Consider the following 576,716-nt stretch of genomic DNA (forward strand, 5'->3'; position numbering starts at 1 on the left):
TGATTTGCTGTGTAAGTAATGAAGTCGCTAACCTCATTCTGAACAACACCTCATGATACCTCATCTGCAGCTACAACACGCTCTTCATTTTCTTATTTACATGTTTTATCGGCTGTTTGCTTTGTATGGACAGCAAAGGAAGACTTTACCTGGCTTCCTCTTTTTGCCGTCCCAATCAGAAGCCTTTCTTGAGGCTGAAGATTTTGATGTTCAACTGATCAATATCCACACAACAGTTTTCTTGTCAAGTGGAAAAGATGTTTCGCTGATTTCTGGAGAGTGGAATCATTGGTCACCTGATTCATTTCATTATTAGAGTTATGTCATTATGATTGAAGGACACTGATTGGCTAAATTTAGTTGCACCTCAACATTGGCTACAATTTTGTACTGAATTGTTATGTATGCTGGATATTTAAGATAAATATAAATAAGTAGCCATTACCTAGTTATTAGACAACTTATAGCTAACAACTTGCAATTAGCTATATAATAAATTAGCTAATAGCCTCAGAGTAAAGCGTTGCATTATTATTAATCTCTGAATCTCCTCCACAGCCTGTCTCCCTCCCCTCACCCATAAGGCTGCCCCTGCCTGAGCCTGGTTCTGCCAGAGGTTTCTTCCTGTTAAAAAGGAGTTTTCTTTCCCACTTTTGCCAAGCTGTCACCTGATTCTTGGGGTTTTCTCTCCATTGTTGTAGGACCTTTACCTTGCAACAATATGTTTCTTAAGGAAATTGTTGTTGTGATTTGTTGATATATAAAAAAGACTGAAAAACTCAACTAAATTACATGCAAAGTCCGCGGCCACGTAGATCTTTTAAATACAGTCTATGGTTTCACTGAGGCTTGGTTAGATTTATGTTAACAATCTCTCTTTGATAGTAATTACAGGGGAATGCATTGGAACATTTCATCCTTATTTCAGGAAAGTAGTTTCTGGCAGGGAACTAGCTGCTTCATTCATGCTTCACCCTCACTATTCATCAGCTGTCTGCCTACCAGCTGGCTGGTCGTACAGCGGGGATTTTACTGTATAAGCATTAACTGTTATGACACAGTCATGCCAACTCCATTTGCTGCCACAGCTCAAAGCTGCTGCTCTCGCTGATTTCTAGTAATGTTCCCGTGTGTGTTTATACAAGACTGAATGTCTTCTGCCATTTACCATAATTCTGTGATGTAACAATCTGTCTCAGACTGAACTGTGGCTGTTATTCTGGGAATTTCCAATCAATTCGATAACTCAAATGTCAGTTAGACGACGTCCCAGGCAGTATGGTGAGCACATACTTTTTTCCTTTTGGCTCTGCCCCAATAAAGAGGTTTTTTTTCACAGTATTACCTAATGTCTCGGAGAAACTGAGGATGTCCACGCACAGATATACAAACAAGCTTCATTATACTAAGCCGACTTTGTCAGTCTCCATCAGAGAGTGTGGGAGACAGTCTGAAGAGTTTTGTTCCCCGTGGACCGCAGAAAAGAGGGAGATGGAGAGGGTTGGGGGGTGGAGCGGTGATGAAAACCAGCGACAAATAGGAAATGGCAAGGATGGAGGGGCAAGTGCAATGGAGAGGGTACATTACATAATTTGTGTTCCCTCTTCTGTCTTTCTCCCTATTCGCTGTCTGATTAGTGTGACCTTGGTGCAGCCGCAGCTCACCTGCTCCTGTTGAACTCTGGGTAATGAAGCCAGCGTTTACAAATTGAGAAATAAACACCTGGCTCCCTGGGAATGGTAATAAGCTCTCTCTCTTGCTCTCTATCTTTATCTCTGCTCCATGCCCATTCACATTTCTGTCCTCCCCCCTTTATCCTCCTCCTTTATCTCGCTCTCTCACTTACATTTCGCTCCCCTTTTCTCTTCCATTTCCTCTCCGCCTTCCTCCTCCTCCTCCTCCCTCTCTCTATCTGATTCAGCAAGGAGTCTAAACTACCCAGATTTCCAGTTTACCTTCTGATTAAGGAGTGAGTTGAGCGTTTCTATTCCCTCTGTCTCCCTCCTCCGTTCCATCCCTCATTCATGTGCTGCCACGGTAACTAGCCTATTATCTGACAGTTCCACTCCACTGACCTGCCCAATAACAGCTTTCACATCCCTATAAATGCCCTGGAGAGAGCAGGAGAGAGAGAGGAAGACACAAGAAGGGGGAAAAGGTTGTGTGTGTGTGTGTGTGTGTGTGTGTGTGTGTGTGTGTGTGTGCGTGTGCGTGTGCGTGCGTGCATGTGTGTGTGTGTTTGTGTGTGCATCAACGTATAAACCCTGGAGATTGCTCCGTGTTATAAACATTTACACCGGGCTAACAGATCATCTCCGAGATCCGGGATTGGTCCAACTCCCCCCGCCCGCCCCCCCGGCGAATTGAAAGCCCAAGATTAGCGAGATGATAGCTTTTCAGATTGGTGAGGAAACAGAGAAATGAGTTTCACCGACTGAGTTTACGGAGGATAGATTGGGACAGATAAATTGATGGTTCCCTCATTGTCTCTCCGACAGTATAGTGGCTAAATCTATTAACCATCAGCAACCCATCTTGGCGGCGATAGAAAGGAGATACAACAGACGAGGAGAGCAGGGGACCATGAAGGAAAGGTTTGAACAGGAGAAGTAAAAATACTTGAGGAGGGATAAGGAAGGTTAGAATAATAGAAGGCATGCTGTTAAAAGATATTTGACACTATTATTTACTGTATTTTTTTAATGCACATATAAATACAAATATATTCATGACACATATACACATTAAAATGTGTATGGCTCTGTGAGGCTGTACTACAGTTATTTTGGTTCTAAATATTACAGGTTATATAATTTAATACCTAAACAAATGTTCAAATACCTCAGATTTGTGGGAGATTTGTTGCATTACATACATAAAAACTACACAACTACTGCATCACAAATACAATGGGTGAAAGAGAGATTTTTCCCACCTCTGCATATCCCTAGTCTTTTGATGACTATGAAGCAGAAACTTCTGAGTTAAACCATACGGTGGCCCTGAAAGGTCAAACTTAAGAAAACGCTAGCAAATAGCACAAAACACAAGTGAAGTTGAATAAAACAGAAGAGAAATAGAAACAACAATACACCAAAAGGGCAGAAAAACACAACAGAAGTCATTATGCTACCAAAATTATGAACTACAATTCCCAGCACCACAGTGAACTGGATCACCAGTTTATGTGCGTGTACTCACCCACTACTTCATGTTACCTTCAGAACGGGCTCCATTCTTCACGGCACAGATTCAACAAGGTGCTGGAAACATTATTCCGAGATTTTGGTCCATACTGAGGTCATAGCATCACACAGTTGCTGTGTTACAGTTAGCATGAACTCATTCTCATGTTCAAGAAACCTGTTTGAAATTATTTGAGCTTTGTGGCATGTTATAAAGCTGGAAGCAGCCATCAGAAGATCAGTACACAGTGGACATGGTCAGCAACAACACTCAGGTAGGTTGTGGTCTCTAAACGATGCTCAGTTGGTAATAAAGGGCTAAAATTGTCCAGAGAAACTATCCCCCACACCATTACACCACACTGATATAAAGCACGACGGATCCCTGCTTTTGTTTGTTTTTTCCTCCAATTTTGATCCTACCATCCAAATGTCAGAGGAGAAATCTCATGAGACTAGAGAACATTTCCAGTTTTCTTTTGTCCAGTTTTGGTGAGCTCTAAGCTGATTGTAATGAAGCGTGTAGGAACTCTGATAAGGTCTTTTTCTCAGTAGCTAGAGTATGCTGTGATGTAATGGATTTCTGTTTGATAACAGTTATCTTTTAATTTAGGTTTATATTAAAAGTATTGTTATCCTACACTTATATATCACACAGTTTATTTTTTACTAGCAGAGAGTAGAAAACAAGAGTTTGTCTTACACACTACTGCACATACAGTACTGTACTATTCAAACCCAACACGCACAACTAATCCTTCTTGGAAAATTAACTACATCAAGTCCTTGTCACATTAGAAAGCTGATAAATTACATTTGATAAAAGTCTTTTCTTTAGACTGGGTCAATACGCTGTCTGTGTATTTGAGTGTGTGTGTTTCTGTGCAACACATCAAAGTCAGGGAGTTTGAAAGGAAACACTAGAGGATGAATTTAATGAGTCCATTAAACAGAGTGATTAAACAGAGTGACAGTCAAATGATGAGGATGGTTTTAATAAAAGTTATCTTCCTAATCCCACAATCTGTAACTATCTGCTCCAACTTGCTTAAGTCCACATAAGGTCTGGATTTATAGTTTTGCTATGAATCTGCAGTAACGTGAAAGAAGCCCGATCATGGCTACCCCCACTGCCCAACCTATAAAGACACCGTGGAAAAACCAGAACTAGAACTACTGCCTTGCAGTCTCGTGACAACCAGTCAAACACAACTATCTGGATTTTAAAGGGGATTTAATAGGTGGTCACAAAAGATTAGTGTCACCGATTCAAAATCCAACCAAATATGGTCACAATTTCCCATTTTCTTACTGAGATATGGCATTTTTTTCACACCTATATGTTTTTTTTTTTACTTTTTATGTTTCCTATAATTTCAAAATTTATGATTAAAATGCCAAACACACATTTCATTTGATCTCTCTGTGCCCTCTGTTATTAGATAACATAATGCATAAACATAATGGGACTGATTCGTTTTATCATTTTTAATGTAACTATTATTTAACCAAAGAGTACCCTGAGATTAGGATGTATTTTTCAAGGGAGACCTGCAACACCATTACAATGTTGCAAGATAAAAATCAATGATGTACATGTACATTGTAAATGGATGGAAAATCCTACCCACTCCATTGCAGTATCACTTTCTCCTGAGGGTTTCTGAAGACAGTGGTGTGTGTGTGTGTGTGTGTGTGTGTGTGTGTGTGTGTGTGTGTGTGTGTGTGTGTGTGTGTGTGTGTGTGTGTGTGTGTGTTAGTGTGGACCCGAGGAAGAGAAGGAGAGCAGAGATCACGATGTCTGGGATGTTTTTGAGACGCTCTGAGATGAAAAAGGTGAGAAGGGCCACAGGAATGGTTTCCCATGATCCCGCCTGACCTGACCTGGGCTCGACTGGTGGTGATGGTGCGTGCGTGAGTGTGTGAGCATGTTGGGTGGTGCTAGCTTTTCGTCTGGCTCACTACTGTAAACAGCGTTACTTCTGGGCAGAGGGTAGAATCCACTTTAAAAATAAAGTGTCTTTTCCCACATCTGCACACATTATGTGGACACCGCTGAGGCGACGTCTGTTTTCAGCTTCAGAGCATTAGAGCATCATCAGTCAAACACCAAAACATTCACAGTTCAGGAGCGCCCAATCTAATCTGTGACCGTGTGCATGTGTGCGCATTTGAGTGTGTTAAAGAGGCAATGATAGCTCAGCGAGGATAATAAACCCTGAACCAATCACATATCAGTTTCATCAGGGGAGTTTCCAACATCCCTCGCTCTAATTGGTTATCATGTAATCCAGTGTCCCTAAAGACCTGCCTGTCTTTCTAGCCATCCTTTGCTCCCTCTTTCTCACTCTCACCATCTCTCCTTCTGCTGAGCTGTCGGTGCAGCTCACTTCATCCCACTTTTCTAAACCGTCCTCCACATTTCCCCAATTTCAGTTAAACTTTTACAGCGATTTCATTTCTCTTCCCCCATTCCTACCTTCTCGAGAGCGTGAGAGGAAAAAACGGCACCCTTCACTGTTCTTTCCCATTTTTCTCCTCCTTGATGTCTCACACTTTCCATGCATTGATCTGCTCCCATCAATGTTTCTCCCCCATCTTTTCCATATATCACGCTTCCTCACTCCCCCCCCCCCCCCCCTTCTCTTTAGGGGGAGTCATTGAGTGTGTAATCGCTTGGTTACGGTGTGTCAGTCTGCGTCTGAACCCACCATCTGTCCTCTGGGCTTGCGTCTGGGGATGCAGACACACACTCTCTCTCTCTCACACACACACGCACACATACACACAAACAGTGCAAATATACAGACTCACACCGTCGAGCCAAGCTCATTCACACCACAATATGATGACAGCTGTATCACCCACCTATTGACATGAGCTGTCAGAGGGGCAGTGAGTAACATAACACATTATGACATATCCCACACACCCAGGTGGCGACTCCAGTGTACACACATTGTGATGGGTTAGAATTGTTCTTCAGTTATGGCCTAACCTCATTTTGGTACATGGCTATAATTTGATTAAAGGATTAGGACATGTGAGGCATGAGGCCAGAAATATTTACATGTTCCCTGTTCTGAATAGGTGGTGTCCACCGTTTGCTGACTTGCAGGTTAGGATATGAACACCATTAGCTATAGTTAAGCTAGAAGCTTACATTTTTAATCAGTGAGACAGATTTTTTTTAGTTACAGTTGTATTATTTGGGCTGATCATTCAATGAGAGGGGGTTTCACTCCCATCCAGACTGTAAAAGTGCTCGAGCTTTGAAGTAATAGTGGCAATAAAGATATGAATAATAATAACAACAGTTATAACAATAATGTGTTTTTAAGTTGTCTCTTCTTATGAACATTCAAAAAACTTCAGAATAAAAGCAAAGAGAGACTTATCATCACAAGTTAGAAGCTGTTAGTTATTGTTCATCAATGTTTTATGTGTGGTGTGTGTGTCTTCATGTCTACATGGAAAAGAAGTACCAGGGGAATAAAGAAATGAAAGATGAAAAATTGATGAGCAAACTAAAATCAGTGGAAATCCACCTGCAGCTGCAATCAAGCTGTATAAAAGAAGCAGTAGTACCAGTAAGCAGAGCTACAGAGGCGTCCTCCTTAAACGATGCCATAGACAGCCTAGCGCTAAAAAAACAGATGGCCAAGCAGTTTGGATTTGGCCCAGTGTTTATCAATGGAAATCAGAGTATCTGTGAGAGCTCAGACGGTGTGAAGGACGTCGCGTAAGTGAAAAACCAAGGATTGCTCCACAGCACAACACTTATCACAACGGCAACATGAAGCTGGCTAAAGAACTTTAAAAGAAGACCATTTGTTTTTTAGAAGTAATGCAAATTCTGTAATGGGATATTACACAGAGTTGTAATCAACAACTGGTCCCATGAAACTACTTCATAGTTCAGTTTTTTAAGTAATAATTTACTTTGTTTGCAGATGGAGTTTAAAACTTTAATAGATATCTCCTTGCTACTGCTAAATGGAAATGCTTAGGATCACTGGTTTACCCCCCGTACTCGTATTAGTAGCAACACTGACTGGCAGTTTACTTTATGCATCTCCATACAAATCCTTGCATGGACCAGTAACCACTAACATACTGAGTCAGAGTCAGCCACAACACCACTCAAAGCTAATTCATAATTAGCTTATATTGTCTTATCTTGCTTCTCTGAACAGGAAGCCTGTTTTGTGGAGCAATTTATACTTCACCCAAACATTATTGTGAAACCTCCACCAGTTGTTGAGGCTACTATAATTAGTTACCTGGATGGTATATAAGGAGTTAGATAATTATTGATTTTTTTTTTGTTTGTTTTATTTTGAAAAGAAACACAAACATTTCCCCCCACATAGCAAGACGTATAACCTTTGGTTAGGACATCATCAGCTTAGCTCAAAACTATGACATTTTGCAACAAATGATTTTATTTTGCAACAGGTCAGTAACATGATTCGGGTATAAAAAAGAGCATCTTAGAGAGTTTCAGACTGGCAGGGATTCACCATTAACAGGCAGAAGGAATACTTTTAGGAGTTTAGGGATGACTCGCTCATCACTGGGGCAAAGGTTACAGAGGTACTGAGAAAACTCTTCAGTGGTCCGTCCCCTGGGGTGGATAAGATTTGCCCCAGGCTGTGGATGTCGTAGGGCTGTTTTTGTTGACCCGCCTGTGCAACATTGTGTGGAAGTCATGGACAGCATCAAAAATGTATTTTGGTCTCAAACTATTCATTGATTTGTAAACCAACAGAGGAATTCAGGTAGGGAAAGCCAGGTCACTCAACACACCGGAAACTCATGTAAAGGTAAAGTGATCCAACTTCTGGTCTTCGTTACTCTACAGATGAAAAAAAAATCAGGCTGATTTAAGTATGCACAATGTGTCTGTGTGATAATCACTCATTATTTGCAGTCATTTCAATTGCTTTTTGAATAAGTGAGGCATTACCAGGCTGTGGATTCCATCCTTTTGTGCATTTTCTGCCACTTATTCCTGCAGCCGATCCCAGGGCGAGAGGTGGTGTAGAGCCTGGACTGATCGACAGTCAGATGTTGGACAAGCATTCATACTCACATCCAATTCAAGATCATAAACATTCTTGTCCTTGGATTGCAGGAGGCATGTAGAGTACTTAGGAAGAACCCACACAGGGCCAGCCAGAGCATGCACAGAAGGGCACCAGCCAGCAGATTTGAACCCAGGACGTTCTTGCTGTGAGGCAACAGTGCCAACCACTGTGCTCTCTGCCTGCTAGAACCATCAGCAGAAACCCCAGAGACATCATCTCACCGAACGTGTGCGTGTGCTGACTTTGTGTTTCAGATTAGAAAAGGCTTGTCAGTATGTACTAGTGTGGTTGTAGATATAGTGTTAAAGAAGTGGGCCAACACGGCTGTTTCAACAACAAAAACAGTGAAAGAACAAAAGAGAAGAAAAGATGAGAGAAAACACTATAAATTTCCATCCACTGCACAGTGAGGCAAGCTGAGAATATGTGCATAACAAACCAATTATACCTCATCACAGCTGCATGGAAGTAAAAAGGCATCAGTGCATGAAATAGTCTGTTATGATAAGAATTAAAATAGTTTATCACCATCAGATCTGGAATAGTGTGGTGTGATAAGAACTAAACAGCCAGAATATGAATGCGGTACACAACTGCATCCTTTGATACATGCCGCAGGTTTCACATCAGTGGAAACACCAGCCAGCGAGGCCCATTTAGAACACTTAAAACAGTGCTTTGATCACATTAGTTCAGAAGAAAAAGGCACAACTTTTACTGTTTAGTTTCCAAACTAATATCTCAGGCTGAAATTTGTCAGTGTTTAATTCAGCATTCAGCCCGAGTCCCTTTTTTAGTTGCACCAGAAAAGCAACAGAAACAGGAAACCGCGCAGGGACAATGTGAACAATAAATCCTCATTCTCTGCAGGGTTTTCTAAATTTGACCCTCGTGGCAGTTCAAACGAGGTTTTTACTATCACATACTCACTTTGGCTCGCATTTAGAGTCCACTGAAGCCACTGTTAGTCCGGTCTGATCAGAGCGGCCATTTGCTTTGGAGGTGAAAGCTACAACAACAACACAATTTTCCAGAGCCAAAATTCAAGCAGTTAAAGTCATATTTTAGAGACAGATAATAAACCCTCAGCGTTATATTAAATAAATATATTTAATGTGAGGTACGTAGCTTGTTTTTTACAACAGATAGTTTGATTTTAGTTGCTTGTTACTTATATTCAGAGTAATTGATACAAAATCTGACAAAAGAAGAATACTTGGAGTGATTTTAATCAACCTGTGAAGAAATTACACAGAACAAAGGTCAAACGATCCACAGCGAAACTTGAAGTATATTCACAACCCCACTACTTTTCTTATTTTTTATACTGGGACTTTCTGTTTTAGTTTCTTGTTCTTGTTCACCTAATTTTTCTGACTTTCTTCTGATTGGCTGCCCCTCCTAGCAAAAAGCAGGTGGGCGGGGCTTCTGCACTCACAGAACAGCAATATACTCACATCAATCTACAATCTACAGTTAGACACTTCTGACACTTTAGGAACTTCATCTTTCTTTGGCATAAGCTGCTTGAACAGAAGACAAATAGTGACATCTTCCCTGAGAGGGCCGCCTCGTACAGGAGGTGCAAGGAGCACAGCGGTACAGAGGAGAGGGTGCTGGGTAATTTATGCTGACATCGAATCGCCGTCATACTGAAAATCAGTGTGAGAGACACATTAGATGTGTGTGTTTGTGTGCGACTGTGCGTGATAGATGGCTCCTCTCGTCCTGACAGATGCTGTAGAATCACTCAGCCACACCAGCCCGGCTGGTTACCGGGGGCAACCCTGTAAATCTGACATTATGGGCTGTTGACAGGAGAAACGGTTGTTATCATAACCCGTAGTGAGTTACAGAAAGCACACATCCCTCAAGTTTTCAGTATGGTCGGGATATAGCGTTACGCACGCTCAAAGAGTCTGAAAATGAGAGAACGATGGAGAAATCGTTTGAGTTTACAGCTCAATAGCATATAAAGGTGCGCGAGGTTCAACAAGGTGTGCAAATGTGTGCGTGGAGGGGTTTGAAAGAAATTATGTCTGTATGTTTTATATCTAAGCAAGACAGCTTTGATAGAGTGAAGTGATGAGTGTGGGAAACCTTGAGACGAGCAGGTCACAGGAAACAAGATATCTTACCTGCCCCTCGCTAATCCTCACCATGAAATTACCTATACACACACTCATACATGCACACACACTCGTACATGCACACACACACACACACACACACACAACAATCTCATCTGTTATGGATCTGGATTAATTTCACGATTACGCTTCTTTTAACTCAAATACTGTCTGCACGTTCGTCATTGTCTTTCTTTCCTTGAGTCCTGCCTCCCTTTCCTCCTCAGTCTGGGTGTTCCAGTAGTAATGGGGTGTGCTGTGGGAGCAGCAGGAATGGCCATTACCATCCACGGATCACTGGCAGAGGCCTGCACACAGCGGACTCAGAAGAGAAAAGGGAGAGGGAGGTCAAAAAGGTGCCACGAATGGGGGAGGGAGGGCAGAAGAAGGGAAGGAAGGGAAAAGATGGCTTCAGGAGCAGGATATAATTTCATGCAGTTATTTTAATGAAGTCATTTCCAGTCGTCGCAGTGATGGAGGACTTCTAAGTAGTAGATAGATTAAACCACTTGATGGATTCGATGCAAATATAATCACACGGGCTAGCGTACTTTGTGCTGCATTTTTCTTGTTGTGACAGGATTTTGGAAGGAAATCGCGTTGAAACGCGCCTCGAACCCAAAGAATTACGAGAGCGAAAACAAGGAAAGATTTATTCCTCTCGGTAATTTTACATGTAATGTATCATATTTTATCTGTTCATCTCGTGACTGATGAAATCAGCAGATGGATGGAGGAAACATTTATAACAGGAGATAATAAAGAGTTATAAGAATTTCGCTCCAGACCGAGGGATGTTAGTGAATGATTAATAAAAGGCTCTTCCTCCACAATATTACAGTATTATCAAGCCTGCACAAGCAGATCTTTTTTTTTGTTTTCTTTTTTTACTACAGTGTAACATGGATACATTTATATTCTGTGTGCTATGAATATAGTTCCTATATTTATTCTGCAATGATGGCTGCAGACAAAATAAAGCACGGTGAAGATTTTGTGGGAATTGTTTTGGTGCTTCAATGCAGTTTAAAAAAAACCCCTCTGTGGATGTGGGGAAAATGACAAAAATGTCACAATCACTAACAAAAACCACAGTTCACTTGTACTCAGAGATGAATTGGTTATATTTTGGAGGTCAAAGGTCATGGACCCAAGACATGTTTTTGGTCACAACCTAAAAAATACAGGAGTAGAAATCATAATCACAAAGAAGATGGACAAGAGAGCGGCTCCAGAAGTAAATCCCAACGGACTCCAGTGTCAAAACACCCAACTGTACAGCAAAAAGTCAACATTGCAGTACAACAAAAAATGGCTGTAAAGCTGTGTGGCCTTTGGTGGAGCCAGTAGCTGTATGCCAGTTATCACCTCAGCTTAGTTGAGTTACAGACATTATTTCACTGTTAATAGCCCACCTTCCACATTCTTTCCACTCAATTTGCAAATATAACTTGCTGTGCAGTGAACTACTAATTCAATTCAATTCAATAAAACTTTATTGATCCTGAAGGTTGTCCCCGAAGGAAATTGGGTACCAACCCAACCAAGAGGTCTGCACTCGAGTTTGGTGAAGGAAATTCTAAATATGTTCACACTAATTAGGCCCCAGTCTCACAAGCCTAGAAACCACTTGTTGACTGCTTGGCAAACCCTGGTCACAAGGGACACATGAGTAATTCCCCAATCAGGTTGCAAGTTGTTGCTGGAGGTTGCTTCCTGTCACTAGGTGAGATTAGTCACAAAGAGAAAATCTGCTACGACTTGGTTTGGTCGCTGTAACCAAACCCAAAGTTTGCAATGCAAAGCAGGGGTGGAGAATTTTCACCTTCAACGAAAAAATTTGGCTTTTTGGTAATGTCTTGTTGTCAGCGGTAAGATGCCGATTTCTCTTTGAAGACAAAAGCTCTTGATTTCTGGTTTGCGTTGCATTTCAGGAATCTGAAACTTCAGGTTTTGCTGCCACTGAGGGGTTAGTTAGCATGTGTTTGCAGTTTTTCATTTCCATGTGAACTATGGGCAACTGTGGCAATCTCCTAGCAACTAGAGGAAGGTTTTTGGTGTAGCATTGGTTTTTATGACTCATCATTGGTCATCAACAGTCAGCAACCACTCACCAATCGATCAGGGAACACACATTTTTCCAAGGGGTCACCAACCTGCCCGACTAGTATCTTAGCAAACATGCTCACCTCTGGCTCAAAACACAGACATAACCGCCTCCAAAATGCTAAAACTCAGGGCTTCGAAGAGGATTTCATATTCCACAGCCGATATAACTAACCAAGCTAAAATTTAACACAGATGTCTAGGAGGAAAAAATGGTGAAGCACTGACTGTTTGAATATAAAGGTCAAAGGTCAAATCTGGACATGCATGGATGTGTCCTGCAACCTGATTAGCTGACAGGGATATACAAACAAAAGGCAGTAACTCAATGGATGTCTTGTGAGAGCAGCAAAATAAACACATCACCAAATAATCCACTAAGAATGAGCATTACATGTGAGGGACTGGCCAAAGCAGCAGACAGATCGCAAGGTTTCATTTGGTTCACTTTTGAAACTGCCTTATGTAATACAAGGTAAATAAAGCCATTCAGCTAAGCCTCATAATCAGATGACCAGTGGCTGCAAGGATTTCTGTGAGATGCAAACAATATATTTATGATGTTTACCTCAGGAATATCTCAATAAAGGGTGAAAATAAAAATAAAAAACAGACTTTGCAGATTACAGTCTATCTCATGGTAACAGTTTTATTGAATGGATCAAAAGAATCCATCTGGTGTCAAAACATTGCGCTTTGTAAACTCCACCATCCATGTACTTAGCAAACTAAACTACTTTCTACATCTTTGGAAGATAGAGATCCCATTATTGGGGTCTTTCAAACAGTGCCCTTTTTTGGTTAGTAATACTTATCTATAATGCAGTAATAAACTATTCATTAACACAGATGATGCAATTAGTTATGGATTTAAAAAGCAAACAATTTAGAAAGACAGACACAAGAAGTATCCGAACATTCCTTCTTCCAAAAGGAAGGTTATACCGGTGCTGACCTTTCTGTTGTAACACCCCCAGTATAAAAGGAAGTGCCATACAAAGAGCTCTATTAACAGAGAAACCAGATATAATGGGGAAACAAGATGGGCCTTTAATGGGGACAGGCAGGGCTGTCAGCATGCATAATGTAACAGTCGTGTTAAAACAACACTGGGCTCTGTGTGCTCCCCCTTTAAACACACACACACACACACACACACACACACACACACACACACACACACACACACACACACACACACACACACACACACACACACACACAAAGACATGGTAGCAACCCTATATGAGAAACCCAAGTTATTAATTCACACACTGGTCTTCATCTATGAAATATTCTCCATGCACAGCGCACATTTCTCTTGCAAGGATGGGAATCATTGTTGTGTGTAATTATGAAGACAATGTTCGGAGGGATTATCAAAGAAGTAAGGGGGAAGATAAGAAAGCGGCAGATGAAGAGGGTGCGGGGATGAGAAGAAAGGGAAGTAAAGACGGATAGAGAGAACGGAGGAGGTGGTGAGAACGGAGAGACGAGGATGGAGAGAGGAGGGGAAAGATTACCCCTTCTTTCTGTTTGTCGAGCTATCGTTCCCTCTCCCGTCTCTCTCTTCGCCTCTCCCTCCTCCCTTGTTCCTTCTTTCTCTGTATTAGCATGATAAAGACGTGGTGAAATAGGGCAGCCGGCAGGTCTTTGGACATGGAGACAATGCTATCGCCAGAACAGGCGTCTATACAGCGGGGGGAACAGCCACCGAGGGACCATACACCAACACACACTCGCTAACTTATGGCTGCAGACACAAACACGCGCACACACACTCGTGATACAAGCCCATACAGATAGACAAACATGTAAACACACACAGAACAGTGGATTATAGCGCCCAGGAGGATTTAAACAATAAAGGTAACATACAACCAAAGACAGCAGTCTCCAAACTGGGATGTATAAACACAGGAAATGCATGCAGCAGGATTGTCCCTCATGTTTTACTCATTAAGTTGGTTTGCTAAGTTAAAAATTGTGCTAATTAAAGCTGCTGTCAGTGTTTTGGAGAGGCCCAAATACTTCATGTGAGTGGGAATCCCCAATAAATGTCCTTTTAAACCAGATCTGTGCTTGTTGCTTCCTTTTACAAACTTTCTTTCAAAAAGTTACAGGCAAATCAAATAAATGCATATATATATATATATATATATATATATATATATATATATATATATATATATATATATATATATATATATATATATAATTGACTAAGATGTATTTCGAGTTAAATTTATATTCATAAAAATGTCCCTGTAGTTTTGTAAGTTTTGCATACTAAAACACTGACTACCAAATAAATAAAATCATGAATTGAATCTCTCTTTTTATGGAATTTTTTGGTGTAACATGAGAGAAAAATGACAGAATCAATAAAAAAACAACTGATTTCAAAACAGCTCATGTACACAAAGGTTAAAAAAAAGTACACAAACAGCCATGGTGATTGTGACAAAAAAAAAACAAGAAAAAAAAAACAAGTGATGCTTATTGGGAGTTATAAAATCCACATTCAGAGGAGGTTGGGGTAGATGGATGGGTAAAAATGAATTGACAATAGTAGGCTAACAAAGCATGAGTACATAAATAACTGTATGAAAGTGATTTTTGAACATTTGTAGATTTTCTTTTCAATAAACATGCTCTGACTGGCTTTTACGTTCATGAATAAATTAGCAATACGAGAAACCGCAAACCTTTTTTCACTGGATGTATTTGGATGTGTCATAGCTGGAAACACACAGTTGGAACTAATGAAACTAACGAGCTTGGCACCAATAAAATATCCCAATAAGTATGCATGACACTGCATTTATGTGCTCCCCTGATGTTACCATTTGTTGTTTTTCTGCCATTATTGTGTTCATTGCACCATTAACTAAATATTTAAATTCATCCACCATGTTTTCCTCTATTGTATCAACAAATTACATTGTTTTTCTTAGTCTAGAAATAAAATTTTCCAATTATTCTGATGTTTTATTATTTGGGCGTTTTGCAGGATTTTTGTTAGGGTTTCAAAGTTTGTGCAATATTACTGTTAACAACTTGGTTGAGGCTTATAATGACAAAATTGAGTGGCTAGTTAAAAAAAACAATTAAAACTAAGAAACTGTACATAACAAAATATACTTACATTTGTTGCCCTCTGTAGTAAATTATTACTCAGGAATGTCCACTTATTGGAACACTGCTTAATGGGCAGATTGTCAGGCTAATCACTGAGATGCACACAAACTTACTCACACACACACACACCTACACACAAACTTGTCTTCAGTGGAGGGTGCATCATCACAGATCTAGAACGTTCTCCAGGTCAGACCCAGAGCCACAGCCCCCCTGGGATGCCCGGCCACCTTGGTAGCGGAGATCCAGGCCAAGGCACAGCTTTCCTTTCGCCTCCCCTTTTTTTTTTCTTGAGAAAAAAAAAAAACACATCATGGGTCATAACAAATCTACACACACATTTACACTAAAATACACACAGTCACACTTGCATGCAGACACATAATGTACTATGTGTAAACATAGTGTACGCACCAGCATGGATCACAAGCAGTTCATGAACCTGTGACTGTCATCCAACCCTAACACACACACGCAGGCCACACGTGACACACACACACACACACACACACACACACACACACGCTCGTACTGTCAAAACATACAGAACTGCACAAATGCTGCAATGATCACCACAAGTGATTCTCAGTCTGTAGCTACTCAGCGTTGAATCAGTAATAAACAAAACTAAAATAAGTATAAGAGGTAAGAGGGCTAATCCAAATATACTGTAATGAAAATGCATTTTTAGAGGGAATTCTCAGTATACAGACCAAAATGCTGCATTTACTGTGTTGTTTAAAACATTAAAACAAACAACAGTAAATTACATTAGAAATTAAACATGAAAAGCATATGGTGCAGGCCATCAGGTAGGAGCCAGAATCTCAAATTAAAAGTGCCGCTTGATTTTACCACATGTATTGTCAGCTGACTCTAAATCAGACAGCTGGCACTTTGTCTAAGCTGTTCCACAGTCTTTCATCCTATCGTCCTATCTTATCGTTTTAACAACAGTTCCTCTTTAAGAGGTCAAATAATTTGCATAAAATAATGCAGCAACTAAAACAAGGCTGGAGCAAAAATGTCAAAGAGAGGCAACAGACCAGAGAACAGCAAATACTGCAATGCGCTCTCGTTTTCAAAGTTTAAAGGGTGACGCTGGAAAAGTTAAGATGAAAAACAAAACTGCACTTAAATGACAAACACAGAGAATAATTATTAAGTAGCCTATGTGCTGATAATGAGCACTTAAAACTTTGATAACAAAAGTTCAGTTTCAGCAGCCAAAACAGCAAGTTTGTCTCCAGTGTGTGGAAACATGGAAAATCAACTAAAATACCAAATAATACATTTTTTAATACATCTAAAATTGCACTAACCGGGATGATTTTTAATTGTAATTTACTTTTAAATGTAGGTTTCGTGACCAGAATTAATCTAAAAGATAGTTTTACAATTATTACCAGTTTGGCCGATTAAAAGACATCAACTCATATTTTAAATTCTTGTAGCTTTGTAATAATATGGTAGTTATGTTTAGGTTATACTAAATTAAATTCAGATGAAATGAAAGCAGTAGTTGTAGATGAACACAAACTCCATGACAGTATATAATAATTTTGCAGTCCAAATTAAGTTAAATAGTCTGTTTACCTTAACCACCAAATTGTTACCAGTTTGGCTGATTAAGGGTTGCAGTATGTGGCTTTAAATATGAGTGAAAAGCAGGTGTGTGTGTGTGTGTGTGTGTGTGTGTGTGTGTGTGTGTGTGTGTGTGTGTGTGTGTGTGTGTGTGTGTGAAGGTGCACACACACTGTCAGTCAGTCAGTCACAGCTACAGATAAACACAGCCATAGAGGGCAGTGATGATGACTGACAGGCAGAGGATAATGTCAGTCATCCCGCGCTGTCATTGTGCTGCCTGGCACCTTGCTGATGCGGCAGATACAGAGCGATCAAAGGAAGAGGAGTGAGGAAGTGAAAGGAAGCTTTGTGACAGAGAAGGAGACCGAGTGTTGATGGTGTCTGCATGTGATTACAAGCATGAAGACACGTAGTTAAGAACAGTTAACATTAAACTACAAAGGAAATAAAATTACAGATTTTTAGGATAATGGCAAAAACATTGATGCACAAAGACACATTTTTCCTTTTTTTTAAAAATTATTCTAATCATTTTATCATCATTTATTTTAGTTTTCACATCTAACCTAAGTTAGCATCACTTCTTAGGAAGGTAAGCTAATCTTACCTGTGTAATGTTGTGTAATCTTTCCAATATTTCATTCAGTATCACAAAAAAACAAAAGCAAGCAGGACTGATATCCTGGACTTGTTGTTGGTAGAAGTTATGTTCTTTACTAGATATTTGCATTAAAAATGTTTCAAAACCCACAGGCCCAGTTCTGCACTATAGCTGGCTGAGGTTCAGTATACTGACAGAGTGTTAACTACTCAAAGTAGTCATAATGGGTAGAGTAGTAATAAAGGCCAAAACCTTTTTTGGTTTTGCTTGCTTGTTTGTTGGAATTGTTTTTGTTTGTTTTTTTTTTTTGGGGGGGGGGGGGGGGGGGGGGGGTTATTTTTTTGTGGGGGGGACGGCTCACTATGGCTAAGTTTTAATACCTGCCTTATTTTCCCACTTCCATTGTATCATCTTGTCCAAAACATCAATACCTGCAATCTTCAAAGAATATCCAACACTTTCCACTTTACTGTAAAATAAATCTTTGTAGGACTTTTTATATTCACAAAATGAAAACTGTAATAATATGATCGTCTACCTGCAAGTTCTTTAAATGAAATACTTTGAGGTAAGAAATTTGTTTGAGAAACAAAAACAAGAGGAGAAGCTGGTATAACATTTGCTGAAATACTTCAGTTCATTGAGCTTTGTGAACATTTGTTTATGTGCACCTCTCTACAGCATGTCAATCAGACTGAGGTTTGGACTTTGGGCCTCTGCAACACCTTGATTCTTCACTTTTTAGCCATTCTGTTGCATGACCCAGTTTTAGCCAAACTTTAGCTGTGACAGCAGGCCTCACATTAGACTCTAGAATACTTGGATATACAGAGGAGTTCATGGTTCACCAAATGGCTGAAAGGTGCCCAGATCCACCACCCACGAGCACTCCTTCACCACCATGCTTGACAGGTGGTATGAGGTGTTGGTGCTGCTATGCCGTGTTTGGTTGGTTCAGTCGTTGTCTAATTCTACTTTCACGCATTTAAACATTTCATAACTGAGGGCTGTAAAGTCTGAGATGTAGCTCACGGCCTGACCTTGGGGGGAGTTTGTTGTGATGTCCTTGTCCAAGCTTGTGGCATTTTGCTAACTCACAACCAGCAAGTAGATGTGCTAACACTTTCTGAAGATCAATTAATCAAGCGCATTTAATCAGCAGCACTTGGTTTCTGCTTACCCTCTCAATTGTAGTAGGCTGCACTTGGTTTTTCACAGGACAGAGTTTCTGTACATGTGACTATAGCTGAATAAATGTGCACGAGGCTCAGTCAGAGAGGATCTACTGTTTGTCTTTTTACATTTATACTTGTAGGGTTAGGATTGTACAATATATTTAATGCTTCAAACCTCAGAACCTGCTGAGAGGATCAGGGTCAACCATTCAGCCTATTTCAAGCTACATGGTACACTGTTCAGATTTTGGATGTTAGTATGCTACTTGTGCAAGCCTCTGCAACCTGGGGTTACCCATAATGCTCTTCTCTACACATAATCCAAAGTCACTCTTGAGCATTTTTGCAGAAGCGAGGAAGGAAGGAAAACAAGAATACCACAACACAAACCAAAGTGCTGCTATAACCCTAATACAAGTAGTTGTTTCCATTATTTGTTCCAAATAGTCACGGGTTTTGGTGCCATCGTTTCTTCAGAAACATAAGTGCCGTTAAGCACACAGGTTAACAAAAATACAAAAAATGACTGGTCTTGGTCTCTCACTACATTTTCGCTTTTTCCTGAATTGTAATTCCAGTCCACACAGAGGTGTGTGTTTCTGTGTGAACAGGAAAAAAAGGTATTAAAGTGTGATCATTGGAGATCTCATCCCCAACGCCTGTCATGCAACATTCATCTCACTGTGTTTTTCTGCGCACACACACACGTACACACAAACAGGTTTAAGATTATCCCTCTCCGATACATTCCTGTGTTCACACAAAGAGCTTATAAAGCGTGTCTTGTCCTATGCGCATGTTTCAGATACACAAACACACACATTCACTCACAAACGCATCCAAACAGGCAACCCAAGTCCCAGAGCTGAGTATATATCAGACAGGCATTACAGCTGTCATTATCACATGTAAAGAGGTTTCTACACAAACACATACACACACACAGAGGCAGAGATAAGTATGTTGGGTAAGAAGGCTTTTTTTCTCCTTCTGAGGCTGGGGAATGGCAGGCAGCAGGAAAAGAACACACACTAACAAAGTCGTACATCTCTCAGCTTAGTGCATGCACTAAACACACGCATATTAAGCGCACATATGCAGCACATGCAAACCTCTACTGCCAATCTGAAACGCAGCCTTAATCCATCTTTTATCCTTCCACCCATCTCCCCCCTTCTCCTTCAGTCCTCCTCTCAGGATCACCTCCAACCCCATCTCCCTCTCTCCCTGTTCATTTTTGTGTTGGCATATCTGTTTCACATGGCTTTTGGAAATGGGATTGCTCCCTCTAGTCTGTGTGTGAAGCGAGGCCATCTATTTCGTGTGCGGCAGAACCTTATTAATGCAAAAAATCTTCAGCGGTGCTGGACATTCAAGAGCATGAATCATACTAAGGTGACTATGAATGGTAATGACATGAATGTGTTTTCCAGTGCTTTAAAGTCTGTAATGATAACATACTTGAATATATCATAAAAATGTTAACAACAACACACAGAAATCATCCATATTATAAGGCATTGGTTTCTGTGTGATGTAGGGGGCTCTTGCTCTGTAATAAAACTTTTTAACTGAACTGTTGGAGTCTCAGTCAGTCTGCTTGTGAAGAGGGAAAGATTTGTACTCTTTCGCTAACATGCTAATGCACTAACCTGTCTTCTAGTTTCAAGTTCCTCATCGGATAATAATCCTTCTCTCTCTGGGGATGAGGTACCCCTGACAACTATTTATCTGGCCTCTGAACTTTACGCTCTTGATCATGAAACCATCTATGCTGCTGCTGCGTCAGATGCACTGACACAACTGACAATGAAATTTTAAAAAGCTGAGGAAAAGCATGAAAGATGACAAAAGTGAAGACTTATGAAGCAGGATATACATCTGGAAGAGAAAGGGTAGAAAGAAGGGACAGACAGGAAGGAAAAAAAGGGAACAAGAGAGGCAGCGAGGGTGAAAGACAGATTGGTTGGTGGCGGAAGTGAATGGAGAAAGAGAAAGAAACAGCTGTTCACTGGAGTCCCTGTGAGGATATAATCAATTGTTTTCACCTGGGGAGCGATAAGTCATTGTCTCTCAGTAAATGTCTGCTCAACAAATGAGTGAAACTAGGTTTGCCCCCCAAAAAAGAAAAAGAAAATCCAGTAGGATTTGACATAATATACTGTGGCAGACAGGATATGATCTATTACAGCAGTAATAAATACGATAAGACAACAATCCAGAGAAACCACAACATGATTTCATACTGTACCACATAATACTGAACTAAAGCAAGAAGGGAGAACACAATTAGAGAGTTTATATGTTACGCTGTCCCTGAAGAAACTTTAGCAAGTCTGTGAGCAGATGAGAGATATCACAGCCCGTTAAAGGCAAGCAAGAATGGACATATTATGTTTATAACGTATTTTTATTGTATGTATATACATACATTATTATTACTCTATTTACTAAACTGACTACTGAATTTATTATCGCACTAATATCAGTAATTACATTAAATTTACAATTATTATTAGTTAGTTCCATTAGAAAGAAATAAAAGCAAACAAATATGTTTTGTTTTTTTATTTCCACAAACCTAAAATAAAATGGTGCACTGGTCTACAGCTTTTGAGGAGTGGAGGTCTGGACATTAGTTTTATTTTTAGTGAAAAAAAGGATGAAGACACGATCCAAGTATTGCAAGTATTTGCTCAGAGAACATGCTAACACAAAGCTAGTGATTTTTTTAAGTGTAGTGAATACAGACTCCAGCCCAGCAGCCACACCCTGAACTTCAACAGGAAACAATGGATGAGCAGTCAGGCTGCAGTCTTTGTTTCCACCTGTTTATGTTTCTGCAGTAGAATCATTGCTGAGATCACTTTGAAGTGTCGTTGTGCTGGTTTTCATATTTGCTTTGTGTTTTCAGCTTTGTGTTCATAACTAAATACTGAGAGAAAGATGTGTCCTCATTAGGATGGGGATTTGTGTTGGTGTGTGGGGCTGTAGCCTAAGATTTATACTGTTAACTGGTAATAATACAAATCGTACTTACCGACTAAAAGTCTTTACAGAGTTCTGGTCGGAGGGCTGTTTTTCCATACGCTTCCACAGGTCCAAGAGTATTTTTGCAACCACAACTATTGACCCCTGGTGGCCATCTTAATAAGAGTGCAAGTTTAAGCTACATCCTTCTTTTGTATTGTCTCACTTCTAAAACTCCCATTAAGAAATAAAGGGTCTGTGTATTAGCAGCAAGATTTGCAGTTTGTTTGCTCATGTTGTAACTATGTATCTTCATGTTAAAATTCAAATTGAAATTCAAATTTTATTTGTCACATACACAGTCATACACAGTACGATATGCAGTGAAATGCTTAGACAACTGCTCGTGACCTAAAGAAAAAAAGAAAGGGCTACGAATAAGATAGGAAATAAATCTGAAAATTAAAAAGGGTAAATTTAACTAGGAAGGAATAAAATAAAATATAAAAATTAAAGTTAAAAATGAAATAACTGTACAACACAAATTAGAATAAAGGGTGAATTTAACTGGGAAAGAATAAGATAAAATATATAAATTAAAGTTGAAAATAAAATACTGTACAACAAAATACACAGTATAGAACTATATAAGAATGTATGAAGAATATAAATATATACAGTATATACACAATAACAGCAGCTAACAGCTGTTAGGTCAACAAAGTGACACTATGAGTGCAGTGGCTGTCAATTTTTAACACAGTCCCTGTGTTAGTATGAAAAATTGCGAAGTGACGCTTTGTGCGTTAATTTTTTGTAACTCTTGTATTCATAATTTTGACCACTTACTGTAATCAAATAGAGTGACTTCAAAATAATGTCCTTTGCCTTCAGTTGGTCAGGTAAATAAAAGCCTTACATTAAGCGCATAAATGCAGAATATGATGGGACATATTGCACCACACACTACATTACGTTTATTTTGAAAAGGCATGCAGTGGAACAGCAGAAAACAAGCTAACACTCTTTACAATAACACAAAACCAGCACTAACTGTGCAAATCCCTGTGCTCAATGGCACTTGAACCACTTAGAAACATAAAAATCTATTGTACTAACTGAGCCCAAAGTGATTTCCTGTGACCTGCACTAAGCTGCCATATAAGGGCAGCAGCCCCCCCCCCCAACACACAGACACACACACAAAAAAATCACTTCCCCTTGTCTCTCATCCTCCCTGCCTAAGGTGAAAGGTCAGCAAGTCTTCGGAAGCATCCTGTGTGGTGATGTTAGGGGGTAATGTTATGCTCCCCAGCAGGACAACACGATCACACACACATCCGCACACAGTCATACACAACAGTCACTCCCTAACCTGTCTGACTGGCTGGTCAGTCGGCTTGGGGGAACTAATTGTTTTTAGATGAGGCAACCTGAGGAGAAGCTCCGGAAGGGAGGACAGGAGCAAAGAACGGCAGGAGAAGAGGAGGGAAGCGCGGGGCTGTAAATTACCGATGCGACGGATATTCGGTTTCCACATGGGTTTTGATGAGCAAGCTGCAGACACGTTTTTCAGTCTCTAGGTGCCCCTCAACTTGGCCACACACATACACACACGCACACACATACACACTTCAGTCCCAAATGTATTGTGTTGCATTTTCTAAAGTGTCCAGTTGTCCATCCAGTGAAATTTCAATGATACCCACCTCTAAGAGCCACTCTGCAAAACAAACCACTCAATAAGCTGGAGGTAATGGAGACTGCAGGTCAGGCTTTACAGCAATATCATTACCATACACACACGCACACACGCACTCTCACAGCCCCATTGTCTGGGCAGTACTTATTAGTGCCCATGCTAACAGAGTTTGTCCATAAGTGACCTTAATTAAGTGGCTAGCACCATTAGCAGCCGAGCTAAGAGGCTAAGAGCAATCCATCTGCATGTGATTGTGTGTGTTTTTATGATAATGGCTTTGTTGAGGTGTGTACCAGAATACTAACGACCGGCTGCGCGCAACCGAAATGGATAAATAGGCAGTTGAAGTTGAGTGCTGAAGAGGGGATGGTTTAGATAAGTTACTCATTGTGAAAGAGACAAAAACAGGGAGCAGTGCCGGGGAGCTGCTTTAAATGCAGGTTAGCCCCATTTACAAGCACCAACGCAAGCACACAGCACTCAGCATTTTAAGCCCCCGTTTCACGTTGCCCTATCATTTTTCATTACTTATGAAAACAAGGATCTGAGTCTACTCTCATCAGGTTTTCAGGCATAAAATAGTCATGTTATTGAAATATTAATTTTTTAAAATAGAGAATTATTAAATATATTTAATCAGTGTCACTGTTAGAATAATTTCTGGCGCTCATAATCACACATCACATGTTAATGGCGTTCCATCACCTGTCCTCGCCGCCGTCTGTCAGCATGCTGGACTTTGTTAAACTCCTTGATTAAAAGTACAAGTCGAATGTTTTCCCATTGGTCGCCGTTGTTGTTTTTGTTGATGTTCCCATGGCTAATGGATTCTCGCCCTGCCCGCTTGTAAAGCTGCTAAACTGGGGTCGCGCGGTCAGAAGTCATTGCTCTTTCCTTTGATGTGACCCTGACATCCTGAGAGGAAGAGGAAATGGAGGAGGAAGAGGATTCTTCATGGATTAGTGGTAAAGCACTGCACACACACACACACACACACAGTTAGTAGGGTTCTCAACGTGGCCAAACAATCAATCAGAACAACTTTCTCTTAAAACAAACACACAAGAATTATGACTAGCATGCGTCAAACACACAAACAATCTGTCTCCAAGTAAACGTCTCTTTAAACAACTAAATCATTATTTAGGTGGACTGGCTGGTTTAGGCACAGTGGTAATGTCTATCTTGACTGATGAGGCCACATATATGAAGTGTAGACAGGAAGTAGTCAAGGTGGATGGCGGAAGTTGGCCAATTCTCCCACCAGAGAGCAGTTTTCCTTCCTCCTTCCTGTCTGCAGTTTGGTTTATTCAACGTAGCGCTTTGCTTTCTGGAAAAATTGCTCTTTTGATCAAATATAATTAAACCTTTTCTTTAATGAAATCACTTCTTCTGTATTAAGACATAAAATAACTCAACTCAAATCAAACAATTTGACATATCAATAATCAGCTCCCTGACTTAAGACAACAAGTTAATTAATAGAAAGGTATATAGCATCCACAGTACACAGTAGTACAGTGTGTCAGAACATTGGAATAAACTAATAAAGCTTTCAGAAATCACATTTCACACTAGCATTTTATTTTTTGATTCATAAATTAGCCTACTGATAGAAGCACATCATGAAAAATCAGCACTACTTACAGACTGCCATTTTTCTTTTTTCTAAGCTTTTCAGATAAAATCAAAAAAACTACATACAAAATACATCTTTAGTTTTGCTCACATTAAATGTCAAAAATTACAGACATCTTAGTCGCCCTGTGTAGCTTTGCTGTGTTGTATATGTGTGCTACATGTTATTTGAGGTCACGGTTGTAGCAGTAGTCGTGGCAAGAAGGACAAAAGGGAAAGCACAACCAGGTGAGCCGGAAGAGTTTAGGTGCTGTAATAAAAATAAAAATCAATCTCCAATCAAATTAAAGCGACAATAACAGATGTGCACGATTCAGCTAGTTGCTGCTACACGAAAGCCGAATGGCATGGACAAGTCTGACACATGCAGCTAAATGCTAACATTGTAACATTAACAAGTTAAATACCTACGGGTATTATAATGCTATTTAAAGGTATTCAACCTTGTATATCAACTGTTTCTCCCCTGAACCCTGTGGATTCACACATAGGAAGAATCTGTCTAACAAACCATAGTAAAGGTAATCAGAATATCTTTATCTGTTCCACATGTGATCTCTTATTGGAATTCCTTTGTCAGTGACATTAACTGGAAAAGAGTATGGACAATTCCTAACAAGTATCTGGTAACAAATAAAGTAAAAGAAGTTTTATTTAAAATACTGCGTAAATATTATCCTGCTAATCATTATATGAGAAAGTTCAAAATGAACATAAATGTGAATCATTCCTGAGACTGTGCTGCACCTCTGTGTTCACACGCTAGAACGTTTTGGAAAGACTTCAGTAGATTCATTACTGGACAGCTCTACACAGACTTTACTTTGGAATGGGAGAACGCTGGATTTTGTTTCTTTCGAAGGCAAAAAAAAAGATGTTTACTTTATAATAAACTTGTTAGTTATCTTAGCTAAATTTTATTTTCACAAATGCAAATACAGTAGCCAAAAGCCTAATTTTAAACATTACTATAATGATACTTTATGTTACATAAAATTGATTCGTGGATCACATGAAAACTATTATTATTTGTACTAATTACAAATTATTTGAATGCATGTAACTTTTTATATTACACCCCCTGGCACATGTTAATTTTGTTCAAGTTGTATACATTTTCTGTATACTGTTCCTTAACAAAGTTAAAAAAAACAAAAACAAAAAAACAAGTTAAGATGCTCGCTAATGCTAATGTTTATCCTCTACGAGGTTAGCATGCCAGTGTTTGCTAATGTCAAAGCATCTTGGGTTAACTTCTGTTGTTTTAAAGTGTACTACATGAATACACTGACTGGAATTAAGACTTACAGCATGACTTAAATTTGAATCTTTGATTATTATTTTCTGTTTTATTTTAAAGTGTAACTCTAACTGTGCTACAACAAAAGCTAAGTGGAAGACTGGGGAAGCTACAAAGTTAGCTTTGCTACCAATGTTAAATGAAAACAGCAGTTTGTGAAAAAATGATGATATTTAATCTATGTTCCCAGAGATAAATTGTTTTTTAAACATCAGAACAGACTGATGACAAATGATTTCTCTCTCAGGAGTTTAAGTCCATCGCAGAACTAGATCATTTTTATACCTTCTTTAAGTTACGCGTTCACTTCATTTCTAACTCTTGTGTTTTTAGGTTTAGCAGCCACAAACTTCTCAGTTCAAATTTAAAGCATGAAGCTACATATTTAGGGTCAGGCAATAAAAATCTATAGCTCTATGCATTTAATTGGCTTAGTTTCAAATGTAAGAGTTCCCACTTTTTAAAGAAGAAGAAAGTGTGTACATTATTGTACTTTATTGAGCCCCGTGGGGAAATTGCTCTCTGCATTTAACCCATTCACTCAGTGAAGCAGTGGGCAGCCATTGGGCGCCCGGGGAGCAGTGTGTAGGGGCGGTACCTTGCTCAGGGGTACCTCAGGGTAGCTGTTAAGGGGAATCGAACCCCCGACCTTCCGATCATGGGGCAACCACTCTACCTACTGAGCTATCCCTGCCCTAAAGTTTCCTTGGTTGCCACGGTGACACTTCCCCTGAAGACCTTGAAAAATAGTGGTGCTTATAGCAAAAATACGAGACAGTTCATCTGTCCATGAACAAACAAAGACTAATAAAATGCATTTTTATGACTATTTCACTTTTTGCAGTCAGATCAGGGATATGAAAGCCAATTTTTTTGCTCTGGCGTTTGTGGTAAAAAAAAAAAAAAAAGGTTTACAAATTAGAATTTTACAGAAAAACATAGTACTAAAAACCCAAGCACCCACAACTGAAAACAAAGTTGATTTATACCATTTTTAATATAACACTGCAGTGTTTCATGGTTTCTTATTTTTAAAATGTTGCCACAGCACAGAAACAAACCCTGGAGGCTCACGCAGTAGGCAAGTAGTTCTTAACAAAGTGATTAGATGCCAGAAGAATATCAAATTTTTCCTACTTCCTCTATGGTCATACGTCCTTCCTCTCCTTTATCCACTTTTAGTATCTCTGCTGATGCTGTCAAATAAAGGCGAAAAAAATAATAGTTAAAAAGTTACATTTTTACATGGAAAAGCAGCTAAAAAGTAAGGGAGCGTGTGCTTTCTTTTGGAGGAGGATGAGGGGGCGAGGGTGAAAAGGTGTCCAATGTGTTTTTGTCATTGCACAGTTCATCTCAGCAGGAACTTCCAAACACCGAAACACTGTTGCTTCAACTGCCTCTCTTGCAGCACTTCACACACATTCTCATCTCACCTCTCACCTTCTTCTTCAAAGTAATTCAACATATTTAAATTCATTAGTGGAGCAACAAAAGAAAAAAAGTCAAAGTGCTATACATTACACAGAAACAGTTGCGCACGAGATCACACGATCAAACCTTCAAAACGCACTCGCGCACACACACACTAAGTGGGGCAGATTACATTCTTCCCAGGACTTGACTTACATTAAAGTTTAAATGTGTTCAATTTGGACGGTCCCAATATTAGAGTGGAGTATCATTATCCACCTTATTGGATGAGTCTGAGCAGAATAGATTTCTGCTGATGAGATGAAGAGGCCTCAGGCACACACACACACACGCATACAGAACAACACACACATACACACTCTCTCACAGCATAGACACGTGGATCCGTGGACAGACGAACAAAGAAAATGTGATGTAAAATGAAATTGTTTCTAATTAACTGAAAAAATATACGTTAATAAGTGTAAATATTTTTTAAAAATACTGTAAAATTTAAATAAATATTGAAATTTGTAAATAGCACAAAGCTAATTTAGATAATTACAGGGCATGTTGTCGTTTGTAGCATTGTGACATCATACTACAATGTCCTACTCATCAAAAAACACCAATTAACTATTTAATCATCAGACGTGTTATGCAAGCATCCAATCATTCAGTCTTCAGTGAGGGGGGGCTTTGTTTATTGTCTCTGTTGCTGCTTTTGTCAGTCAGTGCAGACACTCACACAGCGGTGTAATTTTGAGCTCTGCACAGTACAGAACAATAATCCCTGCGTTTTTTATGATCCTGTCTTTTCACTTTCACAGAATGCGCATTTGTAGGCTTAATGAGGTGAAGTGTTGCACTACACTGTCAGTGGGTTTTTTGTATGTGTGTTCTGTTCCTGTAGTTGGTCGGTTGGTGTTGCAGCACTAATTAAAAGTGGAGCAAGAATTTAAATTCCCCCAAACTTCTGGCCTAAATAATTTACCAAAGATTTTTAGTCCGTGTACTTTTACATGTTTGCCTTCCATTAAATGAAGTGAAGGGCTGGAACATACACAGTTATTAGACAGAAACAGAGTTCCCACAAACAAACCTAAACAGACACACATGCACAAATGGGCTACAGAAATAAATGTTACTGTACTCGATTTGAAAACATTTGTAAAAAACAAACAAACAAACTGTGAAATAAAACCAGTGCAGAGGTGTATCTGTTGTCAAAACAATATGGACATTGAAACACGTTTATTAAAACTTTAGAGCCAGGAAGCTTTTCTATACAAAGTTGTTAGAGGCAGAAATTTTACACAGACATGTTATTAAGGGAGTTTACTGTGAGATAATATAGTGTGTGAAATAGCTCAGGCATTACATTGACTAAAACATTTAGCACAAAGCAAAGACAGTGGCTGGTGCAATAATGCATAATGTAGGGGTGCCAAACATAAGGCCCGGGGGTCAGAATCAACACGGCAAAGAGTTCAATCCGGCCAACTGGACAGCTTTGGAAAAGAAGGCATAATTTTACAGCTTTTCCTGCTGATAACGTCATGACGACAGTCATTCATACTAAATCAAAGTAGGGTTAGTAATAGATAAACAATGACAGAGAAGCTACTGTTTTTCACTGTCTACTATAGAAGGTTTGGTAAAAAACAAAACAAAAACATAAAATTTCATAAACAAATCCTAAATAAATAAATAATAATAAATTTGAGGGCTAATTTAGGGTAGAGGGCTAATTTTACATGTTTATCATGTAGAATGCTTTAACATATATTAAGCTATCTAAGGGACTAATTGTGTAGTTAAACATCTTTACACTGACAGAAAGTGCAGTTTTACTCATCTGGCCTAATCAAATGCACTCCACAAATATCTTAATAGCTTTATTAAGATTCCAAATTATATCTTATCTATTATAAGAGAAGACAATATATCACCCTTTAAGGATTTTAAAGACTGGGAGGTTTAGTGAACACTGTTTCAATATGATGTTTCCAGATCAAAATCCAGCCTGTTTTTCACAGTTTTTCTCTCTATCCTTCCCATAACAGATTTAGTATTCAAAATTTTGTATTTTGAGTGTAGAGTGCGGCCTTACTCTTACAATATAAGGCTCAGTGAGTCAACTGTTGAATTGAACTGAATCGAATGAATGACTCTGTAAATGGGTAAAAACACAGTAAATCTGGCATGTGCACATCTGTGTTTTACACCATTATGCAATCTTACTATGTTAACCATTCTCTTAGAAACATTAGTTTAAAAAAAACATAAAAAAACAAGAAAACTAATAAGTTCAAGGCAACGTGTCTGCAAGCTGTAATGAAACTAGAAGGAAAAACTGTAAACAGAGACAGTTTGCCTTCAAATTAAAAGTTGCACCTTTTGAAATGTGTTAGTTGGAGTGTTAAGGTTCAGCTTTTATTTTGAAAGTGAATGTCATCATCACACTTTTCAGAGTCACTAGAACTTGGAGAGTGGTTTGCAAGTGTTTGCAGGCAAGTCTGAGTCTTCTGTGCAAACTACTGGCAACCTTCTCGTGACTAAAGCAATTGCAAGGAGGCTTTTATTGTAGCACTGCATACTTTTTTTGGCAACCAATTTCACCAAGCGGCCAGAAACCACCAGCAACCAGTTATCACACACACGTTGTTAGTGTAGCCATACAAGTGGCTGCCTGTATGGCTGCCCTGGGTTACTAAATCCTATTAAAAACATTTGAAATCTATTAAAGTATGAAATGCAAATTAATATTTGATACTTTTGTTTCCAAATAAAAAATAGCATCTTTAGCTAAATATATAAAACAAACAACGGACAGTTAAACGAATCCTTAAAATATCAGTTTCAAATCTGGTTTCCCAACTTTCAGTTTTACTAACAAACACGAAAAAGTTAACGTTTCCGCTTATTCCACACCTGAACGGGGGACTTACTGACTGAATGAAAGGATGGTGCTGATCTCTCTGGTCGTGGCTCCAGAGAGGTGCATCTTACAGTGCAGAGTGAGAGAGGTAATGGATAGACAGTCTGGGGAAAAAATTCTGACAGTTTCAGAAATTTAGGTCACAATGTGACTGCTACAGCGACCAATGTACACCGCATAGTTGAAAGTAATAGCTACATAAAATATGTCTGGGATTCCAACACAGAAGAAAATGTAGTTCAGATGTTGGAGCTGAAGATTATTTGTGTGGTGGGTCCTCCAACTGAAGACAGCCTGGGAAAAACAGGCATGCATCTTGGCCCGATTCAGCAGATTAGATTATCAGTCGTACAGTCTGCATGCATCAAACTTGATGTCTTGCACAAGATTATTAGATATATGTTGCACAGTGTGGCTTAGAAGGAATTTATAAGATTTCCGAAATCGCACAGTGTGTAGGCCTTTTAGCCTAGCAGCTAAGGAACCATCCAGCTGTGAAGCATGAATGAAGCAGCTGATGCTGTTCAGCCAAGTTTGACTTCAGTCCTTCGCCTAAATACAGTCTGTCTGATCCGGCTTCTTCTTCTTCTTTAAGTAAAATAAGGAAGTAAATATATCTTTTGTTCGCAAAGAATTAGTAATATTAAACTGAGGAGGCGCTTGCATATTTCTGATCAAAATGCAATTGTAAGATATTTGCATACTGTAGATCCTAATTTATACATGAAAAACAGTTAAGCAGTCAACACAGAGACTGTTTACCTGACAAACACACAGATAAACCCGACATTGTTTCCTTTTAATTAAAATTTTGAATTTTGATCTCATGGTATTAATATGAAGAAAATTGGCAGAGTGTATTTTTAAGTTTTATTTACAGATACCTGCAAACTTGGTGCATGTATTCAAATAATCCTCTGAAATCAAAAAGAAATTAAACTAACATTTAGTATTTAATTCTTCTTCTTTACGTGTGACCTAATAAACTGGGATATCTTCTTGTTGCTGTGATGACTGATTTCTGTGTTTATAAAAACAAACAAAAATGACCGTAAAAACAGTCATTTTAAAAATGCACTGTATATAAGTCTTACAGCACTGAATGATGCATAGGTTATGTGTGACAAATGCATTTGAGGTAGCAATAGGGCTTTGCAAATAGGAGTTGGTGTCACATGAAGAGATCACACACTTGCAGAGGCACACGGTGACAGATCAGTGGGGACTGGATAATACAGGGTGGAAGTCGCAAAAATGAACTGTTCTCAGCCGTCTACTTCACTTTTTATCCACTTAGGACGGCAATGAAGCAGCGGTTTTGTCCTTCCCTCACCTCCACCGCCTCCTCCACCGTGTCACAGTCCACCTTTTAAAATAATATCTGCTTCATTTTCTGTTTCCAGCCTTCCTCCCTCTATACCCACTGCTTTCGCGCTCTCCCCCCCTAACCATTATCTTTTGGTCTCCTGTCCCCTCCTCCCCCATCTCCTCCCACCTCCTCAACCTCTGTCTTTCTTCCTTCTTTCATTTGCTCTCCACTCTTTCGTTGCCTCTCCTCACTTTGAGCGAAATAGATTTTCAATTACGTGCTGAGTGCCTGGAAGCTTCTATATTTCCCAACCTGACCCCAATACAGCTGAAGTGACACCCCACGCACCAGAAACACACACACACACACTCACATGCGTAAATCGACACAACACACGCGCATCTGATACACACTTCCGCCTCCACTTACAGACTAATGGAGAGGAGGAGAGGCTGGAGAATGTCTTCAGTGTCCTGGACAAACCTGGTAAACTACCTGACACACACCAACTCTCCATGAGACAAAAAGAAAGAAAAAGCAAAAACAAGTAAGATAAGATAATTCTTTTTTCCATACTTTAAATGTGTGTTTTATACTCTGTGTTAGACCCAGGAGCGACACAAAGCTGAGGAGATTAAAGTCAAAGTGGAAGCTGAAATTACGCATGTATTACATATTATGTAATCAAAAAATAAACAGACAGTTTACATAGTGGCAGAAAGTCAATAATAAGAGTAAGCAGAGGAAAAAAAGCATCCTAGTCTATAACGGTAAAGAAGTTCTTGAAACAAACCTTTCATTTGTTGTCCGACTGTCTAAACACAAAAACGTTCATACCTGGGTTTAGACAAGTTGGCAATTTGACAAACGTGTCAGCACAGAGCAGGCTGAAGTGAAAAACCTTGAAAAACCTGGTTGTGTAAAAAATGCACAATTCTCAAAACTCTTCTTTGCTGAAATGTAGCTGTGCAGAGAGGTTTCGATCAGTTTTTGACAGGCCAGCGACTATTTCATCTCTTCTCATTGCTTTCTGATGTAAAGTTGTACTTTTGAATCTCATAAAAATTTGACATACACTCATATTCTAAACGCCTTATCCAAAACGGGTTCGCACGAGAGCAATGGTGGGGGAGCTGGAGTCTATCCCAGCTGTCACAAGCTGAGAGGTAGGGTCTTTCTAAGGGTTAACACAGAGAGACAGACAAGAATTTCCACTCACATTTACTCCAACGTCCAATTTAAAATCACCAGTTAACCTAAAATGCCTCTCTTTAGACTCTGGAAGGAACCATGCAGGCGCAGGGCGAACATGCAAACTCCAGAGAGAAAGGCCCCAGCCAGCTGGTGGATTCAAACCCTGGTCCTTTGTGCTGTGAGGTGACAGGAACAAAAGGAAAGTAACATGTAGAGGCATTCACGCTATGCTACTAAGGTGAGACACCAAAGAGATGTAAAATGACCATAACCAGACCACACAGTGAAAGAAAGATGTAACAGGACAAAACACCAAAAAATTCATACATTTAGGCTAATAATTATAATTAGTTGACTTAGAAATATTAGTAATAAAATGAGAGATAGAGAGTGAAACAAGCGATTAAAAAAATACAACAAAAAAAGTCATCTGGAACTTTTTTTTTAACTTTAACATTATATTAGTTTTGTAATAAATAAAAAATAAACACCAAAATCAGAGAACCTTTGCACCAAGATGGTGACCTTCCTGTCTCACACACAACAAAGTGCTTTCACACAGTTTACAAATGAACAAGGGAGCCATGGACAGAAAGACAGAGCAGAGCTCAGTTCAGTAACAAGGAGTCGCTTTGGCCATTAGTGTCACTGTCATAGAGTGTGAATGTATATTTAAAGCTAACTGTCATTGATAACAGTTAGCTCCCCGTCTTGAAACAGCCTTCTCTCAACTAAAACATATGTTCACACCGCTGGAAACATGTATCAGTCCATCCCCTATAAAACACAATTTACTGTATAGCATGGGTGCCAAACATAAGGCCCCGGGGCCAGAATCAGCCCAGAAAAGTCTCCAATCTGGCCCACTGCATGGCTTTGGAAAATGTGAAGAAGGTTGTAAATTTTAGACTCAATTTTGTTTTCTTGCATTTTTAGCTGTTCCTGCTTCAAAATTATTAAGTAATAGAAAAACTGTTTAACAGCTAACAAAAAACTTTTGTTTTGTATTTACAGAAAGTTTGTGCAGTGAGCTACCAAAACTTTCTCTGAAATTTTACACATATTTTTCTTACAGTTTAAACCCAAACAGTCGTGCTGACAGGTTTCGTTAATTTACAGCAGCATTTCTTTATGATGCAGAAAAACTGAGACGTGTGGTTGAAAGTGCAATTCTTTTTCTGATATTTAGATATCTCGGTGATAAAATGAGTAGTTAAACTTCTTTACTGACAGAAAGGGGAGTTTCATTCGTCATGCATTGCAGTTGTTGTGATTTGGTGCTATATAAATAAAACTGAAATTAATTGAACTAAAATGGTTCGGCCCATGTGAGATGGGCTGTATGTGGCCCACAATGTAAAATGAGTTTGACATCCTATTTTTATTTTTTGTTCAAAATCTATTACTAATTTCTCTATAGTGGGCTTTGGTGCCACCCATCGTCTCCTCCACTGCCTGAAACAAACGTCTTCCATTAAAGGGACGGTAGCTTTAGTCCACACTTCTACTCATTGGCTCCTTGCAAACAGGTTTGTACAGCAGGTGGGTGGGGCCAGGAGCAGGAAAAATCAGAGCTTTTGTCTCACAGGGATTTCTTGCACATGTGCTGATCTTATTTTTAGAAACTCTGGACATGCTGCTTAACTCCCCCCCCCACAAATATAACGTTTGACTACGTCCCCTGTACCCTTAATGACAAGTTTTGACATCTCAGTATAAATCAATAAAAATGTGTTTTGACGGCCACTAGAAAAGTTTCTGGGCTTTTCTCGAGGGTAGCTGCATAGGCCACACACACTTTAATAAATTTTGTTCTATAACTGAAGTATGACAGAAACCGCTCAGTTTAAGGGATATTTATAATTCACAGCTGCGATGTTCACAATGATCACAACAGTATGTACGATGGAAAGAAGCATAATAGGTAAACATCACAGTTTACAGGCCAAAAACTTAAAAAAAAAACATTTAAAAGATTGTCTATATTTAAAACATGCCATTTAAATCAATTTAAATCAGAAAGTAAACAACAAATGTTCCACGTTTAAAAGGGTTCTCACACTAGAACTGATCTGAAGCAACAACAAATGCTGCCATGGGCCAAGTGGCAACACACAAAGTGACAGCTGACTTAAAAAAATAGATTTAATCATTCTCACACACCTCACTTATTAAAGCTGATTCAAAATGCAAGACATCGCTTTAAATACAGCTGCTTCATAATGCTGGCTCAATTACCACACACACAAACACACACACACACAGGCGTGCTGATTTCATTAAGCAGTTTGCACCTCTTAACATGGCCTCTCCTGGGTGTTAGTGAACGGTTTTCCGCATTAAACAGAGGCTGAGGCCAGAGGTCAACAGCCTAATGCCTTATCTCTGATGCACCACGGCCAACCTTATTACTGCAGGCTTAAAGTATAAACACACACACAGTGAAGCCGGCATAAATGCACGGATTGTTTGTGTGGTCAAATCAAGCAAGCGCTCCATATAAAGAGTGCCGGAGGTGAGATGTTGGCCTCGGGGCATGTTCAGCACGTGGAGCAGCGCACGCCGGCCACCTACATCACACACATACGCACAAAGCGACTTCCTCCCGTGCTCAACACACAGCCAGGTTCTCACTATAAAAGGGGGAAGGATACTGCACGGGTTACCACATAAAAAGCCTCTGTTCCAGGCGGTCAGAGTCTATTAAAACAGCTTGTTCCTGTAACAGAGAGCGCTGACACGACCTTTACAGCCAATTGGAAATTACTATGAAATTATTGTCATGAATTAGCAAATGAACAGAAGCCACGTACCCTCGATTTCAGTTTGAAAACGAGGACGAAAGTGGCACTGCACTCATGTTCAAAAAGCCGCCCAGGCACAAGGATCAAGTCGTGAAGCATTTTCCAAATGTTCTTTTCCGGTCCTGTTCTCTCTGAGTCATTAAACGTGTCCAGTAAATCCAAGCAGCAGCCACACGGGCCATGTGAAATTTGTATGGCAAAGGACCACAAATAGACATTTTTTAAAGCAGAACCCCCCCCCCCCCCCCCCCGCCCCCCACCTCCTCAAACATGCACAGAACAAAAATCTGAATTTCCTATTAAACATTTTCAAGTACAAATTAATGTCCAAAGTCGACTGGGCAGTGCGGTTGTAAAATGTGTGTGTATGTGTGGGTGCGTGTGTGTGTGGGTAGGCGTGGTGCTGCTTTGTTAAGGCCTGAATGAGTTGTTGATGGGTACAGCAGCTTGGGTCTCTCAGGGGATGAAGGGGGAGAAGAGGAGGAGGAGGGTATGGGTAAGTTGATAATTGCAGGGGAACTTGGACTCAGTCTGTCAATGTGCAGCCTCCCCATCCTCCCTGCCCAAACACACACATTGACACACACACACACACACCAGCTCTCCCTTTGAAGGGGAGGTCCCTTGATTAGGCCACTTAAACACAGTGTCCCCCTTCCCCCCCTTTGTCTGTCTGGCTCTCTGTGCGTCTGTCACCCACAACTCTCTCTCTCTCGCCACGTCCAGTCTCCGACTTACTCTCCACCTACTTTCACTTTTTTTTGCTGCTTCTCTTTGCTTCTTCTTCATTTCCACCCATCTCTTCTAACTCCTGTATATCCCTACTTTTATGTCTATGCACCATGTGTGTGTGTCTGTGTGTTTTGGGGTTAGGGGGTGGGGCTGGACTCCTGTCAGGTCTCAGCTGTCGTTGTGTGTGAGGGTGAATTACACGCTGTAGCACAGTGTTGACAGGAGCAGCTGGACATCAGTGGGCCATAGTGCACAGAGTTGCACGTGTATGTGTTTGCGTGAGTGCGTGCGTGTGTGTGTAGCTGTGGACCGCTACCCAACACAGAGCTGACACCTTCTGGTCAGCGAGGGCAAAAACAGCCGTCAAACACATGAAGACAAGTTTCTGGTTTTGCCTTTTTTTCCCTTTTTTGGATCATGTTTCACTTGAAAGAAATACAAAGTTAAGATAAAACAACAGCATTAACACTGATTACTTTCTACTAAAGACTCTTTTTGATGATTGACTCTGTATAGAAATGCAAAGGTGATGCAACAATATAAACAGATTTTCTTTAAACACCGTGTGCAGTAAAAAAAAAATTATATTTGGTGTGACCACCGTTTGCCTTTAAAACAGCATCAGTTCTCCTCTGTGTGTGTGTGTGTGTGTGTGTGTGTGTGTGTGTGTGTGTGTGTGTGTGTGTGTGTGTGTGTGTGTGTGTGTGTGTGTGTGTGTGTGTTGGTTTCTAAGCCAGGTATGCTTGCAGAGAAGCTGCCACAGCTGCCTCACTGTCTTTTCATGTAATCCCAGACTGACTCCATGTTGTTCAGATGAGGGCTCTGTGGGGGCCATGCCATCTGTTGCAGGACTTCTTGTTCTTCTCGTCACTGAAGATAGTTCTTTATGTTTGGCTGTAGGATTTGGGCCCAATCAGATGCCTCCTTAATGGCATTTAAATGTTTTGGGGTTTTTTTTACACATTACTGTAATCTAGGAAACCTAGGAAAGACTACAGAAAGAAAATATTCCAAATGCAATCTAGTTGCATCGTAATAACATATATGTGTCACAGACATATTCAAGTTTGCTGTGATGAAATGAAGGCCTCTCATCTCACCACAACCAAAGATATTGAGCCATTAGTCTTAGTTTGACATCTGTGCATTTAAACACTGCAAAGACGACTCAAGTCTTAGTGATTCAGTATTTTAAACTTTGGAAATATCAAACTTTTGATTCATTTTCTAAATGACAGAAAATAAAATATTTTTACACATAATTTTATTTTATATATTGATGCTAATATAGCTGTGAGACAGTATGAATAAATAAAAATACATATGACAACTACGTTTTTTTTGTTTTTTTTAAAAGTGTAGACAAAAATAATACTAACGACTGTGACCACTGCAAAGGAAAGGGCAGTAAAAAGGGGAACCGTGTTGAACATAATGAAACCGGAAAGGAGGAGAGGAAAATATATAGAAAGGAGGAGAGGAGAGGAGTAATGAGTGTGGAGAAGCATGCTGGTCTCTGGCTGGTCGTGAGGCCAGAGACAGAGTTTTGTCACTGCAATCTCACACTCTGCTTCTGTAATGACTCGCCTTGAGGCACAAATGATTTCCTCCACTGGTGTTACTATTGCTGGAGTCACCACAAATTTAAGAGAGAAAGGTTTTGGTGAGTGGGGCATGGGCAGGAGGGGGGAGGGTTGAGCAATAGAAATGGGTGCAAAAACATACACCTAAAACAAAACGTTGACCTGTTTCATCATTTAGGTATCCGGTCATCTATTCTCAGAATGATCAAGCTAATATATGTTTACCTTTGTTCCAAATTATAACATAGTCTTCAGGTCGTTTGTCCAGCTGGGCCTGCCATAGCCATCGGCCAACTGTGGCCAAGTGCCACAATTTTCCATTTGCAAAACCTTAAAAATACCACCTCACTCCACCTCGCTTTTTCCACAGCCTCTACTTGGCTCCCTCCCTGTTCTCCCCCTTCCTGCACAGGGATGTGTCATAAAGACATCATCATCACTGTTAGAGGGAAGAGGAAGGAAAGCACGGGTGACATGATGATCTATCCACTGGTCAATTCTCTGTGGATCCGTGTGCCGCTGAATCGACAGAGAAGACAAACTATGAGGCAACTGTACAACAAAAAACAAACAGTGATCTCACTTCTCCAAGATTACTAGTTTAGTTTGCTCCATGCCAAGTGAACTGACAAAGAATCAGCTCTGTGTTTTCCCAAAGAAAGGCTAGGTCTTTATTTTTTAAAAATTCAATTAAAATATTTTTTTGTAGCTAGATCAGCAGTTTAGCCACAAAAGTTTATCTCGGTTGAATTACAGTTTTTTACAGACGCTAGGACACATTTCTCAATACTTAGGTCACTTTTGCAAAACTCCTCACACAGTGAGCACAACAGAAGTCTATGTGGGCTAAACTGAGGATCAGTTATCATTGTTTTGGCACAAAATGCATTCAATGACTACATCTCTCAAATTTCATGAATTATTTTCTCACTCAGACACAACAACTTCCAAAAATCTTTGTACGTACAGGACATTTTGCATGTGCTTACATACTGTTTTCAAAACTGTTAAACTTATGGCCAAAACAATAACACAATGCAAAACTTAAAAAGACAGCAAAATTCAACAGCAATATTTTAGTGAAACATATTTTAAATCTAAAAATGCAGTTTAACCAGCCACAGCTGATTCTCATTGTAGATGAACATCTACACAGGTGTTACTCCTTCTATTTTTCAACTCCTTCAATTCTGGCAGCCAGAAGATTCTTTCCTAGGTGTATTGCCCTAGATGACATAAGATGTGATGTGGATGAGAACCTGTGGCCAAATGGAGAAGACCGAGTAGATTAGCATTACTATTGTATGTGTATCAGTGGATGGTGTGTATACAAATTCTTGTATTTTGGGATTACTTAGTGCAAAAAAATAAAAATACATAAACATAAATACATGATGTCTGATTCATTCCAGTAACATATATTGAAATTATAAACAGAGATGTGTCCTTGTTTTACACAAGAAAACACTGTAATGCTACATGTTGTTAGTGTTTTTTAGGTCATTGTTTTGTGGGTGACAAAGTGTGTTTGTCGGCTGTCAACCTTTGCTAGTGTTCTGGAAGAATGAGTTTATTTGAGACCTGAATAAAGTGTTTTGGTAGTTGTAGTGCATTTTGAATGTGAAATGAACTGCTTTGCCAAGCTGAAGGTCAGTTAGGAGAATTGTGTGAAGAGTTTTGCAAAAGTGACCTAACTATTGTGAAATGTGTCCTAGCGGCTGTAAAAAACTGTAAAAGGCTTGAGTGCTGTTTATCATGATTAACTGTCAAAGATAATAAAAATATTAATGAAAAATGAATGTGGTGTATTAGCAAAATAGCTGATTAAACTTTTGATTAACAAAGTGATTTCTCATGGATGCTAAAATGTGCTGGTTGAGACTGCAGCTGTTCAACTTGCCTGTTTTATTAAATTGGACATGGCAACAGCTGACATCCTCTATCTTAGATTAAGGCTTTTTTATTAATATGCTAAAGAAGTTAATAAAAACTTCTTCACACTACTCTCAATCATATATATTAGCCAAGGTCACCAGTAAGAGGAAACATATCTGTTACAATAATAAATCAGAGAGGGCTCGTTTACTTGCTAATGCTAGCTTTGATTTCACACAAAGTTCAAATGGTAACTGATCTCAGAGCAGTGAAAGCAGAGCATTGACAGCTTGTCTGAGACAAAGCTCCCATGAAAGATCAAAAACAATTAAAAGAAAGCTTTTAAACAAGCCTCTCAGCTTAACAAACTCAATCCTTTGTTAATACGAGAGATGCTGCAGATTTCAGTGGAATCTGAGACAAGCAGAGCTGATTTTGCTTCCAAAGAAAAGAACCAGCTGTAGCCACAAACTGGCAATAAATGAAAGGATGGATGATAAGAGGAGAGAGGCTTCATGACACAAAAATGTTTAAGATGAAAGGAGATTGTTTAAATTTGGCATGCTGATGTCTATTTTTAGATTTCACTGGGCAAGCACTGCTTGCTTTGCTTGCCCTGATGGAACGCCACTACTTAAAATCAACCACATCCCTGTGTGTCTGTGCATGTTAGTACAACATGAAATACTAAAACAGTCTGGACACTGCTGCCTATATAAGAAATGCAATTTATTCTATACATGACCTTTTACAATAAATATACCAGACTGCTTATTACTCTTCAAATATAAGAGTAGAAATATTAATTATGGTTTCACTAGTTATGTGATGTCAATAATATGGCACTAACAAAACAGAATATTACAATTTCCTTATCAAATAAACAAGCTTTTCCTGTTTTTGTGAAGATTTTTAATTACACTAACTTTGTTATACATGCAAAAAGAAATACTTAAATGGTTGCACTGGTTATTTAACTGTAAATAAAACAAATAAATGTAATTTATCCAACACACATGAACGTGTGCTTAAACTTCAACAAACTGTACAGCGCTTTCTTTAAAGAACATATAAAATGCTTTTACTCAGTTGCCAATTATAGCTGTGATTGTGAAGTTTATTGTGAGCAGGGACCTGGGTCTGAGTCTTTCCTTTCCTGGATGTCATTCCTTCCACTCTTTCCCTGCTTTTTTGTCTACGCCAAACTGTCCTTTCAAATAAATGCTTTAAAAATGCCTTTAAGCATTGTCATGCTTAATCTAAAACACCCTATGTTTTGACATACAAGCTTCCACCAGGGAGTTAAAAACATTTCATAGAAACAATGGCTCTCCTCTGGTAATGCTCCACCAATGAGAATTTTTCACCTTGATGGGAGTCAAATGTCTCTCTACCTGAATTCTACCTTCAGGAATCTTGGAAGAGGCTTAGGAATCTAAAGGGGTGTGAACATATAAATATCAAAAATAAAGCAAAATAACATAAGCAGTTCATTTAATCCAACATATTTAGCAGCTGTTAAATAATCCAAAACGCCTTCTGTCTGTATATATGAATGTTTTGATTTCTGTAATACTTTAAAAGTCACACTTGAATATTTATCAACATTTCTGTATGAAGCTATAAAGATTTATTCGAATTATTAACACAAAGCTGACTTATTTTTAAAAAATACATTGCAAAGGAAACGATGTGCTGCAGCAGTAGAAATAGCCTACATTTCAATATTTCACAGCTACAAACATATACAGTATAATAAAAAATGTCAGGACACAGTAATGTTGTTTGCCTAGCACTTTAAGAACATGACCGTAACCTGTGAAAAAAAATGATTTATTTTTGATTTGACTAGATTGACAGAATTCTATCACAAATTTTTTTAAAGATCAAGGACTTTGAGCTGCAAAGGTGATCCTGGTTGGGTTGTTTACTGTCGTTTCTTCTGTGGTTATTATTAACAAGTAGGAAGCTATAGAATAATCTTAATGCAAATATCCATTTAAAACAACATGTATGACAATGCACATCTCCCTCTAACTTAGAAAGCCCTCCATACTCAGGAGTACCACTCTGCTGAAAGATCAGTGAAACATCCAGAGAACATAAAGTTGCAGGTGCTTCCCATTGAATATGTATATTTACCATCCATAGCACCAGCATATGATTTGGCAGGTGGACAGGGAGGGAAAGGAGGGTGGGGGCTGTGGGGGGAGTTAGAGAGAGGAGGGTGGGGGAGAGCATATACATCACTTCACCCTTAATTAGCTGTCATCAGCTTCTCTTCTCAGAGGAACCAAAGAGTAATAATTAATGATCAAACTAAAGTATACTCACTCACATCCTCTTTCGCTCCCTCTCCCCCTTTTGTCATGAGCATTAACAAAGGAGACTGCAGTTGATTTGGTCAGGGAGCAGTGAAATCTGACTGGACAAAAAGAAGCGTTGCTTTTTTAAACAAATGACTCGTTGAAAAGCGGCAGAATGAGGTAACGTGCGCTCCCTGCCCTTCCCATTATTACTGCTTGTTTGGTGTAAAATGAGCCATGAGCGCCGTCTTTATTAGTGCGGTCTGCGATGCACGAGGCCAAAATTAATGCCCGCGCTGCATCGTCTGATGATGTGAGGAGGATCCATCTTTACAAGACAAGAACATGCCAGGAAAGGCATAGCAATGTTTTAACAAAGCCTGAGCGTCTGTGTAGACAAGAGCAGCTAATTAGAGAAGAACACAGTGTAAGTGGGCATATGTGCACTGGGGGACCAGTCAGCCAACACACAACAGGATAGCGCTGCGGGGGGACGCAGGCGGGCAGGCGACTGACCAGCTCCACAGCCAATATGGAGCCGCCATGGAGGCATGTTATGGTCTCGGCACCCCAAGCCCCTGGCACGCTGTCCTGAAGCGCTGTTTGTAGAAGCAGGAAGGGGTGGAAACTGCAGGCTTTACAGACCCCAGCACAACCTGTCCTCTCTCCAAGACTGGGGCCACTCTGAGCTGTGTTTTTGAGTGTGTGTATGTGTGTGTGCATTTCTTCTTAAGCTGCTCTTAAGTGTTTTAATTGGATTATCCTTAATGAGTAAACAAACAACTACAGCAGCAAAATAATAAGCAAATAAATGAATGTGTCAGGAAGCACTTTGCCGTCTTCCCTCCCTGTTTCTTCTATCAGCTTTCACGACCTGCCCCCTTTTCACTCGACTCTCCGCTCATTTAGTTCCTCTCATGTGTAATTATCCCGATTAAGAATGATTCAAAAACACTGCCGGAAAGGCGTGTGTGCGTGAGTGTCACACTCGACTGAGACAGGCTGTCTTAAGTGGATGCTTTGAAGTCTGTGGTGAGCCCGTGATTAGTCGTGTGATTTATTGACAGGAGAAAGAAAAGGAGGAGAAAACTGCGGAGAGCGGGTGAGCTCCGAGGGTGAAAATAAACAAACGGAGAATTGTGAAATGACATCTGTGAATATTATTAGAACATTAATCTGCACTGATGACACAGATGCTTAAGCCATCTCCTTCTGTTATTGTGGAGGAGGAGAGGAGAAAAACGAAAGCAGGGGGAAGAAGCAGAGGAGAGGAGATGAGGACAGATTGAAGATATAGAGGGATTAAGGAAAAGAAGAAGGAGAAAGTGAAGGGAGGAAATGGGATAGGTGAAAAGGTAGTGCGGAAAATGGACACTTGGAGAAGAAGAGACAAAACGTAAGGGAAGTGATGAGGACGAGGAAAGCAAATGAGGACATTTGCGAAGAAGAGGTGATGCTGGGAAAGTGGAACAAGGAACAAGTAAAAAAGAAAATGTGGCGAATAAAGGAGATGTGGGAGTGAGAAAGAATGAGAAGAGGGGAAAAGAAAAAGAGGGCACAGTAAAAAAAAGGAGAGGAAGGAAAGCAAAAAGTAGAGGAAGAGGAAATAGAAGAAGAGAAGGGGATAGGAGAGAATAAGGAAACCAGAAATGTAAAGGAGGAGAAGCGGTAAGAGGTGAAAAGAGGAGTGAAAAATGAGTTAGGAGGAAGAACGAGAAGCTAAGAAAAGTGGAGGAGAGAGCAGAGAGCAAAGAAGGCGGTGAGAAAAGATTTGACCAGCGAGGAAACGAGAAGCCAAAGCACTTTACTCTTTTAATTCCAATTTATGGTGCTATAAAAAGGGCCATTTCCTAAAAAAAATCTATACAGAAAAAGTCTAAGCCAAATCATTTCATCACTTTCTCTGCCCTAATTGCCGCCATATGCAATTTTAAAGGCTATTCTACCTTCTAATGGTTCCCCAGAGGAAGAAGGGGTTAATTGCTGCAGCTGGTGATGTAGCTCTCTGGTACTAAAGAGGTGAGGTTTCTCTCTCTGTCGATCACTTTCTCTCACCTCAGGGAATAGCTGTCTGATACTGTGTGAAAGAGACAGACTGAGACTTTCTCAAAGGATCATTTCAGTGCACTCCAACTTTATTTTCGTTTTTCTATTGAAACGGATGGACACTAATGATCCCGTATTGTCAAACTTGACCCTGTATCCACAGAGTTTATATGTGATCAGTGTCATGGCTCGCCGTGTCGCCACATAATCGCACCGAATTCTCATTGTGCTTTCGCAGTTTGCGCCGCCCGCGCTAATGAGCGGCTACGTCAACGCTGTAGCCAGTTAAAATGTTTGGCTCTCGAGTGGGGAGAGAGCCGCACCTCTAGAGCAGATTACATGTAAGAAGGGTACATCTGTTTTTAGTTGTTCACAGCATGATCCTCTGTTCTGTACTCTCCCACAGTGCCAGCAGAAGGGAAACCTCTGTTGTTTTTCACGCTGCTCCATTTTAAAATTAAGTCTGTTATTTAAAAAAGGACTTAGTATTCTTATTATTATTTGCACATACTTAGAAACATTGGCCAATACATTTTTACAGCTTAGCTTCAAGACTGGTAACAATTTCATTTTTAAGCTTAGTGAAATGATTTGTCTGTTTGTTAACTTGGTGCAGAAAAATCGGTTCTTTGATGACCAGGAACATATGTACTGTTACTGCAATTGTACTGAAGTTCGAGTTATTTCTGTAGCTTTATTGATTGTGCAAAATCTGCTAACTTTTCATCTTTTTGCTTTTTTATGCTTCATATAGTTTTTAAATTTCCACAGGTCTGCTTTTGTGTCATTTTGGACGGTTGTGCACCTTTCAAATTCTAACCTTGCGTAGGTGGAGCTCACCATTGTGACAGCCAGTGCAGTGAGCATGGCCTTTCTATTGTCACAGGCCAGAGACAGAAAAGTCACCAGCATCACCAAGCGGCAGATTTTGCTGGCTGGCTTCCCAGGCGTTTGTGGCTGTGCTGAGTGGGGACTCCCCCCCTCACAGCTGACAGGATTTGGAGCAAAATAGTCTGTTGTTCACAGGATTTTCATTTTATGCATCAGAAACTGTTCAATAAATTATATTTTGTAGACCTGGTTTTTGCAGACAGTAAAGTTTAGTTAACAAAGATTGGAAATATATGTCTGATTGTTCCTGATCTGCATCTATAGCTGTCTTTTCCTGTGCTTTGTCACAAAAACTATCCAGCAGGAAATAAACATCCCAATTTAGAGATCCTGTTAATAGGATGGAGAGGTTGTGGTGGCATAAGTTGCGTTGTGTTTTTTACTTGAGTATGTTTATTCACTAAAAACTACTTGGTTAAAGGATATACAGACTGAACTGGCCAGTTGCTTTTAGTTAAACTATAGTATGCAGCTGGTAATCTGACTAAATCGCTGGCTTGTTACAACTTGTCAATCATGTGACCAGTTTTTTGACTTGTCAGACTTGATGCATTGATCCTGGCTTGATCTGCTTCATGCTTTGATCCTGTATTGTCCAAAACTGCTACTAATAAACTAAACTTCAATAAAAATAATAAAAACTCAGTGATTGGCAATAATAGATAAAGTACTTTAAATATTAGAACATTGGAACTTGAGTGTAAAATCAGTGTTTATGTTGAAGATTTGATTGAGCGGTCCAGGTTTTTCTGGATTGTTCCAAACAGGTGCATTGTGCTGAGGGGGGTGGTGAAAGGATAGGAAGCAGGGACTCAACAATCGGGAGGAGGGAGATGACTAGCGGGGTTTGTCAAGGTCAGTGAAAGTCACGCTGCAGAGAAGATGGGCGAAGGATGGAGAAGCGTTTCAAGGTGGAGGTCCTGAGCGTTACTAGGCCTCCATTCCCACAGCTGATTACAAGATAAACAGAGACAGATGAAGCAGAGGGACGGCGGCGGCCAGTAGAGACGGAGGGGGAAATGGAGAGAGATTACACGGACAGACAGGGAGCAAACAAAGAGCAGGAAGAAGCAGGAAGTACAATGTCAGAGAGAAGGAGAGGGAGACCAAGGGTTGAACCTGACTCAGCTGTGAGGGGCACCTGTTCACGGTTGGACCACCTCCTCCTGCCAGCCTTAATCAAATTTACCACAGAGACAGACTGTGACGACGCCCCCCTCTAACAAGAAACCCACTGTGTGTTACATCCAAATAATCCCTACGTCTAGCCAGGTTCACACTGCGTGCCACTTCCAAAGGTGTCCCACCTCTAACTACTCACTCATGCCAGGTACCACCGAAGTAATCCTCCTCCTAAACTCTAATTAACTGGCCAGTATTCTGGCGTGGGGCGATTTGTACCGTGTCATACTTGAATCATGTGTCACCACGTTTTGGTTTTCATATGGGAGCTCTCACTGTAATAATCTATACATTAGTTAAAGAAGACCCACAATGCTTATTTTCAACGTCACATTTTCATTTTGAGATTCCATTAGAGTAGCTTTGCATGATTCGGAGTTTGAAATCAGCTTTGAGTTAACAAAATAAAACACACTTTTCAACTTTACGTGTATTTTGTAACTGGGTTTTGTTTGTTTGTTTTTTGTTGTTTCTGAGATTGTAATGTAATGCAAAAACCACTGTAATGTAATCTGTCTCTCTTTAAAGTGCTTTGGCCGAACTTCTGTTGCGCTGTAGGCTATTAATAAGTAAATAAATAAATAAAGATCAACAGAATCGGCCAACAGTGACATTATTCATTGTGAATATTAGAAGTTATGTCCAAAACATTTTTTTATTTAACACAGTTCAGTGGCCTGCGTGCTGAGAATCAATCCGATACTAATATCCGCGTTTTTATCGATACAATAGATATTTGGATCTATCTGCCAACCTCTGCTAACATTAAGCCAATTTGTACCTTTTAGTGTCATAAAAGGGAATTATCTAGGCTAGGCTGAATGGCTGATGACTGTGAAGTGTTTAGCCAATGAGCTTGCATGTTCACCGCCAGATCCACTCCTTCCTCGCTTTCAAAAGACTCATTTCGAGGCTTCAAAATGGGATTTCACAAACCAGTGGGTGGCATCATGGCAGCTACATACGGCCATCTTTTTCACTGCCTATTGAGCGGTTATGGTAAACCTCCCAAATAACACAATTTTTCTTTGTGGTTTGAGAGCGACAGCTTCTTAAATCTGTTTATGTTTGAGCCCAAATTAGATCAGAACATTGAGAGTTCACAGCCTGAACATCAGCACAACAACAGTCCCAGAAGGACGGCTGTTTGGTGGGTGTTATGCTTGTTTTTGTGACATGAGGGACAGATTCGTTTTTCAATCATGAGCCATGTATGAAAGCTTTTTTATATATGTCACTGTCAGAAGTGCAGGAAATGCTGACTGAGGTAGAAAACCTCTGTGAGAAAAGTCGTCATGAAAGTAGAAATAACCCTGGAAGAAGAGCAAAGTGAAGCCTGAGCATTTGGATCACAGCAACAGAATACTATGGAAGCCCGTTTCCGCCCCTAAAAAAACAGAAAGTATCCATAAGAAAAGTAGCTCGAAATGTTGAGTTAGCGCTGCCAATCAGTAATCTACATGAATGACGTCATTTCCTTCTTCCTGAAGCCCTCAGCTACAAATGCTACAGCTAAACTACCAGTATTCCAGCCAGTCATGAATGCAAGCATTGCTGATTATTTTCAGTGTCGCTTCACAAATGATGAAATCCTTGTGTTATTAGCTGAATCACATGGCGTTACTATCAGCAAACGAACTCTCGAAAGCGCCAATTTGTTGTGATCTGGATTTGAGTGCGCATTCCATGTAGATTACTGATTGGCAGAGCTAACTCGAAATTTCGAGTTACTTTTCTCAAGATTTCGAGTTAATAAGTTGAAATTTCGAGTTATGGATACTTTTTTTTGTGGCAGAAACATGCTTCCGTAGAATCCTGTATGCAGGTACATTCCTGGACATAAGGGATTTTTGGCTCCCACATGCAAGTTTTGTTAAAGGGGCTAAATAGTAACAATTTTTGGATAAGATGGTTTGTTCGGTTTATTCAGGTTACTCGTGAAAAACGCAACTGGCTACATGAAATTGCAAACTTCACTTTGTGATGTTGGGGTGGATAGATGGTCTGTCGCTTTTAAGTGGAAGGAAACAGTTTGTTTCACCTACTGCAAGTAGGTTTTGAGTCTAAACTGAACAACTCTTATTCAAAGAGGTGCCAGACAATTTGCTAATAAGAACACTGAATCAATCAGATGGCTTACTTTGTGTTTGAAGAGTTAAAACATCCCCCAAAATGTCACATTGTTTTTAATCTTTTCATTTATGTACCATCAATCCTGATGCGTCTCAGAATAAGTACCAAATCTCGAATGAATGCAGTTTCTATCGTGTTCCTCTTTCCTTTAACAAGCATTATCTGCACCTCTGTGTCACCCATCATTCCTCATCCTTATTCCCTACATAACAGATTGACACTACTCACGGCGGCCAGCAAAATTTATTAATAGCATTTTTCTTGTAGATATGATTCAATCCATCAGCGCTCCCCCCTCCCCCCAATCTCCTCTCCTATCTCCGTTTCTCGTTCAATCTGTCACTCCCTCTCCTCCCACTCTCTCTTATAAGAGAGAGAGGTGTCAGTTTCAGTGAAACAACTTAATTCTGATGTCAATGAATTAATTAGATGTGTTAATGAGCTAGCGACAGCTAAACCAAATTAAATTAATACCATAATGGCCTCAGACAGCGAGAATTAGCTCCCATTTCAGTAAACGCTTTCTGGAGTGTACACAGCCGCCAAGGATAGGCGCACACTCATACACACTGACACACACACACACCGCTCAAACAACATCCATCCCCCTGAGCAGATCACCATCCAGATGTAATTAACTGACTAATTACAGGAGCTCGCACTCGCTCCCCCTCCCCTCCCTGTATCTCTCATCTCTTTCTAATGCTTTGACTGGCTGTCTCTCTCTATCTGCTTTCTCATGCTCTGTGATTTGACCCCTCTCAGATCCAAGTTTATGTCATTTCCTTACAGCTCAGTTACTTCCTCTCGTGTCTGTTTTGCTTTGCTTATTCATCCCGCGCGTAGAGCTCTGAAGAAGCGCGTGAGTGGTCGTTTTAACGTCTTGTTGTCAGTGTGGCCGTGCTCTTCCTTCCTCTTGCTCCTCTTGTCATCACACTTAAAGTCTCATTACACACAACAGGCTTGACTTAAAAGCTGTTTAGTCTGCCATTAGCTCTAATAGTGACTCCTCCACAGTAACCACGCTCCAGTGGACCTGCTGATGGAAAGCACCGCCACCAGACTACTAATCTGATCTCAGAGGCACAAAATGGCTGCTGTCTACGTGGGGTTGGACGGCCAGGGAGGAAAATGGTGTCACCGGTTGGTGGATTTTGGCTTTTGGCACAAGTGCGTTTCACTCTGTCGTTTGTTTGCATAGTTTCTATTTCCGGGGCCCAGTTTGGGATTATAAATTTGGAGGGTCAGGCGTGTTTTGCAGTTTGAATCGCTTGACCTGATGAATTATTACAAAATGAATCAATGAAAGCGTTAATAGAGGGAATACCGTTCAGCTTTACCAAGTACAAATGAGTTTGAAGTTACGTTATTCTTATTTAAAAACTACTTTTTGCTTTTTGTGTTTGTCCCACACAGGTTCCCACAATTTTCATCAGGCAAAAGTGTAGTTAAAATAGCAAACCCAATGGATTATTTGAGCTTGGTTGTTATCTTTTATCTTTAGGCACTTTGCCTAACTTTACTAGCAGCCTTTCATGAAAACACACATTTCCTTCCTATTTGCATCCACAGATTTTATGCCAGTACGTTGATTTCCAAACACCTGTTACCTGAATTCTTAGCATAGATTGATGCTGTGTTCTTAAAAATCTAAAGAAACTGAACAAGTGCAGGGCAAAAGAAGAAGTGGCAGGGTTTGAAACAACAACACATACATTAACTGTGTCCCAAAACGTAGGCTGCATCCTTCGGAGGCCGCATTTGAAGGTCAATTACATCACAGCCAGGCAACGAAGGCTGTCCTAATTCGTTAACTCCTTCAAATGCGCCCTTCATTTCCCCGAATTTGAAGGATGGGTCGGGTATCCTTCGTGGCCCACCATATCCCAGAATTCATAGTGTGGCCCAGCCAATTCCAGTTTCCAACAATGGCGGCAGCTACTAAGTTTTAATATTACTCTTATTAAGCTTTCTGGGTCACAAAATACACTTTTAACATATTTTCAGGCGTGAATGTAGCTGTGTAAACTTCGATGTTTCCGATGTTTTCGGAGACGTCTGTTACCCACCCGCTCCATAGCTAGCCGGGGGGGTTCAATGGTCACTCAAGCCGGTGAGAGCAGCGGACTCCCGGCTTCATCGGTTTCAGACCCCCGCTGTCTTTCGCTACTCAGGTTAAACATGATATATAAGTCACTCGGATAACTTAAAATTTAATTGTTTGGCTTTTTTCTGTGTTTTATTTGTTCCGGAGTAAATCGGTTTGGCTGAGATCAAAGTTATTAGATTATTAGATTAAATAAAACTTTATTAATCCATCAGGTGGATTCCTCCGGGATTTTCACACAGCTGGCCGGGTCCTCCGAAGGATGCGGCCTAAGTTTTGGGACACAGCTACAACCTCCTCAGAGCCTGGACCTCAGTGTGGGATCATCTTAATGGAGAACAGAATCCAGGCAGCCAACATCCAAAGAAGAGCTTTGAAAGTCCTTCAAGAAGCCTGGAGAACTATTCCTGTAGACTCCTTTAATTACAAAGAAGTGACAGAGCAGTCGCTTTTGCATAGAATAAAGTTGCTCATACTCATTATTGAGTTTCACTAATCATGCAAGCTGGGTTTTTTTGTATACTGTATTACTATGTATGTTTGTACATTTTTATAAAACGCTGCACCCATTTCTCATTTTCTCAAGAAAAAGTGAAGAAATGAGGGTCAACTCAAGACTTTTGCACAGTGCTTTATGCAAAAGGCAGCTTTCTTTTATAAACACAATGGTGTTAATAAATCTCCTTGGTTATATTTTTCTCTCTTCACTGTCTTGGTATCTCTTTCCCTCTGTGGTCTGTCTCACCTGGTTGTGTTGTGAACTGGTTGTGAACAACACAAATTGAACAGGTTATAATCCACTCAGACCCTGTGACGGTGTGCTACTCCTCTATGTATGTACAAGTACAGTACGTGAGTGTGACTGTATGTGTGTGTTCGTACCGTGGGCCTGTCTGCGTTAGCATGAGCGTTTTCCTGGGGTGAGACTCTGCAGGGAGCGAGCTTCTCTCACAAACACCATCTGTCAACAACAGGCTCACCTGCTAGCAAACATTTAGCTCAGGATCCATCTCCCTGCTCTCTTTCTCTCACACACAGACGCACACACACATCACAATACAATTCAACGATGTCAAAGCAGAAAATAATGCAATTTCCCACTTAGTCCACTTGACAATCTCACCTGCTTTGCAGCCTCTCCGATCTCTAAGGAATACGCACGGTTATGTGTGTTTCCTGGAGTGCAAGTGAGAGAGAGAAGCATATTAAAGGGATACAAAAGCACACAACAGAACATTTGACACCTTGTCTGAACATGAAAATTGGTTGGGCGGAAAGCAAAAACCATGATGCAGAGTGGGGAACAACTTAGGGAGAGAGAAGGTGAGAAAGAGGAAGCCGAAGACAGGAGGGGGGAGACTATTACCTGAGGTGTCTGACTAAATTAACTTCTCATCATCACTAATTAGCCCCTTGTTCCTCTGTTCCCTCCAGGTGAGTGCTACCTACATTATTGTGTTTCTGCTTGTGTAGTGTGAATATCTGTGTGTGTTTCCCATGTTCATTGTTTGATTTAGGGAAGGTAGTCCCTTTCTTTAGTCTGTTCTTTTGTGTGCATATTGAAAACATTTTTAACATAAATCAATATTTAATAAATATTTTATCGTGCTAGTTATCGTTTTGTGTTTGTTTACTACTTTGTACAGGGTTGCAGGGAGAAAATAGCTCATATTCCAAGTTTAAACAACCCTGGATATCAGTGGCGTGCCGTGACTTTTGCAGAAAGGCAAGCAGAGCACCACCACCAAAAAAATTTAATTAAATTTAATTAATCAATTTTCCTTCACTATTTGCTGATTTAACAAGATAAAGTCGATCACATGGACATCATTTTCAGCACTCCTCCCTGGCTGAATTGTAAAATAGTATTACTTCTTTAGCTGAATAAATATCTACTTAATTAAAAGTATTTGTTATTATTAAGATTGAGCTCATTCTAAGTACTTTATATTCTGTTTAATTTACAGCTTCATATTCTATAAAGCATATGTTTGTTGTGGCTGTCCTGTGAAGACCACATAATTGTGAAAAAATGTTTGTCATGAGCTTAGAAATGCAGGCCTGCACCTAATCAACTTGCCTGACCGGACATGGTCAGAACTGCCACTTCTCCATTATAGTTACAGCTTTCCTTGTTAAGTTAGTAAAGGAGTTATTAACTTTTTCAGGCTCTACGTGAAAAAGTCTTTTTGTCAGTGTACAACTGAACAGTGGTCACGCTCTTCTCTACATTACATATGTTAGCCAAGGTGATTAGCAAGCAGAAACTCATCTATTACGATGCTAAATCACTGAAGCTCGTCTACTTGCTAAAGCTAGCTGTGTTTCCACACGAAGCACACATCGTAACTGACCTCAGAGCAGTAAAAAGCGACCAGAGGCATCCTGCCTTGTACTCTGGTCTTCCTTGTTCTTACCGTCAAACACGGTGTTTTATCAATGCACATGCGCAACAATTAGACAAAAAGCTGCTAGCCTCTCAGCTTTCCCAGATCCACTCAGTTTAATGAGAGACGGACACGCCTGTATTACAGACAGAGTTACTCCACTGAGATTGAAACTATCATAGCTTTCAGCTACATTAGCCAACTGCAGCCATTAGATGCACATACTAATTGATAGTCGAGGAGCTTTATGACAACGGTGTCTGAGATTTACGTTATAATTTTGCATCTGTTTTTAGATTTGATGCTCGTCCTGACAGAACAACATAAACTTAATATTATCTTAGCTTTTAGCTGTATTCCCTTTGCTAAAAATGTTCTTGCAAATTAATTCACCGCAATCCCAATATAAATAAGCAAGAAATGCCCATTTTTAAAGAATCAGCTGCAAAGAAATCACAATCGGTCACAGGCCAGTCTGTGACCCTGTATGTGACTGGTTTATTCATTTGATCCTGCATTATCACAATGATCATTCAAAATGGCAAGCAAGTAAATGTCACATGGTTATCGGTCACATGTCTGTCAAACCACAATAAGCTCAGATGTTTGCAGTCTCAAAATAAAGAGCAAGTTGAAAAAAAGGCTGACCTGTTTATTTTTCTATGCTAACAGCACAGCTAATGCTAACAGCCTAACCTGTAACAAATTGTGAAAAATCTTAAATCACTCTCATTTTTAAGTAAATGCCACTCATTTTTTTCCTCCTCAGACAAACCAGATTTTTTTCTTCACTTTTCTCTTCATTAAAAATTATTTGTGTATTCACTGTGTTAGTTAACTATATGTATGAGGAAAAATCATAAGGCTAGCAGTACAGAGGCCCAGATGTGAACACAATTCTTCAGCTTTCGTTTATTAATCCTCTAAAAACCAAAGCATGCTGCAAAGCAGCTCTGTTACACTATTAAACCAATGTAAGCATGCTAACATACTCACAATAGCAATAGCAAAGGTTTAATGTTAACGTTTTAGCTATGTTGAGTCATGGTGTTAGCTTGGTAATGCTGGCTAGAGGAACACTCAAAGCTTCTTAAAGTTCAAAAGTCAGGGTATCAAGAAGTTGTTTGGGATCTTATCTATTCACTGAGGATCATGACTATCTATAAATGTAAGTAAGTAAAAATATAAGTAATTACTTAAGTAAGTTTATTTTCTTCTTTTCTTTATTATTATAAAGTTTATGGAACTCTGTGTGTAATTGTAACTTGAGTTTTTTAAGTATCAAACAGACTATTTACGATCTTAGTAAGCTTAAAACCTTTTTTAATACAATATATTTCAATAAATAAGACTGCATAGGGGAATGCAAGGGCTGAGATGCATTACGGCCAAGTCTTCACATTAAATTTAAATGTAGGGACACCAGCCAGTAACAAACACTTTAATTAGCTTTACCTCTGTGTTCAAATGAGGTTTTAAGTTAAGTATTCCACATATTACCTTTGGTATATTAGTGAATGGTGACAAAAGATATTTAAGCTATATATTTCTGCTTTCTCGCCAACATTTTTTTTATGAATAATCAGATTATTCAAATAGATGTTAATTAGACTTCTACCATCAAAAGACAGCATTATTGGGAGGAATAAAAGCGAGTCATCTCTGAAGAGTACTCTAATGCCACAAAAGAACCTGCGTGGACATAAAAACAACCGCTCTGTCTCTTTTTTGTTTTTGTTACATTTTTATTTCCACCAATTTTCTTTTGTCTTCACTCAGTGTTCTTCTGCTGGGATATAATTTGAAGAGGAAACAATGGTGCTGGATGAATAACCTGATATAATACATATTCATGGTGTTTCAGAAGCAGTTAAGTTGATCCACTTGTTTGAGACACAACAAAGGTAGCTTCCGCTCCTCCGTTATCCTCTCTGCTCCCAATCCTTCCTCCATTCCTCCTTCAATAGTTTCCCTGTTCGTTTCTCCTTAATTATCTCTTGAAATCCCCCCTCTATTTAAACCATTGTCCTTTTCCCACATGAAACCTATAAACAGACAGAAGCAGCTTTCTAGGGGGGATAGAGGAAGGAGGAGAGATGGAGGAAATTTCTCAGGGTAATCTTTTTCTTGCTAAAGTGAGTAATCAGTACAGATGTTTGCGTTTTTGTAACATTGTTAGCATTGCAAAATTAACCAAATTAAGTCAGCTAGATATATAAAACATAATAACGTGATTAGTAAACCGTCACACAAACACTTGCCACTATATTAGCCATGCAATGTAAAATAACAACAGACTAGAATAGCTATAAAGCTGGTCTCATTGCTTAAACAATTGTAATTACAATAACATTGTCTCGTAATCCTTCTAAATAGGAGACGAAAACTAAATCGGTTTGATGACGATGCAGCTCAGCTTAGTTGCCTTTCACCGGTTTGTATGATAATCCTCATTAACAAAACAGTAATCCTCTCCTTCATGCTGCCATGTTTTCTCCTATCCCCATCTTTCAGCCACATGAAACTTCTCCAAACTTCTCGCCCTAATTTATTGGAGACAAACTAGTGGAACTTGAACGTCTTCTCAGGCCGACACAAGAAGGATTGGGCAAAGTTTTGATGCCCAACAAGCTCAGAGATCAGCTTCTTACGCAAACTCTTCCCCAAATCTTTGTGCTTTCACGGTAAATCGTGAATTATGGCTGTTTTCATGTTCCACATGTAGCCTGTGAAACATGAAAACCTGTGTTGAACAAAGGATTGGGAAGGCTCTCCTCTTGTTACTTGATGTTAAGCAGTTGACGTCTTCGAAAAACAGGTTTAATTGTGTGGATGCTTTAAGCATCCACACTATTGAGTTCCTGTTTCTCTTTATTCTTTATTATTGTGTGGATGCTTTAAGCATCCACACTATTGAGTTCCTGTTTCTCTTTATTCTTTATTATTATTATTATTCTAGTTGCTTCCGTACACTTTTTGGCACTTAACTACTTCCACAATTTTCAGCCGATTTTCACCATTCAAATTTTAAACTATTCTGCTATTTCTGCTAATTTACGCTACGATTTTTGCTATTTTTAACTATTATACTTTTTAAAATATTAAGCTTTTTTCCTTTAATTTGTCCCATTGAAATGAATGGGAAACTTCTGCAATTCTGCTAAAATTTGCTTGTTTTTGAAACTTAACTACTTCCTCATATTTTCACCTAGAACAACCATTCAAACTTTAAAATGTTCACAAATTATTGGGCTATTCAGGTATGATTCAGCTTTTTCAAATGTTTTACTGTTTTACTTTTATGCCTCTTAAAGTTTTGAGTTGCAAAATTGTGATTTTTCACAAAATACATGCGTTGTTATGGTTGCTATGCTCTTGGCTTCCAGTGTGCCACTGAAGGTTTTGCAATTTTCACTTCATGTCCGAACAACTTCTTGCTACTTGCTCAATTTTCACTCAACTTCCACAAATTATACATCAAAACGTAGGTATTTTTGCTGGCTTTCAGAAAATGTCACTATCATTGTTGTGGGATTTATAGAATTTTTGCAAATCTCCTCAGACCAACACAAGGTCTCAAAACTCTCCATATAAAGTCAATGGAGAGCTTGTTCAAAATCATCGCTGGATTTCTGTAATGAGAGGCATATTCGAATCGTCATATCTCCTTAACGAAGCGACTTTAAGACATGAGGCTTGTCCCCGAATATCTTCAGACACCCCTGACGCTCACAATTCAAGAATTTCTTTCTCACCTATTACCGTTCTGAAATGAGTTGGACTTGTTTGAGGGTAGGAAATTCGTCCTTCGCTCAGATTTCTTCAGATTTCAAACTGTGGAAATGAACCACTTTTTTCTCTCGTCATAATTTTTTTTTGGATTTCCACAGAGACCTGAAAATTTCCATGACTGTTCACCAAAGCCTGCTGTCTCTTACGGTGAAAGAATGATATCGATACTCCAAATAGATTTCGAGTTACAAAGCGTTGTTTGAGGGCAAGTCAAGGCAGTTTTTGCTTCGCTCTACTCAGTTATGGTGCATTAGAAGTCAAATATCTTTAATAATTCATATTTTAATGATAAATTGTAAACACTGGAAGATTCCCCCATCTCTTCTGAACAAAACGGTGTAAGAATGACCGCTCTAGCCCCTACGGTTTGGGAATTATGGTCATTTGTTTGAGGGGAGTCCTCACTATGAGAAATAGGCTGCAATAATCCTGTGCCTCTCTGTGCTGCGTGTGTAAAAAGAGGCACATGTTTTGGCGGGAAAAAGTACACAGGCTCTCTGATTGGTGGATTCAAATTCAGCAGCTCCCAGGCTGATCTAGAAACTTACTTCTCTCTCCCTGTGCATTTTTTTGCTGATTTTTTCATTTAACAAGTATATTTGAGGGACCCTCAGCATGTTCAGCATTTTTTCAGCTGTCCATTTTGCTTTTCCAATTTTTCTGTTTAACTGATTACTATTGTGCTAAATCATACTATTTCTGCTATTTTATAAGATTTGTGCCTAATATAGTATTTCTGCTAAATTACAGTATTTCTGCTTTTTATACTATTTGTGCTAAAACATAGTATTTCTACTAAATGTAGTGTTTATGCTTAATCATCCTATTTCTGCTTTTTATAGGATTTGTGCTTAATATAGTATTTCTGCTAAATTATAGTATTTCTGCTTTTTATAGTATTTGTGCTAAAACATAGTATTTCTACTAAATGTAGTATTTATGCTTAATCATAGTATTTCTATATATTTCTATATATTTCTGCCAGGTCCCCAGGCAGCCAATCCTCTGTGAGGACTTAGACATTCAAATTTTCAAATCAGGGCCTGCACGGTTTCCCAGCCAATCATATATGTGTCCTGAGGCATTCAAATTTGCATATTGGGGCCTTCATGGCTTCTAAGCCAGCCAATCATATCTGAGGGCTGAGGAATTCAAATCCACAAATCAGGGCCTGCACAGCTTCCCAGCCAGCCAATCATGTATGTGGGCTCCAGGTATTCAAATTTGCATATTGGGGAATTCGTGGCTTCTAAGTCAACAAGTCATCCATGTCATATATCTCTAAAAATTCATATTTTAATGATAAATTGTCAACACTTGAAGATTCCCCCATCTCTTCTGAACAAAACGGTGTAAGAATGACCGCTCTAGCCCCTATGGTTAGGAAATTATGGTCATTTGTTTGAGGGGAATCCTCACTATGTGAAATAAACTGAAAGAAGCAGGTCTATGTCTCTGTGCTGCGTGTGTAAAAAGATGCACCTGTTTTGGCGGGAAAACGTAAACAGCCTCTCTGATTGGTGGATTCAAATTCAGCAGCTCCCAGGCTGACCTAGAAACTTAGTCCTCTCTCCCTGTGTGTGTGTGTGTGTGTGTGTGTGTGTGTGTGTGTGTGTGTGTGTGTGTGTTTAGTGGGAGAGAGAGGACCCTGCCCTTATTTGGCAGCATGTCATTGTAGGATTTAAATTGAACATAGTTAGACTGGTTGACTGGATTAGAGCCTGTGTTTGTGTGTCCCTCTGTGCATTTGTGTTTCAATAAGTTATTACTATTCTGCTAAATCATAGTATTTCTGGTACTTTTCGGTACTTGTGCTAAATACAGTATTTCTGCTAAATCATACTATTTCTGCTTTTCATAGGATTTATGCCTAATATAGTATTTCTGCTAAATTATAGTATTTCTGCTTTTTATAGGATTTGTGCCTAACATAGTATTTCTGCTAAATTATAGTATTTCTGCTTTTTATACTATTTGTTCTAAATTATAGTATTTCTGCTTTTTATAGGATTTGTGCTTAATATAGTATTTCTGCTAAATTATAGTTTTTCTTCTTTTTATAGTATTTGTGCTAAAACATAGTATTTCTACTAAATGTAGTATTTATGCTTAATAATAGTATTTCTATATATTTCTGCCAGGTCCCCAGGCAGCCAATCCTCTGTGAGGACTGAGACATTCAAATTTTCAAATCAGGGCCTGCACAGTTTCCCAGCCAATCAAATAAGTGTCCTGAGGCATTCAAATTTGCATATTGGGGCCTTCGTGGCTTCTAAGCCAGCCAATCATATCTGAGGGCTGAGGAATTCAAATCCACAAATCAGGGCCTGCACGGCTTCCCAGCCAGCCAATCACATATGTGGTCTCAGGCATTCAAATTTGCATATTGGGGAATTCGTGGCTTCTAAGTCAACAAGTCATCCATGTCATATATCTCTAAAAATTCATATTTTAATATTAAATTGTCAACACTTGAAGATTCCCCCATCTCTTCTGAACAAAACGGTGTAAGAATGACCGTTCTAGCCCCTACGGTTAGGAAATTACGGTCATTTGTTTGAGGGGAGTCGTCACTATGAGAAATAGACTGCAAAAATCCTGTGTCTCTCTGTGCTGCTGCGTGTGTAAACAGATGCACCTGTTTTGGTGGGGAAAAGTGCACAGCCTCTCTGATTGGTGGATTCAAATTCACCAGCTCCCAGGCTGACCTAGAAACTTACTTCTCTCTCCCTGTGTGTGTGTGTGTGTGTGTGTGTGTGTGTGTGTGTGTGTGTGTGTGTGTGTGTTTGTGTGTGTGTGTGTGTGTTTGTGTGTGACAGAGAGAGAGAGAGAGAGAAAGCCTTTTAATGGGATGATCCCATTGTAAGATTCAAATTCAATATATTTAGACTGGTTGACTGAATTGGATCTTGTGTGTGTGTCTCTCTGTGCATGTGTGTTTCCTCATGTGTACATATTTGTAATTGTGTGGCAGTCATAAATTTTTTTGCTGATTTTTGTCATTTAACAAGTATATTTGAGGGAACCTCAGCATGTTCAGCATTTTTTCAGCTGTCCATTTTGCTTTTCCAATTTTTCTGTTTAACTTATTACTATTGTGCTAAATCACACTATTTCTGCTATTTTATAAGATTTGTGCTTAATATACTATTTCTGCTTTTATAGGATTTGTGCTTAATATAGTATTTCTGCTTTTCATAGGATTTGTGCTTAATATAGTATTTCTGCTAAATTTAGTATTTCTGATTAATTATAGTCTTTCTACTAAATCATAGTACAGTATTTCTGCTTTTTATGGGATTTGTGCTAAAACAAAGTATTTCTACTAAATGTAGTATTTATGCTTAATCATACCATTTCTGCTTTTTATAGGATTTGTGCTTAATATAGTATTTCTGCTAAATTATAGTATTTCTGCCAAATTATAATATTTGTGCTAAAACATAGTCTTAATTTAAAATTACAATATTCATAGTTCATCACAGTGTCTCTGGTAAATCACAATATTTCTGCTCTGTTGTACTATTTTTCTAAATCATAGTGTTTCTGTAATGTTTAAGTATTTTTGGCTAAATATATTCTTTCTGTTATCTTATACTATTTCTCCTAAATTCTTGTATTTTTGAGAAGTTATCATGTTTCTGGTAAGTTACAATATTTCTGCTAAATTCTGCTATGCTATTGTATTTCTGCCAAGTATTATGTTTCCTCTAAGATATTGCAGTTCTGCTAAGTTATTCCATTTTAGCAAACTTCTTTTGCTTCTGCAAAGTTTTTACAATTTCTGCAACTTTTCAGCTTTTTCAGCTACTTTTTGCATACAGCTTCAGCTTTAAGCATCCACACTGCATTTTCGCAGGAAATGCAAATTTTTCTAGTTATTATTCTAGTTGCTTCCGTACACTTTTTGGCACTTAACTACTTCCACAATTTTCAGCCGATTTTCACCGTTCAAATTTTAAACTATTCTGCTATTTCTGCTAATTTACGCTACGATTTTTGCTATTTTTCACTATTATACTTTTTAAAATATTAAGCTTTTTTCCTTTAATTTGTCCCATTGAAATGAATGGGAAACTTCCAAAATTCTGCTAAATTTTGCTTGTTTTTGAAACTTAACTACTTGCTCATACTTTCACCTAGAACAACCATTCAAACTTTAAAATGTTCACAAATTATTGGGCTATTCATGTATGATTCAGCTTTTTCAAATCTTTTACCGTTTTACTTTTATGCCTCTTAAAGTTTTGAGTTGCAAAATTGTGATTTTTCACAAAATACATGCGTTGTTATGGTTGCTATGCTCTTGGCTTCCAGTGTGTCACTGAAGGTTTTGCAGTCTTCTCTTCATGTCGGAACAACTGTTTGCTACTTGCTCAATTTTCACTCAACTTCCACAAATTATACATCAAAATGTAGGTATTTTTGCTGGCTTTCAGGAAATGGCACTATCATTGTTGTGGGATTTATAGAATTTTCGCAAATCTCCTCAGACCAACACAATGTCAGAAAACTCTCCATATAAAGTGAATGGAGAGCTTGTTCAAAATCACCGCTGGATTTCTGTAATGAGAGGCATATTCGAATCGTCATATCTCCTTAACAAAGCAAAGTTAAGACATGAGGCTTGTCCCCGAATATCTTCAGACACCCCTGACGCTCACAATTCAAGAATTTCTTTCTCACCTATTACCGTTCTGAAATGAGTTGGACTTGTTTGAGGGTAGGAAATTCGTCCTTCGCTCAGATTTCTTCAGATTTCAATCTCTGGAAATGAACCACTTTTTTCTCTCGTCATAACTTTTTGTTGGATTTCCACAGAGACCTGAAAATTTCCATGATTGTTCACCAAAGCCTGCTGTCTCTTACGGTGAAAGAATGATATCGATACTCCAAATAGATTTCAAGTCACAAAGCGTTGTTTGAGGGCAAGTCAAGGCAGTTTTTGCTTCGCTCTACTCAGTTATGGTGCATTAGAAGTCAAATATCTTTAATAATTCATATTTTAATGATAAATTGTAAACACTGGAAGATTCCCCCATCTCTTCTGAACAAAACGGTGTAAGAATGACCGCTCTAGCCCCTACGGTTTGGAAATTATGGTCATTTGTTTGAGGGGAGTCCTCACTATGAGAAATAGGCTGCAATAATCCTGTGCCTCTCTGTGCTGCGTGTGTAAAAAGAGGCACATGTTTTGGCGGGAAAAAGTACACAGGCTCTCTGATTGGTGGATTCAAATTCAGCAGCTCCCAGGCTGACCTAGAAACTTACTTCTCTCTCCCTGTGCATTTTTTTGCTGATTTTTTCATTTAACAAGTATATTTGAGGGACCCTCAGCATGTTCAGCATTTTTTCAGCTGTCCATTTTGCTTTTCCAATTTTTCTGTTTAACTTATTACTATTGTGCTAAATCATACTATTTCTGCTATTTTATAAGATTTGTGCCTAATATAGTATTTCTGCTAAATTACAGTATTTCTGCTTTTTATACTATTTGTGCTAAAACATAGTATTTCTACTAAATGTAGTATTTATGCTTAATCATACTATTTCTGCTTTTTATGGGATTTGTGCCTAATATAGTATTTCTGCTTTTTATAGGATTTTTGCTCAAACATAGCATTTCTACTAAATCTAGTGTTTATGCTTAATCATCCTATTTCTGCTTTTTATAGGATTTGTGCTTAATATAGTATTTCTGCTAAATTATAGTATTTCTGCTTTTTATAGTATTTGTGCTAAATCATAGTATTTCTATATATTTCTGCCAGGTCCCCAGGCAGCCAATCCTCTGTGAGGACTTAGACATTCAAATTTTCAAATCAGGGCCTGCACGGCTTCCCAGCCAATCATATATGTGTCCTGAGGCATTCAAATTTGCATATTGGGGCCTTCATGGCTTCTAAGCCAGCCAATCATATCTGAGGGCTGAGGAATTCAAATCCACAAATCAGGGCCTGCACGGCTTCCCAGGCAGTCAATCATATATGTGGCCTCAGGCATTCAAATTTGCATATTGGGGAATTCGTGGCTTCTAAGTCAACAAGTCATCCATGTCGTATATCTCTAAAAATTCACATTTTAATGATAAATTGTTAACACTGGAAGATTCCCCCATCTCTTCTGAACAAAACGGTTTAAGAATGACCGTTCTAGCCCCTACGGTTAGGAAATTATGGTCATTTGTTTGTGGGGAGTCCTCACTATGAGAAATAGGCTGCAATAATCCTGTGCCTCTCTGTGCTGCGTGTGTAAAAAGATGCACCTGTTTTGGCGGGAAAACATAAACAGCCACTCTGATTGGTGGATTTAAATTCGGCAGCTCTCTCCCTCTGTGTCTGTCTGTGTGTGTGTGTGTGTGTGTGTGTGTGTGTGTGTGTTTAGTGGGAGAGAGAGGACCCTGCCCTTATTTGGCAGCATGTCATTGTAGGATTTAAATTGAATATAGTTAGACTGGTTGACTGGATTAGAGCCTGTGTTTGTGTGTCCCTCTGTGCATTTGTTTCAATATGCCTCCATATTTGTCATTTTGTAAGTTATTACTATTCTGCTAAATCATAGTATTTCTGGTACTTTTCGGTACTTGTGCTAAATACAGTATTTCTGCTAAATCATACTATTTCTGCTTTTCATAAGATTTGTGCATAATATAGTATTTCTGCTAAATTATAGTATTTATTCTTTTTATACTATTTGTGCCTAATATAGTATTTCTGCTTTTTATAGGATTTGTGCCTAATATAGTATTTCTGCTTTTTATAGGATTTGTACCTAATATAGTATTTCTGCTTTTTATACTATTTGTGCCTAATATAGTATTTCTGCTAAATTATAGTATTTCTGCTTTTTATAGTATTTGTGCGAAAACATAGTATTTCTACTAAATGTAGTATTTATGCTTAATCATATTATTTCTATATATATATCTGCCAGGTCCCCAGGCAGCCAATCCTCTCTGAGGACTGAGACATTCAAATTTTCAAATCAGGGCCTGCACGGCTTCCCAGCCAATCATATATGTGTCCTGAGGCATTCAAATTTGCATATTGGGGCCTTCATGGCTTCTAAGCCAGCCAATCATATCAGGGCTGAGGAATTCAAATCCACAAATCAGGGCCTGCATGGCTTCCCAGCCAGCCAATCATATATGTGGCCTCAGCCATTCAAATTTGCATATTGGGGAATTCGTGGCTTCTAAGTCAATAAGTCATCCATGTCATATATCTCTAAAAATTCATATTTGAATGATAAATTGTCAACACTTGAAGATTCCCCAATCACTTCTGAACAAAACGGTGTAAGAATGACCGCTCTAGCCCCTACAGTTAGGAAATTATGGTCATTTGTTTGAGGGGAGTCGTCACTATGAGAAATAGACTGCAATAATCCTGTGCCTCTCTGTGCTGCGTGTGTAAAAAGATGCACCTGTTTTGGCGGGAAAACATAAACAGCCACTCTGATTGGTGGATTTAAATTCGGCAGCTCTCTCCCTCTGTGTGTGTGTGTGTGTGTGTGTGTGTGTGTGTGTGTGTGTGTGTGTGTTTAGTGGGAGAGAGAGGACCCTGCCCTTATTTGGCAGCATGCCATTGTAGGATTTAAATTGAATATAGTTAGACTGGTTGACTGGATTAGAGCCTGTGTTTGTGTGTCCCTCTGTGCATTTGTGTTTCAATATGCCTCCATATTTGTAATTTTGTAAGTTATTACTATTCTGCTAAATCATAGTATTTCTGGTACTTTTCGGTACTTGTGCTAAATACAGTATTTCTGCTAAATCATACTATTTCTGCTTTTCATAAGATTTGTGCATAATATAGTATTTCTGCTAAATTATAGTATTTATTCTTTTTATACTATTTGTGCCTAATATAGTATTTCTGCTTTTTATAGGATTTGTGCCTAATATAGTATTTCTGCTTTTTATAGGATTTGTACCTAATATAGTATTTCTGCTTTTTATACTATTTGTGCCTAATATAGTATTTCTGCTAAATTATAGTATTTCTGCTTTTTATAGTATTTGTGCTAAAACATAGTATTTCTACTAAATGTAGTATTTATGCTTAATCATAATATTTCTATATATTTCTGCCAGGTCCCCAGGCAGCCAATCCTCTGTGAGGACTGAGAAATTCAAATTTTCAAATCAGGGCCTGCACAGCTTCCCAGCCAGCCAATCATATATGTGGCCTCAGGCATTCAAATTTGCATATTGGGGAATTCGTGGCTTCTAAGTCAATAAGTCATCCATGTCATATATCTCTAAAAATTCATATTTTAATGATAAATTGTCAACACTTGAAGATTCCCCAATCACTTCTGAACAAAACGGTGTAAGAATGACCGCTCTAGCCCCTACAGTTAGGAAATTATGGTCATTTGTTTGAGGGGAGTCCTCACTATGAGAAATAGACTGCAATAATCCTGTGCCTCTCTGTGCTGCGTGTGTGTCATTTAACAAGTATATTTGAGGGACCCTCAGCATGTTCAGCATTTTTTCAGCTGTCCATTTTGCTTTTCCAATTTTTCTGTTTAACTTATTACTATTGTGCTAAATCACACTATTTCTGCTATTTTATAAGATTTGTGCTTAATATACTATTTCTGCTTTTATAGGATTTGTGCTTAATATAGTATTTCTGCTTTTTATAAGATTTGTGCTTAATATAGTATTTCTGCTAAATTTAGTATTTCTGATTAATTATAGTCTTTCTACTAAATCATAGTACAGTATTTCTGCTTTTTATGGGATTTGTGCTAAAACAAAGTATTTCTACTAAATGTAGTATTTATGCTTAATCATACCATTTCTGCTTTTTATAGGATTTGTGCTTAATATAGTATTTCTGCTAAATTATAGTATTTCTGCCAAATTATAATATTTGTGCTAAAACATAGTCTTAATTTAAAATTACAATATTCATAGTTCATCACAGTGTCTCTGGTAAATCACAATATTTCTGCTCTGTTGTACTATTTTTCTAAATCATAGTGTTTCTGTAATGTTTAAGTATTTTTGGCTAAATATATTCTTTCTGTTATCTTATACTATTTCTCCTAAATTCTTGTATTTTTGAGAAGTTATCATGTTTCTGGTAAGTTACAATATTTCTGCTAAATTCTGCTATGCTATTGTATTTCTGCCAAGTATTATGTTTCCTCTAAGATATTGCAGTTCTGCTAAGTTATTCCATTTTAGCAAACTTCTTTTGCTTCTGCAAAGTTTTTACAATTTCTGCAACTTTTCAGCTTTTTCAGCTACTTTTTGCATACAGCTTCAGCTTTAAGCATCCACACTGCATTTTCGCAGGAAATGCAAATTTTTCTAGTTTGAACCTGTTTTTCACAATTGCAACTTATGCATTACATTTGGATTAGAAGGGTAGGAAACGGATGGATGGATAAGAAAACACAAGAGTAGCCTGCTGTTTGTGGACCAGCTCGTGGCTAAGCAGCTAGCTGTGTTTTAGTGTTTCTGACCAATGAAAAGAAAATGCAATTGATATTCAATATTTTGAATACGTGAATGCCTGTTTTATAGTCTTTATGGTTTTTGCTTTTCTTTCAAACATGTGGTCAGGTTTGCTGACCTTTTCAACAAGCACAGTGCCCAATCTGGAACTGAAAAATGTCTGCAGCCATAGCCAAACATCCAAAAGTTACATGATACCACTGCAAATAAGGTCAGTTTTTACACTTTCTTTTACACTTTCTATTTTGGCCATTTTTTAATCCACTGAAAGCTAATATTTGTGAAAGCTCCCTCATGCCTAGAGTTTTATTTTTGCAAATCTCACAGTGCTGCAGTGTGGTCATAAGCTCTGGACCCATAACCATCAGGGGCATTATTTCCATTAAAGTGACAGTTTGTCCAGTTGCCTTTAGTACATTCATGACCACCGTGAGACACAGGTGGCCTGTTTCACAGCAGGCAATTTATCGGAGTAGGAAAGCATTTCCAATTCCAGTGCACTAAGGATGTTTTAATCATCACGTGAAAACAGACTTGAATGTGCAGTAAGGGCATAAATACTTCCAAGCTTATTCTGAGTCCTTCAATCGCAACAAAAACACCTCCATCACGCTGTCGCTTTTAGGCAATAATGACATCCTCTCATAAATATCCATGGTGCACATCAGCTGCCTCTGACTAACCTACAGCTGGAGACTCTGTGCCTACAATCCTTTGCTCACTAATTATTCAAAGAGCAGACAGGACTGAGAGCTGTGATTCGCCAGCCCTCTTCAATTAGCGTTGTGTTAATTAAAGAGCATCATCAGGTTCTCGTTAGTTATTAAACACTCGAGTGTGATTACTTAACTCAGCAGGACTCCTGAGGAATCATCTGCCCCCTGATCCCACCGATGAGTGCGTATATATGTGTGTGTGCGTGTGTGTGTGTGTGTGTGTGTGTGTGTGCGTGCGCGTATTCTTTGTGCATGTGCATTTGAAATTTAGCAATGCTAAGGCGCCAGCAATGGGAACAGATTCTCCCTCTCGCGCTGCATGTCAATGCTGCAATGAACGCTGCATATGCAAAGCTGCGAAGAAGTGCGTATGCATGTTTGTGTGTCCGATTAAAAGGGGATTTTTGTTCACATGCTGATGAGGTGTCTGCAGTAAGTTAATTGCCTATCAAGAGAGCAAGCCAGCTCTGCCTCTTGTGATGTGTGTGTATGTGTGTGTGGAGTTGTGTTTGTGTATTTGCCAAGGCCTTTGTGTGCATGTCTGTGTTGCTTCACGAGCTAATTGCCTATCATAGGTCCACTCAGGTCTCTGTCCTTCACTAGGATCAAGTGTACACTGATCTACCACAACATTAAAATCACCTGCCTAGTATTGTGTAGGTCCTCTCGTGCCAACAGAAAGGCTCTGGCCTGTCAGAGGAGGGGCACAGGACCACTGGCTGCGGTGCTGTAGTGGTTGCCACAGAGACAGATGCTTGATTGGATTGGGATGTGGGAAGGTTTGGAGGCTGTGTCAATGCACCTAATGCTTTTTTGAATGAATTTTTTCAGAAGCATGGAAAATTATCCTGCTTCAGGCCCATTGATGGAATAAAGAAAAGCAAAGGGCAGTTTTACAGTTTTACTAATATGCAGGTGCACTGCAGTCAGTCTTAGATTGTAATGTTGGGGTTGGTGGGACTGCTCTGATATTCTCGATAAACTCATGAATTCTGACTTCCAGCTTCAATCGGAACGTACTATCAGCCTGTGGATTTTAGTGGCTAGCGGATTCAGTATTTCATGACTAGCAGGAACTGCTACAACTCAGAACTCATTCAAAGTCCAACCTGCACGATGACCTGCTGGACAAGCTACGCAATCTCTGAATGGACCAGTTCATTGGTGTCGGATGAGAAGTTGCAAGACATTGCATGAGGAAGCATAAGTCCTGCAATAAGTAGGCTACTCCTGCTCTCCAGCAGCCATATCCCAATGCATTTACTGTTTCACTCAGTGCTTATACCTAAGTCTGACTGACTAAAGGCTACAACCATATAGAAATACAGTCTTTGAGCAGGCACACGTCTTCTTTCAAGCTTTGACTCACTGTTTAATTTTGAGATACAAAGTAATGCTACACTATGGTGTATGTATGTATGTATGTATGTATTAGGGGTGCAACGATACTCGTATCGATATTGAACCGTTCGATACAGTGCTTTCGGTTCGGTACGCATATGTATCGAACAATACAAAATTTGTAATTTATTTTATCAACTTTCCTTCTGACGATGCTGTCTGTGTTGAGCGCTCAGTGAATCTGCGTTCGACTACTCCGCCTAGGCTGCACTGTCGAGCGCAGATCTACTGAGCGCTCAACACAGACAGCATCGTCAGAAGGAAGAGCGCAGGGCAAGCTAGCGAGACAGAAGTTAAGCTCTGCTTGCAACATGGAAAATTGAACCTCCCCCACCCTCATTCAGATCTGGCGTTTGGAATTATTTTGGTTTTCATGTGACATATGACCCTGAAGGTAAGCGCGTCATGGACTAAAGTAAAACAGTATGTTGGATGTGCCATGCACTAGTGTGTTAGTGCAGTTAGCTCATTAACGTGTTGGCCGTCTAGCCCTACGCACGGAGATTTGCCGTGTTGTGGCGTTAACGTCATTTCAACGAGATTAACGCTGACAGCACTAGTGGGAACACAACTAATATGACTGCACATTTACGCCAACATCATCCTAGTGCAAAGAAAAGTGGAAGAAGACAAAAACAACAAGCATACATGCTACAAACTTTACCCGAGTCATTTAGACAGCCATTAGCACATGATTCTCCTTATGGGGACCTGATATGTTTAATATTGTGGCGAGCTCAGACAAGGTGGAGACGGAGGTGTCGTTTGGTCTTGCTTCCCGTAAGCTAGCCTGGGAGCACAGCCGTTTATTGACATCTGCAGAAGAACGCTGCCGCTAGCTAACTGCTCAGCGCGGCAACCGCACAGCAACAACAACAACACACAGGGCGCCCTCTGCATGTTTTGTTTATGGCAACATAAACAAAACATAACTGTACAAACAGAACCCAGAACAGCCCTGACCCGCTACAATATGCTGCTGAGAATATAGCCCAGAAGAAGCGTATAGTATAGCTTTTATTTTGGAAAGAGCCATTTCTCTGTAATAAACTCTCTTTTCCAAAGATGAGTGATTCCTCAATCAAATACAGGGCTTGCAAAATCGCTAGCCCGATGTCCCGGGGCTAGCGATTTTTCCAGTCAGGCTACCAAAATCTATCTCTGCCCTGCCCGTCGGGCTATCGTAGGAAGGAAAAATATATGTCAATGCTTTTGCATTCTTTCGGAAATGTAGCTGGGTAATTATGTCATTGGCATCGGTGAGCCACTGTCAATATGTGACATATTGAAATCGCGTTTGAATTTGCGCTTGTTTTTTGCTTTCACTTTGCAATCGCGCGACCTGTGTATAGAGAGCGACAGCACTGATTGGTGAGTGATGATAATTTGCGCACCAATTCCTCTGACATCGTCTTATCAATCGTTAGCTTACTATGCAAACATTGCAAGTGAAATCTCCCGCAGCAAGCTTAAACATGTGAGAGGTTGATCGCGCAGGGAATCGCTGAGCTTATGTGAGTGCGTGTGTAAAAGCAGCAGGATATATATTTTAGTTCTGCTGAGCCAAATAAGACAGGTCAGGGTGAAGAAGTGACAGCCAAAGAAAAGCTTACCACAAAACGGAGAAGTTATGACAAATCAGACTATAAGGCAAAAAGAAAGTGCAGCTTTATGGTTTCATGGACAAACGAATTTCTGTGGCTGCAATATGACGAGCTATATAACCGGGGCTGCACAGAAGTGGTCCGCAGGTGCGCATTCGCTGTCAAAATAAAAAAATTTTTTTAAAAAACCGCGTATCAACACTACAATGAGCGGGTGGAGGGAGGTTTGGAGTCTTCTCTCACCCCCGTTCTCTGCGGCCTGCTGGAGCGGGGGGGCTAGGAGGAGTTGGCCGTCCGACTGCGGTCTGGAGTGTGGGGCCTCCCTGCTGCTGCGGAGTCGGGGCGGTCTGCCTCTCCCCACTGCAGGGAAAAGGGTAACACCACCTGGGTCTGGGTGCAGTTCCCCCCTCCAGGGGCAAGGGTACCTAGACCCGGTTCGTAGAGTACGCTTGGGGAGTGTGATCGTGTGTACAGCGTCTCTTTATGTCTGTCTCCACGTTGGTTGAGTGTGGAGTAAGTGCATATGAGAGCATGAGGGTGGGAATGGATGTTTGTGTCTGTGTGTGCCTGTATGTCTGTGTCTATATGTCAGGTTGGGTATCAGACGCCACCTCTCTGGGGACATCTCAGGCCCTCCAAGGTTTGGAGGCCTATCTCCACCCACCACCACTTCCCCTGCCAGTGGCGGACTCCCTCAGGTGTCGGTGCGTTGGTGGTTCTTTGTGTCTGGGGGTGGGCGTCCGGGTACACACCGGCTCACTCCTTGGCGGCCGCTTATCGGGGCCTGGAGCCTGGGGCTCGCTCGGGCCACTTCGGAGGTGGGGTGCCCCCGGCCTCTCGGCCTGGGGCTCGGTCACTCAGGCACAGCTGGCTGCCGGCGGAGCTCACGGGCGCGTCACTGCAACTCCCCCTGGCTTCTGCTCCGCGGCTGCTGAGTGAGCCCTCATCTGGGACTCTCCTCAGCTCTTACTGGGACAGTGGCGCGGCTGCCCCTCTGTTGGTCTTCCTTGGTCTCTTGTGTTCTGGGGGCCTCTGGATGTCTGGAGTTTTGATCTCCTCCATACCTGCTTCATACCCTGGAGGACGGGGCTGTGGCCCCCCACACTCCCTAGCAGATCGTTACATGGAGAAACCTTTGGAATACAAGCGCGCTGATCCACACAGGTATGCACACAGGTGTACACACGGGTATTCACAGACGCGGACTACAGCTTTCTTGGCTGCTGCCTCAAAGCACATTGTGCGCTGTCTATCTTGCGTGCTGCACAATATCGTTTATTATTTAGTATCTACTGATATCTACTGCTAGCTAGTTTATTGTGATGGTGCCGTTTTTTTTTTATTATGTTGCTCTTTGTTGTTTGCTCTCTCTTCTGTTTTTTTCTCCATACAGGTGACCCAGGTGTTTTGTTTTGTTTTGTTTTTTTGTTTTTTTTCTTTCTTCCCCCCCCTTCTCACCGTCTCTTCTCCCCTCTGGTTTTGTTTCTCTCCCTCTCTTTCTTTCATTCTTTCTCCCTGTCCTATCCCCCAGTCATGTCTGTCCCGTTTGTAGCAACTGAATATAAAATAAATTCATAATTATAATAAAGGTCAATCAAATGGACCAATATGGCAAGGCCATGATGATTCACTTGGTAAAATAAATCCGCTTGGCATCTTTCTTGGCCTTAAGACAACAATTCTGATGGCTAAAGATCCAAACGGGACACAAAAAAAAAGAAAAGAAAAAAAAAAGAATTTGCGCTTGTTTTTTGCTTTCACTTTGCAATCGCGCGAACTGTGTATAGAGAGCGACAGCACTGATTGGTGAGTGACGATAATTTGCGCACCAATTCCTCTGACATCGTCTTATCAATCGTTAGCTTACTATGCAAACATTGCAAGTGAAATCTCCCGCAGCTTAAACATGTGAGAGGTTGATCGCGCAGGGAATCGCTGACCGTTATGTGTGTGTGTGTAAAAGCAGCAGGATATATATTTTAGTTCTGCTGAGCCAAATAAGACAGGTCAGGGTGAAGAAGTGACAGCCAAAGAAAAGCTTACCACAAAATGCAAAAGTTATGACAAATCAGACTATAAGGCAAAAAGAAAGTGCAGCTTTATGGTTTCATGGACAAACGAATTTCTGTGGCTGCAATATGACGAGCTATATAACCGGGGCTCCACAGAAGTGGTCCGCAGGTGCGCATTCGCTGTCAAAATAAAAAAAATTTTTTTAAAAACGCACACAAGATATGAAGTTCCAACGCGTGTTTGCGTACATAAGATTTTCTGGAGGAGGACAGACATTTGTTTAGAACTCTTAAAGATGTCGAAGAAGCTCCTTTAAGCAATTTGGTGTGCCTCCACCTCCAAACAAATGTCAGAAGGAGTCCGAACCACAAAAGAAGCACGTATTTTCGGAAAAGTGGTTGCGGGAGGTGAGCTGGCTTCAAACAAATGATGAACGCACAGAGATGTGGTGCGGAATGTGCCATGAAAATCCCACTCTAGCGGACAAAAACAGTGCTTTTTATATGGACGCAAAGGCGCGTTGCAACTTCTTATCTGGTGCGCGTCTTTTATTTTGACAGCGAATGCGCACATGCGGACCACTTATGTGCACCCGTGTAAATAACATAATGTTCTGCCAGGTGTGTTGTTGGTTTTCTCTCGATTTCTGAGTCGACAAGTGCCTTTGTTACTGGGACCAGTAATTTTAAGAAAGGCCACCATTAGAACCCATGAGAAATGCAAGAAATGCATTATTGCTCATCTGCAATATCTTTCCCAGAACAAACACCAATTGCAAATAACATACTAAAAATAAACCTGAAAAATCTCTTTAGAACAGCTACTATGTTGCAAAGAGTGAACTACCACTGGCAAAATTTAGCAGTCTTTGCAAACTTCAAAAAGCAAATGGCCTAGATCTTGGTTCCACTTGTCTCTTACCAGTGACTTCAGTGGAAATTTCAAATTCAGGATCTGACACAGACTGATTCATGTCCTACACAGTTCTTACAAGTTCATAGAAATTTCTGTTCAATTAGAACCAAGTATTTGAGTTGATGATTGTAATTTTACAATGAACATTTTTTTTGTATCGAAAAAATATCGAACCGTGACACCAAAGTATCGAACCGTGAATTTTGTGTATCGTTGCACCCCTTGTGATGCCTCAAAGGCATTTATTTCATTTATCTTTAATGTTTGCTTAAAGTAATTCTTTCGTATGTATTTAAGTTAAAAAGAACAGTAAAAAGACTTCAAAATGTTAAGAAGCTTTAAATTTGAAGGTTAGCTTGCTGGTGACCTCACTTCCTGGTGGGTGACCTGTATTACTTCATTTCCTGTTTAATTCCTCTTCCTGGTTGCTCTAAGAGGGAGAGGGACATGCGGTCTTGCTCTGAGGCTTATCCACAGCCATCCACTTGGGAACATTGTTCAGGCAACGTCGTAAGTGTATATATTTCATGGTGAAGGTGTTAAAAAGGCATAAATAGCGGTATTTGTTAAAAATTATATTTTATTTGTGATTCATGGAGGTTGATTTGTACATGTTAAAAAAGGGCAGTTTTGATGATCATTACTGTTGCTAAAGCTAACACGAAGGTGTAAGGTCACATTTTGAGTTATTTCATGATGCAATATTTATGTAAACGATCATTTTTTCTATTCTGTATTTCTTTTCAACTACAGTTTTCACCGCTTGTCAAATGAAGATTCTGAGTAAAAAGTCAACTCTACTCGGACTCGTGTATTCATTGACAGAGGTTTAGCTTGGTGTTTGATCGGAGTTGCTACACTCTGCAACAGAACACTACAGTGAAAAGACGGCACTCGATGGTCCTACGTGTTCATGATGGCAGCAAGCAACAAGTCATCGGTATCAAATACCAGGAGCAACGTGACATCAGCATCATCTGTAAGTGCGGCTCGCGCCAGAGCTAAAGCAGAAGCTGCTAAGGTACGAGCATCATATGCTAGCCAGGAGGCTAAATTAAAATTGGAAAAGGCTGCTAGAGAAGCAGAAAGGAAAACTAGAGAAGCTCAAAATCAGTTGGAAGCTGCTAGAATTGATACAGAGCTGGAAGTGCTAACATTAAATCGTGAAGCAGACGCAGCCATCGCTGAAGCACAGGTGTTAGAAGATGTAGCAGAAATGCATGGAAATGTAGAAAATATGAAATCTGAGTCAGAAGACAGGCTTAGATTGCAACGTACTAGTGAATATGTTTGCTCTCAAAATGATCAGAATCAGTCTACCTTCGCACCAGTATCTGTCCCACCTGTTAAATCTGTAGACCGTACAGAATCACAAGACAGTTTTAGAACATGGCATCCACCTGTAAGCTTAGCGGAATTCCAACATAGCAATAGCAAGCCCAAGCCTGAAGTGGATAATGGGACGCATCCACCCACAACAAACCTGTCTAAACTGACCAGAGCTGAATCGAAGACCGACGTCGAAAGAACAAACCCTCGCATGTATATAAGTGCTCAATCACAAACACCCCAGCATATGCTTCCAGTGAGCGTGCCACAACCTCCAGACCCTCTGGCACAATATTTGGCGCGACGTGATCTCGTTACGTCAGGACTGTACCAATTTGATGATAAGCCAGAGAATTTCCGTGCATGGCGGTCCTCATTCACTAACGCTGTGGCTGAGGTTCAACTTACAGAAACACAAGAATTAGACCTCATGACCAAATGGTTAGGAAAAGAGTCTGGACAGCAAATAAGATGCATACGCTCAGTGCATGTGAATAATGCTGGTTTGGCTCTGCGCAAGGCATGGGAGAGGCTGAATGACTGCTATGGTGCCCCTGAGATGATCGAGCAGTCACTGTTTCAGAGACTTGACAGTTTTCCAAAAATTGCAGCCAAAGATCACATCAGATTACGTGAACTTGGGGATTTGCTTATGGAGATACAAGGCGCAAAGGAGGATGGATACCTCACTGGGCTGTCATATCTAGACACCTCCAGAGGTATCGGACCCATTGTAGACAAGCTCCCATATGGGCTCCAGGATAAGTGGGTGTCATCTGGGTCGTGGTACAAAGAAGAGAATAACGGCTGCTTCCCTCCCTTTAGTTACTTTTGTAACTTTGTTTGTCATGAGGCAAAGAAGCGAAATGACCCCAGCTTTATTCGTCAAAGCAACGGCGCAAGCCCCACAAAACCAGAAAGATTACCTATGAAGAGCTTTAACACCAACAAGTCTATCGCGGTTCACAAAACAGATGTCTCTACAATCAACAACGACGCTAACAAGAACTGCCCATTGCACAATAAACCTCACCCACTTAAAAAATGCAGGACATTCAGAAACAAGTCCATCGATGACAGGAAGGCCTTTCTAAAACAGAAAGGAATATGCTTCAAGTGTTGTTCTTCAACTTCACATGTTGCCAAAGACTGCAAATCTTCCGTGAAATGCTTAGAGTGTGAAAGCATCTATCATGATGCAGCCATGCACCCTGGCCCACAACCTCAACTCGCCAAGGCTCCACCACCACCACAAGAGAATGGCGGGGAGGGAGAAGATGACTCTAACGTAACTGATGTTAGAACCAGCTGCACAGAGGTTTGTGGCCCCGGCCAGTGGGGTCGTTCTTGCTCTAAGATCTGCCTTGCAAAGGTCTACCCCAAACATTCAAAACACAAAGCCATTAAAGCTTATGTAATTCTGGACGACCAGAGCAATCGCTCTTTAGCCAGGCCAGAGTTCTTTGAGCTGTTTGGTGTGGAGAACGAACCACTCTTATACCATCTCAGAACATGCTCCGGTGTCATCGAAACGTATGGCAGAAAGGCAGAGGGATTCCAGATAGAGTCGTTGAACGGCAACGTGCTCATACCTCTTCCACCACTCCTTGAGTGCCCCGAAATCCCTAACAATCGAGCGGAAATCCCAACACCAGGTGCTGTTTTGCATCATCCTCATCTCCACCATATAGCCAAACACATCCCCGATCTAGACCCAGAAGCAGAGATACTCCTGCTGCTCGGGAGAGACGTGCTTAGAGCACACAAGGTCAGGCAACAAGTTAACGGGCCACACAACGCTCCCTTTGCACAACGTCTCGATCTAGGCTGGGTGGGGATAGGGGAGGTGTGCCTAGGTAATGTGCATAAGCCAACAGTGGACACATTCAAGACCCATGTGGTAGACAGCGGTCGCCATTCCATATTTCAGCCCTGTGCAAGTTTCATGCATGTCAAAGAAACACAGCCAAGCTTCAGCAGGTCTAACAAAACGCCTGAGAGGATGCTAGGACACACAGTGTTTAAACAATCTGAAGATGATAACAAACCTGCCCCATCAATAGAAGACATCCTTTTCCTAGAGATCATGGATACAAATGTCCACAGAGATGACACTGGTAGTTGGGTTGCTCCATTGCCATTCAAGGAGCCACGGCAACGTTTGCCAAATAATAAAGAGCATGCGGTTAAGAGGTTCGAATCCTTGCAACGCCAATTCAGGAAGAAACCCGAGATGCAGAAGCAATATGTGGCATTCATGGAGAAGGTCATTGCCAACGGTCACGCAGAGGTGGCACCGCCCTTGAAGGAAGATGAAGAGTGCTGGTTTCTTCCATCATTCGGGGTATACCACCCACAAAAGCCCAACCAAATCAGGGTGGTTTTTGATTCCAGCGCTCAGTACTGTGGGGTCTCCCTCAATGACGTGCTTCTGACTGGTCCCGACCTCAACAATTCTCTCTTGGGTGTCCTTCTACGCTTTCGAAGGGAGAGAGTAGCTATCCTCGCCGACATCCAACAAATGTTTCACTCCTTTTTGGTCCACGAAAGGCACCGTAACTTCCTCCGGTTTTTGTGGTATGAGGACAACGACCTCACCAAGGCGGTTATCGACTACCGCATGAGGGTTCATGTCTTTGGCAACTCACCATCTCCGGCTGTGGCCATCTATGGTATGCGAAGAGCCATTGCTGAAGGTGCCCAGAAGTACGGTGCCGACACAATTAAATTTGTGGAAAGGCACTTTTACGTGGATGATGGCTTGGTGTCTCTCCCATCTGAAGCAGAAGCAATCAACCTTCTCCAACAAACTCAGGCTTCACTTGCTGAATCAAACCTCCGCTTGCACAAGTTTGTGTCGAACAGTCCAGCAGTCACTGGAGCTTTCCCGCCAGAAGATTGTGTCCCGCTCATTAAGGATCTGGATTTGAGTGGGGAGACAGCACCCATGCAGCGCAGCCTGGGTTTGCTTTGGGAGATCAGAAAAGACACATTTACATTCTCTGCATCAACTATTATCAAACCTTTCACCCGACGTGGAGTCCTCTCCACCGTCAATAGTGTTTTTGATCCGATGGGTATGCTGGCACCTGTCACAATCCAGGGACGAGCTCTTCTTAGGGAACTTAGTTCAGAACTGACTGACTGGGATGCACCTCTCCCAGAAGACAAGCTGAAGAAATGGGAAACCTGGAGAGATTCTCTTCAAGTCCTAAAGGAGCTTCATGTGCCACGTGCATACACATCAACCTCGCTCACCAAAGCTGTGCGCACAGAGTTGTTTGTATTCTCAGATGCCTCAACTATGGCCATTGGGGCTATCGCTTACTTGAGAGCCATCCAGGAGGACGGAAAAGTGGAAGTAGGATTTGTTATGGGCAAAGCCAAATTAGCACCCCAGTCTGAACCAACAATCCCGAGGCTCGAACTCTGCGCTGCCGTCCTTGCAGTAGAAATGGCGGATCTCATCCGAGAGGAGCTGGATCTGAAATTGGATGCTGTGAGGTTCTACACGGACAGTAAGGTGGTGCTCGGGTACATTTGTAATACTACAAAACGCTTCTACACATATGTCCATAACAGAGTCCAACGTATCCGACAATCTACCAGACCAGAACAATGGCATTATGTGTGCACGGAAGCAAACCCTGCGGACCATGCATCCAGATCTCTGCCTGCATCCCATCTGACACAGAGTTCTTGGTTCACCGGACCTTCATTCCTGCATCAGTTATCTGCAGAAACAACACGAACCAGTGAGACGTTTGAGCTCATCGACCCGGGAAATGACTCAGAGATTCGACCACAGGTACGCACCTACACTACTCATCTGAAGGAACCTGTACTTACCCCTGATCGCTTTCGCCGTTTCTCCACCTTTACCTCTCTACTGCGAGCTGTGGCTTTCCTTATCCATGTGGCAAGATCTCACAAACATTCAAACCAAAACAGCAGGTGTACAGGATGGCACAGATGCCGCTTACCTCGTACTGTGGATGAAATAGCTCAAGCGAAACATGTCATTCTGCAAGCAGCACAAAGGCCAGCCTTTGCCAAGGAACTGTCGGCCCTCCAAGAAAACAAAGTGGTGCCCACAAACAGCCCGTTGCATAAACTCAGTCCAACTTTGGAGAGTAGTCTCATCTGTGTTGGAGGCAGACTGAAACATTCTCAACTAACGTGTGAAGAAAAGAACCCAGTAATCCTACCCAAGGACAGCTACGTTTCCTTACTGCTCGTACGACATCACCATGAGCAGGTGAGACATCAGGGTCGACATCTCACAGAAGGTGCAGTAAGGGCAGCTGGACTGTGGATTTTGGGTGGGAAGCGACTAATCAATTCAGTCCTACACAAATGCGTAATCTGCCGGAAGCTGCGTGGGAGACCGGAAGAACAACGTATGGCCGACTTACCGCCGGAACGTCTCAAGGTTTGCCCTCCCTTCACATACGTGGGGCTTGACGTCTTTGGTCCTTGGTCTGTTGTAACCAGACGCACCAGAGGAGGACAGGCAGAGAGCAAACGGTGGGCCATGATGTTTAGTTGTTTGAGTTCAAGGGCCGTCCACATTGAGCTGATTGAGTCTATGGACACATCTAGCTGTATAAATGCTCTCAGGCGGTTCTTCGCTCTCAGAGGCCCTGCAAAGGAACTTCAGTCTGATTGTGGGACCAACTTCATTGGAGCTAGGAAGGAGTTGGAGATGGGTAATACTGTACAGGGGTACCTCAGCAAGCAAGGATGTAGCTGGAACTTCAGACCTCCGCATGCTTCCCACATGGGAGGCTCATGGGAACGGATGATTGGTGTTGCCAGGAGAATCCTTGATTCAATGCTCTTGCAGCAAAAGAGTCGCCTGACCCATGAAGTGCTGTCAACACTAATGGCAGAAATTATAGCTATCATCAATGCACGTCCACTCCTACCTGTGTCTACAGACCCAAACCAACCTTTCATTCTTTCACCAGCCATGCTCCTCACACAGAAATCAGGAGTTCCACCTCCTCCAGGAGATTTCACAGACAAGGACCTCTTCACAAAACAATGGAGGCAAGTTCAAGCGCTCGCAAACCAGTTTTGGGCCCGTTGGAGCAAAGAATACTTACCATCCTTACAACAAAGACAAAAATGGACAGTGACACGCAGAAACCTTCAAGTTGGGGATCTGGTCCTCCTCAGGGACAAGCAGACCATCCGCAACTACTGGCCCATGGCCATAGTCACAGCAACCTTTCCTGGGAAGGATGGACATGTGAGAAAGGTTGAAGTAAAAACGACCGACCAAGGTGACACAAGAACCTTCCTTAGGCCAGTTGCAGAAGTAGTTCTTCTTCTGCCTAAGGACTGATTTAAGGACTGTTGTTTGGACTCATTCCAGTTCATAGTGGCCTCACACAGGCCAGGCGGGGAGTGTGATGCCTCAAAGGCATTTATTTCATTTATCTTTAATGTTTGCTTAAAGTAATTCTTTCGTATGTATTTAAGTTAAAAAGAACAGTAAAAAGACTTCAAAATGTTAAGAAGCTTTAAATTTGAAGGTTAGCTTGCTGGTGACCTCACTTCCTGGTGGGTGACCTGTATTACTTCATTTCCTGTTTAATTCCTCTTCCTGGTTGCTCTAAGAGGGAGAGGGACATGCGGTCTTGCTCTGAGGCTTATCCACAGCCATCCACTTGGGAACATTGTTCAGGCAACGTCGTAAGTGTATATATTTCATGGTGAAGGTGTTAAAAAGGCATAAATAGCGGTATTTGTTAAAAATTATATTTTATTTGTGATTCATGGAGGTTGATTTGTACATGTTAAAAAAGGGCAGTTTTGATGATCATTACTGTTGCTAAAGCTAACACGAAGGTGTAAGGTCACATTTTGAGTTATTTCATGATGCAATATTTATGTAAACGATCATTTTTTCTATTCTGTATTTCTTTTCAACTACAGTTTTCACCGCTTGTCAAATGAAGATTCTGAGTAAAAAGTCAACTCTACTCGGACTCGTGTATTCATTGACAGAGGTTTAGCTTGGTGTTTGATCGGAGTTGCTACACTCTGCAACAGAACACTACACCCCTAGTATGTATGTATGTATGTATGTATGTATGTATGTATGTATGTATGTATGTATGTATTATTATTATTATTATTAATATTATTATTATTATTATTATTATTATTATGGTACAGACCAGGCTAGTTGGTTAGCATGCTAACTTCTGTAGCCATCCCTGCAACACAATACATAAAATCTTTGATATAATATCAAAGCTATTCATTCTTCCTATTCTGTTAACAAGTTTTCAATAATCTAAACATTTTAAAGTGAACTAAAAATTCAATGTATGTGTCCATTTAGGTTTTTGAAATAGTATCATCATTCTCTAATGATCATAGCAGATCCATGTCTGCATGTGTGCTCCCAAACTCCTTAGACAAATAGTTTAATCTTCATGCCATTTAGCCTATAAACTGTTCTAAGATTCATAACATCTATATGGTGATAGGAGTCTAAACGGAGTCTAGATTTTAATGGTCACGAGAGGGTTTAAGTTTTAAGAGCTGGTAAGTTTTTATTTCCTATCTGGTGCGCTTTTTTTCATCATATACCAGCCCCGCATCAGCCTGTGGGCCTGACCAGGATGTACTCCGCCTCTCGCCCTTTGGTAGCTTGGATAGGCTCCAGCACCCCCGCGACCCTGACAAGGATAAGCAAAAGAGAATGGATGGATGTATATAAAATAGTTTATTCTATACTTTGTAATAGAAATATAAGCTAATTTTCTGCCCAGCAGTTTACTAAGTAGGTCCAGGGATTTCCACTGTAACTGCATTCATGTTTCTGTAATAAGAACGCAGTAATGTACAGTGAAGTATCACCATGTGAAAGCCCAGTCTCCAGGCCATAATTGCATTAATTAAGTAAATTATTTTAATAATACCCATAGACTCATCCTAAGCACAATTTTAATTTCACACTTTTATTTCTCACTAACAAATATGAATGTTTTCCATGTATGTGTTTGTGTGTTGCTGTGGTTCCCACCAGAGCGGTTTTACCTCCAGAGGCCCGAGATGCTAATTAAGATGAATCCACCTCCGGTCTTTGTTGTCCACACCGCTCTCTCATATGCAGCAGTGTTATGTTAATGAGCATGTGTAAAATCTTGGGCCACTGTCCCATCTCACTCATCGTAATATATAGCATTTAATAACACTGTGCACATGCACACATACACATAAAATCAATATCCGTGATTTAATAAAGCAATGTACCGATCCAACTGGTTTCACAGGCCTTATTCCTGGTCACTGGAGCATTACCACGACAACAGGCAACAGAATAATAGATCTGCTTCAAGTGTATTAATTGAAAGCGTGTGTGTGTGTGTGTGTGTGTGTGTGTGTGTGTGTGCACGTGAATGCAATGAAAAAATGAGCTGGACATTTTTCATCTCTGGGATGATGAAGTAGGATTTAATAAACTAGCAAAACACACATTCGCATACACATGCATGCAGATTCCCTCAGCAGGTGAATGTAGCTGAGTTGACACTCTGTCAGCACATTGTAATTTGACATAATGAATGCAAGCATCGTTACTGCTGTTAATTGGCCAGACTAATTATACTCCGAGGACGTCATTAGAGAGAACCTGCCGCTCCGTTCTGTGTGTGTGTTTGTGTCGATGAGTGTGTTTATGAGTCAGATTGGCGCAGACGGTGGGAAAAGTGCAGGAGACTGGAAGAGGTGGGGTGTTCTCATGAAGGGAGTGGATGAAGATGAACAGTGCAGGTGGCCAGGACTGATGAAGAGGGAGTGGCAGGGTGAGGAAGGGTATAGTTTAGGTGCCATAACGGAAGCTGAGTTTAGATTTCAAGCCAGGAGAGGCGATGATGGGTTCAAGCCTGTCAGGTCAAAACAATCAAAGTCCTGAAAAGTTTGTTAGTCTTTGCCAAAGTCAGGGCTGCAATGCACCACGTGGTTTAAAATTAATCCATTTTAACAAGCATAGTCATTCAAGCTACTTTCACTAGTTATTTTTTTATAATCTCACATAAAAAACTTCAGTTACTCGATTTATTTTAACACCTTTCTGTATCAGATTTTCACCATTTTGGTGACTCGTTATACTGTAACAGTAACCCTTCCTACAAACACACAAACCTGTTAACTGAGTGGGTCAAATACTAGTGCACCAGCGCTTTTGAAAGCAGTATTTGGTGCTCTGGAAATGAAAAGATGCTGGATGTACAGCTCTTAGTCACATTGTTGGTACTTATTTACCATTAAGCACAGTTTCTACATGTTTTAAACATGGAGGGCAGGTTTATTACTGCCCATAACCGTTTATAACTAGTTTGTTACTGTCACATTTAAATAAACTGTCTGTTTTTGAGGCATTCTTGGCTTCACAGAATAAGCCGTCTTTTACTGCATGCTGTGCTCTGTGCTTACAGTGTGAAATTAAATCTCAACTTCTATACTTGGCAAGCTGTTTTTCATTTTTACGTATGTGTCTGTGCCCGTGAGGCGTTGCATTCCTCTCTTTAGTACTAAAGTTTTGATAATATCCTTTAACCATAATTTTTATTGTAGTAGTGTGTATACTTTTATAGATTTGAGAGGGGAATTAATTATTGTAGTTTCTCCCTATGTGCATGAATGGCCATTCATCTGCTAACTTGACTACCAAGAAGAGGGGCTGCACTGATAATACTGAGTAAGGTGGAGGCAGACATTACAAATGTGAACAAAGGGCCGATCTCCCATTCAAGGTTACCTTCTTGTGCACCTCCAAACTATTTTCAACATCTTTTTTTCAAACACTCTTTAACTACTAGCTGATTGGTAGTAGGAGAGATCATTAGAAAGAACATGAACATGATTTACATGTTACATAATTCAATGAAACTATTTGGCGATTAGATTACGATCGCCCATCCCAGCAGAATGGAATCCCTGTGGTGATAGGAATTACGGCAGAACCCCGGAAATCTAAACGCTGGTGGTGGAGGTGAGGATTAAGGCTTGGATGGAGCCTGAGTAACATGGGAGAGGCAGGGATGGGGAGAAGGTGGGTTGCAAAAAGGCGTCTGCAAGGGAGAATGACCAATGAGCTGTGAGATTTATGGTACAGCCAGTAAGATGATTGGATTAGACCAGCGATGTTGCAATGAGCTTGACAGCGTGGGATTGAGGTAGTGATGTAAATCTTAGATTAACCACCATATTCTCCAACTGTTTAGGGAATCCCTAGTGACCTGTGATCACCTGTTGGATAACTGATCAGTCTGTAGGCCTGTGCGACTTTAGCATCTTTACCAACTGATATTGCAGCAGCTCCCATCAACCTCCAGAAATCACTCACCAACCAGTCGGAGAATATACATATTTTCCTTGTGATGTGGTTGCAAGATGGTGACCATGTTCAAGGAGAGCGTGTCTGGGAATTATATTGATGGTGACTGACAGCTAATAAAATGCTTTTTAATGCAAAAAAAAAGCAACAAGTCAATCTAAGCTGTTTATCTGAGGATTTTTTTCTGCTCTGGTCCCAGTTCAGCACTCACATTAGGGTTTAGTTTTCACCAAAGCACCACTGCACAACTATTTGCCAGTGGTTTTAGTTTAGCCTGTGACAGTAACGGTCTAACCATTAGCCCTCACATGGCACTCAGTGGAAAAATTTAGTTGAAACAATCTATGTTTAATAACAAACAGTCAAACATGTAATTCAATTCTCTTTGGCATATCCTTATCAGGGTGGCAGGGGGCTGGGGCCTATCCCAGCTACCATAGGGCAAGAGTCAGGGTACACCCTGGACAGGTCGCCAATCTCAGGGCTAACACAAGGACAGACTACAAGTGGCACTCACATTTACTCTTATGGTTAATTTAGAATCACCAATTAACCTAACCCCACTAACTGCATGTCTTTGGACTGTGGGAGGAAGCCAGAGTACCCCAGAGAGAATTCAAACACCACACCGAAGGCCCTGGCTAGATGGTGGATTCAATTGCAGGACCTTCATCTCCTATGATTGGTTGGGCGTCACAGAAGATGGCTGGATCATTCTTCTTGCTATGTGGCAAATCTTTGTAAAGTACTAAGAAGAATTATATTTTTCTATCTTACATTTCACCTGCTCCCGACACAATATATCTCAGAGCTTCCATCCAAATCCAACCCTTGATGGTGAAAGATTTGTTACTAAATTAAATTAATGAATGACATTTAGGAAAAAAAAGGTAAAACCTACAGTGAACAAACAGTGTCCTCACAGTGAACATGCTGATGTCTCTGGCCTGAAGCAGCATCAGTGGAGTATTTACTTATCCAGTCATTACAGCTGAGAAATTTGAGCAAATTCTGAGAAACAATATCAGCTCGCAGTCCGCCAGCAGGGAGGGAGGGGTGGCTGTGAGTCTGTGACAGAGAAACGTGTAATTTCCTAATTCTGATCTTGCAAGACAATCCGTCCTTATCAGTGTCTGATTCCCACATTGGAGGAAAAGTAGACGGAGAAGCTGGAGGCCATTTCTCTCTCACACACACTCACACACGCGCTAAATAGAAGACAGAGGCATGAAATTACATGAAGGAAAGGGATATAGATAGAAAGGCTGAGAGACTAGTGAGAGAACAAACAGGCCTATCAAACGACCACAGACCCAGATAACAAGATAAGGCCTAATCAATCAATCCTTGCACACACAGAGAGATTGCGCTAAGTGGCTCATGAGTCCTGCTGTAAATTAAATCTGCACACTCCTTCAAGTAAGACAGAATGGAGCGAGTAAGAGTTGGAGAGAAGAAGAGAAAGAGAGAGGGGGGATAATAGGGGCTAATTTCATCACCGTGGCCCATGATGAAGCTTTTACACGGTGGTTTGAGAGGCCAAACTAAAAGGCTGGAGGTTTGGTGATATTGAATATGAGTGGTGTGTCATGATTAGATTTGTAAGACGATAGCCAAGAATTAGATTATAGGGTCTAATGCGGATATCTGAAAGGGTGTCGGATCTTAAGGGTTTGGTGTGTGTGTGTGTGTGTGTGTGTGTGTGTGTGTGTGTGTGTGTGTGTGTGTGTGCACATATTTGAGTGTGTGTCTTGTAATTCTCTTCCTGGAGAGGAGAAGCCAACAGACAATGGTCTAACACTCTGATTCACTTTAATTCACTCAGTCCAGCATCATACATCCTCATCACTGCTGTGCATGTGTGTGTGTGTGTGTGTGTGTGTGTGTGTGTGTGTGTGTGTGTGTGTGTGTGTGTGTGTGTGTGTGTGTGTGTGTGTGTGTGTGTGTGTGTGGACTGAACGTCACCAGGTTGCTAAAACAAAAAATACTTATAAAAAAGGAAAAGCAGTGAGCGGCAGACCGGAGGAAAAAAAGAAAGAAAAGAAAAATGTCTCCGTTTGGTTAAACAGAAGCGCCAGTGTTCCTCAGCATGATAAATCATTTTGCTTGGTTTTCTCTCTTAAAGCTACAGTGCCAAAGCGTGTTTCACTTGGCGCGGCTTCATTGTTCAGTCACTGGAAAAATGCTTTCACGAGGCAATAATTAAGACTATTCAAATGTTTACTCTCCATTTATTCTGCTTGCCTGTGTGTGCATGTGTGTGTGTTCATAACCCATCTCCAACTTTGAATATTTATCTAGGGAAAATGGCAAGACAGCATAAAGTATTAGTAGAAACTCATCGTCCCGATGATGGACACATTAGCCCATTTGTATCTCTGTAGACGCTCGGCGTCTCCAAGATCGCAAGTATTAAGTCATGGAGCAGCTCTTAAGCACACATGCACTACAGCTCTGGACTATTATACACATTACCTGACAGAGTTATACTTCAAGTGTTCTTCATTAAACACTGTACACCTCTAACCTGCCAATCACATGGCAGCAATTCAGTGCCCTTAGACATGGTCAAGATTACCTTGCTGCACCCAAGGTATACAGAAAAGCATCTCTGAATGCACACAACATTACACCTTGAAGGAAATGGGCTACAGCAGCAGATGGCCACACCAGGTCCCGCTCCTGTCAGCTAAGAATAGGAAACACAATTCACTTCTCCAGCTGCTGAACATTTGATATAATTTGAGTTAATTTTGGTTTGCTTGGCTCATATATTCAATCAAGGTTGGCGAGACCAAAACATTGTAACCTAAATATTTTTGGCAGCGTTATCATGGACCAATGATAACCTCTAATTTTGTTTTCATTCTTTATTGGTAATATAAACTAATTTAAAATAGTATTTTCAGTGGTCTACAAAGTAGTTGCCTGAGCTAAGCAACTGAGGCACTATTTGTGAAGGAATTTTGATTCCTTGAGGTTCAGGCTGAACTCTGACCCCTCTTCGGAGGTTTCTTCCTCTTAAAAGGGAGTTTTTCCTTCCTACTGTCACCAACTGTTTGCCGACAGGGTCTCTTCTGATTGTTGGGGTTTTCTCTGTATATCTTCTGTATTGAGGCAAATGTTGTTGTGATTTGGTTCTGCATTTGTAAAATTGAATTGAATGTAGACAGCAACAAATTTGCAACAGATTTGGGATCTTTGTCAGTTTACTGCACTGTTTTATCACAAACAGATTGCATGCATTTGCCAACTTGACCCTATTCAACCCCAAACTGTCTCCATCTTCTTGCCGTTTGATTTCACTCTTGATGCAACAAAGCTGCTTTTGAAACAGCAACTGACTGCAAGTGCTCACAGGCCCGGTCCCTGTCAGCTCAATGACCATTGCACACAGTCATAATTGCTTTGGTTGTACCGCGGTCTCCAACCACTATTTTCTATAGTGTTACTATTGCAATAGACAGCAAGTGAAAATTAAATTTAAAACAATATAAAAGAGAGTAAAAAAAAACAATCATAACATCGCAAACTGCTGTCTCCAGTCTGACGAGTGTGTGACTTACTCAGCTCATCCAGCCTGCGAATGCTGACTTTATCTTTTTTTCTTTTTTTAAAGCACTGTTATCTCTCAGTGTCCAAAATTGCTGCATATAGGTACAGACACATTAGCCACAGCAGTGTTAGCCATACTCCCTCTGTCACAGAGGCTAACGTGACCTCATACAGCCACACAGCAAAGCAAAAACAAACACAGCGCAAACGCATCCAGCAAAACTGGAAATGCAACCAACAAATCTGAATTACAAAAAAAAGGGGAACTGTGGCTCATGGCAAAGACCCCACAACTAAAAATTAACGACCACGTGCGCGTGCGCTTGCTCGTGCGCAGACGAAGTTGTTCAAGTGTTGTTTGGCAGCGAGGGCAGGCGGGAGATTCATGATTTTTAATATGCAGAGCAACTGAAAAGTGGAAAAGCAGACACTCGCTCACACATACACACACATATGAACTATGAAGATGTTTTTCCATTCGTGTGGTGACAGACAGCAGCTAACACACAACAGATCGCTCCCAGCAGAGAACACAGAGCCCTCACATCATTAACACCTCCTGCTGCGTATCGCCAGCCTTCAACTGTCTGGGGACACAAAGCCAAGGGAGGAAAGGAACAACAGATGAACACTTAGGACACGAACGAAGAGGTGCTATAAATGCATGTGTTTGTGTATGCGTGCATACACATTTGCGTGCGTGTTTGTGTGCTCTCTATCTCCCAAATGCCTCAACTCATCTACTAATTAGTCAGGAGCAATTAGGTGCACTTAAACTAACCGCACACAGTGGCAGGCAGAACACACATCCAGGTAAACAAATAATCGCAAACAGAACGAGTGACTCACTTTAAACTGCACGGGTTAATAAAAGCAAAAGGCGTCCTTTGAATAGGAACAGAAGAAAAGACTAAAATGAATCTCAGTGAATGTAGTCGTGGGGGACAAAAAAGGCAGACAGAGGGGAAGAAAAGAGTAATAAAGAGAGATGAAAAAAACGAGGAGAAAGAGATAATCATAAGTCCCAATGGACCGATTGAAGGAGGGCGGTTTCTATCACGTGCTATCTCTCATTTATATGCTAATTTACACTATTAACAGAGAGTGGGTGAGAGAAAATGAGTGGAAAGAGGGACTAATAAATACCTACTGATTGCTGTTTGTTCATTACTAGCTGTGTGATTTTAAGGAAATTTGTTGCGAGCGGCCGGGCAGATGTTGTCATTCTAACTAAAGACAAACTGTGTCTCATATTGTCTCGAGGAACTCTTAAGTGCAACAAAAAGGTGTAAAGTGGGTGTTTGAAATGAAATGGGGGAAATAATACACAAAATAAAGGCAGAAGAAAGAGATGTTATCAGCGTAATTCAATTTGGATTAACGCCGCAAATCATCTCCTTTCATCCTTCCTCCCTCCCTCTCCTCCTTCACTTTTGTTCCTTTATGATACCGATAGCCACTCGAGTGCTTCTCTCATTTTCAGCATTAAGCCTTCGCTGCTGCTGATCTCAGTTCAGCTCAATTAACAATAACTCTGCACTCACACATACACCACACTTGGCATACATTGCCAGTTTACTTAACCGAACTGCCTATATTTAGAAGGTAAAGAATCATATTAAGTGGTCTTTTGGGCCACGCTGGGTCCTTTGGTTTGTTTTTTGGACCTCTGTAATTATTTTAATCATGCCATGTTTTTCAAACAGCGCATTTGATATATCTATCATACATGAGCACTACAGTAAAAGGGGGGAAATTCATAAATACACATGGATTTTTGGACATGTCATAAGCGACATGTTGACACAATATACTCAAATGCGATTTTCGGATATTTCACAAGTGAAATCTAATTTCAGTCTCCCAAAAATCTCCTAACACTCCCTTGGAAATCACTTCTTTATTGCATAAAACCTCCTGCTCACATGTCTAAATTTCCCTTGGTGTCATTTTTTATTTTATTTGTGTATTTTATGGTGGTTCTTTAGTCTGAATCTAATGTGTGCTCTCTTTAAAAAAAAATTGAAGCTCTTGTGTTTTTTCCTGACCCATATTCCCTGTGGAAAAAAGAAAGAAGAAAACTCCAAGTTGGTGGAAATGTGGTGAGGTTGGTGAGGCAGCACCCTCACGCAAGGGTTCCCAAACAAATCCTGTTCCAGAACTGCAGCTTTTCTAGTAGAAAACGCACCCTGAGAGAGCTGAAGTCATGCTGTTTCATCTGGACTATCCTCTGTTCTGCTAGCTGCAGACCACCAGCATGGTATCTTTCTTTCACTTGGTCCAGATCAATTAAACTCACTCAACTGCTGTTACACATACGTGCCTCAGCTAGTCATGATCCTTCACACAATCATGACACTGTTCTTTTAATGTCACATTCATTATGTGACAGCTAAGAAAATCATGATCTCTCATCCTCAGTGGCAGCTACAATCTTCTTGTCTTGTTGCTTCTCCCTTTTGGGATGATACACGTTTCTTTAAGGAATATGTCCTAGTATGCAATCACTTTTCATTGCACTAAGGGTATTTTTATACCTGCACCATTTAGTTCATTTAAATTGAACTCTGGTTAGTTTTCCCTCGTTGTGGTTTGTTTGTGCAGGTGTGAACACAGTAATCACAGCCTGGAATGGACCAAAGCAACCACAATCTGGACTGCTTTGACGGAGGCGGTCTAGGTGTGGTTCTAAATAAATTTTATGGTGTACGTGATCCGACCTTGATCTGCACCAACTGCCAGATGTATCTTGCAACTGTGAGCTAAAACAAACTTCCTGTAGCCAGGTATACTTTGTATTCTAGGATGTTGAAGGTACCACAGATGTGCAAAGTTTATTAGCCTAGCCATGAAATGAATGAAAAATCTCCATGTTTTCCACTCGTGCAGAACGCAGCACCTCTTTCCTGTATTTACTTTTGTTGCTCTCGCCCCAGACACATCTGGCCAAATAGGAGACTGAACATTCTCATGTGGTTTGTAGTGACACATTTTGGTTCGCTTAGAATTCAGTTTTTTGCTGTGAGACAAACAAACCAAACCATAGGAAAAAGCTGCAAGTTTAAAGACTCCTCAACTGATTTGGACCAGGGTAAATTAACTATAGGTGTGAAAATTACCCCAAAAAGTCTAATTTCAATACTGTAACAGTCTTATGTGATGGTTGGTGAGTTTTTCAAGTACTGCTCTTCTTCAGTAAACCTCACAATATACATGACATGAATGTGGTATAATTTATAGGACTTAAACCCCTGTAGCACACGCCTAGGGATAGGTCATAGCCAGCAGTGGTTTCACCATGGTAACTACTGGTTGCTAGGGAAAAATATGTGTTCTGCAACCACTTGGCAAGTAGTTGTGGGAGGTTGCTGTTGCTAGGTGAAACAGGTTGTGAATAGGTATATGGTTCTGCACTTAAAACCTCTTTCCATTTGTTTTGTTCACTAGCATTTTGGCGCTGTTGCTCATAGTTGCCAACTTGTCTGCAATCAGTCAGCAACTACTCACCAATTAGTTGCAAAACTGTAAAAGGTACAATGTTAATAGGAAACTGAGACCATTTGCCTTCAAAGTCAAAGTTGGGCCTTTTAAAACTTTTAAAATCTTTGCTAACTGAAATCAATTCAAGTAACAATCGCTAAGAAAATCAAAGGACTTCCAGCCAGTGTTGTTGCAGGACAAACGGTTGTCATCAACAGCATAATCATCTAAAGATCTTTACTGGTATCTCACCACAAGTTTATTTTTTGTTTGTTTTTTACCAAGGTTTGATAGAGGTTGACAGGACATGCTGCCGCAGTTATTTGACCACTGAAAGATGTGTGAATCCCACATTGCCATGTGCCATTCTCAGGCCTAACCTTTAACCAGATGCTGATGAGAGGTGCAGCATGTTAAAACATGTCTTCATGATTCTCTATGATCTCATGTGTCCCATGTTAAAAAGCTATGTGGGTCCGAAGCTTTTGGAATTGCGTAATTAAGCGATAACTAAACGAATGTAATGTGGTGTATCTATATAGAGTCGGATTGTGTTCATGCAAGACTGTGTGCTCCATTAATAAAATGGTTTGACAATTTGTGGCTGCCACATTAAGTCAAAAGCCAAAAATTAATTAAGGAAAAGAAAACGTCTCCTTTCAAATTTAAGAGACACAAGTTATCAGACCAATATTTGAGCTTTCAAAGAGCTTGAAAATGTGAGTGGAAATATTTACCCTGATAGATGGTGTTTGTGATTCATTGAGCACATATCCTCTCTGTCTTTCGCATTACTCATTCACAGAAACATAAGTATCCATCCGTGGAAGAGCTGATGTGTACACACAACACTCACACACTGATCATTACCCTGCTGGTTTTTCACAGACACTTGGAGAAACACAAAGAGGGAGACCTAAACCCAAACCCCGAAATGATTTTCCCTCCTGTCACCATCACCACCAAGTTTGTGTGCAAGTTTTTACTGTACATGTGCGCCTGTTTGTGTTGGAGACCACATGCAAAGGGTTTCCACGGGCGACATCCAGAGGTTCTTGGGGGGGGGGTCCCTAGGTTATGATCACTTTTCCAGCAGTGTTGTCACAAAGACACAATTATACTAAGAATAAGCTCTTTGTCGAAACATGAAGACGGCGAATCAGACAAAAACAAAGGAAATGACAAAAACAAATCAGAAGCAACGGTTCACTCACAACCGCTTGGCTCTGCTTTATATTTATACGCCTCACACCAGTTCTAAAAAATCATTTTGCTACAGATTCCATTCACATCAGCTTCTTCCTACATGCTAGAATCTGTCTCGCTCTTAAATCTGTCGTCACTTTTACACCTTATTCTCACCGTTTTGCCAGAGCGGAACATATTGCGCTGCTGTGTGTGAAAACAAAGAAACGTATCCAAGCATCTAAATATCTACAGCATTTTTTTTTCACTGCAAGCAGGGTGAGGTCGAGCACCCCTAAGTTCCTCGTGTGGTCTGCTTTATGACCTCCCGCTTTTTAAAAAAAAAAATCTTGTGAAGTTCACCAAAATAAATACACAGAGGAAATTACACATCTTAAGATCTCACAAAAGCAATTGTAGGGCAGATCGATTCACACCCGCTGAAAGAAAGGCAGATTCGTTAGCAGAGTAAGATCTGAACAATACAGCTGTGGGGGCCTACGCCATATTGGTTTTTGGAGAGCAAAAGAAATCATATATTTTTATATATATTGTATATACATAGATCATGTGTTAGAGTTTATCAAAGAAAAAAAAATAATGGCGTATTGTGTTTTAACTCACAATTGGTTAGGTTATCATGAAGATACATCTTAGCTGTGCTATGATAGACAGTAATCAATAAAAGAGACATAGTAACCAGGACGTTATCCACTGGTTTTAAACTCCATACATCAAAGCTTCAGTGGTAATGTTTTGGCCCCCACCATGTTGCATTTTAGGAGCCAGAAGTTAATTTATGCAGAAGAATGTTAAGTGTCAATTTGTTAGCTAATGCTAACTAGCTTGTTAGCAAGCTAGCTGTCTTTACGTAAAATCAGTTGCAATGAGTCTTCTTGAACCAAAAAAATTCCTCATGATTGCAGTATCAGATTGATGTGGTCACGTGTAGTTTGCATGGAAGACATTGATACTTAATTAGCAAGTATCTGCAAACATTTGTTAATTAACCACAAAGTGGTATTAAAACTTAAAAAAAACACTGCAACATACTAGAAATGGAGAACATTCAACTTTAAAGTAAAAGTTGTGCCTCACTGCCACAGCAAAAGGTGCAACATTTACTTTGAAGGCAAAAAAATCTTTTTCCAGTTTTCGTTCCACTTTTCACACAATGCCATTCAAGGAGTAGATGGCATGCTCAGGGCTAATTGCTGTGACCACAGCAACCTGCTTGCAACCAAAGTAATCGTAACAAAATTTTCACTTAATGGTCAAGGAATACACATTTTCCTCTAGCATCCGGTTGTTGGTCGATGGTCGCAGACAAGTCTCCAGGTTTTTGTAATTGGGCCTTCACATATTCAAAATGGTGGAAAATTTCACGTTGCATGTTTAGCGATTAGGTGTCAGCAATATGTTAACACAGGCCAAGACGATTTTGTACCAAGTTGTAGATATGCTTTTTAACGCTATAAAGGTGAGCAATTTCACACTGGAGTCAATGGAGACTGGCTCCCTTTTGTAGCTTTAGCTCCTTCTAAATTTGTTTGGATTTTCAGTGCTGAAAGTTGTCCTTTAGGGCTGCGTCAAATAATACTTAAGAGAGTTCAACTCCCAAAACTGAGGCTTCTTGGGTTTTAAATAAGACAATGCACACATGGTAGAAGAAAATGTTGACAAGTTGAGTTGAGCTGAAAGCAGAATCACATCTTCACCACGAGCAATAGCGAGTTAAGTCACAGAGCACTTAAGAGAAATAGTAGCATGTCCACAGTGTGTCAAATTATAAACACAGCTTCTCTTTAATCTTAACAAAAAAGTGAGGAAAAATGTACAAAAGAGTGTGACACAACAGTACCAACAGGCTGAATGTACGCTAACGTCGACTTTATGTGACTTTAACATGGATTAAAGAGATAGGGGCCGTGAATGGTTCAGTCACATTATGTCAGAGCAGAGTCGAGCCTCGCCGAAATTCACTAAACTGTGTAAAAAGTCTGCGTGAATAAGTACGCGAGGGCCCACTGTGTTATGTAAATGAGCCACCTCAAAGTCTCCCGTGTTACAGCTGTAACCTCGCCGAGTCGACTTAAAGGCAAATTTTCCCCCCTCCCCTCCACACATCACGAAAGATAAACATGTTCCAAAGTTAAGCAGAGACATGATTGATTCAGACACACAGCGGCGTAGGGATGGAACATTTTATCACGGTTTGAGGGAGGAATCAACAAACATTTTCACACATAACAACAGGAACAGATGCTGCTTTTAGAGAGAGGAAGATTACACAGTTTTGTATTTTCACACTAACAGACTTTTAAAAAAGCCAAAAAAAAAAAAACAAGAAAGCTCGAAGTCAATTTCCCTGCTCTTTTCTGCTGTTATTGTATTTTTTTTCCTTCTCCTCTTCACTCCTTTAAATGGATATTTTAACTGTGGCAGAGAAATTGTTCTTGTGTTTCAGAGCTTTGTTTTGTATACAAAACGAGTTTGAGACCAGAAGATTTGTGTGTGTGTGTCTTAAAATCTGAAAAATGGAAAATAAATCAAATGCTGTGCATTGTGTTCACCAGTGTACTTTGGATCTACAATGGCCTCTTTGGAAAGCTGTAAGTTTGTGAGGATTCTGCACATTCTGAATACTGTAGCTGATGTGGAGGCAGTTATGGCTATTTCTTTTATTATTTAACCTCCTAGGACCTGGCGTCCACATATGTGGACATCACATTTTGGGTTATTTAGACCAAAATATTCAATTTTGCTCTACAAGAGCCTGATATCCACTTACGAGGACATTATACTGCTACTGTTCTATCAAAAATTTAAACGAATATCCTCATATGTGGCTCTTATTTTTCTTAAAAACAAAAATAAGGTAAAAGAAAACAATAATCTGGTAATTCTTTGTTTTTACATTCATCGGGCCCCAATATGCCCAAATATCAAAGAGAAATTAAAAATGCATGCTGTGGAAGAGTTCGGGTCCTAGGAGGTTAAACTGAGGCCCCAAAACCCTTAGATAGCTACAGCTACACAAAGAGTTGCAGTCACGCTAGTTTCCGCTTGGTAATGAAAAGGACATTTTGTTTGTCCTCTGCAAGAAATATGTGTCTTATTTGTTGCGATATAAAAGAGTAAAATAAACCCCGCAGCAGCTTAGAATGCATGGTCAGGAAATCTGCATTTCTTTCTTTTTAAGTGTATGATTTGAACAACAGAAATTAAGCAGCTTCTGTTGTGTTCAAGCAGTAAAAGTTAATTTAGAAAGAGGCGAGAAATATCTGACCCGTTGACATGAAACTGGTTCCATTAATTAACTTGTTTGGCTTTGCAATTTTCTAAGAATTCTTAAAAATAAATAGAAAAATGAAGATAACTAAAGAAAACTGACAGCCTTTTGTTATTATTATTACAAATGATAAACCTGCAACCTCGTGTTTGTGATGTGCTTTTAAACCTGTTTAATCGGTGCCTGTACTGATATGAAACGGATGTCATACTGAGAGCGAGGGTGACATGACAAGGCCCATGCTGCCTCCTGGTGGTTTTACAGAGACACTGCACTTCACTTTGCTTTGTTTAGTTTTGGTAATGAAAATGATTCAGTACATTATAAAAAATAAAAATAAAGTCAAATTATTTGGTTAAATAAATTACCCCCCCCCCCCCAATTCAATAGGATCCTGCAGAGAGGAGACATGAAAGTGAGGCAGAACAACACGCAGGAAATGGTCTGAGGTGGACTCAAACCCAGGCCCCTACAGCGAGGGGTCCAGCCTTCAGTATAGGATGGGTTTCCAGCTAAACCAGGTGAGCCATAGTGGTGACCCAGGCATGCTTATTACTAATACTTGAGTTTCACTGTGCACCGCATTCACCAACTACACCAACACGGCCCGTTAATTTTTACCATCTTTTTATTAAAGTAAGAATATTTAAAACAGCAATTAATTTAAAACCCAGGCAAGTTTCTCCTTTTAATAGTCAGACAGCCACCAAGGGGATGAGAGCATAAACATACAACATCTGGTCATAACACACAAAACAATTAAAAAGTTGCTTCAGAATTACATCAATTTATGGCACTCAGACAGTACACAGTCAGTTTGGCTCAGAACTATTAAAACATGTACAAATCAAGGTCCAATGTGGACCACTTCATGCATTTCATGCGCTCAATAAAAACAAAAACAAATAAAAACGGGCAAACGACTGAGTATTTATGAGACGTTCAGGTCACATGACGCAAACCACACGCATCCTTTCCCTCTACTGAGCCATAAAAGCAGCCCTCGTTACAGCTTTCATATTTATCTGTAGTGACTGTGTCTTTTCTGACTCAGACATCCTACTCCCATGACCTCCCTTTGGGAACCACTCATCTAGAAAACGCCATTAGATATCATTAAGACATAGCTAAAGAAGCACAGTGGTCACTGTCCAAATGCAGTAAACAGACTCAGACAGCGACCCCGACGTTGCTGATGTGGCTTGTTTCACGATGGGTTTGAAGGACTTTGACTCCCACTTGTATCAGTGTTATTGTATACAAGCAACATGTCAATGAGATGCACAAACAGCGAGATGTAAGCAGACAGCAAGTGTGTGTGTCTCAGCATTAAGGAGACAGATTAAGACTAGAAGGGGATTAAAACTAACAACTGGAACATTGAACCCAATCACATCACGACTAGTGAGTCATTAACCCCTCGATGCTGTAAGTGTGTGTGTGTGTGTGTGTGTGTGTGTGTGTGTGTGTGTGTGTGTGTGTGTGTGTACGTACAGTGGAGTAAGGCAGGAGAAGCGTCAGATCTTGAGTGACACAGCTGACAGAGGGAAGGGCATCTTTCAACAAGTGCCGAGAACGACAGATTGCACATGCTCGCACATGCTGTACACTCAAACGCACGCAGCATCCGTGTTATCCCGCAAATCACAGGCTGAGCACACTGACGTTAAGCAGCGCAAACATCAAAGGAAGACTGAAAGAAAACAGCAACAACAGCAGGGCTTTGCAGAGTATCACGCTTCCTTCTTGTTTCCCCAGCTGAACAGTTTGGACATCGGAGACTTTGACTTTTCCTTCTTTGGTTTTTCCTTTTCCTTCTTAATGTCTGTGTGATCAAAGCGAGAGCGAGAGAGAGACATCATTCAAATTCTTACTTTATAAAGAAAAAAAAACAAAACAAAACAGTTATTACATTGCATTAAGAACACACTGTCATGATGGTGAATTTTCATGTTTTCAAACAATCCTGTGAGACAAACTGTGTTCATGTTTCAGTGTCACTGGCTTTATTTGCTCTCAATGTAGGTGCAGGAGCCCCACCCACTTTCTGTCCAGACCTTCTGTTTGCAAGGGACAGTCAATCAGCAGAAAGTTGCCTCAATAGGAAGAAGAGTTAAAACAACTTGTTCAAAATGGGGGGTAAACTAAGAGGGTTGTTGCCAATAATTAATATAAGTAAAATATCCCGATAGGCTAAAGGCACAGAGCTGCACTATGACCTGATTCTTGAAGAGATTTAGAGTCTGAGCATCATCAGCATCGACAGACATCCTGTTCACACAGTAGTAGTCATGATTCAGGCGACTGAGCCACCCACAAGATGGCGAATTGTAAATGTGTTTTTGAAAAAAGGAAATCGTTTAATATCCCCGAAAAGCAACTTTAATCCTTCTGAGCATTTATTTAGAAAGTCCAATGTAGTTTGGCTAAAATGATTTTAAAGGATGAAACAGCATGTAGGAGCTGTTTGTGAGTGACTAAGTATTGGGGGACAGATAAAAATGTTAAAATGTCACTGTATTATTAAGTGGGCTTTATTTTGTATACATAATTAAACAGCTCCTTTCATGAGCCCATTTAAGGGTCTTTAATATTGCACCGTGATTCAGAAAGCCCCACATTTGCAGCCATCTTGCAGACACAAAAGTCTGACTTAGTCACCACTACGGATGTCCTGACGCCTGCCATCCAGTGGAAAGCAGGTGATTTTCCACATCTCCACCGCATGGGACACGGCACGTGTGTGTGTAAACGGACACACAACTGCACTCTGAGTGAGAACGAATTGTGAAACTTTGGCATTAACTTTATGAATACATTAAAACTGAAATGGCTAGTCTTTAGCCCACGGTCGGCGTTCGCTCGCTGCAATGTAATGACCTTTCACTGAAGTTCAATAAATCTCCTCAATTTTCAGCCTTGCTTTGCCGGTCATGAATTGCAAATGAAGCCGGATCCAACGCTGCTCTATCAGAGGGTCAAATTAAGCAGCTGCATTATCCATTTGTCTAATAGGGACGCTGCTGACAAAAAGAGAGGGGGGAGCATTTTGTTTGATGCTTTTTCCATTAGCAGTCAGTAGATCAAACGAGATAAAAACATTGCCCAGGCGCACCCTTAAAAAAAAAAAAAAAAAAAAAAAAATGAAAAATGCACCACGAGTCCCCACACACACAGAATTCTATCTACTTCAATTAGAGGTGTCCATGATGGAAATCCTCAATTGGATAATTTATAAGCCAACCAAGTTGCAGTGACACTGAGGTTATGATAACTAATGAACAGGGTGTGTGGGGGGGGGGGGCTGTGGAGGTGGTGCGGGCACTCACTGAAATCCAGCATCATCTTGTTTAGCTGCTCGTCCTCCTCTTCCTCCCTGAGAAGATGAAGCAGAAACACACAGAAGACAGACAGGTTAGTCAGCAACTGAACGCTACACTTAGAGCAATTTAAATAATCAGTTTCATTACGTCGTACTTAGTCCACAAAATGTCAAAATAAGCCAAAAAGTGTCCCAGAGGGCCGACGTTCAAGTTGTTTTTTTTCTCTAGTTAAGCTGTTTCAAAAGTACTGATGAACAAGCTTAAGCCGATTTGCTACATTTAAGACAAAGTAAATAATAAATACAAGACATTTTCCTCAATAAACAACTAAAACTGTTATATTTGTAATGCATTTGCTACATGGTTGATTTGCTGATAGATTACAGTCACAGAAGTGACACAGGATAAGAAGTATAGTCAGTCATCTCGTGCGATGCTTTTAATATCTTTGAGTTTTAAGCAGTTAACTCTGTTTGGAGTTAAACATTATCAAATCCAAACTTTTTACACACACACACACACACACACACACACACACTCTGCACACACCTGAGTCTGTCCTCATCCAGACCATCCACGATAGCGTTTCTATCGTTGACAATCGCCACCAGTTTCTTCATCAGCTCCTGTTCTTTCTTCCTGTCCCAGGATGTTTTCAGATGTTCTGCACACACACACACACACACACACACACACACACACACATTTCATGCTCAGATCAGCGGTCGGTTTTCCTTTTCCCCCTGTTGTGCACTCTGCTCAGTTTCATCCCTAAACCTCACCTGGTTTTTCCATCAGCCTCCTGAGCTCTTGCTCAACAGTGGGCTGCTCTTCCTCCAGCTCCTGGGTTCTTCCACTGCACATGTTTGAAAATAGAGATGACACCTAATTCACGGCTTTATTAAAGAGTATATCCTTTAGAGAGCAGGTTAAGATGGTCCACCTTAAACACATTCACAGAGACCTCGCGTGTTATTGTCGACACATCTGAAACTTTCAACGTTTTTAGAAAAACACTGCGTCATCCTCTCCATATTTGGTAGTTCTTGGGATAATTCTGTATCTTAGTCAGAATTTTTCAAACATCATTTGGCAACAGATGCATGTTTACGCATCCAGCAGGTGTGTAAGTCTTCTCGCGCCACCTGACAAATGTAAATCTGACATTCAGACTCCCAACAGCTCTGTTTTGGCCTCCACCTCCCCCTGAGATTCTCAGTTCTTGTTTCCTTAGCTGTTGACATATTGACACAAAAGCTTTAAGAATAAGTTTCCACTCTGTTAAAAATATAGGTGTACCCAATGAAGTGGCTGACAAGGGTATACTGTACTATGTACATATTCATTAGGTACACCTGTTCATCTGGTCGCTAATGCAAATAGTCAATCACGTGATAGCAACTGAATGGAGTTAGGTATGGAAAAAACTACCTGCTGAAGTTCAAGTTCACGAGAATGAGAGAGAAGGAGAACATATCCAGTGAGCGGCAGTTCTCTGGGAGAAGAGGTCAGAGGAGAAGGGCCAGACTGCTTCGTGCCATTAGGAAGGCAACAAATAACCACTTGTTACATACCGAGGTATGATGATCGTTGAATGCACAACACAGAGAACCTTGACACTGATGGGCTACAGAAGACCATACTGGGTGCCGATCATGTGACCTAAGATCAGAAAACTGAGGCTACGGTTCACTCAGGCTCACCAAAACTGGACAATAGAAGATGTCGCCTGGCTTGAGTCTCACTTTCTGCTGAGACAGACAGTAGCAGGGCTCGCAAAATCGCTAGCCCGACGACCCGGAGCTAGCAATATCTCCGGTCGGGCGACCAAAATCTATCTCAGCCCCGCCCGTCGGGCTATATAATAACCCAACGGGCAGGGCTGAGATAGATTTTGGTCACCCGACCGGAGATATTGCTAGCTCCGGGTCGTCGGGCTAGCGATTTTGCGAGCCCTGAGTAGGGTCAGAATTTGGGGTACACGACATGAAAGCATGGATCCATCTATGAGGTGCCGTAAGGGACATTATTACTGAAACGCTCTCACACACACACACACAACTGAAACGCTCACACACACTACTGAAACGCTCACACACACACACACACAACTGAAACGCTCTCACACACACACACACACAACTGAAACGCTCTCACACACACACACACAACTGAAACGCTCTCACACACACACAACTGAAACGCTCTCACACACACTACTGAAAAACCAAGGCATTTCAGTTAAACAGGAAGGCGTTTCAGTTGAACAGGAAGGCGTTTCAGTTGAACAGGAAGGCATTTCAGTTGAACAGGAAGGCATTTCAGTTGAACAGGAAGGCATTTCAGTTGAACAGGAAGGCATTTCAGTTGAACAGGAAGGCATTTCAGTTGAACAGGAAGGCATTTCAGTTGAACAGGAAGGCATTTCAGTTAAACAGGAAGTTAATTCTTGACAAGGAAACTGAAGGAAAAAGTGTTAGATTTCAAACAAACCACTACACAGATGTCTACTCAGCAACCTGTTAGTTAGGGGTGGGTTTTTATAATCGATTTATTGATTAAAATCGATTCTGGCTTGGATAACGTGAAATCGATTCATTAAAATCCTGAATCGATTTTTTAATATAAATTTATTTTACCCGAAATGCCAGAATCTCTGGTGAAACCTCACAAAATTTCAACAACCACCAAACAGCTAAGACAGTAAATGAGAGCAGGTACACGGCTTCTGCACAAAGACGTAAACACACAGCGCGGACCCGCGGATCAGAATCAGTGAGATGTCGCCTTTCTCTCACCCGACAGCACGGACACGGTCGGGGCTGAAAGCCAACAGCTCGCTGACTCTGATCTGTCGGCAGGTCCGCGCTTTGTTTTCACGCCGTTTTTGCGCGGATTCTAAAGCTGTTAGTTTTATCTCTCTCCAAACAATATTGACTGAACCAGCAGCAAAAGAAGATCCAAACTGCGCTTCACATAAACATCGTCATGAATTCCCTCACTGTTTTGCTTCCACCACGATAAAATCGCACGTCATGCACAGCCCTCTCTCTCTCTTTCTCTCTCTCTGTACTTCAAGAACAGTTTCCCGTCTAAAAATCTGTTTTCTGTATTATTCGCTTGCTTGTTATGCACAAGTCTACTGTTGTTTACAGCGCAGTCGGCCGCTGTTTTTTTTTTTTTTCATTTTACATACTTCCGAAAAGAAAACCTAATTTCTGCCGTTCAATACTGAATAAATTTAAACTTTTTAAAATTATGCAAAATGCAAAACGTTAGCCGTGTCTCTAATAAAACCGCTGTAACGTCAGAGGTAACGTTCATATGTTAATGGTTTTCTTTCGTTTTTGATGTACTGCAGAATATTTTTTATAAAATCCCAGGCCAGGAAAACCACCTTCATGTTTTTATGTGCTTTATCTTCAGCTACTTTGACACAAAGGCATCTGCTGTGATGCTCACACCTTTGATAAAGTCTTGCGTGTGTCAGCTTCCTTTTTTTAAATACAAAAATATGTAAATGTACTGATCTGAATTATAATATTTCTGACTGTCAAAATTCCCCATAATCAAATCGAATTGAATTGAATCGAATCGTGGAACAAATCGATTCTGGACCTTAGTGAGACAGCTGCATTACTTAACAATATATTAGCCTCAGCATAAGTCAAAATTTAGAATAGCGGGAGACGTGCATTATCCTGGTTATTTTTTTGGCATATGTGCTTTTTGTCTTTTTTTTAGCAAAGAAAAATATCTTAAAATCATCAATAAAACCAGGGAGAGAAGGCTTAGCGTTCCTCCATTTAGCACAATGGATATGATATTTACTCAAAAGTATTGTTAAGATATTCATTGTGTGTACTCATGTTGTACAGTGTTTAACTGCATTATGGTTACTGTGGTTTAACAGAGACAGTATTTTAGTTGCCACCACAAGGAGGCACTGTTTCATTGTAAGAGCACGGATGCTGCGTCATCACGCCCCTAAGAAAAAAAATAAAAAATAAGTATACCACAACGAAAATGGCACCCATGAGAAAAGTTTTGCCGCATGTTGATCAGGAATAAAGTTCCCAAAAATATTAAGGACATTTTTGCCTCCGTCGTCATTTTCCTTCGAGTTGATCGCTGTCGATGCTGCAATACTCAACAAGTATGATGATGTTAATAATGTCTGAGACATCCAATGCTAGATGATCCATATAAAAAAAATTATGATGTAATTCAAACAGTGGCACATCATTAATATTTAGGGAAATCCAATTTTTTAAGTTGCACCAAATACATTGTGTGATAGGGCATAGGGAAAAAAAAGATGTTCTAGGGTTTCATTTTCATCAGTACAAAAAGAACACTGATCCACCTCAAAGCCAAATCTCTTTTTTTAGAAATTCTGCCACAGTATTAGTTTTGTTTAAAGTGTGTTTCTTTAACTTTAGGTAGAATAGGCTATTTCATAAATTTTTAGTATGCTTTATCCAGTGTATATGAAATAACTAAATTAGAACCATGCCATGTAACCATTCTGTTGTAACTATGAAATATTTTGTCTTTGAAGAAACTACTAACAAATTTCTTATTGCATTTTTATCAAACAGCTGACATTGCCCTAGCAATAAATTTGGGAGCACTGATGAGAAATTATTGTATATCATAAAAATTTTAATCAAATGAAGCAGAGGCAGTGGGACCAGTTCACAAAATTTGTTATATTCTCTTTGAGAACAGTTTAGACAATATTTTTCTGAAAAGTCTGTGTAACTTAGAATGACACAGTTATCATCCAACAAATCTGTTATGAATATAATATTTTTGTTCAAACCAGTCACTCTTGAAAATTGATTTTTGATTAAGTGTTATTACCCTATTATTCCATAAGGTTGAATTATGGGGAGAAGTTGTGGGTAAATCTCATTTTCCCAAAAATGTAACGTCTGTTTTGGAAAGTTTGATATCTTTATGGGGATTTTATTTGCCGCAAAAATCACATTTCAAAATAAAGTCTAATCCTGTATACTATTTTATTAAACAAGAATCATGGGATGTGGAGCTAAGTAGAGTCTGGCTGTGACAGACAAGATTTTAACCATTTAATTCTAAGGGTGCCAACCATAAATTCCAATTCTGGAGTTTTGATACCACCTTTATTGTATCCCTTCACAAGCTGAGATCTTTCTATGTAATGGGTTTTATTCCTCCACAAAAATTCGAACACATTTCTATTTATGGTTTTCATGATATTTATCGTTTTTTTATTTTTTATATTGTTTACGTGGCGCAAAAAAGGTTGGGGACTGCTGTACTAGCAGGTTGCTGAGTAGAAATCCTTGTAGTGTTTTGAAATATACCACTTTTTCCATCAGTTTCCTTGTCAGGAAACAACTTCCTGTTCAGCAGAAATGCCTCTGGTTTCAGTGGTGTGTGTGAGAGCGTTTCAGTAGTGTGCGTGAGAGCTAAAATTTCAGTGGTGTGTGTGAGAGCGTTTCAGTGGTGTGTGTGAGAGCGTTTCAGTAGTGTGTGTGAGAGCTAAAATTTCAGTTGTGTGTGTGAGAGCTAAAATTTCAGTTGTGTGTGTGAGAGCTAAAATTTCAGTTGTGTGTGTGAGAGCTAAAATTTCAGTTGTGTGTGTGAGAGCTAAAATTTCAGTTGTGTGTGTGAGAGCTAAAATTTCAGTTGTGTGTGTGAGAGCGTTTCAGTAGTGTGTGTGAGAGCGTTTCAGTAGTGTGTGTGAGAGCGTTTCAGTAGTGTGTGTGAGAGCGTTTCAGTAGTGTGTGTGAGAGCGTTTCAGTAGTGTGTGTGAGAGCGTTTCAGTTGTGTGTGTGAGAGCGTTTCAGTTGTGTGTGTGAGAGCGTTTCAGTAATAATGTCCCTTACGGCACCTCATATCCATCCTTCCTTGTCTCAACAGTTCAGGCTGATGGTGGAAGTAGTACCAATTGAGCACTGTGTAGACACCACAGCCCATCTTACTGATTGTTACTGACCATGTCAATCCCTTTATAACCAGTGTCAGCAGGATAACACACCATGTCACAGAATTCAAACCACCTAAAACTTGTTTCTTGAACATGACGAGTTCACTATACTCAAACGGCCTCCGCAGTCACAGGATCTTAATCCAGTACAGTGGATTAAGTGGTCCAACCCATTACGGACAAGGTGTACCTAATAAAATGTCTGGAAATGCTTTATAGCTACAAGTCAGTGTTATATCCGTCTTTACCATTTATTTATCAAATTAGTATTTTCAGTGGAATTGTCGCTGTTGTGTTCAGCAGCGTCGTGCTTCACACTTGTGTGGACACTGCAGACAGTCGGGGGTTGGTGGGGGTGGAAGGGGTGAGGCAGGTTAGCTGCTTAGTTCCAGGACACCCTGCAGTGACTCGGAGGAGGGAGGACACTGGGAATTCACACTGTCAACCTTCTGGCCACAAGTCTGTTTCACTAATCGCTAAATAGTGGCATGCCCCCTTCCTGAGTGAGAGTGTGTGTGTGTGTGTGTGTGTGTCTACTCACATGTAGACCAGTTCAGACTCCCGACGCATGGCCAACTGTTTGTTCCTGATCAGACCAAACCACTCAACCATGAGCTCGTCCGTGAGAGTGTCATCGTCACCCTCTGACGAGGAACACAGAGCACACAGTTAATCCCAGACACATACATTAAGATTTCTCTTACATTCACAGCACGTCCTGACTGAAAAGCCTTCACAAAACACACAGCTGGCGCGTGCATCCCACCTTCTTCGCATTTGCGCAGCTTCACCTCCAGATCGACTCCCCTCTTTTCCAGCTCGTTTAAATTCTGTTCAATCTCCTCAAGCTCCTTCGTGATGTCCTCTTTGGGAATGTAGTCTGGCTTCATCTACAGACGCAAACAGATGCAGAGAAAAGTGCATGAATGACATGCTCATTTAAAAAAAAAAAAAAAAAAAAAAAAGCTACGGCAAACTTATTTTCAGAGACCCACTACCTTCTTTGTCTCTGACTTGGTGCCATTCTTTGTTTGCCCTTTCAGACCCTCCTGTAATCCTAAAAAAAAAGGTGGAGATAAAAAGCAGAGAATAAATCAACCAACAAAGCTAAGAACGGATAAAAATTAGAAAGGCACGACTCACAGTAAACTGTTAGGAAGGCTTCTTCCTGTAAATGTTTGGTTATGACCACGCTCTTACCCTTTGATCTCGGTGGAGTGACAGAAATACTCAGGCTGGGAAACTGAGAGGAAGGCCTCGCAGAAATCTCTGAGGTCTTCGGAGCCTCATTAGACCCTGGTTTAGTGGAAGGGCCAGCAGGCCTGTGGGCGGGAAGAGGGACAAATGGAGAGGATTCGATTAACCTACGACTAGACTCTTTCCCCGTCTTGCTACAGTTTTGATTCATGAGAGCGAGAGGAAAGGTCATTCGTGGAAAAGGAACTCCAAGCACTGAGCATATGTTGCACCACGGAGGACTCGACTCAGTCCCGACACCATTTGGGGCTCGCATGCATGTGGCGGAAGAGGAGAGACTGAAAGCTCTGACTACAAATGATGGCCGAGACATTTGGAGGAGCAGCAGGTACAGGCTTCCTGTGGGAGGAATGTTTGGTGAGACGGATGAAAGACTGGATCACACGATGGATGGATGGACAGGACATCAGGAGGGGGGGGGGGGGGCTCATACAGTTAATGCCTCACGATGTCGATATGCTGAGAGGCCACCCACGTACATACACTCCCTGCTGTTATCAGGAGCACGAGTCAATAAGGAAAAGGACTCAACGAGAAGCATAAGAAGTAAGAATCAATTAAATCAATCAAACAAGTCTTACTTGGTTTCTTTGGAGACGGGCTTGAGCTTCGACCTCCAGTCTGCAGGAGTCTCAGTCTCCTTCACTGCTGCGGGGAAAAAAAACAACAACAAAAAAACAACAACAAAAAAAAAACAATTGAAACCAGTTCAGTTCCCTCATTAGACATCCACTAGTCAATGTCAGTTCCTAGTTCTGTTGTTTGGTTGTAAATGCCATTTGTTAAATGGCATTTTTACAACAATGACAGCAAATGCACAAAAGCCAAGGATGATATTACACCCAAAGTAGCTCCCAAATAAGCATATAAGCAGCAGATTAGAGACACAGTATTAATAAAATTATTAATAAGAAGCACTGTGGGAGTACAAACCAAGGCAGCTCACTCTCTGGGCAGCATTTATATATAAGGAAATCATATTTTATACACAAACATAATGTAGGAGTAGGTGATGGATAATATGTATTGATTTGTAAATAACTTGAGATTATTGTATATAAAATTATACTATAGTAGATTTCTAACTAGGCAGCTTGTTCTCTTTCTCTCAACAATACTTTCTTTAAAGACAGAACACATTTCAGGGTCAACTTGGAAGAAAGGCAGATGTGAAATGTAAAGGTCAGAGGTCTTTAAGTGTCAAAAGTGTGTGTGAGACCTTGTGTATCAACTCTCTGCTTGTAAAGTGTGTAAGTTTAACCTGATGTGTTGGGTAATGTACTGCCCGTCTTCGAGGGTGCCCTGTCTGCAGTCTTGGCCTTGAGCCCGCTCTGACTGCCCGGGCTCTCAGAAGAGTTCGTGGTGTCTTCAAACTGCAGGTCAAACAGGATCGATGGGTTCACTTTCAGCTTCACCTTCCCTCCAACTCCCTCTTTCTCCTTCTTTGGTGTCTCAACTTTAGGTTGAGATCTAAATAGAGGTGAAGAATGCAACTTAAATGCCTCTCTTCACCAGTAGAGGTCAGGGTAGAGCAGGATACAAAGTGTAATCACATGTTTCTGGGAGTCTCAAGTTAGATTACTTACTTCTCAGTTTTATTTAGTACTGTAGTCGCCCACGATTGCTTTTTGTTGTTATTGTTGTTTTCCTCAGACAGTTTTTTGGAGATGAAGGCTGCTGCTGATGCTTTTGACTTATTACTCTCGTCTTCCTGTTTCACCTTCCAGCCAGTGCCAGTTGTTTTAGCTGTATTCCCACCTTTGTCCAAACTTTCATTTACCTCTTTTTTTCCAGTACCACCCACATTTATGACCACAGTAACAGCTTTCCCTGCCGTGGCCTGTTGTGCCTTACCACCAATACTCTGGCCTTTGTTTATGTCCACATTGAAGGTTGAAGTCTTTTTCTCCTCCACCTTTGCCGTGTTATCTTCCTGGAAGAACTTGAGCTTGGACTGGAGTGTCTTGGCAGCGGTTGCCGAGGGTCGAGGAGTTTCAGCCGGCCTGGTGTTGATAGATGGGGTCACAGTGGTAGTAGTGTCACGTGAAGCTGTGGGTCTGGCCGAAGAGTTAGATGATGTAGCCCAGGGGGCTGGGGACGCAGAAGTGGACTTGGGAGTGGTGGGTTTCTCCGACACCCGTGAAGGACTCAGACTGGAGGATGTGTAAGTAGGAGCAGGTGTACTGTGTTTACTCGAGTCTTTAAGAGGAGTGAATTTGGAAACATAGGAGTTTGGGGTCAAATCTTGAAGAGGCGTGCTTGTGTTTGCAGATGACAGCAACCTGTGAGAGAGAAAGTACAACACACACACAGGTTACAACAGGGAACATAGTCACAAACTAGGAACATAAACCTGCGGTTGGTGCCATTTTAGCCTCAATACACCTCGTTTATAATGATGCTAACCTGCAAACCCAAGCTACAGGAAGACTGTATTGGTTCAAAACGTAAATTAAGCTCAATTTGACTCTATTCAACATTTTATGTTAATAAATGAACATTCTGAATTCATAGAAATGTGTAACATTTGCAATTTACAAAAAAAAAAAAAAAAAAAAAATCTACATTTAGCAATAACAGTGTTCTGGCTAGTTTGCTAAAGCTACTCATTTTTCTTTTCCTCATGATAGAAAAAGCAGGACAAATTAAGGTCCTATGTAAAAAAAAAACAAAAAACAATATATCAAAAAATGAACAAACAATAAAACAATTTAAGCTTTTTATTTAATGAGAAAAGTAAAATAGTCTTTGCTAAGAAGAAACTAGCTAAGTTTAACTAGGTAGCGGCAGAGCTAGCAGTCAATAGCTAACAAAATCCATGGATTTATCTGATTAAGAGACTTCTGAAATATTTAAATGTGTTTTTCAATTATTAAACTAGTTAAACTGTATGAGAAAGGAAAACTAGAATATTTTTTAGTTGTTTTAACCGTTTTTCTTAATACAAGCGATTAAAAAATAAAAACTGAGTTATATAGAGGCATTACAAATACAATAATTACCGTAATTGTCGGGCTATAAGCCGCTACTTTTTGCACAAGCTTTGAACCCTGCGGCTTTTAGTCAGGTGCGGCTTTTCTATGGGTTGTCCAGGATTTTTGTCATATCGTAAGAGGATTTGTTTTGTTTGTTCCGCTGTTGTACGGCACTACGTTGCCTGGCGGAAGGATCGGGGTTCAAGAGTGGTATGTTGGTCACATGTCCGTCCGCCAGGCAACGTGGTGCCGTACGAAGTAGCGCAAAAAACAAACTTCAAAGTAGCGCTACGCGTTCAGAGGGAGGCGTGGATGATGAGCGGCGATAAACTTGCGAAAAGCAAGTTATGCCCAACTCCACCGGTGGATTCTGACAGCGTGGAAAAGTGTGAAAACATCCACGATCACCAACGGATTTCGAAGGGCTGGACTGCTGCATGATGGAGAGGAGGACACCGCCACGGCCCTTCTGAGGGTGTTCGACTCTGACACTGACAACGAGGATTTCTTTGGTTTTGAAAGTGACAACGAAGGAGAGAAGCGGAGAGTGGATGATGAAGCCACCCTGAGCCTGTTCGTATCCGACACTGGAGAAGAGGACTTTGGTGGTTTTAGTGCGCAGGAAGATGGTGGTGAATGACTGACTTTTCTTCTTGTCACTGCACCTGAGCCTAAAAGGTAGTCCGAATCTAGTGTGCTGTAGGTTATTGTTATGTACTACATTTGTTACTCATTTATGAAGCACAATACATGTTTCGTACTTGTAATTACTGCTACTTGTACATATACCTAAAAAGTTGTGCAAATATGTACCCATAACTTGTTTTTCAAAATATTAATAAAAGTGATGTCTCCAAACAGCCATCTCTTTCCTGACAATTCCCTTTGTGCATATTCTCTTACATATGATAAGTCAACATTGAAACACCTGCGGCTTTTAGTCAGGTGCGGCTAATGTATGTACAAAACAGGATTTTCCCCTGATTTTAGCTTGTGCGGCTAATATTCAGGTGCGCTTTGTAGTCCGGGAAATACGGTAATAAGAAAAACTAAAATAAGTATAATAATTCTCTAGCATTCTTACACAAATCAGTCTTTCCCTGTTCTAATGGCAGACTTGGAATAAACATAATGGACCTAAATGGCGCCAACATTAGCATTCCTATCATCTTACTTTGCACAGTTCCTGTGATAAAGCTTCCCATCCACTAGATGTCGCTGCACCAGGTGAACGTGCTTATGACAGGATGCACATGTGCTACTCAGGGTGCCTGCCTGAGATTTTCCAACCACAACCTCCTAGAAGAAAGAAAGAGAGAAAAGAGTGTGGACAAGAGGGGACTTCAGCCGTTACAACTAACTGATGTCACGCAATGTGGGCCTTTTTTTTTTTTTTTTTAAGTAACTACATTGACGTCATGGTAATCATCTGCTGACACAGACCAAGTGACCTGTCTGTAGTTATTTGGTCATCGTTGACGTGGATGAACGTACACAACCTTGGTCAGTATTTCGTAAATGAATTACTTTTAGACTTCCGCCCCAATTTAGAAATGTAATAGTAACTATTCAATTTTACCTGTGTTGAAGTTTTGTTTTGATTTGGGGAAGGAAGTGGCTTTGTGATGTTGGAGGATGGGGGAGGGCTGTTCTCTCTGGCAGGCTTAGAAGAGGGAAACACCTTAGACGTCACAGCCTGGTTCTTCTTCCCTGACGGCTCATCGCTGGGGCCGTCGGCTGGACGCTTTATACCCGCCATTCCACCGACTGTATGCAAAGACAGATGAACAGATGAGATGTGTGCAGATGGACAGAGAGGGATACAGTAAGACTTTATTTAATACTCACTCGGGGAGCGTCCGTGGAAGTAGTTGTAGTATTGGGAGACATAAGTCAGGATGCTGAGGCGGTCAGGAATCTTAAGTGCCACCATGTCTTCTGCATCCAGCAGCGCTGGAATTCCCAGTTGTTCTTCTGCAACACTGAACGCCTGCAGATAAAACCAGTTTTATCCAGTGAGAAAAGAAACAAGACTTTGGGTTTTAAATCTAGACGAATGCAATGCACTTATAAATCATAAAAGCTTACGTTGTGTGATGTCTATGAAAGACTTTCTAGATCTTTAAGGACACCAAACATGATTGTGTTCTTTAGATGTCCCAAAGAAAAGCAAAAGATGATAAAGGTGGGCATTTGTTTCAAAAATGCATGCATTCTCTGAGGTTTGCAGACAACACAAGTTTAATTTGAAAGAGGAAGAGATGTTTGCATAGTGTGAACAAACCATTTTCATTGTTCTACTGTTCCTATCTACGTCAAATACAAATCACCAACCCGGATTTTGTTGAATTCTATTCCCTCTACCCTTTATGTGAGTCACTAGTGAGAAATAAATCAAGAATTTGCACACTACACTAACATCCAGCAATTCCACGGAAGAAACAAGCAGTGGCAGGCCAACGAGCACCAGCGTCGTTGTTTAATCGGTAATCAGATAATGAAGAGAGCCACTCAGATGCTGTTTACTTTGCTGTGCCCTGTTAATCTCTTACAGTGTTTTCTTATTCGATTGCCCAACATGTTGTTTCAGCTTTGAGCTGAAACCCAGAGCAGCGTCAAACAGTTCCCGCACTTTAGCTTTATTCTCTGCTGGCCCAAAGAGCAGGCGTTTTGACATGTCGAGCTCTTGGCACTCCCCGAGTTCAGTCTAACAATGAAGAATCTGTGAAGAAAAAGTAAGTGAAGAATGCAAAGTGCCCGCATTGAAGCAGTCTGCTTTTTGCCACCACTTCTCTGCTCGCCCATGCTGAACGTTATTTCCACAATTACCCAAGATCCCACGGTGCTGATGTAAACCGAAGTTGTGTCTTAAACTCAAGCTGACTAACTTAAAGTCTGTTTTCTTGGAGTATTGAGCTTCATCTGTGTAGAGGAGCTGCACACTCAGCTGTAAATCTCAAACACTATCAGGGGCACAGGTGTGGCTCCTGTGGTCATGGTTCATTTACCCCACGAAGATTACCTGCTTCCTCGCTGGTTATATAAATATGATGATGTTCTTCAATGTCAGATAAGCAACACTGAACTTTTCATGTATCATTAACTATCCCCCCCGCACCCTTAATGTCGAGCTTTGACACCGTCAATAAAGCTGTGGTTTGAAGACCATTGCATAGGTACCAGGGTTTTACAAGGGTAGTCCTAGTAAGCCGATCATCCTCACTAACTTCTGATCCAAACCTTTGTTCTGGACATGGCCTGAAATATGACAGAAAAGAGAGACAAGGGTTTTCCCTAGCAGACGTCACAGGGCAAAAGAGTTAAAGTCCAGGGCTATGAAGTGGAGTTAACTCATGACTCCTTTTATAGAGGAGAGTCATCACAGTTCAACAACTGGTGAAAGAACTGAAAATGAAACTGTATTTTTACTTCAGAGTCCAGCCTGATCTGTCTTTTGAGCCCAGACAGACACTGGCTGCTTCAACTTTTACACCAGTGCTGGATGTTATTTATATGCACGCATCACGTATGCTGTATACTGCATGTATGCTGGGTCATAAAACACTGAGACCGATTACAAACCTTAAAGCTTTCCCCCACGATTCGAGGTTGTATACTCAGGTCAGATGGTCTAGCTTATCAGTGTCATTATAAAAGCTATTCTCGCTTTGCTTCACTCATTCTTACTGACCTACATTCATCAAAAAAGAAAGGAGCGTGGGATGTTATTGTCTACATTTCCAAGTGTTATTCATTCAGTCTTTCCTGAATGTTCACACTGAATTTGGACAAAGAACGCTCATATTTGCAGCTTCCTCCTCCTGGAGGGAGGAAGGATGAAAATCAACTAAGTCTGATGGCGCTGGGCCCTGTGTTTTGGCCCGAGACAATTTCCACTGATGTTTGAGGTTATAAATTGTGTCTGTTTTTATATTTTACTCTTCATCCCACAGAGACTGGTTTTGTTTTGGTTTTCTGCTGTCTGTCTTGGCCAGGACATTCTCACAAAAGAGAGAGTCATGCTATCCTTTCTAAATAACAAATATACCTGTGCTTTCTAATGACACAGATGGCAGAGTTACTTTTATTTTGCCAAAAACCCCATCCACTGATAAGGATCAGCAGATGTCGCTGAAAGTATTTGGAAAACTAACACGCAGGTAAAAAAGAAATCAATAGTTACGTTGACTGAATTCACTCATAAATGGGATGTACAAGTTAACATCAGGTGAGCAAACAGCACCACACACCACGAAAACAGCTTCAACAAAAACTAGCTTAAACTCATTAGCCAAAGTGGCTGTGTCCATCTTTTATTTACAGTTTGTGGATACAGCTAAGGATTTATTTTTTTAAATGATGACATGGCTGCCTTGGATGATGTCATCTTTTATATACAGTCTATGATTGAGACTTAGATTCAGATTTATTGTCACATGGCATCACCATATTTTAGATATGTGCAAAGGCAAAAATAAGAGCATCTGTCTGGCAATGGAATAAAAACAAAAGTAAATAAAGGAACAAGTCATGATTTATTTAGTGACTTGACAGTGGTTGGAAAATAGCCCTTCTGCGTCCTGCTCCTGTAACTGAGGACGTATTTATAGTTTTCTGGGCTGGGACTGGAACAGGTTACATTCAGAGCAAACTGGTTTTCAAAAAACAGACTGATTTATTAACTCGCATCATAAATGATAACTAGGGTGGTGATTTTTGTCCATCAGCTTTACTTTAATTATTTAAATAAATCAATAAACTCTATAATTTTTGCTAACAATACTAAGAGTCTACAGGATGGCAATGCAGAACCATAGACTCTGTATAAACAGTGCATGCAGTCACCAGTTGGTGGGGATATTCTGACCTTCACCATCTTGGATTTTTATAAAACTAGATGTGACGAATGAGGGCTGGGTCTGATTGAGAAACTGAGGACAATGCAAGCTTGTGTGGTCAGTTACAAAGTAGCCATGGCTGAGGGATTCATTATTTCCAAAACAGGAATGTTCATATTAAAAGTTCATTTCAATCCATCAAATAGCTGCTGACATGCTTCAGTCTTAAGCTGGCATTGTCATATTCAAGAACAAAATAAAAAAAAGGGGGAGGGTTAAGGGAGCCTTTGTTGGATTCAGGAAATCAGTTTGTAAAAAAAAAAAAAAAAAAAAAGTTAAGTGTGAGCATCCAGAATGGAAACGTGTCTTACCAGCTTGTTGTTCTCATAGACATCGTCCTTCTTCAGCGAATCAAATTTGCTGCAACAGAGCAGGAAAAACCCAGAAGTTACAAAACACATAAATCAACTTCCCTCCTGCAGTCTTCAGTTTTGAAGCAGCGCAGACTAACATGTGTTATGCAGTCATGCATTGCTGACTCACTTCTGCATACATCACAACAGCAGCGTGACACCTGCCTCACTGATCCCACGCTGAAGATCTGAAACTAACATGAGGTTCATCCTGCATTAATCACACGGTCACGACTGAGCACGCTGAAACTGAGCCTTCAGCCACTGTTTACTGCTGCGGCTCATGTAAACATGGCAAGCGCCTTCGCTCTGCTTTGGCTCGCCATAAATACTGGAATGAGGCGATTACAGCAGCTGTGTCTTTTCTGTCAAATGGCCTTGCTGAAACAAAAGCAGGCATCTCTGCGAGAGTGACTGGCCAGGAGTCAGTTAAAGATGATGAGAAAATACTGCTTAGAGGCTTGGGCATCAATCTTGCAAATCTTATGCAGTGAAGAGTGCAAGTCCTCAGATTTTTATAGTAGGTACTGGAAAAGTACAACTAACTCTAAACGTAGACATAATAATGTAGCTCATTGTCCAATTGTGATGATGACATTACAAAACTTAGTTTCTGTTGCGACTCGAATTGAACTTATCAAGGGCACATAGTTTAAAATGGGACCGTTTCTGAGGACAGATCATCACAAAGTTGGACACGACACATGTGGCCAGCAGCAGTCACAGGGATTTGTAAAATGCCCAATTCCATTACGCAGACATGCTGAGCATTGAAATCGAGTGCAGATATGTAATAGTGCTATCTTGAAATCACCCCCCAGAAAACCATAAGTGACCGTCTCTGCAACGCTCTTTGGGTCACAGCTCAGCTTCGTCTCCTGCTTCCTACAGATCAGCAAATGTTCAGATTTGTGTCTGACAAAATAACACAAAGAGAAGGAGAAAAAGCGAAACTCTGCCATTAAACTCGGAAGCAAAATCACTGACTTCAATCTTCCATGAAAATAGTTTTGTGTTGTCAACAGACAAGTCAGGAGTGCAGCCAATAAGTTTCACTTATTTCCTGCTTTCGTTCTCCGGTCCTGTTCCAGGTGTACTCACATGAGATCGGGTCTGTGTTTGTGGATGAGGGCGCAGAAAGCCAGTCCGTCCCTGAAGGACGTGGTCATGTTGGTGATGGAGACATCCCGGTAGCCCTCACACTGGATCCGGCACCACTGCTGCAGAGCCTTCACGGCCGCCATCCCGGAGCTCGGAGCCGGACTGATCCGTGTGAAGAGCGCAGCAGTGCCTCTGGAAGCGCTCACAGAGCTCCCTCCTTTCTTCGCTCCTCAGCGTCCAACAAGTAAAACTTTAGAAACTTTCCACAGAAGCCCAGACTGACGCCTTATCCGGGAAGCTGGGAAGGCAAGTCTTTTTGCGTTTGTGTGAATCACCTCACTGACTCTGAGTTAAGTGGAAAGAACCTGGACGTGACACCTGCGAGAGGTCGACGATGACGCGATGGTGTGGGTGGAGTTTGTCCTTTAACTCTTTGTGTTCATCTGCCAAGTGACACCGCAGATTCTGGGATCCGATACCAAGCAAATACAGGGCCAGTGTACCGATACCAATACCGATAATTGTAACCTACAAACATGAGATGAATCATCAATTTGCAAATTTTGAACAGATTTTAATGACCACTGGCATTTTTATTTTCCACAATAATTAGTTAACACAACAAAACACACCTTTCAGCTTTTCATATATTTTGAAATTTGTTTTTTTGGAGAGCTGGAATGTAAATTTTAAAGCACTTGGTCGGGTTCTGTATTTTAAATGTGTTGTAGGCTATGAATAAAACAGATGTGACAGTCAACAATAAAAGGTTATTATATTCAGACATTTTTCATAGTGCATATTTGAGGTATATTTTGTGAGTTTAAAAACAATATTTTATTACAATTCAGTAGGCTACATACTGACCGTAAAGTATCGATCCGATATCAACATTTAGTTTAATTCACCCACATCTATTGCATCTGTCTGTGTTTGCCTGTCTGCTATAAAGCCAAGTCATAAATCCAAATTTATACAAAGAGAAAAGTAGCCCTCTACTTACTTCCCTAAGTGCTGTTCCAGAGAAGACGTAGAAACCACAAAGAGAAAACCATCATGTGTAATTTTGCGTGTGTTAAGTATGTAATATAAATGTGACCTCAGGTCATTAGACTCCCACAGATACCCAGAAACATTACTGGGGACTTGCAGCTATTTGAAGGATTTCCACCCTGAGCTTAACAAACAAAAATCTATAAGTACCCACATCCCACCTAACAACAGGAACACATGCCCCAGTATGTACCTAATGTCTGTAATGAGCTATTTTAGTTATAAGGGGATAAAGAGTGAAAGCTAGGTGTGGCTTATTCTTGTGTAAGTCAGCTTGCCCGGTCTTGTTCTGTCTGCTGGGTGTGTTGAAGGAGAGGGGTGTAGTCTCTTCACTGAGTTACCTGACACCTGCAAAATCCAGCAGGGTAAGACAAAAGAACAGAGGGCCGGGTTTACTCATTCAAACGTGCAAGGATCCATTTTCACCCACCTTTCTGCCAGGCTTCTTAAAAGAATTCAGTTAAATTAGATGCAGAGAAAAAATGATAGAGGCAGCAATACCTGATCATAAGATACAAGTTTCTGTTAAAAACAAAAACAGTATAACCTGTATCTGCTGGTATTAAAGGTACTTTCCACTGCTGTCTAAAGGGTCACCACTGTGGATGGATGGATCCACATGTTTGGATTTGGCATAGATTTTACACTGAATGCCCTTCCTGCTACAATCCTCTCGTGTATCTTGGCTTGGGCCCAGCACTCAGAGTAAGTCTGTGACTTCCTGAGGTCAGGAGCTCCTTTGTGTCTTCTCTGGCTTATGCATCCAAGGCAAATATGATTATCTTTTTTCTGCTGACATGATTTCCTATATTGTGTGTGAGAGAGAGAGTTTTAAAAGAACAGTTTCCCACTGTCTCTGTTCTGTTTTACCCAAATTTGATCTGCATTTCAATTCTTTTTTTCATTGCATCAGTTCACAATAGTTGAGAGTGGGAAGGAAAAACTCCCTTTTAACAGGAGGAAACCTCCAGCAGAACCAGGCTCCGGGAGGGGGCAGAGAAGAGAACAAAGAAACAAAAGCAGAGTCTAAAATAAAGTGTATGGCATGCAGTAATGGCATGTAGCCACGTGATGTGTGGAAAATGTGGGTGTGGCCAAGAAATGCTGAGTCCATCAAGGGAAGCGCACCAGCAGCATAACTAAGGGATGGCTCAGGATCAGCTGATCCAGCTCTACATGCCAAAATAGAACTTTCAAGACTAATTTTAATAATAGACAGGGTGTCTGTCTCATGAATCCAAGGAGTTTTTGGAACATCCGGATAATAAATCGTTACAACAGTCCGGCCTAGAAGTAACAAATGCATGAACTAGATTTTCAGCATCACTCTGACACAGGATGTTTCTAATTTTAGCAATGTTGAAGATGAAAGAAGGCACACCTACACACTTCTTTAATGAGCATGTTTACTCCAAATCACTGCCAGGTTCCCTGCAATGTTACAGGGGCACAAAGTAATGACATCCAGAGTAAGCATGGTTAGACACCACATATTAAACTGTCACTGAGATTTTCAAGCAGAGTAAAATAACCTTGGTTTTGTCTGTATTTGGAGCATTTTAACAAACCCTTAAAATCTGAGTTTGTTCAATCTACAGATGCAGAGCTCCTAACTTGTGTGCACAAGATTAAAAAAAATCTCACCTCTGTCTCATTTTCCAGTCGCTGGTGTTCAGATTCTCATAGGCGTTGCTGTATACATTCACATTTGAACCTTAACTCTCAAACATAGTTATTGCTGAACGCGGTAGTTCCTCCGAGCTCTCTCTGATTTGGTTCATTGTGTTTCGTTCATGATTCAGGTCACGGTTTTTATATGAGCATTATTTTCAGTGGCAGAGGAGCTTTTACGAGCTGGTTTTTGTCTTGAACAACTGGTGGAAACCAAAAATAGAGGTAAAAAAAAAAGGTAATGATTAACGCCTTACTTTGATGACTCTAAGCTGTGAATGTGGGGTTTTTTTCCACCCTCTAGCAGTGATGTAGAAGCACATCTCTTGGAGATGACATGTCTGCAGACTGGGGGAGCCGGGGATCAAACCACCAACCTTCCGATCAGCACATGACCTGCTCTACCTCCTGAGCTACAGCCACCCCTAGTTTGGCTTACTATTTCCCATGAAGAGGATTTTCTGGGAAGTCAGCTGTATGTACTCCATGTGTGTTGAATCATCTTTTTCCTCTCTCTGTTTGAGGTCAAATAGGTTTTTTTTTCTCCTGAATTTCACAGTTAGATGCTGCTTGCCTGCAGCATACGAGTTTTTCACGGGAACAGTTAAATGGATGCCATTCAGATCACGAATAATGAATCCAAGCTTCAGACCATCAAGGAAATCTTTCAGCTTGATAGGTGGAATTTACTGGACTTTCAGGCTAAAGTTGGCTTGTGCAGAAAGCAGATGATGTGATACAATGTGAGCATGAATCACATAGCAGAGGGCAAACAGAAAGCAAAAGTAAGGAGACAAAATCTGATAATGAAGTAAACACTTGGCTTGATGTTGGGCTAACTGTCACCGAGCAGTTTTCAACACACCTTTGAGCAAGACCAGATTTCAAAGTCTTACCAAAATAAACTGACAGCCCCTGAGTAACAACAACAACCTGCAGAATACTTGGAGCAGCCCTAACTTTCACATACGTTTCTGATGCCAGGTGATATTTTGGAGAATAAACTTTTATCTGCTGCCAGCACAAGATTCACATTCCTGGTTTTGATTGAAATATCTTGCAGTGCATCAGAGGGATTCTCACGCGATACCATGAATGCATCCACAAGCAAACTAGTGACTGAGCCCATGGAAAGTGTTTACCATGGACAAAGAGCAAGAAAGCCAATTCCCTTTTTCCTTAAACTTCTCCTGAAGACTACAAGAGTTGTTAGCCATGTTGGACATGATACCAAACCACTGGTTCCTTGGGAAAAGCGTATTTTCCAAGACTGGAAAGGTTGGCAAGTTGCTGGCTCTGGCTGTGTGAAACCAGTTGTGAAGGAGGTACTGCACCAAAAACCTCACTGCGATAGCTTTGGCTGCAAGCTGACTGACACGGCTGAATGCAGTTTCCATGTTTGTCTACAAAGGCTTGTTAACTACTAGCTGAGCAGAAGTAAATCTTGAAAAGTTTCGGAGCAAGACAGAAATGTAGAATGGTAGCCTTCAAAGTAAACGCTGCACCTCAGGGCTACAGCAGGGATCTTTCAAAAAGTTCAAATTTTACTGTAAAGCCAAAAGGTGCCCATTTCTGTTGTGCGTAGTATTTTACACTACAACTCATGGAGTAGTTGTAGTGTTCGTCACTTCCATACACACTTCAACCGACAGCAAAAATAGGGAAATTTATGCTGACTATTTAGCAAACACATTTTTCTTATCAACAGGTAGTTGTCAGGGGGTGATCCATTACTGGTCTGTAGACCTGTGTAACTGGAAGTTTATCAGTCATTTCTCTAGTGACTGCCATCAACCTCCAGCAAACAGTCAGGGAATACTCATTTTCCCTCACAAGCAGTGGTTGCAGACCAGTCTCTAGGCCGGTGTGTCTGAGGCTGTACTGGCTTGATCCATACCACCACAAAATGCCATGTTTTTGCAAAACCTCAGTACAACCCAAAGAATTTTTGCAACCATATGCTGGCAAACCAAAAGAATGCAAGTTTAAGGCTTCACTTTTCAGACCTACCATACTACACATCCAACTTTAATGTGTCTGTGTGTGAAACACGGTGCCTTCATAGCACCACCAGGTCAGATTTAGCTCAATACACGTCTACCATCAGTCAAAATCTACTAATTTAATCTACTTTCCTTTTCAGGAAAGTCAGGTGAGTGAAGCATTAACATGCAACATTTTTGACATACTAAACAGCACAGAGGCTCGTCCATGTGTGACTTTCTTTCCTCTTTTTTCTGATTTTTCATTGCTGAAAACAAACTGCACAGAAACCTGTACAATCTTTAGAGTCAGGTCAAAAAACAAGACTTCACATAATAGCCAGCATTGTAGAGTGAACAGAAATATGGTAAAAATGGTAAATGGCCTGTATTTGTATAGCGCTTTACTAGTCCCTAAGGACCCCAAAGCGCTTTACACATTCAGTCATCCACCCATTCACACACACATTCACACACTGGTGATGGCAAGCTACATTGCAGCCACAGCCACCCTCTGACCACCACCAGTAGGCAACGGGTCAAGTGTCTTGGAAACAAATGCAAGTGCAGTAAAAAAAAAGAGCTTGGTGTTGTCTCTGTCCCATGTCAGCAACTCTTACTGTTAAAAATATCTCCCGCAAGCTGCAAAGGAACGTTCGAAGTGAACAATGAAGCTGCATTTAACTTCTTTTTATGACTTTCCAGATTTTTCTTCCTTTTTTTTTTATACGCAACAAGGCCTTCTCAGTAACACTGCTAGTTTATTTTAAATTCAGTTTCTGCTTTATGTAGCATACAGCAAAACTTTAATGTGACAAAGCAGAAATTCAGAAAAGCCCGACTGGAACACAATCTAGCAGCTCCAAGTTTCTTCCTCAGACAACTGACACTAAATCACTGTTTGCCCTACAAGCAAAGTTGCACACATCAAACACGGACAAGAATCCCACAAAAAGTCTTGTGTGTTGGTCCCACTCTCCACATGCAAAGCATACAAACACCCCCCTACGCATGGATGCCTAATCCTCCCAAATCCAGACAGGAAATGCCCTCGTCAGTAGAGCTGAATGCTTTTGACAGACCCCTGCTGCTCTTTCTCTGAGCTCTCTCTCCTCCCCCTTTTGCTGAATGATATATGTGCTCTCCTCAAAGTCCCATCTGGAAACAGTTAGCCTGTGAACATTTCCACACAGCCAATAAAAACACATCTATTGCAAGCCTAGTTTATCAGCAATGGAGGACAATTTCAGCATGCAATTGTTACTTTCACTTTCTGGAGCTTTTGTTGGTACAACGAAGCAATAGTTTACTGTCATGACTCAGAGATCCGGTCAAAGGTCTGGCGTAGCGTCAGGGCTCCTTTTCCATGATGTTTTCCAGTTAGTTTGTTATGGTGAGAAACACGTACTAGAACATGCAACTCTTAAGAGTCAAAATGATTTATAAGAGTCCTCAGATGACCCCGGTATCTTAATGACGGACATCCTGAGACTGTTATCTAAATAACTTCTGACTTTCATAGAGTGGAGAGTCTAGTCTAGTCTGTAGATGCAATGAGGGTTTTAAAGGGAAACAGCATTACAGAGAAAGAGATGGAAAAAGCAGAGCAGCAGGATGAGAAAATAAGAGGAGGAACAGGAGAGTGGCCTTATAATTTGAACAAACACACATACACAGATCTCAACCTTGTTTATAGCTACACTCAAACTATGAATAAGTATAAGGTAAACATTAACCGTACAGCTCACAGTTTCAGTTAAGAACAATTGTCATTTCCTGATAAGAAATATTTCAATGTGCAATGACTCTTACTGAACATTTGCTAGTGATAAAGTGCTACTCCCGGTGAGGTTTTGAGGGGTGAGAATGTATTATTTTCTTCTCATGTTACAAAGTGTGTCAGAAACATCCTCTGTTGCCAGAGTGGCAATTACACAGTTACAGTCATGTGGAAGAAAAGGACTCCACAGGACTCTGTAGTCCCTTATAAGCACACCTTTACTGCTTCCATAATAATTAAGGTGGTAAGTAGCAGCCAGGTGGTGCTGATCAAATGCACTTGATAAGGTGATCATCAGCAAGTGTGAGTACCTTTATAAAAGCAGATTCTCTGGCAGATGCACAATTGTGCAACCTTCAGTGAAGCTGCAAAACACCCAAGAGCTACTCTGTTATATCAGAATCTACAGGCCTCAGTTAGCATGCTAAATGTTAAACTTCATGATAGTTAAATCAGGAAAAGGTTTGAACAAGTGTGACTTATTTAGAAGTCAGAAGATGGCAGCACAGCTTAGGTTTGCCAAATTGTGTCTGAACAAACAGAAAAACCTCTGGAGCAAATTTCTTTGGACATGCAAGACCAAAGTAGAGATTTTTGGCTTTAGTGTACAGCAACAGAGTTGCTGAAAAACAAAACTTTAGAACAAGTGTGATGCATGGTGGTGGAGGGGTGATGATTTGGGCTTCTTCTGCAGACACAGGACCTGGGCAGCTAACAGTCATTGAGTTGACCTTGAACTCCTCTGTATACCAAAGGACTTTAGAGTCAAATGTGAGGTCGTCTATCTGACAATCGAAGCTTGGCCAAAATTAGGTCATGCAACAGGATAATGATCCTGATGACAGCAGCAAATCTGCAACAGGACAGGTGAGAAACAGAAGGATGAAGGTGTTTCAATGATTCAGCCAAATACCTCAGCTGACTCCAATGCTGTGAGAGTTGTGCATAAACCAATGTCCACATATCTCAAAGAAATGAAGTAACACTGCAACGAGTGGGACAGCATTCCTCCAACATGACGCGAGACTGATAAAGTTACAGAGAAACTGATTACTTCAAGTTCTTGCTGTTGAATGTGATTCTACAACCTACTGAACATAGGATGTACTTTGCTTAGTCCTGTCCTGGTCATTGGGAGACCGTGCCCTCTGCTGGCGAGTTTACTTCAGCACTTCAAGAAGCAATACAAAAAACATCTATTCACTACTTTATAAGAGAAGGCCTCAAAACTGTACATCAAGTTAAAACACAAACAAATAAAACAGGAAGTCTCTTTATTTTGAAATGTTTTATTGTCTGATGTTACACTCAAATAAAAGTCAAACTGAAATTCAATTTGAGCACATAAAATTTATAATACCTTCAAAATAAAATACTGCAAACTCGGTGACACTTGAAGTATGAGTACATCACACGAACACGCATTCATGTCGTTGTCAGCATATTCTTTTCCAGTGTTGTCTACAAGAATCCGTGAGAAATACTAATTCACGGCAAATGTACTAAATCAATTTCAAATTTAGGCAGAAATGAACAGTGCTGATCTAAAAACAAGGAAAACAAGTTTTAGCTTTCATTTGTATTCTGCTCTGTCAGAGTGACGAGTCACAGTAAAATGATTGTACAACACTTGTAATCAGCAAAGTCCTTCTTGTGTTTAACAGTAATATGGTCTTCAGCGTTGAAAAGGGGCTGACGTTATAAAGCAGAGATGCTTAAAAACAAAGAAAAAGAAGAAAAGGAATCATAAGGCACACCCACCTGTCCTATATTGCAGTACTAATTAGTGCAAAACAGACTGTAAACAACTTTCAAGCACATGGAACAAACTACATGATGAACTATGCTGTCACATTTTAAGGAAGCTAATTTTATCTCACTCATTTATTGCACGTCATTTTTCTGCTCACGAGGACTTAAAAAAGGGAACAAAAGTAAAATTAAAAATGCAGTGTTGATTACATTAACTTAGTATAGACTACCCAGACCAAACTATAATATAAATCAGATACACACAAAGAGAGTGGTCTTCCAAAGACATTAAAGCTGCGTCTAAACTGCTATTGGTCAGTGATGACAAGCTTTTCAAAGCATGCCGAGCACAGGAAGGCGATTTTGACTAATTGTGCAAAGCCTGCATTAGGATGATATTAACACTACAATATGACCCCCTCGCTCCTGAGTACCTTAAATTTCACTCCTAACTGACGGACACTTTGCTTTGGCTCTTTATTCCTAATCATCGGGTATAAACTCTTAACATTCACGCAACCTTTGTATTCAAGCGCGTTTGCATTGACGTCAGCAGCTGTGATCTTTTTTAAGTGAATCCCTCCCTTACGAAGCCTACGAGCAAGACACCCAATGCAGATGTGGAAACACTGACAAGGACATCTGAATGGTGAAAATGTTGAGCCCCAGTGATTTCATTTCTACGCTTGCTGCAGAGCTATACAGGCATATCCCAAGGAAAGGTTTGAAGAGTTAAGTGAAATACTGCTCTTTAAAGGGCGACGACCATCAATGAAGTAAATTACCCGACATCCCTATTTCGCATCGAGTGTCTTTGAGTCAAGAGCCAAAATAATTTGAAAGAAATGGCTGTTCTTATTCTTGGAGATGGTGCGCTGTGCAAGCTTGTGGCTTCACAGCTGCTTACATCCAGCTGATGGTGAAGTTCTGACTCAGGCTGAGACCCAGATCAGCGACTGTTAACACCTGCAGAGAGGAAGGAAAGCATCATTACTGTTTGGAGAATATCTTCATGTGAAACCAAAGCCAACACTATCTGCTGTCTGCATTAAAGCTACAGAACACCATGGCAATAACACATGGCTTCATGAGCACAAGTAATACAGGGTTTTAAATCTAAAATCTACTAATTTGATATTTTATTCAAGACTTATTCAATAATATTATTGATCTTTTTTTTTTTTTTAAATCACTGCTTTTTGTCCATCTATAACAATGCCATCAGAAAATTCTATAATATAAAACTAAGATAACCACATTTACATTTCATACCTTAAATACATGTTGCTGCCAGTTTTTCTGTGCTGGACTAATATCATAAAGTTTTGCATTTCTCGAAATAACTGATCAAATTAATTATTTAATGCCCAAATGCAAAAAAAAATGACAGCTTTCACAGTACACACTGTGTGACAAACGTGTAAAGTAACAATCAAATTAATTTAAAAATATTTTTAATTGAAAATAAAGGAAGAGGAAAAAGATGGAAATACTGGGTACAGTTTCATCCTGTGTTAGAAACTGAAACAAGGCTGATTTATGAAACCTAGCAGCTTTAACAAGGAAGCATCTTTCGGTAAAAACCAAAGGTACCAGGTTTTTGTTTTGTTTTTTTTTTTGGGGGGTGTCTCTTTTGCAAAGGTGGGAAAACCCAGTAGATACTTGAGTTCTCTGTTGTGCTGCTGATGTGGTTGTCTCCAGCTGTGGAGTCTGTTAAACTGAGAAAGGTCGCTGTCATGAGAAACTGATTTCAGACTCGCTTCTTCTCTCTGTTGACATAATTGTGATGCTTTGCAGGCTTGATTCACCATGTGCACTTCTCTGTTTGCCCTGTCAGTCTTTTTAAGTTTTTTTTATGATGTGTCACTGTTTTCTTTTTCCAAACCTAAAAACAAAAAAGACCCCACATAACTCAGAACCTCACCTGGTTGTTTCTGTAGGTAAACGGTGCATCTTGGGAGTTCACCAACACTCTGCTCGGCTTCTCCTTCACACCATAGAAGGAGGCCGACTCCACAGTGATGTATGACGCCTCGATGTGGTTAGAGAGCACCTGGGATGTCATTGTGTTCTACAAAATAAGGTAATAAAAAAAGCTCAAACCATTTTTCAACAACACGGGTGAGATTCTCTGAAAACAGCTAAATTAGACAGGTCCAGACACAGTTCATCTACACGAGCAGCGGCATGATGTGTGAAGTCAGATAAAGTAGGCTGGAGCAAACAGGAGCAAACACGCAGGGTAGATTACTGTACTCTACAAAATAGATGAAGGTGAGCACCTGAGCAATGCTGAAGATGATGTAGGCGTACTGGTTGGTCTCGTAGGTGTCGATGGTCTCTCCATCATCCCAGAACAGATCTCCACTGGCTGAACCATCTTGAGAGAGAGCTGAGACGAGGTGGAGAGGCTGACCGGTGCTTACCCACAGGGTCAGGTTGGGCGCCTGTTCAAACATGCACAGAGAGAAAAGATGAATGTGAATCAAGTGGAAGACACACACACACATCTGACCAGTAGAATCACAAATTCAGACACACACACACACACACACACACGGTTTTCAGCATTCTTCAGTTTTCAGCACAGACTTAGAGTTTGTTTGTTATTTTAAAAGGCAAAAGTCCAACACAAGGAGGTAGCATATGGAGCCACAGATATCATCGTTTATAGCACAAAAAAAATTTAACAAAATTTTTTGGCGTAATTTGTGTGAATTACATCTGAATGTGTTTGGATTAAATGTTATATTTTTATGTTTGAGATGCAGAGGTTTCAAAAGGTTCAAATAATAAAATCCAATAAACCATGTATCAGGGCTGTCCAACTCCAGGCCTCGAGAGCCGGTTTTCTGCAGGTTTTAGATCTCACCCTGAGTCAACACACCTGAATCAAATGATTAGTTCGTTACCAGGCCTCTGGAGAACTTCAGGACATGTTGAGGAGCTAATTTAGCCATTTAAATCAGCTGTGTTGGATCAAGGACACATCTAAAACCTGCAGGACACCGGCCCTCGAGGCCTGGAGTTGGACACCCCTGCCAGATATGCACTGATAGATATCGGCGACAAGTGTAGATATGCATGTGCTTTCCCTTCATATCTAGCACACAACGGGAGATTGTCTGTTTCAGACACGCTGACACTTCTGGAAACGCTCTGTGGGGTTTCGACGAGAAAGCTGACGAGATAAAGCTGCCTCCCCCTTACACAGTGCAGTATGGTCTGTGCTGCTTGCTACACAAGGTTTACTGACCGGCTGGCAGGTTAAAGACTGTTTGATGTTCAGTCTGAGTCAGACATTTGCATTCTCACCTCGGCCAAGGTAATGTGAAGCAAAGTTGAGTGCTTCAGCGTGAAAAGTCCCATTTTAGCCTAAATTTCCTTCAAACTTTGGTAAACTTGTTCTAAATTTCATTGCAAAAATAATAATATTGGAGTTAAAGGCAAAGCTTTCACCTTGTTCACTTACACTTTGCCACTTTTACTGCTGAGTGCTACTGCAGAGTGGATTGTTTATGGTGTGAACAGGATCCAACTTCTATCCGAACAAACTAGCAGGTGCACGCTGCAAGTTTAGGCTACAGCAGCTCCTGTACCCACTCTGTCATGCTTTGCATTCTGGGATCTGGGAGAGTACCATACATATGTGAAGGTCAGTACGGCCAATCAAGTAGCTGTAAAATGAGCATAAATTCTCCATGTTCTCTACTCATCCAGAACACAGAACACTTCCTTTGTTTACTGTTGTTGCTCCCGCCTCAGACGCACTTGGCCAATCAGCAGACTGAACATTCTCACGTTTTTTTTTTTTTTATGACAGATTTTGGTTCGAGTAAACAAACTGCAGTGTAAGATGCCCTTAGGTTTACAGGGATTACAGCCACATATTCTGACTGTACTATTTAAAAGTCTGCCCATGGTTAATTTGAGCATCCAGCATTGTAACAGGACCGTTTTAGCTGAAAAACCTTTTACCTGTGTTGGTATAATGGAGCCCTCACGCAAATGCAGGTTGATCTTATCTAGAGGCGCATTGAGTTGAAGCTCTTCGCCCTTACTGGTCACACAGTCGCCCTGGGAAGTAAAGGAACACACATGATATAAGCACTCTGATCAAGTCACCATACGCTCTGTCCTCGCACTATCGCTCACAGAGTCTCACCGTGTAATAGTCGTACCACAGTCCCTCAGGGAAGTAACCATCCACGTAGTCCACTCCAGGATCCAACACTGGTGTCACCAACAAACTCTTCCCCCACATGAACTGCTTGTCGATGCCGTAGGCTTTCACGTCTTTGGGAAACCTTTTGAGTACGTAAAGTTATGCACCCCGGAAACACACGGAATACATGAAAATCTGTGCTTTTAGGATTCCTACTCACTCGAACATTATTGGTCGAGCCACTGTGTGTCCGTGCACATGCGCGTGATGGAAGAGAGTGTAGAGAACAGGGAAGAGAGAGTAGCGCAGCAGCAGAGCCTCCTTCGTGGCTGTGCGAGCAAGCGGGCTGAAAGCTGTCGGGTCTTGAGGCTGTAAAACCACAAAAATAAGCCCCACACACAGTAGGAGATGCAAAATAGAAAAATGAATCTATTAGTAGACATGCAGTTACATGTTTAGATTCTCCAAATGACGTCTCAAGCTACAAAACAAACACTGATGTAAAAGTTTCAGGTGTCATCACGAAACTATAAATAAACAAATAAGTACAATTTTCAGAAGCACAGCTAAACCTGTAAGTGATAAACTGAAGAGGACACTCTTACCTTCATGCTGATGGCGTTGTGGTTTCGTGTGAACGGATAGAAAGCTCCCAGCTGAGTCCAGCGGACGCACAATTCCTCCTGCGTCTCCTCGCTGAAGCCGCAGACATCTGCTCCTACCAGCGGGATGCCCAAAAGGTTAAAGGTCAGCATACCTGCACAGAAGGAAATGGGAGTTAAATATCCAACGATGAGACGGACAATTTCTCACGAAACATCCTCAAATCCAAAATGATAAATAATAGAAGAGATTATCCAAGAATTCAAATAAGCAGTTTTACGACAACAGATCAGCCACAGTGTCGTCGTTTATGCATCAGTGTGTATGATCTGTATCTGCTGAACTTCTGACCTGCTATAGAAGTGTAAAGGTCTTTCCACTGACTCCTGTTGTCTCCAAGCCAGTGACCAGAGTACATGCCCTGACTGGGGAAGGTGGAGCGAGAGATCACGAAAGGTCTCTTTGCCACAATTCGCTTCAGAGCGCTGAACACGGGGACAGAGAGGAAGTGAAAACAACAAGACAAAGTGTGTAATGAAGAAGTATTGTAGTGTTTTATTTCCGTTGCGTGTGTACATCCGAGTATTGAGAGCATCAAACCTTGCAGAGGCTTTAGCTTCCATCAGTCCATACAGACTGTGCATGTTGTAATGTATGGACTGCTTCTGCTGCGCGGTGGCACACAAGGTTTTGGCTCTCAGCAAACCTCCCAGTACACCTGAAAGCAGAAGACCCCATGAAACCCAAATGTATTGTATGTTTGTAGTGTGATCTCCGTTGTAGATCCAATCTCCTACCTGGAGTGTAAGGAGGGTTTTCAAGATTGTTTGTTGGGCAGCCACTGGTCGATCCATCCAGGAAGTTTGATGGCTCATTCATGTCCTAAAACCAAGTGAAGTGTTGTCAGATCTTTAAATAATCATAAGGAGACATCTAGGCAGGAGTCAGTGATTACTTATTTAACAGCCTGCACTGTTCTCATACTTACAATCCATAATCCATCAAACGCCACCTTATCGTGGAACATCTGTAGGTTGTCATACCACCATTCATGTGTCACTTCATCAGAGAAATCTGGATATGCCGTGAGACCAGGCCACACCTGGAAACGGGAAGAAAGAATTTTAGTTTAAATTCATGCTTAACATTCAAAACCATGTTCATTTATTATTGGGCTCGCCAGGCTGCACTTAAGAACCGGTCCAGCTGAATTACGTAGAGCTAATGAAGCTGGAGAACTTTCAAAAGCTTTCAGCTATACTGTAGCTACTGTAGTACCGCCCAGATTAATGAGTGAGTGAGCTGTGATGAGCCTAAAGTCAGAGTTTTCTGGTACATGAACGGGGCTCTCTTTTTGTCTTGCTAAAATCGCCATGGTAACTTGTGTTTAACATAACCTGGTCAGGAGTAGGTCGCTTTCCATGCTCAAGACAGAACGTATATGGATTCTCACATTCTGTGTCAGGACACTGAACACTTCTATTAAAACCTCTGAATCAGTGACGTCTACATGGGTTTAAGTGATCGAAGAACTGGTGGAGTAAGAAGCTGGTTCAGTGTAACTCTGCTTTCTTTGATTGGGGATTTGATTTGAGACAGCAGGTATCACAATGATAGTTAGCAGCTTTCAAAGAAAGCCCGGGGTCTCTGCGCATGCTAAAATAAAAGCAGGCTTCTGATGCATTATTTGCATCTTCTGCACAAAATGAACCAATTAAGTTCTGCCCAATCAGTCAAGAGAAACAGCAGGAGAGATAAAGGATGTAAAGACTTATTACAGCAAAACACAACACAGGTACATCAAAGTAGAGAAGAGGGGAATGTTGCAGAAAACTGTTAATCCTGTAAATTCATCAGTGAAAGTATTTATTTTACCCCTGGGTGCACTCTCAATATTAACATTAGATAAGTGTATTCAGGTCTGACATGGCCTCCATAATGAAGGAATGAATATTCTCTGTGATAAATACCAATAAAAACATCTTAATAGCAGCAATACTGACTTAGCAGCAGATTAGGCCCAGGCATATTTATGCTTAAAATTCCTGTGAAACAAGACGCACAACAACGAACATCTCTGCTAAGTATCTACTGTGCACTTTGATTATTTCATCAGCAAAAGAATCAATGAAAAAGTGGGGCTCACAAATACTTAAATCTACTCTGGAACAAGAAAGCCCAGCACCATCATATACAGGCTCTAGGCTCAACATGTTTCCCTAACTCATTAATCCTGCGTCACAGAACATGGCTCAGTTAATGTGGTTGTGTGGCTTCATGTCTCACCTTCCCAATAAGCGTTTTCCCTTCAGCATCTTTAATAAAAACTCCTCTCTTTACACCTTCATCGAAGGGCCAGTATGAGCCCTCGGGTTGTGTGCTGCTGATACCCGGGTCCTGAAGGATTAATAAACGACTCACTTAAACACTCACATGCCAAAGCAGACACAAAACACATGAGACCAAGTACACGTGTGTTTGCATACCAGGATCATGACGTAGCGTTGGTTATGAGCATGTAGGTCCCTGACCAGTTCAGGTAGTGTGTCAAACTTTTTTGATTCATATGTAAAGTCCATAAATTTGTCCATGTAGTCAATGTCATTCCATTGGACATCCTGCGATTAAACAGACTCATTATTATTAATAATAAAATGAATTCACTCATCCTAAAGCTACTTAAGAGAAATGCATATGTTTAGGGTTAATTACAAAAGAACAAAAACTAAAAACACTGACACGTACTACAAAAGAAATTACCTGAGGTATCCCATAATTCCTCATGCTCTTGACAACCTCCCACGTAGAATTACTCGTGTCGTAGCCCCATCGGCAGAGATGGTACCCTAAGGCCCAGTAGACTGGCATCGCTGGGTATCCTGTGTCAACAAAGATGGATGAAAAGAAAGTGGCGATTCTCAAAACAAAAACAGGACAAACTCAAGGTGACAGAGGCAAAAGGCTGGAGTTATTTATATAATGGAGTTCCACAGGGTTCTATGCTGGGACCAGTTTGTTTACATTTCACATGCTTCTCTCAGGCCTAGAATACATTTTCATTGCTATACAGATCATAACCAGCTTCATCTATCCATGAAGTTAGATAACACACGGCAATTGATTAAACTACAGTAATGTCATGAGGACATAAAAACCTGGATGACCTCCGATTTCCTGCTTATAATGTGAGATATTTCCAGAGTAATCATCTGTCTTACCAGATTCTTAGTCTAGATGGCATTACTTTGGCCTCCAGTAACACTGTGAGGAACCTTGGAGTCATTTTTGACCAAGACATGTCCTTCAATGCACATATTAAACAAATATGTTGGACTGCTTTCTTCCATTTGTGCAACATCTCTAAAATTATCCTGTCTCAGGGTGATGCTGAAATTAGTTCATGCATTTATTACTTCTAGGCTGGACTACTGTCATTCATATGACTGTTCTAAAAGCTCCCTGAAAAGCCTTCAGTTGTTCCAAAAATGCTGCAGCAAGAGTCCTGACAGGGACCAGAAAGAGAGAATATTTCTCCTGTACTGGCTCCTCTTCATTGGCTCCCTGTTAAATCCTAACTCAAATTTAAAATCCTACTTATCACACGAGGTGATAAGTCTATACAAGGTCTTGAATAATCAGGCTCCATCTTATCTTGACATAGTACTATAGTACTGCATCACCCCAGTAGAGCACTTAAAAGGGAGTTTTTCCTTCCCACTTTTGCCAAGTGTTTGCTCAAAGGGTGGTTGTCTGATTTTTGAGGTTTTCTCCCATGAAAACATGGATCAGGGTGCAGTACACATGCCTACATATATGTGCATCTCATCACAGTGCTACTACTGACCTACAACATCCACATATTGCTGAACCACTGAACCAGGATCAGGACCAAGGAAAATGTAAAAGTCAAGGATCCCACCAATAGTACGCCAGGTAAGGGCCGGGGTAGGCTGGAGGGCCACGTCTGACAAAACAGATAAGAAACTGATGAGACATTTTTCATCAAAAGAAACGTGCACTTTAGAAGAAAATAGAGTAAGATATTAGGCTGATCATTCTCATTTCCAAACTACATCTTCAGTTTGTGAAAGAACAACACAGAAAACAAACGCAGAAAAGAACAGAGGTCTGTATAATAATCTAAAGGTGATTTTCAACATAACTTAGTTCAATGGCAAAATGAAACAAATCTTATTAAAACTTCAGTACATTGCAAATCGTTTTACAGTTTGTGTTGGCAAAGCTCTGAATAATCAATATGACATCTGAGTATGATATGAAGTTTATTGTCACACACTGGAAAGTCCATTTGTAACTTCTGCTTTTATGAAATTGCTTAACTTAGTCAGCTGCTGTCATGTGAACTTGACTTGTAAGCTTAAGCATTTTATTCTGCTGTTCCTGAGTGTTTGTGTATGTGACCTATTGCACATTGTGAAACCAGAAGGTATTAGGGTGACTAACAGACTTACCCATTGCATTGCTGTTCAGCAGGAAGAAGCCGTGTGCGTTCCCTCCATCTTCCATTGCCAGGTAAAATGGATGAGCCCCATACAGGTTTGTCTGCTCCTACAGTACGGAAGAAGAATGCAAAGATATTACAATACATTTCATGTAATCTGCAGTTTTATCCAGCCAGTTAACAAAATTAATTCAGCCTCCTGTCATCCTCCAAAGACAGCCTGCAACAGCTTTGTGAACTGACTGCAAACGTGAGAGCATGGCAGCAAAGTATCAAAGATGATCAGACAGAATAACTAACTGATCATTTTACTGACAAAAACTATATTAACGTGAACATCTGAGGGATCACACAGCAGCTGTATCTGTGACTGATGGTTACCGTTGGAGGCACATCTCTAGCCCACATGGTGAGCGTGTTCCAGTGGACATCGTGCAGGAAGGTGGAGCGATGCTCGCCCAGGCCATAAATGAACTGCGTAGGTAGGGAAGTGGAGAACTGGAGGAACTGATCCGCGTAGAAGAGAGGCGCCACAGTGGTGTTCAGACTAACAGGAAACATTTGGACAAGCATTAATGAGACTGTTATTTCATAACTGAATACATATATACAGTTAAGAGTATCCAATATGTATATGAATGAGGAAATCTAACTACAGCCCTTTTCTTCAACGTAAGCCAAATGAGACCTACAACACAGAGCCGCAAGTGGAAAAAAATCCCTCTGAATCAGATATTTTATTCCTCACATTTCAGAATGTCCCATTCAGCTCAGACTTACAGTACTGCTCCTGTTGAGCGCCTCTTCACCACAAGACCAAATGGTTGCTTTGAGAGCTCGATGATATAATCTGGGCTTTCTGTCTTGTTGGTGACAGTGGGGACGGAGATGGGAACTTCAAAGCGTGAGCTTGAAGGGTCGGTGATCTTGATGGAGAAAAATTTGTGGTTAACTGACAGTAATTGTTACAAACATTTTATCAGAATTAAAAAAAAAACAACTTAATTAATCAAGCAAATTTACAGGATTAGATTTGAACCTGATGAAATGAAAAATGCAATGCAAAGGAGAGCAAATTTTTCTTACATCTGTAATAGACAGGTGTAGTTTCTCTTATCTTTATTGTCATGAATATTAATCAATAAAATTATCACAGTGCAAAGGTCAACATGTTTGTTTTATATGCAAAGCAAGAATCAACAGATGTGTGCACTGGAAGTCCATCTGCCCATCTTTTTTCCACATTTAGGTTTCTTACAGTGTGACTCAGTCATTTCATATAAAGTTTCTTAACTATCGCTGTCCAACAATCATGTTTATTTAAGACTATAAGGCAGTTTAGCCCGTGCCAATTTCCAAATTACAGCCTTTATATAATACCCTTTTATTTAAACCAAATACTAATTCTTTTATTGGTCTGTCGCTTCCTCCAATTAAGAAAATGAACACAGAAACAGAAGATCAGTGCAAAAACGCAGCATGAATTATAAGTTTTAAAGGCTCTTTAATACATGAACATGAGCAAAATGTATTCATCAACTTGTAAGTTTCCAAAATTTTGCCCTTCTATGTTTTCCATGACTAAATGTGAAACCTCTACTCACCCTGACACGCAGCCGCTTGTCCGTCTCATAACGCATCTCCACTTCTATGGTGAGGATGTCTCCAGGGTAATACGTCTTCACCTCCTTCACGAGCGTAGCTTTCTGTCCCAGCAGCGTGTCATTTAGTGACACGAGCGAGTACGAAGGGAACTCTGAAGGATAGAAACACCAAGGGATTCCATTTTTCCCTGACGGGCGACTGGCAGAGGAGAAAGCGGTGGACGCAGGGATAAAGCAGCAGTTCCTTGCCTCGCACAGCTCTCGGGTCACAACCACCCCTCTTTCAGGGTAGCAATCAAACCTCCACGCCTCTGGTATCAGACTGCATGTCTCACTGCGGAAAGAGGCAGCAGTATCGTTCGCTGATGTTTGCACTTTGGGGCCCGGTGTTTGTCCTGGGCCCGGCAATGGCGGTTTATGCTCCTGTTGGTTGGGAGTGTGCAGCCATAACACAGCACCCAGTAGCCATGCTCCACAGAGCACCAGCAGGAGGCAGCCGATCACCAGGAGGCCCGTGGTGACGGAGCATGAAGGTCCACGTTGAAGCAATGAGGCGTCCTCTGGCTCCAGCGCCTTGAAACACAGGAATGAAGTAAAAATCCAGTTTCAGCACTGGATACAGTAAAATACAGACTTTCCTCATAAAGATCCTAATTCTTGTGAGTCATCCTAATGAAAGAGATAATATACTAAAACGTAAAATTGTAAGCCTCTACGGATTATAAAATGACAAACAGATTCATAAACACAAGCTAACTCACTGAAGCCTCGCCTTGAACAGGCTCTTCTGACAAAACTGCGCTGGAAAACTGGACATCTTCAGGATTCAACTTCTTGTAGGAAACCATTGTGGCAATAAGAGTCTATGACAGTGAGAGACAGAGGAGAGCAAAGTCAGTCGAGACATGCAGCCACGATTCATTTCCTTTGTGTGAAGCTGCTGGAAGAAGTGCATGACAAACAGTGAAGTGAAACTTAGTTTCTCCCATTTCAATGCAATGAGTACAATGGAAAAAAATATACAAACAAACTACAGTGTCTGCGATGTCTAATGTTTATTAAGCATTAGGGTTAAGATTTAGGCATTTACTCAACTGTAATAAATGTCACAATTAATGTGCCTAATACCACCATACACCAGCTGTTCCGTGACTAATATACTGGGCATGCTGCATTTTGAACTGCAGCAAGTTTAGCCTTCAAGTAAAGGTCACACATGCGGAAAATACGCGTTAACTGCAGTTATATTAACTTATATAAACAAAGAAATGAATTTAATGAAATTTATATTTTAATATCGTAATCCAAGCTGCGGTGTTATTCCCAGTCACACGAATGAGAGGTCCTGAACAACTTGTGGCTAACTTTAGCTAGCTACTGCGTAGATATACACGTGAATGTCAAAGTTCACCTAGGAGACGTACGGCCTCTAAGTTCATTCGAGATTTATTTACAGGTGTTAAGCAATAGATAAAACAGCTGTTCACCCTAGCCTGCTACAGTGGTACGCTATTGTTTTTCATTAAGGTTACGTACGTTAGCGTTAGCTTACTTTAGCAGCAGTCTTAAGTTTAGCAAACGTTTACAGACAGGAGTGTTACCTTTAGCGACGTCCAACCGGATATGCTTTATTCTCTGCAGGCGCAGAGGTGCAATATACAGCCCAAAGTTAGCTTTAAATTACGCGTTACGAAGCTAAATTTTTCGTAGTGTTAATAACCTCTGCCACCACAGCCTGCTCGGCGCGGTGTGCGTTTATTTATCTCTACGGCGCTTTCAAAATACCTCGTAATTCCAACAACTTCCGTTTGACGCAGTCCCCTCCAACAAACTTTGAGCATACAGCCTTTATGCTCCACAAACAAATATCTCGCGTTGAGATATATATATATATATATATATGGTCGGTAAAATAAAAATTACCGACCATATGTTAGTAATTTTTTGTTTCCCAACACTGGTCAGAAGAACGCTTGCTCTCAGCGGTGCTGCCTTTAGGAGCAGCTGGGACTTCTGTGAAAGTGGTGGCAATATGTGAAGGCGATTAGATGACCAACATCTATCATGACTGAAAAAAACATAAGTAAAAATTTCAAGTTATTACTGCAAAATTTCAGCTTGGTATCCCAAAATTTCAAATTATGTTCCCAATTTCAAGGAATCGGACAGACAAACAAACAAAAAAATTTAAAGAAAAAAAAGGAAAATCAGTTAAGAAGAAGAAAGAAAAAAAATGGAGAAAAATGGCTGTCCCAGTTTGAAAAATTTTTAGTCTCAGGTGGAGAAATATGATTTACAGATTTTCATTTGTGAAACTTGTGATGCACAATAGTGTAAACAGAATTTTGTGTTGGATAATTGCTTTGCAAAATATAAAAATAATAAATAAAGTAAAAAATACAGTCCTGCTTAAGTAGCTTAATGGGGCTCAAATTAAATGATCAAAATATATTCCAGAATAAACATACTCACTCACTGTAGAACGTTGCTTTTCCGAATCATATGCATTATATTATTTGTTCACTGTAGCTGGTAATTATGTTACTTTATTCCACATGTTGTCACTGCAAGGTTCTTTTAAGTTTGCCATAAACTGCATCGTTCTGGTCTTTGCAAAAACTACAATATTAAACCTGCCCTAGCATATTCAGGCCCTGAAATCCCAAACAAAGTAGTGTTTAGAACTTTTATTGTTCAACATGACATGTCCCATACATTTAGACAGAGGCAGCACATGGCATAATTAACCACCTACATGGCTTCAAATTATTGCCTTTAGCATCACAGAATTAGAGGATGGTACCTTTAATCATGTCGGTTACTCGGCCTTTAAAAGACGACAAAATCAGGTGAACCCGAATTGTTATCTGGCTAATAAGTAACAATCGAAAACAAGACTTAATAAGCATTCGCCACTTACAGAAGACTGGCTTCATTGTTGATTATTTCATGACATTTAGTTTCATTTCTGGCTAAATGTCTGAAAGAAGGTTCAGATTCACCTGATTCTTAAACTGCTTAATGGGCCACTATAACGCTTAGTACAAAAAATTTCAACCAAATTTCCACATACACTATTAGCCTGATAACAAATACTGCATGAAAAACAAGTGTAATCACAGACTTTTAAATCAGTCACTCATAATAATAAGTGTGAGTGGACTATTCCAGTGGCTCCAGGACAGGTAATCAGTGACAGAGTTAGGTAAAAGTGACCTCCAATATATAGAATTTTAAACACTTTCCAAGATGTTACATAAATTAGTAGAAATATGTTTGGTTGGTGTTACTGAACATTACTTGGTGTGTATCTATTTAGAAGCCTGTCTACACTCTTCAGGGAGTTAAATTTTTTAAAGTTAGTATTATTTTCATGTAAATTCGGGAAAAAAACTAATGAAAAGAAAATCGGACCAGTCAACCAATCTGAGAAAAAAACTTGTGACAGTAAAATTTCAGTCTAGTAGACGCACATATACTGCTTGTGTACTTGAGACCCATTTAAAACAGCTAATCACATTCTTTAAATGTTCATCCATATTATAATGCAGCTGAAATGTGTGCTGAGCTGTGTCTAGCACTGCCCACACAATGTTAGTGTACAAGGTTAGTTTACCAAGTGTGGCTAATGTTTCTGTCTGTGCAGGTAAACGTCCACACGTCTGTGCAGACTGTGTTCATGCACCGCTCCAGTAGCAGTTTCTGCCATGGCCTACACGCAGCTGTTCACTTTTTTAAAAGATCAAAATATTTCCATACCGCACTGGTTAGTGCGTCTGTCGTCTGCTTGTTTTTCACATTGCTTGCTTTCAGGTTCTTGTCACAGAAAGAAAGAGAGGCGTGCTGCTGGGGCTACACTCCTACATAACACCTACACCTTAGAACAGTTTACTGGCATTATACATTAAGAAATATGAATATTTTGCTTATAGCGCTAACATTTCTTGCGATGACTAGTGAGGAAAGCAACATGTAGTCGCCTGCCCGACTAGTGCTGCACATCCCTAGTGTGAAAAACCACACAAAAGTATGAATAAAGTTCTAATCACAGAGGTAGTCCCTTATTTCCACATCACCTTGTTCCTGTTTTACTGTCTGAAGTCTTAATAATACTAGAGGTACATGTCTTTTAAATACATCATCCATCTTTCTTGTCTGTTATGCACATATTAATTGGAGAGTTATCATCGCTGTGTGATAAGTCATCATTCCTCATATTGAACGCAGACTCCTCCTCGGTCTGAATCTGCTCGTGTTTTCGTCTGTGGAGCCTCAGGCTTTGTGAGCGGCTGAAGCCTCTCCCACAGATGTCACAGCCGTACGGCCTCTCTCCTGTGTGGAGCCTGAAGTGATTCTTTAGGCTTGAAGCTCGTGTGAAACTCTTCTCACACTCAGGACAGTCAAACTTCTCACCTAAGTGGATTTTCTCGTGTTCCCTCAAGCGGCCGGACTGGTTGAAGCTCCTGTCGCACACGGAGCAGTGGTAGGGCCTCTCTCCTGTGTGCGTGAGCCGATGTCTGTTCATGGCCCCCGAGTGGGCGAAGCTCTTCCCACAGTCCGGACAGGAAAACGGTTTCTCTCCTGTGTGAACTTTATAGTGACCTTTGAGTTGCCCTTTCTGGGTGAACTGTTTCCCACACAGGGTGCAGCGGTACGGTTTCTCTCCAGAGTGAATTCGCATGTGGATCTGAAGCGCAGACATCTTGTGGCAGTCTCTTCCACAGAGGCCACAGCAGTAAGAGCTCTTTGGTATGTTGTTATTTGACTCTCCCCGCACTGGCGGTGATGGAGGGCATTCTTTTTCACTGTTTGCAACACGCTCGGGATCTTTTCCAGACACTGTGGAAATGTAAATATGAAGAGCTAAAACAAGCCATTTGAAACCACCAAAAAGAACAAACAAAAAGTTAAAGCTACTAGATATTGTATGTTGGAATATAAGTTTGATGCAGTGTCTGCCATTCGTTATTTCTAAAATGGAAAAGCATCATATTTAGCTAAATTACACCTAACAAGTTTCCTGTTACATTGTAAAGTAAAATTACTGGTTTAAGATGTTGCTGTTGCTTTAAAAGTGAAGGCTGTCACCCAACAGCTTTCACCATTGAAAGTCAAAGCCCAGAAGAATTATGTGCAACAATAACCTATAATTACCCCCACCTCTTTAAACGACTGCTATATAGTGTTACTTAATGCTGCTCTAAAGCTGGGATAAAGAACACATTCTTGCCCAGCCACTTTATAAAACACATAGACCTTTTCCACTTGTGCCTACGTGGCTCAACTTCGACTTGATTCGGTTTTGGTTGTTTTCCACTACAATCGAGAACCACCTAGTATACTCGGAGTCATTATAGCAACACCAGCGAAGGACCAGCGAAGGTCCAGCAAAGGTCCGCCAAAGGCCACACCAAAGGAGTATGACAAAATGATGCTGCTCAGTGTGTGGCTTTTTCTCAGATTCAGGTACCACTGTATTGTTTTTTGTGTGGCCATTTCCCTTGTTGCCAGGTTTCAAAAATGACGGATTTGATTACCAGGTACTACCTCCTAATGGGAAACCTTAAAAACCGAGTCGAGCCCAGTCAAGTAGATACTAGTGGAAGAGGGATATTAGATAACCTAGTTACCCACATCCCAGTTAGTGACTACTCATCAGCAGTAGGATTTGCTGTTGTGTATTCTTACTATTGAGAGGTTGCTGTTCTTCCTCCTTTACTGTAATACTAATTTCTGTGGTGCTTTCCTGACGCTGCTTTTCTGTTTCTTCTGGTATGGTACAGTCCTCACCAACAGACACCTGCTCTGGAGTTTCTTCCACTGGGAAAAAACAACAACAACACAAAAACAGCACTGCTGATCAAACATGTTTACACTCCTCTTAATGCGTAAAAAGACACTCTGGAATGTCATGTTTACTTACCGCACAATGGTTCCTCTTCTTCCTCCTCTTTCACGATTACATTCATATGTGGGGTGGGAGCAGTGTCGTCCGGCTGGCCGATGGGTCCTTCTGGGGTATTTTCACACTGAGCTGCTTTTTTAAAACCCTCTGAGGAAGTGGGCTCAGTTGCACAAGGCACAGTCTGACTGACAGACACCTAAAAACACAATTTCAGAAGAAGAAATGGAAGTAAATAAAACACAGAGATACTACTTTTGAATATCTGTGTACTGCCACTACCTCAGAGCTGATGCTGCTGGCCTGATCTCGCTGGGAAGATTCTTCAGCTGCAGCCCGAACTAAGTCTGACACAACCTCTGTATCTGACTCCTTCTTGCTCTGTGTGCATGACCGTTTATGGTTTCTGAGAGTTCCTGCCAATGAGAAGTGCCTCCCACAGTCTGCGCAGGTGTATGGCTTTTCCCCAGTGTGAATCCTGGTGTGCCTCCGAAGCTCTCCAGGAGCAACAAAAGACTTATCGCACTGCGTGCAGCTGTAAGGTTTCTCTCCCGTGTGAGTCCGCATGTGTGTGGTCAGGGTCCACTGCTGTGCAAATGTCTTTCCGCAGTCAGAGCAGTGGTAAGGCGTGATGCCAGTATGGAGGCGCTCGTGTCTTACAAGCGTACCTGACAAGGCGAAGCGTTTGTCACAGAAAGAGCACTGGAAGGGTCTTTCTCCAGTGTGAGTCCTCTGATGATCCCTCAATTCAGCAGCTGAGTTACAGCTTTTCGCACAGTCTGAACAGGGAAATTTCTTCCTCGTAAAGCCTGCAACAACCTCAGAGTGCATTGCCTCCAAGTGCGTTTTCAAGTGCCAGTGACGAGAAAAGCTCTTTAGACAGATGGAGCAGTGGTAAGGCCTCTCACCAGTGTGTGTCCGCCGGTGTAGCCGGAGCTCCCCCTGACTGGCAAATCTTTTCTCACAGAAAGTGCAAGGGAATGGCTTTTCCCCAGTGTGAACCCTTTCATGGATCATGAGAAGCCCCTTTTCTGGAAATCTCTTCTCACACATGGAGCACGGGAAAGGCCTCTCTCCCGAATGAGTACGTAGGTGACGCTGAAGCTTAGAGGCATAAGGAAAGTCTTTCCCACATACTGAGCAGGTGTGAAGAGAAGGCGGTTTTTCATTCTCACTTGGACCAAATGTCTTTGAGGGAGCATCTGCAGGTATGGCACCGGGGATGGCACTCACTCCTGTGGAAACACAAAGTACAGATCAGCAACCAAGAATCTGTGTGAACAACTAACACCATGCTTAGAAGCACTTCAGAAATCAGGTTACCAGATGTTGTCTATAAAGCTGACTGGGCGAGGGAACTGCCAATATTTAATTTTGAAACAGTTACCAAATAACTAAAAAATTAAACAATAGAGTCAGTAGCCTCTCCAATGAGCTTTCATCCTGCACACAGATTCCAGCTCCACGTCCTTCGAATGTAGCTGCTGAAGATGGTCCTCATTTGGACCGTACAATAAGTTCTGTCAGTGAAGCTGGCATCTGTCTTACCGTGGAGGAAGAGACTCTCTGGAGAGACAGCTTTAGGATATCAACAGCAACGTAACCAGCCTGCAGACATGGACACACGAGACAGGAAGCGCCGGGGCCGGCTGATTAGCAGCCACTGAGCAATCAAAATGAGAGCAAGAGGATTGCTCACTAGTCAAACTAATCATGGATCGCATAGTTCTCTCTGATCGTCACCAAATACACAGTCACATGATTCATGACCAACATTAAAATTCTGAACCAACTGAGCTGATTGCCAAAAAAAAATTAATTATCTAATAAACTCAGACACACTTTGTGAAGATGGTCAAAAGTGATGGATTCTTCCCCATCTTAGATCAAACATTATCACTACTGTTTTTGCCAAAATCCAAAAGTGGCTATATTCATTTATTTTAGTTTTTCTCTTACCAATTTATTTAACAATTTCAGAAGCAGGCTATGCTTCTTCAAAAAAACAAAAAGACAAACTAGTGGCAGATCGGAGCAGCTGCAGGACCTTTGGAAATAATTCTTCTTGAGAAGTATATTAGAGCATTTTTCCATCTATAGTTTGTTTACTCTGGTGTAAATCAGTTTATGAGTTTGTAAACTTGTAGCTTTTTCCTGTGATTTGGTTTCTTTTCACACAGAGGAACCAAATGTATCACTACAAACCACGTGACAATATCCAGTCCACTTATTTCCTGAAAGTAAATACAGGAAGAAGGTGCTGTGTTCTGGATGAGTGGAGAACATGGAGAATTTATGCTCATATCACAGCTACTTAATAGGCCGTACTGATGTACTATGGTACCCGCCCGCATCCCAGAATGCAATGCATACATGGCTAAAGGGAAGTGTTTAGCTCTAACTTGCAACATATATCTGGTAGCTGGGTCAGATTGCATTCATGCTATAAATGAAACGCTTTACAGTTTGTTTGGAATTGAACTGAGACCAAGGGTCTCGGTCCAGCTGTTTTCATCCACACCAGCGTGCGATCACCATGTTCACATCTGCACAAACAAACTGCAACAAACCACAGTCTGATTTTAAACAGAATAAACACTGCAGGTGTAAAACTGTACTTTCTTTGAAACTAACTAAATCTGAGAGAAAGAAAGCCAAAAATGCCTTTTCTGATAGGCCATTAATGAGGAGAGGACATGCACAGATGACACTCTCTGTCCAGTTAATTAGATTAACAAATGCGCCTAACGTGAGAACTTCCAATTTTCAGCACACAGTTATACTGCTACTGTGTTGAATTACATTGAATAATAAAGGAAGGTACATGCCTCACACAGGAAATCACCACAAACCACAAGAATCAAAACTCCTACGACTCACACAGTATTTAAAACATCGCTAGTTTCTATTTTTCTTGTCGGTGGTTAATTTTTGCTGTTTTTTTTACTCACTCAGATCTGAGAAATCCACTTCTTCACCATCAGAGTTGATCAGCCCTCCAATCTCTTGCTGATCATCTTCAGTAAGGATCACAACTGAACCAAAGTCTTCTGGGTTTTCAGAGCCCATCTCTCAAATATACAGCCTGATAAAGGTGAATAACTGTCAGTAAACAAACACCAAAGTAATAGTTCACACCAAACTACTGTCTGCAGTTGGCTAAAAGCATCAGACTTGTTTTAGACTCTTTCCTTTTGGCCCCTATATTATAGGTCTAAAACATGTATTTGAAATAATGAGAGCAAAAACATAACAAGTATTTTAGCATTACACTACAAAGGGACATATAAACATAATTCCCTGATTTGGCTTCCTGAGTAGTTTTATTTATCATAAATATAATTTTCTCTCATTTCCTGATTTGGATCAGCACATTGTGAAGAAAAGGAAAAAAATTATTGTGTGTATATAAGTTGTTTACTTGGGTGATAACGATTACAAATGTTACAAGCACAGACCACACAGAAAACATATTTCTTTGAAGAAACCATATTCAAGGTACTTCTTATTAGGATTAAATGTTTATCAGAATTAAGCATGACATACTGGCAGCAATAAAATAGATGTGTATTACAAATGCATTAATATATCAGGCAGACATCGGCCTTGGCCAGTGTTCTTGCTGACTGCGATTGGCAGATGATGAGATTTACTGTTGGCAGTAGCCGATGTTTATCTGTTGTGTCATCAATTTTGTGGTGGCTAAATGTTCAAAGACAGTGTGATGAAGAGCAGAAAGATGTTTGTTTGTTTTTTTTAAATGAATATTTATTTATTTCTCTGGCACAAAAGACGGAATAACAGCTAAAGAAAAAAAACACTGGTATTAAAAACTAGTATGGGTACATAAATTCACAAGTGGGGCATCTCAAATGATTACAGTGTTGTTTCTGATGTTATTACATTTCATAATGAGCCACAGATTTTTATTTAACCCAGCTGTGATTACCTCATTAGGTTGATTCATTTAATGCCACAAATAACCCACTGGGGCTCACATAGTGACTGATGTTCTCTTCATTTGGTTGCAGGCTGCTTAAGCTTAGATCTGAGTAATAAAGGCATTCTTGTCACAGTGAGCAAACTGCCTCCATCGTCCTGCTCAAGGACACTTGGGCAGCTTAGATGCTGCTCTGTAGAGGAGGTGAACCAGGCTGGGCCTTTAAATCTGAGCTGCCTCTTCAGTGACCTATATTACTGTGAATTCTGTGTAAAAATAAATAAATAAAATAATTCAGCAAGCTCTGAAGTGGTCTGCAGTAGGGGAAGCTGTACTCATAGATCTGTGTCAACTGAGTGTCTCGGCTAGCTCAGTAGCATTAGCTCGGAGGGGCTAATCTGTCTCATCCATGAAGTGTCACATTAATGTTGACTTAAGTTAAGCAGCAGCCTGACTGACTGACCTGTTGGTGTATATAAGTCGTGGCAATGAATAGCCATCTCAGCCGGAGCAGACGCACACAGTAGTACAGACAGTTTGACCTCAGGCTGAATGATGCCTGTGAGTCGTGACGCGGCGGTGACCAGCGCTTTGGTCAGCCACCATCTCTGCCTCCATCTACTGTTATTAAACAGCTAGCCACTAACGTTTACCAGCTATGCTCATCTTAGCAGGTAGCTATCAGCCCCCTTAAGCTACAACCGATATTCAGCAACTAATAACAGGTCCCACCGTCTCATGCTCCGACGTTATAAGTGATAAATTTGCGCAGACTCCCCCTAAGCTCTGCAAACGACGCTAACTCAGCTAGCTAACACTTAACAACAGACAATAGACATTTTGACCAACCTCTGTATAGATTTTTCCCCCAGGTAAAAAAGTAGTCGCTCGACAGAAGTTTATGGAGACGACCTGGAAATATTTCTACGTCTCCCTTGGGTTCATGTTCATGTGTTCACACAGTGTCAAATTAATGTCAACTAATGAGTTACGGCAAATAAGCGTCTGGATTTGATGACAACCTTTCTAGCTTTAGCTTCTAGCTTCAAGTATCGTCGGAACTTCCGGTTGGCCTTTTAAATCACAATAAAAGCCTCGGTAATAACATTTCGTGGAGCTTTTTTGTCAATTCGCAAACATGCAAAACCGTTTTGAAATGTGTTAAAACCGCACTGCAGTCAGTCATTCCTTAAATATTCAAATAGAAGAGGATCGTCAAGCACAGGTGTAACTATTGGAATTCTCTGCTGCACTGCACTAATACATGCAACATACAAAGATTAATACATTCACGAGCTTCTGCTATGACGCATTCAATTATGTCTCTATTTACATACAACTTTTTTTTTTACTTTTCAAGTGCTGCAAATGTCAAATGCATGTGAATAATGTTACAGATCGAGCACTGGCCATTTCATTAGGTAAACCTTGTCAACAACTTATAAATATAAATTCACCCAGTCGCATGGAAACAACTCAGTGCATTCAGGCATGTAGACATGTTGAAGAAGAGCATCAAATCACTTCAAACTCAATGAGGAAGAAAGCCAATTTAAGTGTTTTTGAATTGGACACTGTTAGAAAAAAGAGAAAATATCCTGTGAGCGGCAGTTCTCTGGGTGAAAATGCTTTGTTGATGTCAGAAGAGAATAACCAGGCTGCTGCAAACTGCTAGAAAGGCAATAGTAACTCAGCCACTCATTACAACCAAGGTATGCAGAAGAGCATCTCTGAATGCACACTTATCATTTTGAAGCGGTTGTGTTACAGCTTTCAAGAACACACCAGGTGTCACTCCTGACATCAAGGCTCACCAAAATTAGATATTAGAAGATTGAAGAAATGTTGCCTGATCTGACAAGTCTTCATTTGGACAGTAGTGTCAGAACTTGTTGTAAACCGCATGAAAGCATCCATCCTGGCATGATGTAATGACATGGGAATATATTTTTGGCACACTTCAGGTCTCTCCGTACCAACTGAGCATTGTTCAAAGCCTACCTATGCACTATGACCATGCCTATCGCTTTAATAACATTAATGTACCTGGGTTAGAAAGTCTATGCATAAGATAACCTAAAATCTTTCTGGAAGCCAAACACACCTTTTCAGTACCACGTTGGACGGCCTTTTTACCTTCAGAACTGCCTTCATTCTTTGTGGCACAGATTCAAGAATCAGAATCAGAAAGGGTTTTTATTGCCAAATGTTGAGCAGATTTACAACATTAGGAAGGTCAACAAGGTGTTTGTAACATTCCTCAGAGATTTTGGTCCATGTTGACATGATAGCATCACACAGTTGCTGCAGATATGTTGGCTGCACATCCGTGATGCAACTCTCCCAATCCACCACATTTCAAATGTGCTCATTGTCATGTTTCATTAACTCTAATCCAACGATCAAGTTTGGATGAACCAAAAATACAAAGAACTTGTTTTTTTTTTAAGAACCATTGACCAAACTACGGACAATGGAAGTGACCATACAAAATATACTACAGGAATACTTTTTCTACTTGAGTCATCCGAGAGATTTTATTTCAAATTAACTCTTTTCAGACACTGGATATGTAACATTGCTGGCTTGATGAATCTGTTAAAGTGACAACAGACTGCTACGTTCATTACAACACTGATGGGACAAGACACTGTACTTGCACAGTATTGCATACTACTTGCGAGATATAAAGATAAATCAATTGGCATACATAATGCACGAGGTTAGAGGCTTGTCATCAGCTCTTTAAAACAGAGGCCACACTGTATGTGCGATTACGGGACTTTAATCAATGGATCAGACAATCTTGACCAATCCTGTCTCCATTTTAGGGTAATTATTAAACATCAGATTAATGCCATTGTGCCACATTCATAAGTATGCATATATCTCTTGAAGCTCAGAAGTCAGATTAACAGAAAGGAGTATATGTCTTTGTTTAGGTTTAATAATCAAAGGCTTCTCAGACTGCTGTAAATGTTCTTGATCACATTACTGTTTGTTTACCACTATCAGCTGCTGTTTCGGTCTCCCCAAAGTTCTCATGGATGTTTTTGGCTTCTTGTCATGAATCTTCACATGCGCTTGATAGCCCTGATTGTAATAGAAACACTTCCCACATATCTTACACGCATACGGGTTCTCTCCGGTGTGAACTCTCAGGTGAACTTTTAGGGTATCTGCTCTGGAGTAACGTTTCCCACAGATCGAGCACAGAAAAGATCGCTCTCCGGTGTGAGTCTTCAGGTGCAAATTGAGGTTGTAAGATTGCAAAAATGCCCTCCCACACTGATCACAGTGGTAGTTCTTTTCGCCGGTATGAGTTAACTTGTGTTTTTTAAGCATTTCCATCGTGACACAAGTCTTCCCACACTCTGAACAGAGATAAGTTAAATCTCCTGAGTGGAGGCGCATATGCATTTTAACACTCTTATTATGTTTGAATCTCTTCCCACAGTCAGGACATGCAAAAGGCTTCCAGTGAATCTCGCGGTGTTCCTCTAGCTTATGTTTCTCAGGGAAGTCCATTCCACACTCCCCACACATGTGAACTGTAGCAGGAGATGCTTTAGGCTCGCTCTTCTCTTCAATTAATGTCCACTTTGGTAACTCTCCTGTGAAAAATACAAGCATGTACACAATTAAAAATAAAGTAAACAAACAAAAAAAACAAAACCTCAAGTTCACAGCCAGGTGAACTGAATAAAATTGCTCATGATGTTACACAGTGAGAGCCTCTGCTTGAAAAACTTGGGTCGAGGCATTGATTGTTTTGTTGAGTTCACACTAAGTTCTCATTACATTTGCTGAAGAAACTGATGACTCATCCTGCTATGTGGAAACTACCAACCAGCAGTTGGCTGAACGAAGATGATGTAATTGTTTTTAATTGGATGATTTTTTTTGTTTTTTTCCCAGTTGAATAAAGTAAGGGTACAGTGTGTAAAATCTCACTAGTAGATTGCTGACTGCAGTCAACTGAATTAAAAAATACTTTTTAAAAGTAGTCCGATATGAGTCAATGACTCATTGAAACTCACCTCTATACGATGATAGCAATACTTAGGCGAGTTGTTGGATATCCTGAACTTTTCTGTTGGTAAGCTGCTGCTGTTGTTAGCGGCTGTTATCCTCTGTTAGCTGCTGTTAGCCAGGATTAGTGAAACTTTCTTTGACTTTGTTGGACTCTGATGCTCAGTGATTGTGATCAAACTGTTTATCAGTGTTGTTCACTGTCTGGAGACGGGAGGATCACATATTTAATCTGCTGACAATAATTAATTGTGACAATATTGAGAATAAATAAGCATGTTCACGGATATTTTCATGTGTTAAAAGGCCTGACTTCTGCTGACGGCTTAGAGGTCAGAGTTGAGGAGGAAGAAGATGACATTTTGTCCAGATGCTGATCATGTTTTCTCTTTCCTTTATGTTTTTGTTTCTTTGGCACCCTTTCTCAGATGATAAAACACAGTTATTGGATTGGATTGGATAATGCATTTGTTTCTCAGTTGCAGTTGCCTGCAACTGAGATAACAAACCTTGCCGACCGTACTTACAATACACAACTTCACGCTAGGGAGACAGGTCAGGCTAGGTAGCAAAAGGAAAAACAATGAAATGTATAAAACAAAAGGTCAGATCAGGAGAAAAAAAAGAATTTCTGCTCATACTGATCCTTAAAAGGAGTCAGCATGAGGAAAAGACAAAAACTCCAGCACATAAAAAGCACAAATATCACATCGTAACACCATAAAAACACAAGACAAGCAACATGGGGGGGTATGCCAATGTGCACAGCTGTTGGCATACCAGTTCAGCCTGAGAAAGTGTCCTTTCGCCCATTAGGCGAAGATCAACAGTCCGCAGCCTACGCAGGTGGCCTCGAGGGATTGGGCAAGAGAGACAGTTCGTTCTCATCATCATATCTCTTGGAAAATTGTTGTTGTTCTCGTCGGCAAGTTATGATGCTTTTTATCTTGAATCTAACGGTTGCAGACACCAATTAAAAGGACACCTATGAGTTTTTTTCTCCCCGACTGTTGGCCTAATACAAATGTGGTTGGTCTCTAACAACATACAGCCACAATGAGATTAGGTGGAGCAGCGATGTCTATCTCGCCCACTATAGTCAAGTTGGTGGGGCAACATGGCGGCATCTACAAATCGGCGTCCGCTCTCATGCATTTTTAATGGATTTTTTTAAGTTTAGGAGAGTGCATCAATTTTTTGGAAGATGTTATTCTATTTATGAGTGAACACTATTTTTTTAAAATTAAACTGACTGTAATCTTTACACAGCTCATGCTTGTTCGACCAGTAGAGACTGCCCTCTGCTGGCACAAGCCGTGCAAAATGCATCACCTTAACATCAGTATTTGAAAGAGGAGCAGCTGTATTTTTGAAGGTACTGAAAACCATCAAAACATCAAAATGCCTAAACACCCAGGTATTCAACAAAACCGTGATACCAGTCGAGTCTACTCAGCAGTCCATACATTTTTTAACTGTTCTTTGTGCAGCTCGGTAAAAGATGAGTAAAGAGGATTTTCAACTGCCACAAACATCTAACTGAAACAGGTTAAAGTGTCCTGAGCACAGCGGGAGGTTCCTCTCACCTCTGTGAACTTTCATGTGTGTCTTGAGGTTTCCACCCTGGGTGAATCCTCTCCCACATATGAAGCATTTGAAAGGTCTTTTTCCCGAGTGAATCACGAGGTGTCGTTTCAGGGCGTTGTGCCGGGGGAACACTCTTTCGCAGGTCGGGCAGTAGTACATCTTCTTTGGTTTACAAAGCTCCTGGGAGCTTTGTACACTGGTAGGTTCTAGAGTGAGAGTTTCTCCTCAAAATACAGAAATATCAGTGTGAAGTTGTTGCACTGCATGCACTGTGTGTGTATGGTTTCCATTTATAATCAAATTATGATATTAAAGTGTGTGTAGATCTTTTTCTTATTTCAATAGTTTTCAGACATATAAAGCATAAAAAAAGGAGAAGACAGAAAATCGACTGTCTGTTACTTTTGATATCTTTCTAACAGAAGGCAAGAAGTTAAACCACAAATTAAATGAAGCTCAAAATAATATTCATATGTGTACCACAAAAAGAAGGACCATCTTTCATAATGAATGTTGGTGAAGCCCAAGACATGAACATGATTTTTAGCTTCATCTTATGCAACACATGTACTGTCTGTCAGTCTTTTTAATAACACTCCATCACCTGTGGGTGCCGTGCTGTGATCCTGTGTTTCAGGTCTGTGGTCTTCACTGGGATTTTCATCAGTGTTCGTCTCATTCCGGTTTATTTTCTTTGGCACGTTGTGATGTGAGACAGATGGAGTGAGCTCCAGCTCATACGACGGAGGTCTGGAGGAAGCCCCTGGTGTCCGGGAAGACTGATCTGCTGAACAGGTGTTTTCAGGTTTTTGCTCCTGATCCTGTGAACACACAAAGAGCTTTAAATTCTCTTGCTTGAAAGCAGTGTTTGCTGTGAAATGGTGGGATTTTAAACATCTACAGGATGCATTTTCTCCAAACCTTGTGTTGATTTCCAAGCAGATGGTAAGGCTTGTTTCCTATATAAACAAACCCATTATTATATTACAACCACTAACAAGGTTACACAGAAAACCTGACCGTTTTCCAGAAAATCATGACTAAATAATGAATCCAGTATGACCAGTGTTGCCGTCCTCACTCTGAACGTGGATTGTTTCTGCTCCTGGTGGTTGTTCTGTTTGTTCTGCATCTACAGCATCATGCACGGGGACCTGTTTGGTGACCGACTTGGGAGCACTCAGGCAGCCAGCACTGTAGGAATAAGAAAAGGTCATGAAAAAAAAAGTCATTTTTATTGATACAAACTTCTGGTTCAGAGCTTACCGAACATGTACAGGGGGAACGTAATCCTGATCATCGCTGTCATCATAGCAACCATCCCCTTTTGCCGTTTCCTCTTCTGATGTCGAACCATGTCCTTTGTACTCACATGGAAAACAAGTAATTTCCTCTGTCCTGTTCATATTTTGTAAAATGCAAAATATATTATTAGACAGTTACGACCCAATAAAACACTGATGAACACAATATACGCTGCTTTATACCCTGTTTCACATGTCAGTGCAGGCTTGCACACGCTGCTTTTCAACAAGCTGCACCCAGCATAAGTTAAATTAAAGGTGCCACGTTGTGTGCCATTTCCATGTGGTCACAGCTTCTGAAACCTTTCCATTCAGAAATACTGTCAATAAATTAAATCATCATTTTAAAACTGTGTTTTTATTAACTGAGGTTATCTTTGTCTAATATTAAAATGTATTGATGATGCAACTCTTCAACATTTGACAAATATGTAAAATTCTCAGAAATCAGGGAGGCGGCAAATACTTTTACATAGTACTGTAAATCTTGTAGAAGTGCAACATACATTTGAGGGTTAACTATTAACACAGCTGAAACCATCGCTCTAAGTTATGGAGGCATTTATTATGTTCTTTTCTCACAGCCCACATCAGAGCGAGACCAGATCAAAAACTACTACACTGACCAAATCTGGACTAGTTTATTTGTTTAAACAGTTTCTGATTTGTAAAGAAAGGCTGCTTAAAGACACACTAACAAACTGAACAAATGTTTCAAACATCATTCGGAGCTTTAATTAAAAAGTCCAACAGTGTTTTAAAGAAAAAAAAAAACAAAGCAATACAAAAAAAAATAAAAACCCTCACTGCTGTACTTTATTTGTTTTACTTTCTTTTCCGGTAACTGTTAAATCAGAAACTACCTTTGTGTGCCTATGTGCTTTGCAAGCCAGGGACCAATCACTTCCCTCTTCGCTATACCGTCTAGCTGTTGCGTCGCAAATCCTGCAGGACACACCCCCTGAGCCTAATCAGGAAACGCCCATCTCACAGCACTCGGTCAGTGGCTGCAGCTGGACTACTACCAGATACTCATAGTTAAAACAAAACCAAACCCCTATGCTACTCAGCGACTTTAGCTTTATGATGACGCTAACGTTAGCTTGACTACAACACGACAGTGATAGAGCACGGCGTGTTACATTTGACATCTTAGCTACCTTAAACACGATTCAAGCACAGGTAACTACCTGTCCAGCAGAAATGTGGCGAACTCTGCATCTGTTTTGAATCCTCTCTGTTCCCGTACGTGCTTCCACCTGTGAAAAACAGCTCCAATGTTTAGTCTGTTTTTGTCTCGGGCTAACGCTTTCGTTTCAGCTCGCTGGTTGTCGGGAACCTTCTCTTTAACTGGCTCTGTTGTGTTCGCTGGCATTAGGAGAAGGGGGACGGGCGTTTCGTCGCATGCTGGAGGTTGCTCCTCAGCCATTGTTTGTAAACTTTTCCCGAAGATTTGGAGCTAGAGCGCATGCGCAAGGTAGAGGCGGTGCGCGGCGCGTTCACGAACCGGCGTTCTTCTCGCACTGCTGGTGTTCAGAGAAACTATGGGCTCAAAATGTGGTCATAAATATTTTGTACTTGTAAAAAAGATTTGTACTTGTAAAAAAGATTTGTATGTGTAAAAAAAATTTGTGCGTGCGTAAAAAAGATTTGTATGTGTAAAAAAGATTTGTGCGTGCGTAAAAAAGATTTGTATGTGTAAAAAAGATTTGTGCGTGCGTAAAAAAGATTTGTATGTGTAAAAAAGATTTGTGCGTGCGTAAAAAAGATTTGTATGTGTAAAAAAGATTTGTGCGTGCGTAAAAAAGATTTGTATGTGTGAAAAAGATTTGTGCGTGTGTGAAAAAGATTTGTGTGTGGACTTAGAAAAAAAACCCCTGCAAGTTACAAGTACGAATTTTGACCCTATTTTTCTTCCTTTAAGCTGATTGGTCAATGTCATGTCAATCACAAATTAAACAATCCAATCAGAGAACAGATGGGTTTGGCTGTCGGGGGGATGCTTTACGGACCTTCAGGTCCTGGAAGGGTTGCAGATTGAAGATGGAGGACAGCGGTGCCGCTTCTGCGGCGCAGGTAAGCTTTAGTTTATGGTTTACTGCAGGGGTGCTCAATACGTCGATCGCGATCGACCAGTCGATCGCAAAGGTAGTATTGGTAGATCGCATGGCATTAAAAAAATAGATGCCAGCCTATCATCCATCCCGTCACTTGATTGATACAGGGAAGCCAGTCAGATGACAGCAGATTTTTTCTGACGCTTAGGTCGCTGCGCATGCGCAAACAGCGGCGCGAAGTGTAGTAAAACTGACAAGCTAGTCAGCGAGTTAACTCCAATTTTTAGCTCTCGGTTTTTTCTCTTAAACCTGGCCGTCAGCAGCTACTGTCCGGACTATGCATCCCTGGCTGATTCAATTCAGTGCAAGTCATCAGAGTAAACTCAGGTAATGACAAAAAATTTACATAGTTAATTGTGTTGTGAAATATTGGATATTGCGGTTATGCATGTATATACATTGTAGATATAAAGAATCCTCAATATATTTATAAATAAGTATATGTTTTGGATTTTTGTAGTGGGTAGATCATTTTGACTTGGTCATTTTATAAGTAGCTCACATGCGGAAAAAGTGTGAGCACCCCTGGTTTACTGGAACAAGCTAATTGTCCAGACATATATTTTTGAATATCATGTTCGTTTACTACACTGTAATTTTTCACGGTGCCAAAAGATAGCTTAAAAAGGGCTCTCAACATTAGCCCTAGTGTTGCATGTGTTTAAATAGTCTCCTGTGTGGCATGGTCTGTCTGCTTAAACATCAGCATCGTGGAGAATTATGTGTTTGGATTTAAGTGTAATCCCGATGAGATGTCGTTTTGGTAATAATTGGAACTGAAATGCTCTGACTTGACCTTAGCACTGGTCCCAGGTCACCCCCGAGTTTGTGTTAGAGTAATACTACAGTAATTACAGTATACAACAACTTTCAGCAGCTACTGAAAGTTAGGGGACCTAGCTTAACTTTCAGTAGCTGCTAACGCATTAACGAGCAAACTGCGCTAACGTGTTATGCTGCGCTAACGGAAAATCGGTTAATGTCATTTTAAGGAGATTACTGCTGACAGCACAAATATATGTGTGTGTATAAAGTATCTGATTTCAGTTTTCTTCTACTACTGTAATTATGGCTTAACAAGCTTCCTGAGTGAGCGTTTTGGGATTTATGACAGCTTATAGGCAGTGACATTGAGAAGTACTCTGTTATACAGTACCAGATTGACCAAGAATGCTTCTGTAGTTAACTGTAGTGCAGTGTCTGTCTGGTGTCAGTAAGCTAATGTCTGTTGATATTTGCTTTGCTGGATGTGTCCTGTTCAAAAATTTAAGAAGGAATTCAGGAGAAAATGATTTAAAAAGATTGGATTTGCTTCAGCAGTTGAAATTACAAGTTTATAGTGCCAGCCTTTTGTGTGAACCAGCTTCCCAAAAAGGATAATGCTGAAACGGGCTTTACAGCTTATATACTGTGACAATAAAAACATATGCTGATTCTAAGGCCCAGTTCACGGCATCTTGTTCAGCCTCCCTAATCCAGAGACTAATCTAACCATTATCGTGTGTTTGTAAGCATACTGCAAAAAACCCCTCTGCACTCTATGTGTACCTGCAATATTTCGAATACAGCGCTGAATGACATTCTCAACCTTCAAACATGGAGTGCCAACATGCTTATGAGCACATTTGCGTTGTGTACATCTTTAAAAAAAAAATGAAACAGCCTTACTTAATAATTTTGTAAAGTAAATTTTCAACCCTAACAGATGTCACATGTGTTTAGGGACTTTTAAAGTCTTTCTGCATCGGGTTATGTGTTTTGAAGTGTGCTATACTAAATTTGTGGGTCATCTGTGTCATCATGGGAACATCCACAGGGTACTTCAGAGAGAGAAATAGTAGAGTGTATGATACATCCATAGAGAAACGTGTAAATCTTTGAAAATTGCCTGATTGTTTTACTTAACAGGTGACTGTAAATCAAGTGGACCTTGGTCGATCTCCCTCCAGAACAGAGAACCTGGGATGTTCCTGTGACTCTTTGGTGGGTTCATTTTTTTCATTATTAAAGTAAAGTTGTTTGAATTTTTTGAATACAGCAAGGTGGCACAGGATAAAACATATTTAAAAATAATTTTTAATGCAATTCAGTTTCTTTACTGTATTACAAAGTTAATCAAAATAAAAAGATTTCATGAGAATATTATTTGGTTTTATTGAGTTTTACGCAGTTTGACATTTCATTGTTCCTTCAATGCACTTCATATGATATTAGTAATTGAATAATTTTTTTCTTCTTTCAGGTGGCTTTAGGAAGACATGTTTTCCAAAACCTTCAAAATAGGCTGGTGCAGTCCTACCAACAGCAGCCCTTGGACCTTGATCATATTGAGTTCCTCTGCGTGAACGCATCAACTCTAGTCTGTTCTCTTTCTGCTCATATTAATGTTCCATCAGTGGTAGGTTTATTTGATTTAGTTTTGGTTATCTTTAAAAATCGTTTCAATATATGCCATTCTTATGTATCTTATAATGTTAATTTTACAGTGTAGTAATTATGCTATACAAATGCACCTGTCATCCATTGCCTTGTTAAATCCAAGATGAAATTTTGTTCTGTGTTTCAATATAAAGATTGGGTATAAGAATAATGATAGTAAGATGGTAAAACTGAATTCCAGGATTTCATCCAACTAAATATTTTAATGCAACCATTTTTTAGGTGGTTGAAGCTCTTCACCACCTCATCTGCCTCATCCATTCCGATATGGATACAAGAAGGTCTGCCATTGTTGTTGACAGCTCAGCTGGTGAACGGGGGAGGCCAAAGCTCTATGTTTCCAAAGACCACCTCAAAGATCTAATAAAGATGGACCTCTCCGTTCCTTGTATCTCCAAGCTTTTGGGCATATCGCAGAAAACAGTCCGACGAAGAATGGAAGAGTGGGGCCTCTCAATAACGGCAACCTACAGCTCACTATCAGATGATGAAATTGACAACTTAATTGCAGCCATAAAACAGGAATCAAAAAATCTGGGTTAGTTATTCATGTGAAAAATAATGCTTGTAATAAGGCTATTTTATTTTTCTTGCTAGCAACCGTTCATATTTACATGAATAACACTAGCTGAATGTCATGATTAGTTAGTAGTTTGATTTACTGTACTATAAGTGCCTTCCAATGTGCAGTTGTGATTCTTTCACTATGGAATGTCTTTTTAGGCTACAGAATGGTTAAAGGATGCCTCAGGGCACTGGGCCACAGGGTGCAGTGGAACAGAGTATGGGATTCCATGCGTCGTGTTGACAGCGCTGGAATCCTTGAAAGGATGGCAAATCTTGGATGTGTTGTCAGAAGGACATACAGTGTTCCTGGTCCTCTGTCACTGCTCCACATTGACACCAACCATAAGTTAATTAGGTAAGTTTAACATAACTCAATAGTCATAGGGCACATTTGGGCCCATTACTATTTAACTCATTCATGCATATGCAAACACTGTATTTTACATTACGCCATCACTTTACCGCCAAGTTAGCAGTTTTATTTATATATATATATATATATATATATTTAGTGTTTATATATCATATTTGATTATTGGTGAAAAATGCAATTAATTAATTATACTCAGTGGCTGAAGTCTTAGGGGCTGTGTCTTTGTCTCTTTACAGATATGGACTTGTGATGTTTGGTGGTGTTGATGGCTTCTCAAGGAAGGTTTGCATTCTTCACTAAAATAGCAGAAAATGTGATGCTAGTACTAGTACTTCCATAATGTCTCTTTATTTTCAGATCTTGTACTTGAAAGCAGCTAACAACAACAAGGCTTCTACAGCACTGACGTTCTTCCTTGAGGCTGTACAGAAGCATGGATTTCCATTGAGGTATAATGCAAAAACTTGCTGTTCACATTAGAGCATAGAGGCTTAAATCAGTCTCACTTATATTTTGAATACACATTCGTGCCTGACACACATGCTTGCTGTCTGGAAATGATTGAATTTTCCTATCATTTGTATTATATTTTCAGAGAAATACTACAATAATAATAATAATAATAATAACACGTTTTATAACACCTTAAGGTTATCTTACAATAGCAACAATACAATATATTGAAACATTGCAAATAAAATGTAGACATAAGTTAAAGAAGAGAAAAGCAAGCATGACAGTATAAAAGCTAATCAAGTTAAAATGGACTAATACAGAATCAGGTGTATGCAATTCTGAATAGATGGGTTTTGAGACGTGACTTAAAAGTGGTGAAAGTGTTTGTTGTCCGGAGATCTGGTGGAGGTACATCCAAAGTCTTGGGGCAGAACAACTAAAGGCTCTGAGTCCCATTGTAGTTAGGCAAGCATGTGGAACAGACAGAAGGGAAGCTGAAAAAGAGCGAAGTGTATGAGGGGGCGAGTACCAATGTAGTACAAATGTAGAAGATCAGATAAATATGGACGAATATGTCAAATCAGTGTCAGCTGTTTCCCATGTGTTTTCATTTTCTCTAATCACACTTGTGTGTATTTAGTCTGTGTGTTTCTGTTCATTCTTTGTCATGTTGTCTGTTGTCGTTTGTGCCATGTTTCCATGCGTCTCTGCTTCTACGCTCCAGGTTTCAGGTATCTTTGTATCCACGGCGAGTTTCATGTTTTTGTTTTTATGTTTATCTTTAGTCTGCCCAGTTTAGCTTCATCTCTGCCTTTTGTTTTGTATAGTTTTTACCAGCCTTAAGAAACGGCTTGCTTTCTGTTAACATTCAAGTTTTGTACCACATTCCATTTTTGTCTGCACTTGGGTCAAATATTAATACTTCACATAGTCAGCTGCTCAGCCAGACTGTGATAGAACAACCATTTCACTGACTTTGCAAGTTAACATTGCTAGTTGTGTATTGTACTTTTGGGGAAAATATTTACAAATATAGCTCTGCATAAGAGCTCAAAGAGCCCTAAAAATATTATACAGTTGAATGTAAAACATTCACATTTTTCTTTAAATGATTAACTTTAAAATATTGCTAAACTGTGATACTCTGCAATTTCTGTGTCCTTTGTTTTTCATATTTCTAGAGTGAGGGGAGACCAAGGAGTTGAGAATGTTGACATTGCTCGATACATGTTTGAAGTTCGGGGCTGTGGTAGAGGAAGCTTTATGTCTGGCAAAAGCGTGCATAACCAAAGGTATTCCTAATTTACAACAAAAACATATTTTTGATTGCCAGGTGTAGTATTCTGGCGTTAATTATTGAATGTGTTATTAACAAAATTACGTTTAAAATTTTTGTTTTGTTTTAAAGGATAGAGCGCCTGTGGCGAGACGTTTGGAATGTTGTCACCAACATCTACTACGATCTTCTTCACAGACTTGAGGAAGACAGACTGTTGGATCCAACAAACTGTACTGACCTTTTTTGTGCACAGTATGTGTTTTTGCCACGAATCCAATCAGATTTGGAGACGTTTATTGAAGGCTGGAACAATCACTCTCTTAGGACAGAGCGGAACTACACCCCAAACCAACTATGGGAGATTGGAAAGACTCAGAATCCAGTCAATCCTCCTGAAAGTATTGTGGTATGATTACACATCTCTAAATTATTCAAATTGCTTTTTTGAAAAAAAAAATATATGTATATCATTGACAAAATTAATAAAGCATGTATTTTAAAGACTTCCTGAATTGATGGCGTCTAATTTCAGGCAGAGTATCCAGATGTGGACATTGCAGACTTGGACCAAACTGGTATTCACCTTCCAGAACTTGTGTCTCCACTTGACAGTGAGGATTTGGAAAGAGTGAGACACCTTTTCAATCCCATGGAACCCTCTATGTCCTATGGGGCTGACATTTACAGTTCCCTTCTCCAGTATGTGGAAGGCATTCTTGAGAACAGGCAGGATTTATAGCTTTATCTAGTGATAGTTGAAAATAATATGCCCTAACAGATGTTTACATTATGTTGAATTATCAGTTTTTGTATCTGAGGACAGTTACTAAAAGTCTGCATCAATATTTATTTTCAGTTTTTAATGTTAATGCATTTTGTGTTTGATGAGTTTACTAAACCATATTTTCCTGATAATCTGTCAGTTAATGCAAAGGTAACATGATAAATGCTTTCTGTTCTCATGTAAGTCCTTTGTTTAATAATAGCTTCAATAAAATTTTGTTTAGGTGCCATCATGCCTATTCTTGCTGATTTATATTTTTATTTAATTTTAAAGGCAAGATTCAATTAATATACTTTATTTACAGTCTGACAAGATTTCTTTTTCTTAACTGTGATGGAGTCTAGAATGTAACTTGTATTTAAGTCCAATAACTGCTGCTCCAAATCCATGTCCTTAACAACTTCTGGATTTCAATTTGGGGTGTTCAAGCATATTTCCTTTGATTTACAAAATGATTTCAAACAACCTCAAAAATAATCCGGAAAATTATCATCCAATTTTCATAGCCCAAAACTTGACTTTATTGGTAACAGCTTGAAAGTGACAAAAACTCTCATGACTGTAGAACTGTAATGTTTTGATGTGTGTTAGCTGTCCTGCATGCGGTAATTAAATAGCTTGACCACAGCTGACAGTGTGGCAGATTTTTATTAACATTATATTCAACATCATTGGACTGTGTGTAACATTTAATACAGCTTTGGTATTAATCGTGTAATCCAGGAAACTTCTTCAAACAAAGAGATGATGTAAATCGGATGCATGACAATGACTGAAACCTAAATAACACAATCATTAGTTCCTTAACTTCAAATATAAATGTTAATGGTGGGAACTGTAACTTTAATTTTTATATTTAAACTCGCATAACAATATTCACAAAAAATCAATAAGCCTAAGTAACAGTGAAACTTTTGGCTATGTAAAACATTTTTCAAGCATGGTTTAGCAAGTTTATTCGACATCCAGTGTCTACAAATTGCTTTTAAATAAGGCCGAAACCTGTGGCACAAGTTGCAATGCAATCATCAACATGTTTGGAAAAGACATTGTACTCGTGGAAGTGCCCAGGCACACGCAACGTTCCAAAACATGTAGAGGATATGAGGTAGTCTGCTTCGACTACTTCAACCTTCATGGTACCAGTCGGAATTTCCCACCCGACCCAAAACCTCATCAGCTGGCTGAGCTGGAATGGAGTGGCTGTAAAAATAATCAATGCATTAGAAATTAAATTAGATTCAAATTTTGAATCACAATGCAATTACACTCGCCTGTTTCAATGTAGGTCTTCAGAAATCCCACTGTTTGCATTTGGATGCTTTGTGGGTAAGGTGGATCATCATCGTCTTCATCATCGCCCTCATCTCCTGGCCAAACAATGTGGCTAAGAACAGCCTAAAATGAGATTTCAGAGACACACTTAAGAATGCAACTGCCTTAAATACAGTTTTTTTACATGTTAAATTTGCGAAGGGACTTTTTTCCGACACTTGGCATTTATATATGGTGTATTCTAGGGGGTGCTCATGATGGCACTGGATTATCTGGCAGCCTTTAAAAGAATTTTCCTCATGATGAATAAAGTATTATCAATCAATCATTTTGTCTCACTTAAAGTATAATGGTAAAAGGACTGATTCTTAATTTTCTACTCTCCCAGACCCTTCAAAGTTTTTTCTACAACAATTATCATTGTCACAATCACATTGTTATTTTCTGTACTTCCTACCAAAAATTCATACAGAGCGGGGAGCCAGGGTCAAACTGCTGATCAGTAGATGACCTGCTCTACCTCCTGAGCTACAGCCTCCCCTAAAAGCAGCATTAACTGTCATGCCATCTAGCCTTGTCACTGTAGTCGGCATATTAGAAATGCATTGAAATACCTGTGCAGTAAGAATGCTGTCTTCATGCTGGGGAAAGACCACTGAGGCTGTGTCAGGTCTTTGTTGAAGCATAGTCAACAATCCGGTGTCCTTCAGACCTTTTCTGATGTGTTTTGTCTGCCTTTTAGTTCGGCCTATCACCTAAAACAATAATTAAAAATAACCACATGACATTTGCTTAGGTGATGACAATCTAAAAAATTTTTTTAAAGGGCAATCTTACTGCATGATGGAGAAGCTGTTGGAACAGCCATCTGCGGTTTTCTGCACTAACGGGTGGCAAGTCCCAGGAAATGGCCAAATTGTTAATGTCATCCTTCTGCTGCTCAGTGAGGTGTTTATTACCATCAAGCTTATAGAGGAAAAAAAATTCCATTTTAGTATGTTGCAAATATATTGCATAAAAAATCTGCATTTTCTTGGGGGGGGGGGGGGGGGGGGTATTTACACGTATATAAAAATAATGAGTTAATTTAAATTATGATTTCACAAAGGCTTGAAGTAAATTAGTATTCACCATGCAAATTGTAGAACGAATATCTAGGTCTGGCACATCATCGAGCTGTACAGTGACAGTGTCTCTATCAGCATGGACCAACATGTGAATAATAGCCTTGCTGAGGCCATGCAATCGTGGCCCATCGTTCAAAAATGAATGCCCAATCATTCTGCCTGCTACCACAAATAAGTCACTGTCTGCCAAAATCTGAGAAGTAGAAGGCACTAGATGGTTCTCTTGTCCCTCAAAGAGAAGGGTCATGTTGGCTGCACCTGGAGAAGAACAGTACAAGAAAAATAAAAAAGGTATAGCGTTATCTATTGACGTAAGTAGTTGATTAATGAAGTGGTCAAACATGATGCAAATACTTCAATCTTTTTTCTTTTTTCTTTTTTAAATTTCTGGAGTAAATTTCTCGATGGATTATTTTAAAAACTCATCTCACATTAATTAAGAAAAGGATATAGAAACATACCGCTATGGATGTTAAAGCCATGTTGCAACTTTAGCATTGCCATGCTGAAAAAATGTCTCTGGACCCCAGTGCCAACAGCTGTGTCACCTATTTTAAAATTGGGAAAAAGAAAAAGACAACAACAACAACACAAGTAAAGTTACAAACTGCTTTACAGCACCCTTTAATGGAAAATTCTCATTTACCAAGTTGGAATGTTAAACAGCCTTTAAAGAAAGTAACTGAATCTATGCTTCACCATAAGCATTACCTTGTAAAGAACAACGAAAAGGTCCTGCCCAATCAATCTGTGGTCTTTTGTAGAAAGCAATGATCTCTCGGCTCTGGGATGTTTGATCTTGTCGAATGTCAATGATAGCTGTGATTTTGGGGTTCTCCTCCTTTTCCTTTAAGAGATGCCTCTTAAACAAAACTGCAGCATCTTGGGGATCACTGGCCTTTTTCCACTGTTCTACTAAAAGATAAAGTACATTGTATGCAAAAATAACATTTTGTACTGTAAACCCAGTAAGCCAAAAAATTAAGGCCCAGCACACTTTCTGGTAAGCACGTCAATTTGGAATTTTAAATATACTCTGACATTTGGTATGAAAAGTACCTTCCTTATTGTTGGCTGGGATGTCAGTGTTCATCTCAGCAGCAAAATTGAGAAGTGTGTCTCTGACTTCATGTGCTGCGTGATGCAGGTCATCCACTTCACTTTACCCAAAGTGTTGCAAAAGAAAAAAAAAACATCAGTGTTTAAACCGATCGATCGATAGATGGATGCAGGAATACTGTCAATAAAAGATAAGGTCACCTAAACAATGCACTCTAAAGAAGCAAAAGTATATTGTTAAAATGCCAGGATGAACACTGATAAAAGCTCATCCATGTGGTCAACATGATCATAGAAGATGAACAGGTTAGATAAGGATGAGCCCCTGCTATGACATGATGCAAAGACAGAAGCAAGAGCAACTATAAATGTGCTACACATAGCATTTGTTTAGTGTTGTCCAACTAAAATGAACTTACCGATCACCACATGTACTGGCATGCAAGACCAAGTCATCTGGAGGATAATGATTTCCACAAACAGGACAAGAAGGCTGAAGAGGATATTGCAATTAAAAAGTGTATTTATTTTAGTCCTAGCAAAGATGAACAGTCCAAATCTAGCACAGAATGCCACAGGTAATTAGCAAATAATGAAACAGTTGAACAAAGATCTGCTTGGAATTTTGTATTGTCCATATTACAATGTTAAATATATCTGGGAACTCACCTCCAATTGGACTTCATTCTGATGTGCCTGGTCAGTTATGCTTTCACACGCGGCTTCCTGGTAAAGGAATCTAATGTTACATTACACATTTATGGTAGCTACATGCTGCTCACGATTTGTCATTTAGAGCAAACTAGGGGATCAACGCCCCTCATGGGGACACTCCAATAGGGCATAAAGTTTTGGACTCTCCACCAATTGCTCTAAAGCAGGGGTGTCAAACTCAAATACACAGTGGGCCAAAATTCAAAACTGGAACAAAGTCGCGGGCTAACATTAATATTTATTGAAATATATTTGTTCCTCCAGATATAAGAATGAATCTTTTCTTATGGACTCAAACACGTTTTGCTAAAAAACGGAATATGAAACAAGCAAAGCTTAATACTAAACAATATATATATTAGCTGTATAATACCAGTAGGCCAACTCTAATAGTAATTTGGTATGGCTTCGCAGGGCAAATGTAATTAGGCTGCGGGACAGGTTTTGACACCTATGCTCTAAAGAAACGAAGAAGCTTCTCAGATGAGAGGTGGCACATCTTCAAGAAAACTTATAGAAGTCCAGATGTTTTCTTTGCAAACTCTTTAGACTACAATGACTGGTGTTGAAAACACGCAGTTCTTTGAATCTTTGGGCTGAAGGAAGGACAATACTCGGTGTATCAATGCTCAATCAACAATCATTTATTTCCATACAATTCAACAGTTAGAGCATTACAACGTCCGGACGGGAGAGATGCTACCAGAGGGTCAGGCACATGTCTCAAAATGGTGACGGGTTGCTCAGCTTTTTATAGTCTCTAGTGGCCCCCAGCTAGTCGTAAAAGCCAAAACATCACATTTTTTCTCTGTTACAGCGCCTAAGTTATGACCTCGGCAGTTGTTTCTCTGCTTTCTGTAAGGTGGGGGTGTGGAATGTGGTCTGTCTATCTCCCCTGTCTTTAGACACAGAGTCTCCTGCTTACAACCTTCTCTTCATGATTCAACAATTAAGCATGTCAAGAAAACAGTGTAACACATTCCCAGCAGATCAAGGATACAGAGTGATGCACATTTATCTAATGAACTAATATGTGAATATGTTCTGTTAACTCAAAAGTATAATGAGAACTAAACTACATACAGATCACACACTCTATTTTAAAGGGTATAATATGATCTACAGCAGTATTCTAATTCAACTACTTTGATTACATATATAAGGTAACATATAATAACAGAATAATATCACAATACCCTCTTTTGATCTCTCATTAAAGAGATCACTAATAACAAGCACTTCAGCGTTGCAAGGTCCAGGTTTTCTTGATCCTGAGGCCCTCTGTCCCCCTTTAACGGGTGGACCATATGTGGGATGACCTCTGTGTTCACGCAGTTCAGATGCAAGCAAAGTTAGATTTACAACCATAACAGCAGTTACAGATGACACTCCCATCACTCCCCATTTTCCCACAGCTTTATTTTGGTGCTCCAGTTTTCCACCCCCATTTTAATGCCCCCTTATACCTTTCAAATGTACTTAGACTAGAACCTCTGTCTAAGGAGCTTTTAACCTTTATTTTTATTGCTGCAGCTACCAATGTCTTCCGGTTGGGTGATTCTCAGCTTCTTTCTTCGACCTCCGGGGTTAGACCACCCTTTAGTCATTGCACAGTTCTGGGAATTATTCTGCCCCGATTTCAAACAAAGATCTGTGTGTTTTGGGTTCACCGGCGTGTCCCCCTTTTTGCCAAGAGCCTCTCGAACCTCGTTGGTCTGGTGTTCCTGGTTTTCGCCAACCCCTTCATGGTTATTGCTGTGTTTGTGGGATCCATCTTCTCCAGGAGCCCAAACGTCATGACACTTGACCCCAGTTGCTGTCTCGGCAGTCCCTACATCTGTCCCTGCTGTGAAGGGTCCTCCCATCTCCGGGTCCCCGTCTGGTGTCTGTTCCTTTCTCTGCAAGAGACAGAAAACCAAAACACCTCTCTCCCTAGCCTTGATAATCTAATATTGTTATCCATTGTTCTTCTAATGATTCAAATTTGGTTTACTTATTCTAATCATAATCTATGTGTGTGTAAAAGAAATAAAAAATTAGTGAACCCTTTCTAAGTCTAACACATTATAAGCTTAAGTTTTACCATCGCTAATTTATTAAACACACAAATAAAGTCATAAAATGTTCATAACACCATTGTTTGATGTTCGGACTCAACTCCCCCTTTTTGACACACTCCCATGTGTCAATTCATTGGAGCTAGACACTTAAAAGAGAAGGTTAGTGACATCATATCTGGTAACTGGTCCATCCAGAGCTGTAACATTTTGAAATGTACATACAACAAGCCAAACCACACCTTGGTCACACCAACCCTTTTCTGCCCCGAAGATGTCCAATGCCACCCTAGTATGGACTGTCAAAAGTGGCTTTAACGCTGACTATCCTGACAATCCATTTTATAACGTTTCCTGGTCAGATTTGCCAATCTCTGCACCAGGGTTTTAAACTTTTCGCCATTTCCATTAGTTGTTATTTTTATTTAGTTTCGACTCCAGATTTTCAATTTTTACCAGTTGTAATTAGTTTTTACCAATTCTTTGCTAGTTTAGTGTAGTTTTTATTTTCTGAAAATCCTTAGTTTCAATTTAGTTTTATTTGTGTTTTGCAAAAATTAAGTGTAACAAAATCCCAGTTCCATCATATCAGTCATGCTCTTCTGGTTATCCTTGGGTGTTGAGACTAATAACTATTAACTCTTGCCGCACCGTGTGGTCCTAATTTTGGTTCAAGTGAATTGATAACCTTTTGAAGGCGATTGTTTCACACCTTTATTTAGATGTCCCAGTCCTGTTGTCTCGGGATCCATCACGCTGCCTTATCTGGGGTTAGCTGTTTTCTGGGGATGCGGGTTGAGTGGGTGAGCTCTTCAAGGAGGGGGAGTGTGCTCCCCCTGATGAGGTCTTCTAGGTAAGCTAGGTTAACCTTCTTGTGTGGGCTTTTCAAGTGCACTTTAAGGTTAGTGGGATTTTTAGTTTTATAAATGTCCCTCATGACCCCCTGATGACCCAGTATTTCATTTTTGCACACTGTAGTACACATTTTAGTTTTTGCTTGTAGCTCGCATACTCTACTTGCCACTCCTCTAATTCCTGATGTTTCTTAGAGAGGGCAACAGTACCTTTAAAATTATATCACATGTGTGGGGGTGTGGCCTTGCCAATTGTTTTGCCCACCTTTTCAAAATGGCTGGCGTGCCCACAAGCACATTTCATGGAAAAAGAAAGGTAATCTTGATATTTACATTTAAAATGTTTTGTTAAACTCAGATTTTTATTTTATTCTTTTTGCAAGTACCCCTCCTCGGTGGCGAGAAACTGTTGGTGTGGTCAAGTGGGTGCTCTGGAAACAAACGCTCAGGACAGAACAGTTATCAGTCATGTACTTCCTACAAATTTTGCATATGTTTTATTCCATATTGATCCTCTGAGTGTAATGGTACATTTTAATTTGAATTTATCCAAACTAAACACAATATTTTCTTTATTTACTTTGCTCTTGTTCTTTTGCAGTACCACATCCTATCAAATGTCCCTGTCGATTATATTCTACATTTAATAACTTACTATTTCAAGTGAGAACCTAAATCATGTGGACCAATGTTTATTATTGCATATCTCTATTCTGAATGTGGCCAGTCATTCATAGGTATTGTTCAATTTTGGCGATTTTCCTCTATAAAATTTAATTGACTTTTTACAGTGGCCTGCTATGATTAATAATAACATATTCCAGTCATGAGTGATATCAATAGTTATCTCCACTGTAGCATTTGGCATTCCCAATAATATAACATGATACCTTAATCAAAACACAGCTAATATAGCACAGTTTTCTTAATGCAAACATCAGTAACTCAAAATCAGCAACCACAGTGTTAAGTCTGCAGTTCATACTTATGTGAAGCTAGAGTCTCCTCCTCCAGTCTCTCTTATCCTCCTGCTCCTGAAAAAACAAAACAAAACAAAGCGAAGCATCCACCCTTCTCTTGTCGGCTGGGTGAATTGTTTATGAATTGTTTATTGGCATTTACTAATCCTAAAGTGGGTGCAGTCATTGTCTCAGTATCAAGTCAGTCAAAGCTTTTAGTCGTCAGTCCATCCCAGTCCATTCACATGCATACCTCCATACACATTCATACCAGATGTTGCTGATAATGGAGTCTCACGCGCAACCTATTCGAGCATCCATCACCAGCAAGATGACGTCATCATTTTAAAGGAAAACAATTCCTTGTTGTTTTTTTTTGGGCCGGATTGACTCGGTGCAATCCTTTTAGACTCAGAACTTCTCAGTGTTCCCTATAAGTGAATTTCTCCCAAGCCAATTACAATCATGGAGAAGCACACTTTGCAACTGTTTACAGTAATAATATTTTATAGCGCTTTAAATTTCAATCTTTCAGGCCTTGTTTAAAGAGCTGATTGTTAAATCATGAACTCACAAAATATCAACATATCACCACCGGTGGATCACACCTCTCAGATGTTTTTTCTCCAGTGCACTGTAACAAAAACGAAAACAGACATAACCAACAAAATACTACTAAAATAACACAAACTAGGGCCCGTTGCAGACATGTCCAAGCATAAAACTATCCCTCTCTCGCTTACGAGAAAGAACACAAGCCAAAGCTCACTGATAAAATCAAGCTAGCGCTAAACAAAACCAAACAATCAACCAGAAATTCACAGGAACATTTTGCTTCCTGCCGGGACAATATTGTGTGGGAATGAGAACCTCAGGTGCCGTAACACCTTTTGTTCCTCCTTGAATTAAAACTCAATCACAGAAAATGCCGTACTCTGACCTAAAACTTACACTATTAATTCATCATTTTCACTCTGTGCCACTGTTCCTCATCAGGGCTGTGTGAAGCACAGCAAAGAACTCAGTCAAGGCCTTGAGCCATAAACATACATCACGCACAGACATTGTTTTCATAACCAAACCGTTTTAGAACTTATTCCTAAAATCTACATAAATGCCTTCTAGGTGACATATAACACATTCTAAGTAATCAATGGCTCCTCATAATAATTATGCATTGGGATGTTTGTGTGCAGCATTTTGCATATCAGCATAAGCAAAGCATTCTTCATTGCATCAGCGTGTATGTGTGTGTGCGTGTGGATCACTCTTTATTGCACAAGCGTGTGCATGTGTATGTGTGTGCATCACTTCTCAGTGAATCAACATTCCCGTGTGTGTGTGTGTGTGTGTGTGTTTCTCTTCATTCTGAGTCAGTGCATGTAGATGTGTGTGTTTGTGTGGGTGTTTGTGTTCATCACTTTCCTGTTCTGGTGTTCTGGGTAAACCACGGCCTGAAGCATGGCCTGGGGTCCTGCCCCCCTCCTTTTTCAGTTTGTTTGCGACCATTGCTGCTGCTGCTGCTGCTCAAAATTCAGTCCGTCCTGGTTCTGACCCCAATTGGGGCAGTCCTTTCTCCAGTGTCGATGTTCACCGCAGGTGAAACCTGCATCTTCTTCTGTGTTTTTGTCCATTCTGAGGTGCCTTCTGTCCTCAGTTACTCCTCCTGTCTCGGTCACGCCCTTTTTCGCCACCCGATCATCCGTGTTGGTCCATCACTGTCCTGCACAGTGTGAATGCAAAGTTATCAAGGTCAGCATTCTTTCGCTCGGCATTACTTTTCATTCGGGCTTGGCGGGCGTCTCGTCACAGCTCTGTCAGCTGACGCAGTCTGGGAATTTTCCCCCGTGTAGTGAAACGGGCCTTAGGTTTAGTGCTCTCCGTCTCGGCTGCATGAGATCACATTCCTGCAGGTCTGTTGACATTCTCAGGTCGTTGTTGTGGGTCCAGCTGTTGCAGCATTTGGTCAGTGTCACGTATGGGGGAGAGCAGGAGTCCAGTCAGCCTCGGCTTTCAGGGCCGGCAAAGCAGCCTGTAATTAAATATGTATAGAAAAAACAAAAACAAAACAAAACAAACAAAAAACAAAAACAAACGAACAGGAAAATGATGTTGTGTTGGCTGTGTTATTCAGAGGGGAGACAACGGGGCCAGGCCCTGTGTCAGCCTTCTCTCCCCCTTTTTTTGTTTTTTGTCTCCCGATATAATCAACTCCTAACCCACCAAGTTGACAGGACAACACCGGTATATGTTAAAATTCTTAAGATCATGTTTAAAAGCCCAAAAAAGGAACTTTCTTTCATTCAGTAATCACTTTTATTAATCAATCAACAGAAAACATGTCACAATTTGAATCTTTTAACCACTAAATTTGTTGCGTCTTGCCTGGTTGGTTAGACCAGTGTTCTTTTTTTTTTTTTTTAGTTAAATTGTTGTCCTGCAACCCAGAGGGTTTCTTTGTCAGTAATGTATAGACTTCATCATTTAAGTATGTTAATTTTTCTTTAACCTTGCTGGAAAATCTTCACGTGTTCATGAGTGTAAGCTGTTTCTTCATTGCGTGTATGTGCATTTGTATAAAAGCAGGTTACTTTTATCTTTTCTCAAACTAGGCGTTACCTTAAAAGGAGCCTTTCTCTCAGATTTCTCTGCTTGTGTGTGTTTTTGTTTCACCTTTTGTTGTGATGCTCCGGACGCCTTCCCAACCTCCACAAGTCCGTTGGCCCCAATTTTATGTGTTAAAACTTCTCTTAATTTCTCCTCTAATTCTCTCCTCGCTGCTGTCTTTTTCACAGCTGCTGATTCGTGCTGGGTGTGGTTCCCATTACCTATAATTTTGCTTCGGCCGCTGTGCTTGTGGGGGCAGTTGGTCCAGGTCCGCAGCTTCCTGTATTAACACACTAAGAGATTTATTTTAATTTCATTTTCATCACTTTTAAACCGATAAGCAGGCAACACGCCTACCTTGACAGCGTAAACTGTACGCCAGTCTCCCAACACATTCCTCTCTCTACTCCTCTATAATTCTCTACTGCACACCTCTTACTATCTCTCCTTTTTATTTTTATTACACCACAGAGTAATACACCCAATTATGCCCGTCTATCTCTATGTGGCTCCAAATTCCCTCTTTATTTTAATTTCACACTCGTCAGGGGACAGGCACACAACAATTTCAACCACTGAAACGAGGAATTCAACCTTTTTATATTTCTTTACTAATCTAGACTCAACGTTTGTTCGCAAAATGTGTCTTGTTCTAGTCCGGAAATAAATGTGAACCCGTGATTACACGGCCGTTCCAGTGTTATTTCCGTAGCTATGCGGGGGCCCTCACCTCCCCAAGTCACCACCTCGGCACCCGGACAACGCCGGTCCTGGCCACGCGTCCACGGACAGGAGGGTCGCCACTCCTAGGGCAAAGTTCCACAGGTACACTAGGCATCAACCTTTGATCCTAAAATGTGTATTTGCTCTAATGTCCTCCTAATCAAACACATCAACCGTCACTGTCACTGTGTTCACGCTTCACGCTCCACACAAAAAACACTCAGAGCGCGCCTCACTCACACTCTCACTCAGTGCGCGCTTTACCCACAAGACAGCACCCAGAGCGCGCCTCGCAGCTTCACACACACTCTCTCACCCAGAGCGCGCTTTGACACTCACACACAACACTTTTCCTCAGCGGGAATTTTACACAGAAACCTCTGAGCTCAACTATTAGATCTTCTTAAAGCACACTGCACCATAGACCAAAATACCCCTTTCTCTGCGCTTATGACCGCCACAACGGAGCAAAGTCGCATCATAAAAGTGATGCTTGCATCCCCGAAGTTATACCAGACATCATAAACCAGGTTTTGCTCTATGTACTTCTTGGCAAGTAAAATTTTACTTTGTTTTATGACCGCAGCCCTTAAAAAAAAAACTCGACTGACGCCACAAACCACCGTCAAACCTCTGTTCAATGTACTAAAATTAGCACCAACCACTACTGCACTTCACAGCCGCATATCACCGGAACACGGCCGTATCATACACCAAACCTACGAACGTGTTTCGCTCTCGCGTTGCCAGTGTTTAACCGCACCGTGAAGCCAGCATCTGCTTTTCCTTAACTCAACTTCTATTTCATAGCCGGCAAGAGCCAGGACGTAACCGACACCATAAACAAACTTCAAACCTCGACTTCAATGTACTGGACTAATGGCCGCGTCTTCAGAATAAATTCTAATGTATTATTGCTACAGAAGCCAGTATTAGACAAAATTAAATGTGGAAGGTAAAGTGGCTGCAATCTAGTCCAACGTAGTATGTTATTAGTATCTCGGTAGAAGCAGATTACTGCAATCTAGTCCAACGTAGTATGTTATTAGTATCTCGGTAGAAGCAGTTTATTTAACACACTGGAATTCAGCCTCAACTTATGTTGTTAGTATCTTGCGCCAAAAACCAGACACCGACAAATTTACTGTGAAAATACATGTGACTCAGCGAACAGATTAATTTGGAAAGCCCAATATGCACATTTGGTATTTATAATACAACAGGCTGTGCTTACCTTTTTATTTTTGGACCGGTCCTCTGTTCACCTCGCCTCACGATCTCACCAAAGGTCAAATCTACACCTCCTCAGCACACCAAAGATCCGGGTCACACGGCACCAAGTTGTTGAAAACACGCAGTTCTTTGAATCTTTGGGCTGAAGGAAGGACAATACTCGGTGTATCAATGCTCAATCAACAATCATTTATTTCCATACAATTCAACAGTTAGAGCATTACAACGTCCGGACGGGAGAGATGCTACCAGAGGGTCAGGCACATGTCTCAAAATGGTGACGGGTTGCTCAGCTTTTTATAGTCTCTAGTGGCCCCCAGCTAGTCGTAAAAGCCAAAACATCACATTTTTTCTCTGTTACAGCGCCTAAGTTATGACCTCGGCAGTTGTTTCTCTGCTTTCTGTAAGGTGGGGGTGTGGAATGTGGTCTGTCTATCTCCCCTGTCTTTAGACACAGAGTCTCCTGCTTACAACCTTCTCTTCATGATTCAACAATTAAGCATGTCAAGAAAACAGTGTAACACATTCCCAGCAGATCAAGGATACAGAGTGATGCACATTTATCTAATGAACTAATATGTGAATATGTTCTGTTAACTCAAAAGTATAATGAGAACTAAACTACATACAGATCACACACTCTATTTTAAAGGGTATAATATGATCTACAGCAGTATTCTAATTCAACTACTTTGATTACATATATAAGGTAACATATAATAACAGAATAATATCACACTGGGATAACTGAGAAACTTCACAGACATTTAGAGCAAAACTTACGACTGATTTCAGCACATACATTGACTCTGGAAATTCACCCAAAGTAGTCTTGGGTAAAGCATAATATTCTGTCCTTCCATTTTGAAAGTAGTACAAAGAATACAACTTAAAAAGTTTTAGTTTTTAGCAAAGGTGGTAGCAATGTTTGTTTTACTGTTGAATTTGGCTTACTTGTACACAGTTTTCTACGTGACAAACAAGTAGCTGAAGAGGCATAGTCACACCACAGGTCTTGCACTGAGACTTCGGCATTTTGCTGAATTCTGCAGCATCATGTGGAAGAGGTGTAGTATCAATTTTTTCTTGGAGAGGGACAATATAAAGAGTATTTTTTCCATTGTTGGTGGCCATCTTGAGCGTCTTGGCTGTGTAGCCTTGTGTTCCCTGAGATACTAGAGAGAGATTTCTCTGTCCGCTACCACCTAGAATATGGAACAAAAACCAAATAATGCATTCGCAATACAGCAATGTTCTAAAAGTTGAGATCATAAAGTACAAATAAATCCATAACATTATGGAACACTACTCTTGTATAGCAATGTCTTTAAAAACTACCTTGTAGCAAACTATGCTTTTCATTTTTAAACAATGCTTAAAATGTTGAATGAATCACTAGACCAAAACAATATTTCATCCATAAACATATTCCGAATATTCAAGTTTTTAATTAAGTGGTGCTGTACTGTTGATCTTATACCTGTAAACAATGGAATTGTATTGATGTGCATCTTATGCCTTTATAGCTTTTCAATCACAATGCACAAAAAAAGTGAGTTAATCGAAAAAAAAGACCATGCCTACAAATTTGAAAAATAAATAATAAAAGCCATATCAGTGTTCCATAAGTTATTCTCGGAAGAAGTGTTAGAAATGTTTTAATTAGACAAAAAAGCTTCTTGTAAAACTTATCCGGATGCTTTTGGCTCTAAGTAAATGTCTTCTATTAACTCAGACACAAAGTCGGGGAGTTAAAATGACTTACCTCCTGCTTTATACAAGAGCCATCCACCAGTTAGGGCCTTCATCTTCGGATACTCTTCATGCAGAGCTACAGTAATCTAAATTAGGGTTAAAAGAAATCAAACATTTCCTCATCATTAGTTTGTCAAATCAAATTGTAACATTTTTCAATTTTAATTTTAAAGTTTAAAATTAGATTTTTTTTTGACAAGATAAAGGCATCTAAAATTGAGAAAAGTACTTCTTCATGATCAGCATTATCAGCTATGCTGAGAGTTCGCCTTCCAAGTCCAGCTTGAAGAAGCCGTATTTCATTCTTTGGGGTTTTTGTCGTGGAGTCAGGCAAAAGACAGAATTGCAACTGAAGGTTGCGAACTGCATGTATGACATTACTAGGAGCTGGGAAAGGCCTCTTTCCTTTGGATTGCCTTCTTTGAAACATTGCTGGAAATGACCTGTAAATAAGATTATACATTTGAGGCATTAAACACTGCGCCAAATTCTTCCAAATTAAAGCAAGACTACTCATCTGATTGGAAAAGTACTGCATTACTGTTAAGGTGAAATGTCATAATGATGTTTAAGGAGGATCCAAGAGCATAGGTAATTTGCAGAGCAGGTTGTTTAAATAAAAAGATGACTTACATAAAAGAGAGTAAGAGTAAAAGCTGAACACACAATAGAGACAAATCCTGGATGCAGCATTTTACTTTTGTGCATGCCAGGTTAAAGCCTATGAATTATATTTTTAAACCAAAACCAAAGAGTAACTCAAAACCAAAAGGGTTCCTTGAATCCAGTATTCATTATATCCTTGTCAGTACAGATTTTATGTCTTCTCCAGAATACAGGGAAAAGAATATTAAAAATATGAACAACTGAAATACAAACCTAATTATCTGGGCTTCTACTTTACTGAATATCTTTGATTACTGTTCCATAACACTCCTCCCCCCCGAAAAAAAAGAAAGGAGTAGCATTACTGGCAATTTTCTTTTTCTTTTTACCTTTGCATTTCTATTTGGGTGCTCACTCTTGGGGTTTGCTGAGGCACTGTCGCAGTAACAGATGTGGTTGCAGTTCTACTCCTAATATCAGACTGGGAAGTTGACAGAATTCCCACAAGATTCAGTATAGCCTTCTCTATTGCAGTCTTTGGCTCCTGTTGAAAATATATTTATATGTTATTGAACATCTGCATCTTCATTTAAACAATACCATATGGTTTCCCGATATATCCCTTTTTCCCTTATTAACCTAATATTAAAATAGTTAACAGTATAACTAATAGTCATGAGTGAGAGTTTAAAAGAACACTGAGGAAGCTTGTTAAGCCATAATTACAGTAGTAGAAGAAAACTGAAATCAGATACTTTATACACACACATATATTTGTGCTGTCAGCAGTAATCTCCTTAAAATGACATTAACCGATTTTCCGTTAGCGCAGCATAACACGTTAGCGCGGTTTGCTCGTTAATGCGTTAGCAGCTACTGAAAGTTAAGCTAGGTCCCCTAACTTTCAGTAGCTGCTGAAAGTTGTTGTATACTGTAATTACTGTAGTATTACTCTAACACAAACTCGGGGGTGACCTGGGACCAGTGCTAAGGTCAAGTCAGAGCATTTCAGTTCCAATTATTACCAAAACGACATCTCATCGGGATTACACTTAAATCCAAACACATAATTCTCCACGATGCTGATGTTTAAGCAGACAGACCATGCCACACAGGAGACTATTTAAACACATGCAACACTAGGGCTAATGTTGAGAGCCCTTTTTAAGCTATCTTTTGGCACCGTGAAAAATTACAGTGTAGTAAACGAACATGATATTCAAAAATATATGTCTGGACAATTAGCTTGTTCCAGTAAACCATAAACTAAAGCTTACCTGCGCCGCAGAAGCGGCACCGCTGTCCTCCATCTTCAATCTGCAACCCTTCCAGGACCTGAAGGTCCGTAAAGCATCCCCCCGACAGCCAAACCCATCTGTTCTCTGATTGGATTGTTTAATTTGTGATTGACATGACATTGACCAATCAGCTTAAAGGAAGAAAAATAGGGTCAAAATTCGTACTTGTAACTTGCAGGGTTTTTTTTTCTAAGTCCACACACAAATCTTTTTTACGCACGCACAAATCTTTTTTACACATACAAATCTTTTTTACGCACGCACAAATCTTTTTTACACATACAAATCTTTTTTACGCACGCACAAATTTTTTTTACACATACAAATCTTTTTTACAAGTACAAATCTTTTTTACAAGTACAAAATATTTATGACCACATTTTGAGCCCATAAGAAACCCCTGGTTAGAGAAATCGACGGCAGAACAAATGGGAGCTTTCAAGGAAATAAATATACTTTCTGGGTACCGGATAACGACAGGGTATTTTAAATAAAAAAAAAAAAGAGTACAAATTATAACTATATTGAGAGCATACTGGCCAGCAACATGGAAGTAATCATGGCTATGGATGAAAGTGCTTCCCTATGCTCTAACATAGACTCTATATTAAAAGTGGATGCAGTCACTGTGACCCCTTTCAAGACATCAAGATGTACTGCATATTTTGAAACCTCAAGACTAGGTTTCAAAAGATCTATTTGGATAGGGTGACCATATTTTGATTTCCAAAAAAGAGGACATAAAGAACTTTAATAATACTTTTTGCTTAAAGAAAACTAACTATGTAAACAATGCCTTCTCTGTGCAGTTAATAAATGGTGAAATACAAAATGTCCCATAAGCTTTTACAAGTCAACAAGACCTGGTCAGAACCCCCTCAGGTAGGTAGATTGTGGTGTTTAAATGATGCTCACACCAGCATCCATCCTTCCATGCAAGGCAGGATGGATCCATGGTTTCTTGTTCTTTCCATCAAATTCAATCTACAATCTGAATTTCAAAGTAAAACTATTAGTCTTTTTAGTCATTTCCAGACAGTTCTCTGTAAACCCTAGGGTTAGATGTGTGGGAAAAGCCCAGTAGACCAGTTTCTGAACAAATTCGGACCAGTCTGTCTGGCACCAACAAGGACACAACATTCAAAGTCACTTAAATCACATTTCTTTCCTGATCTGATCTTCTGCAGGCCATCTTGACAAGTGTAAATGCACTAAGTTGCTGTAATGTGATTGATAAGCTAACCTCACGTTCAGGTGTGATTGGCTGATTGTTTCCAAGGACAAAAAACAAATAACAGTGATATTTCTAGCTTCACTGGATTAAGCTTTTGGCTTAATGGCAAATCCTTGTATCAGATCCACTAAGTCTCCAATATCTGGAATAATCAACATTAAGTTTAAGAGTTTGTTAAGACTACAATTACAAAACACACAGGAACAATTATTAGGATTTATTGTCTTCACAGTTCTAGTCACATAACAGCAACTGTGCTTAAAAAACACATTACATTTACACTGCTTCTCCAACCACTTCAGAAATTTCTCTGTAGAGAGTTAAAGGTATATTATATAACAAAAATAATTTAATATTTTCTTATTTTTCTAAAATCCCATTATTGATTATTTACCACTATCAGCTGTTGTTTTGGTCTCCCCAGAGGTCTTGTAGCTTTTTTGGGCTTCTTGTTATGAGTCTTCACATGTGCTTGATAACCCTGATAATAATAGAAACACTTCCCGCACATCTTACACGTGTACGGGTTCTCTCCAGTGTGAACTCTCAGGTGGGCTTTAAGAGTATCTGCTCTGGAGTAACGTTTACCACAGATCGAGCACAGGTGAGGTCGCTCTCCAGTGTGAGTTCTGAGGTGCAACTTTAGATAGGAAGAGCGTGAAAACGCCCTCCCACACTGATCGCAATGGTAATTCTTTTCTCCGGTGTGAGTGAGCATATGTATTTTAAGCATTTTAGCCGTAGTGCAGTGTTTCCCACAGGCGGAACAGAAGAAAAGGGAATCTCCTGAGTGGAGCCGCATGTGGATTTTAACGCCATTTTCCTGTTTGAATCTCTTGCCGCAGTCGGGACATGCGTAGGGTTTCTTGTGAGTCTCACGGTGTTCCTCTAGCTGATGTTTCTCAGGGAAGTCCATTCCACACTCCCCACACACGTGAACTGTAGCAGGCGATTCTTTAGGCTCGCTCTTCTTTTGAACTAAGGTCCACTTTGGAAGCTCACCTGTGAGGAGGAACAAATACAGTGACTGATAGATACAGATGGGCAATTAAATAAAGAAGAAACATCGTGATACACAAGAGGAGAAACTCAACGGATGCTTTCATGAGCACAACTGAATTAATCACATGACTGCTTGTGGTTAAAGTGTCCTGAGCACAGCAGGAGGTTCCTCTCACCTCTGTGAACTTTCATGTGTGTTTTGAGGTTTCCACTCTGGGTGAATCCTCTCCCACATATAAAGCATTTGAAAGGTCTTTTTCCCGAGTGAATCACAAGGTGGCGCTGCAGTGCATTGTACCGAGGGAACACTCTACTACAGGTCTGACACTTGTAGATCTTCTTCGGTCTGCGAAGCGCCTGCGGCGGTTTTATCTCTTCGGTCTTGTAAGCGAGGCCGGTGTGCTCACTGGTGGATTCTGAACTCGCACCTAAAAATTCTCCTGAACAAAAATAAATACCTGAAAATAATAATATTCAGAACATTAGTGTGAGTATGGAAGGCATCGAGCACTAGCAGCAAAACTCTGTTTAGATTACTGCTGCATTAAAGAGATAAAAACATTCTTCTGATTCAATCACGCTTATATGCAAAAATCAAAACATCAAGAGATTTTTCTGCGACCTTAAAAATCTTTTATGGCCAGCAGAGGATATTTTTATGTGTCTTGTGGATCGGATCTTATAAAGAAAAAATATGACATCAAAATAAAATAGTCTAACTTACCTGTAGGTGCTGCTTCATGATCTTGCTCCCGTGTTTCAGCTCCGTGGCCTTCATTTGTTTTCCACTGTGAACACATGAAGTTTTAAACTGTCAGCATTTGCCTGAGCAAAGGCTCCACAGTGGAGTGGTTATCACATTTGCCCAAAAAACAAACAATGTCAGGAGGACTCACAGATCCTTTTGAGGTTGTGCATCTGGTACAAAAACTTCAACATGTAGAACTACTCGCTGTGGTGCGCTGCATGTTGAAGTTGCGGTACTTCAACATGTGGGTGTTTCCGAAAGGCACAATTCATTCTGGGTGATACATCTGGGTTTTGAACCGACATGCTCTCATATTTGCACAATACTCCAGGGTCTCCTCCTGTTAGGAGATACCCAAACCACTTTAACTGGCTCCTTTCTATGTGGAGGAGTAGCAGTATTGAATGACCGAGCTCCTTGCCCTACCTCTAAGGAAGAGCCCAGCCAGTCTTCAAAGGAAACTCATTGTGAAATGAGTTTAAATCGACACCTATGCTTTTACTTTCAGCTCTCCCCAATCTATCTGTGAACTGGTTCCAGAGCCTGAGCTATGGACTGAGGTGAGCTTGGCTACATCTAGTTGGTATCTCACAAAAGCGCCGGCTCCTTCCCCACCAGAGAGGTGACGTGCCACGTATCAGATTTGTAAGCCAAGGATCAGAGAGCCAGGGCCTCCGCCTCTGACTGCCACAGATCACCGAACACCTATGGCCTGCTCTGTGAGTTGTGGGCCCATAAGAGGATGGACCCACATCATCCTTTTTCAGGTTGAGCAACCAAATGCTTGTCCCCAAGCCTATACCCTGAGTCTGGATCCAGGTAAGACTTCAGTAAGCCTGTCCCGGGTACCCGGTTTAAAGTATAAAATAACAGGGATTATTTTGAACCATGAATCATTCCAAACTGTTCTATGAGAGTCCAATAATAAAACTTTGGAGCTTGTAATCACTGATAATAGTGTAGGTCCCTTTAAAAAGGTCCATCCTCTGAACAGACACATTAAAAATGCTGTGCAAAGGTTTTTAATGGATGTAGTTTTTCTGTGTAGCCCTGAATCACACCCCGCCTCCTTAAATAGGTGCACAGCTATCAACAGTTTAAGAAGTCTTAATCTATAAGGTGTAAATTTGCTCACTTGAAGGTGTTTGTTGGCAGCATTCCTTTCCTGGTTTCCAAGCTGATGATGAGGCCTGTTTCCTGTAGGAACAAATGACACAAAAATCAGCATAACATTATAGGCACCAAGTTACAGAGAAAATAATGACGACTTTGGTGTTTAACTTTTCTCCAGTGACTTGTGGGGATGTGTTGCCATCGTAACAAAGAAAACCTCAGGAGGATAGCACATGTCAACTTTTTTTTTTTTGGAGAAATCCACTATCAGCGCTGTTAACAACTACAACTTCTTTAAACTACAGCATATTTAAATAAACCGATTTGCTATAGTAATATTGTTTTACTCAATACTTCAAGCAAACATATTTTAAAAAGAAAAATTAAAGATATGTAAAAAACTTTGTCAGGTTACATTAACTCAAGGCCTACTTGCCTTTCCTGTGTAAAAGTGTTCAATAACATTTTTAAAATACTGGCTTGAACTCTGTCGTGAATAAAGAGGCTGAACCAACATGGCCCCAGTGTTTTTAATTCAGAAGCAGCATTACATGACAGAAAGCTGAAAATAATCCCCATTTATTGCATACTAGGACCCAGTGCACCCACTCAGCCCAGTGACTCTCTGAAACTGTAACTTCCTTCCTTTAAAGATCTGTTAAATATTCTTTTGATCTTGAGAAAACTTCACGGGGCGATCTCGATATGGCGACTTAAAAAGCTAAATTCTGACCCACTGCACGTGCTTGAAAGGCTTGTAACTCAGACTTTTTTTCATATTGTCAAAGTAACACTTATGCTAAAGTTAAAAGACAGAGTTGTCAGAGATTTACATAATCAGTGTGATCTTCCGTTGACTTTGTTCACTGTCTTATTTCAGAGTTGCTGCCAACTTTGAAATGACAAATTTACATTGTGGTTGCTAGGCAACAGCCAAAATGACCTGGGCACTCACATGCTAACAGCAGGTATAAGTAAGACTAGGTTTGTTTGGTGGATGCTGTACACAATATCTATCCTACAAATTGGTCCAAACAAAAACTAAGTTATCAGTGAAGACCAGGCTTCATAACGATCTGTTGATGCACCTGACCCAGAGACATTTATATAAAATCCTTCTAATCTCACACAACTGCTGCTGGTGTTTAAATCAGTCAGCAGTAAATAATGGATGCGGGATAACCAGTTTTGTCCTCACTCTGGACTTTCGTTTTTTCCATGCCCCCTGGCAGCTGCTCCATTGGCTCTGCAGTTTCATGTGAAGCGTCCCCTTTGCTGATAGACTCTGGAGCATCCGAGTGCATGTTAGTTTTACTGGCACTGCCACTGCTGGAGGAACAGGGAAGACAGTGAGAAAAATGAAACAACTTTTCATGAACCTGAACTTTTAAATGAAGGGCTTACTGAATGTATACTGGAGGGATGTAGTCCTCATCCTTATTGTCACTGACGCCATCCTCATCCTCTGATGTTGAAACATCTTTGTCCTCGCCCGGAGAACACACCCAGTTCTCTGCACGGTCAACACTACAGCAAAGGAAAACGAACATTATTTCAATGACTTATAAGTTGATGTAAATATTGTGTGTATGGGAATTACGATGAAATTGAAGTCATCATCAAGTTTGAGGGATGACAAATAGCTTTGCAGTTTTATGCATACTTGTTTTGGACAAGTTGACTTTTCACTCATTAAAAATAAGCATTCCATTTACGGTAGTGTGAAGTTGTCCAATTACATATGAGACCTTGAAAAATACAAGACTGTATAGAAAAACTTCTGCAATTCTGCTAATGTACTACTTTTTAAAAAACCGTAAAAGTCTGCAATTCATTCAGATTATGACTGTTTTATTGAACTTTGTCTGTCAATACAGGATCTAACTGTACAAGGTATGCATATATGTCTGACCTAGAAATTATAATCTGTGACAACAGTATAATTAATTAAAAAAAACAACTAATAAATACTATTAATAAAAAAAACATATACCTTGACATTGAAACCTGAGCAGAAGGTTTTTCTGCTTCACTGAAACTCAGCTCTTCCTTTTCAAAGTCAGCATCTCTGCAGAAAATCAATTCATGGAGGTCAAACTAAAATCCAGAAAAATTACATCTGGTTACTAATTATTTAAATAATTGCACAAAAGCATAGTATGCAAGAGCTAACTCATAACATGGAAAACAAAAACATTATAACCTCACGTTTAGGCCTGGTAAACTCTCTCTTCTCTGTTCTAAATTTTCAATCACTCAGCATTTTACTTCTTCATAGGGTGATCACTGTCACACTACACGCTGAGGAAGGACAACTGTGTAGGAGGGATACCCACAATCCTTCACTTTGCATAGATAAATGCCCACAAATGGGGTCAGTTGATGTACTTTGAATTCTGCTTTACATAATGATGGCCAAAGCGTTAACGTTGAGGCTTCAAAATGCAATGTTCCAGAGCACTGGGTGATGTGCTTACATCCATCTTTGATATACAGTCTATGGTTACAAACAATTACCATATTACAGATTAAGTGTGGGAAAAATATTTATTTGAATAACAAACATTTGCACAATTAATCAAATGTATTGCGGTTAATGAAATATTTATGTGCCATTAATTTGAGTATGATGTCAACAACTCAAAAACTTTCTTAGACTTCATGATGTTTTTCCAACTTGATTCATGTTCATGTTCTTTTTCCTTTTTCCATTTATTGAAACACAACGTGAGTGCATAAGCCAGTGTACACCGGTCCCAAGCCCAGATAAAGGAGGGTTACATCAGAAACATACAGATAATAAAGAATGAGATTTCCATACAGAGGATGCTTAGGTGAAATGGAGGGAGATGATCCACGGTGGCGACCCCTAAAGGGTGCAGCCGAAAGAAGGTCGTCTTTTTTAATGCAAAGGAGACTATTAGGGCTGGGTATCGTCACTAATTTCTAGAATCGATTCAATTCCGATTCACAAGGTCCCAAATCGATTCGATCCTCAATTCGATTCAATTCAATTTGCATCTGGGAAATTTTGCCTCAGATAGTCAGAAACATAATTCAGATCAGTACATTTACATATTTCTGTATCTATAAAAAGGAAGCTGACACTTGCAAGACTTTATCAAAGATGTAATCATCACAGCAGATGCCTTTGTGTCAAATTAGCTGAAGATAAAACACAGAAAAACATGAAGGTGATTTTCCTGGCTTGGGATTTTATAAAAATATTCTGCAGTACATCAAAAACGAAAGAAAACCATTAATCAACATATGATTAATGGTTAGGTTCACTCAGCTTTAGCTCAGTGAACCTATTTCTAAAGCTCATGCTGCTCTTTATTCACATCTTGTAGCTCCACATGTATGATTTGGCAGTTTTGTTTTGTTTTGTTTTTCACACCGGATGTCCTTCCTGACACAACCCCTCACACTCACGCGCTCATCACAAACCTCAGTACTGGGAACAAGCTAGCATTAGCCCACCGCAACATCACTCACAAGATATGCGTCATTTCAGTCAGTATGTTGTGTTTTATCTGAAGCAAAACGAAATGAAGCTGAGCTATTATTATTACCATTATATTTAGGGGTATTATTACCTGTCCAGCAGAAATGTCGCGAACTCTGCATCAGTTTTGAACCCTTTCAGTTCCCGTATCTCCCTCCACCTCTGAAAAGCGGCTCCGATGTTTATCCTGGCTTCATCTGACACTCCCTCCTCAACGCGCTCTTTGTCTGCGAGTTTTTTTCTCTTATTCTGCTGTGCCGTGTTTGATGTTATGAGGAACAGAGGAACGGGCTCTTCGTTTGATGTCTGAGCTTGCTCCTCAGCCATTGTGTTTGCAAACTTTTCCTGACGGTGCGATTAAAGAGAGCATGCGCGGAGAACAGGGGCAGCGGAGCGCGTTCACGATCAGCGTCTTCTTCGAGTGCGATATGAATGGGTTTTTTTTCTTTTTTAAAGTTCTAATATCTTTGTAATTACATGGATTTGATGTTAAATTTATGCAGTTATGTAGTTTTGTTTTTGCATTTAGTGAACAAATTAATAACGTTAGAGAGCTAAAATTGGGCAGTTTTTCTATTAATAAGAAGTGTATCATTATCCTGGAATGTTTTAAGCCAAATCAGAGATGGTGAGGCTGGGAATTTTTTTTAAAATTTGGTCAGCTGATATGGAATGAGTCTGTGTTTTATTTATGTAGATAAGTGTGTGTGCGTTCTCAGAATATTTATTGCATTCCTGTTACTGACAATAAGACCCCAAAAGTATAACTGTGTGGTGATTGCACTGTAAAAGTAATAATCATAAAACGCAATTAGCCAATCATGTCGCCACAGCTTGCATTTAAGCATGTACACATCATGAGGAAGAAAGGCGATTTAAGTGACTTCGAACCTGGTAAGATTGTTGGGGCCAGACATACTGGTCTCAGTAAAAACTACTCATCTACTGTGATTTCCCAAACAGCCATCTCTAGGGTTTACAAAGAATGGTCAACTAAAGAGAAAATATTCAGTGACCAGCAGTTCTCTGACTGAAACTATTGTGTTGATGTCAAAGCTCAGAGGAGAATGGTCATACTGATTCAAGCTGGTGGGAAGGCAACAGTAATTAAAATAACCACAAATTACAACCAAGGTATGCAGAAGAGCATCCCCGAACCTTGACGCACAAGGGCTACAGAAGCAGAAGACCACAATGAGTGCCAGTCCTGCCAGCTGAGAGCAGGAACTGAGACTACAGTCCAAAGAGGCTTCCCAAAGTTGGACAATAGAAGACTGGGAAAATATTGCCAAGTTTAATGAGTCATAGCTTCTGTTAACTAGGGATGGGTATCGTTTAGGTTTTATCCGATACCGGTGCCAAATCGGTACTTTTGAAACGGTGCCGGTGCTCAAACCGGTGCTTAAAGAATGGAGAACACAAAATTGGTCCAAAAACCTCTCATGTTCAGCTGGTTTTTTGTAAAAAGATAACAATGTTAGCCTTTTCTGCAGCTATGGGGCATATATGGTATCACTCTTGGCTGGAAGCAGTGCTTAAACAATGGAAAAAACACAAACTTTGTCCAAAAACCTCTCATGTTTAGCCGTTTCCCACTTTTTCTTTGGTCATTTTAGCCTTTTTGGCCAGGGTGAAGGGAGTATCTGCCATCAAACAAGAAGACAGCCGCATGTAGCTATGATGAGATTTGCTAGTTCACTACCTGCATTAATGTAATAACGTGGTTAGCCTACTCAACGTAAATTACACACAAACAACATTAAGCTACTCACGCAGAGAAGCACGGCTGCTGCTGCATCATCATCCTCATCACATCTGCTACACTGGCAGGGCTAGGGGCCAGGACTCTCCTCTTCGTGTTTTTGGGGGATGCTGCTAAATCTGGGTCCGATAACAGGCACCACACCCGCAGTAGATGCGCTCGGTGTGAGGTCTCGCAGCAAGCTATCAAATACGGCGCATTTCTCGGCTTTTAAAAAAACGCTATGCGTCGCCATGTGTTTCATCGGATTCGAGGTGTTACCTCCTTTGACAGTATCAGCTTAAAGCACTTGTTGCTGCTGAGTTTGCATATTTTGCTGTGAAGTACAGCCAGACCTTTGACCGCTTCGCCGTGGGCATTTTTAATCTGTAGCTCTGCTCTAAAAGAACGAAAGTACCTGGACCCGCCTACTATCCTTGGAAACGTAAAATGATTGGCTAGAAGTGTATCACAGCTCAGGGAAAAAAAGCACCGAAAAAGCGCACCGAAATGCGCGCTGCTTTTCGGTCTGGTTACTACCGTTTATGTCAGAACCGGTGCCATCATGGCACCGGACACCGGTACCCATCCCTACTGTTAACTCATCCCTGGCTCACCCACTGAGCCAAACCGGCACCCTGGCTGGTGGAGCTTTTGAGAGAAACCATCTGTCTAATTCGGCCTGTAGCCTGATATGAAGATGCCATATCAAATACAGAAAACAAACAATCTCTGTTTCTTAAAAATGTCTGTATTCCATCAACATGGATTTTAAAATATCAAGGATATAGTGCATGATCTTTTTTTAAACATTAATTAGTATTTGGCATGCAGGTTACAAAGGCACTCAAATTTATACAGATGAGCTACAAGTGGTGGTAAATAAAAACATAATTAGAAAACATGGATAGAAGAAAAACCACACAACAAACTGTCAAACTCTTGGCAACCCACAGGAAGTCTGTGGTGTACATTTTTTAGACACAGTAATCATCTTTTCTGCAGCTGTGAGGAATGGAAGGAAGAAAAACACAATTTACTGCAATACTTTCAAACACGGTTAACAACAAAAATTCATCGATAGATTAAGTGTTAGATGTCAAGCCTGGCCTGCTGTTTTGGTCTACCAAGCTGTCTGGTTGGCCCGATGCGTCTTCCAGCATGTGTGCGTTGATGCTGCCGAAGGCCCTGACGATAAATGAAACTCTTCCCACAATCCCCGCACTCGTAGGGTCTCTCTCCGGTATGAAGTCTGTGGTGCACCTTCAATTCCTCTGCTCTGGAGTAGCCTTTTCCACAAATGCTACAAATGAATGGCCTGTCTTTAATGTGGGTCTGGTAATGCGCTGTTAGGTAAGAGTTAATCCGAAATGTCTTCCCACAAATGGAACATGCAAACGGTCTCTCCCCGGAGTGCTGCATTTCATGCAGCTTGAGGGAGGAGGCAGTATGGAATCCTTTGCCGCACTGAGAGCAGAGGAACGGTTTCTCCCCAGTATGGATGCGCTGATGGATTTGAATGTAACTCTCGTTAATGAACCTCTTGCCACAGTCGGGACAGGAGTAGGGCTTCTCCTTGATGTGGGTCTTCATGTGTTCTTCCAGCTTTTCTTTTTCACTAAACTGAATGCCACAGCGGCGGCAGAAGAGAAGAGGTGGTGCGCCGGGCTTGATGGGGCCTGATTCAGAGGCTGTCTGAGTGTGTGAAGTGATGTGGTGTGCTTGCAAAGCTGAATGACTGTCACAGTCTTTTCCACATTCCAGGCAACGGAGGGATGATCGAATCCTGGACTCGCCAGGCAGGGATTTTAAATATTCAGAGAGTTCTGACGCTATGGGATTCACCTCATCATCAAAATCCACAGCACCCTTACGACCTACAGAGAAGTGGAAGATTCAAACCATGTTTTACTCTTTTGCTTTGAGGTATAACAACCTCTGCAGTTCATAGAAGTTTAGGCTTACCTCACTTTTACATTGGGGTAAAAGTGCAAATAACTCAGGTCATAGGATTAACAGGTAGGAGATCAAAACTTAAATTGGTTAATTATTATATACTAATCATTACAATTTTCCTAGTTAATGACCAAGACAAATCTATCAGCAGTATAAATGGCAAATGCTGCTCTGAAAAACTATAAATCATGCATCTTCAGTTCCAAGATAAAAATGCATTTGGAGCAAATAAAACACAGTGCCAATGTTAAAAGTAGTGAAAGATGCCACCATTGTATTGCAACAGTGCAATGCAATGCTTCTGGCTTGTCAAGTATTATATTTGCGTTGTTAGCAGCTCTCACCTAAGTGGACTTTGTAGTGCGTTTTGAGATTTCCCTTCTGGTTAAAACCACGGCCACAGATGGAGCAGCAGTACGGTTTCTCTCCTGTGTGGATCAGCTCATGTCGCTCTAGTTTGTAGGCATGTGGGAATTCTTTGCCACACACTGAGCAGTGGTACTCCATTTTTTCTTTGGGTTTCTTCAGGAGCTCAGGAGGTATTTCAATTGGTACACAGATCATCTTTCTGCCAGGGCGCTTCTTGTCTATGGAGATGGAAAACAAGAGGAAATTACAAGGTGAGGCTTCTATTTTAAAGCTCAAACATGACGTGTAGCTCACAAACTGAAGTCTTCTTCAAAACGATCTGTTCAAAGTCAAACCAATCCTACATATCTGACACCTACAGGAATGAAAAACAGAAGCAGCAACATTTTGGCCCGAAGATATTTATATACAGATCTCATTACCCCTACACTCATTATGCATATAAAGAAAGAGTAGAGACTCTAAAGGCCTGTTTCTGTTGCATGTTGAAGACATGTTCAGATAATATTCTGTCTTTAAATGCTTCCAAACTGTTTACACTGAAATTATCATTAGAAAGCTTATACTCTATACACTTGCCAGAATCTTTGTTTGATACATCTGTTCAACTGCTCCTTAATGCAAATATTTAATCAGCCAATCACATGGCAACAACTCAATGCATTTAAGCATGTAGACATCATCAAGAAGCCTTGCTGAAGCTTAAACCAAGCATCAGAATGGGGAAGAAAGGTCATTTAAGTGATTTTGAATGTGGCATGGTTGCTGGTGCCAGACTGAGTATTTCACAAGCTCCTGATCGACTGGGATTTATTACACGACGTGTATTTATTACACGGCGTGCTGCGGGGGAAAGCCTGTTCTAACGTTTGAATCTAAGGTTTATTTTTTAACACCTGGCGGCTCTTTTTTACTTCTCATCCGTAAAAAATCTGCTTTTTCACGTGATTCAGTTTATTTTGAAAAGTCTCAACAGGATCTTGAGCTTTATTGTGAAAGGTTTATGTGGAAAATAAACAAGCGGACATACGATGGTTTTACCATTGTTGTTGCTAACCACAACGCATAAAAACAGGCGCTTGTCCGTCCGTAGTGTGGTTATATTAAGTATAAGAGAAAGAGAGAACTTAATTAATATAGCCACTACAGTGACCATCAAAAAGATGAAAAAATATTGCTGTAAACGGTTTATTTTGACACCACGAAACAAACAATAGCGTAAAATGAAACGTTAGATGTTTTTATATTGTCAGCCGATATATATCGTTATATCGAACAGCCCTAGAAAACATATCAAATGTCTCGAACTAAGGAAACGTATCATGTCAAGAAACATATTTCTTGAAATGATACAGTGGGAAACAGGGCTGTTTTTCCCACTGTGTATCATTCTCTCTTCTTTTAACAGAGTCTGGGAGCATGTGTGACCTGAGGTGAAATATGCAAGGCCTTCCCTCAAAACGATTTCTGGATGGGAGCGTAATTTGCTCTAAAGCCTGTTTATACCTTTCAGCACTGATGGTGCCCTTCCAGATGCACAAACTGACAATTCAACAGGTACTAATGCAGCCACATAGCATCACAGCAGGCTTTAAAACTGAGAGCTGATAACAAGCTGCCTGGTCCCTTTCCCTTAGTCCAAAGGACGTGGCATCTATATTTTCCAAAAGAACTTCATATTTCAATTTGCCTGACCACAAAAATTTTTCCACTTTTCCTCGGTCTTTTTTTAAATGAGCATTGAACCAGAAAAGCTTTTCTGGGTTTTCAGAAAACACCATTTTAGTACCTCAGCTGAACACTGAGCTGGTTATTCACTGATTAGGTAATTTTATTATTTCTTACCTGGTGAAACAGCCATGTTCTCTCCTTCTGCTTCACCAGATGTTTTGGTATCTTTCCTTTGTCTATACGGTCGCTTTGCTGTTGAAAAAATTAAGTCATAGATTTTAAGAATCACAGCATATAATTCAAATTCAAATTCAAACTTTATTTGTCACACACACACAACCATACACAGTATGACATGGGGGTGAAATGCTTGTAGCTGTACAATGCCCGACCATTAAATGACAGAAGAAAAGTTTTACAATATTTACAATTTACAGTTTACTACAAAAATTTACAAATTAACTTAGGAATTTACAGTAAAGAATGTGCAAATAGCAGAAGAGATTATAAAGATAAGGATGATAAATTATAGGAATCACAGCATATAAGCAAATATCTGAAGTTTGGACGTAATATTCAAGAGTCAGGCTTATTTTTTTCTTTTCTTACCAGCAGCACGGCGGGTATTTTTTGAGTTTAATTCTTCCGGTTCTGCTGCTGCATGCAAATTTCTCTTTCTTCGGGTACGTTGTGATACTTTAAGATAAAGAAAAAGACTAATTATGACTTATGAAGTCATAATAACGTAACTTCAGAGTAGTTAACATACGTTAAGCTGCAGTAGAAAACACAAGAATCACTCACTGACCTCCTGCATCTGCCTCTGAGTCTTCAGCTGGCAACAGTGGACTTCGAGAAATCTTTCTTCTGCCTCTTCGTTTTGCTTTCGGATGAAGAAAAAAGCGGAAAAGAAATCTATTACACTGATGGTCTCCTTCCATCTCTTCTGAATGTGCCACGAGTGCTACCTTTTTACTTCATGTCACTCACCAGCATTTGCAGGAACATCTAGCTCTGTGTCTGAGTTCTCCACATACACTACTGGAACCTTTTTAGTTCTTCTTGGTCTTTTTTCTGCTAACAAGTGCAAAACAAAATAACCTCAGGACCAAATGTGATGATTATTTAACAGTTTTTTGGTTTTCCTTCACTTGTGTTTACCACAGTATGAGGGGGAGGCAGCATTCATCTTTGCCCCTATTGTTTTTTCCTCTGCGTCCTCCCTTTCTTCATCTTCCCCCACAGAAACAACCTCCATGATGAGCGTCGGGCTGCTGCTGTCTCTCTGGCTTTGGCCTCGCAGCTGAGACTCCTGCATGATCACAATCATTAAAAAACATCAGAAGCCCACCTGTAAAGTCAGTTTTTAAACTACTGTATGTACAACATCCCAACTATTCAGTGGCAGTAGGTGTGTGTAGGGCAGGAGGCAAAGAGTGGTGCTGCAGATGCAAATGAGCAATTTTGATTTGATTTATGACACCAACAGTCGACACTACAAGACTAAGCACTCCCGTGGTGACTGAGATGCAGTAATTACCCAATCTTAGACATTAAACTGATAAACTGTGTTAAAATGAATTACCTTGCTAGGCGGAGGACCTGCTGAGCAATCAGAGCCTCGGTCAGAGCTGCCTGCTGTAAAAATCAAAACAGTTACCTTAGGTTAAAGAAAAAACTGACAGTCTGCAATCCAGACAAAGAAGGAATGTCAATGTAGTGATAAACTAAATGCAAACTATGAGTGCTGTGAGTATCTGGGAAAGATTATTAATGCATTTCTTCTGTTATTTAAGATATTCTTTAGCCAATAAGCTTACAAATTCACATGAGAAACAGAATCAAGGAAGGACCCTTGTGTAAATAAATGAGTATTGTTTGCAGAAGTCGTGGGTTTTTATTAAACCCGCGGTGCTGATAACTCACCAGAATCCCATTCAACCACTTCTCCATCAGAGTTGATTAATCCTCCAATCTCTTCATCTTGTTCCTCTTCTTCTTCCTCGCCCACCTCCTCCTCCTCCTCCCCTGCATGCAGTCTTACAGTCAAATGTAGCGTTTGATCGTTTAAGTTTTCAGATGCCATCTTGAGCCCGCGTGACTTTGGGTGCTCACGTTTAGGAGAATTCTAAAAACAGAAAACAGAGCTAAAAGGAATTCACGACGTCAGAGCACATCTGTCACAAGGAAGCGAAGAAGCTACTGAATGACAAAGTTATCTGCAGGTTCTGGACAATGAAACAGTTTTTGTCATGTTTACTCGTTACACCACTACTGGTGGATTTCAACTGAAACAATCAAGACTGAAGTACAGACCTGCAGCTTTAATTCAGGGGGTTTAAACCAAAGCATTGCATTAACCATGTAGAAATTATAGCCATCCAATTTTATACATTGTTTCCCATTGTCAGAATCTAAGAGCAAAAGGTCCATTATGTTGTTATTCCATGACAAATTAGGCAGATAAAGTTTCTGGAGTTGTTTATCATTGTTGAATTTGTATTTGCTATCCTTTTATTTGAGTCCAAAAGGGGAAAAAAATGCTGGCAATGGCCAGCGCTACGCCTCAGCCTCCTGGTAGATACACTTATGAAACGAATCCTTTCCTTGGTTAAGGCAAACAGCTTCTGCCTACATGAATGCAGTGCAGAGGGTTTACAGAAAGGTGCAAACCACTGCTTACACTCACGAACAGGAAGACGAAATCAGCCAGAAAACATCAAAATGAGTCTCCACAGTTCCGAAAAAAAAGCTTTGAGTGAAACTTAGCTCAACTGGTACCAGAATGATAGGAAGAGAAAAGTATGGAAGAGAGAAGCAGCTCATGATCTGAAGCATACCACATCATCTATCAAACAATGATGATGGTGGAGACAATATTATGAGACAATATTATGGCATTAACCAATGTAAGCAGGTGATTACTGATAATGTGACCGCTGATAGAAGGGGCAGGATGAATTGTGATGTGTGCAGGGCTACACTGTCTGCTCAGATTCACCCACATGCTGCAAAACTGACTGAACAGTGCTTTACGGTGTAAATCATTAATACTCAAAGCAAAGTGCAAAAGCAACCCAAATGTTTCTCAATGCAAATAAATGAAACATTCCTCAATGACCAGATTGAAACAAAGAGACCTACAAACAACCAACACCCGTAGGTGTCTGCAGTAAAGGCCAAGCAGAGCCTCTCAAGGAGGAAACACAGCATTTGGTGATGTCCGTGGCTGCCAGACTTCAGGCAGTCATGACTGCAAAGATTTGTTATCCAAGTATTAAAAACAACCATTAAATTTAGGATTATGTTAGTTTGTCAAATGATTTTAATCCTGCATTTCTTAAAGTTAAAGACATAATTTTGTTAAACTTCTTGAATTAAAGCTAAAACTCTGCACTTCAATCACATATTGAATGCTTGATTTCAAATCCAAAGGCAAAACTGCAAAGAATGTGTCACTGTCCAAAAACACCGGACCTCACTGGACCGACTGAAACAAAGGGCCTCACACAAAAACAACTTCCTATTCTCATCCTCTGCCCTAACGCATGTGACATTTCAAATTGGAGCCATCAAACATTCAACTGCAAAAACGCCAAGATTAATGAAGCCTCTTAGAGAGTAGCTGCATATTCGTGGAAAGTCATCATTAGTATTTTGAACCCAAAGGGCCAGATTTATGAGCGTGTTACGTCAGCGTGAGCTGGGTTTTGGAATAAAAGGAAAGTGTTCTCTGTATTTACACACAGTGCAGTGACAATACTGCATGTAAGAGGTGGGAGTTAATATCCCAACGTACAAAACATAGCAAGAAGAATATAAGTGCACAGATTTTCCAGCATTACCACTAATTTAAATATAACAAAATGCATGTCTTATTTATACAACTAACCACACTTATCACTGCTGTTTTCTCCCATCTAACCCAAAAGATCCAATTTTAGTTTCAAAAGTTAAAAACTATAAAAAGCAGTCTCACACTGGGGAACTTCCAAGTCATGCAGTCAAAACTTAGGACAAATAAGCATTTTATTTCTAAATTTTAAGGGGAAAAAAGGTAAAAAAAACAAGGTCTGAAAAATAGTGGGAAATTCAAAATTCACTTTGTTTTTATACAGCTTCCAACAGAGCAGCACTACACCGTGACATTAAGAAGCAATCACTTACAGCATAGGTGTCAAACTCTGGCCCGCGGGCCAAATTTGGCCCGTAGCCTAATTACATTTGGCCCGCGAAGCCACACCAAATTACTATTAGAGCTGGCCTACTGGTATTATATAGCTAATATATATATTGTTTAGAATTAAGCTTTGCTTGTTCCATATTCAGTTTTTTAGCAAAATGTGTTTGAGTCCATAAGAAAAGATTCATTCTTATATCTGGAGGAATAAATATATTTCAATAAATATTAACGTTAGCCCGCGACTTTGTTCCAGTTTTGAATTTTGGCCCACTGTGTATTTGAGTTTGACGCCCCTGACTTACAGAGTTTAAAAAAAGGGCACGAGAGAATTAAAACTGAAGAAAACACTGAGGATTTCTTCTAGCAACATTTTCTTGTACTTAACACAGCAGAGCTGGACCACTCTTGGTAGGGGAAAATTAAAAGCTACATTCTTTGAGTCAGTCTTAAAACAACATGTCATTCCTTTAGTATGCGCCACACAAAAACATCCCTTCCTAAAGTGTTTATAATGTAAGCAATGTTACGAAGTCCTCATCTTATCATCGTCCCTCCACTGCAGTCAAAAACGTAAAATATCAAAATATAGATTTCTTCCAGTTAAAAGGGAGTTTTTACTCCTGACTGTCACCATGTGATCGTGTCTAGCAGATTGTCAGATCTAAACCTGTGAGATCTAAACTGATTTGAGACGCACAGCACAAGGACTGATTCTGTACTCATATTCAAAAACAACAGAATGTGATCTTTTAATGGGCAGCATGAACACGAGGGATGAGTTTTAATGGTCACATGAGTTTTAAGACCCGATCTTTAAGAACAAACATGTACACCTTCCTGCACGAGGCCGACTGGAACATTATAAATGCATTCACGAATAACACATAAATAAAATTTAGTAAGCTAGATGACTAAAAAAAAGAAACAATGAAAACTTCATGTGTTGATCTTTTCATAATATCTACAAAATCTAAAACAACATACAGTTTGGCAAGGTGCTGACGTTTCGGTCTGCTGTAGCTCTTCTTCTGTGTGTAAAGATGCTCTCTGGTCTCGGTCCCAGCGCTCCTGATGGGATTTCACGTTCCTTTTGTGACCGGGGGTCATGTCCCGTCCTGGACAGGAGAGGGGATTCTCTCCTGTGTTATTGCACTGATGTACAGTCACGTTTCCTGATGCCTTCCCACATTTGCAGGAAATCTGCGGTTTCTCATCGGAGCTCGCGAGCTTGTGTCTCTGCAGGCTCTCTGTGGCAGGGCAAGGCTTCTCAAACCGTTTCTCCGCTGCACATCCTCTCTGGGGTTTCTTTACGCCATATGAAGCAGAGCTCTCCACGCCACTCGCTTTCTGGTGGGGAAGGCAGCCGTCTACAGAAGCATCCTCTTTTTCTCTCTCTGAGCTGAGGCTCTCATCTGCGTTTAATATATAAAAAAGGTGAAAAATCACAAAGAGCAACAATGTGTGTATCATGTAGTGAAGAGAAGCTATAATTCAAGATTCTCCACTCACTATTCTCACTCACAGTCCAGCCATCCTCTTCCTCTTTGATGATTACTCGGATCTCTGGAATCTCACAGGTGTAGTCGGGGCTTGCTGGTGCTTTTTTGGGGGAAGACTGGTCACTGCAGTTTTCATTCAGACTCAGTGATAAAGGATCTTGAAGTTCAGGATCCTATTAAGATATCAAACAGAAGGAAAAACACGTCATCTACTCTACAACAGCTCAAGTTTCACACAAGAAAAAAGAGCTGCTATATAAAGCCATCAGAAGTTACTGTTTATTTTTATATTACGCCTCTGTCAGTGCACCCCAGGGTGGCTGTGGCTACAATGTAGCTTGCCACAAACCAGTGTGTGAATGTGTGTGTGAATGGGTGGATGACTGGTTGTGTAAAGCGCTTTGGGGTCCTTAGGGACTAGTAAAGCGCTATACAAATACAGGCCATTTACAATAACTTAATCATTTTGAATACTTTTACTTGACATAATACAGCAGTTAAACATCCATTTTGGTCAATTATAAAACAGATAACAACTTTATACTTTCATCAATAAAGTGCAACTTATACATTTTGTAATATCCATCCATTCCTTTTCAGGGTCGCGGGGGGTGCTGGAGCCTATCCCAGCTGTCATAGGGCGAGAAGCGGGGTACACCCTGTACAGGTTGCCAGTCTGTTGCAGGGCTAACACACAGAGACAGACAACCATTCGCACTCACATTCACATTCTATGGGCAATTTGTATTAATCAATTAACCTATCCCCACAAGCTGCATGTCTTTGGACGGTGGGAGGAAGCCGGAGTACCCGGAGGGAACCCACGCAAACACGGGGAGAACATGCAAACTCCACACAGAAGGACCCCGGCCTGATGGTGGAATTGAACTCAGGACCTTCTTGCTGTGCGGCAACAGTGCTAACCACCGTGCTGCCCCATTTTGTAACAGGCTCTTCAATGCAAACATTAGAAGAGAGAGCGATGACACTCAAACAAACCTAGATTAAAAAGTCAGCGAACATTTTGAGCAGCTTTTATCAAATTTCATAACTGACCTTATATCTGCTTTTATGGCTAACTGACCACTGAAATGAGGTTAAGTTAATTTAATTTAGGTAATGCTTCAAAATATCTGCCCAAATGGATACCCAGAAGCATTTGAAGATGACTGTAATGTAAGTGATATTGCATTTTGTCAAGTGATTACATAATATGGCGTTACATCCTAGACTCGAGAGTTCAGGTTAAACAAGTAAAACTACTTAGATTAATGACGGCAAGAATAAAAAAAACTCTTACCACTCTTACAACATCTAATTGATACGCCAGTTTTAGCAAATTTACACTGGCTCCCTGTAAAATATCGTATTGATTTTAAGATTCTTTTACTTACTTTTAAAGTTTTAAATAATATGGCGCCTAGTTATTTAAACGAACTCCTCAACATGTATGACCCCAAAAGAGCAGTGAGATCATCTATCCAGTTGCTCTTAGCACAACCAAGGTCTCGATTGAAGCATAGAGAAGATCGGGCCTTCGCAGTAGCAGCACCCAGACTCTGGAATAATCTGCCAGAGGAGATTCGTACTTCAGAGTCTATTCAGTCATTTAAAATGCATCTTAAAACTCACTTTTTTAGTTTGGCTTTTAATTCGAGTTCAGTACGAGTACCATCAGGCCTGTTTTATGTTTTTATTGTTAATTCACTGTTTTCTTATTTATCTGTATTTGTTTCTAATTTATCTGTATTTGTTTCTCTATTGTTTTCTTTTGTTTTTAACCGATGAAACACTTTGGTCAACTCTGTTGTTTTTAAATGTGCTATACAAATACATTTTGTATTGAATTGAATAAACATCTGATATAATATGTTCTAGAGCCCGGCTGATATAAGATTTTTAAGAACAATACAGAAACCGATATTTGGTGCTTTTAAAAATCTGATATAAAAGCTGCTTTTTCTGTCAGACAGATGAAACACAGAGATTATATGTTGTGATTTGTTATTTATGAGTCCTTACTAACATAACCATCTTGTTTTATTGTTCTAACAAGTCGTGGATAACTCGATCTGCTTTGATGGCTGCCGTTCCAAACACGTTACCAACATAGACGTTTCAGAGTGCCCCCTGTAGGACAAATTATGCAACATCAACAGTAACAACATAACTGAAATATGTCTCTTCTTGTATACTTCTCGTTAAGTGCAATACTGATATACTGGTACTAATACTGTGTAATGTAAACATTATATAATTGTGCATTAATTATATAATATAAAGAAACAATACACCTGAGCCACAGGCTGTAACCGCACACACCACGAAAAGGAAATCACCTCAAACATAAACTCTAAAAGTTCACTTTTTGTTTTTTGAACACAGATGATGAGCACACAGCCTCGATATGACAATGTTAGAGTACATTTAGCAGATATATTATGAAACATGTTAAAACTGGCCTAAAATCAACCAACCATCATCAACGAAACAACCACCAGTGAATCCCATTTAACTAGTTACCTTACTAATTTAACGTTTATATGTCTTTAACAACCATACCAACCAACAAAATGTCAAGAAACGTATTAAATATGCATTAAAATTACCAAATAAACTCGAGCATGAACTTGAATTGATTTGTATCCCAGCCTAAAAAGTTTAACTGACCCGTTTAACTGGACGTATGAACGACTTCAAGAATCTGCTGTTAGTTTCAACGTAACCCCCCCCCCCCCTAAATACTGTACGCTCCAAATATTGCCTCCCCCCCCCCTTCGCAATTAATTTAGGCTGATGAGGCTACCAAGTGGACTGCACACACATAATTCCCGACGACCCGGACCAACTCACATAAATGTAATGTGGTCTGTATTATTCCACCCTGGTAAAATTATAACCTTTCCTACCATAAAGCATTCATGCAGGATAATGTTAAACTTCTGTTTTAAGTGCTGCAGAATATTTTCTAACACAGTCTGAAAAATTAACCTGGATTTATTCTGATAGTTATATATTAGTGTCCGGGAAAAGAAAAACGCTTTCTCAAGTTTCTAAATTCACAAAAGTAAAAATATTTCTCTTATACAATTGTAAAATGAAAACAATCCATTTCAAGAGATTTAGATTTTGTTTAATAGTTTAGCAGCAAGTTCTGTTTAGACCTTTCTTGGGTTCCAAGAGTCAGCAACCTGAACAGCCTTTCAAAATAAACTTGTTTTGTCTCGTTTGCTTGCGTTATCCCCTGCAGGAAAATATTCTTGACTATTTCACTTGGCCGCTGAATATATGCCTCCACGTCTCCATCAGTCAGTCGCAGTGTATAAGTCATTGTACTATCGTAATGAATGCAGCTCTGCCTTGTTTAATAACAATTACCGTTTGCTAACCAGCTAGCTTTAAAGCTATAATGACATAATTGGTTCTGTGCATGAACGTAAGAAGGTTAGCATCAAGTCCACACCGGTGCACTCTCAAGTAATACGGTGTCCCTGACCTACGAGGATAACCTGTTTACGACGTGCATTTACCTAACTGGTTAACTACAGCAGCTACAGCAAACTGCAGCCAGCTGCACAGTAACAGCCTGAAAGCAGCTACGCTGTCACGTTACCTCAAACATAGTGCGAGGTCGGAGCCGACTGTGAAGGATGTCATAGGAGAAACAGGGCTACACACGGGGTTAAGTACAAGCGTTATTCCGGATGGGAGCAGCTGTCATGAACTAACCGTGCACTCTGTGCTAGCTAAACTGTGTTGCGCCACCACTTTTTTCCTTTTTTTCTTTTAAACAGCGGTTCTTCTTCTACTCCGCCTCCTCCTCTTCTTCTTCGACGCTGAAATTGCTGCCGCTGAATTACTGCCTCCCCGTGATTACAAGGTGTGCATCTCTACAGACAGATGACAAAATTAAATATCCATTTTCTGCCCTCCACTTTTTCAGACATCTTTCCTATTCTCATTCTTCTTCCGGCTGCTTCCTTTAGGGGTCGCCACAGCGGATCATCTGCCTCCATCTCACCCTATCCCCAGCATCCTCCTCTGTCACATCCGACATACCCCAACCCTTCACCACATCCTTCTTTTTATTCCTCCTGACTGCAGCTCCATCTTCAGCATCCACTATCCCCTCCTGTGCGCATGCCATCCTTGCGTCTCTAACTTTTTCCCCAAACCGCTCAGCCTGAGCTGTCCCTCTGATGTCTAATCCTGCCTATCCTCATCACTCCCAGTAACAATTCGGGCACCTTCAACTCTGCCACCACCAGCTTCACCTACTGCTTTTTTGTCAATGTCTCCAAACCGTATATTATAGCAGGTCTCATTACCATCTTAAAAACCTTCCTTTTAACTCTTTCACTTCTGCTCCCTACTCATTATAGATCACAATGTTGTCTGCAAACATCACAGTCTATGGAAACTCCTGCCTGATCTCATCAACCTGTCCATCACCATAAGCAGTCACACTGAAAGTGAAATAGATATGCAAATATGCATATTTACTTCTTTCCTGATAATTTATTACTATTATTTCCTGCTGCACACTTGCAGACTGAAATGTAGCCTGTTGAAATATGTGAGGTAAAACCCTTTCCCTGGTTCACTGACGAACCATATTTCTGATTGTTTCCAAAAGCTTTCCTACTTGACAATAATATTTTATGACCCCCAATTCCTAAAAAGCTGGGATGCTGGGTCAAATGTAAATAAAAACAGAACACAAAGATTTGAGAAATCCTATACACCCATATCTTCTTCATCAGAGAACATTGAAAACATTAGCATTTCATTTGTAATCTGATAGCAGACTTTGGGCGTGTTGGTGCAAAAACACGTTTATGCCTCTCAAACTACCATCTTTTGTGTTTTTTGTAGATTTCACTAAAGAAAATGCAACAAATGATGTGTTTTTCGTTTTGTTTTGTTTCTTGTGGTTGCAATACTTCAGCATCTACTGTAGCTAGGACTACAGAAGACGAGGAGCATAAAGGGAGTGACTTTTTTTTAAGTGTCAGGTGATTTTAAATGCAGTGTTTCTATCAGGTCAATAAACATCAGCAAACATACTAACTGTTTGTGTGCAGTGTGTTGCTAGCTAAAGGTCCAGCTGTATTTCACAGGGTATTTCACTCAGAGGTGGAGAAAGATAAGAGAGACAGGACAGGAGAGGAAGATAAGAAGTTACATTTAAAGGTAGGGAAATTAAAAACTTAAAGTCTTCATGTGTCTAAACCATTTACTGTGTCTGTACATGGGGCAATATGCTGCCAAACAAACTGAGGTAGACTAACTGTGATATTTAAGGCTACATGAAAATCCTCTGCAGGTTAGTGCAGGATAAACAGGTTAGTTTTTTGTACTGTGATGGGTTTAATGTAAAGAACAGTGTCTGTGACTGTTAATGAGAGTGTGGGGAGTGAGTTGGAGGGTGGGGTGGGCTGCTTTTAACTATGTAAAGCACTTTGTGCTACATTTTTTGTATGAAAAGTGCTTTATAAATAAAGATTGATTGATTGATTGATTGATTGATTGATTGATTGATTGATTGATTGATTGATTGATGCACAGTGATCGTGGTTTCATGGTCAGAGTTAAGTTACATCAAGTGTAGCAGAGTATCATTGATATGAATTAACTAACCCTAACCCTGATGCTGAGATCCACTAACATCTGCTGACATCTGGTTGAACATCTACAAAGAGGAGCAGATCAGCTGGTCACAGCTTGTACAATAAGAAAATCTACTTGAGCTCTCAATAGAAATGATTGTGATTTGTGATCCCCCCCCCCCCCCCCCCCCCCCACACACACACACACACTGAGTCATGAGTCATTACATCCAATTTTAGTGTCCCTCCACCCGCTGAATCCCACTTTAACTCCTGACTGTACACATTTTCCTGTTTAGAGGCGAAACCACCCTCTACAATGTAGACTGAAAATAGAGCTGTATTTTTTATTTTCCTCCCTTTTCCTCAGATTCAAGCTGAGTATAATTAGAATTAAAATAAAAGTTAGACTAGAGTTTGTATTCCCATCAACTGGTATTATTTTTTTTTATCATTATGATAATACTGTATTTAAACTTTTTTCTGGGAGTAACTGGAGTAAACTTAAGCATCCATTATTGAAAATGTCTCAGATCTCAAACAAAGTCAAATAGTATTCAAATCAGTTCAGAAGCTAAAATGAAATAAGACAAATTTTGATGAGAAAAAACTATGGGACAGGAAAAAAGATTATTCACGAGAGATTACATTGCCTAAAAAATAAACATGCATTTGCTTCCACACATGATCACAATGTAGAAATAAAACTCTCACAATTGATGTCTGAAGTAAAAGCACAAAAAGAAAGTAGTTACTGACTACTACTCAAAGTAGCAAGTAAAGGCTGTGACTAATTTGAAGTACTTTAGACGCGGATTGTGTTCGAGTTATAAAACTTATTCGCCGTCTGATTATATTCACTATTATTCATATTAATCTGCAAAATACCAGTGTTTCCAGGGAATAGAAGCACATTTATTTCCGGTTACTGTAGTAAAGCAGAAGAGTGAAAGCAGCATAAAATGAACCGATTACACTGTGCCAGGTACTTTCTGCCACTCTGCCATCATGATGGTGATTTAGGATAATATGAAGAAGCATAACACACTGTAAACCCGACAGGGTCTCTGTAAAAAGCTTGTGTGTATTTTAATGTTATAATGTGGTGCTGAGGAATAATAAAAATGAGCCTCAGGATCTGATCTGCGCTGAACTGACGCAGGTGTTAAAAAAAGTCACGTCTGCTGGATTGAGCTCTCACTCTACCCAGGAGGAGGACACCGGACCTCTTCCTCACCGGTGACCGGTGACGACATTGTGAGGTAGGCGGGTGGCAGGTACGCATTCAGGCGCATGCGTGGTTGTGGTTGCTTGCATGTGGGGGTTTCCACTGCAGGAGGAGGCTGTGAAAGAGCAGAACTGCTTGAGAACTGCTACTGTGTGTGGATACGTTGAGTTGTACTCGCGAAATGAGCCTGAAATCTAGTTATTAGCCGGATAGTCATGCCACTCTGCAGTCGGTCACCTGTCAGAGACCAGTCCTGAGGCGAGTAACAACTGTAGGTTAGCCAACTGAACCACACCAGTTAGCAGTTAGTAACTTAGCAATCAGCGCGTACTGTTGAGCTAAGTTTGGCTTACTAGCATGTAAGCCTTGAAGCTAACGATAGCGCAGTTTGGTACTAATAATTGTAGTTAACCCATGTTTGCAGATCAGCAGTAACCGATGTGCAACTAGCGCATAGCTAGCAACTAGCTAGCTAATTAGAGAGTGAAGCTAACGTCTAGGGCTGTTAAACTGTACCTGCGTGCTGTCACAGTAAGTGAGCAAACTGTTTTGTTTATGTATTCAGACTTGGTAATGGTTCACCCTTTGTTATTTGAAAATCAAATAAGTTGCACTGTTTGACAGAGTGCTGTCACGAGCCCCTGTTTGTATACGGAAATCAAGTGACTTTTAAGTACTTGTCATATTTAGCTGCCTTTAAGTCAGAAGTCGCGCTTTAATTGCTTGCTGACATCCTATCCCAAGTACCATAGTTTTGAATTAATTTCAATCATAGTTCCTCAGCCACAACTAATTATGGTTATGTTTGCTTTTAAATGCTTGCAGTATTACTTTAGATTTCAGATGTGTGGGGATATATTTATTTTTAGCCATTTACTGAGTTTTCAAGTTCACTTTTTTTGCAAGAATTTAAAAACGTGATATGGAAATGAAACGAAAGCTGTCAAATCCAGTGAAAATGCCAACTACTTTCTGTTTTCAGTTTGTACAGTGTTTTGAGTTTCGAGATGTCATGTCAGAAAAACAGATTCTCGTTTATAAAATATTTGTTTACTGAGCAAAAACATGACCGGTCGCTTTACCCCTTAAATCAAGCACGAGCAAAGCACAGGGCCATCCAGTTATGCAGTTTTGAAATGTTAAAAGAACTGTTGTTGGCAAATATATTTGGATTGTAGTGCCGAGGATAGGCTTGGTGGAAGCACTGCTATCTCTTTTTCTTCTTCTTCTTTTTTTTTTTAAAGTAAACATTTTTCTACGTGACGCATTTAGAGCATGGGTCTGAAACTTAAATGAGCCGTGGATCACTGCTGGCACTGTCATCTCATTGGAGGGCCACTTTAGTGCTCAAGTAGTACGAACAAGAAAACACCGACACCTATTTCCAAAAAAGTAGTGTTTAATGCAGACATAAGTGTACACATTAGTGTTTGACTGCTAGTGAAAATTGTTTTCTTTACAAATAATTCTCTCACTGAACTAACACAGCCAATCCAACATGTTTGTACATGTTTATACAACTCAGTCCTCCCTAACAAAAAAACTTAACTTCAAGGGCACAATATATTTCTTGAGTTCGAGACCGCTGATTTACAGCTTGCACCCATATCCTACTTAAAACCTAAAATGTTTCTGATTTAAGGCTTATTAACCTTGTGTCTCCTTCAGACTTGGATATGTTGCAGCAGATGAAGTTGAATTCAGCAAATGACAGTGTGGAGGAATTAATGGATGAGTCTTCTCTCTTATCCGAGTCTTCCGACCCTCCTCAGTTAAAGTCTTCAGCGAGCGGCATCTCAGAAAATGAATTTTCTTGTCACTGTTGCTATGACATCTTGGTCAACCCTACTACCCTGACCTGCGGTCATAACTTCTGTCGGCACTGTCTCGCTCTATGGTGGGAGTCCTCGCAGAAGAATGAGTGCCCAGAGTGCCGGGAGAAGTGGGAAGGCTTTCCTAAAATCAACATACTGCTGAGGTATGCTTCTCATAGCTGTGCCATATCAGTGGGTTAATGTTTGATATTCTGGCTGCTTTATTCACATCTCACAGAGACTTACTGGCGACTTCTACTAAGCTTGCTTAGTTAGCTTTATTAAGAAATGGAAAGTTTGGATGACCAGTAATGATGTGTGCAGTTACACCAGAAGCAGACATTCATTATTGTTTCACCATAACCTCTTATTGAAGAGCAAAGCACAATATAAGATTGGGAAGAAGCTAGCTGATATGTCATTTAGTAAATCCTAAAAATAAATTGAGTACATTAAGCCTAAAGTTTGATGCTTTTTCTTAGTGGTAGAAGATCCCCATTTCAGTTCTAGGACAAGACTCTAATCTCTTTAGGATTATGTTTCATGGAGAAAAAAAAGCTTGGTGATGTTTTCACCACAGCGAAATCCACATTAGAGGTGAACACTTTTACAATAATATCTGTGATTTGTTTCACTTTCACTCTCTCTCATACACGCAGCTCGCAGTCACATGACCGTTTTTTTGTTCTACTGAAAGACACGAGAGCAAATGTTAGACACAAATATTTTGACATGAGAGTAACCAGGAACTAATGATCTGTGGTAAGGACGTGCGGTTTATAAGAAATGGATGACAACTGATTGACATACTGATGTTTCAACCTAAGATGTGGAAATGTTCTCGCTCAGATGCAGCTGAAAACAGCTGCCAAGATCGAAGATGTCGTTCAGACACTCGTCTCTCCATTGAATTTAAAAAAGAAAAGAAAAGAAAAGAAGTATTTATCAGCTTGCCCACAAATTTTCCTTGACATTGCTGTGTCAAGATGGTTTATCTTCATGTGCTCCGTGGAGATAAGTTAGTCCTGCTTAGTTTGATATAGATATCAAACTGATATAATCATATGTAATCCTCTTCTTTTTAGGGATGCAACTGACAAACTTTTTGGTGAGGTCGTACAGCGGAGGAAAGCGGAAATCCAAGCAAACCCCAAAATCTCCCGGAGCTTGTTGGCTTTCCAGAGGTACTTTGATTCTCAAATATGTTTTGGTATATATATGTATATATTGGTGTAAAGTCCATGAAGACTGTCAATTTAAAAACAAGTCTAGCCATTTAGCAACTAACGTTTCACACCATGGGCAGTCTAACATTGCATGCATGTTGAAAAGCTGGGATTTCCAAAGACTGGGTTCAGTCTCACCTTCCTGTAATCAGAGGAAAGCTGCAAACAAACGTGAAGCATTTGATTCACTAATCCTTTTTGCTGACATCACAGCCTGCTTCAAAGACAGCACATACAAGCTGGTGCTCTCCTGAGGCTCAAAGCTAAAGCAGCCCTGAGAGTAAATGTAAATGCAACTCCAAGAAGTACCAATTCTGAATAAATTGTTAATTTACAAAGCTGACATGGCCTGGTGGTGCCAAAAAATCCAAATAAACACTGCCAAGAAAATCCTACAGGGAAGATGATACATCTGGAGGTGTGGACAGTGACCTGGTCTTAATCATGCTCACTGGGAAATCTGACCGGTTTAAATTCAGCTTTCCAGAAGCCCAAAGAGCTAACCCTGAGATATACACTAGCCACAACTGGCTGTGGAGCAGACTCACTAACTCAGCCATGAGTTGTCTGCTGGGTCTTTACCAGATACAGTGATTTAATTCCTCCATCCTTCAGTATGATGCTGACTGACTCAAAGGAAGCTCGTACAACAGGAGGTTTAGCCATGGATGATCCATCAGTCTGCTCCTCACACCTTCGTTTCTTAACTAAGTTCCAGATGCTGCAGTTTCATGCGTTACGCTTTGCAAAGAGATCTATTAACCCTGGAATGAATGAGACTCATGACTGGAATGTTTTGGGATTGAATTTTCAGTGTTGTAGATTTTCCACAGAGAGCAAATTTGCCCTAGTGGTTATCGCACTGCACACAGTGACGCCATACTTATCCACATAATCAGGCTGTGGGTCAGATTGCGTAATGTCACAGGAGTGAGTGCTGCTTCAGCACACAAACCAATCGTAGAAAATGGCTGTGAACTGGGAAAAATGCTTATGTGGAAAAAGAGCTTCCAATAGTCTGTCCTTCTTGTGGTTACCCTGTACTCCGATGCTCTGGAATAACCTTCCCCTCCAAATTAGACAAGCGTCATCAGTGCAGGTCTTTAAGTCCAGATTGAAAACCTATTTTTATTCCCTGGCGTTTAACTCTGTAGGAAACTGACACCTTCTTATTTATTTTATTGTATGTAATGATTTTATGGTATTTTTAATTTGGTAGTTGTTTTGATCTGTGTTGTTCAGCACTTTGGTCTGCCTGGTGTGTTCTTAAAGTGCTATAAAAATAAACGATGATGATGATGATGATGATGATGACTTGAAACACAGCATTGCACACACACCATTGTTTGGCACTGACTTTAAGTAGCTTTAAACTCAACGCTGACCCTTTGCCATACTGATCTCATCTTTGCCAACTTGCCTGACGTCTCCTTCATTTTTCACTTGTATTTATTTGCACGTACTTCATTTATTTTGGGTTTTTAATAAAACTGGGCCAGCTTTACAAAGCCCATCCTTCATGTTTGTCTTCCTCATCTTAGATATGGTGACAACCTGGGTAGATCCAAGACAACCCAGCACAAAGGAGCAGGCTTTTTCTTCTCTGGAGTCCTAACTGCACTCACATGTGTGGCTGTAAGTACACACAAGCAGGTTAGAAATGCCTCCTTGCTCTTAAACATTACCTTCTGGATTTTCTTGCAACGGCAATGATGAGTTGCCCATTTTATTAGGATTTGTGCTGATTTCATAAACGGTATGTGTAAGGTAGACACGGCTCTTCGTTTTGAAAGTGCCTTGTGTCTTACTTATGCTTTCGTTGAACATGTGTCTCCTAGTACCCTAAGTGACTAGCAGAGGGCATGTCCTCCTCAGTCTCAGTTGCTAGTGCCAAGTTACTTTGAATATAACCTGATTTTCCATCTCTAAATTGTGGACCTCTTTAGAATCAAAACATTACTACATTCCTAACCCTACATGTTGCAAAGCCTGTAATTGTTTAGTTTGTTGTCTTTTAACCAAAGCATCAAAATTATGTAATATTGAGGCACTTGGGAACAACGTCCCCCTGTGTTTTGCCACGTGGCTGAAAATGTATGTCTGAGTGTGTACGGTGCAGGGAATAAGTAAACAGATTACAACATAGTTCTGTTTTTGACCTCAGTTCATGGTGATGATTATTGGGTCGTCTTAGGTGAACTAAGTGTTGTCATTTCTGCAAAGCCTCAGTTTATTTTGGATGCTTTGGGCAATCTGTTGTGGAAATATAGACTGGGCCAACTCAGCTGCAGGTTCAAGTTAAACAAATGTAGCGACATCTAGTGAAGTTGGATTATTATTGCAAGGTGAGGTAATGGTTATACCAGGGGTGGGCAATCTCAGTCCACGAGGGCCGGTGTCCCTGCAGGTTTTAGATCTCACCTTAGGTCAACACACCTGAATCACATGATTAGTTCGTTACCAGGCCTCTGGAGAACTGCAGGACATGTTGAGGAGCTAATTTAGCCATTTAAATCAGCTGTGTTGGTTCAAGGACACATCTAAAACCTGCAGGGACACCGGCCCTCGTGGACTGAGATTGCCCACCCCTGGGTTAAACTATTCAGACCAGTGTTCCTGTGTATGTTTGTAGGTGATGGTGTTGGTGTATCACTGGAGCAGTGGTCCAGTGGATCAGCATGACCTGCTGATCACTAAGCCCGTGTCTCACTGGACACCTGAAGAGGTTGTATCCTGGCTCGAAAACCTGGGTCCCTGGGCCCAGCTGTACAAAGAACCCTTCCAGCAGGAGAACGTCAATGGAAGGTGAATTATTATTTATTTATTTTTTAAAGAAATGTATTCATTAATGTTTTTAAAATCAATATGATAATTTCTCTGGTTCAGGCTCCTGTTGATGCTGGGGGAAGAAGAGTTGTTGAAATCGCCTTACAGCATTGAAAATCCGGCTCACAGACGGGTTATTCTGGCTGAACTGGAAAGAGTTAAAGCTCTTGGGGTCAAACCTCCCCAGAACCTCTGGGAATACAAGGTGACCACACTTCTGCGTCAGAATGGCTGATGCTCAGTATTATTAACATCTTTACAAGTTGCACATTGTGTTTTGCTGGTAAAGCAGCACATCTGCATTTCCACAGTTAAAGAACCGTCTCTTTACTGTTTCTGTCAGGCGGCTAATGCGGGGAAGTCTCTGTTCTTGCTGTACGCACTGAAGCGCTCCCCTCGTCTCACAATCTTTTACTTGTATTTGTTCGACTACTCTGAGACCTTCCTGCCCTTCCTGCACACTTGTTGTCCAGCCGTCACAGACAGCGATCAACCAGTGGAGAGCAGTTTTGTCAGCTCACAGGTACAAACCAGACAAACTTCCCACTGAAATGACACATGAATAATAAATTGTAATATACTGTAACGAGCTGAAAATGAAAACACTGGGGACCTTTTGTAAATTACATGCTGTGATTGCTTCTGGTAATTAGATGAAGACGGCGCTGTGAGCATGAAGATGTTTAGACTTCTTTAAACTTTGCTCCATGTGCAATGCATATGACTATTCAGGTTACATGTTTTGTTCCTGCCCCCCCCCTTTTTTTTTTTTCTCTTTTAAAACTTATTAATTTAGGTGGATCCCAGCTGGCAACAATGGGCAGAGTTTCTTGTGAAATACTGTCTGCTTCCATACCAGCTGATCGCAGAGTTTGCTTGGGACTGGTTGGCCGTTCACTACTGGACATCCCGTTTCATCATTGTTAATGCCATGCTGCTGTCTGTCCTTGAAGGTTGCGCCCTATGGAGACTGTGGATGAGAGCCAGGATCAGGTAAATGCAGTGTGAGGGTTGGGTGATTTTCTTTTTGCTCTTGTTTTTATTATGCAAACACTGAAATAGATTTTAAACTGTCTCAATCCAGATTAGTTCTGCACAGTTTGATAAATACTCTCTAATAAAAATCTAGTTATTAATACAGTTACGGTCATTGGGTATGTGTGTTATGGCAAAAAGTAAGATCAGATTGTACTTTTGTTATACTAACTTTGAGAAGGAAGTGATAGTCGAAATAAAAGATGTGTATACTGTGGTCACATGGCATACTTTGGTCATCACAAGGTATATTAGTGTTACTGGGAACATTTTCTGGTGCCAAATTAATGGGTATGTGAACCTAGATAAAAATGTTTTTACTTAATTTCAGTGACTGATAAGACCCAGACACAGTAAGTGAATATTCCTGCCAGTCAGGAATATAAACACTGAAACTCAACAGCTCCAAAAGTCAATTTTTTATCCTAAAATGCTGGTTAAGTGTAAATATTATCTTATCTGAAAGACATGCAGTACGTCCCGCTGAAGGAAAACAGGACCTGCTTAAACATTCCTTGCAGTTCTGTGCAAACCATTGTATTAATGTCATGTTTTCTGCATTGTATGCATAGACTGTATAAAAGGTGGATGTAGTGATGGTGACATCACCTATTGGCTAATGAAAACAAATGGAGCACAGACTTCTCTGCAACTGCAAGTCTTTTTGTATCCAGAGTCGCCCCCTGCTGGCTGTTAGAAAGATTTCTGGCACTTCTGCCTTGGCTTTACATTTCAGACCTAGAGACTACGACCATGTTTTATACTGTCTGTTGTGTATTACCTGGAACTGGATTTGGTATCTCCTGTACAAGATTACAAGATTTGGGTTGATAGCTGTTGAGTAGTGGTTGTAGTGGTTTTATGACACTTGTTTTCTCCCTCTCTTTGTAGGACTCTTCCACAAATGATGTGGAGCCACTTGTGGAAAATGCTAACTCAGGGATTTGCATTTGCCCTTCTTTGGCCTTTTGTCCCGCAGTTTGTGTGCAACTGCCTCTTCTACTGGGCACTCTACTTCAGTCCCATCATTAATATCGACCTGGTGGTGCAGCAGTTAATGCACCCTGAAACAGTAGCATTGTGACAGACTGCACTGGATGAGGAGGTGCCCAATTGATGTGGGACAATTTGCAGCAAATGAGTTGACGAGAAGTGTTTATTTTTAGCAGTAAACACATTGAAGACTGGCTTTATCTACTGTTGGGGAATTTATCTTGGTTCTTGATTTGTTTCTCTGTCTGCCGGATGGTTGCTGTGTTGAACAATAGAGGCACCGGACTACTGAAGGAGAAACAAAACCAATGAGGTGAGAAACGAGTAACAGTGTCTGACTTGGGTTGATCACTGCAGTGATCTTTTTGCATCAACAGTGCATTCACAAACCACGATGCCTAAACGGTCCGGGGTGGTAAGCGGAATGATAAGATGTGTTTAAACACTCGCTGGAGTAAAGATTGGAATCACGACGCGGTGCTGAAAGCTTTGTAGCCCTGGCATAGCTGTAGTCCAATAGAACATGCGTTTTTATGCTTATACAGAGTCAGTGAAGTTGGAACAAGACATGTAAGGATACATGTTTTTGCATCTGTTATCAAATATCATTCTGGCATGTGATCTACTTTTAGAAAAAATAACCTCAGGCTGCTTCAGGATTATCCATCCAGAATCTGAAGCAGTATTTATAACTCTGCATAAATTCTGATGCATTTCTTACATTTTCACTGTGAGTGTGATCTCGGTGATCTACAGAGCTGTGTGAGAAGTCATTCTGTGATGTTTGGTAACATGACTGAGTGTCAAATGAGGTTTGTAGTTCAGCAGTCTGTTTGGCCTCTCAGGCTTTAGCACCCTTCCAAGTGCAAACAGAGACAGTCTGGCGGAGCAAATGTTCTATGAAGTTTGTTCCAGCGGTTCCAGCATTTGCCTTCACAAGATTTGTGATGCTTAGATTTGAAATTTTTAATATTGTGGGGGTTTTTTTTTTTTTTATTTGTTTAGGTAATGCATAAAACTTCTTTTTTTTTTAAATACTTTTAAATACTTTTATTTATATATATATATATATATATATATATATATATATATATATATATATATATATATATATATATATATATATATATATATATATATATATATATATATATATATATATATATATATATATATATATAAAAATTTAAAAAATTGTTTTTATTTTCTCACACTGCTGAGAAATATTGTTGCACTTTTTAAAAATTGTTCAAGTAAATTACAGTATACGTTTCCATTTCATGGGTGGACCAAGCTAATCAGAAATTAGGTTTTGGTCTTTTTGTTTTTTTTAAACATGTTCATTTGCACTGAAAAATCTTACACTGTGATGATCATTATTATTATTATTTGTGCTCTTTTGTTTTTGAATGAGACTTTACAAAATAAAGATTTATATTAAATCTGAAGGAGTATTCATAGCCACATATAAATTACTTTCTAAATTCTGATTCATTCTGAAAGGAGCCTCAACCAACTGCTGAGTGCAAAAACAACATTTTTAAAGGGTCTGGATTTAAAATCCTTTGCTACCTTAGGAAATATTTTAATAATGTGAGATACAGGTTTATGATTTTCATGAGACATAAGTTAATCAAATATCTAAAAATCTTTAAAATATTTCTCATCACATGAACAGAATATATCAAAGTGAAGAAATTCACTTTTCAAAAATAAATATATATATATTTGATGTTTTTGAGTTCAGTGCTTTTTGTTTTTTTTTTCATTTTCTTTTGTTTTAGTCATCAAAGTTCTGATACAGACACAGACTGTATCAACAATCAACTATCAAAAGTCAGTGAGTAAAAGCTAAAAAATAATTCCATAAATTGCCATTAACATTAGGGGTATAACTGAATTTACAGTACTGTGCAAAAGTTTTGATTCACTCATGTCTTTATTTTGCTTTCAAGGCACCTTCTTGTAATTTTTAAAGGAACCTTAAGCAGTCATTCACCAGGCTTTCTGAAGATCTTTCAAAAACCTATTTGCAGTCCAGTCAATGTACCTGATCATTTTCAGAGGAGAATAGATTTTTTTGTTAAACCACTTATGGAACCATTCAAGGATTTAAAATGCATGATGAATCGGTGTTTCATCTACGAATAAGAGACAACTTAAATTGTGTATGTATGTTTTGGCACTTTGTTACTTCCTGCCTAAAAAAAAGTGTACTTTATTTTCCTTTCTTTGCTTGAATCTGTGAAAATGCTTAAAAAAAACCCCCACCACTTTGAGAGATATGGAGGAGAGTTGTACATGTGCACCAACTAACTGAATCAAAGAGCTACTAGTTAAATACCTGGCATGTCTTAGCGTGGTGTGCTATTGGATAAAACTGGACAAGTGGAAGACAAAAACAGGAAGTGGCAGGCCTAATAAAATAAAGCAAGTGTGCACAGCCATCAGTAACACATGGTGGGGACTCTGTCGTGGTTTGGAGCTGCATTTCAGTCCTTGGTACTCGGGTTCTTGTCAAAATTGAGTGAATTATGAACACAGAAAACTACCGTTTTGATCCACCATGAATTCCATCTGGAACAGATCTTAGCAATGCCTTAATTTTTCATGGTGACAATGATCCCACACACAGCTCCAGTGCAGTAAAAGCATACATGGATGGAAAAACACACAATGGAACACCATCAGTCCTCTATTCGTCTTCCCAGAGCCCAGACCTCAACATTATTGAAGGAGTGTGGGATCATCTTTAGCCAGAACAGAACAAGAGACATTGCATTAAAAAAATCAAGTATTTTTTTTTTCCAAATACATTAGAAATGTACAAACTCTGTTTTTGTTTTATATACTGGATGTTTCAATAAATCACTGTCCCCATTTCCCATTTTCATAGCAAAATATAATGAAAAGAGTAGTAGCTTGAGATATTTGCACAGTACTCTAGATCCGGATATTCTACAGACATGATATCCCAGATATGAAATGTCAAGCTCACAGCCTGAGAACTGTGATGCTCATGTCCTACATGTATTGTTTTAGTTGTATTATGAGCATTTGACATTTAAGACAGCCAATGTCTTAAAATTATATCACAATAATTAAGAGTAAGTAGTGATAAGGTAATAAAATGGTCTAACAATTTACAACATTACTATATTTGGATGAATAACAGAAGATTAATAAGAAAGTAGCTCTAACACTAAGACAACCCATTTTATCAGGTGATGTTTTACCTATAGAGACCCTTTTTAATAATAATAAAAAAATCTTACACACCCAGTGTTCAGTTATTTTAGGATAAACTGAATCAGTTTGATGCAGTGATTTTTATACGAAGCAAAGTAACACGAGAAAAGAGTTTTCTCCAGTCTCACAATCAGTCACAAGTCCCGGGCACTTTAAATAATTCTACTCTAGATGTAAATAAGCGGCTTTTAAATAAAGTTTTATCGATTCATTTTTAAAACAACCTCCCCCTAGTGTTTTACGACTGTCGTAGCAGCAGCGGCTGTCGCCATAACAACGTAGGGACGGTCTGAAAAGAGCGCGTTTTGCGCCATACGGAAAAAAGGAATAAAATCGCTTACCGAGGACCAGTTTAAATATTGTAATTATTACGACTAGTGTCGTTCCTCTTTAACATCCGGTAAGCTAACTGTCAGTGACATTTTTTAAACTCAGACAGCCATTAAAGCGTTAAACGCACTACGCGTTTTATTCGCGTAGAGGACTTTACTTCCTGCCCCTGGTGTCGTTGTTGCGGAAGTGAAAAGTCTACGTGTGGAAGAAAGGTTGGCTTGACCGTATTTGAACACCTTACACACCAGCACTGCTCATGTCCAATCCAGGTTAGCTGTTTCCGTCGAACCAGTCTTCCTCACCCATCCCTCCTCCCCCCCTGTTAGGCAAATGGATGCTTTGAGCGGTAGTCGGGGCGTATAAATGGGACGGAGAGGTGACGACAAGCTGTAATGTTGCGCCGGGTGCGGCAGTCTCTCCGGCAGGTGCTGTTTCTGATGGCCCGGAGACCGGATCTGCTCTGCGGGGCTATCGTGCTCGGCGTCCTGCTCGTTTTGGCCGTCAAGTTCACGTGCAGGTAAACATGGGCACGAGCTTCTGTTTATCCTCTGACAGCGTGAGCTTGCTTGTGTGTGACCAGGCTAACACGAGACCCCTTAAAACACAAAAGCTAAGTGTAATGGTTATTTAGGTGAGCGAAGAGCGGCGTTGTAACAGTGTTAGGTCGTGAATGAACTACCGGTACTCGTTGTCTACAGTAGTTACAAACAAGGGCTTCATTATTAGTGCTGCTAATCTAAAACTGACGTGTACTGTAGACAATGATATTAACTAAGGACATCGCCTTAATCTTTCAAGGAAAGGTTGGGCGTTTTTTACAGTTTTTTCAGATAAAACCCAGAAAAGATTGCAGGGAGATCATAATGAGATTATTAATGTTTAAATAGTAATATCTGGTTACAGCCCTGACACACTGTGCTGTCATCATCTTGCAGCTTTGGCCTCTGCAACTTTACGGTTCTTCAAAGCTTATACCACTTGTCATTCAGTTATGGTGAATGAAAGTGCTGAAATCCTAAAGTGTAGCAACTGTTGCTGAACGATTGACTTGTTGGCTAAGCAGTTACTCAGTCGTCCTCTCGAAAACCCAGCTGAGACGATAATTGCCACAAAGACTGAAACTTGAAACCGACTCCACGCAAATTATACCAGGCAAATTCTGCTTCTCGTCATGTTGAGGTAATTTTGTTCCCCCTGTAACGATGTAGAGACATTTTTGCATAGCCTCTGGGGGAGGCAGAATGTTTAACACAGCACAGTTTTTCACATTGCTTTCTGTGGACGCAAACATATAGCCTTTCCTCCCCTCGTATGCAGCTTAGCATACCCTCCATTTCCAAATACCATTGCTTCTACTCTCATTTTCCAAATTTAACACATGCATATTCCAATATGTGCAACTCAGAGTAGTATGCAAGGCTGGAGGTTACCTGTAGCATTAACATCAACCGATGATGGACACACTGCCATGATCAGCGAATCTCGCGGAAGTGACACAGAGTTATAGCTTATGGATTTAATAACCTGGCAAGATCTTATTATGTGACCGTGATCTCTTTGCACCCCTCAGCGTTACTCTTCTCATTTATTTCTGTAGTCGTGCTAAGAATGTGGTGGCAGCAGCTCGGCCTCCGGTGCGTTTCTTTTCTCCTGACGCCCCGGTGGTGGATCTCTACTTGGGTCAGCTTGACCAGGTGAAATTCAAGGATTCAGACTTGATGGCATTCACTGTATTTTCCTTTGTTTGATACTTCATTTGCTCAAATTGTAAAAGAGAACAAATGGAAAGAGCTAAGAGGGTTTCTAAAGCTCCAGTTAAATGTTTTGGCATTGTTGTCATCAAACTTGTGGTGCTCTGTGAGATTGAAAGGGTTTTTTTCTTCACAGGTGGAGCGTCTCAGGAGTGTGGCCGAGGTGTCCTTTATTTTCTTCTATGCACCATGGTGTGCTCACTCTATGGCTGCGCGACAGGAAGTGCAGCAGGTCGCTAAGAAGCTGGCCAAACAGGTACAAGTGAACGGAACCTCCACCACTCAGGATTGTTTAAGCATCAAATATTTAGATGTGCTTTACTGGGCAAAGACTAAGGAAGCTGGAGATTGTTCTTACGTGGACACGTGTTATGTTATCGCTTGTGACGCAAAGTGTTGGGAAGAGTTTATAGGAGCAGCTTGACAGACTGCAGTAAAGAGTGACTCTGACATAGTTGAGTTAATAAAATCTGTTCCCTTCAGCTTAAATACACACTCACACATTTTTAGCTTGTGTCTCTCTCTCAAATGCAAATTCATAGTCGACTTGTTATGGGCGTGTTTGTTAAGTACATGAGTCATTACAGTGTGTGATTTTACACCATTTTGTGTGTAGTCTACACATAATTTTGCTTATCTTTGTTTCTTAATGTGTCTCTTCAAACACACAAACACAGGTGCAGTTTGTGGCTGTTAACTGCTGGTGGAGTCAGGGGAAATGCAGGAGGCAAAACCGCTTCTATCACTACCCCGTCATCCATCTGTTTTATAGAAGGTGAGACGGTGGGCTTCTCTTCACTTATGGTGGGAATTTGCTTTCAATAGCTTTAGCAGACAAAGACGAATTGGGAAGCCCCATAAACGTTAGCTCAGAGAAGACGATGTTTGCACGTGGCTTCTTCTTTGCATGATAGATGGCACAGCCGAACTGTGTTCACAGACGGTGATTTCTGGAAGTGCTCCTGAGCCCATGAAGTGATTTCTTTGACAGAGTCATGCCTGTTTTTAATGCAGCGCCTCCCAAGGGCCTGAAGATCATGAGCATCCAATATTGATTTTTGGCTGTTTCGCTTGCACACAGAGATTTCTCCAGATTCTTTGAATTTTTTGAGGGTATCATGTCCCGCAGAGGGTGGGCTAGTGAAAGTCTTCACAGTATTATGTAGAGAAAAATTATTTCAGAAGTTTTAATAGCATAGGAATAGTAACTCTGCCTCTTGAAGATGCTCTTTCTTTTATACCTAATCATGTTGCTGACCTATTGTAAATTAAGCAGATTACAAAATGTTTTTGTTGTTGTTGGTTTTTTTTTAGTACCACTTACTTTTCCAGCTTCTTGTTGACCCCACCCTACTGATATGAGACCTGTTGCTGCCATCAAATTCAAAATGAGCTCATATCCAGAAATGATGAAATGTATGAGTTTAAGCAATCAGTATGTTTTGTTTGTTCTTTTATGAATGAAATAATTTTTTATTTACTTTTGTATTTGGCTGTTCATACACAACTTCAGTCATAGACGCGCATATTTAGAGAGGCTAAAGATGTATTTTAATGCAAAACTGTGGGAAACACTTTGAATGTTTTGTTTCTTAATTGTAATTTAATTATGATTTGTTGATATTTATTAGCATCTGTGTTTTCCACAGGTTTGGGCCAATAGAGTATAGAGGCCCATTTTTGGCTCCATACATAGAAAGTTTTGTACTCAGAGTCATCACACCACTGACTTACCTCCCATCAAGAGGTCATGTTGAAGAGTTCCTCTCCTATCACGAGGTATATTTGAGCTTTACACTTCTGTCACTGAATCACCCACAGAGTGCAGCCAACTGTAATGATCTGCGTCTTGTGCGTTTCTAGCCTCGAGTGGTGGGTTTCTTCCAGTTTAACTCTTCCCCCCAGCCGCCAGGATACATCACATTTCTGTCCTCTGCCCTGCAGGTCCTAAAAAGGGGTAAGAAGTAATCACGCAGCTTCAAGGCTGATTGTTAACATGATAAACATTTTGGCTTGTCAAGCATGGGATTAGAATTCGAGGAGAGGCTGCTGTTGACGAAAAGATAGCAGTGGTTGAAGCAGAGAGAACCTAAATGTGCATTTTACGATAAAGGGAACATAAATGGTTGAAGTCACAAGTTTCTCTTTTTTATGGTGCAGATTTCCGTGGTGTTGTACGTTTTGGGGTCGTGACCAACAAGCAGGTGGCAGGAGCCATCTCACTAACAGAGGATGAAACGGTTTTTCTCCACAGAAGATTTAACTCCTCTTTGGTAAGCAGCGTCAACGCATGTTGTAGATGTGGTTCTTCTAGAAAAAGCAATTAAACACTAATGACTTTAAAACTGTGGATGTATATGATGCTGTATGTTTATTCATCTGTTGTTTAAGATTTTTCCCAGGAACGACCTTAACTTTACGTCTGAGGCCATTTGTAGATGGGTGTTTGAAAACCGTGAGACGGTCCTCCAGTGGCTGCAGCCCCCGGGAACGAAGTCTCGCCTGTTAGAAGAGGAGCTGACTAAAGGCCCTGCACTGCTGCTGTTTGTGCCGCACGATCCTCTGGGATCACAGCCCAGCCCTGCGCTACAGCAGGTGAGCAGAAAAAATCAGACGAATATCATTTTCGAAATGACAGAAACGCTTTATTCTCTTACAGATTTGATTTGCAGCTATACTATTATTATACACTGAGCTAATGTCATCTGGCTTACCCATCTTCATTTAGCTGCCCTGTATTAAAAAAAATAAAAATAAAAAAGGTCAGTTTCTCTGATCGTGTAACTGAGACTTAAATAAATATTAAGTATGCTGGTAAAGGGAACTTTTACAGTGTAAGAAGCAGGAAAACGGGCAAGAATAAGGATTTGAGGGAGTTTGAAAGGGTGACATGGTGATGGCTATATTACTGGGTCTAAGCGTCATCTTCCTCCTCCTCAGGTGCTTTTTATATTAGAACTTATTTTGTATGTGTATATTCTGTAATTGTGTTGTTAAACACTGTATTATTCTCCTTAAGTTCTGCAGATTAAATCATTTTTAACCCATTTTGTTTTTCTAGGTTGCAGACATTGCTGTGCGTTACCACTCCTGTGACAACAGCCACCACTCCAGCTGGGACAAAAGTTTCTCCTTCCACTCACTGTGCTGCCAGTCAGTTGTCCTCCCACAGTCGAGCACAAGCGTGTGTGAGGTGTGCCTCAGCCTTTCGTGGCCAAGCTTCGCCACCTCACCTCTGCACTGCTTGTTCCCTCCCTCGATCCAGGGAGGAGACATATTTCAGACTTATCTCAGACGCTGCTGCCTCCACCAGCTCCCTTCCCCCGTGTCCATTAATAGTGCAACCGCAATGGGCTGTAGCAATTTTCTGGACAGCTACAGCCCATTTAGTCAATACAGTGCCTGCTGCAGAAAAGTAGAACCTCAGCTCAATGAATCACAAGCCAAAGAGGAGTCAGAGATGCAAAGCGTTCCTCCTTCCTTGATCCCTCCATTCTCTGTCCCTCAGCCGGAGGGAGACGGCATCACCGGGCTCCGTTGTCAAACCAACAGGACACTCAGGTTTTATGTGCTGGATGTTGCCCTGAACTGGCCTCTGGCAGTCAGACTCGGAGCATCAGGCAACAGAAGTGCTTCTCTTGAGCAAGAAGATGATAGGAGCGGTGACGGGTCGTTTGCTGCTATTGTGAACCTGAAGGATGAAGTTCATTATGTTCTTCAGCACACTCCAGCAGCCACACTAACAGAGTCTCTGGGTAAGACATGGACAACTTTCATTCATGTAACACGGGCTGGTTTTGTTTTGTCCCAAAAGCTGGGAGCTCAAACGATTTGCAATTTTTAAGACATCTGGTGATTTCAAAATCCCATATTGTGTCTCTTCGGTCTCAGACTAGTGGGTTACTTGTGGTTCCCAGCATATTTAAAAGTAGAATGGGAGGCAAAGCCTTCAGTTTTTGGACCCTTCTTTGTGGAACCAGCTCACACTTTGGATCCAGCCAACAGACACCTTCTCTAATTTTAAGATTAAAAAGGTTTAAAACTTTGATTGTTGATAAAGCACGTAGTTAGAGCTTGATCAGGTGACCCTGAATCCTCCCTTAGTTTTTCTCAAACAGGTCTAGGCTGCTGGGGGTTTCCCATGATGCACTGAGTGGTTTTTCTTTACTCACCCTTTTCCACCCACTATGTGTTTATACAACACTCTGCATTCAATCTTTAGTTATTATTAGTCTCCCACTATCGCCAATTGCTTGCTGAAAGTGAGTTGTCTGATTGTTGGGGTTTTCTCTGTGTTATTGTAGGGTCTTTACCTTGCAATAAAAAGCGCCTTGAGGTGACTGTTGCTATTTAGCACCATATAAATAAAATTGAATTGTTTTCAGGTCACCTGGTTGTTGTGTGTGTTGCCAACAGGGAAGCTGCTGGAGGAGTGCCCTCTGTTAGACAAACTATACAGTGGCAACACTCATAACATGGTTGAAGGTTGTTGTTCAAGTCTCCTTGGCGTTTTTAATTTTCATTCATTGGCCGTCATAAATGGTGATACTGACACTGGCAAATTTTAGCCGAAAATATCCACCTCCAATATATCAGTCAGTCACTGGTTTCTACAAATGTCTTTAGGGCCTTTGTAAAGATGAGTCATCTGTCCTTGATGACATTGTGATGGTGCATGCACACATCTGGCCAGATACAGTGTGAAGTTGGCATAAAAGTTATAAAAATCATTGAATTCAGGCCGTCTGGTTTGCAGGAAGTTGGCCTGTAACAACGTTTTAATCGTCCAAAAAAAACACTTTCTTTAAAAGATCCTCTTCCTTACTCTACTCAAAATAGACTCAAGCGGCTCTCTCACTACAATGTCCGATATTTAGAAATACTGAAAGAAATCACAAGTCATATTATCTCACATGACGAGTCAGGTTAATGACCAAAAGTCAAACATTTAGTGGCTGATAAATCAAAAGTATAATGAGGGCGCTGGGTCGAGTTCCAGCTTCTTCTAGTGAAGATTCTCGCCTCTGTCAGTGCTCCCCAGGGTGGCTGTGGCTACAATGTAGCTTGCCATCACCAGTGTGTGTGAATGGGTGGATGACTGAATGTGTAGAGCGCTTTGGGGTCCTTAGGGACTAGTAAAGCGCTATACAAATACAGGCCATTTACCATTTGAATCGTATTCTTGGGCTAATTCTGTGTTCATGTTGTGCGTTTCATTGCAGAGGCCTTCATCAGGAACTTCAGTGCTCCCTACAGCCTCTTGCAGAGACACTTGGTTGGAGAGGAGGACAGGAAGGGAGCTGAAGAGGAGGCGTCGCGTTCAGACGAACACACGCAGTCACCTCCACGCTTCCTCATCACAGAGTTGACCACTTCCTCCTTCCTGCCCTCCGTCATGGACCTTCAAAAGGTGACTAAGCGTTCTGAAACACCCTCAGCAAATCAAGGCAGTTTGTGAAATTCTGAATTTCTTTTAAGAATTTCTGTAAAGCAACTTCCATGCACCTAAAAATAAAAACATTAAGATATAAAAACAGCTGCTTTTTACAGCTGCAAGCGTGATTTTAATGGAGGCTTAGTATGCTGCGTGCTCTACTTATGGAAGCAGGTAGTTTGCTAAACTCCTGATGATGCCAATTTGTGTGTTGTAGGACGTGCTGCTGTTCTACTACACTCAGTGGTGTGGATTTTGCTCTGTTCTCAACCACATCATCATCCAGCTGGCCCGATTATTACAGGGAAATGGCACCATCACAGTGGCCAGGTACAGTTACTGTCTGTTTACAGTTTTTCTGCAGTCCCGGTTGTAAGTGTACCTTTGATGATAGCCTGAGTAAGAATTAAGGCAAGGTGTACCTAATAAAGTGTCAGGTTAGTGTATAATGTGTGATTGAGGTGTCTGTGTTTTGAAATGTAACAAAAAGCATATTTAAAAACATTTCGGAAACCGGGTGACCTAAACACAGTTTCCCATATATTTATTTTATTAAGCGTGTAAAGCATACGAGAGAATATTAGCAGTGTGACCCTCATTTTTGAAGAAAAAAAGTGATGCCAGCTTTGTTTTTCCTTTGCATAGGGTGAATGTTGCACGTAATGACCTCCCCTGGGAGTTCATGGTGGATCATGTTCCCTCTATTCTTTTCTTTCCCAGATACAGGTAAGAATAAATGCAGAGAGGTGTGCACAAACAAGGGTGTGGCCAAAGGTAGGGGGGGGGGGGGGGTTGGATCTCATATTTCTGCAAAAAATAGCTTTGATCTTCACACTGCCTCAGTGGAACTATAACTGCAAATGATATAACTATAATGATATAACTTAAATGATACACACTGAAATGCCAAAGTGTTCATTCTAAATGTAAAACAATACATTTTATTGAAGTCCTACTCATAGTCCACATATGAGTGATTAGGTTTATGGCCTACTACAAGCTAGCTGCTTTACTTTGTATATCTCTCTGTTAATGTAGCTAGTAATTATTACATTGCAATAAGTTGCCTTTATTTTTTAAACAGTTTTCAAGTGGCTTCATTCATGTGTTTAAGACCTATTCGAATACCCGTCTGATTCTTAGTCCTTCTTGACACCTCAGTTAAAAAAAACAACAAAAAAACTTTCATCAGTGAATTTCAGCAGAATATTTTTCACTCTTGTGTTCTTTTTCTCTTCCCTTTAAGAAAACACCTTAGTGTGAAGTTTCCTGACAACCTTCCCATCACATTACCCAACCTCCTCCGCTTCATCCTGCAGCACTCTGGCTCTTTGCATCACGTGCACAAACCGTCTGTTGAGACAGAAGGTCCCGGACACAGTCCTTTCCTTGGGTCAGAGTTTCTGACACTCCAGCGTGAAGTTCAAGCCCTGCATCACGCCCGGGAGCGTCTCTCCCAACAGCTCGCGCAACTATGGCGCGACAACCGACGACTGAAATTTGAGGCCCGCGCCTTAGAGACCGAGAACGCCGAGCTGCAGCGAGAGAGGCGGAGCTTAGAGGAGCAGCACCGGGAGAAAAGCCGGCAGCTCAGTGAGGCAGTGAGGCGGCTGCAGGAGCTGGCAGACGCCTCTGAAAATCTGCTGAATGAGAACACACTGCTCAGGGTCCTGCTGAGGGCGCTGACGGACAGGACAGAGGCTAGAGAGCAGGCGGAGGTGGAGAGGAAGGAGACGGAGCAGAAAAGAAGCCATTTGGCCTCCTGAGCACAAGCCTTATTTTCTGTGAGAAAATAAGGCTGACATGAGGAGATCCTCTTCAACTGCAAAAGGCAACGCCCAGTAAATTTTCTCACAAGCAAAAATAAAGAAAAGATGACAGTTACCATCTTCCAAGAAACACTGCTACTCAGTCAGGCAGGAATATAAGGAGAGATGAGTAGGACAGGTGGGAAGGCAGTGAAAGAAAAAACACGCAGCTCTTGTGCTGTGATCATATGAGCTCGTCCAACTCTTTAAAGTTCCGTGCCAACTTTCCAATTCAGACTTCCCAGCTGTGATGCTGCGCTTGCAACGATTTATCGACTGTTAATTGTGAAGGAATAACAAGAGAATCTGGACACACCCTGCAGCCAAATGAAGCTTCCTTTAATTACTGTAAACCAAGTGCAAGATAGTTTCTTTATTAGAAAATAAAAACACCATGGATGGGCTGGACTCACCTGTATCCAAAAGTCAAGGTTAGTACATTTGAAGAGCAGTGATATACTCTGCAGTGTGAGTTTAAGTGATTCACCCATGACGCAGTGTTTCGCATGGAAAACCTCGCTTGGAAAGGGAGGCTACGATACTCTTAATGTGAAAATCCCAGACTTCGTGACATTTGTCTATTTAACCTTTGGAGGCATAAATGGAAATTGTAATCAAACACTGAGGAAGTCTGGACTTGAAAACAAATAAAGCTCTGAAAGAAGGCCCCGGGCACTTTCCAAGAACTCGCAGGATGACCTCACCTGCTGTTCTGTGAGCTGAGAGTCACATGACTAACCTCCTGGAAACGTTCCCCATTAATTCCTAAAATTCAAGCAGCATTGGCTCACGTTGATTCATTATAGTTCATGTGACACGTTCATGTGCTTGATTTATTTTCATACTTGTAGTTCTTGTCTTTTTAAGTTGTGTGTGTGTGTACATGATGAACAGATTGGCTTCCTTAGTGTTTTATGAAACATCCAAATGATAAAAACATACTGGTAGGAATTCCTTTAAAGTACATACTTTTACACTGAATAACAACTCTAGCTCTGAATCTTAATTCCTATCTGGCATTTATAGTTCAGTGCTAGCTGACTTTTAGGAATTTATGAGTAGCTTTCATCACATTCTCCGGAAATCTGTAAAACACAGCTATGTTTTTCCTCCATTGTTTACTTTAAAATGCATTTGCAGTACTGGTGGTGCAGAATTTGGCTGCAGGGAGAGGGCTACTAATAAAACTGAGAAGTAATTTCATGCCGAATACATGCTCCCCTCGTTTTGTTTGGAGCTATTAAGTGGACTCGAAACAATCGGTAAGATTTTTTTTTTTTTTTTTTTTTTGGTGTGTTTTTGAGGGGACACAGTTGTTTTGTGAAACTGATCTATTTTTACAAGAATCCTTGAATCACTAAATATTTCTATGTAACTATTCAGGTATTATTAACATGCTGCAATTGTTTACATGTGAAATATTGCACTGGTTTTTACTGATTAAAACTCTTCTTGTATTGATGTGCGTCTTTGTGTTTGAGCACAGTGTTGTGTTGAGATACAGTTGATATACCAGCTTTTACATGTAAGGACATGATAATAAATAAAATAATGTGGTCCTTTGTAGGACTTAAAATGTTAGATGAACAACAACACGTGACATGTGATGCTGTGTCATTAGTTATTTAACACAAATTAGGCCAAGATTGAGAAGCAGTGTGTGGGAAACTAACTTCATCCTTACTGCTTCTATAGGAAATAAGAAGGTGCTCGATTGACTGATCATGAACAGGTGTGAGCACCTCTGTGAAAGCTGAACGTCTGGCAGTTTGTCGGTCTGCAGCATTCTGGGAGGGTTGTGAGGCACTTTCCAAACAAACTGTAGTTCATCATTATGCATTGAAAACAATCAACTGGTCTTCCCAAGAGTGAACATCCTAGCAACCTTCGCCCATGGTCAGAGTGCAATATTAAAAGGAGCTGCTTTAAAAAAAAAAAAACACCCCAGGAGCTTCATCTAAGACTATAGCTGTCGCTTAGATTCAGAGATGGGCAGTAACGCGTTACTGTAATCTGATTACTTTTTTCAAGTAACGAGTAAAGTAAGGGATTACTATTGCAAAAACGGTAATTAGATTACCGTTACTTTCCCGTAGGAACGCTGCGTTACTGCGTTACTAAAACCGTGATTTTTTTGCGAGAATGTCTCACGACAGTGACGTAAGCGAGTGCGCCGTTAGTGACAACAGCTGTGTGCAGATCAACAATGGATCACATATAGATTGTGGGAGAGAGTATGAGCGTGCAGCGTTTAAAGCGTGGAAGTACTGACCTTACTTTGAGTTTGATTCCATAAAAAGTGACAAAAACGTTAGCGTCCGTTGTGCGTGGGAAGAAAACTTCTTTTTACAGCGAAAAAAACCCCTAAACGTCCAAGCAAGCACCGAGTGCGTAACGACGTAATGGGAAACTCGCAGAGAAAGTCGCGGATTCTTCAACTGACCGCGGCACACCTGCACCAGGGTGAACCTCCGCCTACCCCACTCCTGCTTTACAGGTGATAATAGAGCAACAGGACCGCTGAGTCTTTGACTTTATTTATTTTCTGCTGTGTTTTACTTGCATCTATTTGAAAGAGTGAGTGTAAACACAAAAAATATTTTATGTGCTGGAATGTGCAGAAAATAGGTTTAAATATTAAACAAATTTCTTCCAGTCAGAGAATGTTGCATATAATTAAATTTTTGCTTGATGCATAAAGTTAAAAGATTAAAACTGATAAAACAAGTTAAAAAAAGAGACTTTTCCATTGGATTACATTTTGTATGATGGATTATGTAGAAAAAGTAGAATTGGGCTGAAAGATCTATCGCTTTATCACCTATTCAGGTTGTAAATCGTGTTTTTAAAAAGTAACTAAGTAATTAATTACTTTTGAAAATAAGTAATCAGTAAAGTAACTGGATTACTTTTTTGGGGAAGTAATCAGTAATTAGTTACTGATTACCTTTTTCAAGTAACTTGACCAACACTGCTTAGATTGTTAAATTAGTTTTTAAAAAGTCTGTCACAGCTTAATTAGGAAACCTTGAACAAGTACGGCTTGTTTGGAAGAAATTTAGGTTTGTGAATTTGTATCTGAACAAGGCACAAGACTTCTGGAACAACCAAAAAGCTGATGTTTGACCATTATGCACTGAAACAGAAAACCAATGAGCACAAATACCTCATACCAACTGTCAAACACGACGGTGGAGGGTGATAATTTGGGCTCATTATAGAGTCACAGGACCTGGGCACCTTCCAGTCACAGTAGACCATGAACTCCTCTGTATACCAAAGTATTCTAGAGGCAATTATGAGGCCATGTGTGCAAACAACTAAAGCTTTGCCTATATTAGACCATGCAACCATCCCAAGCACAGCAGCAAATCTACAGAGGAACAGCTGAAAAATGAAAAAGTGTTGCAATGACCCTGTAACACGGTGGACTAATGTTGACTACATTGATTCATCTCCATGTTTGTTGTGGAAGTGGCACTGGTTTGGGACTGGTTTTGTGTGTCACATTTGCTCCATCAATGGCTGTGATGGGGTTGGATTAATTGAAGGTGTGTGTATTTGATTGCACTGATACTCTGGTCTACTTATAGCTCACACTACAAACACTGCTGTGATATTTTGTCTCTGTGCAGGTATGTCATATAGCCAGATATAAGATGACTTGATTGAAATATATTTAAATATATTTATGTGAGTTGTAAAATGAAGATGCGGTGATATTTAGTCTCTCTGTGGAGGCCAGGGCTTACTGTATGCCGCAGCCTAAAGGCAGAGTTGGGTTTCTGAGCCTGGAGTGATTACCAGCCTTCTACTTACAGGGTGGTGGGTCATGGAGGACAACTGCTGATCCCTGTTAACTGGTCAACATGTAAAGTGTAACTGACTTGTGGCATATCTGGCTCTGGCCTCGGACCGTGTGTTTTATCCCTTCATTTTCTGATCATTGTAGTAATAAGTGATTACTTCAGGTTATGGCTCCTTCATCCACTGTTTAACATTTAGAGTCAAGTTTGTGTTGGTTCTTGTTATTAGTGTATTATTTATTTCTGGATTGTTTTGTTTGACCAGCAATGACTAAAAATTTACACAAACATCATCTTTTATTATCCAAAGCTTTAGTACATGTTTAGGGATTTCATATCCTAGGATTTTTTTCCCCTGAAATTTCCCAAAAGTTGATGACTTTTTTCCCCCCTATTTGGATCGACCTTTCTCTTTGTGAAGACCCTGGTATGATTTAGAGGTACGTTGATCTGCTTGTGTGCTTCAATCAAGATATTTATTACTGCATTTTCCTCTTGAGATATTTCTAGTTGTTATCTAATTTGATAAAATCTGAAGTCTTTAAAAGTCTTTACTTTTTAATTTAAACTCCCTCTTGAGTTCATCAAAGCCGTTGTCAGTGTGTCCTGGGGTTAATCTGTAACCTGGACACGACTGATTCTAAATTTGGGATCCAGTGTTTGTTTGTAAATCCATATTTGTCCCAGATCTGGGATCATTTATGTGTTTTGATCACATTACTTGAATAACTGTTCAACAACTGATCATTTTTTATTTTTCGCTCCATCTACCTACTTGTTACACATTCAATCTGCATTTAAATTCTCTCAGTTTCCAATGACAACCACACGTGTGTAAGGGAACATTTGGCATGAAATGATGCTGTTGCACAAGTTTTAGAATGTGGCTTTATAAATGCAGAACAGATATGACACTGTATGAGCATGAATTCAACATTGCTGTGCTCACCAGTGGTTAAACGTCTCATTTAATTTGGAGCAGCGGGAACATGTGCTGCTAATTTCACTCTGAATGCAGGATTATGTGGCTTCAGTTACTGGTTTTGTGCAGCAGTCTCCTCAGAAATGTCTCTTTCATATCTTTTTGCATCGTTTAGCTCTCGTTGCATACTTTTGCACTTCGCAGCAGATATGATACACTACAGATACACTACAACACTACACCAAGTTATTGGTGTAGCAGCAGAACTGCATGTACACAGGAATAAGACTACACTGATGGTAGTCAGAAAAAGGGTGGGTCAGTGAGGCTCACACTGAGAGTCCAAGGATCTCATGACTTATTAAGTAAAGGAGGCTGACGGTGAAGGTAGCCCTTTCAGCTCTGCACTGAAACCTCTTCTCGCTGTGGTCACATATCCGGCCCCCCCCCCAAACTGTAAGTACTCTGCTTTAACTCACAGATCAAGTCTAACACTGAATATCTTTGTGTTATTCAGACTTTTTTTTTTTTACATTTAGGACAGCTTTGATCATTTTCTTAAGTTTTTATCTTGAAATGCACATTTTTTAATGTGTGTACACAGGAAAAATGGCAAATGCACAAGTTCCTGTTGGTGAGTTTGTGCCATACAGTCTGTATTTATGTAGTCCGTGTTACTCTTAAAGCTGAGCTCTAATTTCTGGTGATTTTATTTAAAAACCTGATTTGTTTTTGCATTTGCTCTTTTGGTGCTCTCTATCCTTGTTTTTCTGCAGCTACGGTCGGTCCACTGGGAGACAGCCCGGTTCAGATCGCCTGTCCTAACTGCCATCAGATAGTCCTCTCCAAGGTGGACTACTCTGCTGGTTTGCTCACTTACATTTTCTGTGGAGGGCTCTTCTTCTGTGGGTAAGAATAGTTCAAGCATTGTTTGCTTCACTATGCCAATAAAATAATTTTACAGATTTCATACAGCTCCTCACACTGTGGCTGGAAAACCTCATGGAAACTGTTTGGAAGTGAAAACATGCAAAAGCTGGACTAAAGATTAATGTCACTGCAGTGAGTGAGTGAGTTTTTAGCAATGGATGGTATTAATCTGTCAAGCCGTTGAGCTCTCACAGATACAGTGTTTTTTAGATCAGTGTTGGTGCTGGAATCTGATGCTAGTCTGATCCTATTCATTTCATCTTAAAGGAATCTTTCCTGTAATTCCTCTAGTTGTTTAGTACATGAATGCATAGGGAGAGCAAACATTAGCATTAGCTGTTTAAGCTAAGCTAACAGCCTCCAGCTGCAGATATGCAAGTTGGATCAATCCTTCAATGTTGTTTTACTTAAATTACTGAGTGATGTAGAATTACTCTCCCACTATGTGCATATTAAAATTTATGCCAACGTGCACAATACTGAAATAACACTAGACTTAAAAACATTGCTATAGCACCACAGTGCCACAGCTGGTGGTGCAGTGATAGAAAGAAGAAGGAGATGTTTGGTTTTAGTTATTAAACTTCTGTTGGTGTGCCAATATTTTTTTTTAAAGTGAGCACCACACGTTGAAAACCCTGGCGAAGTAAAGGTGATTCCTCTTCTGTGGATGGTTGCATGTTTACTGGTGTCCCTATGTTTTTTATTTGTCACAGTTGTGGCATCATACCAGTGGGCCAGCATGTTTAAACTAGCTGCTAAAAATAAACCAAGCGTAATTACGAGAAACTGACTGAAAAATACACAAAGGCTGGATGCACATGTGCAGATACTTGCTTTTAAACTGAGGTCCAAGCTCTTGTTTGGGATACATTTTTAATTGATCCTAGCTGTTTTGAATCTGTCGGACCTGATAAATGTAAAAATGACAATTTCATTTTTTGAAAAGTATGTCCAAAAACTGAAATATGATATCTGCTGCCACATGTCCTGATATGGTGACAAAATATGACCTTACATGAATGAATGAATGAATGAATGAATGGATCTTTGAAGGTTAAAAAAAAAAAGAAAATAAAAAGGATATGAGTAAATAAATCTGACCATCACTGCTGTCATTTCCAGCTTTGTTTTAGGCTGCTGCCTCATCCCATTCTGTGTGGACCGCCTGAAGGATGCCAAGCACACCTGTCCTATCTGCAAGACTGTACTTGGGGTGTATAAACGCTTATAACTCAAAGACCTGCATCAATTTATACATGGCTTTTTGCAAACAAAACACACTTACAAAAGGTGACACTAATGAACATTTCCTTATAATTGAATAACTGATAATCTCGTGACTAATTTGCTGTTGGTGTACAAATGAAATTAGGCGACCTTTTTAACAATTTCTCTCTCAAAACCTTTGAATATTAAAACACTGACACCAAATAACGAGCTCCAATGACTGTTTTAAGGCTGTTTAAAATGTGTTTATTATTGATCTCTCAAATACATTTTCATAGTAAGACTGAATAAAGAAAGAGCTATCATGAAAACTGTTACCCGTCACCCGAACCTGTCATTTTTCTGTTGAGTCCTCATCCTTTTAAATATCTTAATTTAAATGGAGCAATAAAAAAAATAGAAAACAAATAAAGCAAAAATATGACCTTAGAAATAGTTCATGAAAAGGTTTCAGGAAGATTTAGTAATCAAAAATACATCATTTACAATTTGTCTTATTGCACCTGCACTATTTTGTTCATAGCGAGCGTTACAAGGAACGAAGCAAATGCCCTTCTGTTTAACATTATTTCCTTCTATTAATGATAAATTAAAACAAAAAAATTATTTCAAGCCTTTATCCAGTTATCTACCATTTTATAATTCATATTCCAATAATCTTCCATGAGAAAAGTTGTCTTTACATTACAACATACTGAGAAGTGATGAGGAGTACAAGAAGAGCGAAGAAAGAGAAGCCAGCGTCTCGGACTGGAGGAGCATTGCCTGGAAAGAAACGTACAGTCACATTAGAGACCAATAAAACGTTTTGCCCTTGATTTAATTTCTTTATCTGAATTATTTGTGGAACACTAGCATATCAACCACACAAAAGCCTCAACAAGTGGGCTTTTTAGAAAACTCTGACACTGCTCGATTAATCACTGCCAGTTCTTTTTAAGCATCTTTTATAATTTATTTATTTATATGGTCCAATTCTGTCTAAAGGTAGAACAATATTTTGCATAGTATGCAAAACAACTGGCCATCATTAAAAATATATAAAGAAAATTTTACTATGATACACCAAATCTCTGTCTGTCTGCAAATTCCTACATGATCAGGAGTTGAGTAGCTAAAATGGGCACACAGGCACAACTCAGACCCTTTAAGGTTCTTATCTACATCATGTCTTTTGTTGTCATCATGTTGCCTAGCAGCCACATACCGATGGTTCTTAGTGTTTGTGCACCTATAACACCATTTAAAAATGTATCATTTTCATTTCACAACAGTGGTATGTAGTCAACCAAATATTTAATATCTTCATTTTTCATATCAAGTTGTGATCTTTACACTATCAATATGTCAAGTTTGCTGTATTCAGAGCTGTAGTGCGCGCTTGTACTAGTTTTTCTGACTTGGGATTTTTTTTATAATATGAAAATATTAAGTATTTACTGTATTTCATGCTGCCATCATTAATCACACTGCAGATCTCGCAAGTAAAAACCAAGTTCCCTTTCACCACCAATGTGTTTTTTGTTTTGTTTTTTTTCTTGTCAGTGCTTCTGATGTAAGATGATCTTTACATACTCATAACAAAACAGCAGGATATGAGACAAAAATGCTTAAAATGAGCAATTGAAAGATTTCATCTGCAGCAGAAGGTCCACCGCTAGCTTAACATTTCATGTTTTCATGCTTTATTTTGGTTTCCTTTACTTCTTGTAACACAAATCCCTTCCTGCCCACACTCTTCCTGCACAAGAATGCTCTATGTGCAGACAGTGTGCTATATTAAATGTTGAAATGTGGTACTGCTGCTTTATCTGAGGTGTTGTTCTTTGAATGTTTTAACCCAATGCTACCTTTTGTAATACTTACCCGTGGTGCTGTTGGATCCAGTTGTTGATTTTGTTGTTGAAGTTGTCCCCGATGTTGTTGTTGAAGTTGTCCCCGATGTTGTTGTTGAAGTTGTCCCCGATGTTGTTGTTGAAGTTGTCCCTGATGTTGTTGTTGAAGTTGTCCCTGATGTTGTTGTTGATGATGTACCCGGTGTAGTGGTGGTGGTGCTAACCTTGCCTCCTGTAAGCCCCACTCCCAGGCCATTAAGTTCAGACTGAAACTGTGAACTGATCCAGGTTTGCACCACTGTCACATTTTCATATGACTTCAAAAGTGGGAGGTTGGTGCCAAGAAGACCTTTAACATCACTAACAGTCAGGTTCTATGGAGAACAGAGCAGACACATTTTATCCTATGAGCAAATAAACACACTTACTTTAATCTTTGACAGAAAAAAAAGGACAATTTAGTTTTACAACTTATCAGCCCCGTCTAATGGTTTGAGCGAAGTAAATAAATTGAGGAACTATAATGCAAGACCCCTCCACCCCCACCCCACAAATACATAAATAAATAAACTTTTTTTTTTTTTTCAAAATTAGTCTAAAATTCAGAATTCAAAGTGCAGACATGCAGCACTGACCTGTATAACACTCTCAAGCAGCCCAGTGAAGGTCGGGACGTCCATACTGATATTGGCAGACACTAAGTCTTGGATAAACCTAAAATCTGCACCCGCTGCAAGAATGGAAAAAAATTAATAAAAATTTAATTAATTAAATGAAAGTTACGTTAACTTTCAGCTGTTTAAATGATGTTTTTTGTGAATGTGGGTCTGTTTGCTTACGTAGGTAAGATTGTATGAGCTGGTAACTGGTAGTGGAGATAGTGCTTGAGCGGGTGATTGGGATAAATGCTTCATATGCGAGGGAAAACAGTTCTTGCTTTTTCTCAGTGGTGCAGCTGGATATGTCCAGAGCATCGGCGTTCCTGCAGGAGATAAAACACACAGGAATGGTGTGTTGAGTTTATGGAATTCATTTAACATTATTTATCATTAAATCAGACTTTTTTTTCTAGTTATCTAAATAATAATTTAGAGATTTATGTGGGTTCACCTGCCTTTGTAAGTACAGGATCCCTGACAGACCTTTAGCCAACATGTTCTTGTTCAGATATTACCTGCTGCTAATGTGATGTAAAAATAACCTCCAAACACACACACACTCATGCACAGTCACAGCTCTGACGCCTTACTTGATGCTTCCAACCGAAATGTTCCTGATAACAACAACATCCAGGGCGCACAGGTTTGGTCCTCTAAAGACGTTGAGCTCCACACTGCCGAGACTGTTCCCCTTTACACTCAGATACTTGGAGATGATGGCTTTGGCCTTGATGAGGAGAACCAAGCATCGGTGTGAAGACACAAGCATGTAAAGTAAGCTCACGTTCAGATTTTTTCTTCTGTTTGCTCACCAGAACCGGGTCCCACGGCCCGTTTGAAGCATCCATCAAAGAAGCGAGTGTGTCGATCTGAATAATACTCCACATGTTGATGTCTTCCATTGTTGCACTACGGGACATTGCTCCTAAGATCTGAACCTGATCTTCTGGGATGATGCCGCTGGCACTGTAAGCCTATAAATTTAGGAAGGTCAGAAGATATTTAGACTCAAATTTAGATAGCAAACTATTCAAAGAGAAAAACTGCTGAGAACAAACAAAACAATGCAAAAACACCTCAAAAACAAAACAAGGATTTAGGGTTTGAAAAAAGTATAGACTCATGCTTAACCATCTAAAAGATCGTCAGCAAAAACTGTAAACTCTAATCATTTAACTTCCTCACGTGTTTCTGTGGAATTTTAAAAATAAATAGCCACAAAAAGTAAGAGACCAAGAGAGAAGAAACCCCAGTCAGATGCTGATGATATCACTTAACCTTGTAAAGCCCGAATCATGAGGTAATTGCCAGGAAATTATGTATATTGTTTTAAAGTGGAGTGTTTATTGAACCTTCCATTTGGATCATCTTTGCTACATCTGACATTCCTCTACAATTTATTTAGGTTTATCAGCAGAAACAAAATTGACCTGGTGATGTTGAGGTCTTAAAGACTCACAAAAGCCATGTATGACACATGGTATCACAGAGTTAAAATTTAAGGCTTAAATAATAGAAGTTGTCAGCGTTGCAGACTTTGCATGCCCTCCCTGTGTCTGTGCTGGTTCTCATGCTTCGTTCCAAAGTCCAAAAACATGCACGGGGTTTGGTCGAATACTGATTTTAAACTGACCGTAGGTCAGAATGTGTGTTATGTTTTTCTGAATGCTTCTGTGTGTTACACCTGCTCTCCAGGAGGGGCCTAACCTGCCTCTAAATCTATGCCAGCTGGGATAGGCTCCAGGAGTTTTTTTGCCACTTACCTCTCGCAACTTGCTGAGAACAATCTTTGTGTAGTTCTGCTCCTGCACCTGGTTAACGAGGGCATCCAAGTTGTCTTTGACAATGGTGGAATTGAGGCAGCTGGTGAACTGACTTATATCATAGTTTAAGGGGAATGTTAGATTAACGATAGTAACACGGGTTATGAATCCCAAAGTGCAGGCTGAAACACAGAAAGAGAAACAATTTTTGGTTAAACAGTAAATTCTCTCTGGATTCTAATACAGGGGTCGGCAACCCTGAGCATGCGTGCCAGAAGGGTTAACTGATGGCACCATCGCTGGACTGGTGATTTTTCATTTTTATGGGCCGATGATTTTTTTTTTGTCAACGCTATAAACAGTGAAAGTGGTGGATTGGCCAGATGCTGGTCGATGTGTAAAAATAACTCAGTTGTTTGGTGGCTATGACGGAGCTTCCACAGAGGCCAGCAGGTGGATGAGGGAAAGGGGAGTCAGGAGGAGGAGAGACCCGAGGCGGCCGCCGGTCCGAGTGTCAGGTGAACTGAACTTCAGGTAAGAAGTTATGACCTGCAGTCTATCTGGGTCAGATATAAACCAAGTTTAGGTGCAGTTTATTTTCGTTGTGCTGACTTTTTACCGTCAGTTGCAATAACTCGTACTGCGTACTAGCTAGCATGACGGAGTTTTTATACAGCTGAGTGGGTGCTATGATGTTACTGATAGTGAACTTTATTTTATTCATAAGTAGAGATGGGTATTGATAAGATTTTCATGATTCCGATTCCATTTTCAATTCTGTTCCACCTTTGTGGGCGACCATGGCTCAGGGGGTTGGGAAGCGTATCTGTAACCGGAAGGTCGCCGGTTCGATTCCCGGGCTCTCTGTCCTGGTCGTTGTGTCCTTGGGCAAGACACTTTACCCTACCGCCTAGGGCTGCTCAATTAATCGAATTTTAATCACGATTACGATCTGGGCTTTCAACGATCATTAAAAATGACTGAGCCGATTATTAGCCCCTCCCTCATTTATCCGCGACACCTTAAAGGCCGGTCCGTGAAAATATTGTCGGGCATAAACCGTCCGTGGCGCAAAAAAGGGTGGAGACCGCTGATTAAGAGGACCCGAGGGAAGCTCGGAAAGCTAAGCAGAAGTTATTTGGAGAGTGACTGCCGTTGGTTGAAAAGAGAGTTTAAAAAAAAACTTCAGTGGTGTTGCACACTATTTTATATTATTTTTTTAAAGTCATTGTTAACCCTTTAAAGCCGGTCAGAGCAGCACGCTCCGTTTTGCGTAACTATTTTTAAATCCCTGTAGAACCTGAACCGTGTAAGCTAGCGCAATAATTTGTTTTGCATATGAAACCGGAGGAGTTGTACTTACATCTGATGCCATCAGCTTGTCCTCGGTCACGGTTTCGTTCCACATATAGCTTTGCAAAAATTGCATAAAAAGCGCTTGCAGGAACAAAAACATAATATTCCAGAAACACGTTTTGCCGTTCCTATCAGCTGTTCGTAACACTTCCCACAGTGAAATGATGCACCTGCTGTTTTCTTTGCAAATTTGCATCATAGGATTGTTTTTTGTTTTTCCTGCAATATATAAAAATTGCTGTATCTCCAAAATAAAACTATGAAGACACTCAAAATAAATTTCCTGTTGTTGTAAACTATTTTTTGCAACTTTATTGTATTTAAAGTTTTGAGGGATAAACCTCTTAAATTTCTCCAAGTAGAAATATATGTAAACAAAACAAAAGCGATTTTCAATTTTTTTTGTAGTTTATTGCACTTTTTTGCAATTTATGTAATTACTATGGACTTAATGCATACATATTATTAAAATATGGGCTATAACAGTTGTATTGATGTATAGCAACTTGAAATGCTCCCACAAATGGCACTACAGCATGTAAAAAAATAATATAAGCTCTGGTGGACTTGGTTCTATAGTAGGTCTTAAAGGGTTAAATAAATATCGTCAAATAATCGTGATCTCAATTTCAGTGAAAATAATCGTGATTATCATTTTTGCCATAATCGAGCAGCCCTACTACCGCCTACTGGTGTTGGCCGATGGCGCAATATGGCAGCCTCGCTTCTGTCAGTCTGCCCCAGGGCAGCTGTGGCTACAACCGTAGCTTACCTCCACCAGTGTGTGAATGCGAGAGTGAATGAATAGTGGCATTGTAAAGTGCTATATAAATCCAATCCATTATTATTATTACAAACCCAACAGTGAGATCCTAAGAGATCCACAGCCTATGGCTCTTCAATGGGGTCTCACAGGTCACTCGGAGACCTGTGTCTCTGAGTGGGAGACCAGAGATCACATTAACATGTGTATCCCTGTATTAACAAACATGCCATATTGGCCCAGTTTATTTTTCTTATCATTGTTGTGAGGAGACTATAAATAGCATTTGCATTTTCTGTTGCACAGTTCATTTACTGTTATTGATAAAAAGTCTTTTTTTTGTTTCAAAATACCTGATAACTATTCGCTGATAGCTGCCAACATCTGCGACAAAATATAATTGTATAAAGTTGTTCTATATAGTGTGTAACTGTTAATATAGAGTGTTATTAAATTTATTGCTAATGCAATCATATGGCACACTGACTTCTGAGGGAATTTTAGATGGTACTCATCATCAGAAAGGTTGCCTACCCCTGTTCTAACACATGGGCCGAGCAGTTGACAGAAAGAAAGCAACCTGGAGATCGCTTTGACTCATCCGGAAGGGACGTCTTTATTGCGCTCTTCAGCTTCCCGATCTTCTGACTGTCCACGTTGTTTTCCTTGAGAACACCCAGGAAGTACCTCAAGTAGTTGTTCTTTGTTTTCTGCTCACAAGAACAAAGGGAAAGAAGGAAATGCGCATAAAGAACAAGGTTAACAGCAAAAAACAAAAACCAAAATCAAAAAATGTAAATGTTTGCGGTCATGTATTACTCACAGTGTTGAAGTGATCATAGAAGGTTGAAGACATATACAGCGGCAGCATCCCGAGGTCTTTCAGAGTTTGCTCAGTCCACACTGAAGGAGCTCTGGTTATCACGAAAACAGAACGGTGATTATTATTATGAAGGACAGAAAGGGCCAAATGTAAAAATGTAAATCTGCTGACAAGGAAACAAATAAACAGGAATGAAAATCTGCCACAGCGGTGAAGCGTTTTGCGTACCCATATCTTGTGTTGCCATTAGTTATTCGAGCCTGAACAGCAGCTGCTTGAGCAGAAGTGAGGCTGGGGCAGCTTTTGAGATTTTCCAAGATGGATGAATCTGAGTTTAGGATGTAGGACGCATCCAGGATGCAGCACATGTTTCCCAATACTGATATTTCATCTTTAGTTAAGCTTGTGTTTGTTATGCCCTTTGAAAATAAAAGAAACAGAAATTCATTTCAACTCAAAATATTAAACAAAACCTTAGTGTGATGACAGTTATTTCCATTTCATGCAATTATTAATACATCTAATCTTTAGAGCTCAAGAAGTGATGTGTGGTTCGAGGACTCACCAAGCAGCTCTTTGCGTTTTCAAACAGGGCAGTGCGCTTGTAGCTGAGCGCTGCAGAGAAGACAGAGAAGTCTGCATTTCCCAACTCTGTGAAATAGGCCCTGCAGCTGGCCTGCGGCACCAGTGAGTAACTGCAAGAGGAAACACAAGTGTGACAAGCTGTAGCATCCACCATTCAGCTTTAATTCAGAACAAACAGACAGGATTCTTACTCATAATACAGCAGCACATCTGGAGGGTAGAGGTTGAAGTTGGCAGCATCGTCTTTAATGTAAGTGTACATGCAGGTCAGCTGTTGATTAAAAAAAAAGGCAAAATAATTAGCACCTTGTATCGTCCCCGTTTATGACGGAGAACATGTGTAAGAAAGCTCCATGACTTGTTGGATGGTAACGCATTTTTGTAATTTGCCTTCTCCACCAAAGCTGGAAGTCTGCACTTTAATCCACTGTGGTGGTGTGCAGCTGCAACATGCAAAAATTGCATCTTTGTTCAAACATTTATTACCCTAACTCTATGTGCCAGAGTTATATACGGTGTAATCTATATAACCCGATTCACAGGGTATGTATATATTGTTTTAAGTGTGTTTTAAACAATTGTTAGTTTCTCCTTTGATGTCCAATATGTTCACTTTTTAATATTTGAGCAGATATGAAGGAGATTTTAAATATCCCATAAATGCCTTGAACACTGTACCTGAGACTCCACTAGTTTAACCTTCCTGCTGCCTGACCTCCGACAGGCTTTGATCAGGTTCTTGACTTGCTCATTGCCAATGTTCCTCGCTCCAGTGCATGTGAACCCTTGAAGCACAGAGGATGACAAACTACACACACACACACACACACACACACACACACACACACACACACACACACACACACACACACACACACACACACATATACACTGTTAGCTCTACTCAAACCCATTTGCAGGTTGTTTTGATTGATTTGATTGATCTCCCAGACTGATTTGAACTCACTTGTTTGGACCTCCCAGCTGTGCAGAGGCGCTCTCTGTAGCTACCGACTCAAAGAACAATTCAGCCTAACAAAACAAACAAACAAAAAGAGTCTGTAATAACAGGCATGTAGCACAACACGACAATAAAAACTAAGCTGAGGGTTTCATCTTCTACCTGCTGCGGTTTCCATTCCTTTCTGTTGAGTATGGTTATAACGTCGTTGCTACTGGAGAAGCCCACCAGCAGGGATCGAGGGATCTCAGTGGCCAGGTCATTGGGAACGTTCTGGATCACTTGCACGCTGCTGGTGTTCACTGATATGATCTGAGAGGAGATGGGAAGCATTGTGAGTTAACTCTCTGTGGAAAGCTTTCTATCTTTATCCAAAGCAGCTGATGGAAGTGTGCAGTTCAAATCATGCTCAAGTTATAACAGAAAACCTGTCATACCTGACTGACAAAGACCTGCTGGATGATCTGAGGACCAGAAAGGAGGTTTGCCACCAGTGAAGGAGTTTGGGAGGCACTTATCAGCTGATTACCAGAGATGCTCAAGAACACTCTGGAAGGTACACCAATGATGAGAGTGCCCAGACTTATCAGCGATGATGAGCTGTTGATCTGGTGGAAAGGATGGAAGCAGCACACGCATAAGTGAACATGACCACAAAGATGACTTTGATTTTTCTAAAGTCAGGATTCAGTCTAAAATCTGCAACCTGTATGATGCCCGAAGACAGCAGAGACTGGATGATGGTCATGGCCTGGCCTTCGCTCCAGCCCGTCACAGTGGAGAGAGTGCCGATGGAGTTTATTAAGTCCTGGGGTTTGATTGAGCTGATCTGATTCAGCGACATGCCAGTGCTTTGGCTGCCGAGGGCAGAAATGACTGTGGAGTCAATGTTCTGACCAAAGTTACCTGCCAAAGCAGCTGTGACCTTCACACGTGAGAGGAAAACTTTGTCAGTAGAGTCAAATTTATGTCTACAGTGTAAATATTCTGGGGAACAAAACTTTATCAAGTTAATAAAAGGAGAGCTTAGTGCTCTTTTATTCATCTTTCCATTTCACCCTTCTTAAAATCACGTACCGCCAGAACAAAGAGCTCTACACCACTCTAAATAATAAACATCAGATTCAAAACAGGAGCCTGCAAGTGAAACTAAACCCAATTTTATGTGGGTGACAAATTTAAGGAAATAATAAACTACTTTTTACCAAAATACCAGGCAAGATGCTGAATCTCTGAAAGATTGAAATCTTATAACATTCATGTCTAGTTGACCTTACCTATCCTGTATTGAATGTAGGTATGTGCATTTCTTAAGTTAGGTTCCCTTTCAGTCGAATCACTCGGTACTAGTGATGGGAATTTCGGCTTGGCTCACCAAAAAGAGCCGGCTTTTTTTGGCTCTTCAGGTTGTTTTGCTACTTTAAGTAATTTATTATCAACAATAATATAAAATTACGCACAAAAGGAATTACTAATGTTACAGAAATGTGGTTTTATTTAGGGCTGTTCGATATAACGATATATATCGGATGACGATATAAAAACATCTATCGTTTTATTTTACGCTATCGTTTGTTTCCTGGTGTCGCAAAATAAACTGTTTATGGCAATATTTTTTCACCGTTTTGATGGTCACTGTAGTGGCTATATTAATTTCTTAAAGTTCTCTCTTTCTCTTATATTTAATATAACCAAACTACAGACGGACAAGCGCCTGTTTTTATGCGTTGTCATTAGCATTAACGACGGCAAAACCATCGCATGTCCGCTTGTTTATTTTCCACATACACCTTTCAGAATAAAGCTCAAGATCCTGTTGAGATTTTTCAAAATAAACTGAATCATGTGAAAGATGGTGAAGGATGAGAAGCAAAAAAGAGCCATCAGCAATGTTAAGCTGCGCGCGTGCGCAATTGCGCACTGCTGGCACAGCCTCTGCACACAGAAAATCTGCGTTGCGCACAAAAAAATCTAACTTGAATTGGAATTAAAATTAAAACTTTAACAATTCTGTTTTGCAGTGTTAGTCAGTAAGTGACTGGCTGCTACCATATGGGATTAGAATGATGCCACCTTATCCCATAGTCCAGCCAATGATGCGATTCACATTCGTACATACGCAGCTAATCAACGTCATTGACAGGCTATGACAGCGTCCTTATGTGGCGACACTGGTGTTCCAGCTAGCAAAGCGGCGTGGCTGATGTGGAGTAGTGATGGTAAATTTGATTCTTTTTACTGAATCGAGTTTTAATGAGTCACTCACCAAAGTGAATCGGGTTTTTTGAGTCATTTGATTCACTGAGTCAGTTGACCAGAGAGTGCAAAAAATGTACATTTTCACTCAGACTTAATTTGTTTCTCTTTTCATGTAAATCTTACTTCTAGGATGAGTGATTGAAAAAGAAAAACAACTATTTTTAAAGAGCAAAAAATATATATTTCTAAAGGGAACATTTATTTTATTTATTTTTATTTTATTTTATTAGTATTTTCCTCAAATGTGTCAAATATATATTTTCTCATCTAAATGTCCACTGAGCTGTGTGCCAGGGGGCGGTAATGCCCCTTAACATTGGTTGCCAACCAAGAAGAAGAAGAAGAAGCTATGAGCCAGGAGGGAGGGGGTGAGTGAGTCCTGAATGATTCGCTTACGCTACAATTCAGCACAGGAAGGAGGGGGTGTCAGTGGAGTCAGTGGATATGAAAATTAGTGACTGTTGCTGGTATTTGTGCAGCAGCTAATTGGGCATCACCGCATACTTTTGTGCGGTCTTATCGGTTGGACGTTACAGCCCCTTCGGTGGCTCATACTGTTCTTTATGCTGGGTCTACCGCACACTAAGGTGGTGGTGGTTCAATTCTGGTTGCTCTGCAGGGCGTGTATGTATGTCCCATGTGTTGTACCGAGTAAATCGACTGAAAGGGAATGAATAGTTGTCTATAATTTCTGTTCCCCGAAGGAGAGGAACAAGGTACAACACAAGGTGGCCCCACTGAGCAGTTTGGGTCGGTGAAGAGCGGCTATCAAACTGAGGGATGACTGTGATGACAGTCCAGGCGGGGTTGTGCACATGTCACCACAGGCGTGAATAAAGGTTTCTTCAGCCAGGACATGCAAGGGCGTGATATCCTATACTTGTGTGTTGTACCTCGTTCCTCTCCTTCAAGGAACAGAAGTTATAGACATAACTATTCATTTTAGCAGCAGATTGCACACATAGCTGTTTTTCTTTTCTTTAAATGTTTCTTACTTGTGGGTCCAGGTCCGTACAGAGAACTGTGAGATTCTTCAGAACTATCATACTGTCGCTTGGACTCAGTTGGGTAAATGCTGGACCAGGAGCGACACACCGAAACAAGATAGGAAGGCTGCAAAGAAGGTTAAACAACACTTACAGAAAAATGCAGGATTTGTGGCTGGAGAACACAACATATTGTATAGATTTAAACTCACAGTAAGGGGTTGAAGTTGCTGTCCTGTTGATATAAAAGGGTGGTGTAGTACTTTGTGAGGTTTGCAGGTAAGAAAGAGGTGTTGAAAAGAGCGATGTTCTGAAGGTTCACTGTGAAGATCTGAATGACCTGCAAGGAGGGGAGAAAAGCACATCTGTAGGTCATGAAATGAATCCAAGTAGAAAAAAAAATCAGCGTCAGTTCAAAATTTACGCCAATGTTGATTCTTTACCGACTGAGATCCAAATGCCACAACATCGTCCAGAGTGAGGAAAGAGACGAAAGACCCGATGTACTGAGCAAACCAAGCTGTGGAATTCAGTTGTGGGTTGCTGGGGAAGTAACACTTTGGATTTGAGGCTAAAAAAAAAGATGTTAACAATAAATAATAATGATAAAGTTCAGAATAAATAAAAATACAATCTATTAGGGCTGGGCCATATCATAGCATTCACGGTAATACCGGTATAATGTCAGGCAATGATAAGAAAATTAAATATCGCAATAGAATATGGGTAAAACGCGCATGCGCAGTGCCTTTTTTTAATACGCACATGGCGGAAAAAGCGTGCCGCCGACAGAGAATGAGAAGGGTGAAAGCGGATCGTTGAATGAAACGGATAAACCAGAATTGGTTTGTAAAAATGCTGCAACTTCAGTGGTGTGGAAATTGTTTAGCTTTCGTCCGTCAGATACACAACAAAGCACTATTTTTGGTAGAGCATGCTAGCAGGCTGTTGTTATTACCGTGTTTTTTGGAAAATACGGCACACTTAAAATCAATCCTTTTCTGAAAATTTTTTCTGAAAATCGACAGTGCCCCTTATAACCCCATGTGCCTTATGTATGAATTCTGGTTGTGTTTACTGACCTCAAAACGATTTTATGTGGTACATGGCGCTCGAAAATCTGTGAAATGTTTTAGTACAACTTTGCTAAGCTACGAACCCGCACCGCTTGATGGATTGTTGGAGCATTACGGCTATCGTAGGCAGGAGCCTCGCGGAGTGATATGTACTGTGCTTCAACATAATATTACCGTATTGTGTGTGTATAACCTCTTTTTAAGTTTTGTGGATATTATACATGGTTATGCTGAGGATATGTCGGCCAATTTGTACTGGAAATGCCTTTTGGTTAAACTGTCAGCAAGGAATTTGCATTTGCACTGTTAAATTTTTATATAACTTTAATGCTCATAAAAAACAGCTGCTTGTTTAAGTGAAAATACGTTGATTTATTTTTTTGCACGAATAAAGTCGTGGACTTATAAGGTATTTTGTCAAGTGTCAATTATATCGTCAGTTATATTGTTATCGCAAATTTTCAAATGTATATCGTGATAAATATTTTTGATCATATCGCCCTGCTCTACAATCTATAATCATTTTACTCCAGCGTAGCGTTTTTTTAATTGCTGTGAATTCTTGAAGTCAAATGTAAAAAGTAAGCAATAAAAAATGATGACCATAACAAACTGTTACTACAGTAGCTGGCAGGTTTTACTGGAATTAACATTGTGATCCAACAGTTTGCCGATTGGTCTAAATATAAGCAAATCGAAAATAAGATGTCCTTATGGTTTATTTAAAATTGAAAAATATTAAAGCAGGACAAAGTTATAAAAGACAAAGTCTTTGAACCTTATTAAGAATGATGACGGGGACAAGCATCAGTGAAAGATTGATGCTGTCTTGCTTTTAACGTATTTATACTGTATGTGTACTCTATTGCCATTTTGTACTACCACTGTTCTACCTACTAAACTGTCTAAAGTCTTTCATCTTTAATAAAATGATCAACGTTCTGCTCTACCAGGTGTAACAATTGAGTTTAACATCCAGGCATCCATGAAAATGGAATTTATGACATTTAACGGAGTTAGAAGTTAGCAGGAAGTTAGCTCGCTAGCTTCTATCTAAATACAATATAGCATGTCCTGACTGCGGGGTTTTGGAAACAAATTAAAACGTACAGCTCTGTTATCACTTCCAACATAAATGAAGACAGAAAACTAAACAGCAGTGACATTTGTAGGGTTACTGAAGTAACCCACACTATGTAACCCGCTATGTTAGCATAATATAAACAAGCTAACTTTTTTCCACTCAATAAAAGTTAACGTGAGTGTTCTCGGTGGTCAGTAACAAATGTAATCGCATGGCAGGATGCTGTAAAAGGACCAAACTTCAGCCAGGAGAACAACTGAGATAATCCATCCACAATACGAGGTTAGTCATTCGTATACTGCTGCATGGGCTGGGCTGTAGTTACATCCTAAGGTTTTAAAAACTGAGCTTAAATAAATGATTAGTGGTAATAAAAGCCGAGGGAGGTCAACAGTGATCACTGACTGTTTTAGGAGATTTTTGAGATTAAATAGAAGAAAATACATTAAACATGTTAACAACACAAAAGCCATATTAAACTCAGACTACTTTAGGCCCGGAAGTAGGATTCATCACGTCATTACTTAACGACCGGATACCTTTTCTCTACTGTTACACAAAGATGAGTATTAGGTATATACAGATATATCCAAAGCACAGCAATCTATGGTGCTGCAAAATGAAGGGAAACTGAAAAAAATTGCAATTACCTGAATTTTGTGTACAACTAAATTTTCCTTTTAATTTAAATTGTGCTCAGGCAGTTGTGCTTTTAGGTGACATGTGGTTGCTGTTCAGTTTCATGTAGAATATAATTTGATCAATGTCTTTTCCCCCCCACTTGAATTAGCATCCCACTTGATCCTTGACCCTGGCATTCTTGAAAGACTTACTTGAGCCGACGTAAAGGTAAGTCCTGATGGTGTTGTACACGTCTCCCCTCACAAAGTCAGCAGTAGTGTAGTTGTATACCCCAAGGACTGAGACACTGAAACACAACAAATTTAAATCAGAACACAAAACAAAAAAACATATAAAGCAAGATTTAGTGCTGTAGTAAAACACACAGTTTTTGGAAGGCCAGGCAGGAGGTGCTGTTTATGACACTGGGACTGATCAGGCTCTTTGTGAGGAAGGGCAAGTAGTTCTTGAGGCGTTGGTCAAACCAAGCATCCACCTCCAACGTTTGGGTGCTGCTGAGGGCCATGGGCCAGACGCAGGGCAGGATGGAGCGCCTCACCGCTTCCGGCAGAGACTCCTGGAGGCAATGCACAGATTAATGTGTTTAATCATTGCATTGTGTTTGCATTTCTGCTTGTGCCTTGGGCTACGTACAGTTTCTAGAAACTGTGGTGTCTGGCTGTAGCTGTTGAAGAGCATGCAGAGCTGTGCGTTGTTGTCGACAACATTAGGACGTCGTAGATAATCCCCAAGCTCCGATGGAGGGATGGAATTTATGATCTAGAAGATTAGAAGACATAAATTAAGACATTCCCCTCTTGCTTTATCATATTTACTCCTGATATCTTTCAAGTCAACACACCAGACTCATTCTGTCAGGAGGCATGAGCGACAGGAAGGCGGTGAGGTTGGGAAACTGGAAACCCATGAAAGATTGCTCCAGGAAACCATAGAAACTGGTGTTGTAGCTGTCACTGTAGCAGCGGAGAGGTGTTGGACCTAGAGGAAAAGGTGGAGACACAAACTAGGTTATAATATTGGAACTTTGCCTCATGCTTTGTTAAGCCATCTGGAATAAAATAAATAAATAAAGTTTTACTTGTTGTTGTATTCACATAAAATGTGACAAACATACATGTTTAATGAAAAAATAACAAGAGCGAGCATAGGAGAAAACTCAATGTCTGACTCCTCTCTCACTTTCACAAGGCTGGCAGCCATTATGTTAAGAAATGTGAATGGGCTACTCGCTTACAGGAATGTTACAGCCCAATTTCATAAAGCATCCAACAAAAAAAATTAAAGCTGAGTTTACTGGTTTCCTGGGTTAGCTTTACCTCTGAGGGTCTGGAGGATTTGATCATAGATTTTCTGCTGTGTGTCTGTGCTGAGCGTTGAGATAGTCATGTTCAGGTTCAGTACACTGAAACAAAAAAATGCAAAGGTTTATTTCCAGTCAGATTGCTTAAATACTTCCATATATGGTGCTTGAAGCTTTGTGCTCACCCCAGCTGCTCAATGCTGCAGCTCCGTCCTGCCAGTATTCCGAAGTAAGGTGCAACTTGTCCTGGTGAAAGTTGTACCAGCAGAGGTGGCAGCCGGGAGGCAAGCCACACCTCTACGTCCGCATCACTCATCGAAGGAAGGGAGAGGTTTGCACGATCAAACACAACTTGCAACATGGCTGACCTCACGACTGAAGGCAATGCGTCTTCAGGAGCCTGTAGAAAAAACCAAAAGTAATAATCATGTTTTTTAGATGTAACAGGTGTAACAGGACCTTCTTCAACTTCTGTGTGAGAAGACTAACCAGAAAAATGTTAGAGTTTACCATCATTGCAAACAAACACAAAACGTATGAATGTTTTACATGTGATGAACAGATAAACTCAGCTTGACTTGACCTCTAGTATCAACAAAACACACCAGGTGACTTTATAACATGATGTATGCTCACCAGGAGAACAGATGAGAAATCATCAAAGAAGGCAGCCAGAGACTGGTCAGGCACATATTTCATCACCATGTTGACTTGCTCAGAAGTTGTGAGCTGGCCAGGTGTTGTGGACACCTCGGCTAGCTGTCTGACCGTGAGCTGTGACAGGGCTTCCATCTGCATATGCAAACACACATGTTGTCAGTGACAGTTGTGGTTATCACAGAGGGAAACCCCACCCCACAAGAAAACAGATGTAAAGACAGAAAATGCAGTGCATCATAACGCACCGCTGAGAAGTTGGAGTAGATCGTCTGAATGTCCTGGAACGTCGCAAGATAGGCAAAACCTCCCATGTTCACCTGCAGCCATTGTGCACTGGTGGCAATGCCTGAGCTGCAGGCGGGGTCTGAACCACAAACACACACAGAGGAAATTCAGCTTTATTGTGCTGAAGGAAAAGCATCTATCATACATTGTTATGTCACTTTGCAATACACGTGACCACCCTGGATTACTGTATTCCTGAATCCCACCAATTCTATCAACATGTGTGAATGTTGGATTAATTCAGATGTGACGTGAACAATACATAGACTGTAATTGTTAATAGGCTGCCATTGATTGTTACTGGGCTGTAATACAGCAGTGTACCTGTGCTGTTGTTCCTGGTCAGGAAAACCTTAATGAAGTGCGTGTAGACAGACACCTGCCTGGCAAACGTCAATTGTGGCCGGAGTTGACTCAAAATCTGCTGACTGAATTGAAATTGGGATTAGATTAATTAAAAAATGGCAGGCTTTTGGTATACCAAGAAAGGCAGTCACATTTGATGTAATTTGTATGGTCTAATTTCTTACATGGCCTGGTAGGAGCTGCAGGTCAGGTTCTTTGTGGAGATACATGAAAGGAAGTCAGGTGAAACAGCTGGCAGAAATGGGAGAAGGCGGCGGCCAAACCACGTCTGGATGAAGGTTAGATTATTGAGGGTGGCCATGCTGACAGTATCTATTCGGAGTTCTTGTATGGTGTCCAGAATCACGGACACTGCTGGGTTGTTGGCGTCCAGAGTCTATAACAAAGATCAAAATGTGATGTAACTACTGACTTTTCTTATCTTTCAACAACAGACGGTTTGCAGAAGGTTCTTCTCGTCTTACAAAATATTGTGTAATGCTTTCATACCGTGTTGACGAGCAGATCCAGAGCCTGGTCCAGGACCTGAGAGGTTTCGGAGAGGACAAGTTTCCAGACAGATTTGGACCCACTCGAGCTGGAGGAGTGGTTGCACTTCAGTATCATTGCCAGCTGTTCTGCTGTTATTGTTGACAGCTGCGTGACGACAGAGAACAGTTTAGACTCTACAGTGAAAGTGAAAACGAGCTGAATCACAGACGGCTGTTGACTTATGTGACGCTTTTTTTTTTTTTTTGCTTGGTCAGGCCTCTTCCGGGGCAAAGGGGCCTCTGGGCCTGCGGCTCGGTTCACTCACACTCAAACCTTTTGAATACAAGCACGCTGATCCACACAGGTGTCCACGCGGGTGTCCACTGTTCATAGACATAGACTACACCTTTATTGGCTGCTACTTCCAAGCACATTGTGCGCTGTCGGTCCTGCGTGCTACACAACAACATTCAATATTTAGTATTTACTGCTGTTTACACTTAGCTAGATTAACGTGACGGTGTTGTGTTTAGTATGTTGCTCTGGTTTTTTGCTTGTTTTCTCTTCTTTTTCTCTCAACAGGTGATCCAGGAGATTTTTTTTCTCTTCTTTCTCTTTTTAAGTGCCCTTCCTCACTGTCCCTCTTCCCTTCTGTTTTTCTTTTCCTTCATCTTTCTTTCTCCCTTTTCTATCCCTCAGTCATGTCTGTCTCGTCTGTAACAACTGAAAATAAAATAAAATAAATAATAACAACAAAGGTCGATCAAATGGACCAATACGGCAAGGCCGTGATGATCCATTTGGCAAAGTAAATCCGTTGGGTATCCTTGCTGGTCTTCAGACAACAATTCTGACGGCTAAAGAACCAAATGGGACAGGCAAAAAAATAAATTAATTAAAAAAGATTATGTGACGCTCTTACCGAGGCACAAGCCAGTTGCTCAACGGCCAAGTCACAGAGGTTTCCGCTCGTCTGTGCACTGGTGAGTTGGAGCTGCACTGCTGTTCTGTGGTTTCAAAATAAAACATGTGATTGGTACTTTGTTGACATCTGGGACAACGTTGCATAAAAAGTAAACTCTCCAACAGGTTCATGTAAATCCTACCTGTTCAAACCGATACAGATTTCCGTTTCTGTACCAAAAAAAGGAGAAAAAAAAGTTATAAATTGACAATAAAAAAATTGCATTTTTATGCATAAAGAAGTGGAGAACTTACCATTTGCCGTGCTGACATTACACTTGTAAGAGAAACAGACACAGAGCACATTACAAATCTACTATATTAAGACTAATGTAAGACAAAACAAATAATCTAAAACATACAATTACCTCTCCAATGATGCAGTCTGAAATAAAAACACAGGAAATGCAAATCAGTTTAATGTATTTAAAAAAAAAATCAGTTCAGTAATAAGCTACAGTTAGACTGGATGTTATTCCTGACGCTTGCTAATTATTGACAATTTACATTTAGCGTGTCCATAGAGTAGGTGGTGTGTGGAATAAGATGAAGCAGTGAAGAGACAAAGCTGGATATAAGACTTTGAGAATTAGTGTTCTAAATCTTTATGTTGATGTAACACTCACCAGGTGGTAGTTGGTGGGATAGAGCCTCTTTAGTCTGTGTGATAGTTGCAACAATGCCAAGAGAAACCACAGGTATGGCCAAGTCCAGTCTGGCAAACCTGTAACATGTAAACACACAGATTTTAATCATAGTGCCAGATTATATAAAAAAGTTTAACCACTTCAAAAGTGCCGAGTATAAGTAGATGTGAAACTCACAGCGTTTTGTATGAAGAGCAAGTGAAGTTTTCCTTGGAGGAGAAAGAAAGCAAACATCATTCATTACTTTAACAAGCACAGGAAAGTAAAAATGATGACTTAACAGGAAGGCAGCTGCTCTTTTTACCGGGTGAATGAACACGGTGAGGTTGGTCAGGAACTCTGTGAATTTATTCTTTTCAGCAGACACGGTCAGGTAGTCAAAGAGCGCGTTGATGATGACAGCTTTGTCCGGCAGATTTGGAAGCGACAGCGACAGCAGCTCTGCGCTCTGTTGTGCAGTCAGGAGTGTCAAGACTTCAATCTAAAAGGAAATACGAAACAAGTGAGAGTTATTTCTATTAGTTCACAGCTTTGTTTGTTTGTATTTTTTAAAATCGCGTCAATTAACCGAAGTCCCATCTCACAGGGTTGAATTGTGGGTTGAGATGGATCAGCTCAGTGAGCGACAGAAGTGCTGAAAATGGACCGAAATTCTGCTGTATCCACACTGCAGTGCTGTTGGAGGTGGACACACAGCTGGAATCTAGAAGAAGTTTTGAAAAAGTAGAAATAACTGTAAATGATTGATTTTTAATTTTATTTTTTTAGTTGTTAAATTAAAATACGAAGCATGCGCGTACCTGAGCGTGGCTGCGTCAGGAACTGCAGTATGAAATCCTGCAAGACCAACTGCTGCTGGTTTGAGGTCATCTGGTTAAACTGGCTGATAAACGTCTGCAGTCTGAAAATGAAATCACGGCAAAAAGAAAAAAAAAGAGAACTAACTAACCAATAACATTTTGTAATTGAAAAACAAATTTATATTTGTACTGCATGGATATAACAGAGAACCCTTTGGATTTTTGACTAAACCAACCGTTGTTGTATTGTTGTATTTCGACTCTTGATTTCAAATCAAATCAAATCAAATCACTTTTATTGTCACATCACATGTGCAGGCACACTGGCACAGCACATGCGAGTGAAATTCTTGTGTGCGAGCCCCACAAGCAACAGAGATGTGCAAACACAACAACACAAACGAGCAAAATACAAGAATGGCCAACCTGAAACTAATAAAATTTAGTCTCATCTGCGTGCCTTCTACACTTCCTGTCCTACTTGTCTTTTTGTTCTTGATGTTACAGCGAAGGTTGGTTTACTTTCATGCCATGTGCCAGCTTTACTGACTTGTTTGTGATTTTCCAGACTGTTTTCATCTGATAATGAATCGTTATTATCGCTTCCTTACATTTACGACTGATTTTTTTTATGTAATTACTCATCTTAAATATGAAAAATAGCAAACTAACAGCTAACTGAGATTTCATTGTAAGTAAAACTGTGAACTTTTGCAGATTAATTCTCTCTGCCATGCCCTATGATTTGCCATGCCCTTTGCGTCTTTCTTTAACAACTCCACACTCCATTCGCTGACAGTTTTTTTTTATTAATGGATACGACACGAAATATTCTAGACCTGAATGAAGTTCAGATCAAATTTAGAAATATTAATTGCAGAAATCCTCTGAAGGGTTCATCTTCACAGATGAATCTTGGAAATCAAAACGTGAACTGTGAACCACACTGGATGCATGCTGTTGGGCGTGTGCAGCAGCAATTCTGACAAATACTCACATTTCCTGGTATGACTGACAGGTCAGGTTTGTGCTGCTGAGACAGCGCAGAAACATTCCTGATGCGTAAGGCAAGAAACTCCTCAGGCGGCCTGAGAACCACAACCTGATAACTTCGCTGTTCTGCAGCTGCTCATCTGTCAGCAGCGACACTCTGATCTCTCCAATCACATCCAAGACCTGTGGCGCTGATGGAATCACGGGCATCGGCTAAACAAGAGATAATTGAGTTATTTTAAAGGCGGATTAACTTTTCCCCAGGTCACAATTCTTGTAACTTAGTGTTTGAATGATTCATTTCATGAATCCTTATTTGTTTGTTAAAGCTTATTAAAGTCATTAACCATGTTAGCCAGGATGTCCAGGGCTGGGTTTAAAACATTGGAGACTTTAGTGAGCAGGATTTTCCACAGAGTTTTGGAGTGGGCGCTGTTCCCAGAAAGATTACACATCAGAAGAGATGCCAGTTGATTGGCTGTGAAGTTGTCCAGCTGGATGTGTGAAAGAGACAGAGGACGTGTAGTTATTCTCTGCAATAAACAGTAATGAGTCCTCACCGGCTCTGTTAAAGTAAATCATTACCTGTGCACAGGCATATTCCTCCAAGGGGACGTTGCAGGGAACTTGATTAAAGGTGTCCAAGTAAGACAGCAGATCAGAGCTTTGGGTCACACAAGACAGGAAATACACGTCAGAATAGAAAACAACTGCAGTAGCATTGCTTACTATGTAAATCCTATTAAAAGGGTTACCTGTTGACTCCTGCACAGCTCTGAGTTTCTGTCAAAAAACAGAAAATTATTTCTTTTCAGAAATCATACAAACAGAATGTATTAGTGTTTACGCTGGCAACAGTCAAAAAAAGTCTTACCATTGAGCGGGATTACCGGGCACTGTAAAAGACGGGATTAACAAATTAAAACAATGATTGAAATATTATTCAAACCGTTGTGACAACCACAGCTTAAGAGCATTCAAATTAAGATGTGATATGAGCAGAAAAGACAACAGTTGTTGTGATTTGTTAGGATTTAAACTAAATTGTATAGAAGAAAAAATCTCACCCTGAGGTTCGCCGGCACGCACTCTATCCAAATCAGAAAATAAAAAAATATTCAGTCAGCAAAAGCACAGGTTTAGGTCTACTTACATGGACTAGCTTAAGCCATTACATTGTGCACTCAGTCGTTTTTTGTCTTTGTGTTTGTGAGGCAGTGAAACGTACCGACAGGTGCAATGTTTATCAGGGCTTCTATAGTGGCCCAGGTGACTGGTTCCATTTCTGGAGGCAGAGATGGTATGGCTGCATAGAGCTGTGTAAAGCTGGAATACAAAAGAACACAAAACACACATGTAAATAAAGAGTATATAGAGAGCTACCCAATCAGACCTTCAGACCTTGTTTTTGTGATGTCCACTATTGAAAGCTGAAATTAAATCTGCATTAAAAATGACTACCTGTCATGTAATTAATTTTCTACATTATCCTGTATTAATCCAGTTAATAAGCTATATTAATGCCACAATGTATATTGTAATCTCATTTCTTTCTCTTTCTGTTTTCATTTCTGAATTAATAATAGCAATAGCAGTGGTTCAGTTTTAGCCATTAATGCATTGCTACGAAGCCTTAGCTTGAACATGGTTGCAGGTATAGTCTGCAGTGAGAGAGCTCTCCTGATTCACTGAACAAAACAGCTTGGAAAGAATTGTGAGGCTCATTTAGTCAGAAAACCGGTTAAAGTTACTCACATTTGTTTGTAGATGTCGCAGGAAGGATTGATCTGAAAAATTGCATATTTTATGATTAATATTTGAGAAAGGCTAAAGCATGCTCAACACCTATCACAGCAAAATCTCCAGTGTTAAATTAACACTAGAGAGTGTCTATATGGGTCCACTCCTCTGGGTGTTAAATACAACACTGTTGAGTGTTAAATTAACACTTTTGACAGTGTTATATGTTTAAAAGTAACCTAGTCAGTTTTGAAGATTAACAATGACTAACACCGAGCAGTGCTGATGTTCTAACACTGGAAAATAACTCAAAATGTTAGAAATATTCCAGTACACTCTCTAGTGTTAATTTAACACGGGAGATTTTGCTGTGTACACATCTCAGCCAAAGCTGTTACCTCTCCAGCGAGCCTGACCAAAGCGCTGAGGACCTCTGGGTACTTCCTGGCTGCAGGTGACTCCGTCAGGAAGTTAAACACTTGGCTGATGACAATGTCTTTCTCTGGTGGAGTTGGGAGAGTCAACAGCAGCAACTCTACCGTCTGATTTGGAGTCAGGAGGTCAAGAGCCTCCAGCTGAGCGGGTTACAAAGCAGAAGAGGAGAGCACAATTACTGTATAGTAAAATTACTGCTTCTGTTAAGTCTGAGCACATCTGTGTTTTGCAAACTTACTCCAGAGAAATAAGGGTTGAGTGCGTAGAAGTCAAAGATAGAGGCAAAGCTCGAGAAGAAACCAAAGTTGAGTTGCAGCCATTCTGCGCTGTTATTAACTGCAGAGACACACTGGGGGTCTGAAGCATTTGTACAAACATTAACATAAATGCCAAAGGAACTGGTTTTGTAGTATCTGTGTGTTAATCTGTGTTGTCTGTGTCCTCTTCTTACCCGAGGTGTTGTGATTTAGCAGGAAGGGGTAGATGAAGTACTCGTAGATGTTGCTGCTGTACATCGGATCAGCATCCAAAAAGTTCATGCGTTCACTGAGCGCCGCCACACTGCACACAGCAGGGCAAAGACAAAGTGAGAACGACTGCACCAAACCACGTTCTCGTTAAATGAAAGAGAAATGAAAACGGTTGACTCACAGGGTTTGGTAAACGGGGCAAGAAAAGTTCTTGGTGCTGAGGCAGGAGAGGAGCTCTGGCTGTACGTCGGGCAGGAGGGGCAGCAGCTTGACCTTGAACCAGAGCTGGATGAAAGCTGGGTCCGTCAGGTGCTCCTGGGTCAGAGTTGCTGAGTTTGACTCGCTGAAGATCTGCTTAAACTCGGATTCCAACTGCGTGAAGTTCTACAGAGGATGAAGAACGAGGAAGCATTGATTTGCTGAAGCTGCAATGTGTGTAGTGAAAACACAAGCCTATGAAAGCAATGTTGTGAAGCTATAAGTCACCGTGGAGCTGTTGGACAGTACTCACTGCTGTGGAGAGCTCCTTGATCAGCAAGTTCAGACGTTGAGTCAGCTCTAGAACCAGCTTCAAGACGACGGCTTCTGTCATGGTCAGGTTGTTACGAGCAGCGCAGTGCAAGACATGAGCCACGTTTGCCACCGCGTCGGTCAGCTGACGGCACGGAAAGAAAAATCATCGGCACAGAAGTTAGAAAAACTTTTGACATTCAATTTTTTTTTATATGTCAGGAATTTAAGTGAAGAATTCAAAACATTCGAGTGTCAATAATCAAAGGTAAATAAAACCTCACCCCGCAAGGGCTCTTATCGAGGGTGATGCTACAGACATCCTGGATTTCAATCACCGTCATGTTGTCCATACTGTTGTCCAGACGGCTGCACAAAAGTAAAGAACACGCTTGAACACAAAAGACATAGTGATGCATCATCTTACAGCACAGCAACGTTCACACTGACCATGCTGGCAAACAGACACATTTTAAAAGGTGTTCTAGCACATGTGAAATTGACAAAAGTTCCTCAAAGAGTGACAAGTACGAAGGTTCTACAAGGAACGTAAAACTGCAAATTGTAACATTGACTTAGTGAATTTCTTCTGACCTTGAGTGACTATGAGATGCTCTTATGTATATTTCTCCTCACATTTTGAAACCAGATAATTACTTAATTAGAAAAATAATCATTCCTAAATGGTGCTAAAGCCTCTGACTGCTAATTACTGTGGTATTTATTTAAAGATTTGTTTTAGTTGCAGACTGGCTTTCTAATACCACTCTTAGCTTAATTTCAGTCTGCACTAATACGTAAGAAGAAATTGAGCTTTTAAAAGCACAGCAAAGAGAATGGGGTCACTATACAGCATAGCAAACCAAAAAAACAAGCTAAAACAGGCTTAACAGAGCGTTGCTGGATAGAGCTTTAGAGCCGCTGATGTGTCTACATCACTGATGCATTATTGATAGTTTTCCTATTTTCAATGGAAACCATTAATGTAAATGAGGAATTCCGACTTACAACACTTCGTGGAAAGCGAGCGTGATGTTTTCATGCATCAGGAGTTCTTCATCGGGCAAAAACCTCCGTAACAGCGGCTTCACAACGTAATGATACCAGTCTACTACATTTGTCACATCAAACTTAGGTCCCTCTGGGACCTCAGGTGCGCTTGGCTGGTATTTGCCAGCCAGCTCAGAAAGAGTCCAGTTGAGCAGGAACTGGGTCAAAGTGGTGCTTCTTATATTTGACGGATTTCTCTGGAAAAAACAGGTCAGGGGTCATTTTTTCTAACTGGCTGTAGAGCTGTTTAGACAGCTTAGAGAGTGGCAACACATGAGTGTGCGCGTGTGTTTGTGTACCTCACGTGTGAAGGACACAAAATTATGAACAAAGCTCCCGATGGGTTTGAAGGCTGACATGAATCCATTTACGACCTGGATGTGCAATGAAGCAGAGGCTGTTAAATTTTACTGAATTAAATTTTTTATGAATATTTTTTCTAGAGATGAAAACATCTTCAATTATTTTTGCAGGTGGATGCGCACTCTGTTACTGTACCTGTTGGAGGCCTGGCTGATGTGACAGCTGTACTGGATAGGAGGGTGGGTACCCAGGGGTTGTCCAGTTGGGGCCCCATCCAGGGCCAGCAGTGGGTGATGGGCCAGATTCCCCTGTTAGCAGACTGTGGAAGACCAAGGCTAATGTGCCATTGTCTAAACTGGCAACATAAGGGCTCATGAGCAGCTCGGCCTTTTGTGCTGGAGACAACAAGTTAAGAACCTCCAGCTGTGAATGAAGAAAAAAAAGGAGTAAGAGAAGAAGAACAGGAAGAAGTGTGGAGCAGCGATATTTGTTGTGGTGGAGTTCTCTGTAGTGTCCAGATTGCCATAAAAACAGCTGTATAAAATTCATAAAATCTTAATTAAGGCTCAGTTTACAGTTTTTCTAAAATGTTAAAACACAAAAGCCAATCCTGTAACCCAAATGACCAGTAGTCTAAACACATTTACTAAATGTAGCCACCATATTCCAGTACCATAAACACATGTCACATGAAGACACAATTCACAAAACACAACCCTCTGTACTCATAAATCTAAACACATTTTTCCTTGCTAAAACACATGTTGCAAAACAACTCTGCTCATATTCTCAATGAAAGCCCATGTGATGCAAAATGCTTGCCACAGTCACGAATCTTTGAACACAGGGAACACACCTGGCGTCAGTCACTACACACAACGACTCAAAATTGAAGACACCTGTTGCTAATGATGTGACCCCACCTATAAAAGCATAGTTTGGTGAAGATGCCAAACAATCACAATGGATGAAAGCATTCGAGCGTGCGGAAGGAGAAGAGCTGCAGGCCAAAGAGGAAGAGGGGTTGAGATCAGAGGAGGAAGAGGTGAAGGCCTAAGAAGAAGAGGAGTTCGGAGTAGAGGAGGAAGAGAAGGAGGCCAACAAGAGAGAGGAGAAGGTCCAGGTGGGAGAAGAAGACAACCTCGCACCATCATAACAGATGATATGCGAGCAACAGTAATTGATCATGTCATTGTCCATGGCATGGCTGAAGCGGGACGAAGAGTACATCCAAACCTGAGTAGGTTCACCGTGGCCACCATTATCAAGGCATTTAGACAACACAACAGGTATAGTACGCTATTGCTTTCTTTGTCACACTACAGTTTTACAGGCCTGTGAAAGTGGTCTGTTACTTTACATGTAGTTTTACATATAAATCAGTCAATTGACAACACATGTTTCTTTCTTTAGAGCTGAAAGAATGCCACATAGAGGTGGGAGGGTTGCCATATTCACAGCGGCACAAGAAACCCTCATTGCAGATATGTTCCGTGAGAACAACTGCATTAGACTCCGAGAGATCAGAGACAAAGTCATTGCAGATAATGTAAACTTTGAGAACATTGATGCTGTCAGCGTGTCCACAATAGACCGAGTTCTCCGGCGCCAACAGATGAGGATGAAACAGGTCTACAGGGTTCCCTTTGAGCGCAACTCTGCGCGACACATAGAACAATGTTACGAGTATGTGCAAGTACGTATACATCAATGTCCACAGTTAGTGGACATACTGTGTTGCTTAGTGGCCTACATTACTTCTGGACAATACTGTGCTACCTGATTGACCGTTCTGAACACCTGTACGCTTTTCCATGTTCACAGAGGATAATGCAGTTGGACGCGATGGCCAGACCCCATGAGTACCTCTTCCTGGATGAGGCTGGCTTCAACCTCCAGAAACGAAGGCGAAGAGGCCGTAACATCATTGGCCAAAGAGCCATCACTGAGGTTCCTGGCCAACGGGGGGGTAATATTACTCTTTGTGCAGCTATGGGTATGGAGGGGCTTGTCCACCGGCATGCTGTCCTTGGGTCTTACAACACCCAACGTCTCCTCACCTTCCTAGAGGAGCTAAAAGACATCCTCCTGGACCATCAACAACACCATCCTAGGCTAGCACATCACATGTATGTGATCATTTGGGACAACGTCCGCTTCCACAAAACACACCAAATCAGAGAGTGGTTCACCACCAACAGTGACCACTTTTTAAACGTCTGTCTGCCACCCTACTCCCCTTTCCTGAACCCTATAGAGGAGTTCTTCTCATCATGGAGATGGAAGGTGTATGACAGACAGCCATACACAAGAGAGAACCTCGTACGGGCAATGGAGCTGGCCTGTGCTGACATCCCAGTGGAGGCCTTCCAGGGATGGATTCGCCATTCCAGGGCGTTTTTCCCGCGGTGCCTAGCAAGGGACAATATAGCCTGTGATGTGGATGAGGTGATGTGGCCCAATGCAGCTCGGCGACATGATGCCGCACAGTGACTGTGTGTAATACTGTAAAAAGACCGTGTAGACAATAAAGACTTCACACCCTGATCATGTTTCCGAGAGTACTGTTGTGTGCGATAGATTCTGTTTTTGCATTGAGTTGTGTTACAGTAGTGTACGTACATGCAGGATGTTTTTATAGATTTATAGTCTTCATGTGAAACTCACAAATCTAAATGCCTAATCCTCTGCAGGGTTCTATGACGATCCGTTACTGTACAGTTTATAAAAATATGCATTGGCAGTTATGAACCAAAGAACCTTCTCACAAATTGAGCATTGTGTTTTCAATTGTTTTGCTGTAGTGTGTAATGCTGTGTATAGTGTTTACAGTTTTGACAGCTTCGAGCTGCTCTCTTGGTGTGGGAGTTTGAGTTTTGCAGTGGGAAGGTGTGGTTGTGTTTATGTAGCTTTAGAGAAGGGTGTTGTGTTTGGACATTGGGGGACCTGGTGGTAACGTTTGTGACATGTGTTTTGCATTTGAGAAAAACTGTAACTCACTCCATTGAAGACCACATTGAGCTCTGAAAAGTCCTTCAAGCGGGCCATGACACTGAAGGCACCAAAGTTCTTCATCAGCCACTCCGCACTGCCCTCATCTGGCCTCACACAGCCTGCACACAGATCACACATTGACCGACTGTGTACATACTAGCAGTTAGCTCCAACATTTGAACAAACTGAAGCTTTAATTGTGACTTAATGAATTTCAGTCTGTCTGCAGACAAATGCAGATTGTCAAAGATAAAAACTGCAAACATATTTTAGTAAAACATAACACTTGATTTGTTCTGATGCTTTATTGTCTAACATGAGAACTTTGCTTCTTTTAAATTTGATTTTATCCATTTTAAAAACCCAAATAACTTAATTAAGAACAAAACACATTATTAGCCCTAGCTGCACTTTGACCCTGTCCTGTGTTGTTTAACTTCTGGACAATGATTTTCCTCTTTGTCACAGAAGAATGCAATCCCCACCCCATTCCCTGCACAGTGTTCCCTGTCGGGGTTTTTGTGTGTGACTGCTCCAAATCTAGTAAGTTTGGTGCCTCCTTTTTTTTTTTTTTTATCAAAGCCTTTAAACACTTTAAAAGCTATTTCTATTTGTTTTTTCTGTCTACAAATGTTTAATACCTCAAAACCCACCAAATAAAGACCTCAAGAAAGTAACACAAGTTGTTGCAAGAGGCTTATTTGGACGTTATTATGCAAACAGGCTTTTTGCATGAATGACATTTATAACATCGTTGGCACCTTCAGTTAGTGACAGCTGCTAATTTGGTACAGAAACATTCAAAACTTTTGAGAAAACCTATTTATTTGTTGTTTTGAACACATCCACACACCGTTTAGCAAACCTCAGTAAATGATTAGATGCTTAGCTGTGTGCTGTGCTGTCTCCATGCCAGTACAAGCAAGAAGCAACTTTGTTGCTTGTGAAAGAGTTGTTGAGGGTCACATGATAATGAGAGACACTTCTAGAAAAAAGTTGTAGGAAATACCATTGCATGCCTTTGAGTTGTAAATATGTAAATATTAAGATGATGTTAACATGTTTGATCTACAAAGACTGGCACTGTAACTTTCATGTAAAGGGCCACGGTGTGAGTGTCTGAAAGGCGATACAGATACATTTCCCGGCACACGGTCATTTCCAAATCTGCTTGCAGTACTTTAACAGCTATTAGATAACACTTTGATAACCTGTGTAAGTACAATTTTGATAACACATGCACAATGCAGCGCTTAGGCCTATAGCAGCAGTTACGATAAATTAAGGTTTAGCTGGAATATGAATGTGAAACAGTTTCTATTTTTGACCTTAACTTGCAAAGAGTGATTAAATGCTAACCTCACAATACCGTGTGACATATTTGTACTGAAAGTAAAGTCTAGTTTATAGGAAGAAAAAGTTATTGGTATTAGACACGTTACCATCAACTGTTGCCGAAGACAGGAACGGGTACATAAAGAATGTGTAGATCCACTTTTGCCTGACTGGATCCATCTCAGAATAGTGTTGACTGAGCTCCTCCACTCTGCGAGGAGACGTGGGATGTTGGATTATTATACTAAAATCTCAAAATTACAGAAATAAAGATGAGGACAGTAAGAGGCCTACACAGTCTGGTAGGTGGAGCAGCTGAAGTTCCTGGTGCTGAGACAGGACAAGAACTGCTTGGTGATGGATTTCAGGAGCGGTTTCATGTTGACCTCCAACCACATCCTGACCAGATCTTGATTTTGTAGAGCGTCTGCAGTCAAGTCTAATTCCAGAGCGCCCTCCACACTCAAAATTGGTCCTCTTGTCATGCTTGATTTCTGTGGCAACAGTGATGGAGAGGCTTTATACTCACATGTTTCACCAATAAGCTACTCAGCATTCATCTGCTTACATGAAACCTACTGTCAACAGGATTTATAAGTTAGTGACCAACAAATAATGTCAGTGTTGTGACAGAATAAAAAAACAAACTTAGTCCATCCCTGACTGGTCATACTGGAATTTGTAACATCTGTTCTTCTGCTGAATGCTTGTTGAAGTCATACCATAAACGTGTACACATCCATTGTGGCTTCAAGAATTCCTTTCAGCTTTCGCATTACATCTGCGCCCGTGTCTGTCGAAGGCAGGCCCACACACTGTAAGAAGTTCGAGGTGGCGTCTGGGACCTTGAAATTTATGACAAGTGGAAAAATTACTAAGATGGAAACCAAAAACAAAAATAATATTTCAATAACTAAAAAGCAAAAGCAATGAGATTAATTGTGCCTGATTGTCTGATTGTGATTTATTACACTGATTGCCTGGTTGCATGATTAATAATTCCTCTCATATAGTTGTACATATGAATACTTTACTGATCCCGCAAAGGAAATTGCTGTATTATGGCAGCAGCATAAAGAATAACAATAAAAACATCATTGTTTAAAACACCACAGCACCACACTGAAGGCCTTATTATGTGAAATAACTGTTAAAATAAAAAAAGAATAAAATAAGACAATAAAAATGATCTGAATTATTATAGCAAGATATATAAAGAGTTTGTTTTTAAATGTGACTATGTCAGAAGTCCTGAAGTTACTGTTGTCATTTAGTTTAAACAACAGGTTCACACCATAGATGACGCAGTTTTTATGGCAAGTGTATCTGATTTAGGTGTGCTGATTCTATGCTGATCGTTGTTATATACATATACACATATAAACAGCACTTAGTTTGTTTCCAGTTGCCCAGGGGAGATTTTGTTCAGATGCATATCTTAGCGAACTTTGGGCTGACACTACAAATCGGAACAATATTATGCTATGCTGTGAGATTTATGCCACTTGAATTAATTTCTAAACTGTCTCCTGTTCTTATAATAAGGTAGGTGTTGTTAATTTAGCTGCTAGCTAGCTAAATTAATCTTTTTACAACATTTGCTTAATGCTCTTAAAACAGGATATGTCACAAAATAAAAGTTATTAAAGTAGAAGTGATTTAATTCCGAAATAAAATGTATTCATAGATAACACAGAAAAATATTTTCAATATTAAAGAAAAATCTTTAATATTGAAAATATTTGTCATGAAACATAATCTTTCATCTTCTTAACGTGATAAAGCATTTCGCCATACTCGCATCAAATACTGGGAAATCTATTGTTTGACATGTTTACCCACACCAGTGCACTACCCAGTGTTTTCACAGTCACTCTTCAAAAGTATTTAATCAAGCTCAGTGAAAAAAACGATGTGAACAGGTCATGAGCTAATCTTGATCTTTTTGGTATGCGTTTTGGGCAGTTTGACAACTGTAGTCATAACAAGAATCTCATGACGGTACCTGTGATCTCACAACCACGCTAATGAAATAATATCCTAGCCATACTGACTGTTTGCATATATTCAAAGTCAGCTCAACATATGTTGCATGAAAAAATGTTTTAAAAGAATAGAAAGCAATAACAATATGACGTTTGTACTTGTAGCTTTGTGTTGTGTTGTGCTACAGTTACACTAACCTGTGTGCAGGCATCTTTTGTGCATACTCCATTACTGCACGATCCACCAATTACAGAAAATAAAGATTATACAGGTTATTGCATTTAGAAGAGTGTAAAATTTACAAGTGTAAATATTATGTCTGTGTCCTGATCTTACCTCTGTGCACTGGATCCTGCTGTTGGGATAAGACAGAGCTGCATGTTAGAGCTGAATCCTACCAATGCATTTCCCCAAAACTTGTTTAAGCAGCAGAGTTTGGAAATTATTTAAGTCCTATTTTTAATGCAAAATTAGCCAGGAAATAGCATACCAAATGTTTAAACTCTTTTCTTGTTTTTTAAATTGCTGATTTAAAGGCTGTGTGGGGCTAATTAGTGACATGATTTAGTATAAATGATTTGGTTTGAGTTTTTCAGAAGCATACAATCCACACCTCTCAGTTACAATTTTACACAAAGTCCCAGCTTGTTGTTTAATGAGGTTGTAGAAGGGCATCAAAAACCACCCGGATTTGTATATTTGTAATAGTAAAATGCTTTTTTTTCTCTCTCGAGTGTATATTATTAAAATGCTGATGCTAAAAAGAAGCTCCTATTCTATTCTAAGAGACTGGTTACAGAGAAGTGTTGAAACTGTCAACAATACTGGCATCATATACGGGAGAAGATGTCACAAAATGACCAAGAAGGTACACGTAGCTTTAAAATTGTGCTGCTGAAATAATATTTGGTCAAAATGTTTCTGGTTTTGTAATAACAATAATAATATTAATAATAATAATTTGGTTTCTGGACACCTTTCTAAAGCCCAAGGCCACCTTACAAAGCATAAAATATAAACAGTAAAAGGATAAAAACATTTTCTGTAAAACCAGTGGTAAGAATTGATTCTAAGAAATAACCCATTGTTATTTATCTGCTTAAGCCCGTTATTGTTGTCTAGAAACTACCTAAACACACATGAACCGCACCATTGTTGCACCATTTTGACTCATTTTCATTATTCATGGCTTAAATAAATACTGGTGTCATGAAAAAACAAATATGTATAAATCCACAGCTGAAAGTAGTCATCATCAAAAGCATCAAAAGCAAAGTTGACAGTTACGAGAAGTTCATGAGCCACCTGAACACGAGTGGGTTTTTAAAAAAAAGAAGTATTAATATTATCTTATAAATATTAATACGTTAATTTTAGATTATAGTATTTAAAGTGTATCATGTGTAAGTTTCTTAATCTACTGTCCAAGGCAAAATGGCCATTGGTCTTATGTGAGTGTCAGCAAAGCACATCAGCTGAGTACTTTCCCTCCACACTCTGGCAAGATTTTAATCAACATTAACTGAACCTGAGCAAATAAAGCTTGTGTGGATGAATGCAGATTTATTGTTCTAGTGCGTATTTACAGCAGCAGAGTAATGTTTGTGGGGCTACAATAGTCATGTTCCTTATGATTCATAGGTCATGGGAATAAAGGGACATGAAAATATCTCAACAACATTTGTAATGATGTGATTTTATTGTCAGTTTAGGAGATTTTTCCCCCAATCATGCCACCGGTCTTTCCTTTTAATGAGCTGCTGATTCTTATACATATATACATTAAACACACAAAACTTCCTCTTACCAAAGGAGCTCCCCAGTAGGTAAACCAATAGGAACAGGTAGCGAGCTCTCATAATGCAACCAGTCTCATGAGATGTGAGGGCTTTGTGTTGAAAATCACTGGGGAGAGAAGAAGAGAAAGCAGCTGACACAGTCATCCAGGCATTACAGGAACTACAGGCATCACATAACTAACAGGTGGATTAATGATCGGGATGTCTAAATAACTGGCACTCAGTATCAAAGTGCTATATATCACATCTTGGTCAGACATCATCAAATTAGGGGCGAACCGCTTGTGGCTCAAGCCATCTAAAGCTTTAAACATTATATAACCAATCTTTTTAGGCAAACAATGAAAAGTCAGTCTATTACTGACCTTTCACTCGAATGCCTGTGTGTTTAGTGGCTGAAAGGAATCAGGGAGTGGCTGTTAGATGTCTTACATACAGCCACCTAAAGTAACCCATAACAAAGTGACATTAAAGCATGATGGGAGAACTGAAGCATTAGTGGAAAGAATGCTGAAACCCTGCCTCACACGGCTTATAACAATGAAAACAAAGATAACCTTCACATAACCCTGCTCATAAACCACATTGCAAATTGTCATCACTAGTAGAGTGATTCCTTTAACAAACCTTCTAATTTTGACTTTTGTGGCACTTTCCTTCAGAAATGACCTAAAACTTTATCCAAATCTGCTGCTGCTGCTTTTCACAGAACTGTCCGTTTGTTTGAGTACAGTGAAATCACGCAATGCACCGATGACTTCATCGTTACGCTTGGCCGTGGACACCATTGTCACAATGTTAGGCACTTGCTTCTGTTCCTTGAGAAACATATAAAGAAGTACAAACATTCTCGCACGCAATATTGAGAGTCATGCTGGTATCTTGAAATGCTGCTCCTTTACACGTTAGTCACTCAAACCAAACATGGGCCTCCACCTACATGTCAATTCTTTTGTAAGGGGTTTGATATGGTGACCAAAAGCTTTATCAATATACATGTGATTACTTTATAAGGAGCAGCTTTGATCTGCATTTGGGAGGTTTGTTTGTTTCCACAAAGCGGCCACACACTCACGAAACATACAAAACCAACATGACTTATTTAGCTTTTTGAGTTTTTCCTCAACTGTTATTTTTTATTTTACAAGACTTTTGTAAAAAAATTTTAAAAAAGAGGTCAAATTTGATTTTTACTTATGCCACACACAATGACCATTTCTAATCCAGCAACAGTCAAAATGTAATCATTTACTAAAAGAAGAGAAAAACCTATAATGTTATAGATAAATTGTGCAGTTCTTATCATACAAATATTTTACACATCGGCTCCCCCCAAAACTCTCGCCCTGTTTATGCCTCATCATATGTTGCAACAGCGAGAACAAATAATTATTTAAGGTTAAAATGTCCTCCTCCTCCTCGGCCCTTTGTACTTGAAAGACCAACACCACTGAGACACTTTGTGAATAATTTGCCATTTTCAAAGACAGAACGTGTTGGAAAACTTTAGTACTTTTAATGCTGGTTACACAGCATAGCCAAATTTGCAAACATTTCAAAATAAACACATGTAATATATATATATAAAAAATGACATTTCAGAGTTGTTGTTTTTCTAAATGTTAGCTTGAGATATATAAAGCAAATAGTACTGCATTGTTACTGGCAGTCATCTGAACTGTCAGTTTGTGGAGAATAAAATAGAGAATAAGAAAACGTGAAAAAATAAAACAAGCCATCCCCGCTAAAGACGCCTTTTATGTTCGAGTAAAAATAAGTAAATATAAGAAGTACTTTATTTTTTATGCTTTACTTATAGACGTGTAATAACTTGTACTATTTGCTGTATGCACTTTGAATTTAATATTTTCCTGCTTCTGTGTTTAAAGATTTTTCAGTGTAGTATATTTTCTTATGAACAAGAGTAAAATATTTTGATCTCCTTTAGAAAGTCATATTTTTTATTGGTACCACTGTAAAGAGCACAGTGATGCCATTTCTTCGAGGATAACACACCAACCTGAAGACTCTTGGTTTAATAAGGTAGCTGTTATTCCCATGCATGCAATCCGCAAATAGCGCGTTGTCACTGGAGGTAAACCCTCGCAGGGCAAGAAAGACCAAATTATTATGAGCTGAAGGGATTTTCTGCTTTGTCTGCGTCTGTTTGCTACTGAATAACAAGCCTACATGCAGCAGTGATTAAAAACATCTCTTGAATAGAAGTAGATCTATGAGTTAAGTCTGTGATAAGCTTTAAAATGAGCAATATGTCCTTTTGATGGAGTTTCAAGGCTGAGTAGGAACTTAAAATGATAAAACAGCAAATCAAATCAAAGCCAGATTTCTTACCAGATCACGTCTGTAGGTAGAGTTGTTCAGGTCTTGTAAATCGCCTCTGTTAAACACTGTCTTCTGACACTGGAGGCACCGGCGCACGAGTGAAGGGTGTGTTTCCTTGTGACTGTGACACCGGTGATGATGGCTGAATCCTACCTGTTGCTCAAGAGGGCTGGCCCTTTTTCTTTTTTTGTAGGAGTGTATCATATTGTAATCAGAGCTTTTATGTAGATGACGGCAAGGAATCTGCTGCTTTGTCTGTGAATGTGTGTATAAAGTGGAGCAAGAGACATACAGCATAAAGTTATTTCTGAATAGCAGGTTGCACTTCCACTTTGTTTTTTGGATTTCTTGGCAACTTGTTGTAGACACCAAAATAAAGGCTGACTTTTTTCCCAATGATGAAAAAGAGATTTTGTCAGTCTTCAGGCTTTCCTCTGTCATTTAGTAACTTTTGTCGTTCGCTCTGTAAAATCAACATATCTACAGTAAATGCTGCGTCCAATCATTTTGAAAACAAGTTATTTTGGGTTTTGAGAGGCTTCATTTGCCTGTTATCATAAACACGTACACAGCATGGCATGCACACGCAGATCCAGTTAAACTGGTTTGCTGCTCTGGCTGAAAAGAGAAATGAATAGATAACTATCATATCTGATATCATATCTCACAGTACAATAATATTGAATGGGTTGCATTGTTGTATTTTGTCATGTTTCTCAGGTCTTTGTCTGAATTTCTACGAACATTATTGCTAAGGATTGTCTTATTGCATTGGAGTCACACTGGGTTAAATATGTACACTTGGGTTTTAAGGGGTATTTATTATTTTCTTCTTTTTTTTGGGTTGTATGGAAGCCCCAAACGCAATTTCATTGTTCTTGACAATGACAATAAATAAATAAATACTAAATACTAATACAGGTTTTACCAGAGTGAATCGATTCAGGAAAAATGGTGTCCGACGGGTGCAGTGAGAACATACGTCAAAGTTATTTCACAATATGAAAAAGGAGAAGAAATCACGGCATGTCTCCATTACCTTTTTGGCTCACTATAATCAAGCCATTTTCACACACGCAACGCAACCTTGAACTACTTTTGATGTCACGCACCAGGTTCTTATTACAACGTGATGTCCAGATGTACTAATTTAAGCCGGTGAATTAACGGCGAGTGGTCGCGCTGCTTCTTACTGCCAACACTTTTTACTCACCTGAACTAACATTAGTTCATTATTAAGGACATATGAGAACCTTTAGACAGCCTCACAAATCTGTCCGCAGTTCATCTGTGAGTGACACACTCTTGAGCACTTCAAGAAAAACAATCCTAACTCACACTCGCTGGTGTATAACAAGTCTTATTGCTCCTCTTAAAGTTGACGGTTTGTTTATGCACATTGTTTGTTTTCAGTGTATCGTATTACATCTCTCTAGCTACTTATGAAAAGAACATGGCTATTGATATTCATGGATGTTTGGGAGGCATTGGGCTATTTATTTAATGAATCACAGTCAGATGTTAGGGTTAATTAACACATTGCTTTCAGGTCATGTTCAGCTCTCCCGTAAGTTTCTTTTTTTCTTCCCATTTAACTTTTCCACTTGTCATAAATTTGAAGGTCCCAGATGCTATCTTGAACTTGTTTTTCTTGAACACAACAGACACGTGCATCATTTATGGTATGAATTCAACAAGCTTTCTTCAGAAGACCAGTGAGGGATACAATGAGTTTTTCTGCTCCTTCTTTTTGTTTTGCTGTGTCACAACATGGATATTTTCCATCCCATGATATGCTAACTTACTGCTCTAAACATTAGGTTATATGTAACCATATGAATGCTGATTAGCTTTTTGGTGAAACACATGAATAAAGCCTCTCCTTCACTGCTGCCACAGACATCAAGCATGACTGTCGGGACAGTGTTGAGTGTGGAGGGAATTAGACTTGGCAGCAGTCCCTCTGCAGCAGGGTGTCGAACTCCAGGCCTCGAGGGCTGGTGTCCTGAAGGTTTTACATATCACCCTGGGTCAACACACCTGAATCAAATGATTAGTTCATTACCAGTGCTTGGAGAACTTCAAGACATGTTGAGGGGGTAATTTAGCCATTTAAATCAGCTGTATTGGATCAAGGACACATCTAAAACCTGCAGGACACCGCCCCTTGAGGCCTGGAGTTTGAATCAAGATCTGTTCAAGATGTGGATGGAGGTCAACATGAAACCGCTGCTGAAATCCATCACCAAGCACTTCTTGTCCTGTCTCAGCACCAGGAACTTCAGCTGCTCCACCTACCAGACTGTGTATGTCTCTTACTGTCTGCCCAAAGTGGATGTACACATTGTTTATGTACCCGTTCCTGTCTTCGACAAGAGTTGCTGGTAAAGTGTCTAATATAAACAACTGTGACTTACTCTAAACTAGAATTTACTGTCAGTGTGAAACCTGTTATGTTGCACAATCCTCTGAGGTTAACATTGAATCACTTTTTGCTAGTTTTGGTCAAGACTGCGAGCAGTTTCATGTTGTAATTTAACCTAATTTGGTCCTAAATGCTGCTGCAGGTCCAACATCTGCATCTCAAAGTGCATCCATCTATGAATCATGACATTTGGTTGTAAGTATACAGGTTAACCATGAGATGTGGGATTGTACGTCTCTTAGGTGTGACTAAGAGATCTGTTGTTGACCTACATCACCTGAGTGATCCCTCGGCATACGGCCTCATGATTACTCCCCAGCCGTTTCTCATCTGACTTACAGTGGTGTCCCCTGCTATCACTTTGTTTTGTTTGCTGGTTCACTTCCCAGTGTTCCCCGGCTCTCTGTACCCTTGAGTTTTTTGATTCATTTTTCATCTGCCAAGCTTCTTCTGTGGTCTCAAGGACATTTGCAAACATTTGTATTTACCCCAATGTTTCCATATTCAAACCCATTATCAGTCTTGATGCTTGTTTTCTTTAAACATCACTTAACTGGTGTTTAGATGCTTTAGAAATTAAGATATTCCTCCTCAGAGAAGCAGAAGCGCTACTAAATAAACCATATTTCAAAATTATTATGATAATGGAATAGGCAACAAACAACAAGGGTCCACAACTCAAGAGAAATATTTATAAATATCACTGTTACGTCACAAAGAGTCACTTCAGGTTAAATGATTTCACTGTGTGCTCAGTGTGGTCACCACGAGCTGGAAGGAGAGCAAATAAAATTGTATTGCGAAAGTTTTGGCTCATGTAACAGTACATGAGTATTTGCTGAATGAATTAACAAAAAGTTTAATTTACTATTATTATTATTATTATATTTCAGTATTTGTATATAACAATACTTATAACAATATAACGAACTGTATATAGGAAATGAGAGAAGGGTTTATTATATCAGCCACCCTTGAAGGTAATAGGATAGGGAGGACATGTGGCATATTTTCTAATTATATATTGTTGCATGGAGCCTGTAAATATCTCTAAAGTTTTTTGTTGTTGTCTTTTTTAATCTTTTGCAAAGAAAAAAAAGTGTTGGCATATGACAGAGGTGTAAACATAAGGCTCTGGACTGCAACTTAAGAAAATACCAGCAAATAGGAAAATGTTGCAAAAACACACAAAACACAAAGAAAGACAATAATGTGGCAGCTGTGAAGAACTGCCCTCAGGCACGCTTGAAAGAACTGAGCATTTATCTGTGTTGTGGGGAAGAAAAAGATGCAGGTGATGTGTTTTTTAACTGCATGGTTCATTTAAAACTGTATATACATGTTTGGTATTAACCTTTACTGTTAGTTCACTGTCCTATGACTGCTCCCTCACAATATTGTCTCACCCAAATCATGGAACAGTTATGTTTTGTGAGTTTTCTTTTTTTGTATGTGTGCTTTTGTGGTGTTTTATTTTCTCTTTCTGATGTATTTTATGTGCTTCTGCAACTTTTTAAGTTGCAGTGCATTTGACCTTTCAGAATCGCCCAGAAAACACTTTAATCTGACCCAGACGACAGCTTTGGAAAATGTAAAGGCGGGAATCAATTTTACACATTCACATATATTTTCATAATCTTTACAGCTTGTCCTGATAAAGGAATCCCTTACAGCCATTCATATTACACCAGAAGTAAAGTTATACAGTAGATTTAATTAAATGACAGAAACGTTCCTGTTTTTTCATTATCTAATATAGATAGATTTTTGTTTTCATTTTTATTTATTTATTTTTATTATTATTTCCTAACAATATATCCACAGTAAAATAAATAAATGTGCAAATAAAGTAGGACATTTTCTGGTGATTAACAAAAACGACGACAATGGCTTACCAGAACTTTTTCTCTGATTTTACATGTTTATTTCATACAATTTAATTGTGCTGACAGAATTATTTTATGTATTTATTTTATTCATTACATTGGATTTTTTTTTTTTTTTTTTAGCAATTAGAAAAACTCCTTTGAAATTGGACTTTTTTTCTTATGTTGAGAAAAAAATATAAGTAAGGCTTCTTCACACTGACAGAAAGGGTATTTTCACTGGTCGGGCCAAGTTAATATTAAAGTACCATGTAAAATGAGTCGGACATCAGTAGAATAAGACAACCAAACAACCTGGATGCACGAGATAAAATAAATATTATCTCAAGTATAAAAGCTACCGGCTCTTATTTCGTGTGGCATCCAAATGAAACGATACTGAATTATACACAGAGTCAGCTGTAGAGGGCAGTACTGCCACCAGGAAACCTAAAGGAAGAAGCGAGCGCTCCTCCGACAGGCGGCGGTAAGCAGGTTTACGTCTGAAGGATTCGTTTCCGGTTTAGTTTCGACGAAGAAGAACGTAACCTACGTAATAAACACGGTTTAGCATTTGCACATGTGAGGACAAACTTTGTCTTTTTGCTACTGTTGTTACTGTGTTGCTGTTTTTGTGCTTACTGCGGTTTTAGCAACACTCGTGGCTAACTGTGCCTAACCGCGGCCGGGTCAGCGCGCGAGGGAGAGCGTGAAAAACCCTGGAGGATGCTGCTCGTGTCCTCGTGACCTGTCATCATGTCGCGGTGGTTTAAAACCTGTACGCGGTCTTTTCTGCACAGTTTGGAGGTCCGCAGGGGGTTTCGCTGCCTCACGTCGGACGGAAACAGACGGACGGAGCTCCAGCTGCGTGCAGCAGGCGACAGGTGCTGCTCAACGGTGCAGGGGGAGGTGAGGGTCAGGTTTGCCCCCAGTCCCACAGGTAAGGTCCTTCGGTATCCTGCACGACCTGGCTGTAAACATGTGTTACGGTAAATTTAGTTGAAAGAATTATGGAGAAAAAAAAACTGTCAACAGCCCCCAAAATCCTTTTAGATGGATATTTTTATGCTTCAGTTTTGTTCGTCTAACTTGTGGTCTGATTGTGGTCTCATGGCTGTTTTTTTGATACTTTCTTTTTATTGTTTTCTTTAAACATTATACAGGGAGATGGAGTGTAACAACAAAACGGAACATAAAAATAAAAAATAATAAAATATTATTATTATTATTATTATTATTAATAATAATAATTATTAATAATAATAATTTAAAAAAAGGTGAAAAAAGAACGTGTTGGGTCACCATGTTTCTACAATTTGATCGTTTCTCATTATCAATGTGATGGTCTTTGTCCTGTCGAGTTTATGTAATCAGTCCATTTCTCCCCCTTTTCAATGGTATTGATCTTCCTGAGTCCTTATTTTGTAAGTCAGCTGTTCCATAATTTGTATTTCGTCTATAATATTGATCCATTCATCCTGCGATGGTGGGTCTATCTTGTTCCATTTCCTTGTGATTGCCTTTTTACCGACTGCAAGCATAATTTTCAGTACGTTTCTATCTTCTTTCAACACATTTCCCGTAATGACACCAAGATATAATAATGTACAAGACTTAGATACAGCACAACCCAGAATTTTACCTATAGCTAACTGAACATCTTCCCAAAATTTTGTGATCTTGGGACAGAACCAGAACACACTAAAGTGTGAAGGAAGTGTGTTTGTTCCTAATTTTGGGTGTTATAAAAAATCGAATTACATTTTTCCAGCAATGCAATCTCCAGACACGTGATGATGATGTTGTTGCCTGCTGTGTTTTCCAAATTTGTGACTATTCCTCATCAGATATGTTCACTCCCAACTCTCTGTGCCACAGTTTTACATACATTGTTGTACACCCTCTTGCCTCCATTATATGCTCGTAAATTGTAGAGATTATTCTAATTTTTTTTTGCATTGTGGGCTTCAGTTATGGTTTTGATTATTGAATTTTTATCCAGATTTACACTACGTTTTACTTCTTTATTAAAAAAAGTCCCTAATCGGCAAATATCTATCATGATCTTGATTGCTTAGATCATATTTTGTTTAATCTCCTGGAAGTTCATAAAATTCCCATCTTTAATTAGTGTACATATTGCTGTTAATCCATTAGGAATCCACTGTTTAAATCTTTGGTTCATACAACCAATAGAACCCTTATCATAAGCTGTCCATCGAAGCAGTCTGAGCTCTTTTTCCAGTTTGTATTTTCGTACCAGATTAAACCACATTTTTAACGTAAACTGAGTGACTTAATTCAGCTGTTTAATTACACTCATTGCTTCTTCTGTCTCCCATAAGGCTTTGCATTTCTCTTCCCTGTACTGATTTTTCTAAATTCTTCCATTTGGCTTCATAATCATTGTCACACCAACAAATTATATACCTGATTTGTGCAGCATGAAAGTATGCTTAAAGGTTTGGGAGTGCCAAACCCTCCTTATCCTTTCTTATCTGTAGTGTTTCGAATTTGATTCTCAGTCTGTGACCGTTCCATATAAACTTGGAAAGGATTTTGTCCCATAATCTGAATTGTTTTTCATGTATGTCAATGGGCAGTGACTGAAAGAGGTAGAGCAGTCTGCTGTTTTTAGTTTTGGTGTTGATCTAGATTTGTGTATATATATATATACATCATTTTAGAGTTAAATCTTAATCAACAATAGTCCTGGTTATAACTGCCAGATATTCAGTAGCTTTCGCATTTTTAATGTCAGGTTATTTAAAACATGCTGCAGCTATTCTTTTCAATAAAAACACAATTTTCTATTCACTAAATGCTACACATGGGATATATCAGTGATTACTGACATAAATAAAGGAGTATTCATTAGAATTTATTTATATGATATGCAGTCTGAGTATTTTTCCATTTGTATACGGTGCTTGGTACTGTGGAGGACAAAAATATGCATATATGAATGTAATTTTCCACTTAAACTGACTTCAGTATTTTTTATTTATTTCCATGTGTTAAAAAAATGTGGGTTGACAGTGACTCTGGCAAAAATGACTCGTGTGTGTGTGTGTGTGTGGGAAGTGTTTGCACTGCAAACCTAGACAAAGCAATAATAGGCAATAATAAATGTTACATGGTGTTTGCTGGCATTCGTGCAAAGAAGCGTGGATATGGTGCAGCGTAAGCCTTTGCGTGTTTTTTGCTTCAGCTTATGTCAGATAGTTTTGTTCAGCACAAAGTGTGAGTGCAGCTGCAAGTTTTATCTGATGTAAGTCACAAGATTGATAACGATTAGGGTTTTTCTTGTGAAAGAGAGTAGTTCCACATGTAACATTAGTGATGCATTTTCTGGTTCATTTTTAGTGTTCTGGTGCTGTGTGTGTGCTGGCTCTCTCTCTCACACACAACCTTCAAAACTGCAATCGGATGCTGTAACCATTTAATACTTTGTTCTGCAGGCTTCCTACACCTCGGCGGACTTCGAACTGCTCTCTACAATTACATATTTGCAAAGAAGTATGGAGGTGTATTCATCCTGCGGCTGGAGGACACTGATCAGAGCAGACTGGTACCAGGAGCAGCAGAGTCCATAGAGGACATGTTAGAGTGGGCTGGTAAGAGACACTAGTCCAGAAGGATTGACTCTGTAATACGTAGCTCTTTGTACACAATCATGACCACTTCATTTTTTTCATCTAATGTGAAGTGAAGAATCTACTTACATCAGTAAATAGAAAATGAACCTAAGATAACAACATAAGAAATAAGTAAACATTTCCTTTTATTTTTCAGTCTGTACATATATCGAACATTTATATAATACGAGATATCTCTAAGATGTCTCTTGAAAAAAACAAAGTCTGACACAAATATGGGCCGTGGTTCTCCATTTCTTTGTTTTTCAAAGTTTGTTAAAAGTTGTCTTTAGATCTGCTTTTTGCACACTGTGCTTTCTTGAGTGTTTTATTAATATGAGGTAATGGCTAACACAGAAGGAGGGATCAGTTGATCTGATGCTTACACAGAAACTACTGGCTGAATTTTGAATATTGTTGAAAAACTGAAGCGCATTAAACAGTTCTTACAGAACTGCTAACTTCATTCTGTTTAAAACTGTGTTGAAAATTGTGTCTTTCCTCAGGGTTGATCTGCTGAATAACACTGGGTAAATGGATCAATGCAATCACTGCATTAAATCCTAATAGAGTCGATCCCCGTCTATTCGCAGTTCATGGATTTTATTCCAAATTATTTGCTGATTTATTGCATGATACAGAAATTACAAACACAAAGATCCCGGGAAAATTAAAATAGGCAGTTCTAAGCGTTTTTAGAGGGGGTCTCAAGGTTTTGAGGGCAGGTGTGGTCCCTAACCCCCACAAATACCGGGGATTGACTTTAAAAGCGTTTGGCTAAGTTGTTGCCACCATCTAAGCTGAATTTTTCACACAGGTATACCTCCAGATGAAAGTCCACGTCGAGGTGGCCCGACAGGTCCATACCTGCAGTCTCAGAGACTCGACCTCTACAATCAGACAGCCCGGCAGCTTGTTGCCAGTGATCACGCTTACTATTGTTTCTGCAGCTCTCAGAGACTGGAGCTGCTCAAAAAAGAGGCATTAAGGTCGGGGCAGACTCCAAGGTAATTCAGAACACAAATCAGTAAAAAACTTTATATTACCCACTTTTTTTTTTTTTAATGTATCATCTTCAAACTTCAGACGATACACTTCACAGCAATATACTAGGCCATGGGGGACCTGAGTAACATGTTGGCTAAGGATTGCACCTTGACCTTCATCGTTAGTGCCAAGGTCAAAGTTGGCCCTGAAAAAATTCAAGAAATATATGATATGAAAGGGTCTGGAGAAAACTGACAGCAAACCTTTAATTTTTTCAATAAGACGCGCTACGACGACACAATGACACCATAAAGTTTCACACAATCAAACACTGCATGACTATATCTTAATATAATAGAGAGTTGCGCTCTCTGAGTGCTTTTGTTTGTCAAGGTTCTGACAGCGTTTGCATCTCTCCAGGTATGACAACAGGTGTCGTCACCTGCGGGCCGACCAGGTCCAGGAGAAGCTGGCTCAGGGAGCCTCATATGTGATCAGGTTTCGTCTGGAAGAGGGCGTTGAGCCTTTTCAGGATCTGATCTTTGGATGGAATCGGCATGAGGTTGCACAGGTTGGGCTTTTCACTGGGCTTCATGCTAAACGTGTAACCATGTCTAATAAAGCTAATGTTTTTGTTGTTTTTTTTTAATGTTTGACTATAAATATTCTTGCTTGATTGAAATAAATTTAAAATTTCTTGAGGTTCAGATTGTAACTGTGCTTTTAAAACAAGCGTAGTCCATATAATGAGCTGTTAACAGTGGTACTTGAATGCAAAAACCTGCCTTTAGTTTTCAGTCTATCTGCCAGATTTCTTCTGGCTCCTCTCGTTTTTAAACACATCCTCTGTCACTTTTAGGTGGAGGGGGATCCCGTGGTGATAAAAGCAGACGGTTTCCCCACCTATCACCTCGCCAACATTGTAGATGATCATTACATGAAGGTCAGCCATGTCCTGCGGGGTTCAGAGTGGCTGATCTCCACCTCCAAACATCTCCTCATGTACCGGGCTCTTGGATGGCAGTCGCCCACGTTCGGACATCTGCCGCTGCTGATGAACAAAGACGGCAGTAAACTGTCAAAGAGGCAGGGGGACATATTCATCGAAACATTCAAGAGAGACGGAGTCCTGCCAGAGGCTCTGTTGGATACAACAACCAACTGTGGATCTGGATTCAACAGTGAGTGATGGGAGACTCTGCAAAACTGTGACTATAAACAGTGAACATTATATCAAAGTCCAACGTCTTGTGTTTCCATATAGCTAATCGAATGGGGAGGAGGATAGATGAACTGATTTCTGAGTTTAACCCTTCAAAGATCACGACTCACTCTGCTTTGTTAGACCTCGAGAAGCTGCCAGAGTTCAACAGGTGAGTCAGAACTTTATACGTCCTGGTTTTATTGCCTAGGTTCTGTTTATTTAGGCCTTATTTCATTTTTAAAGCAAAAGAGGAAAGATGCATTATGTCTGTTCATTCTTCAGTCTGTTGAAGTGATCGTGTTCTATCATGCAGACGTGAGTCACTCTAACTTTCACATGATAATGACTGAATGAGCCACAGAACTATGTACTCGGTACTCTGAGAGTGCATCAGTGCAGATTTTTCATCTTGATCTTGATCTTTGATAATTAAAGATGCCGCATCCTGGACTGGTTCTTATACAGCTGTTTTTATATTTTTACTGCAGTGAACATGAGCGTGTTCATGAAGACCGGCTTTGAGGCTTCAGTACTGTTAGTTTGGCCAGTGTGAGGCCATGAGACACAGATTGAAAGGAGTCGTCTAAAACCCAGTGCTTTTTTTTTTCTTTTCATGTTATTGCCAACAAATGTCCCAACAAAAAACATTTGCCTTTAATGAGCAATTCAAGATACAGAACAGCCTATTTCAGACTTCCTCTGGTGATGATAAATGTTTCCAACTGCAATTTTAACGCAGTGTAGATTTCTTTCTACTGGAATTCATTCCTGCTGATTGCTTTAGTTTAAGTGTCTAGAGTTTGAAATGTCTGAATCGAGCGCATCACAGTGAAGCTCAATGGATCTTTGCTTAACTCAAGAACAGCAAAACATTAAGTTTAAGTAATCATTCCCCAAAATGTCACCTTGTTGTTAAGAGTAATCCAAAGTGTCTGTTTTTATGTGGAACATGAGGAAGTCTTATTAAAAAGAAGAGATGAAAAGGAATATATAAATACATATTCGTTTTACGAGGTAAATGAAACTCTCTGTGATTATGACAGACTTCACCTGCAGCAGCGAATTGAAGATGAGCAGCAGTGTGATTTGCTGATACAAGATCTGCGGGAGGAAATCTATCAGGCCTTCGCAGAACAGATCCAGGATAAGGATGTGCTGCGCGAGGATTACATCAGGCGGGTTCTGCGTCTCCGTAAGGTAACCATGACTTTACTCTGGTTTAACTCTGTTTTCCTCTGCTAATTAAAAGGTTCTTGGCCTTTTTAGTGAAGATTTAAATTATATAGACCTTATAGTGACTGTAGTGCGTTTGTGTGCATTCCTATCATTTGATTTCTGGTATGTTGAGGATATGAAACCAGCTGTTGTCAGTTGTTGATCTGTAGTTAAATACTGTCCTACACTGGTGTGGCTTCTAGTGTGATGTCCAAACAGTGTGCACTATTATGGAAACAATCCTCTTCTCTCTTTAACAGGGTCACATATCCTTCCTGAAGGAGCTTGTAAGCCCCACTTACTCTTACTTGTGGGTGCGTCCTTCCTTTTCCAGCCAGGAGGTGGCATCACTCACTGGAGAGGCCCAGCACATTGCTTCATTAGTGCTGAAGTGTGTACAGCCTGTTTCATTCATCTTTCATCTTACAGTTTCAGTCTCTCAATGTGATTTTAAACAATTGAATTTGTGCTTTTAGGCTGATAGAAGAGCGAAGCGAGGAGCTTTCGGTGGATCGACTCGGTAAAGACTTGAAAGCTGTGGCTAAGCAGGCTAAAGCCACCAAGTACAGGGAGGTGATGAAGCTGTTACGTCTGGTTCTCAGCGGTCAGCAGGTACTCAGCCTCGTCCTGTAGAGTGTTTTCATTACAGATAGTGCGAACTCTGTTTTCATCTTATACACTATCTGCATATGTGGTTGCAAAGCAAAAACAAATATATACACTGCTTAAAATATAAAGGAACACTTTTTAATCAGAGTACAAGATCAAGTCAGTTCTTCTTCTCAAGCAGCAGTGGGGGTTGTTAATCAGTTTCAGCTGCTTTGGTGTTAATGAAGCTAACAACAGGTGCACTAGAGAGGCAACAATGAGACAAGCTTCAAAACGGGAATGGTTTTACAGGTGGAGGACACTGACATTTTTCCCTCCTCATCTTTTCTGACTTCTTTTTGACTAGTTTTGCATTTGGCTAGGGTCAGTGTCACTTCTAATATCATATCTTCTAATATCTGAGCTATAAAATGACCTCCAGCAGGCCACTGGTGTGAATGTCTCGAACCAAACAATCACAAACTGACTTCTTGAGGGTGGCTGAGGGCCCAACATCTTTTAGTGAGCCCTGTTCTCACTGCTGAGCACTGTAAAGCATGTTTGGCATTTACCATAGAGTACTAGAACTGGTGGGTTCACCACTGGCACCTTGTGCTTTTAATAGATGAGAGCAGGTTCAACCTGAGCATTGGACAGACGTGAAAGGGTCTGGGGATGCCGTGGAGAAAATAATGCTGTAACATCGTTCAGCATGACTGGTTTGGTGGTGGGCCAGTAATGGTCTGGCGAGGCATATCCATAGAGGGACACACACATCTCTATAGGCTAAGCAACAGCACCCCTTCTGTTAAGTATTGGGATGAAATCCTTGGACCCACTCAGACCCTACGCTGGTCAGAGCACCTCTGGGACATTATGTTTGGCTCCAGTCTAAGCTACCAGACTGTCCAGGAGCTCAAATGAACAATGTCCAGATCTGGGAGGAGATCGCCATAAGGATATCAACTTCAGTCTTTAGGAGCGTCCGCCAACATTGTCAGCCTCGCATACAAGCACGTGGGGGCCAAACAAACGACTGAGTGTCATTCTGAGTTGCTACAATGCAATTTAAGCAGAATGGAGTAGCCTGCTGCATTATTTTTTACACTTTGATTTCTTGTGTGTATTTGAATTCAATGATCTGTAAGGTGATCATTTCCAACAAACAATGTGCCATCTTTCATTCCTAAAACGTTACCCAGTCTATAGTCATTATGTGTTTTGAAAATGTTACTTTTAATTTTTTAAGCAGTGTATAAATAAAGTCGTATCACCTTCTAAATGACCTGCAGAAGTTTTATCAAATATCACTTGTTGCCATTTGAGTTGAACTCTGTCAGAACTGGAAACCACAAGTTTAAAAATGAGTCAGGTGTGGGAGTAATGTGCGCTGCAGCTTGTCTGAAAAAGAACACACGGAAATGTGCAAAATCTGTGAAGTAAAGCTAGTTCTGAATTACTATAGTGCTCGTCTTTTCTCAAACTTGTCTCCCAATGGGTTCTAAAAAGTCAATAAGTATTTGTAGTAGTTAAAATAGAAGTCCACAAGCAGAGGTGGTCACTAATTCAGTGGTGACAGTTCAGCTCTGACCCCAACTACATTTAATTGATGTTTTGACCTTTTCTTGCAAAGTCATCCAGTTCCCATACTGATCACAAGACTTTGTTAAAAGAAGTTCCTGCAATGATGTAATACTGTTTTTTTCCAGCGTCAGATACAGACTGCAGTCTTTAATGAAGAGTTGTAGATACAAGATTTGTTATAGCAGTTAAAAAAATAACGAACATATTTTAAAAAAGCTTAATAATTTCATAATAAATATAACAATTATATGTTCTTAAAAGAGCTTTTATTCTGCACGTGTCTTATTGTAGCTGCCGGCCTGATTCTTCCTATCTGAAAGGTTGCATATAGATGCCCATATTTGTCAGAAGTACACACACACACACACACACACACACACACACACACACACACACACACACACACACACACACACCTGCATGTTAATGAGGTTGTGAGGTCTGTGGTTAAATTAATCAAGCAAAGATCAGTGTTTGTCGTTTTGATCTTTACTTTAGAGGTCACGTTTGCTCGTCCTTAAGAACACTGTGTGCTTTAGAGTAGTGACAGATAAGTAGCATAATACGAGGAACTTAAAATGTCCATCGGTCATTTTTTAAAGATCACTTTCGTTTCTGTAGTCTCATTTCTAAAATTGTGTTTGTCAAACTGCAGATCAGCAGATTCAATCATGTCTAGCTGCTGAAATCAGAAAAATACTCATAGCACGTGCCATATGTTCATTTACTTATGTGAAATGACTCAACTGAACTCCACAATACCGTTTTTGAAAGGTGGCGGTAATGACAAACAGTCGTCTACTTAGTCGCCACGTTGGCCCTGCTTACTTGGTGAGGGCAGGCATGAAGAAAGAGGAAGCTGTTTCTTGATTGTGTTTCACACAGGATGCTGGCTGGGTTGATTGTGTCAACTTTTCTGACCCCTGATCCTCTCTTCCCCTCTGACCTGCAGCAAGGTCCCAGTGTTGCTGAGATGATGGTGTCTCTGGGCTCTGCAGAGATCATCCATCGATTCCAGAAACTTCTGCTGCTTTCAAACGAAACAGATTAACGACTAAACTACCCGCCACCACGTCACCCTACAGTCACCGCGCCTGAAGAAAACAGCTGCTGCTGGACTGGTTGGCCTGAATGTTGACAGTTGATCTCACACATGCTGATTCTGCGACCTTTAAAATAAACTGAATGCCGATTAATACTCGAAATATTAGAAAAAGGTGCAGAAAATTTTATGCACTCAGACTGTGTTATGCAGTAATGTGAGACCTTACACCTGTTGCTGTGCTCACACATGGATGGGAAGTACCTTGATATTTCCATGCAAATATCAAGGTACTTTACTGAAGAAATTTTAATGAACTGGTCCACAGATGTACAGTCACAAGTGTTACAACTTCAAGGGCAGATGTAAAAGATGAAGATGAAAACGTCAATAAATAAATACCCCAAAGACCGATAGATAAATATATTTAAATTTAATACAGAGTTTCTGCTCAGTTGTTCTCCTGTCAGTTAACAGCTTTTTGTTTTGAATGTGACATAATATATTCTTTTATTATATGCTTTTCTGTTTTATAAATGATGTAAGACTTGTGTAATTAAACCATTTAATTTAACTACTTTTCAAAATGTTTTTGTTTATGAAAGATGGCTTACAGAAATTCTAGGGTAAACATTTTGAAATCACATTCTGAAGTACTTCTACTTCCCTTCATTTTCATATTATTGAGTATTTATTTACTCCACCACACCAGTGTGATAACTGACATTTATAATGCTGTTATATAGAATAACAGGCAGTGAAATAATGCTTCTGCTTCTATAATCCTGTGACATCACAGGGTTGACTGATGTGTGAAGTACCGTGAAATCTTGTTGCAGAGTGACCTTTTGTTATCATGCACCCTCTTTCACTACTGAGCTTTATAAAAAAAATCTGGTTGTAACCAGGTTTTAAAATAATAAAAATATAGGTGAATATTACCTGACATGACAAAAAATTTAAAAATTACACTGTTATTATTAAACAAAGGGAAAATGCAGAAGCAGCATGTGAAAAACTGAGCACATACCATCATTGGGTAGTTCTTGTAGAACCGCATTTAGCAGCAATAATTTGAAGTCATTGTTCATTTTATGACTATTAATTTTTCATTTGTTGTGAAGGATTTACTTTTGTTTTTTTGTTGTTGTTTTTTTAATCACATTGCTTCAGTGCATTGAGGTTTTTGGGGCATTTTTTATGTTATGCATTGTTCCCACCACAACATTTCAATACGGCTGAGGTTTGGACTCTGGGCCATTGCGACAGTTTGAGTCTTTTCTTTTTCAGATGTAGAGTTGTTGCTGTGTTTGTGATCATTGTCCTGTTGCTTGACCCTGTTTGGGTCAAGCTTTAGCTGTTGTGCAGCATATTTGGCTCTAGAATACTTTGGTATGCAGAGGAGTTTATGGTCGACTCAGTGACTGCAAAACAAGCCCAAATCATCACACCTCCACCACTGTGCTTGACGGTCTAACGTGTTTGGTTTTCTCAAAGCATAATGCTGTGCATTATAGCCGCACATCTCCACTCTGCTCTAATCTGTTCAAAGGACATTGTTCCAGAAGTCTTTCGTGGGTTTTGCCAGATGCAAATTTAGATCTGAACAGTCTGTACTGTCATGAACTTTAACATTGGGCCTCATTTAGCATGTTTATAGAGTCTGAAACAAAAGACTCTCTTAAACGTTCCTTTTTGTGAATGATCTTTCTCAGTGTAGATACACCCCTGAATACTTTTACAGAGGTCCTCACATTTGCTAATGATCAATTAGTCTTTGACTTTTTTGGTACAGGGAGGGTTAAATAGTGAGATACAATTATTTTAAGAACATGAACAGCAGACTCCATGAGGCTATCATGAGGGCCTTGAGTCCTTTAGTAGTACCTGTGCTTGCAGTTACTGTCAGCTGAGCTGAGAGAGTGATGATCTGTGGCCATCACCTCCAAAACCATTTCCTTTTTGGTGGTTATGTTTTTGTTGCTTCTCCAGTGCTCTTGGTGACACTTACATTTGCATCAAAGCCGGTGAAATGCATCCACAATGGTTTATGGATCCTAACTGGGCAGACTGTTGGAGACAATTCTGAGAACTGCATCGCAGATAATGGACTCTTAGTTGAATTATCAAAGCACGTTTTTTGTTTTTGTTTTTTTTTTAAATTTGAGTCAGATTATATTTAGAATAAATATTTTTACAAGAAGAGGTGAAGGACGTTTGAACTTAATACATTATGAATTAAGCATCATAAGAAATGCGCTATGAAAGTACTAAAAGTACTCCAAACAATATAAACAATATAAAAATATCGATTCCTAATGAATTCTTCTGTAAGTGGAAAGAAGTTTGGGTGATCTAACGAAGTAAAAGCTTTCCGTGTGAAATGTGAAGAAGTGTGCATGTGCCTGAAGTGTGTTTTTGAGTCCCTTCTTTCCGCCGCTGCACTGACAAACACGACAGAGTTGAAGATAAGCAGATATGTGTGTGAGCGCGTGCTGATGCAGGCAGTGAGGGGGTGTAACGTGGTTGGTGTGTCAGGGGCGTGAGTGTCACATGTCAGCGTACACAGACGGCAGTTTGACACCTCCGCTTCTCCGCCAGAGAGAAACAGTCAGCAGCTAAGCGGCTCTGGACCGGCAGGAGACGGACGGCGATGGCGAGCGGTGACAGCCAGGAAACTTTCGAGTCATGGCTCAGTAAGTGAACAAGGAACAGAAAAAGTTTGTGTTGTTGTTGGCGTTCAGCTGCGAGTCTGCAGAGCTAGCGTACTTCTCATTGGCGAGACGGTCCGTGCTAACGTCCCGTCAACGGTCGGCTCGTGACTTCAGTTTGACTCCATCACCGCACACACTTTTTATGCGCGAAACAACGCCCTGTTTTATTTATTTAACTTAAACTACGTTTTGGTATTCTCTAGAAACTCTCAGCTGGAACAGGAAGTTGTTCGCTCGTGCGTGTGCCTCAAAGAGAGCGAGAGAGAGAAGCGGTGTTCGCGTGTCACCTGCAGAAGTGCGCGCGCTGTCACAGGTTTTTTATGTAATAAAAGCAGGCGTGTGACCAATTAAGTAGCTGGTATTGACTTTAGACCTGTGATGAAGTACAGAGCAGGTTTTTATAGGTTTTACTGCAATAATTCAGCCCATAATGCATCTCATACTGTATTCAGAGCATTACTTAAAATAAATAACACAAGTAGACACCCAGACAGGAGAGAGGTAGTGCTGAAGCAGTCAGTTCATAGCATGGTCATATTGTACTGTATAGTTTTTATTTTTATGATGGGTTTTATCTTTATTTCTTTTTGACTTTTTGTTTAGTTTAGTTTTTAATTGGCTCAATGTTAGGTTTAGTCTTAGTATCATTGTGTGGAGGACATATATCAGAGTCACTACAGGTGTTTCAATAAAAACACAGAACATTTTAAAACCAGTCGACTTTCAGGCTTGTAGACATCCAGAATCTCAATTAAAATGTGCGTTAAAGCCTCGTCGCCTTATTGGATAAGCTCCTCTGTATATTTCTTGTATTCACTGTACTGTGCAAAAACCTTGAGCTAACCCTCATTTCTTTATATTTTGCTTCCAAGTAGCCCTTCTTGCTTGTAACTTTTTAAAAGTGGTCCTAAGTGATTGGCTTTAGCTGAATCTATGAATGGAATTTGTAAGAATGGTGCCTTTTGTGCATGAATGATTCATAGGTTAGTGTTAAGTGGCTTCCCACATACGCAAAGGTCAGGTATAGGAACTGGACTGAAAATCAGTAAAGAAGTAGCCAATGTCCAAACTTTGAAAGACCTTCAGAAGGCCTGGAGAACTATTGCTCAACACCACTTTAAAAATAATACGAAGTCTAGTTCCATGACAGCAAAATATAAAGAAGTGATTTTTTTTAATGTGGTTTCAGGCTTTTCTGTAAATGAAAAAAAAACAAACCTCCCCTACCCCTGGTTATGTATTTCATCAAAAAAAAATTGGATCTAGAAAATTATTAAATAGAGTACTTAAAGGAAAATAAAACACAGTTTCATCTTATATGGTGGGGATAGTGCACAAATATGTGTGCTAGCTAGCCTCCACACATTAGAAGCACACTTGGTGCAACATAGGCTTTGTTTCCCCTTTTTGTGCAGATCTTTAATTTTCACTTCCACAGAAAATCATTTTTTCTTCTTCTTCTGTGTTTCACTCTTTCTGTGGTCTGATTTTTTTGTCCAGATCAGGCCACGGACCCAAATAATCAGGAGGACAGATGGGACTGTATTCAGGGTTTCTACGAGCTTGTCAACCAGGAGACTAACGGGTGAGCAGAGTGTTGCTTTCTTCAGTCTTACCTATAATTTAAGCACCTGTAAAACTTGTATACTTTCCCTCTTTATTGTAGTTAGTATAAACTAAAGTTTTGTAAGCAAAGCCACTTGGTTCTAAAAATGACTTCAACACAACTCAGACATTTGGGAAATAGTTGCTTCACATCCATGTTGCCATCACAGTTTGTCAGTTACACCATCGCGCAAGATCAAGAGGGAAGTCTGTGACACCTTTTCCCCTTCACTCTTCCCGATATGATGCAGCATAAAGTGTAAAGGTACTTTCACGTAAAGGCAGAGTCCTGTTTTATTTGAAGCATTTCAGTGGATTTCTGCTGAGGCGGGCAGAGCGCTGTGTGGAAGCTGTGCAAACACTACGTCTTCAGCTGTTTGCACGACATGTTTGCTCGCAGTTCACTCAGATGATTTGAGATTTTTCTGCCTTTCAGGCCGCAGGTAGCCGTTCGTCTTCTCGCACATAAAATCCAGTCCCCACAGGAGAAAGTGGCTCTGCAGGCTCTCACAGTGAGTAACCAGACTAATGTCACGGCATGTATTTATCTCTCTTGTTTTGTGGTGCTTTTATCTGCAGACGTCTGAATTTGAATCAGATTTTTTTAACACGGACAAGTACTATAATTCTGTATTGATTTATTTCTCCTTCTCAACGGTCATACTCGGCATTTGTCACAGTATTTTTGTCGACAGAGGCCATCACAGAAAAACAAATGTGTTTGTTGTAACTCTGTGTGTGGGGGTGGGGTGAATAATATCCGTGACTAATATTTATCACGTGGACGAAGCGACATGAGGCACTTAATCCAAGTTTGAAGCTGCTGTGAGGGCACGCACAGCTTGTAGCCAGTGTTTCGCTATGAGATGCGACTTGGAGAAGCTTCTCGAGGACCATGTGCCTCAGGACATGTGACATTTTAAATGTGGTTAACCACAAATATCAAAGATGAAAATCTCTTCTCTCTGTGCTGTGCTGCGTAAATGTTCTTCAGTTTCTAGTGGTTAGGATTGAGTTTTTTTTCTTGTTGTTTTTTTGGTGTTTTCCAGATTCTCGAGGCTTGTATGAACAACTGCGGCAAGCGGTTCCACAGCGAGGCTGCCAAGTTTCGCTTTCTCAATGAGCTCATCAAAGTCTTAACACCAAAGGTACTGCTTATCAGACACAAAAATGTCAGTGGTAGTTTTTAAAGCTGTGAGAACAGTCTGAAAACCTCTACATTTGGTAGTCAGACTTCCACGAAGTAAATTATTTAAGAGTTCAAATGAACTGCAGTGAACTTTTGTGAACGTGGAAAAAAAATAGCCTCCATATATCACAAGGCTCAGTCGAAAGTTCAATAAAAAAAAAGGCATATAGAGATTCATATTATAAGAATGAAAAATGTACTTCAATTAATATGTTTAGACAGTTACTGCAGGGATAGAGTCACAAAAGTCTCCGTGTTCCCAACTGTGCAGCACGTTAGTAAATCTGCTCCAATCTAATCTAAGAATCTGACAGCGTATAGATTTAAAATTAGTCCAACATCCAAAGGTCCACGTTCTAGACTGTGGGACCAGGATATTCTGGAAATTTCTAATGAGCAGCTTTTTCTGCAGTAACACTGACATGTGATCCATCTTTCCGAGCAGTATTTTGGCTCGTGGACTCCACAGAAAGTCAAAGACAGGGTGACGGAGGTCCTCTACGGCTGGACGCTCTGGCTTAAAGATGAACCTAAGATTCAGGAAGCTTACAGCATGCTCAAGAAACAAGGTGAGGAACAATGCAGATACAAAACATGAAGTCTGTGCTCAGAAGCTCTACCTGAGAATCCCTTCATTTAACACTGAGCACGTGATACGTAACAGTTTAATCATTTCTTAGTTGTTCTGTTGTGTTCAAGTCTCGATGAGAGGACGTGTTTTGATTTTTTCTTTGAGTGGGTTTCTTTTTCTGATCCTAGGTATTGTGGAGAAAGATCCCAAACTGCCGGACACGGTTATAATGGCTCCTCCACCACAGAGAACCACAGAGTCTGTTTTTGACCAGGAGGAGAAAGCGAAGGTGAGCATGTGTGTTTGTCTACTGAGGTGTGCGACTGGTTTCATCCTGCTTACATTTTTTTCTGTGCTTATAGCTGTTGGCCAGATTATTGAAAAGTGGCCGTCCTGAAGACCTGGAAACTGCCAACAGGCTCATTAAAAGCACCATCAAAGAGGTGAGGAGTGCTGCGGTGATCAAAGATGATGATCGTGCTTTTATATCAATTTAATATTGACCTTTTTTTCCCTGTGTATGTGCTACATTAAGGAGCAAGAGAAGGCTGAGAAAGTGTCAAAGCGTGAGTCTACTCTGCAGGACGTGGAGAGCAACACTAAGCAGCTCAGAGAGCTGCTGGAACAGCACGCTATCACTGGAACTTCATTACAGCCCAGCGACGACATGAAGGTATGTTACTACGTGAAATACACACTCCGCTTGGGAAGTCCTGTGACTGTTGTGTCTTTATTTGCTTTGCAACTGCAGAACTGTTTTCTTTCTTTTTTTTTTTTTTGTGCAGCGTTGGGTGTGTTTGAGCACAACATTTGATTGCAAGGACTAGAATTCACTTTTGGTATTAAATGAAATGCACTGTGGTGGTTTGAATCGTATCTATCCAATAGATTCCATTTTGTTCATATAAACATTGAGTCTTCCTCACATGCCAAAGTCATTCATGGAGTTCCACAGGGCTCTGTGCTGGGACTGAGGCGTTTTACGTTACACATGCTTCCATAAACAATATTATTAGCAAACACTACCCAGTGTTAAAACGGAGGCAATCGGTTCGATCTTTCACACTGAGCGTTTTTTTCTTTAGCATAAGTAATACCAGACTTTATCCTACATTTATTTGTAATGATTCCATAACACTCTTCTACATAAAATCAATTATTTTGATGCGTTAGATATTGCGTTATTTTACCTTTGCTCTATGTTATAAAATAATCTAAATAATTTGTAAAATGAAAAAAAAAAACTTATAAATTTAGTCTTGAATATTTATTTTAAATCAAAAATCTAACTTATAATTGGGAATTTCTGAAAATATGTTGAAAATTAGTTAATCATGTTTTGTTAATTGGTGATTTTAAACTGCCCGTAGGTATGAACGTGAGTGCGAAAGATTGTCTGCCTCTCTGTGTTAGCCCTGCAACACACTGCCTTACCCTAAGGCGGGGGTGTCAAACATGAGGCCTGAGTGCCAGAATCGGCCCAGCCAAGACTGGAATCCAGACTCAATGGACGGGTTAGGAAATGTGAAATGGGTTGAAAAGTTTCGACCTTTTAACCGTATTGTCACGAGTGTTAATGCTTTATGTTTTCTGATGAATGCATGCACAGGATACACTGCATACCCTTTGGACACATGGATACACTGTTTCTGCAATTTTACACATTTAACCTTTTTTAATCAGCTCGATGGAGCTGGGATACATCGATATGTCTTTGAGCTTCATTTATCATTACAGATCTTTCTATCCCTGTTTTGGTCATTAGTGTTTTGAGTAACCTGAAGCACTGGAAGCTGAACTCATGCTTTAATGACCCTCAGCAGTTACATTTGTTAGTAGCTCCTGTCCTTGTGGACAGGATGTTTGCTGATTGAAGTCTTGTGATCTTTATTTAGTAAAATCTGTGTCTGTGATGAAGTCGCTTTTTTCCACCCTTAGTTTATCTCCTTGGATACAACTGATCGGTTTTAAAAACTTCACTCAAGCTGTGATGTTGAGCTGGTAGAGCCAATTTTCCCACTATCACAATGCTGGGAAACGATGTTCTGCTGGTGGAAACTTGAGGCACAGTGTCTGACAGTTGATTTACTTGAACGAGAAATACACCTCAAAAAAATAGGACCTTTTGTACAAAGGTCAAAACCAAGCTTTCTTTTTTTAAATGATCCATTTAAAAAAAAGAAAAAAAAGAAAACATTAAATTTTTATTTTTATTTTTAAACCTTTGCAGACACTGTATGAGCGCTGCGACCGGCTGAGGCCCAGCCTCTTTCGACTAGCCAGCGACACGATGGAAGACGACGCTGCTCTGGCGCAGATCCTGGCAGCTAACGATGACTTGACTCTCGTAGTGAACGCTTACAAAGTCCGGGTGGTGGGAGCAGAGTGTAACGGAGAAAGAGCACGAAGTAAAAGTGAAGAAGTGACAAGTAATACGGGTAGGCTTCATTTTGTTCACCTTTTAGTCCTCGTGGAGAAATCTTGTTTGCGAACCTCTTTTCTCTCGTTGGTCCAGCTCCTACGAGTCACAGAGAGGTTAAGAGCTACCACCTCATTGATCTGTCAGCACTGGACTCTCCGCAGACTCACAGGAAAGCCGATTCCCTGCCTGTATTCGAATCTTCGTCACCAGTCTTCACCTCTTATCTGGAAAAAGCTTTCAGCTCAGAAGACGACCAGGACTTAAACGAATTAGGTGGGCCTGCTTTTGTTCTTATTTCGCCGTTATTGTCTGTAACACTGACAAATACGCTTCATAATGTAATGACGTCCTGTTGTGTGATTAGATCTGGTCTCAAAGCAAAGGACTCAGGAGAATTCCAAGTCCTATTCTGAGGAACTGATGCAGGTGAGGCTTGAATGGAAGATTTAAACATGCATTTTATTTGGAATATGCGATTTAACATGTTCTTTTACTTTTAGTTAAATGGAGACATTTTTAATGCTGAGCAGAACGGAGGAGGGGGGCTTTTACTGAGAGCCCGTGGATGTGGGGGCAGCAGTGCGACAACTAACGGGACAGACATTTGGTAAGATGGCAAAGAAATTTCTAGCTTTTGCATGCACTTAGTCAGAGTTGTAAACAAGTAAACAACCTTTTGTTTTTAAAAATCTGTCTTTTGTCCCGTTAGGTCTCACCCTCAAAGTCAGCAGTTCAAATGGTCGGACAAACCATCAAATGAAGGCTCAGGTTCTCCAGTGAAACTAGAGGACTCATGCCCCCCACACCTCCTGAACAACATCTTTGTTCCAATGGAAAGCATCAAATCCAGTAAGTCGTCTGAAGCGAATCGTCCAGTGTTTGCCGCGAGTTTTGCAGCTGTGAGGAAGTCGTTCCTCAGTATCAGCAGATACTTTGTTTAATTGTTATTTTCACGTGTATGTTAGGTCAGCTGGAGCCGATCACGTTATACAACCGGGCCGGTTTCCACGTATCTCTTCATTTCGCTAGAGACCCTCCGCCAGGTCATCCAGGTGTCGCCGTGGTCGTCATGTCTGCAGTGAACACATCTGCGCTCGATGTGAGAGACTTCCTGTTTCAAGCTGCTGTTCCAAAGGTAACAAACTCAGACTGCAGGGTGATGTTTTTAAAATGTGGACGGATGCACTTTTGAATCAGGAAAACATTTGAAAATATCTTTAGGACGTGTCGACTTCAAACCTCTTTAATCTTGAAACAAAAAAGATACAACAAAGAAAGCAGGCTGGTTCAAATGATGTACTTTTTTCACAGTTTTGCTTAAAAAATGAAATAAAATGTTGAAATTAGTGCTAGAATTTCTGAATTTTAAATAGTGACTGGTCAATAAGTCTAGGAAAGTGCTGTATAAATGCCAGTACACATTTTTCTCACTTGCAGATGTTTTTTCTTAAGAAGTAGGTAGACACGGGTGTTACTGATGGAATGAATTATGTTACGCACTTGGCCTTCACCTCACACACAGGTGGGATTGGTAACACCTCTGTGTGTGTCTATTTGATGACACGAAGGCTTTGTCTGTGTAAAAGGGAATATTAAACTGTAGCTTCATTGTGGGTCTAAAAATATTACAACTTTGTATATGTTTAGATGGAGAGGAAGCTAGGTCATTGGCCTGTGACAGCTGTTACACCAAGCTCTGTGCAGTAATTGTAAGGCTCAGACTATCAAATCACAACAAAATGTATCTGGCGCCCCCTGCTGGAGTCGGGTTGACAGTTCAAATTTGTGGGGCAGTCCCTGTCAGTGTTTTTCTGTTTGAAACCACTTCAAGTGTCTGCCTGCTTCCTATCTGAGTTGGGCACACAGCTCTTTCTTACTTTAATCACTGTCACACAGACGATGTTAGTGAAACTTCAGCCTGCCTCAGGGACACGCCTACCTCCATACAACCCTGTCCTGCCTCCACCTGCTGTCTCCCAGGTCCTCCTGTTAGCTAATCCTCAGAGGGTGAGTTATATGCATGTAACTGTTACTACCTGTCTACCTTGATTAAAGTTGTCAGCGTCTCTGCATGTGAGTTTGTTTGTTTATACTTGTTTTTGTTGTATATTTCCACAGAGCAGGGTTGTTTTGCTCTTGCTATAAATTGTCGGATCCTCAGTAAGATGCTTTACACATTTCCTGTACATGGCAGGAATGGTTAAGAGAGTAAAGCTGTAGATAAACACCATACTTTGTTTTATATTACAACACAACACAAAAGATAATGCTGATAATATTTAAAATATTTGTTCTTTATTTCTTTCTTTGGAGAAATTCAGCCAATTTCTTAAGATGTCCCTTATTTTTTCCCTCAGCGTAAAGTCCGCCTGCGCTACAAGCTCACACTGATGCACGGAGACCAACATCTGAGCGAAACGGGAGAGATCGACAACTTTCCTGACTGGATGTCTTTGACCGGCCACTGAAAACTTCACAAACTCGGATTTGTACTCTGTGCTGGGTGTGAAATTAACAATTGAAAGAAGAGAGAGTGATAGTGAAGCCAGGGAGGAAGAAAAACTCAACCAGAAGATGGAGATGCTTTCAGGTTTGGACACTTCATGAAGTAACACCAAGCAAGTTTGTATTTTTGAAAATCCTACTTTGTGTGCGTAGGTTTTTTTGTTGTTTTTTTTTTTAACAATTTGCTGTGATTAAAAAAAGTAGCAGCTGTGATTCAGGCAAAGAAAAATGTCTTACATTATTTAAAAAAAGAGTTGAAAGTCTTACATTGCACATGGAATCCGTTACTTCCAGTTCCTTTATACCTGGTTGGTATTCCAAAGAAACACCAAGCACTGACACTGGAGTCACACTATGGTAAACGGTGGCTGGACACAGCAGTGCAACTAAAAGTATTGTGACCTTGAGATCTTGTTGCCTTTTGAAGATCTAGTCTAACTACTCGTCAGTGAGTTGTTGTGATCTGTATTCCAAGCTTGATGCATCAAAACGCGATAAAACGGCAATAAGAGGCGTCAGTCTGCAACTTGAGGGGGTACATACAATCTGTTTGTGATCATTTGTGATAATGCAGAGATTCGCTATGAGAAATCACAAATATGTTGCGGTCAGAAATTCACAGAAAGTGCTGAACGTCAGAGTCTCACAAATAGGAAACAGAAAGTTCCTCCACAAATACTGACGCATGGCTGCAGGGCTGCGATTTAACTACAGAATGACATTAACTCTGCTACCTTGCTTTTATTTAGGTACATAACAAGAATACAACCAGTTGGCAACCAGCTGAGTTGAGCCCCTTATTGCAAAGAGATATGACGTGGATGTGTTGTGCTCACTTTGGAGTGACTGCTTTGGACACAGTTTGTCTCCCACGCGGTGACCTGTGCACCCGTGTTTATGCTCTGGTTAGCACTTAATTGCTGCAACCACTTTCAATCAGTCACTGAATTCTAAAATACTCAGTTCAGTCAACAGGCCAGTGGGATGCACGCACACACACAAATAATGAGCAGCAAAGGCAGGAGCTGTTGCTCTGTTTATTGTAAAACCCAAACAGTCCAAGGCTTTAGTAATTATTGTTGCTTTAGCTGTGCCGTTAAGAAACTCAAGTACAACAAAATCTGTGGCAAAAATAAAACAATCTATTATTCATTCAGAGGATTTTACAGTTCTTTTACACTTTTGTGTGCATCAGAATATTGTATTTCAAATCTAAGCATTTGATGTAAGGGTGTTCAGGTGGGTTCAGCACATCCCCGACTGGACCCGATTCACGTGTCAGATGCTCTGCTGTCATCTTATTTCGCTGCCTCGTGCTGTTGTTAAACCACTGAGGTACAATCCAGCGTAAGCTGACGTGTTGCTGGTTTCAAGTCTGCATTTGAAAAACTCTTCTGCTTTTCTGACATCAGAACTCCCGAAGCACCTTGAGATGTTTTTAATATGTATTTATCTTCCAACTAAGATTTCCTTTCCTTACACTTAAAGTGTGTGAGTATAATTATATAATTGTGTTACTGCATTTCGGATCTGCTTGTTTGTGTATCAATTAAAAGATTCAAGAAAAAACAAAGACATGTAGCAAAGCTGATAAAAAAATTGTTTACATCTGTAAACACTTTCCCCCCACTCTGTGGCTGAAAGCAGGACAAAATAACTGATGAATGTGTTAAATACACTTTAAAATAAATCAGTTACTACTCTTTGCTGTAGCTTTTTGTAGGGTTTGACTCTTAGTAGCATGCTTCATTTTGTTTCTGTGTGAAGTTGTTTCCAGTTTGTTTGTGTTTCATTTCATTTTATTTAGTTTTCTTTAATTACAGACTGTGTGTTGTTTCCTCAGCTTCAACCACTTTATGAACCCCAAAGAAGACATTCAGGCTCAGTTTTACCTGCTTCCTCCTGTGTGACTGTGAAACAGGAAATGCATGTCTGTCATGTGTCAGTATTGAGTTCTTTAATAAATATGGATTCTGTTATTCTGTGTTCTGGGTCCAGGGATTTCAGATCTGTGGCTCTTTTACATATGCAGGGGCTCAATGTGGTATCGTCAAAAGACAATAATATAAACACAAAATGAACAATGGATATTTTGCAGTGTTTTTTAAAAGTTTGTCTCTACATCCTCCAGCTGTGAAAGTATGTAGCCTTTACACTGAATTAAAAAAAGAAAAAACGTTTTCACATGTGCTTCATCTCCTTCGTCTAACACGTGTTACTTCATTCTCTTGTATTTGCAGACCTCTACAGCGATGATTAGCTCGGCTGAATACACAAATGTTTAGTCTTCACCCTCCGTTGCTATGGATTCCACATGCAGCTGGGTTTAAGTCAAAGAACTGAAAACCTACCTTTTTATATAACTTTTAAAGCTCTTGGACTGCTACATTTTGACTTGATAAATTTCTACAAACAGAAATAAATCAAAGCTCTGCAGACCACTTTGTAGTTACTGTTTCACAGTAGGCCTAAAAATGCTAATTTTTGTCTCTCCACTTTACAGTTGTTACTGAAGTAAAACAGTAAAATTATATATATATATATATATATATATATATATTATTCACTGATCCACACTACCAGGCTATACTGCAATGACATTGGAATGTCGTTCGGACTGGAGAAGTGTAGTCGGATGGTATCAAAGAGAGGGAAGGTCGTCAGAACTGAGGGGATTGAACTACCAGAAGGCAACATTGCAGACATAGAGGACAGTTACAAGTACCTGGGGATCCCGCAGGCAAATGGGAACCATGAAGAGGCCGCTAGAAAGGCTGCAACCACCAAGTACCTGCAGAGGGTCAGGCAAGTCCTGAGGAGTCAGCTGAATGGTAAGAACAAGATCCGGGCCATCAACACGTACGCCCTGCCCGTGATCAGGTACCCTGCTGGGGTAATAGGCTGGCCAAAGGAGGAGATAGAAGCCACTGACATAAAGACAAGAAAGCTCCTTACCATGCATGGAGGGTTTCACCCCAAGTCCAGCACCCTGAGGCTGTACGCTAAGCGGAAGGAAGGGGGCCGGGGACTGGTGAGTGTCAGCACCACAGTCCAGGATGAGACAAGGAACATCCAAGAATACATTGGGAAGATGGCCCCAACTGACAGAGTGCTCAGTGAATACCTCAGGCAGCAGAAACCCAAGAAAGAGGAGGGAGACGAGGAACCATCATGGAAGGACAGGCCCCTGCACGGTATGTACCACCGGCAGATAGAGGAGGTGGCTGATATCCAGAAATCCTACCAGTGGCTGGACAAAGCTGGACTGAGAGACAGCACAGAGGCACTAATCATGGCAGCACAAGAACAAGCTCTGAGTACAAGATCCATAGAGGCTGGGGTCTATCACACCAGGCAAGACCCCAGGTGCAGGCTGTGTAAAGATGCCCCAGAGACAATCCAGCACATAACAGCAGGGTGCAAGATGCTAGCAGGCAAGGCATACATGGAACGCCATAACCAAGTGGCCGGCATAGTGTACAGGAACATCTGTGCCGAGTATAACCTGGAAGTCCCGAGGTCAAAATGGGAGATGCCCCCATGGGTGGTGGAGAATGACCGAGCTAAGATCCTGTGGGACTTCCAGATACAGACGGACAAAATGGTGGTGGCTAACCAACCGGACATAGTGGTGGTAGACAAACAGAAGAAGACGGCCGTAGTGATCGATGTAGCGGTTCCGAATGACAGCAATATCAGGAAGAAGGAACACGAGAAGCTGGAGAAATACCAAGGGCTCAGAGAAGAGCTCGAGAGGATGTGGAGGGTGAAGGTAACGGTGGTCCCCGTGGTAATCGGAGCACTAGGTGCGGTGACTCCCAAGCTAGGCGAGTGGCTCCAGCAGATCCCGGGAACAACATCGGAGATCTCTGTCCAGAAGAGCGCAGTCCTGGGAACAGCTAAGATACTGCGCAGGACCCTCAAGCTCCCAGGCCTCTGGTAGAGGACCCGAGCTTGAAGGATAAACCGCCCGCAGGGGCGTGCTGGGTGTTTTTTATATATAAAACTTTTTATTTTAGTTCTGTAATAATAAAAAATGCACTAAAAGGAGAATAACTATAATGAAAAGGCAAATTTAAATAACCAGGTAATGATAAATAACGTACTGCAGAGTAGTTATGTGATAAAAGATGTTAATTATTTACACCTGTTCATTTGGATACGCTAACTTATAATTATTAGAGCCTGTCATCTTCATTGTGAGGCTTCAAAGTTTGGCAGTTGTGTTTCTTAGTAAAGGTTGCTGAGCCCAGGTCTGGTCCATCTTCATGCTACTCTGTGCTGCAGAGAGAGTGAGATCTGTGCAAGTAACAGAGTGGGAGATCCACTGCTGGATAAACTGAGAACACTGTTTCCAAACATCTTTCATCTGTAAAAATGGCTTCATAGTGTAGTCATTTAGCCTGACAAGCAAAAGGTGTCCAGTTTGATCCCAGGAGGAGACACAATTCCCTGCAGAGTCGCATTAGGAAGAGCGTTAAAAAAACATTTGGCAAGACACACGCCAATACCAATACATGTCTGTCAGGCAATAATATTGGTAATTGATATATATATTTAAAAAAAAAAAAAGAATTTTATCCTTTTTCCTTAAATGGCTTCTTGTTTCAGCTCTTGTGCAATTAGAAACTCCAGCCCATCAGCTGCATTGATCGTATTTATTATATGACATCAGCAGATTAAAATACATGTTTACTATGTACAGATATGTAACAGGGGTGTTAGATAAAGTGCCAAATACATTTTCTTTTTTTTTACAAAACCAAACAATCAAAAAAATCAAACAAAATAAAACAATGGGATTTGTGGAAGACCATCACACCTGGTGGCCGGGTCCCACAGTTTCATTGCTTCGTGACGAGTAGCCCCCTCATTCGGAGGCTGAATTGCTCAGTGCTGGTTGTGGGACGGTTTGGCACGATTCAGGTGAACCTGTCATGATAGGATGAATACTGGGTGTTCTTTAATTATTATTATTATTACTATTATTTTTAAAACATTAACCAACATCGACATGTACAACAGATCAGGCTTCTGAGCTATAACGGTCCACATATTACTCAGAGACAGTGTCAGAAATCCAGCATTGTTGCATTAAGGTTAGTATGTGACGAGGTTAAACTGTTCCTGGACCACATCCCTGGAGGTGTACTCGGCATTCCTGTTCACAAGTGGAACGTTTTTTTCTAGTAAATGTGAGATGACAGACTACACTTTCCAGACTTTTTTTTTTTTTTGCATTATTTTTTTCTGTTTTCTGACAAACGGAGGAAGCTGACATTCTTTTAGCATTTGATGCTCACTGTGTGTGTGAGATGTTATCTTCCTCATCAACGGGACTGAGACAGTGACCGAGAGACAGCGGAGGGTAGTCTATAAGAACAGAACAGGCACGCACTTGTTTGCATGTGCGTATTTCAGGCTTTGTTAGATTTCCAGGAGCTACAAAAAGGTCGACAGAACAAATCCCTTCCCTTTTATTATTATTATTGTTATTATTATCATCATTATCATCCCCCCAGTTCATCCTCCATGGCAGTGATGGATTTACAGACACCAGGTGAAGAAGACTCCAGTCTGTCACTACCGGCTCCTCAAGTTGCGTTTGGGAAGATCCAGAGAGGTTTTGTTTTCGGTGTACGGTTGGTCTTTCAGTGTTTCTCTGAGTGTTTTAAGGATGTCCGGAGCAGACAACAAACTGCTCCTCAGCTACGATGCTCACAGGACAAAGTGGTCAGAGCGCGTTATTTGGAAGGAAGGGCGTCATCAGCTATTTATCATCCTCTACACCCACTCGCTGCCGTTGTGGCCTCTTTCTGGCCCTCTTCATCTCAGTCTTTCCTCACTGACCCTGTGAATTCACCTTTTTACACCTGGCTAGCTCTCCTCTTCCTCTTGTACTTCTTCCTCTGCCTCCTCTGGTGCCTCCTCCTCTCCCTGCTCTGCTGCTGCCTCTTCCTCTTCCACATTTTCCTTTATTTCCTCCTCATCCTCCACTTCTTCCTCCTCTTTCCCCTCATCCTCTTCAACATCCCCCTCCTCCTGTTCCAAAGCCTCCTCTTTTTCCACTTCTGCTTCCTCATTTTCAATGTCCTCTTCTCTCTCATCTTCTACTTCTTCTCCATCTATTTCCTCTTCTACATATGCAGTTTCTCCACCTTCCTCGCAGTCTCCCTTCTCCTCTCCCCCTTCCTCGCCTTCTTCTTCTTCAGCTTCCTCCTCCCCTTTTGTTTCCTCCTCTTGTGCTACATCATTGGCTTCTTCTTCTTCCTCTGTCTGTGCTCCTTCTTCTTCAAATTGCCCTTCTTCCTGCACCTCCTCTGCCTCTTTCTCTTCCTGCTCCTCCTCTTCCTCCTCCTCCTCCTCTTCCTCCTGGACTCCATTCTGTTCACTGTTGTGATTTTCCTGCTCATCTTTGTCATCTTCTGCATGATTCTGCTCCTCTCCGTTTGCCTCCACCTGGCCGTCCTGCATTAAGTCCTCGTCGTTGTTATCACAGATGGCTTTCCGGCCACTCCTCCCGCTGCTGTTTCTCATGTGTATGTGGTTGTGGTTGTTTTGCTCTAGGTCCTCAATAGTGATCTCAAACTGGAAGCGGTCATGCTGGAGGTGTCTATCTGGAGGAGGCGAGGGAGACTGGGGCATGGTGTTCAGGTACCACTCCCTGTTCTCTTCCAGCGTGTCCAGCAGCTCCTGAGCATCTGGATGAACCAGGTCGGCCCACGTTTCCCACAGCGGGTGGACGATGTAGTCGATGAAGCCCACCTGGGAAAGAAAAAGAAGATGAAAATACTTCAAATACTAGACGAAGCCACTTTAATGTGTGGTGCTAAAGGAACATGTCAACACTTTGGAGAATATGTTGATTCACTTATGGTTGACTTAGCTGAGCATAAAAACTGAGTTGACCTGATTCTGTCCTTACATCACAAACTCCATGTGCCATAACCATTAACGACTAAATCACACATTATCTATTCAATGCCTCAGCTTGCACAAACTTACAACCGCAGTCATCTCAAGGTATATTGTAAGACATGCTTATAAGCACGTCTCCTGTATGTTTGACTTGTACAAAAACCCAAGTGATACTTGTGCTTTTATTTCAACTCTGTAAACTGTCAATTGCTGTTAAATTGTAACTGCAGCTGCTTTATTAGGCCACAAGGTGGTGCCAACTTTCTTGCTGCTGTGTTGCACTTAGGTTGATAGTTATACAAAGAAAAAGTCAGACTGCTCTGACACCGGTGTGAGTCTCCACTGCCATATCTGACAAATATCTGAGACAAGTCAGAGCAAACCCAGGACAACACTTGAATGCCAAAAACTGCAGTCCCCTTAACGGCCACTTGAGGCTGATTGAAATCCATTTAATTCCCATGGTAACATCACTAACTTCACAGCACAAGGTTTATAGCCAAGAAAATGGTTTTGGTCTGTACATCTATTTGTAAAATCTGCAGTGGTAAACTTTTATTAAGCAGAAACCTCCATGGCTGAAAAAGAGTGCTGGTCCAAAGACTCCATATTACTCAACTATGGTGCCTTTAATTCAGCTCATTTTAATGAAGGAGTGATGAGCTCATGCAGTGCCGAGGCATCTGTCGTCTGTCTGTTTACAAGTCACAAGAATCGCTCCTCTGTGAGAGTATTGGTAAGATTTTAGTGAAGTTGCACTCAATCATCAGCAGATGGGTCTTCACCCAAACTGTGCTCAAGGTCAGGGTCACATTAGTGATTTTAAGGGGCACTTTTCCCCACATTTTCAGAGAAAAACCTCCATTCACATTTCTCACAGATTCACAATTCTTGCTCCTGATGTATTGAACAATATTGAGACCAAAGCAACTTAACAAAGTAGTTCACATCAGATTCTCAGCTTTGAGAAAGAAAGAACTTCATGAAACACCAAATGATGCGACAGCTTAAAATATGGTTTTAGGGTCGGGGTTTTCTGATCTACATTATAGTAAATAATAAAGTGCGTGAAATGACACACTGATGCATTATTGCATATTTCCATGTTTTCATGGTCATCATTGATACTGATGATTGTCCATGTAATACATAATTCTTTCAAATAACTCCTGGCAAAGAAAGCAAATAACATATGTCCCTTAAGTAGTATTTTACCTTTGCTAGAGCTAAATCCAACTGGCTGTACATTAACAAACACAAAACCATTTTACAAAGTGCAGAATCTGTGACCACAAACTTGACGCAGAATGATGTTACTGTTTCTCATCGTGAAAATCAGAAGAGGCATATCTCTGTAGCTGCTTCCAGCTGGACATTGACACAGGAATACATTTCTCACACACGTATCCAAAACAGATTTACTGACTGAGAGTTTAGCATAAGTTATTCCAGTATTAATTGTGCTGACAAATTTTGGGGGACAAATAAAAGTGCTGCACAATCAACAGTTTGTCATTCTGTCACAACGCAATATAAAACGCAATTTTTAGTTTTAATTCTAGTTGCGTCGTGGCCCGAGGTTTGTTGGTCTCTCCACGTCACTCAGCAGCCAGCAGTTGGACTGCTTTAAAATTTCATGTCTCCAGAGGATGAACCTTACTGACTTTTGTGTCTCTGAGTTTTTTCTTTCCTTCCTGTTGCTCTGAGAGAAAGCAGATGCACCGACTAAAATGTGGTTTTAAAAGAAATAATCTGTTCCCCCACAGTATATGAATTGGAACGATCTTAGCTGGGCTTCTGTCCTAATAGCCACCATCCAAACAAACATGTTTAAATAGCCCAATCCACAACTGTGTGTAAATCACAGCCACACACACACACACACACACACACACTTTCTCTTGATCTAGTCTTGTGCAAATGGTTTGTACATTTGATGGACATTTGTCACATATTTTGATTTTTTTTTACTGGTTTGAAACTGACACTTCATAACCCAGTATACTTATACCTGAAGCTTTATTGTCAAATAACTGCAACCAATCTGCGATTTTGGACTTGTGATCTTGTGGGAAGGAAAAAGGGAGTTTTTCCTTCCCACTGTCGCCAAAGTGCTTGCTCATAGTGGGCCATATGATTGTTTTTTTCTCTGTATCTATTATTGTAGGGTCTACCTTATAATTTAAAGCGGCTTGAGGCGACTGTTGTTGTGATTTGGCGCTGTATAAATAAAATTGAATTGAACTGAATCTAATCGAATCTTGTAGGATCAAGTGAATCAAGCCCAAATCAGTGGTAACCATCTGGCAACCGCTGGTTGCTAGGGAAAAATTTGTATTGTGTGCAATTCTTTGGTTGCTACCAAATTGCTCTCTTCCATAGCACACTTCCTCCCCTCACCCACAATTGGTCATATCAGAGGCTGCCGCTCCCTGAGCCTGGTTCTGTTGGAGGTTTCTTCCCGTTAAAAGGGAGTTTTTCCTTCCCAGTGTCTCTAAGTACTTGCTCATAGAGGGTAGGGCTGAACGATTATGGAAAATAATCTAATTGCGATTTTTTGCCCCAATATTGCGATTGCGATGCGATATGCGATTATTTTTTAAGGTCTTTGTCTTCTGTATTATTAAACAAAGACAAGCAATACATCATATAGTATGGCCAATACTATATTACATTAATTTTAAACTGTTCTTTCCTGGAAGACAGACCTCTGTTATGATGACATGAGGTGATGCATGAATTGATGACTGACATTTTTATTTAACTTCTTCAATCACAACAGTATATTTGAACATACACAATAGTTTATTTTTAGCTTACAAACATCTGTCTCGGTGGAGTTTAATAAACTCGGCCGTCTGCTTCTTGCTATCTAAAATATAACCAGACACTGGTGTAAATTCTCGACTGTCTCATACTTCTGTTTAATAAGTTTTCTGTTTGACGTTTAGTCAGCTGTGTGAAAACCAAGGAGGAACCCACCCGGGGGATTAATAAAGTTTTATTTTATCTAATCTAATAACTTTAATCTCAGCCAAACCGATTTACTCACGAACAAACAAAACACTGAAAAAAGCCCAACAATAACATTTTTAGGTTGTCTAAGTGACTTATATATTACGTTTAACCCGAGCAGCGAAACTCCGCGGTGATCTGAAAATGATGTGCCGGGAGTTGTGCCGTTCTCGGCCGCATCAGTAACCCTCGAGCTCCCGGCTAGCTGTCGAGCTGGTGGGTAGCAGACGCCTCTGAAAACGTCGAAGCACTTTTGCAAATATGGGATATCTTGATAAACCGAGCAGATATTTGATGTTTACACAACTACTTTCTCGCCTGAAAATATGTTAAAAGTTTATTTTGTGACCCAGAAAGATTAGTATGAGTAATTTTAAAACTTAGTAGCGGCCGCCATTGCTGGAAACTGGAGTTTGGCTGGGCCGCGCTATGAATTCTGGGATATGGTAGTAATTTGGACAGCCTTCGGCGCGTCGCTGTGACGTAATCGGTCTACAAATGCGGCCTCAGGAGGATGCAGCCCATGAATTGTATAATATAATCGCAGTATAATCGCAGCCTTTGCGGTTAGAAAATTGCACTTGATCATGTCGCGATATTATCGCAAATGCGATATATCGTTCAGCCCTAATAGAGGGGTTGTCTAATTGTTTGGTGTTTCTTTCTAACACTGGCTCTTTATCTTACAATATAAAGCTCCTTGACGCAACAGTTGTTCTGAATTGGCACTATATAAATAAAACTGAATTGCATTTGTGCATATATTTACCACTGCTTGTCGTTTTGTGTTCATTTTATCATTATCAGATCGGATACTTTCCCCACACACTACCAACTCCCACATTTGCGGTGTTTGTGAATGACCTGCCACAGACAGAAAAATGCTCATTAACACTTTCTCAGAGTCTCAGCATAAACTGAAGATTTAACAGAGTCTATTTCAGGGTTGTTATTTCACACTGCTCTGTGTTTCTGTTGTTTTATCCACCCTTGCTATCATAGACACTTTAAAGTTGCTTGTTTGTGGCTCATTATCCTTTCTGTGTGCACATTTAACATCTTCACTATATTAATGACGCTGTGAGTCAGAGAGAGCTTTACCTGACTTTTCTCCACAGACGCAGTGTGTTTGTCACACATGGCGCTGATCTCCATCCCTCTCTCGCGTTCTTTGTCGCCCTGCCGAAAGAACTCCTCCATGATCCGCTCTGTCCACTGTCTGTATAAAGGTAAGTGCTTGGTGGGGTTGCTCAGGTCTGCACAGTGCACCATGTTCCTCAGTACCTACGATCATACAAGAATATTTAATGTTATGTATGTCATTCTCTCTCTGCGGGGTCAAACGTTACTGATCAAGTTACCTGTATTCGTTCTGTATAGTGGTCCAGAAGTAGCACGCCAGAACTTGTCACCTTCTTGGTCTCCACCATTGTCTTTAAATCAGCCAGCAGTGTCATGTGTTTGGACATGTCTGTGGCCAACACCTGCAGAAAACGACAGAAAGAAATGCAAACTACTTTCTGCCCGAAGCTTTTATTTTGCATCCTTGAACCTGTAATATGCTCTACGCCCTGTTAGGAATCAACCCCCTTCTACTCCTGTGTGATTATAAATTACTCTGAAAATATATAATGCAAGAATCAGGGATGAAGTCAGTCCACTTTTTCTCTAAAGGGAACCTATTATGCTTTTTCTTTATTTATCACAATGTTGTGTGCTCAAATCTTTAAATAATGACCTCATTATTTAAAGATTTGAGCTTACAGTTGTGGTCAGACGTTTGCACACATTCATCATGGACATGAATGTTCTCTTTGAACTGACAGTGGACCCCGTGGTAATCGGAGCACTAGGTGCTGTGACTCCCAAGCTAGGCGAGTGGCTCCAGCAGATCCTGGGAACAACATCGGAGATCTCTGTCCAGAAGAGCGCAGTCCTGGGAACAGCTAAGATACTGCGCAGGACCCTCAAGCTCCCAGGCCTCTGGTAGAGGACCTGAGCTTGAAGGATAAACCGCCCGCAGGGGCGTGCTGGGTGTATATATGTATATATATGTAATATGATTGACTATAGCTGATAGGCAATGCAAACATTAAAAATAATTTGTTTAACAGGTCTCATTCAGTATTCAGAACAATGGGTCCAAGAAATGCAGTACAAAGCACAGAGTACAAAGTTGCAAACGTTTTTGGAGGCATTCTACACTGCAAATTCCACAATCATCAGTTCAAACACTAATATGATTTTCAGGAACCAATCAGGCCTGGCATGAACTGGAAACCGCTGGAACACCTGGATCACTGTCCACAGTGACTCGAGTTCTACCATCAACATTTCACCATGGGCCGAGAGGAAGAAGACCAGGAAAGAAGCCCCCACTCCTTGGTGCAGGAAGAATTGACACCTTCAGACTCAACTGAAGTGTGGCGCAGTCTACATGGACAAGCCATTCTCCATGTAGACAGCTTTACATTTTATGATCAGATGAGACAAAGATTGAAGTATTTGGCCACAGTGACAAGAGGTATGTTTCAAGGAGTAAAGGTGAGGTTTTGTACCAACTGTCAAGCATGGTGGTGGTAGCATCATGTTCTGGAACTGTTGTGCTGCCAGTGCAGCTGGTGCATTACACAAAGTGGATGCAATAAAGAAAGGAAACACCTCCACAAAGATAATGATCCCAAACACACATCAATACTGGTTTCAAAATGGAGCAAGCAGGCTTCCCAAAGTTCCAACCTCAAGGCTACAGAAAATTTCTGGACTACGCCGAGTCAGTGCCAGGAAACCAACTAATTTAAATGAACTCTACCAATTCCACCAAGAATAGTAGTCAAATATTTAGCCACAATTATGCCTGAAACTTGTTGATGGCTAACAAAAAGGTCTGGTTGAAGTGTAACACATTTACCCAAATATTAGTGGGTATACTTTTGACCCTGTGTTGATTACCCCCCACCCCAACATGAATTCAAATGCTGTCAACCATTCCACCCTGGAAAAATAACATTCAGAAATTACAATGACATTTATCCCCATGAGAGCGGATATGATTCTGACACACAACTGTATGTACAAGTAGTCCCTGTAAATCAAAAGCTGTATTTAAAGCACCTCATCTGTATCTTTAAGGCATCATATGTGAGCACAGCAACCCCACCCAGTGCAAACCTTGTGTTTGCAAAGCTCAGCCAGTCAGAATAAGGGTAGCTTAAATGAGAAGAACCAAAACAGATACATTCAGTTTCCTGTTCAAGGTGTTTAAATATACACTTAAGAGAATCTTAAGAGAATACAAATCTTTAAAACTAAATAAAATATGACTAAAACTAAAAATGATAAATTAGATTCATACATCATTTGCATGATAATAGAAAAAAATGAAATTCTGTTAGGTTACTGCTACATTATTTTAAAACTAGTTCCCTACCATATCGATGACAAGCTTGCGAAGGCTCTGGCGCTGCCGCTTGGTAAGGTTCTGGAAAATGTCACAGTTTTCTTGGTGCAAAAGCTTGAAGCCCACGGCGAGGTGGTGGTTCTCCAATACTGACTCGTCGTTATACATTAGGGCCAGCTCTGAGTCTGAGCGCAGAGGAGGGGGTGTGAACACAGCGTGTGCAAATATCAAAGCATGTGTTTGAGTGTGTGAGCGTATGTGAACTCACTGGTGTTGATGAGGAACTGATTGGAAACTCCGGGATGGTCTACATCGTGGATGGCTGCAGCAAATAGAGCGGCGAGGATTTCCAGGTCAGTGAAGACAGCCTGAAATGACAAGAAGGGCAGGAGACAAAAGTCAATACCTCTGACAGTTTCAAAACTAGTTTCTGTGCTAATAAAATGCAAAAAGGTGCGTCTAATAGCAAAGAACATACTGCAGTTGAAGAATATGGATAAACGTTTTTACTGTCTTTGCAGACGTGACCATACCGCAGCTAAATGTGAGACGGTATGGGACAAAATTATATCTAACTTAAACAACAAACACACACAAACTCTGTTCTAAGAGTTTGTGTCTTCTTATTGCCTTTTGCAGCAGTTTTCTTGGAGTCATATTTCCCCTTTTTGCCTTTAAAAACTGTATAAAATGTTTTAACGCCTTTTCTTGGGATTCATTCTGTAGACTTCACGTCACATCATATTCTTCCCTCTCTGTAAAACTTAATAAAAACTAGAAAAAAATATTGGGTCTTCCAGTGGTTTCACCCAGTTTCCTTTTTCCTGTCATTTTTATAACCGCATTTCCATATTCCGCCAAAAACTGTGCAGCTTGTAACTTTGTAGTTCCCTAATTTTATGTATTGTGTAAGCAGCAAAAGCTCGTGGCGGGTTAACCTGCACTTGACCCACTAGAACAGCCTTTCCTGCTTTCTTTGCAAGCCAGACAGAAAAGCGGCTGTCCTGCTGTCCTGAAAACTAGAGCTACTCAAAATATGGAACACTGTCTCAGTGTGTGGGAGACAAATGCATTCCCAGATAAAGTCAGATGTTGTTCTTTTATTTCCAGTAGAAAAAACAGCAACCACAGTGACACTGAACCCAGCTCCCATTGTTTGTGTGTTTGAATCTGTGATCAATATCAGCTCATAGATTTACTTATACTTCATACTCAAGTCATAATGCTGTGAAAATCTTTTAAACTTAAGATTTCTTTGTTGTTACATCACTGCATAAGCCATGGTGTAATAAGGGTCACATGGTCAGTCTGCTTTGGATCCAATGTGACCACATAAAAGGGCTCCAGCTTTTTATGCAACACATTAACAAACATGTGACAAAAGTAAAAACACTCTCTCCAGCTTTTTATCTTTTTAAAATTGTTATTATTTTTCAGGGATGTTTCTCAGGTGCAGCTTCTCCATAGAACCATGTGTGTTAGATCAGGTACACGTTTCTTTTCTGTTGATAATCTAACACCTGGACCCACAGTTGAATCCCCTCACCCACAACAAGTTGTGACAGATGTCTGTGTTTCCCTGAGGCTGGGTCTGCAGGAGGTTTCTTCCTGTTAAAAGGGAGTTTTTCCTTCCCACTGTCACCAAGTACTTGCTCAAAACAGGATCCTCTGATTGCTGGAGTTTTATTGTAGAGTCTTTACCTCACAGAATAAAGCACCTTGAGGCAACTCTTGTTGTGAATTGGCGGTATATAAATACAACTGACTTTATTAAATTAAACAGTTGTTACTCTACTAACCCGTAAAGACTGGTACTTGTATAGCACCTTTCTACTCAGCCCTCAAAGTCCGCCATACAGCACTTTCATCTATGCCCAAGGGATTTTCTAACATAGACATACACACTCAGAGCTGGATGGATGCATCGGGGGCAACTCACTGTTCAGTATCTTGCCCAAGGATCCTTCAGTATGTGGACTGAGGAATCAGAGCAGCCACAGGTGCAATTTAGAAATGTTGAACAGGTCAGTTTGAGGCCTTGGGCCAAAAGTCTGAGGAAACTTGAAGCTCAAACATATTTTTTTTGTCTAGACACATGAATAATATGCATTTTAATATATAATGTATTACAACATGACACACTTATTTAAATAGGTCTATTTGTTTGAGAAAAAGTTAATTCATGTTCAACTATGAAAGTACCCAGATGTTTCAGTTAGAAGATGTTTGTCTTTCTTTGCTTTGATTTTTTATTCTCTCCACCTTTTCTTCACGCCTCTCTCCTTATGTGTGAACGGACATCAAAAGTGTGTGTGTGTTTGTGTGCGTGTTGACCTACATCAAGAGCAGGTGTGGAGAGAAGAACATGTGTGGACTGGGTGACATCTGCAGCATGGAGGCTGTTGTGGTACGCTACGTTTCCATGGTAATGGTCCTCCAGGGTCATCACGTAAGTGACAAAGGTGTCGACTGGGATACGAAATGTCTTCAACAGCTCTCGCTCCTGAGGAGGAGCGAGACAAAAGAAAAGGGAGTACACCGTGTACATGAGCACAGACACGAACAGTCCACATTTATACGATTATTTTCTTTACCTGGAAGATGGCGTACATGATGCAGCTGAGAGGTCTGTTGTTGGAAAACTCTGCTACTCTGAATATGTTAAAACTCCACTTGTCCAGATCCTCCAGCTCCTGTTTCAACACACAAAGTAAAGCGAGCCATAGCTTGAAAATCACACTGTTTCAAAAATGTTTCATCAAAACTTTCAGATGGTCGTATTAAAGTCCTCCTTACAGTGCAGTGCGCTGTATACTCTACTTTCAAGGGGCCAGACTTTCTTGTAACTTTTAACAGTGGTGTAGAGCAACAATTCTCCAGTTTTCTGAAGATCTTTCAAAGACTTTCTTTGCACATTCTCTCATTTTCAGTCCAATTCTTGCACTTGACCATTTTTAGAAGATGTTTAGTAAGTCATTTAAAACTGACCTACGAATCACTCAAACATAAAAAAGAACCTAACTCAAGGTATGAACAAGTGTTGTGTCTACACATTACAGACAACAAAGAACCCGTTCCAAATAGTATCTTTAGTCACTTTGCTACTAACAGCATATTGCCAAAACACATAACTTGTTCTTAAATGAATTTAAAAAATTCAAAAGAGAACACACAACTGTCATTAATATGTACAGAGGAGGTCAGCAGAGAGGAACAACAGAGAGCCTTCAGCCTGTGGTGTCGGGGCTCGCAAAAATGATGGAATATTGAACCCAGAAACGTTTATTCTGACTGGCAGTGGCTTCATTTTTCAGCATGAAAATGATCTTAAGCCCACTGCTAATGCAGTAAAAGCATACATGGATAGAAGAACACACAGTAGAACCCTATCAGTCATGGATCGGCCTCCAAAGAACTCAGACCTACACATTACTGAAGCAGTGTGGGATCATTTTGACCGAGAACAGAACAAAAGGCAACGAAAATCCAAAGAACTCTTCCTGAAGACTATTTAAAGAAAAGAGTTTCCCAGCAAAACAGATAAATAAATGGCCTGTATTTGTAAAGCACTTTACATATCCAGTCATCCATTCACACACAGGTGATGGCAAGCTACATTGTAGCCACAGCCACCCTGGGGCGCACTGACAGAGGCGAGGCTGCCGGACACTGGCGCCACCGGGCCCTCTGACCACCACCAGTAGGCAACGGGTGAAGTGTCTTGCCCAAGGACACAACGACCGAGACTGTCCAAGCCGGGGCTCAAACCGGCAACCTTCCGATTACAAGGCGAACTGCCAACTCTTGAGCCATGATCGCCCCGGCTAGATAAATACATGGATGGTAGTTTAAGACTTTAGCACCAGACTTTAGCCCAAAGGTCAAACACATGACTCTAAATCAAGTCTAAGGTCACTCTGTATTAACCTACATAATGTTTCCTGACAAGACTTCATTGAGCAAACAGCTGAAAGTTCAAATCATCCTCCATCCCAAACATGAGCAGACTTCCAGTGCTTCCATCTTTGAGCTCTGGCACCATTTCAACACTAATCACACAGCAGACACTGCTTTGATGTCTCTCAGCATAACCTTGACAGTTGAGCCTTAGTGGTAGGTGGTCCACAGATGTATAGAGAATATCTGTCACCTGGTCCAGTTCTTAATTACAATGGCGTAGGAACAAAGCTTTATGTTTGTATCTAGCATACTTTAATGTGATTTATGTGCTGCATGACCAAGCAGTCAGAGACAGTCTCCACCCCACTGTGGACCTTCCAAAAAAATGTGGTGCTAAAGACTGGATGGAATTAAACAAGCAGGCGTCAGGCACTAGAAAGCAGACTAAAGGATTAATAAAAGACTCCAGCTGGTATGTGAACAGACATAAACCTAATAAATATATGAGCACTTTTTTCTTACAACAAGTCAGTACTTGCAGTTATTTTCTGAAAAGCCAGGCCAAACTTTCTCGATTGCATAAAGTATACAGTAACATGGGATATAATCATGTTTGCTTATGTTTCTATCAGATACAGGGTACGTGCGTACATCTGTTTCTTGCTGCTAGAAGGGAAAAACAATGCCAAAGCCATGAAAAATAATATCATTTTTCAGAGATCCGAGCTCAAGTCTGAGCAAAGTTTGATGGCGAGTGTGAATAACGCAGATAGAAAACAGCACCTTGGCAAGCTCATCCTCGTGGTCCGTGTTGACGCCGAAGCGAGGCATGGAAGCGCTGGAGAGGCTGGAGCTGTGAGACAGTTTCCTCACTCCGCTGATGTGACTCATGGATTTATCTTTCAGAGTGGGAGACGGGATTTCCACCTCATTCTGCTTGTCTGAAGACACACACACACACACAGTGGATTTATAGTTTTTAATTTGGATAAGGTCATAAATGCGATGTGGACAGAAATCACATTCTGGTCCCGCTCACCCATGAAGGTGCTGGAGATGTACTCAGACACCTGGTTCCCGGAGCGACTCATCTCTGACAGGTGAGAGAGCTCTCTGTTCAGCATCCTCTTAAACTGTGGCAGAATGAGAACAAAACACAAAGATGGTGTGAGTCAACCTGAGGCTTCCCTCAGGAAACTTAGTGTTATTATTCAAAACAGAAGGCCTGTTTGGATTCTGGGCTTTGAGTGAGTCCAGAGGTTTAAGGAAACAGTAAAACGACTGAAAAAAAAATGTTGGAGATAGATTTTTACATTTTCTGTTTAGTGTCCTATAATTATTACTTACAGCACAGAGGCACCAATTCATGTATTAACTGCTAGCAAAAATCAAAATGTAATGATTTGAGCTAAATATTGAAAACATACATAAAGGTTCATCTGCATGGTTATGAGCTGATCTACAGCTGGTGACATGTTAATACGTTTATACGGTGTTAGTTACAAACCTTGTTGGAAGCCATCTCGCTGACAGAGCGGTGTGTCTGGATGGTCTCCAGCTGGTCTAAGCACCAGTCCAGCTCCTCCAGTGTGTCCAGAGCGAGCTGCTGGTACTGCTGGTCTGATAGTGTCGCCCTAGGACTGACGCACACTCCACCCAAAGGAGACCTCCTAAAAAAAACAGAGTAGTAAAATAATTAGGCTTTTAATAACCCAGTACAATCCACAAGTATCTGTAATCACAAATGTGTGCATGGGTGTTAAACTGCATGCTTTTTAAGCATGGATACTACCTAAACTGTAAATAAATATTTTGAGCATACATTTAGTTGGAAACAGCACAAAGTCAACATCTGAAATGTTGAAACTGAGATTTTTTTTAACTTGCTAAAATTTGAATATGGTGCAAGCAACATGTTTTGTTTTGTTTTAAAAAAAACTGTAGGTGTGTTACATTACATGTTTTTAGCAATGCTCTGTAAGGAAACAGACTTCCAGTACTTGTGGTTACTGTAGTTCAGTTGTTTGATGCTGACAGAAACAGTGGTTGGAGACTACAGCAAGACCAAAATCATCAAAACACAATAAACCTGAAGCTTTCTCGCCTCGCTGTTTTAAAGAAAGGAGCAGGTCTGCGACCACGAGCAGTCAGTTACCATCTTCAAAACAACGTTTGGGCATCAAAGTGGCAATAAAATGACAATAAGATGGAGTCAGTCTGCAACTGAATAGGATCAAGTTGGGGTCTGTTTGTAGTGCATCTATTAAATGTGAAATTTGTTTAAAATAAATCTTTTGCTGTCTACGTACACAAAAATTCACATTGAAGTTTACATTCATTACTTACATTTAGAGTCCTGACAGAACCTCGTATCTACAGGGCAGCGATTTAACTGCAAAATGACAGGCGCTCTGCAAACTTGCATTTTTACAGGTTTTTACTGATTTTTCCAAGGTGCAAGGAGCTTGCTGTCCTACTTTGTTTGTTTGTTTGTTCGTTAATTTATTTCGATCATGTAAACAATATACATAAGTTCATTTGGCAAAGAATAGAAGATAAAAAATGCTATACAAAATAAAGCTAAACATGTGTGACTGAGCTGTAACTGTCTGAGGAGTTTTTCATACTTTTGCTTTCAAATGTATGTTATAAGGCACTGCTGGTCAAATCAGGCACCTCGGCTACTTTCCTATAGCAATGTTGAGCTACTGTATGGTTGGAATACATGCAGAATGTGGTTTGATAAAATAAGTAAAACCTTCTTGCACCGAACTACTTTTGCATTCTGTCTTTATTTACATTTTCCCTAACATCCCTTTTTTTATTGGTAACAGGTCTTATAAACTCCTGTAACGTACAAATGGTCCTTTAACTTATGCAACATAAACTCTGTGGACAACAGGTGGTGATACTGACTTGACGGTCGGTGTGGAGACGTTGGCAAGGATGGTGAAGTTGCTCCGTACCGATCGCAGACTAGCCAATACCTACAATGATCGCACAGCATCACAGGAAAACAGCATAAATACAGAACAAGCTTACACAGATGTACACATATTACTGAGAGGTGAACGCTTAATAACGTGATCAATCATTTCTGCTGTTTCAATAAAAACTTCGCCTCCAAATCCTATAATTATATTGAGTGTCTGGGCACACTGGAAACAGTATGAACCAGTTTTTATGACCACTCATGAAGATAAATGAATCTATAAAGTCAAACTCACTTGGGCAAAAGGTGTGACAATAAAATCTTCTGCAGTATGCCTAAGACAGGAAGAGTTGGAAAATAGAGAGAAAGCTGAGTGCAACATTTCATACAGCCATGGATAAAGTCATCACTAATCTCATCTCTCTCTAACTCTCACCCTTCGCTGGCGAGGGAGGAGTTCCGTGAGACCGTCTTGGGGGACATGTCGTAGTCCGAGTCGGAGCGGTACAGGAAGGACTCTCTTCTCTGGCCCTGGGGGAAGGTCGTGTGGAGCGTGAGGCTCGGACTCTGGGAGCCCAAAGGGGTGTGACCTGGGGACACGCCATTTTCTGCTTCGTAACTGGAACATGATAGCAGTGATTAGAGAACGACAGGAAAGCTTTCTGCAAAATGAAATCGGTGATTTGACGAGGGCTTAAAATGTGTGTGAACCTGTCAGAGTCTGCTTGTGTGATGGAGATGCGAGGCGGGATACGAAGGGGAAGAGTTGTGGGACGTGACGCGTTGCCCAGGACTTCTGGTGACGGGGTGCGATCTCGAGGTCGCAGCCAGCAAGGTACCTGGTGAGGTAAAACGTAGGTTCAGTCCGGCACAATGGGTGTGACTCAATCAATTACATCAGTCAACGATCTGTGATTCTAGGCACAATTATGGGCAAAGCTACTGTTTGGGAGCAGTGGCGTGTCTAGAAATTTTTGTTGGGGGGGCCAGGTAGGGGCACAGATTTGGAGAAGGGTGGCAGATGTAATTGGCAGATAATGTTTTAAAAAAAAATTCTACCAACCGTTAACCATAATTCAATAATCCTATACACCTAATAACCGAATGCGCTTTTAACTCTTATTAGAATGAGATTTTAACCACTACGGTGCAAAGTTTTTAGATACTGCGTTGATAAAGTACAAGAGATACAATCAGTGCTTTGTCAGTGTTTACTCAGCATTCAAGGACAGCAATATTTGCATAGTATTTTTACTGACATATACTGCACATATGTTTTGGGCAAAAACATTTTTGAATATTAAAATACGAACATTTGTAACAAACAATTGACAAATTAGCCAGTTCCAATGTAAAACTTTATCTGCCTGTTAAAAAAAGAAGATAATCTTCTCACAAACTGGTGTCTGATTTTGAAACAGGAAAAAAGTGGAGAAACAACTGAAAAGACTAACATTTGAATAAAACCTGAAAGCAAGTAAATACTTTCTCTGCTGCCTTATGGTAAACTTTGGTAATATTGATGTATAAAGAACAACACTGGCTGATGATGAAATACAGTCAGCTGGCATGGTGACACTGCCAGTATTAACCTGCAGGGCTGGACTGGGACAGAAAATCGGGCATTTTGACTACAGACCGACCCACCAGGTATTAAAGCCATAAAGACTTTGAATGAAAACAAATGCTGTTGTGACAGTGATGTACAGTCTTGTTGGTATATGTATGATTTCTATACATTTTACGTCAGATAAAAACTTTGGTTGTAAGATTTAGATAATTATTTTTTAAAAGCTAGATATTTTAAATGAGAATAAGAAAGAAAAGTATTTCTTTGTGCCCCCCTTTCCCTGTTAATGCCCTACCTGGCCCCCTGGCAACACTTTCCTAGATCCACCCCTGCACAGTTACCAGCTGTCAGCTACGTAGAAAAAGGATCCTGGTGCTATTTGTCTCTCAGAAACAGTTCATAACTTCCCTTCAACTCATTCATGTCACCTAAAAGGTAAACCTGTTTCTCCATCACCTGTTCAGCTCTGATGATTCAGTAAGGACATCTCCTGGTTTCATCTTCACGTTTCCCTCTCATCACACATCCAAACCGACATCATGACCAGCAGCTTTACAGCTGTGGCTCCAGCAAACATCAGCTGATATTAGAAATTAATATTAAATAAATTCTAACAACAGCTGATCAAGCTTAAACGTGCTGCTGTTGTTTAGCACGACATCTGCTGGTTTCCTCTTTCTGGCCCAAAGTGGGCGATAAATAAACAAGAGAGAAAAGCTGATCAGCTGATCATTGATCAGTTTCATGATTGAATTAGCAACAGGAGAGGCAGGGGGAGAGAATGAGAGAAGAAGAGGCAGCTGTGCAGCGTAACGACAGAATAACTCCAGCTTTGTGTCTTTTTTCCATTCTAGCTAAAGTTCGGGACAAACTGCGTCTCTTCTCAGCTCAATACGAAACGTGTAATATTTTCTCTGAATGAGGGACCATTCCATTTTTTTTAAGGAGCCGTTGGCAACTCTACTAACTTTATGAATAAAATAAAGTTCACTATCAGTAACATCATAGCACCCACCCAGCTGTATATAAACTCTGTCAAGCTGGCTAGAATGCAGTACGAGTTATTGCAACTGAGGGTAAAAAGTCAGCACAACGAAAATAAACTCCACCTAAACTTGGTTCATATCTGACCCAGATAGACTGCAGGTCATAACTTCTTACCTGAAGTTCAGTTCACCTGACACTCGGACTGGCGGCTGCCTCGGGGCTCTCCTCCTGCCTCCCCTTCCCTCATCCACCTGCTGGCCTCTGTGGAAGCCCCGCCATAGCCACCACCAAACAACTGAGTTATTTTTACACATCGACCTGCATCTGGCCAATCCACCACCTCTCATTGTTCATGCCGTTACAAAAAAAAAAGAAAAAAAAATAAGTCACCGGGCATATGCCCGGTATGCCCGATGGCCAGTCCAGCTATGTTAACCTGCAACCAAATCTGCAGCTCCATACAGCAATGTTACGACTTAGATTATATCTTATAACCAGTGTTGGGTAAGTTACTTTAAAATAGTAACTTAGTTACATTACTAGTTACTTCTCTCAAAAGTAACTCAGTTACTTCAAGTTACTCGTTACTTTCAAAGTAACTAGTTACTAGGGAAAGTAACTTTGGTTTTACTCAGAATTCTCTTGTTAATGTGTTTCTTCCATAACTTTGCCAGTCTTCTAGCTTGCTTACTTGCCACAAGTGCACTGTGCCACCTACCAATAGAAAGGATATGATAACGTGCATATTTCCACGAGAGAAATCCCACGCCTGGACCGTCATTGACTGCTGCCATGATTCTAGCCTACGTCACAGAGTCATGTGCGCCTTTTACATCCAACACAAAAACTGCAGTCGTGGTGCTTTCGATTGTACTCAGAACTCAGAAATTCTGCCTTCTGAATAGGAAGATGTAGGTAACACCAGACTGCAGATGAGCTGCATACAGGGCTGGACTGGGACAGAAAATTGGCCCGGGCATTTTGACTAGAAACTGGCCCACCATTATAGGAAAAATCATAAAGCCTTTGAATGAAAACAAACACTGTTGTGACAGTGATGTTCACTGTTTTGATGGTATATATGCATCAATCTATCAATCGTTTGTTGTAAGATTCAGATAATTATTTTTTAAAAGCTAGACATTTTAAATGAGAATAAGAAAGTAAAGTATTTCTTTGTGCCCCCCATTCCCTGTTAATGCCCTACATGCCCCCTTGGCCACACTTTGCTAGATCCGCACCTGCACAGTTACCAGCTGTCAGCTACCTAAAAAAGGATCCTGGGGTTATTTGTCTCTCAGAAACAGTTCATAACTTCCCTTCAACTCATTCATGTCATCTAAAAGGTAAACCTGTTTCTCCATCACCTGCTCAGCTCTGATGATCCAGTAAGGACATCTCCTGGTTTCATCTTCATGTTTCCCTCTCACCAGATAACCAAACCATATCATGACCAGCAGCTTTTTTTTACAGCTGTGGCTCCAGCAAACATCAGCTGATACTAGAAATTAATATTAAATAAATTCTAACAACAGCTGATCAAGCTTAAACGTGCTGCTGTTGTTTAGCGCGACATCCGCTGGTTTCCTCTTTCGGCGCAAAGTGGGCGATAAACAAACAAGAGAGAAAAGCCGATCAGCTGATCATTGATCAGTTTTCATGATTGAAGTAGAAACGGGAGAGGGAGGGGGGAGAATGAGAGAAGAAGAGGCAGCTGTGCAGCAAAGACACAGAATAACTCCAGCTTTGTGCCTTTTTCATTGTAGCTGAATTACGGGACAAACTGTTCCTTTTCACCTCAATAAGAAACGCGTAATATTTTCTCTGAATACCAGACGGGACGGCTGGCAACTCTAATAACTTATGAACAAAATAAGGTTCAACATCATTAACTTCATAGCACCACCCAGCTGTGTAGAAACTCCGTCATGCTAGCTAGCACGCAGTACGGAAAAAGTCAGAATAACGAAAATAAACTCCACCTAAGCTTGGTTTATATCTGACCCAGAGAGACTGCAGGTCATAACTTCTTACCTGAAGTTCAGTTCACACTTGGACCGGCGGCCGCCTCGGGTCTCTTTTCCTTCTGCGTCCCTTTTCCTTCATCCACCTGCTGCCTCCACCACTTGCTAATGTTACTGAATCTGTGGAAACTCCGCGATGCCACCACACGAAGTAACGAGTAACGACCCTATCTAAATCCCAGTAACGAGTAACGCGTTCCTGATTTTGGCATAATAACTAGTTACCGTGCTCGTTACCACAATAATAACGTAGTTACTGTAACGCGTTACTTAATAACGCGTTAGTCCCAACACTGCTTATAACTCATAACTCTTATGTTAGCTCCCCTCAGTAGCATACTGTCTGAAATATTTGATGGCAGCAATAATTCTTTAAGTGTTATTTTTTCTTTGGTATTCTAATTTCACCGAAGTTTACTAAACTCAACAAACTTAATATTACTTACCGGGACATTTATTCTGTCCTCATTTTCTTTCACCGAAAAATTGTTTCCTGCAGTGCCATCTTTCGTGCTTGGCTCTCCTACCTTTGCTAACGTGATGCACATAGCGCAGAAGCCGATGCTGCATTCACTTACACTCGGATATCTGAGCTTCACCGTGAAAACATAATCGGACATTTGATATTTGATTGAATTTTATTGTTTTGCCTTTGGGGTGGCACCTGGGGTGGCCAGTCTGGTTGGGGGGGGGGTGGCCTGTGCCCCCCCAGGCCACCCCGCTGGACACGCCACTGTTTGGGAGATATAGCTTGCCTAACCAAGGTTTTAACAATAGGTGGGTGGAGCTTATGTGCTTAAAGCTAGTACACCTAGCTGATGAGATGACCAGTCAGTGTCACTGACATCATACAGAGGCAAGGGTAGATTTAGAGCAGCGGGAAGGCTGTGCTTTTTATTCTCACACATATCTCACAATCAGGTGCACACGAGGGTGTGATTAAAATTTTAGGATTAGGGTGAAATGAATGAATGATTTTTTAGCTGTAAATACTTTTGGTGATTTTCAGTGTGAGAGGTCAAAATTTGCCCATCTAGTCCACATTTTCAAAATCTATTTGTCAGCAGGTAAAAATATTTTGGCATGAAGTGCTATCAAAAAAAATTTTGTTTTGAGTTTTTCCTATTGTTTCCTTGGCAGCAGGAGAAAGCTGTAAATACACTAACATTTTAACTTCTCGCTAAGTGATAAACCTATAAATAATTTCCTATAGAAAACACGGAGCAGACAAAGCGTAGCATATGTATTTGTTTTGCATGATATTTATTGCTGAACTGAACCCTTTGACCATGTTTGTGCACTTGGTGCCTTTAGAAACATTTTAATGCAATTATGTGTCAAATTATACAAACTGCTGTGTGGTTAATAATCTGCACAGCAGCCCATTTTATCACAGTCCAGCAATCTTTTATTTTATTTGTATGTTACTTAGCACTAATTAGCAGGTGTCTCTCATCAGCATTGTGAATTGGTGTAGGAACTTTTTGGGGCAGTTTTCATTGATCAGCGGGACATGAGAACTGCTCGTACAGGAACACCAGTCACATCTGATTAAAAGAGACGTAAACGGTTTGGTGTATTTGCTCCAAACTAGAGTTTTAGAAAGCTTTTCCTCCCTGGAAATTATAGTTTGACCACCATCTTTGCTGTTATAGAATTCTCGCACAGATTCAGCTAAGCTTGCAATCATTACCTCTGTCCTCTGATACAATTTGGCTTCATAAAACCAGGATCGCTATAGCCTTCTAGGGTTCAAAACAGGTGCCCACAATCAGTGGATGAACTCACGGTAGCTGCTTTCATCTATTAACTACAGTCTATATGTCTAAAAAGGGTAATTTCCTGCATTATTCAACTTCAGATAAGTTTGAAGTATTGCTTGAAGTAACAGAAGAAAAAGGGACAGATCTTGGTGGCTCACCAAGGTGGTCCTTATAATTCAGTGACCTGTTGTGCTAAAGTGTTTGTTGCTATCAACAGTGACTTCAGGTGTTACCAAATCAACGGGACTGGAACCATTCAGATTGCCACTTTAACATGCTCATTCCATCTTCCCATACCTGGAGACTTGGCGAGAGTCTTCTGCTCCTCCCTCTGCGTAACTCAGCCCCCAGCGTGGACCCGGACGTATACGATCGGCTGTAGCGAGATGACTCCGCCTTCTCCCCAGCACCTGTTATATCTGTGTCATTTCCCTGAGAGACAGAAGGGAGGCAGGTAAGGGAAATGGGGATATGGAACAAGAAGGTGCATCTTCAGAGGATTAAAAGAGAACATATTGTGTCTTTCACAAAAACACTGCGTTGCGTGTGTAATGATTAAAAAAACCCAACACATTCAGTAGCAAAAATGGAAGAACGCAGTTGCTGTTTTGGCTCATGTCCCAGGCTGTGTTGTTTTGCCATATTCAAACAATGACGAGCAAAGAAACTTGTACAGAAACACAGACTATAAATTATTGATGTAAGTGTGTGTGACTGTGCATGTGTGTCTGGGATAGGGCCTCTACAGACTGAGCTCTTAGAGGCTGATCTGCACTGCAGTACCGTAGCAACAAAACACTGGGGGAATGGTAGCAGTTGCTAGGCAACAGTGCCGTGTTGCTTCCATGCTGTGTTTGATGTCATCCAGACCCAGATGTGGGGAGATGCTCGCATCCACACACGCACGCATGCACGCACGCATGCACGCACGGACACACACACACACACATGGACGCATAACAAAATGTATAATCAATAAAAGAGCTCCCGATTAATGCATGCTGTTATGTCCTTTGGCCAGGACTTCACCTTTAAACGGAAATCACTCATTTACATAGAGCACTCACTTAGCTGCGGCTCATTTACATAGAGGACTGGGACTGAGTGGCTCCTGCTGGGTGAGTGTAGGCTGGAGGATGCAAACTGTCCACTCGGACTTCTGAGTGTGTGCGGGAACAAAGAGAGCTTGGATGTGTGAAAGTCATGGGGCGTTTATGTGACGGTAGGCATTCAAGTTGCACACACACACACACGCACACACATGCACACACATACACACACACACACACACACACACACACACACACACACACACACAGAGTTCAGTGAGACAGTCTGCTACTAGGCCTGGGATCTACGGTCTCTGTGACTGTGACAAGGTTAGCAGATTTTCCCTGATTGTTCAGATCTTCCTCCTCACCTCTTCTCCAGTCACCGACAGCACGCTGCGGCTCTTCTTCATTCTGATTGGCTCGTTCTGGGCCCCAGGGCGGAGCGTTCCGGAACCCAGGCAGCAGAGCAGGTGGAGAGCCAGGACCGGAGAGGTCAGAGGTCACTGCAAGGTCAAACCGGGGTCAGACCGGGTCACAACCGGCCCCCATTGGAGCGGATTCGGCCAGCCAACCGCCTCACTCGCGCTCCCTCTGCACCTCAGTCTTCAGGTGGTTGAAGTAAAGCGTGGTGGAGAACAGTAAAGGAGCATTTACGCAGCCCTCAAAGGCTGCAGGTTCAGACCGAGGCCGCTGACCTTTGTTTGGATCTGTCTGTTTTCCAAAGTCAAAGGCAGAAGAAAGAAAAAAAGTCACTCCATGTTGTCTTGCTTTGGCCAGATGAGCCAATGAACATCTCAGTCAGGGTTCATGATGCCGTTGCCAAAGGAAACCCCTTTCTCTAAAACGTCTATCCAGCTCTGAGAGTTGTCTGCATGATGTTCCCCAGTTGTTAACCTGATTCCACATGAAGGCAATTTCCCAACAATTAAGAATCCAAACTCCAAAGAGATTACAGAGAAATTTGGTCCTCTCCTTTCTCAGGTCAATCATCCACAATATGACTGGTCATGGTCTGGATCCAAATCCTGCTTAGGAAGACGTGTCAAGCATGACCTCGTCTGAGAAGTCCAAACATCCTGGTTTGATCTGCCAGAGTCAATCCTGGAAAAAATCTTCCTGTGAGAAAACAGAAATTAAGTGTTAGTATGTACAGACTTTAAAAAACAAGAACAAAACAGAAATACTCTTTCCTGTCTTATTTCAGTGAATTCATTTGCTGTATCATAAAATTGGAAAAACTTGTCCTCATGTATACAGTACTACAGAAGATGTGAGTGGTTTTCCATGATACAAATTTCATATATGAAAAAAAAAGCCTCCAAACAAAACTCTCAAGACATGGCTGGTTGACTGGTAAATAACTCAGAGCGAGGACAACGTGTTTTGATTGGCCTTGCTGGAGCCGTACCTACAGTGTGGCTAATTCTGAGCAGATACTGCAACACCAAAAAGCTCTCTGATGTTATATAATTACTCTGAGCAGTCCAAACTGACCTAATTCTATTGGATGGGACAGATTCAGCATATCAGAGTGTTTCTGATGGAGCTGGTACACACATAGAGAGCTGCTGGAGAAGACTTTCATCAAGGGTCACCATGAACACACCCTCTCAGCGATGGGTCTTCCACACAGCAGCGTCCACACAGATTCACACGGGTAAAAAAACAAAACAAAATGAAAGAAAAACATACCCAAAACAAAAGAGGAGAAATCATCAAATGCATAGTGACACAGTGACATATATATGCACAGACAATCAAGGCATTTGAGCCTTTACACACACACGCAATAGCTGCAAACCAATACCACCTCCACTACAGATAAAGCAGCTTATAAAACCAAGCAGCTATGCATCAATATGCAGCTCAACCACCAGCCTGCTGTTCTCTCACAGCGAGCGCGCACATGCTGAAAACATTCACATATGAGGAATGCCCCTGCTGTCATGACTGTTTGCACACACTGCATGAGGTATGTGTCACACACACATACACACACATGTCCACATACACTGGCACACACAGACTGGAGGATGTAGGAAAAAAAATCACACTCACCTTGATCGCCTGAAGATCAACAGCAAGATGGGCTGCGCCTCCTCTTGCTTTCACTTGTCGCCTTCTCCTTCTCTCCCCTGCTCCCTCTGTTTTTCTGTAGACATAGCGGTGTATCGCCACGGCTAGAGGGGGAAAGAAAAAAACACACACACACTTGCTGTTTTCATGAATATCCGTAGCTTTACCAGCTCCCCTCCCTCCCTTTCTCTCCTCTCCCTCTCCCCTGCCTCAGTGGTCTCCCCCAGCCACCCCCCCTCCCACCACCGCCACAGCCTCCACGGAGAAGCCCATCTTCCCTCCTCTCCCTCCTCCTGCACAGACGCACAGTATGTCCATTAATCCCATACAACACTCTCCGCTCCTCTCCTCCTCCTCTCTCCATCGGTACTCCTGTCTATTTCTATTTTTTCCATCTTATTAGCAGCCACACACTGATCCTCTGTTTCAATAGTCAGTTTCATCGCTCTCCATCACACACACCCACGACACAGGGCACATTTTTATTGGAACAAACCACTCATATTAAAAAAAACAACAACCCACAGATCACAATAAGCATTCATTTCTCCTTTTTTCCTCCCACGCCTCTTTGCTATTTTTACAGCCATTCAAGGGCATGCAGCACAGTTCTCAATACACTGTTTCTGTATCTTTTGTATTTATTTAATTTTCAACCAAGGTTTATTTATAAAGCACCAGCCAACAAACAGCCGCTTTATATTGTAAGGTACAATATTATATCATAAGATTAAATTTATGTTATGTATTGGTGTGAAGGAGCCCACATAACCACTGTGTTTTACAGCATATATGGCAATAAACGTCTTATAGATAGATAGATAGATAGATAGATAGATAGATAGATAGATAGATAGATAGATAGATAGCTCAGTTTATTGTAAGAGAGACTTCCAGGGACAAATACAGCATAAGAAACTCCAGAGTAGACACAAGCAGCAAAACCCGAGCTGAAATGTCAGTTTGTCAAAAAAGAGAAAATGATCTGAATGGGCTGGAGACTTTATTCAACATTTTAATGACTAAAACATCAAATCGTTGATCAAGCAAACTGTTTACTTAATATATGTCCAAAGCGGCAATGTTGTGTTCAGCTTTGTGATCATAAATAAAAACAGTTGCCAGTTTTAGTCTGAAATGTCCGCACCTAACCACAAAAGCCCACAAAAAGCAGCAATAAACTGATAATGTTTCCACAGATTTTCAGGCGCTCAATCTGAATTGTTTCAAACATAGCTGAATAAGAGCCAGCATATTTGGCTCAACTTACTTATAATATGGTGTATTATGGTATAAGGTGCATCATACCAATGATACACTGTCATAAAAACAAGCATATATGCATAAAATATTGTGTCTTGTGTCCGTCACTGTAAACTGGAAAAATCATAGTAGTAGCAAGATAAACTTACACCAGCTTAAACACGTTCTAGTAAACTTTTCTTTATTTTTAAAGTGATTTTTTTCTATTTTTCTTGTTTCAGTGTGTCCATCTGATGTCACTTTGGGTGGGGTGTGGGATAACAGTGAAGCATCAAAGTGCCCTCTGTCATGCTATGAAGGGTATTACACAAGCTGCGATAGACTGTGTGAAGTAAAGATGGAGAAAGAGGATTAAAAACAAAGATGTTGGATTCATGTCACTGAGTTAGCACAGATGGCTGCTGATGTTCTCAAGAACTATAAAGCCCTAAACTTAAATTTATCTGTATTAAAATTTCATATGATGTCATCAGTGCATAATAAGCCTGCTCACTGTTAAACGTCTTTCTTTAAATTCAAAGCAGCACACTTTTTTATGACCTAAACTCAATACTTGTTGAGCTTGAGTAACATATAGTGTAACTTCCTTTTCAGTCACTGGAATAAATCTATAAAATGTGTGTTTGTACAGGATCTTTCTTTTTGCTTTATTCATTTAACTTGTGCCTTTAGCTTGATATTTAAATTCAAATTTAATCCAGTCCAATGGTGCTTCACTGGCACGACAGTTTATCAAAGCTATGTTGCCAAAACATAAAAAAATTTAATGAAGTTTCGCAAGAATAAAAATAAATAAATAAATCAAAATAATGCAACAATCGACACATCTATTAATGAATTAACTTTATTTCAAGTTAACTAAATAATAAAGATTATATGCATGTGTCCAGCTCATTCTCTGTTGATATATTATTTAACAGTTACATCTTTAATGAACTTAAGATTCAACAATCACAAAAAAGCTGTCGACCACACCGCCTCGGCCATCTTTCCCCAAATACGACTTTAGGTGGCGCTGTTGACCACAATGGGACAACAGACACAACCAAGCAGAAAAAACTGCTCTTTACGCCTGACATGGACGGTGACATGAAGCGTTCATACTGAGAGAGAAGAGTGTTTTTATAAGCTGCAGAGAAACGTGACCCAGCTACAACTGTGAAACTAAAAGTACATCCTGAGTAACTATAGAGTTTCAAAACATAGATTGTATTAACATGTTTGAGAGAACTGGCTTTTTAAAGATGATTAACAGCAGGGATAAATCTGTCAATACTGTCAGTAACAATAATAAGAACTGATTCATAAAAATACTTCTTTAAAACTAACCTTCAAATACTCCTTTATTAAAAAATATACAATGCACATTTCACAGTATATGTATATGCAGTTAATTGACTAGATTTAGTTTAACATGGAGACATTTAAAAACTAAGCAGCCAGAAACAACACTTATATAACAACACACAGTCGGTACACTGACTAGGTTTATAATAAAGTATTATTAATCCTCTTCCTGGTCCCCATCTTCCTCCCCATCCTCATCCCCTCTGGAATCAGGGACCCACAATCCAGAGTCAATACACCTCTTCAGGTGGTATTTTCCTTCCTATAGACAGAAAAAACATGGTGACAACAGTTTGAGACAGCAAGAACAAACACAGAAACTTTCTGATCAGGCCGCTTTTAATGACTATAAATTATTTTAGGCAGAGACACACACACACCTCAGGGTCCAGCTTGCTCATAGCTTCTTGCAGCATCTGAATGTTCTTCTCATGAAAGCTCCTCTTTACCTCCTATGAGACAATAAATTCATCACTCTTCTCCTTTTATATTAATATGAACTTGCTTTCTTGAACAGAAGGAAACGTTAGCATAACTTATTTGAAGCACATATGTAAACCTGCTAGTGTTTACCTTGCACTGCACACACGTCTGACAGGTGGAGTCCACTCTGCTGACCTTTATTCTACCGACTCACCTGATTATCCAAATGGCAACACGATCACTTGCACAAACTACACGATTATCAAAGTAACAAGGCTTTTCTTTTTTATGGCATGAGATGAGAGGGACTTTTAATGACCTTTCAGTCTTTGAAAAGAAACCTTGGCTGTGAAACACAACGTCAGTGAAGCTAAAGTAAAGGTGCATAAACAATCCATCCAATGAGAACGCCGGAACAATACATTCCAACAACAGGACTGTAATTATCTATAAAAAACATAAACTGCATGGATAATTAGGCCTTTACTTTATGACTACAACAGGGTTAGCATGTGTCAAGTGTAGCATGAAGGAGGAGGAGCTCGTCTTTGTTGTGTGAATGTGTTAAATTTTAAATAGTTAAGGAGAAGCTATATTCTCTAAATATATCTACGTTTAAGAAGACTGCATCGTCCATCCTTCAAAAGCCTGTTATTTCTTCTTCCACTTCCTAGCCACTCCTCACTGGATAATTACAGCTTCTCTGAGCTAATTTGTAGTTTTGACTTTTCTGGGCTTTTAGCTTCACCTGGTATACCAAAACAAAGCGTCTGAGCTACTGTGTACAGTTAGGACACTTTAACAATGTTTAAAAGTTGAGGCAATTTAACAACAAGACAGTGAGGTGTTTAGCTGCAGTGTGCGATTGCATAAAATGTTGCAGAAGCTTACAGTGTGTGTAGGAACCTTTGACTTTCTAAACACGCCCCATGAATTATTCTGAAAAACAAAGAGAGTGTGCTACAAACTCTGGGATACGAAAACAGAGAGCAAGGAAAGAGACTGGGGGCGGGAAGTTTGCATGAAAAACTGCTGTTCCAAAACTCTCTCCAGAGTGTGTCTGCATGTATGGCCTACCTTTGGTAGCGATTCATAGACCTCTACAGGGTCCAAACAACCTGGGCCCAGTCTCTTCTGTATTTCCTCCTCCTCCAACTCTTTCACAGCATTCTCCATACGAGTCTGTGCAGAACTGCGGACCCGCTCCTTTAGCATCTCCAGCTCATGCTCAAATGCATCTTGGTACGACTTATCTAGAGTCTGACATGGACATGCACGCATATGACAATGACTGAATTCTCTTGAGCATAGCGACTGCACAGTAAGGCATGTTTAAGTAGCATACCTTGATCTTTGAGAAGAACTGTCTGAAGCAGCCTCTTGGGTCAACTTTCAGCGTCCGAGCCAAATCCAAGATGAACTGCATGACGATGGCTTGGTGGGCCACCTGCTCCATCAGGGCGTGTTTCTGCAAGCATATTGAGAGTTTTGAAGGCTCTACCTGCCTGAATTTCAACCTCAACACGCACTCACACGCTCCTCACTGCACTCACCTCATCTATCTCATACTCGATACAGATGACAGCAAGGTAATTAGCAGTCTCTTCGCACACCAGGTGCGGGTGGTCTGACAGATACTGCTGACTGTCATCCCAGCGCCGCAGCATCCCTGGAAGACGCCATCGTATTGAGCATTATGCTGAGCACAAGCACATCTCCAGAAGTTATATGATTGAAAAAAGAATGGAAATAGAGATCAGCTTCAATATTTTTAGATCTTACAAAATGAGATCTTGGACTTCTTTTCATTGCTTTGTCAGTTCTCAGGAAAATTCTTCTCACCCACTGTCACCACCATTAAAATGCTCTTTCCCCTTTATTTTAGCCAGCTTCCTTTTGAATAGCTGCTCTCATAAACATAGCAGCTGGTTATTTCTTCTGCTCACAGCTAGAGATGGACCGATCCGATATTACGTATCGGTATCGGTCCGATACTGACCTAAATTACTGGATTGGATATCGGCGAAAAATAAAAAATGTAATCCGATCCATTAAATATCACGAAAGCACCTCACAAAACTTGCAACACGCCGTAACTCGCCTCAGAACGTCGGAGCAGTATGCATCACGTGATAGAGCGGCTGTGGCATGCGGGACCTGTCGGTGGTCTGGATAGCATTTGGAGCTTCGCTAGCAACCTGGCATTTCATCTCCGACAAAGTTATCCCCGAGAGAAGTAAAGCAAGTGTGTAAGTCCATCTCTGAATGTTTGTAAAGCATTCCCACGTTAAGCTTAACGAGCGACTGCCTCTCGCTCTCCGGCTGCTACTTCAATCGTGAAACTGCTTAAATCAGCTGATCGGCTTTTCTGTCGCGAGTCTGTCTCTCGTTTGTTTTTGGTCCACTTTGCGCCAGAAAGAGCAAACCAGCGGCTGAACAACAGCAGCACGTTTAAGCTTGATAAGCTGTTGTTACAATTTATTTAATATTACTTTCTACACCAGGATCTTTTTCTACGTAGCTGACGGCTGGTAACTGTGCAGGGGCGGATCTAGCAAAGTTTAGCCAGGGGGGCCGATAGGGCATTAACTGGGAAAAGGGGGCACAAAGACATACTTTTCTTTCTTATTCTCATTTAAAATGTCTAGCTTTTAATAAATAATTATCTGACACCCAAAGTTTTAATTTGATGTAAAATGAATAGAAGTCAATTACTGTACATAGTGACTATTAAGTCTAATATATATATCCTAGTAAGCTATAGTACATTTTCCTTTGGGAAGGTACCATCTGTGCAGTCTGCAATTTTGTTGAAGAAAGATGTTGAATCTATTTAATATTTCTTGAAAAATAATTGATTTCTGTGCATTTTTTTTCACACTGCATCAAATTAAGGTTGATTACGTTGATTAAGCATCATGAGGTGGAGCGTGAGGGGTGGTTCCCTATTTTTTATTTATTTATTTTTGTTGTTGCTGGGAGTTGGAACCCTATTAGTTAGGTTGCTTAATATTTACGCTAAGTACTCTTTAAAATACCAGAATAGGGAGGATGGTGTAGGTCTAAGTTTATTAGATTGATTAGTATTGCTGAACTATGAAATATTTTTTTTGTATACAGGTATAACAGAATAGCTTTAGTGTAGTTGTTGTTTTAAACTTGAGTATGAACTTGCAGACTTGCAAAATGCAGCAAGATATTTTAAAAAACAGTTTTGTTGATTAAAAAACACTATATCGGATTCATATCGGTATCGGCAGATATCCAAATTTATGATATCGGTATCGGTATCGGACATAAAAAAGTGGTATCGTGCCATCTCTACTCACAGCCACTATTGTGCTCTTAATAAACAGTATTGGGATATCCGCTGCCAGTGACATCAGGAGCAAGAGTATGAAAAATGTTCAGAGCAGCGTAAAGCCTGAGCTTTTTTCCTATGCTAACTTCATTGTTTGAAACTTTGTCCATGTTTATTATGAATCAGAGGTGTGGACTCGAGTCACATGACTTGGACTCGAGTCAGACTCGAGTCATTAATTTTATGACTTTAGACTTGACTTGAAAAAATGTTCTAAGACTTGTGACTTGACTTGGACTTTTACACCAATGACTTGGGACTTGAATTGGACTTGAACCGGTTTACTTGAAAAGACTTGATATTTTACCCCAAATATAAAATCTAACATGCATATTATATAGAGATTGAAAATGTGACGTTATTCACGGGTAGAACCGCAAAGGATTCTGGGAACTCGTGGCAAGCGGTACTAGCGCGCGCAGGCTTTCAATTAAAATCAGTTATACAGCGATAAAAAGAAACACAAAAATGTCAAGAAGCCGTTGTATGATTAACTGCAATAGCCGGTCACATGACAGCCACGGGAAGCCGACGGGTAAAGAGATCGGTTGTTATCGGATTACGTCGTTGAAGAGAAATTGTTCGAGCCATGTTTCCGAAGTAACAAAGACGCGACGGATGGTCTGGATTGCAGCCATTCAAAGATCAAATATAACATCCCAGAACACTCCAGCTCACAGGTTAGTCTGCTCCAAGCATTTACACGAAGGTCAGAGTTTTGTAGTAGTTAATACGTCATTTTTCTTAACATAATTGGTGATATAGGTTACAAGCAAGTCTGGCGCTGAACAGAAATTGTCGCGCTATGCTCCTTTGTTTATTGTGCATAAATAGTGAATTGTCCTGACACAATATTGCGTTTCGCTTCTGTTATTATGGTACATTGACAAAAACATATACTTTTATTCACAGGATAAAACAGGTTTTTTGTATCACTAATTGCCCAGTACGATTACAGCATACAGTCTTATTGTCACTGCTACATTTCTGTAACGCTACCAGAAATTATTTCCACTACTAATTAATTACCGTTGAGCTCAAAGGTCCTATTAATAAACGGTTAAGGAATGTGTATTTATGACGACAATTTGTGAGACTGGTAAACTTATGATACGTACGATGGTCTTTCGTTCTACACAGTGCAGTTCAAGGTCCTGCACCCATCCGTCGGTAAACTGTACCTGGGCTTGTTGCAGTGACCTGAAGTTACTAAACTTCATGAGTGTGTGCACTCACTCCAAGAACCGTATGATTATAAATATGCATATAAATATGCTAAGATGAGATAGCTGACTTCATCTAACTAGCAAATGTTGTCCAGGCTACGTTGGTGATACAGTTTTTTTTAATGTGTATATTTTTGTCATGCGATTTTAAAGCTGGTCCTACAACCGCATCCAAGAATAACATGCAGCTTATCTCAGAACTGTCGGTGAAAATTATTCTTGGAGCTAGGTTTAATTGAGCTGCATTTTATAGAGGTGCAATTTCACAATTTGTGTATATTTTCTAAGTTCACTATTTTGTCATGTGTTGAGAAAAACACAGATTTTAAAATTACATGGTCTAATATTTACATTTAGCATATAACTGCAACATTATTTTTTCGTTGTTTTTTTTTTTAAAGACTCGAAAGGACTTGAAATTCAAAGTTTCAGACTTGTGACTAGAGCAGGGCGATATGGCCAAAAATATTTATCACGATATATATTTGAAAATTTGCGATAACGATATAACCGACGATATAATTGATGCGAGACAAAATACAACTCCACAACATTACTAGCGCAAAAAGACAACCTTCCATTTATATTCACTTAAACAAGAAGCTGGTTTTTATGTACATTAAAGCTTTATAAAAATGTAACAGTGCAAATGCAAATTCCTTGCTGAAAGTTTAACCAAAAGGCATTTCCAGTAGAAATGGGCTGACATATCCTGAGCATAACCATATATAATATCCACTGAAGTTAAAAATAGGTGCTTTGCAACATTAAACTGCAGTGTGCAGTACGCATTTTTCGGACCATAAGGTGCACGGGATTATAAGGCACATTAAGTGAAACAAAGCAGTCAGATAAATCAAACTTTATTAAACTCATTCTTCTTGCTTCCTCCACTTCTGTACCATTGATTCATTAATGTTGAATTCTCTGGCAGCTGCTCTATTCCCATGTTGCTGCAGTATATTAATGACTAACCTCGTATTGTGGATGGATTATCTCAGTTGTTCTCCTGACTGAAGTTTGGTCCGTTTACAGCATCCTGCCATGCGATTGCATTTGTCTCTAACCATGAAGAACCTTCACGTTAACTTTTATAAGTGGAAAAGTGTTAGTGTTCGTCCTCCAGCTTCACTGTTTATGTTATGCTAACATAGCTTTGTCTCTAGCGATCACGTAGCACATCATTATATACCAGCTAGCCCAACTTCAGTAACCCTACAAACGTCACTGCTGTTTAGTTTCCTGTCTTCATTTATGTTGGAAGTGATAGCAGAGCTGTACGTTTGATTTTTTTTCAGAAATCTCTCAGTCAGAACATGCAATATCATGCTTAGGTAACTAGCGAAACTAGCGAGCTAACTTCCGCTAGCTTCCTGCTAACTTCTAACTCCGTTAAATGTAATAACTTTTGTTTTCATGGATGCCTGGAAGTTAAACTTTATAGTTAGACCTGGTAAAGCAGCAATGCTGATCGTTTTATTAAAGATGAAAGAATTTAGACAGTTTTTAACGCTCAGTGATGCTGCAGTGTTCGTTTGACCTGAAGCATACGGAGTTTAGGACCCAGATTACTCCCAGATTTAAGAGCATCTTAGTCCGACAAATATGACAATAACAACGGCCGCTTGCATGTTCTGCAAAAAAATGTGCTTTGTTGTGTATCTGACGGACAAACACCAAACCAGTTCCACATCACGGAAGTTGCACCATTTTTACAAACCAATTCTGGTTCATCTGTTTCACTCAACAATCGGCCATGTGCGTATGAAAACAAAGGCACTGCGCATGCGCGTTTTACTCCCATTCTATCGCGATATTTCATTTTCCTATCGTTGCCTAACATTATACCGGTATTACCGTGAACGGTATAATATGGCCCAGCCCTACTTGTGACTTGACTCGGACTTTTACACCAGTGACTTGAGACTCGACTCTGACTTGCCTGACATTACTTGAGACTTGACTTGAGACTTGAGGATAAAGACTTGAGACTTACTTGAGACTTGCAAAACAATGACTTGGTCCCACCTCTGTTATGAATACCCACTACAGTAACAGTGTATACTGTGTATAACAGTGTGTATAAGGACTTACAAAGCAAACACTTTGTAAGTCCTTTGCTTTCAGTTACTGAAATACTGGCTCCAGTTGCGAAATCACTGCTGTTCTTGGTACTCAACTCATCCCTTTTTTAGAAATATTTGACTGCTTACACAACCCATTTTAAGGGGAACTCCATTAAGTCTGTGACAACAATAATAATTATTAACATTAATATGGGCTGATAAGATAAGTCGTAAAAATCGACAGCTTCTAAGATAGGAAAAGGGGAATCTTTTTAAGAAAGTGTGTGGACACACTAAATTTTACTCTTTATCCGTTTCTATGTGACGCAGTTAAAAACATACTCCCTCTGTTAGAGTGAATTGTTAAATGATTGTCATTTTTATGTTTACCATTTGTACATTGTTTTAACTATGATGAAAGAAATTCTCTAGAATTAGCGGGGCTTGTGGAAACACAGACCCAACACCCTCCTTCTCCATGACCCCTCCCCAGTTTGTTTAGTTTCAGAAGAACTCTGGCACACAAAAGCTGAAGGCATTTAATCAGCAGGCAATCTGAGCGAGTGGAAGTCCCTTCAGGATATATTTTACTGGGTGTGGTCCTGTTAATGTCACTCCAAGCATAATTTTACAAACAGGAAATCCACACTTAAAAAAATTTAATTGGAAAGAGGAAAGAGGTTAAAGATATTTAACCAGCTTAAAAAACTACAGGCAGATGTTGTTTTATTACAAGAAACTCACAGACCTGTCACAGGTTTAAACTAACTTCAAACACCTGAGTTTCCTAACGTGTTTGCAGCCTGTTATAATTCTAGACAACGGGGAGTAGCAATTTTAATACATAAAAATGTTAATTTTACAGTACTCGATACAGTTATAGATCCAGAGGGTAGATTTCTAATTATTAATCTATCAATATTGAACAAAAAACTATGTATTGAAAGTATATATGGTCCAAATGTTGATGAACCCTCATTCTTCCACGGATTTTTTAGTACACTCTCTGAACACCTCGATTGCACACTCATTCTTGGCGGTGACCTCAACCTTGGACTAAATGAAGACATGGATAGGCTCAACACAACAGGAACTCAGCGCAATTGTCAATCCACAAATATAATCAAACAGTATATGAGCGACTTTGGCCTTCGCGATGCATGGCGCTCCCTTCACCCCAACAGTAAGGAATATACTTTTTTCTCGCATGTTCATCACTCTTACTCTCGTCTGGATTATTTTCTGGTCAGCAGCTCACTGCTGTGTGACATTTCAGACACTGAGATTCATCCTATAGCTGTCAGCGATCATGCTCCTGTATCTTTAACACTAATGCACAAGAATAATACTACGCCAAGTAAAAACTGGAGATTTAATACATCATTGCTTAAAGATGAAGACTTTATTAAATATTTTAAAAAGGAATGGACTTCATATTTAGACTTTAATGACACTCCCGGAATATCTGCTTCTGTTCTATGGGAAGCAGGGAAAGCTGTGATGAGAGCTAAAATAATTTCTTTCTCATCACACAAAAAGAAAGAAGAAAACAAAAATATTCAGGAATTAGAAAAAAACCATCAAATCACTAGAAGAAGCCTACGCGTGCGACCAAGATCAGGAAACATTGAACAAAATACGCAAGACAAAATTAGAATTAAATGAAACTATTAATAAAAAAACACAATTCCTTATACAAAGACTTCGCTTGCAGAATTTTGAACACAGTAACAAATCAGGTCGATTTCTAGCTAACCAGTTAAAAATAAATAAAGAAAAAACAACTATATGTGCTGCTAAAGATTTATCGGGGAACACAATATATGACCCTGGAAGAATAAACAACATTTTTAGGGATTTCTATGAAACTTTATACTCACCACAAATAAACCCGTCTAAAAATGAAATTGATCTGTTTCTTGACAACGTAACTCTTCCAAAATTACTAGACAGTCAAGCAATGGAACTGGATTCGCCACTGACGCCAAGTGAACTCCAGGAAGCCCTGATAAGTATGCCCAATAATAAGGCTCCAGGTCCAGACGGCTTCCCTGCAGAATTCTACAAAGAATTCTGGACAATTCTGGCACCAGTATTCCACGGAATGTTGCAGGAAATCGAGGAAAATGGCAGACTACCACCAAATATGAATTCTGCCAACATTAGTCTGCTGCTAAAACCAGGCAAAGACCCTTTATTTCCCTCAAGCTATCGTCCAGTTTCTCTTTTAAATGTAGACCTTAAAATAATCTGCAAAGCTCTCTCAAAGAGATTAGAGAAAATAACCCCCCTCTTAATTCATCCTGACCAAACTGGTTTCATAAAAGGTCGGCACTCCTCAACAAACACTCGTAGATTACTTAATTTAATTGACTACTCATACAATAAAAACATCGAAACCATAATATTATCTCTAGATGCAGAAAAAGCATTTGACAGAGTTAACTGGAAATTTTTATTCGCAACTTTACACAAATTTGGTTTTGGAAACTCTTTCATAAACTGGATAAGAATATTATACAATTCCCCAACAGCTCGTATCAGAACAAATGACCAGACATCCTCCAGCTTCTGTCTCCTGAGGGGCACCAGACAGGGATGCCCACTCTCCCCTTCACTTTTTGCAATTTTTATCGAACCTCTAGCAGCAGCATTTAGACAGGCTACAACAATTAAGGGCATAAAATGTAAGAACATAGAACATAAAATCAGTCTCTATGCGGATGATGTGTTGCTTTTTCTGCAAAACACACAAACCAACCTCTCTGAGGTAATTACTCTAATAAACTGGTTTTCAAGAGTTTCAGATTATTCAATTAACTGGCCAAAATCTACAGTTCTCCCCATTAACTGCTCCTGCCCCACTGCAATCCGGAAATATTAAATATTTAGGTATTAATGTTTCTCCTAAGCTTTCAGACTTAACTAAATTAAACCACATCCAACTTCTAAAGAAAGTAGAAGGCGATCTGACTAGATGGAAATCTTTACCCATATCACTCATGGGAAGGGTCGCCACTATAAAAATGATGATCTTGCCAAAAATAAATTACTTATTTTTGATGATCCCTAACAAACCATCACAAGATTGGTTCAGATCTCTGGATTCATATATTTCCAAATTCCTTTGGAAAGATAAACCCCCGCGTATCAGCTTAAAAACGCTACAAAGAACCAAGGATAGAGGAGGATTAGATCTGCCTAATTTTCACCAATACTTCTTAGCCAACAGGCTTCAGTTCATCTCAGAATGGTCAAAACATACCTTCTTAGATGAGCCCTGGCTAGATGTTGAACAGGCACTATGCAAGGATCTAGAGATTTCAGACCTACTATTTATTAGCTCAAACATCAAAAGACATGAATGCTTTAAAAGTATCAACATCAGCTTCTCTCTGACAGCATGGTGGGAGTTTCTAAAATTGACGGCGTCTTCATTAATCCCATGCAAACGTACACCTATCTGGAATAACCCTGACATATTACAAAACAATAATATGATTAATTTCCCAGAATGGAGTTGTAAAGGAATTAAATACTTAGAACATATATTAGAGGGAACAGAATTTATTCCATTTGACAGACTAGTTGCACAATATGGGATCAACAAGAAAAGATTTTTAGAATATCAACAAATTAAATCCATAGTAAAAAAGAAATTTAACCTCAGTCAAGTTGAATTACAAACACCACCAAGTGCGGCACATTTCCTTACTCTTAAATCCCCCAAATTATTATCTAAAATATACAGAACACTTTCTAAATTAGATGAATCAATATCCCTTCCTATTGCAAAGTGGGAAGCAGATTTATCAGTCAGCTTAGACCAAAACTTCTGGTCTCAGGTATGCTTAAAAACCTTTAAATTGATTAAAAATCCCAGTCTACAATTAATACAATACAAAATACTACATAGAGTGCACTATACAGGTCATCGGATGTTCAAGATGGGGCTTGCTAATTTCTTGTTTTTGATTTATGTATGTTATGTTTTGTTTTACTTCATATGTTTATATGTTTCATATGTTGTTTGTTTAATTTAAGACAAAAAAAAAATTAAATGAATGAGAGGTAAAACTTGAGGGGGTAGGGACAAATAAGTAAATACTTCAGCCTACTCCTTTTCAAACAAATAATGGAATGATATTTTGTAATGATTGTGAAGGCACATGTTTGAAATGTTTGAAATAAAAATGAACTGAACTGAACTGAAGATGGGCTTTACGTCTACCAACAACTGCTTACACTGCCAAACCAATTCACCGGACAATTAGATAATGTCACTTCAGATAAGAATATCGCCCATATGGTTTCCACTGCCCTATGCATAGCCAAGAAAACAGTCCTCATGAACTGGAAAAATAAAAATAATCTTAATTCTAACCAATATAGAAATTATCTATTAGATTACATTAGTCTTGACACAGCCTCTGCCACCACATCAGATCAATTGTTCTGGGCTCCTTTGATCAGCTCCATCACCTAGTGGGGGTGGGGGGTCATAGTTTGGTCCCGCCTTCACTGTTGTGATTGGTGTGGGGGTAGGGACAAGCTTAGGGCGTCGGGGGGTTCCCCGGAGGCATCTTCCTTGGGGGGCTCAACCCGGGGTAGCGGTCATTTCCGGTTGGGGGCTCTTTTGGCTCTCGGGTGACTGTTTCCTCGTGGCTGCGTGCAGCGGGGCTAGGGGAGGGTCTGTGCTGACGGACGTGGGTTACTGACCTGGTAGCCTGGCTGCCCCTGGGTGGGTCCGGGATGGGCGTGAGGTTCTGGGGGCGCTCCGTCTCTGGGCTGGGGCCCTGGCCGGGCCTCGGGGCCTTGGGTCCTGGTTTGTGTGTTGCCGGTGTTGTGGGCGGGTGGGTGCATGGGGGCCCATCCCTGGCGCAGGGTGCCGCCGGTGCGTCGAGCCACCTGGGGGGCTCTTCAACTGGTGGGGGAGATTGTCACACCTTGCAGGAGCTTTCCTCTCCTCAGGAACTCTCTGCAGGAGGGGGAGATACAGGAGAGGTGGAGGAAGATCTCAGCCTGGGCGTCTATTGTCTCATGTAGTCTGGAAGATGAGTGGATGGTGGGGTGGGTGCAGTTTTCTCTGTGGCGGGGCCGGGGGTCGCTGCTGCGCTGGGCCCCGGTCTGGATGGGCCTGGGCCCCCTTTCCCTGGCGGGTCGCGGAGTATGGGAGTGCCTACTGGGGTCAGCGGGGGAGCTGGCCCCAGGGAGGGGTCACCTGCCCCTCCCTTCCTTCCCTCCCCATCTCCAGCTGCCTCCCCCTTCCCGCTGCACCACAACCACCCACACATGCAGGGCCTTGGAGTAGGGGTATGTCACCAGGGTGCAGAGGAGGCTACCCCCCCCCTCTGTCCCCTTCTGGCTGCCTCTGCCTCAATTTTATCCCACAACTTAGACATTCACATTACTCACACTCTCATTACACATACATATAGGATCTTGGGGGTGGGCACGATACACGGAGTCCAAATTACCATCAGGGTGTACACCTCACCCCTGGCGTCGTTGCCCACCTCTCAATTTTAAATACACGTAGACATTGAGGGCTAGCAGGAGGGACCATGCGCTTACCTGCTGCTCTCTGGCAGGTAGCTCCAAGCCCTCCTGGGTTTTAATTGCACCTTAGAACACACATGCATCAACACTACAATGAGCGGGCGGAGGGAGGTTTGGAGTCTTCTCACACCCCCGTTCTCTGCGGCCTGCTGGAGCGGGGGGGCTAGGAGGAGTTGGCCGTCCGACTGCGGTCTGGAGTGTGGGGCCTCCCTGCTGCTGCGGAGTCGGGGCGGTCTGCCTCTCCCCACCGCAGGGAAAAGGGTAACACCACCTGGGTCTGGGTGCAGTAAGTGCATATGAGAGCATGAGGGTGGGAATGGATGTTTGTATCTGTGTGTGCCTGTATGTCTGTGTCTATATGTCAGGTTGGGTATCAGACGCCACCTCTCTGGGGACATCTCAGGCCCTCCGAGGTTTGGAGGCCTATCTCCACCCACCACCACTTCCTCTGCCAGTGGCGGACTCCCTCAGACATCGGTGCGTTAGTGGTTCTTTGTGTGTGGGGGTGGGCGTCCGGGTACACACCGGCTCACTCCTTGACGGCCGCTTATCGGGGCCTGGAGCCTGGGGCTCGCTCGGGCCACTTCGGAGGTGGGGTGCCCCCGGCCTCTCGGCCTGGGGCTCGGTCACTCAGGCACAGCTGGCTGCCGGCGGAGCTCACGGGCGCGTCACTGCAACTCCCCCTGGCTTCTGCTCCGCGGCTGCTGAGTGAGCCCTCATCTGGGACTCTCCTCAGCTCTTTCTGGGACAGTGGCGCGGCTGCCCCTCTGTTGGTCTTCCTTGGTCTCTTGTGTTCTGGGGGCCTCTGGATGTCTGGAGTTTTGATCTCCTCCATACCTGCTTCATACCCTGGAGGACGGGGCTGTGGCCCCCCCACACTCCCTAGCAGATCGTTACATGGAGAAACCTTTGGAATGCAAGCATGCTGATCCACACAGGTATGCACACAGGCGTACACACGGGTATTCACAGACGCGGACTACAGCTTTCTTGGCTGCTGCCTCAAAGCACATTGTGCGCTGTCTATCTTGCGTGCTGCACAATATCGTTTATTATTTAGTATCTACTGATATCTACTGCTAGCTAGTTTATTGTGATGGTGCCGTTTTTTTTTACTATGTTGCTCTTTGTTGTTTGCTTTCTCTTCTGTTTTTTTCTCCATACAGGTGACCGAGGTGTTTTTTTTTTTTTTTTTTTTTTTTTTCTTCCCCCCCTTCTCACCGTCTCTTCTCCCCTTTGGTTTTCTTTCTCTCCCTCTCTTTCTTTCATTCTTTCTCCCTGTCCTGTCCCGTTTGTAGCAACTGAATATAAAATAAATACATAATTCTAATAAAGGTCAATCAAATGGACCAATATGGCAAGGCCATGATGATCCACTTGGTAAAATAAATCCGCTTGGCATCTTTCTTGGCCTTAAGACAACAATTCTGATGGCTAAAGATCCAAACGGGACACAAAAAAAAAAAAAAAAAATTTTTATTGGTTATATCCTGTTAGTAAACTGCAAGTAAAAGCTGTGTCGGTTTAGAGCAGGTCACATCCGGCTCTCTGTGATCTTAAGTGGGCCAGACCAGTAAACCATCCCCTTTTTTGTCACTGTAAAGAAGCTCACTCATTCAGTGTTTCTTATGAACATGCACCTTATGAACATGGAGCTATCAATCAGTAGAAACTGCACGTTACAACACATTTAACAACTTGTAGCTACAGGACTGTCCAGAGCCCATGATAAATTTAGTGTCTTTGGAACCTCTGGGACAATGAGTAAAAATGTATTTGTAGACTCCGAATGACACGTATTTTCCACCGGGTGGAGGAGGAGAGCAGTGGAAGAGAGCGAGATAAGGGAAGTAGTGAGGCAGAACATTGTGTGGGAGTATAGGGGGAAACACAACAAACACAACCAGCTCACTTACCAAAGAGTTTGATTTCTTTCCCATACTTCCTCAGAAAGTTCTTGTGGTTCCCCACCTTTTCCTCCCCAGTTTCCTCCTTTGATAAAGGCTTAAAGTTCAGCACACTCTGCAAAGTAAGATAAGACAACATGTAAATCAGGAAACTGAAAAGTTGACAAATCCTGCGGCCCAGATGGCCTGCGTTACCTTGCTGAAACCATCCTTGCTGATAGTGTCTACATTCCAGGGCAGCTTCTTCTCTTCTTTTTGGTGTTCTTCTAGCAATTTCTCAAAGGACTTCTCATCCTGTTTCAGTTTCTTTATTTCTGTCTGGACTTTTTTCAGCTCAGCCTCCCTCTCCTTATCCTCACTTCCTTCCCTCATTCTTTCTTCTAGGTATGCAAGTCGTCCCTGGGCTTCCTCTAATAGCCTCCTGCATTCTGCAAAGCTGGTTTCCAGGTCTTCCCCTCTCTGCTGAAACTCTACCATTTTCTCCAGCCGGCTCTGTTGTGGAGGTCCCGAGTGGACGGGAGCAAAGAGACAAAAGTAAAATAAACATGAGGCAGAGACCGAGCTGAAAGCACAAGTGATTTAAAAGTGAAACAGGGACACCAAGACAAGAGCTATATGGACACTGTGTAGGGAGAAAACATACAATAAGTATATTTAAATAAGAAGTATCCTGTTTAATGTGTCAAATTTAATGTTGGCCCACTGTGAGTGTATGTAACCCAGAGAGCTGACACGCCTTTAATCGCTCAATCTCTGGCAGTTTTTTACTATACTTCAGACTGTTTGTTATCAAAGACAAATGATATCCTAATATGGTTACCTAGGGCATGTAGGTTTGGCAGTGAGACCATAAGCCCCACCCACCAGCTATTTAAACCTTCTGCTTTTAATGGTGCAGCCAATCAGATGAAATCTGACTTTAAAGCAAGGAAGTGGACGCAGTGAGGTGCCGTTTATGGTCAATGAGAAAATTTTTAATCTATGAATCATGTCAAGCTAGTCTTCCAAAGTCTAAGAATAAAAAGCTGAAGCTGAAAAAGGGCTTTGCAGGCCCACTTTAAAGATGGCATAATAGGAAAAAAGTACAAATGCAGTTCCCTGCATCAGGTACTGCTTTTCTGTAGTTTTAAAGAATTTTAATGAATTTAAAAACTACAGAAAAAATCAATACCTGATGTAGGAGAAAGATCAAAGGTCAATAAGTTTAAATTGCCTCACAATATTTTCTCTGAGCCACAAAAAAGAAAGACTGAGCTGTGTTATAATAGATTATAGATTATATTATTCTTGACCACTTCTGGTGGTGAAGTGGTCAAGAATAATATCTGGTACTTCTGGTAGCGCACGACTGCATTTAAAAAGAAGAGCAAACGAGCATGTTTGTATGCTCTTTGACTGACCGCTGCCAAAAAGAATATCATTGAGATGACACGGCCGTGCTTTGGTTGCTACAGTTTTGGCTTTGACACGTTTCTTTTTAGTATATCTAACGTGATATCTGTAGTGCTTGTGTGTATGCACTGATGATTTGTTGGTTGACCGTTATATTAAAGGTACTGTGTGCTAATAACAGGCTTAAAAGAACAGTGAAAAAAGTGCTGGGCTACTACTCTTTTCTTTATGTTTTGCTTCCAGGGGCCAGAGTTTCTTGTCCTTTTTAAAAGTGGTCTTGAGTAATAGCTCTTCAGGATTTCTTAAAGGTTTAAAGGATTTTCTTAGGACACTAACTGCTTTTTCACTCATTTGCAGTTCAGCTATCGGCTTCATTTTTCACCACGACACTGATCTCAAAAACACTGCCAGTGCAGTAAAAGCATACCTGAATAGAACAAAGGCACAGATTCAGACTTTTGCTCAACACTGCACATAGAAACAGCTGGATATATTTATAGCATCACATTATTTTGTTTTATTTCTCCCTGTGTGAATCTACCGTTAAGAGTTGTTATTGTGTCGAAGGTGGTGCTCTTCAACCAAGCTTTATCACCATGGTAACTCGTGTCCAACAGAACATAATATCTATGGAAACCTGTTGAGTGGTACTTTAGTACAAGGTTGTACTGCAGCCCAAACCTTACAGATGAACTGCATGTGCTTGGGTTTTTTTTTTTTGGCAGCGCAAGCAGTCACATTAAAAATAAACAGCAGCACAGAGTGCACTGACTGCTGAAATGTTCTATTTACAGAAGCTGTGTTGCCATTTTTTTTCACATATCTCATGTGTCTCCATGACATGTTCCTTCCTGACTGAAAAAGGTAGCACATGATTGGCTCAGCTTACGCAGAAGAATGAAATCTACAGAGCGACCAACAAGGTGACAAATAACTGCAATCATGAGACCTCAGAGCTTGTTTCACAGCCCTTTGGCCTCTTTTAGTTTTAAATGTGTTTGCAGTGCAGACGGGAAAACAAGGTCATTGAACTCCAACTGGAGTCTGAGTTCAACAGTCTCTGAACAAATTCTTGCCTTGACTTTTGGGAGCTTTATTGACACTGTGTAAGTGCATGAGTGAGTTTACATGATGTGGTCACATTTATACAGTCGCACAGTTCAAAAAATCTAACTGGAATTTTCTTCTCCACAGTTAACATTTCAAACACAGTGGTGTTAATGTAAAAACTTTCCCGTTATCCTGGAAAGTTTTTATGTTTCAAACTGTAAAGTGTTAAAAAAACAAACACAATAGGCAACAGAAGCCAGGGAAATACTGAAATGAAAGTTTCTCTAGAACCTTTCACTTTCTACGGTAACAATGAGATAAGCTTATCAGAGCCAGTTTCCACAGACAGACACAGTCTGACCAACAGTGTTACTGTAGCAAACGCACTTTAATCTTACTTACACAAACTCCTTTTTACCTTCTAACTAATGTCATTTAGATTAATTTTCTTCTCAAAATCCTGGCATGCGTTTCAAACTTAAAATGAAAAGCAGAGAAGTAAAACTGCTGTCGAACATTAAACATGTGACATCTCTTCAGTGTACAATACACATTTTAGATGAGCATACTTTTAATGTGTTTACCATTAAAGAGATGAAGACTCTGAGAGTGCATTAGAAAGCTCAGGAAAAGCTCATCAAGCAGAGTGTAGGAGGGGACTGAAAGCTCCAGGAAAGCCTATTATTACTTTGGAGATCAGGAGCAGATCTTTACATGCTACATGTTACATTTCCTGTTAAATGACACTGCAGGTTTCATTTGTATGTTTTGATCATTTAAAGTAAACTTTTAATCTCTTCTAGTGGTTCTTTTTTTGACTTTGGAAACATTTTTTGTTGTTGTTAATTTGGCAGTGGACTTCTCTTTAAGAGCTGTCTTCCTCTTTTAGTATTTTTTTTTTTTTTTTGCCTTCTTCCTTCAAATGCCTTGTTGTTTACCATGTTTCAGATGCTAAAGGATTTCAAGTAATTTCCCCTTTTAAAATAACCTGATGTTACCCAACAGCAAAGTATATGGAAACCCCCCAAAACTTTACAGAATTACCTCACTATCTCACACACAGCGTTGCTTTTTCTTTCTCTATCGGTGGCTGCCTTTACGAAACTAAAGGCTTAAAATAAGCCTGCAGCCGAATTGCGTATATCCGCTGTATATTTACACATAAGTAACACCGGCTGCTCAAACTGTCTACTCCCTCTCGGTTTGCTACTACAGGTTTACTAGTGGGAAGACTAACCAGGTGTAGCACTCCAAACTTCACGGCTAGCACTACTGTCACTGCTGACCCGGTGTCTCATTCTGAACAAGCTCGGAGTGTCCACGAACGGGCACGTGACATCTTCATCGTCTGACACGTAGATGTGGTCCCACACGCTGTAGTCGATACCGCTCATGCTGTCCCACTCCTATCGGTTATACTAAGAGGCAACTTCTGTGAGCCTACACCGACAAAACATCAGCCAAGCGAGCAAAGACGGAGTCCAATCTTCTTAGCGAAACAAGCTAAGAGGAGAAATCCCGTATCCAAGGACAACGCCAGGCGCAATGCAGCCACTTACGTCATCAAGAAGCGCTTGTTGAAAGTGTAGCGTTTACTTAGGGTTGGATTAAAGGGGGTGTGCTTACATTGTTATAATATATTATCTATAAACTACAGGGCTGCGCAAGAGACCTGAACTACACATATTTATATTTTATATATTAATGATAAATAGATGCAATGATTTATTGAAACGTGTGCAAACATACTTGGGCATACACTGTAAGGAAAAAATGTGTTTGCAGAATTCCAGTGAACTTGAAAGTTGACATTTAGTGTCGCCACATTTATTCCTCAACACAGCCTGAGCTCCAGGCAAGTTTTCATTGTCATTTCTATAAATAGATTTTAGGAACAGTCTTCTTGAAGCTCTTCTTTTGACACTTCGGTCAATAGTATTGGGCCACACCTCTTAATCTTTGCCACCGATTCAGCACATCAGTTAGTCTTCCTTCCTATAACACCATCAGCTCTACCAAAGTGGAAGTGTTTTTGTTAGATTTGTATTGTTGGATTGTCATTTATGCCCAGAAATATATATTTATATATATGCTTAGAAGTATGTAACCATTTGTAGATTGAAAGAATGTCTCATCCTAGGAGGTCTGTAACAACTCTGTGTAACATGAAGAGGGGGGTGCGTTCACTCCTCTTCATTGGGTTCTGGCATAGATCACACACCTTCTAGGAGAGGTCGTATCTTCTCTTGCTGATATATGGTATAGCAAACACACGTATATCTGTTTAAGTATAAGAGCCTTTTGTTCAGATGGACCGCTAGACTCCTGGCACCAGTTTTGGGAAGTCTTCACAGGGTCACATCTTGACATTTGTTTACAATGTTTTCTTGAAAAGACCGTTAGATCTTGTAGTCATGTAGTTTTGAACTTATTCAAGCAGTTTTGCTGAGTTTACCAAATAAAAGGATATAAAGGAAATGAAACACCATGTTGAACTTGTTTTGAAAGTTTTGCAGTTCATCATGAACTCTTGTGACCATAAAAAGGGCAGATGTTTCCTCTGGAAGTGTTTTTATATGCGCAGATTTTCCCCATGGCAACTTGGAAAAAAAGCATGGTGTCAGGCTTGTTCATCGGAAGTTCTTGTTGTGCACATGACTGTGGGGATTATGCCATAAAGGAAAGGCCTGCTCTAAGCGCAGCTTCACAGGAAAGCAATGCATTCCTTCCAGTAAGAAAAGGGATTTAACTTCTGATTTTCAGAATGTCCAAGATTTCCAAATCACATTTTTTGATGAGTCAAGCTACTTTGATGATTTATTAATTTGTTACATCATAGCTATTTATAAACATCATAGAAGAATATTGTTTTGCTGAGAAAAATGGTTACATGTGTTACTTTTTATCCATTCATCCAGTAATTTGAATTTGAATTTGATTTTAGCTCAAGATAATGGAGATCCTATCAGGCTTGCGGGTGGCTGCTGGAGCCTATCTTAGCTATCATGGGATGAGAAGCGGGGTACTCCTGAACATGCAAGCAAGTCTATCGCAGGGCTAAAAGTGTACAATATGAAAGGTCTTTAAAGAACAGCTAAACAGCCAGCCTCACACACTGAAGTGATTCCAACAATAACAAACACAAGGGAGGACATTACACCAGCCTTAATTATGTTTAGCACAAGATATATATTTTAAGTGGTTTACAAGCATTACTTATTTCATCAGCGGGGGAGAAACACTTTCTACTGGGGCTTACACAGGACTGAGACAAGTTTAATGTAAGAAGACAAGTTGGATGTTAAAGGAGGTTTGGGTGTGCTTTTTTTTTTTTTTTTATCAATTATGATGTTCTTTCAGTGAATAAGCATGGCATGATAAGAAAAACCAGGCTTAGTGCCCTCTTTTTTCCCTTACTCCTTTCACTGGAAATGTCTTCCTGTGAAGGAAGCAGGGGGAGGAAGCACATTTACTCACTCATCCTATGTACAACTTCTGCAGCGGAGTTTCCCCTGAAATCCAAAGACATTCAGAAGAGTGCAGGAGTTAATCTGGCGTTGAAGAATCTTATAAACAGGAAATTCGTAATTACCAGTTCCAGTTCTCTCATTACTTGTGTTTATTGTTTTCACAGTGAAAGAACATGTCAGGTAGACTTTGATATACATACAGAAATATTTCACATACAAGCTCTTGAACAATCAGGACCCGTCATTGTACCATATCACTCCATTAGTGCTTTTCACTTTTAGACTGCTCAAAGCTTACTTCAGCTTTCAGGGCCTTCTTCTGTGCAATCAGCTCTTAAAAGACAAGCACCCTCTTTAATTTCAGTTTATAGTTAAGTCTAGATCAGGTAAGCCTGAACTGCCCATTAGTAGGCCTAGGATCCTGGAGGGCTTCCCATGATGCTGTCATGGTCCCTGTGCCTCCCCGGCCAGCCCAGTGTGGCCACAAGTGTTTGTTGTTTTGCTCTCTCTGCTCTCCTCGCCATGCTCTCTCTCTTGCCTGTCTGCCTGGGCGGAGCTCAGATTGGGCTCCCGCCCTTGGCCTACGCACCTGCAGCTGATCACCGGTGATTTGCAGTTGATCTCTGGCTCTTCCTAAGGCAGGGGCTCTGAACTACTCGCCGCTGGCACATTGAGGTACTCTTGTTAGTATTGCCCGGCTCTATAGCGATTCTGTTGTTCCCGTACTTGCCTTTGACTAATCCACGTCTCTGTAAATAGGTTTATCTGGATCTGCCCTCTTTGTGACGCCTGGGGTGAGTGAAAGTGAGCTGCTTGTGTGGAGATTGTTCGGACCAGGAGAGGAGGGAGTACGAAGACGTGTGTTTCCCCAACCTGTTGACCCTCGGGGCCCTGGTGTTTCCACCCCTTCACATGTATATAGCGCACCAGTGCCATTAATAAAGAACTGTTTGAACCGTGCTTCCTCAGTCCGCGCCGAGTCCGTTACACTGCCGTGACAGATGCGCTGAGTGTTTCTTCCACACTCACCTTTTTTCACTCTCCACTAAAAATGTTTTTAGTAGTTTAATTATTTGAATTGTTTAGTTATTATTACTCTCTGGCTGTCTTTTGCCCTGTCTCCCTTCCCCTCTGCTCCAAACATTTGCAGTAGATGGCTGCCCCTCCCTGAGTCTGCTTCTGTCAGAGAATTCCTCCTGTTAAAATTGAGGTTTCCCCCCCCCCCCCTGTTGCCAGAGTGTTTGCTAATAAGGGTTCACCTAATTGCTTTGGTTTTCTCTGTAGTGTCTTCACCTTACAATATAAAGCACCTTGCGTTATCCTGATTTAGCGCTATATAAATAAAAATGAATTGAACTGAATGTAGACAAATAGACAAGGTGAGATTTTTCCACAGGATAAATAGAATCAGAAAAAAAAATCAGTATACATGTTTCTCTTTTTTTTTTTTTTTTTTCAAAAAAGGTTCTGTAATTTATTTACATTTTAAAAATAAACACAAGCTCCAGTGTGCACTGTATTATTACAACTTAGCCTTTTTCACTAATACCCACAATATAACAAACAATCACACATACTATACACAAACATACATGGATGTGGCAACCGTTGGTAGGTCACTAGCTGTTTGTTTGAATCGTAGATAATATATGAAAGATGGGGGTTGCTACAGGTCAGAAACATGACGCCTAACATGTCTTAGATGGTGTCAAACCTGAGGCTTCAAAACCTCAGCCCACAAGCCAGTGGGTGGTGTCACAGAGACCACTTATTTTTTACACTTTAGACTTTCTGAGGGTTTCAGGGCTTCAGTGGAAATTTCATAACGGATGTGAACAACAAAACACTTCAGCCTTGTCTATTTCCCATCAGCCGGTAGAAGCATGGCTCTAAGTTGGCACGATCCTCTTCCAGATTCCTGGCAATGATGGGAGCTGCAAGTCTGAGGCAGCGTGCTGGCAGAGCCAATAACCTGCATGTTTCACATTTCTCCTCTGATTCTCTACAGTGGAGGTCAGGAGTGCAAAGCTAGCCTGACACAATTGCAGCCACTACACTCGTTGAAGGAAGCAACAGAAATTCTCCTTTAGACTTTAGTACAAAAAAAGCACATGTCTAAATAAACATACAAAGTCATTTAAATTATTTTTATACAAACAAAACAGTTAAACAGCATGTTCATCCACACAGCAGTGATAGTGGATATTCAGCCCTCTGCTTGCATATGGATTTGATAGCATTAATTTACTTTCACATTTGCCAAAACAAATTGAAAAAAAAAAAAGTGTGCAGAATCTTTAAGTTAGTGTCCTGTTAGTCTTGAGTTTGTACTTTTACAGTCACCAAATACTGAAAACATAACTTAAAATAATATCAAATATTTCTCATAGAACTCGATTTTCTCAGCAGTCAACAGTCAAAATCGCGAATGTTTTACATCTTGCTTCTAGTTCAAAGTAGTGGCAGAAATACAGACAAAGGCCAGTAAGCTGCTGCCATGACAACAGTACTAAATTCCAGGCTGTGTAACAGTTAAAGGAAAAAGCTGGTGACATCCTATGTTTTCAGTCTATATCGACACGGGAACTTTGAATTCCACACTCACTACAATGAAATCTAGAGATCACTCCTTAAAAGCTGCAACCCAAGACCTGGATTTAAGGCAGCATATTTACAGGAAGTGACTGCAGAACTGCTGCTGACTGTGTTACAGTACCTTAAAAGCAGAAGCTTGTTAAAAGAGAAAGAAGCTTTTTTTCCATTCAGTATTTAGGTCACCGGTCACGTCACTTAAAGTCTTCATTTCATGCTGTCATTTTTGTTGTTTGGTGTCATCAGATGTCATCAGTAGAGGAAGGTAACCACTACCTCAATCAAACCGGGATGATGTCAAACTTGACAAATTGACTTGAAGAATTAGACAGCACCTAATGTCGAAGAAACAGCTCCAGACTGTTTGTCCACAGTTCAGATATTCTCGCAGTTTTGCAGAGGCAAGGCAGTGCGCATAGGAAACCGTAAAACATCCTTTAGGTTGTAGCTTCCCTTTCGGTTTTGTTTATAGAAAAGACAACATAGCACACAAATGAGGACAAACAGAACAGCCACAGATACCCCAACTATTATCCATATCCAGGGGAAAGCTGCAGAGTTGGGAATAGAGGCTTTGGTAAAGAAAACAGAAAAAGAGAATATTCAAATTAGTCAAACAGAAAATATCCAAACACTGCTTGAATTGAAACTGGATGTGAAAAACAAACTAAAATCTCACCTTGTACATCAACGTTAAACTCCTTGGTGACATTCCCTACTGTGTTGCTCACAGTGCAGATATACTGTCCTTCATGCTCAAAGCCGACAGAACTGATAGTGAGAACGCTGCCAGTGTAGGAAGATGAGCTATTTTTTGGGCGTGTCCAGGTGTATGAGGGGCTGGGGTTTCCCACAGAGGAGCAGTTCAGGTGTACAGTGTCTCCTTCTTTGACTGTAATCACATCTGGATTTCGTGGCTCATTGAGCTCAGGCCCATCTGTGTGATTATTGAAGGAAAAAAAAGAACAAAAGATTTAGCAAAACAAACAATTTTGGAAGAGAAATTCAATATCGGGAAACATGGGCCTGTTTTCACAGTCGCGCAATTTTGTTAATCTCTGTAACTTTTCATCTGTGATAATTGACAGAGAAAATGTTTAACACGTTGGAAATGTAAAACAGATTATTCACTAACATAATATACAGCAGAAAGTGGAAAGCACTGTCCACAGTTCAGCCCATTTCGCTTAATTTCTACTCTTTAAGATTTCAAAGGATCATATTTTACCAGTTTGTCCACTTCATGATGTTTAACTGCTCTACTTACTTTGCAGGTTAATGCTCACCGCACTAAACATCTGACATAAAATTTATATTACATGCAGTGTGACATTAATAGGTCAGTCTGACAGTTCAGAGAGTTATTCTAGCCATATGGCACTCTGAAAGGAGTGGATGAGTTTTTCTGGAGTGGCTTTAACATAATAAAAAGAACAGACTTTTCTTTCTTGAAGATTTGTTGCAGTCAATTGCTTCCAGATTTAAATTGATATATACTAAAAAAAATTTCATTTAGAGTTTAAACACAATTATTATTATTTTTTAAGGTTCACAAACAAAGTGGAGTTCTATTTTTGGTCTCTACAAACACACTGAGTGTTTTAGTTTTTAGCAGCTAAATCCTCCACTATGTTCATCAGCTTGTGTCAGTCAACAGTTTGTTGATGATGCTTTTTAGAGCCTGTTCATTAACAGTGATGAGAGGTGTGAGGAAGAATCAAAACAGTAAAGTAATGGGACATAAAACTAAACCAGTGACATGAAACATGCTCAAAATGTTAAACTCTGAGGAACAGAACAAAGAGCGTCTTTATTTCTCTCAGACTCACAGTAGACTGGAGGAGCAGAGAATTTTTCTGATGTCACCACTGGAGGGCTCTGTGGTCCAGCTGGTCCCAGCTCCAGCTTGGCTTCGCACCAGTACTGGGCTCCATCATCTTTTCTTCTGGGGGTGATGTTCAGAGTGAAGGTCTCATTCACTGGTTTCTTTTGTTCACTCCTGGACTGTAGGTGACGCAGTGCTGTGTTTCCTCTGTAGAAGGTCACATTGAGCTTTTCAACAGGAGCTACGTTCTGTACGCTACACTGCAGGGTGTACTGCTGATTCTCAAACATCATCTCAGTGTGGTTTACAAAGCTGATGGAGGCACTTTCTGGAAGCTCTGTGAAGACCGGGAAAGAAACAAAAATGTAAAGAACAACATAGAATGTAAGCTAGAGGTTGGTCTGCAGCAGCTGAGAGTATGAATCCATCCAACTGTATGTTTCCACAAATAAAGAAGTTTAATTAATCTATGAATTAATAAATATAATAATAAGGTTATAAAGCAATTTTCACTTTAGAATTATAACTAAGTATAAGTGATGTAAAATTCACTAATGCGTCTCCTGTTATAAAGTAAGCATACTTACGATAAAGAGTTGGATTCAGAACGGTAGTACACTGAACACTGTCATTGTTATAATAGCAGTGTAGAGATATGCCCCATTCAGTCAGTCTGTCAACTGTCCAGAACATCGTGGTTCCATTTTGTGAAACTTTTCCCACAGCGTGCTCTAAACCTGGAACATCTCCACTGCAGTCCTTCTGACATGCAACACATGTAACATTGGCTGGGTCACCGTACTTCACTACCAGCGCAGATGGAGTGAACACAGGATTTTCTGTGCAGTTAGAACCTGTAAGAAACACATCCAGTGTTGTTATTTGGTAGATTAGCAGATACACTTCATACACAGTGTGCACTATTTTAGTCAGACATTACTGTATATTTTGTATCCTGTAAAAGGTTTTGCAACCCAATAAAATCTTTGTACATTATATGGCTCTGCTGTTCTCTGTGTGTATATGTTTATTTAAAATCAAACACAAAATTAATCAGCAAGATTATACAAGTAGATTCAACTTCTCACTTGATATCAGAACATTTTGTACAAGGTTTATATATAATAAGAATTAGAATAAGGATTAAGAAATCACAGAGACGTTGTTTGCATAGTTACACACTCTGGTGACAAGTTAAAGGAAAAATTTGAACAGTTGAACCCTGCAGTGGGAAGTTTTGGCCCTTATGTGCATCTTTCCTTGAGGCACAGTCAGAGCAAATCAATCATAAAGTTGTTCTGAGTGATCAGTCGATCCTGTTCCATCCTAATTGGTCTCACTTTCATAAAGTGTGAGTTAAACCAATCAGTTAAACCAACATCAGTTAAACCAATCAGAGACCCGGGTCTCTGATTGGTTTAATGACTATAAAAAAGCATGTAAATTATATGCTACAGACCTCGCGGTCACTATAGATCTCAAATCAGTTTAACCAGTGTGGGTTAGCCTGATCAGATCCAGATATGTGAAAAAGAGTAACTGTAACTGTGCAGGTTACAGGCTACTGTAGTTTATTTGAATGAAGTTTTCCTAAGTCTCCTGCTAAGCAAATATATTCATCACAAATGGAAAATGTCTGACAGTCTTTGTAAGCTACTTTCGGCTGCTCCCAACAACAGATCACCACAGCGGGAAGCTTGATGAAGTTTGATGTGGCAGATTTTTAGGTCAGCTGCCATCCGGACACAGTCCCAAATGGATCAAAGCGGAGAATTTGTAAATCCCTACGCCATGGAGCCACTTTGTAATACATTTTTATCGCTCTAGTTTATACACTGTCTGGTTTCTCAGCCACCACCAAAACACCAAACGAATGAACAGCTTTAGGAAGAATGCTTTTCCATCGGTAGAGGGGTCCGGAGATTTTGGAGGTCGATTCTAAGAAGCACTTTGCTAGTAAAACTTTATGTTGACTCCTTTTATCCCCCCCCCCCCCATCTATTTAATAACATGAGACATAATGAAATAATTCAATCTCTGAGTCTCATAATAAAAACACGAAGCGTCAAACTGTTGTATTACTTTGAAGCAGCAACACTCTACCCCCCAAAAGTACGGGGAAAAAAAAATCTCTGAGCACAACAGATAACGGGACACTTACCAGAGGCGGACACGCGGACGTCTCGGAAGGAGATCATCAAAGAAATAACGAGGAAAAGGTAACAGGAAAGCATCGTGTCCAGATAGTTTCGTTGGGAAAACGAAAAAGAAAAAACGTTTGTTAATAAAAAATCTCCGAGCCCAAAGTTTGTTGGCCAGATGGTGTCTGTAATAAACTGAGAGCAGAACAGATAGCAACATGGAGGTCCACGCTCCTTTATAAGCTGTGGGCGTGGATCAGCGGGCTGGTCTTCTCTTTGGGAAAGTGAAATCGAAAACATCCATCCGGGAAATCTGAATTTTCGGGGAAATCCCATTAAGAAAAATAAGCGATGAGCTCATGTCAGCCTCATAGCAGTCAGGTCCTCTGAACACCACGACCCCCCCCCCCCCCCCCCCCCCCACACACACACACACAAAGGGGAGAGGGAGGGGAAACAACAGGAGGACAAAGGAGGGGGGAACAACTAAGCTGTAGTGCCTCTTCACCTCACTGTGCAATACCTTTTGTACAGTACTTTTGTTAATAGTCAATGGTGCAATAGACTCCATACTTGAAATTTGCAATTCACTTGTATTTTTATTTTTATTCCTATTTATTCTATTTATCCCCTTCGTATATTTTATTTATATGTCTCTGTATTTATATATGTGTGTGTGTGTGTGTGTGTGTGTGTGTGTGTGTGTGTGTGTGTGTGTGTGTGTGTGTGTGTGTGTGTGCATATATAATATTCTGTAACTGTAACTTCTGCCGGTGCTGTGCTTTTGGAAACCGAATTTCCCAGAGGAACCCACCCGAGGGATTAATAAAGTTTTATCTTATCTTATCTTATCTTATCTTATCTTATCTTACACACACACACACACAAACACACACACACACACACACACACACACACTGGTAAATGAAAACGTGTATGTAGTCTGACTGATCTGAGTGATAAATTCTAAAATGTGCTTTCTTAAAGGAAAGACAATAACAGTTTGCAGTGTTTTGCTTTTAAATGTATAAATTAGAAATATTTCAATAAACTCAAAAACTTCAGCAAATATACTTTATGTCCCTTCCTGCTGGTCTGCACACACAAATGCTGAGGCCTAGTTATTTCAGTGAAGCAGATTTCCCTTATCTCTTTCCTGTGAAGCCTTCCTCCAGGACAAAGTCGTGCACAGGACCAGCTCTCAACTGCTAAGACTGAAGCATTAAAAGCCCTTTAGCCTGTCTTCCTATCTGTTTCATTCCTTCACACTTCAGAAATGATCTACAACCTTGTTTAGTCACTCCTCCTTAGTTATTTTTAGTCTGTTTATTCTCGCTCCCCCTTACTCCAGCTTGAAGTCATAAGAGGCACGACTACATATCAGAACATCTGGAAGTGCAGCAGCAGAGCCACACGAGTGAAACAGAGAGACCAAGCCATCTGAAGAAAACTTGTCATTCGTTCATGTCATTCATTTGAGTCAGGGACGAAAGTTTCATAATCATAAAAACACAGTGTTGTGAAGTTTAAATCTCCCCAAACGAACTGATTTGTCACACAGACTAGATAAAACAAATGCATTTATCCATTCTCCAATTAAAAAAAAATCACAATATCAGTGACATTGTCTAAAGTATACTATTCTCTTTATAGCTCCTTTAATATTTTTATATGTAACAGTAAAAACGAACAAGTGTTAGTGAAAAGGCTTTTGACTCGGGGGTCACTGGTAATCGTGCTGAGCCTTAAGGAGTGTAAAGACAGTTTACATTCCCAACATGCTTCTGTGTTTACTAAAATCTTGCCTCCCTTTGCTTTTTGGACTCATTTTAATGCTTTGGTTTTCATTTTTTGAGGCAGATACAAAAATGTTGGTTGTGAGCCAACCACTGAAACCATGGCAACATTAAATGAGGAAATTCTGAAGGTGTTAGTCATTTATAAAAAGTTTTCAAGTCATGCTGTTGGTATAGTATGAGCTACAATTTGTTATTCACACCAAACATCTTTTTTAATATTAATCCAAGTAAAAGCACTGATATGAATCTGTAAAATGTTTGTGCTACAGACACTAAGGCATGTAATATGTTACTCAAGCAAAAAAATTTAACTAGAAGTAGACAAATGAACTTAAAGTAGTAACACAGAAGCTCTCAATGCAGAAAATGCTGGCTAATGCTGGAGTTTGCTGTTGTAAGGCTGCCATCCCAGATTCCAGTTACTTAGCTTCATTTTAGATTTATCTTCATGATGTTTGCTATTGTATGTAAAATGCGTTATTTAAATAGAGTGGACATGAACTGAACATTGGTTAGATGGTTGTGAAACACGTGGATTTTATTTGATCATCAAAAAAGAATCAAAAATAGTTTTAGAAAAAGAAAATCATAGTTCTGAGCCATTAATGGAAGTAAACTTAGGCTAAATAAAGACAGCAAAACACAACAAACCAACAGCTTCAACAAAACCTACAAACAAAACTGAAGTGGCAAAAAGTGACCTAACAAACAGAGGTCAAAAGGAAAAACAAGCAAACACTAAGAAATGATCTGAATACAAAGAAACTAAACCACTTTAACTTTTCATTAATCACTTCCAACATAACTAAATACTGGATTTAAATGTCAAATGAGATCAACTATATACTTAAAAGAGACCACTGCTGTCATCACCTCATGATCTGAGGACACTTGGCACATTCCAGTCTGGACTTCCTGTGACTGTGAGCGCAGCTTTCCAGCAACCCTGGCAACAATGGTGATTCAAAATGTTACAAGTAGGAGAATCAAGCAGGATGATGTAAGTTTGTTAGTGAGTCAGGAAGTAAAAGGTTTTTCGGGACTAAAGTGACAGGGGAGGTGCTTCTGTGCATGAAGACTTGGAAAGCCTCAAAGAGACCAATCAGGGCAGTGAAGGGAAGAGAGAACGAGGACTGTTAAACATCTAATGGTGAAGGAGTTTATATTCTGTTTGACTGGAGCTTCAGACAAAACTTCCAGATAAAGTTAAACTGGACTCTGTGAGCTTTCTGGTTAGACCTTATCTCTCTGCTTCTCTGTGCTGGGACAGTGCCAGACACGCTGGTGCCATTTGTAGTGTAAAGGCATGCGGTGGTATTCTCAGTGCGATCACAGATTTTAGGGATGTGAATTCAGTCTTGTGTTTTTGTAATGTGTAGTAACTGAAATGTGGATGAGCGAGGGAACAGCTAAATAGATGCAGTTCATAATCCACATATCAGAGACACTGGATTATTATTAGATTTTTAGAATCAATGAATGAATGTGAGATTTTAATCAGTAAATATTGCTACTGGATAATATTGGATAATTGAATAATTAACTCAAAGTGTTTAAATGATGGAAGAATCACAAGAATCAGAATTATAACAACAGAATCAGCCTCAGTCTCACATAAACTACCAGACAAGTTGGATCACATCTACATCAGTAGAAAGAATCCATAAGCAGGATCTGAAAACATGAGATTAAAAACTCAAATTCACGTCATTATTGTGTGAACTGGGGCTAATTAAACTGGGAAAAATAATTAAACTGGCTTTAAAATACATTTCTCTTACTTTAGTTAAGTTTATTCCTTATTTTAGTTAGTTAGTTGAGTGAAGGGAACTCGTAAAGTAAGAATTTCATTGCTCTGCACGGCCACTTGTGTTTTGTGGTGTATATGACAATAAACTTCTTGAATCCTGAATCTTACTGAGCACATTCCTAGAATACTATACCCACAGAATTAAGGAGTGTAACATCTGCCCAACATCTCCTTTCTCCAGATCTATTAAACTGTGGTTATCAGATAACCATAGTTTGAAGTAGAGTCACTGAAAGTCTGTAATGTTACAGGGCTTTTTCAGTAAATACCTCAGACAAGGAAGTTATGTTTTTGGTAGCATTGGATGTTATTCTGTTGGTAAAAAGAACATTTTGAAAAAAATTATGAAATCTTGTGGAGTGGAGTCATGGAAATTTGTCTGCAGTCCACTCCGGTCCTGCTCCTACACAGTGTTTGTGAAACATAATGAAACGTGGACATGACAACACAAGCTTGAGAACACAGGGAGAGACACACGGGAACAGATAAGGGAGACGAAAGCATAACTAAGACAGACTTACATCGAAGACAGGAAAGACTCATGAATACGGAGACATGGATAAAAACATACTAGAATAAATCACTCAATAAACCCTAACTAAATAACACAAGAACTTAACATTGATGCAATCTAACAAAAGAAAAACAAAAATACAAAATAAACTCAAAACACTGGGTCACAGATCCAGGCCCTGACAATTCCTTTGGACCTCTGACGGCTTCTTTGAGGTCAAATAAGGTTAAACTTTCATAAAATGTCTTTTATCTTTAAAACTGTGGTTAAAATTTAGTGCCTTTGTTAATATTGGCAACATTTATAAAATGATAGTGGAGATCTTAAATATGACATTATAGTTTACAATCAAATATCATGTCACAAATGATATCAAACCTGATTTATATTTTACATCAAGTTGAATCCAAAGTTTGTTACATCTTTAAAAATGAGAAAGACAATGACTTGTTAGTTAGTTAGAAATATACTGTAGCATAATATTATATAATAGGCTGAAGTTGTTCACATCCAGTTATTTACAAATCAATACCTTGTCCATTACCTGCTCCTACATAGTGTATGTGTATAAAATACAATACTATTCCCTAAAAGTAAACACTGCTCAGAGACTGAGCTGCATTAGCGGAGGTTTGTGCTTCATCTTGTTAATATTTTTCTGTGTGTTTGTGAGTTTGTATAACTGCTTTTAAAGTTTGATTTGCCACATGGATGTGTGGTTGTTTTTTTTTGTTTTTTTTTACATATACGTGTTTCTGTTTAAATTCACAACACATTAAACAGTATAATGAATCAAATCAGAGCATTCATTGTTTCAGTTTCCCGTTGGTAAAGAAGAAATGAAAGTAAAGGTGGCAAAAACCGTGGGAATGGTCGGAGTCATACTTTAGTTAGCTTAGCTTCACTAGTTTGTTTGTCAGCTTCCAGTGACCAGAAGAAGAAGAAAAATGCCCATGTTTTGCTTTCTAGCTTTTCCACTGATTTTTATTCAGGCTCACTGAAAGGTTCTCCTTATAACTCGAGCTAATCTCTGATGTTCATTCATGAGGTTACAAATTGCCAACAGAGAAAAAATGCTTTAAAGTAGCTTAAAAACCTTAAAGATGTCTAGTTTTGGACAGAGCCAAGTCATTTCTGGACTTCGCCCTCTGCCTGTTCCTCTTCTGGTTTGTTTTGATTATCTGACTGCTTCCACATCTGAGTCAAGCTCTGGCATGAAGATTTGCATTTTACAGTTTTACCCGTCTGCCTCCTCTTAACCTGTCCTCCTGAAACTTTTAAATAAGAAACATGCACACAAACACACAGAGGGGAGAAAACACACACGCTGGAGGCAAAACTGAGCAGCCTTTAAATTTCACCAGGACTTTGTTGATTGTTTGGAAATGAAAATGCTAAAACATAAATGCATATTTCTACATTCAGATTCCACTTAACAGTACATCTATATACTTCAGCTTTGACCTGTAACAGGCCTGCGTCAGATTAGCTAAAACTGAGTTTTCAGTTCTGCAAAGTTGACAGAAGTGGAAAAAATGAAGCAACAGTGGATCGATGAGTTTCACTGAGGAGTGGATTACGTTTGCATCCTGACGGGACTTTTTTTCTCAGTACGGCTAATTTTAACACTATGACTTTGATTCAAAGAACTGGCAGCTAGTCATACTGCCAGTACTCCTATGAGAATATAAAGAAGTCACAGCTCTCTGAGTGATGACTGATACCTCTTACAGACACTGAAAGCTTCTACAAACAAAAAAAACAGAAATAACAGCTTGACAGGATCGATTCTAGTTTGCTTTATTCTAAAGTTTAACTAACTGGTAGGCCCTGTCATCAAATTACACTCTGCTGTCAGGGTTTTCATGCTTTTACGCCTTTCTTCGGCCTCATTAGCTTATTTGTTTTTATGTGTACACTCATACTATTTATTTTATATGTTTTTATTCTTATAGTTAATCTGCTGAATTCAATTATATGAAGTGTTTCCCATTTTTCTGTTTTGTTTCTTTTTCCCTCTCCTCGCCTGCAGCACACTGTCCTCTTACGACAGCTGGTCAGGTGAGAAGTGTGTGAGGCTTGTGCTGGTTACAGCCTGTCCAAACACATTAGGCTCATCTAGTATTAAAATATACTGATGCTGTATGGTTTCAGTTCAAGTTTGTTTCAGCAATAACTCATGTCCATCTTTTCTCACTGAATCAGAGTCAGAGAGACTTTATTTATCTCCAAGGGGCAATTAACAATAGAGTCCCCACTAATAACCCTCTATTCACAGTTATTTATATTCAGGGTCAAAGTGAGATACGTATAAACTACATAACTTTGTGAAAATGTCTTAATCAGGTAATATTCACATAAATAATCCAAGTTTGATGTGTGTGTGTGTGGTGTTATGTGAGAAAAGAAAGGTCATTGTTATTACATTACATGTTATGATTGTCTGACATGGGAATAGCTCAACCTTTAAATAACAGGAAATAGGCCTGGAGAATTATGTCACTACCATAGTAGCTCTGACTGTGATCTTGACTGAAAAGTTCAGATTCATGCAGATCATCAGCTTTTTCATATTAACTGTTGCTCACACTGCCTCCAGTATCTCAGATTATTATCTAGCGTCTTCTAGTGGTAAAACACAAGTATTACATTATTAAAGGTCCTCAGGAGGAGCTCACTAGTCAAACCTTTGGGCCCAGCGACCCCCTCACAGGTGAGAATATTTATCTATTATAATCTTGACACCATTTGTGCTCTTAGATGCAATTATTTGTTTAAAAACATTGAATAAAGACTAATTTGTCAGTGACATTAGTGACATTTTTAGTAAATTAATGTTAGTAAATTATTTTGCAGACTGGGTTTTAGGATCTTGAACCCCACTTTGAAATCCACTGCTCATCAACAGCTGGCAGAGCACAAATGTAACATTAAATCAGAGATGAAACTAATGATGAGTATAAACAATGAACCTTCCCTTGCAGATGTGCTTTGCTTTACAGCAAATTCACTTGCAGAAGTCAGACAGACAGAGGCTATGACAGGGAGGGATTTGAGTGATTTGTTCAGATAAGTGCGCTTGGATAGGCTGAGGATGAAATGGGACAAACAAAGACTTTAACAAATACAAACACGGATCCTTAAACGTACTCGTTCAAGACTCAAACATTATTCACTTCTCTCGCTGAACTAAAAAAAAGTAAAAAATGAAATAAAAACTGTGGGTGAATAAACTGCAAGCATAACAGTGACAGCACTTTGTGTGAAGTTAAAAGTCTGTATGTTTGTATCTGTTTTCAGTGATATCAACTCTATTTTTCAAGTCACCTATATTTGACAACAGCATAATAAAAATGGAAATATGGCCACACCAATGAAAAAATCCTGGAGGCGCCGCTGATCCGAAGACCCTGTTGCAGCAAATTTGAAGGACAATAATGTTTGTTTCTTAAAAGATGTGACCACCAGGGGGCATCAGTTACAAAGTATTGATATGATAGCTCGTTAGTCTGTGTGTGTGTGTGTGTGCTTCTGTAACGAATAAATAAATGTCATTATGAATGCAGGTTGTTAGATAATTACACAGTGGCAGCTGTTGCTTAAACATAAGAAAACAAGGATCTAACATGAAATAATAATTAAACCACAGCTCTGAAATCTGTACTTAAGCTGAACAACAACAACAAACTACTGTAAATGCAACAAAGAGACATCGCTAACATCATGTAAGAGTTTTGATCAAGGAAAATAAGTCAGTTAAGATGTTGCCCGAAGTATGCAAAGAATAATAACATTGCAATAAATATCCAGTAAATATCCACACATACTGGTCACCTGCACACACTCAGTGATCTTTGACAGTGATCTTTGTCCCACTGATATCACGAGGGAGTGAAGAGGACACCATGTGGTTGTTTTGTAGACAAAATGACACCCAGATGTTTTTGTGATATAACAAAGAAATTTGTTTAACTGATAGTAAATTATTTTGCAGACCCTATGGCCCTACTTTGAGACTAATAATAATAATAATAATACATTTTATTTTAAAAGCGCCTTTCAAAACACTCAGGGACACTGTACACAGCAGAATAGAGACAAGCAATAACAACAACAAGCATAACAGTTTACAAAGTTATAAAGATAAAATGTGGAGTAAATTTAAAAAGCAGAATGGAAAAGCTTATGTGGAATAGGCTATTGTGAACAGGTGAGTTTTGAGTCTAGACTTAAAAAGAGAGAAGGAAGTGATATTTATCATATCAGGAGGAAGGGAATTCCAAAGTCGAGGAGCAGAGAAAGCCCTGTGCCCCATGGTGGCTAACCGAGGGGAAGGGACAGAGAGAGGAGCCGAGAAGGAATGGTGATCTGAACCAGATCAGAGAGGTATGAAGGGGAGAGATGATGAATAGCCTTAAATGTATACAAAAGTATCTTGAAATTGATGCGGTATTTGAGCGGAAGCCAATGAAGCTGCTGCAGAGCAGGGGTGATGTGGTGCATAGAAGGGGTCCTGGTGATAATACGAGCAGCAGAGTTCGGGACACGTTGAAGCTTATGGAGAAATTTTTGACTAAGACCAAAAAGAAGAGAGTTGCAGTAATCGATCCGGGAAGTGACCAGGCTATGAACAAGAACAGCAGTGGCATGTGGGAAAAGGACGGAGACGATTAATGTTACACAAATGGAAATATGCAGACCGAGTAATGTTATTGATGTGTGAGTTACAAGAGTACTATCGAGGACGACACCCAAACTTTTCACACATGGAGAAACAGAGACTGGCCAGTTATTGATTGTAATTGAAAAGCTATTAGTTCTGGATAGTGTTGTTTAGTGCCTACCAGCAGAAGCTCTGATGTGTTACTATTGAGTTTAAGAAAATTGGAAGAGAACCATGAATTTAGTTCGGCTAAACAGAGAGTGAGGGACTACAGCTCATCAACAGCTGTATAAATATCTGTAATATTTAAAGAAAGAAATCAACTGTTGATCAGAAATGATCAGAAATGTGAAAGCTTGCCTTGCATATGTGCTAAACAGGAAGTTTGCTCACAGAGGATAGACAGACAAGCTGCTAATCAGAATCAGGTGTTAACCATTCAGTCATTTCTTCAGCTGTCAATAACAATAATTTTACTGAGTTTGTAGTTTCCCCTTTGCTTGCGTTTACAGTAGCATCCCAGTGACAGACCGACAAGGACCAGAACTCCCAGTAAGGTTCCACGTATTATGTATGGGATGGAGCTGACTGTAAAAAAGAAAAGAAGAATAATATACACGAGGCAAATTAAAAACACCAAAACAATCACAATGAATTTAATTCTTGGATTAAAGATTGGATTATTCTCAACTGCTGTATCATTTCTAGAGGAAAATATTGTGATTGATCTTCAGTGACTCATTTTCCAGGAAGTATCTGACAACACTCACTTTGTACGTCAATGTTAAACTCCTTGGTGACAGTCCCTACAGTGTTGCTCACAGTGCAGATATGCTGTCCTTCATGCTCAAACCCAACAGATTTAATAGTGAGAACGCTGCCACTGTAGGAAGGAGAGCTATTTAATGGGAGTGTCCAGGTGTATGAGGGGCTGGGGTTTCCCACAGAGGAGCAGTTCAGGTGTAGAGTGTCTCCTTCCGTGATTGTGATCACATCTGGATTTGGTGGCTCATTGAGCTCAGGCCCATCTGTGTGATTATTGAAGAAGAAACAGAACACAATATATTAGCAAAATCAACCATTTTTAATTTAAAAGAGGAATGTTCACTGATGAACACATGAATTGTTTTGACAGTCAGACAATTCCTTTAATCTCTGCTGAACTGTGTACAATTAGCCTCTGAGGCTTTCTGGAGTTATTACTAAATGTTCTCAATTAATGTTATCCCCTCTAGGTCATATGATGCACATATACGTATGGTGGTTTCTGGATCCAGATGTGAGTCAGAGTAGCGAGTTAACAGTTGTGTCTGACATCAGACTCCTTTGTTTGGATAAGTTACCTGCTTAAATGTGTTCATGTCACCGGCTCACATCAGTGATCAAACTGTGCTGTTGATTGTGATGATTTGAGAATCATGTTCATCTTAAATATGTTACTGAGGGGGTCTTAAATTAATAACAAAAACATAATAAAGGTCAAAGGCAATATGACTATCACATAAAGACTGAGCATGCCCCTTGTGTCCACACTGAAGTGGAAGTACATATTCATGGAGAGTGGAAAGTATCAAATTACTGTCTCTAGTACACTATACTATACTTCACTTTCACCGTATGCTAGTATACTTAATACTTATTTTTCAGTGGGTAATATTTTACTATTTATTCCACTTCATTATATTTAACTGCTGCAGTTACCTTGCAGGGTGTTGCTCTTTATACAAAACATAATATACAGTATACAGTAAACTACCAAAAGTTTGTACACATAATCTCGTTTAATGTTTTTTCTTTATTTTTACTACTTTCATTATTGTAGATACTTACTGAAGACATCAAATATATGAAGCAAGATATATGGAATTATGTAGCAAAGAAATAAATGATAAATAACTCTAAAAATAATGTCTTATATTTTAGATTCCTCAAAGTAGCCACCCTTTGCTTTGTTAACAGCGTTACAAACCCTTGGTCTTCTCTCAATGAGCTTCATGATGCTCACCTGTTTGTACTTCACAGGTGTGACTTGTCATTTTTCATTTGTGGAATTTCTTGTCTTCTTAATTATTGTTGGGACCATCAGTTGTGTTGTGCAGAAGGTTGGTACCCAGCTGACAGCCCTATTTGACAACTGTTAGAATTCATATTAGGGGAAGAACCAATGAGCTAAGTAAAGAGAAATGACAGTTCATCATTACTTTAAGAACTGAAGGTCAGTCAGTCAGAATATTGCTAAAACATCAAGCACTACGAGGAAACTGGCTCACATGAGGACCACCCCAGGAAAGCAAGACCGAGAGTCACCTCTGCTTCTGAGGATAAATTCATCCGAGTCACCAGCCTCAGAAATCGCAAGTGAACAGCACCTCTGATCAGAGCCCAGATAAATGCCACACAGAGTTCCAGTAGCAGACACATCTCCACATCAGCTGTTCAGAGGAGACTGCGTGAATCAGGCCTTTATGGTCAAACAGCTGCTAAAAACCACGACTAAGGAAAAGCAACAATCAGAAGAGATTTGTTTGGGCCAAGAAACATAAGGATTGGACATTAAACCAGTGGAAATCTGTGCTTTGGTCTGATGAGTCCAAATCTGAGATCTTTGTTTCCACCTGCCGCGTCTTTGTGCAAAGCAGAAAAGGTGAACGGATGGTCTCTACATGTATAGTTCCCACTGTGAATCATGGAGGAGGTGGTGTGATGGTGTGGGGGTGCTCTCCTGGTGACACTGTTGGGGATTTATTCAAAATTGAAGGCACACTAAACCAACATGCCATCCTATCCAGTTTGCATTTAGTTGGACCATCATTTATTTTTCAACAGGACAACGACCCCAAACACACCTCCAGGCTGTGAGAGGCCTATTTGACCAAGAAGGAGAGTGATGGAGTGCACAGTCGTCTGACCGAAACCCAGTCGAGATTGTTTGGGATGAGATGGACCACAGAGCGAAGACAAAAAGACCAACAAGTGCTCAGCACCTCTGGGAACTCCTTCAAGACTGTTGCAAAAACATTTCAGGTGACGACCTCATGAAGCTCATTGAGAGAATGCCAAGAGTGCGCAAAGTAGTAATCAAAGGAACAGGTGGCTATTTTGAAGAATCTATAATATAAAACGTGTTTTGAGTTATTTCACACTTTTTTGTTTATTACATAATTCCATACGTGTTCATAGTTTTGATGCCTTCAGAAGAATCTACAATGTAAATGTTCATGAAAATAAAGAAACGCCATTAACTCAGAAGGTGTGTCCAAACTTTTGACTGGTAGTGTACAGTGGGTATGGAAAGTATTCAGACCCACTTAAATTGTTCATTCTTTGCCTCTCCTCAGTGCAAGACACATGAATGCCCTCATGGAGTTTGCTAAAACAAAACAAAACAAACAAACACCTGAAGGACTCCAAGATGGTGAGAAATAAGATTCTCTGGTCTGAAGAGACCAAGAGAACTTTTTGGCCTTAATTCTAAGTGGTATGTGTGGAGAAAACCAGGCACTGCTCACCACCTGCCCAGTATAGTCCCAACAGTGAAGCATGCTGGTGGCAGCATCATGCTGTGGGTGTGTTTTTCAGCTGCAGGGACAGGACGACTGGTTGCAAGTGAGGGAAAGATGAATGCGGCCAAGTACAGGGATATCCTGGACGAAAACCTTCTCCCAAGTGCTCTGGACCTCAGACTGGGCCGAAGGTTCACCTTCCAACAAGACAATGACCCTAAGCACACAGCTAAGATAACAAAGGAGTGACTTCACATCAGCGCTGTGACTGTTCTTGAATGTCCGAGCCAGAGCCCTAACTTAAACCCAACATAAAAATGGCTGTCCACCAACGTTTATATCCAACCTGACAGAATCAGAGAGCATCTGCAAGGAGGAATAGCAGAGGATCCCCAAATCCAGGTGTGAAAAACTTGTTGCATCTTTCCCAAAATACTTCCACTAAATACTGAGTAAAAGGTCTGAATACTTAGGACCATGTGATATTTCAGTTTTTCTTTTTTTAATAAATCTGCAAAAATGTCAACAATTCTGTGTTTTTCTGTCAGCATGGGGTGCTGTGTGTACATTAATGAGGAAAAAATGAACTTAAATGATTTTAGCAAATGGCTTCAATATAACAATGAGTGAAAAATTTAAGGGTGCCTGAATACTTTCCGTACCCACTGTATATTAGATATATATTGATATTAAAAGATCAGAGTCTCACTGGTCAGAGATGTGTCTTCAGTCTGAGACTTAGGATAGAAATTGTATTCTCGTCATAATCCGATGGAAAATTGAACAAATGGGGAAAATGATTTGAGGCACTGAAACCTCTTACATTACATAAAGAGCCATGAAAATTACACATGTAAATGTAAATCTGTTTCCCCCCCTCAGACTCACAGTGAACTATAGCAGGGAGCTTTTCTGATGTCACCACTGGAGGGCGCTGTGGTCCAGCTGGTCTCAGCTCCAGCTTGCTTTCGCACCAGTACTGGGCTCCATCATCTTCTCTTCTGGGAGTGATGTTCAGGGTGAAGGTCTCATTCACTGGTTTCTTCTGTTCACTGTTGGACTGTAGGTGACCCAGTGCTGTGTTTCCTCTGTAGAAGGTCACAGTGAGGCTTTGAACAGGAGCTACGTTCTGTACGCTACACTGCAGGGTGTACTGCTGATTCTCAAACATCATCTCAGTGTGGTTTACAAAGCTGATGGAGACACTTTCTGGAGGCTCTGAGAAGACAGGGAAAGAACGAGTAACACAGGTAGATGTCAGTCAGTAACCGCTGAGAGTATGAATCCATCTAACTGTGTATTTACACAAAGAGATTAAATTTAGATCACAGATGATGTAAAATCCACTAAAAAGTCTCATTTTCTAAAGTAAGCATACTTACGATAAAGAGTTGGATTCAGAATGCTTGTACACTGATTGCCAGCATCATTGTTATAATAGCAGTGTAGAGATATGCCCCATTCAGTCAGTCTGTCAACCGTCCAGAACATCGTGGTTCCATTTTGTGAAACTTTTCCCACAGTGTGCTCTAAACCTGAAACATCTCCACTGCAGTCCTTCTGACATACAACACATGTAACATTGGCTGGGTCACCGTACTTCACTACCAGTGCAGATGGAGTGAACACAGGATACTCTGTGCAGCTAGGATCTGTAAGAAAAAAACATTACATGCAATTATTTGCAAGGAAAATATTTACCATCCATCCTGCTCACCTCAGTTGCTTTCAATGTATAAGTGTAGCAGGTCCAATCTGAGCCCGTCACAAATGACTGAAGCCTGCACCCTGTCTGAGGATGAGCTTTTTCATGTACAGGAGATCATGATGGTGTCCATGAAGCAGGTGGGAGAAATTCCCATGAAAGTGAAAAGTTAAGAATATGATTACAATTATCGATCAGCTGTCTGTGACAAATATAAGGATGTAGAAAATATGCGATCGCTTCAACTGTGATAACGTTTGACTATATTTGAAACTGTCGATCTCCTGGGATTCACATTTCAGTAACTCTGAAAGATGTGATAAACCAAAAACATCCAGTGAGCAGCACTTCTGCAGAGACAGTGGCTTGTTGAGGCCAGAGGAGAAAGGACAGACTATGGTCATTTAGATTTCACCTGCAACTGTGCTGGACAGAAAAGCATCTGTCCTCGAGGCTACAGCAGCACAAATGCATGTTGGGTTTCAACAAGCCAAAACAGAAATCAGAGGCTGCAGAGAGACAGGCTCCACCAAATCTGGACAGTTAAAGTTTTCCAACATCTTTTCTCACAGGTGTCTCCAAACCAAAAACAGACTGACTGAATTAGAGATGGATCCGATATTACGTATCGGTATCGGTCGATACTGACGTAAATTACTGGATCGGATATCGGAGAAAAATAAAAAATGTAATCCGATCCATTAAATATCAAAAAAGCACCTCACAAAACTTTCGACACGGCGTAACCCTCCTCATAACCGTAGCACATCGGAGCAGTGTGCTCACGTGATAGAGCGGCTGTGTGTATTTGTAGCCTGCTACCAATCCTGCATTTCATCTCAGAGGAAGTTATCCCAGAGAGAAGTAAAGCAAGTGTGTAAGTTCATCTCTGAATGTTTGTAAAGCATTCCCACGTTAAGCTTAACAACCGATATATGGAGGACTGCCTCTTGTCTCCCCCTCCCTCTCCTGCTGCTACTTCAATCGTGAAACTGATCAGTGATCAGCTGATCGACTTTTCTGTCGCGAGTCCGTCTCTCTTGTTTGTTTATCGCCCACTTTGCACCAGGAAGAGGAAACCAGCGGCTGAACAACAGCAGCACGTTTAAGCTTGATAAGCTGTTGTTAGAATTTATTTAATATTACTTTCTACACCAGGATCTTTTTCTACTAGCTGACGGCTGGTAACTGTGCAGGGGCGGATCTAGCAAAGTTTAGCCAGGGGGGCCGATAGGGCATGAACAGGGAGAAGGGGGCACAAAGACATACTTTTCTTTCTTATTCTCATTTAAAATGTCTAGCTTTTAATAAATAATTATCTGAATCTTACACCCAAATTTTTAATCTGATGTAAAATGAATAGAAGTCCATTAAGTCTAATACACCCTAGTAAGCTACTTTTTCCTTTGGGAAGGTATCATCTGTGCAGTCTGCAGTTCTGTTGAAGAAAGATGTTGAATCTATTTAATTATTCTTGAAAAAAAATGTATTTCTGTGCATTTTTTTTCACACTGCATCAAATTAAACTTGATTACGTCGATTAAGCATCATGAGGTGGAGGGGGGGGGGTTCCCTATTTTATTTTATTTTTTGCTGGGGTTTGCAACCCTATTAGTTAGGTTGCTTACTCTTTAAAATACCAGAATAGGGAGGATGGAGTAGGTTTAAGTTTATTAGATTGATCAGTATTGCTGAACTATGAAATATTTTGGGTGCAGTGCATTTTTTGCATACAGGTATAACAGAATAGCTTTAGTGGGTTTTTTTTGGGGGGTTTTTTAACTTGAGTATGAACTTATACAAAAAGCAGCAAGATATAAAAAAAAAAACAGTTATATTGATTAAAAAACACACTATATCAGATTCATATCGGCCGATATCCAAATTTATGATATCGGTATCGGTATCGGGCATAAAAAAGTGGTTTCATGCCATCTCTAGACTGAATGGGACAAATCTGTCAACATCTTTTGGACTCAAGAGCAAGAAGAACTGAGGCTGTTTTAGAGCAAATTGAGGCCCTGCTAAGCATTTAAATGATAACTGACTTTGCAGTTAATAATGATAATTAATCATTGATTGTCTTAAAGTAACTTTTAGATTTGACTTGAATCTTCCAGCTTTGTGCGTCATAAAGACATAGTCACCCTTTCCTACACAGTAAGCGACAGAGAGAGATGAGAAATTCTGATGTCGGACAGTGTGGAGAGATTATGAGGACCCAAATGCAGACACTTGAAAAAGGGAGTGAGTTTAAACAAAAGGCGAGCCGTTTATTTGGGTTGAATGAAAATATAAATAAGAGGCAAATGAGAACAGAGACTTAACTAACAAACTAAACTGCATGAACTAAAGCTAAACACTAAACACAGAACACGGAACACAAGACCTGGATGTGGGAACATGGAGCGAGAAGGCGGAGCTGGAGGAAGGAACGCAAATGGACACAAGACAACTGCGGAGACAAAGGAAGGACACACAAAGAGGGAAACATGGAAACAGTTATGGGAGACGAGACACGGAGGGAGCGAGACCAAACACAGACATGACTGGGGAAAAACACACAGAGGACATGGCAGACTCTCACAGGAGACACAGGAAAGAGACAGAGCCCAAAAAACAGATACAAATAAACTCAACAGCATAAAAAAACTGAACTCAAGACTAAACTGAATGAAATTAAAACATCTTCACAATGTAACGGAAGGAAACGTGAACACAAAATAACACAAAACATTAGAGGAGCAAAACTCTGACCTAAACATCCTGATAAAGCAAAGCATCATAAATCAAAAGGAAAACTCAAAACGCTCAAAACACTCAAACCATGACATGTGAACGTTAAATAAACCAACAAATTGATACATGATGCAGAGCCTGCCTGAAGTAGCTCCCAGGCTTTGCTCCATTAGCTAAGAAAGTGGTTAATACTGTACTACACATATAGTTGCAGTATATCACTTCATATGTTATGCACTGTCTGGCACTTAAAAGGATATAGATGATAACTATTACACAGAAAATAAGGAAGGCACAATACTGAGAAAAGTAAATTAAGAAAATTACGATAAATATATATATATATTGTGAAACAATACATGTGAAAATCACATAATTTAATCGTTTAATATAATGTACAGTAAATAAGACCATTGCAAAAAATAGAACTGCCATTTATAAACACAGTAACAAAACTCCACATGTGTGAGAACTTACCGTAGCCTGACACATGGAAGTGACACAGAGAATGCAACAAAGAAACAGCCAAAAATATGCAACAGCAAAACATGATGTTCAGCTGATGTCGTCCAAAAGTGAAGCTGATCAGCTCAGGTCTGAAATTTAAAGGAACTGCTGCTCTGTGTGTGTGTGTGTGTGTGTGTGTGTGTGTGTGTGTGTGTGTGTGTGTGTGTGTGTGTGTGTGTGTGTGTGTGTGTGTGATGTGAGACTGGGTGGGAATATCATAAACAAGTGGTGCTTTTACAAATACCAGATACAAAATGCAAACTAAACTTCTTCATCAAAATAATTTACATGATAGGTTTACACACACACTCATCGTGGGTGTGAAACTTTTGGTAATTTGTGGGTTTTTAATCATTTCTTTGAACTGTTCTTTTTCCAGGGTGCAATGACTGTACAGCACACGCTGTTAAAAAACACACAAACAAGAATTGGGTCACAAGTTTGAATTTATTTTAGACTTTATTCAGTCCGCACTGGGCCAGAGTTTACATACAAACAGAAATATTCTTATCTATATATCTCTACACATCATTGCACAAGCACTTAACAACAACAACAATGTACTTCAGTAATATACCTCATAACTCATAACTGTTCACTGTCAGTGTGCACACTGTTGATTTGCACACCTTTTTAATTTTGATTTTTAACTTTTATACTTGACTTTTAAATTTAGTTTTATTCTTTTATCTGGTCGGCAGTTGCACAGCTATAAGCATCTCTCTGCATGTCATATTGTGTATGATTGTGTATATAAAAAATTTTTTTTTATTTGATTTGATATATACACACTCACATCTGTAATAACTGGTTCTGAAGGTTATACAAAGTATTTTAACTTGACAAGGCCTATCAATGTCTCTGGAAAGGTCGTCATTTTGATGCAGGGAAAAAGAGCAGTTCAAAGAAATCGTTAAAAGTCCCAAAATACAATGGCATTAATGCCCATGATGAGTGCTGTCAGATGAGAGGGAACATTTTATTAAATTAAAAATCACACAGAACAAAAACTAAGGTAATATATAAATGTTTTATGTAAAAAAACAAAAACAAAGTTATCTAAGTTCAAACATTTTCACTTTCTAAAAAGTGCGTTCTGTGAGGTGTCAAGCACTTTTCACACATGCGTCACACATGACTGAAGCTGATAAGGCAAAACCACAGGAGGGGTGTTTATGTTCATGTACCAGTTTTGTCAGCATTTGAATTTCTTTTTAGAGACAGCTCATGAAGTTCAAAAATATTTTAGGGAGGGCCAACACCAAAACAGCTAAGCAAACAAAACCAACCAAAACGTGCGAGAGCTCAGAGCAGAGGCCTGTACCATGAGTCAGGATTTGGAGATTAGCGTAACATCAGCTTTAAGCCTGGTTAACATTGCTGCAGACAGGCTGTATATTTTTAAATGTAACATAAAATGAACAAGAAAAATACATATATTGCAAACAGGTTAAATTGCGGTTTATCAGACATATGTTATTTTCAAAATAGAATAATAATGTTGGTTTAACCTAAGGTAACTAAATACACTCAAGATAATAAGTTTAATGAATTGTCTTAATCTTATCTAAGAGATATTTGGGCAATATCTCTAAAATTAGAAACATCCTGTAGCAGAGTGAGGCTGAAAAACTAGTTTCATTATTATCAAGTTGTCCTAAAAACAGCTGAAAAGTCTTCCGTTGATCCAAAATTCTGCAGTAAGAGTCCTTCTCATCAAATAATCAGACCCCATCTTTTCTTAAAAACCTTACAGAACTGTATCACCCCATTACAGCACTTGCTCTCAGACTTAGTTCTGGTTCCTCGAGTATTTAAAAGTAAAATAATAATATGCAGTTGGTATTTTTGTTGATCTCAAAAAGGCCTTCGACACAATCAATCACTCAATATTATTGGATAAATTGGAAAGATATGGTATTCGAGGGAAAGCTGGTAACTGGTTAAAAAGTTACCTAACGGGTCGGGAACAATATGTTAGCATAGGGCATTACCACTCAGAGAAACTTGGTATTACATGTGGTGTTCCCCAAGGGTCAGTGTTGGGACCAAAACTTTTCAATGTATACATAAATGATATTTTTGATGTTTCTCAAGTACTTAAACTCATACTGTTCGCAGATGACACCAACATATTTTTCAGTAGCGATGATTATACTGATCTTGTAATGACCGTAAACAGGGAGCTAAAATTAATAAAAAAATGGATGGACATAAATAAATTATCATTAAATATAAATAAAACTAAAGCAATGTTTTTTGGTAATTTAAAATATAATGTAGAATTACCAATTATCATTGAAGGTGTACCAATTGATAATGTGAGTGAAAAAAATTTTTGGGAGTCGTAATTGATAACAAAATTTCATGGAAACCCCACGTCAGACACATAAAAACCAAAATTTCCAGAAGCCTCGCAGTTTTGAACAAAGTGAAACCATACCTTGATAAAGATGCACTTCGTACTCTGTACTGTACCCTGGTTCTTCCATATCTTACATATTGTGTGGAAGTGTGGGGAAACACATATAAAAATACAACTAATCCATTAGTCACAGTACAGAAACGAGCACTGCGTATTATTCACAAGGCTGGTTATCTAGATCATACTCACAAATTCTTTCTTCAGGCAAAGTTACTTAAATTCCAGGATCTGGTTAATTACAATACATCCATAATTTTGTATAAAGCTTTTACTAAACTTTTACCGGCAAATTTACAAACTAGATTTGAAATTCGAGAAAAGGTTTATAATGTGAGAGGCTTTGGAGAATTCAAATTACCCAGAACTCGAACAACCCGTAAAGGCTTTTGTGTGTCTGTATGTGGTGTGAAAATCTGGAACAGTCTGAGTTTACAATTGAAACAATGCAAAAATATTCATAGATTTAAATTTCTCTACAAACAGTTGGTCTGGTCACAGTATACTCAATGATGGGTTTTAGTGTGCTCTGTAATGTCTGTCCTCTTACCATTGCTGGTATGGATTCCAAAAAAAAAAAAAAAAAAAAAAAAAAAAGTGTGCGTATGTATGTACACATATGTACATGTGTGTGTAGATATATATGTATGTATATGTATGTGTGTTTGTTACTTGTAGTTATTACTGCCTGTTACTTGTGGTAATGCAATTTATAATTTATATATTCTGTATTCAGTTATGAAGGCTCTAATTGTTGTTTGCGAGCTGCCGTTTAGATGCTTGTATGTGCCCGGGGCTGTTGATGGGTCTGTATGCAATGATGGGCGTAGCTGCGGGAAGTTTGTTTTTTTTGTTGATGAGTGAGTATAGGGGTGGGATTTAATAAGTTTTCTTCGTCCCACTCCTTTTTCAGGCAATTTTTGTTTTTTGTTTTGTGCATTTTATGTTCAATATAGGTATTTGTTGTGCCTGAAAATGAATAAATAAATGAAAAAAAAAATGAAATGAAATGAAAATGGGAGGCAGAGCATTCAGCTTTCACGCCCCTCTTCTGTGGAACCAGATTTGGGAGAGAGATACCATCTCTACTTTTTAAGATTAGGCTTAAAAGTTTCATATAGTTAGGACTAGATCAGGTGACCCTGAAGCCTCCCTTAGTTATGCTGCATTAGGTGTAGGCTGATGGGGGATTCCCATGATGCATTGAATGATTTTCCTTCTCACATCCATTTTACTCTCACTATGTGTTTCTACACCTCTCTGCATTTAATTATGAGTTATTGTTAATCTCTGAGTCTCTTCCACAGCATGTTATTTGTCTTGTCTCCCTCTCCCCAAACCCTACTGGCTCCTGAGCCTGGTTCTGCTGGAGATTTCTTCCTGTTAAAAGGGTTTTCCTTGCCTCTGTCAGCTCCCATTCCATATACTTTAAAGCTCATTGCTCTTCTGTCATCCTGCCTGTCAGACTCTCATTTGTGTAACCTTTGTCTCACCGCTTTCCCTCAGAGCTCCATCCAAGCCTCCATCTGCATCTCTGGGGGAGTCCCATCCTAACTCCTATCACTGCTGGGATCCTGTTGTGATTTGATAGGTCATTGGCATTTAATCATCAAACTGCACGTCTCTATAGTATGTCTAATTTTTATGTATTCCTCCCGTTTGTTATTTATTCCTGCTGTCTTACTATTTATATTTTATTCCTGTGCAGTTGATGTGGAAATCCCAGTCGTGGTACATGTACAATAACAATAATGGGCTATTCTATTGTATTATAAAGATTGTCATGTGTGATATAAACTATCTTTGAATTTGTTCTAAGGTAGCACACCACTAATACTGCTGGGAGAAAAATCATACAGTAAGTGGAAGGACAGCGGACCGTGCTTAGTTATATCATTTTTTTATTTGTTCTCAGATTTTGTATGAAGTTCCTTCCGCTTCTCCAGGGCCGGGTCTCGGGGACAGCAGCCTAAGCAGAGAACCCCAGACCTCGCTCTCCCCAGCCCCCTCCTCCAGCTTGTCCAAAGGAAAACCAAGGCTTTCCCAGGCCAGCCGAGAGATATAATCTCTCCAGTGTGTCCTGGTCTGCACCTAAGGGCCTCCTTCTGGGGGGACATGCCCAGAACTCCTCTCCCAGGAGGCGTCTTGTCAGATGCCTGAATCACCTCAGCTGGCTCCTTTCGATGTGAAGGAGCAGCGGCTCTACTCCAAGCCCCTCTCAGATGCTGAATTCCTCACCCCATTTCTAGGAAGAGGCCAGTCGCCCTTCGGAGGAAGCTCATTTCCACCACTTGTATTGATGATCTCATTCTTTCGGTCATTACCTACACCCGTGACCATAGGTGAGGGTAGGGATGTAGCGCGACCGGTATAATGATACGATCTGGTGCAGAGTCCGCATCACTGCACCAATCCATTTGTCCATCTCCTGCTCCCTTCTCCCATCACTCGTGAACACATCCATGATATACAAAAAAAACTTCTTCACTTGGGGCAGGACCCTGACCTGGAGTGGCACTCCACATTTCTCCAGTTGCACTGGAGGTTCTCATTCCCAGCGCTTCGCACTCGGCTGCAAACCACTCCAGTGTGAGCTGGAGGCCGTCACCTGATGAAGCCAATAGAACAACATCATCTGTGGAAAGCTAAAGTGAAATTATGAGACCACCCAAGTGAAAGCTTTCCTGGTCTAGAAACATTTGCTTCAGCTTTGTGAAAAGCTCTGATAGTTTTAAATGTGAATACTGGACACACAGAGAGGTGGTGTTTATGGTGTCCAAGATAACAGGACCTATAGCTTCTCATGCCAGTGAAGGGTGCACAGTCTGAGCAATTCAGGTGAACCTTGGAAATGACCAGAAATCTTCATTATTCTGATCTTTGGTGTCAGCAGACCTGAGTCAAAGTGGTTCGGGATTCATCTCCCAAACTGACTCTCTAGTCAGTTTCCAGAACATACGGCTCTGTCTCTACACATCCAGCTCAGCGCATGCTGTGTATGTCTAATTTTAAGATTTACTTTTTTAACAGTCAGATTACTTTCATAAATGCTTTGTACGTCAGAGGGAAAAATGGATTTTAATGAAGCTTAAAAGATGAGATATAAGTGATACGTCTGCAAATCTGCATATTTACTGTGAACCCACTGTTTGTTCATTTTATCTTGTGTTTTTGTTTTATTGTTCTTCATTTTGTCATTTTTCCATTATGTGTTTTATCCTATTGTAAAGTGTCCTTGGGTGTCTTGAAAGGCGCTTTATGAATAGTATTGTTGTTATTATTATTATTATTGTTATTGTGTGAGGGTCTTTCTATTCTAGTAGTGTCAGCATCTGAACAGACTATAACCAGTCAAGGGCTGACTTACAAAACTCTTGTCCTTACTTTTCCCTTAATGCCCTGTTAAAAAAGTGCAACGCTCCATACTTACTCACATTATGTAAGGTCAGTTGAAAAAATATTCTGCAGAGGGATGCACGAGAACCTCCCCAGGAAGCAGACCTGACCTGCTTCTGTCATGCCTCCTGTTTGGTGATTTTACAACACCCACTTTCACTGAAGGCATGGCTGTTATAACAAAACGAGTGGATGCAGCGCTGAGGGAGAAAGAAAACAAACAAAACACAGCCTCCACTGTCACCATTGCTCTCTGCAACAGAAAAGCAAAACCCATTCCCTTTCCATCCACGTTTGGACTTCATGTTTGATCATTTTCACACATTTGATTTCCAAAAATCTATCTGGGACAATGTTTTTCCATTTTATTCTTCTGGTTTTCCTACTCACTTTTCTGTGCACCCATCAAGTGTCCAGCTTTGGTAAGTGAAATGTTTTCCAGCTATAAAAAGATATACAGACTGTTTATGGCATAAACAATTTATTGCTTCTTTCGTTATTTCATATCATACAGCTGCTAAATGTTAGCCTGATGAACTCAGAGGCATTTTTACAAGTAATCTAATGCAGAAGAATTGCATATTTATTTTCTTCTATTTTCTTCTATTTTTCTTTTGAAAAGATGATCGAGTGAAATAGCCGAAGTCCCACCTCATCTTCAGGTTGCTGCTCTCTGTTGGCCCCTTTCAGCTCATATTTGGATGAAAGACTTTATAATAAATAACTTTAAGCATTAGACATAGGACATAAACTGCAACACAGGCAGCTGTGATTAAAGTGTACACGGGCTCTTTCACAAAATCAGGAGGATGTGTGCTCATCTTCCAGCACCACAGAGGATGCAAATATCACTCAGTATAAACCGGTGAAACGGCGCAGTCCTGTACCGCGTCTTCACCTCGGCAAAATTAAACCAGTCGAAATACCAAATGAGGCCAACAGTGGCTCGATGAAGCCATTCTCCACAAGGACTTTCCATGAAGTTCGTCTTGGCTGTGCAAGCGAAGAAGAATAAAACTAGCCAAGTGCAGATGAAGTGAGCGAAGATGAACCAGGGGAGCACGGAGGCGAAAAGAACGAGGGCATATATATTTTATCGGTGTGGTTGGTTTTAAGGCTGATTTTAAAAAAAATTGCAGTTCAGCTTTTTTCATTATATATATATAAAACACAGAAAACGAAGACGTCATTTATTCATTGTTGAAAATCAGCGCAGTTTCAAGTAAACTGTGTGTCGGAAACATTAATAGATCAGTTCGCCCGCTTGTTTGAAATATTATGAGTAAGCCACAGGACCACAGGCAATAATCTGGGAGTGGGCAAAAAGACGTGATAGAGGCGGATGGAAGTGAAGAGAGCTGGAAAATAAAGGTTTTCTACCACAGAGAAGAGCTTTTGCGTAAGTGGTGAAAATGGTTTTCGGCCTTTTTCAAACATTAAAGGAAAGAGAGAATCGGGCCATGACGTCAGAAACTCTGACAGCCCGTTATTTGTGGGCGTTACCTATTTTCAATGAGCCAATATGGAACGTTGTTGTGGGCGGGGCCTGGTTCAAAGATGAAAGGCAAGAGAACCAGGCCGTGACGTCACAGTCAACTCAAGTCTATAAATTGCAGGTGAAACCCACACTGGACCAGCACGTTTCTTACAGTCACGAGCGATTCACTGGATGAGATTTTGTTCTGCGACCCTCAGTCTTATTTGAATGTCTGATTCATTGTAACATCATAGCTTAAATGTCAAAAACGAGTGACCAACAAGCAAAACCAGAATTAGTGTGCACTCTGCCAGAGAGCACACTGGGCGACCTGGAGGTCGAGGAGGAAGAAAATTTAAAAGTCCCGGAAGAACAGAAAGTAGTGAAGGACACGAAAGAAATGCAGAACAAAGTGGACGAGCAGACAGAGGCATTAGCCGAGGCGAAGACAGAGAAAAAAGACACGGCAACCCCAGATTCCTCCTCAAAGTTGTGTGTCAACAAAGTTGTTCAGTTGATGGTTTCAAACGCCACAGAAAAAGCTGAACTGAACCAAGTGAAAAATGCACTCAAAGAAACGACCAAACTGGCAAAGAAAGAGTGTGAAGAGGCCAAAAAAGCAGTGAATGAAGCACAGGCAGCACTGTCAGAGGAGAAGACAATGGTAGAGGACGCAAAGAGACAAACTGAACAGGAAAAACAAGTGTTAGAAGAAGTGCAGTTTGTATTAAAGGATGAGACCAATCGGGCTTCAGCTTCAGCTTTGGAAAAGACACTGAAGCTGCAGAAAAAGGTGCGCGTCAACTGGGTTATTCAGTTGGTGGTTTTACTGGCCAAAGAAAAAGTCTCCTCCAAATACAAGATCTTCACAGAGCGCCTCACTCCTGACTGCATCAGCCATCGTCTGATTGAGAAAATCTGGCCTGAAGTTGAGGAGAAACACTTGAATTTATCCCACGACAGCATTTTTAATGTGGGCAAGGCCATTCTCAAGGATCTTTGCAACACACACAACTGCAAAGAAAACCTTTTGGTTTTTAATCTGAGGGAACAGCTTGACAATATTACCGTCTCAGTCTTCACCAAACACCTCTTGGCATTACCACCAAGAGTACTCAGTGTCTCTAAAGACAGGCAAGAGTACAAGGAAGTTGTAAAAAATGTGACCAAAGATCTGGTAATGCACGCCATGAGCGAAGGAAATGAGACGATGACACTGAATCCAGTAGCATCCGAGTTTATTGTAGAGAGGCTTTTCCAGAAGATCTGGGACAAAATTTTGTCAAAAAAGTACAAAATGTCCTTGGAGAACATTGGAGAACTCGCCCTGACAATATACAATGAACTCCATGACAGGTGGGATTCTCCAATACTCTTAATGTGGTCAAGAAACCCAGTAATGGATGAAGCAATCGTCAGCAGCTTCAAAAAACATGCAAAATTGAGGAGCCAAAACATCATCTTTAGGGCTTTCTCATGTGCACGCTAAAGTCGAACCAACACGTGCATGTGAATATTCATTTCAATTGGGCTTTCTAAATTTAATTTTGAAACCAGAGTGGTTAAAAATCACTACTCTTCTTCTCCCAACTTCCTTCCCTCATCACCAACTGGCCGAGGCAGATGGCCACCCCATCCTAGAGCCTGGGTCTGCCGGAGGTTTCTCTCTTTTAAAAGTGAGTTTTTCCTTCCCACTGTCGCCAAAGTGCTTGCTCTAGGAGATTGGAGTCTTTGTGCATTATTGTAGGGTCTTGACTTTACATTATAAAGCACCATGAGGGAAGTGTTGTTGGGATTTGGTCTGTTTCTTAACTCAAAAAGTCCAGTTACAACAGGACACTTTGAGTTAAAAAACAAAAATTAAAAATAATAAAAATGAAAAAAAAACTTTGAATTTGTGCTTTGTTTCATTTACTATTTAAGAAGTTTGTTCTTCCTGCAACTTTTAAAAACAACAAACAACAAATAGCTGAGCTGTTGGGTTTACTAAGTGCATCCAAGAATACAAACAAGCAGTCCTCACACACATTTGAGAAAAACTGAGAGACCTTTGAATCTTTATAGCTTACTGAATATTCATCTCTTTACTTTGTCTGCATGTGTCCACTTTTTTTCTTTTTCTATTTGTATTATTCTCATTTCAAAGACATTCAAAGCTGTTTGGAGACATGCAGAGTTCCTTAAAGATGAACCTAATATAATTACACGAGTTGTTTAACTGAGGTAATCACTCTTTCCCCCACAGTCCTACGATTTTTCCCTTTTTCTGTAAAGCAATGCAAATACATTTTTAATACTTTCAGTCAAGTATTTAACATTCATACAGGAATAAACTACAACAGAAACACAGTCACAAATATAGGCATTAAATATACAGACACCATATTTACATACACATTTAGTACAAATATAATGTTTAAAAGGAGTCTGATTCTTCAACTGATAAACATTTGTGTAGAATATATATGTACTGGAAGTGCTGGGTATACAAGTCTGGCCTAAGTCTTGGGTCAGAAAGACTGCAGCAGTCCAGGAGTTTAGTTCACCGTCTTTAATGAAGCTTCACAGAAGAACTGGTTACAGCAGGGCTTGCCATGATTAATCCAACCGTGATACAGCCAGATATGCACTTATAATTGTGGCAGATGCAGTATAGGTGACTATAAGCATGGTTGTCTGGAAACAGAAACAGGTAATACTATAATTAGTAGGGTCCACAAGGGGTCGCTGTAAGACCAGAAGTTGGCTAAATAGCACATATCTTCCCAGTTGCTAGTACTAAGGCAAGAATGTGGCAAGCTAACAAGAGTTAAACTAAACAATAAACAACAGAAAAATCCTTTAACCGCGGGATGTAATCATTGGAGGAGATTCTGGCAGCAATAATTAAAGCTGACATGGGCTCTTTCACAAAATCAGGAGGATGTGTGCTCATCTTCCAGCACCACACAGCTATGGTTGCCAACCGTCCCTTAAAAAACGGAATCGTCCCGTATTTAGAAACAAAAGTTCACGTCCCGTATTGAGCTAATAAGGGACGCACTTTATCCCGTAATACAGTGAGAATCAAAAGTAGTCTATAACTTTTAATGGAATTAACACTTTGTTTGAAAACATAATTCCCAGCCCCTCTCCTGCTTTGTGACCAATGCGCTGACAGCACACTTATGACAATTCGAGTATGACAAGTCAGATTATCGCTTATCTCATTGGTCGAGGAAAGGTCGCTTACGAAGAAAATACCGGCCAACAGGGAAACAAACGCCGACACTGCGGTGCAAGTCTCGGACGGCACACTGTGCCTCCATAAAATGAAGGTTATAACAGAAAATCTGTCGCTCTCTCTCTGTGTCTGTCTTTCACTCACACAGACACGCACACCGCCACCATCAACTTTGCTAAATTGCTAATGAAAAACATTAATAAGGCAGCTGTGATTGAGCAACAGTGTAAATCCAACTATTTTCACGGTTGTTATGGTCGTGATAATTTTGTGATGCCACATCGAAAAGGCTCGGATGAGCTTTCCAAAGTTCTACAAGTTGTGCCTCCATCGCTTGTGTCCAGATCACACGCTGCACAGCCGTGCTGCTCCATCTTTTTCACCGACGTTTATGTGTTTGCGCGTGAGCAATGTGAGCGCCTGTGGTGACACCCTCACGAGCGATTGATGATCGGGAGCTGCTCGAGGTGTTAATCGCTTCTCGTTACCCCACGTATACTACACGATGCACGATGAAGGCCAAAATCGGGCCGATCACCAAATCGGTCGCACGACTCAAAAATCGGCTCAAAATGGGCCAAAAATCGCACAGTGTGAGCCCAGCATTAGAGCAGCAATGTTTGTTCGCTCAGAGAAAGAAAAAAAAGGCTGGAAAAGTACAGGGAGGAATGGGAAAAGGAAAACACCTGGCTGGAAAAGTGCACTATAAAGCGCACTGCACTGTGTGCTGGCGCACTTTTTCCATAGGCATGCTTCTAATGGTGGGCACATGAAGAACACGAGGGGCGTGAAAGCTCGGGGAACCCTTAACCAATTTTTTGTCCACCAGGCCACGGCAGAAGCAGATATGGTATGTAAACACTGGTTTGTTTTTTTAAACCCTCTGGTTAAGGTTAATATGGGCATGTGCAGTGAATATCAGCGCTATGTGGCCAGAAGTGTAATAATATAATTTATTTTGTGTAATAAACAACTGCAAGGATAAATGATTACAACAAATAGATGACTAATACATAAAAGTAATACATAGATGAATAATGATGATGAGTTATGATGCGTAATCATGGGAACAAGCGGGTTTACAAACAGGAGCAGCTAATTAGCATTAGAAAAGCTGAAATAATACCTCAGCTGAAGCCAATTGTACTAAATGCACTATATGTGCACTGTTACAAGAATATTTTTGTTCTATTGCTTTCTATTAATTTATATAATTTTAAGTTAAGCAGGACAGAGTTCTTTTAAAGAAAGATTTACTTATATTCTCAAAAGTTAAGCATGACAGGCTTCTGTTTAAGAAAGAGACCTGTTTTACTGTGTTAATGTTGTCATTTTGAGCTAAAAAATAAATGGCTAAATGATCATTTGTTTCACATATAGTCATATCACAAAGAATATGCATCTGCTTAAATCAAGTTCAAGTCAAATGGTTAAAAAATAATTTCACACACAAAAAAAGAGCTACCACACTGGGAAGGGTGAAGACAACTGGGTTGCCCGGCCCTGGCCACGAGGTGTCCCTTATTTATTTTTCAGGGAGTTGGCAACCCTACACACAGCACAGAGGATGCAAATATCACTCAGTATAAACCGGTGAAACGGCGCAGTCCTGTACCGCGTCTTCACCTCGGCAAAATTAAACCAGTCGAAATACCAAATGAGGCCAACAGTGGCTCGATGAAGCCATTCTCCACAAGGACTTTCCATGAAGTTCGTCTTGGCTGTGCAAGCGAAGAAGAATAAAACTAGCCAAGTGCAGATGAAGTGAGCGAAGATGAACCAGGGGAGCACGGAGGCGAAAAGAACGAGGGCAGTGAGACGACAAGAAATGAGTACCAGTGTCACGGCCTTTTAAGTTCTGGCGTTTATTTCGTTGAAAAATATAAACAAAAATCAACCCAATAATTTCAAACATAAACGAAAGTTAACTTAATCTTGGGGCGATCGTGGCTGAAGAGTTGGGAGTTCGTCTTGTAATCGGAAGGTTGCTGGTTCGAGCCCCGGCTTGGACAGTCTCGGTCGTTGTGTCCTTGGGCAAGACACTTCACCCGTTGCCTACTGGTGGTGGTCAGAGGGCCCGGTGGCGCCAGTGTCCGGCAGCCTCGCCTCTGTCAGTGCGCCCCAGGGTGGCTGTGGCTCCAATGTGGCTTGCCATCACCAGTGTGTGAATGGGTGGATGACTGGATATGTAAAGCGCTTTGGGGTCCTTAGGGACTAGTAAAGCGCTATATAAATCCAGGCCATTTACCATTCAAAATAAGAACACCAGGAAGGGATAACAGAAACACTAAACACAAGACCCAGCCCCTAAGAGCGAATACAAAAACAGAAGAAACTAGAAAATAAACTCAAAACACTGATTCAGCAACCCAGGACCATGACAATTACAAATTTTCATAGCAAAACTAGGTAAGCATATTCTTACTGTTATAACAAACATAACTTTTTAACAAATCTGTATTTTTATTGCAGCGAACAGGTGAGGTTAAAGTTTAACACTCACTTTTGAGATTTGCAGACAACATGAAAAAACGGGGATCCAAACACTGTCTCGCAGCCTTTTCTATTAAAATACCACATGTAGCACTAAATCCGGTATCTGAACATAGTGAAATGTCTTCATTTGTAACATATTTATGGCTGTGATGAACCAGCATCTCTCTCATGTGTTCTACTACGTGTGACATGACGGTCATGAGTCTGCACACAGACGTCGTGTCGATGGCGCTGTGGTGAGGTCAGAATAACTAAGAGCTGATTACGCTCAAAACTGAGACATTTTTTTCTGATTGTAAACAGCCTTGAAAGTTAAATGTTGCTACCAGGGGCGTCATAGTGGAAGCAAAAGTGATGCTCAGATAAAGACACCCAAGGAGCCAAAGGAAGGAGGCAGCCGCAGGTCTCTCTCTCAAGGATGTAACACAAGATGAGCTCATACAGTGGCAATTAAACGTTATTAAAACAGCAAATATATTTTATCGGTGTGGTTGGTTTTAAGGCTGATTTTAAAAAAATTGCAGTTCAGCTTTTTTCATTATATATATATAAAACACAGAAAACGAAGACGTCATTTATTCATTGTTGAAAATCAGCGCAGTTTCAAGTAAACTGTGTGTCGGAAACATTAATAGATCAGTTCGCCCGCTTGTTTGAAATATTATGAGTAAGCCACAGGACCACAGGCAATAATCTGGGAGTGGGCAAAAAGACGTGATAGAGGCGGATGGAAGTGAAGAGAGCTGGAAAATAAAGGTTTTCTACCACAGAGAAGAGCTTTTGCGTAAGTGGTGAAAATGGTTTTCGGCCTTTTTCAAACATTAAAGGAAAGAGAGAATCGGGCCATGACGTCAGAAACTCTGACAGCCCGTTCTTTGTGGGCGTTACCTATTTTCAATGAGCCAATATGGAACGTTGTTGTGGGCGGGGCCTGGTTCAAAGATGAAAGGCAAGAGAACCAGGCCGTGACGTCACAGTCAACTCAAGTCTATAAATTGCAGGTGAAACCCACACTGGACCAGCACGTTTCTTACAGTCACGAGCGATTCACTGGATGAGATTTTGTTCTGCGACCCTCAGTCTTATTTGAATGTCTGATTCATTGTAACATCGTAGCTTAAATGTCAAAAACGAGTGACCAACAAGCAAAACCAGAATTAGTGTGCACTCTGCCAGAGAGCACACTGGGCGACCTGGAGGTCGAGGAGGAAGAAAATTTAAAAGTCCCGGAAGAGCAGAAAGTGGTGAAGGACACGAAAGAAATGCAGAACAAAGTGGACGAGCAGACAGAGCCATTAGCCGAGGCTAAGACAGAGAAAAAAGACACGGCAACCCCAGATTCCTCCTCAAAGTTGTGTGTCAACAAAGTTGTTCAGTTGATGGTTTCAAACGCCACAGAAAAAGCTGAACTGAACCAAGTGAAAAATGCACTCGAAGAAACGACCAAACTGGCAAAGAAAGAGTGTGAAGAGGCCAAAAAAGCAGTGAATGAAGCACAGGCAGCACTGTCAGAGGAGAAGACAATGGTAGAGGACGCAAAGAGACAAACTGAACAGGAAAAACAAGTGTTAGAAGAAGTGCAGTTTGTATTAAAGGATGAGACCAATCGGGCTTCAGCTTCAGCTTTGGAAAAGACACTGAAGCTGCAGAAAAAGGTGCGCGTCAACTGGGTTATTCAGTTGGTGGTTTTACTGGCCAAAGAAAAAGTCTCCTCCAAATACAAGATCTTCACAGAGCGCCTCACTCCTGACTGCATCAGCCATCGTCTGATTGAGAAAATCTGGCCTGAAGTTGAGGAGAAACACTTGAATTTATCCCACGACAGCATTTTTAATGTGGGCAAGGCCATTCTCAAGGATCTTTGCAACACACACAACTGCAAAGAAAACCTTTTGGTTTTTAATCTGAGGGAACAGCTTGACAATATTACCGTCTCAGTCTTCACCAAACACCTCTTGGCATTACCACCAAGAGTACTCAGTGTCTCTAAAGACAGGCAAGAGTACAAGGAAGTTGTAAAAGATGTGACCAAAGATCTGGTAATGCACGCCATGAGCGAAGGAAATGAGACGATGACACTGAATCCAGTAGCATCCGAGTTTATTGTAGAGAGGCTTTTCCAGAAGATCTGGGACAAAATTTTGTCAAAAAAGTACAAAATGTCCTTGGAGAACATTGGAGAACTCGCCCTGACAATATACAATGAACTCCATGACAGGTGGGATTCTCCAATACTCTTAATGTGGTCAAGAAACCCAGTAATGGATGAAGCAATCGTCAGCAGCTTCAAAAAACATGCAAAATTGAGGAGCCAAAACATCATCTTTAGGGCTTTCTCATGTGCACGCTAAAGTCGAACCAACACGTGCATGTGAATATTCATTTCAATTGGGCTTTCTAAATTTAATTTTGAAACCAGAGTGGTTAAAAATCACTACTCTTCTTCTCCCAACTTCCTTCCCTCATCACCAACTGGCCGAGGCAGATGGCCACCCCATCCTAGAGCCTGGGTCTGCCGGAGGTTTCTCTCTTTTAAAAGTGAGTTTTTCCTTCCCACTGTCGCCAAAGTGCTTGCTCTAGGGGATTGGAGTCTTTGTGCATTATTGTAGGGTCTTGACTTTACATTATAAAGCACCATGAGGGAAGTGTTGTTGGGATTTGGTCTGTTTCTTAACTCAAAAAGTCCAGTTACAACAGGACACTTTGAGTTAAAAAACAAAAATTAAAAATAATAAAAATGAAAAAAACAACTTTGAATTTGTGCTTTGTTTCATTTACTATTTAAGAAGTTTGTTCTTCCTGCAACTTTTAAAAACAACAAACAACAAATAGCTGAGCTGTTGGATTTACTAAGTGCATCCAAGAATACAAACAAGCAGTCCTCACACACATTTGAGAAAAACTGAGAGACCTTTGAATCTTTATAGCTTACTGAATATTCATCTCTTTACTTTGTCTGCATGTGTCCACTTTTTTTCTTTTTCTATTTGTATTATTCTCATTTCAAAGACATTCAAAGCTGTTTGGAGACATGCAGAGTTCCTTAAAGATGAACCTAATATAATTACACGAGTTGTTTAACTGAGGTAATCACTCTTTCCCCCACAATCCTACGATTTTTCCCTTTTTCTGTAAAGCAATGCAAATACATTTTTAATACTTTCAGTCAAGTATTTAACATTCATACAGGAATAAACTACAACAGAAACACAGTCACAAATATAGGCATTAAATATACAGACACCATATTTACATACACATTTAGTACAAATATAATGTTTAAAAGGAGTCTGATTCTTCAACTGATAAATATTTGACTTTGATTTCCATGAATTTTCCACTGTGAGATTAATGGAAAGTGTACATTGCACACAGTGACAGTGAATGACGGACCCGACCACACAGATCGCACTTTACTACACTTTTTACTCATTTTTTGTCTCTTCCAACCCTCAGCCCCAGCTGCCAGCTACACACACACAACAACAACACAACCTCAGGTCCCAGCATGTCTTATGCAGGGGAGGGGTGATGAACTCATGGAGCTCCGCTGTGTCAGCCTCCCCCACAAGCGTGCCACAAACCAGGTCCTGCTACACACATTATATGTCCACAAACACAGATCAAAGTGAAGGAATAAAAAAAGCAAACTAATCATGAAGCTACAGAGCCCCTTTACTGATATGGGTAAGGAAGGGCTTTATTGCATGGCCACATGTTGATGTGTCACGGCATTTAACATGAAACTATGAAAAACTAGGTACAACTAAGACAGACTGTGAAAAACTATAATCAACTATGAACACACTGGATGTGTTCAGGGGAAGTGAAAACACATGAGGAAAACAGCTGACTGAAATGAAACATGACGTCACAGGGAAAGTCAAACTAACACCAACGAACAAGAACACATCAGACTCTTTCAAAATAAAACAGAAACATGGAGAAAAATACAGTTATCAACAAAAAAAAACTAAAATAGACAAAACACTGGGTCGCAGATCCAGTACTGTGACACATATACAGCAGTTTACACAGTCAGATGCCTGCCATCTACCAGCTAACTGTGTGAAGAGGAAAAATTGCTATAAATGTCTGTTTTTTGTTGACACGCATGCTCAGTGTTTAGTAGCAGTAAGTTATTCCAGTGCTAATCACAGTGAGACTGATCTCATGGACAGTCATATAAACCTTCTTTCTGGTAGGTGGGATGGCAGACTCAGTCACTGCTGACAATAATTTTATCCTCATTTAACCTGTTAGATTCTTTAGAAAAGATGATCCAGTGAAATAGCCTTTGAAAAAGGATCTCTTCACATGTAAACAACAACTATTTAATACAGATTTAATAATTAAAGCCTCTCATTTAATTTAAAGACTGATATCTTGAAATGGTTTGACACACAGTGAAATGATTTAATGCACAGCAGAAAGTGCATATTCAATTTCATCTCCACATTAAGATGAGTAATGCCTTGAGACATTATATCTGTGGCTAAATCAGACAAAGGTCAGAGTGCTACAAAACTCAGCCACGTGATCTAGATGAAAACATTCTGCATGACTCGATCTCTTTCTAGTCGTCCTGTGGATGTCAAGTGCACATCAGCAGTAGACGTTCTCAGCCAGCTTCCTCATTCTTTTATTGCAGTGTGCTGATGGGGAGGATGGACGGTGGTCTGCAATCTTTGGTGCAGGGACAAGCATACAAAATCCCACCTCATCTTCGGGTTGTTGCTCTGTGTTGTCTTTTTCGGGGTTTGGATGAAAGACTATAATAAATAAATTTAAATATTAGACGTAGGACATAAACTGCAACAACACAGGCAGCTATAATTAAAGCTGACATGGACTCTTTTACAAAATCAGGAGGATGTGTGCTCATCTTCCAGCACCACACAGTACAGAGGATGCAAATATCAGTCAGATGAAGCAGAGCAGCACGGAGGCGAAAAGAGCGAGGGCAGTGAGACGAGAAGAGAAGAGCACCAGGTTCCACATGAAGTAGATGACTGATGAGGTTATTTTCTGGTTTTCTTTGGCAGGCAGGAAGGAGCGCAGCGAGCGATGGTAGGCCGTCACATTGAAGGCGATAGCCGAGGCCGAGCCGACGGCTTTTAGAACTGACGAAGAACGAGAGGCAGCGTTAGAACAAGCAAAGAGAAATGTTGTAAAGTGTGCCACTCCACATAAAGACAAGCAAATCTGGAAAAGTCCCAAAATCAGCAGACTTTTAATGCATCATAACTTTGGTATATTAAGAGAAATTTTAGGTTCAGGTTGTGAATATTTTGACCTTTGAAGTACATAAAAAATAAAGAGAAAATGATCTAAATATCCTAGTGTAATGGCTGTGTGCTGTACCAATGAATAAAAATATCAACTAAACATAATTACCTGGCACATAGGTGTGGAAACTGACTGGAATTATCTATGGAGATTTGCAGTTATTAAATAAAGAGCTAAATTGGTGCTGGGCTAAGATATTTAGATCATTTTCTCTTCACTTATCTTAGTAAAATGATCAGGGAAGCTGCTGCAATTTTGCCTGACCACATTTTTATGACAGCTATAGTTACCTGTTCTTTCATAATATAGCATAATATAGTGTGTTTCATGGGCAAATGTTGTTCACAATTATTTGGGTGAATACTGGTTAACACTGTCTGTTTTATCTTTAATTGCCTAACTGTGGCCTCGACTCTCACCAACACTTTGAAAAAAGATCAAATTAATATTGAACAGAACTGAGTTCAGCTTAGTGATGCGATCCAGTTTGTCATGTTAAATTAATTGCCCAACTCTGCTTTAGATGGTCTCTAGAAACCTTATTGCATGGATTTAAAGGACTGTGCACTTTTGCTGGTTTGTTAAAAATGATGTAGCCACCAGTGGAAAATATGCATCGTCTATTATAACCAAAGGTTGACATTGTTTGAACATAATGCCCATCACAAGCAAACACCAGAATCTGAAATGAAATAACTAAACTAGAAATTTGAAATTTGTACTTAAGCTAAACCAAATAAACCAAAGGCAAGACATTTATTGAGGCAAAGATACAGAGATGCACAGTTTGATGATTAAATGCCAATGACCCATCAAATCACAACAGGATCCCAGCAGTGATAGGAGTTAGGATGGGACTCCCCCAGAGATGAAGATGGAGGCTTGGATGGAGCTCTGAGGGAAAGCGGTGAGACAAAGGTTACACAAACGAGAATCTGACAGGCAGGATGACGAAAGATTAACAAGTTGTTATTATTCGTTTAAGAATCAAGAGTGTGAGAGGCAGGAGGTGCTAATCAAATGCACCTGAATATTTGATCATCAACACGTGGGATCACCTGTGTAAAAGCAGAAGCTTTATGCTATATGTTAGACTCTACAGGCCTTAGTTAGAACATTAAATCGCTTTGCAGTCACCGTGAGCTCCTTTGTATACTCTGACCGCTTGGCTGAAAAATACCTCTATTGGAGTAAAGTCACTTAGACACATTTATAAATTTATTTGTGTATGATTATAGGTAGTCCAGATTTAGAGGCAACAATACTGAATGTTTGGTAGTTCAGGCTTAAGGAAGAAATTTATGTGCTCATAAGTCACAGTAAAAATGAATGGGCGGTACATTCCTTTCCTCTTCCCTTCCTGGAGACCTTTATCACTGTTTTCTAACACTCCTCGGATGCTGCCTATTGTAAGTACCAAGTTCCAGCCTTGCATAACAGTAACAACTGTATCAGTTGTCCAAGGAGCTTGGAAAGAACAGCGTCTGGACTTCTCTAAAGGGGGTCCATGACCGTCTTGCGGACACTCCCGTAGGGCTTAAAATCTGGGACTCTCCACCAATTGCACTTAGAAGTGAAGAAGCTTCTCGAATGCGAGGTGAAACCTCTTCAAGGAACTTAAGGATGTCCAGACGCTTTTTTTCCAAGCTCCTTAGACTACGATAACCTTTATTACTGAGAATCTTCACAGACAACTGTATCAGTTCTGCAGTTCCTCTTTTCACCCCCCATTCTCTGTACGTTTCAACCCATGTACAAGCATATGAGGGCAGATCATTGTAGTAGAAAAGAAATTGTATTTCAATTCATTTACCATATTTTATGCACTATAAGGCCCACTTAAAATCCTTTAATTTTCTCAAAAATTGACAGTGGCCTTATAATCCGGTGCGCTTTATGTATGAATTCTGATTGTGCTTACAGACCTCGAACCGATTTTAAGTGATACACGAAGTTCAAAAATCTGTAAAGAAAATGGTTTAGAACAACTTAACGGCTTTACGGCTACTGTAGTCAGGAGCCTTGCGGATTTGGAGTAATCTGGGTCCAAAACTCCATCCGCTTCAGGTCCCAAAGTCAAATGAACACTGCTGCATCACTGAGTTAAAAACTGTCTAAAGTCTTTCATCTTTAATAAAATGATCAGCGTTGCAACATTTACCAGCTGTAACTATTAAGTTTAACATCCAGGCATCCATGAAAACAGAATTTATTAAATTTAATGGAGTTAGAAGTTAGCAGGAAGTTAGCTCGCTAGTTTCCAAACATTATATGTCATGTTCTGACTGAGAGATTTCTAAATTTAAAAAAACTAAAATGTACAGCTCTGCTATTACTTCCGACATAAATGAAGACAGAAAACTAAACAGCAGTGACGTTTGTAGGATTACTGAAGTTGAACTAGCTGGTATGTAATGATGTGCTACGTGATCGCTAGCAACACAGCTATGTTAGCATAACATAAACAAAGTGAAGCTGGAGGATGAATGCTAACTTTTTCCACTCAATAAAAGTTAACATGAGGGTTCCTGATGGTTAGGGACAAATGCGATCGCATGGCAGGATTCTGTAAATGGACCAAACTTCAGTCAGGAGAACAACTGAGACAATCCATCCACAATACGAGGTTAGTCATTAATAAACTGCAACAACAACCCTTATGTATGAAACAGACCCATTTGTTGATAGTGCGCCTTATAATCTGGTGTGTCTTTGGGTCCAAAAAATACTGTAACCTTTTTGTTCTATTGGTGTGTGACTTTAACATTCTTGTTGAAAAAACGTGTGACTGAAAGCATGTAGGAATTTCACTCTGGAAATATTTAGTTCAAGACTGTACCCATCACCAAGAAGGCAATCTGACTGTCTGAGTCTGTTTCATGTGATGAAGTTAAACTTACCCTTATGTTTCAGAGGTGGGACTTTTCCTCAGTTCTTCACCCTTTGGCTCCACGCACCTTGAGGTGTACTGGTTCTCATCTTTGCGTTGTGTTTTCAGCTTTCTATTCATACCTAAATAATAAGAAAAAGATCATATGAGTGTCCTCATCAGGACAGTAATTTGTGTTGGAGTGTGGGGCTGTAGCTTATAGGAGATCTTTGGTTGAACTGTTGTGAACCTTTTGTGTAAAAAAAAAAATCAGTTAAGCCTCTTTTACTGTATTTTAATCCAACCTACTTCTGTGACTGAGACATATAATGATAATATATCTGGTAACTTAAGTTTTTCTGGACAGTACAGTCTGTTGATCCTTTTTGTTTTCATGATACATGTCATATTTGTCTATATTATGAGATAAATGATGGAAGAACTCCAAGTCAGAAAGAGGGATAGTACCACAAAAGTTGCAAATTTATTATCAAAAATTTTGCAAATCTTTAATGGTTTGTAGAACTAATAATCCAGGTACAGGTATCCAAATTTTACAGGCAGCACATTCATGTCTGGATAAGTCTTTTGATCATCTCCAAATGGACTTGATGTGATGATAAAACATATTACTTGAAGTTTAGTGCTATATGAAATTGGAGGGAGCTTTTCCCGTCTAGCACACAGGATTAAGACTCAGTAGCCAAAGCCCTGCTAAATGAAGAGAATCATCTGTAAGCAGAAACAGTTGTAGGGATCATTCCAGGTTCTACAGGGTGGGCCATTTATATGGATACACCATAATAACATGGGAATGGTTGGTGATATTAAAGTCCTGTTTGTGGCACATTAGTATATGTGAGGGGGCAAACTCCTCAAGATGGGTGGTGACCATGGTTGCCATTTAGAAGTCGGCCATCTTGGATACAACTTTTGTTTTTTCAATAGGAAGAGGGCCATGTGACACATCAAACTTATTGGTAATGTCATAAGAAAAACAATGGTGTGCTTGGTTTCAACGTAACTTTATTCTTTCATGAGTTATTTACAAGTTTCTGACCACTTATAAAATGTGTTCAATGTGCTGCCCATTGTGTTGGATTGTCAATGCAACCCTCTTCTCCCACTCTTCACACACTGATAGCAACACCGCAGGAGAAATGCCAGCACAGGCATCCAGTATCTGTAGTTTCAGGTGCTGCACATCTCGTATCTTCACACCATAGACAATTGCCTTCAGATGATCCCAAAGATAAAAGTCTAAGGGGGTCAAATCGGGAGACCTTGGGGGCCATCCAACTGGCCCACGACGACCAGTCCACTTTCCAGGAAACTGTTCATCTAGGAATGCTCGGACCTGGCACCCATAATGTGGTGGTGCACCATCTTGCTGGAAAAACTCAGGGAACGTGCCAGCTTCAGTGCATAAAGAGGGAAACACATCATCATGTAGCAATTTCAAATATCCAGTGGCCTTGAGGTTTCCATTGATGAAGAATGGACCCACTATCGTTGTACCCCATATACCACACCAAACCATCACTTTTGTTGTTCCAACAGTCTTGGAGGGATCCATCCAATGTGGGTTAGTGTCAGACCAATAGCGGTGGTTTTGTTTGTTAACTTCACCATTCACATAAAAGTTTGCCTCATCATTGAACAAAATCTTCTGCATGAACTGAGGGTCCTGTTCCAATTTTTGTTTTGCCCATTCTGCAAATTCTGTGCGCCGATCTGGGTCATCCTCGTTGAGATGCTGCAGTAGCTGGAGTTTGTAAGGGTGCCATTTGTGAGTAGCTAATATCTGCCGAAGGGATGTTCGACTGATGCCACTCTCCAGTGACATGCGGCAAGTGCTACGCTGTGGGCTCTTGCTGAATGAAGCTAGGACAGCCACTGATGTTTCTTCATTAGTGACAGTTTTCTTGCATCCACATGTTGGCAAATCCAACACTGAACCAGTTTCACGAAACTTAGCAAGCAGTTTGCTAACTGTAGCATGGGAGATGGGTGGTCTCGTAGGGTGTCTTGCATTGAAATCTGCTGCAATGACCCGGTTACTGCGTTCACCAGATATCAACACAATTTCGATCCGCTCCTCACGTGTTAACCTCTTCGACATGTCAATGGCTGTGAACAAAGAGAAACTTGTAACTAACTCATGAAAGAATAAAGTTACGTTGAAACCAAGCACACCATTGTTTTTCTTGTGACATTACCAATAAGTTTGATGTGTCACATGGCCCTCTTCCTATTGAAAAAACAAAAGTTGTATCCAAGATGGCCGACTTCTAAATGGCCACCATGGTCACCGCCCATCTTGAGGAGTTTCCCCCCTCACATATACTAATGTGCCACAAACAGGACTTTAATATCACCAACCATTCCCATGTTATTACGGTGTATCCATATAAATGGCCCACCCTGTACTTTAAACCCAGACAGCAGGTAAGGTCAAAGATTGCGCCACTTGGATCCATGTCAGCCATTGCAAAGAGGATTCCAGAACCACAATAACAAGACAAAGGGTTAAACAGATTTCCACACAGACAAAGACATCGAGGGTGTACATTGTGCTCTGCCATTTCAATTTACAGAGCCAGACTGTCTCCACATGAGGCACCGAACATGAACACAGGAAACACAGGAAAAAGTGTTTTGTTAAATCACTCATATGCTCCCTAGGGACGTGTTTTAAAGATTACTCTAGTGTGTCATATTAGCTTAGAAAGTTGTGTGTGAGAGATGTTGTGCATTCATTCTTAACAGTATTGCTGCTCACAAACTGGAGACATTGGCTGACAAAGAGAGTTTTGGATAGAAATAAAAATATTCTTTTAATGTCCCTGATAACAAGCGTCATGGTAGCTTTGGCTCTCCTAACACTGTGTGTTTCCTGTATCAGAGACCTGGTTGATAGAACAGCTGATAACGCTGATAACAAAAGACTTCCTTAAATGAACAATGGCTTCTTGTGAATGAACAACTTGATTTAATTCCTGTGCCATCTCAGTACCTTCCTATCAATATAGAAATTCCTCAGTCAGTAAGAAAGGAAGATTTTGTGTACATTTTTAAATCTCTTTACACTTTGTAGCCATCAGGATGCCTACGAAAAGAATAAGGCAGGGCTCGCAAAATTGCTAGCCCAACGTCCCAGGGCTAGCAATTTTTCCAGTCGGGCTACCAAAATCTATCTCTGCCCTGCCCGTCGGGCTATCATAGGAAGGAAAAATATATGTCAATGCTTTTGCATTCTTTTGGAAATGTAGCTGGGTAATTATGTCATTGGCATTGGTGAGCCACTGTCAATATGTGACATATTGAAATCGCGTTTGAATTTGGGCTTCTGCTGAGCCAAATAAGACAGGTCAGGGTGAAGAAGTGACAGCCAAAGAAAAGCTTACCACAAAACAGAAAAGTTATGACAAATCAGACTATGAGGCAAAAAGAAAGTGCAGCTTTATGGTTTCATGGACAAAAGAATTTCTGTGGCTGCAACATGACGAGCTAAATAATAACCAGGGCTGGACATAAGTGGTCCGCAGGTGCGCATTCGCTGTCAAAATAAAAAAAACGCGCACAAGATAAGAAGTTGCAACGCGTGTTTGCGTACATAAGATTTTCTGGAGGAGGACAGACATTTGTTTAGAACTCTTAAAGATGTCGAAGAAGCAAGCTCCTTTAAGCAATTACTTTGGTGTTCCTCCACCTCCAAAGAAATGTCAGGAGTCCAAACCACAACAGAAGCACGTATTCTCGGAAAAGTGGTTGCAGGAGGTGAGCTGGCTTCAAACAAATGATGAACGCACAGAGATGTGGTGCAGAATGTGCCGTGAAAATCCCACTCTAGCGGACAAAAACAGTGCCTTTTATATGGACGCAAACGCGCGTTGCAACTTCTTATCTGGTGCGCGTCTTTTATTTTGACAGCGAATGCCGACATGCGGACCACTTATGTGCACCGTGTAAATAACGTAATGTTCTGCCGGGTGTGTTGTTGGTTTTCCCTCGATTTCTGAGTCGACAAGCGCCTTTGTTACTGGGACCAGTAATTTTAAGAAAGGCTCCCATTAGAACCCATGAGAAATGCAAGAAATGCATTATTGCTCAGTCTGCAATATCTTTCCCAGAACAAACACCAATTGCAAATAACATACTAAAAATAAACCTGAAAAATCTGTTTAGAACAGCGTACTATGTTGCAAAGAGTGAACTACCACTGGCACAATTTAGCAGTCTTTGCAAACTTCAAAAAGCAAATGGCCTCGATCTTGGTTCCACTTGTCTCTTACCAGTGACTTCAGCGGAAATTTCAAATTCAGGATCTGACACAGACTGATTCATGTCCTACACAGTTCTTACAAGTTCATATGTCTGTTCAATTAGAACCAAGTATTTGAGTTGATGATTGTAATTTTTATACAATGTTGTAATTTGTGTTTCAACAATTTTTTGATTAATGTTTTGTTTCCGTTACAATATTATACTTTAATGGATAATATTGTAAAGGAAACAAAGCAGGAAACAAAACATCAATCAAAAAATTGCTCTCTTTTTTATTCGGGCTACTTAAATTTATTTTGGGCTACCAAAAAATGAAGAGTCCCTGCCCGAAGGGCTACCAGGGACTTTGAAATTTTGCGAGCCCTGAGATAAGGCTATTTAATTTTTTGTATGTAATGTTCACTCAGCCCCCATTTGTTCAGGCACTGATATTTTCGGAAGTTTCTTTATTGGCACTATGGTTTATTGTAGGGCTGCCACGATTAGTCAACTAGTCACGAGTACGTCGACTATCAAAATCGTCGACGACTGATTTAATAGTCGACGCGTCGTTTGAAGCTTTGTAAGATCACAAAAGACGCAGGAATAAGTGGCAGGATTTAAGAGTGTAATAACGGACTGAAACAGAAGATGGCAGCACTGCATGTACAAGGATGCCAGCTGCCGTTAAACCCCGAAGAAGAAGAAGCTGTGTCCCAGAATTCATAGCGCAGCCCAGCTCAGTTTCCAACAATGGCGGCAGCTAGTTAGTTTTAATGTTACTCTTATTATTCTTTCTGGGTCACAAAATAAACGTTTAACATATTTTCAGGCGAGAATGTAGCTGTGTAAACCTCAAATATCTGCTCAGTTTATCAGGACACCACATATTTTCAAAAGCGCTCCGACGTTTTCGGAGACGTCTGTTACCCACTAGCTCGATAGCGAGCCGGGGGCAAGGCTCACTAGAGCCGGTGAGAACACCGGACTCCTGGCAAATCATTTTCAAACCCACCGCCGTCTTTCGCTACTCAGGTTAAACATGATATATAAGTCACTTAGATAACTTAAAAATGTTATTGTTTGGCTTTTTTCAGTATTTTATTTGTTCCTGAGTGAATCGGTTTGATTAAAGTTATAGTTTCTACACAACTGAATAAACGTCAAGCAGACAGCTGATTATCAGAAGTGTGAGATGCTCGAGAATTTACTCCGGTGTCCTGTTATATTTTAGATAGCAAGGAGTTTATTAAATTTTAATGAAATTTGCAGATTGTTTCGGTGAAGTTTAATAAACTATCATCTTGTCTTTATTTTTAGTTAGCACAGATCTTAAACACTTAAAGCTGTAAGCTAATGATAGTTATATAAGAGCAGATGCTGCTGGTGCAATAAGCTGTACGCTGTACGTCCAATGGATGATGATCTGATTAGTCGACTAATCGCAAAAATAATCGGTGACTAGTTGACTATCAAAATAATCGTTTGTGGCAGCCCTAGTTTATTGGCTAGAGAAATATTGGATAGATAGAATTGGGCTACCCTCAATTGCACAGCTCTGTATCTAGAATCAGTCTCTTGGAGACAAAGCAGAGTGCTAAGCATGGCAGGACAGCATTAATATACACTTTATTTATCCCAAAAGTTATAGACCAAAATCAAAAAAGGAAACGAGAGACAGAGGGTAATGCCCACCGGATCTGTCACCACATGATGAGGACATCATTATACTTATCGCACAGACCACAGCTATCAAATTCAAATTGACCTTTTTTTATGGTACATTTTCTCACTTCAAATATTTGATAACATAAGCTCCAGGCAGTGTGCAGTACGACTGATGTTATATCTTAAGTGGATGCTATAGAGATTGTATCAGTTCCCAGTCTCTCTCATCGGCAGCTCTTGGGGGTTTAAAAAGGGGAAGTGTTGGGTGAAACTGTGAATGAGGTGCCAGTGTTGCTCATGGATAAAGGGAATTTATGCTCAGGAGTTTAAGAAGCAAAACAAATGTGACTATTGCAGTGTGTACTGTGCATTAGATGTACAGGAGTGATTTCCTGTGTCGTTCAGTGGTGTATTTGTGTAATCTCAGTCTCTCACTGGACATGCTCCTGTTACTGGCCAGCATGTCATGAAGTGGGTGGGAGGTATTGTCCAATATTTTCCTTATCTTGGGCAACATCTGCCTCTCCGAACCCAACTTCAGGGGATCCAGCTCCGTCCCCACAACATTACTGGCCTTCCGGATCAGTTTATTGAGTCTGCGACCCTCAACCTGCTGCCCCAGCATGCAATAGCTTAGATGATAGCACTGACCACAAGAGACAATCTTGGCCATTGTCCAACAGATGTTGAAAAACCTCAGCTGCCTCAGAAAATAGAGACGACTCTGGCCCTTCCTGTAGAGGGCAGTAGTGTTTTTAACCCAGTCCAGTTTATTATCGTTGTGTACTCTGAGGTATTTAAAGTTCTTCATAATGTGAGAATTTAATGGCTGTTTTGCTCGAATGTGCTGTGACTTTCAGTGACTCAATTTTCTGTTACTTGGCTGTGTCTTTTTTTTTTCAAGGACACTGCTAGACAGCTTTTACATTTTCATGTATTTTTCACACAAGACAGACAAACAGATAATATGTTATATAATAATAATAATAATAAATTTCAAAAAGGTAGTAAAGAGATTTAAACTTTACTGGTAATTCTTCTATCAAAATAAAATAAAATAAAACAAAAATCCTCAGCTTCATAAGTCATAAACAGGCAAGAGAAACTTCAAGTCACCCATGTCTGTCCATACGTCAGTTTGTTCGCAGCTACCAAACGTTTAGCATCGACTAAAAAGAATTTGGAAACTTCTAACAGGATTCAACAAATGCAAGAGGAGAAAAGTGCCGAAACGATTAAAATGAAACAATTTATAGAAATATTGAAAGACAAATAAAAACAGGACAAGAAAAACAGAAATGCAGTGCAAGGTCCAAGACATGGAGAAAAACAATGAAAGCCTGCAAGTGATGTTTGATGAAATGCTGAAAAGAAACACATAACTTTTAAAAGAGAAGGAACAGCAGAAGGCTATACACCAAGAAATGCAGTTCAAACTCCAAGACATGGAAGGAATACATCACGAGATGCAATCCAAGCTCCAAGTCACTGAGAAAAAAAATGAAGGCCTCCAAGTAATGTTGATAACCACTGAGGAGAAACACAAATGCTGAGCCAAGAAATGCAAGCTCTGGGATAACCAAAAATACACCAAGAGATGCAGCGCAATAATGAAGGCCTCCAAGTGATGTTTGATGAAGTGCTGCAAAGAAAATGCTTAAAGCAGGATGCAACACACCAAGAAATGCAAGGCAAACTTTGAGACATGGAAGCAGTTCACCAAAAGATGCTGTGCAAGCTTCAAGCCACTGACAAAAAAAATGAAGGTCTGCGCTTAATGTTTAGCGAAGCACGAAGAAGAAACAAGGAAATGTTGAAAGGAGCAACAGGAAGCAATACACAAAGGGATTGCGTGCAGGCTTCAAGACACCGAGAAAAACAATGGTTTGCATATCATGTTTGATTAAGCTCTCAAAAGAAATACACAAATGCTTAAAGCGAAGGAACAACAGAATTCATCAAAAGATGCAGTGCAAACTCCATGACACAGAGATAAAAATGGAAGCACTGCAGGAAGTCTTTGATAAAGCACTTCAAGAAAATGCAGACGTGCTAAATGAAAAGAAACAACTGGAAGAAACCCAGAAAGACGCAGCAGATTCTCCAAGACTTTGAAACAAGAAAGGCAGAATCGCAACTAGTTTACAATGACGTGAAGCACAAAAACACTGAAGTCGAGGAAGAGAAACGGCAACTAGAAAAAAAATGCAGGGATATGCGGTGCAACGTCCAAGTAATGGTGACAAAAAATATCCATTTGAAAGCGTTATACAACAAAGCCCAGTGTGCAAACACCGAAATTCAGGAGGAGAAACAACGGCAGGAAAAATCTCAAGAAGACACGCAGTCTTTGCTTGAAGAACTGCTGAAGAGACGACAAAAAGACATGCATGAGAAAAACAAAGAAGTGCGAGAAAAAACTGATGAAAAGCAAGAAACATTAGAAGAACTGGAGAAACATTGTAAGAATCTTGAGGTGCAGGATGAACACTTTTTCACCGACATGACAAATCTCATAGCGCAAAACAAAGATCTGCAGGAAATCTGCCTAAAAAAGAAAAGAAAGCAGTTCGGGATCTTCTGGAAGAAGGACTTCTTCCGAAGATTAGCTTCATCTTCCTCCTTCAGGGGCTAATTATTCAATAAAATACACAAATAAATTCAGTGTGCTTCAGGGTCTAATTTAATTTTAACATTACTGATGAAAAACACCGTTTAGCAGTGCTTACGAAAAGCTGAATAACTTAAACTGAGCTTTATTTAATATGACTTCCTGTTTTTAGATGAGTCGACAGGTTTGAGTTGGATAACAGGTACCAGTTCAAGACTCAAAACTCACCGTAATTGTAAAATAAATTTTAAGAAAAGTCACACTTTGATCATTTGCCTTCATTTTATGAAGATATGTATGCGTTAGTATTGACTGATTCTTTTAAGCCTTGCTGCTTTCCCAATGACCACAAAGATTTAAACAACAAACATATAAAAGTGGAACACAAGTTAAAAATAGAAGGATGAAATAATTTGCGGATTTCTTTCTTTCTAAAAGTTTCAGGGACTAAACAAAATGCAGATGTGCTTCTAGGTTTTAGGAGGCAAAGAAGACAAATAGGCACCATATTATTTTACATGCATTTTTTATAAAACATGCATTTAATGCACATCATGATCATTGACAAAGATCATTGAAGACCTGCTGGCATTAAAAAATAATCAAAAGGATTAACATTATTCTTTTTAACGTTTAAAAAAAGCTTTCTCGGTAATCTATTTAGTTCCCTGAGCTTACATTATCCACATTTGTTGCCTAAAAAAACCCAGGCAGAGCTTACTTAAAATGTGAGATTTCAGTTACTTGACCTGAATGCCGATTGGCCTGGAGAAGGTGACTGGACTAGACCAGTGATTACACAAACAGATTGACAGTATGAGAAAGTGATAAAGCTTAGATTTAACTGGCAACACCTGTGAGCGCACAGATGTGAGGCCATAGATCTTCCTTATTGAACTTGCGCATAAACTTCATTTAAAATATAAGTAAAATAGTAGTAATTTTATATAAACGTATATAATACGTAATAAAATATATATAATATATAATAGTGTAATATTATTTGGTTTGGTTGTGCTTAGGAAAAGAGAGAATATTTTATTGCATAAAAAAGCACTGATCACATCTTGCAAACATTTGCTTTGCCAGATGATTCTGTGGCTCGTTGCACCCAGACTGGCAACAAAATCAGGACTCCAACTTGTTGGCCTGGTGACTCAGACAGGCTCTCCTCCCTACAGTCCTCATTTATAAAGTGCTTTAAAAAACTAATATTACAGCTAACAGATGGCGTGCAGGTAGAACAACAACGTATAACCACTGACTGCTGAAGAGACTCCAATTTTTAGTTTAAGTGTTTATACATTTAGCATTTAGCAAACACTAGTGAGAGGAACTGAAGCTTAAACAAAAATCGAGCCCTTATTAGGGCTGATGACAAGGGTGTGAAACAAAACAACTTGAACAGTGGCAGGGGCTAAACTAAGACCCAAACCGGCAACACTAGAAAAGACTATGACGACTATGAACATGATTTTGCGCAGGCATGAAAGAAACTATGAAATACAAACATGAACTAGATACATGAACATGCCCTGAACAAAATGATGAAAACCTTGGAAACCTGAAGTGACATGGAGGGCAGGAAATAGAATAGAATAGCCTTTATTGTCATTGTACAGAGTACAACGAAATTGGAGTGCCACTCCCTTGGTGCAAGATTCAATAATAAATATAAATGTAAAATATAAAAAGTACAATAAAACAATCGCAAGTACTCAAACAATAGTAAGTACGATATATACAGGATAGCAGCATTAATATAATGACAGTATGAATAGCAGCATAATATAATGGCAGTGACGGTATGGTATAGCTAAGCAGGTTCATTTGATTTTGTGCTTATTTACTACGGTGATAGCTCTGGGAAAGAAGCTATCCCTGAATCTGTTTGTCCTGGTTTTATGTGACCTGTACCGTCGGCCTGACGGTAATAGTTCAAACAGTTGGTTGCTGGGGTGAGAGTGGTCCTTGATGATATTGCCAGCTCTGCTGAGGTACCGAGAGTTTGCAGTGACCTCCAGGCTGGGCAGAGAGCAGCCAGTGATCTTCTGGGCTGTGTTGATGACCCTCTGCAGTACTTTCCTGTCTGCAGCTGAGCACCCTGCATACCATGTTGTTATGCCGTACGTTAGGATGCTCTCTATGGTGGCTCTGTAAAATGTCACCAGCAGCCTCTCCTCCAGGTTGTTCCTCCTGAGCACTCTCAGAAAGTGGAGACGCTGCTGGGCCTTTTTTACCACCGCCGTGGTATTTGCAGAGGTCATCAGAGATCTGCACGCCCAGAAACCTCATGGAGTGTTCCCTCTCCACACAGTTCCCGTGAATGTAAAGTGGGGCCGGGTCTGCTCTGCCCTTCCTGAAGTCCAAGATAAGTTCTTTAGTTTTCGTGGTGTTCAGTTGGACGTTGTTAACTGAACAACACTCAGTCAGTCTGTTGACCTCATCTCTGTAGTCCGACTCATCCCCCCTTGAAAACAGACAACCTGACGCTGAACAATGGAAGACACACAGGAGGTGATCAGAGGAAGGAGAAACACATGAGGAAACAGTCAAAGTCAGCTTTAATGTCAAAGACCATATATACAATCATACACAGGAATTTGAAATTGCAATGCTCACATGGCCCTTAAAGTATACTAAAACAATATAAAGATAAAAAGATAGAATAAAATGGAAATCTTATGTACAACACAATACTATACAACTGTATAAACAGCAGTTTCCAACACAATCATAGTGTTGTGAGCAAGTTCATGTGCAAATGGGGATGGGGCAGTTTTGTATGTTTGGGGGGCGGGGGTTCGGAGGGAGGAGGTGAATGCAGGTCTGGAGTTTGTGTGTGTGAGAGCAGAAAGTGAATTCAGCATCCTGACAGCCTGATGGATGAAGCTGTCTGTCAGTCTGCTGGTTCTAGCTTGGAGGCTCTTCAATCTCCTTTCTGATGGCAGCAAACTGAAGAAGCTGTTGGACAGATGAGTGGAGTCACCTGTAATCCAGAGAACTTTCCAGATGAGCCAGGTGCAGTAGATCTCCTGCAGGGAGGGAAGAGAAGTACCCACAATCCTCTCCACTGCTCTCACTACCATTGTAATTTTTTCCAGCAGGACCCAGTGCAGGAGTCATAGCACACAGTGATCCAGGTGGTGAGGATATCGCTCTCTCTTTTTTGACCAGGAGAGATCTTCTGGGATGTGCACACCCAGGAACTTACCCTCTCCACAGCAGCACCATTGATGGTTAGTGGAGTGTGCAGGGAGTGAGTTCTCCTGAAGTCTATGATGATCTCCTTGGTCTTCTCCACGTTCAGGTACTGGTTGTTGTTGTTGCTGCACCACTTGGCCAGATGAACTTCACCCCTGCAGTAGGTCTCATCGTTGTTGCTGATGTGACCTACCACAGTTGTGTCGTCTGCAAACTTGCCTAAACCTACCCCCTAACCATAACCGTAAGAACCATAACCTTGGATGAGAGAAAAATAAGTTAATTTGGGTTTGGTGTTGTGCGCATGCGCAAAAAAAAAAAAAACGTTGGCCGCAGAGGGTGAAACTGGGGAACCCATGGCAGACCCATGTTTCTGCCTGTAGTACTGACCCACAATGGAACAATAATACTGACCCTTGGGTGTGAAACTGTCATGGCTCAGAGGCCCATGGAGTGGAATGGACTCAAGCGCAGAACCAAGAGATCAGAGGCTTGAAGTGATTTGCAAAAACAAAACTTTTATTTACAAGAATTCCTAACTTAGATTCTCAAGGCAAAGGAGGGCTCCACCCAGAGGAGGAGAGCCGATGCTGTGGAAAGTTACTCAGACTCACCCAGACCATGACAGAAAAAGGTAGAATTAACACACAGTTCCAAAAGCAAACACAACTGATCAGTGCTGAGGCTGGTTCTGTTGCTGAATTTGGGGTCATCCTCTAATCTCTTGCAAACTACCTTCAGTGACTGGAATGCAAGTGAAGGGAGATGTAACATCTCTCTTCACTGACTGTACATGTACTAAGATTGGGGAAATCTGCAGTCAGCTGAGACTGAAAAAGTCACTTGGATGACAAAACATTCTCCCACTGAAAACACAACATCCAGATGAACAGAATCAAGAATCAATTTGGGATTTACAAAAGGTAATCCTGGATGATTGAACATGCATCAAGACATTATTTTATTAATATCTCTAAAATGATTGCAGCACAAACGAAAGTTTTTGCAGCACAAACGTAGCACAAAAGTTTGACACCACTTTTGCTTGATTTGGGTAATGTGGGGGGCTGGTTGACCTTTTGACCTTTACATTTTCATTAATACTTTAAAACAGAAGCAGCACAAACAACAATTTTAGTAGCACAAACGTAGCACAGTTGATTGACACCAATTTTGTTTGATTTCCTTAATGTGGGGACTGGTTGACCTCTGATGACCTCTAGAAATTCTTATTAATATCTTTAAAATAATAGCGGCACAAACTAAAATTTTTGCAGCACAAATGTTTGATACCACTTTTGTTGGATTTGAAGAAGGTTGGGGGTCCAACTTCACTCACATCTTAAATTTCTGTAAGCAGGTGTAGTTGAAACAGCAGTATTTTGTACATATATATTTCAAAGTCTTTTGATTTTTCATACGTCATAACTCTTCATAATTCATATATATTCAACTTTAAATATTATGCACAAATGTGTATCCTAATAATACCAAGTCATGGCTTCTCTTTGCCTTTTGGGTTTATCGCGGTTCTCCAGCTTCCTCTCTTTCGTCTAAAAATCGTTTAATCAGCTTGTGCCACTTGTCTTTTCAAACAGGCTAAATGAACAGAAAGACAGAAACTTCTCATGTACACATTAAATGTTGTGACCAAGAGGAAGAAGTTGTTTACATTAAAAAATCAACAACTTTATTTTGGTTCATATTTGGTGTACATACATAGAAAAATCATTATACACACATAAAACAGAATTCTGTGATTAAAGCCATTCTCAGATCATATGTTTCATTATATAGAAGGAAGCTAAAACTGGTGTTATTGTAACTACAGGAAGATCTGTTATAGTGGCTGTCAGTGAATAAAGCATTAACGCAAAACAAAATGTATAATGTGCATTTATATACAAATCAGCACTGTGGTACATGGGTCCAATGTCAGACTGTTTGGTCACCAGTTTGGCATTCATGATCCTCGCAGGACTAATGCACAGACTGATCCCGACTTTTCTCTGGCAGAAATGATTTGTTGCAACTTTGGTAATGCTGTGACCTCATCAAAGACCATCGACAGCTCAAATGAAAACATTTCCCTGCAGTGTTATTTATGATTAAATATCTAAATGTACTAAGTTCTTAGAGTAAAGTATTACTTTTCCTCCTGCGATCATGCCGGAGATTAAAGTCGACTGAGAGAATGTGCACAAAGGGAAAAATAAAGACAATATTATGAGATTGAACTTATATTTCTGCTGCTCCTCATTTGTTTGTAAAACAAATAGATTATAAATGTGAACACTGTCAGAATGGACGTGTTCTTATTTATAGGAAAATGAAGGTGTTTAATTTCTAATGAATTAAAATGAGGACGACATCCCAGAGCGACACTACAAGCTGAGAAACATCAGCTTGTTGGTGTTTCTAGCACAGCTGTAAACAACTCTAATGGTCTAAATAAAAGAAAGCAACTCTAACTACTCACCTTAGTTCGTTATGTGTGTGCATATATAGAACAACAACTCATTTAAATACTGCTCACTCACTGCCTTTAAAGCTAAGAAGCTATACAGAAAATGAATGAAGTATTTGCTATGATCTAATTACATTCATTGTTATAATAGGCTTATGGAATCTTTTGATATGAAATCAGATGAGAGCAGAGAGCAGAAGCGTTAAACACATGAAGCTGTGAGTTAATATTCTGTTGGAGCTGCTCTGTGGTGTAGTGATTGCTTGTGCAATTACTGCTGTCTTGGTCGCTGTTGTTGTTGTGGCTGAGCTTGTAGTTGATTTGGTGGTTGTAGTTGTGGACTTTGTAGTTTGGGGTGTTGTGGCTCTTGTGGTTGACCTTGTTGATTTAATGGTTGTAGGTTCTGGCTTTCTGGTTGTGGTAGTAAAATCTAGGAAAAGACAAACAGGTAATTTGAGCAAATAAACATGTATAAATCACGTGTTTTGGTCGGTCTGTTAATATTTTCAGTCTGTATTCTAAGATAAGCTAAGCTGCTCCCAGCAAAAGGTTTAAGATTATGCACAGATATGGAAGCGATACCAAACAAAGAAAAAACTGTGTCGGTTTGGTGTGAATATAAAACTGAGGTTTGATTCTTTTAATTTTCCCACAGTGACTTACAGAGTTTTTCTGATGTCACCACTGGAGGGGGCTGTGGTCCAGCTGGTCCCAGCTCCAGCTTGGCTTCACACCAGTACTGGGCTTCTTCTCTTCTGGGAGTGATGTTCAGAGTGAAGGTCTTATTCACTGGTTTCTTATGTTCACTGTCGGACTGTAGGTGACCCAGTGCTGTGTTTCCTCTGTAGAAGGTCATAGTGAGGCTTTGAACAGGAGCTACGTTCTGTACGCTACACTGCAGGGTGTACTGCTGATTCTCAAACATCATCTCAGTGTGGTTTACAAAGCTGATGGAGACACTTTCTGGAGGCTCTGAGAAGACAAGGAAAGAAAGAGTAGCACAGGTAGATATTAGTCAGTAACTGCTGAGAGCATGAATCCATCTAACCGTGTATTAACACAAAGAAATCAAATTCTGATAATAAATGATGCAACATGATGCAAAATTCAGTCTCCTGTTATAAAGTAAGCATACTTACGATAAAGAGTTGGATTCAGAACGGTAGTACACTGATCACCAGCATCATTGGTATAATAGCACTGTAGAGATATGCCCCATTCAGTCAGTCTGTCAACTGTCCAGAACATCGTGGTTCCATTTTGTGAAACTTTTCCCACAGCGTGCTCTAAACCTGGAACATCTCCACTGCAGTCCTTCTGACATACAACACATGTAACATTGGCTGGGTCACCGTACTTCACTACCAGCGCAGATGGAGTGAACACAGGATTTTCTGTGCAGCTAGAACCTGTAAGAAACACAGTACATGTTTGAGAAAATCAATAAAACAGTAGTTACAACAATACTTAATTCTCACAGTATTTGGATACTGTCGGGTGATTTGGCAGTAAAAGTTTAAACAAATCCACAAATAAAATTAACATTTGTTTTTTATAGATGTCTGTCACATTTGGACTAGATCCCACAAAGCTTTATATTCTTTAAATACAAAATATCCACAAATAATAATCCTTCACCACACAACTGTACACGATGGTCTTGTTATATATGTGTGTTTGTTTTTCGCTTGAGTTATTAAAAATTTTAAGATTGACTGATCAAATTCAATGATCACATTACAAACTGATCAAGCACTAATCTAAGAGCCACAGTTAGAGTAATTAATCTATCACTTTACAACATCTAAAATAAAAAGTGAGAACCATTAAATTAATGGGGTATTACAGTATGCTTCCACCTGTAACGATGGCTCTAAGTTTCTAAGACATTCAGCAGCGTGAGCTGTAAATTAGTTGTACCATGCACATCGTGAACACAGCCTCTTGGAAAACCCTTCACTTACCTTGACTGGACACTTGGTGGGTACGCAGAAAAGTAACTGAGGAGGCGACCAGAAAAATAAAATAGGAAAACATTATTCCCAGCTAGATTTTTAGAAATCAAATGTTGTCGAGAAGATGATCAAACATTTAGTCCGAAGGCGTTCGCAGAGGGGAATGTGCTCTACGAGCTCCTCATTTTGGTTTTCTATTGTAAGAGAACAATGTTGGCAGTGTAGCCTGTTTTCACAGCACACATCCGCTGGTTTTTTCCTTTCCTGTTTTACAGCCATCAAGTTATCAACGTTGGCAAATTGTGAAAACGAAAGTGTAGCATTGTCACCATTATACATACCGTACTGCAATCTTTTTATATACTGACTTTAAAGTAGTAATATCCTCATAATAATTAAAAAATCAATCAGTATGACTAAGGAGCTTGGAAAGAAAAGCGTCTGGACTTCTTTAAGTTGCTTGAAGACGTTTCACCTCTGATCCGAGAAGCTTCTTCAGGTCTAGGGTCAAATGTTGGAGAGACCCAGATTTAACCCCTGTGGGAGTGTCCCCCCGAGAGGGACAATGGACCCCCTAATGATCCTCTACCTAATCACATGAGCCAAGGTGTGATGGGTGTGGGTCACAACCAGCCAGGGTTTCGGGTGAGCTCTTTGTGAAACCTGGCCCCACCCTATCATGTGATTTCCTGAGGTCAGATGGCCCAGGGTGTGAGTCGGCGTTAAGGCGTCTGGGGAGGGATCTCAAAACTGGATCATAGATGGCAGACAGTGTCGTAAACCACCGCCTCTGTTCAAAGATGGTCGCTTACAGTGGACATAAATGGCTTCTTTTACCCCTCTTTCAAACCATCTGTCCTCTCTGTCCAAAAGGTGAACATTGGCATCCTCGAAAGAGTGACCTTTGACCTTTAGATGCAGATGGACTGCCGAGTCTTGTCCCGTGGAGGTGGCTCTTCTATGTTAGTACATACTGATTCTATGTCAATCAGTATGACCTTAACACACCATGCACTGTTTTTTTTTTTATCAGTCTTGAGGTTTAAACATTTAGTGGATGCTTCCAAACGTTTGCTTTATATCCAGTTTATACTTATTGTGCAGTTACTGTTTTGTATTTTTTGCTTGTTGCTTTTAATGCCATTACAGTATACCATGCATTAGCTTATAGAGTACTCTGTATATGCATCGTAACTTTTCTAAACTGTAATATGGGAGAAACATCAGTTGTGCAATTGAGAGCTTTAGTCGTGAGCCAGCATTAGACAGTGGCTCTGATTAAAGTGAAGATTATCCATTTTAACATGTTCTGAGTGTCCCATTTCAGTCCTGTATTGTAGGCTATGGAGAACTCATGGAATTCACACACACCTGCACAGTGCACTCAAACATATTTATCTGTACATAATATCTGTAGGCTGATCGGAGGTCCACACTTACAGTCAACAATGTTGAAGGTTTGGTACTTTGGCTGAAGGAAAAGAGGAAGTTTTGTGCTCATAAGTCACATTGAAATGAATGTGACTGTGGTACATTCCTTTCCTCTTTGTTTCCCCGGTGATCGTTATCACGGTTTCCTGAGACTCCCCCCATTCTGTATCAGTCTTGTATTTATTCACCCAATAACAACGGTATTATTCCTGCACTTTCTGTTGTAACCCCAGTTCTCTATATGACTGTACCTATCTCAAGTGTATCAACAGATGACGGCAGAACATCATAACTAGACTTAAACTGTGAGTCTTTAAAAAAAACAAACAAAAACAGAGCAGTCCTGCCTAGTCCGACTTTCAGCACCTTTACAACCATCTAGGAAGTGAAAGCACAGCGTACGCCAGTAATTACAAAACCACCTGAACAAATAAAATTATAGCACTGGTCACAGACAGGCTGGTCTGAGCATTTCACATTTTCTCACACTAGCATCTCTAGGGTTTACAAACAAGTCTCAAAAAGAGAAAATATAGAGCAAGTTCTGTGCAAAATGTCCTGTTGATGCCAAATGACAATAAATGTAATAAAGGTTAGGCGAGCTTCCACTGCCAATCAAAGATACAGATGCTTTTCATTAAGTACTTAGAGCTCTGGTTTTCATATTGCACTCTCACCTGGCTTTTATATATTGTGATTGTCTTAAAATATCCTAATGACAGCTTATTGCTAAAACATCTCCACCTTCTTATCCTGTAATAAAACAGTTATTAAAGTGTTTTTCATTAGAGTGTGCTGGTGTTTTCGCCCTTTTCCAGATATCTGCCCGTTCTGTAAACACTACTCGCATTACTAGTCTTCTGCAGCTAGAAACAACCTCGCTCCACTACACCAATCTCTTGATACACTTTGAAGGTACCCAATCAGGCTATAGAGAGAACATGAGTGAACGAATGGGTCCAACAACAGGAGTCATGAAAACCTGACAAAAAGATGACTCCTCAGCAAACAGATATCAGACATACCATTTTTTTGCATGAAAGACTTCCCCCAGAGTCATTCACGCAACACCAAAGAATCTAAGTAATTGATAAACAATTAAATGACAGAAAATCTCTTGTTTTCCATTGTACTATAAAAAATATGGGAAATATGGGACAGCGTGGGCAGTGAGCGCAAACATTTTCTGTGATTTCACACCTTCATCATGTAGAAAAAAACTTGTAATGTAAAGAATCTAAATTTATTACTAAATAAAGTAAAAAATAGAGTACACCGAGTGCGTTTCTCTCATAAGACTTTACAAAGCTGATTTTAACCTTTAAGACCTGCATACTGTATACATAAGTGTAAACACAGCTTTTGCATGTTTCAGAGAAAATGACAAAAACGTGATTAACTAATAAATACAAGTTTTAAGAAGACTTATGGGTTTTTATTAAGAATTATAAGTTAGAGTACACAAAAGCTGAACACAAAAAAAAACTTTCCCAAAAGAAATACAAACAACCTGATCAAATTTTTTAAATATCCTCACTTAGCTCTCAAAGGCTTGATCATTGTGTCAATATTTTCTCAGTCCTTGGAGATCTAAAAGAAGTTTAGCAAACACTTCTCAGGGTATACAACAGTTCCAGGTTCGCTCGTTGGGCAACACTCGACAGAGTCGCAGGCAGCAGCTGATGGTGGGCTCATACATCACTATGTCTGGTTCTCTCTCGCTTTTTCTTTGCTGTGCAGGACGAGTGAACAGTGAGGGTTTAGGACTTTTAGCCAGAGTTTTCTTCGTCACACAGCCCAGTTCGATAAGTGCCTGTGGAAGAGACAAAAAGAAAAAACACAACCATAAAAAGGGTCAATTTTTGTCTTTGATGCATTTTGGCTCACGGGTATTCTTAACAAAGTTGCGGAACTTGTCATCTCAAACTTTGAACATGTTTAATATGGGCACATTATCTATAGGACAAAAAATAAGGAAAGACAGCTCTTTTATAGCAATGCTAAAACTGTGACAAGCTAAAGAGTGCTAATGTGTAAAAACTAGTTATCCTGGGATGTACCACGTTTTAAGAATTTCTTCCTTTGCCCTCATCAAACTTGTGGTAACTTTTATAGTTGTCATTTTTCATGTTGTGTATACTGCCCCCCAAAAGTTGGGATGCTGCAATTTACAAATCTCATAAACTACTTCCAGCTAATTAGGTTAATGGGCAACAAGTCAGTAACATGACTGGATAAAAGAAGAGCATCTTAGAGACGCTCAGAGTTTCTCAGAAGTAAGGACAGGAAGAGGTTCACAATCTGCAAAAATAACGGTGTCTACAAATTGTGGAACAATTGAGAATGTTCAGCATCACGTCTTTTTCAGGGAAGATCTTGCATATTTCAGTAAGACACTACACTGCAGACCAGTATGGCTTCATAGCAGAAGAGTCCAAGTGCTGAACTGTCCTGCCTACAACCCAGCCTTCTCAACAACTGAAAACATTTAGAGCATGGAACCAAAAATGCAATAAAAAAAGCCAGGACTGCTGAGCGGCTAGAATCCTCCATCGGACAAGAATGGGAAAACATCCTCTCCCAAAAGTCCAGCAGTCGGTCTCCTCAGACGCTAAACGGCAGCAAACAACTTTTCTGAGACTTGATCTATTTCACAACTTTAAACATTTGATACCTTTTATTGTGTGAATAAAATCTGGGTTTATGAGATTTGCAAATCATTGCTTCCTATTTTTAAAATCACGTTTTACACAGCAATCGTTTGCTATTCAAAGATACAGGCATATTTTTAACATTTAAGCATGGATTTAGTGCCGCTATAAGGCTGACTGGTTCATTTTCACTACTCTCATCAGTGCACTTGCTCAGCCCAGCAACAAACTGTCACTATAGAAAGCATTTACCTGCTAAAGGAGCTGATAGAGGTCAGAAGGGAGACTGAATATTGGACGTGTATGACCCAAGTGCTCAAATAATGGAAAGTCTATTTTATCTTTAGATCCTTTAGATTTAGATTTCTAGTGTTTGTGTGTATGAAATGTTGATACACTTAAACGAAAAAATAAAAAACTAATAGATGAAGTAACAACTACTAGACTGGAATACCTGCACAAGATCCTGAACTGCCACTGGCTGCAGCAAATCTTTGTAATGCTCTACCAGCGCCTGGTGTGTCAGGCCGGGCTGAGACATGATGTGGTAGAGAACAGCTTCCAGCATGCCCTTACACACCTGCCGGTTCACCTTACCATCAACCAAGCGCCAGGGCCGGCTGATGAAGCTGGTTTCACTGGATGCAAAAAGGAGAGAGATGAAACTTGGAATATTGATGAAGGGAAAAACGAAAACCTTGGTATGATTAAATTTGGTACTCACGCATCAGTATCGGGGCCTGTGGAGGAAGAGCACGCCTCATCGTTGTTCTCATCCTCTTTCCTTCCTCTTCTCAACCTCTGCTCTTTCCTGTTATCTTGTCTTCTCTCTGCGTCCGTCGTCTTCTTCCTTTCTGCAGCCTGTTTTTCCTCCTCCTGTATCTGCTTTCCTCCCTCCTCCTCCAATAACAACAACTGGTCTCCCCTCGATTCATCTGCCCTCTCCATCGGCCGTTCCAGTTGTTCCAGCTGTTTCTCCTCATTTGTTTCTTGGTTACTCGGCACTCCGTCCACATCCTCTTTGTCAGCGACGTCCTCTCTATCCACAGCCAATCTTTTCGCCGGTGGTTCTTCCTTCTCCACTTGGAATTCGCGGCTGCACCGCTTCCGTATAAAGGGGATGGTTTGCTTCTTCTCCAAAAACGGGTGTGACGCAGTGGATGACTGAGACCAGTGCTTGGAGCTGACAGTAAGAAGCCATGGTCCAGCGAGCTTCATGAGCACCCAGCGGACACTGAGACTCCCAACTTTTACCACCTGGCCTTCTTCTTCCAACTCCTAGAACACAAACATGTTGCTATGAGTCACTGCCATTTTTAATACTTTTTACAAGGTGATTCCTCTGTAATTATTGCAGCTTCAGTGTTGTATAACATTTCAACTACATATCAAGAAAATTAGAACAGACTAAAGAAACTGAATGAGCTGCTGTGGCTTTCATCATTGGAAAGAGGTGCGTGATGTAAAGCCTGGCTTAGGCTCCTGTGGGGAATCCTAGTAGAGACATACAACATAACCTATTCCCTACCTACCTAGTGTCTGATGTTATTGCCCACATTTATGCTGGTGCATTATGTGTAATAACCGTGTCCCGGTGCCAGTTTATAGAAGGGAAAAAAAACAAACTTTTTCCCCTCCTGGGTCTCCACTTTTTGTTCCGGTCATTTTTTTTTTTTCAGGAAAAACATATTTGCTTCTATTCAGATAGTTTCAACTCGAGGAATTTGCTGGCATTTGGGAATCTTTATATTATACTATGACTACTATTCCTTATACTGAGAGAATGATTGTTATTCTCTCACTAATAAATTCAAAAACTGGTGAAAAAGTAGTGCACAGAATGAACTGATGGTGCTGAACGACATGTAGTTCCATGGGGTTTGCATTTATGACATCGCTACAGTGTAGATTTCCCATTGAAGCACAATGAAAGCAGTAATGCCTAGAATTTTAAAACATCCTGAGGACTTGTCATTTTTCAGTTCCTGCAGTGCAGACACGCAAACAAAGGGAGAAATCCTTAAAGAGTCATAAGAACGATGACGAAGATCCTGTAGCAGGAAATAAATTAAAACGATGCAGAAAACACATCGTAACATAACTTAGACACCAAATCTGTTTTCTTCACCCTTCACATAAGGATGTTGCGTTTAGATTTTGATTTTTACCTCCATGTACTGCTGCAGCTTCCTGCTGCGTCCAGACTGCCGCTCCAGCAGGTTCGCGTGAGCCTCGAGAAAGTCATAAGCATCCCAACCTCTTTCACCAGCTTCATCTAAGCTCCTCATGATCTGAGTGCACGCTTCAATGTCCCGCGGGGTGTATCCCTTTTGATTTACAAAGCGCCTGTAACACTCCTCCACACTGGGTGGAGAAAAGGAGGCTGAACGGACGAAGGAGGTGAGGTTGGAGGGCAGAAGGGATGGACCACATTTTGTCAAGTCCAGAGGTGCAAAGTCTAAAAATGAAGGAAACAGAAAATAAAGGATTTTATACAAACGGAGTCTGGTGTTCAAAAATAAAAGTCTAAAATGCGGTGGCTCTTACTCTCTTCACTGAACAGGCTGTGAGCGGGCGTGTTGCGCAGCTGCAACCTCATAATACACGACTCCATCACAATGCTATCATTGGTGTTTAGGTTGCGCACTTTTACTAGAAAAAGAGAAGAACAAACATAAATAGAAATGCAACATCCTTTAATCTTCTTAACACAGAAAACACCTACAAATTATATTACTAGCAATCAACTGATGCTACTGCAGGACTGCTGCTAATAAACACAATGCTAGCGACTGCTGTCCATGAGTGTGTGAAAGACAGACGGGACCAGCTTTGGCTGGAGGTTGTTTCTCCGAAGATTTTCTAAGAAGATTCTTGATCGAGTTATAATTGTTTACAAAACAATGAAACGGCTCAACGATCACAAAACTTTTCCACCTTTGTGCATAAATTATAAGCCACCTACCTACCTCACCTCTCTTAAGACTTACAGTTAGGCATAGATCATGTGACCCTGAACCCTCCTTTAGTTATACTGTCTTCTTCACTCACTATGTGTTTAGACACCACTCTGTATTTAATCATTTGTTATTATTAATCTCTGGTGTGTGTCTTTTTGTCATGTCTTTGTTCCCTCACCCCCAACCAGTCACAGCAGACGGCTGTCCCTCCAACAGACAGCTGTTGTGCTGGAGGCTTCTTCCTGTATAAGGAAGTTTTTCCCTCCCACTGTCGCTAAGTGCTTGCTCATAAATGGTCATTTGAATATTAAGCTTTCTATTTCTATTACTGTCGGGTCTTTACAATAAAGCACAGCGACTGTTGCTCTGATTTGGTGCTATATAAATAAAACAGTTTCTCCAAATATGGCAGGAACTTCACTGAAGAGTGTGTAAACTGTTTTAGAACAAAATGCACTGACATAAACTGCTTGCCACTTGCTACAAAACTGTTTTGGAAGTTTGCTGACAAATTGTTCAATCAATCCAACAAACTTTCCGTTCAATCATCCACCAGGTATTATTACACAGTAAAAGGTTTCTAAAGCTTTACCGATGCCCGGGGTGCAATATCCTCGCATCATTAAGTACTTGGTGTGCGAAGCTTTTTGTGCCTTCACTTGTTGCCTTTTTTTCCCATCGTAATCGTCACCATCATCGTCATCCTCCTCTTCTTCTTCTACTAGTTCTGCCATACTGAAAAGAAAAGATTGTGACTTTTGTAAATCGGGCTACAAATAATTTTTTTATGTTTTCTGTTTGTAAGCTTCATGAGAGCCCACTGTACAGTTCCTTCTAGCTAAAAACGGGATATATCTGTACAACTTAATAATAAAAACTACTTTCTGATTTTGCTTTTACTTCAATGTGTTGTCACTACTACACTTTCAACCTGCTGTTGTTTATTAACACTTCAAGCAACATTTCATGTGTGAAAGATGATGTACATATCTTTGCCTGAGATGCTTTGAAACTGTATAAAAGTCATTACGGTGCTGAATCCTTATGCCTCACCTCTTCACTACATCCTTGTCCACCAGGTTGCTGTCCACCACCACCATCTGTTTAGGTATGGAGGCGTACACATTCAGCAGTCCTAGAGACATCAGGCTGAGCGAGACTAGGCAGGCTCCACCCGGGGACTGGAGAGAGAACTTGAGCATGTCCGACACATCTGGAGGCTCGTCTGAAGCTGGAGGTACCGTGTTTGACGTGGCCGACACTCCTGGAGCCTCTTCACCAGATCCAGATGTGGAGCTGTCGTCAGGCTTTTTCTGCTCGTCCGGCTTGCTCGAAACATCAGTTTTCTCGTTGTTCGTGTCAGCGTCCTTTATACTCTCGTCTCCTTTAATTTCACCTTGGTTGTCATCTCCTTCCTTTGTGGTGACATCTTTTGCCCTTTCCGGCTCACTCGCTGGTCTGTCAGCTTCTTTTCCTCCATGTTCTTTACTTTTGGAGCCTGTTTTTGTCTCCAGCACTTCCTCTCCATTCTGTGACCTGTACTCAGTTTCGTTGTAGAGTGTGATGATGGGCCTGTCATCATGCGTGCCATTGTCAATTAGACTCCTTAAGAAGCGGAAGGAATCGGTGCACAGGGAATGAGGAAAACGCCATGAAAAACACCTATAAGGAAGGAGAGGGAGAGGGGTGGTGAAAAACTTCAGGGGGCAGTAAGTAGTGCAGGAAGAATTCACATACTGGACTACTGGATTTTTATTTTATTTTTATTATTCTGTATCCACCTGTACAGTTTATGGATGCAGCTTATCAACCACGCTTGCTAGCTTTAGGTGAATATCTTGAAGCTTTACCATCTTCACTTGTTTCTAGGAATCCACCACATAATAAAAAGGGCCTGACACCGGACACAACTGGGTAATGAATCACTCTGGATTTCCTGTAAGCAGTCAAATGCAAACAGAAACAAAGGGCTGGAAGCTACGCTGATCCCAGGGGCACCCCTTCCTAAAGGGTACTTACCATAACATAGTGCACATAACTATTTGTCATGAAAGCAGCTTTTGTGTGACAAATTTAAAAAAACCAAAGACGTCCAGGTTTCTAGACGAGTTCTAGCAGTTACAAAAATCACCTATAAGTCCTACTTATGAGTGCTACTTAGGTGAAAGTGGCTACAGCTCTATTCCAGCTAATTAATCAACTCATTCATTCAGACATACAGTACATTTGGAAAGTGTCCATTAGTTATAATGTAGGTTTTTTTTGAATACCTCGCCACTTTTGATGAGCAAACAGTGGAGCAAATAACATGTGGAAGACAGAGGAGGAGCCGTGGGTTACCATGGTAATGAAACAGTTAGTAAAACATTCCCACTCCGTTCTCTGTAGTGCAGGACGTTCACTCCCGACCAGCTACCAGGATCAAGTGTTGTTTCAGTGATGCGTGCGAGCGTATCATTTCTCAATTGGTCGCGTACCTGAAGTAGGACTGGGACAGCTGGTAGGACATGGGCAGGATGGGCAGCGCTCGGTTCTTCTTCGGCCCAAACTGCTGGCTGATACGCCGGCGGTTGACCAGACCCCTCTTCCTGCACTGTATGAAGACTTTGCACAGAAGCTCCTGGTCATACTGACTGTACAAGTGGAAGATCTACGACAGAAGTGAGACAAATAATCAAAGGACTGAGCCTTAAAACATGACACAGATCTACTTATTAAGGGAATTTAATCCTATATAAAGCTTGATTACACTTTTTAATGATTTTTTTGTTTGAAGACATGAATAAAAAAAAACATTCTTTACAGATAAACTTAGCTAACCTCCTAAGACCCGAACTCTTCCAAAGTATGCATTTTTAATTTCTCTTTGATATTTGGGCTGATTGGCACTTGATGAATGTAAAAAACAAAGAATTACCAGATTTTTTTTTTACCTTTTTTTTGTTTCTAAGAAAAATGAGAGCCACATATGAGGATTTTCGTTTAAAATTTCGATAGAACAGTGGCAGTATAATGTCCTTCTAAGTGGATATCAGGCCCTTGTAGAGTAAAATTGAGTATTTTGGTCTAAATAACCCAAAATGTGATGTCCACATGTGTGGACGCCAGGTCCTAGGAGGTTAAAGGGAGATTTTATGGAAAAAAGGACTAAAACTGAAGGTTGGCTGTACCTGAAAGGATCTGGAGGTTTTCATTTGATTGTTGGTCATGGCCAGAGTGCTCTGGATCAAGTTATGTAACACTACAGAATGAATGTCATCTGTGCTGCAGTGGAGACACACAAACAAACAATCACTTACTGCCATAAACATTCATATTCTAATGTAAAAATCTTAGATAACCTTACCTGTTCAAAGTGTCTTTGTATGGGAGCTTTTTCCCGCTGTCTATTGCAGAAACCTTAAACCTGTTTAAAAAAAAAAAAAAACACTTGTTAGCTTTACACTTAGCTACATATTGTATGTCAGCACATCAATCTTCCAGCTTTTTACCTCGAGAAGAGCTGCTGTTTGGTGTCAGGGATGATCAAATCATGAGCATTGACAATTGTGCTGAACTTCTGTCTGAGCAGCCGGATATACTCTGAGAACACTTTGGCACAATCCTAAAAAAGCACAGACAGAAATATTACACTTTCAATTCACTTAAATAAATAAAAATACAGAAAATGGAAATAAAAAGAACGGCAAACACATACCTCTGGTTTTTCGGGATCAGCAGGTTTCTCCTTCTCCAAAAGACTCATCAGCGACTTGTCCTGGTACACTTCAGCCAGGCAGATCCTGCAGCAAAATTCCACGAGTTTCACGAATGACTGGATTTAAAAGTATGTGTTTCTTTGCTATCTGCACTCACCTGTAGTTCAGAAGTGTCTGAGGATTTTTCAGGATGTATCTTGAGCGACGTCCAACGGCAACTGACGTTTTATCCGATGATATCTCAAACTCTGCGTGGAGCAGGTCTCTCACCACGCAGTGAGGTACAAACTGCCTTTTTAACTGCAACACATGACGTAACGTGCAGCACGTTTTGGAGGAAGTACGTGCGAGAAGCTGTAAAATTTAAAAAGATGATTGAATTTCTGTGCGTACCTTGCTGTTGAGCAGGTCTGCAGCCACACAGCAGAGCATCACCAGTGAGTCTTCCTGTACAGTCCAGTTGACTCTTTGTCTGGTCATCCGTTTCAAAGCCTGGTGGTCCGTCTCATCGTGTGCAGGAGTGCGTTTCTTGGGCTCTTTGATTATGAAAACACGTGTTTTTCCTCACATCCAGCAGACACATGCATTCATTTTTAGGTTAAGATGGACACTTTGTACCTTTTTTCTTCTTGCGTGGAACTTTGACAACATCTTTCTTGGTTCTCTTCCTCTTCTGCCCCTTTCCTCCAACCACCCGCTGGTTTCTGGATGCTGGTTCTATTCCCACCTGGTTATCAGTGAATAAGAATACAAACAATAACCTCTAGACAGTCTAAATAGATGTCTTTGAGCACTGACCAGTAATTAAATAAAAAGAAACAACACCATTACTGCCTTTGGATAGTTACAATACTGGACAAAGAATGAGCAGGTAAATAATTATGTTGTTTATTATATAATAAAGGCCCACATTATGATTGTACTCTCAATTTGAGCTTAATTAAACATACCTGCTTAAAAGCTTCTTCCACAAAGTTAGAATTATTAGTTTCTGTTAGCGTTGTGACGTACTAGATTATTAGACCAAATGTTGCACTGCTGCAACAGCGTTTCTATTCTTCTGCACATCCCATTACTATTAAGACGTGGCTGAAGACCAGAAACACCCCCACTGTTCAACAGCTTCCTCAAATTGTATGTCGGAAAAGAAAACCTCTGAACATTGTTCATTTTCTGCAGGCAGGATTTAATGCAGGGCTGTTGAGTAGCTTTGAACTTATTTAATAGACATAACAAACTGGAAGATGAGCATATGTTAGAGTTAGATAGAAAATCCCATACCTGAACTTTTTCTGCCCTCGCTGGCCGCTTGGATGTGACATAACGCGGTGTCGCTGTACCTCCTGTTGTAGAGATTTGTGGTTAATATAAATGTTAAAAGCTCCAGGAGCAGATGTGACATAGCTGATCACATGAAGTGGACAAAAGAAAAAAAAAAACTCACCAGCTTTAAGCGCAAATCTGAGAGCATCTTTACTCAGGAGGCTCTTTAGTCTGGTTTTGTTGTCCTGTGCCTCTAAACCAGATTGCCTCTTAAAAACAAAAAAACCCCAATATGTCAAAAATGCCAGCATGCATTCAACATGCACATGACTGTCTGTATTGCATACTGTGTTTGTACCATGTTAACAGAAAGCAGCTGATTGGTCCAAAACCAGTTGCGTTTAAGATGACCAAAAAATTCAGAGTCCAGTCCTCCTGCTCCTTTACCGTCTCCTGGTATCAATCCGTCATCACACACTTCAGTACTGCCCCTGTGTGTGTTTGACAGATGCACATTCATCAGCGTGACTTTAAAACACTGTGTATGAAAGGTTTCTGTGCTACTGTAGTACTGTAACTGCTCGAGTTAGTCAGCTAGTTAGTGAATAAGAACCCAGCCACACAGAAAAATGGGTGCTCTCTGACTGGCTGACAAGTGGCTGCCGGGAGTCGCTAGTGTGAAGCTGGTTGTAAAGTGGTATACGGTTGTTAGCAGCTCAATAGTTTGCATGGAAGCTGCCAACTTGTCTGCAAACACTCGCAAACTACTCACCAAGTAGTGAAGTAAAACTACATTTCTTTTGCCTTCAAAGTTGGCTGCTGTGGTAAGGCACAACTTTTACTTTAATAAGTCACAATGCGATTTATGATGCAGCACCCTCTTTAAAACCGATTTCACTCGGCGACAGCCAGGAACCTTCATATCGTTTTTTTCCTCCCTTGCAGCCAGAGGGAGAGAAATCATTACACACGTACTTTAGCAGGTACGCCATTCCTGCGAAAACGTGGCGTTCTTGCACAAAAGAAGGAGTCGTTTCCTCATCAGTGGTGTTCCTCTTACAACGAACTACCCCTAAAAAGAACATTTTCAAACAGGGACATATTATTATTTGAATAATTGCCAGAGCAGTGCGTGCGTTTTATGGTCATGTATGTACGTACCCAGTGGTGTGTTGAGGCAGACGCACATCAGGTCAAACCAGTACTTTTCCAGGTCATCAGCAGTGTTGAAGACGTAAGGGCGCCTTTCAAACGGTTTTTCAAGGCACTCTGTGACCAGCCAGTAGTGAGGCTCGGTGTTGGTGGTGTCAACAATAGTAGCATTACGTTTAAGATACACAAACACCTGGATGATTGAATGGATAAAGACATATTAGTGCATAAAAATGCTCCTGAGCAGCTACATTTACAGTCATTGATAAGTAAGATTTTTGTGAAGATCAAGCAATTTTTACAACCTTAGAAAAAACCTTAAAAATCAAAAACATGTGCTTGTATTCCTTTTAATAGTCCTCGTACGCTTACACGTACTTTACTGTTTTAAGGTTTTGTGTACCTGGTCTTTCTCCATGAACTTCTCAATTGGACCAAACTGCAGAAGACCCATGTAGACCAACTTTAGCAGGTTTTCATGAAATACAAAGATGTACTTCCTAAAATAAAAAAAAAAAAAATAAAAAAAATAGTCCATAAATGCTCACTTTCAGGTCCCAGATGTGGCGTGTTACCGAGAGGACAGAATGAAAATCACCGTTTATAAAGCAGCCGTCTTCTCATTCGTGCAGGCAGCGCTCTCACCAGATGATGTTGCTTTACAGGATCATTGAGATATTCCTCCAGTCCTTCCACCTGTGGGCACAAGTTAGCAGTGTTAACTCAAAAGAATGGGTCGTTCTAAAGAGCTCACTGAATTTATGCATGGCACTGTAGTGGTACAAGTGTATTTAGGAGCACAGCATCTCAGCCATGAAGCAGCAGACCACATAAAGTCCCAAACTGGAGTTTAGCCAAGTGCTGAGATGCACAGTGTGTAAACATCACCAGCACTCTGCAGACTCAGTAAGCGCAGAGCTCCAACCCTCCTCTGGCATTAACATCAGCACAAGAACTATACTACCGTCCATATAGTGCATCTCAAAAAACAATAACAGGGCTGATGTTTGCCACTTGAAACTCAGAGAAAACTGAAAGACGGATGCTTTTAAAATATGTGAGCACATTTTTTAGTATTTACACAGTATTAAGGTAACTGATCCACAAATACCTAAACATTGCACTACATCTGCTACAAAATGAGTTCAAACTGAGAAAATCTGCACATATCTGCCACAAAGTTGACCCGTTCATCTTTTCAGAGAAAACATATTTTCCACTCCACACTAGCCAATGAACTGCATGGCCTTTTTTCCCCCAAAAACAAAGCTTCACACTCACCTTATAAGTAACTTGAATAATTTGCACAAAAACAGAAAGAGGCAAACAGAGGAGCAGGTCGCCCACCATCGCCCAGCCGCTGCTGTACTCCTCGTGAACACGGACAGGAGGGATGAATCTCTTCCAGGAGTCTTCATCGAGATAGACTATCAGTGTCACACAGGAAATAAAAAAGGGGAACCAAGAACATTAGCTGGGAAAATGCAAAACTTCCACACCCCTGTAGACAGAAACAAGCAATCCAAATTACATTTTCATTAGAAATGCAAGTATACATGAGGCTGTCTCACCTTTCATGTCAGACTGAGAGTAACTATCTTTTTGCTCCTCTCCTTCATCACCAGATGCCACTTCCATGTTAGATAAGCTGGAGTCTGCACTTTTCCGGCCGTCACATCCGGTGCCAACACTGTCAGACAACGGTGTTGGTCTGTCTGCAGGTGTAGAGCTTTCTGCTTCTTTCAGATCCTGTTGTGCTTTGCTGTCTGCGGGTTTGGCAGCAGGATCGGAGCCGTCTGCGCCGCTTGATGATTGACTGGTTGAATCAGAGCTGCTACAGTTGTGTCGGAGCGGATGCCCATAGATCAGGTACCAGAGGAAGGTATGCATCATGCGTAGACGATGCATTTTAGGCTGGAAGCCATAAGTCTTACTCAACCCTGGAACTATTTAAAAATAATAATAATAATAAAAAAGTGAGTCAAACATTTACTGGAGACAGATCTGATTTAGTATACACAACAGCATGATCTTAGCACGCCTGCTCAATTTACTGAATTTAAAAATGTTTTTAGTCTCTTCTTATTTTTGACCATCTGATGACCATCATTCACTTGTTAGAAGAGTATTAAGGAAATCATGAAAATAATGTTTATTCTGCCAGTTTGATATAGAGCTTGAATCACATGATTGACCCACTGGGAGAAACTATTCGTTTTTGCTCATTTCTGTTCTTGGGAATAGAAATCTGTGGGAAATTAAAGTTGTCTTTTTGTTGTGGTATAAAATCAAAAAACAACCTCTTGTGGGCTTGAAGTCCGGGTCATCATCGATAATTGCTTTCTTTTTGTCAGCCTCCTTCTCTTGTTCTCTGGCTCTGTCTTCAGCATGGCTGAGGGACAGAAGAAGAATACCGGGGGCACAACAGGCATAAGCCAGTGAAACACAGAAGACAACACAGAAGTTCACATTCTGGTATAGAAAGATCTGAATACATAAACACAGCAATCAGGCAGGCCGAGTGATCATTACCAAGATCAGAAGTCCATTTAAATCTCTTCACATGTCAACAAACACCAGGTAACAGTAAAGGCACTGAGTACTGTGCAAAAGTCTTAAGTGAGACGATATTTCTTTGCATTTTGCTTCCATTGTTCTCCAGACTTTCTGAATATGGTAAAATGGATCTTTCAAAGTTTTCCTTTAGACATTGGCTGCCTTTTTGCTCATTTACTCTTAACACTCAAGGATAAACAAGGCATCAAACTCAAGGGATGAACCTGTGTTGTGTCTACACATAACAGATAAATTAGCAAAGAACCAATTTTAAGTTATATTTAGACAAAAAACACAATTTCTTTTTTAGTTGTATCTATGGGAAACACCACTTTCCTCAGTTTCACAGCCATTAAATGGTGTTTTTGAGAGTCACCTTGTAGAGTGTTAGCTGAAAATACCTCGGCTTGGTGTGCAGCATGTCCTAAAATAATTTTTAAAAAATGGACAAGTGGAGGACAAAAGAAAAATGAGGGTTACCCCAAGTAGACGTTTAAGGGGGAAAAGGTCAAAGGGAAAAGGCGGGAAGACTAAGATATGCCAAATTACACACGAACTGGACTGAGAATCAGTGGCAACAGGTCTGATGGAGTGATGGATCTAAATTTAACATTTTTTGAGGCAGCATTTGAGCCTGTGGTGATGGGGATCTCTTCAAAATTGCTGGACTAATGATCAGTGATCATCCAATCTCATCATTGTTCAGAAACACACTGACACCTGTTTTAATAAAGCACTGCCACTACTTTCCATTTTCCTAGTAAAATATTTTTTTAAAATGGAGGGGTCACGTAAGACATTAGGACAGCTCAAACATCCTGTTGTTTTTGTTTTTTTAAAAATGTGACTTATCTTTGATTATGTGCTCACCGTAACACTGCTGAAGAGCTGGAAATTCTGAATCGGACCTGCTCAATAACCTGTTTGACTCGGTCATTGTTGGGCTGAATGGACGGATGAACAATCATTTCAACCTACAGGTGCAACAACAGACACACACATCAGGCAGACAGAGGAGACTTTATATATGACTCCATAAAACTCCCATCTTGCCTGTATAGAAAGGCAGAGCAGATGTGATGTGTTCACGTACCTTCCTTGTCATCCCATCCTGTACAACAGTGGTCGTGTATATTTTAAGCAAGCCTTCTCTAGCGAGACAGTGGACGAGACGTACGATAGTCTTCTTGCAGCACTTTGAACTGACACCGTCCTGTTTCTCATCATCATTGATCATCTTCTGCAGCCTGTGGAAAGCACAGCACGCTCTTACCGTGCATCAAAAACACTTTGAACTTGAACTATTGCCATTTCAGACAAACTTACTGGAAAAGACCTTCTATGATTCTTAAGTTGCAGACAGCCTCAACTATCAAGTTCTTCCTCCTTAGCAGGCGGTACGTCTCGTGAGACCTCTCCCGAGTTACGCTGGCTTTTTTTGGAGAGGGAATACTTTTAACGACCACTGTGATGGGTGCCGCATTATCAGCTGCATTTGGTGTCTCACTTTGATGCAAAGAGCTGGCATCAGTTGAACTGGTTTCTTCCTTTTCCTCAACCGGAGCTTTGTAGGAGAGAAAGGAAATTTCACGGGCACATAATGCACATCATCATCATCCCAAAGAAAACTATCAAAGTTATTTCAGTAACAAACAAAGAAAAGCCATAAAAGGAGAAATTACAATTTGGCAGATGTTTGGTTTTTTAGAGCTATAAATAAACTGGTGGCACTTTTCTTTGTTAGCTAGGTTTCTGCACCAATTGTCCAAAGCGCACCTGAGCAGGACTTTCTGAATCACCCAACAAAAAAATTCCTTAGGCTGGTTTTAAAGCCCAACCTCACATGTAAATAGAAAATACTTGAAAAATGTCCTGAACTAACAGTTGGTGACCCCAGCTGTCTCCATGTGTGTTGAACATTAATCCACGTCTGCACTCAGAGAATGTGTTTCTCCTGCTTTTGACACTACGCCATCAGATGCATATTTTTACACTTTCATAACTGTGACTACATTTCTCTATAAGGAATGTTGTAATTATGCATACATAAGCACATTGAAAATAAATGCATTATAATAGCAGGAGCACAGAAGAGCCCAAACAATTTCTTAAAACTGGATCACCTGACTGCACCTTCTGTCACCTTCTTTCAGCTTTATAGTGAAATTCTGCTTCTGCTTTAACGTCTACAAACTTTTTTCATCTATACTGTTATTCTTTATTGATTTCATCGCCACCCTGTGGCTCATTTGGAACAATCTCAGACCGCTTTACCTGGATTTGGGGAACAAAAACAATCAAACAAAAAACCCTGGTAAAATCCACTTTAGGCTTCAGTCTTCAGTCTGCTTGTTAGCAGATCACCATGTTTGCTATAATTTCCAATTACAGATGCTTGTTGAGTTTGTGTTTGCAGACAAGTCAGCGTCTTCCACGGAAACTAGTGGAGAAACCTGCTAACAATCAAAGTGATCGCAAGGAGGTGTGACCAGTGGTTGCCAGTAACTATACGCAGACAGCAAAGCAAATCGAAATCGAAATGAATATTTACTCGATGTTTTAAGTTTTAATTCAAATGCACGCGTTTGTAAATAAGTATTAGTTTGATCTTTCTCCAACTAGAAAATATACAAAAACATTTTTTACTTTATTTTAATCTACAGCCAGAGCTCTTCAGGTTAAAATGTGGGAATTACCTGTCACAGCACCAGACACCGAGTCGGGTGTCCCGTGAGTCGCAGGTTTGCTGCACACTGAAGTTTCACCTGAGAGGTTCCAAAAAAAAAAAAAAAAAACAACTCATCAACATTAAGAGGTTATGATGTGGATTTTACCTTATAGAGATTTAGTATCTATTCTGAAATCAGCAAAGGTGTAATGACTGCTCACACTCAGCTGGTGCACTCTGCATGACAGGAACGTCAGGCTGAGTGTGCTCTGCTGTCATGCTGCCATTTTCCCCTGTTGTCTTTCTCCTGGCTCCTGAGTTTTCCCTCACTTTACTTTCATTTCCATCCACCCCTTCCTCTCTTGAATTTCCTTTCCCGTCTTCAGATGTCTGCCCCCCTTCCTCTGCCTCTTTGCTTCTTCCCTTAACTTCTTTTTTATTCTTCTTGGCTTCAGGAGTTCTGGAGCTTCCTTTCACTGGCGCCTTTGACGATGACGGCGTTTTAGGGGAGGTCGGTTCTGCACTTGACGTTTGAGGTGCGGAAGAAAAGAGCAGCATCTGCCGCTCCTGCTCTTTAGCAAACAGCTGGAGTTGATTGCTACTGCCGACACACCTGCCAAAAGATGTGAGCAAAAGATATTTTTAACGGCAGGATTTAGTGCAAAGTGGCGCGAAAATAAGAATTTAAAGGTATAATTTATGCATTTAGGGTTACAAACTTATGGCTGATGAATTTTGTAGTCCTCTGCCGACCCTCATCTTCCATGAATCCCTACAGAGCGAGGCACACACACACACACACAAGTGAAAAACAGAAATTTACAATGTAAAACAAAACTAAGCAACACTAAACGACCCACTGCTTTGGTAGATTGCTGCGGCATATCATTTCCTGGTATGAAAAGTCAAGACAATGCTGAAGTGCCGGCTTATAGATCTATGACCTCATTAAACAATTTCCTGATGAGTTTATGATCGCAGTCAGTACTTGCAAGTTTTATTGAAAACAACGCGATATTCAGTTTGTAATTTTTGTTCCTCGTTTGAATCAAGAATGAGATCATGGATACCAGTGGCAGAAAAGAGTTTTCTCCAGTGGGTGGCTGTCCTCTGACTCAGAGACAGGGTGGGGCATCATTCGAAAAGGGCTCAGAGCAGCTGCTACTCTTTGGATGACAAGCAGAAATGATCCTGGGCTGGCAGTTGTGATGTCAGGTTTGGCATTTGCCGTTCATGAGGGCGAGAAGAGCTGATATAAAAAGGTTGTAACCGATAATTTCGGCTGCTCCCAAGGAGTTGCTTCAGAACATGGACCTGCATATTTACTTTGGCACAGATTTTACAGCCCAGGGTGGGTTCCTAATGCCTGTGCTTCCTCTCACTTGTGAACCGACGACCTTTCGCGTGTCAGAGAAACAACGGCAGAAGAATTAGAGGTTAAGCAGGGACATTTCTAGCACCATAAATATATACATTTTTAAAAATAAATAAAAACTGTATCAATCTATCAAGCAGATAATAATAAGGGCAATTAGAAACTGCTGATGGCACTAAAGGCCAAATCAGAGAGCACCAGAGGCAAGATTAGGTGCAGAATTTTGGGAAAACTTGGGGATTTACAGTTTGTAGCTCACCACAAATAAAAAAATAATACCAATAAAAAGGAAAAAAAAATTCCATTTAAATAAATATGCAATCCTCCAATTTGACACCAAATAAACTTTCAAGTGGGTATCTGATCGTCAGCACATGTGCCATTAATAATAGCGTTAGGAAGGACGTTGTTTGTGGCGGCTGACCTCTGGTCGTGTGGGTGGGAAGCCGAAACACATCTGACAATTGAGTATACCTCCAAATAAGCTATCCTGGTCATCAGTACTGCTTTTTCTATTTTTAGCCTCGATCTTTTTTTAAGAGAAGGGCAAAAAGAAAGAAAGAATAAAAGCATGTGCCCAGACGTCACCTTGATCAACCCATCTTTCTCTAGCCTTCGCCAGAGCATGCGAGCTTCCAATTTGCTGACGTTCAGTCTGAATGCAATATCACGCTGGGGGATGCCCTTAGTGCCAGAGGATAGTACTGCATTACAAGAGAAAAAAGACAAAAGGCTACAGTTAACACAACACTCGAGTGTTCAGCTGATTACGAGCAAGACAAACAACTTCCTGTGAGACTGAACAGAAACAAAGTGATTTGAAGGTAAAATGCAGCCTTCATTAGAGAGTGCAGAGAACTGCAGTCTGTTATTAACTGTCCTGCTGCACTTTCTTGAGTTATGAGGACTAGTGATGAACTTCAGAAACAACAATATTTGTTGCCTTATTTACACCTCACTGTCTTCATGGAAAGAGATGACATAAGAATGATATTGTACATTTCACGAGAAGATTACGCTTTAGCACAAAATCAAACTATTAATAACAAATTAAGTAGTAACAATTTATAATGTAAGGAAAAAGGCCTGAAGGAGAATTAGTCCTCTGCAGCTTTGGACACTGAAAGCATGGTTCAATGTGGTGAATGTCACCATGGAAACCGAGGTTTCAATCCCCCGTAAAAATTAAATCTTATTTTATCGCAGAAACCTTAAAAAAATTTTAAAAATTTAAAAAAAAGAACTTCGCAAAGAAGGAAGGCAATATTAAATATTGCATGAGATTTTAACTGTTGTAGTAAAATCAACGAGTTAAAAAGAGCTAAATGGGGTAAAAGCCCTTTGCTGTTGGCTCAGTACAGCTGTGATCACGCTCAAACATCTGCACCTTCATGCAACGGTTTGGAGCACAGACAGAAAAATATCGCTGTGTTTATGGAAGTGTTAGCTTTCACCAGTAAAAGCATCAAGACTTCATTTTTCTTTTGTTTCTTAACTTAAGGAAAAGATCAAACATACTGATGTGATAGGCCTGTGTTAACAGGTCCTTCTCCATGATCCGGCCCTCTGTAAGCAAACCCCCTCTTCCTGCTCCACCATCATCATCCTCGTCTTCATCGTCATCGTCATCTTCCTCAGCCACACCCTTCTTTATGTATGGCTTTAACAGCCTCACACAGCGAACAGTCACTTTGGAGCCTGAGAAATAAGTAAAGCAGTGTACTCTTTTATGTTTAAATTTTAGTAACGCACCAACAAAAACTAATTTCGAATACTCCAAAATCACTTCTTCATGGCTCTTTACTTTAGAAAGTCAAGCAGTGACAGAGTTGTTTTTTACCTCACCACTAAACATGGAATGACGACTTTTGCCAGGCACTGAAGGCCAGGCAAAAACGTGTGCATATACATCAAAATATTTGAGAAACTAAACACACAGAAGCAGCAACTCTGTAAACTGCACATGAAGGACAAATAAGACGTTGATTATATCAAGAAGCAGTTGAGTCATAAGCAATTTGTGTCTGATTTCTTGTCTTTCTGATAGGTCATTAATATCCAAATCAAGCATATGTTGTGGTGCACTCATGCACTGTGAGGCTTATGTGGTTTTTCAGTGTTGCATTACCATTTTTGTTGGTGCGGGGTCCAGCGCTGGGGTCCAACTCCTCCAAAGGGAATCGGCAAAACTCGATCAACTTGGACGCTCGCATGTACTTGAATAGACGCAAGTAAGTCCTGTCGTCCACGTTCTACGAGAAAAACAGACAACTTTCTACCACAAGCAGAAGGCTAGACAGACAGGGGCGACAGAAACTTAGAGGGATACTCACAACAAGCTGTTCTCTGAGCATGATGACTGTGGAAAACTGATTCGGACACTGCTGGAGAAAGTTGGACGTGACTTCCATCAGTATATCATACTTGGTCCTCCTGAAAGACAAAAACAGGAAGCAGATGTGATAAAGCCAACACACAGATGGATGCACCTAAATTTTAAAGCTGCAAAAACCGTGCACAGATTTAGGTGGTATCTTTATTGCAGAGGTGACGTGCATAAGACAGACTCTCAACTGAGGGTCCAAGGACAGACCATGTTTTATTTCATGCTTTTCTTTTTCACTGATGATGCTAAACCAACCATTCCCGTTTCTGCTTTTGATGAGATAAAATGTGAAACACAGAGCACAAACATACCTGTTTACATGGAAGCGTTTGAGCAGCAGAAGGATGGAGTGCTGCTGCTGTCCGGTCTTCATTCGCCTGACGTAGGACTGCATGGTGACCAACTGGTATCGGACAAGAGACTTTCTGAAGTAGTGAAACTTTCGGGCATCCACCCTGCTCAAACACAACACTGACTGTTAGAAGGAGGACACCTGAGTGCAAGCCGGTCTATAAAGGAAACACAGAACAGTGATGGAACCGTGCGAAAGGTGGGTTTAAGTGTCTCCTACTTGAAAGAGCCTCCATGTAGATCCCTCTGCAGCTCCCCTTGCCATCGTGCTCGGCCCACTCTCTCCAGCACGCAGTAAGAGTCGCTGCCGAGTTTTACATCAGGATCGCTCTCGCTGCCAATCAGGGCACGATATCGCAGACACTGTGATGCCACGACAACCAGCTTTCTCCCGTATCTTAGAAGGAAGAGAGAGAGAAGAGGAGAATATGTTACTGAAAGACTTTGAAAGCACAATAAAGGACAAATACATCTGCTAATTCCACAGAGCATGTTAATCATCACGGGGGGGGGGGGGGGGGGGGGGGGGTATGAAACATCCAACATCCCTCACTAAAAATCTCACCATCCTGCATAGATAGTTTCATGGTTAACACGAGCAGCTTTCATAAACACTATTTTAAAAATTGCATTTTATTGATGTTTTGTAGGCATAACCATGTGTTGCTAACTTTTCTGCCACTTAGGTCCTGTCTGCAACCATCTAGCAACCACCAGTCATCTGGAAAAATTTGTATTCTCCAACAGGTTGGGAGTGGTTGCTGCAGGAAAATCATTGCCAATGTCCCAGTCATGCAGGCCTGCAGACCAGTTGTTGCCCCTATGGCAACCACTTGTCACTAGGAAATCTAATAGCAACCAAAACAATCAATAGGAGGTTTTTGAAACAGCACCTCTGATGTCACACAACGCCAACCACTAGCAACCGGTATTATTAATCACATCCAATATTGCAGGCAACTCTGAAGCACTGTGCATGTGACATTGTATGAGAAATCTTCAATAAGCAGCATATTTAACCAGATTTAATTCCAGGTAGGGTTTTGTCAGTATCAGCGCATCTCTACAAACCTTTCCAAAGCCTCGCTCAAGCTGACCAATGGGGTCAGCGGGGACTTGGAGCGGACTTGCTTTGTGACGTCTTTCCTCGTTTTGAAGAAGGCACACGAGCCCTGAATCCCATCCTTGTTTTCGACAACGTCGATGGGGTAGATGTCTTTGGGAGTGTCCGTAAAGCTGTCAGTCACTTCGATGCCTGTCTCTGCATCAATGTCCTTAAACCTGAAAGAAACAAGAGCAACTCCAAACATAAGGAGATGGCAAAATAACACATTTATTGCATTAAATTTCAATGGTAAACTTGACCCTGAAAGAAAAATGCTCTTAGAACTACTACTACCTCTACAAACTAGGGTGTAATATTAATAACTATCAATATTTACACTAATAAAAACAAAAGAATTCACTTCTGTTCAACCAGAAGAGCATTAGGAAAGTCCAAAACTTTTGTTAGGATGTCCACAAAAAGAGTTTACATCAGAGTTGTCAAACAAAAGGCTCGAGGACCAGAATAGGCCCACAAAAGATTCAAATTTGGCCCACTGGACATCTTCAAAGCAGGGAAGGCATAAACCTTGGATGTTTTGAGTTTTACAGGTTTTCCTACTGATAATCACCTTCACCATGGAAATTCATACAGCACCGAGGTAAATAAGAAACAGATGAATGAAGAACAGAAAGTTCTTGTTTTAAAACTAATGCAGAAATTTATTATTTCTACAGTAGGTTCACAGTTCAAGAAAGAAAGAAAGAAAGAAAGAAAGAAAGAAAGAAAAGACATTCTGTCAATTAACAACAATTTTCCATGTTATACATCTTTCGCCATCTTACAATGCTGTGATTGCAGCCATTCCCCAACTCTCTGTGAATGGTACTCATGGCCATTGATCAGTGGTCTTTGATCAGTGGGTTTTGATCAATGGGTTTTGGTCAGTGGTTGTTGATCAATGGTCATGAGAATTTGCATAATTGTGATTAAGGAACTGACCTCCCAGCCCATCGTTCCTTCAGTGGGCTGGTTTCAGTCATTATGCAAATGTACTGTTTATAAGATTGGGGAAACCTGCAGTCAGCTGAGACTGAAGAAGTCACTGGATGAGTGACGAAACGTTTCTCCCAGAAAACGCTACGTCCAGATGAACAGAATCAACTTTTGGAGACTTTCCATGTTATAATTACAGGACAGCCTGTGCAATTAATTTCTTACGATGAAGGAAAACTGAGTTATACTGTTCAAATTGCACTTTTGTTCTTATATTAAGATATCTCAGGGATTAAATGTGTAATTACACTTCTTTACAACAACAGAAAAAAGAATTTCACTGCTTCGGCTCACTTAAGATCAGCATGGATTGGATGCGATCAATGGTGCAAAATGACTTTGACATTCCTGGTCTACTTGCTTTTAGGTAAAGGGCGCACAGCTAAATGTTGTTTTTAAAGGATCAGTCCATTACCACCAGTGCTATCCAGCTGATGTTTCAGGTCACTAAAATCTCAGGAGTCACTGATGAGGTTAAGATGACTAATCTTTTTCTTTTGGTCGAACAAAAGAAATCAATGGAGGATGACAACAAAGGCTTGAGAAATTTACAGTGGGAGATTTTCTAACACAGATGCACACAGAGGATTATTAAGTGCATCACAATCTGGTTTACTGCAGGGTTTAAGATGGAGTACATAAAGTGCAAGAGTGTTAAAGTGTAGGAAAACAACAGCCCCACTCAGAAAATAATTGTTCCGCCTGTCTGTGAACCATCGTGACAAATCTGAGGATTGATTTACTTGTTGTGTGGAAGCCTGCCGTTTGTTTTAACTGTGTTAAAACTGCGAGATTCCTTATGATATCTGTGAGGATGAGAACGTCACCTGTCGGTCAGCACGACATCGTCTCTCTCCTCCGGGAGCTCGTAAAACAACAGGTCGCTGTTGATGACCAGTGACTTCCAGATGAGCTCCTTGGTGCAGTCGTCGAGCTTGAGGGGAAACCCGGGCTGCCTGTCTTCCAGTCGTATCCACAAAGTCGGAATGGTTATCCCGTCCAGCCCTTCCAGAGCCACTTCATCCACAACTATACTCAGCAGATCCATTCCGTGCTATTGGCTAGCTAACATGCTAGCTCACCGGCAACTATCCTGCAGTCTGTGCGCGCGCTATAGACTCGTAAAGTCACGGGATGTGACCGGAGAGCTCGCGGGCTCAGATATCTGTGTTAGTGGCAGAATAAATAAAAAGATTGATTTAGAAAGCATTACTTCTTACTTCTACTACGTCTTCCAGCTACTTTGTGTCCGTGTACGTTCCTGCGTCATATTTAAACTTTGACCTCACGTTGCGTGATTAGTTGGGGGAAAATGAAATCCACCAGGGGGCGTACAGGTACACTTTCTGAATGAGCTTCATCGACGCACTGGCATATTTTGAAAAAAATTTTTTAAAATAGAATAACTCGAAAACATATTTGCTTTACAGGAAAGTGAAAATTTTACAATTATGTTCCCATTTAAAAATTATTCTGGTTTTATGTTGAGCCCTGGCATTATATTCCCCCCGCCGCCTTTTTAAGTACTGGTGCTAGTAAATTTTGAGGTATATTGTATATTAGCCATAATTGAACCTATATTGTCCTCTCACCCAGTTGGACAGTTTCCAGATTTGAACGCCTTGAAACAAATTTCTGCCTGCTTCACAACCCTTCCCAGCGGATGTCTGCATATTAATCAGCATATTAATCATGCTTTTCTTTGAATATACACTCTTTCAGCAGTCACTTTGTTTTTAAGTTGCTGAGTAACCGCTGCAGTTTGTTACACCAATATTAAATGGCCATTGTTTTATTACTTTTTGTAATTGCTATAAATTGACCTTCTATTCAGTGGAAATGTTATCTCTTTACAACACAATACTCTGAGCCGATTACTCGAAAATAATAATAATAAATATGTACCAGTCAAGCATAAGAGTTTATTCATTTGAGACAGCGCGACAAACGACGGTGGTATATTTGGGGGGTTTCTGTCAACTTAACTTACAACCTTTTTCCTTAACTTGCTGTTTTTAAATATATTTATAAATATTTTTTATTTAAGTGTTTTGTGTGACTTCCCATCCATCCATCCATCCGCTTCCGCTTCTCAGGGTCGCGGGGGGCGCTGGAGCCTATCCCAGCTGTCATAGGGCGAGAGGCGGGGTACACCCTGGACAGGTCGCCAGTCTGTCGCAGGGCCAACACACAGGGACAGACAACCATTCACACCTAGTGGCAATCTGGATTATCCAATTAACCTATCCCCACAAGCTGCATGTCTTTGGACGGTGGGAGGAAGCCGGAGTACCCGGAGGGAACCCACGCAAACACGGGGAGAACATGCAAACTCCACACAGAAAGACCCCGGCCTGATGGTGGAATTGAACTCAGGACCTTCTTGCTGTGTGGCAACAGTGCTAACCACCGTGCCAACGTGCTGCTATCCTGCTGTTTTGTGTGACTTAAATCTGTTGAATTTATCTGACTTAATTTTTTTTTTTCAAACCTGACATAATCTAATTAAGTTTGTCCAGCAATTCTCCTTTTCCTTTTTAGGTCATGGGGACCTAACTCCATCTGCTGCTGAAGACAGTGCGTCACATGTGACACCTGTGGACATGAAAGCGAAGTGGATGGTACATGACATTTGGTAAGATGCTGAGTACATTAACTATATGCAACAGAAAGTTATATACATTTACACCCACACCCCCTGATGGAACAAGTATTGATATTGGAGACATGTATGATTATTGAAATCATGCTAAATTACATTTTCTTAGATAGTGTTTCAATTAGTTAAGCTAAATAAGTGCCTGTAGACATTGCCAAGCGAAGGATCAATATTTGCTTCTAGGAGGACATTTTATATATCATACACTAGTGAACAAAGCTATAACTGATATAAAGACATTCAATTCTTGGCTTAAAATAAATCAGGCCCGACTTTATTAATTAGAGCTGTTTAACCTGCCAAGACCCGAACTCTTCCACAGCATGCATTTTTAATTTTTCTTTGATATTTGGGCATATTGGGTGGGGCCCAGTGAATGTAAAAACAAAGAATTACCAGCTTTATTTTTTTTTACCCAATTTTTGTTTCTAAGAAAAATAAGAGCCACAAATGCGGGTATTCGTTTAAAATTTCGATAGAACGGTCGCAGTATAATGTCCTTCTAAGTGGATATCAGGCCCTTGTAGAGCAAAATTTAGTATTTGGGTCTAAATAACCAAAAATGTGATGTCCACATATGTGGACGCCAGGTCCGAGGAGGTTAACTTCTCATTAACACAAATACAGTGTCTAATTAGCCAATCACATGGCAGAAACTTAGTGCATGCAGACATGTCAAGATAACCTGCGGAAGTTCAAACTGAGCATCAGAACAAGGAAGAAAGGTGATTTAATGATCTGAAAAAGAAGAAAATATCCAGAAGAAAAGCATCTCTGAATGTGGAACACAGCGAACCTTGAAGCAGATGGGTTAAAGCAGCAGAAGACCACACTGGCCCTGTCAGCTGAGGCTTACAATTTGCCCATTCCCACCAAAGTGGGGCGTTTGAAATACCAAAGGAGTTTGAAAAATGTTGTCTAGTCTGATGAGTCTCAGTTTCAGCTGCAATATTTGGGTAGTGATGTCAGAATTTGGTATAAACAACATGACAGCACAGATCCAAACTTCCTTGTATCAGTAAGGCAGGCTGCTAGTGGTGGAGTAATAGTGTGGGGAAATGCCACAGCTTACCTGAGTATTGTTGATGACCATGTTAATCCCTTTATGGATAGCGCACCATGTCGCAAAGCTCAAATCATCTCAAACTGGTTTCATGAACATGACAGTGAGTTCACTGTACTCAAATGATATCCACAGTCACCAGATGTCAGCCCAACCTCTGGGACATCACATCACGAATGTGCAGCAACTGTGTGATGCTATCATGTAAATATGGACCAAAATCTCTGAGCAATGCTTCCAGAAACTTGTTGAATCTGTGCCATGAAGTATTAAGACAGTTAAAAGGGGTCCACACTAATAGTAGTAAGGTATACCTATTGCAGAAGCTAGCGAGTGTACGTACATGCAGCCCTTATACAGAGTCTATACACACACGCACACACACACGCACACACACACACACGTGTAAATATGCTGTATGTATACTCAAAATACTGATTTCATTTCACAATAAATTTATCTAATGAAGTGGCTCATGAGTGTATGTGTGATTGTTAAAGGCTGCCTGAATATTTTAGTGTTTTTCATCACCAGCTACAGCTATCACATAAATGCAGAAGCCAAACAAACTCCAAACTGCAGTGGTGTACAAGTGCAATGCATCTGAAAGTTAAGACTTTTAGTTTAAGGCAAAAAGAGAAAGCCATATAAAATACATTTAACCTCAAAAATAAAGTTGATGAATTTATTCAACATCTTTATTATGAAGTACCCTTTTAAAAGAAATGTACAAGTGGAACCAGCACAGTGACATCTTGGCGTTGGAAAAAAACAAAACAGAAAACACCATGGACATGTGGTGCAGGTCTGAAGACACGTATGAAATGATAATGTACATATTTACAGCAGAGGGTTGATCAGAACAGAAGAAATAGAAATAGCATGACTGCAGCTAAAAATACAAATGGGACTGAGTGATGATTAAAACTAATAATAAAAAGCATGGATTGGTTTCAATAAACACATTTTTGAAAGGTTAAAGGCACTGTGTTTCACACAAATCAACAACGCAACAGATGCAGTTATTTGTTCTTGTCCATCAAATCATAAATCACAAGAAACAACTCAATGTAGTCATTCAACTGTCCCTGGGTGCTCTTTCTAATAAAACAGATGCAAAATATATCAGAGGGCCAAAAGCAGTTTGCACATAAACATTAAACCAAAATAGACAGTTCAATTCATCTGGAAACATTCCTTAAAGAACATGCTCGCTGATTATTAAAATTACATTTTTTTTCTTATAAACAAATACATTTCTAAATTTTTTATTTCATACTGAAGGCATAATGGGTTGGAGTAAGGACAAACACATTTTCTGATCCTATGCTCCTCTTGCTGGGGCAAACCCAGGATGATTTCTATTTGACATTAATGCAACACATTCAATTAACAATCAGCATCGAGGACACAAAACAATCAGGTGAACAGATCAATAGTGAACCTGTCCTCAAGTAGCTGACATGATCGATCCTTCGAGGATATGGTGGACAAAAGTAAAAAAACAAACAAAAAACTTAAAAAAAAAAAAAAAAAATTCATAAAGTTACATTCGGCTTACGTAGCTGGTGTGCCCTCAGTGCAACGTTTGCACTGCGCTTTATATTCTGACCTCAAGGCTTTACCGCGTTATGGTACAAACACAAGCAGGTTAAAAGACTAGCTTGACATGTTGAAAAATTCACTCTGCTGTTTTCATAACAAAAAAGTGACCAAATGTGTAACACTCCTCGTGTCTATACAGTAAACATGAAGCTATAGGCAATTAGCTGAGCTTAGAATAGAAGACATCTCGCCTGGCTCTGTCTACATTTCGCAGTCTGCCTCCCAGCACATTTCAGCGTTTCCTAATCAGCATGCATCTATAACCTGAGCTGAAGGCCTTACAATCATTACGATCTTACAATCTTACTCCGACCTCAAATCTGTTTTTCCCCACCCGCAAAAGCGAGTAGTTATTAGACAGCTCATCAGGCTCTAGGCAATCGTGATAGGTCCTCTGAATCATCAATTTATATGTAATAATCTAGCAATCCACAGATCAACCAAATATCAATACTGGCATATTTTGAATCATCTACCGTGTCACCAATTTTGTGCTGAGCTAGTGTGATATAAATCTGAAAAACCTTTAAACAGTTTAGAATGACAAAAACAAAATAAATAAATAAACAAAAACTAACAATCAGCTATCAAGCAAACTATTTTAAACATCACCACTGGTGCCACCCTTCTTATAAACCAATGAACAACAAATAACTGATAATTAAATTAAATTAACTTAACTTGTAGTTGAAACTCACGTAGTTTAACTCACGTAAGAGCCAGGGTAGGTCCAATCTTTTTAGTAAACTATAAACTAACAACTGCTGGCTTTAGCTTTGCATTTACCGCTTAGATATATGAGCTGTATTAACTTATCACAGTATTCCTGGTGAAAATTTCTAATGTCAAACTATTAATTTAATTTGGAGAAAGGAAAACAAACAAAACAAACAACCCTGCAGTTTTTAAACTCAGTGTTCCTCTACAAAGTTTAAAGATGTAGGAGGAAATACTACATTCCCTCACAGTTATGTCAAATAACACACATTAGATAGCAGTGGACTGCACATACATGTGTATGTAGGCGAAGGGGGCTCACACTACACTCTTTGGCTGAGTTCCGGTGTACACGACGGACACTTAACGCTTCAGAATAAGCACTGTAGATAGTAATGGCACTGGCCAGGCAGGCAGGCACCTAGACTGAGCTTGGAGTTCTGTGCGCAGGCTTGTGATATAGCAGAAGACTTCTAAAGTTACACAAGGGGCCAGTGTGACCGTTTAAAAAAAAAAAAGATATATTGTGGTCTTTTTTGAGGGTAATAAAAAAAATCCTATATTTAAAAATCCTCCCGCAGTAGAACACGACTGCACACTCAAAGGTAAACAGTACAGAGCTGAGGTGCAGTGATGTGGTATACTGGGAAGAAACAAACAAATCGGCTGCCCTGAAATGACTAATGAACTAGCTTCAAAACATACACAATAATACAACATTAAGTCTGAGATATGACGAAATTAAGCTGCAATAATAAGTAATAGTACCTGCCTTGTACATACACGATTCAAATAAAATGAAAACAAGTAGCTAGAATACTTGTCTTATTAAAAATACGGTAAACAAGTTATGCAGAGAACTGTTATCTGAACAAGGTGATGTGAGAGATCACTACGTGACTTCTTGGAATTGAGGGTGAGCAGGTTTCTCTGTTCTGAGGCTATGAAGTCAACGAGAGGCAGGCTAAATGTTCCACTCCCCAAAAATCTTCTGTCACCAGCTGATGAGGAACAGAGACAGCAAAAGGCAGCTAGACTCCCGAGAGGAACAAAACTGCTTCCTTTACCGTCCTGAGCACCGATTGAAGAGTTTCCGTGGTAATGTAGCAGCATCGTAATGGTCTGCGGAGGACGGGCTCCTCCAGAGCAGAAGTGGAAGACTACTTTAAACCTCTCTCCTTCAGCAGTCCCCTCACCCTTTTCCCATCCATTGCAGTAGAAGTGGAAGACTGGTCAGACATACCTGAACAGCTCTCCTTGATCGTCCACAGTGGAGACAGGACAGGTGAAATAATTTATGTTCTTCTACTACCCGCTGTATCATCTGACTGAGCTTTTTTGCTTTATGTGGGTTTGGATCCAGGCGTTGATGCTCCGTAAAATTAACCGCCTCCTTAACGCTTGAGCTTCGACTATGCAGCGCAATCTCCATTCGGTCGCACGTTACTCCTTCCGCCTTTCTACTTCCCGTTGTTCGTTTTCTGGCAGGTGAATTTCAATCCCACCTGAATGTTTTCTTCCTCTTTTTCGTGCCATCTGATTTGTTTTCATGTTCCCAAAATTTCAGTCAACCTTCTCCACCTTCCCAACGATCTTCTCCTCGAAGATAGGCAAGATTGCGTCATCGTCACGAACCTCCTCGAACACCACACCACAGTCAAACTCGTCGCTCACTTTCTTGAAATAGAACCTAAACACAAGCACAAGTGTAAGAGCACATCTTTAACATTCCCACACACACTTATGGCTTTTTAAAACCTGTCTATGTATTTACCTGTAGTGGCCCTTTTTGGTAAGCAGCTCCTTGAACTGGCCCAAAGTCACTACACGGCCTTTAACAGATGTTCGATAGGGAATTGGTTCTCCACAAAAGTAGTAAGCCACTGTCATGTTCTCGCACATTTGACGCTTTCCAGACTTGTGCCTGAGACAGAAAAAATACACGTAAACACACAACATAAAGAATAAACATTAATAATAATAACAATAACCGAGTACACAGAATTTGGCCTGACACCTACCTAGGCTTGACCTGTTGTAGTGCAGCCCTCCTCCTCTCCTCCTCCAGCCTCCGTCTAGCCTCCTCCAGCTGGGTGAGGGGGTTGGGAGCTGGGTTGGGGGGCATAGCTGGGTCCTGGATGAAGGGATGAGAAGGCTGGACTTGGGTGGATGATGAGCCGGGGATAGCGGTGGACACTGAAGAAGGGTTACGTAGTTGAGCAGAGACCCAGGGGTGCACAGCTCCAGGCCGCTCCACTGAAGCTGGACGTGGCGATTCGCTGCTGGTTCCTGTCCTCCTTGAGCTACTGGTGCTCCCTCTGAAAAAACAAGAGAATTGCCTGCATTAAAATGGGCACAGGAACTAGAGTCTCACAATATGAGACTATGCTAAGCATAGTCTTATTGATCGCTATATCAAGAACCACTGAAATTCTGGTTCTTGATATAGCAAGTACGCGTTACTCAGGACAAACATTTAAAACCTGAAGAAGAATAACCCCCAACATAAGCAGAAATGATTTGTTCGATGTATCCACGTGCTCCCCTGTGAGATTCTCCCTCTCCGATGCTGCCTAAATATCACTTTACTCTCATTTATTAGTAGGCTCCAAATTCCATTCATTTGCAGTAAACGTTAAATATTTCTAAGATATGTATGTCTCTCTGATCCTGTTTGAGGGGAATGGGCATCTGCCACATGGTGTTGTACACAAAAACTCATTTTTTAGCATCACTGGGGAAGAGAATTAAACTCTCACAAATAAAGTTATACTTCACTTGCGTTGTTACTGACAACATGTGCAACAAGTTCCTTCCATGTTAGAGCAGAACACGGGCAATCTGTAACACATCTAATGCTGGAGGGCGGCCTTGCTGTTAATCTTGTTGGCACAGGTCTGTTATATATGCCAGCTGACTAGTGCCCGCACACACAGTTATGTGGTCATGGGTTAATAATAAAGAGTAATCATTAGCCAGGTTATTGCTTAGCTGTGGGCACAATCGCAGATTCCATTTGCCGTTATCAAAGTGTCATCTATAAGGTCACAGAGACATTCACTTTGCTAGGAGCAGAGTCTGCTTTTACTTTGATCCTCTGCTTTAAATGGCGACCAACAACACAAAGTGTTCTTCTTTTTTGCCAAGTAAAATATCAATGCCAAACCACTGCCAAATAAAAAAAAAAAATTCAATACACTATATCTGATGAGAAAGAAAACACATCACCTGTATTCCTAATTTAATTTTTATTTCATTATTTGATCTTAAGAATTTTAAAAATTTCAACAACTATAAATTACTGTCAGCTTTAAATATAAAACGACTCACCCATGGGAACTCTTTCTCTGTCTGTCTCCATCCATCATCCATTGCAGGATCTTCTGGTTTCTCTCTAAATCCTCCATTGGTACCTGTGCCTCCAGGCCACGCCCACTCTCGTCACCTTTCCCCGATGCCTCTGATGTCTTCTTACAACCTCGCCGTGATAGTGTGCTGCCTTTACTACTGCAGAACAAACAGGTAACAAAAGAAAAAAAAAAAAAACAGTTGGAGTCATCCGATTACTTAACAATAAGATACTTTACTGCCACTAGGGCACTACCAGGATACGGACTTGTCATTAATAATAGTATAATACATTAAAGAAATACAAATGTATGCAAAGTTCTGGAGCCTATCCCAGGGTGCACCTGTCACAGGACAAACACACAGAGACAACCATTGGCACTCACTTTCACACCTATGGGCAATTGAGGTTCATCAATTAACCTAATCCCACTAACTGCAAGTCTTTGGGTTGTGGGAGAGAACCCATGCAAACATGGGGAGAACATGCAAGCTCCACACAGAAAGATCCCGGCCTGATGACGGAATTGAACTCAGGACCTTCTTGCTGTGAGCCAATCGTGCTCAGTGGGAATATGGCTGTACGGTAAAAACTGTTCAGGAATTGTCTAGTTTTGAATTTTTCATGAATCTGTATCTCTTAGCAGACGGTAAAAGTTCAAAAACATTTTAGGCAGGATGGAAAGGGTTTTTGAGTTGTATGCAAGCAGCAAAGAGATGAAGATGTCACTCAAAGCTGGTAGGTGGAAGTTAGTGACGCCTCTGCAAAGCTGTTCCCCTTCCATACAACTTCCTATAGACCAAGTGCACACGCTTACCTATAACCCATCCCCTCGTGTGTGCTGGCTCCAGCTCCGTCAGCATAGTTTCGACTTCTCCCGGCATACTGATTGGCTGACTCTCCATTCCACAGGAAGTTGGGCTGAGACCTACTACCCGTTTCCTCTGGCCCATCCCTTCCTCTGTGGTGGTACAACGGCTTGTGGTGATGCATACCTGAGATGGAAATCAGTAAAGTAAATGGAAACTCACAGCACTGACATCTGTGCTATTTCACCTGAAGAGTCAGTTATGGCTTGCCATTAAAAAAATTTGTAACAGGATGCACTAGTTAGTCCAAGCATATTATAGTTCCTTCCTGTGTTGTAAAGGCACATTAAAAATCTCAAGACTCCATCTTCACATTAACTCAATATAATGAGCACGAGTTAAGCCTACTCTGTTATACCAACATCAATATTAAACAGAGCAACAACAGCACATTATTCCACAGCAACACAAACACTTGAGCAGAATAACAACTATTTCTTGCTACTTGAGGTTACATTTGCCAAAAACTACAGTGTACAGTAGGTGTGGGGAATACGGTCTCCAAAAAACCAAAACAAAACAAAACACTCTTAAAAAGACGGACACAGGATATGAACCAGGTATAATGTTGAAGTATCAGCATTAACTTCTAATGCACAGTTCCGCAAATAAATAAAATAATTTTTAATGTTTGTAGAAATAATTTACCCAAAGTTGTGTAATGTAAGAAAAAGTCTGCACTTTTTCTAAATGTGTTTGTAGAACTGGAGAGGACATGTAACTGTGTCCGTTGGAGAGTTGCTTTAGCGACATGTGGTATTGGGGGCAGAGCTTAACACAGAGAGTAACCTGGGCCCACATTTAGATCGTGGAAATCGTGCTCGACCATTTCTCCCTCCCCTTCACAGCCTCTTACCTTTGACTCCAGCAGCAGGCAGACTGTGACCTGCACCTCTGTGTGCAGGGTAGTGAGGCGGCCCGATTCCCCCGTCAGGTGAACGCGATGATTTGGGAGGAGTGTGCCGACCCCCTCCTGCTAAGGTGCTGTTGTTTGCCCCTGGCGACTGGCAGCCTGGCGTCCTCATCACCCGCTGTACATGCTCATCCAAAATAGATTCTGGGTCGTCGTCATGGGGATCATCTATGGGGACCAGGCCTCCGTAAGTGGCGACTGTTGCCGTGTTAGCAGTTGTCTCGGAATAACGGGCACCATAAAGAGGTGGAAACGATGAGGGGACGGGTAGAGACATGCTATGAGAAGACATTGAGGTTGTCATGGAGACGTCAGCATCATCCCCCTCTTCTTCCTGTTAAGAACAGAAAATACATTTAGTTTTTCAATTTTAAAACTGGGTTGTACATCAATACAGAAGACAATGATTAAGGTGATGGAGGCTAATAAATGTGTTTCTTTTTTTGCCTAGCCTTTCTGCCTGTGTATTACAAGCCGGATGGCTTCGTGGCAGTAACCTGACACCCAAGGGAAAAAAAGTAAATTAAAAAAGAAAAAGAAAAAAGAATTGGGCAAACTTTATCTAAAAATGCTGTTGTGCCAGTTCACCTGATATCAACTCACTTAGAATCACCAATAATTAAACTATCGATATATAATCCCAGAGTGATTATCTCTTCTCTTGATGGCATAGTCTCTCTTCTTACCAGCAGCAATGAGTCTATACAGAAGCTATCACTGTTAAAGTGGAATGCTAGAGCCAGATTAACTGAGTGTAATATTAAATTCCCACCGTGGCTGGTCACAAGAAACCGAAATGGCAAGTTTTTCTGGCAAGAATCTTGTTTGTCACTTGTTATAACAATGTGTTGCTGCTTAATAGGGCTGCACGATTTTGCATAAAATGAGAATCACAATTCGCTCACGATTTTCTTTTCTAATATAAATATTTATTGCACTTATTAACTGCACATCCACTTCGTAACAGTTGAGACTAAACATAAAAACAATTACGTCTCCACCGTTGCTCGACACTGCGTGTATACAGCAGGTAGTGCAACATTTGAAAAATAGTTGCGGGACGGCACCGTGTAGCGTTTGTCTAGGGTGTTGATCATTTTCCTAAATCCCTCGTTTTGCACAGTGTTGATGGGAGCCATATCTTTGGTCAGGTGATAAGTGATAGCCTCCGTAATTTCTTTGTGCCTGCGGGAGTTCGACAGGTATAGGGAGGCGCTGTATAAGGTTCCTGTTATTGATGTTTGGGTGGTTGACCGGGACGGATTTTCTCCTGTCACTTTCTTGGGCTTTACAGCTTCGTCATCTCTCACGTGCTCTCCGTTGTTTTTTCCCTGCCAGCTGACTTCTGTATCACGTGGTATAAGCCTCCGCCCTTGTCATTTGTTGAGCAGGAAGAGTGAGCGCTTGTTTTCATGCAGATTATGTCCCGGATCAAAATGCGGTACAATCGTCATCTTTTTTTTTTTTTTTTTTTTAAATCGTTGTCATTTGGAAATGAGATCACACATAAGTATGAATTGAGATCGCGATTTTCTAACGATTAATTGTGCAGCCCTACTGCTTCATACAACTCTACCCTACTGCAAGAGAGTAGAATCAATCGCTAAACTGTTCACAGGCATTTCTGCATATATGGCATAATGCATTGTCTAAATTTCTACTGTGTAAATCTCCTTGTAGATGAGAAGCTAGCTGTGAGTCTGGAATAGAAGTGACAGAGCTGCATAGGCAGGCTGACTAAAATGGAAACAACTCTTTCTTTCACTTACAAAGTTTTAATTTCGAAGAATTAAAATCACATTGCAGGGTGCATATATATGATCGTGTACTCACCAGCCGTACTCTCTTCAGCCTCTCTTCAAGTCTTTCCTGAGCCTCTCGCTCTCTGAGCACCGTCTCCAGCCTGCTGATAAGCTCCGCTGCAAACCTCTCAGGCTCTACGTGGATGTCCTTTGGCATTCGATACGTGCGCTGTGTATTGACACAAGTAGAAATTATTACATACTACACACGGGTGCATATGTCTGCTGCCATAATTTAAATGGCAAACTTATAAACTAATATGCATTTAACACATTCAAATGGGAAAACTTAACTTGTGCAAACAATCAATGTTAGCAATGTGTGACAGTTATGGTAATTCCTTCTCAACTACTTGCAGATAAATACTGCCTTAAGACCACCTCACATTATGAGCTAAATCTGCCTGCTGTGTATAGTACCATTACATCTACTCCTCCTACTTCTTCAAACCCAGAATTTAGGAATATGTAACTATGTTTTATTCCAAAGTTTTAACTGGTATCAATCAGATGCCTCTCAGATGTCACTTCTGAGTGTCTGTACATCAAGTGCTTTTAGTTTTTAATGGGGCTGGTGATTTCAATCAGTGTCCAAGTTGATCCTGAACTTTTAAAAATCCAGTGCCAATAAGTTGCTGAACTTTAGCTGTACTCATTTTGACCAACAAGCTGGTAGTGCACCAGGACCTCAGCTTTGCATGGGATGCAGCACCTTTACTTCCAGTTTAAACTGTGGAATGTGCACACAAGTCACTTCACTGACACCAAAAAACACACAGCACCTCTGGCAGCGATTCAACACAGTAGCAGGCTACAAGCCCACCGATCAGACATGCTGTAATGACCTCGCACTGCCAGATAACCTCAATACACCAACAACAAAGGGCTCCCGTCGTCACCTGCCAAACAGATCATGTTCTGAAGGAATGTGTAGAACAACTGAAAGATGTTTTCACAAGGACATTTTCAACATCTTCCTCAGACAAAAATAACATTCCCACTTGTCTAAACGGCACCACTATAATTTTGTACCCAAGAAATCTGACCCAGCTTGTTTGAATGACTACCACCCTCTAGCCCTCACCCCAAGAAATGTGAAATGCTTTGAAAGGCTTGTCTTGCAACATAATAAGTCACATCTCCCTTTTAACCCCTAGAATTTGCATGCAGAGAAAACCAGCCTACAAAAGATGCCATTATATCCACCCTGCACCACCTCAGTCTGACTCACCTGCAATACAGAAAGTCATACACATCCTACTGATTCAAGTCAACTTTTTACACTATCTTGCCACAGCAGCTTGTGGAGAAGCTGAACCTGCTCCGTGTGGGACCTGGTACCTAGAACTGGATCTTGGGCTTTCTTACACAGAGATGGCAGATGGCCAGAAAAGGAAGAAAACAACACAATATGCTGAATACAAGATCGCTTTAAAGGGTGTGTATTCAGTCCATTATTGTTCAAGATGTGGATACATGACTGCTCTGCTAGTTTTAACACAACCACACCAAAAGGTTTGCTAAGGTAGGCCTCATTGCCAATCAAGATGAGTCAGCACACAGAGGAGTTGACAGCCTGACAACCTTAACCTCAACACAGGGAAAAACATCAACAATGAGATAATTGCTGACTTCTCGACAATCAGTTTCACCTTCCACTGATTGTTGGTTCTGTGGTAGAAACAAAAGCATGTAATTTCTGCCGATATGCCAAACTGATGACATCACTTCCAGTTACTACACCACCACAGCCTTAATCAAAAAAGGCCTAGCAGCACCCTCCGCCTCCTCCACATGCTGCAACTCCCATCAGACATTTACAACCAGTGCAGTCTGGGCATTGCCAACGTCCCCACTCATCCTTCTCACAGCCTGTCGCAGCATTCGCTCAAGGACACCCCCCCCCACACACACACACACACACACACACACACCAGCTTTTCAACCCACATCGATCACAATGCTGAACCAGAACAACAAGAAGGGCCTTACTTAACATATTTATTTACTTGTGCATCACTTATTTATTATCGTCATGATATTTTGCACTGAGCAGGATGCCAAGCCCAAGTTGCTCTCCAATGCATCGATCCGTGTATGAATGATACACTGAAAGCACTTAAACATAAAAAAAAGTATGAAAAATACGAACAGGTGTGAATTTAGCAAAGATTACAAAGTTGTATTGTCACATAAAAGCCTAATAGTGTGCAGAAAAACTTTAAAACTGCATTCCAGTGTCAAATTCTGCACATATTTCACTGTGCATGCAGCAATACAAGAACTGATATTGCAGCGAATTGCTGTTTGTACTCACAGGTATATGAGGTAGGGGCACACGTCCGTTGGCTTTGGCACTTTCATGCATCTCTTTACGATGCTGTTTCCAATATCTGTATGGAGGAATACCATCTCTACACAAACACAGAGGGAAAAAAAAGATGAACAAAAATCAATTACAGATCTGTAACATTTTTACAAAACTCAAAAGTGTAGTATTGTCCGAGGCGCAGCAGGCTGTCTGTGAGTACTTACACACTGCTGTCGGTCAGTGACATTGTGTCTGCATCGCTCGACATGCTCTGCTGCTCACTGTCATTGGCACTGGTTGCTGGAGCCCGCGCATAACCCATGTTTGCGTAGTATGGGTTTATCGGCTCTCTCCATGGCCTGAAGAAGAATTGAGACATCGTGATTCATGCGAAGGAGCCATGTTAAATTTTCAGGGGTTCTTACAAAACATTCGCACCAGTTTTTTTTTTTTTTTGCCTTAGTCATGTCTGATATGATGCTTGTGAATTGTGCTAAAAAAAAAATGTGTTAAAGGCTTCAAAATTGTGAATTCAAAAGTGTGAAGCGTCCCGATTAAATACACAAAATGGAAAAAAAGGCTCAGAAAGTTTGGCTGCACACTAAATTTGCTCTTCTCAAGAAAGACTTGTGTTCATGATTTCGCAATAAGACAAAATGCCACCTACTCTTGATATAAGTGGGTGTGCTGCAAAGATTCCCCGAAAAGAGCTATTTGCAATCTTGAAAGGGTTACAAAGAAGCTAACAGAAAAAAGTCTCAGCCTTGCCACATGAATATTTCCACTATAAGAATATCAACAGGTATTATATATTATTACTTATTATAATGAAAAATATTATAGATGTATTTTGGAAATGTTTGTAAATGACAAACTCTAATTACCAAAATATTACTCTTGCATAATACTAGGTCATCTACACCGCTATACACGAAACAAGAAACACCCACCGTTTCCCACGGGACATGATAGGGCATGTGATTATGTACGCGCACATGCATGTATGAAAGGAGGGGCACTCGAGCATTTTAAAAATGAATAAACATAACATAACCCAACCCAAACAAACATAACCTGACATCTACTTAGTAAGAACATATACAGAAACAATCAACAGCCTCTCCACAAAGTTCCTCCTCAAACAGATCAATTCTGAGTCCACTCTCTTAGACTGCAGCTGGTCCCTGTTCTGTTCTGAAAGTCTCAGAGAGCTCAGCCCAGTAGCATCAGCTCTCCGCCTGCTGTGGGTTCTACTTAGAGCTGAATCTAGGGCTTGCATCAGATCTCCAGAGAACCAAATACAAACGTAACCAGCTGCAGTCCAAGTCTGTCCAACTGCAGGACAAGGGAAACACTAGACGCAAAGGATCGAAGCTGACTGGTTAGCACAGAACATTCAGATCTAGACTATGTTGTTTTTTTTAAAAATTGACATCGCATGGAAGTTTCAATAAATGTTTAGATATTATTTATGTTATGACTGCAAAACAGCAGGCGTATACACACACACACACACACACCTGTACTCCCTGCTGTCCTGCCTCCTCCTACTGGCTGAGGCTCTCTGTGGTGCCGTCTGCATCAGCAGGGTCTGAGTCAACCTGCAAGCTGGTGTGTCTCCACAGTCGTCCTCATCTTTCTCTTCCTCCACTTCCCTCACTCCTCCTCCTCCACACCTAAGACCACATTTATGTTATTAAAAAAAGTCAGATGAATTATATTACTTTTAAATATTTAGACAAATGAATTTCAGCTTCAAAACTTTGTTAGAGCTGTTCTGATCAGCTGAGACAGATTAGTGAAGTTTACAGTTAAATCCTATGCAATGCATCAGAATTGAAATGTGGTATAACACAAAGTCTCAGGTTCCTTTCTCTTCTCACCTCCACTCCTCATCCTCAGCGAGTGTAGGCAAATACCCAGAAACAGGCTTGGCTGGTCCTGATGAAGGGCTCTGATCACTGGGGTTTGGCTTTGGGCTTTCTCCCCCTGTCCGTGTGTACTCCAGGTACAGATCTGACTTAAGGAACAAAGGGTAGGTGTTCTCCTCGATTATGGTCTGGATCTCTGTCTGAGCCTGGAACACACAAAGACCAAGTTGGTACAATAAAAATGAAGACATTATTTCTCACCTCTCACTAAGTTCACTGTGACACAGTGCTCCCAGACTGAAAGGCTTTGCCCTTTCAAACTATATATTTCATGCCAAATGAATACTCATTACAGACCAACACAATTACACAGGATATACCAGCATTTATGTCAGAGACTACACAGCTAGGCTAACACCTATTCCAGACTGAAAAAGCAATGTGTGTCAAACCACATGCAAGCAATAAACCTGAAAGGGTCAAAGTGCATCCCTCGATGTGGCTTCGCACAAGTCAAGTTGGTTTGAATTCTAGTTGAACAGTACACAGCTTTGGATTTTATTACTTTGATGACTTGCGGAGAAACAGCAACGGAAATAAAATCAAACGTAAGTCTGTGGAACAGCTATAAAGAAAGCTAATTGAAACAAGCTTCATTTGGTCCATCACAGTAATACCCATGCATTCTTACTCAACATAACATTATTAAGTATACTCTATGAGACTCAAGTCTTTAAGACTGGTGATAGAAGTCTCATAGAGTATACATGTGGTCTCAACATTAAGAAGATAAAAATGAGCAGTCATCTACGCAAAACTGAAAGTGTTCAGGGTTAAAGAGGGCAGAGAGGAGCAGATGATCCTTTGGTGTGGTTTGCTCATTAAGGCAGAAACAAAGCACAAGGAAACACAAATCTGTAGTTTAACAAAACAGCGACAAGTGTGTGACTTCTCTTGCTCTTTTACTTTTCCTGTCAGGATGAATGCCCCCTGTCAACCACAGGAACACTGTCAGAAGATCAGAAACTGATTGAGGTACTCAGGAAGTATAGCTGCACTTACACCGTGGGAACCTGGGTAAGCTTATAGTTTGAGTCACTGTTCCCTCCCCCTAAATAAAACCCTAAAGTCAATAAAGCAGAACTGAACGGCCCTGACAAATCTAACACGTTTCAAGACAGCAAAAGCTCCTTGTTCTGAGATTGTTTTAAATATTCAATGGAAATGAATACATGCAAGAACAAACTCTGTGAATTATAAATATGCTACTTTCCATGTTTTTAAATAAAGATACTCACTACAAAATCTGATCTGTATAAGGGCTGGTTAAATAGATATGGCTTTAAGTTCCTTAAATCTGGGAGTAAATATTGACACTAAAATTATAACTACTTGACAGGAATAGACCTAGTGCAGTGAGAAGAGCGAAAAACATAAGTTCCCAGCACCAGTCAACTGAAAGCACAGCCATATGAAAGCCATTGTCTGATTTTTTTTTCATCATGAACCATCTTGCCAACATCCACAATTCAGTTTCAGTTTCCTAACCTGTCGGCCTGCAACACTGCTTAGCATTGGCACCTTAATGGCTACAGTTTCCATTCCTTAGCCAAATCTGGCCATTTAAACAAACAAAATAATAGCTGTCAGGAATGAATAACAGTATCTACTAGACTGTTCTCTTCAACCTGACTGGCATTCTGTTAAATATTACAATATAAAATTCTAATAACCTGTTCAAAAATGGCTGCATCGGGATGCGGCTTTCCCACGCAGTCTCTGATGAAGCTCTTGGTGGCAGCTTTGATCTGCCTGGAGACGATCCCATTCCCATCTACAATATACTTTCTGTAGATAGCCTTGGCCAGCTTTGCCCTCTTGTCCTGGCTGGTCTTCCTGAACCCAGAGCAGGCAAACCAGAAGTCGAGAAGGTCTGCACACCCTTCCTGGCACAGGAAGGTTCTGAACAGCTGGGTGCCTTCCCTGTCGTCCAGGAGGGAGTGAAGTGACTCGGCCCACTTCAGGTAAGGAGGGGTTGGTGAAGCAGAGCCCTCAGGTTCATAGCCCAAGTCCAAGTCAGGGCGACGTGGGGTCGCAGACGAGGAGGAGGGTGTATAACTTGACGGGTCCCCCATTTTAGACGACAGGGGATAGCCTGCGGTTTGGGAAAGGGTGTTTGGACGGGTGCTGACTGACTGGACTGGGGTGTCCACGTCTGAGCCCTCCTCACCAGGAACCGGGGGCCGCGGTGCATCCTCTGTAAAGTGGGTAGGGGCACTCATGGAGGCCACAACCCCACCCCCGCCCCTGTACCCGATCCCATGCAATTCTCTGACAACGCTCATGTCTCTGATTGCACAAGGCAGAGGTCAGATATTCCCCTTTAGCAATGACTTGGCTGGCAAACAATTCACCCTGCAATGGAAACAAGAAAAGCAGTTAGATGTAGCAGTGGAAGGTGATGACTCAAATACAAATATTATTGCTAAGGTGAGAATGATGACTTGAGTCACACCTCATCACTGAACTGTGTCACCCCACTAATACACACACAGTATGTATATATTTAGAGTGCGAGAGATCACTGAGTAATAACGTTAGATGATGAGCAGACACACGAAGTATGATACTAACAGTATGAGACTCATGAGAATATAGTCATAGAAACTGAAAATACAGCTAGTTTGTTAACTTGGCATCTAAACTTACTAGCAAATACACCTTAGTTTAAATAATCTCGTATTTCTCCAACTCAATCTCCAGTTTAACGATGACGAACTCAACATGCTTTACTTGAGTATCCAAGCTTAAGTTCACCAACAAGTTTATTTCGCCTGTGTAGCAGCTAGCTTTAGCGCTAACTCCTGTCAAATAACACGCTCGGTATTGCTGGACACTGTTTTGCAAATAACCAACTAATGCTAACAAGCTAAAATGGCTAGCTAGCCTTGTAGCAATGCCACCACCAATGCCAGGGCTTTGAAGTGAGAATCTCATTCATCTTGGCCTGCAAAGACTGTGGGGGATGGGCACCGAAACAAACTCCACACAACACGGGCCTCCGTGCAAAAAAAGGAAAAAAACTTCAGCACTAGAGGAAACTATAAACGTACTCGTAAAGAGCACATTTGTACAGAAGCAACGCAAACTTTCTTGTTGGTTAACCCCAACAAAACTAGTCGCATAAGATCAAACAAAACAAGAAAGCGAGGGCACGTTTCTGACTCTGCTGGCTGCAGCGCCAGCTAGCTTGATGTGTTAGCTAGTTTTGATTAGCTGGCTAGCTTAGCTAGGTCCGTTAACGTCCGTGTTTTCCACAAAAGTTTACGTCCTACCGTCTCTGAAAGCCCGTTCCCCGTAATCCGCTGCATTGGGGATACTGGCGCGAACAGTGTACTCCAAAACGCAGCATATGGATAGCTTTTGAGATTAAATATTAACGAAAATAACCCGTCGTCTTGCCCTTAACTCCCCATGGTGGCTGCTTTCAGAGCAATAATACAGAGCGAGTACGTGAGTGCACGCCGACTGTAAGCGGAGCGTAGTACGTTTCTAGAAATGCGCCGGATAGAAACGCCAAACACACGAAAAAATACCCGAGATTCTTTAATCTTATCCACGATAAATGCAGCGATACGTGAACGTTATTATAAGTGTCCAGCGTGCATAATTTCCAAATAGTTACAAGAATACAAGAAATGTAAAATTATTTACTATGCAAGGCAAAACTGACTGATGCAGCATTTTGATTCTGCAGCAATGTAGAGCTAATTCAAATTGTTTTATGGGATATTTACTGAAAATGTGTTTGTTTCAAAACCAAAGTATGACCGCCAAGTCAATGTAGTAAAGTACAACTAGACTCCAACAGCATTTATGGAAAAAGGAAAATGTGCAAACTGCACAAGGTTTAAATATCCAAGTAAATTTAACCTATTTTAGAAACGCACCTAAATCCTGCAATTTAGCAAAGAGAAATTAGGTTCTTCTTACTTCTGATATTTTAATGGCTTTGCACTTAGAAGGCAGGCCATATGGTAGTGTAGAATAGTGTAGTGTAACTACACTATTCAAAGGCTTACTTTGAATGTTGCCAGCAACCAGTTACAACTGGAGCTTTTCTGACAATGCTCAATCATTCTCTGATGCATTAGTGTATGTATGTTTTTTGAATTATGTATTATTACTATGAAATGTATGTTAGCGCAGGCCCTTAACTGCTATTATTACCATTTTATGAACCTACTTAGTTGCAGGTAACAGTGCAGATCAAGAAACATGCAAAAGTATCACAGGAAAAAAAATACATCTGGAACCATAAGTGTAGTATTATTACAGATTATATGATTATATTATTATTGCAATGGCGACTTTGTGTAGAATGATTGTATGTAGGTAGCTATAAAAATAGTGAAAATCTTTTTACTCTTCTGGAGTAAAAAGTTGATACTACTGCTTCTCAACACAATGAGAAAGACATGTTAAAAAAGTAAGCTTGAAGTATTTATTTATGTATTCATTAGTTTATTTGTTAATTTTCACCACTGTGGGTACATTAAATGAGTTATGAAGAAGAGTTTGTACTTCGTGTCGGTTCTATATGTCTCCGTTCTATGTCAAGGTAACCAAAAAAAGTGCACAACGGCGCCCCCATTGGCAAGAACGAGCAATTTCACAATATCTCTAAATGAATGGAAGTGTAATTCAAACGGTAGCCTTTTAATAGACTCCAATAAAAAAGTTATTCACGATAAGCCGACTGCACCGTACACTGTCACGCACATTTAAAAAAAAAAGTGGATGAAAAAGAAAAAACAAACAAATAAATAAATGAGCCAGAATCCCCAAACAGCACCAGGGCACCACAATAGATCAGGTAGGCTACGGCTCACTTTGCTCCAGGCAATCTGTGAGTCTAAAGGTGAGACAGTTTTTGAGCAACGCGCGATGACAAAACAAGGCGACTCACCTCTAATGCGACTTTGCGTCTGAACAGGTGCTCAGTCCGAAGAGCCCATCTCTGCCGGCGCAGTGACTCACAGGACAGAGGGAGCACGCTGCTGCCGCCACCTGAGCATGTCACTCCTCTCCGCCGGGCTGTCAGTCATGCAGGAGCACCGAGCTCCCACCGGCTGCTGGAGGGACGGAGAGAGAGAGAGGGAGACAGAGAGCGAGAAAGAAGGGTGTGTGGGGGTGTGTGTGTGTGTGGGGGGTGGGGGGGGGGGGGGGGGGGGGGTGGGGGGGGACTACAGTTATCAGGCTGGGAAAAAAAGAACACCTGAACGTGGCCTTATTAAATGTTATTCCACAGATGTGTTGCAAATATCTGATATGAGCCATGTGTTACTGCATGATGTAAATTTGCCTTACACGTGGATTAAACTGTCACGTGTCTTAGTAAGTAACAAGACTAAAGAAATTACTGCACACACTGCCAAATTTTTTAATTTCTATAATCAGCAAGAATGATTTCAATTCACAGCACTCCTCGTCTTTGACAACAGCAAAAACATGAGAAAATACACTAATGCAAATGTCCATTAACAAATTGTTTTTGGTATGAATTTGAATCAGAAAATGAAAATAGCCCATGCCAGTAAAATCAGAAGAAGCAGCATTTACTCTCTTTGGAGATAATAAAACCAAACCAAGGATGCATGGAGCTTACTATGCCTCCTGAGGGGTCGTCAGGCCAGCTGTCCCATGTGAAGGAGAGCAGGGTCCGGTGGCTCAGGTGAGGTCCAGACACCTGTCCTCATCTCTGCCCACTCCTCGATGCACTGCTTCTTCATAACAACTCGAAGCTGGGAAATAATAACAATAATCATCATCACCATCATCCTTCCTGTTAAAAGGGAGTTTGTCCTTCCCACTTATGCCAAGTTCTTGGTAATAAGTGGTTTACTGATTGTTGGGGGTTTTCTCTGTATTATTGTAGGGGCTTTACCTTACAATATAAAGCATCTCGAGGGGACTGTTGCTGTGATTGATGCAGTATAAATAAAGTGAATTGAATTATTATTTTTATTATTTCATATGAGATTCAAAAATAAATTGTAACCCTCTTGTATATCTGGTTCTTTTATTTGATCGTGTATATTTGAGCAGAACAATATAACAGTATAGTTTTCAACCCTTATGACATGACATTGTTGGTAAAAAGCTTTTACCAGTCACATGAATTAACCGTGTGCAACTAAAAACAACAGATCCCTCAATTTCATGTTAACTTACTACTACATGTGAAAATCCTGCTGTGTAAATGCTCCACTTATGTCATAAGAGCTGATACTTCTTAAATGTAACTCTCTTAATATTGGATACAGCCTACATGTTGCGGTCAAAGGCTAATAAAAAAAAAAATCATATTTCTAGACTAACCCAACACAATAAACGCCTCCGTTTATTTCAACATATCCAGAACAAAATTATTTTCTTCATCTTGATTTTCATTTCTGTACATGTTCACTGTACCATTGTAATATATTTACATTTCAAAGATATTATTATTATTTTGTTAGCATTGTTTAATTTTGTCCGCCCTTTCGACGAGTGCCGTTGAATCCAACAAAAGCACGGTGAAATTTCCAGCACTTTAACTTTAAAACTCTATTTGGCATGCGCCATTTAAAACCATGTAATCGTCTCTAAACAGATAATCGCTGTGAAATTGTCAGAGAAGGCTTTCAGAGGACAGTAATGAAGACGGGCGGCAAGGTTTAGCGAATGGCAGTGTGTTTGATTGGCAGACTTTACAGCCAAGGCAAACACACTTCATTATGGAAATGTATGCACATTATTTTGGCCTATATCATCAACAGTCAACACACATACACTCGTTGCACCTGCAGATACAGGTTCTTGTGTGGTAACAGGCTGGTGTTGTCAGGGCTGCTGTGGTGCCCCCGGAGACAATGAGGGGAGAGGGAAGAAGACAAAGAGAGAATACTGACGAAGATGAACTTGACCTTTATGATGTCTTGGTGAGGAGGGGTTGGGGGCATGTTGGTACTTATGAATCTATAATGAATCTGAACTATGTATGTGTGTGAGTATTGCTGGTCTGTACTCTAAGCTGAAGAAAGGTCATCACACAAGGGGACCACTAATACACCTGGTGCTATCTATCTATCTCTCTATCTATCTATCTATCTATCTATCTATCTATCTATCTATTGCTTGAGACATACATGAAACATACTTTTCCATCCTAATACATTTTTCTTGACTAACTCATCATAACTCATCAGAGCAAAATCATATTGTATTGACTGACGGCTGAGTTGCCTAGGGTGAAGACGTGGATATACCAATAACCACGTCTTGGTATTTGACAGATAGGATTGGCTCCAGCACCCCTGCAACACTCAGTTGGATAACCTGCTACGAAAATGAACGGATTTAATAGTTATATGATCATTAGTTGTGTTTAGACTTGAGTTTTTGTGGCTTTGGAGTGTAGTTTTCAGAGTTTATGTGATTGTATGTTAAGATTTAGCTAGCAATGGGCTACCGTCACCAAAACTCCATGAGGTGTACAGGGAAATCAGAACCAATCTACTTGTTTGTTCAAGAAGGTCAAGCAACTGAATTCAGGAAACAGAGGAAAAGACATGCAGATTGAGACAGTGTTCAGTGTAAGGAATAGTGCATTTATAGATACAGATCCATAGTACTTGATTGCTTTCCTTATCAGTTTCAGTTTTAGAATTTTAAAGACTTGGATGGTAGGAAGTAACATTCAGAGAATGAATATTCCTGCACACCTATATGCTCCACATCATTTGACATTTATGCAATACGACAATGTAACACATTTTTACTCATAGACAACATATATGTTTGTTAAACATTAAGCACATTGTGCCTCATTTATTCCTGTTATATATCTTGTTTTATTGGCTTTACTGACCTTTTTATTGCATTATTAGCAGAGCAGCTGTTACTAATAAAACTGACAAAGACGCCTTTCAACTCAGTGCGCCAGAACCAACGACGCCTGAACTCTGGAATCAAAGAAGGTAAATGGTATTCAACAATTATTAAACGTATTACCTGTGCTGTGCTTTTACTCCTCTGATGTGTCAAAATATCTTCTGGGAAAAGCTTTCAGTAGATCATGTTTGAAGTGAAGTCATTTTTATTCATAAAGTCCAATATCCCGGATCACAGCCCTTTACACTCTCTGTCGTCAGATGCCAGACTGGGTTAAGGAAGACTCATCCACCAAAATTCAAACAAACCTACCGTATGTTTTGGCTAACAAGAATCAAATAATGTGTTCTGCTGCACCTGTTGCCACTGGACTAATTCAGATGAATAACGTGATTGATACATGGATGATCAATAATCGACTGGTCACCCTTGCTAGCTCTTCTCAATTTCAGTAAAAACACAGTCACCTTTTCATAAGCTGAAGTGAAGTGAAGACGAGAGTAGATCATTAATTCCTAAATTGAGGCAACCCTCTTAGACTACTGAGACGGAGCTTTTTGTCAGTGAGCCGGTCCAGCTCAGGGGTCCCTTTGTTCCAGCTGCCACAGCAGATTTGGGCGTCTGTACGGAGGCCTGTCAGAAACAGGCTTATCTCTTGGGGGCCTCCCAGCACAAAGACCCATTTAGATGCTCAGAGAAAGTGAAATCTTCATTATATACCCCTTAAAAGAAAAACACACCCCTGCTCTTTAGGAAAATTAATTGGAGACAAGTATTTTATTCGGGTGAAATAAGAGCTCCAAAGCAAAGTATAAGGCTGAGCTTGTACAGTGAGCCCTTTTATTATGTTTGATATGTAGTAGTGAGTAGGATAACGTCAACGTTTCAGGCAACTTTGCACTGAGAATTGGCGATTACATTAGTCACAAACATTGCCACAGAGCTATGAAGGACGGCTAGCGTCATCACCCTCCTACTTAAACACTTCCCTCTGTTTTCATTTTTTTCTTTCAATCCTCAAAGTTACACAAGCCAACCAAAACAATATGTGAACTACAGAAAGCACAATATCAACACTCTCCCATCTATATCTATCTCTCTATCATTTATCCACCTATCCGTCAATCCACCTATCCATCCATCTGCTGGCCTTTCCCAGCCATGCCTGTAGTGAGAGTGTCAGTATATCTGCCATGGCGTCCCGCTGATGTGTATTGTGATGGGGCTGAATACTCCAGCAACCAATATGGCCCGCACCAATACTGGATTAGCCACAGTGGATTAGCTCGCTGCCCTCCTGCTGCTTATTCAAATATTGTTTCACGTATTGTCATCATTGGGGCTGAGCTCTGGCCCAGTAGCCTGCAAGCTACAGAATATTTTCAAAGAAACCCAAAAAAAATGTCTTTGCTTCCATTTCCCTACAAAAGCGTCTGATTTCAGCGAATGTGGGATCTGGACCACTGAGGGTCGGGGGAAATTGTTGAGGGTTCGGAGAGCATCCGCAGCCCTAGAACAGGCAGGGGGAAAAAGGGATGGAAAGATGATGGAAAAGCAAAAACCCAACTAGGCCAAAAACAGGCATGAAAGCGTGCCTTGATCTTTGATACATGGTGTTCTTCTTTTTTTTCTCCTCTCTCCCTTTCTTTCACCCTCACACATACACTTGGGAGTCAAGGCAATTGATGTGCTGCCTTTGATGGCAAAGAGAGGCCTATATTAACGGCCAAAAAGACCATGATGAAAGGGCTGAGGAAAAAGAAGCAAAATGGGTAGAAAATGTGTTATTAGAAAGAATGGCAACTCATGATGAATACTTGGGATGAAGTGATGGTAACCAGACATCGGGGTCTTGAGGGTTTGATGATTTAACGGCAGCGGAGGAAAGGCTAAGGTAGACGGAAGGCTTACCGTGCTAGCCCCGCGGTAGTGATGGCTGAGGTTGGCTTGGTGGTTCCAGTGTGTCATGCTGATGGTCGTCCTGTTAGAATAAGGGAGGTGAATACACCTGCTGCATTGCCCGAGTTCATCGCAGTGATTCCGAGGTCTGGACGCCAGTGGACGTCCCATTGCAGAAGCAGTCGCCATCTTTGTCCCGTTGTTGTCTTGGATATGCTCTCCTGCGTCTTCATCCCTCCCTCTTTCCTTTGATCATGCCTCCCTCCCTTGCTGTCTGCCGTATGACATCATCACGCAGCGGTATCGACAAGCATCAAAGAACCTCTGGGCAGGACGGGGTGTAAATATGGAGCATAAAGAGTGCTGTAACCCCCCCTGCTCCTAGCATCCACTCCTCTTCTCTCACTGCAGATGGGTGGTTTATTAGGCCGATACAAAACTATAAGCACACACCCACACCACCCATTTCTCAGACGGGTGTATCCCAAGGCCCCCTGCTGTGCTTGCAGCGTTTGATGATGCGTCTAGCTTAATTCGATCCCAAAGCTCGCTCCTTTTCTAAGACGTTCATTTCACCCTTCTTATATGTTTTTGCAAGCTGCTGCAACAAAACACAAATGTGTTCTTGGTCAACTTTGTGACTAAATGACAACACTACTCTTCGCGTAGCCACCCCTCCTTCTTCACACTTTGACTCTCATCCCCTGCTCTTTCTCTCTTACCTCTTACAGCTGGTCGGTACCATTTCCAATCCTGTTAAAGTTCTATGTCCTCTCAAGGAGACCTTCTGTCTGTCTGTCATCGGCCCCAAAATCACATATACATGTTTCACTGTCACACTCTCAATCCTCTGTGGCAGCTGGTATCAAACCCAATAAGATCATCCCTTAAAAAAACACACAGAATTAGTAACTGAATGGATTAGATTTGTCCAACATCAATGTACCTGCAAAGAGAATGAAGCAAACCAACGTTTTACTACAGTCAACATATATTTAAAATACAGTGTAATGGATTTACAATTAAACTGCTCTGCAAAGGCCGGCAGTAGTAATGTAATTATAAAGATAATAAAGTCAAGAAGAAACAATTAATAGTTTAAAGTTTTCAAAGTGGAAAAGACAGAAAGGCTGCAGTACAATTACTTTATGCGTTCTTAAAAGCTGATTATTTTACCCTAATTTAACCAAACTGAATCACATAAACTACTCTAGTTACTGCTAAAATGGCTTAGCTAGCTTTTAGCCAAGCTAGTTATACAGTTTTTCTACATCAAGACTAAAAATTAATGTTTTGCACTTTTTTCAGTCATAAAGTCAACACTTCAGCAGAATAGCATTTTTTAACTGTTGAATCTTGTGTCAAAAAGTCCTGTCCAAGCAAAGTTTTAAGCGAATACAGTAAAGCTATGTAGCAAGACAGTTTTAGCTTAATACTAACATTTTTGTCAATCCAAATAATTTCATAATAAAAGCTTTTCAGTAAAATAAATGTGTCCCCCTATCAAAAATGTTATTAACAGTCTATCTTTGACTGAACTGCTGTATTATTATACCTAATAATTTATATTGGCTGCTGTCTCTGCTGTTCACTAGCTAAACGGGCCTACTTCAGGCCAATGCAGTTGAAGTAACCTGGGCTCACGCTGTATAATATCACTGAAACAACATGCTGTATCACTGCGGTCTTTCTGATGCAGTTTTTCTGATGGAAAAACGAAAACTGACCATCAAAGCAATGAACAGTCCCACAGTCCCATTCAGTTACCGAGGTATTTTCTGTAATAGACAAAGAGCCGAATCAAACATGACTCATCAGTGTAACAGAACCTGGATCAGCTTTCTCTCAAGCACTGATCATTGAGTGGAAAAAAGAATGAAAAGTAATTGGAGCTCTTTAGAGTCACACAGCTACCGCCTCCTCGCCTATCTGCTGTTCTTCTACTTTCCCCCAGTTTCCATTCACATCTTTACTCTGCCCTGCCGCCTCTCTGCCCCCACTCTCTACACCCCCCCCCAACTAATTGTCAAGGTTCTTGTTAGCGTTATGCTTAAATGCACCTCTCTGCAGCGAAAGCCACCCAGTGATATGGAAAGTATCCTTAGCAAAGGATTATACACCACTGATTGGAAGTACCAAACAAACGTGAGTGTTTGGAGAGGAATAACTGCTACGAAATCTGTTGTTCACTCAGGCTTTCGCCTTTTTCCATCCTGTACTTCCCTCTATTCAACTCAACAAACTGTTTCTCAGCTTTCCAACTCTAAGACCAGGCATTCTCTTTCTCCTTCCCAAACCAATCGCATAAACAGCCATTTCCATTCAAACAGCAACTTCATTCCAGGTATTAGGAGAACTAATTCCACCACATTATTAGACTCCTTAAAAATGCCCACTTATTTCCTCCACAAATTACTTCCCGTAATCCCAATCAACTAAATCCATTTGCTGATTGCTGCCCTTCTGCAGGGGACAAACAGCAATGTCTGGAATCAATATGAGGACTCTTAGCCTACCTGTAAGATTGTTGGGGTAACAGCTAATGGCAGCAAGCTGACGGGCTGTAGAGGGTTGATAAGCATTTCTCATTACTGAACCCCCATTCACATAAGCGCCTGCCACACTTGTATAATACACATTCACACACACACAATCTGTGGGAGAAATACATGTCCTCCAAAACATATTGCCATTGTTGTAACAATAGATATAAATAAATAAATAAATCATCGGTGTGTGCATCTATTAACTATGTGTGACAAAAGAGAAGGCATCTGGGAATGCTATAAACTGGCACATAGCTAGAGGGTATGGATAAAATAGCAGAAAAGCTTCAACTATACAAAAACATACCAGCTTGGCGAGGCTTGTAATTGCTTATTGTCACCATCGCACAAGTGCGTCCAACTCTGTGGTCATTTCTGATTTCATTTTTTTGGCTCTAATTTGTTATGAAGTAAATACCACACTCAGCGTCTTTCAGTCAGTTTTAGTCAGCTCAGTGCATTCCCCTCCACTTTTAATAGATGTGCTTGAAAATTATGCAAAGAACAACAAAAAACAACAAGATAAATATTCAGTATGTATTTTATGTAATGCTAGCAGAATACCCGGATTTTATTCTTACTTTGGGGTTGCTTCACAGCAGAATATTTGACTTGTCACAGTAAAGCACTGACATTTTCATTAATGTGACATAGCACAAGTCAAATGTGTTTATACAGGGGTTATTAGTTTGTTTAACTGGAATTAAACAGTTCGAGTAGTGGTTTCCATCACAGAAGATGAGACCACGCGAGGTAACTCTGTAGGACGGAAAAATGATTAACGGGACAAATATAGCTTTTCTTTAGGTTGCCTTACTTGTTGTGTGATGCTGGATTGTTTCACCTTGAATTTCTGATCTAGTTCTTTTTGAGGAGAAAATCTTTGGTCAGCATCCACAATGATTGTTCAAAATATCTTTTGGTTAAATAGTGTCTTTTTTGCGGACTCAGTCGAATTTAATGCTTTTTGTACTTTTTTTGTACTTGGACATTTTATGTGTGGTTAATGGAAAGTGAATGAGAGTGCCCTTGTTCATTGCAGTTAGCAAACTTACCATATTAAGGCTTTGCCATACATAGAATACATGTCGGTCCAATGTATTTGTTGCTGTTCACCCAGTTTTAATGAATCAATCTCATGGAATCAGGGTTAACTCTGTTAACTATTTCAAACTGTTAACATTAACCCTATAATGCCCATTGTATCATTTTTGATACATGAGTTTCTGAGACCTCTATATCATCAACATGATCAATACTTGGCATAATTTCAAAATGTTATGAACAAAACTCTTTTTTTTGTCTAAAATTAACATTGTTGTTAACAAAAAGTTGCCAAAAATGCCTAATGTATCAAATGTGATACAAAAAATATATAATAAATATGTAATAAAAATATATCATACACCACATGATACAGCAAAAAAAGTGGATTTTGTTATAAGGGTTAATAAACATCTCAGTTTTTTGATTGCTTGGGTCTTACAGGGTTAACACTGAAGACAATCTTCAGGGCTCTAAATGCTTATTAGTGCAATTGATGCGCATTACGACCATAAAGCCAAGGATGATAATGTAGTCATGATGCCAGTTGATGAAGAACCTCATAATGCTGATGTCCATGTAGTACTGTATGCCCACTCACACCCACACATGGACAAGCTAACCTTTTGTTTTCCACCGTGTCTTGTTCTAATAAAGCTTGTCATACTGTAATGATTGTACTCTTTCACTATTTAATGCTTTCATCACATTATTACACCATGTGTATATTTTTAGGAGCGGCGTTTTAAGGCACTAAAAGGTTTTTTCTTAGTCATTTTCTTGCATTTTTTTTTTTGTCTGAGCTCTACTCACTGGTTTGCTGCAAGAAGAGATGATACTATCTGTATTATATTATAAATTCCTTAATCCTTTTTTGTAAAATCCAGAATTGAGTCCATTTCCTAGATCATTTTACATAATTCTGATTGTATCTACAACTCAGTCTCAGTCAGTCATCTATATTATCAGTTCCCAGAGTCAGAACCAGACATGGAGAAGCTGCATTCAGCTTTTATGCTCCTTATATCTGGAACAAACTCCCAGAAAGCCTCAGATCAGCTGAAACACTCAGTTTATTTAAATCCAGGTTGAAGACTCACCTGTTCTCAGCTGCATTTGAATAAAGCACCAAATCCACACTTTAAGCTTAAATTTCAAAACTTACATTTAACTACTGATTTTATCTACTGTTCTGATTTTATCTGTTTTGATTTTATATACTGTTTTGTTTGTTTGTTTGTTTGTTTGTTAATTAGTTAGTTAGTTTATTTGCTTGTTTTAATCAATTTTAAATCATGCTTTTTATTTGTTCTTGTTTCTAATGTCTCTGTAAAGCACTTTGAATCACCTTGTTGTTGAATTGTGCTATACAAATAAACTTGCCTTGCCTTGCCTATATGTGCACTGGAGGCTTCAACCTTTCATATTTTATTCAGCTTACATGTTAAAACCAGGTTACAGGTGAGCAGAAGTTATATTGAAAAACTATTTCCTGATGTAGCCATAAAGGGTCCTTAATAACCAGGAACTAAATGCTTTCTTACAAATTGTCACTTTCGACAGTGGTTTGCTTGCTTAATGTTACATTTTGGAACCAAATTTTCACACCTTTAATGGTTATTTCATCCACCTATAAGTGGACCTCGAGTCCTTGGTGTGCTCTTAAGCTCAACAATTTCAGGCTCTGAATGTTCATTCTGCAGAGAGAGAAAGCTGCAGTCGTGAGGGGATTGAGGCCATTGTTCAGTTAAAGTGAGACAAATGAGACCCCGGAGAGCACTACTTAGCCACTCATAAAGGTCAGATATGGAGCCACACCAATGGATGCTAATCCTGACCCTGGGGACTGTGTGCACATGCGCCTGTGGATGTAATTGTTTCACAGGCCTGTGACATTTAAACCTGAATGAGTGTACAATCCTGGGTGGCTGAACAGTGTGTACGTGCTTGTAAGTCCTTTGGCTGGAAACCAATGGGCTGCAGTGCCCACAGAGGTTTAATTAGACATTGCCTTGGGGGCAATTAAAACATCAGAGGCTATGTTTTTATGTAGACAACACCATTTTATTACTGCTGTAAATATTCTCTTGATTTAGATGATGTTGTTTCTGGCTAAACATTTAAAACTGTGAGCTCTGAAAGACAGATTTTCAAAACCTTCATATGCCATGAAGAATCATCTGGAAGTTACTAATATTAGAAAAAAAGAATCGATGGGAAATGATACATTTTCTATACCATACGAATTTCACCTGATGGTAGATATGTCATAATGAGGCATCACTGTATGTCTCTCATTAAAATGACTAGCTACATAGTCTAATTGGTATTGCACTAATAACACACTATTGAGGCTGAAAACAGCCAATCCTTCCTTCCTGTATAAGCGCCACAAGCTTGTCAGTAGGTCTCACTGGCTGGGGCACCAGAGAGCTGGAGGTAATGCAATTTGTGAGTTTTAGCAGAATGTGGTGTAGATAACGACTGCCAGGGTCACAACAACAGTTCAGCACAAGTGTAATGAGCAGAAAAAGAAATGACAAATCAGTTAGAGCATGTGTGCGTATCTGAAAGAGACAGAAAACGTGAACTGGAGGTCCTTATTATGATTAATTACCATCACTACACTGTATCCAACATCCTAGTTATACTGCACAATTTTTTTCAGAGACAATTCTTGCTATTTCTCTTAGATTTGACATGAAGTTTGATGTGTCTGCCCACAAATCTATAAACAGTGCCTGGTTCTCCTGGTAATATCTTTAAAAGGCAAACTGCAAAACTGTTTATGACCTTTAGAGGAAGGCAGAGCAGAAACAGAGAACATACCCAGGATAATTCTACAAAGATATGAGCATGTACTCTGGCATGAACCTGTAAACTGAGGGAAGAGTCACAGATGCGAGACCTTTTGCAAACAATGGCAAAACAAACAATGCAAAAAGAGAAAGCGGCTCTTATTTTTTGTCATTGTTTGCAAGGCAAAGGTGCCAGTGAGTGAAATCTGAGTTTTTATTTTAAATCTATCATCATCAGCAAAATGAATTTCACTGGCAATTTCATGCCACAATATCTGCAAAACAAACAGCAGCAAACATTTCCATCAGCTGCTTTTGTCTTTGTGCTAATAAACAAACGTTAGCATGCTAACAAGCTAAACTGAGATGTACACATGAAACATTATATGTGTAAACAATTACTGTTAGGTTTGTCATTGTAATTCTATTAGCATGATTAGATCAAAAACGATGACTCACTTTATTGTGGCTCCCCTTGGAGACTTTTCAGCAACATGAGAGTGCACCAAATGATCTTTGTTTTTATTCTGCTCCCAGTTCCCACCTCTCCTCTGTTAGCTAGGTAGTTTTTGCTTAATCTTACAAAAAAGCAACAATGATCACTTCTGCTGCAGTGTTCCTCTTACCGGGGGAAATTTATAATAATAACAACAACAATAATAATAATAATAATAATAATAATAATAATAATATAGCACCATATTATCAATCAAAAATACAGCTGGCTCTAGCCGTTTCAGTGCCCTGGGTGAGATAAGTACTGTTCTATCTACAAGTTTGTTCATCTGTCTGAGATGCACACTCATGTTTGGGGATGCTCATATGTATGATACTGTAGGTTGGTATAATAAACTCAGGAGAAAGACACGAACAGATGTTTGATTCTTCTCTTTTTCATTCATTCTCTTTTAGATTTGCTGCTGTGCTTAAGATTATCGTCCTGACAGATGATTTATTTTCAGCCAACCTTCAGCTGTCAGACAGATGCTCTCACATTTTTCAAAATTTTGGTATACAGCAGAGGTCATGATCATCTCAGTGACTGCAAGGTGCCCAGGTCCTTTGGAACAAGTCCAAATTATCATCCTTCCATTTCCATGTCTAACAGGTGGCAGAGGTGCTGATAGGCTGTGTTTTCTTCTGGCCAAACATGATTTGCACTACAGCCAAATATCTCGCCTTTGGTATCTTCTGTGCAAAGGACATTGATCCAGAACTCTTGTGATTTGTTGTGATATAAGTTTGCAATCCTAAAATGTGCTGTCATGTTCATTTTAGAGAAAGGAGGCGTTTTCCTGGCAACCCATCCAAACAAGTCGTACCTGTTCCGCCATTCTCTGATTTCACTGTCAGAAACTTCAACATGTAACATGCTACTTGAGGCCTACTTGAAGTAGTTTCTGAGATGTACAGTGCTAAACAATGTTAATAGAAACCAGATATTTTGGAAATCTGTCAAAAACTTGTTTCAAACTAAACTTATTTATTAGGCAAATAACCAACAGGTTTCAAGTTTAGTTTAGCTTTGTTTTGTTTTTTTTTTACCAAATTTGAGCTAGAAGTCAGCGATTAATCAAGCATAACATTCAACTGCAAAAACACATCTTTCTGTGCAGGAATATGAGTAAATACCTCTATTTTGGCATCTTAATCAAAAAATAATATTGTGCTTTACTATGTTTCTTTCCATTTTTGTAAAGCAGTAAATCTGAAAATTAATTTTCAACAATAATCATATTTTTTGCTTTAAAAACTTTGATTAAAGAGCTTGCACATACTGGTGGTTTAACCATTACAAAAACATAAAAATTATTTACCAATACTGTTAACTGTGGCATAAACCTTACATTGGTTGACGGCCTAATAAATTGCTAAGCACTGTAGCTCTTGCTGCTTTTATTCCCTCTCTGAACATTGCACGCTCTTGGGCTGAATTTGAGTGTCGACTCCTGCAGGCTGTGGCTCTACGTCTCCTCCAGACCAGCAAACTGTTCACACATCTGCTTCTACAGAGGTGATCACACTCTGAATTTCAGTTAATCAAGTACATTTAACTAACAGCACCTGGCTGCTATTACCCTCTTAATTCCTATGGAAGCAGTGAGGCTGTACTTAGTATTTCACAGGACTGCACTACAGACTTTTGCATTTATAGCTTACAGGTTATCAAAATGTCTGAATATGCTTCCTCGTGACATTGACTTAATTAGGATGTGGGTTGCTCCTAATTACAGACTTTTTCTGTTTTTGTTAAACCTACTGACTCACAGACCTGCGTGAGCCACATTGAGAGCACACCTTCACTTAGACAATGCCATCTACACTGTATCTGGTTACAAAATGGATCATGTTATATTTGCATGACACATAAGTAACACGGGCTGTTTGACTTAGGTGTAGGAGCAATTACCTTTGGGACCTGATAATATAGAAATGAAAAACCCCCCCCCCAAAAAAAAACAGCTTATGTGAGAGTCGGTGCCTCTCACAGCCCACCCGTACTTTCTTCCCAGTATCAGTTGTTTATTGCAGTGTTCTAAACAATGCACTTGACACACTGCACGGGAGTAGTCAGTATTCATTAGAAACTTAATGCATGAATAACAAGTACTCACAGGTAGGACCGCACCTTCAGACCGGAGATTAATTTGTTCTCAACTGCACGATATCAATCAAGCACTAGAATGGCTGAAATATTTCTTCCTCTGCTGGCGTCGCTCCAGCAGCAACAGCTGGAGCGACGCCAAAAGAAAAAACTGCACTCATATAAAATTTGTCTGTGTAACAGGTTATACTCTTCATGTATTCTGTAATAAGATGTTACTCTCTTATATGAAGTGTTTTATATTTTAAACGGTAGGTACAGCCTGGAGTATTCAAGTAGGATTATGTAGTATTCAAGACTAAAACAAACGCAAGTCTGTTTCTCCTAAAATAATTTTTAAAAGAAAACAACAGTACGCAGTATAGCTACAAATATCCATTTAGAGGGTAGCACAATTATCACGTAACAGTCAGTACTCTGGAAAATGATGTTTTATCTCCATCTTGTGGAGCACAAAAGAACTGCCAAAGAAGTATCTACACTTTCTAAGTGTAACACACCATACAGAGTTTATATGTATGCCATTTCTAACCTGCTCACTCTCCTCCACTTCGTTCTGTTTATTGTCCCAATGAGCAGAACAGAGAGCACCACGAACCAAGTAAAGGATACGTGAGGAACCAGTTAAACACACGGGCAGCAGGGACGAATATAGGAAACAAGTTACACAACAGTAAAAGGTACTAGGAGTGATGCCTGTTAACTTGAAGAAAAGTCCATTTTTAAGCGAGTAATAAAAACACACTGAAATTAAAAGTCAAATTAACCATTTAAAAGAACAAACAAACAAAAAGACAAACCAAAAACTGTGAGCAGCTACAAATAGTTTGTAACATCAATTAAAAAATTCTCCCATTTGAAATGTACAACTCAATAAAGGTGATAATGGATGCCAGATATCCCCATGAATATTAAAAAACCCCAAATATTAAATTATATTAGAATCGTTTGTGATGTTTACGGAGTTCATGATGTTGACAAATCAGTCCATTTAAAACAAAAGCACGGCACTACAAAGAAAATTAAACGGTATTTCCTCAACGATTTTCTTCAGTGTGAGCTTTCACTCCCCCCCACCTTCACCCTCATCACCCTCCCCCTTCTCTGAAACACTCGTGCCCTTATCTTCTTCGCCCTTCGTCTCTCTTCTGTCAGTCTCTCCCGCATCGGGTTTCTCCGTCTGATCGCTTGTGTCTGCGTCTGCTTTTGCTGTGGTCACGTCAGGCTTCAATATGTCGTCTTTCACCACTTCCTGAACGTTGTACTTTCTGTACAGCGTATAGTCTTTTACCACACTGAGGCAACACACTGTCTTGATGACCTCCACAATGATTGTCAGTTCAGGGTTTGTCAAATCCACTTTGTTCTTAGGGTTCATCTTCCCCACAAGGCCTGTAAAACAGTCGGATTCGAAAGGAGTTAGTTTCCTTTAGCACGGGCACCGGCAGCCATGAAAAACATGGAAAATGAACGAGCCTACCTGCGATAGATTTGATGATTTCGTCTCGCTTGTTGTGGTTGCTGTTGCGAGCCTTGAACGCAATCTGGTAGGTAGCACAGCTTGGAGTTTTGAACCAAGGCTCCAGGAAAGTGGTCAGATATTTCACCATGTCTTCCTGAAAAGCTTTGCAGGTTCCAGTTACCTGAAAGAAGAAAGAAAAAAAAAACCCAAGGGTTTTACTGTTGTTGTCATAATGCATCAATATCAAATAATAGCTCATTTTAAAAGCACTATTTTAGAGCTTCAGTCATGTGAATGCTCAGATGATTCAACAACCCCTCGACTTACAGTACGGCGGCATCTCTCTATCCTGCATCAGTTCAAACGCATATGCACATCGAGACTCGCAACTAAGCTACTTACTGGCAACATTCGAAGGATGACACGTGACTTTTTCTTCTTTGTAGTATGGAGATCTGACAGGATATGATGAACCAGTTTATCAGACTCTACAGAAAAACAAAATAAAACAAAAATCAGAAAAAAAAGCCCAAACAAAAACACTGAAAGACAGACTCGCATCAACTACAAAAAGCTTTACCGATATTCTGAGTTCTGATGAAGATCACGTTGTTTGCTCCGCTGTCGAGTGCCTGGAAGCGCCTCTCCTGTTTAGTTTCTGATGCTCGCAGCTGGGCCACTTCTTTCTTCAGGGCAACATCAACATCTTCTTCTTCAGCCTCCTCTTCTTCACTGCTGCTCCCCGTATTTTCCTGAAGCTGTGAGCAAGAATCAAGTCAACTTTTTTGTCATATATGCACACTGCAAAACACAGAGGTTACGCTGGGCAATGCCATTCTTACTTTGTATGTTGCCTTGACACAAGTTAAATCAAAGAACTACACTAAGAGAATAATAAGCACAGAAAATTACTGAATGTAGAGCATTAAAAACACACAAAAAAGTACAAGTGATACGAAAAAGCAACATGTGTGCTTCTCGTTTTACGCATGTGGAACACGAAAGCATTTCCAGTAACGTAAAACATGAGAAAAGAAGCAATCACACGTGGAAACACCGAAACCAGCCATTTGTTCTTCACATATTCATTATAGCTTGTATGAGATCGTTGCTTTTCCCTTACTCCATTAACAGAGCAAGCTAAATCCTAGTTTAACTCAAACCATCCAGCATATTAGCCCCAAACACTGCTCGTCGGAGGCCTTTGATCCAATAATGTAAACAATGTAAACTTACCTGCTCGAGACCATAGAGCTTGTCTGCGTATTCACCGAGCAGATTCAAGGCCTCCGCCGTGCACTTTCTCTCGTTCATGTTGCATGTGATGAGGATCCCCTGCATGCCCACCTCCAGCTCCCGGGAGCCCTTCCACCGCTTGCTGTGGTGGCCGGCCATAAAGCGCTTCTTGCTCCGTTTCCTGGATTCGTTTTGCACGGCTGACATGTTTCCAGAGCGCTTTCAGATACAGAACTAAAACCGGGAGTTTGGAGGCTCACTAGCTTATCGGCTACCTGTTTTGTGTTTGTTTTGATTGTACCTCCTCGCCTGTATTAGCCGTAAGCTCAACACGAACTGTCGGAGATTTTAAACCTGCAGCAACAATATAAAAACCGAGTGAAGTTGACGGACTGGTGCAGCCTTTTCCCCCCTCACGTGCGTTCAAACCATAGCCGTTCCAAGAAAGGAGGTCTCCGTGCACGTTTGTTGGTCATCCTGTACGGCGTGTCAGGAGGGACAAAAGTCTCTGGCCGCGTGTTAAACTACGCTACTCTAGCACACCGTATCAGATTTCCAAAAAAATGACCACATTCTTAAAATAATACAAAATAACTAAAAAAAACAACAACTTTATTTACAATGTTGTCACAGTAAACATTTGTTCTTGTTCACAATCTTTTTTCTGTTAAAATTGCTATTGTACATTATATTGTTTGACAAGAAAAAAACCCATATATTTAAAAATGTATTTGGTAAATAATAATAATCATTATAAGGTTGATATATATTTGGGGGAGGGGGGTCAAACTCGAAATCATTCCAAAACAATGCTAAAGTACATCCTGAATGAATAAGTGTTAAAGAGTTCCCACCCATGTAATTTATATCAGGAATCAGTGTTTACAAATAACTCAATTTCACAGACAATGTTACACAAGAGTTACTGATTTCTTTTAGCCAACACTAGGGGTGAGTGTCTTCCTTCTCTCACCCCAACCGGTCGCAGCAGATGGCCGCCCCTCCCTGAGCCTGGTTCTGCCGGAGGTTTGTTCCTGTTAAAAGGGAGTTTTTCCTTCCCACTGTCGCCAAAGTGCTTGCTCATAAGGGGTCATATGATTGTTGGGTTTTTCCTCTGTATCTATGAAGCGCCTTGAGGCAACTTTTGTTGTGATTTGGTGCTATATAAATAAAAATGAATTGAAATTGCATTGAATTGAATAGAACCATAGATGGTATAAAAAAAATTATACTATCACATGTAGATTATGTGATAGTATAAAAAAAACCCTGAACACTATCTGAAAGCCACTAGAAGGCGATGCCGGTGGTTCCAAAAAAGACATCCAGCCCTATTGAAGTCTATGGAAAAATCACCATGACATGACCTCTCGAGTTTATGGGCTCAGTCACTCATTTTGGAACACATTGAATAAATAAAGTTGTCTTTTTTTTTAAAAATTTTGGTCATGGGATTATCTTAAAAACCACATTATTATTACCTAATGAGCTGTCAGTCAGAAGTCATTAGCCAGTGTGTGGTTTGACAGTCAGACCCGCCTTTCCTTGTCACATCTGATTTTTTGTAGTGGTGGCAACACTCAACTGGAAGCTTAAACTTCAAACTGGGACCATCTGTAACCAATAGGTTATGTCACAGTGGAAATAGTCGAGGAAATAATTATTTCAACCGCAGGTGAATCTGTAAGTTTGCTAGCTTACAAAGAAATGAACAGTCTCACATTTTTAATAATATTTTCATATTAATGGAGAGAGACAGAATTTTAACCAAACTAATTACACAACAGTTATACACTGAATTGCTTGTCATTGAGTGAATTATTTGAGCTACTAAAACTCAGCCTGAGTTCTGGCTCCTACAGATTCAAACGTGACCTGACCAATTTTTAGGACCAATGCTTCTACCAATATTTAGCGATATAAAAAGCCAATATTCTGATACATTAGCTGATATTTATTTCAAAAATGCAATACAAGCAGAATTCCCTAACATTTGTTATATGTAGTTACTTTTTCCACACTCTGCTTATACCAGCTAGTTGTTTTTGTGATATTCTAAACACCAACAGAGAAGTTGCCTTCTGGTGGTCAATACTTTCTATACTCTGTTAAAGATCATGGTTCCTCTCTACCTGCAGACAAATATAATCAACTTTATTATTATAAAAGAATTTAATGGATCCTTGATTCAAATTTAAAAATATATTTAATATAAACAACATAATAAATTATTTTCTCTTTTGAGTGGCCCCAGTTATTGATCAGTGTAGTAATGAATGAATCCAGTGTTTCCCAAACACATGGGCCAGGTCCCCCTGGTGTGTCTCAAAGGTTCTCCAGGTGGACCACAGTGATAACAGAAATTCAGTTTGAAATTATTAACAAGTATGTAAAGTTACAAATGTATATAAATGCCTATATTTATATAAAGAGTTAATTAAAACTGGTAATCAGAGGTGGTTAGTTTGTGATATTGATTGGCATTGATGCCATAATACTAGCCTTTCCACCAATAATACTAATGCAGGGGTAGGCAACTCAAGGCCTCGAGTGCCGGTGTCCTGCAGGTTTTAGATCGCACCCTGGGTTAACACACCTGAATCAAATGATTAGTTCATTACCAGGCCTCTGGAGAACTTCAAGAAATGCTGAGGAGTCATTTAGCCCTTTAAATCAGCTGTGATGGATCATGGACACATCTAAAACCTCCAGGACACCGGCACTCGAGGCCTGGAGTTGCCTACCCCTGTACTAATGTATGATGGAGGATTTCAGTAGCTTTTCCTTAGCAGTGACGTGTGGGCTGGACGATGGGACACAGTGGAGTTGAGCTGACAGAGTGAAACAGAGGATCCGACAGCAGGAGCGGCCGCTGATGCGCTCTTCATCACGGCCGACTCCCACTTAAAAAACTCGCACCCTTTCTCCATCCGTCCTCCGCTGCCCGATCGGCGGACTGGGCAGCAATAAAACCCTCGACCGTGGTTTGGACCGCCGTTTGACACGACCTGACGCTTTGCACGACGACCGCACGCGCACAGTGGAGAAGTGATCTTCTGAGCTCCTCTCACAGAAATGATGGAACGGTCGGCACGAGAGGGGAGAGCGTTGGTTGACAAAGAGGAGAGGACACTGCCGTGTGAGGAAGGACGCAAGGGAGCTGTAGCTTGTTTGGCCGGCTCGGTGTAGATGGTAAAGGAGGATCTCAGAGTGTCTTTATGTTTTGGGATTTGTGTGATGGCGGGTTTGGGCCGGGCAAAGGACGTGTTGGGGGTGGAGGTTTTTTCTGGGACAAAAGGATTAGGCCTAATCGAACAGTTCTTAGTGGGAACATATGATGTTTTGTGAAGTTGGAGGGAGGTTCTAAGTCCTGTGTTGCACTGATTTGATTTACCAATGTTAACAGTTTTAGGCACAGCAAAATAAATATCTGAGGTCACTGAATGCATCGTTTCTGTTGTTGTTCTGTTGTTCATTGCTGTTAAGATACAACAATGAGATTTTTGACCTTTACTGGTAGAATCTGTGGTAATCTTTTGCATTTTAGAGCTCTTTCCAGTTGATTCTCTCATATCATCATTCAAAGTGAGCCGACTTCCTGCTGAATGTGAAGTATGCTGCTCTAACCAATCATAAGATCCACTATCAAACTCGGACATGTACTCTGCATCACATTCATCATTTGCTTCATTAACATCACCCTCCAACACCATGTCGTCATATGAGCCGCACCTCTCCTCAGTTTCCACTAAAAGCTCCGCACCCTCCTCTTTCTCCGTGGATCCTAGCATTGCTTCTGTTTTTGAGGCCCAGTTTGGTGGAGACAGATTTGAAAAGCAGCTCACGGTAGTGGAACACAGAATAAGACTGCTATTGTTATTCTGGGGAGAAACACAGTTTGTAACAACTGAGGTGGAAAGGCTAGGGGCAGCCTCTGCTGTGACTGATTTCCTGCCGTGCCTCAACAGCGGCGCCATCGTGCCGTTCAGAAGAGTCTTTGGTGAGATCAGGCTTTGACAGATTTGAGCAGATTTGTAAACGGAGCTTGGGTTTTTCTCTGTGGCAAAGTTTTGAGCAATCTCCTCGGGACATGGTTGTTTTTGACAAGCTTTGAGGGGAATTTTAAATGATGAGTGTTTGCTACGGATGACTGCATTTTTCTTTTCATTCTCATTAGGTTTTTCTTTCTTGTCTGCAGGACAGGCAGTGTTTCCAAACACTGGTTTGGCCATCACCGGGGTCTACAGGACACAGAGAAGATTTTAAATCAGTATCTGAATGGTACAACCCATTAACTATCAAATTAACTCTGGAAGCACTTCTTCTGAGTTACATAAACTATATTGCCAACAGCATTCCCTCAGCCAGCAAAATAATTGGATTTCCAAACTCAGGTTTTCCAGTTATTTCCATGGATGCAGGTGTGAAAGAATGGCCTGCACAGAGTCCTGACCTGAACCCAATAGAACACCTTTGAGATAAGTTAGTGTAGAAACTCCGAGCCAGGCCTTCTCATCCAACATCAGTGTCTGACCTTACAAATGTGATTCCAGACAACGGTCAGAAATTCCCATAAACAGTCCTAAACCCAGTGGAAAGGTTTCCCAGAAGAGCTGAAGCTATCACAGCTACAAAGGGTGAACTGACATAAAACTCTTTGGATTAAAAATGGGACGTCACTAAAGTTCATATGTGTGTGAAGGCAGACGAGCGAACACCATTGGCAATACAGTATACTTAGTTCTAATGTTGTCTTCTCTCCAAGCACACAAAATACAAACTTAAAGATATAATTTTATTAATAAATAAAATCTAAATCAGTACAACATTTTTAAAAAATGTCCACAATCAAAATGTTTTTGCACAGAGCAAATTTCCTTTATATTATTATCTTCACAGAGCTTTTAAATTTGGAAGATGATGAGGGATGCTAGGATTTCCAGAGTTGGGGTTCGTTAAGGGCGACATCGGCCGGCCACTCACCCTCTCCAGGCTCCTAGTAACCTTCATTATGCACCCATCCCTCATCATTCTTGCTGCCAGCTGAGCTGTGTTTCGGGCATCATCTAAACCTGAGAGAGAAAACAAAGAAGGGTTAGGCCGTTAGGTTGATGGTCGTGTGTAATACAGAATTATCTACACTTGGTCACATACCAGAATGTTCTCTGCCCGAAAACTGTATTCCGAGATCCTGAAGAGCTCCATTCAGGCCTTTGGGTTTCCTGTTGTAAAAAAGCTGGAAAAACAAAAAGAAGTTAGAGAAACAACCACATGAGCAGAGGTAATTAGAGTAAATCAGCTCAATTACACAGTCTGTGACATCTTAGATCTTAATAAAAATATGTACTCCTTTTACTGCATAATATATGCCTTTTTGGACTCACTTAAATCTGTATTCTAGTCTTTGTGCTTTTACCTTAAAACTGACACCCATTTAAACATTTTATGCTTAAATAAAACATACAATAAACAAAGACACCTTCGAAACTCTTACCCGGTATGTGCTTCTCAGGTCTATCCAGCTGTTGAGAACATCAGGTTTATGAAGCTGTTTGCGTTTACACTCGTACTGCAGACAAACTCCAAGATCCCAGTCTGACACCCAGCAGAGACCAAAGAACACAAATTTCAGTGCACTTTTGCTCATTTTATACCATTTAATACCTTAAATAGTCTTAAGAACTGCAGTAAATGAGCAGATTTAATGGTTCTCTATAGCTAGTTTAAAAATACAATTGAGACCCCAGTGGTTCACCAATGTCAATTCATAGCAATGCTGAGCTTACAGATGTGTAGACCAATATACTGAGAACTTTTACCTGACCACGTGAGGAAAGTACACAGCTTTTGAGACGGTCCCGAACATCTCTGGTCTTTGTTGGCAAAGGCCACTCCCATTTCGAGCTGAAGGTTTTGGAGCCAACGGCTGAACCGCGAGAGACAGATGTGAAGCGGGATCCCTACTTCAACCTGCATCTGTACAAGAGAGAAATAAAAGTTGGTTGTAATGTAACACAGAGCATGCTGGCATTTTTAAATGTGTATGCTGCAGACACCTGTGTAATCCCAGTCAGCTCAGTGCAGAAGTCAGACAGGATGGGGTGCTCCTGGGGTTGAACATAAGTGTGAAATTCAGACTCCATCTCCCCCGTGGACGTGTTCAGCAGAACAGCAGGAAACTCGACTGCAGGGAGGAAGAAAGAAAAGATGGGCCGGTGTTAAAACAGTAAGGACATCACCCGGATGTAAACTGTGAATGTTAAATCTGCTCCTTACTAATTTCTTGGCTGCGGTTGTTTTTCTCTCTCCAGCAAGTGGACTCAAAGTCGATCACAATCAGATAAGAAAATATTTGATCTGAAAGAACCAGACAGTTTTCACAGCCATGATCCAGTGTTAAAAAAAAAATCAACTGTCAAACAAATCCGATTTGAACGTGGCATACTCACTTGATACCACAGATTTCTTCGACACAGAGGACTTGCTCCGCTGTCTCAACAATCCTAATTCCCTGCGAAGGGACGAAGATAAAATAGTGTGTATATCGTAACAACACCTGAATTTAAAGTTTACAGTGAACCACAATTCTACTTTTAACTGAATACGCTGTCCTCGCAGATGTACTTATAGCATTTATCTAAAACAATATTGAAAAACGTAACTTGTAATCGACATAAACTTATTCGTTGCTTTCAAAACACGTTCCTTTGTTCAGTTTGTTTAGGTTAGCAGATAAGCCAGCAAACAGGCTAATTTTACTTACTTCGCCAATTTCTTTGTGGTCATAGCTGTTATTTAATTTTGCCACGGTGATGTTTCTGCGACCGTCTTTCTATGAGAAACTGTGAACTATAGCAGGAGCTTGACTTTAGCCATTAATTGAAAACTCGGGGAATTCGCGCTGTTTCTTTCAAAACGGCATCTGTAGCTCCGAGCTCGATTATTTAAGCCTGCAAGTCGGCAGGCATCACTGTAGAGTCAAAAATAGTCGAGCTTCTGTTGCCGTCTTACGATTTCTTATCAAAATAAAAGACCTCTTAACACTCAAAGCAGCTAGGTTGTTATATAGTTAACAAAAAACTGAACAAAATCTAAGACTAGATGTGTGAAAAATACTCCACTTTTGTAAAAACTTAAACAAAAATAAAAACGACTTAAAAACGTCAAATTAAACTATCAGAAACGGTTTTGTGAACTCGAAAAATGTTTAAAACAAAAAGAATAAAAACTATAGATGAAATATCCTGTTTTAGTATCTGTTTGGTAAAAACCTTATTACAACATGCTTGATGAGGCACTGACGTCGTGTATACTGAGATTGTGGTTGTCTGCATGCCTGTGAGCCAGCTGCTTTTAAAAAGTGCTGTGTTTTTATTGTAGTAACTTTGCTGATTTTCCTGAAGCTTGCCCCTGAAATATGTGCTTCATACAATAATAATTGAAAAAATTGTGAAAAATAACACTGAAACCATTAACAAATAAATCTAAACATTAAATAACAATAACTAAATTAAAACAAAGAAAATTCCCCCTGGAAACTAACTGAAACCAAGCTCAATTTTAAACAAAAAAGTCAAAATGGAATAAAAATTAAGAACTAACTAGAAAATGCTAATCTATAAACAACAATTCTGCTACATGCACATAGCCGTAGCTACTCGTGTTTTATTTTTAAAGTTACAGACAGGAAGTAATGCTAGTACCTGTTTTTATTTGCACTTACAAGACAAAACTAGTAACACATGCTTTAGCCATGTGTTACTAACTGAAGATATTGGCAGAAACATATAATTTTGGACCAAACCGGACCTATGGCGTGTGGTATTTACACAATTTTACCCTTATTATACATCTCACGCGTATACCGGACTTCAAATTTGATTTAAACTAAAATTTCAGCTAGGTTGAGATTTCCTGTGTAACTGTGACTCTGATATAAATAAACTAACTAACCAGAAAGAGAAGAATAAGAAAGTCGTCCGCTGAACCAGCATTTATGAGCACTTTAATTTGTGAAACTGAACTTTTGTTGATAACAAATGGCTTCGCTGTGTTTTCAGTTCCCCAGCTCTGGGTAATGTGCTGTAAACGTAGCATAGTCTTTCTGTATTTTATTTTGGTTTAAACTGCCTGTCGAAAATACAGTTCAACGAACAATTACCAGCTCCAAAATTAAGTAAACATGAAAATGAAAAAGCTCACTGACAGCGTGTGATTCTTAGCTGTTTTTAATGCCCACAGCTATATTAGTAACTCTAAAGTTTGAGCTCCAGCTCTACAGAACAAGGCTGCATTGCTCTGCACTTATTTGAACCTACAAACATTGCACATTTAAAAAGGAGCATCAGTAAATCTTAGCTCTACCCAAACTGAAATATGTTTTTGGTTTGCCTTCCAGTGTAAATATAATTGGCTGGAACATGGAGTCTTCCACAGTTGCAAAGTGCAAAGCAAAGAAAAGGAAAAACAGCACCCACACAGCTCAGGAGGAGGCTAAGAGATTTAAAACTGAACAGCGAGATGATGAGGTGCTGCAGTGTGGACCTGCCTCTTGCTTGCCAAGGGTTTCGATATTGCCTGACTGCCTTCAGCAACCGATCGCCCTGAATGAACTGACAGAGCTGCTGCAGTATGCCGCTCTCGGGAAAGCAGGTGGCATCAAAAAGCCCAGGTAACAGCTGCAGTAGTAATGTGTTATCTACCCCATCAGCTGGTGTCAAAGAGTCCTCAGTAACTCATACTGTGCCGTTATACTCACATAATAATAATAATTTAAAATGTGTTTTTTTCTGTCTACCAGCTGGTGCCGTCTCCGCCATCACAGAAGGGTTAAAGGTGTAAATGTTGTGATTGTGGAGGACCTGACACAGAATCACTTTTACAAACACTACCTCTGTCTGCAGCACCTCAGGACCAGCTACACTTCTGTAAGAGGGAAAATAAACACAGCAAATCAAATTATTTATGAGTGAAGTCATATTCGTAGCACTTTAGCAAAAAAATAAATAAATCTTACTTTTTTTAGAGGGTCACCTTCACGCCATCATCTGTAGATGTAGTATCTGGAATCTTTTCCAGTCAAGTTCCCAAACAGGACAGTTTGTCTGTCTCCAAACCAGATGAGGAACTGCAGGAAGGTGAGAATCATGTGATGGATGATGGATTCATTTAGCTCCTATTATCTTTTCTTATTAATATTCATCATATTATTATACTGTAACATTAAGTGAAGAATATTCGATCTCTCTGGTGTTTTTGAGTTTTCATGTAAGGTTTTTGCTCTTCTCTGTACCTGTGTTCACTTTTTCTGTGCACTGGTGCAGCGATGAAGAACCACCCAATCATCACTGTGTTTGGGACCGAGAGGAGAGGACTCACAGCATATGTTCTCACAGAGGATGAGATGATCAAGAATAACTACCCTGTTAAAGGTAAGAATTTTTCTCTTTGTAATATTGTGTCAACTAAGAGTTGACACAATATTACAAATATTACATTTGGTAATAAAAAAAAAATCATGAAATAAGAGATGAGAGGGATCTTTTTTCTGTCGATGCATTTTTTTAATGTTGTCATGGCCATCCAACAAAAAGGAAAAGAAAAATAGATGTTCATACTGGGATCAATCACAATTGTTTCTGTTTTCCATCCTTTTTTTTAATTGCCACTTGGCTTCTTCTTGTTTCTATCTAACACTTTTCTACTCCCAAGGTGCTTTTTACTACAAGCCGTAGCAACCCATTCATACAGAGCTTTATTCTGTGCTCCTGAGCACTGATCTCTGAAGGATCAGGGCCCATTTGGGGTTTAGTGTGTTAAAACAGTAATCTGATATTTTTTAAACTATATCTTGTGACAAAATTACCAAATATTAGATGGAAAAATAAAATAAGCCAACCTGGGGCATTTCAACATGAGTGCTGAGTGGCGAGATTTACTTTGAGCTTTGACCTTGAATATGAGTGGTATGGTGTTGTGTGGGCTCAGCGTCTCCTCCTCACCTGTTGGTTTATTTGTTTTCAAACAGGAATGCCCGGCTTTGAGGAATTTGTGTGTACAAACTGCGCTGACTGTGTGACTGACAGCAGCCCCCTCTTTGGAATCGACTGTGAAATGGTGAGAGACTAAAATATTTTGTCACTTCCCATTTTCCACGATGGAATCAGGTGGCATCACAGAGGTGCAGCTGACAGCTAACAACCTGTACGGCGCTATATTGTGTGGCTGATTTTTGACTTACCCAACACTTTTTAACCTTTATTAGTCCCACGTGTGGGACTAATAAAGGTTATCTTATCTTATCTTTTGAAAACCAGATCCCAGATTAAAAATAAACAAACAAACAAAAAAAACTGTAGCACTATGTCCATTTCTTTGCCCAGTGTTTCCCAGCAGGGCAGTGTGCCTCGGTAAATAGGAAGCTTCCACTCACATGCCTGTGTTAGCATCTCATTGACTATGCCTATGATAACAACTGCAGCACAAAAGGTTACATCCATAACATCGATTTGTAGCTTTTTTCCTGCAATTTTTAGTATGATTGAGTTTTTGCATTCACTCACTGTTATGTTTATTTTATGTTTCAGTGTGTAACAAAAGATGGAAAAGAGCTAACTCGTGTTTCTCTGGTGGACGGTGATGGGAAGTGTTTAATGGATGAGCTGGTGAAACCTCCGAACCACATTCTCAACTACTGTACCAAGTACACACGCTTTTTTATGGTCTCGAGTTTTAATAAATTGTTAAGAGTCACATTATGTTTGTACAGGAATCTGTGTCAGTCAGTGTCATATGTTACATCTTATAGAAACATATTCATTGTTCTGTCTGAAATTCTTTCTCCAACACTGCTCGTATCTCCTGATAGATTCTCTGGTATCACACCTGCGATGTTGCAACGAGTAACAACGACTCTGCAGGATGTTCAAGAAATGCTTATTAGGATTTTGCCACATGAGGCAGTTCTGGTGGGCCATTCTCTTGAACATGACCTCATAGCTTTGAAAGTGAGTGATTTCTTTCAAACCTTCTGATGAAGTCATGGCTCACAAAAACAAAATATTAAAACAAAACACTGTGTGCAGGATATTGGCAGCTTTTTAACATTTATCAGAAATGTTAGAACATGATCATCTTGACTCGGCTGAAATAGTACTTTATTCCAGCAGTAATCATGTCCTGTAATTTCAGAGAAAATATCTTAAAAGAAATACTTCAGTTTTGTCATTAACATGAACTGTAAACCATGTTGCGTCTGTGCCCGCCCCGCAGCTCATCCACAAGCATGTAATTGACACGTCACTGCTGTACAAGAGGGAGTGTGGGCGAAGGTATAAGCTCAAGGTTCTGACTGGGATCATACTGAAGTGAGTTCTCGTGTTATCTCTAAATATTTCTGTCCCACTGTGATCGATAACCTAATTTTCCACTCGTATCTCAGGAGGAAAATACAAACAGAAGATATGTTGGGTCATCATCCAACTGAGGATGCTCTGGCAGCCCTAGAGCTGGCCCAGTACTTTATCAAAACAGGACCTCGCCAGGTAGGAAATCATATTTGGAAAAGTACACACACACTCACACACACACACACACAGGAATAATCTAACATTTCCTTTGCTTACTGTCAGGTTTTAGAGATTCACTGGAAGGCGCTGTGGAGAGAAACAAGAGAGGAGCCCTCACAGAGTCACAGGTACAACAGTCTCTATATTGTTAGCGTGCAGGTCAGTCTGTAACTTGTGTTTGGGTAACCTTAAAAAGAAAAAAAAAAACATGGGTCTGACTAAAAACGTAAAACACAGTGATCCACTAAGCCATGCTGGGATTACTCATCCAGTCTTTCTTCCTTCTCGTCATGTGTAAACCCCACACACAGCAGAGGGTGTGGGTTTTCTTATAGCCAGGCATTAACAAATTATAAAGTGACCTGATGTAACCTGTAGGTGGAGCAGGTCAGAAAATTAACCTTACTGCGCTCAGATGCTGCCATTATATATAATTTAAGGTCAAATAACTTAAATGACCCTGCTTGTCATTTACTGAGAGAGAGAAGGAGAAAACCCTGAACGAATAAACTCAATCTGCTGCATTCAGCTTCAAGGTGATCGCTGGAGTGGGTGAAACGGAGGAGAAGTGGATGAAATGGAATTGTAGAATAACAAATGTCACTTTAGTGTTGCAGGTCAGGTCAAGTAGTTAATGTCCACATATTTTGGAGGTCTGCTGGGGTGGATTGTCTCATGTTTGCTCTGAGCTGAGTGAACTGTGTCTTTGTCCGGGTTTTTTTAACCTTCAAGTTAAGGCAGTGCATTGCACACCTGAAAATTAAGCACTTGAAGAAATGTAGGTTTTAAAACAGGATGTAAACCTCCTGCAGTAAGCATGTAGGAACTGACCCATGTGACCCACTGTGTTATCTTCAGAGGTATTTAACACACTGTGAAACTATTTGCAATCGGCCTCCTGATCTCTGTAATCTGTTTTTGTCTTGTTTTGGATCTCTTTCCATCCAGTGGCCTCAGCTACCAGCTAAGACTGACCAACTTTATGAAAGTCTGAAATGAGAAAACAAATTTAGGCATTAAAGTCGTCTCAGAATACTGTGGATGGATTGAGTTGTTCACCTGCTGCTGACAGGTCCTCTGTCTTTCCTTCTTGTGCAGGTTTTCTGACGTGCTACACGCACTTGGACGTTCAGTAGCCTTTTTAGGAAAAGATTCCAGTCACAAGCAGTGTAACTCAGACAAAGAGGTAAGAAGTAAGGTGATGTCTCTTGTGTCTGTAATGAAACACTCGACTGAACCCCCCAAAGCTTTTTAGACGTTACTGACTCCTTCTCCAGTACATGTGAAAGTATTGGTTCATTGTTTTTCTTTCATATTTACCCTCACTTTCCTCTTGTAAACTCTTCCTGCTTTGCTTCTGCCCAATTACACCTAACTCATTATGCACCGCCCCCCTCCAGGTGCTTAAATCTTTCCGAAATCTGAAAGCGCAGCCGTTCTTCTCCGTCCTTCAGTTTTCCACCTTGTCAAACCATCTGAAGAGTTACTTCCCTCATCAGGAGCGGCACCATCAGATGGTGAGGCTTTTCGCCAGCGCTTTGTATCATTTTGAAGACATTCGCTTGCTTGTATTTACTCTGTCTATTTATTCCCTGCAGACTTGCTCAAGACTTCAGGACATGTGCGTAGTGTTTGCTGGGCCGTTCCCCACAGGCTTCTCTGACGGAGACGTGAAGCAGCTGTTTAGTTTCTGCGGAGCCGTTCGAAAAGTCAAGATGTTGAACACAGTGGTCAGGGTGTGCATCGCTTTCATTGTTTCACCAATTCGCTATAAAACCAGAGCTGCGAAATTCTTCACCGTTGCTTGAATGCTTAAGTGTTTGATCTCCCAGGTACACGCAGAGATTGAGTTTGAGTTGCTGGAGGGAGCGATGCTGGCGGTAAAAACTCTGAATGGCCTTAATGTGCTCGGGCAGAGTATAAAGGTAGCTCTCTTCCTTTTCCTTTTTTTCCCATTTGCTTCTGTTATTTATTCCCTTTGTGCTGCAGTTAGGCCCACATTTATGCAGATTATCTCCAACTACTTGTTATTTTCTAGGTACAGAGGCCGGTGTGTGAGTCAATGCTAGATCTGGACGTGACTCTTAAAGCACTGATGGGTGACGCTCTGAATGCCCGTCACCTCTACGCTGTTAAAATGAACCACAGTATGACTGAGTGCATCAGCACTTCCACAAAAGTTAATGGGCATGCGTCAGATGCTGAATGCTTAGATGTCACTCTTGTGAAAACAGTAAACGGGCTACTTCCTGCTAAAATAAACAAATGGTTGCATCTCAATACCTCTAAATCTGAACTGTGTGAGGAGTCAGTCAGAGAGACATTTGGCCACTTTGGCACAGTTAAGAGAGTCATCCTATCTGCCAAGCCTAAAGAATCCACAGGACATGCACGCATAGGTAAGGTGAAAACTACATTTATCACGCGTTGCACGTGCTGTGTGGGACGTTTGCGTACACTTCAGAGTCTAACATGTCCGGCTGTCAGTGTTTGTGAATTCAGAGGACAGACGCGCAGCGCTCAACTCTTCTGAGGATCTGTGGAAGAAGAACTACCTCATCTGTCCATCGCTGACACCGGTCCATTTGCCTTCATGGGTTGGAGCGGAGATTAAGGAGACAACCCACAGGCACAGCAGCGCTCAGGTAACGAGTAGATTGTTCTTTTTTTAACCCTTTATCACCCGTGTTTGACACAGGTTGCCTGGACTTGTTTCATAATTTTGGCTGTAAAAATGACAAAATAATTCTCATCTTTTTGGAACCATTTGAATTTTCTTTCTAGCCAAAAATGGTTGAGAGGGAAGCCAATCAAAAAGCTGACCTGAAAGTGAGGGGAGTTAAAACGACCTGTTTTCAGAAAGCGCGTGAACTCGGGGCCTGCTAACAGGGCAGAACTGTGAGTCATGCAAAGCTACTCCAGTCAAGTCAAGCATAAAAATATTGATCTGGAAATGTGCACAAAAAGGTCTCATTTGAAATGTTTGGGGTTTTTTTTCCAAGGCTCTGAATTCAATACTGTTGTTTTCTTTGAACAAGTATTTCAACCATCCTGGGTCATAACGCAGTTCTGTTGTGTCATCCTATAAAAATCCCAAATAAAAAGGGAAAAAGGAAAGGCTACACCAAGAAGAAACATCACACACAGATGACTTCACTAATTAAGAATATGACCAAAAATATAACATAGTAAAGTCTTACAGAAGAATTTGAATCTGTTAGTTACTTTTATTCTTTCCTATCTGCACACTTTCTGAACGTGTGGTCAGGTTTTATTGAGTTGAAATGTGACTAGTAATTAATTTCTCCCTCCTGTGGAAAATCAAACTGATCCCAGAATTCACACAGCGTGTCAGCACCTCAAAAGAGAAAAAAGAAAACACGTCATGAATTCTAAATAACTCTGTAGAGCGCAGGGATAAAACTGCAGCCTTGAGCTCACAGTATATCAGGGTTACTCTGAGCAGAGGCCAAGTGACAGCCCCACTGGAGTTTGTTAAATTGGATTTAAGAGTACGAGAAACAGAAAGCTGGATAGTGCTGGGACCATGATTATCTTTAGATGCTTAGCTGGCACGATCTTACAAATACAGATCCCCATGGTGAGCGTGATAAGCTGCTACGTTTAACGAATGGAGTATGATGGATGTCATCATGTGGTTTCAGGATATCTCCGTGTGATTGGTTGATATAGATAGTGCTGCATTGTGTTTTTTTCTTTTATAAGAATCCAATCTCAGTATAGGTTCATTTCCTGTAATAGATGACTGCGCCTGGCTCTGCTGGAGGTTTCTTCCTGTTAAAAGGGAGTTTTTCCTTCCCACTGTCGCCAAGGAGCTTGCTCATAGGGGAATCATATGATTGTTGGAGTTTTCTTGCAATAAAAAGCACTTTGAGGCAATTCCTGTTGTGATTTGGAGCTATAAAAATAAAATTGAATTCAATTAGGAGAGCTAAAAGCATCTTTGGTAATTAGATTTTTCAGAATATTATTGATGTACAGAACATGTATAATGATGACTCTTATGTTTTATATGCGTAGGAACAGCAGATGGATGTCGTGATGAGGAAGCTAGACCGCTGCCTGCAGAAGCTCTTCAGATTCCTCCCGGCTGGCACCTTGTCTGTGGTTGTGTTGCTCGGACACGCCAGGTGAGAACCCCGCAGCGTCTCTGCCTCATTCTGCCCTCCAGTCATACATTTCTGAACCATTTCCTCCCTGTTTTTCCTCCCCCTAGCACAAATGGTCACCTTCCCGGCTTGTGTCTAATGGAAGTCAAGCAAGATTATTGAGGAGATGGAGCTGTCGGCTCCAGGATGCCTGAACCTGTGTCACCTGGATCAAATGAAATCTGTTCAGTAAAGTGAAACCTGAAGGTGTTGGGTTTTACTGAGACTTGCTCTACCTCAGGAATTGCTTTTTTAGTTTTGTGTAATGCGGCAAGTTTTTTTTATGGCCTTGAAATAATCAAAGCTGCAAACTAAGATTTGCCTTTAGTGTGTGGATCTAAATTGAAGAACTCCATACCCTAAGGGTATAATAAAAATATGATGGTTTTCATTCCATGAATAAACAATATTTATACATTAACCTGGCTTCATGTTGTGGTACAATGATAGAAAATGAAGAAAACAACTTGGGAGTCTCATTTATGAGGGGAAAACATGCAGAGGGATTATGCTGTATGTAAAAGGAAGATGGAATGATTTCCACGAATGTAATGCTTGAATTAAATACAAAACACATGAATATTATTGTGCTTAGAATATAGGAACTTTGAATTTGGATGTTGTACTTAAAAGGGATTACATTTACAGACTAAAATTACACATTAAAGCAGTTCTGCTGCGACTGAGTGCAAACATTTATAAGCCAAACCTGCGTATAAATATAAAGGTCATTGCATATAAAATCAATCAGTGCTTCTTATCTGATTCCCTCAGAGATAGCTGATGTTTTTGTGATACAGAAACTTTAGCATATTTAATCAAACCATGCACGTCTGAATTGCAGGTCCTACAGTACAAAGTATGCTGTGATATTTCTTTGGAATATATCCACACAAATATTTAAGGGTTGAAAAAGGCTGGGCATCAGTGCATGACTGATCGAGGCCCTGCTCTGTGGATGTGTGTGAGAACCTCTATCAGGATGTAAAATTGTTTAATCAGTGTTGTATGTTCAAAATAATAGATCCCAGAATTAATACAGAACATGTAAGCGCCAATGCAGTTTCTTCATTTAACATTTGCAGGATTAAAGAAATGATTGTTTTAGAAGAAATCACAGCTAGAAAAATGACCCTGGTATCAATATAGGTATGGAAATGCCACTAATCACAAATATATCCATCCATCCACTTTCTTCTGCTTAATCTGCTGTATGGTGACACGGCCCTTGAAAATGTGCACAAAATGAACTTTTTGTAGTATTCTCCAGTGAATTATCAGAAGATAAAACAGTCAGGATACCAGTGCTTGTTTGCGCTCTGTGCAGAGGTGCCGCTTCCCAACAGGAAAAGGCTTCTCACCAAAACAGTGGTGAGTGGATTAGCTAAAAACTATAAATATATTAATATAATGGGCTGCATAGTGGTTAGCACTGTTGCCTCACAGCAAAAGGGTCACTGGTTTGAATCGACCATTTGGCCTCTGTGTGTGTAGTTTGTTCTGAATGGTTGTCTGCCTCTGTGTTGGCAACAGATTGTCGAGCTGCTCAAGGTGTACTCCACCTCTCATCCTAAGGTAGCTCCACCGCTCTGAATTGCATAAATAGAACAGAATTCAATTCAATAAAACTTTATTGATCCTGAAGGTTGACCCCGAAGGAAATAGTTTTATTTTTATTTTTTTCCAATTCATGCATGGATATTACATATGACGCTATGTAAATGCAGCCAGTAGGGAAGAGGAACTCCCACCAGTATCACATTATTTCTTTTCTACACTTTGATGTTCAGCATTAATTAATTTAGCCAGCAGGGTAGTAATCTCTTTCATCAGGGTCAGATCATTTATGATGTTAAAAGGGACAGGATGGTCTCCCTGTGACTTTTTACCAAACGCCCCAACAAACAATCATGTCACAGACGTTACACTGCTGCGCTTTTAATTCCAGTCTAATATATTCCATGACGCTGATGTCCAACACTTTGGATATATAACTGATTTAACTGTGTTCTCAAACAGAGCTCAAATGTGTTTAAAAAAGTGGCACCTGTTCTTAAAAACCCAAAAGACATATTCAATACAGTGCCATGTACTTAAAGAATGAAGGCACAATTTTGTAAGGCTTTAACACATGTTCTGGAAAAAACAAAACAAGGAAAGAAAACAAACAACCCCTCAACGGATTCTGAAAGCCTCATGGGGTTTGAATGATTTTGCATTTTAAAGATCTGCAAGCTGGACAGATAACACAAGAATCGGGAATCAACACAACTCTCAAGTTTCCATTTAGGCTCCAGAATTTCCCATCTTCCCTCTCTGGGAGCAGTTTCAAGCCTTCCACCACCCCAGCATCCTCCTATAGGCTGCGGGGGTGTATACACAGAAATTGAGTGCAATATTTAACAACGTGGGAGGATCTTGAAGCCAAGTCACCAAATTAAATTCCTCTGCTATAATAAATAATTTCAGGCATGTTTTCCATTCAACAACATCAAAAATAATCAGAAGTAGTCAATTTAATCATGAGGAATGTTTAAAAAAAAAAAAAAAAAAAAAAAAGTCTATTTAACAATTGTTTAAGAAAATGAGACAAAAACAATTAGTAAGAAACATTCTTTAATTTTTTCCCCCTTTTCCAAGGAAATATTCAAGGATTTTTAAACTTTCTCATACAAAAATGTATACGTCATTTTAACGCTTACACCTTTTGCATTAGAACATACTCAGACAGCTGAAGGTTGACACGGTTACAAAACATTCAACACAAAAAGGTAAAGAAAAATCATTTCTGTACAAGAGAAAAAAAAAAAAAAAAAAAAAAAAAAGGAAATACAAGCACCTCTCATTACTTTTTTAAAAATGGAAAAAATATTGGACTGCATTAAAATACTAAATAACCCTGACTTTGTAAACTATAGGACCTGTCAAGTGGTATATCTCACAATTTATGACTCACAGGGATACAAAGACGGGAGAAAAATGTACATGTCCCTCACATGCATAAACTCTCACACTCACAACTCACACTCACAAAAATAAGACTGACTACAGGTATCCGTCATTAAAACGTGTAAATGTTTCCAAAGTGACAACGTGGATGTGGTGGCAGATACCAGTCTGAACACATCAGAGAATAAATGAACAATAATTTCGATATTAAAGATCTGGTGGTACATCTGTGTGTGTTTACCCAGAGGAGTTGCCTGCTCCTCTGATGTAGGATCAAAATATGGCAGCTGCTGTTATGGCTTGTGTTCTCTGTCAGTAGTCCAGTTATGTAGCTTGGCTGGTAGCTATGGACACGGTATCCACAGCTGTTGGATGAACAAATGAATATAGTACTGTACGACCTTGAAGGAGAATATCCCAAGTGCTTAGGAAGAGAGACTGTGCAGGAGCCCAGTATGAGACAGCGGCCTCTACATGCTTCACCTCTCGCTACCAGACTTCTGGGACTTCGAACAGCGTTGGTGTAGATTCAGCACCTGCACAGGAGAGATGCACATTTTTCACATGACTGAAAAAACCCAACAACTTGCTCCCAGTGTCTACATTCACCAGGTCATATTAAAACAGTATATGATAAATGTACAGTTTTATTTTTTACCGTTAGTCCTCCCCTTCCTTAAACTGCCATGTAATCCCTTACTAACATCCTCAGGCTGTTGTGAACCCTTAGATTCTCACCTAATTTGAGCTTTCACAAATGAGACTCCCAGCAACAAAGAAAAGAAAGAAAAAAACAAAACAAAAACAAACTATAGTCCAAGTATATTTGGTAACTATATTATTTCTATGAGATCAACTACAAGCAGATCTCCTTTGTCAAGTATTCCCTACCTGACTCCCACCATATTCCAGTTTCTCCCAATTCTCTGGAATGTCAAAAAGATGGCATAAAGGAACATAACACAAAAATACTGGCACCCTCAGTGCCATTTCTTGGCCTCCTGCAATATCAATTTCATAATCCTACGTCACCCAGTGTAAGTTATTGCATTCACAGGATTTTCAGAAAACTTGACCTCTGACCTTGAGGTCAAGGCCACTGGGATTCGAACTTGCCTGAGATTTTTTTAGTAGATACACCTATGGTCTCACTCTGAAACTCCTATTTTGCCCTGTTCAAGTTATATCTCTCACACACACACACACACACACACACACACACACACGTTGAGAAGATATTTAGTTTGTCTTATTCTTATCTAGGATAAAAGAAGGGAGTAGTTAACTTAGGAAAGGGCGCAGCTAAGCAGATTTTAGCTACACATCTTTATATTTGACAACACTACAAAGAGCCCAAAGCAGTGAGTCAGCCTGAATCTGACCTGGTCCTGTTTTTTTACTTCCAGAACATCTAAATGTGATGATGAACCATTATTTAATAAATAAAGAAAAAAAAAAAAACAAAAAAAACTAAAAACCACATGAGGAGAATCTTTGTTCCAGGCCTGCAAGTAGGTTAATGGACCGGTAATAAATCCGCTTGGCATCTTTCTTGGCCTTAAGACAACAATTCTGATGGCTAAAGATCCAAACGGGACACAAAAAAAAAAGAAGGTTAATGGACCGGTATCAAAAAACTAAAACGCACCTTCAGATTTCTTTTTCTTTTGACCCTTCCTCTTGTGTACTGTTGGAGTTTGTTGCCAAGGGACAGTCCCATCAGCGTCATTGCCTGGATTTGTACCCTCTGGGCTTTTCTCATCATCAGGGGCTGGACTTAGCCCAGGTGAATCTGATAGATCCCTGCAGAACACAGCAACCATAAGAGGCTTAAATCACAACAAACATGACAGTGTCAGCATAAATGATGGCTGCTTTTACTTACGTCGTCTTCAGCCATCCCTCGGATGTCTTACTCTCGACAGCTTTAGTATTTGCCGCATCTAGGAAACAGTGACAACAGTGCACAAGACCCAAGATTATAGTTCAGAGTATTCATTATCATTTAATGGGACACAGCGTGTGTGTAGAAAATGCATTAAGACAGAGCTTTTATTAGTATATGCACTCCCTCACTATTCACCATAAATATCTTTGGGAATAATGTCATCAAAGTCATTTGACATCTCTGCTTTGGAGCAGGTCAATATTAATAAAATTACACTAATCTAGCGCTAGAGTACCCAGGCTTGCTTAACTTTAACTCCTTGGCAGTGATTATCATTCACCATGCCACCTGCTCTCATCCTCTACTAAGTACTTTCCTAGGGGAATCCTGCTGCATACTACCAAACAGAGAAAAAAACAAAACAAAAACAGTACAGATGAACACACGTATTCACACACCATCAGTTTTCATCTTCTTGGTGCCTGTGGTATCAGGGTAAGAGTAGTGACTCCAGCCATCTGTAATTTGAGCATCATCAGCTCCCTGCTCTCCCTGCATGGGACTGATGCTTCGCTTCCTCATCCTACAACAGCAGAATATTTCATGTAAACACAACCTGTGAAAATCTGAAGAAAATACTACAGAAGAGAAAAATGGACAGAATTTCATCAGGAAATGTACAACGTGAAGCATTCATTGCACGAGTACCTGGAATATCCAAACGCAGAAGTGGTGGAGCAGGTGTAGTGAGGCTTCACCCAACTGTCTTCTCCCCATGTTTTGGTTGTCTGCTTCTCCTTTTCCTGCTGCTTTCCCTGGATGTACTCTGCATATGTCTGGATCTTGTAGCTCTCTGCATAGCGGCTGGTGTTCATAGCTGTGTTTAAATTAAAAAGAAAAAAAAAAAAAAAAGCACAGTTTGAAACATTTATGAAAGACTATTTACTACTTTGTGATTAGCTAAAGCGTCACACTCACCTATCTGTACCTGGTCCGTCTGACTTAGGGACACAAAGGCAGACGTGTCATCTATCCATGAAACCTGGATGTTCCCTGAGTAGATAAAGAGCAGAGGGTAAATTATAAAGAATTGCTAATATCCGTTTAAAAGCAGAATTAATGGGCTAAATTGTGACGTACCAAAGGCACTAAAGAGCTGGTAGAGGTCACTAGTCTTCCATTCTTTTGGGAAGGTGACGTACAGGACATGGTCTCTCTTGGGTTGCACTGTGCAAGAAGAAGGGAAGAAAGACAAACATGACGTGGACGAGCTGCAGTTTGAATTTGTACCAAGCATATTTTATGTTTGAAACTTAACTTTGTATTGTGTTAGGGTGAGTCTAACAATATTTAAGCTGTTTCAGTTTATTTTGGTTTAATACCGCCGCAGCTCTAAGAAATGCTCAAAATTTAACATTTGGTCTGTAAAAAAACAAAACAAAAATAAAAAATAAAAAAAACACTTTGGAATTAGTGAGTCCAAACCAAGATAATATAATAGACCATTAGTGACAGTCATGTTGCGTTGCAGTACTTTACTCACAATCCGGTCCGGTGATGTTGAGGTAGGGTATATCTATAATCCTCATCAGAAAAAGCCTTAATAACAGAAAACAAGTATTAAAAAGGTTTTATTAAAATAAAAATGTAAATCAAAATAAAACACTTAAAGCAAATCAAATCTATGAAATCACTTACTTATTGAAGAAAGGCTCAATTAATTTGGAACGAGCTGAGATGTATGCTTTGGGCGGAGTCAAGAAAGAACCTGTAAAGGGAAACGCCAAGTTTAAAATCAAATATCTGAACTGAAACTTTCTGTGTGAAAAGAATCAGTGATTACCCAGATAATTGGCCATGGCGATGAAACAAAGGCCAGTGATGTAGGCATCATAACCCGCCTCATGGAGCTGCTCCTGGGCTGTGTCATAGCTGGGGAAGCCCTCTGCCGTTTCTGAGAACAGCAGCACAGAGACAAAAGTGTGTCAGCGGGGTTTCTGGACAGTCACTGCATTTCAGACAGAGTCTGCTTTATTTACTCACCAACTTGTGGTGACTTGAAGGGGCTCTCCTTCAGCTGCTTCTCCAACTCTGCCAGAGAAGTATTTGTGATCAACTCCTGAAATGTAAAAGAACGTGCAATTATCGCCCTGATCAACAACAAATCACAAATGATATCTTCAGTTGATTGAGGGCTCTAGCCACTTGTACCATCACATTATAATTAGACCCAATTACAAAAACTGTCTTAATAAGCCCTACTTAAAATCATAATCAGCTTGTGGTCAAGTTTGTTGACACCAGAGAAATTAAGGCACGGGAGCTCTTAAAGTACTTACAGAGCAGCGGGAATTTACAGGTTGACACAGATTTAGTGGACACTAATCTCAAACAACCACATCACAGGGATGTGGGGGTGACATGTTTGATGTCAGAAGCTTTTTGTTTCCATTTGTATTTTGAGCTCTCTTGACTAACTGGATATCAGCAGAATTCTAACTGTGTAGGCAAACGTTATTATTAATGCTACTGTTACTACCAAAACTGCAGGTCAGCACAACAGCAATATAAATCATACTGGCACTTGTTTAGAGTTTGGGCAGGATAACCCAGAAATGTTGAAGGTGTCGCCACTCAGGACTTAGCAGGCAATGCAGCCATCATACTGGGTAACAGTGTTAACCTTTCAGGGAGACTGTTGCCCTTAGATGAAGACTTCAAAGTAACTGCCTACATCCAGGAAAAAAAAAAGTCTACATGAAGCAGAAGACGAATTGAATTTTGAACACTGTCCAATTAAGACTGAGTTTTAAAAATAGGAAATTGTAGCCTAGATATTGGCTGGCTGTAGCAGAAGGCCTGAAAAATGGGCCTCATGAGGGTAAGTCAGCAGTTCAGCTGATGGGTTCACAGATGGAAAGTAAACAAAACATAAATTAGTGTTACCCCACCCCCATCTTTTCAATACATCTTAGTGACCAACAGCGATCCACTAAAAGCACTTAAGCAAATGATTTACCTTAAATGGCTGAGTGGAAGCCATCAATTTGGTGTCTAGAAGTCTGCAAGTGAATAAATCAATCAATTAAAGCAAACAAATAAAAAAGTAATGCAAAACCCCTGCTGTAATGACAAAAACCCCAAATTTAACAACATTACCTTGGGAAGACGCACATTGTAACTTCTTTAAAGTCTTGAATATCCTTAAAAAAAAAAAAAAAAAAAAGAGAGTACCACCTTAAATAATGCATACATCTCATACCAAGCTTGAAATTGCCATTTCTTGTACCGAAAATGCATTTTAGCTCCATATTTAAAATATGCAAAACATACCTCAGGCAGAGGGCAGTAAAACTGATGGATGGTGTGCATCACATCCAAGAGCATGTTGTGGCCGACAACCAGTTTACCCTGCAAGTCAGAAAGAGTGGTTCTGTAAATGTCACATTTATGGGCGCAAATTTAAAAATCTTCTAAAAACAAAAAAAAAACAACAACAACAAAAAAAACAAAACGCAACACTATAAAAGAAATTCTTTAACAAACAAAACTTTGCTCACAAAATTGCATGTTGGTATAAAGCCTCAGTCTATATTTGTGTATAAATCTGTAAGTGAAAAACTAGACTTACAGACTTTGAGATGGCATGGATGACTCTGGAGAAACCAACAGCGTCATTTAGCTCCTCCTGTCAGGGGGAGGTGATTCAGTTCGGTTAGTTTTATAAATGCATAAAGCTACAACATGTTTTTCTGAATTTCATACAAGCTTGACAATTAGCACAAGAAACATTTGATAGCTTGCCTGCTCTTTCTCTAGTTTCTGCTGCTCCCTCCGCTTCCTCTCCTCCTCGTCAACTTTACTGATTTGTATGTATCGCTCCTTCTGCAAAGACACAAATATGTATTTTCAAATGTTCACAAAACAGCAAAAAGTGAAAAACAGCTTCAAACAAAATATAAGCATACCTTTTCTGTTTCCACAGTTTCCACGTGCAGGCCCTTTGGAAACCTGTAGGAACAAGACAAATGTTAATCTTTAAGCCAAGCAAGACCGTCAGAGCAAAGACAGGGCTTTAAGCAACACTCACTTCCAGTTCAGCGTCTGGTATATCAGCTTTCGCTGAAATCTGGAAAGCAAAAGTAGAAATAAAATGAAATTTACATGGTGAAAACAAAAGTTTGGGTTAGATGCAGCTTTTCTAGAAGAGTGTCCAGTTACCCAGTGCATGGTTCCAGGTCCAAAGTCTTCTCAGAGTTAACCATGAGGGCCTCAACCTTCTCGCTGTAGTGGAAACAAAACAAAATGATTGTAGAGTATTCAAAAGCAAACAACGTTTCCTTTGTGGCTTCCTTGACCAATACACCACCAAGGACATCAACCAAAAGCTAAAACATGATCAAAGAACTCATTTGATGCTGTAAAGAAAACAACTGAAGCAGCACTTACACAACTTTGTTGATGAAATCTTTATGTTCCTCAGGTACATGTGAAGAGCCTTTGGAGGATGATGGGGAGATAAAGGATGGTGTCCCTACACCATTGGCATGCTGATTCCTCCTCTCCTCTGTCTGCTCTCTCAGCTGGGCTTCCTCTTCCTGATTTAGGTAGGGGATTCCTTTAAAATACCACAAAGCCTCGTTTTTAAACTTTGCAGTGACCTGGAGCTTATTGTGCAGCGTGTACAAACATGGAATGTGTATCCAGATGAGGTTTAATGCACTTAATATAATGCAACCGATTCATCCCAACTGCATTTGTGGAAGGCCAGGTAGCAGCAGTCACGCTATTGTGCACTGCTGGTCCACTGCTTGCCTGGGACGTGCAATGTTTGTTGACAAATCAGCCGTCTGTGCCAAACTAATTTGCACATTGAGATTAGATGAAATTGCAGGCGCACAATTGAGACAGAAAGAATGCAACGTGAAAATAGAGAGAGACCCACAGGTTGTTGATTAACATGATTCAAGCAGGGTTCACTGGGCGTAAATGGGGCATAGTTGTAATGTGTGGTTTGTGCTCTGGAGTGTGCGCTAAGCCACAAGAAAAAGTTTCAGCAATGGGCCACATTCACAATGTGCACACAAACATTTGTACCTGAATTTGTTCGTACTCGATGAATGAATTGAAGATGACCGCAGACCATACAGATAAACAGATGAAGATTTAGCAGTCTAAGAAAATGTACTCACTTCTTTCAAATGAGCACTGATTTTACTACAACATTGTTACAGCTTTCTAAAATAACCATAAACCAAAAGAAAAAAAAAATGCTCAGAATTAAATACGATTCATTGAGTAATACTATAAAGAATTCAACACAAATTCTTTGCTTCCTTTAACACGAAGCTCTGTAGCCCATCCCAAAAAACAAACCCCTGCTAACAACAGTAGCAGTGACAATGACGCCGTTGCAGTTTAACGTGCAGCCGGAGACTGTTTACACACAGCGAAGAGCAAAGAGGTGGAGCCGTTACCAAGACAGTGAGAAACCGTGTTTCTAGTGTCCAAAACAGCAGTGCTATTCCTGTAATCACCATTAAAACCTTTACTGGGAAGAAGCTAGTGGATGATGGTGCCCTGATGCATGTTTATTTTATGATTAATCTTATTACCATTTATTAAAAATGACTTCCATCAGTGCTGGGTGTCACCACTTATATAACTTTGTTTAATTAGTTTCTAGTATTCCACAGATGCCAAAGGATACAGATGTTTTTTGATAACTGCAGTGTTTCTCTTTGGAGACTGACCATCATCCGTCCTGTGAAAAATTATTTTAAAGCTGCACCTTTTCTGGCTTCCTTCTCAGACCCTTGTTTCAGTTTCTTCAGCTGGACGACTTCTGCCCTTTTTTCTACACTTTGCAGTACAGGCTTCTCTCTCCCTCTCGCTCAACTCAAAGTACACAGGCTTCCATTTATATTGTAAAAGCCTGCTGATGTAGAATGATTCTGATTCACTAACATACCCACGGTGGCAAGAAAACTGGCCAGAGCACATGGTTCATAAATCTGATGGCAATTTTGTGCGTGCACATCACCATAACTGCTATAAAGTAGAAGCAGAAAACCCTTTATAGCTTTTATGAGTAATTATATATCAAGTATAGAGGCCAAGTAATCACAGTGAGCTTCCATTTTAAGATTTTTGTATAACAATAGATATCTAGAACTGCTTTTTTTTTTTTTTTTTTTTTTTTTTTTTGCTGCGCACTCACCGTGACAGAACACCTTGTTGAAGTCAAATCCCTGACTGGCCAGGAAGTCGATACTGGAACTCTGAAATGACAAAATGTGTTTGTGTTAATACTGTTATTAAAGCTTTCTGCAGCTGAACCAGCATTTCATGAAGCACCATTTTTAAACCATCTAAATCTCTCTGAATCCAAAAGGTCATATCCCAGTTGCTTATTAAGAAGCAATTCAATAATGTGGGGAACAATACTCACTTGACAGATGAACTTTATGTCAGGAGATGTCCTGTTGAACGGTTTAGGGAATATATAAAAGTTAAAGGGCTTTGTGATGTACCTGCAGAGCAAGGAAATGGGGAGGAGAAATAATTTAAGTTCCTGGGAGTTTATTGCAATAACCTGCAGAAATATATATGGTTCAAGCACTTTACATCTTTTAAGCACCACAGGGAGACTGGGCCCCAGTTATATATTGCTACAATGTCTTGCATTACTGACAAATATTTTGCAAGGTATACAGACACACACATACACAAAAATTACAGTGTCTTCAGAACCTGGATTTAACATTATCTCACATGCACAAATGCACAGAGAATTGGTTTAAACTGTATGCATCACAAAAGTAAACCAAACAATGGCTCAAAGATAGATTTTTGGACCAAAGGCCAAAATAGGACATCAACCTCCTTGTAAGTAGAAATAAATAAGGAAAACTAGGAATAGCATACATTAACGAATTAATAAAAAATGCCTGCACCCATGTCAATCTATGAGATTCTGGCTACACTCTGCAAGTAGTTGATGTGAATACTCGCTTATGCAATCAGCAACTGGCATTGGCCAGTTTCCCTGATTTATCATGGTTATTCTCTGTATTACCACAAAGAGAAGCTGGTCACGCAACAGCAGACTGGCTTCATCTTTTATTGCCATATTGATGCACCAGAGTTGTTTTGAAGACAACACCTGACTGAGTGGTCACAGGCCTGGTCCCCACCTTTAAAGTAACCATATCAAAAGCGACAAGCCTAATATTACTGGACACAGTTGCTCTAATTTTGGCCTCCAACCACCTCTTTCCCTAAACAGATTATGATAATGTGTCTAGAAACTGCACTGTCCCAGACCCTCATTTGAAATGGTACAAGGCAATGGGCATGTAGTAAGCCTGGAGGCTTTTGGGCCTAATTGTGGGCAGTGATCCATTTCATAATCCGGCTTTAAGTGTGAGAATGCCCAAGGAGGAGAATATCAGTAGATTAGTCTGAATCTAAAACAGTATGCCTACACTTGACCAGAGGCCATCTGTGGTTTATGCATTATGGTGCACTTCAATGTAAAGGACCAGACCCCAGCAAACTAATGGGAGTCCAGTAGCTGATTAGTTATTTTTGTGTTTCACCAATTAGAATAACACATTTACTGTATTCAACAAACAGACACCACTCACTTTGACTTTGCCTGGTCGTACTTGAAGGTACACAAACCAAACTGGAACAAGAGGAAGTCCATGGAATGCTGCAGGCATGGAGAGAAACACATGTTAACACGTTCAAACGATAAACGGAAAAGTGAAAGTGTTCAAGCTACTGCAGGACCATAAAAGAAGTAGAGGTTCCAACTAGAATTGTGTGTATGGAGGTTGCAGTATTATTTAATATGCATAAACTGCGTTTCTCAACGTTGCTAACCTTTTTAAGCTTCGTGTATCGCTCTTCCGGTGTGTCCAGTCCATTGGTTAGTGCACTGACATTAGGACCGTCGCTTATCCCTTTAAAATAAACAATTTTAAAAAAAAAAGTCAGTTTCCACATATAATGCTGGGGACTTCAATACCAACGTCTGCTACAGCTCTGACACGGATACCTGAAAATTCCCCATCGATGGCAAGGAAGTCAGCCTCTTCTATCGCGCTGTACACAGTGTTTAAGCAGTCTTTATAATCTGAGAGAAGGAAACAGTCAGTCAGTATCAGAATGCTAGCGCAATGCTAGCCAGCAGTTGAACACACTGCAGCTATCAAGCTAGCTGGGTAGCTCGCTCGCAGGCAGCACTCACGCTGGGATGTTCATTTTCAGTCTGCTCAGTACTGAATATCTGTCATACCACTAGTCTATTTCATCCTATCGTGAAATGTATGGTGAGACAAAAAGTCCGTAAATCGCTGAAAACGGTGTCTGGCTACTTACTTTTCCGTGTAACCTCCATCCCTACACAATGACTGGACCCGGCTGACAGCTACGGTTAGCTAGCCTTCGTCAACTGGCTTTTAACCCGTTTGACATACACTTCCGGCGGCGGTGCCGCAGCACGAAGTAACGCTGTCGCGGTCATGCATCTTTGTAGCTTTTGAGCTGAAAGAGATTTAATTGACAATTATAAAAGGACAATATTTAAAATAAATGTTCCATTTTTTTCATGAAACCTTTGGGGCATGTTTATAGAGTAACACTTAAAATACGATTTTGCAATTTATTGCAGCTATCCAGTTATTTTCCTTAATTTTAACGCTGTTGACATTTCCGTTTAAAATTCCATTTCTTTTTCATTTTTAATATTTTTCTCTAAAGTTGAAATAGATTTTTCACATAAAAAAAAAATCCTACCAGAAGGAAATCTCTACAAAAACGACAGCCATCTTGAAACGCCTGCAGCTATTTCTCTGGGCAGTTCTCTAGGATTTCTGAGGGTCTTTCAAATGTTTTTTTGGAGAAATTGGCCGCTTTTTCACAAATTTCAGTCCATTTGCAGAGGAATGTTTTGTCTGTCACTTAACACTTACCTATAGATCATTCAAGTATAAAATGCCATCTCACAATGGGTCTCGTGGAGTGATGAATCAAATGAGGTTTGAAATGTTTGGTTGAAATTATTGTCAGGAGAGAGGTATCACAGTGAAGGTCTACAGCCATTTGTAAAACACAGTGGAGGGTCTGTCATGGTTTGGAGCAGCATTTCAGTCGGTGGTATTGGAGATTTGTCAAAATAAATGGAACTATAGGTCGAAATCAACAGATTTTGATCCATAATGCAATACCATCATTGTTATCAGCATGACAATGATCCCAAACACACTGCCAATGAATTAAAAGCATACCGGGGTAGAAAAGCAGACAATAGATACGATCAGTCATGGACTGGCCTCCCCAGAGGCCAGACCTCAACATCATTGAAGCAGCATGGGATCATTTTTACAGAGAAGAGAACAAATGGCAGCAAAAATCCAAAGAAATGTCTAAGGCAGTTCAAACTTGTTAGAAGTTTGTACTGTACTCCCATGTATGTTTGTATGCCTTCATCCACCCACTTTCCATTTTCTAGCAAAATATAAAGAAAAGGGAGTTGCTCAAGACTTTTGCACAGTATTGTAGCTCTTTTCAGTCATCTCTTTTATTCTTGCCTACTGCGTCATTGTGATCATTATTTGTCATTTCTGGCTTGTTTCGAGGTACAATCTTGATTCGACCTCCTCTTTCGCCATTTTGCACCCATGATACTTACACTTATCAGTGGTAAACATTACCATCCTTACAGTTTTCATGTGTAAAACATACCACACATTCTTCCTCTTCATATTCTTCACAGTGACAGAATTCATCTCAAACACTGAACAAAAACCATTAACTCTGCGTACACCTGTCAAGCTGTACAAATGGTGCCTTGTAGGAGGCTGTGTTTTGTGGATCTTATATCTGTGGGCTACTCCAGATCTTGACTGATTTGTAACTGTCAGTTCCCGATGTGTTGTAAAGTGGTGACTCAATTCAATCTGGCAGTGTGTCTGCCACTGATTTTCTTAGAGCTGGAACAGCTTCTGCAATTATCATATGCATTTGTCAAAGGAATATATATATAAAAAAAATCTTTGTCAATAGAAAATGTCTTCCCAGTGGAAGAAGCAAGGGGTGACGTGTTTTCTCCATTGAAATGCAAAGATGACATTTCAAAAAATAGGGACAGGAAGGCTTTTTTATAAAGGAAAGGGAAAAGAAAAGCTTCTGCTTGTATGTATTTTCTCAGGGGGTGTAAAGCTGCAGAATTACATTTTTTTTACTTCTCAGATTCAAATGTGAAATGCCACATCCTTTCTAGTTGTCACACTGAAAGCATTTTATGCTCAGTAGAAATGTAAAAAGTTTGTTTTGTTTTTATTTTTAGAGTTTTACTATGTGTTAGGATCGAGACAGAATGTATGCATTGCTACAAAAGGAGGATTAAATAATAATAATAGTATGAACAGATCTCACACCAGAACAAACAAAGGGAAATGCAGCAGCAAACCAACTGTTGGGATGACTCACAAAGAAAAACAAATTAGAGCACAGTCCGACATGATGACAAATGCTTACATAAGAGATGAATGACAAGTCATATTAAACAGATTTAATTAAATATGGTTAATGAGTGGAAGTGATAGAGTGTGGGGGAGGGTGTGGGAAGGGTGTGGGGGTGTGTGCATTAACCTTCAGCTGAATCACGACTAATCTGAGGAAGCCCTGATTTTTAAATGACCTTTAAGGTGTCGCTTCACATTTGCTGCCGTTCTCTTTTTCCTCCTATACACTCGGTGAGAGATCTGTGCGCTTCTCAAAAACAGCAAGGATGCTTGATTATTCTCCAGCTCGAAAAAGGAAAAATCTTTGTCTGCTAAATGTGAAAAGAAAAGTCACCCGTAATAGCTGAGCAACACCTGAACGAGTCGCAACGTTTCCATGACAAATATAAATTTTGTAACTTGATTCATTTCAGGAAACTCATTTCCCTGAAGGATGTTTGCTCTTGTAATATTGAGAACACGTCGAGTTTGAGCAAAGATTTTGGCTTTAAAAGGGAAACGTTTTTGCTGACATGGTGACAGTACCCTCACATATGTAATACTGAAAGAGTTTCTGGTTGCATTATTGGCAGCAAACACATGTCACATCAAGGTTTGTTGTAGTGCCGGTGATCTCAGCATTAGCTTCTGACAGGCCAACAATTCAAACAACTGTCATCATATGGATAGATTATAACTTAACTATGAAATTACATGCTACCCTTATGTCTGTGGATGTTTGTGTTGCAGTGATCAGGTTTAGTGATTCAAGACTTGAGTGTCAGCTACTAAAGAAATAATCTTTAAATTATGTTATTGTTACCTGTAAAACAGTTTTAGGAATAAAAACTTTATACTTCAAATCTCTTTCAGTGCAAATTGACTGCTTTGCAACATCTCATGAGTTTCTCTCTCCTTTTATCTTCTTTTTCCCTCCTTGGGTGATTCCTGTCCATTGTATTCCCATCATTTAACAGCTTTTCATTTGTTGTCTTTTGTACACTGATCAGGTATAAAATTAAGTGCACTGACAGATGACAGGTAAAGCGAATAACACTGATTATCTCTTCATCGTGGCATCTGTTAGTGGGTGGGATATATTAGGGAACAAGTCAACATTTTGTCTTCAAAGTTGGTGTTAGAAGCAAGAAAATGGGCGAGCATAAGGACCGAAGCAAGTTGGATAAGGGCTAAACTGTGATGACTGGGTGAGAGCATTTCCAAAACTGCAGCTCCTGTGAGGTGTTCCCAGTCTGCAGTGGTGAGTGTCTATCGAAAATGATCCAAATAAGAAACAGTAGCGAATGAGCGACAAGGTCTTGGGTGGCCAAAGGCTCATTGATGCACTTGGAGAGTCATGGTTTTTCCTGTGTGGTCTGATCCAACAGGCAAACGATTGTAGTTTAAACTGTAGATAAAGTTAATGCTGGTTCTAATAGTCAGGTGTCACATTACAGAACGCATTGCAGTTTGGTGTGTATGGGGCTGCATAGCTGCAGACCAGTGAGGGATCCCATGTGGATCCCTGTCCACCGCCTAAAGCACCAACAATGGGCATGCAAACATCAGAAGTGGACCACGAATCATGTTTTCTTCTACATCACATGGGTGACCGGGTTTCATGTATAACACTTACATGGAGGAACACCTGGCACCAAGCTGCACTATGGGAAGAAGGCAAGCTGGTAGAGGCAGGGAAAACCTGAGAAAAAACAGTGAACCTCCACAGGAGTCCTGCAGGTGGAACTAATTATGTGGATGTTACTTGAACTAGCTACCTGGACTAGCTACCTATAAGCAATGTTGCAGACCATATACACCTGTTCATGGTATTCCCTGATGGGTGCGGCCTCGTTCAGCAGGATAATGCAACCTGCCACAAAGTAAAAATGGTTTAAGAAATTTTTGAGGGTGCACAACAACAAGTGTGAGATATTGGCCTCCAAATTCCCCAAGTCGCAATCCAGTGTAGCATCTATGGGGGATGTGCTGGACAAACCGCAAAGTCCGATCCATGGAGGCCCCACCTCACAACTTACACTTTCCCATAGCGCTTAAAATATCTGTTGCTAACATCTTGGTGCCAGATACTACAGCACAACTTCAGGGGTCTAGTGGAGTCCATGTCTTGATGGGTCAGGGCTGCTTTGGTAGCAAAAGGGGGTAAAAAAACAAATCCTTTTCTGAAAACAGCTTCAATTTACAACCTACACCGTTTTTCTTTTGTGCAAACATCCATGTGGAAGATGCCCATTTTAAACCACAAGAAGCCTCATTCAGACAAAATGATGACCTCTTACAGTGAAAATACGTGACGAGTTCAGGTTGGAATCATGAAGCACTTGGTTCATTTCAGTTCTGTTCAAAGAGTCATAGCTACTGACTATGTTTGCCACCCCACCGCCCTGCTACATCTTATTCAAAGGCTTCACCATTCATACACCAAACATTCAGCTCTAATACAGACTAGATACAGACAGTTTAGTCTGTTTCTACTATAGGTTATTAAGATCATTTCAGTGTAAAACCTACAGAACATAAGCCTGCCAAAGCCTTTGAGCACCCCACATAATATCAATAACTCAGCAGCATATTATTTAAGCCAGCTTATCAGATCATAATTGTTTGATTTTAATTTACTGCCAATCCCAGCTGAGCAGTCAACGGCGCTGTTTCACCACTGAGGAGCTCCACCACAACTGCCACTCTAATCCTCGACAAGTGTCTATTAAGTCCAAGTTTTCATTTTCAGTAAATTTTCATTTGTTTGTACACGAACTGTTTCAGGAAGCGTGCTGCCAGGAAACAATCACAGCAAACGAAAACTTTTATGTACTAATATTCATGCAATTATTTTTTAAGACAGGCTTTCAAAATGTAGACTTAACCTTTAACTGACAGATGGGAAGTGATTGAAACAAATGTCCTCAGTTAGTGTCATGTGCAGTCTCCAAATCTTGAGGATAAGGCAGGACTTGCAGTACTGTGGCATTTCAAAAGTAAGGTAGTATGTGTTATATGTTCAGAGTCAATTAACTTGAGTGTACACATCACACTATATCACAAAGTACTTTTGTATTTTCCCTGGAAGCTCAAACCACTATATCATCTGGCACATGTTCTGGTGTGTTTGTCATATAGGTTTCTGGTAATTTTATCAAGGTAGAGCTTTTCTGTATTTATTTATTTTTGTCATATTTAAAATAAGGTTCATGAAAATACAAGTAATCCCTAAGAGCCCAAAGATCAGGCTTTACACTGCTCATAAATGCTCAATTTGTTACAGTTTTCTTTCCTACACTTTGATCTGTATAATGTCAAACAGAGTAGATATCCTTAAGATCTCCAGAAACACATTTCTAGCTGTTAGCACAGTGGCCTTGCTGTTCAAACCTTCTATCTGTGAAGGGCAGAGAGTCATAGAAAGCTGGTTTAAAGGGAGGGGGTCCTTAAAGGAGAGAGGAGTTAAACAATGAAAGAAAGCTGTTATAAGTTAAAGAATAAAAATATTGAGCTGGAAATGCCTGTAATAGGTCCCCTTCAGCTGCTTGTTAACACAAATATCTAATTACCCAATCACGTGGTAGTACGTCATTGCATTTAGGTACGCAGATATGATCAAGAAGACCTGCTGAAGTTCAAACTGAACATCAGAATGATTTAAGTGACTTTGAATGTGGCATGGTTGTTGGTGCCAGACAGGCTGGTCTGACTACTTCACAAACTGCTGATCCACTGGAATCAGCAGTTTGTGATCCCAGTTGACACGGCTATCTCCTGGGTTTACAGAAAATGAAAAGAGAAAAGAGAAGATAACCAGTGAGCTGCAGTTTCTTGGGAAAAGTGCCTTGTTGATTCAAGAGGAGGGAAGAATGGCCAGACTGTTTGAAGCTGATAGGAAAGCAACAGTAACTCAAATAACCAATCTTTACAAAAAGGAATACAGAAGAGCATCTCTGAATGCACAATATGTTGACTTTGAAGCAGAGCTGTCAGCTAAAGACAGGAAACAGAAGCTACAATTCGCATGAGCTCTCCAAAACTGGACAAGAAAACACTGGAAAACACATTTGACTTGTATCAACAGTTCATACCACTGCTGTAATGGTATGGGGGGATAGTTTCTTTGGGCCCTTTTTGGGTTAACTGAGCATCATTTAAACTCCACAACCTTCCTGAATATTGTTGATGACCATGTCCATCCCTTAATGACCATCTTGTGACCACCATGTCAGAAAGCTTAGGTCATTTCAAACTTGCACTGAAATGGCTTCTAGAGTCACCAGATGCAGTCACCAGAAAAAGGGCGTCCAACCCAGTACTAGCAACTCATGTCAGTTTTCAAACTCAAATAGAAAGTTCTTCCTTATTTCTCTTTCAGTTGTCCGGACTCTTTGAAAAGCTTGTTTGACAACACTGAAAATTCCTTTTCATTCATTATACATATATTTATGACAGTTGTCAAGTTAATATTTGAGTGTCGTAACGAGTGATATTTTCCCCTGGCATGACAATCCGGCGTTAAGTTTGACTTTACGGATCAGATATGAATGCTTTGTATTAACCAGTTCTATTATCTAACATCATCCGGAAGATTTAATTGACCACCATCATTTTCAGCTTATAATATAAGTATAACCTAATTTAAGACAAGTAATTTTGCTATTGATGTGTATTTTTCTGGCAATGTTTTTTTGTAGCCATTTAAAAACACTTTCTCGTACAAAACTGTGATGGATTAGGTGTTTACTTCCAAATAGTGACAAAGCCATCAAGACCACAAAGTCAACATTTAATTGGGCAATGAAAATGAATAGGAAAAAAAATCTATCCATAAATAACTCGGCTAACAAAATCCTGAAACAAAGCAGAGTATTAAATTCACTGATATTTTCTGATGGCCAATATAAAATTCAATTATTCATTCAGTATTTTTGAAAAGTGTAGCTTTTGCATGTTTTAATAGCTTAAATTATGCAACTAGATCTGATTTGTAAATTCTTGTAAAGTCATTCATAAATAAATTTTGCTGCGCTGCATGATAAGGCTGAACGCTGAAGAAAACACTTGATCATTACCAACTTCACCGGTTTTGCAGAGGGTGGGTGTCACATTTTTGTTTCTTTCCATTCACATTTGGGGATAGGCTCCAGCCTTCCCATGACCCTGAACTGGATAAGTGGAAGTAAATGAATGGATGGCTGGCGATCTTTAAATCCAGAGATGCACAAACTTGGATGGTAAAAATAGACAAGCACCACATGAGGGTGCTGTACTCCAGAAATTGAGATTTGTTTTTTAACTTGCTATTACATAGCCGCATTCCACTCTCCCTTTTACACACACACACACACACACACACACACACACACACACACACACACACACACACACACACACACACACACACACACACACACACACACACACACAGGTTCTTGAGATCACTGTAAAACCATTCTATGCCTCTTCTCCAACAAAGTCCACCATACCTTTTCAGTCAAAAGGAGCACAATGTCTGCAAACTGGGCAGAGTAGGAAGTGAATGTAAGAACGAAATGAAGTGAAGGCGAGGGGATGAATGGTGGGAGAGAGGCAGAGAAGGGGTGGAGGCGAGAAGGGGAGTAGCAATTTGTGGAAAAAGCATGCTGAGAGGAGACTGTTGGCTTCTGTCAAGTGAGAGTGTCCATTGTTTGCTGATCCAACGGTGGATGTCTCCTCAACCACCCTTTTTTCAGAGTAAAGAAATTGAAGTGCAGCCACAAGTGATGAAAGAGGTAAAGAGGGAAAATTGAGAATGTTAGATGAAGGTCAAGGGCAGAGATTTGTTATCCGGTTGGTATAAAAACAAAGATGGAAGGTGCACAGGTGGGGGGGAAAAGAAAGAGTCTGGTTGTAATGTGACAGTTAGTGGTTCGATAAACATTTTCTAGGCTGTCGCACACAGGGAAGCGTACATGCAAACACACACTGAGAAGGGACGCTCACATTTTTGTAACCTGCTCAGACAGTCGTGTTATTGCTCTCCTAATCATGCGTGAGATTAGGTAGCAACACACAAGCAAAAACCTGCTGTTGACACGTCCTGTGCCATTTCATCACTTACACACACAAATGCGCACACACTCTCTGTTTAAACTGGGCCTCCGGTGAATAGAAACTGATTTGCTTTCAGGCCAAAGAGACGAACGGTAAAGTGCGGTTTATTGCACGATAATTGCAGGGTGGGGAAGGGAAAGGAACAGAAACAGAGTTGTTGAAAGAGATAAAAGTTTTTCAGAGTTGTAGAAGTGTAACAGATAAGTGAGAACAAAGAATAAATTGATGGCAATTTAGGGAGCGGAGCTTTGCTGGCTGCCTGTCGCTGGTCTGGCTCTTTGTTTAAAAAAGAACTTGTGGGAGGATGAGGAGTTTGACTCGGATGAAAGGAAAGATGCTTGAATGAATCTCAGCTGTGGAGACAAGTAAGAGGAAGTCTCCCTGTCAGAGGTGAGCCTCGGAATTTATACACTCATTTCCATCGCTGGTGTGCAGAAATGGCGTCACTTATTACACTTGGACTCTAAAATTATCACACTTAATCAGAGAGCTGCTGCTCAGTCTGAACATGACTCCCATTTGTTTGCTGTTGGTTTGACTGAGATCTCAAGCCAAACACGTGTGTGACAGCTCATGGGTACACAGGGATAACAGAGACTCAGTTTAAGTCCAAGGGCAGGGTGCAGGGCACGAAAGACAGAGGAAAATAGCTGTCACTGAGCTACTGTTCTTTTTTGATGTATAAAATTGTGCCCAATTGTCTCCCATTCAATCTTTATTACATTTATGTATCAAAAAAAGCTAATCAGTTTCATACTAAACACATGCATGTGTGTGAACGAGAGGCAGACAGCTGTAACAGCAAAGCTGCAAGGATTAGAGGTTGCAAAGGAGTTTAATTACCTGGCATCAACAGACAGTATATAAGAGAAATGAAGAAGAGAGTGCAGGCAGGATGGAGTGGGTGGAGACGAATGTCAGGGGTGATTTGGGACATAAGGATAGCAGCGAGAGTGAAAGTGATGGCTTAGATGATGGTAGTGAAATCTGCCGTGATGTATGGTTTGGAGACTGCAGCACTGACAAAAGGACAGGAGGTGAAGCTGGAGGTGGCAGAGTTGAAGATGCTCAGATTTTCACTGGGAGTGATGAGGATGGACAAGATTTTAGTACATCAGAGGGACAGCTCAGGTTGAGCAGTGTGGAGACAAAGTCAGAGAGTCAAGGGTGCGAAGCTTTGGCCATGTGCAGAGGAGGGATAGTGGATATGCTGGACAAAGGATGTTGAATATGGAGCTGCCAGGGAGGAGGAAATGAGGAAGACCATAAAACACATTCATGGATGTTGTCAAGTAGGACATGCAGAGGGTTGGTGCGACAGAGCTCGATGCTAGGGATAGCGTGACATGGAAGCAGATGTTCTTCTGTGGCGACCCCTAAAGGGACCTGATGGAGGAGGAGGAGGGGAAGAAGAAGAGCCATCAAGACATTACAGTTATATCATTTAACTGAAGCTCACATTCGCTGAAGACGCCATGGAGTATATGTTGAGTGTCTAATATAGTCCATGTTGACTTGATCAAATTTCTAGACTTGATCAAAATTCTTAGAACACATTCAATAACACAGTATTTGCTAGCTTATGAGGGTATTATTTATTCTTGAATTAGTTTTACATTGGAATCAAGTCTGTCTGGCACAGAAACAAGTGTAAGGAAACTTACTGTATCTAGAAAACACTCCCACGGGTGTCTGTTGGACAAAGATCATTCACACTGGCCCAGTTTTATAAATGAATCAATCTGAGGATGATGACTGGTAACCTCTTGGACATGTACTCTTCCTTTTTCAGCAGGTATTGGCTACAGCCAGGTGGATGAGTGGTTAAGAAAACAGACAGATGTATGGATATACAAATATAATTGAATTGAACTGAAAATGTTGACTTCTGAAGCAACAACAGAACATTTGCAGCTCATTTGAGGCCATGGGCTATTGCTATTCCTGGATAAGTACTTGTTATTACTTATATCTCTCTACAACACTAAAATAAATATTTATAACACAAATCTGTGCACACATATTTTATTGACACCATACCTTAGTTGAACTGTAGCCACAAACACAAAAGGGTGGACACTGCAGATTTATATTTTAATATATTCATTATGAAATAAGAACTCCTCCTAGATATTATAGGGCGAAAGGGGGATACACCATGGACAGCACTCCAATCTTTCAGAGGGCTAACTAATAGACACAACCATTCACTCACATTCACACCTATGGCCAATTTAGAATCACCAGTTAACCTCGCGTGCATGTCTTTGGACTGTGGGAGGAAGCTGGAGTAGCCAGAGAGACCCCACACCCAGCCATCCAGTGGATTCTCTTGCCGTCATGGTGCCACATGTTTCAATCAGCTCTATGAAATATCTGACACTATACACAGAATAATTCTAACACAGCCCTCAACTAAGAGGTTAATGGTAGAATTGTAGCCACTAAACATGCTTATTTGATATTTACATGAGAAGATATTAAAGATAGAGTTAAACAGAGATTTGTAAAGTCAGGAGACTTTGCTGGCTTATATAGGTCCTGTTACTGCTTTTCAGCTTTGCCTTTTTCTTTGTACAAAGTGGCACTGCAGTTGTGCTAGAGTCCTAAATCAGAGTCTGACTCTCACTAATGATCACTTGACCCAATAAGTCCAATCAGCCTTTTTGTTGCTGTTGTGTAAGTTTGTCGCAAACAAATCTGTTGTGCAGCAACATAGTCTTGAGTCCTTTTCTGTCTTACAAGGACACACATGAAGAGCAACGGGGTGTTAAAAGATTAGAATTAGAATCAGGCTTCATTTGAAGCAAAACTCAAAGTGACAAAACATGGCCTGAGGAGAATGTGGCTGCAATGTCAGTGTTAATTTAATAGCCATAATGCTATGTTTGGAAGCTAAACATGTGGCTGGATAGCAATATCTGCAAAGTCTTTTAATTATGTCAGACAACCACAAAAACATATAATATAAGATAAAGTTAAACTAAAGTTACATCTTAGTTCACATGTGCTTCAAAAGATTTGGCCTACTGGTCTCAGATCTTATACATTTTCCTGGCCTTTAGTGGTTGTTCACCCTAAATACACCATCCTAAGTTGCATGAACAAACCGCAAGACAGATGATACAACAATATGAAAATGGATCAATATGAATCATAATAAGTATGATTCATATTGATCGCACAAAGACTTTTGTCTCTTCATCCATCAAAGTAAATGCACCACATGCACATCTCTACCGTGGGGCGCCTGGGAAAGATGAGCAGATTAAGCTCCAGAGCTGTGACACAGCTTAATGATGAAACACAGTGTAATAACAACAATATCTATCCATCTATCTTAGTAAGAGCATCTTGCAACTAGCGATAGTATTGGACACAGGGAATTGGATGTTAGAAGAGGTCTAACACAGCCATTTTTTTAAACTGGTAACTGCCTCCTTTCTTGTAGAGTCAGAGGGCTGGGAAATTGGAAGTGAGTCATAAAATTACTGTGTCAGTGAGTGCCATCACAGACTGAGATTATCACCATCCAATGCTCAGCTCTGCGTAAGTGGCTCTGAGTGTGTGTGTTAATGTGAGTCCGTGTGCGTATCCTGTTAGATGATATAGCCAATAAAATGCACACCTTGACAACAGGCAGCCTGCTGTTAGGTTAATTAAGTTGTGTGTTAACTGTTTTGTGGCCACTTGGGGATATACCAAGCAGTAAATATAACGTGGACATAAGAGAGAGGTAGGACACTGCGCTCTTTTAAGTCAACTTGTCAGTCACCTCTGCATTATAGTCTGTTTAACACTAGATGCAATTATATGTTTGTGAAAAATCATCATCTTCCTTGTGATGTATTAAATAATACCTGAAACTAGTGGCTGGCATCATAAAACCTTCAAGAAAAGTTTTGCTGAGGTAATAAATCAAGTGTGCATTCTTAAATAGACTTCAAGATAATCTGATTTCTTTATGCAGCCAAGCGAATCACCCCCTGCTGGCTATCTGAAAGAATGGAGTTTGAAGGCGCTGTTGCACATGCTTCAGTTTTCAGACCCAGAGGCTTTTATATAAGGTCTGATCATGCTGTATTAGCAGCAAGCTGAATCCACTAGATGCAGAGCAACATCACCATTATCTTCAGGAATTGAAGCATTTTGCACCTAACAAATGTGCAGTTAGGTCCATAAGTAGCTGGAGGAAGCCATAAGTTTTGCAATTTTGCCTCTGTGCACCACCACAATGGATCAAACAGGACAGACTGATTGCTTGGATAAATCAAACAATCAATATGTGTCCAATGAGTGCAGACTTTCAGCTTTAATTCAGGGATTATTTTACATGAACTGTTTAGGAATTAGAGCCATTTTTATAGACAGTCCATTTTTTTCAAGAATGTAAATTAATTGGACAAGCTGACATAACTCTACATGTAAGGATTGTTTTAAAAAATTGGATGAAAATTATTTGCATTCAGTCAGTGTCTAGAACCCATGGACATCACCAGATGCTGTGTTTGCTCCCTTGAGATGCTCTATCAAGCCTTTGCTATAGCCACCTTCACTTGCTGCTTGTTTGTGGGTCTCTCTGCCTTCAGTTTTTTATTTGATAACTGAAAGCATGCTCTGTGCTCAGGTGCTGACTTAGCCATTTAAGGCTACTTTTTCTGCCTAGAGAAACTCTTGGGTTGCTTTTGCAGTTGGCTTTGGGTCATTAGCCATTATCCAGTCTGCACTTCAATCACATTTGGATTGTTTGATTTAACGTTCACTGTGACAGTTCAGTTCAAGCAGTTCAATTCAGTTTTACTTATATAGCACCAAATCACAACATCAGTTGCCACAAAGTACTTTATATTGTAAGGTAAAGACCCCACAATAATACAGAGAAAATCTCAATAATCAATCAACCCCCTTATGAGCAAGCACTTGGCGACAGTGGGAAAGAAAAACTCCCTTTTAATAGCAAGAAACCTCCAGTAGAATCAGACGCAGTGAGGCGCAGCTATCTGCAGTTGTGGAAAAAAATTGTATCAGACTGTTGAAAACTTCTCCATGTCAGATGTGTAGTTTAGTAGCATGAGCTAGCTAGCTGAAATGCAGTTGTTTGCTAAGCTAGCATAGTTAGCTAAGTGCCTCACAAACTAATAGCTTTCTGGATTATCTATTTCATGATACCACAACTTAACCTCTGGACATATAACCTAATAGCCTATCCAAAGTAGCCCAGCTTGTGTATTTGCCATATTTCCTGTTGCCTGCATTCAAATTTTTCTCCTTAGAATCCACAATTTTCATTTTTTTGTAAGTTTGTCAAATTTAGTTCTTCCCCTTTACTTAGTTGTTAATGGATCGCACCACAAGTACAGCCTTAAGATAATGTTTTTAGATTTTTTGCTGACAGACATAATCAACATAGAGGTAACTTCATGTGGTCAGATTTGTGATCCGTCTCATTATTACTTTTTTTGGGCCTCATTTTATCCTGCGCTAATTACTGAGAAAAATATCAAGCTCTGTAGTTCATAAATGATCTACTGTTTACTATTTACTAGTTGATAACTTTTGTTCTGGACAGGTATTTCATAATTAATTTCATTAAAGCTATTTGCCAAGAAGCAGCTGCCTGTTGTGTCTGGGAACAGTTGGTCCTACCAGCAGGTCAGAAACCCAATGCAGGGAGGAAAGAGATGCTGAAATACTCAGAAAACTGAAGAAAGCAGAAAGCAAATGACAACATTAAACACAATAATTTGAGCTATAAAGATGCTGAATAATTTTACGCAGATGACTTCTTTATTGGAAAGGTGTGCCATATCACAGATAATCATATTAAAACTAGAGATGGACCGATCCGATATTACGTATCGGTATCGGTCCGATACTGACCTAAATTACTGGATCAGATATCGGAGAAAAATAAAAAATGTAATCCGATCCATTAAATATCACGAAAGCACCTCACAAAACTTGCAACACGCCGTAACTCACCTCAGAACGTATGCATCACGTGATAGAGCAGCTGTGGCATGCAGGACCTGTCGGTGGTCTGGATAGCATGTGGAGCTTCGCTAGCAACCTGGCATTTCATCTCCGACAAAGTTATCCCCGAGAGAAGTAAAGCAAGTGTGTAAGTCCATCTCTGAATGTTTGTAAAGCATTCCCACGTTAAGCTTAACAAGCGACTGCCTCTCCTGCTGCTACTTCAATCATGAAACTGCTTAACGATCAGCTGATCGGCTTTTCTGTCGCGAGTCTGTCTCTCGTTTGTTTTTGGTCCACTTTGCGCCAGAAAGAGCAAACCAGCGGCTGAACAACAGCAGCACGTTTAAGCTTGATAAGCTGTTGTTAGAATTTATTTAATATTAATTTCTACACCAGGATCTTTTTCTACGTAGCTGACGGCTGGTAACTGTGCAGGGGCGGATCTAGCAAAGTTTAGCCAGGGGGGCCGATAGGGCATTAACTGGGAAAAGGGGGCACAAAGACATACTTTTCTTTCTTATTCTCATTTAAAATGTCTAGCTTTTAATAAATAATTATCTGACACCCAAAGTTTTAATTTGATGTAAAATGAATAGAAGTCAATTACTGTATATAGTGACTATTAAGTCTAATATATATACCCTAGTAAGCTATAGTACTTTTTACTTTGGGAAGGTACCATCTGTGCAGTCTGCAATTTTTTTGAAGAAAGATGTTGAATCTATTTAATATTTCTTGAAAAATAATTGATTTCTGTGCATTTTTTTTCACACTGCATCAAATTAAGGTTGATTACGTCGATTAAGCATCATGAGGTGGCACGTGAGGGGTGGTTCCCTATTTTTTATTTATTTAATTTTGTTGTTGCTGGGAGTTGGAACCCTATTAGTTAGGTTGCTTAATATTTACGCTAAGTACTCTTTAAAATACCAGAATAGGGAGGATGGTGTAGGTCTAAGTTTATTAGATTGATCAGTATTGCTGAACTATGAAATATTTTTTTTGTATACAGGTATAACAGAATAGCTTTAGTGTAGTTGTTGTTTTAAACTTGAGTATGAACTTGCAGACTTGCAAAATGCAGCAAGATATTTTAAAAAACAGTTTTGTTGATTAAAAAACACTATATCGGATTCATATCGGTATCGGCAGATATCCAAATTTATGATATCGGTATCGGTATCGGACATAAAAAAGTGGTATCGTGCCATCTCTAATTAAAACATTAGATTATTAATAGAATCTCCATCTGTAGAGATCTCAGCTGCTAACACTTAATCACTCCAGAGACACAGTGGTCTTAAAAAAAATCAGCTGCTTTTCAATTGAGTGTGCATGGCTTAAAATGATGGGTTTGTTTATTTAAGTTATGACTACACACACTGCTTCTGTCTCTCTAAACCAAGATTCAGAGATTAAATGAAGTGTTTTTAAAAAAATCCACAGGGATGAGAAGAAAGTTTCGGTGTTGCCACTTCATTTAACTGAGAAATGGATTTTAGGCTCTGCCAAATCTTGATTTCATACTTGTTCTGATTGGATGGACTCGATGAATTAATCAACTTTTTTTAACCAAAGTGGGAAAAAACCCATTTCTCACATCAGTCGAATCTTTCTGATAATCCGTGTTTGGCTTTGATCACTATCAATGAATCACTGTTCGTTTACACAGTTCCTCAAAAATGGCCATTTTACAATCCGGCTTAATAAATATATTTCGGATATGATATGAAAACTATAGCTACATGTAATACTGTATAATATTTAAATTAGATCATTACTATGAATAATCGTCTCCAATGAATTATAGTCACGTACTGAGATGATATGGAAACTTTACTATTACCACTAAAATGTTCATCAAGGGAAGAATAATGACATTTAGAGTTAGAAAGATATGAATTATATATAGGATACCTCTTAATCAGCAGCACCTCCAACTCATTCGCACAGAAAATGTAATCTGAGCATCCATGTGGAAGAAATGGTTCCTGCAGTTGTCGACATTATGGCTTTTTGCAGGATTAGCTTGCTACACTACACAGGATCACTTCCTGTCTGATAAGTGCCCACAGATTCTCTATCACCAGCCACTACAGATAAAAAAATCACAGAGTTAAAGGGGCTTGGATTAAAGCTAATGCACAATCACAAATTTTAATCAAAGACGATTTCCACTACCTTATTATTCTTATGAGCTCAAGCTAAAAAAAATGTATTGAATACCTTGCTAACACAATCTAACACAAATCAGGACCAGTAGGCTTGGAACAAACCTAATAAATGGTTGCATGTGGTGCTTGGCAAAATCACTTTTCTTTGCTGAGAAAAAAAAATCATTCTAAAAGAAGATATTACTGGCTTCAAATTCTTTATTTGCAGCGCAACTCGTGCCTTTCGTGTGAAGCAGGGTTATGTAAAAATTAATGCTGCCCACAGCTCTCAGCTAATACAATATAGCCTCCACTCTTTTGGACTCTGCAGCTCTCAGTTCCCTCATAGGTCAGTGCTGTCAGGGCAGTTTGCGGCTGGTTAATAACGCAAATTATGCATGTCAGAGTTCACCAAAGATGAACTTTTCCAGTGACTGGACTAATATAGGCTCTTTTCCACAAAAAACTTTTTGACATCTTAATATCATTTAGCTTCTTCATTCCTCATTTCCTACTCACTGCCCATGTTCTTGGGACACAGGACTAAAACAAGTCATAGTTGCCAGAGCAAAATGGCCACTGAACAAGGCCTATATCTCTGGCACTCACCTTGGAGAGGCTGTGGCTCCATATTAGAGTAGGTCACCTAGTAATCAGAAGGTTGGTGGTTTAATCCCCATCTGCTTCAGTCTGCATGCCAAATATCCTTGGCTAAGACGGTAACCCCAAGTTACTCTCCATATGAATGTGTGTGAATGTTAGCTAGAGAGCACCTACATAGGAAAAGAGTAGAAAAAAGGGCTTGGGTGAGTGAGTCAAGTTGTATAAAGAGCTTTGAGTGCTCACTTAGAGTAGAGTATGTAAGAACCATTCCATTTACCTCTGAAATCAGTTCTGCTACAACAAAATACAGCTGGTTTGCATCTATGCAGCCATATTGAAAGGATTCATTTTAACATTGGTTTCTAACGTTTAAATGAAGCTTACGTATAACTTCAATAAGGAAGATCTGTTGTGTAGCTTAAATCTGTGATTTCTGTCACTCTTCCTTTTCAGACTCTCATTGATGCAACCCACCTCCTCCCCATCTCTACCTCTCTACCTTTATCTTCACCAGCATCTAGACTCCTGGGGGTCCTGTCCTAAATCCTATCATCACTGGGATTCTGTTCGGTCGAATCGGAGTCTAATCACTGAAAACGTGACTTTCTCGATCTCATTAAATCATGTTCAGTTCTTCCAAGTGATCTCTTCTTATTGAAATAGCATTTGTTTCAACATCAATTCAATTCAATTCAGGTTTACTTATATGGCGCCAAATCGCAGCAACAGTCGCCTCAAGGCACATCCAAGTCATAATTATGAGAGGTGAGAGATGATTGAACCAGTGTGCTTCCTTGTTAGTTGTTAGAAGAAACTCCAGTGAGCCGGGTGAGTGTCCACTAGTCTTTACGATCTGGTCGTGGCAGATGGCAGCCGTCTCCTGAGTTTGGTTCTGCGAGAGGTTTCTTCCTGTTAAAAGGGAGTTTTTCATTCCTGCTGTCACCAAAGCACTTGCTCAAAGGGGGTCATGATTATTGGGGGTTTCTCTGTTTTCTTTGTATTATTGTAGGGTCTTCATCTTACAATTTAAAGCACTTTGAGGCAACTTTTGTTGTGATTTGACGTTACATAAATAAAAATGAATTGAATTGACCTGAATTACCAATAGGAAATTGAGTTGTGGAGGTGAGTATCCAGTTTGTATTCTGTGGGAAGATTAGGAGTTTTTATGGAAATGGGAAGACAGCGAGCAACTCTTCTTCAAGACTTAATTTACTTGGTACATGGACAGTGTTCTGCTTTATCAGTACTGGTACACAGATTGTTGACGCGATGCAATTTCTGGACAGCCTCATCCATCCTCTACCTGACTACAGGGCTAACAGGCCAGGGTAATTAAGGACACGTGAGAGGTTGTGCTGGGCCTTTAATCTGTAAATTCAATGTCGTCAATGCACATTACTCTTAACATTCACAAGACTTTCTCTGCAATCAGACAATCATATAGAGTTTTCCAGGTAAGTCAGCTTGGCCTAAACAAATCGTTCCCATTCTCCACCCATCCCTGACGGCATTACCACAGCTTTAGAATCTCAAAGAGAAACTGATTGGGAGCTTCACAAAAGTGGAATTTGTTGCAGGAGTTTGCCATGGCATTGCATTAGATTGCAGGGCTATACCTCATTAAGACCTAACTGATTTCTCCTACAGTTGTGGCCGTCATTCTGGCTCAGTAGCTCCTTTCATCCATTCACGATATAGAGTCTGACTCTGAATATACAACATGTCAACCTGGACAAATCCCACCATCTGGTATCTGAGACAGGCTGGTAGAAACGCACAGTCACTGACAGTATTTACATGGACTGCAACAATCTGTCCTGTGGCTGAGTGGAAATTTTCCCTCGATCTGTTCTTTCGGTGACTATATGCTGGAGTTGATTCATGCACAGTAATAACCCATGCATCACTGAGCAGCTGGATTGCTGTATGTGACGCAAGATGCCATGAAAACTCTGAGTCACAGTCAGATAAAGGCATATACATGTCTTGAGTGCCCTTTCATAACAAGATTGAATCCCTCTCATCTTCAATTCAAAGCTCTGACCTTATTTGGGTTAAGCTAATTAAAAACTGCTGTTTACAATTTCTTACTGAGAGTACTGTTTTAATTGGATTAATGTAGTATTGCTTTCCATTTCAACACTGCGTACATTATATGCTAAAGTTACGGGGGTGGATGGTACTGTCACAGGCTGGGTCTCTGACCCAGCGCTCTGAGTTCATGTTTGTATTTGTCTCATTTTGTTATGTGATTTAGTTTGTGTTATTTCCTATCTGCCTTTAGTTTAGGCAGTTATTGTTCCTGGGTTTTCTATGTTTTGGGGTTTTGTATTTATTCATCACATATTAGGTCTGTTAAGTTGTGTTGTCATGTTTTAGTTTTAGTATTTCCTGTTTTATTCTGACAATGTCATGTGTTCTTTGTTTATTGTATTTAGCTTTCCTCTCCTGGTCCTGTCATTAGGTTTATGTCTGTCAGCTGTTTCCCCCATGTGTCTCCACCTCCCCTGATCACCTCATGTATGTATTTAAGCCCTTTGTTTTCTGCATGCCATTGTCAGGTCGTCTGCTCATCCATGTCTCATCTCCAGGTACCCATGTCAGTTCACTATGGTTAAGGTTTTTCATGTTTTGTTATTAGTTCTCCCAGTTTAGGTTATGGTTTAGTTTTCACCTATGCCCTATTATTTTGTACCCTCGTTGCTAACCTCAATAAACGGCTTGTTTTGTTAATCCACACCACGTTTTGGTCTGCGTTTGAGTCCTCCTCTGCAACACATACGGTCTGCCCCAGTCAGACCGTGACAGGTACCCAGCTAATCAAGGTTGCTGGGTTTGTGAATGTTGTCTATGCGTGTGTCTAGGCGTGAGAAAATATGCCTTGATGAAGGTGGAAGTCTTTGAACAGCGGTTTAATGAAGCCTGTGCGTCGAGATGCTGATCAAACTATGCGTGAGGCATAAATATTTTGTGTATATAAGCTTGCACATGTAATTTAGCTGTGTTATCTTCAGCCGGTGTGTGGGCAAACATGGGGGTGACACCAACATGAAAATATTGTACATTATTTATTAAGAAGTTGCTGCAGTTTGTAAAAAAAAAAAAAAAGAAGTTGTCTGAGGCTGTGAATGCATGGATAAGTTAGGATGGGGCTTGTCAAAAGTGTTTAGTTGGCAATCGCACGGGTGTAGCTGTGCAGCCAGACACTTTGATCTAAGTTCTTCATCTGCTAGGCAGCGACAAAATTAGACAGCTGCTTGATAATTTCTCAGCCACGCTAGTGGCATGGCTTCAGGGTGCCAATGAAGATCTGTCAGTAAGTTCACCACTGTGGTTTCAGATTGAAATATCTCAACAACTATTTAATAACTTGAACAGACCTTCACTGGGCCCAGACGATGGATTCTACAGATGTTCAGGATCCCCTGACTTTTACTTTTAGCACCAACATAAGGGAGAGTTTTTTTTATTTTATTTGTTGTACTCATATTACCTAGAGACAAAGCACGTACAAACTCCAAAACACTTGCAAACTCCAAAGCACATGCAAACTCCAGAACATATGCAAATTCCAAAACACTTGCAAACTAAAAAACACTTGCAAACTCCAAAACACGTGCAAACTCCAAAACATATGCAAATTCCAAAACACTTGCAAACTCCAAAACACTTGCAAAATTCAAAACACGTACAAACTAAAAAACACTTGCAAAATGACCGGATTTTGGGGTTTGCAGCCTTAAAGGCCACATTTTAAGGCCGATTAAGTCACAGCGACAAGAGAAGGCTTTCCCAATTCAAAGGCTGCTCGAAATGCGGCCCTCAAATGCGTCCTTAATTTCCCTGAATTTTAAGGATGGGTCGGTGTAGCCTTCATGGCCCAACATATCCCAGACTTCATAGTGCGGTGGTGGTGTGGATAATTTTGCCGAAAAAAAAAACGGTGGAAGCGGAGCGGAGGAAGAGTAAACTTTCAGAAGTAAGTACTGAATATTATGTCACTTATTTATGCGCAAAATTTTTTTTAATGAAGAACATTAAACCATTATTGTTGGCCACATGTCGGGAAAGTTATGTGACATTAGCGATGTCTGTACTTTCAGAATTAACTTGGTTTTAAAGCCTTTACTTTAAAAAATATATATATAGTCGACCTTAATCTTACAGAGATTGTGATGATTTTGTGGATAATTAAAGTCAGTCATATATCCACAAACACAACAAGCTGAAAGTCAGTGATGCTGCTCGGTTTGCAGTCCTGAATATCACGACACAAGCAGGATCCACTGCACTGTTTAACGTGTGTTTGAACGAGCTGACGGTTCACTCGTTAAGCTGAAAGAAAGATGCTTTAATCACAGGAGTCACACATGTGTCCACTGTACCATCTGGGAACTCTTCTTGTTTCGTAATAACACAAACACTAAATCCTCCTTCTTTTGTGCTGTTTTGTAGCAGTGTATACACCTGAGACTTTAACCTGTCTGTCTGTCCTGCACTCTCTCTCTGTTTCTTTCTCTCTGATTGTGTAATAAAAGTATGAACATGTGTTTATAAGTTACACTTGTGTTTGAATCCTGCAGCTTATCACACATTTGATTTCCATGTGTGACAACTGCAAGTGTCCAGAGTGAGGACAGACTGAGGGACCTACTGCCGCACATCATCTGTGAGGCTTTGCACCCCTGATGATCCACCAGGACAAACTCAACAGTGTGTGAGGAAGAGGAGGAGGAAGAGCCAGCAGCAGCTGACAGATGGAGAGAATAGACAGACTGTTCCCTGTTTGTGAAGGACTGCTAGAAAAGTTTAAAATAACTAATTGTCTGTCCTGAATCAGTCTTATTAGGTAATTTTCAAATAATTTGATCATTCCAGTTTTTTCAGTGTGGGAGAAAGTACTCAGGGCCTTCAAGTTACACACTATGAAAGGCAGCAACAAGTTTAATATTCAGAAACCTAAAGTATGTATCAGCAGCAGAATGGACCTAAAAATAAATGTTTGTTTCAGTTCTATGAAGCTTTGAGTATTTTGGATTAGTAGCACTGCTGTGTTTGTTGCATCATATTGCTGTAATTGTTTATATGCTTTATATATTCTGAGGTAAGTTGATCTATAGTGTTACATCATATTCTATAAGGATGTTATGTGTTTGTATACTTTCTGCCCAGTTTGACCCATTTAGCAGAAGTCAGCCTGTTTAAGGCTCTGATATCTATTCTGTATGACTTAAAGCAGTTATGACATGGTCTGATTTTCTCACCCAATAAAGGAATATTTCATATATCAGTCTACTCTTCATTTTATCAGAAACAGTTATCACAGCTTGTACATTTTCTTTTTATAAATATATGTAAGCAATGAGCCAAATTTAGTAATGCCAACATACTGAAGGAACAACATTTGTCTCTTATATATGATACACCTATATATACACTGTCAAAGATACTTGTCTTTGAGTGAAGATTTAAGGTGATAGGACATATAAATAACTGCAACTTGAATCTGTACTGAAGCTCAGTATTTGACACAGAGTTCATGTTCACTGCTGTAATAGCTAATAATGATTAATATAATAACTATAATATTGGCCATATTATATTTACATTACCAAAGTGATATGACTTTAGTCTCATGAACAACATCAGCTAATTCTTATTTACTAACTAATCTTGAAATAACTAATCTTGAAATAACTGTTCAGTACACTGGGGTGGCTGTAGCTCAGGTGGCAGAGCAGGTCAGCCACTAATCAGAAGGTCGGTGGTTTGATCCCAGGCTGCATCCTGGCATGCCAAATATCCTTGGGCAAGATACTAACCCCGTGTTTGCCTACTGGTGGTGGTCAGAGGGCCCGGTGGCGCCTGTGTCTGGCAGCCTCGCCTCTGTCAGTGCGCCTGTGGCTACAATGTAGCTTGCTATCGCCAGTGTGTGAATGACTGAATGTAGTGTAAAGCGCTTTGGGGTCCTATGGACTAGAAAAGCGCTATACAAATGCAGGCCATTTACCATACAAATGCAGGCCATTTTACAGAAATGAAGCCCAAAAATCATGTTTTACTGTCCTGTGGTCTCAGCCTCAGATACTTATCAAATCACACAAAGCTCTTGTAGAAACAAACAAACAAATGAACAAAATATGTTCTCCCTCATTTCTGTCAAACAAAGTTGTATGACACGTTTCCAGCAGTTAGTATCATGGTTGCTAGGCAACCTGGGAAGCGCGACGGAGACTAGACCGTCCCATACAGACAAACTTGCCGTTTATTTTGCAAATCGAGCTCAACACTGCCCCTAGCGTCCTGGAGCACTTCCGTTGTGTTTTGGAATTTGCATGTGTTTTTGAGTTTGCAAGTGTTTTGGAATTTGCATGTGTTTTGGAGTTTGCAAGTGTTTTGGAGTTTGTACGTGCTTTGTCTCTGGGGGCCACCGTACATAAGCACTCAAGTTATATACGTTTATAAGCTTAAAGAAGAGATTTAAAAGAGGCTACAGATTTTGCCTGTCAGAGATCTTTAGGTTCTATAGCTTTGCGGCTTGAACTGCAAAGGAGTGACCACCTTTAGTGATCAGACGAATCTTTGAGATCACCGCCATGGCCTTGACGGAAGATCTTGAAAATACGCTGCTTACAGATGTGGGCAGGAGCCTGATCATATAGGGCTTTAAAAATGAGCAATAACATCTAATAGGTAACAAGCAATGTTCCCTCTAATTTTTCATGCGTCTGAGCGAACACACAAACTCTCTGAGCGGTCCCTTGGACCACTGTGAGCAACATTAGACGTGTGCACTGTGGTCACGCCAGCCACTATGGGATAAAAGAGATCAACAGCCTGACACCTGCAGGCCTGACAGCAGGAGATGTATCACTCCTGTAACACCTGTAACATTCAGCAGTCGCCTCATTGTTCTGACACACACTAAAAAACTATTGACTACACTACACACTAACTACACAAGAGTTGAGCTAAACGTCGCAAATCTCTCACATCTCAAAACACCGCTGCTCCTAACTCCCCCCGCCCCCCAATAACTAAATGCCATGTTGCCATATCATTTTTTGATTGGTCCACATGGTACATTTTTCGACCAATAGAAAAGGGTGGGGTTTTTTTGTTTTTTTTTTGTTTTTGCTCACAGTCGGAGAGCGCTTTCCTTATGAAATGCTGTTTTACTGTTAATGATGTACAATAGACAACAATAGTATTTGGGAAGAAAACCAAACATTGCATATTTTTATCATAACTCTGGTTTTACGTGGTCTATCAACACAATTTAAAAAGTGGTATAAAGTCCACACTTTTTCCGTCAATTGTTCCATCTGTCCTGCTCACATCTCCAATGGTTGTAGGCTACACGTTGTCATTAACATAGCTTCACTCCACATCAGCCACGCCGCTTTGCTTGCTAAAACACCGGTGTCGGCACATAAGGATGCTGTCATAGCCTGTCAACGATGTCAATTAGCTGAGTATGTACGAATGTGAATCGCATCATTGGCTGGACTATGGGATAAGGTGGCATCGTTCTAATCCCATATGGTAGCAGCCTGTCACTTACTGACTAACACTGCAAAACAGAATTTTTAAAGTTTTAATTTTAATTGCAGTTCAGGTTAGATTTTTTTGTGCGCAACGCAGATTTTCTGTGTGCAGAGGCTGTGCCAGCAGTGCGCAATTGCGCACGCGTGCAGCTTAGAGGGAACATTGGTAACAAGTGAAAGGGTGCAAGGGCTGGTGTAATGTGTTAGAGGCCTGGCAGCAGCATTTTGAGTTAATTATAGCTTGTTGATAACTTAATGACTTATTCCAGATTCAAAGTGCACTACGGTAATTAAATCTGGAAGAAATAAAAGTGTGGGGGCATGCTTTTTCTTGCAGAATACTTTTGAACATCCAGTTTCTAGCTTCACTTCTTCAGTTCTTTTGGACTGCATCAATAATATATTTTATCTTTCATCTTACTGAGGTTTTGAGTTAGTTTACTTTCTCTCAGCCTCATATTTCTTACAGTGTAATAAAATATATGGCGTTTCCTTATTATGAATAATGTGCCAGCAAACATGCCCATGTGAGCCCACAGTGGGTAGGGGTGAGGCTGTGTGGGTTGGGGAAAACCCACACTTATTTAACATGGGTGTGCTCACACAGGGCCCACAGCAGTTTTGCACTTTGGGGCTCCTATATGATTTTCTATGCACAAACCCACTATGGGTCGCCCACAGAAAACTGTTATGGAGGCCTCAAACTCCACTTGGGTTTTTAAGCCCTAAAGGGCAAAACTGCTGTAGGCCGTGTGTGAACCAGTGCTAACTTCACTGATTCATTAATGATTCATTAATCATAGTTTTCATCTAAAAGGTTTATTTTGATAACAAATGATAACAAAATAAAAACGAATACATGTTGAATTGTGACGAAATGTACCAACACATTCATCAACAAATAAAAACAGATAAAAATGTTGTGGAGAGACATGCAGTAAGGTTAGACATGCACAGACATTTACTAAATAGTTCAGTGAACATTTGGACACATTTGGCACATTTGACATCTGATGTCAAGGAAAAAGAGATTGTGTAAACTGTGTGGAGCAGCTCTCACCGGTAAAAACCCAACAGACTGATTCAACGTTAGATTTAATCGACTGTAATCTTATATTATCAGTATGAATTAAAATAGAGAACAGATGCTTCTATAACAATTAACATTCAAGTTTCTTCAGTTTACACAATCATTTGAATTATTTGTCATTATCCTGTGTGACTTTCATAAACATTGCTCAAACAAAATTTAGTTGTTGATGAATGCAGAACTGGTAGAGCTAAATGAGAGTTTAACAGTTTGTTTCACAAAAGGAGATAAGAAATGGATGAGGTGAATTTTCTGGGAATTGACATGGTGATAAAGAACAAGGTGGAAAGTGTACAATCACGATTTTTCTAAGAAAGATTTTTCCACAGCGAATCCAGAGGAGATTTGCTCCAAAAGGAGCTGTCAGGCAATTGGCTGGAGATTCAAACACCAAGGAGAGTCTAGGACAGGAAATGAGAGAACACAAAACACAAAAAACACATTTGCAAGAAAGTAAGCTGAGTCTGAACATGTTACTGCTACTGAAGGTGCATGATGCAATGAAGAGTGGATGACTGAGTCCTTAAATACACAAGTGGGTGATGAGCTGTTGGAGAGCAGGTGTGCCAGGCAGGATCATCCACTGGGAACCAGTGGGAAGGCATGCCTGCAGAAAGACGTCTCAGGAGCTGTAAAGTCTGCCCACCCACAGGCACACAAACCAGACCAAGGAAAATGAAGAGGTAGAACATGACAGAAAAGGGTGAAGGCGCAGAGCGAGAAAGCAAGAAAAAGAAACAGGAAAAGTAAAAGAAAAGCACGAACAACAAAAAGTTCGATACAGGAAAAGCATTTACTACATTTGAAAGATTACTTACCCCACCAGAGATTCTACAACTGTAGGGCTTCAATCAACCTCAGACACACTCATCATTTGCAGTTGTTGACATCCAATGACATATCATAACAATGCTAACCAACTGAGGTGCTGTGTGTCTACCTCTGCCAGCTGACAGTGACAGCAGCAAACATAGCTGGATTGAGGACAATAAGCAGGATGAGACAATGAAGGAGTTTATATATAGGAAACACAAAAAATGTATTTATGAAGATGAATCTGACTTGAAATATGGCCTGAAACAATCACTGGTTGCTAAGAAAAAAGTTGATTGCTGCCATTTGCTAACGTAAAAATTCTTGCAATTGCATAGTTTGCTAAAGCAATGCAGGTTGCTGTTGTCTATAGTCCGAAAGATGCAGACTTTTCTGTAAACGCTTGGAAGCAAAGACATTTGTCTTTAAAGTAGTGCTGTCGGTGTTAATCTCGCTAAAATGATGTTAACGCCATAACCGCATTAACGCGGCAAATCTCCGTTAGCGAGTTAACGCGGATCGCCCCGTGCGTGGGGCTGCACTCACTCACTAACTGGTCTGGGAGTACATAGTTTTTACCTACGAGTTTGCCAGAGTTTGCGTCTCTGTGTTACTGAGGCTTAAGCAGCATTAAATTGTTAACTTGCTGCTAGCTGCTTCACAATTTTAAGTTAGTCAGCTGTATACATGTCACACAAAAGTGAAAATAAAGGGTTTACAAAATAGAACATAGATCTGCTTAGACATGGTTTGGAGACAGTGGACTGACAAAAAGACAAGAGACTGAGTTGGAGGTTGGCTGAGATGAAGATGTTAAGATGTTTATTGAAAGTGACCAGAATGAATGAGATTAGAAATGAGCACATCAGAGGGACTGCTCAAGTTTGGAAGCAAAGTTAGACATGGAGAGGGCTGGTGTGACTGAGATGGAGGCAAATGAGCTCCTGTGGTGGTCCTTAAAGGGAGCAACTGAAAGAAAAAAAGAAGCTGCAAACATGTCACACTGAGGCTGACCTCTGTTAACTAAACAAAAGTTAAACAAAAGCTTTTGTCATTGGGAACAAAGCTGTTCCTGATTGTATTCTCAGTCTCAGACAGTGCCATTCTTTATGAACAACCTCACAGTCTGTCCTTTAGGGCAGCTGAAAACTGCACAGGCTTCCTGGACATCATTGTCAACATTACGATTATTATTTAACTATGTAAAGTTATGTAACTTTACTTCTAGTACTTTTATTCATTTTTGTGTGTAGAAAAATTGAACTATGTTTTAAAGAAAACATCTCCCACTCCTGAGTGATTCACAGGTAAAGGAAGGAAAGAAAATAGAGAAGGATCTAAAACATTATCTTTCAAAAAAGAAAGGAAAGAGCTCAAGGCAGCTAGGATGCTGTATGACTGCATAAATCATCTGTAGTAAAAGAACACCAAATCAATGAGTGCTTATCATCACAGTGGTGATATAAGCCACAGAGATTGGAATAAAATAATTATGTGCGAGATTGCTAGTTCACAGTCTGCCCATGAATTTTTCAAACACGGTGTGAAATGCGTTGATTCAAAAACCTCTTCTTTTAAACGTTACATCTGTGTCCTTTCCTTTCCTCCTCAATCTCTTCTATCTCACCTTTTCTCTATCTCTGTTCTCACCCGTTTACCAATCCCCCACTTTCAGCATTTATTTAGTATGATCCTACTTTTTTACTTTTCTCTTTGAACTCCCATCTGCACTGTCCAAAGTGCCATATTTCTCTGTTACTTCCCAACAGATGCTCAGCCAAAGCCTGAATCATATATTTTCAGCATGATGTATAGAGGTCCCATTGTGGATGCCTCTGTCATAGGACTTAACAGCACCAGACAGATTTGTCCTTCTGCCAACTGAATTTGTGATGCATAGCAACAACCACAAAGCTTTTCTGACGCCTTCATGCATTAATAGTGAGAATATTTATGCTGATACACTTTAATTCATATTTTTCAATCACCACTAATCATATTAACGTCATCAACTGCAGTTGTTAGATTTGTATTGTTGATTGTCATTTATGCTTAGCAATATCTACTCATATATGCTTAGAGTTGTATAATCAATGTCATGTTGGTAGAGGGTTGATCCTTAATAGTCTGCAAAGACTTTGTGTGCATTCCAGAATGTTCTGGCATTCACACTTACATCCTGGGAGCATGGAAGAGGTCGTACCTTCTCTTATTGTTTTATGGTAGGATAAACGTAGCTATATCTGTTTTAGTCTAAGTGCCTTGAACTGCTGGACTTCCAGACCAGCAGGTTTAGAGAAGTCTTTATGGGGTCACACATTGACCCCCCCCCCCCCCCCCCCCCCACACACACACACACACACACAGCCACACATACTTACACAACGCACAGGCAAGGTACTCTTTGTGTGTATGTATACGTTGTATGTTAATGAACCTATGTATACTCATGTGACCTCAATAAAAGAGCAGTGTTGCGGGGGAGCAGATGAGAGAAACTGGGGTCAAGCGAAGGAACGGCGTTTGTCCAGTTCTCTCCCGTGCACAGGAAACATAAAGAACTTTGCCTACTCGTGTCTTGCTTTTGCTGTGTAATTAAATTGTCTTCAAAGTTCCAGCGAATAGGTTTAAGCTACAAACCTATCAGCAGTCATGTGAAAAAATTTTCCTGTGAGAGACTAAATATATCCTATGGTTCAGTAGCTTGTAGAACCACCTTTAGCAGCAATACCTTGAAGTAATAATTTTTCCGTATGTCTCTCACATTGTTATGGAGTCATCTGGGCCTGCTCTTGTTTACAGCACCACTTTGGTTCACTGAGAGTTGCAAGTGTTCATTTATGCACAGCTCTCTTGAAATTCCACCACAGCATTTCAATCAAATTGATGTCTGGACTTTGACTGGACCGTTGCAACATCTTGATTATTTTCTTTACAGCCATCCGGTTGTAGATTTGCTGCTGTTGCTGCACGACCCAATTTCGGCCAAGCTTTAGCTGTCAGACAGATTTTCTATACTTTGTATATAAAGGGGTTCAAAGTCGACTCAAATGTCTGGTGGAAACCAAAACAAGCCCAAATCATCACCCCTTCACTGTCGTGCTTGACCGTTGGTATAAGATGTTTGTGTCTGTTTGATTTTCACCAAACATGGCGCTGTTCATTATGGCCAAAAACCTCCGCTTGTTGATCTACACTGCACCAGAAATCTCACTGTGCGACCACATTCTTTTTAGAGAGACGAAACTTTGACCTGGCAGTCACTAAAAGTAACCCATACTTGTGCAGTCTTTTTCTAACTAAAGACCTAAGAAATGACTGTGGACCAGGAAAACAGTGACCTCTGTTTCAATCCAGCCAGAGCTGTCTCTATTCTCAGGTCTATTTTGAGGTCTTTTAACACACAATTAGGTCCATAAATATTTGGACAGAGACAACATTTTTCTAATTTTGGTTCTCTGCGTTATCACAATGAATTTAAAATAATCAACTCAGATGCAGTTGAAGTGCAGACTTTCAGCTTTAATTCTGAACAAAAGAATACTTAAAAATGTCAGGAACTAAAGCATTTTTAATACAATCTCTCCATTTCACGGGCTCAAAAATAATTGGACAAATTAAATAACTGAGAATAAAATGTTCATTTCTAATACTTGGTTGAAAACCCTTTGCTGGTAATGACAGCCTGAAGTCTTGAACTCATGAAGGTCACCAGATGCTGAGTTCCCTTTTTCTTAATGCTCTGCCAGGCCTTTACTGCAGCAGCTTTCCGTTGCAGTTTGGTTGTGGGCCTTTCTGTCTGACGTTTAGTCCTCAACACGTGAAATGCATGCTTAGTTGGGTTAAGATCAGTTGACTGACTTGGCCATTGAAGAATATTCCACTTCTTTGCCTTAATAAACTCCTGGGTTGCTTTGGCTGTATGTTTTGGGTCATTGTGCATGTATACTATAAAAAGGCCACCCAGTCAGTTTGACTGCATTTAGCTGGATTTGAGCAGAAAGTATGTCTACGAACACCTCAGACTTCATTCAGCTGCTTCTGTCCTGTGTCACATCATCAGTAAACACTAGTGCTCCAGTGCTACTGGCAGCCATGCATGGCCGAGCCATCACACTGCCTCTGCTGTGTTTTACAGATGATATGGTATGCTTTGGATCATGAGCTGTTCCACACCTTCTCCATACTTTTTTCTTACCATCATTCTGGTGGACGTTGATCTTGGTTTTATCTGTCCAAAGACTGTTTTTTCAGAACTCTGCTGGCTTTTTTTTAGAAGTCCAATCTAGCCTTTCTGTTCTTGAGGCTTATGGCTTCCACCTTGCAGTGAACTCTCTGTATTTACTTTCATGCAGTCTTCTCTTTATGGTAGACTTGGATATCGATACACCTACTCCCTGGAGAGTGTTGTTCACTTGCTGGTTGTTGTGAAGGGGTTTCTCTTTACCGTGGAAATGATTCTGCGATCATCCACCACTGTTGTCTTCCGTGAATGTCCAGGTCTTTTTGCGTTGCTGAGTTTACCAGTGCTTTCTTCCCTTTTGTAGATTTTGCGACTCCTAATATATTATCAGTTTCTCAGGTATTTTTTTTCCCTTTTTCACAACTTAAGGATGTCTTGTGTCACCTGCATGGAGAGCTTCTTTAACCGCATGTTGTCTGTTCACAGCAAAATCTTCCAAGTGCAATCACCACACCTCAAATCAACTCCAGGCCTTTTATTTGCTTAATTGATAATGACATAGCTAAAGAATAGCTTACACCTGCCCATTAAATAGCCTTTGAGTCCAATTACTTTTGATCCATTTAAAAAGAGGGGGCACGTGTTAAGGAGCTGAAACTCCTAAAGCCTTCATCTAATTTGAGTGTGGATACCCTCAAATGAAAGCTGGGTGTCGACACGTTATGTCCATGTTCATCATATGACTATAATTGGAATATGTTTCAGTAAACAGGTAAAAAAAAGTAAAACTTGTGTCCAAATATACATAACTGTATGTTGGACAATGCTCCGGATATTCTACATGTCTGTGGTATCATTGCTTTCCTCTATGCTGTTGCATGCTGGGGCAGCAGGTTGATTGCTGCGAATGCCAACAGAATCAATAAATTGATCCGCATGTGGCTATCTCACTGTACAATTTCTCCATGTAAAGAACAACTACAGACTGCACTAGTTGCACACCCTTAGTTTCTGCACATCCTCTACAGAGTATACAGTATGATAAGACGGGCACCTAAATGTTTAACCATGTATATTTAGTTTTGTGTATTATACTCAGATATTTATTATTAGAGCTATTTGTATTTATTATAGCTATTTTGTTATAGTTTGTAACTTTGTAATATATTGTATCATTTAATTTAGTCTTGTTAGCTGGAGTAATTAACCACATTATTTCCTCAGGGATTAATAAAGTGTTCTGATTCTGATAATTGTACTTGTATGAAGGGCTGTAGAATCTGAGATGTAGATTTGGATTTCTTTTTTCTTTTTTCATGGGAAGATTGTGCACTCAGGTACTGCTTTTTTAAGGTGTTCACACTTGCTTGCACATCCATTTAATCAAGCCTATTTTATTATCAGCACCTGAATGCTACTTCCTTCTTATGTCTCATGAAGGCAGCAAGGGGGGGACTGTAGATGTGTTTTCACAGTGGATCTCCTTAAAGGAATAGTTCAAGATTTTGAAAACTATGGCATCATGGTGTCTCCACTTATGGCTTGCTATTGGTATTCTATAAGACAATGGTAAAGAGGCAAAATGATTAAAGAGGAGTAGTCACATAGCGCATTCAACCTATAAATAATAAATAAATAAATAAAACGCATCATCTTTCATGATATGAAAGATGATGCGCACACACACACACACACACACACACACACACACACACACACACACACACACACACACACACACACACACTGTTAATCTTGCATGGCCTTGTGTTGAGGGAGGATTCTGAGGTAGCTTGAGTTCAGCCTTGAAGGCAGAGAGAAGCAGCGATAAAGAAATGAAAAATGAAAAAAGAGGGCGAAAGGAGAACATGAGGAGGATCATATGGAGTTTTCAAGCTATTCTCATTTGCTAATTTTTAACAGTGTACACATTTAACACAGAAACACATTTATGTTTCGCTTTTCATGGGCAGCTACAGTGTTATTTTTTGTAGTTTACTCTTTGAGCTTCCTTTTGCATGAATATATATTAAATAATTTGCATGTAAATAATATATTTGTACATGTAAACAGTTTATTACACAACAGAAGGACTGATTATGTTCTGTAAGCTGACATTGGACACACTCTGGCTTCGACATGCAGCCCTGAAACAAGCAGGAAATGAGATTGTGTTTTACTAGCATCTAACACAGATGCGTGCATGCACACACACACACACACACACACACAAACATGCACACACACTCTTAAATACCGTACAGTCCCCAAATGTAGAGCAAAAAGCAAAAAGTAACTCTTATCTATATCTGAGTGCTGCGGTTCAGCATTAACTCATTATAAACACTGTCAGAAATATGTAATGTGATATATAGTGTCAAATTTACCATCTAATAAACCATGAAAATAGAAGAAAATTATCTTCTGGTGACAAATGTGCACATGTGTGTTTCTCTGTGTGTGTGAACAACTGCTGTAACACCAGCATGTCTCATTTATCTGCTCCTTTTCACTTTTTCTCTCTCTCAGTTTTTGTAATTGCTAGACATTTTATGTGTTTTCTTTGAGTCTGCTATTTGCTTCAAAGCAGATCTTTTCCTTCTCTTCCAGTGAATGCATTATTTGACTCACTGCTTCTTGGATTACTGCTTAACACCCGTGCTGCTCAAGTAAACGACCATAATTTCTAATCAGAAATTAATGAAATATATTTAAAAGGGCCATGTGTAGGATAAACGTAGTGACAAGGCTACGGATTAAACTAACTGCATACCCTGAATCCCAAGACTGTCTGTGATCTTGAGATGGACGCAGTATTGGCTTCTCTTCTTCACTTTTACCAGATCATTCAGCTATCTCAGTGCTAACAACAGCGCAGCCTAGTTTGAATTCACTTTTCTCCTGCTCTTGTCTCCTTCTCCAGGAAGCTCCAGTGTACTGTCTCACTGCTTGCTAGTCAGCTAGATTCCCACAATGTGCATTTGGAGGTAATTGGACTTTTATTCAGAATCACTGGATTACTTACCTGCTTGCCCACTCATCTGCAAAACCCAGTGCCTCATAATTGCAGAATAGCAAAATGTATCTGTAATAAATGCTCCCGTAGTCACTGTCTGCAATTCGGTCTGTCTATCCTCATAAAATTATAAAACCTTATTATAGACTGAAAAAAACAAAACTCCAATATGATCCTTTAAACATAATAACAGTCACAATCAGTGTTTACACAAAGGAGTGTAATTGAAGCCTTGTATTTGCATCAGCACGCAGCACTTTTGCCCAATGCCTGCCTCTAGTTTGAAACACTCTTGTTAAAGCTGAGGGTACAGTCGCCAATCATTCAAGTCAGAGGACTCTGTTGTAGTTGCCGGTAGTCTGACAGTGATGGAAACACGGAAACATCACGCCTGGATGGGCATGCAAATTTTCTGCCACAATGCTATGACGGTCTGTCAGTAACGTCTCCAATCAATTTCATTCATCTTATTTTAAGCAGTGCTTAAACATTGTGCAGCATTTTATTTGACGAGACTGAATAAGAGACTTTAAAAAGTAATATAGCATTGTCACCGAACACTGAGCTGCTTTCGGCTGCTTCTAGGGGTGTAACCTAGACTGAATCCTTGATGCAAACATCCACCATCTCTGTCCACTGTTTCACAACACCCACCAGCAACAATTAACTTTTTGCCATGTGCTTTTGAACTCTCATTTTCATCACGTCTAGAGTCATCAATAGCAAATTTAAGACAGCAGGCATTGTGAAAGTTAGGTCCCAAATGTGGCTGGCAAAGTTCTGGTCATGGTCTGACTACAAAAATGGAAATTAATGGACACTGACTCTATTCCCTACAGAACAGAATCAGACTGTCAGAGGAATATAGATCAAAAATCTGTTTGTAGGTTTCTTTGCCTTATTGTAATCAGTAAAGGGTTTGTTGAAAACAGTTCTTGAAATGTTCTCTTTCTAGAGTTTAACATTATTTTTGGAACTATATATCAGCCAGAATTAGACATCCAAAAAACCCCAAAACAAACAATCAGCTGATGGGTATTCAATGTTTGCTGGTGTACAGTTTGAAGAATTTGTGATGGGGACACAGCAAAGAAACACGGCTTTGCTTTGTCACTGTGGTTAACTGCAGGTAAATGTAAATGGATACGATATGCTAGTCTAGTGAAAGTTGTAATGTTAGAAAGTCATTGAGGCAAAGAGTGAAGTAGATATACAGAACTAGATGTATCAGAATGAAAGAAAATGTGTTTGGTTCTTGGTTCTATCATCATCTATCATGAACATGTGGTAACAATGGTGTAATTTGGGGCTTTTTAAAAACCTGTCCTCCTATATTTCTTCAAATGTAACCAGATTTTTTTTGTGCCAACTCTATGATGTTTTTATATCAAAAATCCCTTTTCAGCTTTGTTTATAATAGTTTTGTTGTGTTGCGTCATGACTGAAAACATACATACATTCAGTAGTAACGCAAAAAAGAAAGCCTGTATTTGACAGACATCACCTTCTGTTCTACATTGTTTAAGCTTAAACAGTTACACCTGTATCAGTTTTATTGTGACATGGAGTTTGCTGGCCTCACTTACATCTTACTTTATTTCCAGTCAACTTTGAGTAGAGCTCTAATCAGTGAAAATATCTCTGTGGGTGTGCTTGGAGTTTATACGCTGCATCCAAATGTTTTGTGGATAGAACTGGAAAAGTTTGGCTTCCTTCAGATTTAATTTTAGTGGGTGTTAAAAGACCTTACATGGCAGAGGAGTTTTTAAGGCAATTCAGTAAATAGAATAATCTAAATGAAAAGCAGTCATAAGCATAAGGACAATCGCATTAAACCCATGCATTAGTGTGTTGATTTAAAATAAAATGTCTAACCAGGAAACTGTAAAAGCTTTCTCAAGGCCGGAGGATGGCGCATGTGTGAAATACTGCAAATCACTCCTGGAGACTTTCCTAGACCTAATTTTGCAAACATCGGTGTGAATTAATGAATCACAGAAAAGCAAAATGATTAATTGTGGCCAAGCTGATTAAATCAGTGCTTATTCTAGTCCACTGGCACAAACATAACTCTCAGCTTGAACCAATAATAGACAGACTGACCGAGGCTGAGGGCCAGGGCTCTCTTAATTATTACACCACTCATGCTTGCATCGAGCAGGCTGAACTGTAGCCTTTGAGGAAACACACAAATTCACCCAGGGAGTGGGGTTTTTTCTCCTTCTTTAAAAAAATAAAAAATTCCCCCTGCAGTCAGTGCACTCCTTGTTCATGAGAGTGGAAGTCGAGCTGTGCAGTTGGTTTACAACTCCCAGAGTGAGTTGTTTTTCCTCCCAGATGAGATGCTAGATTCCGGGCATCTCTTCTCACAGCAGCCCCTCCCCTTATTGCCCTGTGAAAACTAGACCATATATCCTCTTGTTGACATTAACGGCAGCTTGCTCTAGTGTGCATGCACACCGTTTTTGTCTTTCTTCTTGACATGTCGTACATGCACACAAGCATTTAAATAAGAGAGAGCTTCAAGCGAGCACAGGTCAGGAGCCGGTAATAAAAATGATGATTATTTTTGGAAAAGTTCATATGCTCATGATTCATAACTTTCATTCTGAGATTATCATGTAATTTTTATATGATCTCCTAAATGCCTGCTGTTGTAGCCTTGACATTTATCCTTCTTTGGAAACACATCAAACTGTTCGCTAACAATAATTCACAATTTGGCAAAACAGGAAATGAATCAAGGTACAACTGTGTAATAATTAAAGCATGGCTTGTAATAGCGGGAATATTTATCAATGTGTTACCTGGAGAATAAAGTAACTGCTGAATATTAGACTTTCCTAGAGAACTCTGCTCAAATACAATACTTTATCGTCACATGCTATTTTGGTTTCCTTTTGCCCACAGACAAGGCACAGTAGCTTCTGCCCACCCTCAGAGCAGCCGTCATAACAGTTTGTGAAGTGGAGCGTGTGCAGTACCACATGTGAAGCTGAATAGCAGGGGATGAGCCTAATAAAACCTTGAATTTCTGTAAATTGCGAGGGAGAGATGAGAGCTTCTTCTCGATAGATATGCAAATGGGGTGCTTTTGAGTGTCAACGTGTCAAAGGAAGTTCCAGTCAGTATAGAAAAATGAAATAGGAATGAAATTGTTAGAGGTCTTTTAGGCCAGGCTGCAGTAACTAACCGTGGAGCTGCTCAGGCTTTGCTTTTTAGAGAACGCGTACCAGTCTGTGCTCCGTGAAGTTAGAAAAAAAAGAAAGTAGTTCAGTGTCACACAGGAAAATGAAATTATCATATGTCTGATGATGAGTGCTGGTAATAACGTCGTTTCTTGAAACCCATTTGATGTTCGATCATTATGACATGATGCAAATGGAACCTAAAGGGTCAATTTCCTGAAACGCAAACATTTTCTCGTTAACCTCACGCAGTATGTAATTCATCCCTGTAGCTCTTGCGGTTCTTTTGATATTTGATGATTCTGTAGCCCATCCTAAGATGGACTGCCAGTGTTATGTCCTTTATCTACCAATCAAGCATGTAAGGATAGGACATTATGAGCCTAATAGGCAGCAGTGGTGCACAGTGCTTGCTTTGTCATGTTACATGTCTTAGTTATCTATATGTAATAAACACCTCCGTCACCAAGGGTAGGGCCCTGTTTTACAATTTTACAGAGACAAAATGTATTTGCCCTCCTTCATCTCAAATGCTAAAAGTTTACTTAAAAAAGAACTGTAAGAATGTATGATTAAATGCAGTTTTAAGTGTCATCAGAATCAGAATCAGAATCAGAATGGGTTTATTGCCAGATGTTGAGGTTTACAACATTAGGAAATTGCTGCGGTGCTTCAGTGCAGACAATAAGAATTAAAGTGCTATGTAGAAAGAAAGATATGTGCATGAGATATACATGAGATATATACATGAGAATAAGAATTATGAGTGCTACGTAGAAAGATATATACATGAGTGCAGGTGGTGATCAGTGCCAAACATGGAATGATGCAGTGACACAGCGTAGGGTCATGTGTTAGTGGCGGGGACAATCATGTGGTTATTGTTCATGTGTCCAACAGCAGAGGGGAAGAAACTGTTCTTGTGGCGAGAGGTTCTGGTGCGAATGGACCGGAGCCTCCTGCCTGAGGGGAGCAGGTCAAACAGACTGTGTCCAGGGTGAGAAGGGTCAGCTGAGATCCGGGCTGCACGCCGCAGTGTCCTGGAGGTGTACAGGTCCTGCAGAGATGGGAGTCTGCAGCCAATCACCTTCTCAGCAGAGCGCACAACACGCTGCAGTCTCTGTTTGTCCCTGATAGTGGCTCCAGCGTACCACACGGTGATGGAGGAGGTGAGGATGGACTCGATGATTGCAGTGTAGAATTGCATCATCGTCCGTGTTGGCAGGTTGAATTTCTTCAGCTGCCTCAGGAAGTACATCCTCTGCTGGGCTTTCTTGATGACGGAGGTGATGGTGGGCTCCCACTTCAGGTCCTGGGTGATGGTGGTACCCAGGAAGCGGAATGAGTCCACAGAGGTGATGGGGGTGTCAGTCAGGATGATGGGGGGGAGTGGGGCTGTGTGCTTCCTGAAGTCCACAATAATCTCCACTGTCTTCTGGGCATTCAGCACCAGGTTGTTGTGGCTGCACCAAGACTCATGCGGTGTTTCATATCCCACTGGGAGAAGACCCCTGGGCAAACCCAGGACACACTGGAGAGGTTATGTCTCTTTGGCTGGCTTGGCCTCTACGTCCCCCCAGAATAGATGAAAGAGATAGCTGAGGAGAGGGAGGTCTGTGAATCTCTGCTCAGACTGCTGCCCTCATGATCCAGACCTGGATAAGCAGCTGAAAATGAATGGATGGAAAAGCTTCCTTTTCATGGCATCAAATGCAAAAATTGACCCAAAAATATTAGTCAATGAAATTAACACTGTTACAGTTCTATCCTTTGGAAAGAGCCAAAGCCCACATTAGGAAGCAGGAGGTTTTGGTCCGTAAGTCACTAAGTGCTCTTTTTTTTCTTCCTCTTGTATCGCTTTTATATGTACGTTTGTACTGTCTGGTTAATGCCCCAAAGTTGATTCTGTTCATCTGGACGTAGCGTTTTCAGTGGGAGAAACGTTTCGTCACTCATCCAACTCATCTTCAGTCTCAGCTGACTGCAGGTTTCCTCAACTTTATCAACAGTACATTTGCACAATGACTGAAAGTAGGACCACTGAGTGAACAATGAATAATGGGCCGGGAGGTCAGTTCCTTGATCATTAATATGCAAATTGTCATGACCATTGATCAACAGTGAGATGACCAGAATCAACCTTTTGGGATTTACTTACCTGGATGATTGAGCAGACATCAAGACACTGTCTGGTTAGCTTTAACATGAAAACTACCTGGTTAGAGTTAGGCCAGTGGTGATCCTACAACCTGATTCTAAGCAAAAATTAGAATCAACCAGCATTCATCACATTTTTGTTACAAATAATCTGATATCACCAATACCAACAACAGTTCGATAAAATGACAGATTAAAAATCTTACTCTGGAGGCAGTGACCGAGTTTATTTCAGTAACAATGCCCAAATTAGCTTTGGTGTTTGGTCTTTGAGGTGACTGCTGGTTTCCTAGGCTACTGTGTTAGCTAAGTTACATTATTCATGTGTCTCTCTCCCACATTTAGGCAGCGTTAAGTTATTTAGCAACACATTCATTGTTATTGTGGTCATCTGTTCCACTGTCTTTGACAGCACAGTTCACCGAGTGGGAGGAAACCTCTTGCGGTCTTGGACCGGCTGCAATCACTCTGAGGCAAACTGAAGCTTTTCAAATAATTGCAGTCTCACTTAGAAATGCAGACAGACTTCCAACACGTTGCTATCAGTCTGAGTCAGTCTGCACTGACACATCTGTTTGCAGCAGAGGATATGATTCAGTTGGTTGCTAACTGACTCCAGTTTTATTCCTGTATAAAAACAATGTGGTTGAGCACCTGCGTCATTCTGCAGTTGAACTGCCATCATGCAGCAATTAAATGACTGCTTGTGGAGGAATTTCTGAATTTGTCTTTCAAATTTCTGAGGTTCTGGCTGGACTGTGATGTGATTCTATGTTATTTATTGTTATTTGCAATTTTATCACAGATTGCATTAAATTGCCAACTTGACCCCACTGAATTATGAACTGATATCAGACCCACCAAAGTCACAACTATTCAAAAAGCAACAGGAAACAGATGGCACATGGTCACAAGAGTTTTGGTGATGCCGTGGTCTCCAACCACTGTTTTCCACGGTGTGACTGAGGACAGTTTTCTCCTACTCTCAGTACAACCTTTGTATATTGGCAGTGCTGTGGTTTAATTGATTTCCAGCTGTAATAAATGACTTTCATAGTGGTGTTGAGTGCCATAAGAAAGGGACAATATGTTATCATATACACAAAGATATAGATCACATTTTGTGTCAATTTCACACTTTAAAATGTATTTTTTTTTTCCTGTCAGGCAATCAGAATTTTATATTCATTTCTCTCTATAAGTGAGTACAGGTTTAATAGACACAGCCTATTTCACACCTGTTTTTGACTTTGTTAAATAAATGTACCTTTCCTTGTGTCACTGGAATTCACGCTCTGTTTCAGAAGATATTACACAGAGGTGGGTCATAAAAACTTGATTAAAATATATGAGGGACTAACTCACCACAGTTGACAGGATGGAAATGAGGAAAATGAAACTGTTCAGGGCAGGACTGTTTGAAACAAAAAAAAAAAAAACATATTTTCATACTTACTGACATGAAGTGCAGTGACAGCTAATACTTTGCACAGTAATCAATAGTAGTTTCGGGACTCTGTAAACTGGCAAGATGAAAATTAATGACATATGCTGGAGAAGTGGAAAAGAGATGGGGGACCCTTTTCTTCATATATTTGTGAAAAAGCTGAAAGTGTGTGGAAAGAGATTGAATTTGGTATTAGGAATACAGTTGAGGTAATCCCCTACTTTGTGTCTGTTTGGATTATCACCACATTGCATAAAAAATTCAAAACATGGCTGGTTGTGGTTTTGTCTGCAGGAAAAACAATCTTCACCATTGGGAATCCTCCATAATGTCTCATTTGGAGGAGAGGATGAAAATGTAAATGGGTGACTGCGTGGGAGAGAAGACATCTTTAATGAGTTATGAGAGAGCTTTCTTTTCCAAATAAAGGGACATTGATAAAAACTTCTTGTCTGAGATATATGTGTGTAGGACTAGCTAACTGCTAACTGATTGAACATTTGTGGTCTCCAGACCTTTGTCTGTATCACATGACGGTAACCGATCTTTTTCAGTTTCAGACTAAACATGACATCCTGAGAGTCGAGTGTATACACAGATGATCGATGTAAAGGCAAAAGTGGTTATCTGTTTAGAGGTGATTGGGCTGAAGTCTTAAGGGCCTCAAAATATAAAGATCAAAGGCAAACCCTCCATTCTAGTCCTAATGTCACGGCTGGCGGAGTGAGCTGTGTGGTGTGGAGGAAAAGGAGGACCCAAAATGCAGCAAACTGATGATACGAGTGAAGTTTATTTACACGGTGGCAGTGGCAAAAACAGGCAATGAAGCATGAGTAATGACAAACCTAAACTGGGAGAAACTAAAGAGCAAACCTGAAATCTTACAAAACGGAGAGCGGAGCAGAGAGACGCAGACCAAGGACCAGGATACCAAGAAACACAGACGAGCCGACAACGAACACAGACCGACACCCACTATATATACACACACACACACACACACGGTAATCGGGTAATCGCACACAGGAGGGAAGAACAGCTGATCTGAATACACATGATGACTGGAGGACACAAGCTGAACACAATGACAACAGACACAGACTTTCAGAACAAAACAGGAAATCTAGAACCCGAACCGGACACAAGGGGGGAGGACACAGAATAACTAGAACAGAGGGAAATAATCACAAAACACAAAACGCTGGGTCAACGACCCAGGACCATGACAGTACCCCCCCTCCAAGGGCTGGCTCCAGACAGCCCAAAACAAAAACAGACGACCAACCCAGGGCGGGCGGCGGGGGCCCAGGACGGAGGGACCAACACAAGCTCCAGTGAACCGAGAGAATTGTCCAAAACAAAAACACACATGCTGGAGCACGAGAACAAAACACAGTTCAGGAGGCCGGCCCGGAGGCTGACAACTCAGAAGTCCAGGACAGTTCATCTTCTGAGGCCGGCCACGTCGGCGACGTAGATCCATAAGCCGACCGAGCGGAAGGCAGCGGTGGCGGAGTGGAGGCAGTTCAGGGGGCCGCCCGTGCACACGGAAGCGGCGGCAACAGGGAAACCGTTCAGGCGGCCGACCGTGCGGACAGCAACGGCGGCGATGACAGAAGTCTGGAGGCCGACCGTGCGGACGGCAACGGCGGCGATAACAGAAGTCTGGAGGCCGACCGTGCGGAAGGCAGCGGCGGCGTCTAGGAGGTCGTCCATGTTGACGATGACGCTCCACCAGCGGCCTGGCAGATGACCGCCGATGTCGAGGCGGCAGTTTGGGACCCGAAGGTGGCGTGGCCGTCGCAGCACCAGACGAGACCGAAGCAGAGGCTGGACCAGACGAGGCAGCTGATGAGGATGCTGAAGCAGAGGCCGGACCAGGCGAAGCTGAAGCAGAAGCCGGACCAGGCGATGCTGACGAGGATGCTGGAGCCGGGCCAGGCGATGCTGAAGACACGAAGGCTGGAGCCGGACCAGGCGATGCTGAAGACACGAAGGCTGGACCGGGCGAGGATGAAGGCTCGGAGGCTGCAGCTGGCGAGGATGATGAGGCTGCAGCAGGCGACGGCGTGGAAGCCGGAGACTGTAGCGCTGCAGGCGTGGAAGAAGCTGCTGCTGCCCGCGGCGTGGATGAAGCTGCAGCTGGCGAGGATGATGAGGCTGCAGTTGGCAGCTGGACGGGCTCCTCGGGCCCTCCAGCTGACGAGGCAGGAGGCTGGCTAGGTTCTCCTGAACCTCCAGCTGACGAGTCTTGAGGCTGGACGGGCTCCTCGGGCCCCCCAGCTGACGAGACAGGAGGCTGGCTAGGTTCTCCTGAACCTCCAGCCGATGAGTCTTGAGGCTGGACGGGCTCCTCGGGCCATCCAGCTGGCGAGACAGGAAGCTGGGCGGGCTCCTCGGGCCCCCCAGCTGACGAGGCAGGAGGCTGGACGGGCTCCTCGGGCCCCCCAGCTGACGAGGCAGGAGGCTGGACGGGCTCCTCGGGCCCCCCAGCGAAAACAGTCTCTGGACCAGTGGGCACCGGGGCCCCTGGAACACACAGGTCAGAACCAGTAGGCGCACGGGCCTCTGGCAGGCACAGTTCAGAACCAGCAGGCACACGGGCCTCTGGCAGGCACGGGTCAGAACCAGCAGGCACACGGGCCTCTGGCAGGCACGGGTCAGAACCAGCAGGCACACGGGCCTCTGGCAAACACAAGGCAGACTGCAGCTGCACAGAGCATTGACCCAGCTCGGGCAGCGACAGCCGGATACAGTCCTCAGCTGGCTTCTTAATCTCCAGGGGCCCAGAGTCGGCCGGGGGCTGGGACCCAGCCTCTGGGGAGGCCCTGGAGTGCGTCACAGTCTCTGGGCTGGCCAGCTGTTGCGGACTGACTACTGCGTTATGTGGTGTGTCTCTCTGCTTGACATGAACAGGTGAAAAACAGTGCTTTTCCGGTTGGATGGACTGGACTTGTAGTACAGGCGGAGCTGGTGAAGATGGTGGCTGAATAGGTGGCTGAGCTGGTAATAACGCTGATGAGTCTCTTACCAACTGAGCTATTGACTGAGCCACGGATTGTAACAAGGTGTCTAATAGGTCTGGCTGTGACTGTAATGGGGGTGACGGTTGAGTGGCTAACTGAGCTAGTGGCTGCTGGGCAGCTAACTGAGCTACCGGCAGGGCAGCCGACTCAAAAAACACAGCCCCGGAATAAACAGACACACAGTCCAAAACAGAAAAAGGGTCCTTTTCACTCACCACAGCTGGCAGTTCCAAAGTCCTAGTCTTCGGCTGTGGGGTGATGCGCCGACGGCGCGATCGTCGCTTCCTCCCGGGCAAAACCTCCGGCGGGCCGGGCAAAACCTCCGGCGGGCCGGGCAAAACCTCCGGCGGGCCGGGCAAAATCTTCGCCGCCGGGCTGAGTTGGGAAGCGGTAGCGGCTGGTGGGTGAAGGTGCAGTTCGTTGAGTATGAAGTCCTGTGCGAGCGGGTGAAGAGAGTCCAGCAGCCAGGAGTGAGCAGAGATGAGCTGCTGTAGCCTGGCTTCTACAGCGCGGAGACACTCTTCCCCCTCATGCTCGAGCCATAGGTTATCCAACCTGGAAACAGAGTCAATTAGTTCCTCCCGAAGCTCCTCGGGAGGTGCGGATGCCGCTGGGTCCATGTTTGGTCGGCTCGTACTGTCACGGCTGGCGGAGTGAGCCGTGTGGTGTGGAGGAAAAGGAGGACCCAAAATGCAGCAAACTGATGATACGAGTGAAGTTTATTTACACGGTGGCAGTGGCAAAAACAGGCAATGAAGCATGAGTAATGACAAACCTAAACTGGGAGAAACTAAAGAGCAAACCTGAAATCTTACAAAACGGAGAGCGGAGCAGAGAGACGCAGACCAAGGACCAGGATACCAAGAAACACAGACGAGCCGACAACGAACACAGACCGACACCCACTATATATACACACACACACAAGGTAATCGGGTAATCGCACACAGGAGGGAAGAACAGCTGATCTGAATACACATGATGACTGGAGGACACAAGCTGAACACAATGACAACAGACACAGACTTTCAGAACAAAACAGGAAATCTAGAACCCGAACCGGACACAAGGGGGGAGGACACAGAATAACTAGAACAGAGGGAAATAATCACAAAACACAAAACGCTGGGTCAACGACCCAGGACCATGACACCTAAATACTTTGGAAATAATCTTTAAATTGTTCTGTCAAAAATGATCAAATTGAGCGTAAATCAAACACATGGTTTAAAGGAGAAACTCGACATCTGATGAAACTTTCACAAACCTTTTACTTGGTAGAAAAGTCACCCAGTGCAGAAACCTAAGTGTTTGTGTGGCTGGCTACAGTAAAAAACCTTCTACATGTTCTATGAATAGCCACTGGAGTGATATAACCTGGACAGAGACCGTAGGAATGAAGCGATTTGTGCTTAGAAACCAGCATGGTGATTAGGTTGAAAAGGTTGAGTCATTTAGATTTATGACTTTAGTGATTTTTTCCTCTTTTATTTGCCGAGGTTTAGATATGCATTCTCCTGCCAATCTAACGCAGGTGAGTGGATTGATGTTTGAAGTACATAGCAGTTCCACTGAAAATGGATTACAGCCAGGCCTTTGGTATTCCTGATCAGGTTTTTCAGTAATTTGAGAGCCTCAAAATAAATTCCATTTACCTCTGTTGTACTGGTCTGTAGGGAAAAAAAACTGTTACAGAAAAATGTACCTTTAAAGTTAAGAAAATGAAAAGAAAACCCTACATTATCTGCATATGCCTCATTTCTGATCAGCATGTTTTTTGGTGTTTTTGCGAGCCAAACAGTGAAGAGAGTCTTAATAACTGATCTTCTGGAAGGAGCTGAAATTGTTGTTGGAGCCGTTTTGTACATTGGAGCCACTTGGGATTCCTTCACCATGGCAGCAAGACAGGGATCACTGATCCCTCTGAAAGTTTCTTGGATATTACAATCACAGGACATCTGCTGCTACTAATGCTCCCCCCGAGGACTTGTGAGGAATGAATATTAAGGAATGAGTAGTGATGGTGCAGACTATTAAAAGACTGAGTTTAAAAGTAATTGGTGGTTATGTCTGCATTAATATTATAAAGTTAATACTTTCGGTTCTCTGAGATGTGTGTTTGTAGGAGAGACACACTGAAGCACACCTCTCTAAACACAAGCAGTAGGAAGCAAACATGGTAACAGTAACCAAAGCACCTTCTTATGCAGTTAAAGTATGATTATGATTGATAGATGACCTTTAAGCAACAGATACACTATCTGAAACAATACAGTCTAAGAAACAGCAGATAAACGCAGCTTAATGTCACAGTACTGGGCCTCTGACACAGTGTTTTTGTGTTTCTCATGTTTTCATTTGGTATTGTTGACTTTCCTTTTGAGTCTATTCCCTTTTGTGCCTCCCTGCGTTGTCTGTCATGTGTATCTTGCATGTGAAGTTCTGTCTCCACATTGAGTCATCTGTTTCCCACTCGTGTCTCTTGCTCCCTCTGTTCCCTGTGTTCAATCAGGCCATGTCTTAGGGTGTGTCTCATGTTTCCTGTTTTATTTTGATAGTCTCTTGTCCTGTGTCCAGCGTATTCAGTGTTTTCATTGTTGGAAAAAAATCTGTTTGTGAAATTTCTTTCTTCCTAGTATTCCACAAACAACTGTAAGTGGGATTATTGCAAAGTGGAAGAGTTTATGAACCACAATGACTTCGTCACAATATGGCAGACCATGCAAAGTTGCAGATGAGATTGATGAGTGCTGAGACACGTAGTGCAAAAAATGTACCAACGCACTGCTGACTCAATAACTGCAGCGCTCCAAATTTTCTCCGACATTAACATCAGCACAAAAACTGTGCACTGGGAGCTTCATGGTATTGGTTTCCATGGCTGAGAAGTTGGTGTAATGTGTAGGTACTTGGTACCTACACTAGTTCTTTTGTCCATATGCTGTATTTCCTGTCACGTCTTTGCTTTTCTTAATAAGAACAAAATGTTAAAATGGGAAGAGTCAGATCAAGCCTAACAGACAGGTCATCAGGAGGCCTGACAGGATGTACCATTCTTTGTTTCAATGGCACAGCAACGTTACTACAGACAGATTTGGTTATCAGTTGCTGTGCAAGGCCTGAATAAATCAAATGATCTGCCGATTCAGCCCACAGATTCTCTCCATTAGTTCCTTCTCATGAAACCTCGCCTTTGTAATACTGTGTAATGTTAGATTCTCACATGGACAAAATGCCTCAAAAAGATATAAAGCATTAGTGGCTCTGCATCACGAGTGGCACTGGTACCATTTCAGTCTCTTTTATTCCAAGTGATATTGGTATGTTTAATGGAAAACTGCACTCTGTCTGGGTACTTGGACTACTCTTGCACTTCAGAGCTTTGCTCACTTGGTACAAGTTTCCTTTTTTCTGTATTAGTTTTGTGATTTATTGTTGACGCTATTGTTGTTGTTCCTTTGTATTCTTGTACACAAACCCTTACTAGAGAGCAGATTTGCCCTTGTGGAACAACAGCGATAACTCTGAACCGCAAACATCTCAGCAGTAATGGTTCCAACATACATTGCTGTACATTTAGGTTTGTTTGCTATTAAGATTTTTTATGAATGCTACAGAACGATCTCTCCTAATGTGTCTGTGTGCACTAACTGTTGTAACTCTGTCACTTTTCGGCATCATTTCACCAGCGGTGCTGCTATCTCAGAACTTCTGTTTCAAAGACTCCTTACAATAACTGTGTATGTGTGTGTGAGTTTGTAGTAAAGGATGTTTATATAGGCTATACACAGTATGCAGTACAAATCAGGAGAAGCTGATAATCGATAACTACTGAAGGAAATTGCCGTCCCGGGTTTCCTCCGTGGCGTGAGCGATAAGCAGAGTTTTGTCCTTTCCTTATAAGACTCCTAATTATTCAAAGTAACACTCAGGTATGCCGTTCAGCTGGGTTAGTTACGATATCGGGAGCAGTTAGGAGAACAAAGTGATACAGAAACTGTTCAGATTGCTTTCCCAGAATCAACTCAGAGGTTTATTTGGTACACAGCAGTTTATATAGAGAAAAAAAGGTTCGTGTGTCAGCTTTCCCAGTTCAAACCGGTACAGACTAAATAAGGAAACGTCTTCCTGCCTTCTGAGCAAAGTATCCCTTGTGTAGTTTATCAGTTCAGCTACAATTTATGATCATCCCAGCAAAATACACTCCTAGACATAAAATACAGAGTTCTTTCATTAGTGAATTCTGAAACAAACCACCTGGCCTTTAACGAGCCTTTTTCTAAGAGATAGAGAAGGGAGGATGGGAGTAAGGAAGTGGTCTCGTCTCTGTGGTGTTTTCGACCTTGGGGTACCAGCTTGTGAGTCTTATACATTAATTCTTGGGTCACAGAGAAAGAGAAAAACAACTAGTAGATGGGCCTTATTGAGTAACAGTTTTCCTGTATAAAACAATATCCTGTAAATGCTACCGTGGTATCAAAATATCACAACAACTACCCTGAAGTCTAATTGCCAAACAACGCATTTCTCCAAGATATAGAAACAATACGTCAAAGAAACACGCAGAATAAAATGAATTGATTACTGTCTATAGATTTGTATTTCAGAATGTGCAAGCATGCAACCAGACAGACACACACAAACACACACATAGACACTCACGTTTTTCCTTCTTACATGTAAAAACCAAACAATAAGCCTCTTACATTGTAATTAACAAAGAAACAGAAGTTAACAATAGAATCTGATGATAAGACACGTTCTTGAATGTTCCACCCAAGCCACAAAGCAGCGTGTGCGGTCTGATAAATAGGCATAAACGCCTGGTTTGCAGAAATGCTGTGACTGTGGAACTGCAGAACATTTCTGTTAACATAACTGAACTCTGCTGTAAAGAAAACAGTGTCATTTTGAAAAGGAGCTTTTCTTGTGTGGCTGAAGGCTATGAAGTATACTTTAAAGATCGCGCAGGCTAATAGAGCAGGACTCGAGCCTTGGTTTCAAAGGTGGTTTTTATGGCTTTTTGCCTGATCTGAGCTCATAGATTGTGTTTATTTTCTCTTTATTGTTACTGTGGGCCCATTGTCCACATCACTCTGCTTCACTGAAATGTGCTTTCTTCAGTGTGAATTACAAGTTTCTAAGGGAACGTTCTGAAGCCTGAACTCTTGAGTCCTGCTGAGGTCACTTCAAAGGGCACAGAAAAAAACCCTGCGGCGTATTAAAGGTGGTTCCAGTCAGCAGGGGTCATATGTAATCACTCCTCAGGTTACCTCAGTATGGAATCTTAGCATGGAGGGGATTTTTTCCGTACTTATTTATTTAATTTTTCATTGCTGTGGATAATATTAAGATATATTTTTTACAAATATCTTTTTATTGCATAGTGAGTACATTGGGGGCATTTTAGATGAAATAAAATACAATTGTTTAATCCCTGAGAGCCTGAACCTTGGAAAAAAAACCCTAACCCTATGTATGAACTTTAATTAGCATCATATTTGCTAAATTTCTACAATTCTCCGATGCATTAGAATGTATTTTGGAATTTATTTAAGTTTTCTGGACGTAAAGAAGTCAAACTAATGATGGAAAGTTCTCAAAAAACTCACAAAAGCTCATGTATTAAATATAATACAGCCACTGTCAAGGGTTTAAATTGGGAAATTATCAGAAAATATTTATACCACAAGGGAAGAATACACTAAAAATATTAACAGATACTTAAAAGTCGTAAATGTTTTAGTATGGCGGTTTACGAGGGTGGACACACTTTTGGAAGAACTTTAAAGTGGCCATTTGAGGGCCTCCAGGTTTTTGACCCCCTTCGCTTCATTTTGAAGCCTTGTGGACTGAAAGTTTTTAACAGGCATTCACTAAGGGAAGCAGTCTTTGTAGCTGTGTCTTTATTCTGAGAATCTTGTAGAAAGGACCGAACAGAAAGTGCTCAAACTCTTGAGAAAGTACACGTCGCATTTTCTGTGCAGATGTTGCAAATACTTGACCTTCGTACAGTCGCAGTACAAATATATGTCTGATTGAATTAATAGAGAGTATGAAACTGAGATGCTGCTTGTGTGTAGATATTCTTCCCTTTATAGATTGTGAGTTGATAGGAGACAAGAGAGAATATCTGAAGTAGTATTGCATGGGTAGTGTATTGATCCCTAAGGGCCCTGTCACAAACACTGGTCAATACAGAAAAGAGAACATTTCCCTACTCGTTGCAAGTGGTCGCTGGCAGTCACTGTGAAATTGATTGCTAAAGCCGTTCACCTTCAAACAACAATCTTTGCCTTTTGAAATGTGTCGGTTTCAGTGGTAAGGCACAACTTTTATTCTGGTGTAAAAACCAAAAGCTTACGTTGCACTTTTTCTTGTAGTTAATGTTTTTGCAGACAAGTTGACTTCTTCCACGTAAACTGTGGGCATCTGCAACCAGAACAATAATAATGAGGCTTTTGGTACAACTGGACTGGCTGCTAATTGGACTCTAGAAGTGTATTACTGAGGCCTAAGACCACCAGAGCAAATCAAATAGTAACTGGACTTAAGTGTATTCTGGAGCGCCTAATTTTAAGTTGGCAACTGAGAGAGCTGTATGGCACAGAAAGACCAGACGGTGTAACAACTGGTTGGTTTAAATGCGCAACAAATGATATCAGGGAATGTTTTGTTAAAAAATAAATATTGACTGAGTTTCTGGAAAGAGAATAAAGGATAGTGGAGCTGCATACGTTAGCAGTTAGAAGAATCAGTCACATTCAGCTGTGGTGGTTCCTGCTTTGACTGAATATTTTGTGTTTCGGTTTAACTCCCCTCCACACATCATACTGTGTGTGTGTATTTAATTTCTAGTATTTAAACGTCACAGAGAAAATGTGGGTTTTTACTCTTTTCCAGTTCTCCTTTATGAGATTTTGTGGTGTGTGTGTGTGTGTGTGTGTGTGTGTGTGTGTGTGTGTGTGTATGTATGTGGTGGACAAGGGTGGCCAAAGGTAAACCTCGAGGGTGGGGGGTGGGGCATACAGCTGAAAAGCCACTGTAAGCTTAAAGAAGTTTGCAAAATGCAGCAAAAATGCTTAGCCAGGAGTTTAACAGATGAAAATTATTCACTGGGGCACCATGTAAGGAAAACCAGACCTACTGGGAAAGAATTTGAAAAATAAAACCATGAGCGAACATGCATAAACTCAACTGACTGTAAGTAAGTTTACACCTTTTAAGAAGCCGAGAAATGGGCCCGTCTCTGCATATTTCGATCATGGAAACAAAAAAAATTATTTTAACCTCATGAAAAAAGTTCAAACTTCATACTGGACTGTGTGCTGAAGTTCATAAAGGGAGGTCATATCATTGGAGATGAAATTAGTTCATTTAAATAGTTAATGCTGACTGTGAAGTTATTTGACTCCTAATAAGCTTCAGCCTTGTTAGCCAGACATGCTTGTTCTTTCACGCCACAGACTACCTACAGAAATGGTAAATGGCCTGTATTTATATAGCGCTTTACTAGTCCCTAAGGACCCCAAAGCGCTTTACACATCCAGTCATCCACCCATTCACACACAGGTGATGGCAAGCTACACTGTAGCCACAGCCACCCTGGGGCGCACTGACAGAGGCGAGGCTGCCGGACACTGGCGCCACCGGGCCCTCTGACCACCACGGGTGAAGTGTCTCACCCAAAGACACAACGACCGATACTGTCCAAGCCGGGGCTCGAACCGGCAACCTTCTGATTACAAGGCGAACGCCCAACTCTTGAGCCACGATCGCCCCATCACAGAAGAGTGATGTCGCCACCATGACTTCACTGACTGGGTCGTACACAACTGTTCTAAAGCCCTGAGGCTTGAGTCCCTTATGCAGTTTAAATTGGTATAAAACGGTGTCCTTATTCTACAGTGGCCCTGGGAAATGTCAAATACACCACAACCTGAGAAAAAAAACCCAGCAAAATACACAAAACACAATAGAAATAAAGAAAATACACAAAGGAAATCGAATAAAACACAAAGGAAGTTTTTATGGGGAGGCAAAAAATGGTAAATGGCCTGTATTTGTATAGCGCTTTTCAAGTCCCTAAGGACCCCAAAGCGCTTTACACAACCTGTCATCCACCCATTCACACACAGGTGATGGCAAGCTACAATGTAGCCACAGCCACCCTGGGGCGCACTGACAGAGGCGAGGCTGCCGGACACTGGCGCCACCGGGCCCTCTGACCACCACCAGTAGGCAACGGGTGAAGTGTCTTGCCCAAGGACACAACGACCGAGACTGTCCAAGCCGGGGCTCGAACCGGCAACCTTCCGATTACAAGGCGAACTCCCAACTCTTGAGCCACGATCGGACATAAAAGCTGCAAAAGTGGAAAAAGTGGAAAAGGGTCGCATTGAGACACGCTTAAAAGAAGCAGAAGATTCATCTATGTCGTCAGGCAGAAAAAGATGCATGTGGTGTGTGTTTTAATTGCATGATTCATACAATTCTACAGATAAATGTTCGCTATTAGCTGTTTACTGGTAGCTTCTCACCTCCACAGCTGTTCTATCACGCTCTTGTCTCCTAAAAACACTTCTGTTGTGTTTCGTGAGGGTTTTTTCTGGATGTTTTTCTGTTCCTTTGTTGTCTTTTTCCCCTACTATTTCTGTTATGCGGCTTTGCAGCACTTTCTGTTGTTTTCTCAAGTTGCCATGCGTTTGACCCCTCAGGACCACCGTACTGTACCATACGGATGTCATGAAGGGGGAAATTAGCCAAGGAGACCAAAATCCCTGTTTCTTAACCAGCTGTATTCCTGTTTATTTCTGCAGGTTAAGTTTTAAATTTTAACATAGTCTAAGGGGACTGACTCGTTTTTTTGGAGCCGGTCTCCAGGGGCCATTAGAGGAACTGCATTTTTTTATACCTCTGTGCTGGCTGCATTTCTTAGCCTTGGAGGTTTTTGCTTGGTTAAGTCAGATAAGTGTTACAGTCTCATGTTCCTCTTGGGTATGAGGGAATATTATTGGTTTTAATGAAGTGAAATACAAAAATCATAACAGAGCCCCCCGGATGACACCACTGACAACCCATTTTTTGTGTCTTGTGTTTCTTCTCCTTTATGATTTTCATGTTTTTATTACAAAAGTTTTTGCCTTGATAATTAGTAACACTTGAAATACAAACTTTGTCCCGGGTTTGTAGCAACATAGAGGTGATGTACAAAGACTCAAAGAGATGAGGCTGAAAGATGCAGGGGGAGGTGATATTATAATCAGCACTTCCAAAGCTACCAGTGCTGAAATTAAACAAACAAAAATTTTAAGCAGCAGAGATATCAGCCTGTGATGATTGCCACTGGGAAGGATTTGTTAAGGGCGAAGAACGATGACAATCCAACGCTGTCCCCTGAAGAAAGGAGCATTTGGACAGGCTGGATGGGGAATTGCCCGAGGCCCTACTAAGGAACAGAAGGAACAGCTGTCCTTGACACATACACTGCACACAAATATCTGTGCAGGCACGCAGACAAACACATGTGCATGGACATGTACATGCAGAGTGCACACACAAACACACACAGTCAAACTAAGCCTGTCTATTGTTGCCTGGGGGCATATTGTTTGCAGGGAGACGATTGATTCCACAGAAGCCGACGGGACTGCTGCTCATATCGAAACCTCATATTTCTTGCACTGCAGAGGAAGCACCTCGTATGAGGCTCTGTGCAGACGTGTGTCCAAACGCAACCTTAATAAAATATAAAAATCATCTCCAGTTCCATTTCTCCTATAACTCAGCTTTATGTCCCTCTGCGACTTGTTAACATAGAAGGTCATTAACTGACCCATTTAAAGCAGACGCTGCTTAAGCCATCTGAGAATTGATAAATCAATGCGACACACATACACGCACGTACTGTACATAAACAGATACTGGGTCTTTAGGGAAGTGTTAAGGTGCTGGTGAATTATGGCAGCCATTATGTTTTCACATGAAGCGTTTCCTGCTTATCGGCTTGTGTTGGCTTCACAGAAACACTTCATCTTCCTTCTTGGTGGAGCTTTGCTCTTGTTGAAAAATAGAAACACTTTTGGCATAAAAAGTTACCATCTGTCAGCCCTGTGTTTAGAACTTAAAGGCAGCACTAAAACAGCGATATAGCGCACATCTTCAACTCATAAACAGCATGGAGGCGAAATATGTCATCTTGGAACATCATGTACATTATAAAAAAACAACAAAAAAAGATGACTGTCTCCATTAGATTTGTTACACGCCAGCTCTATTAGAAAACAGAAATCCTCAAAACCTGCAAAAGCCTTCATTAAGTTATTTACTAGCTTGGAGTGCAAGACAGATATTTATAAAATAAAAACTTTATCAGGCATTGGTAGATTTGAAAGCAAACATTTATGTTCTTGTTGTAGAGTTTCCAGTCAAATATCACTGTGAAACAGGCAAGGTGCAGCAGGTCTTGAATAAAGGAGACCAGACAGGATTAAGATTTTAGTTGGTAACTTTAGGGTATTTAGAGTGTAAAAGGTAAAATTTAAAAGGAAGACTTTTTAATCAGAGTTAGCATCAAGTCAGTTAAACTTGTGAGATATTGATCTGTTCAGTTAAGTAGCAAAGGGGGTTGTTAATCAGTTTCAGCTGATTTCGTGTTAATGAAATTAACAACAGGTGCACTAGAGGGGCAACAATGACACCACCCCCCAAAGAGGAATGGTTTTCCCTCCTTCTCTTTTCTGACTGTTTTTTTTTACGGGTTCTGCATTTGGCTAGAGTCAGTGTCACAACTGGTAACAAAGACCGTCCAACACCTCCAGGATGGCACTTCAATATGCACCATTGCCAAAAGGTTTGCTGTGTCTCCCAGCACAGTCTCAAGAGCATGGAGGAGATTGCCTGCCTCTTGGAGTTGCTCTAGGAGAGCTTGGCAGGGCTGTAGAAGGTCCTTAAACCATCATGATTATGTCAATAAGGACCCAAAGTGTCTAGTGGGTCCTCTACTCACTGCCTGTCATGGTGGAGCCTGATTGACATTTGCCATAGGATACCAGAACTGGCAGGTTCACCACTTGCACCCTGTGCCTTTTACTGATAAAAGAAGGTTCACGGTGAGCATGTGTGACAGATGTGAAAGGGCCTGGAAAAGGTGTGGAGAAGGTTAGGCTGCCACCACCAAGCTGGTCATGCTTGGTGGTGGGTCTGTGATGGTATGGGGAGGTATATCTATGCAGGGACGCACAGACCTCTACAGGGTAGCCAACAGCAACCTGACTGTCATTGGGTATTGGGATGAATTCCTTGGATCAATCGACGACAGACCCCACTTTAATGCAGTGGGTCCTGGTGCAGGACAATGCCCGGGCCCATGTGTGAGAGTATGTGTAACGGAGCGAAGGTGATTTTATTCCCACAGTGTCGTTTTTCTAAAGGAAGGAAACCTTCCTCCAAACGGACAGAGCAGTGGAGCCGCCAAGGGAAAGCACACGATTAAAAAACTGTAGAATTAAAATATAATTTATTATATTTAAATAGTTAAAAATGTAAGATAAATTAAAACAACCTTGGCCAAGGGATAACACAATAAAAATCAAACACAACATTAAAAGTCCAGTGGAATCCAGCACAGCATAAAAGTCCCAGGGAGTTAAGAAATCCAGCGAAGTAAAAGGGAAACCCAGCGGAGTCCTCTCCTTCCTTTCCGCATTCGCGTCTTGATATGCCCGGGTGGGCAGAGCTCTCAACTCCGCCCGCCGCTTCTTTAAAACTGCAAAGCCACACAGCCGTCCCGTGCCTTCCGCTGGTGCTGTCTCCGCTCTCCCCGCTGGTACTGTCACTCTCTGCACTGGTGCCCTGTGCGCTGGTGCCCTGTGCGCTGGTGCCCTGTGCGCTGGTACTGTCCGTTCTCCCTCGAACGCCAAGCTCCAACCCTCTTATGTGTCACTCAGCACTCTGTAAATTACACTCCCTTTCCTCTCAGGTGTGTCCAATTAGTAAAAATGGGGAAAGGCGGAGTCTCTCCAGGACAATTTGCCGGCAACTAAAACATGCAAACTAAATAAAACACTGCACAAAAATATAACCAATGCATGCAATATATAAAAAATAAATATGTACACTTCACATTAAAATACAGCACAGCAAAACAACATCCGTCCTTCCCTGGATGACATCCCCCCACACTGAAATATTAGCAGTCCCTGCTAATGCTCCATCTCCCTATAACGCTCTGGTGGAATCCCACGCGTGGCCCTAATGGACCGTCTAAGGGACATACCTGAATCACTCTGGTGAGGTGACACACAGTCAGTAAGGGGTAAAAATCCATAAAACACTGGCGCTGGGAAATCCGAAGGGCCTGTGGTCGGCTCCTCCGTAGGAGGGGTAAAGTCTGTTTGAGGAGCAATGCACACTTTTAAGGCATTCCTATGTAAAGTTTGTATATTACCCCCCTTTTCTGGTTTGACCTTATACACTAAGCCCGTATCTCCCACCTGTTCCAACACCACATATGGCTCAGGAGACCACCAGGAGCACAGTTTTCCTTTGCCCTGTCTGTTTCGGTCACGTACCCAGACTCTCTCTCCGGGCAACAATGGGAGGGTACAGCCTCTTTTCTCATACTGGCTTTTGTGTTGGGAGGCCGCACTATACATCCTCTGCCCAGCCAAACGGTAAGCTAGGGAGAGTTTCTGTTGATGAGAATACACCCACTCACTTACATCCTGCCTCGCCTGCTGGGGGGCCACGCCTAACACCACGTCCACAGGAAGTCGCAAGTGTCGACCAAACATCAAATAGGCAGGCGCATAACCTGTGGAACTATGGATAGTATTATTATAAGCATGAACGAGTTCCGGCAGATTTCCTACCCACTGGCTCTGCCTAACTGATTCTAGGGAGCGGAGCATGTTCAATAGGGTCTGATTGAAACGTTCTACACTACCATTCCCTGCAGGGTGGTAAGGTGTCGTACGGCTTTTGGCTATACCATAGGTATCACAAAGCTGTTTCATTAATGCAGATTCGAAATTAGACCCACGGTCGGAGTGGAGTCGGCCTGGGCAACCAAACGGCTGTATCACATACTTCCACAAAGCCTTTACTGTAGTCTCTGCTGTTTGGTTTATTGTAGGGATAGCCCAAGCGAACCGCGTAAACAGATCAGTCACCACAAGTATGTTTTGATAAGTGTCAGTTGGTCGGCCTAAGGACAGAAAATCCATGCCTACAACCTCCAAAGGGTATGAGACTGAAATAGGGTGCAGTGGAGCCCTAGGTTCTACCCTCTCCTTTTGTAGACTACAGGGGACACAACCCAGATGAAACTGACGTACCTGCGCTTCCATATTAACCCAGTAGAACCGCTGCCGTATCCGAGAGAGGGTTCGATCTACCCCCGCATGGGCAGCAGCCTCATGGATCTTCCGCCACACCTCATGGCACCTGGAACTAGGACACACAACTTGATGACGAGTCTCCTGGGTATATTCGTCCGACACTTTACGGCACAATACTCTGTCTTTAATAAAAAGTCTTTTTTGCTGCTGTAGGAGTCGCCGCACACCATGCGACAATGCCTGACGTTCCGACTTTGTAGGTGCGACCTGAGCTTCCAGAAGTTGTTTTACCACCTGAATATCCGGATCGTAAACTTGTGCTTCTGCCCAGTCACTCCCCTCTACCTCACAGGTCAATTCAATGGCTGCTGAAGTGACTCCACGCTCTGATCCAGCCCCCTCCAGGTGCTCTGCTGGGACAGTGGGGAATCGAGAAAGGGCATCAGCATTAATATTGCTCTTACCCGAACGATACTTGATCTCGTAGTCGAAAGAGGCCAGCTGGGCAACCCAACGTTGTTCTACTGCGCCCAAGCGAGCAGTCTGTAAATGGGCCACAGGGTTATTATCAGTATACACAACGAATCGTGCACCAGTCAGATAGTCTTTAAACTTTTCGGTAACCGCCCACTTAAGGGCTAACAGCTCCAACTTGAAAGAACTATAGTTTGCGTCATTCCGTTCCGTGTGGTGTAAACTTCTGCTGGCGTACGCTATTACCCTTTCTTGGCCCTCTTGAACCTGCGCCAGAACGGCTCCCAGCCCGCGGCCACTGGCATCTGTATACACAATAAAGGGAAGAGAGTAATCTGCGTATGCCAAAACAGGTGCCTGCGTTAAAGCTGCTTTGAGGGCCTCAAATGCCGTTTGACATTCTGGGGACCACTGTACTTTACGACAGTCTGTTCTCTTGTTCACAGGGACCCCTGTCAATAATGCATTTAAAGGGCGTGCGGTTTGAGCAAAACCGGACACAAAACGTCTGTAGTAACCAGCCAGGCCCAAAAAGGATCTGACCTGTCTGATGGTATCAGGGACCGGCCAATCCATCACCGCAGAAATCTTATCCGGGTCTGGTCTTACACCATACTTATCCACTACATGCCCCAGAAATTTCACCTCTTGTTGCAGGAACTCGCACTTGTTCGGCTGTAACTTCAACCCATGACGCCACAGCCTCTGAAACACTTCATCTAGATGCTGTAAATGAGACGAAAAGTCAGGTGAATAAATGATAATGTCGTCTAAGTACACCAATAAAGACTCGGCAATCTGTCCACTCAAACAGTGCTGCATCAGGCGCTGAAATGTAGCGGGTGCATTGCACAGACCAAACGGCATCCGCTCGAACTCAAACAACCCAACTGGGGTCGTAAAAGCAGTCTTTTCTCTGTCCGTCGGGTCCATTTGGACCTGCCAGTATCCACTGGCTAAGTCCAGGGTGGAAAACCACTTCGCTCGAGTAAGGCTTGTCAATGTCTCTTCTATTCGTGGCAAGGGGAAAGCATCTTTATGCGTCACCGCATTCAATTTTCTGTAGTCCACACAGAACCTCCAGGCGCCATCCTTTTTTCTCACCAAAACAATGGGTGCAGCCCATGGGCTACAGCTTTCCCGGATAACTCCCTTTGCCATCATATCTACCAAGAGACTCCTCATTTCCTTATACATTGCGGGGGGCAAAGGACGATACCTCTCTCTAATGGGAGCTGCATCACCTGTGGGGATACAATGATGCACCAGGTCAGTCCTCCCGAAATCTTCGTCATCTTTAGAGAACACCTTCTCCCATTTAAGCAATAGAGCACGTAGCTCGCCCTGTTGCAGTTCAGACAGGTCAGGTCTTTCAATCAGTTTATTCATCTCCCCAGGTAATCTCTCCTCCTCCGTGGGGGCGCCACTATCGACCAGGGCCACCTCCACCACACCGTCCGTCCCAAGGGACAGGCTCAGGTCCTGTGAGCCATGTACGTCAGCTTCATCCACGCAGGATAGCTTTCCCAGTTTCTGGTAGCGACCTATAAAAAGAGGATAGGGGTGTGGGTTACAAATCCTCACTGGCACTCTCCCGGCCCTTACCATGACAAGGGTTCTCGCCACCCCCACATCAGGGGTTTCAGGCAGTGCCTCCACCAAGGCACAATAGTCTGTTCCTTGCGGACCCGTCTGAGTCCGGCCCCACACCATTATTTCACTCCTCGGGGGGACTTTAATTTTGCGTCGGCCAGCTAGCCGTACATACCCCACCATTCCGTCCTCCACTGTACTTGCTTCTATCCGTCTGCATGTTGCGAAGGCAGTCCTCCAGGCCTGCTGATTCGTTAACTGCTGTGGGGCAGGAGTAGTCTTTTCCGGCCACTTAATTACATTCCAACAGGCAGTCACAACATTCATACCAATAATCAGTGGGTGAGTGCAATGGTCATCTTTTACCACCACAACCCCGCGTCCAGGAACCTTAACACCTTCTATTTCCATGTCCAGGACAGCATAGGTGGTATAGGGAATTTCCAGACCATTGGCGGCTCTCAGCCTAAAGGCGGTTGGAGTTTTCTCAAGCCTAGCCTGGGAAAAATACTCATTAAACAGACTCTCCTGTATCAAAGTCACTTGTGACCCGGTATCCAACAAGCCTTGAAGCTCCACCCCTTCGATCACTATCTTCACTGTTGGACACTGCCCAATAAATGTTTCTGTGGCCCTTAATTCCTTAGGTGAACCAAAAAACCCCGCCCCTCGGACCTCAGCAGCAGGGTCATCTAGTTTAAACTTGGCTGGGAAGACATGGAGGTCTGGCAAAACCTAGCTATATGTCCTGCTTGTTTACACCTCCGACAGATAGGCCGACCTTGTGCATCCCAGCTAGCATTTGATTGTCGCGGTCTTCTCCTAAACTGAGGTGCAGGCGGAAGAGTAGCTACAGCTGGCTGAGTGGAGCCTCTAATTTCCCTTACTAGCTCTTGTGCCAATCCTTTAATTTGTGCCTTAACATCCTCCAGTATCTCCTGTTTTAACATCTGCCTCCAATCTTCTTTCTGTTCAACTTTAAAAGGAGCATGAGACTTATTTACAGAGAGGCAGGTTACCTCAGACTGGGGCTGTACATGTTCTGAGTCTAGGAGCAGTGCCTCCTGGCGTATGGCAGCAAAATCTTGGTCTGGATTACGCCGCACATAAACCTTCAGTGCCTGACTTACAGGGCCCTCCCGCAATCCTAGCAACAATTGATCTCGCAGGGCTGCATCAGAGGGGACATTATCTGGATCATGCTTTCGCAACCTACAGTATAATTCTCTTAACCGCAAGATAAATGAAGATACGGTTTCACTTGAGTTCTGAGTGCAACTAAAAAACTGTGACCTAAGAACTGGGGTGGGGACACGATCACCATATAAAGAGTCTAAAAAAGAAAAGATTTTTTGTACTTGGTCTCTTTCACTGGTTTCAAGAACACTGACCTGACGTTTAGCCTCACCTGCTAGCGCTCCCAACACAATAGCAACTTTCCTCACTTCAGGCAAGTCCTGAGATCCCAGCAGCCCCCGCATCTGCTCCTTCCACTCCTGATATTGCACATCCTGATCAGGCCCTTTAAACTTCGGCAGCCACGGGGCTCCGGGATACACAGGCATCATCATATTTGCTATTCCCCTGGCTAACCCAACTGCTCTTGGCTCCGTATCCTATGTCGACAACGCCAATTATGTAACGGAGCGAAGGTGATTTTATTCCCACAGTGTCGTTTTTCTAAAGGAAGGAAACCTTCCTCCAAACGGACAGAGCAGTGGAGCCGCCAAGGGAAAGCACACGATTAAAAAACTGTAGAATTAAAATATAATTTATTATATTTAAATAGTTAAAAATGTAAGATAAATTAAAACAACCTTGGCCAAGGGATAACACAATAAAAATCAAACACAACATTAAAAGTCCAGTGGAATCCAGCACAGCATAAAAGTCCCAGGGAGTTAAGAAATCCAGCGAAGTAAAAGGGAAACCCAGCGGAGTCCTCTCCTTCCTTTCCGCATTCGCGTCTTGATATGCCCGGGTGGGCAGAGCTCTCAACTCCGCCCGCCGCTTCTTTAAAACTGCAAAGCCACACAGCCGTCCCGTGCCTTCCGCTGGTGCTGTCTCCGCTCTCCCCGCTGGTACTGTCACTCTCTGCACTGGTGCCCTGTGCGCTGGTGCCCTGTGCGCTGGTGCCCTGTGCGCTGGTACTGTCCGTTCTCCCTCGAACGCCAAGCTCCAACCCTCTTATGTGTCACTCAGCACTCTGTAAATTACACTCCCTTTCCTCTCAGGTGTGTCCAATTAGTAAAAATGGGGAAAGGCGGAGTCTCTCCAGGACAATTTGCCGGCAACTAAAACATGCAAACTAAATAAAACACTGCACAAAAATATAACCAATGCATGCAATATATAAAAAATAAATATGTACACTTCACATTAAAATACAGCACAGCAAAACAACATCCGTCCTTCCCTGGATGACATCTGCACTTATATGAATATGAACAGACGTCTGTGAAAATGCTAAATCAAAATGTTAGTGATCTACAAATACATCAAAGGCAAGTAGATAATTATCAGTCATACCTGTATGTTTCTGACACAACAGTACTTGTTGAAATAGATGTTTGCAAGATAATTGGCGAGGCAACAATATGCTCACCAGTCTAGAAAAGTGGAAGAAGTTCAGTTCTGCTATACTGTATCTTTTTCAGATTTTCCTTTCTTTTAAGGTACTACAAGTCCCCGTGCAGACCTCTAAAACGTATCCAAGTAAAACAGAGTGTGAAAGGAAAATCAATCCTCAAACAACTTGCTCACAAATCATAGATGTGCACTGAGGGGGTCACAAAAAATCTCTGCTTTTGATTACAAGCAAAAAGGGAACCACAACTCTAAAAGCCCAAAGTGCACTTTTAAGTTTGTAGAAGTCTCTCGTGTGGATGAATATCATTAGCATCAAACTGTGCTATTCAACAGCCATGGGTACGTACCTAAAGATTTCTCTCCAGATGCTGCTGATCCATCCATGTATCCAATGTTCCCTCTAATTTTTCACATGTCTGAGCAAACACACAAACTCCCTGAGCGATCCCTTGGACCACTGTGAGCAACATTAGACGTGTGCACACAACTTTATTATTATTATTATTATTATTATTATTATTATTTTGCTCTGACTTGTATTGTGAGTATGAGTCTGTGGTCTGGGAGAGAGTCCTGTATGACATTTAATTTCTGTCCACTATGAGAGAAAGGAGAACAACAGCCTGATACCTGCAGGCCTGACAACAGGAGATGTATCACTCCTGTCAAAACTATTGACTACACTACACACTAACTACACAAGATTTGCGCTAAACCTCTCAAATCTCGCACATCTCAAAACACCGCTGTCACTCCTAAAACTTCCCCCTTCCTAAACAACTAAATGCCATGTTGCCATCTAATTTGATTGGTCGACATGGTACATTTTTCGACCAATAGGAAAGGCTGGGGGAGGGGGGGTGTTTTTGCTCACAGGCTTTCTAGCGTTTTCCTTATAAAACGCAGTTTTTACCGTTTCTTCCCACAGTAAATATAAACAACGATAGTGTTCAGGAAAAATAACAAACATTGCATATATTTTTTATCATAACTCTGGTTTTCCGTGGTCTATCAACACAATTTAAAAACTATAAAAAACTATAAAGTCCACACTTTTTCCGTCAATTGTTCTGTCCTGCTCACATCTCCAATGGTTGTACACGTTGTAATTAACGTGGCTTCACTCCACATCAGCCACGCTGCTTAACTAAAACACCGGTGTCGGCCCATAAGGACGCTGTCATAGCCTGTCAGCAACGTTGATTAGCTGCTTATACACAAATGCGAATCGCATTATTGGCTGGACTATGGGATAAAGTGGCATCGTTCTAATCCCATATGGGAGCAGCCAGTCACTCACTGACTAACACTGCAAAACAGAGTTGTTAAAGTATTAATGTTAATTTCAATTCAGGTTAGATTTTTTTTTGTGCACAATGCAGAATTTCTGTGCGCAGAGACTGTGCCAGCAGTGCGCAATTAGAGGGAACATTGCATGCATCCTTTTTTTTTTTTTTTTTTACCACTTATCCAATTTAAGGTTAAAGAGGAAGGGGCTTATCATTTGACTGGTTGCCAATTGACGGCAGGGCTAACACAGAGAGAACAAAAGCATTCATACTACAGCCAATTTAGATGCATGTCACACAGGCACGGTGACAACATAGAGAAGGTCCTGGTGGGTTTGAACTCAGGACCTTGGTGAGTGACCACTGTGGTGCAGTGGTCACTCACCAAGGTCCTGATTGACTGATCAATTAAACAGGTTGTGTTAACTTTTTTTTGTTAACTTTGGTAGATAGCTAGTTGTGCCTTTACTGTGCTATTAGTTTTCCCCTGATGCCAGACTTTGCAGATGGCTCAGTCCTCTCATTAAAAATTACTAAAATTGATCTGTGGAAGGAGAGCTGGATTGATTTTTTTTTAAAGAGACACTTTGAAGAAGAGGGTCCCCACCAACACTTGCCTTTACAGTGACCATTTTACCTGTGAAATTATACTGAATTACTGGAGACAACTTTCCCTCCCTGGACTTCATCTTCACATCCCATAGCCGTGTGCTGCCCTGTTCACTGCAGCAGTACACACCACCACAGTTTAAGCTTTCTTACTGTTCACCAACACAATGGCACTGTGATTAGCACTGTTGCGTCACAGCAAGTAGGTCCTGAGTTTAGTCCCACCACCTGGATTCTTTGTGGAGTTTGCATGTTCTCCCTGTGTTTGCCTGGGTTCTCTCTGGGTGCTCCGGCTTCCTCCCACAGTCGAAAGACAAGCAGTTAGTGGGGTTAAGTTATATGGTAACTCAAAACTGCCCATGAATGAGAATGATTGTCTGTCTTTATGTCTTAGCCTGGTGACCTGTCCAGGACGTATGGTCACTGACAGATGGTAAACAGCTGACGAGTAAACACACACTGCCATGCCATGCTTTCTGCAGAGCCGAGCATCAGCTGTGTTTGGAAGTAGTGATGTAATAAATGTAATAAAACTATTTTTTTTTTTTTTTTTTTTTTTTTTTTTGTAGCGTTCATTCATAGCCAACATTCATAGTTATAGATTTTTTATGTGCCATTATGTGTTGATGAGTTACTCACCAAAACTATAAATCTGAGCTGTAAAGAGAAATGTTTTTGTTGCTGTTTTTCACTAGCTGGGCCCACGTCCTCATTGAAGGTTGGGCAGCATTTTTTTAGTAGATAAAGGCGAATGGCTTAATCAAGAATTGAGGTGCGGTTTGGGGAAGTCCTCGATGGGGACTGGCGGTGTCTCCTGGGCCTGGCAGATCCCCATGTACTAATTTGAAGTGAAGAAGCGAGGGAATTGAAATTCAGATAATTTATCTCCAAATAATGTTACGATTGGTACACTGAATTGCCAAAAGTATTTGCTCATCTGGGTTAACGGGCATATGAACTTGTGTAACATCCCATTCTTAATCCATGGGGATTAATATGGAGTTGGCCTACCCTTTGCACATATAACAGCTTCACCTATTCTGGGTTTAGGGGGGTGTTTATGGGAATTTTTTACTATTCTTCCAGGAGCACATTTGTGAGGTCTGACACTGATGAGGGATGAGAAGGCTTAGTCTCTGCTTTAAATCCTCCCAAAGGTATTCTGTAACATTGAGGCCAGTCAAATTCTTCCAGACCAAACTTGCTCATCCATGTCTTTATCGATCTTGCTTTGTGTACTGGTGCACAGTCATGTTGGAACAGGAAGGGGCCATCCCCAAACTGTTCCCACAAAGTTGGTAGAATTAAATTACCCCAAATCTCTTGGTATGTTGAAGCATTAAGAGTTCCTTTCACTGGAACTAAGGGGCTGACTCCTAAAAAACACCCCCACACCATAATCCCCCCTCTACCATACTTTATATGTGCCACAATGCAGTCAAACAAGTACCAACAAACCCAGACTCATCCATCGGATTGCCAGATGGAGAATCATGATTTTTCAAAGCAGAGAACACATCTCCACTGCTCTAGAGCCCAGTGGTCACATGCTTGACAGCACTAATTCATTCATTAGTTTTAAACCTAATTTAAAGTTTGCAAGAAAAGGAACATAGTGTTTTGTTAGAGTAAAATAATAGCTGGGTGTGCTTTAGGGCACGATAGGGCCATTATCCTTGGTTTGTCAGCCAAATTCAACTGTCACTCGTGACATGATGATGCTCAATGGCCAAATGTTTCAAAACAGGATTTCACCATCGATGGATGATGTCAGGGTGGGGTATCTTTTATCTTTTTTTCTTTGGCATTTCACAAATAAACAAATATTACTATTCAAGGAAAAAGGCAAATCTCAGAATGAATGTAAACAAAACCCACCTGACAACGTGGCCGCTACTTAAAGCACAACACTGCCATGAGGTGATTCCAGGGGTCCTTGAGTAGCCAAACAATGCCCAAAGGACATTTCTATTAAGAGGGTAGGAAAGCACAGAGATTAAAACAAACACAGTCTGAAGGGGTAAATCAGTGACTTCTGTAATTGCTGAAGGGGAAAATCCATATCGCATGAATTAAAACAGAAGAGGACAGAAAGGGTAGTGGTCACAAAAGAGTCAATTTATCCAATGGAATCCAGTTTGAAATAAATAGAGAAAAGCACACGAGCGTGACTAAGAAAAAGTACATCTGGAAGAAAGTGAGTGGCAGTTTGTATGCAGAACCAGCTGGATTTCTTACTTGGCCAACCATGTGCTGCTTGACAGAGTGGCAATCCCCCGAGTGGCTATGATTGATTTTTTTTTAATCTTCACCTTTTTCTGCTTGACTTTTCCCCCCTTACTTTACTGGATATTCTGATTTGCCCAAAGGAAGCAATATATTAAGTCATCTGTTTATTGAACAAGTTTTTCCTACTATTTCAGAACAGCTCTTTGTCTGCTTTGTTGTATACTGGGACTATGAAGGTCTTAGTTGGTTCAGAAAAGGGTGAGTTATGTATTTAGTTTTCTCTTTTCTCTTGCTCGAGAGATGGTAGTATGTTATTGATTGCAAAAATGTATATATATGATAATCACAGATCCTCCATGTCAGTCTTACGACAGGAGAGCTTCATACCCATTTTCATGAAAGTGTACATTTATATAGTGTAAATGTAAAAGTAAGTAGTTCCGTGCGTTTGGTTACTTCCTGTCATAATGGTTTGATTGGTCAGCTCCTGAGTGGGCTCCACCCACCATTCCTCATCCAGGTTGTGTTCAGCCTTGACAAAAAGTCTTTATTTATATGGAGACTGCCAAAGTATGAGAAAGTTGTGCAGGTATGTGTGTATGAACTAGATTATCTGCCTGACAGTCTTCATCGATACGCACATTTTGCAAATTGCTTGTGAGAACCTGGGAACATTTCTGCTCCAAATCCAAGCAGCTGCTCAGTTTTGTCTTAATATCAAGAGCCCGCGCCAACTTGGAAATGTCCACTGATCATGCTGCATTCCTTCACACATATCTGTTTCTGTACAGAAAACATGCCCTCCACCCTCTGGAAACATGGGACTACAGAGCTTATGGAAGTGGCATAAAAACGACCTCTAAAATGAGTCTTAGTTTGACGTTGAAAAGACACCCAAAACGACCACATTTAGATTATAAAAAGGCGGTCCTACACACGCCTCTCGCCCTGTGACAACTGGGATAGGCACCCTGAAAAGGATAAGCGGAAGAGAATAGATTGAACTTCAAGAACATGAGGTATACCTTTAATTTTAATATTCATACAGGTGTTCTGACGTTGTGAAGTGCCACATCTTGACTGTCTCTGACCTGCTCCCGTGAATAAATTCTAATCAGACTTTTAGCTTAATGCTAATGGGACCGGGTGGAAGTTAGTTGATTGGCAGGAAATGATGTACACTTCTTAAAGATAAGTGATTAGTGAAGTAGCAAATGACTGGGCCTCATTAAAACACCCATGCTGTCACACACACACATGAACGTGCACACACACAAGCACGTCCTCTGGTGAATATGCATGAGACTTGATGCTTCCTAGTGGGATGACAGACTGTTTCCAGCCCCCTTTGATCTGAATGCCCGCTCACACACATGCGCACACTTGCACACAAACAAACACACTGTCCCTTTGAACCCTGGCCAACATGGTGGGTCAGGAACACACAGCCTCCAAACTGGACAGGAAATGGAGCCGGTCCATGTAGAAAACAGCATCAACAAACTCCTGTTTACGTGTTGCGTAGAATAAATGGACAGAGGGGGGAAGACATGAAGGAGAGGACAATGAGGAAAAAATACCAGCTGAGGACAGACAGAGCAACGTCTGTCGAGCCTTTCTAGTACTGCCACGGTCTCTTAGGGTTGACTGTAAATGCAGCTAAGTATATTTGTGTGTATGCACAGCTTGTGCGTGCGTGGATGCAGATGTTGGAGTTGCTCATCCGTGAATGGTATACTGCGAGTATTTGTGTACTTTTAACTTGTGTGTCGGCGTGTCTTTCTGTTGAATAGGCTTCTTGTCATTGACCTAAAAACAGTGTGAGAGCCTGCCAGTGTCGCTTAAATCCTCTTTTCTTCTCCATTCCCCCAGTCTCTGTCTTCTACTCAGCGCACGCACTCGTCTTTGTGCATATGCGTGAGTCTTTTGGCGAGTGCGTGCACGCACGCGTCAGTGGCTGTCTCTATTTAAACATCATACAGACTCACAAATGGCGTTCCTGCCAACGGAGATGAGAGCACACTGTTCACAAAGACTTACTCTCCCGCTCTTTCTCTTTTCCACTCTCCTTCTTCAGTCCCTTTTTCACACTTTGAGGTACCCATGGGATATCATTAGTCTTATTACCGCATCGAGATAAATGAGCGCATGTATGTCTGTATGTGTGAGCACACTGTTACATATGTTTGTGTGAGAACCATGTGGTGGTGGAGCTGCTGAGATGCTACACATCCAAACCCACCCTGAAGGCTTGGATATAATTACGGCATATGAGTGATTACAGATGCTGCTTTCAAAAGATTTCAAGTGCAATGTTATTTTTCTTTTCCGTCTTCATTCTGTCCTCCATCATGTGTGTGTACATGTGTGCTTCTTATTTAAAAAAAAGACACTTTTTCTTTAGCCTTACAAAAGGTAGAGCGATGTGCTGTTGTTTTATCAACCTTGGTAAAGGAGGAGCGATGTTGCATCACCAAATCTCTCCTTAAGGGGGTGAGGGTTAAGCATAATTACGGCTGCAGCTTTCATGTTTTCTCTTGCCTCGGCTAGTCTTCGCTGCCACCGCTGGCCTTTCGTTCCATATCAAAGGAGACTTTGGTCCTCTGGGGCTGCAGTCCCAGACAGACGTTGACACAGATTAATGCACACATATGCAGACCCGCACACATTCATCAGGATTTTATTTGGTGGTTTGCATCAGTTAGGTTTTAAAATGTTGTGATGTCGATCAAGATTTCATTTACATTTTAACTCTATTATTGATTTTGGGCAGTAGTCAGTTAGGCTTTGGATCTTGTTTTTTTTTTAGTTCTGACACAAAAGCAGTTTTTGATTTTGCTGTCAGCTGTAGTGGACTAATTTATTAAACTTATTAAAGTTCATCACTTTAATCAAAAACACTTCTTCTCTCTCTCACTTTTTCTCAGCTTCTTTCCATCTGACTGTTTCAAAGTTTAAACCTTAAAGATTTGAAGGCATAACAATTAATTTTATTATAGAAAGAAGAATCTTTTACTGATAAATATGTGCATTAGTATGTAATTACTTCTTCTAACAAACTGATGCATTGATGAACGTATCCATTAAAGATGCATAGTTGCAGTTTGTGGAAGCCATACTGTTGCCCCACTATTTTGAATACAGTGGCCAAGGCGAACATCATGTTCCATCTAATCACATTTTACGTATGTGGTTAGAGACTGGCCACACATGTTGAACACATAACTTATTTTTTCATTTAAAGATCACAAATAGCTCTTTTAAACTATATGTGACCATTTAACCTTTGCACATGTAGCTATGTAGCTTTCCGTAATCTCTTTCTCATTATGTCTTTCTCCTCCCTCATTACCGCCTCATCCTTTTCCTCCTCACCTCAAGGGTCACCTCTTGAACTGAAGTCAAGGCTCTAACACACAAAAACTTGCATCAAAATGCTAATTTATTGATGTTGTTGTCAGCTGATTAGACATATGACCCTGCTGTCCCCAGACACCTGACGCTTCCTAATCTAAACAGCAACGACAAGTATTTTTAAGCTAACATTAGCCAAGCTACTGTTGGGCTTGAGAGACCTAATAGTCCCACTTTCTCTCTGCTAAACAGTTTGATGACATTGTTGCAACACAAGAGAGCTTATTCACGATGTCTGAGTCCAAGAGTGTTAGATTCACTTCAAAGAAAGTTTCACTACCATCGGCTAACAGCAGCAAAAACAGCAGTGCTTACCTCGGGGGTGGCTCCTGATGTGTCCATTGGACTGTGAATGTAAGCTAGAAAGCACTTAGACATATGAAAAAAATGTTTGCATACATGTGTGTGTGAATGAAGCATGTTGTATAAAGCACTATAAAAGTGCTATCTAAGTTCATTTATCATTTACTGACAGGAAAGGTGATCATACCCCAATAACTCAACTCAGTATCACTGTCATCAGACGGAAGTGAGCTTCAGTGACTCATCAACTCGTATCAGATGACTTTTTTTTACACTTCCTATAGAGTAAATAGACTGGACACATATTGACAGCTGAGGTAAGACAGCCTTTTTCTCACCACAGGTGAATGGGGGCATCATACATGTGTGATAATCTAAATGAAAGTTTATTTGAACACAATTATTTATGGTGCTTAGCATAAAAACCTAAAAAAAACCTAAGTGAAAATATGTTTCGATACAGTTCTCTGCATTTGAGTTCTGCTTTATTAAATCCAACCTATACTTCATCCTAACCTCTAACCAACATACCAGGTTTAGCTTTGACAAAAAGCCAAATTGTAGACTGGGAAACATAAATATAACACTTAAGGGTCACATTTACTTTGGTAATGATATAGCAGTGCTTTTTAAGATTCACTTATGAACAAAAACTACCATGATGTGTTTTTTTAAAATTATTACACTGTGCTCTAAACATAAAATTATAGCTTTAAATCCCAAGTGATATTAATTAAATATTAAACAGCAACAAAGCCTTTGAACTTTTTTATAGTGAAATTTAAACTCTAAAATGTTTTCTTAGTCATCTAAGTCGTAAAAGGTCTAAAAGTTATTTTAGACCTGAAGAAGATTTGCTTTCTTTCCAAGCTCCTTGGACTCTTCACTCTAATCTAAAATGTGTTAAACTGTAACTTTGAGAGTAAATATTTCATGCCATATTCGGTGGCTCAGGTATTCAGGCAGGCAGCTGCTGAAAAAAAAATCTATCTAAATCATTGTGTCACACCTCATGTTGCTCCAAGAAATCAAATATTCAAAAGCTTAAATACAGCCCATGCCTTTTCCAATAAACATCTTTATCAAACACCTGAGTAATGCCCTGATTATTTCCTTTTACCTCTTTCTAGAGCATGCACTTGGAATAGTCTGTCTGTGTTTCCTCATCAGAGAAGGCTCTTCCTCTTGTAGCATTTGCATATAGTTTTCTTCTGTTTCATTGTGCTTTCTGAAACCAAAGTGTGCTTAGATGAGGGCTTATTTCTTCCATACTAGCTCATCTTCATCTGCATTGTGACGGCTTCTGTTCCTCTAGCCACGGGCTAATTTTCACTTTTCTTGTCCCCCATTGCTGAGCAACGGCAGTAACATTAACCTAAAAATGTTAGCTGTGAGCTAGGAGGAAAGATGCTGATGAGCATGTGTGAACTCAAACAAAGGTTATGAGCACAAAAAAAAAAAGGAGATTGGTGAGGCAAGCTTTGGGTCCTTGTTGGAACTGAAAGTAACTGTAACATTGTAATACATCACACATTGTATTATGTATTGCATATATATATGTTGTAACTGTGACAATAGACATATACAATACACAACTGCCACAAATGAAGGTGACATTACCAGCAGCTGCACTGTGACAGGGGTCCAAAGCAACTCAAGAATGCTCGATAGGCTTCCTTCTCACCTCTGCTCTCCTCATGTCAGTCATCTGAAGCTCTCCACCTGTCGGCATTTTATTCTGCCTGCCTGTCTGCCAGATCGGTCGACCTGTAAGTGTGTTTCTCCACACTAAATGAGCGATTGTGTGCCCGTTTGTGTCTGAATGTAGGCCACATGCGGAGGAAATGTGGCGGGTAAAAACACACATGGAACAAATAGGGTCTGCAAGTGAATATTCTCAAACTGATGATAGTATACCACAACTGGCCAAAGAAAAACTGACAAAATTAATTGTGGATGATTGAAAAAAAGAAAAAAGATTTCTCTACACTTGGAGCCTTTATGCCAGCTGCACTTGTTGCTGTCTTCCATGTTTTCCTGTGTTTGTGGGCAAGGATAGACAAGAGCACCTGAAGCATATGCCTAGTTGCAGATTCGGTACATATGCTGCATATGGTCGTCACAGGAGGTCCCACTCCTCCAAAAGAAAAGAAGAAAAAAACCCAAAAAAGCGAAATAGGTGCTGTAATGTTTTCAGTATTTTGCTATTAAAATGTATCATAAGTTCTTGAAGCACATTCAGAGTTCTGCTTTAGATTTTGCCTCCTTTTATTCCTCAAGATCCATCAAGATGATCCCACACTGCTACAGTGATGTTAAGGTCCAGGTGCTGGGAGGCCAATCCATTACTGATAATCCTTCACTGTGCGTTTTTCTATCCAGGTGTACTTTTTTTTTTTTACTGCATTGGCACTGGCAGTGTGTTTGGGATCATTGTCATGCTGAGAGATGAACCTGTTCCCAATCAGAGGCTTTTCTCGTGGTATTACACGATGGATTGAAATCTGACAGTACTCATAAATCCCAAACACCACTGGCTTAAATGCAGCACCAAGCCATGACAGAATCTCTACCTTTCTCTCTCCTGACCCCCTCCATGCATATTGGCAACTATTTGAGCTACAGATTTCAAGTTTGGATTCATACCTGTTGCCACTTCAGTCCAGTTCTTGTGTAATTTGGCATAGCTCAGCCTTTTCTCTTCCTCAGAAATGGCTTCTTGACAGCCACCCTTAAACTGACACGATTTCTGATCAGGCTTTTGTAAACAAAAGCTTGCTCAAGTGAAGGGAAAGATGCATCTCTTGGGTCCTGGTCTTTGCTTGATCTTTTACTATTTTGATACTGTTCATCTGTTGTAGTTTTTTTTAAGGCTTACCACTTTGTCTTTTGACTATTTGTCCAGCTTTCTCAAATTCCTAAAGGCACGATGCACATTATGCAGTACAAAAATACTGTTTTATGGTGTCAAACTGTGTTATCTGCGTTATGGGACTTTTTATGGATTCATCTCTCTTTTTTTTAGATAGGCTGCTACTAACAAAGTGACTAAAATCTTCTGTCTCCTCTATGTCCTCATCTTTAGTGGTCTCCACAGCAGGTATCTGCCTCCATCCTACCCTGTCCCTTGCATGCACCTCTGTCAAACCAACCATTTGCATGTCCTCCTTCACTAGATCCATGAACCTCCTCTGAGATCTTCCTCTTTCCTCCTGCCTGGCAGCTCCATATCCAACATCCTTTCTAGCATCTTTTCCTAGAACCTTTCCTAAGTTCTGTGTTAGCTGTAGATGGAACACTGTTTCATCTCTTGATTTAGGTGCCATTTCTGTGCTTAAATGAGCCACATTCGCTCACATTCACACTTATGGTTAATTTAGAATCACCAGTTAACTTAACTCCACTACTTGCATTTCTTTGGACTGTGGGAGGAAGCTGGAGTACCTGGAGAGAACCACCACAAACATGGGGAGAAGATGCAAACTCTACACAGAAAGGTAGATTCAAATTCAGGACCTTCTTGCTGTGCAGCAACAGTGCTAACAACTGCACCACTGAGCCGTCATAGTTAAGAAAAGTAGGAAATCAATGATTACGAGGCTTGATAGAGAATTTTCTTTATATTTGTGTCCTTGACTGGTCAAACCACAATAAATAACAATATCCACAGTGATTTTCCTGTGGTTTGAATATCGCGAGTCTAGGCAACTATCCACTCTTACTAGATTGTATCATGTCATCACAACAAGAATACATTTAACAGGTGTTAAGTTTTTGAATTTCATGCATATTTTACATGTTTTAATTACATTTAACATAGAAACATGAAATTATTTGGTTCAAATTACAAGTTAAACTCTTGTAAATGTAACAACCACCCAATTTCTCCCAATTTAACAGTCAGATGATCAATCAGTCGTTCAGTCATTCATTTTAAAACAATTAATGATTCACCCATGAATCTAGCTTCTCCAATATTATTGTTGGTCACTCTAGAAAAAAGTGACGGACCTGATTCAAGTCGCCTTCACAGCTGCCTAAGATATTTTACGAGCTTTGCTGAGTTTGCTTTTGGACAAAAAACACAAAATCATGGTTATCTGGAAGAATTGTGCATACAGATGTAAACACATCACACATGCATTTAAAACTAATTATAAAACTTCACTCAGTTATAAATAGAAGTCATGTTGAACTAGCAGGTTAGTTCCTGACCCTGTAATACGTGCATGCATACACAGAGTGAATTTGCTCAGCTGTCACTGAGAGTACAGAAAGAGTCAGCATCTCAGACGACACCTTGACGGACAATTAATCAAATAACAATCTGCTAAAGCGACAGAATGGCCTCTGCAGTGTTCTGACACATTAGGCTCAATAAGATGATGTTTAATTGATACACAGAAACATACTGTAGGTGAACATTCACATGCAGTGCTCAACTCAAAGTCATGAAACTGGGACAGCGGCTCTTTGAGTTTCTTGAAAAGATGCTCACAGGAGACATCCAACCATGATCAGCAGCTATCCTGGTTACTGGCCTTTGTCCAAAGGAAAAACGTGTTGTTAAATACCTTAATGTGACACAACATCTCTTAAATATGCTTAGTTGTAAAGGTCTCGAAGCGAGACACTTTTACAGCAGGTTCGAGGTGTCCATGGCTCAGTTTCAAAATGTCCCACTGACTTTCAACAGTCACACAGGAAGTGATGTATTTTATATCCACAGTCGACCACAGTGCAGGGCGGATTTAGTGAACTACTGCATAGTGGTGCTGGGGTCCTGCCAACGCGCATGACTCACAGCTCAAAACTTCATTCTTATTTTCCAGGTGTTTTTGAAAGTCACTGTGTTGTGGGGAGAAAAAAAGATACTGCCAAACTAACACCAGAAGTATGACTCACTTGTTTTTACAGTGAATCAATTTGATTATGCATCTTGACTATTTTATTCAAGAGTTCAAGAATTTTTGCCCTTCGTTTAAACTTTTGGAACTTTTGAAGCAAAAAACAAAAACAAAACAAAAAAGCACTGAAATAATTTTGTGAAATCTGGATAAAGCAGGGGTGCTTTATAACAACACACACAGATTATAAAACTCTCTGCTGATACTTAGTGAAAATATCATTGTGGCTGATAGCAGTCAAGTCTTTCTTCTTTTCTTTTCATGTCACGCATTTCCAGTTTTGTTCCAGAGAAAAAAAGAAATCTTTATAAGTCATACACCTTCATATCAATCTTCATAAATCTCCTCGTATGTAAGAAAACAACTGAACTGTTTGTCACTCTAAATCTTTGTCACTCTGTCTTTAAACATTTAGCCGGTGAACAATTGATACAAGAGATAAATATTAGCCACTCGTGTGAGTGAATAATGATGCAACACAATCAGTAAATGATATCAGTCAACAAAGCAAATATATATATATATATATATATATATATATATATATATATATATGAGCATAATCCTACCAAAGTCGCTTTTGAATAATAGATGGAGTTACTCTAAACTTTTAGTTGAGGTTCACTTGATATGTTTAAGTCTGCATAGATTACAAATCAGAGTGGATTTAGTTTGTTTGGTATTGAATATTGATTTCTGCTAAAAGCTCCCATGTGAACTGATTGTGTTTTAGTAGATCTATAAACTGATTACGCACAGTGTAATCAAAGCTTTAATGTCATGAATAAATCATTTTACCTCTAATAATCAAACCTTGGTTTGAAAAAGCATGTTGGGAAATTAGGATCATCAAAGTCTTAGTGCGAGGGCATCTAAGAAGAGGCTGAGGCGGACTGATGATCGCTGCAAATAATACATGCAAATCATACAGAGAGGGTGTAAGAATACTTTATGTTGCATTTCATTGATTTGTCCATCTAAAGGTAATAATCTTCCTTTTAGCGCTGCGTGCAGTGCAAATGAGCTTTGAAAACAACTACTGTGTGCTTCACTAATGTCGCATCTTTGAAGCATCCAGCAGAAATGTTCTCATTTATTCGATTTGTTTTATTTCCACCCGAAGAACGTCAGCCCGGTGCTTGCTTGCCAGCTGGTGTAGGAAATGTCTCTTTAGCTGCTGAAATCTCCGCTACATTTACCAGCTAATCGATAACTTTGTCATTAATCTGGTGCTGCATGAGAAGGTAGGTGTGCCGTGGGCTTTTCAGAGCCTTTCTCCTGGAAACAGATGCTGATACATCTGGACGCAGTTCTGATGGGAGCAGAAGGAGTGAAAGAAATGAGTGTAGTTGAAAAGCTAAAACACGGCGCTGGAGGGAACTAAATGTAATGTTGACATCAGGACACAGGCGATAATGCCCTGTGGGCTCATTCTGACCATTGTTATTGCCTGCTGTAAATCTACCAAGTCAGGCAATCTTCAGATTTTGAAGAATCCTTTAGTAAAAACACACAGAGTGGCTTTGATATGCTGATTAAGTTTTCTGTCATTTAACTCACCCTTTTTATTCCATCAATAATAATATGGTGATTCATCATTCAATACTTAAGTCCCTCGTGGGGATGCTTTAATACAGTAGGTCAGCGGTCAGCTGCCTCAATAACCCAGCAGAAGCAGGAGATTTAATATGCGATTCACAAAAGCTCCTGAGTGGTCTGCTGTGCAGTCCTGTATGATTTTACTTACCCCACATGCCCACAGAGGCAGACACGAGCATGGATTTATGCAAATGAATGAGGTGTCTTTCCCTCTGTTTCTTCCTTTGTCCCCCCACCCAGCCTCATCTGCCCCTAATTCCTAAATACTCAATCATGCAGGATGAGGGTCACAAGGCTCGGGTTCACTATAATGCCAGCCATCACCTGCAGCCATGTAGCGCTAGGTCACTGGATTTATATATAGTTTCCATATCCATTAATGCAACACAAAACATAAGCCAGAGGACACCCAACTGTGTGTTTAATGTGCACGACTTTTAACAGAAGCTCTGATATTTTTTCTTCTTCTCCTTTTAGACCACAGTACATGTTGTAGTGGTGATATGTGGTTTCAGCATTCATAGCGCTTTTAAGTTGTTTAGCTATTTATCCGCACCCACGTGTGTGTGTCTGTTTCTGTATGTGTGTGTGTGTGTGCCTGCACTAAAGAGGCAGTTAATCTGACCATGTCTGCTGGCAGGACATCAGGTTGCCCCGTAGTGCATGTAGGCAAACAGCCAACCTTAAATAACATTGAACTGTTCAGTCTGGTAGGCTTCTGTCACTTCGCCTCCAGCTGCAGAGACCTGATGCTTCCAGCAGCGGCAGCTGGAGTGCAGATAGAAAAAGGCAGTAATGTGAAATCCTATCACTCCAAAACAAACTACAGTATATCTCTAATGCTATTCTGCACGGCTCTTCTAGTCTTCTAAAGAACTCCAGGCTGGATTTCATATAGTTTCGTGAAGAACTTTCACGGTTTGGGTTTGATAGTGCAGCACTTATACAGCTACAGTATGTCGCTCTCCAAATGGGAAAGCATCTAATCTAAATGACTGTCTGCTGCGCTTGAAGTGCCAAGCAACCCTCTCTCTCTCTCTCTCGCTCTCTTGGCTACCGGAACAGCTGGCTGGTGGACGCTTTAGTTCAGAGAAGAAGCGACGAATCGAGGCACATAGCTATAGAAACAGAGGGAGAGCAGAGGAAAGAGAGAGAGAGAGGGAGAGAGAGGTGGAATTCTAACGAATTAATCACCGTCTGTTCCCGTGAGTGTGTGTGTGAGAGAGAGAGAGCGTGAGAGTCAAAGGCAGTGAAATAGAGAGAGAGAGAGAGAGAGAGAGAGAGAGAGAGAGAGAGAGAGAGAGAGAGGAGGGGGAGCGGAGCCTGACGCAGTGTGAGAGGCAGAAACTGAGAGGAGAGAGGCAAAGAACGAGGGAGACAGCAGCGGGCAGGCAGCGCGTCACATCAGGCGCCGTTTTGCATCCAGAAAATCTTGACGCGGGTCAATAACCACATTGACTGATGCCGTGATCGCACGAGCCACTTCCCGGTCACCGCTCTTCACGGAGACCGCAGAGGAGACAAGCTGGGACAAATCAGTACAGACAAAGATAAATACACATATATATAAATATAAATATCCCAGTATCAACAAAACCACACATACTGCCAGAGGCAACGAGGGGACGTTGGTGCCGCGGACACCTGCGAGGCGAAGCTCTTCTTCTTCTTCTTTTTCTACGCTTGCATCTGGAACAGGTAAAGTGAAAAACCATGAGGAGCATGTGTGAACTGCGTGCAGGGCTTTCATGTGCGTTTCATGTGTGTTTCTCGTGATGGCTGGACTCGCATTGCGTAGGCAACTTTTAAATATGTCAAGCGCTCTGGCATTCCTGCGGTTCCGAATTTACCGACACTGAAGCCCGTGTCTAAGAATGTGTGTGTGTGTGTGTGTGTGTGTGTGTGTGTGTGTGTGTGTGTCTGTCTCTCTCTGTGCGTGTGCACGCGCGCGTGCATTGGTGGTGAACGGGGGGGGGGATTTGCTGAATGGCTATTCCCAGGCAGCTTGTCTTGACTGTCTTATCTCCATCCTCATGAGTCCATTGATAAATGCGGGCGCAGATACAGTACGTACACCCAGATTTACATTATCAGTCCGGTGGATGCATGCCTGACAGACACCGTGCTCAATTCCGTGCAAGTAATTTCTGTTCAGATTTTGATGCAAGCCTGCTCAGGATTTGGTAATATTTCTGAGGTGGGGCCACATTTTGCTCACATTTAGCTCGGTCACTTGCTCTTACTGTAGTTTTCGTCCCGGGACGCTCTGTAGTGCCAGAGCCTTCATACCCCTCTGCAGCCCCGTGTTCAGCACCTTGGACAGCGGCTCCACACAAGCCGGGTCGCCGGAGAGAAAAATCCTGCACTCCGAACTCTTTCCCCCCCTCCTCTGTGTTGATGATGTTTTGAAATCGTTATTTCAGCTGTAGATGTCTTACTTTATTCTCAAGCGGAAATAACTTTACACTCATATGATGCCGAAACAGTATTCTCCATAATTTCTGTTTTCCCCCTCTAAACACGCAGAGCACCTTCACCACTGCACTGTAGAAAATCCCACCATAGAAGAAATTGACCATGTGCAGGTGCAGGTGACTAATTAAAAGGGCATTCCTGGGATTTGGTATTATGTTACCTTAAAGTTGGGAGAACATGAGATTGGGTGAAAATTGGGTGTCTGTTGGTTTCCTCCCTTCAGGGGTCACCATAATTTCTCACACCTCAGTCGTTTCTCCACATTTCTCTTCCTTAACAATGGCTTCTTGACAGACAGCCTTCCACTGAGACCTTCTGATGATGCCTCAGTGAACAGTAGATGGATCAACTAAAAGTCCAGATGCATCTCTGAGGTCCTGTGTCAGGCCCTTGTTGGATTTTTCTTTTCCATTTCTTAAGGACACGACTTTCAGATACTGTTCTGTTATAGGTAGTTTTTTAGGCCTGCTACTCCTTTTGTCCTCTACTTGTCCAGTATCCTCAAATCTTTTAAGGACACACTGCACACTATGCCAAGATATGCCAGGTTTTCAACTAAAAGCTCTTTCGAGAATCACCTTGTTGACACAGAAATGCTATTTTATGTCTGCTAATTTTTATATATACATTTTTCCCAACAGGCTGCTAATTCCTCTTTAAGGGTCTCCACAGCAGATCATCTGCCTCCATCTCAACCTGTCCCTACCATCCTCCTCTGTCACACCAGCCCTCTGCATGTCCTCCTTCACTATATCCACAAACCTCCTCTGTGATTTTCCTCTTTTCTCCATCCTCAACTTCCTTTGTCAAGTATATCCACAATCACTCCTTTGCCCATGTCCAAACCATCTCAGCCTTGTGTCCTAACATTGTCTCCAAACTGCTCAACCTGAGCGGTCCCTCTGATGTACTCATTTCTGATTGTGTCCATCCTGATCACTCCCAGTAATCATTTTAGCCTTTTGAACTCTGCCACCCACTCCTCCTCCCATTGTTGTGTCAGCACCACCATCTCCAAACCATACATCACAGTCGGTCTCACTACCATCTTGTAATCCTTCTCTTTCCCTTTAATTTAGACCAAAATGAGGTCAAAATTAAAGCAGCTTATTACGAATCCCAAACATAATATTGTGTCTCCTAACTAGACCTTTTGTCAAACTTTAGTGTCACCTCCTGAGCTGCATAAGTCATTATTTTTCAGGTTTCATGATCATTGTGACAAATAAATGAAACTTCCTGTGTGAAACCAATGGTGAATCCCTTAAAGGAAAAACTGAATACGAGTAGAGAAACCTAATTAATGATAATTCTTCCTAATAGGGCACCGGGTGGGCTGGACTGACTTAATGAACACTGGAATAACGCGAAGTGTATTCACATGGTTTTCACAGTAACCGGATTTGAACCCTGTTGAATACTTAAAGTAGATTTTTGGGAGACCTTTTGTTACCTCTCATCGCCATCATGCAAACATCACTTCAACAGAGTTTCACACATTCAGAGTGACGAGCAGCAGCGCTGTTTAACACTGGGACTCGTGGTGGCTCCAGACTTTGCTAAATAAGTTTCATTCCTTCCCTCCATGCTTTTATTTGTTTCCACAGCTTTTCCATAAATGAATAAACTGGCTGTGAAGCCATAAACCACACCTTTAAAAACAGCCCTGACGTGTTTTTTATAAACACAGCAGCCCGCTAAGTGCACACGTGTGAGCCAGAGTCACTCAGCCAGTT

At 40.5% G+C, this 576,716-nt stretch overlaps 27 protein-coding genes and 1 pseudogene across 33 annotated transcripts; 8 read left to right on the forward strand and 20 right to left on the reverse strand.

The window, feature by feature from the left end:
- Window positions 1–96,972: 96,972 nt before the first annotated feature.
- LOC146630205 (MICAL-like protein 2) lies at window positions 96,973–115,844 on the reverse strand. The gene is made up of 16 exons (XM_085355662.1): window positions 115,521–115,844; window positions 114,378–114,426; window positions 111,017–111,158; window positions 110,748–110,935; window positions 110,343–110,467; window positions 107,780–108,475; window positions 107,455–107,663; window positions 106,775–106,841; window positions 106,137–106,258; window positions 105,935–105,993; window positions 105,703–105,826; window positions 105,478–105,580; window positions 99,742–99,815; window positions 99,509–99,623; window positions 98,966–99,012; window positions 96,973–97,461 (listed from the first exon to the last, which is right to left on the reverse strand). The coding sequence occupies exons 1-16, from the start codon at window positions 115,661–115,663 to the stop codon at window positions 97,370–97,372; spliced, it is 2,355 nt and encodes a 784-aa protein (XP_085211788.1). The 5' UTR covers window positions 115,664–115,844; the 3' UTR covers window positions 96,973–97,369.
- Window positions 115,845–123,306: 7,462 nt separating this feature from the next.
- On the reverse strand, window positions 123,307–136,411 carry gaa2 (alpha glucosidase 2). 3 transcript variants are annotated; one of them, XM_085356801.1, is made up of 21 exons: window positions 136,378–136,411; window positions 135,354–135,455; window positions 134,593–135,165; window positions 133,769–133,914; window positions 133,370–133,535; window positions 132,999–133,095; window positions 132,371–132,490; window positions 131,287–131,405; window positions 131,013–131,144; window positions 130,813–130,923; window positions 129,515–129,628; window positions 129,324–129,408; window positions 129,127–129,244; window positions 128,878–129,011; window positions 128,529–128,680; window positions 128,144–128,292; window positions 127,924–128,065; window positions 127,737–127,835; window positions 126,041–126,205; window positions 125,683–125,829; window positions 123,307–124,724 (listed from the first exon to the last, which is right to left on the reverse strand). In XM_085356801.1, the coding sequence occupies exons 2-21, from the start codon at window positions 135,438–135,440 to the stop codon at window positions 124,662–124,664; spliced, it is 2,919 nt and encodes a 972-aa protein (XP_085212927.1). In that variant the 5' UTR covers window positions 135,441–135,455; window positions 136,378–136,411; the 3' UTR covers window positions 123,307–124,661. The 3 variants fall into 3 exon arrangements, with proteins under 3 accessions (XP_085212927.1, XP_085212926.1, XP_085212925.1); XM_085356800.1 differs by lacking the exon at window positions 136,378–136,411 and adding an exon at window positions 136,194–136,350; XM_085356799.1 differs by lacking the exon at window positions 136,378–136,411 and adding an exon at window positions 135,688–135,805.
- Window positions 136,412–137,692: 1,281 nt separating this feature from the next.
- Window positions 137,693–145,468, reverse strand: LOC146630207 (uncharacterized). The gene is made up of 6 exons (XM_085356803.1): window positions 145,284–145,468; window positions 143,446–143,579; window positions 140,777–141,729; window positions 140,516–140,693; window positions 140,281–140,412; window positions 137,693–139,431 (listed from the first exon to the last, which is right to left on the reverse strand). Exons 2-6 carry the CDS (start codon window positions 143,561–143,563, stop codon window positions 138,731–138,733), a joined length of 2,082 nt encoding a protein of 693 aa, XP_085212929.1. The 5' UTR covers window positions 143,564–143,579; window positions 145,284–145,468; the 3' UTR covers window positions 137,693–138,730.
- Window positions 145,469–147,396: 1,928 nt separating this feature from the next.
- Window positions 147,397–152,797, reverse strand: LOC146630208 (uncharacterized). Of its 2 annotated transcripts, none has more exons than XM_085356806.1 (7): window positions 152,548–152,797; window positions 151,320–151,451; window positions 151,135–151,247; window positions 150,975–151,012; window positions 150,658–150,874; window positions 150,053–150,259; window positions 147,397–148,048 (listed from the first exon to the last, which is right to left on the reverse strand). In XM_085356806.1, the coding sequence occupies exons 1-7, from the start codon at window positions 152,784–152,786 to the stop codon at window positions 147,426–147,428; spliced, it is 1,569 nt and encodes a 522-aa protein (XP_085212932.1). In that variant the 5' UTR covers window positions 152,787–152,797; the 3' UTR covers window positions 147,397–147,425. The 2 variants fall into 2 exon arrangements, with proteins under 2 accessions (XP_085212932.1, XP_085212931.1); XM_085356805.1 differs by having other exon boundaries at window positions 150,053–150,277.
- Window positions 152,798–153,400: 603 nt separating this feature from the next.
- LOC146630209 (uncharacterized) lies at window positions 153,401–159,327 on the forward strand. The gene is made up of 10 exons (XM_085356553.1): window positions 153,401–153,433; window positions 155,383–155,457; window positions 155,717–155,833; window positions 156,136–156,451; window positions 156,637–156,835; window positions 157,090–157,135; window positions 157,211–157,302; window positions 158,491–158,601; window positions 158,718–158,994; window positions 159,121–159,327. The coding sequence occupies exons 1-10, from the start codon at window positions 153,401–153,403 to the stop codon at window positions 159,325–159,327; spliced, it is 1,473 nt and encodes a 490-aa protein (XP_085212679.1).
- Window positions 159,328–160,499: 1,172 nt separating this feature from the next.
- On the reverse strand, window positions 160,500–162,543 carry LOC146630210 (uncharacterized). The gene is made up of 7 exons (XM_085356554.1): window positions 162,486–162,543; window positions 162,236–162,322; window positions 161,779–162,032; window positions 161,485–161,613; window positions 161,262–161,402; window positions 160,647–160,770; window positions 160,500–160,561 (listed from the first exon to the last, which is right to left on the reverse strand). The coding sequence occupies exons 2-7, from the start codon at window positions 162,276–162,278 to the stop codon at window positions 160,500–160,502; spliced, it is 753 nt and encodes a 250-aa protein (XP_085212680.1). The 5' UTR covers window positions 162,279–162,322; window positions 162,486–162,543.
- Window positions 162,544–172,913: 10,370 nt separating this feature from the next.
- On the reverse strand, window positions 172,914–175,651 carry LOC146630211 (uncharacterized). Its single transcript, XM_085356555.1, has 5 exons — window positions 175,619–175,651; window positions 174,731–174,885; window positions 173,965–174,178; window positions 173,746–173,821; window positions 172,914–173,185 (listed from the first exon to the last, which is right to left on the reverse strand). Exons 1-5 carry the CDS (start codon window positions 175,649–175,651, stop codon window positions 172,914–172,916), a joined length of 750 nt encoding a protein of 249 aa, XP_085212681.1.
- Window positions 175,652–177,252: 1,601 nt separating this feature from the next.
- Window positions 177,253–183,571, reverse strand: LOC146630212 (uncharacterized). Its single transcript, XM_085356807.1, has 8 exons — window positions 183,336–183,571; window positions 181,730–181,804; window positions 181,141–181,263; window positions 180,935–181,065; window positions 179,759–179,820; window positions 178,600–178,663; window positions 178,052–178,333; window positions 177,253–177,875 (listed from the first exon to the last, which is right to left on the reverse strand). The coding sequence occupies exons 1-8, from the start codon at window positions 183,569–183,571 to the stop codon at window positions 177,253–177,255; spliced, it is 1,596 nt and encodes a 531-aa protein (XP_085212933.1).
- Window positions 183,572–185,769: 2,198 nt separating this feature from the next.
- On the reverse strand, window positions 185,770–198,418 carry LOC146630213 (uncharacterized). The gene is made up of 12 exons (XM_085356802.1): window positions 198,277–198,418; window positions 194,674–194,836; window positions 194,149–194,576; window positions 190,908–191,109; window positions 190,567–190,619; window positions 190,143–190,293; window positions 189,972–190,055; window positions 189,790–189,864; window positions 189,591–189,677; window positions 189,156–189,233; window positions 187,286–187,528; window positions 185,770–186,862 (listed from the first exon to the last, which is right to left on the reverse strand). The coding sequence occupies exons 1-12, from the start codon at window positions 198,283–198,285 to the stop codon at window positions 186,078–186,080; spliced, it is 2,358 nt and encodes a 785-aa protein (XP_085212928.1). The 5' UTR covers window positions 198,286–198,418; the 3' UTR covers window positions 185,770–186,077.
- Window positions 198,419–201,602: 3,184 nt separating this feature from the next.
- Window positions 201,603–210,387, forward strand: LOC146630214 (bifunctional apoptosis regulator-like). Of its 3 annotated transcripts, XM_085356811.1 has the most exons (10): window positions 201,603–202,031; window positions 203,169–203,478; window positions 204,400–204,498; window positions 206,082–206,175; window positions 207,173–207,345; window positions 207,427–207,571; window positions 207,710–207,889; window positions 208,163–208,359; window positions 209,293–209,506; window positions 209,670–209,691. In XM_085356811.1, the coding sequence occupies exons 2-9, from the start codon at window positions 203,177–203,179 to the stop codon at window positions 209,483–209,485; spliced, it is 1,383 nt and encodes a 460-aa protein (XP_085212937.1). In that variant the 5' UTR covers window positions 201,603–202,031; window positions 203,169–203,176; the 3' UTR covers window positions 209,486–209,506; window positions 209,670–209,691. The 3 variants fall into 3 exon arrangements, with proteins under 3 accessions (XP_085212937.1, XP_085212935.1, XP_085212936.1); XM_085356809.1 differs by having other exon boundaries at window positions 209,293–210,387; XM_085356810.1 differs by having other exon boundaries at window positions 201,603–201,758; window positions 209,293–210,387.
- A 2,936-nt stretch (window positions 210,388–213,323) lies between these two features.
- On the forward strand, window positions 213,324–222,750 carry txndc11 (thioredoxin domain containing 11). Its single transcript, XM_085356808.1, has 13 exons — window positions 213,324–213,493; window positions 214,574–214,670; window positions 214,864–214,983; window positions 215,405–215,502; window positions 216,377–216,506; window positions 216,591–216,684; window positions 216,888–217,000; window positions 217,119–217,322; window positions 217,789–218,482; window positions 219,950–220,137; window positions 220,379–220,491; window positions 220,807–220,887; window positions 221,408–222,750. The coding sequence occupies exons 1-13, from the start codon at window positions 213,369–213,371 to the stop codon at window positions 221,925–221,927; spliced, it is 2,577 nt and encodes an 858-aa protein (XP_085212934.1). The 5' UTR covers window positions 213,324–213,368; the 3' UTR covers window positions 221,928–222,750.
- Window positions 222,751–227,306: 4,556 nt separating this feature from the next.
- On the forward strand, window positions 227,307–228,861 carry LOC146630216 (lipopolysaccharide-induced tumor necrosis factor-alpha factor homolog). Its single transcript, XM_085355663.1, has 3 exons — window positions 227,307–227,331; window positions 227,474–227,606; window positions 228,753–228,861. Exons 1-3 carry the CDS (start codon window positions 227,307–227,309, stop codon window positions 228,859–228,861), a joined length of 267 nt encoding a protein of 88 aa, XP_085211789.1.
- A 675-nt stretch (window positions 228,862–229,536) lies between these two features.
- Window positions 229,537–262,900, reverse strand: mslnb (mesothelin b). Its single transcript, XM_085355664.1, has 64 exons — window positions 262,765–262,900; window positions 261,294–261,312; window positions 261,155–261,188; window positions 259,694–259,816; window positions 259,266–259,465; window positions 259,079–259,182; window positions 257,643–257,755; window positions 254,838–255,065; window positions 254,639–254,713; window positions 254,298–254,536; window positions 253,574–253,658; window positions 253,291–253,434; window positions 252,961–253,163; window positions 252,761–252,870; window positions 252,548–252,666; window positions 252,273–252,449; window positions 251,890–251,921; window positions 251,363–251,460; window positions 251,202–251,224; window positions 251,009–251,030; window positions 250,890–250,917; window positions 250,720–250,798; window positions 250,482–250,628; window positions 250,139–250,347; window positions 249,142–249,242; window positions 248,926–249,044; window positions 248,646–248,822; window positions 248,519–248,550; window positions 248,321–248,418; window positions 248,063–248,079; window positions 247,950–247,971; window positions 247,838–247,865; window positions 247,654–247,738; window positions 246,750–246,896; window positions 246,425–246,636; window positions 246,219–246,322; window positions 245,855–245,973; window positions 245,586–245,741; window positions 245,135–245,349; window positions 244,966–245,051; window positions 244,491–244,627; window positions 244,283–244,408; window positions 244,015–244,205; window positions 243,841–243,935; window positions 241,291–241,418; window positions 241,060–241,187; window positions 240,857–240,974; window positions 238,309–238,527; window positions 238,040–238,210; window positions 237,765–237,914; window positions 237,609–237,673; window positions 237,320–237,449; window positions 236,833–236,912; window positions 236,622–236,751; window positions 236,285–236,475; window positions 236,057–236,147; window positions 235,814–235,943; window positions 233,115–233,296; window positions 232,164–232,325; window positions 231,942–232,078; window positions 231,532–231,674; window positions 231,328–231,422; window positions 230,724–231,066; window positions 229,537–229,607 (listed from the first exon to the last, which is right to left on the reverse strand). The coding sequence occupies exons 1-64, from the start codon at window positions 262,898–262,900 to the stop codon at window positions 229,537–229,539; spliced, it is 7,878 nt and encodes a 2,625-aa protein (XP_085211790.1).
- Window positions 256,129–257,130, forward strand: LOC146630218 (uncharacterized; annotated as a pseudogene).
- A 7,137-nt stretch (window positions 262,901–270,037) lies between the features above and the next one.
- Window positions 270,038–279,768, forward strand: ears2 (glutamyl-tRNA synthetase 2, mitochondrial). The gene is made up of 10 exons (XM_085355665.1): window positions 270,038–270,329; window positions 272,851–273,006; window positions 273,845–274,034; window positions 274,435–274,585; window positions 274,874–275,195; window positions 275,279–275,387; window positions 276,262–276,415; window positions 276,694–276,824; window positions 276,910–277,045; window positions 279,558–279,768. The coding sequence occupies exons 1-10, from the start codon at window positions 270,146–270,148 to the stop codon at window positions 279,654–279,656; spliced, it is 1,632 nt and encodes a 543-aa protein (XP_085211791.1). The 5' UTR covers window positions 270,038–270,145; the 3' UTR covers window positions 279,657–279,768.
- Window positions 279,769–282,228: 2,460 nt separating this feature from the next.
- LOC146630220 (ADP-ribosylation factor-binding protein GGA1-like) lies at window positions 282,229–291,821 on the forward strand. Its single transcript, XM_085355666.1, has 16 exons — window positions 282,229–282,343; window positions 283,862–283,946; window positions 284,403–284,478; window positions 285,016–285,114; window positions 285,601–285,724; window positions 285,915–286,015; window positions 286,089–286,169; window positions 286,262–286,399; window positions 287,957–288,164; window positions 288,242–288,421; window positions 288,513–288,574; window positions 288,649–288,755; window positions 288,858–288,997; window positions 289,114–289,283; window positions 290,045–290,155; window positions 290,506–291,821. Exons 1-16 carry the CDS (start codon window positions 282,301–282,303, stop codon window positions 290,614–290,616), a joined length of 1,836 nt encoding a protein of 611 aa, XP_085211792.1. The 5' UTR covers window positions 282,229–282,300; the 3' UTR covers window positions 290,617–291,821.
- A 4,709-nt stretch (window positions 291,822–296,530) lies between these two features.
- Window positions 296,531–318,624, reverse strand: LOC146630221 (3',5'-cyclic-AMP phosphodiesterase 4C-like). Its single transcript, XM_085355668.1, has 16 exons — window positions 318,583–318,624; window positions 317,460–317,594; window positions 311,530–311,657; window positions 311,255–311,437; window positions 311,114–311,153; window positions 310,803–310,873; window positions 309,394–309,556; window positions 308,926–309,019; window positions 308,670–308,827; window positions 306,581–306,679; window positions 306,325–306,489; window positions 304,255–304,354; window positions 304,017–304,171; window positions 301,948–302,070; window positions 301,688–301,870; window positions 296,531–297,418 (listed from the first exon to the last, which is right to left on the reverse strand). The coding sequence occupies exons 1-16, from the start codon at window positions 318,622–318,624 to the stop codon at window positions 296,531–296,533; spliced, it is 2,727 nt and encodes a 908-aa protein (XP_085211794.1).
- Window positions 318,625–323,057: 4,433 nt separating this feature from the next.
- Window positions 323,058–341,282, reverse strand: LOC146630222 (hsp90 co-chaperone Cdc37-like). Its single transcript, XM_085355669.1, has 8 exons — window positions 341,171–341,282; window positions 337,638–337,934; window positions 337,452–337,557; window positions 324,877–324,992; window positions 324,669–324,791; window positions 324,401–324,583; window positions 323,281–323,352; window positions 323,058–323,162 (listed from the first exon to the last, which is right to left on the reverse strand). Exons 1-8 carry the CDS (start codon window positions 341,276–341,278, stop codon window positions 323,058–323,060), a joined length of 1,110 nt encoding a protein of 369 aa, XP_085211795.1. The 5' UTR covers window positions 341,279–341,282.
- Window positions 341,283–344,824: 3,542 nt separating this feature from the next.
- LOC146630223 (vascular cell adhesion protein 1-like) lies at window positions 344,825–372,038 on the reverse strand. The gene is made up of 9 exons (XM_085356556.1): window positions 371,903–372,038; window positions 363,584–363,853; window positions 363,090–363,419; window positions 359,476–359,726; window positions 349,933–350,107; window positions 348,359–348,625; window positions 347,776–348,108; window positions 346,626–346,883; window positions 344,825–346,518 (listed from the first exon to the last, which is right to left on the reverse strand). The coding sequence occupies exons 1-9, from the start codon at window positions 372,036–372,038 to the stop codon at window positions 346,322–346,324; spliced, it is 2,217 nt and encodes a 738-aa protein (XP_085212682.1). The 3' UTR covers window positions 344,825–346,321.
- Window positions 372,039–401,778: 29,740 nt separating this feature from the next.
- On the reverse strand, window positions 401,779–404,674 carry LOC146630224 (intercellular adhesion molecule 2-like). Its single transcript, XM_085355670.1, has 4 exons — window positions 404,505–404,674; window positions 403,680–403,949; window positions 403,204–403,512; window positions 401,779–402,970 (listed from the first exon to the last, which is right to left on the reverse strand). The coding sequence occupies exons 1-4, from the start codon at window positions 404,575–404,577 to the stop codon at window positions 402,717–402,719; spliced, it is 906 nt and encodes a 301-aa protein (XP_085211796.1). The 5' UTR covers window positions 404,578–404,674; the 3' UTR covers window positions 401,779–402,716.
- Window positions 404,675–407,495: 2,821 nt separating this feature from the next.
- gtf3c1 (general transcription factor IIIC subunit 1) lies at window positions 407,496–430,345 on the reverse strand. Its single transcript, XM_085356812.1, has 39 exons — window positions 429,915–430,345; window positions 428,058–428,267; window positions 427,207–427,383; window positions 426,947–427,090; window positions 426,583–426,682; window positions 426,378–426,501; window positions 425,768–425,947; window positions 424,838–424,953; window positions 423,594–423,646; window positions 423,096–423,487; window positions 422,903–422,971; window positions 421,533–421,770; window positions 421,300–421,453; window positions 421,077–421,180; window positions 419,951–420,042; window positions 419,222–419,596; window positions 418,932–419,077; window positions 418,249–418,346; window positions 418,054–418,150; window positions 417,660–417,843; window positions 417,474–417,570; window positions 416,857–416,989; window positions 416,680–416,767; window positions 416,517–416,578; window positions 415,854–415,962; window positions 415,629–415,771; window positions 415,393–415,535; window positions 415,235–415,319; window positions 415,029–415,141; window positions 414,884–414,943; window positions 414,708–414,801; window positions 414,015–414,187; window positions 412,591–413,199; window positions 412,130–412,272; window positions 411,125–411,229; window positions 410,746–411,035; window positions 409,302–409,855; window positions 409,032–409,215; window positions 407,496–407,739 (listed from the first exon to the last, which is right to left on the reverse strand). Exons 1-39 carry the CDS (start codon window positions 430,133–430,135, stop codon window positions 407,542–407,544), a joined length of 6,657 nt encoding a protein of 2,218 aa, XP_085212938.1. The 5' UTR covers window positions 430,136–430,345; the 3' UTR covers window positions 407,496–407,541.
- Window positions 430,346–435,126: 4,781 nt separating this feature from the next.
- Window positions 435,127–449,736, reverse strand: LOC146630226 (axin-1-like). Of its 2 annotated transcripts, none has more exons than XM_085355672.1 (13): window positions 449,582–449,736; window positions 447,980–448,661; window positions 446,259–446,452; window positions 445,896–446,051; window positions 444,600–444,734; window positions 444,382–444,478; window positions 442,096–442,233; window positions 440,206–440,596; window positions 439,298–439,475; window positions 438,462–438,635; window positions 437,153–437,449; window positions 436,906–437,055; window positions 435,127–436,821 (listed from the first exon to the last, which is right to left on the reverse strand). In XM_085355672.1, the coding sequence occupies exons 2-13, from the start codon at window positions 448,589–448,591 to the stop codon at window positions 436,695–436,697; spliced, it is 2,649 nt and encodes an 882-aa protein (XP_085211798.1). In that variant the 5' UTR covers window positions 448,592–448,661; window positions 449,582–449,736; the 3' UTR covers window positions 435,127–436,694. The 2 variants fall into 2 exon arrangements, with proteins under 2 accessions (XP_085211798.1, XP_085211797.1); XM_085355671.1 differs by having other exon boundaries at window positions 438,462–438,638.
- Window positions 449,737–466,136: 16,400 nt separating this feature from the next.
- On the reverse strand, window positions 466,137–468,195 carry thumpd1 (THUMP domain containing 1). The gene is made up of 5 exons (XM_085355673.1): window positions 467,772–468,195; window positions 467,116–467,293; window positions 466,938–467,023; window positions 466,554–466,716; window positions 466,137–466,465 (listed from the first exon to the last, which is right to left on the reverse strand). Exons 1-5 carry the CDS (start codon window positions 467,976–467,978, stop codon window positions 466,137–466,139), a joined length of 963 nt encoding a protein of 320 aa, XP_085211799.1. The 5' UTR covers window positions 467,979–468,195.
- A 2,347-nt stretch (window positions 468,196–470,542) lies between these two features.
- On the reverse strand, window positions 470,543–474,557 carry eri2 (ERI1 exoribonuclease family member 2). The gene is made up of 9 exons (XM_085355674.1): window positions 474,535–474,557; window positions 474,221–474,282; window positions 474,048–474,128; window positions 473,828–473,955; window positions 473,591–473,747; window positions 473,266–473,366; window positions 472,926–473,007; window positions 472,755–472,843; window positions 470,543–472,012 (listed from the first exon to the last, which is right to left on the reverse strand). The coding sequence occupies exons 1-9, from the start codon at window positions 474,555–474,557 to the stop codon at window positions 470,543–470,545; spliced, it is 2,193 nt and encodes a 730-aa protein (XP_085211800.1).
- Window positions 474,558–475,498: 941 nt separating this feature from the next.
- rexo5 (RNA exonuclease 5) lies at window positions 475,499–483,705 on the forward strand. Its single transcript, XM_085356557.1, is given in 19 exon segments — window positions 475,499–475,592; window positions 476,170–476,442; window positions 476,572–476,698; window positions 476,797–476,908; window positions 477,095–477,202; window positions 477,799–477,887; window positions 478,358–478,473; window positions 478,639–478,777; window positions 479,043–479,137; window positions 479,212–479,314; window positions 479,402–479,466; window positions 480,437–480,524; window positions 480,739–480,855; window positions 480,937–481,074; window positions 481,171–481,263; window positions 481,377–481,737; window positions 481,826–481,983; window positions 483,380–483,489; window positions 483,576–483,705. Coding segments are annotated over 18 exon segments (2,400 nt in total). The 5' UTR covers window positions 475,499–475,592; window positions 476,170–476,191.
- A 2,656-nt stretch (window positions 483,706–486,361) lies between these two features.
- Window positions 486,362–496,804, reverse strand: parn (poly(A)-specific ribonuclease (deadenylation nuclease)). Its single transcript, XM_085355675.1, has 26 exons — window positions 496,733–496,804; window positions 496,410–496,487; window positions 496,235–496,314; window positions 495,994–496,061; window positions 494,796–494,877; window positions 494,565–494,625; window positions 492,794–492,962; window positions 492,566–492,628; window positions 492,435–492,473; window positions 492,313–492,355; window positions 492,149–492,229; window positions 491,976–492,032; window positions 491,678–491,755; window positions 491,504–491,547; window positions 491,364–491,406; window positions 490,388–490,463; window positions 490,188–490,298; window positions 490,043–490,112; window positions 489,888–489,943; window positions 489,485–489,571; window positions 489,323–489,397; window positions 489,053–489,221; window positions 488,803–488,927; window positions 488,342–488,399; window positions 488,105–488,259; window positions 486,362–486,992 (listed from the first exon to the last, which is right to left on the reverse strand). Exons 1-26 carry the CDS (start codon window positions 496,749–496,751, stop codon window positions 486,946–486,948), a joined length of 2,034 nt encoding a protein of 677 aa, XP_085211801.1. The 5' UTR covers window positions 496,752–496,804; the 3' UTR covers window positions 486,362–486,945.
- Window positions 496,805–537,466: 40,662 nt separating this feature from the next.
- LOC146630231 (uncharacterized) lies at window positions 537,467–540,779 on the reverse strand. The gene is made up of 5 exons (XM_085356558.1): window positions 540,375–540,779; window positions 539,778–540,119; window positions 539,565–539,699; window positions 538,419–539,399; window positions 537,467–537,502 (listed from the first exon to the last, which is right to left on the reverse strand). The coding sequence occupies exons 1-5, from the start codon at window positions 540,777–540,779 to the stop codon at window positions 537,467–537,469; spliced, it is 1,899 nt and encodes a 632-aa protein (XP_085212684.1).
- A 10,541-nt stretch (window positions 540,780–551,320) lies between these two features.
- On the reverse strand, window positions 551,321–557,137 carry LOC146630232 (uncharacterized). Its single transcript, XM_085356559.1, has 6 exons — window positions 556,975–557,137; window positions 555,606–556,273; window positions 553,497–554,042; window positions 552,654–552,851; window positions 552,437–552,550; window positions 551,321–551,407 (listed from the first exon to the last, which is right to left on the reverse strand). The coding sequence occupies exons 1-6, from the start codon at window positions 557,135–557,137 to the stop codon at window positions 551,321–551,323; spliced, it is 1,776 nt and encodes a 591-aa protein (XP_085212685.1).
- Window positions 557,138–576,716: the final 19,579 nt, after the last annotated feature.

Source organism: Diplotaxodon limnothrissa, linkage group LG6 (genome assembly GCF_057381915.1).
Source record: "Diplotaxodon limnothrissa isolate DT_005_m linkage group LG6, D_limnothrissa_male_GT1.1, whole genome shotgun sequence".
Classification (NCBI taxonomy): domain Eukaryota; kingdom Metazoa; phylum Chordata; class Actinopteri; order Cichliformes; family Cichlidae; genus Diplotaxodon; species Diplotaxodon limnothrissa.

Excerpts from the sequence above, each read along its gene's own strand:
- LOC146630232 (XM_085356559.1), bottom strand. The coding sequence starts at position 557,137 with ATGATGATGCCTGTGTATCCCGGAGCCCCGTGGCTGCCGAAGTTTAAA. Across the intron at positions 556,274-556,974 it reads TGTGTTGGGAGCGCTAGCAG|CCAAGTTTAAACTAGATGAC; the intron begins GTGAGGCTAAAC and ends ATGTCTTCCCAG. Across the intron at positions 552,852-553,496 it reads GGGTTAATATGGAAGCGCAG|AAACTCTCCCTAGCTTACCG; the intron begins GTACGTCAGTTT and ends TCTCATCAACAG.
- thumpd1 (XM_085355673.1), bottom strand. The coding sequence starts at position 467,978 with ATGTCAGCCGTGCAAAACGAATCCAGGAAACGGAGCAAGAAGCGCTTT. Across the intron at positions 467,294-467,771 it reads AGCTCTATGGTCTCGAGCAG|CTTCAGGAAAATACGGGGAG; the intron begins GTAAGTTTACAT and ends TCTTGCTCACAG. Across the intron at positions 466,717-466,937 it reads TCATCCTTCGAATGTTGCCA|GTAACTGGAACCTGCAAAGC; the intron begins GTAAGTAGCTTA and ends TTCTTCTTTCAG.
- LOC146630221 (XM_085355668.1), bottom strand. The coding sequence starts at position 318,624 with ATGAAGAAGAGCCGCAGCGTGCTGTCGGTGACTGGAGAAGAG. Across the intron at positions 311,438-311,529 it reads ACACAAGCAGACTCTGACAG|TTACGAAGCAGAAAATGGCG; the intron begins GTTCACACACAT and ends ATCATGTTCCAG. Across the intron at positions 309,557-310,802 it reads GTCTCCACACCGACCGTCAA|GAGGTCTCCTTTGGGTGGAG; the intron begins GTCAGTATCACC and ends TGTTTTTTTTAG.
- gtf3c1 (XM_085356812.1), bottom strand. The coding sequence starts at position 430,135 with ATGGATCTGCTGAGTATAGTTGTGGATGAAGTGGCTCTGGAAGGGCTG. Across the intron at positions 415,142-415,234 it reads CTGATCCCGAAAAACCAGAG|GATTGTGCCAAAGTGTTCTC; the intron begins GTATGTGTTTGC and ends GTGCTTTTTTAG. Across the intron at positions 414,944-415,028 it reads AAACAGCAGCTCTTCTCGAG|GTTTAAGGTTTCTGCAATAG; the intron begins GTAAAAAGCTGG and ends TTTTTTAAACAG.
- LOC146630209 (XM_085356553.1), top strand. The coding sequence starts at position 153,401 with ATGGAGGACAGCGGTGCCGCTTCTGCGGCGCAG. Across the intron at positions 155,834-156,135 it reads GCGTGAACGCATCAACTCTA|GTGGTTGAAGCTCTTCACCA; the intron begins GTCTGTTCTCTT and ends ACCATTTTTTAG. Across the intron at positions 157,303-158,490 it reads AAGCATGGATTTCCATTGAG|AGTGAGGGGAGACCAAGGAG; the intron begins GTATAATGCAAA and ends TCATATTTCTAG.
- txndc11 (XM_085356808.1), top strand. The coding sequence starts at position 213,369 with ATGTTGCGCCGGGTGCGGCAGTCTCTCCGGCAGGTGCTGTTTCTGATG. Across the intron at positions 214,671-214,863 it reads ACTTGGGTCAGCTTGACCAG|GTGGAGCGTCTCAGGAGTGT; the intron begins GTGAAATTCAAG and ends TTTTCTTCACAG. Across the intron at positions 214,984-215,404 it reads CTAAGAAGCTGGCCAAACAG|GTGCAGTTTGTGGCTGTTAA; the intron begins GTACAAGTGAAC and ends ACACAAACACAG.
- LOC146630212 (XM_085356807.1), bottom strand. The coding sequence starts at position 183,571 with ATGGCTGAGGAGCAAGCTCAGACATCAAACGAAGAGCCCGTTCCTCTG. Across the intron at positions 181,264-181,729 it reads GCTCAGGTTTCAATGTCAAG|TGTTGACCGTGCAGAGAACT; the intron begins GTATATGTTTTT and ends CCTTTGCTGTAG. Across the intron at positions 177,876-178,051 it reads ACACATGAAAGTTCACAGAG|GTGAGCTTCCAAAGTGGACC; the intron begins GTGAGAGGAACC and ends TCCTCCTCACAG.
- mslnb (XM_085355664.1), bottom strand. The coding sequence starts at position 262,900 with ATGACTGTGTCAGCTGCTTTCTCTTCTTCTCTCCCCAGTGATTTTCAA. Across the intron at positions 251,922-252,272 it reads TGGTCAGGCTCGCTGGAGAG|ATCAATCCTTCCTGCGACAT; the intron begins GTAACAGCTTTG and ends GCAATTTTTCAG. Across the intron at positions 245,052-245,134 it reads TGCAGCATTGAGCAGCTGGG|TGTACTGAACCTGAACATGA; the intron begins GTGAGCACAAAG and ends TTTTTGTTTCAG.
- LOC146630214 (XM_085356809.1), top strand. The coding sequence starts at position 203,177 with ATGTTGCAGCAGATGAAGTTGAATTCAGCAAATGACAGTGTGGAGGAA. Across the intron at positions 206,176-207,172 it reads CTGCACTCACATGTGTGGCT|GTGATGGTGTTGGTGTATCA; the intron begins GTAAGTACACAC and ends GTATGTTTGTAG. Across the intron at positions 207,890-208,162 it reads GCAGTTTTGTCAGCTCACAG|GTGGATCCCAGCTGGCAACA; the intron begins GTACAAACCAGA and ends TTATTAATTTAG.
- LOC146630222 (XM_085355669.1), bottom strand. The coding sequence starts at position 341,278 with ATGAGCGGTATCGACTACAGCGTGTGGGACCACATCTACGTGTCAGAC. Across the intron at positions 337,558-337,637 it reads GCAAGGATGGTTTCAGCAAG|AGTGTGCTGAACTTTAAGCC; the intron begins GTAACGCAGGCC and ends CTTACTTTGCAG. Across the intron at positions 324,584-324,668 it reads AGTTCTTCTCAAAGATCAAG|ACTCTAGATAAGTCGTACCA; the intron begins GTATGCTACTTA and ends TGTCCATGTCAG.
- LOC146630208 (XM_085356805.1), bottom strand. The coding sequence starts at position 152,786 with ATGGCTGAGGAGCAACCTCCAGCATGCGACGAAACGCCCGTCCCCCTT. Across the intron at positions 150,278-150,657 it reads TCACAGCACGGCACCCACAG|GAGAAACTCTCACTCTAGAA; the intron begins GTGATGGAGTGT and ends CTGTATTTTGAG. Across the intron at positions 148,049-150,052 it reads ACACATGAAAGTTCACAGAG|GAGAGTTACCAAAGTGGACA; the intron begins GTGAGAGGAACC and ends TATTTTTCACAG.
- LOC146630231 (XM_085356558.1), bottom strand. The coding sequence starts at position 540,779 with ATGGACCCAGCGGCATCCGCACCTCCCGAGGAGCTTCGGGAGGAACTA. Across the intron at positions 539,700-539,777 it reads CTGACCCGTGCCTGCCAGAG|GCCCGTGCGCCTACTGGTTC; the intron begins GCCCGTGTGCCT and ends TGCCTGCCAGAG. Across the intron at positions 537,503-538,418 it reads GCCCCCGCCGCCCGCCCTGG|TCACCCATTTACATTTTCAT; the intron begins GTTGGTCGTCTG and ends TCTCCCACGCAG.
- LOC146630205 (XM_085355662.1), bottom strand. The coding sequence starts at position 115,663 with ATGGCGGCCGTGAAGGCTCTGCAGCAGTGGTGCCGGATCCAGTGTGAG. Across the intron at positions 108,476-110,342 it reads TATCACAGGAACTGTGCAAA|GTTGCTGTCATCTGCAAACA; the intron begins GTAAGATGATAG and ends TCTCTCTCACAG. Across the intron at positions 105,827-105,934 it reads CCAAGTCAGAGACAAAGAAG|ATGAAGCCAGACTACATTCC; the intron begins GTAGTGGGTCTC and ends TTGCGTCTGTAG.
- eri2 (XM_085355674.1), bottom strand. The coding sequence starts at position 474,557 with ATGACCACAAAGAAATTGGCGAA. Across the intron at positions 473,008-473,265 it reads ACCTGAGAAGCACATACCGG|CTTTTTTACAACAGGAAACC; the intron begins GTAAGAGTTTCG and ends TTGTTTTTCCAG. Across the intron at positions 472,844-472,925 it reads TTCGGGCAGAGAACATTCTG|GTTTAGATGATGCCCGAAAC; the intron begins GTATGTGACCAA and ends TTTCTCTCTCAG.
- parn (XM_085355675.1), bottom strand. Across the intron at positions 490,113-490,187 it reads CGCCATGGCCAATTATCTGG|GTTCTTTCTTGACTCCGCCC; the intron begins GTAATCACTGAT and ends TTCCCTTTACAG. Across the intron at positions 489,222-489,322 it reads GACGGACCAGGTACAGATAG|CTATGAACACCAGCCGCTAT; the intron begins GTGAGTGTGACG and ends ATTTAAACACAG.
- ears2 (XM_085355665.1), top strand. The coding sequence starts at position 270,146 with ATGTCGCGGTGGTTTAAAACCTGTACGCGGTCTTTTCTGCACAGTTTG. Across the intron at positions 275,388-276,261 it reads AAGCTGCCAGAGTTCAACAG|ACTTCACCTGCAGCAGCGAA; the intron begins GTGAGTCAGAAC and ends TGATTATGACAG. Across the intron at positions 276,825-276,909 it reads ATTGCTTCATTAGTGCTGAA|GCTGATAGAAGAGCGAAGCG; the intron begins GTGTGTACAGCC and ends TTGTGCTTTTAG.
- LOC146630207 (XM_085356803.1), bottom strand. The coding sequence starts at position 143,563 with ATGGGCTCTGAAAACCCAGAAGACTTTGGTTCAGTTGTGATCCTTACT. Across the intron at positions 141,730-143,445 it reads AGTGGATTTCTCAGATCTGA|GAGTGAGTGCCATCCCCGGT; the intron begins GTGAGTAAAAAA and ends GTGTTTCCACAG. Across the intron at positions 139,432-140,280 it reads AGAACAGCAACCTCTCAATA|TGTCTGGAAAAGATCCCGAG; the intron begins GTAAGAATACAC and ends ACATTTCCACAG.
- gaa2 (XM_085356799.1), bottom strand. The coding sequence starts at position 135,726 with ATGGTGGTATTAGGCACATTAATTGTGACATTTATTACA. Across the intron at positions 128,066-128,143 it reads GCTCGACCAATAATGTTCGA|GTTTCCCAAAGACGTGAAAG; the intron begins GTGAGTAGGAAT and ends CGTACTCAAAAG. Across the intron at positions 124,725-125,682 it reads TTACCTACAGAAACAACCAG|GTGTTAACAGTCGCTGATCT; the intron begins GTGAGGTTCTGA and ends TCCTCTCTGCAG.
- LOC146630226 (XM_085355671.1), bottom strand. The coding sequence starts at position 448,591 with ATGAGCGTTGTCAGAGAATTGCATGGGATCGGGTACAGGGGCGGGGGT. Across the intron at positions 438,639-439,297 it reads CACGAGGGGATGGGTTATAG|TAGTAAAGGCAGCACACTAT; the intron begins GTAAGCGTGTGC and ends TTTGTTCTGCAG. Across the intron at positions 437,056-437,152 it reads CTACAACAGGTCAAGCCTAG|GCACAAGTCTGGAAAGCGTC; the intron begins GTAGGTGTCAGG and ends TTTCTGTCTCAG.
- LOC146630213 (XM_085356802.1), bottom strand. Across the intron at positions 194,577-194,673 it reads CTGGACTGTGAGTGAGAATA|ATGAGAGCCTCAGCTCAGAG; the intron begins GTGAGTGGAGAA and ends TATTAAACGCAG. Across the intron at positions 189,234-189,590 it reads AAATACCCGCCGTGCTGCTG|CAAAGCGACCGTATAGACAA; the intron begins GTAAGAAAAGAA and ends TTTTTTCAACAG.
- LOC146630220 (XM_085355666.1), top strand. The coding sequence starts at position 282,301 with ATGGCGAGCGGTGACAGCCAGGAAACTTTCGAGTCATGGCTCA. Across the intron at positions 284,479-285,015 it reads TGGCTCTGCAGGCTCTCACA|ATTCTCGAGGCTTGTATGAA; the intron begins GTGAGTAACCAG and ends GGTGTTTTCCAG. Across the intron at positions 288,998-289,113 it reads AATGGAAAGCATCAAATCCA|GTCAGCTGGAGCCGATCACG; the intron begins GTAAGTCGTCTG and ends CGTGTATGTTAG.
- LOC146630210 (XM_085356554.1), bottom strand. The coding sequence starts at position 162,278 with ATGGCAATGCTAAAGTTGCAACATGGCTTTAACATCCATAGCG. Across the intron at positions 161,614-161,778 it reads TTCGTTCTACAATTTGCATG|CTTGATGGTAATAAACACCT; the intron begins GTGAATACTAAT and ends TTCCTCTATAAG. Across the intron at positions 160,771-161,261 it reads ACAGCATTCTTACTGCACAG|GCTGTTCTTAGCCACATTGT; the intron begins GTATTTCAATGC and ends ATCTCATTTTAG.
- LOC146630224 (XM_085355670.1), bottom strand. The coding sequence starts at position 404,577 with ATGTTTTCCTATTTTATTTTTCTGGTCGCCTCCTCAGTTACTTTTCTG. Across the intron at positions 403,950-404,504 it reads CCACCAAGTGTCCAGTCAAG|GTTCTAGCTGCACAGAAAAT; the intron begins GTAAGTGAAGGG and ends TGTTTCTTACAG. Across the intron at positions 403,513-403,679 it reads TCTGAATCCAACTCTTTATC|AGCCTCCAGAAAGTGTCTCC; the intron begins GTAAGTATGCTT and ends TTGTCTTCTCAG.
- LOC146630216 (XM_085355663.1), top strand. The coding sequence starts at position 227,307 with ATGGCAAATGCACAAGTTCCTGTTG. Across the intron at positions 227,332-227,473 it reads AAATGCACAAGTTCCTGTTG|CTACGGTCGGTCCACTGGGA; the intron begins GTGAGTTTGTGC and ends GTTTTTCTGCAG. Across the intron at positions 227,607-228,752 it reads GGAGGGCTCTTCTTCTGTGG|CTTTGTTTTAGGCTGCTGCC; the intron begins GTAAGAATAGTT and ends TGTCATTTCCAG.
- LOC146630211 (XM_085356555.1), bottom strand. The coding sequence starts at position 175,651 with ATGGAGGACAGCGGTGCCGCTTCTGCGGCGCAG. Across the intron at positions 173,822-173,964 it reads ATAATGCTGATCATGAAGAA|ATTACTGTAGCTCTGCATGA; the intron begins GTACTTTTCTCA and ends ACCCTAATTTAG. Across the intron at positions 173,186-173,745 it reads GCTCTTGTATAAAGCAGGAG|GTGGTAGCGGACAGAGAAAT; the intron begins GTAAGTCATTTT and ends TCCATATTCTAG.
- LOC146630223 (XM_085356556.1), bottom strand. The coding sequence starts at position 372,038 with ATGGATGTGTTCACGAGTGATGGGAGAAGGGAGCAGGAGATGGACAAA. Across the intron at positions 363,854-371,902 it reads CCTCACCTATGGTCACGGGT|ATCCTAGCTGCACAGAGTAT; the intron begins GTAGGTAATGAC and ends TTTTTCTTACAG. Across the intron at positions 363,420-363,583 it reads TCTGAATCCAACTCTTTATC|AGCCTCCAGAAAGTGTCTCC; the intron begins GTAAGTATGCTT and ends CTGTCTTCTCAG.